The following is a 547,348-nucleotide window of genomic DNA, read 5'->3' on the forward strand; positions in this document are numbered from 1 at the left end:
TGGCCAGCGATAAAGTGGAACAGCGTAAGGCCTATCTGTGGCATTCAGCTCGGCTCCGCTACGGTTCACTCCGAGGCAACTTCCATCCGGCGACAAAGAAAAATACTTCCGGCGTTCAGCATTTTAACGCGCTGAGTCACGGCCGAAGTCTCTGCCCCGGAACGGAGGGGCCGGATAGGCAAAACATCACGTGATGGGGTAAGAAACCTGGAGCTTGTTTTTCACCGCTAGTTTCTCTGTTACCTCACCAGACGAAAATTCCCTCTGACCCGCGGAGCACTACTCAGTAGCGGCCTAAACTCTCCGCATACGTCATAAACACGGCGCCACTGACCAGGCGCCTTTCTCCCGTCGTCCTCCGCGCCACTCTCTCCGCCCCTTCTTCCTCGCCCCGCCCACCCGAGGTTTCGAAGAGCTATCTGGGTGTCAGAAAATCCGACCGGTCGCTTTGGTTCCTTTTATTCCCCGTTTCCATTGGTTGTTTACGTGCGCGTGACTGCTCTCTTGCCTCTTTATTGGGTAAAATCAGTAGCGTCATCGGCGACTGGAGGGCGGGGGGGGGCGGATGAGGAAAGTTGGCATTAGGGAGACCGGATTGGGGGAGGGGTGCAGGCCTGTCCTCCCCGGCGGCTGCGGCAGCACCAGCGCCGGCCGCCACCGCCTCTGGAACGCGGAGGAGGAGGAGCAGCTGGAGGAGTAGGAGGAGGAGGTGGGCCCTGGGGAGCGGGAATGCCCATCGCTCCGGCTTTGTGGTGAATGCTGAGGAGAGTCACGGTTACTGCAGTCGGGGCCACCGGGAGGAAGTTGTGGTGTGAGGCCGGGCGGGAGCTCGCGGCGCTGTGGAGAATCGAAGCGCGGAGTCGGTGCGAAGACTCGGCTGCTGTCAGATCCTTTCCTACTCCGACTATGCCTGGAAGGAACAAGGCGAAGGCTACCTGCAGCTGCCCTGACCTGCAGCCCAGTGGACAGGATATGGGCGAGAGCGCCCGGGTTGCCCGACTAGGAGTAGATGAATCTGAGGAGGAGGGACGAAGGGGGTCTATCAGTAATGCCGGAGACCCTGAGATCGTCAAGTCTCCTAGCGACCCCAAGCAATACCGGTGAGGGAGAAGGCTCGGAACGGGGAGGAGAGCCGGGTGCGGGCTTCTCTCTTGCTGCCGCGGTCACTTGTCTTTTATCTCCCGAAGGAACTGCAGGGGCACACTTCCCATCCCGAATGCTTCCTTGGGTAGAGGTGGTTAGGGCGATTAGGCGCTGCCATGTGATGTCAGCAAGACAAGTGGGAAATCTTGGGTTCCTCAAGAAATCAGGATGTCAGAATGGGAATGGTGGTTCGAGTAATTTTGACATTAAGGAAGGCTGGGTGGTGAAAAGAGTCTTGGTATTATGTTGTGAGGAAAGGTTGAAGAGTTGGGGGTTTTAATTTTGGAGAGGATATGTAAGGGGTATATAATCACTATCCACAAATATTTGAGGTGTCCTTAGTTGAAAAGGGGGTAAAACTAATAGGTGGAGGTCAGTAGAGGATTGTGTGGCTTGAGTAAAAGAACTTAAGTATCATAGTTGGCCTGCGATGAAATGGCTTGTCTCCATGGGTTTCTCATTACTGGAATGGTTGAGTGACCGCTTCCAAGACTATCAGTCTCAGTTGTAATAGACTTGTAAAATTTCTTCTAGCTATGAAATTCTGTACTTTTTGGTTGATGCTGGAATCTTCTAAACATCTCATTGATGGTAGCTCAATCCCCACCTGAATCCTTCCTTCAGAGTAGCTTACTTCATAGAATGTCATGACTACGATGTATTTTAAAGAGAGATCGTATTGTTCAACAAGTTCATTTTATAGGTGGAAGAAATTGAGATCCGGAGAGTTTGCTACTTGCTCAGAATTTACACAGCTGAGTTGGTATGAAAACCCTGTCACCAAATGCAGTGCACCATTTACTGATTTTTATAAAATTCTTACTCATTTTGAGTTGAAAGCTGAAGGATTTTTGGACCCAATTTGTATAAGCCCCTGTAACTGTTAGAGCAGGAAAGAACCTTAGAAATACTTTTTTTTTTTCACTGCCCACTACCCCAATTTGACAGGTGATGGAAACTGGGATCTCAAAAAAGTGATTTAACCTCAAGTTTAAGACTGGCCTCTTTTCTCTTTTCACTCCAAATCTAGTGATTAATAATACACAACTCTTTGAACTATTTTTTTTCCCCAGGCTGCAGGGTAACTCTTTATGTTAGGGCTAAATTTTCTCTTTTTCTCATCAAAGATGTGGTTGCATTAGTAATATGTAAATGAACAAGTTGAAACCTTGATTCAAAGTGCTTAGTTTTTGCCTTCCAAATTAAATGTTCAATAACAGTTTCAGTGTTTGTCTGACTGTATAAGGGTACATAGTAACAGATAATGTTTATAGTATACACAGTGTCAGTTCTAACTGCTTTAGATGTATTCTTTCATTTAATGACCTCATTTTCGGCAAATTCATTTGACAAATACTTATTGAGCCCTATTCTGTGACAGGTGCTGAGCTGTCATAAATCTTTTATGGAAATTGATCAAATATAACTTAATAAAATTTTCTGGATACTGGGTATATAAAGATGATTAAGACGGCCCCTGCCTTCAGGGAGCTTTTGATGTAGTAGCTGGACACAGACATATAAAAAGAAAAATTAGGCACTAAAGTTTATGGAAGCCATAATAGAAGTATATGCTAGGTGTTTTGGGGAATAAGGTAAAGAGTGGTAAACTCCACTTAGAGAGAAAGCTAGGAAAGGCTTCAAAGGGGAGATACTATTTAAGTATTATTTCAATACGTTGTTGCATTTCTATCTTTATGTGGTCTTTTGTCAAGTCAGTGTCCTTAGTGTCTCAGTTTTCTTATTTTAAAATGAAGGGGGTCGATTAGAATACCAAAGTTTTCCAATAACCTCTCCTTTTAAAAGAGTAGATCCACTTCTGTCTGTTTTATATATTGCAGTTTCAATTAGGCTTTTAAAGAAAATATTTTGTTGCTTTAAAATAAAGATGGAAAACTTTAATACTAGATGATTTTTGAAGACTTATCCAACCTAAAGTTAAATGCTGTGAATTTCTGTAACTGGAAACAGACGTGAAGCATCTGCAGCCTCAGGTAGCTGTGTTATCCTTCCAGGACCTGCTCAGATGTTATCTCTGTGAAACCTTTCCAGGCAGAACTAATCCCTCCTTTCACTGTATTTCAGTAGGACTTTGTACATGGTCTGTTTCAGTACATAACCATCATATAATCATATCTCTTGAACGTGTGAAGAAGCACCACAAACATATCTGATTAAAGGAATATTGTGGTGAAATAATGCCTTGAAAGAATTGTTTACCATTGTACGTGAAGTTTATTTTTATATGTGTAATGTGTATTCAACTTTTTAAAAGTGTTAAGCATACCTCCAGGACATCTGTTTTTGGGGAGCTCTATATAAATGTTTGGTAAGTGTTGATTTCCTTCTCTTCTGAAGGATTAAGGGACTCCAGTTTGGGGGACATTTTTCAAATTTTTATTGGTGTAAAGTGGAAATGCTAGATAACAGGTTTAGTGGTGCAGTCTAAATAGTAAATTATTTTCATAATGAAGAGCACTTATGAAGTTTGAATTAGCTTAAATAAATATAAAACACTTTCCATGTTAAGCTTGTTTTTAAAAGATCTGTATTTCTTTGGGAGGGGGGCAACATCTGAAAAGGTAAATAAGGTTCTGAAGGGCAAAACGTTTTTTTTTTAAAGATTTTTATTTACCTATTCTTAGAGAGAGGGAAAGGGAGGGAGAAAGAGGGAGTAGAAACATCGATGGGTGAGAGAAACATCCATCAGTTACCTCACCTCTGGTATGAGCCCAGAGCAGACAGAACCTGCAACCCAGGCAAGTGCCCTGACCAGAATCAAACCTAAATGGTGATCTTTTGGTTTGTGGGACAAGACCCAACCAACTGAGTCACACCAGTCAGGGCTAAAGGGCAAGTGTTTTTAATTTAAATTTTGGTCTGTCTGTTAGAACTGAGGAGATTGTTATGTTAACTTCTTAACATGTGGGCTGAATGAGGTACAGGTTATTTTGAACATTTATTTTTTTATATGCTGATAAACAGAAGGAGGATCACAATCTGAGTAAGCAGGACCAATGCAGAGTAGAAACTAGGAAAATCTAACATATCAGAGAACATATTCTTTTGTATTGGATGAGAACATGGATTTATTTGTGGATCTTTTCAATAAAACCTGTGAAATAGTAATGCTTTTTAAATATATGAGATAGTAATTGCATTTGTAATATGTATACACATTAGTGATAAGATCATAGACTCTTAGAGTTACAAAAGAAATCAAGTACATGTATATGTATTCTAGGAACTTGACATCTTCCAATCCCCTGGTGTGATACCTGAATCCAAAACTCGATTTCGATTGTACCCTCTTAGTCTTATAATGTAAAGTAGAAGCAAGCTAGGCCTTACCTTGTGAGGTTCAAGCTCATTTAACAAAGAGATCTTTTAAGGTTGAAATACATTGTCTTCTAAATACTAATATGACTTTAATTAGGTGTATTTTTGTTACCATTCCTTAGATTGATTTTTTTCATGGACTGATGGGCTGGTAAGAATAGGGAGAACATTCTTTTCTTTTTTTAAATTTTACTTTTAAAAATTTTGTTACTGAATTTTTTGGGGGTGTGGAAGAACATTCTTAACTAAAATGTTTCTTTTGGAAATAAGATTTAGCATTCAAAAGATCACTGTTTTTGAAGAACTGAACAATGGTAAGAACTCTTGCCTTCAAAGAATTCTAGTTGATCTAGATTCCTGGTGGAATCATGGAGCAGATACTGAAGCAGGAATATATTAAATGTGCTAGAATAGCACATTTAATAGAATAGAGATGCTAGAATAGAGGTGCTAGAATAGAGATGTGTGTAAAGTATGGGATTTTTAGTCATTTGTGTATCTAGTTTCCTATCTCTAGTTTTGTGACCTTGAGCACATTAACTAAAGTCTCTAAGGCTCAGGACCTTTGAGGACTCAGAAGAGGAGCAACCCCATAAACCTTTTAAATGTAAAAGGAAGTGTAAGGAATCAGGAGAAATACTAGATGCTAATGGTGTCTTTTTTTTTTACTATGTGAAAGACCAGTGGAGGAGAATACTTACCAAGGAGTGATCATGGCTAGGTTAGATCACCGTTAGATCACAGTACCAAAAACTGTGTGTTCCAGGTGAAAACCAAATACATTGTGCAATTCTCTTAAAAAAACACAAAAATAACACTTCCTGTTTTATTTTTACCTAAAATATAATTTTTATGTTTTGATATGTACATAAATGGTTAGAGATGATATTAAGCAAGCTTATTTCAATAGGGAAAGGTAGGAGGGATTTGAAATTTCCCATAATTATTCCATCCAGCATTAACAAGTGGTAACATATTTTTGTAGTCTTTATTTAAGTGCTTTTCAATATATTTTGTCTACCTAGAAGTCCATGGTATAGATATACCATAATTTCATCATTACTACTTTATAGGATATTTAGATGGCCAAATTTTCTTTATTTTAGAAGCCTTTTTATTCCCAACTGAATTCTTTGGATATGGACCCAATCATAATGAATTTGTTAGACATATAGGGTAACCACTGGTTATCACTCTGTTTCTAGGACATTCTGTATTAGGAGACTTGACAGATAAGAAGATGGTGTGTTCTGGGACTTCCATTCTGACATGGTCTCATATTCATACAGGTTCCTAGAATGAAGTTATTCATTAAGCCCATCCAACTCACAGGAAACTGAGTAGGTTTATAGTCCTTTTATACATACACACACACACAGACATATTATACATACCTATATATATTTGGTGGGGGGTCCTCAATTACCTGGTTGGACCAGAAGTAAACTTTCCAGAAGATTTGGAAGTAGATTGTAGTTTGGAAAGTTCTCTTGGTCCCCTGGAGAGGTGTTTAGAAGGATTTTATATTTTTTTATTAACACCACTAATGTTCTTTATTCTTGTTATAACTGGTATTTTGTTGAGGTGCTGTGTACTAACTGCTGTTTACATAGATTATCTCATTTAATCTCTACAGCAACCCTATTAGATAGTGCTCTTATTACATGATAGCCTAAATGCTATGTATGAAAATACATTATTGAGCAGGTACTGAGCACTAATTAGAGTGTAAATAGTTTGGTAATGCTTGCCTTGTGAATTCAAGCATTACCTCCTTTGTGAGTTGAAAGAGAGAGGGAGAAACATTGGTATGAGTGAGTGAAATATCAATCGGTTGCCTACCGTTTGCACCCCATCTGGGATTGAATTCACAGTCTACGTGTGTGGCCTGATCCAGGATTAAACCCACAACTTTTTGGTGTTTGGGACAATGTGCCAAGCAACTGAGGCATCTGGCCAGGGCTCTTCCTTTTTAAAATTGATTTGTGAGAATTCTTTATATATTAAACACTAATCCTTTGTTGGTAATACAAGTTGCATATATGTTCTCTAAGTCTGTATGGTTCATTTTTACCCTTTGTTTAGAAAGTCTTGAGATGTAGTCATATTTATTCATCTTTTTAATTATGGTTTGTGCTTTTTTCATATTTTTTTCTTGTAAAAGTTTTGCAGTTTTGCTTTTTGCATATGAGTAAGGATCTAATTTGATTACTGTTCTTTGAAAATATGGACAACCAGTTGTCCACATTTTGAAAGTTCTGTATCCTAGAGGTCACCAGATATTTTCTGTAAAGGGTAAGATAATAAGTATTTTAGGCTTGATCAGTGAAGAGGCAAAATTAAGGCTATTATATAGGTACTTAATAATAGCAAAGAAGGCAAATTTCTATAAATTTGTAATAATTTTTAATTAAGTTTCAACTATAACTATATACATACAGGTGTACTAGTGAGAAGAATGGAATTCTTTTTATTGACAATATATTTTGTTTTTTCGGGGGAGGTCAGAGTTAATGTTCCCTGCCATCAAAGATGATTGCAAATGTTTCTCTTAATAATGATTTGTAATGAAATTTTACATACTTCATCTTTGAAAATGTGTTTCCATACTGACAGGTACTGTCAAATACTGATATCCATGAGCATATGATTTTACTTGAGCATATTTATCAACTAAAAGGCATTTATAAGATTCTATTAGATTCTATTCTGATATTTTTGCCTTTTAGCACATCATTACATTGTAAATTAATCACTCCTTTTTTTAAATGTCTTTTTAAAAATTTTATTTACTGATTTTTAGAGAGAGTGAAAGTGTGTGTGGGGAGGGGAAAGACATCAATTTGTTGTTTCACTTATTTATGCATGCATTGGTTGCTTCTTGTATGTGCCCTGACTGGATATCGAACTTGAAACCTTGGTGTATCCGGATGATGCTCTAACCAACTAATCTGCCCGGCCAGGGCTGATTAATAACTTTTGATTGAAAATTAGGTGGAAGCTCCTCAGTGGCACAGTTGAAAGAGCTTTGAAATAAGGAAATTTCCTTTGTGTTTCCATCAAGGTCTGAAAAACACTACTGCAACTGTAGTTTGCTTTGAAAACATACCACTGCAAATTTGTGTGCAAATGGAAATATGGCTTATTGTTTTAATTTTTGACAGCACAGGAAATTATTTGCCATTATTTGTGATTTAGATAACATTAGTTGTTGAAATGAATTACAATAAGATAAGTTTGCATGTAAGTGCTGTTTTGTAATGTGGGGTTCATTAAGAAACATTATCAAATCTGCAGCAAAAACTAATTTCCAAAGCTATTTGGTGTTTGAATACTTGTTGAAGGCCATTCTTCACAAAAATTTCAATATTGGCTCAAAACATTGCAATTAAATGTTCCCATTGCTAAGCACCAAACTGCTCCACAGTAAGGGCAAATAAAGATATTCAGTTTGTATTTCTGACAAAATCTCACAGAACCGATGATTGTAAAGTCTGCAGGAGCAAATGACACTACTGATTTACTACAACATGATAGATTCATGTATTTTCTGCAAAGTACTCCTGATGAATAAGACATAAATAACAGGCTTTGAAATACCTCACAAAAGATAAATTTGTCTAACTAAAGCCTTTTTTCCCTGCTCCAGACATATTTTTACCAACATTAATGTGGCAACAAATTAGAGTCCACTTTAGACTGTACTGTATTCTTACTTCCTCAACGTCTTTGAAGTTGTTCTTTGTATTCCATGAAGAGTATTCATAGGCTAAGTTACTTCAAACTTGGTACTGACTCCTCAAATAAACAATCCAACAGTATTGGTAACATCAAGAGCCAAAATCTTGAAATGATTTTCTGTTTTTAATTGACTCAATATTGCTACTATGTCAACTCTTTTTTGCAGTAGTTCTCGCCCAAAGGCAGATAGTCTTAAGTTTATTTTCTCTGGATAGGTTTCTTCAGCTACTACAAAGAAACACAATGTAACTCACCTGTTGGTTAATAGCTTTTCTTGCTTGGCTATCAAATGAACCACTCAGAAACATCTTGGTTGCAGCGTCGTTTTCATTTTTAATTTTTGTGAAGAAATTATACTGTAATAAGATTTTATTTTAAATTTTCTAATTTTCCTGATTGTTTTGTTCCTGTGAGTTGAGAATATTGTGATGAATGCTGAGTCTTGTCGAGTGAATTAAAAAGAGCCAGGAGAGTTTGCTAGAAATAAGTGACAGATTTATTCAAGAACCTTGGGGTTTGCAAATGGGAGACACAACTAGACAAAAAACCCAGAAGTTTCCAAAGAAGAAAGAAAAGTGAAAAGTTCTTGTAGCAAAAAGTACATTCTTGAAAATTATCAGTTCCGCTAGGTTCTTAGCCCTGGGTTTGGTCCAGGATGGTTATCAGTCAGATGTCAGGCAGTCAGGATGATGGATGCTAAGTGGTCCAGAAGATGGGTGTCAGGAGGTTTGGTCATATCCCAGTGGTCTGGATAATGGATGTCAGGTGGATGTATACATGAGTCACTCAGGATAAATCAGGTGACAATTAGAGGGTCACCTGGAGGTCCAGGTATATATACAGGAATTGATGCAGTACTGGAAAGTTAAAGGAAAAAATAGTTCAAGTTTCCAGGCTAGTTAGAACAAAAATTGGAGTCTTTCATCATGCCACAACCTTCATAATGTTAAAATTTTTATTATTCTTTTTTATCCTCACCCAAGCATATTTTTTTCATTGCTTTTAGAGAGAGAGGAAGTAGGGTGGTGGGAAGAGACAGGCATCCATAGGTAGCCTTTTGTATGTGCCCAGACTGAGGATTGAACCTACAACGGCGTGTGCCCTGACTGGGAATCGAACGGGTTGACACTCGAACCAACTGAGCCACACTGGCCAGAGCCCTAATGTTAATAATTGTAGCAACTTGGTTAAAATGATCCTCCAGTGTGGTCGCAATACATGAACTTGGGTTTAAATACATGAACTCTTAACTGTGGTGTTTTTAGTGACTTGTAAGTGGATTCACAAAAGTTGTTTCCTTAAGGAACAAATAAAATGAGTAGGTGGCTACTTGAATAGAAAGGGAACAATACCATATATTTTATTTTTTGACATTGTTTGAAAAATACACTTCAGTCTTTATTTTTAGTATAGGAACAGTGGGATAATGAAACCAAATAAATGAACACTGGTTAAATATGCTAGAGGAAGAGAGGTTTTTTAGAGAAAGATTGTCATCTTAGAAGAGCCTCACCCTTCCAAAAATTATATATATATATACATATAAATATTTGAAACTACATGGTTTGGGGAGAGGTAATGACAAGTTACATAATTACAAAGTTAGCCCCCCACTCCCGCCCCCAGGTATGTTCTTTTGACCTAAAATGATTTAGCACTCTGTGTAGGCCAAGAAATAACAATTTAAGGCTAGAACCTGAGGTACTATTTTCTTTATTAATGACAATGAGAGCTCATATATTGACCTATCTGTGGATAACTGTGGACATTTGGGTGATTTCTACTATTTATTACAAACATTCTTTGTTAATCTTTTCTCTCAGTATGCAGTTTATTCTTTCGTTTTATTTATGATGTTTTGTTTCAGAAAAGTTTTAAATTAGAATATAGTGAAATCTTTCCATTTTTTCCTTTATAGTTCTGAATTTTGTCTTGTTTAGTCCAGATTTTCTTATCCTAGTATCATAATAATATTTTAAATACTTTCAGAACAGTTTTTCCTTTTAGCTCTAATCTTCCTGGAATTTATTTACATGCTGAGTATAAATTAGCGATAGATGGGCTAGTTTTTCTCCCAAAGTGAATTGCCTATTGTTTCAGCATCATTTATTGAATCATAATAAACATTGTTACAATAATATTATAACCTCTTTTCTGTTTCTAGAACCTGCTCTCTTTCATTGATCTGTAGGTTTTCCTGTACCAGTATATTGTTTTGATTTCAATTGCTTTAAAATACTTTTTATAATTGGTAAGGAAGTTCACCCTCATTGTTTTCCCTTTTCAAAATGTTTTTGGCATTTTTTTGTGTTTCTCATTCACATGAGAATCAGTATATCAAGTTCCACAAAATAATCTTTTGGGGATTTTAAAATTGTAATTGCCTTTAATTTATACATTAATTTGGGGGAAGAGTTTGTATCTCTGCGGTATTGGGTATTCCCACCCAACAGCATATGACTAGTCAGGTCTTTTATTTTCTCCTGTAAAGTTTTCTAGTCTTCCTCATGTTGCCTGTATTGAGCAGCAGTGAAAAGAACTGTCCCTAGTGCCATTCTGCTTGGGTTCAGTCCCTGTGAAGTTTTAGTTTCCTCATCCATAGTATGGGAATAATAGCTCACTAGAGTTATTGTGAAGATTAAGTGGGTTAAGGCATGTAAATTAATACATTTAAAATGTGAGCTATTATTAGGTTTATATTTAAATATTTTAAATGTATTAAAATGTGAGCTATTATTAGGTTTATATTTAAATATTTTTTAAAATTATTTGTTTGTTTATTTATTTTTTAGAAAGGGAAGGGAGAGAGATAGAGAGAGACAGAGAAACTTCAATGTGGGGTTGCTGGGGGTTATGGCCTGCAACCCAGGCATGTACCCTGGCTGGGAATCGAACCTGGGACACTTTGGTTCCCAGCCCGCACTCAATCCACTGAGCTATGCCAGCCAGGGCTTTATATTTAAATATTTTATAGTTTCTATTACTTTTGTGAATAGGTTCTTTTATTAAATCTTATTTTAATTGGTTACCTTTGCTACATAGAGAAGTTCATGATTTTTGTTCATGTTTCTTGATTTTGGATACTTTGCTGAACTCTTTATTACTCATAATTTTAAAAAATCCTCTTGCATTCTCTAGGTTATCATAAATTTGCAATTGTTTTAGCTTTCAATATCTTTACCTCATAATTTTTTCTACTTATGCATATTTTTAATTTTTTTATTGATTAGGACTTCTAATAAATACAGTGTTGAATAGAAATGATGATAAAGAGCATTTTGTCCTTGACTCTCTTAAATGGATTTGATGTTGACTTATGGAAGTTAATCCTCTATAAAGCGAAGGGCTTCTTTGTGTGTGTGTGTTCTTAATTTGTTAGGGAGTGGGTTTGGGGTTTTTACTAAATTATTGTTATTACACAGTGATTTAATATAATGGATGGTTTTTATTACAAAAGATAGAAAAAGTATAGAAATCATAGATTAAGGCATGAAAGTTCTTTGTATGCTGCTCTGTTTTTCTCTCCACATGCATATTTATGTATATATAGTAACAGGATATATACATTACTGTTACATTTGTTTTGTATACTTTTGTTTGCTATAACTTTATATACACTAACAAACATTTTTTGAAGATTTTACTTATGTTTTAGAGAGAGGGAAAGGGAAGGAGAAAGGGAGAGAAACACTAATCAGTTGCCTCTTGCATGGCAACTGGAGACCTGGCCCACAACCCAGGCATGTGCTCTGACTGGGAAATAAACTGGTGACCTTTTGGTTTACAGGCTGGCACTCAACCCACTGAGCCATAGCAGCCAGGGTATCTTTGTATACATTTAACATGTACATGTATACTCATAATATTTATATAAAACTAGGTGTTAAAATATACAGGGAGGTTAAGAATAGTTTTAATGGAGAAGCCAAAGAATTTATGTGTAAGACCCATGGACATGAACTAAGGCACGGTGAGCAGGGGGTGGGCAGGGAGAGGAATGATGGTGGGAGGGGCAGTACAAGGTGGAGGGGAATAAAGGAGAAAAGAAAAATGGGACAACTGTAATAGCATAATCAATAAAATATACCTAAAATATTTTTTTAAAAACGAGGTGTTAGATTGTTATCTGATATTTTGTTTCATGTAGTTGATTTTAGGTACTTATTATATCCTAGACCCTCTTTAGGAGCAACAGATGCTTTTTCTTTTAAAGATTTTATTTATTTTTAGATGGAGGGCAGGGGAGGGAAAAAGAGAGGGAGAGAAACATTGATCAGTTGCCTCTCACAGGTGCCCCTACCAGGGACTGAACCTGCAACCTAGGCATGTGCCCTGACCAGCATCAAAATGGTGACCTTTAGCTTTGCAGGAGGACACCCAACCAACACAGCCACACTGGTCAGGGCAACAAATATTCGTTAAATGTTTCCTAAGTGCTAAGCAATGTCTTAGGTGCTGCTGATCTAGCTGTGGAGAAAAAAAGAAAAGACCTGCCCTCCAGGCTAACAGTCTAATGGTACACACAGGTGAAAAAAAAGTCAGGTGATGATAAATGGTGCGGAAATGTTAAAGCAGGATGAGAGAGGGTAGACATTGACTGGGGTGCTATTTTAGATAGTATGGTTAAAAAAAAATTCTGAAAAGGCAGCATTTCAGGAAAGACGTGAAAGACATGGAGCAACCTTGCAAATACTCAATCTGGGGCAATAGCAAGCACAAAGGCCCTGGTGTAGGAGCCTGTTTTGAATGTTCAAGAAATAACAATAAAGTCATTTGGTCAGAACAAAGTGAAGGGGGAGTGATGGGAAGGGAGGTTGGACCAGATTATGTGAAGCCATCTAGGCCCTTGTAAGGATTTTGGATTTTGTTCCAAGCATGATAGGGAGCTATTGATGGTTTTTGAAAAGAGAAATGGTTTTGTGTTAGTTTGTTAGGGCTGCCATAACAAAATACCACAGACTGGGTGGCTTAACAGAAATTTATTTTCTTATAATTCTGGAGGCTAGAAGTCCAATACGGAGGTGTCAGGTTTGGTCTCTTCTAAGACCTCTCTCTTTGGCTTGCAGATGGCCACCTTCATGCTGTGTCCTCACGATGGCTTCTTATGTGTGTGCAGACACGTCCAATGTCTGTGTGTCCAAGTTTCTTCTTACAAAAACACCAGTCGGATTAGATTAGGGCCACTATAATTGTGTTATGGTAACTTAATCACTTCTTTACAGGCTCTGTTTCTACTGCAGTCACATTCTAAGGTACTAGGGGTTAGGACTTCAACATAAGACTTTTAGGGGAAGACAGTTGAGCCTATTTATATTTATAAATATAAATGCCTGATCTTCACGTTGCTGAGGGTAGACTTGAGGGGTGGGTGTGTGTGTGTGTGTGTGTGTGTGTGTGTGTGTGTGTGTGTAGCGGGGGTCCGAGGAGTAAGGTGGAGTATTGAGGTTATTTCAGTGTGATTTTTGATATGGAAAGGAGAAAAGGACACATACTCATTCTTCTGTCTTAATCCAGAGTCTCCTTTCTTGTCTTTTTTTGTACATTATTTTCCCAGTTTCTGCTAGATGAACTTTTTTTTCATCTTCAAGGCTCAAGTTAAGTGTTTATCTCTATCATTTTGTAATGTACTGACTTAATTGTATTATATTGTACTAGGCATTAATGCCTGATGAGGAAGAATGTGGCTTTATTCTTTAATATAGCATGGTATCTGATACATTAAATGCTAAGTAAATGCTTATAGAATAACACATGTAAGAATGGGTATATATAGGAGAAGTTTGTAGTACGAACCCAGTAATCAAATTGGCATGGCAGTCTTACAAATCACATAGATAATCATCTTCCTGCAGGGCTACCAGTCTGTGAGATTTTTTTAGTCAATAAAAGCAGCCTTTGTGACTGGTATAAAATATCAGATACATTGTACCAGAGGGAATCAACAGAATTTAAATATGTGAGATTTTGCTTTAATATTTAAGTTGGCATACCTGCACTATATATTGAAGGATATGTTTCTCTTAAGTTTTCTGGTATGGTTGAATGCTTGTTAAATACTTATAAACTAAGAAAATAGTAAGGTAGGCTTAATGGTGACTTTAACTTGTAAAATTTTTACTTCTAAGATTTGGTTTTTGAATAAGTAAATACATTTTCATAGTTCACAATTAAAAAATACAAACAGGTTACATAAAATATACTCTATACAGTGGTAGGCAAAAGGAGGTTTATAGTTGAGAGTATGCAAAATGGTTTATTCTTGTATTATTAATACATTATTTTTTATATAAATAACTGTAAATCTACTTTTGCCTTACCACTGTGTATAAAATACAGTGTAGTATCTCTCTCATCCTTTCTCTCCAGCTACTTAGAAACTGATAGCTGTTTTGAGATCCCCCTTCCAGAAGCAACCAATTGACTAGTTTAAAATATTGTTGGTTTTGCTGTGTGTACTTGAATTTTTTAAAAAAATTCTGCTAAGCTGATCACTTGTAATGGTGTAGTGTAATGAACTGCTGACTCAAATGTAATTTTTTAATTTCTTTTTTAGATACATCAAATTACGAAATGGTTTGCAGGCACTTTTGATTTCAGATCTAAGTAATACGGAAGGTAAAGCAGGAGATGCAACAGATGATGAAGAAGAGGAGGAAGAGGAAGAAGATGAGGACGATGATGAGGAGGAGGATGACGATGATGATGATGACGATGACGATGATGATGAAGATTCTGGAGCAGAAATAGAAGATGATGATGAAGAGGGTTTTGATGATGAAAATGAATTTGATGATGTTGATGAACATGATGATGATGCTCTTGATACTGAGGATAATGAATTGGAAGAATTAGAAGAGAGGGCAGAAGCCAGAAAGAAAACCACTGAAAAGCAGGTGTGGATCATGTCTGTTTTATCGTTTTCTAACTTAGTATTTCTTTGGAATAAGTTCTAAATTTGTGTTTCCCCCCTCCCTCCCTTCCTCCCTCACCAGAGGACATTCTCATCTCTTTTTGGAGAGAGGGGAAGGGAGGGAAAGAGAGAGGGAGAGAAGCCTTGATGTGAAAGAGAAATACCAATCAGCTGCCTCCTTCATGTGCCCTGACTGGAACCGAACCTGCAACCTAGGCATGTGCCCTGACCCAGAATCAAAACTACAACCCTTTGGTGTATGGGATGTCACTTCAACCAACCCAGCCACACCAGCCAGGGCTATTTTATTTCTTAATGACAAAAAATGAAGTCTATATCTTTTTTAAAAAGATTTTATTTATTTATTTTTAGAGAGAGGAAGGGAGGGAGAAAAAGAGGGAGAGAAACATCAGTGTGTGGTTTCCTCTTGTGTGCCCCTCACTGGGGACTTGGCTCACAGCCCAGGCATGTACCCTGATTGAGAATTGATTTGGTGACCCTTGGGTCCACAGGCCAGCACTCAATTCCCTGAGCTATACCAGCCAGGGCCGAAGTCTGTATCTTTTGATCTTCAGCAAAGGTCTCTTTCTTCTGCATAAAGATTACATTTATAAATATTTTGCTCTGATTATAATAGTGACAAATGTTTATTATAAAAACATGAAAAATAAAAACAAAATATAAAAATCACCCATACTCATAACTCTTAGAGATAATCACTGATAAAATTTGAATTTATGTGTACATGTCTTACAACTAATTCTAGGAGGTAAGGATCTGCATCCTTTTTGCCTGAGATAGAGGACTAAGAGAGTGTATTATCTCTGGAGAGACTGGAAAAAGAAAAAAAAAACAGGCTTAGTGTAGATTCCTGGGCCTATGTTCTGTGAGTCTTCATATGGGTAATTTCTATCTAGGTAATGGAATATGATTTATTTTCTTTGGTGGGAAAGCACCAAAAGTGTGGATAACTTAAGTAAATTGGAGGAATTGAAATAGAAATGGGGAGTTGAGCTTAGTTAGTGTGATATATAATAACAACCAATAGATAAAAAGAGAGTTATTAGGGAGAATTTCCTTCTCTTGATATCTTTTTTAAAAAATTACTTTATTGTTCAGTTATAGTTACCTGCATTTCTCTTGATATCTTTTTAAACTTTTTTTTAATTGATTTGAGAGAGAGAGGGAGAACAAACAAACATTGATTTGTTCCATTTATTTATGCACTGATTGATAGATTCTCATATGTGCCCTGACCAGAGGTTGGACCGCAACCTTGGTGTATCCAGATGCTCTAACCAACTGAATTACCTGCCAGGGCCTTCTCTGCATATATTTTGAAAAATGCCTTCATTTTGCAATAGGGAATACTTAAATTAGAGGATATAATATTTTATAGGCATCACAGTAGAATTAATTGATCAGCAAATGTTTGCTAAAGCTAGTTTTGTAACTGAAAACACAGGTTCAGCTGCCTGCCACAAGGAAAGCCAACCTCATGAGACAGGTGCTGGTTAAAAGGAAAGAGGTTCATTCAAACCTCTGTGTGACCTGGGAGAATGGTGGACTCCCATCTCCAAGACCAACCCCACTTCTCAAACCCCCAGTTCTTATAGGGCTAGGGAGGGAAGGGCTCTTTTTCTCTACACTTGTCCTGCTAGCTTTCATGTGCTCCGGTCCTGTCCATTCATCTTTCTAGCTTTTGATGCGCTCAGGCCCTATCCATTCATTCTTCTAGCTATTGGCATAGTCAGTGTAAGAACCTCCCCCTGCTGCCATCTTGGCCAATGGGGAAGACTCCCCAATGCGGCACTGTGACTGGACTGTGGAGGTAACAGTTTGTTGACTATTGATAATGCATTCACCATGGTATAGCCCACATTACAAATGAATAACATTTCAGATTACTAAACCAAAAATCTAGATGTCAGATGTATTAGACTATAAAGTAGTCAGTCCTCAAAGATATGAAGGTATGAGATACAAGTAGTAGATAGGTTTTAAATCATTTGACAGTCACTCTTCCTGGAAAATTTTTTTAAAAAGAAGATTATGCTAGTTCATTAAGTTGGTGGGGGGATTGAATCTTATTTGCCACTTGCTATTCAGATTATGAGTGATGGCTGTTTTGGGGTGACATGATAGGCCAAGTGGTTTTAGCTTGGAAAACCAAAATACTAAGGGGAAAATGCATAGAAATGTCACTTGATAGTTTATACTAAGGTCTTTATAAATAAATTGGGAATCAGTAAATTCACTTTAATTTAAAATAGATCTCATAATTCCATATAGATTATTAATAGTTATAATACTAATAATCAGGAAACTTGAGTTCTAATTCTGGCTTTGTCCTAATCTTTCTGGATGATCTTAGGCCTTTTCATTTTCTGATTTCTAAAACTGGATTAGATTATATAACTTTTGAGGTCCATTTTAGCACTAATGCTGATTGTGTTATAACTTCATAACTGAACATTCCCTATCTGTAAGTTTCTTCCTGTATCTGTTAGTGGCTTTTCTTCTTCTTTGGAGTTCTTCATATCTTCTGTCAATTAATAAGCAAAACTCAGGTTAAATTAAAAAAATTGTGTTGACAGCCAATTTTACCGTCAAGACAATAAAATATCTTAGGTTTATATAGCAATTGTGAACTCCTTTGACAAATGAGGATGTGCATCCAGTATTTTTGGTATTCCTTTTCATTTTGCTTCTGTGGATCAAACTCTAAATGTTTACCTCTTCTGGAAGCAACAAAGTCAGACTCAAATGATCATTTAAAAAGTGGCTTAGATACTGCCTTTCTTTTTTGAGTACTCAGTATGGTATATTCCTTCATAAAATATTGATAGCGAATTTTCTGGATTTTATTAGAAAGGAACCTAATGTACTTTAAAGAGACGATCATATTGTTTTGATTCAGATTCAGTGGGTAAAGTAGTGAAAGGAAAGAGCCCATGATTATAATAACAATGAAAAATAGTTTATAGTCATTGAATCAATGTCTGTAGAAGGGAAATAAAGTAGCCTAGATAAGAGGTGGCTTAAAAATTGGATAGGGTTTTGCAGTGGTTTTTACGATTTGATTTTTATTTAAAAAATGTGAACCTTGTTTAAGGTAAATGAGAAATATTAGAAGTGGGAAGAATAATATGTTGATGTGTTAGAGAACATTTATTTAATCAAAAAGTTAACTACTTTTCTGGGTCATTGTTTTTGTCCCCCTATAATTTTCTCCTCCCAAAAAGGAAGTTGTTCTTGATCTGAAGGGTTTGAGAAAGTAACAAGATTGAAACTTAAGCATGATAAATACTGAGCTATGATTTGTTCAGGGCTTTCTTAAGTGAATTCTCAAGTATGAATTTCTTGGGAAGTAATTCTCAAGTATGAATTTCTTTTCTAGCAATCGCAGAGCCTGTTTTTGCTGTGGTCAGAGCTGACTGATAGACTCTGGTCTAAGTCAACTTATAGGAAAATGTCTTCAACCCTGCTGGTCCAGACAAGAAATCTTTATGGGGTAGTTGGAGCTGAAAGCAGGTTAGGCATCTATTAAATATCACAGGACAGGTTTAGCCTATGGTTTGAAGAAGTGGCTATTTCCCACTGTTTTAACTACTAAGATTACGTGCCTAAGTCTTTAAAATATCAAACAGTATCAAGTGAGGCAGTTTGATACTTCTGCAAACATACTTTCATTTTCTCACACACAGTTACATTTTATATCATGTACATGCTATTTTTTAAAAACTCTCTTTCTAAGAAGATAACCATTTCCCCAAATAAGCTGTGTCACCAAATGTATTAACCCTTTAAAATTGACATTTGTAAAATTTGGGAAAGTTAATAATTCAACTTCCTATCTTCAGTGATTTAAATGGACAGTTTTCTCTCCTTTTTTGTGTCTTTTAACTTAAAATGACAAATGGTATGCCCTAGTCATTTTTTAAAAGTGAAGTTTGGTGTACCTCTTGACCATGTATTTTGGTAAAAACTCTGGTTTTCCCCAGGTATGGAAAATTACTATCAGTAGACATGTAATGTATCCTATATATCTTCAATAAGAAGTGAAGAACTAAAAAACCTCTTTAAAGTTCAGTTCTGTATTGCTTTAATTACTCACAATTTTCTTTTTTAATCATTTACTTATTCTCTTTGTTAGATATTTTCTTGACATGTTGTTTTATGCCTTGTTTTAATAAAAACAAAAATTTCTGAGTACCATTGAGAAATTTTACATGTAGTAACTGAGTTGCTGAACACAGAGCCCTTTAATTGCTTAGAGATTTTTAGAGATAATCTATAGATATGTTATGTTGCAGATTTCTGAAATCTAATAAATCAGGAAACAAACTTGGGTCAGAACTCTGAAATGCTGACACAAAATGCTATTTCAGTAGGCTGGCCAGTCCCTCTTCCCTTTTTTCTGTTTCTGCTTTTTCCCTTAGGTCTACACCTGTTCAGCATTTGGCAGGATGGCAAGAGGAGGAGCAGCAGGGTGAAACTGACACAGTTCTGGTGAGTTTCACTTTGCTGCTCCTCCTGATTATCAGGGAAAGAATTATGTTACTTTCAATTGGAAAACTTCGTTCTCTGAGTGAATCCTTCAGATGAGATCTTAGTATTATTCCTTTAGTATTGACTCACTGTTTGTATATGTTCTACTTACTCCAGTCTGCAGCTGCGCTTTGTGTTGGAGTTGGGAGTTTTGCTGATCCGGATGACCTGCCTGGGCTGGCACACTTTTTGGAGCACAGTAAGATCTTTGTAAAATATCATTCCTGGGTGTGTTCTTCCTCTAAATTTGTATGAGTTGATTTCAAAGATAACTAACTGGTCTATGTTTAATAAGAGAAAAGGCTAAGAAAAATATCTTTATGAATAATCACAGGTGAAGACTTAATTTTTATCTTCTTTAGTGTATTTGTTTTGAGGATTAGAATGAAACCACTCAGAAAACATTTTGAAAATGTAGGTTTTATTATTATTCAGGTATTATTCAGGAGACAATTGTCAGTCTCTAGGAATTTAGACTATAGCTTTGGAGAGGGGCAGTCTGTTCCATGGTTAGCCAGGCCCTAAGATGTCATAGCATCAGAAATACACAAAATAGAAAGAGAGGCATGATTAATAAAAAACAAAATAGACAATATTCAGTTTAATGTGTAACTGACTAAAACTTATGTAAATGCTATACAGTTATACTTGAATTTGTTTTTCTGAATTATTCTTTATATTCTAGTTTTCTAAGCTATTTTATGGTAAACTCACTTTAAGAGTTTTCATAGTAACATTTAATCTGCATATATGCTTATGTTTACATTTTAACCTTTTACAAATCATATGTATTTTTTCTTTAAAAATAAAATGTTTAGTTTTTGAGTTTAAAATATATAAGCATTAGAGAAAATTATAAGTAGTATAATAAAGAATTAGCCAGACATAAATATTGTTAATGTGTTGATATTACTTCTTCCAATTTTTTTACATATGAGAAATTTCCTCCTTGATAATGAAAACATTGTCTATGTTTTTATGTCCTGTGACTTTGTGTTCTTTCCACTTAAGTGGTATTCATGGGTAGTTTGAAGTATCCAGATGAAAATGGATTTGATGCCTTCCTGAAGAAACATGGGGGTAGTGACAATGCTTCAACCGATTGTGAACGTACAGTCTTTCAGTTTGATGTCCAGAGAAAATACTTCAAGGAAGCCCTGGATAGGTAACTAACTCAAAATGTATTTTTATTTTAATTATGCAATGGCACCATACAAATTGAAATATTGGACATTGTTCTATGGTATTTCTTTTTAAGCAGTACTCTAATTCTATAGAAGTATAAGAATACTTTATTTGGAGAAAAGAAGAAAGTATTAAATACACCTTAACCCTTATTCTATAAACTTAGTTTTGTATTAAAGATTGAACTGATTCCCCAAAACACATTTTGGGTTTTGTAAATAATGTATTCTGGAAGACAGAGAAGCACTAGAGATAAGATTGCCCCTGATTTTATAATCTAGAGATAACCATGGCTAATGTTTTGGTATATAAGCATCTATATTTTTACTGTATATTGGATCATATTGTTATATCTTTTTATGTTTTTAAACAAGGTGTATCATTTTTAAATCATTGTATAACTTATAAAACAGTTTTAAATGATTGTATATTATTTTCATTGTATAGATATATCAAATGTATTAAACCAATTACGTATTATTGGACAGTTGAGTTGTTTCCAGTTTTCTAGTATTGTAATTTATGATGAATATCCTATTCTTTGCCTACAATCTTTTTTTTTTAAGATTTTATTAATTTTTTTTAGAGAGAGGGGAAGGGGGGAGAAAGAGAGGGAGAGAAACATCAATGTGTGGTTGCTTCTCCAGCACCCCCTACTGGGGACCTGGCCCGCAACTCAGGCATGTACCCTGACTGGGATTCTAACCAGCAACCCTTTGGTTCCCAAGCTGGCACTCAGTCCACTGAGCCACACCAGCCAGGGCTCTTTGCCTACATTCTTAATTATTTCTTTTAATTAAGTTCTAAGAAATGAAATTGCTGAGTATATTTGTATGCATATTTTAAGGGTTTCTATTTTGGTAAAACTTTTGCTATTCACAACAAAAATGTTTTCAAGAAAGTTCATATCAGTACATTAGTAGAGGGTTTTGTTTTGTTTTTAACTCTTGCCTGAGGACATGCTTATTAATTTTATTTTATTTTACTTTTTTAAAGATTTTATTTATTTTATGTTTAGAGAGGGAGAGAAACATCAATGTATGGTTGCCTCTTATGTGCCCCCTACTGCGGACCTTGCCTGCAACCCAGGCATGTGCCCTGACTGGGAATCAAACTGGCCCCTTTGGTTCACAGGCCAGCACTCAATTCACTGAGCCACAACAGCCTGGACCATACCTGTGTTTTTACAATATGTTATAGCTAGTTTTTTATTATTATTATTTTTTTTTAAAGCTACACTTTTTTTTAAGGATTTTATTGATTTATTTATTTTTAGAGAGGGAAGGGAGGGAGAAAGAGAGAGAAACAGAGAAACATCAATGTGTGGTTGCTTTGCTAGGGGTCATGGCCTGCAACCCAGGCACGTGCCCTGGCTGGGAATCAAACCTGCGACACTTTGGTTTGCAGCCTGCGCTCAATCCACTGAGCTACGCCAGCCAGGGCTTGTTATAGCTGTTTTTAATTGTATACTTAAGGACATATGCACAGCACATACACTTGATACTCTGTTTATGTAATTAAACATTTAATTACAAAATAACAAACAAAAGAATAGAGACAAAAGAAATCAATGAAGGCAGTACAAATGATGCCCAAAATTAGTTTTTCTATAAATTTAGAAAATCAGGAATACTCTGAGAATGACTGCATGTTTGCTCAAAGTTCTCAGCTCTCAAGGTTCACAAAATCCAAACATGTCTTTATACATTTGAAGAAATCTTAAACGGTAGACAAGTTGAATTCTGACGTTGAAATCTTAAGCAACAGACCAAATATAAAGAAGGAAAAAACCTACTTCATTGGAAAAAAGAATAGGCAAAAGATATGTTGAATAAATTCTGACCACCTGAGAGATGATGAAACTTGGTATAGTTTAAATAACTTGTTTCATTTCTTCTTAAAAAGGTTGTTAGGTTGGAGTTGTTCAAGAAACCAGACAGACACAGAGAGCTAAGGAGCAGGATTTATTAGCGGGGAAAAAGAGGGTAAAGTGGAGCCAACCAAAGGAGGTTGGGACTTGTGGGGGGAAAGTAGAGAAAGTGGAGCCAACCCAGGGAGGTTGGGGAGCTAACCAAGGGAGGTTAAGTCTCACTCGGTTGTTGTTAGGGCAGGATTTTTAAGTGCAAAAACCTGTGGAGGGTAACTGGTTAGGGTGTCAGAGTCTGATTGACTAGAGCTGGTTGCTGGTTGCCATTTCTGCTGACCGTTGTTCTTGAAGCATCTTGTCAGCCTTAGGTTAAAGTTGCATCCTGTTATGCTGGATAGGCCAAACCCAGTCTTAGCCCAGCATCTGTTTGTCCTGGGTAGGGTCAGCAGGCAGTTTCCCAGGCAGGCATTTTCCCATGGTGCAGCTTCCCACCTGGTGATTTTTCATTCTTCCTAGGCCTGCCTAGGTCTGTTAGAAGTTGTATACATTTTTTAATTTAAGGACTACCTCAGGAAATCAGAAGATCTATACATATTTATTTCCACTTAAAAATAATAATAAAGAGCCCTGGCTGCGTAGCTTAATTGGTTAGAGTGTTATCCTGATATACTGAGGTTGTGGGTTTGATCCTTAGTCAGGACACATACAGGAATCAACCAGTTAGTGCATGAATGGGTGGAACAGCAGATCAGTGTTTCTCTTATCTCTCTTCTTTTCTTCATCTGTCTCTTAAAAAAAGAATCTAACAGATTTAAGAAGAATGCTACTGAATTAATAGGAGAAATTAAGAATATCAAATCATGACTTCATGCCTTAATTGGTAGTGACAGAGCAATAAGTATTGCAGGCACTATAATAAATATGATAATAGTATACTTCTACAGTTAGTGAGGAATAAAACGTCTTTGAATCATTTGCAACTTATATAGATTGTGTCATTATTTTTTAATAGGTCGATAAAATCCAATTCCCTCACACAGGTCACATTGTTTATCAGTGTATTGGACCATTTAAGTAAAAAGTTGAGGAAATGACTGAATTTTTACTCTAGTAAAGTAAATGAGAATGGAAGCTGCTCTTGCCCTGGTGACATTTTCTAATTTCAATAAATTTGAACTTTTTAAAATAAGTATTTCAGGGTGAGGGCCAGAAACATCAAAGTCCAGGACATCCACAAAGTGTGATATCTAACAGGAGATCCTCCTCATAATAAGCTGGGACTCCAATGGCTTCACCCTCAGGTTGAAGAAATGAATAAGCTGTCTTGAGGAATTACAACCTAGTTTCAAAATGCCTGAGTCTTCTAAAGAACCTCAAGTTTTGGTTGTTATTTAACATCGTCTAGAACTGTTATTGTTCTCTGATGTCTGAGGGAAGCAAACACAAATCCTCTCAAAAGGATTAATCCCATGCCTTACGTTATTCCTATAGTTTTTGAAGTAAAATGATCAGCATTCAGTCACACATAGCAGGCACACAAGAAAACAACAATTTAAATGAGAATAGATAACAAAAAAAGGTTTCTAATGCCTTAGAAATCTTAGATATTTTACCAATTAGACATAAATTATAAAAGTGATTATCTCTTATGTTTTTAAAGAAATAGATGAGTTTAAATACAATTTCAAGGAATAAAGAAACTGAGATTTGAAAAAGAAAAGTAATAACCTTTTTAATTAAATTGTTTTAAATTTATTGATTTTTAGAGAGAGAGGGAAAGAGAAAAGAAACCCACTGATTTGTTCCACTTATTTATGCATTCGTTGTTTGCTTTTTGTATGTGCCCTGACTGGGGATCAAATCCACAACTTTGACAAATTGGGTTGATGCTCTAACCAACTACCCTGTCAGGACAAAAAGAACATCTTGAACTGAGATGTGATCATTAAAATTGAAAACCTAATACATTTTGGGGAATCTTGAAGGCCATATACATGCATACGGTTGTGCCAGGTCCAGGGCAGTATGCATGCTCAGCAAAGATCTGAAAAGGCCTTAAGGCCTTACTTTGGCTGACCTTGAGTCTCTGTGAAAGCAGGAAGTGATGGCTACGGCAGTAAATGCTGAAGGTGTGCCCCAATATGCACACAGAGCCCCTTGCCAAGGCTAGGAGACTTACCAATTACAGGGATTTAAGATAATCTTTCTCTTAAGCTAAACTAAACCTGTCAAAGCTAACCAAACCTGTTGAAGAACACAGACTTTACAGAATTAGTTTAAGAAAGGCACTATATGTATAAACAGCCACAATTACATTCCACAATAACAACAAACCCTGAGGAGGGAGGAGAATCTTGATTTTCAGAGTTGCCACATTATATTACTTAAAATGTTGTTTTCAACAGAAAATGATGAGAGGTGCAAAGTATGGGCCATAAACAGCAGTCACTATAAGCTGTCCCTGAGAAAGCACAGATTCTGAATTTACTAGAGAAACAGTTTAAATTAGCTATTTTAAGTATGTTCAGAGAACTAAAGAAAAGTATCTAAGAACTAAAGGAAAGTATGAGAATGATGTCTCACTAAATAGAGAATATCAATAAAGAGGTACACATTAGTAAATAGAATCAAATAGAAATTCTGGAATTGAAAAGTATAACTCAAATGAAAATTCATAGAAGGGATCAACAGCAGATGTGAGTTATCAAAGGGAAAAAAAATGAACAAACTTGAAGATACATCAATTGAAATTACCTAGTCTGAGTAAGAAAATTTTAAAAAATAAAGAGCCTCAGAGAGTTGTGGGACACCATTAAACATAGTAATATATGCATCATGGGAGTTCCAAAAGGAAAATGAGAAAGGGCTATAGAAGAAAATTCTTGAAGATATAATAGCAAACTCTTCCCAAATTTGTTAAGAGACAAGAATCTGCATAGTCAAGAAGCTCAACAGAGTCTAAGAAGGATAAAAACAATAATATCCACAACAGGATACATTGTAATGAAACTATCAAAAACAAAATATAAAGAAAATCTTGAAAGTAGCAAGAGAGGAGTAGCTTGTCTCATACAAGGTAATCTCAATAAGGTAAACAGCTGATTTCCCAACAGAAGCCATGGAAGTAAGAGGGCAATAGTTGGGGTCAGGGGCAAAAATTAGAAAAATAAGAAGGCAATAGTATGATGTAAAATGCTGAAAGAAAAATGCTGTCAATCAAGAATTTTATATCCAGCAAAAATATTTTTCTAAATGGAGAAATTAAGACAGTAAATTAAAATTTGTCACTAGCAGATCTCTGTATGATATATTAAGTGGAGTCCTTCATAGTGAAATGAAAGGACACTTAAATCTACACGAAGAAATAAAGTGCACTGGTAGAGATAACTACATAGATAAATATTAAAGACAGTATATACTTTCTGTACATTTTTCTTCTATGTGATTTAAAAGACAACTGCCTGTACAATGTAAAAATTATAAATCTCTTTTGGTAGGTATGTACTATATAAAGACAATTTTTATGGCAGTAGCACAAAGGAGGGAAAACAAATAGAAGCAAAGTTTTTATATTAACTTGTAATGAATTATTACAAGTTATGATGTTAAAATAAAAATATAATAAAAGACAAGAGAATTAAAATGGTACCTTTGAAAATACCTATTTTCACAAAAAGAAGTTGGCAATGGAGGATTAGAAGGAGAAAAAGACAAAACTTATAGAAAACAAATAGCAAAGGCAAACATAAATTCTTCCTTATTAATAAATTAAACATGAATGGATTAAGCATTTTAAAAGGCAGATGTTAGTAGAATGGGTAGAGAAACTCAATTCAACTATACATGCTGTTTATAAGACCATTTTAGATTACAGTATCTGACCAGTAGATTGTGGGAAAAGATAGAATTACATCAATTTGTTAATATAATGTATTATATTAATGTTATGTTAAAATAAATTTAATAAAAGAATAATTAAAAGGGAACTGGAGTGGCTATACTAATATCAGATAAATAGACTTTAAAACCAAAATTGTTATTAGGGACAAAGGAATTTTATAATGATTGATTTATGAGGGTTAATTCAAGAAGATATAACAGTTATAAACACATTTATCTATGAAAAAAGCTCCAGATACATGAAGCAAAAGCTGACAGAATGAAGGGAGAAGTACACAATTCAGTAATAATAGTTGCAGATGTAACTATTGAACTCACTTCCAGTTAAGGATGGAACAACTGGTTAAATCAACAAGAAATAGAAGGCATGAACAACAGTATAAACCAGTAGACATCTATAGAACACTTCACTCCAAATCAGAAAAAACCTGTGTTCTTAAGTGCAGTATGAATCATTCTCCAGCATAGACATACAATAGATTGTCAAACAAGTCCCAATATTGAAAGGTTGAAATGATACAAAATATGTTTTCTAGCTATAATGGAATAAAATGAGAAGTCAATAATAGAAGGAAAGCTGGGAAATTCCACAAATCTGTAAAAAATAAACAACATACTCCTAAATAATCAGTGGGTCAAAGAAGAAACAACAAAGGAAATTTAAAAATACTTAAAGACTAATGAAAACAGCATACCAAAATTTATGGGATGCATCACAAACAGTGCTCAAAGGGAAATTTATAGCTGTAAACACCTCATTAAGAAAAAAGATCTCTACCCAGGTTCGATTCCCAGCCAGGGTACATTCCTGGGTTGCAGGCCATAACCCCCAGCAACCGCACATTGATGTTTCTCTCTCTCTCTCTCTCTCTCCCTCCCTCCCTTCCCTCTCTAAAAAATAAATAAATAAAATATTAAAAAAAAAATCAAATCCCTTTAAAAAAAAAAAAAAAGAAAAAAGATCTCTAGTCGATGACCTAAACTTTCACCTTAATTAACTAGAGAATAAAGAGCAATCTAAATCTAAGTAAGCAGAAGGAAGGATATTAAACTTTCAGTGGAAATAAATGAAATAGGGAATAGAAAAACAATAGGGAAAAAATTTTTTAAAGTTGGTTATTTGAGCAACATATGGACAAACCTTCAACTAGACTGACCAAGAAAAAAAGACTTAGGTTGTTAAAATCAGATATGAAAGAGTGAACATTGCTATGATCACTCTTAGCAATTACAAAACAGAAAGGAGTATAATGGAATACTGTAAGTAATTATATGCCAACAAACAGATAACCCAGGTTGAAATGTATAAATTTCTAGAAAGACACAAACTACTGAAACTGACTCAATACAACAAAATCTGAATAGCTATGTAATAAGAAATTGGATTAGTAATCCAGAACTTTCCAAGTGAAAAGTATAGACCTAGATGGTTTCACTGGTGAATTCTATCAGGCATTTAAAGAATAATTAACACTAATACCTCATAAATACTTTCAAAAAAATAGAAGAGGGACTTTCTAACTCAGTCTAAAAAGCCACTGTTGCTCTGATACCAAGTCTAGATAATGATTTCACAAGAAAACTACAGACCAGTATCCCTTATGAATAGAGAAGCAAAAATCCCCAACACAATACTGTGAAAGTGAATGCAGCAACATATAAAAATTATACACCATGTCCAGGTGGGATTTATTCCAAGAATGCAAGGTTGGTTCACCATATAAAAATCAAGGTAATATTGCCAAATTAATAGATGTACAAAAGTCACATTTCAAGATATAATCTCAATATAAACAGAAAAGACATTTGACAAAATCCATCACCCTTTCCCAATAACACACTTAAACTGAGAATAAAAGGAAATTTTCTCAACCCGATAAAGAGTATCTATGAATAACCCACAACTAATATCATACATAATGGTGATACATGGAAAGCCTTTTCCTGAAGATCAGGATCAAGATGTCAGCTATCACCATTCTGTTTAACATTGAAGTGGAGGTTTGAGCTAGGGCAGTTAGACCAGAAAATAAAATGAGAGGCATGCAGATTGGAAAAGAAGTAAAACTGTCTTTATTTTCATATGGTGTAATCTTGTACAAACAATTCTCATTATTTGTGGAGAATTCACATGCTCACTAAAATTTATTTGTAATTCCAAAATCAATATGATGCTTTTACAGTCATTCATGGACATGTGAACAGTTTTGTAAATTATTGTGAAAAAGTTGAGTTGCTGACACACACATTCCAAGCTGAGGTTGAACAAAGCAACACCTTGCTTTTTCGTTTCAGTGCTCATGTAGAGGTGCACAGCGTATGGAGACACTATGGGGGGACAGTGCACTAGAATGAAAGGAGCTCTGGCTCTGGAGCCACTTGGATGGAATTTGATGTCAGTTCTCCCCAGTTAATGTACAGTTTTAGTGATATCACAATCACAATCTCAGAAGACTTATTTAGTTTTAAATAAGAGAAATGCAGAGGGCTAAGTATAGCCAAGATACCTTTGAAGTAGAAAAATAACAAGGTAGCAGGAATTGACCTATGGGATATTAAGATCTATTTGGTAATTAGGACATTGTGATGTTAGCATGGGGCTAAGCAAAGAGATGATTAAATAGAATAGAGACCCTGGAAATAGACTAGCATTTATGTGGACACTTGATTTTTAATAGGGACAATATGGTACAGTGGTGAAAGAGCTTTTTAAAGAAATGATGTCAAAACAGTTGGGCTTCTATAATGGTAAAAACTAGATGGAATCCCTGCCTCACAATGGATTCTATTACAGGCCAAAAAGTGAAGAATACAACTAAAAGATTTAGAGATTTGTGACTTCAGGTAAGAATTATCAAATCAGATACAAAAAGCACAAAACAAAAAGGAAAAGTATATGTTATGTTTATTAAAAGGTACTATAGTGTGAAAAAAGCAACTAGAAAGTAGAAGGATATATTTGTAATACATTATATTTAGAATAACTATCATTGATTTTTAACTATTAGATTTTATATGTATAATTATATGTAACATAATTATATCATATATAAATGGATGACTATATATATTTCTAGAATCAATAAGAAAAAGTACCACCTAATAGAAAAAAAGCATGAAAAGAGGCATTTTACAGAAGAAATTCAAGCTATTAATAACCATATGAAATGGTGTTCACCCTCATTAGGAATCAGGAAAATATGAAGAAAACCATTAAGAGATTTAATTATCCTAAAAGTTGCAGAAAATTTTAAAGTCTGACAATACCAAGTAAGGGTTGAGGAGAAATGGAGGAATTGGAACTGTTGATTCAAGTATAAATTAGTACAATGACTTTGAAAAAGTTTGGTATTAGCTAATGGTATTGAACATATGCACATGTATACTATTACCTAGGAGTTCCTTTCATTCACATGTGGCCCAGTGCACAATTTTAAGGATGTTAATGTTTATGGCAGCATTGTTCATAGTAGCCCAAACATGAAATAAATCCAATTATCCATCAGCAGTAGAATGGATTAATAAATTCAGTGTCATACTCTACTGCAATGAAAAGAATCACAGCTGCATGTACTAGTGATGGATGAATATTAAAAATATAGTGCTTCCCTGGCCAACATGGCTCGGTTGGAGTGTTGTCCCATCCCTGAAGGACTGTGCATTCAATTCTCAATCAGGGCACATACCTAGGTTGTGGGTTTGATCCCTGGTCCAGATGCATACGGGAGGCAACTGTTTGAAGTTTCTCTGTCTCTCCCTTCCTCTTTCTCTAGGGGCAGTGAAAATGTCCTCAGATGAGGATTAAAAAATATTTGTAAAAACTTAGTATTGAGTTAAATAAATTAGACATAAAGAATACACAATTTATTTCTATCTATATGAAGTGGAAAAACAAAACTATATTGTCTACTACGTACATTCTCGTGGGGATGAAAGTGTTCTCTTTGCAGGGCGGCTAAGAAAATATTTGATATGATAATGGTTTATGGCCCTCCAAAGCTTAGTCTGACCTAGCAACATTTTTTGCTTGCTATTTAACTTCTTTTTGAGTTATTCTTGAGTTCACATAACCATTTATACTGACATTGAGTTTGTGGAAGATAGACAAAGTGTATGTGATGTCAGAGCTACAAAACTGGTGGATAGATGATTGGATGACTTGCAAATGATTGATCTTGAAGTCGTTGCTACAGATGGTTTACACTTGCCAGTTGGTTGCCATGGTGGATGTAAGTTTGATCCTTTGTTTTATTTGATTCTAAAACTTGGAGTGAGTTTTAGAATTAAATAAAAATATTGTTTTATTATTTAATTCATCAGAAGTTATTCAAGCTATTATACCATGTACTGAAAAGAAAAAATGTTGACAATATCTTAGTGAATATCTAGTAGCTAGTTGAAAGTTTCTTCTCTAAGTGAGCTTCAAAACCCACTTATGTACACAAATAATCATAACAGCATTATTTGTAACAGAAAAGTGCAAACAACTACCCGTCCCTCAACTGACGTATGGACAAACAGAAAGTGGTATATATCCATATAACGGAATACTATTTAGCCATGACATGAAGTACTGATACATACTACAACATGGATGAACCTTGAAAACATGTCAAATTTAAAAAGCTACTCACAAAAGACCACATCACATATTCTATGACTTCACATATGGAGCACAAGGGTACTGTAGAATTTGTTTGTGTGCCCCTCAGGGCTAAGCAAAGTGCCTTGGAGTCCCTCAAATAATTGACCAGGACATCTTGTACAAAAGCCATTCGTTTTGAGAAACAGTATAGTATAAATATTTCTGAATACAAATTATGGAGCCAGGTTGCCTTGGACTGTGTGCTGACCATTTGCTAGCTGAGGGTTCGTGGGAAACTAACTTCTCTGTGTCTCATTTCTTCGTTTGTAAAATGTAAGATTTGTGAAATGCCATGTAAGTGGCATCTTATAATATGTGATCTTTGTGTGAGTGACTTTTTAAATTTATCATAATATTTTCAAGGTTCATACATGTTGTAGCATGTATCAGTACTTCATCGCTAAATAGTATTTCATTGCATGGATATATACTACATTTCATTTGTTCATACATACAGGAAACAACCCATGAATGCATAAATCAGTAGAACAACAGATTGATGTTTCTCTCTCTCCCTTCCCCTCTAAAAATCAATTTGAAAAATTTAAAATTTTCTTTAATTTAAAAATGTCATTTTATTATTTGTAACCATGCATTGAATAAAGAGAATAGGCTTTATATACTTTTTCTATATAAAGCCACAGATACAGTGTATAAACAAACCATCTCTCTGTGGTATTAAAATTTAATAGAGTGATTAGGAAAAAATTTCTGCAAAGCCTTCCTGGGGTTGATAATAAAATAAGAAAGGTCAAGAAACACTGGTCTAGAAATATATCAATATATGTAGGTGGTAAAACTATAAGGAAAAGCAGAGAAGTGATTACAATAATGTTCAGGATATTAACTGTAAGGATAAAGGAGGTGCTGGGTGCTTCTGGAGTTCTGACAGTTGTCTATTTCTTGATCTAGTTTGTGGCCACAGAGGTGTTTTCCTTATAGTTATCCACTAGCCTGTATGTTTGTTTTATATGCTTTTTTGCATGGGTCTTTAATTTCATAATATAAAAAGTAGTTTGTAGGCTTTAAAATACAGAAATGCAGAATATTGTTTAGATTTTACATGCATGATTATGAAGTGCATTCAACTTAGTAAAACTTCTTGATTAAAAAGTAAGATATTGGCTGATGAAAGCTTTTACTGGACAATAATAGAAATGCCAGTTTATTTTTTTCAGATGGGCCCAGTTCTTCATCCATCCACTAATGATCAGAGATGCAATTGACCGTGAAGTTGAAGCTGTTGATAGTGGTAAGAGCAGTGCCTTATGTCTTACCACTTTTTTCTTCATTGCCAGTTATTTTTTAACACATTTATCATTCTTTATCACTTTAGGCCATTTTATCTCTATATGATAAGGACTAAATTGAGATAGATGTGTCATGTCTATTCCTGAAGCCATTAAATGTATAATCATATAGATTTGAAATAAAAAGGTGGTACATTTTTATTTTTTCAGCCTTTGTTTTCTGAGGGTTTACCATAGTGACTAATCTTTGGCAGGGCAGGAGCCTAGTTCTTCTTTTTTTTTTTAAATTAAAAAAATTTATTACTGATTTTGGAGAGAGAGAGAAATATCGATTTGTTTCATTTACTTAATGTATTCATTGGTTGCTTCTTGTATGTGCCCCGACCAGAGATTGAACCCACAACCTTGGTGTATTGGGATGATACTCTAACCAATGGAGCTACTCAGCCAGGGCAGGAGCCTAATTCTTAAAACTAATATAGAGTATTAAAACTTTAAAAGTTCACATATTCTTTGCCTGGAGAGAATTTCTCTGAGGCTTTATTTTGAATACCATCCTGATATTTAAATAGCTTATCTTTTGTTGCTGTGTGTGTAGGTACTTTGTAGCTTGAATTTTGGTAGTTCTAAAAATCATTGAGATACATTTATGGATGAAAAAAACTAAATCCCTGAGCAGGAAATGCACTTAATTTTATTTTTTATTTTTTTTAAACTTATGTTATTTTTTTAAAGATTTATCTATTTATTTTTAGAGAGAGAAGGGAGGGAGAAGGAGAGAGAGAAACATGAATGTGCAGTTGCTGGGGGCCATGGCCTACAACCCTGGGATGTGCCCTGACTGGGAATCAAACCTACGATGCTTTGATTCACAGCCCACGCTCAATCCACTGAGCTATGCCAGCCAGGGCTTAATTTTATTTTTTGACAGTTTTTCTTATCTTTGGCATTTAAAGAATGAAGACCATAAAGAAAACTGCTTATACAGGGTGAGGCTTTATTATAGAGCTGTGCTAAAAATATTAATTACAGAGTACTAATAAATAGCACTATTGTAGGTTAACCTGTCCTGCTTTATTTGAGCATTAGAAAAATGTAATACTACACTTGGGTGGACTTCCAGTTCATATAGGTTAGGCTTGGCTTGTGGCAACTGAAGAGGCAAGGTTTCTGTACTTGTTCCTCCTTTTGTATTATTTTCCTCCTTGGCTTGATTCAGTGTCTAATAATGTTAATATATTCACTATAGTTCACTATATATTCAATATAGTTCACTGTGTAAACTGCAGATGAATGTAAAGAGCCATCTATTTGGAACCCAGTCAACTTGTGTTTTACTTATTGAAATATCACTAACTGTGAATCTAAATTTATTTGTAACAAGAGAGTGGGATTCCTTCTAACTCTAGTAGCTCCTTATAATCAAAAATTTATTTTTTTCATTTTTGTTACTTTCCCACCACAGTGTCTGTTTTATCATAGGCTCAGACAAATATTTGAGAGAATTGAAAACCATAATAACCAAGGAAAAATTTCCTACTTTTGGGGGGCCTAGGAACTATATTCTATATTCTCTATCTCAGATGCTTTTAGTATGTTTTTCTTCATATAGTTTTGAGAATGGGTTGAAATCAGTGTGTGAAAATTATGGCCTGGCTGGTGTGGCTCAGTGAATTGAGTGCTGACCTGCTAACCAAAGGGTTGCCAGTTCGATTCCCAGTTGGGGCACATGCCTAGGTTGCTAGCCAGGTTGACAGCAGGGAATGCATGAGAGGCAACCACACATTGATGTTTCTCTCCCTCTCTTTCTCCCTTCCCCTTTCTCTAAAAATAAATAAATAAAATCTTTAAAAAAAACCATGATTCATAAAAATAATTTTATTATTTCCTTACTTTTAGTTCTTTAGGCTTGAGTTTCTATATAATAAAGCAGATAACTGAATTTCATGTAATTAAGTGTGTTTCTTTACAACTGACAGAATATCAGCTTGCAAGACCTTCTGATGCAAACAGAAAGGAAATGTTGTTTGGAAGCCTTGCTAGACCTGGACATCCTATGGGGAAATTTTTTTGGGGTAAGATACTAAATACTTCACCTTATTTCATATTTTCTAGTTAAGGAAGATTGAGATGATGAAAAATTGATAAAGAATGGAAAAGTATAAAAGTAGGGTAGCTAGGTACCTTTTATATATTCAAATACAAAGTAGTTAAGCATGCCTTTATATAGTTTACATATTTTTTCTATATAAAAAATAAAACCTAACATTTTGTGAATGCCTTTTGGGTTTTAGATACTCTGCCAACACTGCATGACTCATCTCATTTGATCATCATAACAGTGTGATGAGCTGGGTACCATTATCATCTCTATTTAAAGATAAAGAAACACACTAAGAGAAGTTATTTAATTTGCTTAAGTCACACAGTGGTGAATATGAGGTTTGAACCTCTGTTTATCTGATTGTAAAAGCTGTGCTGTACCTCAGCCTGACATTTCAATTTATCAACAGAGATTCATCAATGATTTCTCTAATATTTTTTGAGCTGTGACCTAATTTTGTTTAACTGATAAGCTGTTTAAATGGTATTTGTTTTTAACAATGCCTTTATCTTAGTATTAGAATCAGTTATAGCCTGATATTAATCCTCTTGGCTAAATCTGGGATGAGCAGATTGAAATGGTACTTCATTCAAAGGATGTTTTGCTTCCATGTATATTGTGTATAGTTGTAAACATTTTATATGGCATCTTTGCTTTATGTGATTTATTTTTAAGAATTTTGGAGAATATTATTAAAATAATTCAGAGATAAAACCTGAACTGAATAGTAGACTATTAAGAAAGAAAGCTTAAGGCAATTGCTGTTGACTAAGGTGTTGCCAACTAGATACTAATTTCTTATGTGTTAAATATACTTTGAAATTATTTCTTGGGAATTTTTGTCCTATAGTAATAATATTATTATATACTAATTCAATAATCCTGAGTCACTTGGGTTATTTCATTAATTATATATAGTAGCAGAACATGTCTTATTGGTATAGAGACTTTGAACAAAGCAAACTTTATTTCTATATTTTTCATCTTTTTATAGGAAATGCTGAGACTCTCAAACATGAGCCAAAAAAGAATAATATTGATACATATACTAGACTGAGAGAATTCTGGATGCGTTACTACTCTGCTCATTACATGACTTTAGTGGTTCAGTCCAAAGGTAATATTACCTACTATGGCCCTTAGAATTACTCTGAAGTAGTGTTTCCTTCAGATTTGTTTGCCTTGGTCAATGATGCAGTAAGTGCACTGTTAATTACTTTAGTGCTTGATCCTAATTATGAGCTAAAGGGGATGAGAATTTGTAGAGGTTACACAGCAAGTGGATAAGCTCAGGGAAGCACAAAATCATTTGATTATCAGCAAATGTTTTTTCTCATGTAGACATAGGTCTTATCTTTAAGCTAGTCTGTGAGTGTACTAATGTACTAATAGGTCATAAATTGTTTTTTTGAGCCACATTCAGCTACTGCCTCTGTTATTTCTCATTTTGAGTTTAATCCATCTTGATTATAAACTCTTACAGTACAGGGTGTCTCTCTTTTCATCCTTACGTAGGGTCCAGTAAAATGGTATGATGAATTGAATTCCATCATGGTGATATTGTAAAATATTGATCAGTACCTCTACTCTTTTCCTTCTTTTATCTTCAGGAACTTGTGTTAACTTTTTCTCATTAAAGAAATCATGGTAGTTTTCTTTACATTTCAATCAGCTTAGGCAATTTTTCAAAGTCAATCAGTTGCTAAACTATTCCTTTTGATATGCCTTATAAGTTTGCATATTATTTTTAAAAAAACAAATCTTCTCACCCTAATATTCTCATTTTTAAAAATTTTGTTCTTATCGAAATGAAGATGAGCGCTGACTTGGCACTTAAATATAAAAAAATCTTTTTTGCATTTATAATCAAAATTAGTCCACTTAAAGTTGACTTAAAGTTATGGATATGATATGGTAGATTCGTTTGTTCAAACTGCAGATGGGCATGTAGATTTCTTTTACATTTGTTAAAATAGTTTCATATTCAGTGTGCCATATTAATTTATACTTTTTAGTTAATGATTAATTCCAAATCTGTCATGAACATGCATTTTTCTTCAAGTAGGTATTGTTTCTTTTGCATTCTCTTTTTTTTGTGATGACAAATACAAAAGCATATTAATGATTGTTGCAAATTTCTAAAATAAGCTGCAGATATTTGATGAGAACCTTAAAGAGTATAGAATCAATTGATTTTGGAGCTTTAGCATTTATTATACTATTTAAGAGTTGAATATCTATAAATAGTATAGAACAAATTCAGAATTTTGTTAGTGTACTTTTCACCTTGTGTTTCATATCCTCAGGCATCTCTTTTGAGAATTAGTGAAATTTCATGTGTCTGGTGGAGCTAAAATGAGTCACTGGATAAAGCTAAAAGGTTTCCTTTTTCATTTTGATCTCCAGTTTTGTTCGAAATTTCAAATGAATTTCCTATGAGATAATAAGCAAAGAATTAGAAGACAGAAATTATGTATACAGGATTTGACCCTATATACCCAAATTAAAAAATCCCTTTGTTTTATAGCTAAAGATCTGTGAGAAATCTAATTGCGTTTTTTTGTCTCCTCCCCACCCTCCCTCCCAAGAAACACTGGATACTTTGGAAAAGTGGGTTACTGAAATCTTCTCTCAAATACCAAACAAGTAAGACATTTACATTCATAAATCATACACCTTTAGAATTAAATAAACTGTATCTTCTTGTATGAGCTCCAGAGGTTTTTTTTTCCTTTTGGTTTGTTTTTTAAACAGGCCATTAGGACCTAAAGTAGTTAGCAAGATTGCACAGCTTTTGAGTGGGAAAACTAAGATGAGAACCTGAGTTTCCATATTTTATGTAGTTCAAAATTTATAAGCTTGTAAATTTACAGTAAGCAGTAATTCTGAAGAATGTATGTCTTTTTACATGTACTCGAAGCTTTTCTGTTACTGTGGAAACTGTTTGAAATTGTGATATGAAAGCAAGTATTGTATTGGGAGGCAGAAGGGGTGTATATATATATATTTTTTTTTTTTTGTATCCCCTGCCTCAGAAAAGATTGTCTTCTGAAAGTTCGTTTAAGTCAGTTGTTTGAAACTAGAAATGCTTTTCCTCATAAAAGAAATAATCTTTTAGATGATGATTGACTTTCCATATTGTCTGAAAAGTCATATCCTTTTATCAGAAATTGTATAGGGTTTCAGTTCAGAAAGCTGTTTTTTGTGTACCTCAAATTCATCAAATAATACAAATATTTGACACTTTATTGTTACATTTTGTTACAAAGAATACAAAAACTTTAATTGTGATGCAATTAAGTCTTTCTTCCCACTCCTAGCAGTTAGCATTTTTTAAAAAGATTTTATTTATTTATTTATTTACTTACTTTTTAGAGAGGGAAGGGAGGGAGTAAGAGAAGGAGAGAAACATCAATGTGTGAGAAAAACATTGATCAGTTGCCTCTTACATGTCCCCAACTGGGGACTTAGCCTGTGCAACCCAGGCATGTGTCCTGACTGGGGATCGAACCTGCGACCTTTCAGTTCTCAGGCCAGTGCCCAATCCACTGAGCCACACCAGTCAGGTCAGCAGTTTGCAGTTTTGTAAAATAAATGGCATCAGATTCTTTTCTTACATCAGGTGAATAAGCTAGACTTTTTGTATTTCTTCATTTCAAGATATAATTTGTTATAGATTTATGAAAGAAAAATTAGCTTTAAAATGTTAGACTAACTTGTAATAAAAACTGATTATTATTGTTATTTTGGCTTTATGTTTGTTATTTTACATTGATAATTAGCAGTAGTTTTTGTATATAGAAAGATAATGAAAGCCATGCCAAAGTTGCAGGGTTTTATTTATTTTTGTTTGCTTTGATTAGAAAATTGATGAGCTATGGAAATGTCAATGGCAGATTGAAACATATTTTACTGTGGAACTTTATTGATAAAATCAGAGGTATAATTTAATAGAGGGATTCATTAGGTCCTATAAATTCCTGATAAGAATTTTAAATATTTTTCTTTAATATTACTCACTAACAACTTTTGTTCCTAATCAGAAAGATTAAAACTTCTTCTAGATATTTAATATTAATTCATATTGACCATGTTTTAGAAGAAATATTAGTTACAGTATCTTTAACAAGATCGGAAGCCTCTAGAAAAAGTCTTGTAAATACCAAGGTGCTTAATATAATGCTTTATACCTAATAATCCATATCTGTTTGTTGAATTTAAAAATTATCTCTAGTATAAATTTTCTTTCTCAAATGACTTTGTATAGGAGGAGAACTAAAAATGAATTTGCTGAGAGAGGCAGTAAATATTGGGAGGGGAAGTCCCTTTAATTTGTTTTATATCTCTTGTGAGTTTTTATGATATTTGAGTCATTGGGACTGAAGTTAAGAACAGGGTGTATAGTTCAGGATTTTGTGGCTTTATTGCCATCTATTCACTTATGTGTAGAATGCTTTTCAGCCAGGAGTATGTAGAATAAATTATACATACCTATCAGTTAGGCATCCCTAAAGATACTGCTTATAAAGGCTTTTGCCAATTAAATTTTAATGTATTTGTTTTATTTTCAGTGGGTTACCCAAACCAAACTTTGGCCATTTAACGGATCCATTTGACACACCAGCATTTAACAAACTTTATAGAGGTTCGTGAACCAAAGGTTTAAAACTGTTTGAAATAATTTTAGCACATTCTCTAAAACTTAATTGAGGCTGCCAATTTTCTTCAGAAATGAGAACACAACAGAGAGTACTGCTGGGTTGGAAAGGGAGTAGGTGGATGGTGGAGGTCCATTTAGCCACTGACTAGCAGCAGATTGATTGGCCTACTGCTACTTGAGTCTATTTCATGCTTTCTTCCTGTTTTCCCCTCGTTCCCTTTTGTTCTTTGTGTTTTTGTTTGTTTGTTTCTCTCCTATTTCATTTAATCTATATTCTGCTCTTTTTTTTTTCCCTTTAAAAAGAAAAAACAGGAGGGGAAAACATTAAACATAAAATATAGAAGAGGAGAAAACATTTTGGATATATTTTCTTGTATCTTTATTATAAAAACAATTTTTGTTAAGTGAAGAAAAATTCGTGAAGCAATAGGAGGTAAAAATCACCCCTAAATCTTACCATCCAGAGAAGTCGTTTGGCCAAATTTCCTTTTGAGTTTCTGTGGTTATATTTTCTTAATGCAGTTGAGATTGTAAAGTATATACCCTTCTCTCTCTTCCTTTTTTAATACATTTGTAATAACTGCCCAGTGAGCTATCACATAATTATACTATAATTTACTTAGGAATTTGCCCATAACAAATATTGTAGAAACATTTTAAATTCATCATTTCTCTTCCTTTGCTCCTTTTGTCATGGCAGGTTTTTTTTTTTTCTCTTTTCCTAGTTTCCTAAGTATTCCTTCCTCTTCCTCTTTTTTGCCCTATTGTCTGTCTCTTGCCTCTTTCCTCTTCCTTCCCTCTCATAAGTGACTGTTTTGTCACACCCTCTGCTGTTGGTTGGCTCCATAGCTAAGCTGGCTGACTTTTGGTTGTATTCTTTCTGGCTTTAGATTTTCTCTTCACAGAATCCTAGAATAATAGCACTGGGAACAATCTTAGAGCTACTTTAGCCTAATCTACTCACTTACCATCAGAAAACAGATCCAAAAGATTTAAATGCAAGTGATTTTTCTCAAGATTATATAAATATGTATAGCAAGAGAGAGGTAGGGCTGGATTTCAACCAGGGGGCTCCTGACTCCTAGTCCTGTATTCTTGCGAGAAGGGATCCATCCTTAGGAACATTTAATATTTTGATAGTTCTTTTATCCATGCTTTCTCTACATGTGAAACCAAATTGAAACAAGTCACAAAAATTACATTATTCAAATTGGAAAATTGGCAACTTGAAATAATAATTGCATTGTATTTAACCTTCCCCTGCTTAATGGAGGATGAAGTTTATTGAATTAAAAAAAATTCATGTAACATAGTAAAAGTTATGGTGAAACTCTCATATCTGTTCTTCTGAAAAATATTTTTTAGTTGTTCCAATTAGAAAAATTCATGCTCTGACCATCACATGGGCACTTCCCCCTCAACAACAACATTACAGGTAAGAGTTCAAGGGCAAATTTACTCCATTATTTGCTGAGCGACAGTTATATTTTTAAAGCATATTGAATGGTTTGAATTTGGGGTTCTGGATTTATTGTATAAACTCAGGTGATGTGGTAAACTGGGACCTCATTACAAAATTTTTCAAGCCTTGCTATATACTTTAATGTCTTCTTGGGTATAAAAGCTAGAGTTTTCTTATAACTGGTTTGCTTTTTTCTGAGTCTTTGAAATGAAGTATTTCTCTAAATTATTTGTTTGTTTATTTGCCAGTTGTGACATTTAGTTTGATCTTGTCAAAAGTAAATAAGTTTGAGCTTGGAATGTGACTACAGCGTAAGTCTCAAGGACTTCTAGGAATTGGTAATGAGTTAGGACAGATTTTACAAATTAGGAGAACATTTTAGCTTATTTATACAGTTATCTTATTTGAGCAATATAGCATGGATCCAGACATTCTTTGAAGGTAAGGATCAGCCAATGCCTACAAATGCTTTTCTAATTAAAAACAAATGCCAATAAACAGATAAACATTTAACCTATTTTAAAAAACTATTACCAACAAAATAAAACCATGATGATACACATACAAGCAGAAGGAAAGAAAGTAATGCATGTTGCCTAATCTCAGTTAAAAATTGCTTTTTAAAAGTGTATATATTAGAGTATTCAAACATTCAAGTCCCATAAAGTTAGCAAGAACAGGATACTTGCAGTAAGAAAGCAGAGAACATGTGTTGTCTACTGGCTTTTGGTGCAAGGATAATATGCATTGATTGTTATGTTAGAGTGTCCCTTAAAGTGTTAAAATTATCACATGCATATTTAAAAGTTTATTCATCTGTTTTGAATTTTTTAATTTTTTGAATTTTTACTGTAAAAATAATACATGCTTATAAAATATTAAAATAGGACAAAAGGGTATTAAGTAAAAAGTAAAGCTCTGCTTCTTTTCTTGGTCTCTGTCCTCAAAGATATGTCTAAAATCAATAATGTTATATAGTTCAGACATTAAAATAATGAATATAAAACACTTTATTTCCTATTTTTTGCATTTTCTATTTTCTTAATAACAAAACCTGTTTACCTTCTGACTGATTATCAAGGTAATTCATTGTAGAAATCTTGAAAACTACTGGAGTAGAAAAAGTCATTCATGATTCTGTTTTCCAAAGACCATTAACATTTCTGTATGTTTCCTTTCAGTTATTTGTGTGTGTGTGTGTACTGTTAATTTTTTTAAATGTGATGTTCATCATGAGTTTTTTGCATTCCCAAATATGTGAATTCCCAGTAAATTAGCTTTTTGTGGGAGCCCCTTTTCTACAAAGAAGCAACTGTTTTATCTCCCAGAGTTATCAAATACAGTGCAGTTAGCTTTGTTCAGATGCAAGTATCGTGTAATCACTGTGTTCATTCTTTAACTGATGGGCTCCCCTGCAGCAGTCTTACTGTAGATGTAATTCAGATTCAGACTTTAAACAATGTTGTGTGGGTTTTGGGGATTGCTTGATATAGTTGAAGTCATAATATTATATCTTGACTTCTAAAAGTTCACTGATAATAGTTCTGTGCAGTAATTTTAAAATTTAAGAATGTTTAGATTTCCTAACCCAATATATTTTTCTATATTTTGTTTTGGTAGGAATATATTTCTGAAATTATAGTAGAAGCCAGTGGGAAAAGACAATATGATAACATATATACAACTACTCAGACTATTAAAGTATATTTATTATATAATAAAGCATTTTTATACCTGTTACTGCATTTTCATGAAAGTCCCATGAGTAAGTAGTTAGGTAAGTGAAGAGGGAAAAAATATAGAGAGGCTAAGATTTTTGCTTAAGAGCATTTACTCAAAGGAAAAGCTAAAACTGTAACTTAGATTTTCTAACCCTTAGAGCAACACATTTCAGTTTACTGCAGTCTGATGGAATACCGAAAGCTTTTACAGATACAGAATGATTTATATTGCATTAGCTTCTAAAATTATAAAGAATCTGTATTATTTCCATTTTGGGTGAAACAAAAATGAGTGATTTTACCACAAAGAGAAGTTAAGTTTGGTGGCTGAGAGGAAAAGTAGAAGTCTTAAATTTTGGAGTGATTTTACTCATTCAGTGATTTCAGATGAAGTTAAATTTTACCATGTTTTCTGTCTTTATCTTCCTACTATCAAATTAATTATAATTTCATGGTTAGTGGAATTCGTGTGAGAATAAGTTTATAATCATATTCTCAAATATTGTAGTCACAGAAATATGGTTTTCTTGTGTTTTAATACCTTACTTTTTAAAATTTCTGACCTTAGTATTTTTTTAAAAGGGTGAAGCCACTTCATTATATCTCTTGGCTGGTTGGACATGAAGGCAAAGGCAGCATTCTTTCTTACCTTAGAAAAAAGCAAGTATTCAATTAATGAATTGTAGCAATCTCTGAAAAACAGTAGATAATAAGTGTTATGTAACCCATTCTTTTCTCTTTTTGCTTTATCTGCCAGGAGCTTAGAGTCAAATCTAATGCTTAATTACAGTTACTGTAATAATCTAGATTATTTTAATGGCTGTATTATATATGTGTATTTTCTCGGAAGCCCCCTTTTAGCCCATGTTGGAAGTACTTGTACGCAGAATTTAAAAAATCATAAGCTAATAGATTCCAGAGTTACATAAAAGGTTAGCTCTAACCAAGAATTTAGATTTGAATATTTGTTATTTAAACGCTGAGGATCTGCAAGCTTTCACAGTCCAAAAGGTAGACTAAAGAGAATTTCCTTGGGCATATAAATCATAATACCTAAGTATGTGGAACTGTGAACAGTATATGCAGCCATGTTAGCAGAATGATTCCTCGTGCATTTAGGCACTTGTTTAACTTGTCTAGCCAAGTGATAGAAATAGAGCGTTAGCATCAGGATCAATACATTAAAGTAATTCTTTGTTTGATTTTTTCTATACATTAATTCAAGAATGGAAAGGTAGATGAAAAATTAAAATAAGTACTTTAAAACATTAGTATGTACTAGAACATTCAAAGAAAGTTGAGAAGGCAAGGCTATTATAAAAGACTAATGTTGTTAGGTACTTACATGCCTTACACAGTAAATGTGAAATGCTTTGAGATGTGCGTAACCTTTCTACCTTGCTGAATTTTATTAAAATTTCCAACTCTATTCTGGCTTTCTCTCTCTTTATTTTAGGTTTTTAATATTTTGCTGTTCAATGAAATTACTATGGCTTCATAAAACTTAATATTTTACTATTTGTAATATATTAGTGTTTCTAGTAAACAAATAAATATGGCTATTTCTTCTGGTGATTCCTGAATGTACTGTAATTCCTTGGGATACCTTTGTGCTTTTAAAGTTTGTGCTCTTCAACTTACTATTGGAAAGCATGTTTGCATCAAAAGCTGAATTTCCCAAATTTTACATAGAAATCCTACTTTGATAAATCCTATTTTGAAATCCTACTTAGAAATCCTATTTTGTTAATTTGATGTATTTGTTGAGTATCGGTTCCATATATTGATTGGATAAATTTTTTTCTAATTGTAGATGCTGGGCTCTTGCATTATTTGGTGGAAATGGTGAGACAGGATTTGAGCAAAATTCTACTTACTCAGTATTCAGTATTTCTATTACATTGACTGATGAGGGTTATGAACATTTCTATGAGGTAAATAATTAAAATGGAGGATTTTTTAATATATAGGTATCACTTTATGCAAAAATATAACCAGATGTTTTGTCCTTAGGTGGCTCATACTGTTTTCCAGTATTTAAAAATGCTGCAGACACTAGGCCCAGACAAAAGGTAATGCATACTTACTAGAATTAGGCCAGAAGTCAGTCCTAGTATGTTCTCATGTTTAGGCTGCCAGTAAACAGTGTTCCAGTCCTGCTTTGATGATTTGTCAGGCATTTGCTGCTTATTTTCCTTTACTGGCTCCATATTCTTATTCTCTACATGTGAATGGACAGTCTGTTTATTTTTATGCTTCTCTTCTCTTGCTGATGATTTGAATGAGAAATTTAAATATGTCTTCTGATTATAATTTTCTTCTTTCACAGAATTTTTGAAGAGATTCAGAAAATTGAGGACAATGAGTTTCATTACCAAGAACAGGTACTGGAAGTCAAATTCTTTTTTAATGTTTTCTGAGACCAAAATGAAAACTGGTGTGGACATTGTTCCTCTTTTATTTAATTATTTATTTTTTTAGAGAGAGGGGAAGGGAGAGAGAAAGAGAGGCAGAGAAACATTGATGTGTGAGAGAGAAACACCAATAGGTTGCCTCGTGTACAACCCCAATCAGGGGTCTGGCCCAAAACCCAGGCAGGTGCCCTGACCGGGAATCAACCCGCGACCTTCGGGTTTGTAGGACGACATATAACCCACTGAGCCATACCAGTCAGTGCCATTGTTCCTCTTTCTGGAAATGTCAGTAGAGTTTTAATTGTGCCATTCTCTGTCATGTGAGTCTCAAGATGGCCTTGAGTCTATCTGAAAATTAGCTCTCTTGTTTTTGAGTATTTTTACTGAGCAGTGGTGAAGGACTAGGCAGATTGACACAGATCATATTTTAATCATACATATATATAGTCATCCATCGGTCTATCCCTTTGATAAACATTCATGGAGATCTTGCTATGGTACTTGATATTTGGAGGATTCCAATATTGTGAAGACATCCTACAAGATAATCAGTAGTAATAACCATACATAATGTTAGAAACAGTGCACTCTGGGATTTCAGAGCGAGGAGAACATTTGCCTTGATTGGAATATAACCAGGGAAGTTTTCGTGGATATGGAAAATTTGAATTGCATTTAAAAATGGATATGGTTTGGAGACATTCTAAGCAATGGGAAGCACATGAGGTACTCTGGAGTGCTGTGGAAAAGTTAGCGATCCTACCTGTCTGTTGGATAGGGTCCATGAACGGAAGGTGTTATATAAGGCTGAAAGGTCAGAATTTTAGAGCAGGGTGTTTTTTTTTTAAAACCTTTTGTGCTGGATCCCTTTGGAAATCTGTTAAACCTGTGCATTCCTCTTCAGAATAATATTTTATCCCTCCAAATTTTTAAACTCAAACAGCCATAGCAGTCCAGTGACCACTGGTATATCCCTCACCTGGATTCACTGATTGATGTTTTGCCATATTGTATTTTTTCTTTATCTTTTTATATATGTGTATGTGGGTGTATGTGTATTTTTTCCTCAAAACATTTGAGATTTAATCATAGATATTATTGTACTTTACCTGTACATTTTAAAGCATGTATCTGCTAAAAACAAATGTATTCTCTTGCATAATCTGACTAAAATTGTCAAACTCAGACAATTTAACATTGAAACAATACTGTTAATTATTGCATAGTTCGTAGAATAGTTTTCCTAAGTGCATAAAATAAAATACATTGTTTACAAAAGGTATTGAAATAAAGTACTCAAAATAGTAAATAAAATATAATCTTCATTAATATTAAGTTATAAGGTCTAGTGGTAGGTCTAATAATTATTATAATTTTTAGATAGCAATGAGTATGATATTTTAAGATATCTACAACTATATTGTGATTTCTTTTGGTTATAGCCATAGATGCTACTAATACTGTTGTGGTTTGTTGCCATATTCATAATTGAATAAAAATGAGAAATTAGAGATTAGTGAAATAAATATGTAATTTCTTCCCAATCACATTCTTACATGACCACCCCCTCCTGAATTTGTCCGCTGAATCTTACAGGAGGTGTCCATAGACCCTAGATTAAGAGCCTGTGATTTAGAACCAGTTTGTAGGGTATCTTGGAACCTGTCTTTTTGGATCATTACCAAAGATGATTCCCTGAATATCTACTATTAAGTAGAGAAAACTTAAGCACATGAGGACAAGATCACAAAAACTATAAGCTTTGAGCTGTTATTGATTCCTCTGTAATCTGCTCTGTATACTTGAAGTCACTTGAAATTGAAATGATCTTACTCTGTGAAAACAGAAAGGCTGCTATGACTCGTATTGGCCTTTAGAGGCTCCTGCACACAGTCCTCCCTATTCATTCATATGCATAGAACCGCGAGTCTTGTCATCTACCTTATCAGGAGTGATTTTGTTCTTTTCAGCTCTGGTGGCAACATGTGGGCCAGAACTGTGGCAGAGGAGTGGGAACAAGGATTGTGGAGTACAATCCTAAGTGATGCACAAATTCCTTTTTGGGGGACCTGCTTTTTAGCATTGGTTGAGTGACATTTTCTTTCTGTCCCTTTACTTCCTTCTTAGCAATGCATTTCAAGATTTTTGTTTACTGACATCTCTGCATTTTATAGCTTATTTCTTTTACTTCTAGCAATATTCATGAATACTTACTTTGATTCTAAAACATGAGCCCAAAACACCTTAAATAAAAACCTAATCATTGCAAAGTCAGAACAAATCAGTAAGGTCCGTCCATATCTATATGAACTGCTAAACTAACTCCAGTAGCTCAGTTTATTTTGGCATTTATGTATACTCTTTTTAAACAAAGTTGAAATGTCTCCTTTTCAGACTTTTTTTCTAGTCTTCATCAATAAATATGCCCCTTTCAAAGTAGTCTCTTTTTAAACTTAAAAAAATTTTTAATTTTACATAGGAACTTGGACTTAGTATGTCTTGTAATAGGTCAACTATTTGAACTAGATTGAAAAGCTGTTTAAGTGCTTTTTCTGTAGGCAGAAAAACAGGAACAATATAACAATAAAGGAAGACAGTAAAAGTTTGTAGTAAATGAAAAAATTAGAGGATAGACAATAACTTAGAACCTTTATACATTACTGGTGGGGGTGTAAAATGGTGCACTTCTTTGGAAAACAGTTTGATAGTTCCTTAAAAATTTGAATAGTCCTCACCAGTGTGGCTCAGTTGGTTGGGTGTTGTCCTGCAAATCAAAATATCAGCGGTTCAATTCCCAGTTAGTGTACATACCTGGGTTACAAGTTTGGTCCCAGTTGGGGCATGTTTGAGAAGCAACCAGTCATTTCTCTGTCATAACTCTGCCTGTTACTTTCTCACTCTGTGACCTTGGACAAATGACCTAGACAATCTGAGTATATGTCCTCATTACAAAATGTGGGAATGGAACCACTGGTTCCACTTGGTTGAAGATTCTGTGCATCTGGGTGCTCACATGCTTGAACTGATTGCTTTCCTCTGGAAGAGTATTTCCATTTCATAGATTAGAGAACTGTGGTTTAAATTGAAATAATATACTGATTAATATAACTTCTTGTATCAAGACTCTTATCTAATCGTACATTTTGATTTTTACATTAATTTGATTCATGGTTACAAATAGCTTTTAGGTAGCTTTTCGGTGATAGTGCTGCAGTGATAAAATAATGAAGTCCCTGTCTTTAGGGACCTCACAGCATTGTGGGGTACCTGGCATATAAACTAGCATTTACAGTTCAGTCTTATAATTGCTCTCATGAGGAGGCTGTGACATAATTGGAGCCTGGTGTGTTGTAGGGCTCAGGGTGGGGGATTAGAGGAGTGTTAGGTTAAAGCTCCTTAAGCTTGTAGCTCCGGTTAATTTATTTCTTGAAATTCTGACCATCAGTTTCTTTAACTGCAGTTAAGTTTGGTTTTATCTGTCAGAAGCTTTTGGTTCATTTTGTGTGTGTGTGTGTGTGTGTGTGTGTGTGTGTGTTTAAAAGAAAAGTATTTGTGGCAAATTAAGGATAATAATGGGGAGTTTCTAGTGCAAAATAATTTTCCCTCTTTACAGACAGACCCAGTTGAGTATGTGGAAAACATGTGTGAAAACATGCAGCTGTACCCACTGCAGGACTTCCTCACTGGAGATCAGCTTCTTTTTGAATACAAGCCAGAAGTAAGGGAGTTTCCATTTCTAATACTTACATTTGGAGAAAGAGGAGGGTGAGAAAGCAGAGAAAAGTACTTAAGAACTGTGGGAATGGAGAAGGCTTGATTGTGTCTAGTCATGTCTTGTTTGTTTAAATTGAAAAAATAGCAGTAGTTTTGTGGGTAATTTTTCATGTTTCTTGTGTAAGATTATGTTTTGATAGGAGAAAATCAAATCCTCTTCTTAGGTACTATTCTTACCATTTTTTAAAGTGTTGAAACATCTACTTAAATAGTTAAAGTGATTACCAAGAATTATGTGCACTGGTTGGTAAGCATATTTAGAGAGTTGTTTAGCTTACCTTTTAATTCAGTTGGAGATGCTGCACAATTAAATCTTAATCATTTTGAAAATATTTACAAGAAAAATATAAGATTCCCTGAATTCAAAACATATGATTTACAGATAATACTACATACAAAAAAAAAATGTTGGTCAGGGTTTTTCCTCCATTGTTCCTGGGCAATAAGTCATGTTTTTTCCCCGTAGGGTAGCAGTTCTCACCAAGGGGTGATTTTGCCCCCTAGGGGATATTTGTTCATGCAGAGACATTTCAGTTGTCAAAACTGGGGGTGCTCCTGGCATCTGGTGGATAGATGCCAGAGACACTGCTAAACATCCTCCAGTGCTGAAGACAGCACCCCACAACAAAGATTTATCTGGCCCGTGGTATTAATAGGGCTAAGGCTGAGAAACTTGGATAAAGGGTATTCTACTATTACGAATTTTAAAGAAGGTTGGGCAAGGTAAAGGAAAAAGCAGCAACCACATGTTCTTGTCATCTCCCTAGGATGGTTGTGCCCAAGGGTCCAAATGTTTTTTTCTGAACCATCATTTGTCATTTTTTCCTCAAAGAAATGGTGAAAAGAAATGGTGTTTAGATGGTAGTTAGCATTTTAAACCTAATCCATAAAATCTTGTTTTAGTCCTACCATAGTGAAGGATTATTGGAGTAGGGCCTGCGTGGGCTCGTTTTTGCTGCTTCTCAGGTGTGAGGCGGCAGTTAAGAGCACTGTAGTCTTTGGAATCACGTACAGACTTGGTTAGAACTTTGTTTTTGCCACTTCTAGCTGTGTTGTCCTGTACAGATTACATAATCTTTGACCTAAGCAAATTATCTTTAACCTCTGAAGCTGTTATTTTCTATAAAATTGGTATACCTTAGGGTTGTTTTTAGTATTAAATAAAATAACATGTTAAACACTATCTGACGCATAGTAAAAACTTAGCGATAGCTATTTTTACTGCTAGTACTATTACTATGTACAATTTGAGATGAGTACTGTTTACCTGAGGGTGGATCCGAAGAAACCCAGAATTTATTTATAAAAAAAAAATTGTGTATTTATTCTTACATGTTTAAACTTCAGTCGCCTTCCAGGTAGTCTTCATTTGATGCAGTACACCTATTGAGATGTTTTTTTCCAGTGCTCAAAAAAGTTTTTGAACTCATAAATTTTGATGTTTTTTAGTGCTTCTGCCATTTTTGTTTCACCTCTTCCACATCAGCAAAATATTTCCCTTTGAGTGCTTTTTTTCATCTGGGGAAACTAAAAAGTTGCTCGGGGTGAAATCAAGGGTGAGGCATGATGGGGGTAATGCCATTTCTGGTCAAAAACTGAATACTTAGCATGGTGTGGGCAGGTGCACTCATAAATCACCCATCATAAAATGGGCAAATGCATTGAAAGAGACTTTAAGAAAATTTCACTGAAGCTGAACACAGCCTCTCACAACAACGCCAGCTGGTGTGTGCACTGATACAGATGGGTTCCTGGATCACACACCTAGCAGGGGAAGCCTGTACTACAAGAAGATAATTATATTCCAGAAGATAATTCCATTTTTCTGGTGTCCCCCCTTATATAGCATTATCAAGAAACATTTTAAACAACTGATAGACTAATGAACTTATGTAAATTAGGGTGTTTATGGACTATAGACATTTTCATTCATGTCAAGATGCTAGGATCTTGGGGTGTCTAACATAACGTGGTTCTGTCTTTTTAACAGATGTTTAGGTTAAGGTTGTTATTGTTGTTCATGTGTCTCCTCCCCCACCCCACCCCCGTCCCTTATTAGGTCATTGCTGAAGCCCTTAATCAGCTAGTTCCTCAAAAAGCGAATCTCGTCCTACTGTCTGGTGCTAATGAGGGAAAATGTGACCTCAAAGAGAAATGGTTTGGGACTCAGTATAGCATGGAAGGTAAAGTGTTTTTAATAATTGTCCTACATTATTTAGGTATGTCTGGCTCACCTGGGAATTTTTATTCCTTAATAATGTGTCTGATGGTTCTTATAGGGGAAAAGTATATGTATTTTCACATTACCTTCAAATGAAAATTATTTATACTTCTTTGCTATCACTTTATATTTATTCGCTAGTGGAAAAATCCTGTTGTCTTGGTAGTTTGGGAGCAGTTTTGACTATGATTTAGAAAAGTACATCTCAAACTTCTTCAGTGTGCGTATGTTATACCTGGAGAGCTTATTAAAATACAGATTCCAATTCAGTAGCTCTTGGGTGGAGCCTGAGACTCTGCAATTCTACAACCTAAGCTCCCAGAGACCCCACTTTGAGTCTCAAGAGTCTAGAATGCCTGGATATATCACTCATAGGTTTCTGAAGAAAGGAGAATTGATTTGTGAAGGCTAGTTGTTGGCTGGTTTGTTATTGAGAGAATTCTGAACATCGCATTTTTGACTGGAACAGTTTGTTTTTCCACCTCTGCAGATGTTGAAAACTCTTGGGCTGAACTTTGGAAGAGTAATTTCGAATTAAATCCAGATCTTCATCTTCCAGCTGAAAACAAATACATAGGTCAGTGAAATAGCAATCATTGTAGATAATCCACCCATGTTCTAATAAAACAAATAGCACCTATATAGAACATTATGTTTTACAAAGAATGGTTTGCCCAGTAACACTCTGGGATGGGCATCACTGTTTTCTTACTTTTTCGAATGAGAAAACGGGCTCAAAAAAGTAAAGCAACTTGTCGAAGTTGGTGAATGGAGGAAACAGGACGCAAACATAGATCTTGGGGCTCTCTAAAACATTTTTTTTTGCTTGTATGCTAGCTGATCCTTTCAGTCTATGTTGGAATTGTCATTATCTTTTCTGGTTGTTTTAGTGTTTTTCAAACTATAGATTGCAACCCATTAGAGGATTGTGAAATCAGTGTAATGGGCTGTGATGTCAGTGTAATGAATTGTGAAAGCATTAAAAAATCAGTTAGAATGGAAAATAGCAAAATGTTTAATTGTGTGAAGAAAGGGTATTATTTCAAGAACTTTTGTTCCAGATTTCACAAAGTAGTTGTAGTTACTTAGATTTCTGAAGCCAAGAACAGATTGCTGGGAATCCTGATAACCTACTTGAATGAGTTGTTACTGTTTTCTTTTGTTAGCCACGGACTTCATGTTGAAGGCTTTTGATTGTCCGGAGACAGAATACCCTGTTAAAATTGTGAACACTCCACAAGGTTGCCTGTGGTATAAGAAAGACAACAAATTTAAAATCCCCAAAGGTAAAATGCTTCCTTCCCTAAAAGCAGTGAAATAAGTGTTATAAATCTTTCTTCACATTGTAGCAAAAACCTTTTTTTCCTTATGTCTGTCATCTGCCTCCCTCTCCCCTGACCCTTCCATTTGAAGACCTTTGCAGGCTTACCTCGCAGATCGGTGCTGCACTCTTGTGCCACCACAGAAACGCTTGGAATAGAAGCTAAGCCTAAAATGAAATTGTTTTCAGATGTTTTTCTTTCAGTTTAATGAAAGCAGAGCCAGGTATTTGGCCATCTTAGGGAATAGGTGGTACTTTTGAACATCATTTTTAAAAAAAGGTAGAGGCCCTGGCCATGTAGCTCAGTTGGTTAGAGCATTGTCCCAGTGCACCAAGGTTATAGGGTTTGATCCCTGGTCAGGGCACATATAAGAATCAACAATGAATGCATCAATAAGTGGAACAATAAATCAATGTTTCTCTCTCTAAAAAATCAATCAATAAAAAGTTTTTTAAAATGGAGATAGAATAAGAGTACACTAAAGGAAATTATTCTTCGACACCAGAGCCTCATCCAGCATTACAAATGTGAAACATTCTCCATATACCTCCCTCTACATTTTTTTTTTCAGTGTAGAAGCAGCATAGTATACAGTTAAACACTCTTAAATCCTTCAACTTAGTAGCCCAAACTATGTTGCTTTTTTCCCATTCCTGTGCCTTGTATAGGAACCTGCTGAAGCCACATGGAATCAGGGGCTGTGTGCTCTTGGTGGCCATTTAATCCATATCCTTAACCTCAACCAACTATACTGTAGCTCTGAGGAATTCTTGAGTTCATTGGGAAGATGTTGCCTCAGGTTTTTTGGAATAGGTTATAAGAGTTTTCTAAAAATGTTATTATCATTTAATCAGCTTCCTTGGAAAGGCTGTGCTATGACTTTTTGTGAGCACTGGGATTGCTATTGACATGCATACCTCTGTAAACATTTTCCCTGACTAAAGCTGTTGATACATAGGAGCATTTGTAGGCTCCTCTGTGTGTCTGTCTGTATCTCTGATCTTTCTATAGAGTAAAGTGTGCCTTCTGGTCATTATTTGGAATGGTAAATACTACTTTTAAAAGACCCTTAGGATAAAAATGTAATGAAGATTTAAGGATTAATAGCTTATTTCAGAATTTTAAACAAGCATGATATTGGGGAAAAATAGATGTATAGACTATTGAGGCCTCTGGCCTTTATTTTCTTATCTATGATCTTTTTTCTTTCAGCATATATACGTTTCCACCTGATCTCACCTTTGATACAGAAGTCTGCAGCCAAGTAAGCAATTGTCCTCTTTTCCAGAAAAAATTGTTATTATTGAAAACTTTTTTGTTTCATTCTGAATCATTGTATCATCTTCTTTATCAGTACTTGAGCTATGCTGCTGATTTGTGTATTTTTTCCATGCCCAAAACAAATTATTTGGATCAATATAAACATCAAGATGAAGTTGTGGCTGCTGCCTCTCCAGTACCATTTGTAACACAGGCTGATAGTGAAGGCTACTCATAGAATCACTGGTTGAGATAGTGCCTTAGAGACGAGTTTGGGTTAGCTTCCAGTCTGTGATGAGGATGAGTGGATCTGTTGATTCTGTATTTAGAGGCTGCCAAAGAGTCTGATTATGTATACTTTGTTCTTAGCAAATCACTTATATATTTACGTAGATAGCTGCATTGTGAGAGGTCAGAGAACCCAAAATATTTCTGAAACGTAGGAGGTACTCGGGAAATGATTGTGTATTTCTTTTTTCCTTTGCTACTTAACACATAAAATCCAACCTTAAGATGACAAGCAGCATTAACATTTATTAATATTCACTTTAAAAAATACATTACCCTCATCCCTTCCCTTGGAGTTTTAATTTGTCAGTCAGGGTAGGCCACAGTAATGGAGCTGTTAGGCCTGTTACCTTGATACTTTTGATACTTTGATACTTTTTACACCTACTGCACTGTGCAGCATGAATGTGGCGGTTTTCTCTGTGTGCATGAGATGAAAAAGATTGGGAAGCACAGCTGAAGGTAGGCGCTCTATAAAACCTCTGTGACGGTGAGTCCTGGAAGCAGTGTTACCTTGACTCAATGAGTATATAGCTTTACATTCAGGAGAAGTGAGTAAACATCTTTGTAATAGTGAAGTTTCTTACTCTAATTCAAAGCAAATCTTTTCACATCTATTTCTTGCCAATTAACGATGCTGTTTGCATTTTATATTCTCAGCGTGGTCCTCTTTGATATCTTTGTCAATATTCTCACCCATAACCTTGCGGAACCAGCTTATGAAGCAGATGTGGCACAGCTGGAGTATAAGCTGGTAGCTGGAGAACATGGTTTAATTATTCGAGTGAAAGGATTTAACCACAAACTACCTGTAAGTACAAGTGCTCTGTTTTCCCCATAGAGAGCTTTGAGGTTTCATATTTATGTTTGTGGCTCCCATAGCACCGAACATAGAGGCTTGTGCATGGAGTGCCGTCCATAGAAGGTGATCTTTATTCATGTGGGTTATCATGCTGTCTTGTCAGGCGTGTGTGTCCTTTCTTCTTCTTGTACTGTGTCCCATTGTTTGAAGTATGTGTGTCTTGTTTCTCAGTTCTAAGCTTGAGCCTTTTAGAAGCAGGGCATATATCTTGTCAGTAGTTTGTCTTTTGGTAAGGAATGTGTTCCAGTGCCACTTTGTCAAAAGCGTCATAAGCAGAGGAAGAAATGATACAGGGTGCTAGGTGAGAGGGTTGGATCATTGAACACCAGGTAAAGTAATATAATGTACCTGGTGGGTAGAACATATATTCAGCTTTCGGGAACTGGATTCATACAAGAAAAAATCTGGAGGAAAGGCCCTGGCAGAGGTTAGATCTGTGCTAAGAGGTGACAGCATCCATATCTTAGCAGAAACGCTGGTGAAGAATGTAGTTCTCTCCTTTATGCCCTTGTTCGTATCAGACTCCTCAGGGAACAGAGATTGGTCTTAGGACGACACACCATGGAATATTTTACTTTTATCAACCTTCAAAGGCTTACATATAATGTAGCATAAGGTCCCAATAGATTAAAGCCTAATATTGTAGTTGTCATTTGGGAGATATGTTTTGGAATTACCTGGAGAGCTTTTCAAAATATAATCCATAGAAAAGTATTTGAGGTTCTTCATTTTATGAAGCTTACTTAGCTTTAATGTTAAAACCTGAGATAGACGAGTTTTACCTGTAAAATGTAGATACGAATATTTAAAAATTTGAACATTACCTGGCTAGTGTAGCTCAGTGGATTGAGTGCGGGCCTGATTCCCAGAGGGTCACACCAAAGGGCCATGGTTTGATTCCCAGTCAGGGCACAAGTCTGGGTTGCAGGCGAGATCCCCAGTAGGAGGCGTGCTAGAGGCAACCACACATTGATGTTTCCCTTCCTCTCTTTCTCCTTCCCTTCTCCTCTCTCTAAGAATAAATAAATAAAATCTTTTTTAAAAATTGAACATTAAGTGCAACAATGTAATAAAAAGAATAATTCATTCTGATCATGTGCCAGGAATGCAGAGGGTTGGTGTTCAGTATTAGAAAGTTGATGAATAAACCATAACACAGGTCAAATGAGAAGCACAACAGGCATACCTCAGAGTTGTGTGGGTTCGGGTCTAGGCCTCCTCAGTTAAAGGGAGTGCTGCAGTGAAGGGAGTTGATCTTTGTGCAGGTTTCACGTTGTAAAAATGCAACATTGTGAAGTGCAGTAAAGCAAAGCACAACGAAACGGGGTATGCCCGAATTTGGATATAGTGATAAATGTCAAAGCGCTTGATAAATTTGAGTGGGCATTACTAATCAGTAGGAATGGGGGGAAAAATTACTTAATGACAATAAAAATTTTAATTTAAAAACAATAACAGCAAATGTTACACTAACTGATGAAATGCTGAACATTAAAAGCAGGAATAAGCCAAGGATATCCACAATTACCTCTGTTCTTCAGAATAATTTAGAGGTTGTGGATGCTACATTAAAATGAAGAAAATGAAATAAAAACAATTGAAAAGGTATTTTTATTTTTTAATTACATTGTATTGATTATGATACTATAGTTGTCCCAGTTTTTCCCCCTTCCCCCCCGCTTCCCCCCCCCCGCCCCACTTCCTCAGGCAATCCCCACACCATTGTTCACGTCCATGGGTCATGTGTACAAGTTCTCTGGCTACTCCATTTCCTGTACTGTACTTACATCCCCATGGCTGTTCTGTGACTACCTGTTTGTACTTCTTACTCCCCTCACCTCTTCACCATTTCCCCTACATCACCCTCCCATGTGGCAAGCATCAAAACGCTTGTTGTATCCATGATTCTGGCCCTGTACTTATTGTTTGCTTAGTTTGTTTTTTAGATTCAATTGTTGATAGGTATTTTATTGTCATTTTATTGTTTATAGTTTTGATTTTTTCTTTTTAAAAAATATATTTTATTGATTATGCTATTATAGTTGTTACATTTCCCCCTCTTTATTCCCCTCCACCCTGCACCCCCCTCCCACCCACATTCCTCCCCCTTTAGTTCATGTCCATGGGTCGTACATATAAGTTCTTTGCCTTCTTATGCTATTCTGTCCTATCCTATAGGAGGATATCCTGTCCTATAAACCTTCCTATCCTATATTTCCTATGCTATTCTTAACCTCTCCCTATTTTCTCCCTACCATCTATGCTACTTATTCCCTGTACCTTCCCCTTTCTCCCCAACCTCCTCCCCTGCTGATAACCCTGCATGTGATTTCCTTTTCTGTGATTCTGTTCCTGTTCTAGCTGTTTGCTTAGTTTGTTTTTGTTTTGTTTTGTTTTCAGGTTCAGTTGTAGACAGTTGTAAGTTTTTTGTCATTTTACTGTTCATATTTTCCATCTTCATTTCCTTAGATAAGTCCCTTTTACATTTCATAGTAAGGGCTTGGTGATGAACAACTTTAACTTGATCTTATCTGGGAAGCACTTTATCTGCCCTTCCATTCTAAATGATAGCTTTGCTGGATAAAGTAACCTTGGATGTAGGTCTTTGCCTTTCATAACTTTGAATACTTTTTTCTAGCCCCTTCTTGCCTGTAAGGTTTCTTTTAAGAAATTAGCTGCTAGTCTTACGGGAACTCTTTTGTAGGTAACTCTCCCCTTTTCTCTTGCTGCTTTTAAGATTCTCTCTTTATCTTTAATCTTGAATAATGTAATTATGATGTGCCTTAGTATGTGCTTCCTTGGGTCCAACTTCTTTGGGACTCTCTGAGCTTCCTGGACATTCTGGAAGTCTATTCCCTTTGCCAGATTGCGGAAGTTCTCCATTAGTTTTTCAAATAAGTTTTCAATTTCTTGCTCTTCCTTTTCTCCTGGTACCCCTATGATTCGGATGTTGGAACATTTAAAGTTGTCCTGGAGGTTCCTAAGCCTCTACTCATTTTTTTTTAATTCTTGCTCATTCTGTTCTGGTTGAATGTTTATTTCTTCCTTCTGGTCCAAACCATTGATTTGTGTCCCGGTTTCCTTTCCATCACTGTTGGTTTCCTGTATATTTTCCTTTATTTCACTTTTCATAGCCTTGACTTTTTCCTGTACTTTGCATACTCAACCAATTCTGTGAGCATCCTGTTTACCACTATTTTGAACTCTGCATCTGATAGGTTTGCTATCTCTTCATCGCCTAGTTGTGTTTTTTCTGGAGCTTTGATCTGTTCTTTTACTTGGGCAATGTCTGTTTGTCTCCTCATTTTGTCAGCTTCCCTGTGTTTATTTCTATGTATTACATAGAGCTGCTATGACTGCCTGTCTTGGTAGTGTGGCCTAATGTAGTAGGTGTCCTGTAGGTGTCCTGATAGTGGCACAGCCTCCCCTATCACCCAAGCAGGATACTAAAGTTATGCCCTTTGTGTGGGCTGAGTACACTCTCTTCTTGTAGACTTGGTTGATATTTGCAGGTTAATGGGAGGGATTTATCCCTGGCCAGTCAGCTGCAAGGATTGGCTGTGATCACTGACCACCATGTTCTCCCCTCCATGGAGAATCAGCTGTGCAGGGGCAGGGTGGTCTTGCTCAGATGTGGTCTGTAGCTGTCCACTGGGTGTGCTGGCCCTGGGGTTTCCCGGGTGGTGTAGGCCAAGGTCAGCTCCTTACCTGTGTTTTCCCCAGGGCCACCCTGCCTGAACTATGGAACAATCTGAGATGGCTGCTACTTGTGCTGGTCTTGGAGATTCCCAGGCAAAGCCAAACTGAATCTAGGCTGGCTGCTGCTAGTGCTGTGCCTGGGGCCACTTAGCAAAAAGTAGGGGGGCTGGGGGACTCACTGAGGCCAGCTGTTGCTTGTTTGAGAGGATTGAGGAAGTTGTGGAGCATGAGCTGAGACCAGCCATTCATATGGGAAAGCTACTGTTAACAGCTCTAATTTGGGTGGGATGGAGCCTCAGGGGCTTTCCAGGGCAGGGCAAGCAGTGTTGGCCAGGCTGATGGCGTCTCAGATATGGCGCCAGCATGTGGGCTCTGTGTCCCTGCCTGCCTTTCTGTCTGGGAGAAACCTGCCAGCTCACGCTTCGATGCCAGACAGTTTTCCTCCCTGTATGCCACTGGTGCCTTTCAAGCTGCTACCCCAGTGCTGGAGCTCAGAGGGAGTTTGTCTGAGTAAATTTGTGTGTGTTCTTTAATAGGAACTGCTTGGGACTCCAGACTTTCTCTCACTGACTCAATTCCTGCTGGTCTTAGCACCAGAAGTTATGGGGACTTATCTTCCAGACACTAGAACCCTTGGGTGGGGGTCCTGGTGTGTGAATGTGACTCCTTGCTCCCAAGATATCCCTCCCAAATTTCTGTCCACCACATGTGGACGTGTGGGACCAGCCCATTCCGCATCTCTGTCCACCCTCACGCCAGTTTGGATGGATGTGATTTCTTTAGTCCCATAGTTGTCAGACTTCCATTCAACTCAGTTTTGCCAGTTGAGTGATGTTTGTTCTATACTTTAGTTGTAATATTGGATGTAGTTGAGGAGAGCGACCCATATTTACCTGTGCCACCATCTTGACCAGAAGTCCAAATCTCCTTCAGAGAAAAGTATTTTTCTTTGGAGATGATATGGTTATATTCTTAGAAAACCTAAGATAGTAGTAAAATTGTAAAAATAACTTGTGATTGGTCACAAGGTCAGTGTATCAAAATTACTCTTTTTCCTGTGGTAGCAGTAACCACTTAGAAATGGATAGAAACAACATTCTTTTACAATACTGAGGTAAACAAAATACTTAGAATAAATAAGAAAAATGCAGAACCATCTAAAGAAAGCTATAAATCTTATTCAAACATATTAAAAAAGCCTTTAAAGGAGAGACTTACCATGTTTCTGAATAGGACAGCTTGATAGAAAATTATCATTACTTCAAAAATTAACATGTAAATGTAATGTCCTCCCATGTAAAGTTATATTTAGGGGCTGTGGGGATGCAGATGAAATTATTTTTATGTTCATTCTGAAGAAAGAAGTATTTAAGAATAGCTATGGAAATTGTAAAAATAAAAGAATCATTGCTCCAAATTTGACAGTGTTGAGGATTTTAGCCCCTGGAACTTCTCTGAGTCGTCAGTGCTTCTGGCCCCTGTAATGCCCGTTTCCATGCCGGGCCCCCGGTAAAAACCAATGGAAGACATTTCCCCACCCTTCCTCCCCAAAAACCTTAATTTTCATGCTTCTCCATTTAAAGTGTTTCTTTCTTTTCTTTGTAGCTACTGTTTCAGCTCATTATTGACTATCTGGCGGAGTTTAGTTCCACACCAGCTGTCTTCACAATGATAACTGAGCAGCTGAAGAAGACCTACTTTAACATCCTCATCAAGCCTGAGACTCTGGCCAAGTGGGTATACTTGGGATCAGCTTTTATTCCGAAGGCCGGAAAGTATCCGCCTTCCCTAGGGGTTATGTGTGGGGGCTGAGGCTATAGTTTCACTGCCAGTTTTCAGACTCATTAGAATTGTGCTGTCGTTTGTGAAACCAGTCCATAAAATGATCGGATTTCTAAACCCCTCTAACAGCTATCTGTGAGTAGGACTGAAAGTAACCTACTGTACTTAATTAGAGGCTGAAGGTAAAAAAAGAGTGTTTTTCCAAAGTCTGTAAATAAATAATAGTTGAAGTAGTGCTGGCTTTATGTGGTTCAGAATTGCTTGCTGGTGATACGTTACTGTTTTAGTGTGTTGAGTGCTGTGATAAGTGGCTGAGTTAAACTTCTTAAACTGTAACTATCCAGAATTCAGTCATGGTTCCAGAAGAGAGCAAAGAGGCTTCTGGACAGCATGTATACTAATGCTTAAACCCTCTGCTAATGGGCTGTCCCCTTGGGCCTTTCATTAGAGCTTATAAGCCTATAGGTTACTTTGTGTGAATCAGGGAAAAGTACTTCCTTGGAAGTGCCCTCGATCAGCAGGGAGGGGAACATCCCCTGAGCAGACATAGCCCTTTGTGCACATGGTTTGCAATCCCCTACTTGACCTCCTTGCTGAGCGTCTATAAATGGTAAACTGCACAACCTGATAGAGAGGCCTGCCCTTGACAGTTATAATGAGCCCATAAATAACCAAAATTTGAAAGCAGGGGAGGAAGTAGCTAAGAGACAGATGGGTGATAACTGAAAATCTGATCACAAAAAGCTACAAAAACTAATAACCAAATGTAAGTTGGAGAGTTGTCTGGAACTATTGATATGTTGAAAAACAGCTCTGTGTATGCAATTATCCCTGAATGCTAGTTTATTAAAATGTGGTAAAGTAATGATAATAACACCTTTTTATTGAAGATTTGTTATGTGCTAGACCTAGAACTTTATATGTATTTCTCACCAAAACCCCATTATTATTTCCCTTGTTTTATAAATGAAGAAATTGAGTCACATGTGTTAGGTGACTTCCCAAGTTTAAACAATTTAGTGTGGGGCCTTAGCTGGTGTGGCTCGGTGGATTGAGCATAGGCCTGTGAACCAAAGGATCGCTAGTTCAATTCCTAGTCAGGGCACATTCCTGGGTTGTGGGCCGGGTCCCCGACTCAGGGCATGCAAAAGGCAACCAGTCAATGTTTCCCTCTTTTTCCCTCCTTCCCCTCTCTCTAAAAATAATAAATAAAATCTTTATAAAAGATAAAATGAAGCATATCATTTGTAGAAATTTAACCAAATCCTTCTTTACCTTCAAGATTCATAACTTACGATACTTTGTTTTTTTTTCCTGCCCTTTTTGCAGAGATGTGCGGCTTTTAATTCTGGAATATGCCCGTTGGTCTATGATTGACAAGTACCGGGCTTTGATGGATGGCCTTTCCCTTGAATCTCTCCTGAGCTTCGTCAAAGATTTCAAATCCCAGCTCTTTGTTGAGGGCCTGGTACAAGGAAATGTCACAAGCACGGTGAGTGTGAGGTGTTCTGGCACTCTTGGCCAGGTCTGAATGCCACTGTGGGCTCTGGGACTGCATTAGTTCTTCCCTGAAGCTCTGTATCATGTGACGAGCCAGCATTGTCACAGTCTGTTTAGAAGGGAACATGGCTCCTCTGATGAGCAAGACTTTTTTATGATGGAGACTGGTGGTAGTGGACCAGGACTTTGAGTGAAATGGGCATTGGTTACATTTGTTGAAGATTCTGTATGGAAACTACAAACACTAGAAATTAAAATGGGACCTGGGGGATGGTGAGGGATGTGTATATATGTATATGCACATATACAGAACTTGTATGTCAACATTGTGTATGAAGCTAAGGAGCTTCGGCTTCACCCTGTGGTAAATAGAGAACCACTGAAGGATTTTAAAGAGGGTTTACCATTAAGATACAGACAGACTAATTAGGAGGTTGTTGTAAAAATTGATACAAAGTTTGATCTCACTTGTGTGAGGAATCTAGAGTAGTCAGAGCCACAGAAACAGACAGTAGAATGGTGGTTACCAAGGCTTTGGAGAAGTAAAAAAGGGGGGAATTGTTTGTGGGTACAGAGTTCAAGTATTGCGAGATGAAAAGTTCTGCAGTTCTGTTTCATGACACTGAATATACTTAACACGAGAATTGTACATTTAAAAATGGTTAAGATGTTAAACTTTATTTAATGTTTCTAGATACAAAGTTGAAGTGAAAAGTGATGAAGCCTGAGATTAGGGATAATGAATAAGAAATACTTAAGAAAGAATGAGGTAGAGGATGGCCTCAACTGAGTGACTGATTAGATGCGGGGATGAAGGGGAAGAGAAGGATCTAGGATGATGCCTAAATTTCTTGCTGAACCACTGGGTTGGTAGAGGAAGAGGAACCGTAGTTGGTTTGGGGGGCATATGAGGAGTTTGTTTTGATACGTATAGATGGAGTTGGGTTGTCTGTGGGACCTTGTAACTAACCGAGGCCTCTTCTGGCCAAGAGCGCTTGGCTGGGACGCTTCCTAAACTTTTCAACCATCTTCCATGGCCTCCTAGTTTTCCAGGACCAGCCTTTTAGTGGAATATATCAATGGCCACTCTTGAGATTGGCTGCTATCTTCCCCACTCCTCTGTGTCTTCATCCCACAACCCCAAACCAGCCTGTTTCTGTCTTGTCCACAGAAAGAAGTTTAAAAGCCTTAGCTCACAGAGGAGAGTAGGAATAGCTGCCTGCTTCTCTGAGCACAGTGGCAGGACTGGGCAGGGGCCTGTGGTCTGGCAGACTCAGTACCATGTTTTGCCCAGGTAGGAATCACTTTAGAGGTGAGGGGGAGGAGATGCACTCACTTAGTGTTACTGTTCCATTGTTCACTCTGTGCCAGGCTCCAAGTTTCTAAATCACAATCACAGTTGTCATAGAGGACACAGACTATTGGGGTAAACTGGACAGTTAAGTCTGACCCAGTGGGGAGGTGTCACAGTGTATGTATGCACAGGTAGGCAGAGTGCCAAGGGAGTCCGGAGAGGAGCTGTTCAATTGAGAGCCACTTAGTGTTCAATAAACATAATATTAAGTCAGTGAGTGATGAGCCCAATCAATGAATGACTTACCTAGCACTTTGGGTTACAGACTGTGTCTGCTTTCCTCATGTTATCCAGGGCTTCCCAAGCAATTAGAATATTGATATTAGTTGGTTCTGGGTGAAATTAATGTCAAAAGAGACTGATGTAGTTATTTCTTCTCTTTTGCCTCCTAGGAATCTATGGATTTCCTGAAATATGTTGTTGAGTGAGTATTGGTTTGAGTTTTCTCTTTGGGAGTTATGTGTTCTTACCAGCAGAAGGGCTTTGAGCCACAACTCACTTGTTAGTAAACCACAGTGGAGATGCTTCTTGTTGCAGGTTTTCTTGAAGCTAGTTATCTAAACACAGCAATGCAGAAGGGACTGTGGAAGGCCTGACCTCTTTTTCATGGTTTTCGGGTAGGGTAAGAGGAGAAAGGCACCGCCCAAGTGACCCACACTGATTCTTTTACAGCAAGCTGAACTTCACGTCTCTGGAGCAGGAGATGTCTGTGCAGTTCCAGGTGGTAGAACTGCCCGTCGGCCACCACCTGTGCAAAGTGCGAGCTCTGAACAAGGGTGATGCCAACTCTGAAGTCACTGTGTACTACCAGGTCAGTCGGCCCCTTCCCACACAGACAGCTGTTCTCATGGCCGAGTACAGAGAACACGGGGGAGTAGTGACCCTGTGACTCTCAGGGCCCTTCAAGTTACCTCTGTAGTTTTGTGCTTGGGGTCATTTGTCTTCTGGAAGCAACTACATTTAAAAAATTGCTCTTGTCAGTAAAATGAATCCTTTTAAATCACAGTGCTTCCTTGATCACCCAAGCACTAGTCCCGAGGGATGGACTAAAGTGTAGCTGGAAATTCCTAAACATTCCCAACAGAACCCCTGTTTGGACATTTGTTGAAAGGATAGTTTTGCAAATGAGGCAAAAGTAAACACAGCTATGCAAACCGTATACAGCAAACAATGACCACCAAAGCTGTAATCCTACCAGAGATGGGATTTATCATCTCTATTTTACGAGTGATGAATCTGAGGCCCAGAATCCCTTACTTCCCTGGTTATACCAGCTGGGGCTTGAATTTATTCCTTTTATCCTCAGATCCTGTGTTCTTTCCACACCATTCTGGAGAGGTGGAATGGGACTTAATTTTGCAACAATGTCAATTGGCCCATATTCTACTTTAGCCTGTGGTTGGTCCCACACCCTTCTCGGACTATGGGGGCCTGTGCCTGTTAGACTGGTCTCAGACTTCTCAAATGCTGGGGCTCCTATAGCTGCTACTATACCATGGTCTTGGGTTCCCTGCATGAAGAGGTCTCTTCTCTGCCAGGCCCCATGAAGACCCCTGTCTGGGCTTTGAGCATGGCTACGCGGCCTTACTCTAGCTTTGTCCTTTTGTTGTGTTTCGGTCATGAACCCGAGTCTTTCCTGAGAGGACCGGCTTGTTCACAGAGCCAGTCTACCTCTGGCTGAATGTAATTTCAACTCCTTAACAGTTAAGGAGTGGTCATGTTTATACACTCCTAAAATTATTACGGCCCTTTGAAGGCAACCATGAGGCCCTGTGCGTGGTTGCAGAAGCTCCTATTTAGATCCGCTCCATCTGAGGACTAGGTCCAGTTACGCTTCACTGACACCCAGAGGTTTCCTGCTCTCCTTACTCTAGTCCCTTGAACTGCAAGTACTGGATTTTAGTGTGTCCTCTACCTACATCCTTTGGGTAGGAACTGACTGACAGGTAGGGATTATTGAACTCTCTTCATGTCTGCAGTTCTGTGCTAGGAATACAAACGATCAAGCATGATTCCTGTTCTCACGTACCTTCCATCCAATGGGAAGGCACGTATAAACAAAATTGTTCTAAGTATGGCAGTAGGGCACGATCAGCTCCCTTTCAGGGGGTAACAGTGGGATGGACACCTGAACAAATGGTTGCCAAGAACAGCTGATTAAAAAGTCCTGTAAGCCATTGGATTTTCAGGTGGTCTGACCAACTTCTCCTTTCAGTCAGGTACCAGGAGTCTGAAAGAATACACTCTTATGGAGCTGCTTGTGGTGAGTTGTATAGAGGAGTTAAGGTGTTCAAGCCCCTGACCCACTAGGACTGGCCTTTCTGCCTGGGGAGAGGGACTTGGGAGTTGTCAGAAACCTGTGATTATAAAGCGAATGGTTAGTGTTCTCACCCACTATGAACGTGGACAGGGGCTTGTTCACGTTCATAGGCAATTTAGGAAGAAGAGAGACTGGAATTCAGGGGTATGGGGAACACTTTTAGGGGAAGAAGTGGAGGTTTCTGTGCTAGGAGGAGTTGGGCTGATGGGTAGTATGTTGAATTGCAGATGCACATGGAAGAGCCTTGTTTTGACTTTCTTCGAACCAAGCAGACACTTGGGTAAGTCTGCTGGCGCGAGCTCCGAGCTCAAATAAGGGCCTGGGGCTTCCTTTGCAGGCTGAGGTTTCAGATGCCCTGACTGAGCAGTCACTCAGAGTTCTTTGGTCCTTCCATGCCTTAGAGTCACACTTTCTGGCCAAAACTTGTGGAGTTTGCATCTTGGACTGAGTGGGCTTTTAGTTCAGCCTAGTTCAAGATCAGCAAGAGAAAAAGCTAGCCTGTGGTCCCCTGACATGAGAATGAAATAGATGCATACATATTTTTGTATCTGCAGGCCCAGTAAAGATACGCAGAAACTCCTCCCCCATCTCTAGGGCTTCTGAGGGCAGGACCCAGGTGACCACCGGGGCTCATAAAACTTTCTGATTTGGCTTTAGGTACCATGTCTACCCTACCTGTAGGAACACATCTGGGATTCTAGGATTCTCTGTCACCGTGGGGACTCAGGCAACCAAATACAAGTGAGTAAGCAAACTATTATTCTTGGCACAGAGAGCAGGGGCTACAGGTACTGACTTAAAACCTCAGACAACTCTACCGAATGGGTTTGCTTCATAAAGTCACAGCTGCGGGGGCTCAGGGCTGGTTGTTCACAGATGGCCTGGTCCAGGACAGTGGTTCCTATGGTCCTTTTAGGGTTTGACTCACGTCCTGTGGTCACTCTACAGGGCTTGCCAGTGTTCCACCTCTTCAGGCAGACCTGAGGACAGGAAAGGCAGAGGTGCCTGACCTGGCCTTCATGCTAGAACCAAGGCACAAGGCCTTGTTGGTTCTCAGCTTGGGAATGGTCAAGCATGGCTGTCACTGCTTCAGTGTGAGGATACCAGGAAAATGGGCTACAGGTACAGGCAGGATTCTTCCCATTCTTTTCTTTTCCCTCCTCCCGCAACTTAAGGGAGGCTACTGAGGACTGGGAAGAAAACACTTCAGCATCTTTCCTAGAAATACACCTTAGCCCTAACTCTCTCCTTTGCCTTCTACTTAACACCAGGTTTCTGATGACTTTTAATTGCTGTTTTGTTTCAGCTCTGAAGTTGTTGATAAAAAGATAGAAGAGTTTCTTTCTAGCTTTGAGGAAAAGATTGAAAACCTCACTGAGGATGCATTCAACACCCAGGTGACTGACCGAGCTGGCTTGGTCTGTTGTTCCTTGGCCCACACAAGCCCTCAGGACACTGGGGCACTGTGTGCTGGTTCCTGTCGGAACATTGTAGACCCACCTTACTTTGACCAAAATGTCTTCCTAGCTTCATCCCTTCTCCTCCTCCTCATGCTGGCAGGTCCCGAGTGAAGGGACCATAGCATGTCCGTCACAAATCAGACTGGACAGGGCCAAGTGTGTTCTGGAGGAGCTAGCGTGATGCCATGCCTGAAGGTCTCATTTTGGTGGTGACAGGTCACAGCCCTGATCAAGCTGAAGGAGTGCGAAGACACCCACCTCGGGGAGGAGGTGGACAGGAACTGGAATGAGGTGGTGACACAGCAGTACCTCTTCGACCGTCTCGCTCATGAGGTACAGCACGGTTTTCAGAGCAAGAGTCCTGTCAGGACTCCTGGCTTTGCAGGAGTCACAATCCCCAGCACATCGGTGTTGTGTGGAGAAACACCTGGGGCACTCATATCCAGGCTTGGTTATTTACGTGCTGCTTTCTTGATTGGTGTCCAGACTGGCCTCTAGCACTGCAGGTGGCTAAGTGAGCAGGATGCTAATCCTTACCACCTACCCCCAAACAATTTCACCTGGAGGAGATAAATTTTGCATTACATCTTGAGGTTCATTTTAAGATTTGTCAGGACAAAAAGGGTTCTGCTGTTTAAAGGAAATATAAAACCTCTGTTCTTTTTGATTATGGGGTTCTTCCTCCAGATTTAATGATTGCTGGTATAGTTCTTTTGACAAAGTAATAAACCCCACAAAAAGGAGCCGTGTCCTACAATCCAGTCTCTTGCTGATAATATCACCTATGCAGTGAATTACCAAAGGACATTGAAGCAGAAGGGTTTAACAAGAAGCTTTCAGCCCAGTTCTTAATGCACCCATTTTTCTATTCGAAGCAGGGCAGATAAAATTCTTTTTACCCATTTCAGTAGTCACTGCATTTTTCTTGAGCTAGAGCATAGTTACTATGTACCTTAGAGTTCTGACTTAGTGTATAGTACTCAGCTATAATTACAGTATCTGCTACCTTCTCTTGCTTATAGTCTAGGGTCACTCTTTGCTATAAAACCTGAAAATGTGTTACCAACACTCATTTTTATCCTTCTCTGGGAGGTTGGGGCAAGCTGAGAGTTGGGAGAATAAATTATGTTCAGATCAAGGAAGTCTACCTAGGATTTTAAGTTCAAGAACAATTTTTCCAGAAAATGTACTGCTAGTCTTTTATAGCTTGCTTTCTTTCTTTCCTGTAAGATTGAAGCACTGAAGTCATTCTCAAAATCAGACCTAGTCAACTGGTTCAAGGCTCACAGAGGACCAAGAAGTAGAATGCTCAGTGTCCATGTGAGTATGGCTGTCACTTAGCCGGCATCATTCTCTGAGTCTGGGCTGTATTAGAGATCCTGGCAGGTCTTTACGTAAACCTCGTCAGCGTGTTTCTCACCATGAGTCTTTGGCTTCTTTCAGGTTGTTGGATTTGGGAAGCATGAGCTGGAAGAGGATGGTGCCCCTTACGGTGAGGATTCTCACTCTTCCTGTGAAGGGATGCAGCTGACCTACCTGCCAACCTCTCCTCTGCTGACAGATTCCACCATCCCCATTACTGATATTAGGGCTTTTACATCAACACTTAACCTTCTCCCCTACCATAAAATAGTCAAATAAACTGCAGTCTCGTTGGCCTGAATGAAGCTTTGTGTATTTTAAAATGTTATTTTATGAAGTTACACTACTATGGACTTAGGGCTTCCAATGAATTTTTGCACTGCATCACAGAACTTGATTTACTGCCCCCCCCCCCCCCATTGTGACCGACCGAGGGTTGCAGTAGCAGCTGGCCGAGTGAAGCTGGCAGGGGGGCCGAAAAGCTTACAGGCGCAGTTTGAGAAGCCCTGGCACTGGGCCTCTCAGACTGAGAATCCAGTTCTGTATGACAGCCCTGTGTAACCAATGTCTTATTAGTACCTAAATGTCAGGTGCTAAGACTAATGCCTAAATGATGTTGTTTTTAATGTATTTTTCAATAAAGATAGCTCTGTATTGCCCTTCAGAATGAGTCATTTGCTGCTGTGGCATTCTTTTTATTATATTTTTGTTTTAGTGTAGGGTAGAGATCTAAAACACTTCCCAAAACCTCTAAGGCAATAAGGTATTTTTGGATAAGATGTCGGCGGCGCGATGTGTGCTCTGTGAGAGCTCAGTGAAGACCCCAGAGGACAGCACGGCGGGGGCTGACAGCACACACCGGGCGTGAAGGCAGGGCGAGGAAAAGCACAGACCCTTCATTATTTGAGGGTCCTAATGTAAAGCCAACTCCTGTATTGAAAATGGGCAAATAATTGGCTTCAAGTTTAACCATAAAGATAATAAATAAGAAACACATTTAAAAAAAGGTTGGAAAAATTACTTTATGAAGCCTTAAGAAGCACTGAGTATAATTAAACTATAATCCAGACTTAGATACAATTCCAAAATAAAAGTTACTGTAGGTGAGACCGTGAAATTTCCTAGTACTTGATTTTAATACATTGTGCTAATTTTCTAAAATAACTCAGAGGAACCAGTATTTACAGTAGAGGGGGTATTCATGAAAAACCTGGCTTCAGGTCTATCATGTGTATACGTGTATGTGTGTATATATCTCTCCCAAGAGTATATGAACTAAGAAATAGATGATATATATCTCAACAGCAGTGCTAGAGTGCAGCGTTTGAGACAGATTTATAAATGCTTTTCAAAGCGTGGGGTTTGGAAAAGGAGCAGATATGTTGTTTTCAAAACCTGAAGTTTTCTCAGGACTGAAGTCAAAATTGTAACTGCCACAAAAGAGGAAAACAGGGAAGCTTTTCTTGCTTTAATTGTTCATCTGCATCGGAAAGTCCAGTATCCCTGAGATAGGAACCACTGCGATAAGAAGGGAGTAAGGAGGTTCTCCCAAAGGAAGACTGTTGCTTAATTATGCCTACTGCCCTGGTTATCAGGTGTAAACTTTGCATTTCCCAACCTAATGCTTGGCAGCACCAAGACGTTTCAGTAATGGTTCATCGTAAACCCAACATTCTCCATCTTCGTGAAATAACTGTAAAAGAAAGGGGAAGATTTCAGTTACACAACTGCTATGTACTTCTATATCATCATACTTTTTATTATTTTACGTCTTCTCCCATTACACTGACAAGAGTTTCAAACAGGGACCTGGGCCCATCCTGTTCATCACCGTGCTGACTTAAAACGGTGTTTGGTACTTCAAACTGCACTGGAATGAATGAATGAGTTACAGCTCACATTACAAGAGCAGTAGCAGTTGGGAGGTGGGGGCAGGCTCCCCAAAGCAAGCTTACCCTTGTCTCCCATTGAATTTCCTTCTCCTTCCTTTCTCGGGCTTCTGCTCTTTGTCTTTCTTCAAGTCTATGCTTGGCTTCAGTTGCTGCATCAATATCTCTAATTTTTAAGTTGAAAGTGACATCCTTCCAAAGACTAAAGAAAAAAAAAAGTAAGGTGCTGAGAACTAAATAGACACAATTACTAGCCAGCTTGAGAATGAAACTCCAGCTCTACCCTTAAGTGCTATAGTTCACAGACTAAATCTCCTTAAGCTAGCTCCAGGGCACTGGAGTAAGAACAGAAAAAATAGACCCGGAAGATATATAAGGAAAAAAAGGGCGGGCTGAAAGCTGGGTATATGGTAAGGACAACAGAGGAGAAAGAACACTGAGAACTGAGACCTGGGATTCTTTTTCTGGCTCCACACCTAATTAGCACTGCAACTTTGGTGGGGTCAGTTCACCTCTGGGGCTTGAGTGTCCTTTACTATAAACTCAGATCAGAGTTGCTGAGAAGCTCCATTTCTCCAAGCTGAGGACTTGGAGAAACTCAATAGAGAGTTAAGAGTCAAGATGGGAGGGAATTGCAGAGGCCTAAGGGGGAAAGAGATCTGGCTTCCTCTCAAGGCCTGGAAGATGACGGCTGGACAGCTCTGGTCCAAACACGTCACTTTACAAGTGAAGACTCCCAGGGACTAGAAAAGTGTCCGCCTAAGGTCACTCTGTCGTGAGTATGAGCAGGCAGTCTAGTTGAGCAGAATGTTTACAAGTTAAGATCTTGACAACAAGAAGGATGATGATTTCTAACATTCCCTTCCTTCACTTATGAAACTCCTGGACAGGTTAAATGAAAAACTTTCAGTGTAAGATTCCTCACAGCACTAAAAGATCCTAATTTTATTGAGAAAGGAAAAAATTACGATGTTTGAGATTATTGGAAAATTGAATACCCACTAGGCATTTGATGATATTAAGTAATAACTGATCTTCTTGAAGCATATTATTTTGGTTTTTTTTTTTTAGGTTATTTTAGAAAGAGATGCTGAAATCCTCAGTAATGAAATAAAAAAAAATTTCTTGTAAACAAAAGAGCTGAAAGTGTTTAACAAGACAGACACCTCCTGGGTGGGACTTCATTGCCATGTCTGACAAACCACTTCGATGGTGATGAGCCAATATACTCTCGGTCCCGCTTACAGGCCAAGCATCACATATATATGCTACATGTCCACCTCATTTACTCCTCACAACACCCCTGAGGCAGTTCAGAGCTCAGGAAAAGGCAAGAGATGCGAATTTACAGTCTCAGTTACAAAACAGTAAAGTGGTGGAGCTCCACGTGAACTGAAGCACGCAAACTCAGTCTGTGCGCTGTCAGATCCTGCTCTGCGCCGCCGCCCGCCCGGCACCCACGCCCCGCCCACCGCAGCTCTAGGTATGTTGTCTCCTTACCAGCGGGATTCATACTCATTCTGATCTTCCAACTTTCTCACTTTCTTCTTGATTATAGGCAACTTCTTGGTATCTATAAAAACTGAATTTTCCTAGAAAACAGAAGTAGGCAGGTGTTTTATTCAAACTGTTCTGAGACAGTCAACTCTTCCTAGAAGACTTTAATTAACAGATGTAATAATCAAATCTCACATGTTAATGATATAATGAGTTTCATAAGCAATCTTCACCCTTAAAATATAGTTGTGTGTCTTTAATCTTGGTAGAGGTTCAATTCAATAGACATTTTCAACATGATTAGATGCTACATTCTCAGGATGTAATCTCTTGGAGAGCTACACTCATAAATAACTAATCCTAATGATAAGTATGCTGAAGTGCTTGCTACATTTCAAATTCTCCAAATCCAAATCTAGTTCACTGGCTCCTGTTAATCCCATACCACTTTCTGCCGACCTTAATTAGGAGCTGTTTGCAAGTTCCTTGAGGGCAAGGTCTATCTCACCGATTTCTGTGTCGCTGGTGCCAGGCAGTAAGTATATTTCTTATACAAAATCAGACTGTGCACATGGACACAGATTAATTTAGCACTTCATTTTACAAACATATCAGACACTCCAGTCACACAGCTAACATTTACTGGGTACTTACTATGTGCCAAGCATTTTTAAACATATTCCTTTTAAAAAATTTGTTATTTTTTAAATTAAAACAATTTTAATTATAGTTTACATTCAATATTGTTTCATATTAGTTGCTGTTATACAGCACAGATCACACATTATTCTTGAGTGTTTTGAAAGGAGGGAGGAAAGTAAACTCATTCTACTACCTTTACCGCTGGGGAAGAGGTGGGGAAAGGAAAAGGCCTGCCCTGCAGAGCAGGCATGAGAGCTGGCCTCGGGGGTTAAACTTCCAGATGAAGGAAGCCGGAGTCAAGGAGAGGATACGATTCAATGTAGTCTGAAATAAGTGGCAAAATCAGTTTCTTACCCCTGTTGCATATTTTGCATACATTATACCATTCCATTCCCCTTCAATTGAACAAAAGGACTTCTTGTCATTTGGAGAACTAAAAAGAAAAAGAAACGTTAGTCTCAAGTTGAAAATTACCAAAATACCTGGCCAATCTACACAGAGCAGAACACAGAAGAGCAACTGTGAGTTTTTAGGTGGAGGCAGCGTAATGCTGTAGAAGGAGGTTTCCCAGAGCCAACTGTAAGAGGGAGGGCCCTAAACAAGATGCTAATGAACTTGAGATCCCACGATCAGAGTATGAGATGAGCCCTGTGCTGGGGATGCAACAGCTAGGGACGGTCCGTCCTCAGACTGTTCACAGCCAAGTGGGGAGAGACGCCACAGATTCGGGATGATCAGTGCTGTGCTGAGTTTATGTGAGCACTGGAGTTCAAGGGCAAAGCTGCTGGCATGAGGGTTGGAAGGTTTGTTTAAGGGTATAATGCCAGAGACTAGGCTTCCAACCTTGGGCTGAAGGGAACTGAGTCTAATGGTTTGACCTCTTTTCCTGACAAGGATCCCTTCCACAGAAGCCCCAACTTAGATCTGTACTTGGACAAGAGAGTGATATGTATGGCAGGTACGAACTTGGGAAGATAAGCATCATGGCAAAGGACAGGTTAGGAGGGGTAAGGCAAGGGACAGGAGGAGGCTAAAAGGTCAGGAGGGAAAGTACACAGGGTGGAGAGAGGAAGCTACTATCGCTGGACTGAAATTTAAGTTTCCTTTATGACTTAGGGGCTTTGACGGAAGGAAGGCAAACAGAAAAATCGTACAATCCAGGTTTAGGTCACTGTGCAGTGGTTCTCAAAGTGCAGTCTGGGGACCCCTTGGGGTTCATAAGACCCTCTTACAGCAAAACTACTTCCATAACATTGAGACATTATTTGCCTTCCTTACACTAATTTTCCCGTTAGTGTGCAGTGTTTCCCGATGAAGTGTGTTCTGAGAAATCTGTCATCAGGCAACTTCGCCCTTATGGGAACACCGCAGGGGCACTGAAACAAAGCTGGACGGCGGAGCCTCCTGCATGGGACCACCCACTGCTCCCAGGCTAAAAAACCTGTACCGCACGCGACTGCCCAAAACAATGAGATGAAACCAAGCACAAGAGAAAATACTACAATCGAGAGACAAAGTAAACATGCGGTGTATGAGGCTGCTGCCGGTATGACAAGGCATATTGTTTTACAGCAAACTTTTTATAAGTAGAGAGAGTACACTCCAAAATCACAATATAAAGTATAGTAAACACATACACCAGTAACACGGTCTATTATCAAGCATTGTGTAATGTATGTAATTGTGCTGTACTTCCGCGTGGCTGCAACACAGGCCTGTCTGCACCCACACCACTGCAAACTCTGCACCCACACCACTGCAAACACAGGAGTAATGTGACGCCTTGTGCTATGACATCACAGCAGCCATGATGTCACTAGGACTTTTCATTTCCATTATAACCCTACAGGACCACCAGAGTGTACGTCTGCTGCTGTTGAGCAGAACATCATTATGCAGCCACAACTGTGTATCAGAGATTTAATTCAGAAAATGTACAATGCCACTCTTCTCACAAATTTCTTTTTAAAGAGTTTTCTCTTTTTCAGAAAATGCTATTATTGTCATCTGGAAATGCATTTATAAATATTTTAGAATTTGTTAACTTTTTAAAATGATTTTATTTATTTTTAGAGAGGGGAGGGAAACATTGATGTGTGGTTGCCTCTCACACACCCCCACTGGGGATCTGGCCCATAACCCAGGCATGTGCCCTGACTGGGGATCGAACTGATGACCCTTTTGGTTCACAGGCTGGCACTCAATCCACTGAGCCACACCAGCTAGTGCTAGAGTCTGTTAATTTTTAATAAGAGAAATATCTATGGGTATAATATAAACAAAAGCTCTTTGGAGTTCTTGATAATTTTGGAGTCCATAGACCAAAGAGTGTGAGAAGCACTCAGCTGGTGCTCAAATCCCTACTGTGAAGAGCCCACCAAACACTCTTTTAGCTGACAAGTTTGAGGGCAGTCTTCTACTGTGTGTGGCTGACTGGCGGGAAATCCTGCTGAGCTAGCAGTTCCTTTTTTTCTACTTTATTTTCATTATTTCCACTACTACAGATATTCCAATATCCCTCACCCCTTTGCTCACCCCTCACCCACCCTCACCACCCTCTTCCCTCCGGCCACCCACACTAGAGTCTGTGAGCTAGCAGCTCCTGACAGTGCCGCATGCCTAAGGAACTCTGAGGAGCAAGCACACTCGTATATTCGTTCTGGAAATTGTATTTCCACCAACTGCCGTTTCAGGGGCAACATTATTATAGTGGTGACTTGTGCTGCTCCCTAAACTCTGCCCACATTTTCTGACTGCAATAATTATTTTGGATTTTATACTGATCCTTAGTAAACTTCATCTCATGTTCATGGTCTCATCCTGCCCAAGACTCTGGGGTGCCATTCGGTCACTGGAATTAAACCGTCTCCCTGGAAACTGGTTAACCTGTTGTGTGTCCTACACTCGCAGGTTTTCCTCCTCCGAGCAGGCTCTGAGCGCAGCCCACTGACCAGCACTGGACAATACAGCGGTCTGCACCAGCCCCACAGCGTCAAACAAAACCAACCCAGGGCGTGATCGTTACTGTTTTCCCCAGAAAGGCACAGAAGAGAAAGACGAAGGACTTGGAGCCACGCAGGTGGGAGTCAGAGTCTAAGGCAAGGACTAGCTCTCGGCCCACCGGTGATGGGGAGTCAGGAACCCGTGGTCCGGGCGAGCTGACCGATGCCAGAGGGACCCCTCTCTGTTCCCCGTTTGCAAGTCAGGTTTCCCGGAAGCACGCCCCACAGTGACGCCTGGTTGTTCTGGCCCGTATTTCAGGGCTCCTTCTGAAAATGGGAGTTTATGGAGAGACATGACACACGGGATGTGATGTTGACAAAGACAGAATTAAAATGCTCAATTTCTAACAGAAATTATAATTCCAGACAAAAGGAAAGTGTTTCAGAGGAGAGCACTAAAGCAGAAAAACAGAATACCTACAAAATCTCAGCAGTAATTCTGTGCTTCTTGCCCCCATAGAAAGGTTTCGTGTGGAAGACGATATTTGCACTGTAGCCAGTTTTGGAACAATTAATACTGCATTCTCCACCTAGTTCCACCCAGGGCACTGTGAGGATAGACCTAAAAATCAAAAGTTTCCACATAAGGCTGACAGTCCAAAGGACAGAGAGGGGCGCAGCTTAATAAACAGCAGGGCTCGCTGCTCGCTGACTAGAAGAAACGGGCACAGTTCTACTTGCCTTCCGTAACCGTTGGGGAAAGTGAGGATGTAATGTTCGTCGTGGTCCAGACACGAGACACAGCCTGCGGAGAGGGGGAGGACTCTAATGAGGAGTGTCATCATCTGGCCACAGGTTTTCTTGTTTGATCGACGGATCCTCCAGGACACTCCATTCAGCTTTGGGAACGCCGACCTCGCACCCACCGTCGCGATCGCCCCCAATACACATGCTTTCATGCACACAATGACATCCGTTCTAGCTTCCAGGGGCCATGTCCTGTTCCTCAGACATCAGAGTAACATAAAACCCTGCTGCCAGCGCCAGGCTCCCCACCATGCCCAGAGACTTACCCTGCCCTATGTTGTGCACCCCGATGGACATTCCAAGGAATTTTGATTTGGTCCAGATATGAGCATTGAATTGTATCTTCTTGTTAAAACACTCAGCATAAAAGGCTGAAACTACAGAAATTGTTTTAAATTAGTGTCCTGTATAACTATACTCACTTCTCCAATTCCCTTACTTAACCTGGAGAAATAACTGACTCCTTTAGGGAAATCCTTTACCCCCCAAAGAACTGCCTCAAATGAGGCCAGGAGGTACCTAAATGCCTTTGCACTGTTTTCTGCAGCACAAACTGCCCTTTAGGGCCACATGGGCAGAAACTTCCCCGAACCACAAGGCGATGGCCAATCCTGGAGGCTTAAAATCAAGGGGCCTGTCTGTTCTTCTGGTCAGTACACTTGTTCCTGCCTCAGGCCCAGCCTGGGCCCTTCAGCATTACTACTGCACGGGGCACTGAGACACTGAGGATATGTACTCACTGCCCGGTGTCAGCAGTAAGTACACTGGGCAGAAACTATACTGCCACTTACACACATTGTCTCAAAGGTGCTGAGGTCTCTACAGCACAGCTCATTACGTGTGACTTTAGACATTAAAGGTTTATTTTCCTAATCCCTTCTCTTTATACATATTTAATCAGTGAAGCTAATAGTCTTTGGAACTTACTCAAGAAGAGATACGAGGCACCAAGCCTCTAGGACTGGGAAGATACAGGGAGCCAAACGGCTGACAGCAGTGACCTCACCTACAGGGGTTTTTAGACCCTCCTCGGACAGAGCAGTTTGAGAGTGGAGGCTGCAGAGGAGCTCTGGAACTTACTGGGCGGATGATGGGAGACCTGCTCGGCCACAAATGTTACACTGTTTTTGGAAACCCAGGGCACTGGTCCTTCTGAAACTAGCTCCTGCAAGCAAATACAACATCATTTTCTTGTGCTGTGGAAACATAAATGACACTGCAGAGAATCTAATATCTGGAGTCTCTCCCCACCAAGGTGGTTAACTGCTCCCCCTCCGTACACTCAAAGCACCTGACATGGACTTTCATTATGGTGCATAATTATACCATTGGAATTGTTGCTTTGTGCCAGTCTCCCTAAGACATTCCTTTTTTTTTTTTAATGTTTATTTAGGAGAGAGGAAGAGGGTGGGCAGGGGGGAAGAGAGAGAGAAACACTGATTGGCTGCCTCCCATATGTGCCCTGACTGGGATCGAATCCCCGACCTTTTGGTGTACAGGATGACACTCCAACCAACTGAGCAACTAGCCAGGGCTCCCTAAGACACTCTTGAAGGCAAGGATCACACACCTAAATTAGGGCCAGGCCTGACATAAGAGCGAGCACTTATTAACGCCTACCAAATAAATAAGAACACACATACTGCCTCTGTCTTCAGAAAGGACTACATGTAACTTGTTCCTTGGAAAGAGAAAGAATAACAGAGTTATGCCTACTGAGAGACTAGTATGCGCCAGGCACTGTGGGCCAGGGACTTCCCCTCATCCCTTGAGGCTTCTATATTCATATACTCATTTGGGTCTTTCTCTAACCAACTCCTAAATGCTGGGAGCCCAGGGGCTTGGGTCTGAGTCACCTGCTACTGTTCTCTGGCTATGCTGTCTTCCTAGATGATTTCATCTAATTCCAGGACGAAAATCCCTGAAAGCCCTCTCTCCATTCTAGAACTCTCCTTTGAACTCCAGACTCTTAAATTCCAACTCCCACCTTGAAAGCTCCACTTAGATGTCTAATAGATCGCTCACACTTTGTATTTCAGATTAGAGTTCTTGATCTTTCCCTCCCAAAATCCAACCTTGTCTTCTTTAGTAAATGGCACTAACCAAGTGCTGAAGCCCACATTCAAGGATTCATCTCTGTCCCCTTTCCCTTACCTCCCCAAATCCACTGATCACTTCTCCATCAGTTCTAAGTCCAAAACAGAGCTTGAATCAACCGTGTCTCTCCTGCAATAATGCCAAAGCCTCAATTGTCTTCTTGCTTGTTTTGTCCCTTTCTAATTTTTCATAAAATCAATAAATAATCTTCTCAAAACAGAAAATGAGATGCTGTTAAGCCATAAAGTTATCAGTACGGCCCACAAGGCCCTGCATGATCTGATTTCTAAATCTCTGTCCTCATCTCACTCCCTTGCTCACTATATTTGGAATATGCTAACCCAGCAACACTGTTTCTCTGAGTGGTGAGCATCTTCTGATCATTACCTTTATCACTGTTATCTGCCCTCAAATAAAATGAAATTTTGAATCAGTATACAACTTAAGATAATAAAAAAACACCAGTGCAACCCTGACTGGTTGACTCAGTTGGTCAGACATCATCATGCAAAGCAAAAGGTTACTGGTTTGATTCCTGGTCAGGGCACACACCTGGGTTGTGGGCCATGTCCCTGGTAGGGGTGCATGCAAAAGACAACCAATCGATGTTTCTCTCCCTCCCTTTCCCTCTTTCTAAAAATAAATACACAAAATCTTAAAGAACAAATAAAACACACCAGTGCAGAACTCACCGCGCTCTCTTCAGTATCATTGGGTAATGTCCAGTGACACTGAAAGATCTCGCCCAAAATGGGGTTGTATGGCTTTTTGGCGACCGATCCTCTCCTTCCTGCATGAAAGGCTGAGAGGTACCATTTCACAACCTGAACCATTCGGTCTCGGGCATCCTTCTGATCACTAATGCTGCAAGGGAGAAAGACAGAATGCAGCGTTCTGCTGTGCCTTCCGCATGCTCCACCCTGAGACAGGCTGAGAGGACCCGGGACCAGGAGTTACCTCAAAGCCTCTTTTTAAGACTGAGGTATAATATACATAAAAAAAAAACAAACCACCAGTCTTAAGTGTATGGTTTGGTGATTTTGAAAAATGTATATATCTATTAATCACCATCCAATCAACATATACAACATTTCCATTACCCCAAGTTTCCTAATTTCCCCTTTCTAAGCAATCCCCACCCCTCACCCTGTGGCAAACACTATTTCTGGTTTCTAGTACCATCGATTAGTTTTCCTCGTACTAGAACTCCATATAAGTGCACTGTTTAATTTCCAAATCGCTGGAGGTTTTCTAGATATATCTGTCTTATCAATTTCTAATTTAATCATGTTATGGCCAGAGAATACGCTTTGTATAGTTCCAGTGATTTCACATGTATTTTGTCTCCCAGCGTAACAGTCTATCCTGATGAACACTCCACGTGCACCTAGAATGACTGCGTGTCATACAGACTGGCAGTGTCTAGAAGGTCAGATGGGTCAAGCTGATTGATAATGTTGTCTGCATCTTCCACAGCCTCACTGATTTTCTGGAGGGCGGGGAAAGTGCATGCAGGGGGCTATTTGCTCAATCAATTCCTGAGGAATTCCCAAAGAGGACTGTGCACTTGTCTATTTCTCTTGTTTAGTCCATTTTTGCTGCATGTATTTTGAAGCTGTGTTATTAGGTACATATGCATTTAGGATTATTATTTATTTTTGAAAAATTGACTTTTTAAAATCATGAAATATCCCTGTTTGTCTCTGGTAGTATTTTGGTCTTAAAAAATGTCTCCTGTGTCTCATACTAACACGGTGACACCAGTGTTGTTATGCTTAGTGTTTTGCATATCTTTCCTCATCCTTGTACTTTTAACCAATCACGTCTTCCTATTTAAAATCTCTCACCTGCAAATAGCATACAGTTGGATCCAGATTTTTATCCTGTCTGAAACTCACTCTTACATGGAGTGTGTATGCTATTTATATTTAGTATCATTACTGATATAGTTGGGTTTAACTTCACCATCTAAGTATTTGTTTTATTTGTCCCCTTTGTTACTTTTTCCATTCTTTCTCTTTTCTTTACTTTTTAAATTCAGTATTTTTAGAATTCCATTTAATTTCATCTATTGGCTTTTTAGCTGTACTTTTTTGTATTTTTAAATGGTTCCTCTAAGGGACCTCAAAGTTTAAATTCTCATACATAAAAACTATCCTTAAACCTCAAATCTACATCCAATGGATAACTGGTACTGTGCATCTTTACTTACATCTTACCAATAAATGTTTACATTTTATTTATTCAACTGTGTATTAACCTAAACAGTGTCATATTAACTGAAATTCTTCCCTTTGGGAATTGGTTAAATGGTTCTCTTAAATCTTCCTCAAGAAGGAAACATGTATCGGTGTCAGCCAATGTGCCCACCCACTGCAAAGCCTCAGTGATTTCTCTCTGGCTTCAGTAAACCACAGCTCAAGCCCAAGAAATGCAATCACAGGAGACAGATTAGAACACCCCCTCACAAAGAAAATTGTCCTGCTACCACTGAAAGGCAATGTGAACTTAGCTCCTTGTAAATCAATCCCACCTTTAGATGACTTCTATCTTTTGTACATATATCTAGTACTGTAAGCTTTACATTTAAAGTTTATGATTTGGTCTGTAATCTGGAAACTAGATTATAAGATTCTCAGGGGCAGACACTGGCTCCCCACTGCTTCCCGCCACGCACCCCCAACCCCCAGCTCTTAGGATTGTCTGGGAAATAATGGGCACTTTAGAACGGTCACAGGAACTCAGTTAACTGAACTTCATCAGGATACAGAGTAAACAGTGTAACAGTGAATACCAATCCTTGGGCCAAATAAGCTTACAGACTTGGCTCTGTAAATACTGGCTACCTATTAACGGGCTCTCAAGGTTTTTTAAAGTGTTGGTTGACTAACAACATCACCACCATATAACCTAAGCAAACTAACAGGCATCTAATATAAACAAAATATTCAATGCCACTTTTCTCCAGAAGTGTTTAAAAGGTAAAAGGGAATCCATCTATGCTGCAAAGGCAGAAAACTATTGGGTAAAATCTTTAAAAATTAGAAACTACTATGTTCAGCCCAATACCTCACAAACAGGTCCGGATGTGCAAAGAAATCTGCATACATTTCTAACAGAGATCTTCTTTCGAGAATAAACGTTGGAAGAACTACCTGAAAAACATACACATTGGACCCTTGAGGGTCAAATTCTGCTACAGAGAAACAGATTGCTACTCGGCTGAAAAATACAAAACTCATTCTAATCATGTAACTCCCCCAAATTCTGCCCAGGCAAGCTGCTGATACCTATGCTCCAAACTGTTCTGATTCAGAAATCCCCATTATCCTGCCCAGCAGAAAAGAACAGAGAAGAGGCTTGAAATGTTCAAAGTCACTCCCCCTGCGCAGCCTGCCTTTAGCTGTCAGGATTGGTGCAACGACAACCGAGCTCCAGGTGCCCACTACCTGCTGAGGCATCGCACATTCACCAGCTTGCTGAACTGTACAACACTCCTGTTGTGAGATTACCATCACTATTTTACTCAAAGAGAGGGAGAAATTTTTTCACTGCGCTGTGGGTCTGTCTGACTTGGCGGGGGGCGTCTGTGCACTTTCCTCTCTGCTGATGCTTCTCTATCGTCATCGTCATCAGGTGCACTAGGAAATGTATCTATTTACAAATGTGTCCTCAAGTAACTGACATGCTCCAGCAACACAAGGACCACACTTGTATTCTCAGCTAGTACGATGCAGTAAGTTTTTATATGAACAACTGAAGGAATAAACAAAAAGAAGAGGAATAAGGATGGAAATCAATGAACTCTTTCTACCACGGGGCTGAGCCCGTGGATAAAAGGCTAGGACTGCAGTAGAGGAGAAAGTTAATGCGATTTAAAAATGAAATGTGGGAAGAGGAATGAAAAAGATGATGAATAACCAGTAAAAAAGGGAAGAATTTCATTAGGGAATGAAAGAAGAGTTTTTAAAATGTGTATCAGATTACAAATCAAGTATCAGAGAACCATATTAAGCAAACACTCCTTTAAATTTAGTAATTACTGAATATCTACCATATTCAGGATCCTGCGTTAAATGCTACGAAGGAGACCAAGGCAAGTCTGAGAGAATAACACCAGCATTAAGTTTTATACGGAATATGACAATACCACATACGAGATGCTCAGGAGTGGGAAGGATCATGTCCTGTTTGGGGGACCAGAATGAGGGCAGAGCTGGGGAGGTGGGACGAGACAAATAACTCAGAGAAGAGTAAGGCTGCAATAAGAGGAGGAGGAAACAGAAGAATAGCCACGAAGATGAGAGGGAAAAAGGACGTGGAGCCAGGAAGTGGGCATGACGGAAACTGACCAGTGGACTGGCGGGGCACAACTTAGAAGGCTGAGTTACAAAGGCTGTGCCACTGGTTGTAACATTCACAATGTGTTAACATCAGACTCCAGAGTGTACATTTTAAGTAAATACTTTCCTTCCACAGAACATGTATGTTCATAATCTAAATAAGGTTAGATTGGCAGATAAGCTTATGTGCTGACTTGGTGCAACTTCCTATGCCTCTTGGAGAATGCAGAAATTATAAATCAAGTAGGAATGCTGAAGAACAAAACAGGGGTAAATACCTTTAGTATATAAGCAGCTCTTAGAACTAAACAGGCAATTCAAAAAAGAAGAAATGGCCAAAAAACATAAAACCTGATTTGATGTATAATAAAGAAAACATTTTTTTCTCATTTAGAATTTTTATATTTTTAGCACTATGCTGATGCATGTCAAACTGCTGGATGAGCAATGAAAGCAAGCTGGGCTACGTCGTCTCCAACCAGGGTTCAAGTCCTCATTTCGTCACTTCATAGGTATGAGGAGGCCCTAGAAAATTAACTCAACTTCTCTTTAAGCTTCTGCACATGGAGGACAATTACACACCCTGCTCATATCACAGGCTGTTTTGAAGATCGAGTGAGGCAAATGGGATATGACTTTATAGTACGTCCACTGCAAAGTGTTTGGAAAATAACTGTTTTTAGAAAGTATCTGAACTGAGAAATTTATTTTATATGTAGGAGAATGAGATACCAATTGAAGGCATCATTGTAACTATGGAATGCATAAAAGGAATAAAAATCTCAGCATCTGTTGGCAATTAAAGCTATTTATTTGTGCCAACAAAGATTTCTAAAATAGCTATTTTTTAACATATTTGAAAAAAATTATAATATCATTCATAAAATAACAAGCTTTTAGCAGTGACAGAGCCAAACATGGACTACCTGGCAGAGGAAACCGTGGGAGGTGAAAATGACAACTGATGGTGGCAGACGCTTTGGCTGCCTCCACTCCTTGTAACAGACCCCGGATTCTGTTTAGGGTCCGGCCATCGGCTGCCGCGAGCATCACGGGGCCTCCCGATCTCAAGGGGTGAAGGTGGATTACTCTAAACTAATCATCTGCCCTCCCTTGACAGCTACTGGGTTAGGCATGGACAACACGCCTAGCTCTGGTCAATGACATTCAATGGAAGTCTGATGGGCCACCTCCGGAAAAGAATGTCCTTCCTAATAACAACAAAAAAAAACCCATGCACAGAAATTATTTTCTGCCCCTTGATACATCTGTGGAAGGATGCGATGACTGGAAGGAAGCGTGGCAGCATTCTGCAAGGAGGAGACAAGCCTGAGTGCGAAGTCCACAAGCGAAGGAGAGCAGAGCAAAGAGACTGAAGGAAAGTAGGTCCTTTCTCACATCGTGAAATTAGTCAGTCCTGGAACTTCTCTGCTTCTGGACTTCTTACTGTGTGAGTAATAAACCTAGTATCGTTCGAGTTACCTTTGGGTGGGTCTCCCATAACTGGAGCCCAATACCAACCAAGGCAGATGTCGAAAAGAAACATATTACAGATGTTCGACATCTAAAATGAAGCTATAACTTTCAAATTTGAAGTGACAATTCTACTCCAGAAATTCTGCAATCTAATGATCACTGAAACATTACTGTGGCAAACTCCTGCAAATATTTTCTTATATAGAACATTCCTAGCAAGTATGTGGGTTCCACAAGTTAATGTTCTCCTTGTGTTTGTGTTCTCATCTTTGTGTTTGGGGTAAAAGGTTTTATTACTGATACTTATTAGAAAGTACTAAGGATTAGTTTTTTTCTTAATTACCCTTGAAACCCAAAACCAAAATGAAACTCACCACCGACAAAAGCTATAGTTGGACTTGCTCATAACAAAAGAATATTAAATTTTACTCACTTTCTGAAGCTGGACAGAATAACTTAACCAACATGAAAGCTCTTGCAGCTCAAGTCTTTAAGACAAGGGGAAGCAGTGATAAAACTGTAGGTTTTGAAATCACAGACCAGATCAGAATCTTAGTTTGGCCACTTAGTAGGATTTGGCCAAGTTACTTAGCCTCCACGCTTTTTAGTTTCCTTGTCTATACAATGATTTAACAATAACACCTATTTCGTGGTGAGAATTAAGTGAAAGAAAGGATGAGGTTTCCAGCATAGTGGCAGAGATAGACAAAGGCACCCACAGCCCAGTTTCCTAAATCAATCGGGCACTTTCTTCAGAGCCCCAAGATTAAATTCAAATTCAAGTCCAGACCACAACACTTGGATGGCTGACTGTGTGTCATACAATTTCCCATTCATCACCTGTTCTAACTCTTACAACCCTGTGAGTCAGTCACTGTGTGTCCATTTTGCATATGAAAAACCTAAAGCTCACAGAAGGGACCTGTTCAAGGTCACCCGGTCTGGTAATAGCAGAGGCAGGATGCTGTAACATAGGCCCTGCAATCCCAAAGTCAGAACTCTGGTCATTGTGATTCTGTGCGTGCTACACTGCTGTAGTTTGTATGCAAACCTCTAACCAAACCCAATACTATTCCTGATCTTCCCCCAGCAAAATCCAAATCTTAAACCACCCATACTATCTATATGAAATTATTCTAGCTTTACTCATTTCATTCCCTTATAAAGATGTTCAGTTTACTCATCTACGTACATATTAAATCACAACAGAAGTATAAACAAAAGTTGTGTTATTGTACTATATTTGCAGGCACACTCGCCACACAGTCACCAATAAAGAATCCACATAGACACATTAAGACTCGGGCAAAGGCCAACTGTGGTTCTTACCTTAGTGAGATCCATCCCAAGCCTGACCTGTGACAAGAGGTGCATGATAACGCTCTTGTGCTCTTCCACCGACCCCGCCTCCCCTTCGTCATCTCTATCATCATAGGAATCGAAAAGGTCTGAAACAAAACAGATCCTCTTAGACTGGTGTTCAAATGTGCCAATCTGTGTTGCTACCAGTAATCCAAATTTTTTTTTAATTTACTGATTCAGAAAGAGAAGGAAAGAGAGATTGAGGGATCTGATGTGCGCATTCACTGGCTGCTTCCTGCATGTGTCTGACAAGAGATCAAACCTGCAACCGGGACGACGTTCTAACTGGGAACCCGGCCAGGGCACACTTTTATCCCCCGCCCAACAAATGTTTTAAGAAAAAAAGTTAAATTCTCAAAGGTCACTTACCAGCATCACTTGTTCCATTGGACATGGAAGAATTAAGTGATTCTGTGGTATCGGGACGCTTTAGACTATTTCCCGAGCTGCTGTGGGTCAAGACTGAGGCAGATCCAGAGGAACTAAAAAAATATTAATCACCTTCTTAAGTCTTTTAAGAAAGCAATTTAGAATCACAGTAAGATGTTAACCTACAAAGCTACTGGAAAACTAATACAATCAGCTGGCAAACTCGACTCTCAGAGTTGGCTGGCTGTACACACATACACGCTCTGCAACCCTCCTCCTGTCGCTGCAATTCTGAGACTGTGAAGTCTGATGACCAGGTCTCTTTACGCTTTTTGTGTAGTGTGCGTTCAACCAAGTCATGTTGAAGGTCATCAAAAATTAATTTTGCTTCTTCGTCTAAGTTTAAAACTAGAGTTATTTTCTGATTTTGTTACTACTATGTACAAATGTAGATATGTCATAATCCTTGGTAACAATTTCCAGAACCTCAAAAATGGCAAGTCTGTTACTTAAGTCTCAAAAAGATGTCTTGTCTATAATTCTGAGATCCTTTGATAAAAGTCCACATTGGTTTTAACACTCTTCCCAGTCATCAAAAGATGCATTTGAGATTACAAAATAAAACAGTGTATTATTTTTTACAAATAAATTTATAGTAACTGGTATCATGAATTGGTTAACAGGGTCTAAAAAAAGCTTCCTTTATTATACTATTGTACCTGTGAACATAACTTACCCAGGATTAGTACTTGTAAATTAATGAAAGAATAATCAAAGGCAGAATTTACTTAGTAAGTACAAAAACAGAAACCAAATTTCTCACACTGCAGATATAATAAAATGAAACACATAAAACCAGAATTTTATTACAAAATTATGGGTGTGAAACATATGTACTATAATTTAAACATAGTTTGCCCTGATTTCTTACCTTCTTTCTATTTTTTTATTTAATAAGAAGCTTCATTTTTTTAGAGTAGTTTTAGGTTCACAGCAAAACTGCATAGGAAGTACAGCGTTCCTATATGCTCTACCTCCCCCACTATCGACATCACACAGCGGAGTAACAGCGGATGAACCCAAACTGACAGGTCATTACCTCTCAAAGCCCATAGCTCACATCAGGGTTCACGCTAGGGGGTGTACATTCCACTGACTTGTACAATGTACAACGACAAATTTCCACCATTCTAGTATCGTAAATCTTTACCCTAAAAATCCTCTGTGCTTTGCCTATTATGAGAATATTCTAATATTAGAATATTAGAACATATATATTCTAATTTAAGTAGTCTGTGCCGGCTACCTACCTTCTTTTAACATATTTTTAAAAAATTCTTAGGTATTATTAGTATCATTCACCACAAGGTACTCTACCTAATGTCTACCTCACCAGTTTGGAGAGACAATGGAAAATATGAGTAAAGACACAGGTAAAAGAAATCAAATTATCATTAAGTAAAAGAGCTACATGAAAATTTTCAAGATGGTCTTTGTGGCCCTTTGATACATTATTAACATAGTCAATCTTTTAAATCAGCTCATCTAAAAACCCCAAATCCTTTAAAACAAAAATCTTGTTTTAGACGTATTTCCAAAGGTCAGGTCTATTTGTGCTGTGTTCTTCCTCCGCGCTCGGATTAGAAACATTGTCTGGGCCGAATGAAGGTCAAAATGGAAAAAGGAAAAAAATGGGATAAGCTCTCATTTACCCATTTCAGAAGTTATCTTGTTCAAGACAAAAAAAATTATTTTCAATGGGCTATCTTATATAGAATTAAATCATAAAATCATAAATAAACTAAACCAAAAATTTAAATCAACCAAAAAATTTAAAGCTCTGAACTTAATTAAAATTACAAGAGAATCCGTAACAACCCTGTAAGGTAGACATGATTCTTCTTTTCTAAAAAATCCTCACCCAAGGATACACTTATTGATTTTAGAGATAGGAAGGGGGGCCAGGTAGAAAGAGAGAAAGAGAGAGAGAGAGAGAGAGAGAGAGAGAGAAACATCAATGTGAGAGAGAAACATTGATTGGCTGCCTCCCTCCCACACACTGATGATCCAACCAACTGAGCCACCTGGTCAAGGCCAAGACACAATTATTCTCATCATATACAGATGACCAGAGGTTCGATGACCAGCCCGAGGTCACCCAGCTGATTAGTAGTAGAGCCATTTCAAATGCATGTCTGGCTTCAAAGCACAAGTTCTTTTCAACACACCGTCATCTAGTGTATAAAGGTATAAAGCCACATTGGTCAATAACATAGCTATCATCACTACAGGTCTTGAGAAACTGAGCAGTGAAAGGACTTCGGCTTTCAAGGAGAGAGATAGAGGGAAGGAGAGGGAACATACAGAGTAGACAGACACATGACCTGAGAGTTAGAAAATTAGTGGTAGCAACTGATGATCAGCAGGTTTCACAAGCTCAGGACAGGTAAAGAATGCAAATACAGTTGATCCTGAACAACATGGAGGTAGGGGGTGGGGAGGGTGTTAGGGGTGCCCACCATCTGTGCAGCTGAAAATCTGCATTAAGTCAGTCCTCTGCATATTGAAAATACTATAAATACTATGTGAACAGGTTCTGGTTAGAAGATAATAGAGACCTGGAGCCAGCACACCCCATTTGAGGGGCTATATAAATCCCCATTAAAAAACCCCAAACTCCTGACTGGTGTGGCTCGGTGGACTGAGCGCCAGTCTGTGAACCAAAGGGTCACTGGTTAGATTTCCAGTCAGAGCACATGTCTGGGTTGTGGGCCAGGTCCCCAGTGGGGGTACTCAAGAGGCAACCCCACATGGATGTCTCTCTCCCTCTCTTCCTCCCTTCCATCCCCTCTGTCTAAAAATAAATAAATGAAATCTTTAAAAAATATCCCAACCAAAACAGTCAATAAACACTGTGCTGGACATCTGTAGTCCCCATCAGTTTGGGAATCTGGAGAGGGCGTCTAAGGAGAGAAATTTCGGGAGATGAGAAACCCAGAGTAGGACAGTTAGGCAAGAACTTCACTCAGCGCATTCGTGAGGGTGTGTTTGTTCAGCAGCGGGCATGGGAAAACCCAGAGATGGGCGCTTGGAGGAAGGAGAAGGGAGCACAGCCTACGCGTCTGCAGGTGACCACTCTACTGACACACCTGTTACCGGTACCAGAGGTAAGCATTTTTAAAATTCTTATTTCATAAAAATTTCAGGGAAACTGAGACTGAGGCCAAAACTGGGGCCAAAGATTAGCTATCAGTGATGATTACAAGGGAGCTTTTACTAAATATAGTTACACAGATGCTTCTAGGAGTGATTTTCAGCCTTTTCCCTCTCATGGCACACATAAATTACTAAAATTCTGCGGCCCACCAAAAAATGTACTTTTTGCTCATCTGACAAAAAAAAAAAAGGTATAATTTTGATTCATTCACACCAGACAGCTATTGTTGTGTTGGCTGTTTGTCATTTTTTACAATCTAAGGGAAAAGAGTCAGTGCCCCTGACTAAATAGTCAGGTAGTGCATGTTTGAAAAATTCTTGTGGCACAGCGGTTGAAAATCGCTGTTCTAGAGAACAGAGGAGTCCATTTTGATATTTGATTATACACTGTTTAGAGTAACAGCTAATGTTCCGTATAACAAATTGCCCTTAATTCTGTGTAAATAAAACAATGAACACTTCAAAACAAAATCAATAAACCTTTACTTTTGAATTTTCATCCAAATCCTTATTTTCTTTTTCAACCCACTATCATAAAAAAAACATGTTTAAAAGTTAAAGTGAAACGTTTTCACTGGAAACTACTACTAATAATTTCTCCTTAGTTTATTTCCCACACACGTTAAGAAACCGACATGCTCCACACACAAACCCTTTCTGCTAAACTGGACGCCTTCAGTGCAGGTTCAAACTTATTTTCCTTAACTGAAGAGTCAAGTCTTAAAAGTACGTGTTCTCCTAGATCACGTATATTTCACTTTTTCCCACACTCAAAAAGTGAGTTTGATCCACTAAGAAAATTTCCTGAACCCAAACAGTCATTTTCTTTATAAATTTTGAGACTTTGAGCAATTATTATGAAATTATTATGTGAATATTGTATTTCTTAGTTCATGTACTAGAGTCTTACATAATATTTCTTTTTAAAAGGAACCAAAGTTCAAGTTCAAGGTTTAAGGACTGACTAAGCTTACAAATTCACATACAATCATTTCCAAATGTGTAACGTCTTACAAAGCAAAAGCAAAAGGTGTAACAATAGTACCGTTTCCTGAGAAAGCAGCAGAGTTAGAAAAAACGCCCAACCAAAACTGAGCCAACTGTGTCTATAGCAAACATAGTAACACTCTGTTACGCAGTGACAGACCTTTCTCTCATTTAAATGTTCACAATGACCCGTTGAAGTTGAAACTATGAAACTCAGGATTACATAGACTGAATGATTTGATCAAGATCATACACCTTTGAGGCAAAACAAATACAGAACCTATTCTTTCTGAGATTCCAGAATCCAAAGTCTTAACCACAGCAATCTATATATAACAGATGGGTTAAGAAGTATTCTGCTTATCGGAGTTCATGTAAATGATTCTACTTGTGAAAGCCTTTTTCTGTACAATAGTCCATATCTAGCTTTGACTCGATGGGATAAAACAGGTCAAATATTTTCTAATAATGGAAAACCTATCATCAGTACCTGCCAAAATCTTCCTGTTACTATCTCTGGAACCCACACACTCCCTCCCATTCCCAGGCTATTGCCTTGACTCAGGTTATCAACATTTCTCAGCTGACCACCCAGTCTTAGCTGGTTTCCCTAACTGTTATGGAGCCCCACTGCACTCAATTCTATACTATTTCAGCAAGTTTGGTTTGTTTGTTTGTTTTGTTTTGTTTTTTTCAGTGTAGACCTGACCAACAACTTCTATCACCAATAAAAGGCTAAAGGGCTCTTTCATGACCTGGCCCTCGTCAACCTCTTTTTTTTTTTTTTTAACTACTCATCATAACTTACACTATAGCCACAGCCAACCAAGCTCCCCCTGACTCCCAACCTTTATTTTTAAATAATTTTTTATTGCTTTATAGAGAAGGGAAGGGGGAGAGAGGGAGTGGAGGGAGATAGAGAGAAAGAGAGAGAGAGAAACACTGATTTCTTGTTTCACTCAGTTATGCATTCACTGGTTGATTCTTGTACGTGCCCTGACCAGGGATCAAACCAGCAACCTTAGCGTACCAGTACAATGCTCTAACCAACTGAGCTACCAGACCAGGGCACCCAGAGCTTTCTGAACAGGGTTCCATTTCCATGAGAACATTTCCATTCCCCCCTCCTCTAACCCCCATGTCCCTTCTCTCTACTCATACACATCGAACCTCAGGATCACATCCCTTCCCCTCCTCTGTGAATCTCTCCCTGACTCCTCAGGACTTAAGAGTGCTCCCGTAGCTTTCTGCGCTTATTCTTACCATAGCACATATACTGTTAGATTATAAATGCCTGCTTCTTCCCCCAAAAGACTGTAGAGTTCACTGAGGGCAGAGACTGGGTCTCTTTTCATCTCCGTATCATCCCTCCACCTACTATAGTTCTCCACACTAATACTAAAACAAGCAATGGTAACCTCATTTGTATAATACTCTCTAGCTTACTGACTCTCATTTGACCCTCTCCTACCACTGGTACTACAGAAATAATGCCCAGAGTTCCACAATACTGGCATATTACTATAGCAAGGCTCATTTATTCCATTTCAATTAAGTCAGGAGGAAAACCAACATTCTCCCAGAACTGACTTCACTCAATAAGTCAATTAAAAACAAACTGTCTTCTTAACGTAATAACTTACAAAGGAGTCTGTCACTAACATCAGTCTCAAAATGAAACTACATTCTTAAAAATCAGGAGAGTCATTTAGATACATACTTAGTTCATCTACTTACTCTATTAAGCGCTTTGGGGATGAGCCACTTTGATGAAATTCATCAGCATCATAGAATTCGTCTTCGCTGCTGGAATAGGAGAACTCCGGGACTGTGTTTGGAGACAGGTTGACATGGCTTGGAGAAGTTAGACTGCTACTAGGTGGTGAGTGCCCACTGCCTAGGAAGTTAAAAAGGTTTTAATTAGGGGACAGAGTTGTTAATAAAGGGGAAGCAATTAGAAAGACGGGGTCAAAGCAGACCTTTCTAAAATCAAGAAAGAGTTTAGCTAACTTGGTAGAAGTCCTTACACTATTTGTAAAGAAAATTAGCATTTAAACTAGATAAAAAGAAAAGCAAGTTACATTATAGAGTGGAACAGTCTTTTAAATAAATGAAAAAAAAAAATGCTGTTCCCATTCTCTGATTATCTGTAATATCAGGAAGGGAGCTCCTTTGATTATAGTTACAGCATGTGAGTTCTGGTGTTGCAAGTCCCACAGGAGACACCCAGCACCAGAGGGAAGCAAGCACCCTTATTTTAATACAGTAGACCCAGACACCTTGAATATGCAGCACTGAGCCAAAGGGAACACAAAATGGAAGAACATCAGAGAGCGCACAACCGTTAAAATAGCCGTCAGGACATCATTCTTTTTCATCAGTGTTCTAGAAGTCACACGGAGACACTAAAGCTCTGCACAAATCCCTGAGCCCTCACAACCCCAACTCCTCATCTCTTTTCCATCTACGTCTAACTCAGGTGCCTGGGCTCAGGGACAGAGGAAACTTGGGCTACTAAGAACATATTTCTATTTATTCCTCAACAGTCTAACTAAGGAAATGGCAATTAACAGAGATCCAAAGAAAGAAGACTACCATTTAATCTTTGTGAGGATCACCTGGTTCATTGCCTAGTAATAAAGTAATAACAATAAAAGCGCAATCAGAACAATGGAGTACTGAGATCAATTTAACAAATGCTTACTGAGCACCTAAAGGCTCTCAGGCAATTTATGCCAAACTGCTACAAACCTTGCTGGAGATTAAACTTAGGTCACAATGGCAATATAAAAGCCAAGACCACACTTCTAGAAAAAAACCGAGAACAGCAGCACTACACATTCATGAGCCCAGAGCCACACATGGATTTTCAGTCTGTTCCCGTGTCCATGGTTCAATGGTTAATGAGCACAGTCACCTGCCACTCAGTTGCCATGTTTATAAAGACATTTTAAGAACATAACAAAAAGTCTGCTGCGTAAAAAGATAGTAGTGCTTATCATGAACATTCCAAATATAGTTTGTCTTAAAAAATCTTTCAATTGTCTCCCCACCACCAGCAATAAAATGAGAAACTGTATCCTACTGAAATGGGGGAGAGGGAAGACCAGGAATTACAAAGGATTAAAATGAAAATACTCCAGGTGATCACACAACTGAAAATGTGTCCAAGAAAATGAGTTTGAGTGGGAACTATAAACAAAAGAACTGAGTTTTCCTTATGAAAGAAAAGGGAATTCTCTCATTTCTCAATTGTTCCATTATTTCTTTTGTATTAGTGAGAGAGGCAAAGGAAAGAAAGGTGGGAAAGAGGGAGAAATTAGGCTGAAAATCAAAAAGACATAATTAGGCACTGGGTTGGCCAAAAAGTTCATTTAGTTTTTTCTGTATGATGGCTCTAGTAGTGCTTAGATGTCTTTAACTTCATTCAAAAATAATTTTGCTAGATTGTATTGTGACAGGTGTGTGCATTTAAAAAATCAAAATTGGTGAATTTTTGTGCAGCCATCTTAATACTAAAGATGGAAGAAGATATGCAACATTTCCGGTGTATTATGTTTTGTTATTTTAAGAAAGATAAAATCACAACTGAAACGCAAAAAACAGATTTGTGCAGTGTATGGAGAAGGTGTTCTGACTAACTAAACGTGCCGAAGGTGGTTTCCGAAGTTTCTTGGTATTACTGACATTTTGAACAAATAATTCTTTGCTGTGGGGCTGTCCTATGAATTAGAAGATATTTAGCAGCACCTCTGGCCTCTAGCCACTAGAAGCCAATAGCAGGAGATAGGGGACATAATCAAAATATCCAAATCATTAGTTACTGAAAAATGTGTCTTTTACTTAATGGAAAAAACTAAATGGACTTTTTGGCCAACCCAATACTAATTTAATATTTAATATTTCTTTATATCCACCTACTCTGTTATATTTTTGAAATTCCTTCTGTAATAACTTATCTTAAATTATTATTTATAAGTAATTATCCTAAAGTAAATGTACATAAGGAAGAATGCTCTCTTTTTCAACAAATTTTGGCTCTGGTTTCAAAATTGACATAATCAACAAAATAAAACACAAGTTCTTGTTTTAATATGAACAAGAGGCTGACAAAGGTAATGAAATACAGAAAAAGTCAGGTAAAGCATTTCAATCTCATTATTCAAATTCCTTATCAGCATTTTCAAGAGTTTTAAATCAGAAATCTATTGTTGCTTTCTTTCTTTCAAAGTTCACATGACATCTGCTGTTAAATATTAAAGACCAAAGTAATGGCATCAGCATTTCACTAATTCAAATTTCAAAACAGGCTAAAATCACACGGTAATTTTTCATTATTCCACAGTGAAAGTTCTGCCCAGGAAAGAAAGCTGTGGAGCAACTGCAAGAGCTCATCCCTGACCTCCTTGGGAGCAGCTTCCGTTCTGGTCTCCAGGTGTAACAGGGACTAGAGAACTAAGTGCTTCCTTGAGTTCAGCTGACAGACAGGTAACTCAATGTATATCGATTTCATTTCATTTTTTAATAAAGATTTTATTTATTTATTTATTTGTTTTTTAGAGAGGGAAGGGGGGGAGAGAGAGAGAGAGAGAGAGAGAGAGAGAGAGAGAGAGAGAGAGAGAGAGAGAGAAACATCAATGTGCGGTTGCTGGGGGCTGTGGCCTGCAACCCAGGCATGTGCCCTGACTGGGAATCAAACCTGTGATGCTTTGGTTCGCAGCCTGCACTCAATCCACTGAGCTATGCCAGCCACGGTGATTTCATTTCATTTTTTAAAAACAGTTTATTTATTTATTTTTAGAGAGAGGGGAAGGGAGGGAGAAAGTGAGAGAGAGAAACATCAACTGGTTGCCTCCTGCCAGCGCCTGATCGGGCATGGAACTCTCAACCCAGGCATGTGCTTGACTAGGAATCGAACCCCTGACCTTTTGGTGTGCAGGACAATGCCCAGCCAACTCAGCCATACTGGTCAAGGACTGTATTTCATTTTAAAACAAGAAATCAATCTAATACCAACACTTGGAGCATCCCTATAAATTAGAGAAAAAAATAAAGACCGTAAGTTTAAATGAATTAAGAAATGCAAACTAAAATGAAATATACCTTTTTTGTTTATAAACTGGCAAAAATATGAAAGACTGATAAATCTACCCTTAAAAAAACACACACACACACAAACATATACGTGTAAATGTAAGAAAGGTCCAAACCTATAGATAATTTTTATGAGTGTGAGTCAAACTGACAACAACTGCCAGGAAGCAAAACCTCAACAGACTGAGAAAATGCTCTGGAGAATGGCAGTTTTGCAGCTTATTCTATTTCACACAACAGAATCAAAGGAGAAGACAAAGGAAGATTATATGAAATCTGCCAATATGAGTAATAGACTAAGGGAACGGGAGAAAGCAAAGTGGGGAAATCTCTGAGACTGGATGGAGTAAAACAGAGAAACACACTTCTTTTACACTGGTGGGCAGGAGGTAGTTAACAATCAACATCACAGTGCACAGAGATGGTGTTGGGGGCACAAGATAGCACTGAGGGGTTCTGCGGTCTCCGGGATGGGGATGCCCTGTGGAGTCTAGAAAAAGCAATTACTCTGACATTCCGAAGCTATGTTATCTTAGATGCTAAAAGACAATGACAGGCTTCCTTAAGGTAAAGACTGACCTTTGTTGAGGAAGCTATAGGACTAGGATGTGACTACCTGCCATGACTGGCTGTTAGTCAGGGATTTTTATGTTCAGACCATCCTATGACAGCACTCTTGGTCTCTGAGTACATACAGGGCCACCATGCAGGCCTCCCCTGAGCTTGTCAGGCTTAGTATGCAGTCCCCTTTTGTCCACTCATGCTAACATTTGCTGTATAAGGATATTTCACTTAAGTTTTGCTAATAACAGGAAAACTATTGGAAACAACCTAAATGTCCATCAGTGGAAAAACACGCAATACCTGCTCTGGCAGCTGTAAAAAAGAATGTTTTACACCTAACTGCATGAATACAGAAAGCTCTATAAATGTTCTCTGGTAAATGAAAAGAGAAAGTCAAGAAACACAAGATCTCTTTAGGTTAAAACAAAAATGACATAAAGATACACAACATAAATATACAATGTACACAATGTGTACACGCATGTACACACACAAAGAGGGAAGGGCAAAGAGGACTTTCAGCTTTCCTTCTCTCTACTTCCCTATTTTCTGATATACAAGTCTAACCTGAGTCAATCTTCAAAATAAACCATATGCTAAACAAGAGAATAACATCCTGCAATATTCTATTTAAATTATAATTACTACTAAGGCTTCTGGTTCAATCACAAAGTTAACCACTTCATATATGGAACTGTAATGATAAAACTATGCTACCTCCAACAGAAAGATACAACACATTTCTTCAACCTTTTCTCCACCAGCAGTCAAATACAAATCTTAAATGTAAATGGGGCGTCATGAGACACAGAGGATTTATACAAGTCTGTACCTGTACTATTTGGTGTTGGAGTCTGATGTCCCAAGGTAGCTAGTACAGGTCCAACGGGCAGGGAAGATGGGCGCTGCTCTGACTTACACAACTGAGCAGGTTCTAGGAGATTCGAACAGGTGAAATAAGTTAAGAGAAAGAACCCAAACATAACTCTGTTAATTGCATCTGTATGGAATTCAAAACCCTAAATTAAGTTCTATATATTTCATTAAGTCAATTCCATGCTACTCCTTTCTGACATCCTATTCTCCTTTAAACTCAAGATAGGCAGGATCTCATGGGACCAGCCACATTAGGCCAATTCCTCAGTACAACTGCTGTGTAAAACCACCTAACACTTCTGATGGTCAAGTGTTTCCCAGCATCGAACCACATAAAATCTGAAATGGGGCAGAGTATCTCCTCTTCCGTCCATGAGAGATGATGTTAGCTCATTCTCTTAAGGATATATTAAAATTCACAAAAGGCTTTCATACTCACAAATATTTTTTAAAAAGCCTTTTCTTTTTTCCAGCACAATTTCTGACTGAACTACATCATCACTGAGATCACAGATATGTGGGATGCCAACAAAAAGTAAAAGAAATCAGTGTGATTGGGTGTTGGCCTTAAGCCCTCTTCTGCCCATTTAAAAAATACTATTTATTACTCTATACTTAAAATACACAAGTCTATTTAATTGGTAGACATCACATGTTTCATTCTTCCCTTCCTTCCTACCTTCAAGTCCACCATGAAAAAACCATTTGTATTGTTCAGAGCTATAAAGAATATCCCAAAATAGAACATTTCTGGATTATCTAAACAGATCATGGTATACTGTTTTCCTTGGTAGCCAAAAATCCTGAGTCATAGGATTCTGTTCCACCTGCTAATCCAGGTCTTAGTAACTATGTTTGTCTTCCATCTCACTTGGAAAATCAAAAGCCCTTTCATTGTACTTAAAAAGCCCCAATATAAAAAATACTATCATCTTTTTCCAGTTCATTTTGAGCTGTATATTTTTAATTTTACTCATTAAAGAAAAAGGAAAAGTCTTCCAAGATTACTATGACAGTCATACAAATTATATTTTTTCTCAGCAATCAATCCGTGAAACATTTTCCCCAAATACCATACCTGGAGGTAAGACAGTCTGGGAAGGCATTGTGTTGATCACAGGTTCCAAGGGACTAGGTTGGTATATTGCATCTACAGGATTAATAGTGCTCTACGATAAAGAAACACATTAATTTTTAATAAAATGTCCTTCCAGTGCTGACCTTCCCAAATGTACAAAATTGCCCACATTTCTGACATCAAAGTCCTGAGGGTAGCTACACAGATATGTCGAGCAAAATACAAAGAGGAAATGAAACAGCTTGTCTATACAGAAGCCTAAAAGTTTCTAATTATTAAAAAAAAAAACCACACACAGTAAGGAGAGAAAATGAATGATTCTGTCATATAGGAAGGTAAAGCTAAATGGAAAAACTTGGAAAGAGCTGTAAAATGGTGTGGGAAGATTTCAGGAAGCCAAAACAATAATCTTTCAATTAAATTCAGTGCTTCTCAAATTTTAATTCACCTCAAATATTGTTTCTCTAACCAAGACAGAGAAATGCTCTCTTGCTTTGGTGTTACTAAACATGACACTGCGGACCAGCTAACGTACTTGCACCGGTAGGGTCTTATCTTTCCAGCCCACACTACGGGCACCTTCCATCACTGTCCACTGTACACACAACTAGCTTTACAATCACTGCAGGCAAAGAGACGTAGCTTCTATTTTAAGGGAGTGTGAAGAAAAGGCAAGAAATTATTCTGCCAGCATGAGGGTATTTTAAAAACAACATTCCATAGCTTACTAATGTATTTTTATATCAAGAAAGGGAGGGTTTTATTAAACAAGGCCTCTGCCAGGGTAAGGTTTAGATCTACAACTTCCAAAAGGCTATATACTAGACAAAACCCAAGAAATAAAAATTTCTTTAGCTTTTCTTGATTTGAGAAACTAAACTTCAAATATATTAGGTAAAGCTTATAACAGAAAATACTGAAATTAGAAGAGAAATGCTTTGCTGATGGATGAACCCAAAAGTATGCATAAGAATTGAAAAGCACCCAACAATGGAAACTGATAATAGCAAAGTTTCTGAAGCACTCTCATTTAAAATCTAAATTTACAAAAAAATTGTTTAACTTTTCTCTCTGTGTAAATATTTAAAAATCATTAAATCAGAGCTTTTAAATCAAGTGATTTGAATACAAGATTTCTGATTCCTGTCAATACAACAGTCTACCTGCCATGAACATTCTGACTAGAAAATAAATGGTTTTGAGAGAGGGAACCCTGAAAACATCAGCAATCAAAAACCTAGTCAAGTGAAGTGGGAGAAGTTTTAAAGGACTGGGAAAAGCACAGAAGCAGAGGCTTGAGGTTTTAATTCCTTAGAATCCTTGCTCTGCCAAGGACTTGGCAAGTCTCTCACCTGCTGTGGGCCCCCCTTGCCCAGTCTGTGCAAGGAAGACATGTCTGGAATACATGGTCTCTAAGGGCTTTCTCATTATTACCCATAGTAACTAACTAAGTACAGCAGCAAATCCTGGAGCTGTTCTTAAAATAAACTCCTTTTATTTACATAGTGGTTTTCTCCAAAGGACTCTCAAGTGCTTTACAAAGGCAAAATTCCAGCTCTAATACTTTGGTCCATAGGAACAAGAATATATCACCCCTTTATCCCCACCCATTATATAAGAAAAATTACTGAAGAAACTAAGAGATACAATGACTTTGGGAAAAGGGACCAGAATGCTGTCTTTTGAATGGAATCTTTTGTTTTCCAGGTGAAATGTTCTACCAACCAAAGAAAATACTTTAGAAAGGCTTGCCAACCAAAGAAAATACTTTGTTATACTTTTTTACATGTATATTAAAAGTACTCTATCTTCTGCTATTATTGTTAACAGAAAATATAACTACTCTACACTTATCTACAGTAATTGCTCAATCCACTTCAGGCTAAAATATGTCAAATTACATTCTACAACTTGCTTTGAAATGAATTAGCAGAGTGTGAAAGATGATAGATACTCAGTCCTAATTTACTGTGACAGTTACAAAACCCATGCAATACAATACATAATGAATTATATATATATATATATACATATATACACACACACACACACACACACACACATATGCACGCAGAGCTCACATTTATGGAGCACTATGTACCTTACAAAACCTTCATAGGTGGAACTAGTCACCTTCTTTATAGAGAAAACTAAGACCTGAAGGTTAAGTAACTTGCCTGAAGGTCACAGCTACTGAATGCAGGACTGGATCACAGCAGTCTGGCCCTAGACTGCTATGACTGCTATGGCCCTAGACTGCTAGTCCAAGGCCCTAAATCCTTTCTTATTTCAAAGTACAAACTCTTAAGGAAAAATGCTATCATCCTGGATCAAATGATTCAAATATGTTTGTTTTCCACAACTTTAGATTTTCTGAGTATATACTTTCTAGGTATTTTAATGGCAAATGATCAAACATTTTTGGTATGCTTTCTAAAATGCTATTTTTTAACATAATAAAAAGTCACTAATTTGGCTCGGGGAAAAAAGAGAGAAAAGTAATTCCCAACATGATTTTCCTTAGGGTCTTTGGGGACCATGAGATGCTAGATAACATATACAGTCTTTTTTCATGAGGCTTACAAACTTATCCAGTATCTCAGGAAGAGAGATTATATATTGCATTGTATTTATATCACATAACTGTATGACATCATCATGGCTCAAAATTTGAACTCACATTGTGAAACGAGAAATAAAAATTCGAATGTGTTTAACTCAAATTTTAAAAATGTTTCTCTCATCACTCTGAACATCATGGATTTTTTTTTTCATTTCAACCTAAATATAAAGATAACATGCTTATACTTCCATCAATTATTATCATGAGATGGTTTTAACAGATTTACAAAATGAGTTTCCAGATTTCAGACAAGCCGCCATTTGTAAAGTCTTAGGACAAAAATAAAACTGCTTTAGAAATACAGTCTGAACAGAACTGTAACCATAAGCTAGGGTAGCTCAAACTACAAACATTTAAAGTCTAACTTTTTAGTTCCAGCTGGGAACAGTAACATTTTCTTTTCTTTTTAGAGGGGAAGTTAAATAGAAGAGTAAAAGGCCAAGGAGGAGGAAAGAATAAGAAAATGTCTATAAATCAAAAAATCATGTTCCAACAAAAATGCAGTATATACCACAATAGCAACGCTAGTTAACACAATATGAAAAAATCTAAAAATAAAAGATGAGAAAATAGAAATTTATAAACATATTTAAATAGATTAAAATGTGCTTCAATGTGCCCCTCCCCTCTGCTTTCATCTGAGAAAAAAGAGGTTGACAAGAAATGTAGCATTGTGAGTTATGCCTTATTTAGTCATAAAAGCTGCGTACTCATACCATGATTAATCCTTCAAGTTAAACATGCAAAGTGATTCAGTTTGGACCAACGCTTAGAAAAATTTTAAGATCAACATTTTCCTCCAAATGATTGCTGAGAGATGACCAAATTTAGGAGCTCAAGGAAAATTGCAAGACTCAACAACAAAAAGCAGTGAGTAAGTGAAAAGAAGAATTTGTGTTGAAAAAGAAGTAGAAATTCAGGCTTCTCCTGACATGACTGGTTATAACGCTCTGCAGAAGTAAAGGGAAGCAAAAAGATTAGATTAAACTTACTATAATTCCATCTGCGTGCTTCTCCGCAATACACTGGTCCTTAAGGAGAAATGTTAAAAACATTAACTTCATTCTAAAATCAAGCAACTCCTTGTTGTACTTTCTTCCCTACCACAAAAGCTTATTTTACCAGGTAAGTAACAATGTTAGAAAAGTATTTCTCTGCTTCCATCAAGTCTTTGATTCCACTTGCACATTCCTAGACAAACAAAACTCTACTATTGAATACACAACAATCAACACCAACAGCAAGGCAATTATTCTACCATACAGACATTTAATTAAATTTGCCGTAGAAATATCCTATTAAACTACGTAGTCACATTGGTACCAACTAATATGCAGATATACTAATTTAAAATTAAAGACACTGAATATTTCTGGGTTTCAATTTCATACTAAATTGTCTAAGCTCTTACTGCATTTAAAAGTTATGACAATCGTATATCCTTCAATATTCAGGATAGACACCATTTCCCATAATTCAATTGCTGGCCCAAGAATTACACCAACATTTCTCTAAATAGATGGTCTGATTTTTACAAAGATTTTATTTATTTATTTATTTTTAGAGGGGGGGAGAGAAACATCAATGTATGGTTGCCTCTCAGGTATCCCTCACTAGGGACCTGGCCCACAACCCAGGAATGTGCCCTGACTGGGAATCGAACCAGGGACTCTTTGGATCACAGGACAGCACTCAATCCACTGAGCCACACCAGCCAGGGCAGATGGTCTGATTTTTGTTTCAACAAAAGTAAGTACTATATTCATGGCATGATGAAATAGGGTATAACAGTTGCTACCTGGCAGGCATTTTACTATATTAACTCATTTATTCCATCAGCAACTCTATGAAATAGGTACTATCTTATCCCCACTGGACAGATGAGAAAGCTAAGAGAGAACATGGGGAGCCAGAATTCTAATACAATTAAGTCCCAGAATTCACGCTCTTAACTAATATGCTAGTCTATCTTGACTGTCCAGGAATGTACTTGAGAAAGAAGATGGTGGAAAGTAACCAACACATTATTGTTCCTATAACTATCTAGTAGTCCTACTCAGACAACATATTTAACTTTAAACAAAACTAATGAAAGTTTTAACCCTACATTATCAGGAAGTTTTCCAGTTTTAACAGAAACCAGTATTTGGTCTTGGTTTTAAACATAATGGCCAAGTTTTATCTCATTTAATGATAACTTTTCTTTCTTTAACTACTGAGCTTATTCAAGGAAGAGCAATTTGAATATTTGGGGAAGTTTTCACATTAAATGCAGAAAAGAATTAACATGCCAGGCCTGAAACAGTATTCCTTAAGAAAAGCCTGCCTGTGCAGCTGGCCTTTGGCTGGTGTCTAGGACACTGGATTTCACGAGGGTTCCCACCACCCTAACTGGTAAGTGTGGCTCACTGTTGCCTGAACTGTTTAAGCAAACAATACGGTTTGCTCTCAACACCTGCTTTCCTTCTGGAAGTCTGGTATCTTGGTAAATGCTAAGTAGGGAGTGCTTACATGACAAGCGTCCAATAAAAACTGTGGTGCTGGAGAAAACAACAATAGTAACAAAAACCTTAGGTGTTGGGTCTTCAATGGGCTTCCCTGGAAAACACTGCATACATGCTGTCACAATTTTTTTGTTGCAGGAATTAAGCACATCCGTTATGACTCCAATGGAAGCAGACTCGTGGAAGCTGTGCCTGGTTTCCTCTGGATTTTGTCCATGTACCTTTTACCTTTGCTGATTTTCTATAATAAATCACAGCTATGGGTATGACTTCAAGCTGTTTCCTGTGAGTCCTCCAAGTGAATCACCAAACCAAGGGTGATCTTGGGAACCTCTGGCACAGTGTGTATCTTTTGTATATCTCTGAGAATTACTGCATCTTGATATCTACATAATTCAGGTTGGAATGTCCCCCTTTATTTGTACAACTGAATTATCCATCCATCCATCCATCCATCCATTCATCCATCCATTTACTTCCTCACCTGAGGAAACATTTTTCATTGCTTTTAGAGAGTAAGGAAGGGAGAAAGAGAAACATCAATATGAGAGAGAAGCACTGATTACCTACAGGGAACCTATCCACGTGGCATGACCAATGTAGCCCAGCACCTGACTTGGAAAACCTGTGGGGAGCAAGTTGGCACACAGGACCTGAGCCCACGGATTGGTTTTCCTGTGAGGAATCAGGCCTGCATTGTACCTAGGCTGCTTTGAGGCTTGCTTTTTGCTAAAACTCCCTCTCCCTGAATTGAGGCAGCAAATGTTTACTGCATATCTTTAAAGTAACTTCCTAAAATCTGTGCTAAACCTCCCAAGTATAGAGTGTAACCAGTTCAACCACTTTTCCCCTTGATCTGCAACATCCTTCTCTTTGAAGTAACTAGAAACATTCTTTCCTTTGTTATCTGTAAAAGGTAACCACCTAAAGAGAAATTGCCCATAGTAAATGAGGACCATCCTCAATGTAATGTACCCAGAAAAGCAATGAAAGCCTGTCCAGGTCGGGGTCGGGGCCCTCTCTCACTTAGAGAGTGGCCATGCTGTCCCTTTTTCTCCACAAGATTTCTGCAGTCCGTGTGAATTTGTTTGTTGCAGCCACAATACATGGACCCTGTGGGCCAAAGCCCGCATCAATTAGCTGCCTCCTATATGCACCTGGATTAAGGATCAAACCCGTAACCTAGGTAGGCATGTGCCCTGACCAGGAATCAAACTGCAACCTTTTGGTTATAGGATGATGCTCCAATCAACTGAGCCACACTGGCCAGGGCAAATTAACTACATATTTAGAACATCCAAAGTTTTAGAATTTCTTAACAGAATGAGTTGAAAATAAAATACTAAGAATTAAATAGAAAAAATTAAGTTGCTTGCTCAAATGATATTTTAATTTTACTTATTTCAATAGACCTTTCTATTCTAAACATTAAAAATTGATTTTTCCAAAGTAGTTTTTAGTAATATTATATACATGTGGTAAATTAAATTTTACAAAAATGACCCCAACATGAGATAAGAGTTCACGTTCCCTACCCTTGAGCCCAGGTGGGCCTTTGTAACAATTTCTACTAAAAAGTAGAAACATTAGGTCATGGAAATGCCACAACCTTCTGCCTGGTTTTCTTAGAATCCAGCCACCACACTGAGAATGCACAAGTGGCTGTGACGAGGACTATATGGAGAAGAGCCAGGCAGCTTCCTAGGTATGTGAGTCATCTTTAAAGTGGATCCTCTGCCTCACTCCCAGTCAAACCACCAGAGATACTGCATAAAGCAGGAACAAGTCATGAGGCCTACCCAAATGGCAGATTTTTGAGCAAAACAAATTACTGTTGCTATTTTAAGAAACTCAGTTTGGGGGTGGTTTCTTATTATGCAGCAATAGATCACACATATTATTACACTACATTACCTAAGAAAACCACCACTTCTAATTCTGATATGATTTAAAATAAACTCATATACCTGACCATTTCCCCCCAAAACTGTTTGTGATTAATAATGCACATTATTTATGGGGTATTTTAAATTGGGGTTTGTAATTTTTGTTACTATTGTGGTTTATCTTTTAAGGCTGAGCCAAATCTATATAAACCCACAAACTATTAAATGTGCCTTATTCCTTCCACCTTTCTGTTTTTGTTTTTGTTTTATAAGTAGATCACAAGTTACTTTTACGGGGTCAGTTAAAGCTAAATCACAAGTATTACTGAGCCAGAGATTCAACTGAATTCAGTATGAGTTATGTTAATGAAGCAAAGAAATGGCCTAATGCTACTCCCACTTAAATTATACCATATGTTTCTCTAGTTATAAGTGCCTCAATCCTTAACACAACATAATACAACAGCTACTCTCTTCCCTGAACAAACAGAATGACTGAGATCTGAAAGTCTGAGTGAACAAAAACATCAGTACCACGTAATCTGGGAAGACTAGATCAGAATTAGAGAGTCCAGTATTTTTAAAACTGTGCCTATAAAAAAATATATGAAATTTATCCCCATCTTTCTAATGAGGCAATGTAGTCTAGTAAAAACTCTCTTAATTATGCACCTATAAACTTACTATATGAAACAAAATATAGACATATTGAAAGAAATTTTCTAACTCAAGTTTGATGCGATGCAACAAATGAAGCTGGGCCAACTGAACATCCCAGGGACCCCCTTCCTCACACCACAGAGATAAACTCTAGGCAGATCACAGACCCAAATGTAAGAACTAAAATTAAAACACTCTTAGAAGAAAATACAAGAATAAATCCTAGTGATCTTGGATTAGGCAATGATTTCTAAGTAAGCCACCAAAGGCACAAGCAATAGAAGACTAAAAAGCTGGATTTTATCAAAATTTAAAAATTTATGCTTCTAAGGACAGTTTTACCAAGAAATGAAAGACAACTCAAAGACACAAAGAAAAATTTGTAAGTCATGTATCTGATAAAGATTTGTATCCGGAATATGTAAAATCATTTTTATAACTCAATAGTAAGATAAACAACTCAACTAAAAGTTGGGGAAAAAATTTGAATAGACATTTCTCCAAAGAAGTTGTATGAATGCTAATATGCACATGAGAAGATGCTAGACATTATTATTTCTTAGGGAAATGCAAATGAAACCACAATGAGATACCACCATGATGGCTATAATCAAAAAGACAATCAAATGTTGGTTTAATGTGGAGAAAATGGAACCCTTATACACTACGAGTGGCAAAGTAAAATGGTATGGCTGCTTTGGAAAACTGTTCAGCAGTTTCTTAAACAGTTATATATAGAGTTACCACATGACCCAGAAACATCACTTTTTAAAAATATTTACTTAGGAGAAATGAAAACATATGTCCACACAAAAACATTATAGACAAGCGTTCACAGCAGCAGTATTCTGAATGTCCCAAGAGTGAACACTACTCCAGTATTCATCAACTGATGGATGAGAAAAAGGAATTAAGTCCTGATATATGGATAACCCTCGAAAACGTTATGCTAAGTGAAAGAAGCCAGTCACAAAATACTATATACTTTATTATCCTAATTATGTGAAATACCCAGAATAGGCAAATCTACAAACAGAAAGTAGATCTGTGGTTGCCAAGGACCAGAGGAAGCAAAAGGGTAAGGGTCGTGAGAAGCATAGGGAATGACTGCTTAGAAGGTACGGGATTTCTTTGGGGGATGATAAAAATGTGCTAAAATTGTATTATGGTGATGGTTTTACAACTTTGTAAATACACTGAAAACCATTAAAGTGTACACTTTAAATTAGTGAATATTATGGTATTCACTAGTACCATATTAAGTTATGTATCAATAAACCTGTTTTTAAGAAGTCTGACAAGAAATTAATACATGCATGCGAACAAACAGTCTACACAGAAAAATGTTCTTGGGGGAGAACCTGGGATCCAAGGATAATTTAAATATACAATCTACTCTGAAAGTACCTATGGACAAGCAACTCCATTCCGAAAGAATAATCTAGGCCTGTGCTGTCCAGTTTAATAGCTACTAATCACATGTGGCTACTGACCACTAAAAGTATGGCTAGTTTGAAGTGTAAAATATACCCAGGATGTTAAAGACTTGGTGAAAAAAGGAAGGGAGCGGGGAAGGGAGGGAGAAGAGGGAAGAGAGTGTGACAAAGAAAAGAAAGAATATGAACTATCTCAATAAAATTTTATATTGATAACAGGTGAAAATGGCAATATTTTGGATATACTGAGTTAAATAAACTACATTAATAAAACTAATTTTACTTGCTTGTATGAGTTGTGTCATATGGTCATATCCCCTAATCTTGATGAAGACCTGGCCGAGCACCCAGCTGTAGGAGCCTCCCACATTATCTTGGCCCTGCACTCGCCCCCTGCCCCTCACTTCCTCTGCAGTTCTGTGAGTGGAACACTAGCTGTCTCTACGTACATGGTCTTCTCAGAACTAAGTCTTCTAAGCTACCACAGCCCACCTGAAAACCCCACCAAAAAGTGGCACCAGTCTTTGCCGCACAGTAGAACCATCCAGAAATTTAAAACTTCCAATGCCCAGGTGAGACCCCATATCAATTACAACATAATGCGTGAGAGTGAGAGCCAGGTATCAGAACTGATAAAGACGCCCAGGGTGATTCCAATGGGCAGCAAAAAGTTTGGGAACCAATGAACTAATTGTTTAGACAGGAGGCAGCTATTGAAAGAATCAAAACTGGTAGGAGCTTAAGCTTCTCAGTATGCTACCTGTAAGCAGCTTAAATTAAATTGATCCAAAATAATAAAAGTATCAAATTAGCTATCTTTTTATATCCCTTTGGGGTCCCAGATGACAATATTTCTCTCAAAGTAGCCAATTCCAATATTTTATCATCCTACTAGAAGAACAGTCCTCCAAGTGGCTATATCAATTTATATTCCACTCAGTATTAGATGGAAATTCTCTCATTTTTACCAACACGTAATATCATTTTAAATTTTATGACCTTCTAAAATACTTTTTTAATTTAATAAACATTTATTTAGGACTTGTTATATGGCTGGTATTAGAGGCATTACAAATACTAATTCATTTAAGTCTCACACCATCAGTAACAGTACAGGTATTATTATTATCCACATTTTATACAGGAAAAAAAAAACAAAACACAGAGAGGATGAATAAACTTGCTCAAATGGTGAAGCAAGGATTCAAACCAACACAGTCTGGCTCCAAGAGTCCATGCACTTAAAGATGATGTAAGGCTGCATCTCATCATTATTTTAAAACCCTGTATCTTAATCACAGATTAACCAATCAGATTTACTCAAAGACTAATTTATAAGGCAGATCATCACAGTACAACAGAGAGGTGGCTACACAAAAATCACACACATAGTGAAAATACTAAACCATGAAACCATTAAAAAATATGTATTAGAAAAATTCATTCAAAATTCACAATTATTTACCAGGCCCCACTATGTGACAGGCAACTGTTCTAGGCAATGAAGACCCAGTATTATGGAAAACACAGTGGTACCATGAACAATAATTCGAAGTGTATTTTATTTCATGAATACAGAACAGCAATTAAAGTGGTGGTTCATTAATGTAGTTTAGTACCAGAAACAACCTATAACACAATTTTTAAAAATATATTTCAATTATATTCTTCATCATAAATGAGAAAAAGAAGTCTACTGAAATGTAATTCCTTTCTTGCTAAGAAAAACATTTTTGTTAAAGACTTTGCAAAATATATCCCCATTCCAAGCAGGATAATGGATAAAATGGAAGGAAAGGGTGAGTCATTCAAATACCCTGTTCCTTCCTGGCCACCATCAGAAATTACCCTATCAAAAACAGGCACATACTGATAGGTTAACATCCAAACACAATAGTTGTTCAACAGTACCAGGAACCCCACAATACAATTTACTGCAGAAAGTCAGAACCAAGTTTTTTGACTATTAAAGAAAAATTCCACTATAATTTCTAAATGCCATTAATCAGAAGTACTGAAAGTAAAGTTTACTTACTTTAGCAATCTGCAGCAACACAATGCAGTGTTTAATTGATTCTACCATGCTCTATAAAAACAAAACACTAATTTTAGGTTCTTGCCCCAGGTAAAATAGTCATATGATCTTAAAGCTTAATATACAAAAATGAGTTCAAATACACAGGGGTTAGGTCTATTCTACACAAGCAACACCCTTTCTGGATATCCAGGGAGTTCTAATATGCTGATAATGTCAAATGAAGTTATTATTAGCAATAACTTCATTTATTGCTGATACCTACCATTACATCAAATGAAGTTATTCTATCGTTAAAGAATGCCAAAAATGTTAATTTATACTGAATACCACCTAAATAATTTTCAACATTTCAAACAGAATTAACTTCCAAATTATTAGATAGATCAACAACCAGGCCATCCCACTGTAAATTTCTAAAACTTCTATTCAAGACTTTTATGGAATTACAGAGAGTAAAGGATCCCATCAAAATATTGATGAACCTGGAATACTGTTTTGCCTGTTTTTACATGTCAGAAAGCCAGCACATCGGAAAACTCGAATCACAGCACGTTTTAGTTTTGAAAAAGAGGATGTGTGCTGTGCACAGATGATGACACCTTTTATCCAAGGATCTCAAACAGACAAGACCAGAAAAAGACACCACGACACACAATGGCTGGCTCAATTAGCAGGGTCGGTTTAGTCACTTAAACTGCTTTAGAAAATAATACAATTCTTCAAACAGCCTTGTAAAAATTCATGAAATTAAAAATCTAGATTGTTCTTATTGATAACAGGAGCAGCTTAAAGTAAAAATAACACTTTAAAGGACTTTCTAAAGCAAAGTCGGGGTTTATCAAACAATGCAACTTACATTTGTTGTCTCTTTGAGAGTTTCAATTTTCTGTGAAAAATAATAAGTTTAAACAGAAATAATCAGAAGCACAAAGAGGTATTGTTGTTTTTTACTGGTTTGTCATTTAAAGAATTTTACCAAAATATATTCATTACTCTCAATGCAGGAAGGTAGGGGAGTACTTTTGGTTATACCTTTTTAAAAAATTTAAACCAAATATTTAAATGAAAAAAATCAGACATTTTATGAATTATATCTTCAAATAAAGTTACTGTGATTCAACTAATGACTTGTAAGAATAATATAAAACATTCTTAATTCCTTACCTGAAATTAAGTTTTTTCTATAGATTCACTAAATACTTATTTTAGAATCACCTTAAACTTTGCTAAGTCGTTTAAAAATGACATGGGACTCAATTATAAAACAGAATGGAAGGTGAGCTAAACATGAGTTACCACTATAACCACATGTAAAAGAGCCAAATGCAAGACTGTATAGTCAACAGAGATGGAAAAAATAAAATAAAGCTGCATTAGGAAATTTAGTCAAGGAGAGGAAAAATGTAAATTAAAAAAAAAAAACAGGAGCAGGATCACAGAAATGGAGATCACATGGAAGGTTATTAGTGGGGAGGGGGAGAATGGGGGAAAGGTACAGAGAATAGGTAGCATAAATGGTAGGTACAAAATAGACAGGGGGAAGGTGAAGAAGAGTATAAGAAATGAAGAAGCCAAAGAACTTATATTTATGACCCATGGACATGAACTAAGGGCAGTGGGGAGATGCTGGAGAGAATGGCGGTACCAGGCGGAGGGGGATAAAGGGGAGACAAAATACTAGGACAACTATAATAGTATAATCAATAAAGCATACTTTAAAAGAAAAGAACACAATATTCAAACTACAAACTAGCTGTCAGAAATGCAAAAGGTGGAGGGCAGTAGCAGAACTAGAATTAAAGCAACCCTTGTTTTGTTTCTTCATGTGTGGCTTCTTGTTTATTATGAAAATTCTTACGGGCTCGTTTATCATTATTTGAGGTGATCATGTATAAATTGAGTAGCTTTCTACCTTCAACATATGACACCTGAAGAGGAAAGAACTAACTCCTACAAAAGTGGTACTTACAAAAAGGGTGTCATATTATAATTTTGTACATTGCTCTTTTGTTTAATTATCAAACCATGACAAAAATTCACCAGAAAAACTCCCCTTAAAGTCTATATGGCAATAATATCACATTAGGTCAATAGAGGCAAAAACACTGAGGTCCTTCTGTTATTTTTCCAAAAGGCTCTTGGATTTAAAAACTTTTAAGTCAAAATCATGATTATGAAAGTTACCTTTCTCTGTTCATCATCTTTGCAGTTTTGAAGTTTGTCATCAAAAAGCTACAGGATTAAAACAAATGATTATAGAATCAGGCCGCTTTCCTACATTGCCTATATTTACTAAACATAGAAAAGCAAAGTTTAGTTCTTATACACATTTCTTCCAATGATAATTTATATGTATTTTCAAGATAATTTTTCAAGGCATTATATAAAATTAAGTTCTACTCAATTACTGTAAATGGTCAGGATCAATTATACTGGTAGATTCACAAGCAAAACACATGACTTTTAAGAACTTAAAGTTCAACTCAAACCTAAGTTTTGCCCTGGCCAGGTGGCTCTGTTGGTTGGCACATCATCCTGTGCACCAAAATGTGGCTAGTTCAATTCCTGGTCAGGGCGTATGCCTAGGTTGTGAGTTTGATCCCTAGTCAAGGTGTATAGGGGAGGCAACCGTGTACAGGAGGCAAACGATCATCAATGTTTCTCTTTCACATTGATGTCTCTCTTCCTCTCTCCCCCCCCCCTCTCTTTCCCTCCCTCTCTCCTTCCCTTTTCTCTCTCCCTCTCCAAAAAATTCAATGAACATATCCTCATGAGAATTAAAAAAACGAGAAACAAACAAAAAAAAATCAACTAAGTTTTTCCTACTTTGTCATCCCAGTTTATCAACACTCCTTTTTCTTCCCAGGGCCTTTAGCTGTAATTAATTTAAAGTAGGAACTGAAGGAGACAATTTCAGTAATGATAAAGGAAGTAGGGGATCACCTCTCCCAATCCCTGAGTCCCCAGATGGAAAAAGCAAGGCCTCAAATATAGAGCCACTTAAAACTGACCAGTTCAATAGAATTTTTAAACAGAATGTGAACTCACTGTCTTATTTTCTTCTAATTATGTCTAGATATTTACCTTTGTAATGACCAAAAAAATGCATTATACACATACACTATTTACCAATATTATTAGATTAGAGATAAAGCTCTTTAAATTAAGTCACCCAGATCTTTCAACAAATCTCAGCTTTAAAAATTCCTGAGAAACCACATCAGGGTTATAAATTAATATCAAACAAATAGCTGTTTCTACTCAAAATCAAGCTCAGTAACATTTGCTACCTTATATCAATTCAATATATAAATACCATACCTTTAATTGTTCTATCAAGATTTGAAGGTAAGCATCAGCCTCTGTAAGCTTCTTGTCAAAGTCCTGAACACTAGGAACAAATCCTGAGTCCAAACCCTAGAGAAAAAGAAAATTGGCAATAAATCTAGCAGTACCAAAGCAGTGTTTAATAGCATAAAAGATACTTCATCATTCATACATGGCATTTCCATTTTTTAAATAAAAAAATAACACTTTTACATAAATAATAGGCCTGTTTAAATTATCTAAGTTCTCCAAGGAGAGTGGTACAGCCACCTCCCACAGGAACTTCAAGCACTGTTCCCTTGTCGCTCACGAACATGTGCTGGAGCTCAAATAGGATGCACCCTGCCCTTCACAATCACTTTCTTTTCACCCAAAAGCCCCATAATGGCTTCCAGTCACCTGCAGAGCAACAATAATTCAGAAAGAACATATACAAAAAAACTTAGACTACCTCCTATTTTCCCCTACTTTTTCTTCTGTCCATCTCTCCGGTCCTTTAACATTAACTTCATATTCTCACTATTTAGTTCTCTAGTTCCCTAATCCACCTCATTAGCTGATTTTTTTCTCCTCCTCCCTTGTTAAAAAAGAAAAAAAAATCATAACCTCAAAATTCTTACTTCTAAAGAAGAGGGCTCTAAGTGAAAGTGGCACTACTTCTGTCTTAATCAAGTTCCCTACTCACTTTCACCCTTGGCATAAACACTACACTCTGGACATGGTGTAAATGTTTATTTATTTAGAGGGCCCACTTATTTCTCAGTTTAACAGTGTGACATTTGTATGTCCTACTTTTTTGTACATGAAAAATTTGAAGTTCCAAGAGCATGGGATTCCTGTGTTTTAACACCACTCAAAGGAAACTTTTGAGTTCTTAATTGCCTCTGACTGAAAAACACATCAATCCTGGTATAAAAGACACAACACTTGGAGAATGAATAAGACCATCAGCTTGCCATGTATGCATGCCCAGATGTCACGCAGTTAAACTGGGAAATAAGGCTCGGGGGCCACTGGTGCCACAATCCAACCCAGCCATAGAACTCTGCACTAAATGGGGGAAACACAGTGGTTTAAAGCAGGACACTTGACTTTCACTTGTCACCTCTCCCTTGCCTGTGGCCAGTACTACTGCTGATCATTTTCACATTCCCCATTTTAGTAAACTGAGGTCAGAGTTCACTTTTTATTACACTAATTCCTCATCTTTGCTTAACACTTTACCTTTTACCATGACTAAAGAACTTTCACAGCCATTATCTCAAACACCAGATTGAACTGGTGTAGTATTATGGAAACAATGGGTGGCAAACCTGGTTTCTAATTGCAGCTCAGCCACTAATAAGATACTGTGTCTCTAAGCTGCTGTTTTCTTACCTGCCAAACACAGGTTCTCCTCCACCTAGTATCAACGGAGTGGCCAAAGCCTCTACTGAGGACCTACACAATAACCAACACTATCAATTACTGCTATTACTGTTGTTGCTCTTCCAAAACTAAAATTTAAATTCTGAATCAAATAATTAAAAACATAAGTTTTTAATCAACTTGTACTGCATTTTCTTTTTCAAATTCAAAGACAATAAAACTGCTTATATTTTTGACATACATGCCTACATTTTTTATACATGTAGAGAAACCACTTGAAATGAATATTAAAAAGCCTCTTCCTAATGAAAGACGTCATGTATAAAAGTAAAGTTTAAGGAAAAAAATAATAATGTATGTAAAATCCAGATATATCTATAAAATTGTGGTTAAATATCTTCATTGTAAAAGATAACTCAAACACTTCTTATTAGAAACATTTACAAAGTGTAGTATATAGTAACACATGTGGAAAGGAAGATAAATCCATCATATTTCAGAGATACTGCAGTACTGTTCTAAGAAAGGAGTAATTTATTTTCACATTACTGTACCCCCCCAAAAATAATTAGGGCTGCTTGGCTTATTGTTTTGTTTTGTTTTGTTTTGTTTCATAGAGCAATATAACATCATTATCAATAATTTAATCATAAAACCCAGTTAAAATCATCTACATACATTGTTCTTGCTAAACATTAAAAAGGTCTATGGCACATTCAAAATGAATAAATCATGAAGCATCTTAAAAAGAGAAAGAAGTGATGCCTAAGAATTTTTCCTCTTCTAAATCCACTTAGAACTATCACTGTAAAAATCTAATTAACGTACTCTTTTGAACAAATATCCACTAAAAAACTTATAGTCAATACACAGAAACAAATGAGATTTAAATTACTGAGGTCTGAAGCCCACCTGAAGTTAATTTTTCAAAAATAACCCTCTGAATCCTATGACCTCACCTTGGCTCTTCTCTCAGACCCACCTCTAGACTTTTCCATCACACTCCTGTGCCCACGGAATCAACTCCACATGGCACAACACCCAAGTCAAAGACCTCCTCAGCAAATGATCTTTCTTTAGATAATGTATAGTAGGAGGTTCATTTCAACATTAGCTTAAAATCCCAGAACTGGCCTAAACTCCCTTATACAGTAATTCATAAATCTTCAGTGTGCCTAAAATCTACATATATAGTTGCCCATCTGCAATCAATAAAATAACATGTACAAATTTATCAATAACATGGACAAGCAGTTGATAATAATTAGTTTTCTCATATCTAGAATAATGCAGTAGAAGAAACACAAGTTTTCAATATATATTGTAACTAACAGTACATGGAATTAAAGCTAATCCAACTCCCACTCATGGAAGTTACTTTTATATCTTTGAAAGTCATCTAATCTTTGTTTGAATACCTAAACAAGACAAGGAACTTATTACCTCCCACCAAACTTTTTCATAAAAATTCCCTAAAGTCACAACTTTTCCTCTTTCCATTCAACATATATAATACAAGGCACTACACTTATTCATATCTTTTTTAATGGAGTTTTGTTTTAAAGCAGATTATAAAGACAGAATGTAGTCCTTTCTGCTCTTTCTCCTTCCTCTTTTTCTGCTCCTTCGCGTACTTCTTCACATCTTCCAGTCCTTCTCTTTGGCGTCCTTCAGTAGTAACTGGTGTGGTTTTGTAGCATCTTGGGCACCCAGAACCCAAGAGGCTGCTGTTCCCCAATCTATCCTACTGATGAGCCATAGTTCTAACTTGATGATTTCTGTCTGAATTCATTTAAAGCTTAAATTAAATACAACTAGTATAGAGAAATGAAATGATGTAATCATTTGTAATGATTGTAATCATTTGAAATGATGTAATAATGAAATGATGCCTGTGATGTAAAAGAAGTTAAATGAGAACCACGAAGGAAATTAAACTTAAATCTAACCATACAATAAGAAATGTGTATTAAAAAATTTACTTATGTGACAAATATGCTAAACCAAAATAGTCTCTAGTTTTCAAGTGTTTTGCTAAAAAAAGAAATCTAAAATACATATAAAAAGTCAAGAAGAGTAACATGATTTTATATCAGGATCTATGTACTCAAGTTTTAAAATATATACAAAATAAAGTATGTTGAAAAAATAAAACTAAAAATATACACAGAGAGACACATCTGGCTCAATTTAAGGGGGACATCAAAAATAATATTCAGACTAGTAACTGCCTCAAAACTGTATATAAGTCCTCCCTCTCTTCCTAATACTTATGTTGAATAGCATCACTTTTCTAAGAAGACACTTCAAAGCTAATGATATAGGCAAAATTAAATGAATCCTATTAATGATTTGAGTTGGGACATTAAGCACTATTTATAGTTTACACATACACATCACTGAATATATCACCCCCATTAAAAAAGAGAGTATTACAAGGGATATCATTAAAACTGTCTGAAGTATCTATGAATTGTAGCTGCTTCTGAGAGACTTCGTAAAACTAAAACAGGACAGGAGGCAATTTCTGAGAGAGGGAGTAGGAACTTTTAAAGTGCTTCCTGCTGACAGGGGGAAGAGTAATGAAGAGTGGAGGTAAAGGTGAAAAAGGTGGTTTAAGGTCTTCTGAGATCGGAATCAGGAAATAAGAAACTTACAGGTCATTTAAGGAAGTGAGAATAGTACAACAGGAAGGGCTATGGCTCAATAACAACACTGTAAAAAGAAACTCACAAGTGAGTAATTATTTTCATTCCAAATCTTATTCCACGGCAAAAACTAAGGGCTAAGTACACTATTTATATTCAGTGCCTTCTCTTATACAAGACAAAACTGTTATTCAATAAAAATATGTTACAAAAAAAAGAAAAGGAAAACACATTAGAAATAGAGACCCTATTCCATGTAAGTTTCACAGAAAAATTCAGAAAAACAATAAATTATCAGTAGTAGAACTGTAAAAGAGAACAGCTTAAAACTTGAACGATGGAAAAACACCAAAAAAAAAAGTCTCCTATGAAAATCAAATGGCATGAATCCAGACAAAATTAGATGATTGCTAAAAATTAGCAAAGCATACACCTTCCAATTAAAATAATGAAGACTTTGCAGAAATGTCATTTTGATTAAAATATGAAAGTATTTGGAAAGCTTATATTCACAGTTAGCAATTTGAGATGACATGCACCACAGATACACTTTCATCCAATGAAAGAAGTATAGGGCATACTTACAATTGAATCACTTACAATTATTTTTGAAAATTCAAGAACTGGAGAGATACCAGAAGACTGGAAAAAAGCAAGTGTGGTACTGATCTTCCATAAAGTAAGGAAAAAAGAGAATAGAAAGTTACCATGCTGTGAATCTGCTGTGAGTCTGACATCAATAATTAAGTAAAGGAATAATAAGAGGAAAATCTGTAACTATACGAGAAAAAGTAGGTACATGAACAGCAAATGGCAAGCTAAAAAATAAAAAAGAATGCCAAACATAATAATGGCTTTTCTGTTCCTTAAAATTTGCTAGCAAATTAAGTTTTTTGAGAAAAGACACCACTTTGTCTCCTTACCAAATGATTTAAAAGTTGGCTTAATGATGAAAAAAGGTACATTAGGAAACCAGAATTAGTAATGAGACCATGATTTCATGTGGGGTATACTAATCTGTAATTTTCTTGGATTACTGAAAATTTGGAGCATTCATATAATCCCCGTTGTCTCTGTGGTTTAGCCACTTCAGCTAAGGAGAGAACAGGTGTCAGAGGTATAGAGCAGTTCTAAGAGTGAGGATTTCTCCCCATTTTTAATCCTAAATAATATCCAACTACTGATTCATTTGGAGTTAAGATGATCAACTCAAAACTGTCCATAGAATTGAGCCTATTATCAAAACTCCTACACTGAAACTTTGGGAAGATATTTTCCATTTAAATCCATTTCCTGATAATCTAAAGCTCCAAATTAATAGATTATTTTTTATGTACATGGTGGCTATAGCTTTTTTACCAACAACTGCAAGGTACCCCAAGAATGCCCTAAAAATTAAGATTTTTTTCCATAGTCCTGGATTTACTATGGATGCATAATATGTAATTTTCCTAGGTATTAGGTTCTCTGCTATATGCTTTACAAGTTTTCTCATTTCATTACCACAACACAGCAAGGAAGATAGTCAAGTAGATAGGTAGTAACTCTATTTTATAAGTGATTACCTAAATCGACTAGCTAGGATTTTTTTTTAATTGGGATTTCAACCAAGTACTTGGATTTTGAGTCCATTCACTTTTCTATTAAACTACAACGATATTTGGAAAGAATTCATAGCATAAGAACACTAAAATACATGTAATCTAAAAACTGCCCCAAAGAGCTTGGTATCATGAAAATAAGCATAAACTTTAAAGTCAAACCCATCTAGTTTTAAATCCTGAATCTGCAGCTTCCTAATCCATTATCTGTATAGTTTAGTCTGACCAAGTTACTTTCTCCACCTCCATTCCTGACCAGCGATGAGTATAATAACCACTGAAGGTTGTTGGAAAGATGAAATAAAAGAATATGTGTAAAGTAACACAATAGTAGGTGTTCTGCTTCCTCTTCATAATTTGGAATTGGAAATAACCAAGATTCACCACTGCATCCCGGGCCTTAAAGCAGTGCCTGACATATAGAAGGAACTCAATGAAGATTTAATGGACAAAAATACAATGAACTAATAGCTAAATAATACCATAAAACACATGCGGTTTTAATAGAGATCTATAATCAAGAAAAGAATAAAGTATAAATTGTATTTATTTAACATTCATTCAAAAAAAAAAAAAAAAAACCCAGACAGTTAAGTTGAACTCTGAAGAAGGTTATAGTAATCAAAAAGGTACAAGCAACAGACAAAACAAGTGATAGAATAAAGTTCTGGACAACAAATCAAAAAAATAATTCCATATAAGATATTTGGAAAAGTGTTGAATACTATGCCTGAATCACAAAAGGTAAATTGCACTGAATTACTACCTTGTGACAAAGAATCAAACAATATTAAGAAACACTTTTTTCAATAAAATAATCTGATTATTGAACATACATTAGTTCTATGAAAAGTAGAATCACTTTTATCTTTAAATTTACAAAGAAAATAGTTTATGCATTATATATAATCATTAACATGCATAACATTAAGTTTCTGTTTAAAAAATAATACAAAACAAATCAGAATTGCTCATATAGTTGGGACAAAAAGAACTGCTTTGTCAAACAGGAATCAGTTACTGACACCAGTGCTGAAATTCACGAACATCAATCAAAACTTTCAGCACAACAGCTATTCTTTATGATCTCTTCACCTAAGACCAACACTGTTCAGTAACCCTTTGACTTACAGAATAAAACACTAATATTGATGTCATAAAATGATTTGGTTACTCAAACAACTGCACAAAGAAAGTATGGAATTAATACCATTTTCCTCTATTTAAATCATTGATAGCTTGTCCTTCCAAAAAGCCTATCCCAATTTATTTAATAAAGGCATATAAAAAGTTATTGTTGCCCTGGCTAGTGTGGCTCAGTGGATTGAGCACCAGCCTGTGAACAGGGGTCGCCAATTCTATTCCCAGTGGGTGCACACACCTGGGTTGCGGCCGGGCCCTCGGTGGGGGGCACATGAGAGGCAACCACACATGGGCATTTCTCTCCCTCTCTCCCTCCCTTCCCCTCTCTCTAGTAATAAGTAAATAAAATCTTTTTAAAAAGTTAGTCAAAACTACATAAAACAAAAACTTGAAATTTATAAATAGATCCTAGTTTGTTTAAAATAGTCCCTGTTTATGCCTATTGTCTTAGCAAAATTATTAGCAACCTTCGTATTTTCAAAAGTGTCCCCTTTTGACCAAGTTATTATATGATAACCCTCTCTATAAAGGATGTAACTAGCATTTTAGAGAGATAAATGTCTGGAAAGCAAATAAGTCGTTTAAGAGGTTTCAGAATGCAGCAAATTATTTAAAATTAAACATGAGTTTCCAGGCTCTGAAAGCAGAAAGCAAACTATGGAAATAAAACAGACACCAGAATTCAAGTCAGTATTAACTGATTGCTTACCTTATGCTAAATAAGTGGAGACAGGAGTAATACAAAAGTCACATTTTTTAAAACTATTTTATACACACACACACAGCCTGAAATAAAACACATGAAATGTATGTATCATCCCTGGGAAGTGGGGGTGGAGGGAAAGGGGGCATTTGAGACAGGGGCCTTTTTAGTTTTTTTACTTTATACTTCCATGTTGTCGGAGTTCTTACAAGTATGCATTTATTTAGTTTAAATTCACAAGTTTTATGTGAAAAATGGAACTGTAAAGATAAATGTTTTTCAAAAAAATTATAACTTTTAGCTTGCAAAGTCATTGGCATTACTTTTAACATTATCTGCAAAATGCTAAAATATCTTAAGACAGTCAATTCAGCCATGCTGATGCTGCTCAGAGTCACCTTTCCAAGCAAAGTAAAATGTAGCATAACAAATTTATAACATCCTTCACAGATAAAGTACAAACTAGCAAAAATGCACTTAGAACTGGCAGTCACTACAATACTAGAATAAATGCTGAGAAGAAAAATAGCCAGTACAACAGAGCAGAATACCTTAATATTTTCCCCATGTCCTCACTAATAACAAGATCGCGACATTTAAGAAAGCAAATCCATAGAAAACAAAAATACCTACACTACATCATTCCCAACAAAGCACTGTCGACCACATGATATTGGCACCCAAAGCTTTTCTTATCACACTTTAGTTGATTAGGCTACCAGCAATAACTTTCTTAAAAGTCACAGATTAAATCATTCCAGGATTTACAAGTTCTGAGAGGCTTACCAGTATGAGATGGAAAAAAATACACTCTTCCCCTCTTCAACCTCAGATCACTGCCTATCATTCAGTCTAACTGTATTTTGAAGAGCAAAACGTCTCAATATTTTCTAGAGATCTACCATCAACAAAAGTTTTAAGTAAGTTTCCTTAAAAGCTGCTCTATGAATAACTAGAAGAAATTTACATTAAAAACACAAATCCTTAAACTGAGTGATTTTAGTAGTTACAATTGGAAATAACTGCAGAATTCTCACAGCATAATCGTTGCTGAAAAATTTGATTGTAGTATGTTTTCAAAAATAAAACCTGACATATTCCTCTAACAAAACTGGAACTCTCTGTATAAAAAACATCTCATAGAAAATTAACACCCAAGGAAGCTAAATGGTAAACTAGTCAGACCGATAGACACTTAAGGTTCTAAAAGGCTTTTATCCCACACAAACCAACCAAATAAAGCAAAAACAATAATCATGAAATAAAAAGAATAAATTCTACAATTGGTTTGGCATTTATTGGTTAAAAAGTATATATGTCAAAACAGTTTTTATATATCTGAGTTTAGCTGCCAGTAAATATCAAACAGAAGGAAGCAGGTTCGGTTCTTGCTAAAGCTGTTTCAAATGTAACCCAACATTACCCCTGATTTTCTTTAACTGTCAGAAATCTACCAAGGTGGTCAGAAATACAGCTAGAACACAGGCCCATGCGGACAGGACTGTGTTTGGTTCTCTACTGTATCTCCCTGCCTAGTGCTGGGCTTGTAGTAAGTACTCAGTAAAAATTTTTATAAATGAGTGAAATAAGAAATTTGGAAATGTGAGTATTTGTTGGCATTTAAACATAAAAAGTAATCAAAGTCAAGAAGTCCTTACAGATCAAAAATCAGAGTATTCATGAACAAACTGCAAATAACTCAGTTATTATAAAGAATTTATTTTGTAACTATGGATGCTGCATTTTTTAAGGCTAATTAAAAGTTTTTACAAAAACAAATGAGAAACTGAATAGGAGGAAAGACACAGTTCTATGCAGACCGTACAAGAAGCAAGACCCAGCAATGGCAACTAGCATCACCCTTCGACGACTCACTGTCTCCTGCGAAGTCGTCTCCTCAGCACCGTCTTACACGTGTTACTCTGGGCTTAGAGGTCAGCGTTACAGTAACGACTTACTCCTTGAGACTCTCTTATGACTGTGGCACCTTCTGGATGACTTGGGGGTGCCAAGGTGAAATAGATATAGACCCTCCCCTGGGAAGTTTCAAATCTATTAGAGGAGATAAACATCTGTCTACAAATAACTGAATCAAGCATGGTGAAATAAGTGTTATGAGAAAGGTACTAAGAGATACCAAGGAGAAAGTTAAGGAGGGTGAGTAAGGTCTCACAGAGGCAATGTTTGATCAGAGTGCAGGATTGGACAGAGGTGCAATGGGGAAGTGCGGTATTACAGCGGTGGGCCCTGCTGGGACGGCATGATCAGATGGGATGTCTGAACACCTCTTCACTGACTCCAGGGCAGGGATAAGGACACTAACCAGGGATGCTGAAGTACCCTGGAATTAGAAAAGGCAGGGAAGCCTTCACCACCTCAAGCTGAAGAAACAAGGAAGGAGACGTTACCAGGATGAATCACAGGAGTAGCTACTCAAAGGACACTCTAGTTGTAGGAAATAGTGGCTACTGAGAGGAAAGCACCAAATCAGAGAAGGAGCAAGATAAAATACCCTCCAACTTCTTCTCTTTTCTTCCTTCCATCCTCTGTTGCTGCCTCCCATCAGCTCACCCTAGCCAGAAGCCAGAGAACTAAGGATGGCAGGCAACACCTGCTGCAAAGTCAGCCTGATGAAGCTGAGAGCCAAGAAAGGCAGAGAATGAATCTTCAAGAAAATGGAGAATAACTGAAAAGGCAAACTCCCAGACTCAGGGCCAGAACAAGAACAAAGAGAGGCTGGAAAGTGGGATGCCAAAGGAGGAACAATATTCTCTGAGAGAACTATAAAATATTTTTAGAGCTAGATGCTGAATCTAAAAGGAAACCAAAATTAGTGGCTAACCTGGAAAAATTGCTGGGGTTTGGGGAGTAAGGTAAGCCATGGATGGATAGAAGCACCAGAGCAGTACCTTGGTTCCCTCGAGAAATAATAAAAGCAAGAACCATAGGGCTCTAGTTCTAGTTGTTCTATTCTCTAACTGTGTAACCTTGAGCAAGTCACTTGGATTCTCTGAGACTGTTTCTTCCACTACAAAAATAGGCAGAGGTTGAACTAAAACTCCAAGATCCCTTCCAGTTTTAGAATTCTCTGAAGCCAGTATCTCCATGTTCACCAGGTGCGGAAATACCTCACCATACTGGAAAAACTTGGGGTCCTTACTTTTTAAAAAAGTTAATTTCATTTAAATAAAGATAATAAGAATTTACAGGTTCCAAGTCCTCCCTGGTATGGCAGAGAATGTTAAAACACAAGCAGCCCTGGCTGAGTGGGTCAGGTGGTTGGTGCACTGTCCTGTACACTAAAAGGTTGTGCTGGCTCGATTCCTGGTCAGGGCACATACCTAGATTGGGTGTTCCGTCCTGGGCCACGGTGCTTGTAGGAGGGAAGGCAACCATTCAATACTTCTCCCTCACATCCATGTTTGTTTCTCTCTCTTTCTCTCCCCCGTCCCCCTTCTCTAAAAGGAATAAACATACCCTCGGGCAAGGATTAAACACACACACACATAAACTCTTATCATTTAGTGTAACCTTGAAACTGAGTGAGATGTAATGAAACCAGATTTTAAAACACACTCGAATTCAGAGAATGCAAAGAAACAACTGAGTAAGCAGAGTAACTTGTTTCAAGTGGCACATTTAGGAAAAAACAAAATAAGCTGTTCAGTCAATGGAGCAAAGAAGCAAAGTTCTTAATCATGTCTCCAGAAATAAATGAGCTCCAATGTGGAAAGGCAGGTCTGGGTCTCCATCTCTCCCTCCCTCTGTCCCCTTCCTTCACACAGACAATAGACACAGAGCAACCACTAGTATTCCTTCATTATACAAACATTCACTGAATAGCTCTTGTGTGCCAGGTACTATCACCACCTTCAAAGGGCATCTTTAAGGACAATACAGATAATAGCTAATATAATTAATCATTACCTAATCTTCTGGAGTGAGCTCAGATTGCACCACTTCCAAGCAGTCTCCCAGACTTCTCTAGCCAGCAACAAGCTCTTTCACCTACGATACTACCATGGAACCCATTTGTGCTGGCACTGCTGTTAGCACTCTTTCAGCTGCATTGGAGGTCAATACAAACGGGGAGGGGAAGGTATGGGGGAGGGGTGAGCTGCTTGTCTTTGAATCAACTCACCATTTACAACCTAGTTTCTGACATTTTCTCCAATCCTGTCTTTCAAGTGTGGCAGCAATCAGGGAGCCTGGTGACTTAGAAAACATTTCTCACTCACTGGAATAAACTTAATTATAATACAACTGAATCAAAGGTTTGCACACTTAGGAAATAGTTAAATTACATATTTTGATCATTTAAAAAGCATTTGTTTGAGCACCTACTATGTGCTGAGCACTGGACTAAGGACAAAGGCTGTGGGGACACAAAGAGGAGTAAGGACCTCTGACCTCTAGGAGACTGGGGTCTAAGACAAGACTCAGGTAAGTGAACAGAAAATGTGCAGTAAAACCTAGTGAAGGCTGTAATACAGATATGAACAAGTGTCACTGTACACACAAAGGTCCAATTCTAACTCACTTTGCCTGAAGAAAAACAGAGAAAAAGTAATGTACACGCTGTGTGTTAAAGGAAGAACTGGAGATTTATCACTTGACAGATTCCTGAGCAATTATAATTGTAAGCAGGAGGGAAAGGCTGTGAAAGGACAAAGAGCTGTGAAAAGCTATGACATGCTCTAAATGATGAACAGTTCACAGTGCTAGAGTAGACACACTGGGTGGAGCACTTGCAGCTAAGCCTAGACTCGAGCGAGAAAAATTAGGAGCAGGTTGTTAAGAGCCTTAAAGGACATGCCACAGAGCTGGACTTTGGCAAGGGGAACCCCAAACAGATTGTTAAGCACAAGAGTGATCCAGCAGGATCTGATTTTTGGATAGAGTGTGGCGAGTCTAGTGACTGAGAGACTAGTTAGAAGGCTTGGCAAAAGTTTAAGGAAATGTTTTGCCAAGTCTGGGTAAGGGATGATGAGGGCCTGAAATAAAGCATTATCATGTGGGAAAAGGAGACCAAATCCAAGAGCTATTATATTACTAAGGCAAATTTAATAGAACCTGGTGATGGACATGAAAAACCAGAGACGGAAAACAGCTATAAATGGCCTGCATGTGGTAGAACTTTTAGGGAGAGATGCTTGGCTTAGTTATATTTCACTTAAAACTAGTTCTTCAAAAGTAATCTTTGTTTAAACCTCTCCTGAAAAATCTTCCTGAGTGTAATTTCAAGCTAAGTATATTACAGTAATCATAAAAATTGTCATCTTCTACAGAATCCCCATAAACATCAGTTATCACTCTACACTATAAAGTTTAGATATTGATAGAACTTGACATCCCCCTGGGGAAATTCTAGAATTTCCTTTTTGGAATAAAGCCTGATATCCTCTTTCTCAAGCAATAAACTGCAAACCAGGAAACTGCCTAAATTTTCCAATCAGCAGAATATATTCATATTACAAAATGCTTTTTCGGTTCAATGAAATTTACACTGAACTAAATTCTCTGCTCATCTTCTTATCAATTGTGGATGGTTAAGCAGTTAGATTACTACCACACACAATGTTTTCACATGTAAAAGAAAAATACCATCTAGGACTTCAGAAATATCAAAATGAATGTGACCACAGCCTCTGCTATGTTATCTCAATGAAAGCCAAACTCAGTTCAGTCTGGAAACAGATCCCGCCTTCTCTGTTATCTCTTATTTCCCATTTAAGCCCTCAGACCAAAACTCTGATGTTTTAGTGGTTTATATCTTCCTTGTGCTAGGAAAGGTAATATGGTGATTTCATCCAGTTGTCTATTGCTTGGCTGCTCAAAAAGTAAAAGTTTTAAAAAATTTAAGTGCAGGTAAATGAGAGATGTTAACACTATTCATTAAAGGGCTTTATCACCTACTCAGTTCAATACAGGCAATGTACTGAGAGATGATTCACAGGTAATGGATGAGAATTTCCAATTTAAAGTTTACTACAGAAACTCTTAAAACTGCAACTACTATTATAAGATCCCTCCCAGCTTCTCCACTGAAATAGGAGAAATAATGACTTGATTTGTTTTTAATTTCCTACAGAGCTGAAAGTAAACAGTTTAATCAACAAAACCAAATGTTACTTCAAATTAGCAAAAAGTTCAATAAATCTTACTCTTCCATAAAAAAAATTTCAATTTGCTGCAAAAAATGTATGATTCAAATGTGCTTCCTAGTCTATTCATTACTCAACTTTCTATAACTGAGCTGTGCTGAAAAGCTGAATCTTTCCTTTCAGTTTTCATGAGCCCCATAAAACTACTCCAAAGTTTTAGATATTTTTGCACAAGATACCCAAAAAGCCTAAAACCACCTCCCTCCCCATACACATACTCACAAATAACAACACCCATAATGACTACACACACACAAAACGGAGCCAGGCAAGAACACAATGCCAAAAATAAAACAACAGAAAATGTTTGGCCTGAAACTGAAGACTCTCTCAATGGGCAACTGGGCAATATTAAGCTTTCACATTAAGAGAAAGCTTAACTTTGTGTTTAAAATAAATAATATCTTGCAACAGCTTTCGAAAGGAAAACAGAGCTACACAAAAATGAACCGAAAAAGAGGAAGAGATTGTCTCCAATCTGGTTTGGTGGCTAATGACCTCTGGGTGGAACAGGAGGGCCCTAGCCTCAGCCTCCAACTCATCCTCGCAGGGGAAGTGAGCAGAGCTCCCGGGGATGAGAGGGCCTGGACGGCCACGTCGTGTACTCACCCCAGAGGGAGCCGGAAAGGAGGTGGGGAGAAAAAATTCGCGCCCACGGCCCCAGGTACTCAGGGTGGGGGCCGGCCCCTCTCCCAGACCCGTGGGGTCTACTCACTCCGAAACTGGCCGGCAAGAAAGCCATTCGCCAAGGCCCCCGCCCTCTGTGCCTCCAGGGGAGGGAGCCGGGGGCCGCTTCCGAGCACCCCTTTTCCTCCCCCCACGCAGACCTCCAGGCAGCAGCGCGGACAGTCCTGCCAGGTTCAGCTGGTCCCCGGGACACCCCTTTACCCTTACCCCTGTTCGGCCGGCCCCTCCCCAGCCTAGGGGCCGCACCGATTGGCTGGGCCTGTAGGCTCCTGGCAAAGAGACCCCTGGCGATTGGCCACGGGTCACCTGCTGTAGGAGGTGAGAGGCTGACGATTGATTTTGGGGAGGAGAGGCGGGAGAGAGCAGGCCACCAGGGGACGAGCAGTCTGCAGCTTGTGGGTGCCCAGCGGGCTTTCTAGTTCTCCGGTCCCACCCAGACCCCACCGGGCAGGGGTTCGGCCTCACCCGCCGCGGACCAGCAGCTGCTGCCCCCAGGAAAGTGGGATCAGCGCCCGAGAGAACTCAGCCAGGCTTTCTGGCCTTCTGTCCTGCGATTCCTACAGAGTGGGGAGTAAGGAAGGGCCTCGTCACGGACTTAAATGCGCTTTACACCCATCGGCTTCTAGGTTAACATCGCCAAATATTTTGTCAGCTGTAGAGCCAAGTTTCATGTTGATAAACTGTTTTGCTTACTTCCGGAAAGCTGTTTGTTTCGAGTGCCGGGGAAGTGCTGAAGAGGAGGAGGCAGTGAGAGGAGGTGGAGACACTATGTCAATAAACAAAAGCATGGTGCCCGTTTTATTTAAAAATCCAGGGAAACAACGTGGGCCTGATGTTATGCCACAGCTCCATAAGGAATGTAGGTGGCTTGTGAACATGCTTCAGGAATCCAAAAGTCATAGTCTCGAATTAGATAAAAAATCCAGACTTAGAAGACCTTGACAGAATCATTCCTCCAAAATACAGGAAATCACAGGCATAAATGAGTAACTTACTGATCTGAGGACAATCTTTTACTGTTCTTACTATTTTTCCTCACAGCTGTTGATATATATATATGTAACTCCTAAGTGTCTAATAAACTTTTGTGCTCTACTGCTACCCTCTACAACAACTAGCATAGTGTAAATTGCACACAAAAGGCTCAATAAATGCTTGCTGCACTGTTAAAGATCTCTTCAGTTTGTTTTTTGTAATTTTTTTCAGAATGTCTAATACCAGCCTTGGCCAGTCTGGCTCAGTTGGTTGTAGCATCATCCCACAGACGGAAAAGTCAAGGTTTAATCCCTGCTCAGGCCACATGCCCAGGTTGCTGTTAGATCCTGGTCAGGGTGCAAACAAGAAGGCGACCACTTGATGTCCCAGCCCCGCCCCTTCCCTCCATCCCTCCCTGCTTCCTCCTGTCTCTATCACTCTCTCCCTTCCTGCCTCTCAAAAGCAATGAAAAAATGTCCTCAGGTGAGGATAAAAAAAAAATGTCCAAAACCAAAGGCAATTCCTTCATCTCAGATTCACTCCTCAAAAGTCTGGTCCTCTTCCAGAGACCCCTATATCAGATGAAAACCACTACTATACACTCTATTATGCAGACCATAAACCTAGCAGTCCCTAACACCTTCCTCATTTCACAATCCATCACCAAGTTGTCATTTTTACCTCCTAAATACATTCTCAATTCTGTCCACATGTCTCCATCACCACCGCAATAATCTTAGTAAAGTCTTCCTGAATCTACCCTAACTCCTCCGATTCATTCTCAACATTATAGTCACAGTAACTGGTTTCTAAAACCAATTTCATTATACCCTCATCACCACCACCCCCAATTAAAGAACTTCAACTGCTTTTCATTGGGCTTAGGATACAGCTCAGTCTATAATGGCCTGCAAGGTTTAGCCCTACCTACCCACTAGCTCGATCTTGTACCTTCCACTCCCTGGTTTCTGCACTCCACACAATGACCTTTTTCAAGCTTCCTCAATTTGCCATGCACCTTCCACCTCAAGGCCTAGGCCATGCTTTTATTCCTGTCTTTTACACTATCCCCTTGACACCAATCCCCAACCTTCACTCATTTTATTTCTACTTATCAACATCTCCCTGCCTATATGAATTCTTCCTTTTATGTTCTCACAGTCCATGCAACTCTCTTATATGAAACTCATCACAGCTAGTTTGCATATGATGAGTTATTCTTTTTAATGAACTTCATTGAATTTGACCTTGCATAAAAAGAATGCATCCATTTTAGATGTACAGTTCAATATATTTTGATAAATGTATGCATACATGTAACCATCCAGTAAGACGCAGAACATTCCCAGCACCACAAAACTTCCCTGTGCCCTTCAGCAGTCAGTTCCTCCCACCACTGCTCTGCTTTCTATTTGCATTATTCTTTAAAAGTTTTTGTTCAATTTATTTAAAATTAAAAAAAAAACAGTTCACATATTTCTCCTATACCCCCCACTCCCTACTTCTTGCAACCACCAGTTTTCTGTATTTATGAGCTTGTTTTATTTTTAATTTAGATTCCACATAGAGATCACATGGTCTTTGTCTTTGTCTGACTTGTTTCACTTAGCATGATGCCCTCCAGGTCCATCCATGTTGTCTCAGATGACAAGATTTCATCCTTTTTATGGCTGAATAACATTCTACTGTGTGTGTGTGAGCGCACACATGCACTACAATTTCTTTACCCATTCATCCATCAAGAGACACTTAGATTGCTTCTATATCTTGGCTATTGTAAATAGTGCTGCAATGAGGGGCACTCATTGCTGCAATGAGGGGCACTCATTGCTGCAATGAGGGGCACTCATTGCTGCAATGAGGGGCACTCATTGCTGCAATGAGGGGCACTCATTGCTGCAATGAGGGGCACTCATTGCTGCAATGAGGGGAACATGGGGGTACATGAATCTTTTTGAATGGGAGTTTTCATGTTCTTCAGATAAATACCCAGAAGTGGAATTACTGGATCACATGATAGTTCTCTATTTAATTTTTTTAGGAACTGCCATACTGTTTTCCATAATGGTTGCACAGCAGTACACAAGGTTTCCCTTTTCGCTACATCCTCACCAACTCTTGTTATTTCTTACCTTTTTCATAATTTCAACCATGCTAACAGGTATGAAGTAATAATTCACTGTGGTTTTGATTTGCATTTCCCAGGTCATTAATGATGTTGAGCATCTTTTCCTGTACCTGTTGGCTATCTATATGCCTTCTTTGGAAAAATGTCTATTCGGATCTAATGCCCACTTTTAAATCAGATTATTTGCATTATTCTTTGATGTTTATGTTCACCACTAGACTGTCAGCTTAATGAGGCAAGGATCTACATATCTGATTTTGTTAAATATCATATCCTGAGTCTTTAGCCAAATGCCTGGCATATATTAGGTGTTCAATAATGGATTTCATATGGGAATAGATTCTGAAAAATAAACAATTCTGTGATAAATATCAAATTATAAACAGTGATGTAGAAAAAATATATTAATTTTGCCAGATGGTCAAGGTCAATGTCTAACAACTTCCAATGATACCCTTTTAAATTTCCTTTACTATCTGCTTTTCTAGCAGTTAATTTTGTGCCTGAGCAGGCCAAAGGACTTAATTCAGTGTTAGCTGACTAAACAGTTCTCCAGGCCCAGGGGAAAAGCCTATATCTCTAATTCTGTCTATGTGCTATACTGTTTGACCCTTACATAAGAGACATAATACTTATTTATATATAATTCTTGCTTACCAGTTCTTTTTTTGTGCTTATGTCTTATCTCCCTAACTAGACAGAAACACCTATGGGGTCATCAAGGACTTTGTATTTAACAATGTATTCACAAGTGTTGTTTTGTTAAAGTGTCCTCCAAATCTCCCATCATCATGGGTCGGTAGATGTTTCAAAATCTAATGCACTACCATTTTTGACAGTTTAACGTGAATAGTTAAGTTGTAGTAAAAATTTAGTGGGCCCAATTGTCAATAGTTTTTATTGACAGGCTTAAGTGTTAAGATTGGGGTAATAGCAATTAAGAATAAGATTTATGACAGTCACTTAATAATGATACTGAGTTTTCATCAATTGCATATATATTTAAAGAGGTCATAGCTACAGTCCACGGTTTCATACTAGAGAAAAGTATTTGTTATAGATATATAGTTCTCACTTTCCTAATCCTACTATAAAGTTAGTGTGCATAAAAGATGTAGAATGAAGAGTAATTATACAACACAAGGCAACATGACCCATTTTATCCCCCCAAACTGTAGTACTTCTAAGCAAATTTGGCAACTCAACTCTTTTTAAAAACATCTATAAGTTGCTACAGAAGAAGGTTAAGTTATCAATGCCTTAAACCCATATATGACAACTGATTACGTACCCATGTATCAAAAGGACCTTCAATACTTGTTTCTGAACTACTTAACTAAGTGATTAAATTAAATTGGTACCTTTTTCCCCAAGATAAAGAACAGACTCTAGTGATTAACAAGTAAAAAAAAATCATTCTGTACACCCACCTTAAACTTATACAGTGATGTATGTCAATTATTTCTCAATAAAACTAGAAAATATTAAAAACAAATACAAGAAAAACAAAACCCTCTAAATTTCCCTCTGATTGCATTGTACCAGGTGCAGATTGTTTTATATCAAACAATTAAAAATAAAAACACTAAGGTTCAGAGTGAGGGGATTTTTAAAAGGGCAAGAAGTCTACTGAGTGAAAAATAGGCTTTAAAGATGAAAAGAATGCTTTATACAGAATTCATGTACTACTTTAAAGAATATTATTTCTGCTAGAGTCCACTAATGTTTACCTAAAATCACATTCACTCTGATATCATCTCAGACATAGATCACATATACTTTTGACACAAATAGAAGGAAAAAAGAAGAAAAAAATTGATTTAAAAAAATCAGTTTCCCTAGTAATTTGCATAGCAATTCAGGCCAAATGACTGAAGCAGGTAACCTTAAAAGAAAACTCTTGGAAGCAGGAGATGTAGCTCCACCATTTTGTCTGACCAGCAACCAGAAGTCTCAAAACTGAAGTCAGCCAAGAAGTTTTCAGGTAGAAACTTTGGCCAGATGGAATAAATACACCACTTGGCATATGGTAGAAGCAGTCTATCTTATGATCATGTTCCAAAAGTTTGTAAATTATGTGTAATTCTCAACACTTTATCAAACATAAAGAAATATTTGTTTCGGGTGAGGAATGAACGCCCCACAATGGCTATGGCAGTACATAATACTACCTCGTTTACCACTGTGTCCTTAGCAAAGGTGTCTGGTGAATGAATGAAACACCAGGCACTATGCTATAAAAACAGCAGCATAAACAGCTAAAAGGGATGAAAATGGCTAGTCTAGCAAGCAGGACAAAGAAAGTGGATGGGCAGAAGGCTGATGTTTTTCTTTATGAACTTTTCATTACCACTCAATTTTAAAAATCACATTAGATAGTTTCTGTTGCCCCAATTTTTGCAGGTAAAAATCTCCATTAGTCACTTAACTTTCTTCTGAAACAACTTATAGATTTCATTAATAACACGAGTTGACAAATTTGGTTGGAAGTACACAGCTCCTTGCCATAATATGGGTGAACTTGCTTTGTATTAAGTAATTACTCTTCATTTTAAATGCTCTGGCTTTTATGCCCTCTAACATCACATTAGTGAAAGGGTGTGGGAAAAGGTGTTGCTTTTATTTTACATACTTCCTCATAGTTCAACAATTTTTAGAATTTTTAGTTTAACATGTCATTAGCAGTCTTTAAAAAATTCAGTCTTCATTATGATCTTTATTCTTTGTACTAGACCAAGCTCTGTAAAGGCAAGGATAATATGCCATTTATTCACAATTATATCCTTTACAACTATTATAGTGCATGGAACACATGAAGTGCTGGACATTTACCAAATCAATAACTTTTCTGAAACATATTCTCTATATGTTCTGATTTGAGCATGCACTATTTAAAATTTTTAACTATTTTTATAAAGAGAAGGCAGGAAAATATGTAAGTTCTTAAAAGATTTCCATAAAAACACAGTTAAATTTCTGACAGTTAAAAGAATGATAGCCTTTAGCTTCTATAAAACTGTATCACCTATTTAGTTGTTTCCCAAGAGTTTAAGATAGATGGTCCACTACTAATAAAATAGAATTAATTTAAAAAACGAAGCCTAGGCTTCTAAGTCCCAGTGTAGGAGCCAGAAATTCAACTCCCCTCAGTAATAACAACAGTGTCAGCAACAGCCCTTAGTAGAATTGTCTTTTGTTACAGGAAACCCAAGTAACTGGCTACTTCTCCAAACCCTTTACCTGTGGGAGAGGTGACACAGCTATATTGCAGTCATTTCCTTTGGGACACAAAGAGCCTCAAGGGAGAAAAACAAAACACATCTATTTTTCTACCTGACACAAAAATAAAATCTAGCCCTGGCTGGTGTGGCTCAGTGGATTGAGCACCAGCCTGCAAATAGTTAGATCCCCAGTCAGGGCACATGCCTGGGTTGCGGGCCAGGTCTCCAGTTGGGGACATGCGAGAGGCAACCAAATCGATGTTTCTCTCCTTCTCTTTCTCCCTCCCTTCCTCTCTCTAAAAAATAAATAAAATCTTTTAAAAAAATCTAATTGAGGCTAGAGGAAACATTACAATGATAGTAAACAGAGCTTTATATATTGAAAAATTGAATTACATATTCAAAAAGCTAACCTTCAGTAAAGTAGCTTAACATTCAAGAAAAATATTAAAAAATTCTGCTATCTTAGTTACCCAATTACACATATAGCCATTATAGAAAAGAGGGTAGAATCAAGGTCCTAATTAAAGACTAATTTCTCAGCTAGTCTCCTAAATTGCACAGTAAATACTAATCTGTGATAGTCTATAACAAAAGTTTGAGAATTCTGTAATTATCATAACAAAGTATCTAATTTTGAAGAGAGATTTCAAAACAGCTCCATTGTTTTTTCAGCCTCGATAATGATTTAAAGTCTGCATTCCACCACATCTCCTTCATGGGTAATGATGTTTTATCCACAGATTCAATGGCATTTCTGGTAAGGTTTCTACCAGCTGCCCCACTCCCTCAGCCATATTCTTATACAAGGTATCATGGCCTTGCTCTCTAGGGGCTTGAGATAAAAAGCTAATAGATAGTGAGGAAGCATTAAAGTGCAAAAATATCAAATTACAAGACAGTAGCAATGAAATTCCAATTTGATAACCAAGCTCAATTTCTTAGCTCAAAGAATAATCACAGAAGCCATTTAGTATAAATTTTTTTTAAGTATCTACTCACAGCATAAAAGTAAAAAACTTAATGGTCTTATACTATTCAATTAGACATTTACGCGAGTGTTTTCAAACTGAGATCTAAAACGTCTCTACCACAATCTTCTGTGTTTTCATTTCTGATAACCTATAAAAATTGTAAGATGCTCAACTTATGGTAAACCTATCATAAGTTGAAACTATCATTAAGTTGAAAATGCATTCAATATGCCTATTTACCAAACATGTAACTTAGCCCAGCCGACTTTAAACGTGCTGAGAACACTTACATTAGCCTTCAGTTGGGCAAATCACCTAACACGACAATGAGTGCACTGCAGCAGGGGCGTCCAACCTAAAATGCAGCCCGACACAAAATCATAAATTTACTTAAAACATGATGAGATTTTTTTGTGATTACATGTCACAATGTATTTAATGTGTGGCCCAAGACAACTCTTCTTCTTCCAGTGTGGCCCAGAGACGCCAAAAGTTTGGACACCCGTGCTAGAGTATTGATCGTTGACCCTCGTAAGAGCATGGCTGGGGGCTGCGGCTCACTGCCACCACCCAGCACCACACACTGCTAGCAAGAGAAAAGATCAAAATTCAAAGCAAAGTTTCTACTGAATGTGTATCACTTTTGCACCATTGTAAAAAAACATAAATTGAACCACCCTAAATCAGGGCCCATCTGTATAAGCACACACTGAATCAGCTCAGTAACAACCTTAAATCCAAGTGCTACCAAGTTATTTCACTGCCCATGTTTTTGTTTATAATCAAGTTGGCACCGAGCACTTACTACTACTTGTCACAGAAGAGCCTGGATCATATAAATTACATGTGTGTGAAGTGAGATCCAACTGACCTCATGTCGTGTGCTGTACAAATGAAGGCTTCCCAGCAGTCAGAACAGAACAAAGTGCTGAGGTGGCAGGAGCAGCACATTCCGCAGTGGGGTGTGCATGCCAAACGTTAACAGAATCTGTACCCTGTCAGGACCATTTTCACACCGTAAGTAGTAATCTGTATGATATCTAGACCAACTGCTCTAATTCATTATATCTTGCACAATATAGAATACTGCAAACCCTACAGAATGTAAAATCCTAAATCTTTTTCCAATGATCAATCCCTGCCTGTATGGGAATATCACAGCAGGCAGTTGGTAGTACAGTTTACTAGTTAAAGAATCTGAAAGGTTTCCCTCCATTAATCCGTATCATCAAACATCCACTGAGTGCCTCTTACAGGCTAACAAGCGGAGTTTAAGAAGCTAAGCAGCCCCTCTGGCCTCTTTTCCAGGACTATCCTAATTTAGTTGAATGTAATCACATGAAAACATATCACAAGCTAACATACAAGTTTAGAATGAGTATGGGAAACTCAACTTCCATAGGAGTTGAAAGGAGAAAGAAGGTTTTAGTTGTCTTCTCTCATCCTCAGACTATCCAAATTGCAATTTGCAGATACCCACAGAGGAACAGAAAGAACAAGAAAAGGAAAGGAACAGAGGGAAGATGGAAAGAAGAGGAAAAGGTAGAAGATTTGCTCCAGATGAAGTCAGCCAATTAGAATGGAAAGAAGAATGGAATTAATATGTACAGAGTACCTTCTATGCATAAGGCATAATGTGTTAGGAATATTATATCTTACCACAACTACTTTACTGAAGTTTTATACCTATGTTTAAAGATCAGATAACTAAAGGTTAAGTATTTGCCCCAAATTACACAGCAAGTAAGGACAGAGCCAGAACCATGGCTCTAAATATACTAACTCCTAAGCCATATTTTGATACTTAGACAGTGTTTGTTGGGTTTTGCACAGGTATTATGGGGAATATACTATCCATAAGAAAGTTTTCTACCAAGCCTAATAAAACTTAAAATCTCAAGTTGGAGATGAGTTATATAATATTATATTAATAAAAGACATAATGCATGTAAAGCCCACACAACTGGTATTTAAGAAGTGCTCACGTATTAATTGCTGCTATTATTATTAAGAGCGGAATGTTACATGGGCTGCACAGAAGTGAAAATTACAGCAGAGGTTGAGGAGGTAAGAGATTTTTTTTTATTACAGTGATAAGAAAAAGGTGGCATGAAGAGGTAACATGTGTACTGGGTCTTGAATAATTGGAAAGGATCTTGTAGAGGCAAGTTTGAGGACTGGGGGTCGGGAGGATGTAGAGCAGCACAAGCAGAAGCTTGGAAGCAGGAAAGATCTCCGTGTGGAGCATCAGGTACATGCAGGGACAGGGGATGGAAAGGTAGCTTGGGGTCAAATCAAAGAGAGACTGAAATCCCCTTATAAGTTTAACTCCATCCTATAGGCAAATGTAATCCATTGAAGGTTTTTCACAGTTAATTATAGTTGCTCATTTATAGGATGAGGAAGAGAATCCAGGAATATTAGGAGTGCACCAGACATAGAGCTGGCAAGATGTAACGAAAACAATAGTTAAGTTAATGTGAGGGGAGGGGTGTAAGTGATTCTATTTAAAAAAGAAAAAAAAAAGAGTCCTCAGGTTTGATAGGTTAGAAATTACTCCTAAAAGGATTCTCAAATTTCAAACCTCCCTGGCTTAAAGAATAACGCTGTCATTAACAGAAAGAAAAATTGGATAAAGAGACAGGTTTGGGGAAGAAAGGGGTGATAGGCTCACTTTTAGCCATGTTGAGGTTGAGTTCCAGGGAAACTGCGAACTGGCAAAATCCAAAAGAAAAGCATGTAAGATGTAAAAATGGGGGGAGGAAATTTTAGCTGAACCCATGAAAATGGTGGGGCCTAATGAAGGGTAAAAGATTAAGGTCTTTGTCTCAAATGAAACATCGTGCAGTCAAGAGTACAGGTAAAGTGTTAACTTTGGGAAAGAGTAAGAATATTTTTCCTTCGAAATATGCAAAGCAGAGGAAGAAAGTGTAAGTGAAGTCAGTAAGAACTACTGAAGAAAAGGAAAGATCATTTTCTATAAGAAGAAAAGAGGCTCTAATTAGATTCTGAACACTAATGAAAAGATTCCACCGTAAGGATTTAACTGGAAATCAACAAGAAGTCAGTAAGAGGATTGTTAAATAGTTACAGATATCCAATAAAAGTTAGAAAAAATGTAAATTGTGGTATATATATACATATATAATATGCGGGCGGGGGGGGCGGCCGTGGTAAGCAGAATGCACACATGGCACAAAACATCCAGTGACAAGAAATTCTAAGGGTGACAGCAAAATCAACACTGAAGAAGATGACCACAAGCTCTACACTGAGGGGTGAGATAAATAAAACTGAAAGGTACTAAATGGCCAAGGAAAAATGGAGAACTAGAGCTCAGACCAAACGAGAGAAGAAAAGTTCGGAAGAAGTGGTAGAAGAGGATGAAGGTAAGAAAACTGTGACTAAAGAGAAAATACTTTTAAATTCAATATTATGGAGACATTGCAACAAGGCCAAAGCGGTATGTTCAATGGTTAACATCGAGATGAAACTCAATGAAAAGGAAGAAATGTAAATACCCTCTCCCACACCCACTGACAAGAGAGTTCCACGAGGGCCCATTCCACAGTGCCTGGGTATGTTACACATCTCAAAGTACTCAACAAACAACTATACATCATCTGTTTGTTCTTAAATTCCTTCATTATTTCTTCATTTAACTACCCATTATTGAGCCCTCTTAGAACGCCAAGTTCTGGGATGGGGAATGGTTGAGAGTTGTTGTATTAATAATGTCAACTAATATTTATTGATTTCTTATGACAGCTAGGCATTATTTCAACAAATTTTTATTTGACTCCTTTAATGGTCAAAACAACCTATGAAGTAGGTCCTTTCATTCTCCTCGTTTTATAGATGAGGACACTGGAACTCAGAGTAAATTCAATGTCGAGAGCTGGCGCCAAAGCCAGGTTCTTTCTCACCACACTTCACTAACTACAGGAAGAAGATCTTTACCTTTTTGTCAAATTAACATTTAATTACATATTTCTAAGTGTCCTATCCTCTGCATTAACTTTAGAAAAAATATATAAAGTACTTTTATGTACTGCATGTATTTTAAAATATCAAAACTATCATAGAGTCTAAGACTTCTCAACGTTATCTTTTTCTTCCTGTTATTGGCAAAGACACATAAGCTATCTTCTTAGTAAAAGCTCATAAATTCCAAAATTGGACCAAATTAGGTACCTGACCTTCAGGATTCTGCATTCTAACTGGGGAGGTAAGAGTTATATTATTGTATGTTACAAGATAAAGAGGAGGAAGACTTAGTGATGTGTGTGATGAGTATGGCATATTGTTTTGAATTTGGGGAATGGGTCAGTCAGCGGCAGGGCTCCACAAAAGAGGTCAGCCCTGAACTGGGCTTTGAAGAAAAGGAGCAGTATGCCTAAGCAGAACAGAGGCAGATGGCATTTCAGGTAGACAGAGCATCACATGCAAGAATGTGGAGACCAGAAATGAAGAGAAGTGTTCAGAGGAAAACGAGTAAGTGGCAGCACTCTAGCAGGTTTATGTAGGGGTACAGTGACATAAATATCAAGAAGAGTAAGCTGAGCCCTGACCAGTGTGGCTCGGTTAGGCATCATCCCACAAAGAGAAAGGTCTCAGGTTCAATTTCTGGTCAGGGCACACGCCTGGGTTGTGGGTTTGGTCCCCAGTTGGGGGATATGAGAAGTAATCAATCCATGTTTCTCTCTCACATCAATATTCCTCTCCCTCTCTTTTCCCCGCCTTCCCCTCTCTGTAAGAGTAAATAAATAAAATCTGGGAAAAAAAAAAAAAAAAAAGAAGAGCAGGCTGAGATTAGACCATGAATGTCAGTCTAGCCAACTGTGGAGGGAATTTCATCTGCCACATTTTGTCTAACAGGATTCTTAAATTACTTATCTTCATATAATACTGAATGTCAACAGTAACTGAAATTCTTTTTAAATTTTAAAAAACCACTTATCTTCTTACTAAATTGCAAATATGCTGAAATGATGCTACATTCATTTATTCAACTAATTACAAAAAACCCCTAAAGAAATTGGTTTTTAAAACCAACAATGAAGTTGCTTTTAAAAAGCACTGCACACCCTTGATCCTACCCTCTGTGGCTTTGTCCACGTGTCCTTTACACGTTCCTTGACAATCCTTCTCCTATTTTCCCCTATTATCTCTCTCCCCACTCCCCTCTGGCTACACTGTTAGTTTGCTATTTATTTCAATGCCCCTGGTTATATTTTGCTTGCTTGCTTGTTTTGTTGATTAGATCTCACTTACAGATGAGATCATATGGTATGTCTTTCACCATCTGGCTCATTTCACTTAGTATAACGCTCTCCAGATCCATCCATGCTGTTGCAAAGGGTAGAAGCTCCTTTCTTTCTTTCTGCCGAGTAGTAGTCCATCATGTAAATGTACCGCAGTTTTTTGAATCATTAATTTACTGGTGGGCACTTAGGTTGCCCCCAGCAGTTGGCTATTGTAAATCGTGCTGCTATGAACATTGGGGTACCTAGGTTCTTTTGAATTGGTGTTTCAGTGTACTTAGGGTATAATCCCAGCAGTGAAATTATTTAAGTCATTTCCACAATTATCTGAATCAAATCTGTACAGTAAGTTTCTTATTGTGTAAAGCTTCTCATGCTTCTACTCATATTTTGCTGTATAATTAATTCTTTTCGCCCAAATTTTTGAGGAAAAATAAGGTGCACATTATATATGGGTAGTACCTAAAATACTTTAAATTTGTTCTTGTGTTTTATAATTATTTGTTACGTAAAATGTTTTGTACCATATGTTCAGAAATAAATGCTAAAATTCCTTTATAATACAAAAACTAAGTATCGAAATATAAATAAAAAATTGAATTAAAAAGTTTTACAAAAGCATAGCTCATACAGTAATTTACAGATCTCCTAGTTCAGCTCATATTCACTTCTAAGTCTCTCTTTTTTATTTAAATTATATTATTGTTGTTCAATTACAGTTGTCTGCATTTTACCCCCACCACTTCCCCCCCAACCCAGTCAAACCCACCTCCCTCCCTTGCTTCCACCCTCCCCCTTGGTTTTGTCCGTGTGTCCTTTATAGTAGTTCCTGAAAACTCTTCTCCCCACTGTCCCCTCCCTGCTCCCCTCTGGCTATTGTTAGATTGTTCTTAATTTCAACTTCTAAGTCTCTTAATAACCACATCCTCAAATTATATTTTTAATGCTTCTACTTGAATATATTCAAGTGATGGGGAACTCACCATGTTATAGGATGCCTTATACCAGTGGTCCCCAAGCTTTCTGGCACCAGGGACAGGTTTCGTGGAAGACAATTCTTCCTCAGACCAGGGCAGGGTTGGGGGTGGGAGACAGGAGTTGGAGTTCAGGAGGTAATTCGAGCTGCCTCAACAGACAGGGAGTGGGGAGGTTATAGACTCTTGCCCTATACTACCTTGTCTATTCACACCAATTCCTCGTATAGGACACAGATATGTAGAAAAAAGGGGTGATAAAACATCAGTCTTGTATAATTCAATCTTGTAAATCAAAAGAAAATCCTCAGCCCTGGCTGGCATAGCTCAGTGGATTGAGCGCGGGCTGCGAACCAAAGTGTTGCAGGTTCAATTCCCAGTCAGGGTACATGCCTGGGTTGCAGGCCATGACCCCCAGCAACTGCACATTGATGTTTCTCTCTCTCTCTCTCTTTCTCCCTCCCGTCTCTCTCTCAAAATAAATAAATAAAATCTTTAAAAAAAAAAAGAAAATCCTCTATATGCCACAATGTATGCTCTTTCATTGGAGAATAAACATAAAAAATTATCTTCAGTATGGCAGAGTAGACACTTGGTGTTTTTGTCACTCAGCATCTTATGTTCATTATTCTAACTTTACTTGGGTTGGGGAGGGTGGGGATGGACCATCTTCAACACTATCAGCACTGTGTTTCCGGTGAAGCAGATAACATCTCAGCTCCAGGGGTGGAGCATATGACTCTGAAATTGTGATTGGTCAGGGTTGGGAAAATAACTGAAGCGAAGGTGATCAGCACTAATCCTATTAGTCCTATCACATCCGGAAACAACAATAATGGACTTGGATGGAGTCCCAACAAGGGTTGGCTGAAATTGCTGCAACCATCTTACCACTGAAAAGAGAGAACCTAAACAAAAATGAAGCCAACCCAGAAGAACTGGAATCGAGAAATGGAGACCGGGGGTCTGGGTCCTCATGACCTTGTTTAAGTGCCTACTTCAAACTACACCTAAGCCAGGTTTGCTTTTTTCTTAACCAGTTTGGGTTTTTTCTTTCACTTCCTTTTCAGGGGACCACCCAACACATGCGGTAATTGGCAAATCCTTTAACCAAAAAGTAGGTCAACTTCTCAGCAACAGATTAATGCATTGTACATAATTTAACAGATTAATGCGTTGTATATTAACAACAGATTAATGCATTGTATAATGATTGGTTATATTAATAACCAACTATAGAAACTAAATTTAAAAAAGGAATCTGGCATATTTTAACATAGCATTTCACTTTCAACATTGCCTTGTACTGTCTCGTTTCTAGATAAAAATCAGTATTTTACTATAATTTTACTATACATTATATATAACACTGTAAAGGTAAGAATAAGCAACTCAGAAATTCAAATTTGTCATTACATTATTATCACAGTTATTTAAGAAAACAGAAAACAAGACCAAAAAACCCCCCAAACTAATAAACTATCCAGAAGCCATGTAAAGGCTCTTACTTGAAGCTGAAGAGTATGTCGAAGAATTGTTTCTTCTAAGGCATGGATCCACTTCTCTCGCTCATCAGCATCACGTGCTGGAATAAAAGATTATAAAAATTAAAACCTTAATTTCTACAATATAGCTCTATTGAAAGTAAAAATTTTTAACCATTATGTTAATAGAGAATGTTTTTGTTGTGCCATTTTCCTAATAGGTTCACCCTTCTAACCTCCAAAATGCTGTCTACTTACAGAAATTTATAAAAAGAGGAATAAAATTGTTTTTCAATAGTAGACAAGTTCCCTTCCCACTGAGAACAACTAGAAAAGCTAGAATTATTTAAAAACAACTGGTTGAAGCCCTGGCTGGTGTAGCTCAGTGGATTGAGCGCGGGCTGTGAACCCAAGTGTCGCAGGTTCGATTCCCAGTCAGGGTACATGCCTGGGTTGCAGGCCATGACTCCCAGCAACCGCACATTGATGTTTCCCTCTCTCTCTCTCTCTCCCCCCCCACCCCCGCTTCCCTCTCTGAAAATAAATAAAAATTTAAAAACAGCTGGTTGAAGCTATCAGAAAATAACAAGGTACTAAACAATGAACAGGGCCAGATCTAGGAGAGGTCAAATATCTAGAAGATAAGCCTGGTATTTCAGGTCACTATAGGTATTGTAAATTCCAGGTGAGGAATTATAGACTGAGCAATAGCTTAAAAGCCTTGTCAACATGGGTGGGTAGAGGGTATATGAAAACACCATGTACTTTCTAACTCAATTTTTCTGTGAACCTAAAACTGCTCTAACATTGAAGTCTACTTAAAAGTAAAAATAAAATGCTTTGTAAGGCCAAAAGTTAGAAACTATAGCCCACCAACTGTGGGGCCTTTGGTAAACAGGTCATGTTTTGATTAGGCTCTCAAAGGACTGTACCTTGGGATTAAGAATAAAAGAATTAAAACAACTGCTCAGCCATCTGGGTGGCCCAGAAAAGTCATGATGCCTGAAATGGATTAAAACAACCCCAGGGAGTTAGTGACTCTAAGGCACCTGGCTAGCAAAAGCACATGAAAATCTTCTCTGCAAAAGAAAGCATCTTAGCCGCTAAATTATTTCTAAAAACAGTTTTCAGATACATAAGCAAAGGTAACCAAGGACACAATGAGACAAAACTACACATAAATGAAAACCAAGACAAGAGAAACAGGTTAAGGAGCTCCAGATGTTTGAACAAACAATCCCATGCTTTGGAAGTTACTATGCTTACTACATTCAACAAAAACTAGAAACTCTGACAGAGACTTAAAAACCATTCTATAAATGATACAGATTTTTACTTAAAATTTTTTCAATTATAAATAATATAGATTTTTAAAATAACATAAATCCTAAAGATAGTAATAAGCAAAATTAAGAACTCAATGATGAGTTTAACTGAAGATCAGATCAAATAAAGAGCAGAAGAAACTCATCAGAACAAAAAAGAATGAGTCAAAAGGATACAGAATGTAGAAGAAAGGGTAAGCAACATAGAGAGTGAGAGGATGTAACATCAATGTAATTGGAACACCAGACAAAGACAAAAGAAAAAATGGAAAAGCAGCACTTTTTGGCTGAGAATTTTTCAAAACAAATTAAAGACACTAAGCCACAGATTTCAGAAACCCTAAGAATTCCAAGAAGGATATTTGGTTTACAGCAAAAATTACTGTAAACCAAATATACAGAAAAAATCTTAAAAACAGCCAGGAAAGGGGTGGGGGTGGGGGCAGTGGGGTATAGGGGGCAGACATATTACTATATTACTTTCAAAGAAGCATCAATTAAATAGAGCTAAAGTCTCAAAAGAAACAATGGCAACAAGAAGACAATAGAGTAATACATTCAATGGTTGAAGGATATAACTTCCAATCTAGAATTCAGTGGAAAAAAAAAACTTTCAAGAATTAAAATAAAGTCACTTTCAGGCCAACACAAACAGGAAATTTGTCACCAGCAGACACTCAATGAAAATTTTAAAAGGCATCCTTCATGCATGAGGAATAATAATGGTGAGGGAAGGTGGTAGAAGTAGGAATGAATACAGAACAAAAAAAATCATGTTACATGGTAAAACTAAATAGTTACAAATATGGTAAGAGAGAACCAAAATGATTTCTGGGTGTTACCAATTAGATGGGAGATTATCACTATGAATTCATGGTTTTAAGTATATGTGTAAATAAATACATACACAAACATGGACATGGATATATGTGTATACACACATGTGCACATATACACAAACGTGCGTACATAACATTCATATATTCTGTAGCTCTGAGAGGTCCTGGACGCCATGATTCCCAACAGGAATAAGTACACCTGGCACCAGGTGTTGATTTCTAAATACCATTCCCTATTGAAAGGAACAGGGTTCCTTGGGAAAATTGTTGATTCCATAACTAAGACAGGGAAGGCATAAAATAAGCCTGAAACATCTTTTTTGTGTGTGGGCCAGAAAATAAGAAAGGAAATACTAAAAATATCATAGGGACATGTCAAAAGAAGACAAGTCAGTTTAAAGGGAATTCTACTGGCCAAAGCAAGGATAATTTGAGCATCAAAATAAATAATGATAGTAACGAATTTTAATCTGTTGAGTAAAACAGGAAAACCATGAGTTACTACTGATATACACATTGAAGGTTTGATGAGGAGTGGGATCTTAGCATAGCTTCAAAATACACCCCTACAAAATACTAATTAAGTAAGGAAAAAGGTAGTATTTAACAACAAAAGTCTGGCAGATACTGCCTTAGGTGATCAAAGTAGTTGTCATCAGTAATAGGACAAATTGAAATCATTTCAGTGATCTTTGGGCTAAAGATAATGTAATCTGAACCAAATCATAAAGAAACATCAGAAGAAAACAACCTGAAGGACATTCTACAAAATAATTATTCCATAAGCTTTAGAAGTGTCAAGGTCATAAAAGTCAAGGAAAGACTAAGAAACTGTTCCAGATTAAGAGAGACTGGAGAAAGAACTAAATGCAGGATGTGATTCTGAATCATATCCTCTCGCTATAACCGACATTTCTGGGACAACTGGCAAAATTCGAATAGAGTAAGGATTGATTGGTATTAATGGATCTGATTTTAATGGTTGTATAGAGTGTATACAGGAAAATTTCCTTGTTTGCAGGAAATATACAGTAAAGCATTCGGGGGTTATGGGACAGACATGTAGCAATTTACTGAAAAACAAAATGGTTCTATGGGGAGTTGTTCTTTGTACTATACTTATCATAACTTTTCTGTAAGATTCTTTCAATTTTTAAAAAATTATACCTAGCCCTGGCTGGCATGGTTCAGTGGATTGAGTGCCGGCCTGTGAACCAAGGGGTCACTGGTTCAATTCCCAGTCAGGGCACATGCCTGGGTTGTGGGCCAGGTCCCCACTAGCAGGCACTCAAGAGGCAACCACACATTGATGTCTCTCTCCCTCTCCTTCCTCTCTTCCCCTCTCTAAAATAAATAAATAAACCTTTAAAAATTATACTTAAAACATTATGATAAATCAAGGAAGACATAAATAAATGAAAGTATCATTTTATGGATTTAAAGATTCAATATTATAACAATTTTCAAATTGATCTATAGATTAAATGCAAAGTAAGTTAAAATTCCAAAAGGCATTTTTGGAATTTGTCAAGTTGATTACAAATACAAATGTACAAAAGGTTAAGAATAGTAAAGGCTTTCTTGAAAACAGAGAAGTATTCTTAGAGGGTTTACTCAATTAAATATGAAGTCTTAATTATAAATCTACACTAATTAAGAAAATGTAATATTGGAGCAAAGACAGATAAATAAACCAATAAATAGAGCCCAGAAACAGGCCCACTCATACATATAGACACCTGCTTTGTGACAAATGTGGCACCAAGAAGAATAAAGTAAAAAAATAATCTTTCAATAAATGGTGCTAAGACAAAACTTTTAAGAAATGAAGCCTGACCTTACCTTGTACTATATACAAAAATCAATTTTAGGTGATTCCTTAATTCTCAAGTGTGAAAGAAAACCAATAGTTTCCAGAATGCAAAACAGGAGAATATCATCATAACCTTGGGATAGAAAAGAAGCTTCTTTAAAAAAAAAAGGGGGGGGGGGACTTATTTATTTATTTTAAGAGAGAAGAGGAAAAAGGAAGGAGAGAAGAGAGGGAGAGAAACATTGACTGGTTATCTCTAGTACATGCCCCCACCAGGGACCGAACCTGCAACTCAGGTATGTGCCCTGACCGGGAATCAAACCAGTGACCTTTTGCTTTGTAGGCTGATACCCAACAAACTGAGCCACAATCATCAGAGGGAAAAAAAAGCTTCTTTTTAATTTTATTTTATTTTAATCATTGTTCAATTACAGTTTTCTCCTTTTTACTCCCAATCCAGCCCCCCCCACCCCTCCCCACTTCCCTCCCATTACCACCCTCCCCTTAGTTTATGACCATGTGTCCTTTAAGTTTGTTCCCGTGAACCCTTCCCACTATCCCCTGAAATTCCCTCTACTCTCTTCTGTGGGCACTGTCAGCCTGACCTCTATTTCAGTGTCTTTGGTTATATTTTGCTTGTTTCTTTGTTTTGTTGTTTATGATCCTGTTAAAGGTGAGATCATATGGTATTTGTCTTTCACTGCCTGGCTTGTTTCGCTTAGCATAATGTGGGAAAAAAAGCTTCTTAAACAGGATATGAAACTCCTAATTATAAAGAAAATAACTGATAAATTTAACTATCAATACATCAAAGTTAAGATTTTTGGTTCATCAAAAGACACCATTTAGAGAATGTCATACTAAGTCACTGTGATACACAGAGTTAAAAAATATGAACTTTACATCCCTGTCCGGGTAGCTCAGTTGTTGAGAGTGGTGCCCCAACACACCAAGGTTTCGAATTTAATACCCAGTCAGGGCACATACAAGAATTAGCCAATCACCTGGCTGGCGTAGCTCAGTGGATTGAGCGTGGGCTGCAAACCAAAGCATCACAGGTTCGATTCCCAGTCAGGACACATGCCTGGGTTGCAGGTGCACGGCCCCCAGCAACCGCACATCGATGTTTCTCGCTCTCTCTTTCTCCCTCCCTTTCCTCTCTAAAAATAAATAAATTAATTTTTTTAAAAAATTAACCAATCAATGCATAAATAAGTGGAACACCAAATCAATTAAGTCACTGTCTGTCTGTCTGTCTGTCTCTCCCTCCTTCCCCACCCCTTCCCTTTTCCCTGTCTCTAAAATCAATTATTTTAAAAAATTTGACTCTACAGACAAAGGAAAACAAATACCATACGGTTTCACATATATGTGGGATCTAGAGAATGAAATAAATGAACAAACAAAAACAGACTCATGGCCACACAGCACAAACTGATAGTTGCCAGAGAGGAGGAGGACTGGGGGTTGGGGGGGCAGGTAGGCAACGAAGGGACAGGGATTGAGAAGCACAAATTGGTAGTTATAAAATAGTCATGGGGGAGTAAAGTTCTGCATAGAGAATACAGTCAGTAATATTGTAATAACTATGTACGGTGCCAGGTGGATACTTACTTGGCACCTGGTGGGTACTTTGTAAATATGTAACTGTCTAATCACTATACTATGCACCTGAAATTAATATACAGTAATATTGAATGCCAACTATAATTAAAAATAAAATTAAAAGAAAAAGAACATGGACTCTAGAGCCTGAATTCCTAGGTTCAACTGTGAGCTTAGCTATTTATTAACCATATGTCTTTCAACAAGTTGCTTAACCTTTCTAAAGCCTCAGTGTCCTCATTTCTAAAATGAGGATAGTAATAGTATCTATCTCATAAGATGACTGTAGATTTTAAATAAGTTAATACTAATCTAACACATAGAAAGGTACCAAGTTCACCAGATTCTTCCTTGATAGAGTTAGTCCCACTCTCTATCCTTTCTTTCAATTCCTACTGACAACATGCTGGTTCATGCACTCCTACAGTCTCTTGCCTATAAACAAAATACCACCACAAATGTAGTACATGCACTAGCTCCTGCTGTCTCCAACACAGCCTGCATACCTCACTCGGAATGCTGTTTCCATCAAAACCCTCAGCATTCTCCCATGTCCCGTAGAATTCACCTAACTCCCGAACAGTAAAAACCCTCCACATCTTCTATTTCATGCCTCTTTTACAGGAACCAAACCATCTTTACATTTACCTATTAACATTCTTAACTGAGTGATCTTCCCTCTCATGGCATACTTCCCCCTCTCAAACTGTAGCACGGACTCTACCCTCCTTCCCATCTATCTAAACCCCACATCCCTCAGAACAAGGGATCTTGGTTCTCCTCAAGGAAGCCTTACCTAACTAGTACAAAAGTAGTGATCTGTAGGGAATGACTTCCCATGGCGTGGAAATGTAGCTCAGCCTCCATGTGGAAAACCAGTGGGGAGCGAGTGGCACATAGGACCACGCCTACAGAGAGGTTTTCCCGTGGGGAATCAGGCCTGCATTGTACCCAGACTGCTATGAGGCTTGCTTTTGCTAAAACTCCCTCACCCTAAATTGAGGCAGCAAGGGCTCACTGCACCTTCCTAAAATCTGAGCTAAACCTCCCAAGTATGGAGTGTGACCAGTTCAACCACTTTTCCCCTTGGTCTGCAACATCCTTCTCTTTGAAGTAATTAGCAACATTCTTTCCTCTGTTGTCTGTAAAAGGTAATCACCTGCAGCAAACCCGTGCATAATAAATGAGGACTACCCTCCATGTAATATACCCAGAGAAGCAATAAAAGCCTGTCGAGGTGGGGTTTGGGGCTCTCTCACTTAGAGTGCAGCCACGCCGTCCCTTTTTCTCCAGAGGACTTCTGCTGTCCGTGTGTATTTGTTCACTAGCAGCCACAACATACATGGATCCTGCAGGCCAGGATCCGCGTCAGTGATCTCTCTCTCCTTTGAACTCCTACAGGACTTTTAAATGCCAATTATTCTTTGATCAAGTATTTACTTACTACCTATAAAGTTGAAATTTTATACTGCCCCCACACTGTTATTTACACTTTTCACATGTTTATGTTTTATATCTATGGTTAAAATTTCAGTTATCTGATAACAACCATACTGTTTAACATAGTACTAGATATATCCACCCATCCCTTCCATGTTACCGTCTGTCCATCCATCCATCTATCCATCCACCCACCCATTTATTGCATAATTACTGTATACCAAGTACTGTGTAGAAACTAGGGATATAAGTTCAAATAAGAGCCAGGCCCTGCCTTTAAGACAGGCATCAAGTGACAGAGAGATACATTTGTAAACTGACAGCTGCTACTATACAGAATGACTGATATGACCAGAGAGGAAATCAGTGTAAGCATAGAGTTCAAAACCTATCACAAGGAAGTGTGTGTTTGTGGAGATGAATTTGGGGAAGGCTTATGGAGCAAGGAGATCGGAGTTGAGCTTTAAAAAATGAGTAGAAATTAGAGTCAAAGGTTCAAGTGTGGGTGTGGATGTGGGAGGGATGGAGGGAGGGAAAAGGAAGGGGGCGAAGAGAGGTGTGGGAGGGGGTCACTGATAGGGAGCCATTCAAGGTAAAGAGGACAGAATAGAATAAGCAAAGGCAAATGTGTGACAAATTACTATATGAAGATATAGGACTAAACAGAAAATACAGCCCATGCTTTGCTATTTTTTCTAGTGCTGATCTTATGAAGTCATCAATACCATCTGAATATTCATTTTAACACCTTCAAATTGGAGGCTTGCTGCACAAAGATGATATATAGACCAATGGAACAAAAGAAGAGAGCCCAGAAATAAACCCTTATATGTAAGGCCAAATAATAAACAGAAAAACAAGGGTGCCAGGACCACACAATGGGGAAAAGACAGTCTCGTCAACAAATGTTACTGGGAAAACTAGACATCCACACATTCCAAAGAATGAAGATGGACCCTTACTTTATACCAGGTATAAAAATTCATCAAAATGGATGAAACACCTAAACGTCAAACCTAAAACAATGAAATTCCTAGAAGAAAACATAGGGGGTATCTTCAGAACATTGGATGTGGCAAATATTCCTTAGATATGACACCAAAAGCAGAGGCAACAGAATTTTAAAAAATAGACAAATGGAACCACAATGAACTTAAACAGTTCCGGGTATCAATCCTCTGTTGATCCTCTGTTGATTGTATCAAGGAAACAATCAACAGAGAAAAAAGGCAACCTATGGGAATGGTAGAAAATTCTGCAAGTCATATACCTGATAAGAGGTTAACATCTAGAGAATATACTGTATAAGGAACTTCTCACACACAATAACAACAACAACAAACTTGATTTTAAAAAAAAAGCAAAAGAGTTAACAGATATTTGCCAAAGAAGACATATAAGCAGTCAGTGAGCACATGAAAAGATGCTCAACATCACTAATCATTACGGAAATGCAAACCAAAACACAATGAGATATCACCTTTCACCCATGAAGATGGCCACTCAAAATGGCCATCCATTGATGTTCTTTAAAAGAACAGAAGTAGTAACTGTTAGGAAGGATACAGAGAAGTTGGAATCCTTGTGCCCTGTTGATGGGAATGTGAAACGGTACAACCATTATGGAAAACAGTATAGAGGTTCCTCAGAAAATTAAAAACAGGAATACCATACAATCCAGCAATCTCACTTCTGGTTACACAGTGAATCCAAAGAAATTCAAAGCAGAATCCCAAAGACACAGTTGCACATCCGTGTTCACTGCAGCATTATTCACAATAATCAAAGGTGGATGAACTCAAATGTTTATTGACAGATGAATGGATAAAGAAAATGTGGCATATATATACAATGGAATATGGTGCAGCATTAAAAAATAAGGAAATTCTAGCCCTGGCTGGCGTAGCTCAGTGGATTGAGCGTGGGCTGTGAACCAAAGTGTCGCAGGTTCGATTCCCAGTCAGGGCACATGCGTGGGTTGCAGGCCATGACCCCCAGCAACCGCACATTGATGTTTCTCTCTCTCTCTCTATCTCCTTCCCTTCCCTCTCTAAAAATAAATAAATAAAATCTTAAAAAAAAAAATAAGGAAATTCTGACATATGCTACAACATGGACATATCTTGAGAACATTATATGAGGTGAAAGAAGCCAGTCACAAAATGACAAACATTGTATCAGTCTACTCACATGAGGTCCCTAAAGCAGTCAAAACTATAGAAACGGGAAGGGGAAATGTGATCACGAAGGGCTGGGGAGAAAGGGTAAGAGGAATCGGTGTTTAACTGATACAGATTTCAGTGTTACAGGATTAAAAGTTCTAGAGACTGTTGCACAACAATGTGAATATACTTAATGTTACTCAAAAATGGTTGAGTTGGTAAATGTAATGTCTTGTGTTTATAATTAAAAAATAAATTGGGGGCTTGGGCTAAATTGCCCTTCCCAGCTGAAAATTCAATATTCTATTATCCTGACTAACCTAGTCCCACCTTCTCCCATTCTCCCATGAGCCAGTAAACAAACCTGTGTTCTGCTGGATCTACCAGGGAAGTACATTTGTCCATATGAAGTACCAATGAAGTGCATGGTTATTTACTCAATCATAATAAATTATTTGTTCACATGAGAAGTAAGAACACAGTAATGATATACAATTCACAAACCACATGCTGAGGATGCTCTCTAGAAGTAAAATTAAACTTTTGAACAAATCCCTAGTAATGGTCCAATTTAATTAGTGAAAACAACTTTTAAATAGTACATATGTTCCTTATACACATAAAGAAAGGTTAACTCTTCCTGCCTCTTTTTATAAAGTTTATATACCGTACTTTGCTGTGTATAATGCGCTCCTGTGTATAATGCATGCCCACATTTTTGTGAGCATTATACATGGGATTATTACACCCATGGAATGTACTCATTACACCCATGCATAATGCACATCCTTATTTTTCCCTTAAAAATTTGGGCAAAAAAGGGCACATTATACATGGCAAAATACGGTATTCAACTTATCTCTAGAATTCTTATCTCTAGCTCCTACCTCATTACATTTTCAAGCTCTCTTTCCATTCTCTGAGCCAGCAAGCTCTAAATTTTGTTTGGCTCTGACCCACAATAAATGCAATTTGTAAAATGACACAGTTCACAAATACATATACACGTATATGTGTACACAGACATATACATATAAAACTGGAACATTAGTTTCACAAAACAATGTTTGCTTTTACTACATGCCATACACATTGATATTTCCCCTCTGCTGTATTTCACCTTTTTAAAAATGCTGATCTTGGTCCACCAAATAGGATTCACAAACCATGGTGAATTGCCATCTACAGTGTGGAAAACACTTCTCTATGCCACTCCAATGCCCCACAAAGCTACTGCTTTTCAGTATCTGTTAAGCAGCATAGGATAAAGACTTAAGAAGGCTGGCTCTGATGCATCGTAGCTTTGTCCTTATTCACCCAGACCTTGAGCATGTTACTTAAACTCTCTGAGCTTTATTTTCTCATCTATAATGAGGATGATACTACTACCTATGGGGATGATAACAGTACCTAGATCTTACAAGGTTGTTGTAGGATTTAAATGAAATCATTAATCTCTACAATACCACAGTGCCTGACATATACTAAAATATCCCCATATTATTATCCCACAGAGCCTTAAGAGAAAACAAGTTCTACTAATAATCTAATAAATGATTAGACAGAAAAAATGAGTAGGGAAGGGATTACTGATAAATTCTTATTTCTAATAATGACTGGTTTACATAGAAACAACATAAAGTGCACAGAAGGAAAAACAATATCCATCCAGGAAATAAAATACTGACATTTTCAGGATTTTATTCACATTCCATAGTCTTTCACATAATTGAAGTAGGTTTTAAGACAAGTTTCTAAAACTCCTATACCTTGCTGTTCCTGATCCACACTTAAGAATCTGTTCTCTTAGTCACATTTTCTTCTCCAAGACATACAGCAACTATGAATAAATTACTGCTTGTTCATGAAAGGAAGTGGTTATTTACCTGTTCTGTAATTGAAGTAAAAAAAAAAATAGCCTCTATAATCAGGAAAGCTTCCTTTTCTCTGGAAGTTATTGTGAAATGAAAACATTATGCAAAAACAATATTTACAAGATTAAGTGCTGAGTAACTGCTCAAAATCTATGGAGCCTCAATTCACATCTGGTATTGTGTTGGAGATATAAGCAAGGATAAGGCAGACCATAATCTCAAGTAATTTGGTCCCCTGAAAAGTACAATCACTTGGTTTGGTAGTACACTGTTCGGTGGGGGGTTATCTTCGCACATTCTAATGGCCTCTAGTATTTGCTTATTAGAAGCCTATGCATTCTTCTAGGCTATGCTAAAATGTCATCTTACCCACACATGTTGCTCATGATAAGAGGATCTGCTCTGTCTTTCCTTAAATTTATTCAAGTGTTTCAATACTCAGGTAGCATATAAATATGTGTCATATACTAGTCATTGTCTTAGGCATTAGGAGCACAACTTTGAGCAACAGTTTATAACTCCAGTCCAGCCAATAATCAGAGTCCAAATCTACCTTTCCTATCTTAATTCCCAATGTACTCCTCTATGAACCACTCAATTTCAGTTACACTATACTTAATGCTCACATGACTCAAGTTCCCAGCTTTTGCTCAAGGTGTTCCCTCAGCTGAAATGCCTGAGTCTTGTCTCTGTGTAAATAATAAAAGCTAACTCTATTAAGCATTTAATTTGTGTCAGCATGGTCTGATACATATGTCTAAACATTTAACCTGTATTAACTAATTAAATCCTCACAAACAATACTGATGATTGGTATTATTATTATCTTCATTTTCCAGACTATAGACAGAGAAATTTAGCATTTTTCAATAATGACCGAAAACTTCCCTAGTCTCGTGAAGGAAAATGCCACACAGGTCCAGGAAGCTCAGGGAGTCCTGAACAAGATGGCCCCAAAGAGGCCCACACAGAGACACATCGTAATTACAATGACAAAGCTTAAAGACAAGGAGAGAATTCTAAAGGCTGCAAGAGAAAAGCAGGTAGTTACCTACACGGGAGCTCCAACTAGATTGTCATCATTCTCAACAAAAACATTTCAAGCCAAAAGGGAGTGGCAGGAAATATTCAAGGTGATGAGAAGCAGGGACCTACAACCAAGGCTGCTTTACCCAGCAAGGCTATCACTTAAAACTGAAGGAGAAACAGCTTCCCAGATAAGAAAAAGCTAAAGGAGTTTGTTAACACCAAACCAGTACTGCAACAAATGTTAAAGAGCTTACTTTAAGAAGAAAAAGAGATCGACTTCCGGCAAGATGGAGGAATAGGTGGACGCACCGTACCTCCTCGCACAACCAATATTAGAAAAACAATAATTTACAGACAGAATATCACTCAGGACTGACAGGATTTATCTGAATGGAAGTCGGACAGCCAAGAAGTTGAAGTAGACCCGTACATCCAGACTGGTAGGAGACGACGAGCCCGGCGGGCGCGGGGCTGGCGCAGGTCGGCGGCACGCGGAGGTCGGGGAAAATTTGGCACGAAATCGGCGCGACAGCCATCCGGGGCGCAAGAACGCAGCGGTGGACCCTGAGTACGCAAGCTGCAGCTGCCGGACCCAGTGGGGCAGCGATAGTGGACCAGGGCAGAGCTCGCAGCCCAGGATCCCAGAGAAGGGTCTGAGCCCAGGAGAACAGAACTACCATTGTTCCCTCCCGCCCCTGCCCCCACCCCCACATATAACGTCACAATCTAGCGACTGGGGTGCCCAGCCCGGGTGAACACCTAAGGCTCCGCCCCCCACCATAACAAGAGCGACCAGACCGAGAAAAAAAAAAAAAAAGGAGAGACAGGGAAAGACATGTTACCAACAGACAGATCAGTCCCCCAGGACTCATCCTTTTGAGCGATCAAGAAATAGCCAATCTATCAGATGCACAGTTCAAAACACTGGTGATCAGAAAGCTCACGGAATTGGTTGATTTGGGGCACAATTTAGATGAAAGGATGCAGGTTACCATAAAAGAGATGCAGGAAGATACGCAGAGGAAGCCAATAGTGAAAGGAAGGAATCTGAGTCTCAAAACAATAAAGTGGACCAGAAGAAAGATAGAATCAACCAAGCAGGAAAGCATGACGAAATAAAAATTCAAAAAAATTGAGGAAAAGCTTAAGAGCATCCAGGATACCTTTAAACATTCCAACATCCAAATTATAGGGGTACCAGAATGGGAAGGGGGAAAGCAACAGATTGAGCACGTATTTGAACAAATAATAAAGGAGAACTTCCCCATTCTCGCAAAGGGAACAGTCTTCCAAGAAATCCAAGAAGCTCAGAGAGCCCCAAAGAAGTTGGACCCAAGAAGAAACACACCAAGGCACATCATAATAATTACATTAGCCAAGGTAAAAACGAAGGAGAGAATCCTAGAAGCAGCAAGAGATAAGGGGACAGTAACCTACAAAGGAGTACCCATCAGACTGTCAGCTGATTTCTCAAAAGAGGCCTTACAGGCAAGAAGGGGCTGGAAAGAAATATTCCAAGTCATGAAAGACAAGGACCTACATCCCAGATTGCTCTATCCAGCAAAGTTCTCATTTAGAATGGAAGGGAAGATAAAGTGCTTTTCAGATAAGGTCAAGTTAAAGGAGTTCATCATCACCAAGCCCTTATTTTATGAAATGCTAAAGGGACTTATCTAAGAAAAGAAGATAAGGAAAAAGACATGTATAGTAAAAGGACAGCAAACTCACAATTATTAACAACCACACCTAAAGCAAAACCAAAAGAAACTAAGTAAACAACTAGAACAGGAACAGAACCACAGAAATGGAGGGCACATGGAGGGCTAGCAGCAGGGGGTGGGAGGAGGAGAGAGGGGGAAAAGGTGTAGAGAATAAGTAGCATAGATGGTAGGTAGAAAATAGACAGGGGGAGGGCAAGAATAGTATGGGAAATGTAGAAGCTAAAGAACTCATAAGTATGACACACGGACATGAACTAAAGGGGGGGAAGGTGGGTGGGAGAGGGGGTACAGGGTGGAGGGGAGAGAAGGGGGGAAATGGGACAACTGTAATAGCATAATCAATAAAATATATTTAAAAAAAAGAAGAAAAAGAAAAAAAAAGAGGAAAATACTTAAAGAATAAAATGGCACTAAATATGTATCTATCAACAATCATCTTAAATGTAAATGGCTTAAATGCTCCAACCAAAAGACAAAGGGTAGCTGAATGGATAAGAAAACAAGACCCATATGTATGCTCTCTAAGAGGCACACCTCAGATAGAAAGATACACACAGACTAAAAGTAAAGGATGGAAAAAGATATTTCATGCAAATAGGAAAAAAAAATGCTGGGTACTGCTGCAAGTACTGCAGCAAGTAAATGCTGCAGTACTTATATCCAACAAAATAGACTTTAAAACAAAGGCTACAGTAAGAGACAGAATAGGACAGTACTTAATGATAAAGGAACAATCCAACAAGAGGATATAACTCTTGTAAACATTTATACACCCAACATAGGAGCACTTAAATATGTAAAGAAAATCTTGATGGACATAAAGGGAGAAATTGACAGAAATATGGTTTTAACACCCCACGGACTTCAGTGGATAGATCTTACAGTCAGAAAATCAGCAAGGAGACAGTGGCTTTAAACAACACACTATACCAAGTGGATTTCATTTCACTCCCCCAAAAGCAGAATATATATACTTTTCAAGAGCAAATGGAACGTTTTCTAGGATACACTACATATTAGTACACAAAAGTTTCAATAAATTTAAGAAGCTTGGAATCATATCAAGCATCTTCTCTGACCACACTGCTATGAAACTAGAAATCAATCGCAAGAAGAACACTGAAAAACATACAAAAGGATGGAAGCTAAATAACATGTTAGTATATTGTGATGACATTGTACCTAGAAGGCAATAAAAATAAACAGTGTCGAGGCTTCAAGCAACCCTGGACCTGTTAATAAGCCTCATCCCATGCCCTTCTTCCTAGACATAAAGTCCTTCTTGTAAGATAACAATAATAAACCTTTCCACACTTTGGAGACAGTATGAAATAGAAAGAAGTAGACTCAAAAACTCTAGTCAGAAAACCTGAGTTCAAGTCTCATTGCACTATTTTTGTGTGACCTAAGAAGGGCAGTACTTAACACCTCTGAGTTGTATCCACAAATTTCAAAAGAGGTTAACTATCACCAACTACTCAGAGGTCTCCTGTGAAAATCAAGTGAAATGAGATATGCAACACTGGGGAGCCAGTGAGGTAGGTCAAGGGCAAAATTCCTTTATGATAATACTAGGATACCTCTGTGCGTTTTCACTGTGTTGACATCTGCACTGATGGTACAAGAGCAATGGTGGCAAAACTGCTGGCATCTTAGCAAAACTAGAGGCAATAGCATGAAAGATTCATTCAAAGTACCAGATAGACCATGGAATTTAATGTAATAGAGTATTTTCATATATAAATCTCACTACTTTTGTTTCAGATTCCACATTGCAACTAACCTATAAGAAACTATCACTTGCAGAGTTCTGGCAAACTATCACAGAATAAAATTCACAATTATCTGAAAAGGCTATTAAAATACTCCTCCTTTTTATAACCATATGTCTGCATGAAACCATATTTTCTTCATATACTTCAACCAAAACCACATATCACAAAAGACTGAATGCAGAAACAGATACGAAAATCCAACTATCTTCCATTAAACAAGACATTAAAAAGATTTGTAAAAATGTAGGAGGCCACTCTTCTATTTCTTTTTTATTTGGGAAAATGATTATTTTCTCATAAGCTGTTATTAGTATAAAGGGTTTGTTATTGATATTTTAAGCAAATAAATAATTTTTAAATCCCTTAGTTTGAATTTCTAACCTGCAAATATCAGTAGTTGTAACCCATGTAAAAAAAGCTCTTTGGAGTCCTCAATAAGTTTGTGAAGGGATCCTGACACTAAAAAATTTCAGAGTCAGCTCTGGCTGGTATGGCTCAGTGGATTGATTGCCAGCCTGCAAACCAAGGGGCTGATTGTTTGATTCCCAGTCAGGGCACACACCTGGGTTGTGGGCCAGGTCCCCAGTTGGGCAACCACACATTGATGTTTCTCTCCCTTTCTTTCTCTCTCCCTTCCTCTCTCTCTAAAGGTAAATAAATATATTTTTTAAAAATGTTTCAGAATCACTGGTATATATTGTATGTGACATATTATTTGAGTACATACTGATTGCCTTCTCTACTAGAATGGCAGCTCCTAGAAATCAGAAGCTTCTTGGCCTTATTTGTTGTTGTATATCTAGCACTTAGCAAAGCACCTTGCATGCTTTGTAGGTACTCATTATATATTTGTGAGTGGGTACATGAAAGATACTGAGTAAAAACATTCCATTTAGATAATTAAGTGGTTCCAAGTGCTGCAGACTATAATTTGTAACCAGTTGGGACAGGCTGATCAGTGCTCAGAGGGTGGTTTTTAAAGAAGGTAATAAAGAGGTGTGGAGAGAGAAAAACCAATTCACATGACTCTAAATCTAAAGTAATCTAAACCATGTTTTGATATTCAGAAGGTCTAAGTACCATAGTTTAAATAAACTGCTTATCATAATTAGGACAGTGGCGAGATCAGATTAGAGAAGAATGATCTCTGTGCTTTATTACATTTTGTACAAGCTTCTGTCAATGCACCTATAACACAATAATGCTCATTTGTTAACATTTTTTCCTTCCATTGCTCACCAGTGTATTCCCTGAGTACTGGGATAGAATCTGATGCAATAGCTTCTTAACATCTCAAAGCTTGACATGTTCTTAGAAAATAACTGAAGCTCGTGATTACCAGAAAAATGATAATTTGTCATCTTTTTAAATGATACCTTCTTAGAGCTCCTGCCCAGCATATACTAAATCCTGGGCCCTCCACCAAGCATTGTCAATTCCCCAAATCCCGCTCTACTTTTTCACTTCTCCATTGTACTCACCCATCACGCACATACATGCATGCAACACATTTTTAGGTTTATAGCCTGCCTCCTGCCACTAGAATGTAAGCTCTACCAAGGTAGGGATCTTTATCTGTTTTATTTATTGATGTATCCCAAACCCTAGAATCATTCCAGGCAAACAAGTGCTAAGAATTTGTTGAATCACAAATAATGATCCACTGATTTCATTATTCAGTGTATGGTTCCATTTTTTATATTTGGAATCTAAAAATAGAATTTCCAAAGAAATCTTAAAATTTCTTAAGAAATCATTATTTTTGCTTAGTATCCCTTAAAGCTGCCATAATTGACTCCCTCAATTCTTATGAATAGCTTTAGCTAAAGTCTCCAAACTGTCGAATAAAACACAAGCAAATATTGACAAAAGTTTCTCCCTCATAATCTCTGCTTTCACTATCTAAAGCAACACTGTGCTTCCCCTGGACAGAGTCAGCATTGCATTGGGCAACTGGTATCTTTGATTGAGGCAAAACAGACAAGAAAATTGGATGTAGATTGATGGGTTCTTTTCAATTAATTCTACAATCACATGCTTGTAAATCAATGTATCTCAACCAATCAAAAATCCTCACCAAATTTATATGTAAATAAACACTAATAATTTTAGTTTCTGCAGAAGATGTTTCCTAACTACTTTAACTCCAGGTTTTAGTAAAGAGGCCACTATTCCTTAAACTTGAATTTAAGAGAAATTAACATTTAAGTTTTTAATCTTTAAGACTTACAATACTGACAGGGGGTAGAAATTAGGAATAGGATGGTTTTAGAGAACTCACCCAGACATCAATACAAAGGGTGATTTGGCAGAACAGGGACAAGAAAAGGGAGAGAAGGGAGTTAAAAAGTGATTTAGGGGGATAAAGAAAAGGTAGACTCTAATGGAGATTGTGAATCATTTGATGTTGATACAGTGTAAGGGATGCAGATGTAAGGAAAGGAAAGGCTTCAAATTGGATAAATTGGGTAAGGAGAAGTGCTACTCCATACCACGAGAACACAGGAGGAAAAACTGGCTGAAATTGGTGAGCTGAAAATTTTTATTTTGGGTTTGAAGAGACTCAGATTCAACTCTGAAATTTGGCAAACCTGATCTGAAGAATCTTATCAAAAGTTTTACTGACTTTAGCCCTGGCTGGCATAGCTCAGTGGCTTGAGCGCGGGCTGTGAACCAAAGTGTCGCAGGTTCGATTCCCAGTCAGGGTACATGCCTGGGTTGCAGGCCATGACCCCCAGCAACCGCACATTGATGTTACTCTCTCTCTCTCTAAAAATAAATAAATAAAATCTTAAAAAGTTTTACTGACTTTATTAATTATAGTACTCAAATAAATGTTGCTAGAAAATATTCCCTTTTCCAGCAGAAGCCAAGAAGTAAAACACGTCTTTTATTTTTGCTTAATTTATTTTTGCTTAATTTATTTTTTATTGTTCAATTATAGTTGTCCCACCTTACCCATGTATTCTAGGGAAGGGAAGGGAGAGAGAGTTAGAAGAAGGTAATTTTGAGGAGCCGAAGCCACATCTCAGTTCATAAGGAAAAAACAGAGAACTTGAAAAACACTTTCACTGATTACCAAAGTTAAGGGTTATTCAGAAAAGAAGAACGATGTTACAGAATCACTCAACTTTTAAATTAGGCATGAATTAGGAAACAGACTAAAATTAAAACATGTTAGAAAATTCAGGAATAAAATTAAAGCAAAGCAACTAAAATAATACCTGTAAGAAAAGAGAAGCTGGTACTTAATTCTCTTGCCTACCTCCAAGGCAAACAAGGTCAAAATAGATGTGGCCTAACATGACAGAATCATATTAACAAGAAACTATAATGATCTATTTGTTACTTTAAATAAAATGCTTACAGAGTTTCTGAAAATAGATTTTCTTCCTTACATACTAAGAGTACCAAAGCCCTTTAGACTTAAAGTACGCAAATATATCTTCAGGGTGTAAAGTACGTAAAGGTACTTCTGCATTATACTCTTACAATATTCCTAGTGAACAACGTTTCTGAAGGTCTCACTCTTTGCCTTTAGTAGCTCTCCAAGGATTTCTGCTCAGAGCAGAGAGACAGCAATATGCTACTTCCTTCCTTCTCTATATTTAGCTGTAAGCTCTTAATATAATATATTCATCTTTTTTTTAGGAAAGCATATATTTCCAGACAAAATATGCAATATAAACCCAGACATAACCCCAGTACATTCCACAAGCTTTAACTTTATCTTGTAAAACACAATCTAGATGAAGTGAAATGTCTTTGATTCAGCCCTCCCTAAATTCAGGGCTCAAATCCTATTCATAATAATTTATACCACTATGCACTATGCTTAAACCAACTCACCAAGTACAAAGTGTAAAAAACATTAAAAATTTTCATAATGATAAATCACACTAAAAAAATATTAGAGCAATGTTAGCTTGGTTCTAATGTCTATAATACAGCTAGAAAATGAAATATCTTTCCAGATAACATATCACTCAGATTTGTTTCCCTCTGTCCACCATGAACCAACCTGTCCACATTACTAACACTCAACTATACAGTACACTTATGGCACGGCCTTGATTTATCTCATTAACCTAAAAGTGCAGATTGCTAAAAGGAAAGGACTTACTTTGGCTCACATTCCAAAGTTCTGCAAGATGGCTCAAAAGTTCCACACAGAGAAAATGGTCAAGCGTGTGTGTGTGTGTGTGTGTGTGTGTGTGTGTGTGTGTGTATTTCAAATATTATTTTCTACACTTTTTCTACATTCATAGTCTTTCCTTTAAAAAAATCAAAGCATACCTCGTGCAAGTAAAAGCTGGTTACTATTTTTTGAGCCCTGCTATCTGCCAGGCATCATGTTGAGTATTTATATGCATTTTCTCTAATCTTACAATAATACTAGAGGTCAGTATTGCCAACCTCATCTTACTGGTGACCCTGCTCCACATCTAGGCTTCTTAGGTAGACAGGACTTCCTCTGCAGAGGAGGAATAAAACTGAGAAGATATGTTGGCTTGTTTTCCTCAACAACTTAGGTGTGCTCCTTCACTGATATATTAAAAAAAACTCTGCAGTCAGAACAGGAATAAAATTAAATAGGGTACAGGTCAACACCATTTGACTCCCTGTCCTTTAAGTCCATTCAGGGAACATTGCTGGGCCAGTCTTCCAAGCCTCCCTCACACTTGGTGACAGACTGCTCACCTCATGCTGCATGCTATGGCTCACACCAGTCTCTTCTGAGCTATGTCTCAGCTCCCTTGCCTCAGCTTGGCCCCTGCCAAGTGACTACTAACAACTTGGACACACTGAGCACAGGGGAAACTTTGACAACCAAACCACATGACAGCACGAAAACATTCACTATTCTCAGAATAGGAAGCATGCTGTACTATTTAGAAGAGAAAACAGTAGTGAAGCTAGAACTGAAAAGAGGCTAAGACACAGTGAAGAAAGAAGACAGTGTGAGCAAGGGCAACAAGGGACAAAAGGCGTGAATAAGCAGCATCATACAATGAAAATAGCATGGGTTTGAATCCAGGCTTGGCCACTTCTTGTGCATGTTACCTTGAATTAAAAATTCCTCCAAGCCTTAGTTTCCTTATCTATAAAGTGGAAATAAAAATACCTGTCTCATAAGATGTGCGGGGTACATATGAGGACTACAGTGCCTAACACAACACTAACTGCACCCTGAATAACAGTTTGCTCCCTCTCCTCTACCCTACTCCCTTCTTTTATTCATCAGACACTCACTTCTAGAATACAATCACCTTTCCCAGGAAGATACCCAATCAACCTCTCCAAGATTAAAAAAAATCCCATCGACACCTATCCCCACTTGCCTTAAATCATCCATAAGCAAGGGTTAGCTCAATTCCCTTTTATATGATCCCCTGATTCCTCCCACTAGGCAGTCACCCAAAGTATATATCCTCATTAAAGCTAGCAACGCAGCAAAGATGCAGCTGCCTTATAGTTTATCTGAATCATAATTCTTTTTTCCAGGGGATTAGTTAAAATATCTTAGGGGACTCCAAATTTAATATTAAGAAAATGCAATGATGAAACAACTCAGACTTATGTGCTGGACCAAGGGTGCACACACATGGGTGCACTGCAAAGCATCGTGATCATGAGAATAGATGTTCATAGACTGCATGTAGAGTTAGTGGCGGAGGCTGAAAAGACAAAGATGACCGTGGCAGAAGTAAGCATTTTCTTAGAGAATTCACCAGCTGGTTAGGCGTCTAAAGTAAAAGTAAGAGGGGGTGCAACCTAGGCATTACTAGAAGACACAGTTTAGCTCAAGTATATTTAATCTGGAGTCCAAGAACTACCTGGAACTGAGCAACCAGGAAGCCTCCTCTAGAATAATGATTTTCAAAATGTGAGATCCTTGAGGACAGACACTTTGCTCTGCTCACTACTTTATAAACTCAGAAACTAGCCTAATGCCTGGTAAACAGTAAGCAGTGAAATATTTATTGGCAATAAGAATAGATGAAAGAAAGAAGCGGGGGAGCAGCACCCTTGGTCCAGCACATAAGTCGGAGGGGAGGGGAGGGGAGGGGAGGGCAGGGAAAAGAAAATGGATGAAATAAATCAAATGCTGGTATACTCTCCAAGTGCCTTCTGATTTCAACCAGAGCAACTGTATTTTTTTTGTCTCAGCTTTGGCTTATAAATAAGATTGTATATGTAAAATGCTGTTATTAAAAGTTTGATAACCATGGAAAATCTATTGTTATTATTCCCTTCCCTGAACTCCTATTATAGTTACAAGGGCATGCAATTTAATGCTTAATTGTCCTTCAAGTTAGTTTTGAGTCCCCAAAGCTTCTTGAGATATAAGATTATATTTTACATAAGCAGTACCTGCCCTTTCAACTTTCATATAATCTCTACTTTCTTGTACAATGACTCCTCAGACTTGTACAATGACTTGAAATTCTTTAAATCAGACAGCCAACAGACATTTTGCACCATCACATGCATGGCATAAATCATGCCAGACCAACAATTTAGTTTTTGTAGCATCACCATCTCCACTTGAAAAGCAGTGATCCTGAATATATTTTAATATACTTTGCATTCTGTTATACCATTCTTTTGATTAGTAGAAAAATTAGGAAAATTAAAGAGTCAACAGGAGCAACAATAAACATAAATCTTATAAACATAACTGAAAAATCATTAGGCATGATAAAACTGTACACCTTTATCATCAATGGGACATTCAGACTTTGGTCCATTGTTTATATATTCATTTTTGAAGGAAAATAATAAAATGTATGAATATATCTTATGGACAAATATTATGTCTAAAAGGCACAGTCTACTTCATGCATATTTTCAGGTATACATTATATACTAAATTAAAGAAACACTTTTCTTTATATATCTTAATTTACTCTTCACACTAACACCTACTAAGCCATGTGTTTCCAAATTGGGTAAAAAGATTACTTAACAATATATACTACCAATTTCTCAGATGATAGGTAAATGAGTGAGTCTAAAACTATTCCCTACTCTTTTTCAAAAAGGACATATTTTTAAAGACAGGAGCACACCAACAATAACAAAAATAGACAAAGAAATGAACATGCCATCAAACAAGAAATAAGCACATTAAATACATTTTGCGGGGGGCATTGGGTGGGCAATTCTTTTAAAATTATAATACTAAGTACCTAGGAGGAACGTGAAGCAGAGGGGAGGATAAATCGATAATCTCTCTTGAAAGCAAGAGAGGGATTGGGGAGGATTGTTTCAGGAATATTAAAAATAGGTCTTTTGTTCTGACAAATTTTTTTATGAATCTATCTATCCTAAGGTAAACAGAGATTTGGTTAATGATTTATATACAGGGATTTCAGCATGGTATTACTTAAAATAGGGGAAAAAAAAACCTTTGTAACGCAGATGAACGGTTAAATATAATTATTCATCAAATGGAATGTTATGTATTTATTCAAAATCTTAGAACAGTTAGTGTTATGAGGAAATATTCATGACAATTTTGGAAGTTTAAAATATGGAAACTTTATTTACACAAAATGACTCAATTTTTAAAAATACACACACTCATCTAAAGCATCAGAAAAAAATCCAAAGCATGTTACTAATAATTATCTTCAGGTTGCAGGGTTATGGGTGATTATTAGTATTATCTTCATACTACTCTATATTTTCCCAAATTTCTACAGTGAGCAAGCACTAATTTTACTACTTAAAAATTATGGAGAAGGGAATGGTAAGATAAAAACATAAATGATTAAAAACATAAAACTAAATATCCACTCTAATCCTACCTATGCACAGTCCACACTTGGTTAAACTTGGGAAAACTATAATTTTAAATATTCAGGAATGATCTTGAACAGAATGCAAATTAGGAAGAAGAAAGGTAAAGCAGTGAGGTCCAACCTTCCTACAGCAAACCCCCAATGTACGAATTCAGAAGCATTTCCGCATTTAACACCTACTGAAATAACATCTATTTAGAGAATTAGTTATAGCTCCTTATACTCCCCTTACATGAAGTCTTAATGGTTACTCATTCTGTTTCTATTTAAAAAGAAGTTATCATATAAAAATAAAAAACACAAAACTGCAGAGGGAAATTCTTTAAGTCAATAATCAACCGAAGATAAAGGAATCTTTTTACTCATAATAGTGCTGAAATGGTTGTGTTGTTTTTCTAACTCCTCGCCAAAGGATGTGTTTATTGATTTAGAGAGAGGAGAGAAAGAGACATCAATGTGAGAGAGAAACATGGATCAGTTTCCTCCTGCACACACCTTGACTGGGGATCAAACCTGTAATATCTAGGTATGAGCCCTGTCAGGAAATTGGACCCACAACCTTTTGGTGTATGGGACAACATTCCAACCAGCCAGGACCGAAATGGTGGTTTTTAAAGCAGAAAACAGGCCAGCAACCACAGGTTAGTCTAATGATGAGCTGTCTATTCTGCTAAGTGATTAACAATACAGATGTGCCATGCTGAGTAGATTGATGTTAATGCAGTAGGGGCAAAGCTGCCCTAAGATACTTGATCAATGTAACTTTTCTGAATTAAACACTTTCCTTCACCACTAGGCTGATTTGTAGTAATTCTACATTTTAATAAATGAGGGAGCTCTAATGGACTGAATTGAAAAGGTCAGCTATCAGATAAATGAGAAATGACTTCTACTAAGACATGGTTCCAAAAGATTCTTTTAATTTAAACATCTTTAATGTTTAAAAATGTTGTATTTTGTCAACTTGCATTGCTTCAAAAGTACATCCAAATAAATCGGCAAATTTCATACTGTAAATCATTTTGGAGAACATACTGCTTAAACAGTGTGTTCAGTAAAATCCTTTGAAAGTGAAGGATTATTTTATGAAGAATTGATCATATATATATCCTTAATTTTCATCTTTAAAAAATTTAGATTTTCACACAACAGGTTTGTTGAAGGCAAGACACCCCTTCTATGTAGGTTAGGACACAGTAAGAGACAATCTTAGATCAAGGCAGGGTCTCTTGACTCTGTGTCTCATTCTCATGTAAATTGGGAGTAATTCCGTCTAATCTATAAGGTTGTTATGAGAGTGAACTACAGTAACATGTGTTGAGACCACTGGATGCAAACCAATGGTTCTCAAGCATCAGAGTGCATCAGAAACACTAAAGAGGGCCCGATTCCTGGAGTTTCTGAATCATCAAGCCTGAGGCCAGGCTGGGGATGCTGTTCCCAACAAGCTCCCAGGTGATGCTGATCCTGCTGGGCCAGGACCACACTTCAAGGACTACTGATCTAGACCGACCTGGGCAATAACCCACTAATCCTGGGTACTTAGCTTCTCTGAAACTCAGTTTCTCTAACTCTAAAACTAGAAATAAAACCACCTCATTGTTGTGGAGTTTAGGAATTATGAAACTAATGTAAAGTGTCTGTTGAATACAAGGCCTGGTTCATAACAAATACTTAGTAGTAGTAACAGTAGTTGTTGTTACCACCACCAGTACTGCTACTGTTTCTAGCAAGTAATAAAGCATGCACAACATTAACATGGCAAACATTTTTAATTGCATTAAACTGCATTGTAATTGAGTGTTCCTTATATTTTACATTAATTCATTTTCTGATAAAATTATAAAAGTTAATTATAAACTAGTTGACAAATCTCTACAATAACTTTTTGAGGCAGCTAAGAAAATTGATCCAGAGCACAACTGTTGTTCATAGTCCATGTGACCTATGTGACCGCACCCCACAGTTTCCTTAATATAACATAAAACAATCAGAGTGTGAGGATTGAATGAGTTAGCAACTTAAATAAAACTCTAAATAGAGCCTAGCATAAAATAAACATTTGATAAATATAGCTATCAATATTATTATGCCAATATGCTATCAGTAACATTATAAATCATGATATATAGTAAATAATTAAACGGATTATTTCATTTGAAGATAAAATTCAAATAACTGGATATTTTCTAATTAGTGTGAACTACAGACTAGTCTTCTATTAGGTTGAGCCATATGAACTGCTGATATGAAACTGCTTTTGACCTATAAAAACAGTACTTGTATCTTTCAAGTGCTTTCATTCCATCCTTTCCGATCATTCCTTTCATCCTGTTGATGGTTTCACCCTAGTGTGCCCTGAGGTTTGGTCCTCCCCTCTCTTCTCACTGGAATCTCCTAGAAGGTTGGTACCTGCTACTACCATGGTTTTAACCAGCCACTGAAGATTCAGAGGGTTTATCTATCCCATAGATGCATTTTGTTGGCCTACATATATCCATGTTTTTTAATCTGGAGGTTTAACACACGCATACTCAAATTCCCCCCCCACACACACACAAAAATATGGATTTTTGGCTTCATTGGAAAAACCTGACGATCTAGCAACTTTGGACAAGCATTACTCAAAGCCTGAACTGTATGGAACTAAGTAACAGCTGCCTCTTCAAACAGGGCATTAGCTCTCCAAATTGCTGGAGTTTTCATTCACCTTTGATCTTCACTCGTTTGCTCCACCTACCAGCACTACCCTAATAACCACAAATGTCCATCTCCAGCCCAGTCTCAGACCCCATCGCCATCTACACCTGTGTGTCCCACAGACAGCACAAACATAAGAGGTTCCTCACCACTTCTGTTCTCCTGGGCTTTCTATTTCAGATGCAACAACATCCAAACGGTGCGCCAAAAGAAAAATGTCACCTTTACTACTCTCATTTTCTCACCTCCGATTTCCAAGCAATCACCAGTTCCCATAGATTTACCTCCTAGAAATCTCAAGCCTGTGTCCTCTTCTGCCCCATTACTACTGCGTTCATCCATTCAGGGCCTTATTAACAATCACAGCTATTTATCTAAAACCCATGTCTTACTCTGTCTCTTCTCTGCTTAAAGTCCTGCTTCTTTGGCTTCTCACTGACCTCAAGATAAAAATATAGGCTTTTTATATTAGATACATCTGCCACTGTGTATGTCTACAACCTCATTTCCTCTTCACAGCGCTAACAGCACCAAACATCCGTAGTTAGTGAACACACTGGCAGTGCCGTATTCCCGTCCGTTTGCTACGACGGCCCTCCACCTGACCAACTTCTGTTCAACCTTCAGAGCTGCATCAGATAGAAGAGGTAATGAGGGAGAGAAGGGAGGCAGTGCCTAGGGACAGGGCACTTTTAATTTTTACGTTATATACTTTAGAACAACTTGAAATTTTAAGAGCTAGCATGATTTTTAATTGTATTATAAGAAGAATTACTTGGAAACATGAAAAGGTCTTTCTTTTGTGAAGCGCTGACTGCCTCTCCATTGTGTTTCAGTACCCTACGTGTAACTACTACAGCGTATCTCACATTTCATTACAATTACTTCCTCACATGGTCCTTGGCATCCTGGCTCATGTCTTACACCTGTACACCCTCAGTTCTGAGCACAAGGAGTCACACATACTACACACACAATGAAGGTTTGAATTCGACAGCCAGTATAACACCAAAGCTTTCCACCCAATGTCTAGTCCAGAATCCTATACATGCAAAAAACTTTGGCTGCTGATAGAAAAAGGATCTTTTCTGCCTTTGCTTAAAAAATAATAATAATAATAATTTTAAAAAAACACCAGTTCATTAAGATACACTGACAAGTATTTCCTCTTTAATATTTCTAAAAAGGGATATAACAAAATTGTAGTTTTCAAATCCTTTTAAACCTGTAACATACTAGAATTGTAAGTTCAACTATTGCCTTTTTAAAACTAAAGTTAATTTAAATTAACATTGTTTTGAGAATTTCATGGCATCTCTTTAAAATCATAGATATTCTGAAACATCAAGTTACCAGAAAACTGGGGATCACTGTAATGACAAATTATCCATTGTTTCAGGGAAATCTGTTCTCTTCCTGGCATCAATCCTCTTTATTACAAACAAATGATGTTTCAGGATACAGCTAGAGATTTAAACCATAATGGAAATGAAATGGATGGGTAACAACCGACCTACATATACTTCCACACACTTGACCGTCTTTCTCCTACTGTGGATGCACTGTCCCTGCTCCTAGTCAAAGGCAATGTCCACCCATGTATTACGTCCCATCCTCTCTTGCCTTCTCAAGGACACTGATCCAACAATGCTCCCCTCTCTTGCATCAATTTTCTCTCTTTATTGAATCGCTGTGAGTAGCATAAAAACATGCTATTATTTCTCTCACCTTAAAAAAATACAAACCCTCATTCTCATGCCTCCTCCAGTTTACTACTACTGTATGTCCCACTGTGCCTTTACAGCAGAACCTGAAAGCACTGTCTACAGGGTCCGGCAGGAGTAAGGTCCACCTCAGTGTGGTTGGTAGGGTAATAACAAGGGTGTAATAATTTATAGTTTTAATGTGAACATTTCACCTAAATGTCGTATGGTATGCTTGAGTGTGATATTGTTATACCACAGAATTACATGCTTATGATCTTGTAAGAAAACATTTTGTAATAAAAACGGGGCATTATTTGTGCTGGAGCCACCTTCAAACTGCTCTTCTCAATGTTGCCAGTGGACTCTAAATTGTTAAATCCTGTAATTATTTTTCAGCCCTCAAGTTACTTGATCTATCAGGAGCATTTGGCATGGTTGCTGATGCTTCTTTCCTCTTAGAAACACTTTCTCACTTAGCTTCTAGGGTACCACATTCACCTGGTTTTCCTCCTCCATTTGGTTGCTTCTTTTCAATCTCTTTTGCTAGCTCTGCCTCATCTCTGTGCCCTCTAAACAAATGTTGGAGTGCTCCAGTGCTCTTACTTGGAACTATTTTCTCTCTGTCCTTACCCTCAAATTCTCATGACTTTAAATACCATCTATATGCCAAAAGACTTCCAAATTTATTTCTCCAGCATGAACTTCTCTCTTGAACCCTGCACTTCAAATGCCTACTTGACATCCCCACTTGGAAGTTTGATAGGCATCTAAATTTCTTTATAAGCGTGTCCAAGGATAAGATCTTGGTCCCCACATCCCTCATCAACATCTATCCCCCAACAAACTAGTTCCTCTTGCAATCTTTCCCACCTCAGTCAATGACAACTCCCTTCTTGTTGCTCTAGTAAAAATTTTGGTGTCAACCCACACTCTTGTCTTCCTCTCACATGCTACAGTTCAACCTTCAAATTAAACATAACATGCAACAAACTATCACTTCGCAATATAAAAGGAACAAACTACCAATACACACAACATGGATGAACCTTAAAAGTATTATGCTGGGCTAAAATACAGCCAGACAAGAGAGTACATACTATGCGATTCTATAAATGTGAAACTCCCCAAAAGAAAAATCTAATCTCCAGTTAAAGTAGATCAGTGTTTGCCTGGGGCCTGGGGCTGGGAACAGGGACTGACTGGAAGAAGGATAAAGGAATCTTGTGGGTGATAAAAATGTTCTGTATCTTGATTGTGCTGGCAGTTATATGAGTGTATAAATTTGTCAATACTCATTGAACTTTATAATGTGTACATTGTATTGTATGTTAATACCTCGGTAAAGTTGATTAAACACACATATACAATTTGACCTTTTCTCACTATTTCCTTTCCCACAGCTACCATGGAGCCACCTCATCTCTCTGGATTACAACAGCCTTCTAATTAGTTTCTCTGCGTCTGTCCGTGCCTCCTGCATTTTATTATCAACACAGTGGCCAAGAGCAATGCTGTTGTAAAAAATCACAACCCGTCACTCCGCTGCTCGAAACCCTCAAATGTGTCTTATCGAAACAAAATTCAACGTCCTTACTGTGGCCCGTAAGGCCTCTCATGACCAGGCTCCCTGTTGCCTCTCAGGCCTCATCTCCCACAACCCTCCCCCACAGTTACTCACACTTCAGCCAGAGTGGGCCCCCTTGCTGTTCTTCAATTATGGCCAGCACAACCTCTGGCCCTTACTATTCCCTCTGCCTGGAATGATGAATTCCCCACCACCATCCCCCACAAAGCCATCCAGTTCACCCCTCACTCCCTTCAGATCCTTTACTGAGAGGCACGACCCCAGTGAGTCACTTCCTGGCCACTCTAAAATTCCAACACTCCCCCCACAATGCACACACATACACAACCTCACTGCTATTTTGTTTCCTCCCTTTCTGCTTTAGTTTTCTCTCCCCAGGGCTCAGCACTCTGTTATTTACTTGTACTTTACTAATCTATCTTGTTTACTGGCTTTCTCCTCTACCAAAATGATGACCCAAGAGGGCATCTGTTTTGTTCATTACTGTATCCTCAGAACTTAGAATAATATCTAAAATAGATGTTGAATAAATGAATGAATCTGAATCCTAGTTTTCCCTTTAATAGTTGACAGTAAGTAGAATTTGTTTTATAGATGTATCAAGTGATACTTCATTTGCTTTAAAAAATTCTGGCATTAAATAAAAACTTCAACACATTTAAACATGCTAATGCACATCTGGTAAACTTGCTTTCAATTCTAATCAAGAATATAAATGCATTAGACAATAAAAACTTTTTTCAAATTTTTGAATAACTTCTTATGAGCAAGGACTTACGAATGTGAAATAACTCATTATTGCCAAGAATATATACAAAGAGTCTTATCAAGTTCTTTAAAAAGCTAGAGTCTCATGTTGCCTGAGATTCCCATAACTATTACATTAGAAAATAGACAGTCTCAGAACTAAGAATCCATTTAAAAAATACATATAACTCTTACTTATCCTTGTCATTTAAATCATTCATTGAAGGAATTATCTTACAAGAAAGCCACATAAATCTGGGAGTGTTAAAGGGAAGATTGGCTTAACATAAATAATTTAGAAGTAAATCAGAAGATAGAGGTGACTTTGCTGTTAGAGGTCTGAGTCTCCTCTCCTTTAAACAGGCAAACAATACAGCTTCTGGATGTCCAAAGAAGGCGTCTCCTTAGCAACTGCAGAGGAGAGAACTCCATACTGCAGCCTTCACCTGCATCTAGCAGCTATTACTGGAAATGAATTAAAGTATTCAACTTCATTCAAGAAAAGAGTTCCAATGTGTGGGCATTATGTGCTTTAGTTTATAAGCAGCATTCTATATTTAACCTAAAGATAAAGGCCTTGGCCTTTTATAGTAAGATTTTAAATGTGTTATAAATTTTATAAAAATTTCAGGAAAGCATCATTAATTAAGCAGCTCTGAATAAAGAATTTACCAAACACAGTCAATATTTTTAAGGATGCTTTTCCTAAATGCGTTAGAGATATCACTTTTGAGTACAGTGGTTTGTCTTTATTGTGTATAAGCTGCATCTTTCATTTCATATCAGTTTCTTAAACAAGACAATGAAGAAAAACAATCATAATTACTACCCTAACACGGAAAGACAACAGCTGTCTGAACATCTTGTACAACATACCTGGTCACTGTGAAACTTCACAACCAAAATATTTTTAAGCTATAAATTTATTTAATATTTATCTATCTTGGTATACCCAGCATCTATTGCAGTGCATAGCCACTTGCAGTTCAGAGAAAGTGCTAAATCTTCTCATTGCTCAAGTTTCTCAGACTGCTTTAAACATAAAATAGAGAGATTACTCTGGATAGGCAAAATAACAAAAACACTAGTAACAAAGCCAACAGACACTCCTATCATATGAGAGATACATTAGGATGGGATCATTAAAATTGACTTTTATTTTGCTGGTTTAGAGCTTTCAATGCAAGATGAAATAAGAATGATCATACAGTACCTTACCCTTTCTACCGGTGAACCATAGCATGCAATGCCGAAACATAGCAGTAGCAGATGGCATTGGTGTTATTAACTATAAAAAGGATAATAGCAGGGAAATGACGGCTGGCAGACAAGACACAGAAATGCAGATGAAATGAATGCAAGCTTGCAGTTCTTGAAGCAAAGCAAAACCTTTAAACCAAAGGTTGCCACTAGCTTCAATTTAATTTACATTTTGAGTTGTACACGAACGAACACTGCAACCTTCACAGTCAGTCTTTAGACTCTTCATGCAGAAGCAGACCATACTCCTCGATAAAGAATGTCAGCAACCTTCTGTAAACACAAGCCAGCAGCAGCAGCAGCAGCCCATTCCTCTCTCCCTTCACTGATTTTTATCCTTTAAAATCTTAATCTCCAATTGCAGCCAGATCCAGTCGTTTCAAACAGATCTGTATCCACTGCAGATACAAATCCCTCCCTAACCTGCAGCACCACTTCATCCAGAACGTTCCTGTGCGCTCGTTCATGCAGGATCAGTTGCAAAACCTCATTCAACAAACAACCCAAAAGAAAATGAAAGAAGCAGTTGGGACTAGGAAGAGAAAGAATCTCTTCTTTCAGCTCACCCTGGAAATGGAAGGTTTTCTGATCAACTGTTATTGTGAAGGTGCTGTCGTCCTCATCGTCTATACCAATCACAGCTCCCTGTGAAACAAAGAGCAAAATCCCAATAAGGCAAACAATGACATCAGCAATATTCACCACTGCTACAGCCTTGGAATGCTCAATGCACCACCGACGACACTGGAAGCAAACTAGACACAGAAGAGGGGAATCTGAGGCCCTGGTTTTACTTAGGGAGGAAGAACTAAGGGAGAGGGGTAGCAGGGCACTGTAGTAGTACTCTGCATGCATACTCCGCTATCCTTGTTAAAAGGGCATGGGTGTGGTGGGAGCGAGAGGGGACAACCATGGAATCTGAGTCATGATTTGTGTTTAAGAACCACTCCCTGAGCCTTTCTGAGCCTTAAATCACTCTCTAAAATGGGATTCAAAACCTCCTCCTCGCCAGGCTGCTGTGAGGCTCCCAGAGCGCAGATGGCTCTTCATCAGGCTACTTCTGTGTCATACTTGTTAGTGCAGAAACGCCAGGTGACACTTGCTTCAAAACACTGTCCCAATCGCTTCTTCCAGATGTGTTCCCATAACCAATCATGCATGGCCCTGCTGCTCCACATTTCACGTAAAACAATGTGGTTATCCGTTTGTCAGGCTTCTGCCTCCTTCCACCGAACTGCTGTGAGATCTTGGAAGTCAAAAACTACTTTATTTATTTTGATGCATAATACTCTAATACACATTCGGCATATGTCTTCTAAATAAAAGCATGAATAACTCTCCAAAAGATAGAGGAGAAGGGCACTGAATTTATAAATTGTTTCAGGAAGGGTAGGTTTTACACTTTAATTTTTTTTTATTCAACCATATGCATCCTATTAAGAAAACAGAAATTAAAGGAAGTGACAGGAAGCTATGCAAAATAAAGAGTCTATTGGTTGGTGTCATAAAGAAATACATGTCTTAAGTATCCCAGAGAAAAAAGCTAGAGAACATGGAATATGTAAAATGCTCCCCCAAGTTGGTAACCAAAGAAGCGATGTACCACAGATGAAACCAGTATCTGAAAATAGGGACTGAAAAGACTCAAGGGGCCTAAATAACCTAATCCCTTGGATAAAGGCTGTTCTTCTCCCAGGAGGATTAGGTAACAGAGATAAACACTCACCTTCTCAGAGGCTGTCTAGATGAACTCCAACTCTATCCCAATCCCATCAACTTGAATTATCTTAGTTATTCCTCAGTTTCAGATTGAGTAGGGATTTTCACCCACATTGTCAGACAAGGAAAGTGTCTCCAGTGAGTTAGTGACTAAATGAAGGCCATACAAAGTTAATAGCACCCATTGGCATGGTCCCTATTCACTTACTCCAGGACAGAAAATACAGACACACTTCAGTGGGGAAGCATGTGTGGGAGCAGCTCATTCTGGTTAACTTAATTTCATAGTCAACTGAGTTAACCTTTGAATTTATGATGTATCAAATATTTCCTGAGTCATAACAAAACATGAAAATATGTGCTAGATACAGCTCTTGAATATTTAACAACACTCCCTGCCCCTCAAGATGCACTTATATGCCAGTGGAGGAGGTAAAACCTGCAAAGAGGTGACTATATTACATGGCAAAAAGGTATCTCTACATGGATGACCTTTGAAAACAGGCTAAGTGAAAGAAGCTAGTCACAAGGCAGAGCGCGTATGATTCTGTTTACATGAAATGTCCAGAACAGGCAAATTCATAGCAACCAAGAGTAGATCAGTGGTTGCCCAGTGCTGGGGGGATGGGAGAAGTGACAGTAAAATAGGAAGTGACAACTCTAATGGGTATGGGCTTCTTTCCAGGGTGATGGAAACATTCTAATATTTATTGTGGTGATGGTTACATAACTCTGTGACTATACTAAACACACTGATTGTATACTTTAAATGGGTCAGTTGTATGGTATATGAATTATATTTGAACAAAGCTGTTATAACTCACCCCAATCTAGGTCCCTTAACATAAGCTCACCAGCTACCTAATCAACCCGAACAGAAACCTGTAGGTTCTATGCTTGTTCTCCCTCATTCCGGTATCACAAATGGTGCTCACCCCACCTCTGGGCTACAATCTCAGATTCACCAACTCTTCTGTAGCCTATGAACTGTCATTCCCCTAATTCAGGCTCTCATTACTTCGTGCTTGATAAGGCAATGTCTGCCTTCAGTCTGGCCACATTGTAGCCCACAGTCTTTGCTATATTGCCAGAGTAATATTCCTACAGCACAGACTGTTATAGGAGATCCAGGTGTTTAAAACCTTCCTTGACTCTCCATGATCTATTAAATAAAGTCAACATTTCTTCATAATGCCACTTAGACTGTTCAAGGTTGGCCCAACTAAACTTGCTGCTGTTTTACCGAGCCCGAAGCTTCCCTCTCCAGAGCAGCAACCCTCTAAATACTCAGCCTCAATGTTTCCTCCACACACTAAAAAAATAAACGAACAAAACAACCCACCAAGCAATTTCACTTTTTATGTCTTTCCTTAGCTCAATTCCCCACCATTTACTAAACAAAAGCACAGCCCTGAGCTACCACTTAATTTCTCATTGTTTTTACAGAGGAGGTTTTAGAAAAGTGACCACGCCTTAACCTTTCATCCACTATTGCAATTTATTTCCTTCCCACTAGTGAACAAGCTGTGTCCTCACGGGTCTCCAGTGACCACTTTACTGCTCTAGCTTTGTCACACAGCATCGCTCCTAAGCATGATTGCTGCTGCTGAACACTGCTTTCTTAAAACTCTTCTTCCCTGGCTCTTAATTACCTAAGCTGTGCTTCAGAAACATGTCTACTTAATTAAGTACCTTCAACAGCCTATTTGGGAAAAAGCATCTTTTCTGGTCCATTATGCCTTTCCTATGCCTCCAAATGCTTCTTTGAAGACATTGGAACTGAGCTAACAATCCCCCACTCCAATCAGGTCTTGCCATCACCCCAAGCTGTCTTCATGTACAGATGCACAATTCATCCTACATTCTGGCCTCTCCACTTCTTGATCTGTTCAACTCAAATAAATTTCACTGTCTTTCTCCTTCAGTCACTCATCCCTCACATCAATATCCTAGACCTGCACTATCCACTATAACAGCCACCAGTCACATGTGGATATTTAAATTTTCATTATAATTCATTAAAATTAAGTAAAATTTTTGTAAGTTTCTCAGTCCTACTAGTCATACTCCAAATACTCAATAGCCAGTGGCTATAGAGCCAGACAGAGCAGATACAGAACACTTTGATAACTGCAGAAAGTTGTACTGAACGGCATTGCCCTAGACCTTGTCACCAGAGAGAACTCAATTCCAGCGAAGAGTTACCGTATTTTTACCAATTTGGGAGGGAAGAGGGTGCGTCTTATAGTCCGAATGTAGTTTGCCTGGCTAATGGCGGGGGGGGGGGGGGGCTACATTATTTATGTTATTAAATATTTTACATTTTTTGCTTCAAAAATTTTTCCCCTATTTTCCTCCTCTAAAACCTAGGTGTGTCTTACAGTCTGAAAAATTCAGTAATACTGCCAGTTACCAAACATTTTCAATGAGCAGGCACTATGATAAACATTTTATACACTATATCATTAGAAAACAACTTCATATTGAAAGGTATCATATACAAAAATCATAACTGCACAAGCTCAATGAAGAGAAGTTACCCTAGTAACCTTTCCTAGTCATTAGGCCTGCCCTCCATCCCAAAGATAAATACTATCCTTACTTCAAACATTATAAATCAGTTTTATCTGCCTTTGAACTTTATACAAATGTACTCATACTATGTATTTTCTTTTGTGCCTGGCTTCTTTCATTCAATAAGATGTTTGTAAAATTCACTGAGGTGTTGCACATAGCAGTAGTTTGTTCACTTTGTTGCTATAAATAGTATTGCTTTGTATGGACAGCCACAATTTATCATCTCCATTGTAGATGGACATGTATGTTGTCTCCAGTTTTAGGTTATCAGAATCATGCCACTATGACATTCTCCTCATGTATTTTGTTATACATATGCTTATATTTCTATATATAAATCTAGAAGTGAATTTGGAAGGCCATAGGGTATTCACATGACAATTTTATTAGATACAAACAGTTCTCGAAAGTAGTTGTGCCAATTACATTCCAACCAGTGGTGAATAAAAGCTTCAACTGCTCCACATCTTCACTAACACTTATTTTTTTAAAAGATTTTATTGATTTATTTTTAGAGAGAGGGGAAGGGAAGGAGAAAGAGAGGGAGAGAAACATCGATGTGTGGCTGCCTTTTGCACACCCCCTACTGGGGACCTGACCTGGCCCACTACCCAGACATGTGCCCTGACTGGGAATCGAACTGGTGACCCTTTGGTTCACAGGTCAGCGCTCAATCCACTGATCACACGAGCCAGGGCTTCACTAACACTTTTTTACTTTAGTCATTCTGGCAACTGAGTAGTGGTATCAAAATGGTTTTAATTTACATTTCCCTGATAACTAATGAGCTTAAGTATCTTTCATGTTTTTGGCCATCTGAATAGACTCTTGTGAAATAAAGTTTCTTTTCTAGTGATAAGACTGCACTATCATTTTCTAATTATTGCAGTAGCTTTTGCTATATCCTGAACATGAGCCCTTCATTGGTTATATTGGACAACTACCCTCTCCCACCCTGTTGCCAGCCTTTGTACTTTCACAGTGGTGTCTTTTCAGGGAGAGTTCTTAACTTTAACGTAGTACAATATATTGATTTTTGTACTTTATGGTTGTGTTTTCTGTGTCTTCTTTAAGAAGTCTTCCCAATTTCAAGACTATAAAAATATTTCTCCATGTTATCTTTTGGAAGCCTTTACATTTGGATATCAGGTACAGCAAGTCCTCCAACTCTTTCCTCTTGGCCTTGATAAATTACACATCAATATCACCAGCACAGTCATCACCAGTTCTCCCTAGGACAGCAGGTAAAACTACATCACCATTTCCACTGGGGTCAGTTGACTGAGAATGTGGAAATCAGAAGTGCATATTCATGGCTCTTTATAAATGTTAGTCAGCTGAACAAGTTATACTCACACACACACATTCTCTCTCTCTCTCTCTCTCTCTCTCTCTCTCACACACACACACACACACACACACACACACACACACACACAATACTAACTGGGAACAAACTGGGATTACCACTTACTTAGGTCATTTTTCATTTTAGTAATGTTTAGTTTTCTGAGTAGAGGTCTTGCCCACCTTTTGTTAATACTTATTCTTAAGTAATTAATGTTTTGGGTGATATGGTAAATGTACTCTATTTTTAAAAATTCATTTTCTATTGCCAGTTGCTGGTATAGAGAAGTACAATTTAGTTTTGTACACTGACCTTGTTTGTATTCAATAATCATGCTAAATTCACATCAATTCTAATAGTATATCTGTAGATTCTTTTAGATTTTCTATATGCTCAATTACATTGCCATAAATAATAATAGTTTTATTTCTTCTACTCCAATCCTTATAGCTTATATTTACTTTTCTTGCTTTATTCATTGGCTAGGACTGCCTGGTTTAAGACTGCCACCAGAGTGGCAAACAACATTGAATGTAAGTGGTGATGGGGGCGTCACTGCCTTGTTATTGGTCCTCTCCCCTTGTCCATTGTAGCTATTTAAAAGCTTCTTTATTTTCCTTGGACCCCCAAGAGCAACACAGGCAGTCACCTCTGGTAAGAATCTAAACCTACCATACACCCCCACCTAAAGACTACCTGGATCTAGACCCATTCTTGCTTCCTTTCCGCCTGTCATAATGGAAGAAGGCTCCACCCCCATCACCTTTCCACAGGTCTCTTACTTTAGCAATTTTCAACCTTCCTCTTTCTCCGCTGCATTTACAGTCTCAAGTTTCCATCCTCTTTCCAAAGATAACCACCGTCGTCACCACCACCACCACCACCACCACCACCACCACCACCACCACCACCACCACCATGATGATCCTTTTCAGTTACATATCTTCACCCAGCAACTGCCCCACCTCTCATTCCTTTCCAGTCAAGAATATTCAGTCTTGCCCAAGCCTCCTACCTAAAATTTATTTTTAGTTCCCATTCCTCACAGGGTGTCTAACCTTTTGGCATCTTTGTGCCACACTGGAAGAACAGTTGTCTTGGGCCACACATTAAATACATTGTGACACATAAACACAAAAAAAAAGTCTCATAAAGTTTTAAGTAAATTTATGATTTTGTGTTAGCCTGTATTCATAGTCATCCTGGGCTGCATGTGGCCTATAGGCCACAGGTTGGACATGCCTGAATATGTAACCAAATTAATGGCTTTTGTTCACCTTCAAATAAGGTGATCATATAACCTGGTTTGCCTGGGACCGTGCCAGACTACGCCTATTGTCCTGCCATAATGAACAGAACCCCATTCTTGTCTAAAGAATGTCCTGGTTTAGGGGACATGGTCATTCCATTGCCTAACTTACAAAAGGCCCTCAGGATTTGCTCCATTCCTGCGAGAGGTAGGGATGGAGCCCCAAGCCATCTTCCAAGCTCTCTTCCACCAAATGGCCTTCCTCTCCTTCTGTGAGTTTATACTACTTATTTTGTACATCTGGAAAGCAAAACTCCCTTTGCTATATATGGAATAGTATTCAATTGTTAAACAAAGTTGTTTGTACGTTAACCCATCAAAATACCAAAGTTTTTATCTCAGCCCTGCTTTTATAATCCATTGTGCCAACAGAGTAACACTATCTGGGTCCCAGACAGAAACTAAGGCGCAGCAGTCTTGTGCAACCAGATAAATGTCCTCACTTTCCCTCTTCTCCTCTCTAGTGTACACGCACACATACTACAGACCTGAGTCATAGTTCTGGTTACAAAGTCAGAAAAACTTTTGCTCTCATGAGTTGGGTAGGGGGGTGGGGAACACAGAAGTCTGTCTTTTTTCTTCTTACAGGGCCCATCTCTCTCTGCAAGAAGAGAAAAGGGGGCTGCTAAACCAGCTCCACAGATGATTTAAAAGGAATGATGATTCCTCTAGGGCACAGACTGCTGACACAGCTCCTAACAGGATCAGCCAGAGGATAAGAGGAGGAAGACACAACTCTGTTCTGGAAAAACACATAGTGTAGAGAGAAGGGACAGGAGTCCACAATACAGAAGCAAGCAGGAGAGCTCAGGGTCCAGCCTGCCTCACCAAGATGCGGCTGTGTGGAAGGCCTGCTTCAGCGTCATTCATTGATTCAGCAAGTGTTCATTGAATTGTCTAGGCCAGCAATTTTCAACCTTTTTCGTCTCATGGCACACATAAACTAATTACTAAAATTCTGTGGCACACCAAAATATATGTATTGTTTTTTGCCAATCTGACCAAAAAATAGGTATATTTTTGATTCGTTCACACTGCGGCATACCAGTTGACAAGTGCTGGTCTAGGCATCGTTTTAGGTGATAGTAAGAGGGTAGCGAACAATCTGCTTTGCTTTTTTACTGATTTGTATGCAGTCACTTAGGTTTTCTTTTTGTTTTTCAATTCATTTGCAGTTTTCATATATTCTACTTTGTCAGTTGTACTCACTGTAAATATTTTCTCTCCTGGCCAAGGGTTGTCTTTCTCTTTGATTGTGGTATTTTTTTGTTGTTCAAAGGATTTAAAATTTGAGTGTTGTCTAACATATGAATATTTTCTTTTTTTAAAGATTTTATTTATTTTTAGAGAGAGGAAAAGGGAAGGAGAGAAACATCAATGTGTGGTTGCCCCTCACTCACCTCGCACTGGGGGTCCAGCCTGCAACCCAGGCATGTGCCCTGACTGGGAATGCCAGCAGGCCGGCACTCAATCCACTGAGTCACACGAGCTGGGGCCAATCTTTTCTATCATGGTTTGTTCTTTAAGATATCCTTCTCTGTCCTGATATTATAAAGACATTCTTCTACACGTTCTTATAAGTGTAAGTTTTCATTTTATACCTTTAATACCTCTGGAATTTTTTTTTGTAGCTCATTGAAGCAGTTGTTTTAAGAAGCATTTTATTTATTTACTTTTTTACAGAGAGGAAGGGAGGGAGAAAAAGAGGGAGAGAAACATCGATCAGTTGCCTCTCACACACACCCGCAACTGGGGACCTGGCCCACAATGCAGGCATGTGTCCTGACTGGGAATCGAATCTACAACCTCGCAGTTTGCAGGCAGGTGCTCAATTCACTGAGCCACACCAGCCAGAGCTGGAATTTATTTTTGTATACCCCATGAGATAGGGGATAACTTCATTTTTGCCATATGGGCAGCCAATTGATTCAAGCTTCATTTACTGAGTGATACCCTCTTCCCTCTCTCTATCTTCCTTTCCCTTCCTTCTTTTCTTTGTCCTTTCCTTTCCTCTGTCCCTCCCTCCCTTCCATCCCATCTTTAAATGATGTTTTACAGTTTTCTCCACTAAAGGAATATATTTCTCTTATAAAATATATTCCTAGGTAATTAGAGTTCCTGTCACTATTATAAATAGAATTCCTTTTTTAAATAATTGTTTGTGGGTCATATAGAGGAACACATATTGAGTTCATATCCAAAAACCTTTTTCTGTAGACTCTTGTGGACTGTGGGTTGTTTTATGTAGACAATCATATCTGCAAATATCAACAATGTTTCTTCTTTCCTTCCAATCCTTTCTATTTGAATTCTTTAATTTCTAATTGTGTCACATGCCTACCAGGACTTCTAGCAGTTACAGAAACATCATCTACAAATACTGATTTTGTTCTTCTTTCCAAGCCTTATATATTTTGTATCTTTTCTTACCTTAATAGCATTTACTAGTACCTCTATGAGCACAATATTTAAAGAAGCAGCAAAAGCAGGCACCCCTGTCTTGCTGCTGATTTTAAAGAGAATACTTCTATGATTTCACTGTTAAGCACACTGTAGCATTTTAGTAGTATATCTCTTATCGGGTTAAGAATATTCTCTTCTATTCCTAGTTTGCTTAATCTTTAATGAGTGTTTCATTGTATTCACTGCTTCTTATGTATTTATTTAGATGATCACGTAGTTTTCCTCTCTTAATGTTAATATAGTAAATAAGTTAATTTAAAAGTTAGTATTCTAGTATTCACAAAATAAATTCTATTTGGTCCTAGTACTATTTATTTATACAGTACGGAGTATGGCTCACTGTATTTTGTTCAGGGTTTTGATATATTAATGAGTAACCCTGTCCTAAAAATTTACTTTGTTATTTTCTTCTTTGTACTTCATAAATTCTTCTTTTTCTAATTTTTTGAATTAATTTTCATCTATATTTTATAATACATTCACTTAAGATTATAAATTATAGACTGCTTTAGATGCAGTTTTAACATGTTGTCCCTTCACTATCATTCAAGTTAGAATATTTCATAATTTCCATGATTTCTACTTTCACCTATGAATTATTTAGAAGTATTCACGTGAAGCAGTGAGTGGCTAGTGTTTTGTAAAGGGATTTCTAAGTTATTCCACTGTTGTTGAAGAATGTTATCTATGCAATAGTACAGTTTTGGTATTCTCTTTTTCTGTAACAATTTTAATTTTTTTCCTTAAAGTCTATTGTGTCTGATAATAATACTGTTTCCAACTATCGTTTAGTTAACATTTTCCTGAAATCTTTTATTTAATCTTTAATTTGTAATTATGAAATATTGTAAATATTCATAAAATGTAACCCTAATGACATCTATGTGCCAATTACAGGGACTGAATAAATGACTACATCTTGCCCGAGAGAAGACACTTTTAGTGTCAAATTCATACAGAAGAAATGATACTCGAAAAAAGCTACTGAATTAACAAAAAGGGCAGAAATCAATAGAGTAATTTTTCTTAATGAAATGAGAAGAAAATTGGCAAAAGCAAAATCTAAGGGGATGAAGAGGAAGGACAGTCTTAAGGGGTTTACATTAACCTAAAATAATGCCTTGTTGCATCCATTCTAAGAAATCAATGATTATAAGAAACGTCCCAAAGCCAGAGATGTTATCATATGAAAACATAGTGTAGAATCAATGAAATAACGGACCAGCATAAGAAGTCAGTGCTAAAACAATTAATAACCCATCATGGCACACTAAACCTCTCTCACGTCACAAATTAAATGAAAAGAGAACAGATGAGACATCCCTCATGCAATCGGTCAATTCAGTGTCACAGGACCCAGTCAAAAAGTATTACTTTAGATCACGTATGGGTTAATAGTTTTTGAAAACTCACAATACACTTAGCATTAAAACTATGTTGAGTATAATTTACCTTGTTTGGGTGATTCCTAAGGCCCTGTAAAATTCTTCAGAATCTGAGATTCATCTTATCAACAGTAATTATTAATTATAACAGTAACTCCCATAAATTAAGAACCAAGTCCCAGACATTGTATTTGGATACTTTTTAATATATCAATTACTTTGCTATTCATAATTCCATGAGTGAATGACATGCTGCCTGCTCCAGAGAGAAGAAAGCACAGAGCTGAACAGGTGAGTTGCCTGAAGTCACGAAGCTAATAAAGTGGCAAAATCCAGACTGGAATTCCATCTCATGTACGGCCCGTTCTCACCTCTACCCCACACTGACTCTTCAATGGCACTACATCTCATTTCTCAAGTTGTATCAGGAATGTGAATATTTTGCTTTTAGCTAGTATGTTGGGGAGGAGGAAAAATCAGACAGCAGAACTTAACCAACATTTTACTCTTCCATCAAAGGCAAGGACACCATCTAGTGGCACACACTTTGCCACCAGCACAGTCAAAGAAAGTAGGTGGGAAGGAAATGGTTTTTCACTCTTCTGCTTTCCCCCACTGGTTTTACACTGCCCTGCAACAAGCTGCGTGTCTCTACATTAACTCTTCTAGTCAAGTGGTAATGTTAAGAACTGAACAGGGTTTTGAATGAAACAGATCCAAGTTCAAGCCCAGATTCACCACTTACTAACTGTGCAATTTTGAAAAGTTACTAAAAGTAGCTTCAGTCTCAGCCTCCTCACATGTAAAATAAAGTAACACCATTTATGTGACAGGATTATTATGGGAATACACGTGAAAATCATCCAGCACGATGCCTAATTATAAGACCTTCGTCAATAACTATTGGTTCCTTTCTCTGTTATCTTTTTATGTAGCCTAAAACCACACAGGTGTTTGGTTTTTTTTTTTAGAAAACATATCATTCAACTAGCTCATGTTGTGTTTAAGATAACTTCATAGTTCCTTTGTATATAAACTATAGTAAAGGCCAATTCTCCAACATTTATTCATTCTTTTATAAATGCATAAAATCAACAATAAGCATTTTTTTAACTACTTACTATGTACCAGGCACTGTCGACAGAGGATGGGAACTCACTAACAAGTAGGGAAATTAGACAAGTTCAAATGTAATAAGTACTTTCATGGCTATAAGTGCCAAAGGTTGTGATAAGGCAGAGGCAGGGGATGTAGATCAGGAATGCTCCACAGAAACGAACTTTGAAAAGTCCCTTAGAAGATGAGCTCACCAGATGGGGGCACAAAAAATTCCTGACAGAGAAAAAAATGTCAACTAGAAATATTGAGTGGAACACTATATAAAATATTTGATTGTCTAACATTATTCTGTATACCTGAAACTAATACAAATAATATTAAATGTAAACTGTAATTTAAAAACAAAAATATCCCAAGAGCAATGAGGAATGATGAAACACAATAAGGGAACATGAAAGAGTTGGAAGATGGGATGGATGGAGAAGCAGGAAGAGATCTATGCTGGGGGGTCAATGACAGCTCATTAAGCTCTTTGGACTCTAGATGACAGATGCTTACCAATCACCATCATTGTGATCATCATCATCCACAGCAGTTCTATATTAGCTGTGTACTATGCACCAACCCTATGCATACATAACTGCTAAGCCTTACAACAACCCTGGGTGGAGGACAGACTATTCCATGATGTGGACTCTGGAGTTAGATCCAGCTAGATCCCGGCCAGGACACACTGCTTCCCATAAATCCCCTTGGAGACTGTCTGAGCAGCTCCTCCCCTACACTGCATAGTGTGCTAGCTCATGCTGGGTCCTGGAACAGGCCACTGCATCTAGGCATGTCTGCCTTATCTGGGTGGATCATACCCCAGCACCTCTATCCGTTTGTCCTGTTCTATATAATTCTTTAGCACCTGCCATGCAGAACAGAGGGTATCCATGCTGTCTTGCAGGGGCTCAAGACATGCCTCCTATCTAAGTTCCTTTAATAAACTCTTGATGTAATGCTGGAATTGTCAGCCTCTTTCTTTGGTCTCTCCGGAAGTTTTCCCAACACACTGTAAGTTTATAATGTTACCTTCATAAGGGTAAGGAAATTTGCCCACAGGCACGGAGTCAGTAATGGGGAGAGCTGAACGAGATGGAGCCCCAGGTCTTTCCTATTCTGTCGTGTTAGCCAAAACATTTCTTTAGTTTATTCCCTACAATGGCTCTAGTAGTGATTAGTTGTCTTTAACGTCATTCAAAACAATTTTGTTAGATTTTATGGTGACAGCTGTCATACCAGTGTGCATTTAAAAAAAAAGAACATCAAAATTGGTGAATTTTTTTGCAGCCATCTGAATACTGAAGATGGGAGAAAATAACATTTTTGGCATATTATGCTTTATCATTTTAAGAAAGGTAAAAATGCAACTGAAAGGTAAAAATTTGTGCAGTATATAGAGAAAGTGTTGTGACTGACCGAATGTGTCAAAAGTGGTTTGCAAAGTTCTTGGTACTACTTACATTTTGACCAAACAATTCTTTGCTGTGGGGCTGTGTTATGCCTTGGAAAATGTTTAGCGGCACCCCTGGTCTCTACCCATTAGAAGCCAAGAGCAGGAGATAGCTAACATACTCAATATACAAATGGATAAAGTTATTGGTGAAAATAAAAAATGTGTCTTTTATTTTATGGAAAAAACTAAACGGACTTTTTGGCCAACCCAATACTATGCCAGTGGTCCCAAACTTGGCTACAATGTGATCTGGAGAATCTGTTTAAAAATAAAAGTTCCAGACCCTGTTCTAAAACAGTATGTCTAGGAGATGGTGCTTGGAAACCTATATTATAAACAAATTCTCCAGATGTTTCTTAAGTAGAAAGCCAAATGGCAGTCCAGCTTTTTTTAAAATACAGATGAGCCTTGAACAACAAGGGTTTGAACTGCACAGGATCACTTACACACAAACTTTTTTCAATAAATACTACAAATGTATATTTTCTCTTCCTTATGATTTTCTTAATAATATTTTCTTTTCTCTGGCTTTCTTAAGATCAAAGTATATAAATACATATCATATATAAAGTATGTGTTAATGGACTGTTTATGTTATGGGTAAGGCTTCTGGTCAACAGTAGTTAAGTTTGGGGGAAGTTGGAAGTAATATGCAGATTTTCAACTGCACAGAATGCGGGACCAGTACCCCTAATTCCTGCATTGTTCAAAGGCCAACTGTACCTCAGAACCTCTTAACACACACACAGATTACTAATTAACAGCTTCCATCTATGTACCAGGTGTCCAATCCTTTAAAAAAATTCTACAAGGGTATTATTATACTACTTGCTTTAAAGAAAACTCAAGCTCAGGAAGCTTACCCATAACTTCCCTCTTCCAGTCAACAAAGCAAAAACCAAAACTAAGATTCAAACACAAGTACACCTGGTTCTTCTCTGACGTGCTGTGTGGCAGGGAGAACCCTACCCCTTCTCCCATGACCCTTGCCCTGTGTAATCTCCTCCCCTCTGCATTCGGGTGGATACTGTGAATGATAAGATCTCACTGAAGTGATTATGTTACAGGATGAGTAATCAATGGATTGATTACATGGCAAAAGGGGGATTGCCTGGTGGGTAAAACCTAATCTAATCACATGAGGCCTTTTATTTATTTCTTATGTTTTATCAGGAATTTAAATTTTATTTTAAATTACAGTTTACACTCAATATTATTTACGTTAGTTTCAGGTGCACAGCATAGTAGTCAGACAATCATACACTTTACAAAGCGTTCCTTCCCCTGATATTTCCAGTCCCAATTGGCACCATTCATAATTACTACAATATTACTAACTATACTCCCTATACTGTATTTTACATCCCTCTATTTTGTAGCTACCAATTTGTACTTCTTAATCCTTTCACCTTTTTCACCCAGTCCCCCAAATCCCCTCCCCTCTGGCAACCACCAGTCTGCTCTGTGTCTATGAGTCTGTTTCAAGTTAGTTTGTTCATTTATTTTGTTCTTTATATTCCACATATTAGGGAAATTGTATGATATTTGTAGTTTTCTGACTGTTCATCCATACCATCACAAATGGCTGAGTAACATTCCACTGTATATGTACCACAGCTTTTTTTATCCACTCGTCTATTAACAGGCACTTGAGTTGCTTCTGTATCTTGGCTATTATACATAATGCTGCAATGCACATAGGGGTGCATATATTCTTTAAAATTAATGTTTTAGGTTTCTTCAATATATATCCAGAAGTAGAGTTGCTGGGTCATAAGGTAGTTCCATTATTAATTTTCTGAGGAACCTCCATACTGTTTTCCATAGTAGCTATGCCAATCTGCATTTCCACCAACAGTGCGCACGGATTCCCTTTTCTCCACATCACATGAGGCCCTTTAAATAAAAGATGTTTTCTGCAGCTGGTAGAAGAATGGTAAGTCAGAGAGATTCAAACACCAGAAGGATTCAATGTGGTGTGCTGACTTGAAGATAGTGGGGCTGCATGACAAGGAGTATGCGCAGCCTCTAGAAGTTGAGAGCGGATCTCAGCTAACAGCCAGCAAGAAAATAAGGACCTCAGTCCTCAACCAGAAACTGAACTCTGCCAACAACCTGAATGACCTTGGAAGTGGATTCTGCCATGGATTCTTCTCCAGAGCCTCTGGATGAGAGCCCAGGCTGGTTGATACTTTGATTTCAGCTTTGTGAGACCTTAAGTAGAAAACCCTTCATAGGTGGCTGGTGTATAGAACTGGAAGATAATAAATGAGTGTGGGTTTTTAAACTGTGGTAAAATACGCAACATACAATTTACTATTTAAATATGTTTAAGTGTTCAGTTTAGTAGTGTTATGTACGTTCACATTGTGTATGACCATCCATCTCCAGAATTTTTTAATCTTCTCAAACTGAACCTCTGTAACCATTACACAAGAACTCCCAAGTCCCCTGCCCTCAGCCACTAGAAACCACCATTACACTTTCTGTCTCCATGAATTTGACAACTCTAGGCAGGTTACGTAAGTAGAATCATACAGTATTTGTCTTCTAGTGATGGGCCTATTTTACTCATATGTCAGAATTTTCCTCCTTTTTAAGAGTAAATAATAGTCCATTATCTGTATTATATATACTACATTTTGTTTATTCATCCACCAAATGGACACTAAGGACTTCCACCTCTAGGCTATTGTGAGGAATGCTTCTATGAACATGGATGTACAAATACCTGTTTGAGTCTCTACTTTCAATTCTTTTGGATATATACAGAATAGGGCAAAGTAGTTTACAGTTGTTTGTATGGAAAATAATACAATAATTAATAAACAATAACCGCCATGGATGGTGTGGCTCAGTGGATTAAGTGCTGGCCTGAGAATCAAAGGATCGCCAGTACGATTCCCAGTCAAGGCACACGCCTGGGTTGCAGGTCAGGTTTCTGGTGGCAGGCTTGCAACAGGCAACTCATCGATATTTCTCTTGCACATTGATGTTGCTCTCTCTCTCGCCCTCCCTTCCCCTCTGCCTAAAAATAAATAAAATCTTAAAAATAAATAAAAAATAAATAAGAATAAATTCTGTGTTGTGTGTACTCACAACTGTAAACCTATTTTTGCCCCATTCTGTATATAAAAATGAGTGTTAAGTCAATTCATTATCTTGAAAATTGAGTAAGCAAAAAGAAATAACCAAGCTTGCATCCTATCTGTCTGAACTATACCACCGGACAACCAAATAATAGATGAAGTGATTCCTTATATATTGTCTCTGATATAAAATATCATAATTTTGCAACCTTCAAATAAGTAATTAATCTAGTTGCTAAGCACCAATAGCTGCTAATATCAATAAAGAGTGAAAACCATACACTATGTGCCTCCTGATAAAAGAACACACTGCCACCTATAGAGCCTTGCCAAAAGGATTGAATCTGAGTCCAATCCAGTATCTGGATCCTGCTGCCAATTTGCAGAAAAAGCAGAGACAGAGAAATATGATAAATTATAATCAGTAAAATCTAAACTACGAAAACTTCTACAGATCAATGGGTCTAGATTCTTTCATAGATAAATTACAAACAAAAGATATGAAGTTCTTTTTTTAATGGGCAAGATAAAAACACAGAATTTAGGAATTCAAATCCAAGACATGATTACTAGAATAGAAGAGTGGCAACTTTAGGGAGGGTACTGTAATTAGAACAGGGCTCATACAGAGGCTTCCAGGGTAGGTGGCAAAATTGTAGCTCTTAACTTGGGTGGTGGTCACAGAGGCTAATAATTAACTAAGCTATATTTAAAAGAAAATAATATTGCATTAAATGTAGCAATGAAATAGTGGCCCAAATCTAGGTTTAAGTCAACTGAAGAGCTGTCTCAATACCGTTTTGCCAAAATCTCACTATTGAGCTTACCTCAAGCCAAGAAAGCAGTTAATACCAGACTGAGGGGTAACTGAGGTCAATAGCAAGTGCTCAGAAAAGTAATTAAGAAGACAAAAGGAACGAAAAAAAAAGTAAACATTTTAAAAAAACCTTTACGGTATCATATATACACCACCATCTCCTCAAAACAAGCCTGTCTCATTCCCATCCTGCAACCCCCCCACACATACTTCTATATCTCAGTGCCAAAATTTGTCTGTTAGAATTTGGTCTTTTTCAGAGTTATTAAGTACTGCTAATAAAGGCAGTTATAGTCACATCTTCAAAATGGTGCAGAGAAAAGATGGCAGAAAGAAAGCAACAGGAGCCTAAAGAAGAAGAGGCTATGAGAAGCTGATTTACCTAGTTATGACAGAGCTGGCCCTTCTTTAGATACAGTGGAGTACTAGAAACCGTGTCCCCAACCCTGCATTCTTTCTTGCCTTTAGCTATTTGGACAATGATGGAAACTGGACAAAAATCAAAAGCAGGACTGTCCAATAAGGTAGCCACTAGCCACTAGGTAAAGTGTAGCTAGTCTGAACTAAGATGTGCCATAAGTGTAAAGATGCACTGGATTTGGAAGACTTAGTATTTAAAAAAGAATGTAAATAGCTCATTAATCATTTTTTTACTGATTACATATTGAAATAATAGTCTGGATATATTGGCTTAAACAAAATATATTATTAAAATTAATTTCACCTATTTCTACTTTTTAAATGTGGCGACTATAAAAGTTTTTAAGTATTATATGTGGCTCACATTGTATTTCTACTGGACATCACAGCTATATCAACTGAAAAAAAGCTAAAAGTGGGGATTCTTCAGACCTTTTTTCCTACTGTTTGCTCTACTACCAACACTTCAACTCATTTTCCAGCCCTTATCTCTGATTATAAAACAGAGGTCATAGAAAAAGATCAGTAGCTACATTAAGTCATGGTACAACATTAAATCATGGGCCAAACCAACTGAGTTCTAGCCCTGATTCTAGCACTGACTAGTAGCTACCCTGAAAAAGTAATTTTTTTCTCTCTGAACCTAGTTGTCTGCCTAACAAAAGTTTAACTAAATGTAGACTTCCATGATTCTGTCAAAACATTTTATTCTATCAAAATTGGTTTTCATAAAAATGAGTAAATACTCACTCTGAGTCTAACACATCCTCGACGAGAGCCTCTCATCATTTTGTCCTTGGACTAAAAGAAAAACAAAAACATTCGATAAATAAAAGAGTAACTGTTTTTAGAATCACCTGGGAATTAAGACAAAATTTACACATACAGTAATATCCCTTATTTGTCCCCACCCCCTTTTCCCCTAAATCACTTACAGATAGGAATTAGCAGGATTAAAACGAAAATGTTTTACAGTCCATACAAATAAACCTAATAATATATTTTTATGTATACCTTTAATGTAGCATATATTACACTATAATTTTCATTCCTCCATCATGTCCCTTAACTCTAGACCAGTGTTTCTCATATTTTAGTACATCTGAGAGTCACCTGCAAGGCTAAGAATCACCTGGGGGTTTAAGAATCACTCCCAGGTGATTCGGACCCAGGCAGAGAGAGGACCACATTTTGAGCTTTAGCTTTATCTATTTGCAATTCCCCAAATGGGTTACCTTTTTTGCTGCTGAAATTTCTCACCCAATATTCCTCAGCTTGGAATAACTTTGGCTCCGATTGTCTGCCTTGCTGTCACTGATCGTATATGTACCTCACCTCTGTCTAGTTTGGATTCTCACCCCTGGGCCCCCAGAGTCTTCCACAGGTCCCCCTGCTGTGGCCTGCACCCTGCTGCGCTGTAAGGGCTAGTTAACTTGTCTGTCTCACCCATTAAGACTGCACGTTCCTTAGGGGATAGGAATTGTATCTGACTTACACTTCAGAACAGTGTCTGCAACACATTAGGGGCTCAAAAAACATTTATTGATGAAATGTTGCTTACTCTTTATGTCTCTGCTACTAGACAGAGCCAAGCGAAGGCTGTGTTCTGCACAATAAGCCCTATGTTAATATTCAGTAAATATTCCTAAAAATAAATTAATTGTGTGCAATAAAATCAAATGAAACCTTAAATAACCAAAGATTTCAAAATACTTAATACCTGAACAACTGGTATTTTTCTGTACTCCCCTATGTAAGAAAGAAGTAAAAGAAGTCAATATCACGGAGTTATATTTTTAAAAAATTGCCCCACTTTAAACCACAGATGTCCTAAGTGCAAAGTACTGAGCCACAGGCACACTTCCAGCTGCAAGATAACTAAGTTCTAGGGATTTAATGCACCGTGGTGACTATAGTTAACGACACTGTATTGTATACTTGGAAAGCTGCTAAAAGAGTAGATCTTAAAAGTTCTTACCACACAGAAAAAGATAACCATGTGAGCTGATGGATGTGTTAGCTAATCTTACTGTGGTAATCATTTCACAATATATGTACTGTATTTTGCTGCGTATATTACACACTTTTTTGCCCAAATTTTTGAGGGAAAAATAAGGACGTGCGTTACACATGGGTATATTGATTACATACCATGTGTACAATAATCCTATGTGCAATGAGTACAAAAACGTGGGTACACATTACACACAGGAGTGCATTATACACAGCAAAACACAGTATATCAAATCAGTGTGTTGTATACCTTAAACTTATACAATCTTACATGTCAGTTATATCTCAATAAATCTGGAAAAAAATAAAACAGTATTTCTTGGGGATATTTGCAGATCTGTACATAAACTGTACATGAAGACCTGTCTTATCCTTCTCATTGACTGCAGTACATTCTGCGAACATAGACCAGCAGTTTTCATCCACTGTACCACAAGGATTTTTAAAACATGCCATACCTGACTATTTCATCAGGGGCACTGACCTCTTTTCCCTTAAGAATGTCAAATAAAAAAATGACAACATCCAACACAACAATTGCCATCTAGTGTGCTAGAATCACTGAATATCCACGTGCAAAAGAGTAAAAATAATAAATATAAAATATAAAAAGATAAATATGACCCTTACCTCAAACCATATATCAAAATTAACTTAAAATGGATCAAAGATCTAAATGTAAGAGCTAAAACTATAAAACCCTTACAAGAAAACGCAGGTATAAAACTTTAGGACCATAGATTAAGCAATGGTTTACCAGGTATGTCACCAATAGCAGAAGCAATAAAGGAAAAAGGTAAATTAGACATAATCTGATTTGAAATTTTTGTGTTTCACAGGACACCATAAGAAAACGACAACCCACAAAAAGAGATCAAATATTTGCAAGTCATGTATCTAATAAAGGACTTGTGTCTAGAATATATTACAAAATTCTTCCAACTCAACAATAAAAAAACCCCACGATTTTAAAATGTGCAAAGGGTCGGAATAGATATTTCTCCAAAGAAGATATGAAAACGGCCAATAAGCACATGAAAATGTGCTTAACATCAACAGCCATGAAGGAAACACAAATCAAAATCAAGTTTTACTATTTCACACCTACGATGACTATAATCAAAAGGACAGACCATAGCAAATACTGGCAAGCAGATAGAGAAACTGGAATCATACCTCTAGCAGGCAAGTAAAACAGTGCAGCTGCTTTGGAAAACAGTCTGGCAATTTCTGAAAAGGTTAACGAGTTACCACATGACTCAGCAATTCTACTCCTAGACATACATCCAAGAGTAATGAAAACATATGTCCACACCAAAACTTAGGTACACACATGTTCACAGGAGCATCAGTCATAAAAGCCAAAAAGTGGAAACAACTCAAATGTCTAAGGATTAAACGCTTTTTACTACTGCTTAACTTAAATCACTTGTGCATGTCTAGTTTTGACTGGGATTATGTAATGATTTGAAAATCTAGCCCTGGCTGGGTATCTCATTTGGTTAGAGCATACCTCAACGATGCAGATTCAACCCCCAGTCAGGGCACAGATAAGAAACAACAAAGAACGTATAAATACAGTGGAACAACAAATCAGTATTTCTCTCTCCCTTCCTTTCTCTCTCTTTCTAACAAAAAAAGAAAATATAATCCTATGACAACTGTCATTTATAGTAGTGGCATATTTAAGAACTCTAGCCCTAGCTGGTGTAGCTCAATGGACTGGGTACCAGCCTGTGAACCAAAAGATTGCCAGTTCAATCCCCAGTCAGGGCACATGCCTGAGTTGCAGGCCAGGTCCCCACTAGGGAGCACGCAAAAGACAACCGCACATTAATGTTTCATTCCCTTTCTCCCTCCCTTTTCCTTTGTCTAAAAATAAATAAATAAAATCTTTAAAAAAACTCTTCTACTTTCTGTCCTTTCACAAATTATTACCATCAACAAAACTGCTAGCAAGAGAAATAAGAACTGACTGCTTAACTGATTAACACACTAAGCAAAAGATCGCACACAAGGGATGTGTTCGACAGGCTCTGGATGATTAAACAAAAGCCATTGTTGCTAATATAAGCTCCAACAAGTTTTACATAAATCATGGAAATGTACATACTTGCTATTAATTTATTCTGCAAAACTTACAAAGCTGTGTGAGCAACAATTCCAAAACAGCCTTCTACATCTCATCCCTAAGCCTTGTTTGAAGGACCTTGGACATTCTTCCATTCACTATGAGAACAATGTGCCACATTGTAGGGCTTGAGGATTTTAATGCTCAGTACTGCCATCAAAGAGTTCACAAGCTTGCTGTACAGATGAAGGAATGTACTAGAGATACAGCTAGTTAATCATAACAGATGTAAAATGATGAAATGCCCAAAAAATTTACATTAGCAAAGCTCAAAAGCATTAGAACAGGGAAAAATCAAGTCTGAATAGAATATTCAAGGAATACAAAAGATATAACATGCCCACATACTTGTTTTTCAGGGCATTTACATTAGTAATAAAGTAGCTCTTCTAAATGTAATAGAGTAGCTTTGGAAGAGCTACTCTATTACATTTCGACTATTAATATGTAGTATGTCAACTTAATAAGAATCACATTTGAAGTATTCATGAACAACTATTTAGAAAAGTATAAATTTGCTTGTTTTATGGGAGCAGTGCTGTTATCTCTCTGACTACCTCTTTTATATCTTTGCAAGAGAAATACATATACTTAGGCTCTTCAAAAACCTAAAATGCAAAAATTAGATGGCAGATTTTTGGTCATCTTGTAGACATTGCTAAGGACTGCCACTTAATACTTAATAACACTTAAATGTGTTTTGACTATTAGTGGTTTTAAAGTGCAAAGTCATTATAAGCCTTCCAGTCAGTATGTAATTGCACAAAACACATGATTTCTCTACTGATTCTTTTTAGGAAGAGTACCTTGAGTAGTCCTGGTAACTTACTAATTCACTGTTTCTAACATTCTCTTTAAAATGTTACAAAAACAAGACAAATCAAGAAAGGAAGTTAAACATTTATGGGTAATGACTAAACAAACCATATTTTGTAAATTCAACTAGTTGTTCACACAATGTGATTAACCTTTAAAACTTTCCTAGTTATATCTTTTCCCATTCCCACAGCACTGATGTAACTCTTTCCTGCATTCCTTAAATCCTGACTCTACCTTTATTTTTAACTCAGACCTTACTTCCCATCCCTACATTTAACCATACTCCTATTTTAGAAGCCCTTTCTCTCAATTCCATATCCCGTTTGAATCATCTACAAATGCTCTGAATTTCTCAATTTCTTACTTCCTATTTACTCTTCAAACTACTCCAACCTGCCTTCCACACCCACTGCTCCACAGAAACTGCTCTCACTAAGGGCACCGATGGTGTGCAAACTGACCAATCCAATGGATATTTTTAAGACTTTATCTAGTCAATCCTCTCAACAGTATTCAAGCCAACTCATTATTTCCACTTGATTGCCACATTCTTCTGTTTTCAAAAAAATTTTTTTCTTATATCTCTGGCTGTCCCCTTTCACTCTTCTGATCAGGCATTTTTCTCTGGCAATCCCTGTCTGTAGTGATGTAGTGTTTGTAGTGATCTAAAATCTGTCCATGAAGTCTTTAACATTCCTTTCAAAAAGCAGAGTCTAATTCCCCTCCCCAGGAGCCTGAGCTGAACTTAATAATGCATTTATAATGAACAGAATAAGGCAGAAGTGATGTTCTCAGACAAGGTCTTAAAAGGCACCGTGGCTTCCTCCTTGCTCTGGCTTGGGCTGCTCCACTCCCTCCAGGTGAAGCCTACGCCCTGTCACGATGACACTCAAGTAGCCCAAAGCAGCAGCTAGCAGGTGACTTGGTAAAGGAACTAGGCCACCTTCCAGCAATGACCTGAGGTTTTCCGCCAGCAGCTGTGAGACTGAGTCATCTTGAAAGCAGAACCTCCAGTCCCAGTCAAGCCTTTCAGATGACTCCAACACTAGCCAATATCTTCTAACTGCAACTTCCGAGAGACCCTGAGGCAGAGCCACTTAAGTCACTTCCAAGTTCTAAGCCACTGAACCTAAGAGACAGGAAATGTTTGCTGTTTTAAGTTGCTAGGTTTTCGGGTAGTAATTTTTTACAATGCAACAAATAACTAATTCAAAGATGTTTCTTAGCATCCTATCCAAAGGTCTCTATTATCCTCATGCTCAACTCTCTGTGTATATAAAGCTAGTATTATCTGTAACCCAGATATCTTCATAAATTCCAAACAATTGACATCTTTACATCAATTCCAACACGACCCAAAGCAACCAACCACCTTTCTCCCCCAGCCTGTTCTTCCTATCTTTCCTATCAGCATTCATCCAGGTAAAACCCAAAACCCGGATTTCATCAGACTCTTCCTCCCCTTTCCTTCACATCCAATCACTAAATCCTATAAAAATGATCTTCTGATTATGTCTCTTTAACAACAGCACTTAAAGAATATTTTATCCAGCCCTGGCTGGCGTAGCTCAGTGGATTGTGCGCGGGCTGCGAACCAAAGTGTTGAGGGTTCGATTCCCAGCCAGGGTACATGCCTGGGTTGAAGGCCATGACCCCCAGCAACTGCACATTGATGTTTCTCTCTCTCTCTCTATCTCCCTCCTTTCCCTCTCTAAAAATAAATAAATAAAATCTTTAAAAAAAAAAGAATATTTTATCCTAACCTAGTAATCAATTTTAAAATCAGAGAAACATCAATCATACATAATATGCCACTTGATGTGTTACAATGTATCCCACCTATGAAGTATTCTTTCCCAAAAGAACAATTTTACACATACCATAAAGATATTACCAGCAAAATTCAAAACATATGATCTGGTTTTTTCAACAAATAAATGGCCAAGAAAAAAGATGGAAGGAACATACACATTAAAAGAGACCAAATTTACGTGTGGCTCTTGTTTGGAAACCTGACTCAAATAAACCAACTGATGAGGGAGAGATGTTTGAAACGATCAATGAAATGGAACACTGACTGGATATTTGTCAATATTAATTATTAGTACTAGTATTTAGTTGTTAATAGTGGTATCGTAATAACATTTTTAAGAGAGATCTTCACTTTTAGTAATATATACTGAAATATTCATAAATGAAATGATATGTGCTTTAAAATAACCCACTAGGGAATGAAGGAATTGACAGGAGTATTAATAAAACAAAGATTAGCCATATGTTGAAAATTATATAAGCTAGATAACAGGAATTCATTTTAATATCCTCTTTTATGTATGTTTGAGATTTTCTATAATAAAAGTTTTTTCCTATCAAAAAGTATTTACACTTATATTTTTATGCTGAAGGTAAAGTCCAAATTACTTAGCATGGTTTACCCAGAAAGCCTTTCATTATATGGCCCCTGTTTACCCCTCCAGCTCATTCCACAACTGCCTACACAGTCCAAGCTCCAGGATGGACAAGTCCTGACTCTTGTCTCTTCCAAAAACATTGCTTCTACCCCAAGCAGTTTAAACTTCTCTCTCTGCTCATATGGCTAACCCCTACTCATCATTAAGGCCACAGAAAACCTTCTTTTAGAAAACCTTTCCTGATTCTTCAAGGCTGAGTCAAGTAACCCATCTATATATTCCCCCAAACATACTGTGCTTCTATCACAGCTCTTACTTACTGCATCCACTCGTACAATCTATGTATCATGAGGGCATGACAACTGTAATCCCTATTCCTAGCACAGACCCTGACGCACAGTAGGTACTTAATAAACATTTGATAAATTTACAAAAGGCATGCCCCCTCTACTTTCCAATTCCTCCATACCTAGACCTCCCTCAATTTTTCTTCTTGTCCCATCTTCCTTCGTGATTGTGACTCACATAAATGGTGGGCTGTTCACATAGCATTCCCAAATTCATATCCGAAGCCCTCTTTGGGCATCTCATCTAATAAAAATTTAACTAACAAATTCTGCGGTATAATCTAACAGACCTTTATCTCCAGGCCTGACAGCTCCAAATATCTTCTGGACTCAATCTCCTATTATCTCCCAAATGCACCTTTACACTAGAGCTGCTCAGAAATTCTCAATATTCTCTTAATAACCCTTATGTTTTCAAGCTTCCCGATTTGTGCACACTTCCCCTTGCCTGCAATGCCCTTCTCTTCTACCTCTATCCATTAAGTCTAGGCTCAAATGTCTCTCTGGCCTGTTCCAGGCAATTTTCCTACAGCAGTTTAGTCTTATTTCTATTATTGAATTTATCATATGATTTTGAAATTATGGCTAGGTGTCTGCTCTGCTGAATTGAGTTCCTAGACAGAAGGGACTCTCCTTCATGCTTGCACCTCCAGCATGTAAAGTACAATGCCTATTACAAAGTTGCCCCAAATAAATATTTGCTGAATGAATTAAGTCATATTGTTTTCAATAATTAAGAGGCTGAGCTAGAGCTCAAAAGATGGCCTAAATCTACTTCCCTAAAGGAGGTAATGAGTTCTCTGTTCCTCTATTGGGCAGAGTAATAGTGTATTAAACTCTTTTTCAAAAACTGAAAATGCACATATTAAGAAAACAAAAGAAATATAAAGTAGAAAGGTCATCCGTTCCCAGAGGAGAGGTTTGGGTTTGGATCTAGGCCCAGGTGCAGAGAATAAGATCCAAACTGAACTAAACTTTAGGTGAATCTATTCAGTTCATAGCAATTTCACTGATCCTAAGCCAACCCTGAGATTATCCCAGTATCAATTTTCAGTACAGGCCAACTCTAAAGCAAGACCAATCCAGTTTAGTTGAAGGTTTTCAAGGCCACCCTAGAACACACCTGCAACCACAGAGCAGGACCAGAGCCCAAGTGATTTTTGAAACTAGAATGACTTGCTATTTACTGCTCTGCTAAAAGGTTGTGCAACAAATTCTGATACTCTCCCTGGAAGATGTAGTTCCAAGTTGTCAGCCACAGGCAAATCATTAAGATGTACCTTCAAATCTTTCAGAATCCTAATGCACTGAAACAATGCCCAAATGTACAGAACTCACTGCCAACATTAAATGTGTCTCCTACTTTCTTATTTTTAAAGATTTTATTTATTTATTTTTAGACAGAGGGGAAGAAGGGAACAGAGGGAAACATCAATGTGTGATTGCCTCTTGCGCACCCCCTACTGGGGACCTGGCCCACAACCCAGACATGTGCCCTGACCAGGAATCAAACTGGTGACCCTTAGGTTTGTAGGCTAGCACTCAATCCACTGAGCCACACCAGCCAGGACTCCTACTTTCTTTTTAAGTGAATACTTATCTTTATACTTGACCTCCTCTAATCAGAGATTGGGTATTATTTTATTTTTACAAGAATATTTTTATTTTATAATATTTCTCTGCTGTTTCTCTGCAAGCAAATACTTTAACATCAAAGAACTAGAAAAGGAAAAAGAACTTCTAAATAGCCATTAGTGAGAAATATGATACCTCCTTCCTCTGGCAAGGATGATGTTTTATAGAATCTAAACTCAGAATGAAAACTAAATATTTGGGGCAGAACAGGGGGAGAGATCTATAAAAAAACCTGTACTTAGCCAATAAAACAAGAAGAAATTTGTCAAGGTATTCAGAAACTAAGGCAAGGAAGTAGAAAAGCACTGCACTAACAGAAGAAAAAAAAACAGAAAAAAAGAATATTCTGTTGGGGCTAGGAGCTCCCAAGAACCTCACTTTGAGGCCTCTATAGCATGGCCTTATAAGCAGACCCACACAAATTTAGGATTTGTAGAGTAACTTAATTCCATAGTGCCAGTCATGGAAATTACTCTACCCTGAATATGCTATAAAGATTCCATAGGATTTTCTGAGTATCATATCTACTAAAACTCTTCATTTATCTGAGCCATGGGATTTTATAACCCCAGAGTTTTCAGAGTATGATGTTCAGTTGCCTCCCTTTCATGGCTACCTAAAGACAATCTTGAACAATATGCTTAAATCTTATTCAGGTTTGGTCTTTTTTCCCCTTTAAAAATTATGGAGAAAAGCAGTTGATAGCTGGAAGGATGTTTAAAGTTAAACTTTCTATTCCTGCAGGCTTGCCTTTTATAACTCACAGCTTGCACTTTTCTCCTTCCTTAAGTGAAAGTGGAGGTTACTGGAAAAAGTCAGAAAGCTAGGAATGTAGAATCCCAGTTACACTACTTATTGTTAGCGCTTGGATCATGAGCAAATTACTTAAAAGCCTGGAGGCTCAGATTCCAAAACTGTAAAATGAGGAAATAAACTGTGAATAAATACCTACTTTGCAGATTTATTGTTAGTAAAATGAAGGGAACCACTAGACCAGAATATAAACTTCAGAGAAGAGGAATGGAGGAATAGTGAATATCTTGAACTCTGCTGATTCTTGCTCACATGCACAAGAGCGTGCACACTCAACTCACACACACTTATTCTAAAGCAATAACAGGTAGTGAGAGCAAACTCAACACATATTTTTTAAATGAACAAATAAATACAGTGTCCCTATTTATCTCATCAACATTTACCATTCTTCCACAATCACATTTTTTTTTTTTTGGTCCCTTGTTTTCCATTATTTTCTAAAGCCTTCAGGGCATTCTTTTGTCCTAAGTGGCTTCCTCCCTATCATTAGCTATTGTTAACTACATACCATTCAAAAAATACCTTTGGAATTTCTCTTATAACCACCCACCTTCCACTTCTACTGCGATGGGGGTGGAGGGGATAGTCATGACTCTACCATGACTCCACTGTAAGAGTCACAGTAATGGACTTGCACAAGGCCAGAGATTCGTATTTAAGGACAGTCAAGTCTGAACTCAGCCCTCCCCAGAACATAACTTTCAGAAGACACCACACCATCCATTCTCTCTTCACTAATAAGAGACTGCTGTGTAAGGACACCCTCGGCTCTCAAAAGTTAAGGCGTCGGTTACGCTCGCCTCCCGCTGAATAGGAGTGCGCCCGGTGAACGAAACACCCAACTTGGGCAGACACGAGGGATTTTAGACCCCTTCGTGCTGCTTGAGGGCCGGTCACCTAAGCACCTGGCCAAGCAACACTCTTCAATCCCTGGAGGGAAGTTGAAGGGGTGCGGCCGTCTACAGGGCCTGGGGGCGGGGGGGCGACACGGCGTCAAGTTCATGACTCCGTGGGGTAGCGGTACGCACCGCGCCACCACGACTACAACCCAACCGAAACCCCGCGGGACCCGACCACCACTACACAACCCACTAAAACCGAACGCGGCTCGCCCCCGACCCGTAAATCAGACAGCCACTGCTTGTTTATTGGCTGCACCAGCACCTCCTTCACCCTCATTGGCTATCCCGGACGTAAAACCCTCCTCTCCGAGGGAACCCTCTTCTACCGCGGCACCCCCAGCCTAGCAACCTCAACCCCCCTACAAAAAAGCCCGGTCCCCCTCCACCCAGGAACAGTGACCCACGAGGAGCGAGGAGCTTCGAGCCCAAAGGACTCACCGTGTAGTAGGAGAGCAGCCCTGCATTGTAGTCCAGCACGAACCAGCGGTACTGCCAGCCCTTCATCACGTTAGTCCATTTGCTTAGCGGCCCCTCCATGATAGACGCCATCTTGGGAGCCGCCAATGACAACAAACGGCCTGACGTCACTCGCCTATAAGGCTTTCGGCTTGCGGGGGGCGTGGCCGCGGAGGGGAGGGGCGGGCCCGGCAGGGGCGCGGCCAGCAGCTGCTTCTTCGAGTGGATCGCCAGCTCACGCCCCTCGAACATGCCTGCTGTGGGCGCCCATTGTGTGTAGAACTCCGTGCCTTGGTTTGGCAAATACAAGCACGAGTACTGTTATTAAGATTATTTATTACAAAAATTAATTTTACTAGCTATGATGATAACTTATACTTCTGTTAGGGAGCCGAGATGGCTAAGAAAGGACCAGGAGCCAAAAAGGTCCAATTAAGGGCTTCCATTCAAGGCAGGACACTGTGATCCTGCGGGCTGAGTATGAGCAGGCTACAGCAGTAAGGGAAAGAGTAGAAGTGTTTTTAAGGTTGTGTAGCAGACCCCCGGGGAGGGTGGGTCACCCTGCTAATCTACCCCAGGTGTCCTGGGTATGGGTGTTTGCAAGACAGTGTCCTCTGACCAGGGATGGCTGATTCAGCCAAGGAAAGTCCTCGAGATTTATGGCCCTTCTTTCTGGGGAAAGCTCAAGGAGAGAGGGGAGAAGCAATGAGAAGGATTCAACCAGCTTCCAGCAGGATACCGGCCAATTTTTAATTCCCAAATAGGAAGGCCCTAACGAGAAGGTAACTTTTGAGCAAAGACCTGAAGAAGGTGAAGAAGGCAGCCTGGAGGAAGAGCTTCCAAAAGGAAGGAAGAGCAAGTGCAAAGACTGTGAGCCTAGCATTTTAAAGGAACAACAAGAAATTCAGTGTCTAGAGTGGCAGGGAGAAAGTAGTAGGAGGTAAGGTCAGAGAAATAAGGGCTTCATTCACTTAGAACACAGGTGGCAAATACAAGGCCCGAGGGCCCACCTTATTTTATCCATCCTGGCACCATGTTTCTAGCCGGCAGCAGCCGAGCTCTCGCTTAACTGTTAAGGAGTAGTTATGTACATTTATACAATCGTAAAATTACATTTGGCCCTTTGAAGTAATCTCAAAGCTGATGTGACCCCTGGTAAAAATGAGTTTGACACCCCTGACTCAGAGCCTCTGAGTAGTATGGAAGTATTGTCCTATTCCAACCAGGTACTGTTAGACATTCTGAGAATGAAGCAGTGAAGGAGTCAGGTTCCTTGTTTTTTAAGATATTAAATTCTGTGATGGAAACACTAAACAAATAAAACAAGAAAAAATATTCTGATAAAGGCCTTGCAGAGAACTTAACTTGATGTAATAGGAAACCAATGGGGGGCTATTTTATATTGGGTGGTCAGGGCAGGGCCCCTCAGGAAATGGCATTTAAATTGAGATGTTAAAGATAAGAAAGAGCCCATCATGCAAATATCAAGGGAAAGAGATAAAAAGGAAACTGAGAAGTGGGGCATTAGCTGTAAGTGTCAGTGAGATCAAGGGAGCGGATTTCTTCGCATTTTACTTTTTTATTCTATTTTATTTTGGACTTAAAAAGTATTTTGTTTATTTAGGTTCTGTGTTGTGAATCCCTTGTCTTAGCTGATAAGAGAAATGCTAGGGAAATATCACTGAGGGAGCTAAACAGAGAATGGGAGCTAACCCATTAGGTAAAGGTCTACAGTAAATTAAAATTTCTCCTGCTTCATCTGTCAGATATGTTTTCCCCCAGGTATTGAGTATAATTCCCATATAGCATTACATTATGTAAGTTTTAGGTGTACAACATAATGATTTTTATATGCATATATTGCAAAATGATTAACATGTTAAGTTTAGTTAACATCCATCACCTCACCTCACAGCGTCTTTTCTTGTAATGAGAACTTTTAAGGTCTACTCTCTTATCAACTTTCAAATACACTCAACAGTATTGTTAACTATAATCATACTTTATATTATATCCTCAAAACTATTTTTTATCCTCACCTGAAGACATGTTTAGGGTTAGAAAGAGGGGAAGTCGGGGTGGGGGAGGGGAGAGAGAGAAAAGAAAAACATCCATCGGTTGCCCCTCCCATGTGCCCAGACCAGGAACTGAACCCACAACCTAGGCACGTGCCCCAACTTCAAATCAAACCCACAACCCTTCCGTTTATAGGCTGACACTCCAACCAACTGAACCACACCAACTAGGGCTCCCCAAAATTTTTTTATCTTATAACTGGAAGTTTTTACTTTCTGACCACCTTTAACTTTGATGTAGTCACACATTTTTACTTTTGCTTTTATTGTTGCTAAGACCAATATGAAGAAGGTTTTTCTTTATGTTTTCATCTAGAAGTTTTATGGCTTCAAGTCTTACATTTGTCTTTAATCTAATCCATTTTTTAGTTACTTTTTTGTGAGTAGGATAAAATAGAGGTGTAGTTTCATTCTTTTGCATGTGAAGATCCAATTTTCCCAGTACCATTTATTGAAGAGACTGTCTTTTCTCCAGTGAGTATTTTTTACTCCTTTGTAAAATATTAGTTGATTTTTTATGTATGGGTTTTTTCCCCCTAGGCCCTCAATTCTATTCTGTTGGTCTATGTGTCTGTTTTTATGCCAATACCATACTGTTTTAATTACTATAGCTTTGTAATTTAGCTTTGGAATTAGGATGTGTGATGCCTCCACATTTATTCTTCTCAGGATTGCTTTGGATAGCCACATTTTTTGTGGTTCCAGACAAATTTAAGGATTGTTTCTTAATTTTGTTAAAAAAAAAAAAGCCCTTGGCTGGTGTAGCTCATTGGATTGAGTGCAGGCTGCAAACCAAAGCATCACCAGTTCAATTCCCAGTCAGGGCACATGCCTGGGTTGTCCAACTCCCCACTGGGTGACCATGTCAGAGACAACCATACACTGATGTTTCTCTCCCTCTCTTTCTCCCTTCCTTCCCCTCTCTCTGAAAATAAATAAATAAAACCTTTAAATAAAAAGGTTGCTTACTTTAAAAAAAATTCATTTAACTTTTAAAAAAAGCCATTGGAATCTTGATAGGGATTGCATTGAAATTATAGATGGCTTTGGGTAGTATGGACATTTTAACAATATTAATTATTCCAAACCATTAGCACAGAATATCTTTCTATTTATTTGCTCAGGTATCTAATAGCATTAATTGGTGAGTATATGAGTCCATATAAACACATCTGTGTTTTCATTATGCTACATTAGCTTCTTAAGAGCTGAAACCAAGTCTTGCTCCTCTTTGTAGCCCTAGAAATTATCCCAGGGCCTGGTATACAAAAGATGATCTGACTTATGTGTTCACTTGAAACTGACCTACCAAGTTCCAAGGACTGTGCTAAGCACCATCACCTACATTTTCTCCTTTAATCCCCACAACAGTCCTTCAAGATTTATGTTACACCCATTTTACAGATGAGGACAGTAGGACACAGAATTATTGAGTGGCTTGCCCAAGGTTGCACAACTGGTAAACAGCAGAACAAGAATTAGAAGCTAGGTTTTTTCTCCCCAGATCCATTGCACCCCTGCTGCAAGCTATATTTACATAGTCTGTGTGTAAATAAATGTCTTGGATGTGACATAGGCAGTGTCATCAATTTCTAAATCAGTTTGAACTTATATCAGGGTCACAGGCATCAGCGGGCTCTACTTAGCTTCAAATGTCATAACACAGGTCATCAGGAAGAGCTGGGAGCAAAGGCAGTTCTTGACTCCTAAGGCCACGTCCAGTGCACAGTACTGTGTCACCATTCTACACTAAATGTCAAACTACATGCTGTAGATCATCAGCTAAAATTAAACATGGAAAAGACATATCAGCTCTCATTCCCACATTCCTTAGTGACTGGCCTTTCGTGGAATGAGGTAGCAGCTGAAACAGAGCAGAAAATAAGGATTAGGATTCAGAATCAGAAAGAAGAGATGAAGTTAATCATTAAATAGTGTAAGTTCATCAAGGATGGGAACTGGACTAATTCATCCTGCCACTTAGAATATCAATAAATGTTACACAGGTATGATTCTTAAAAGATCATTCTGGCAGCAAAAATGAGAACAAATCAAACAGGGATAAGACTAGAAAAAAGAAGACAAACTAAGAGACTTTTTTAAAGCCAAGCAAGCAGTAAGAAGAGTATAAATTTAGACAATGATAGCAGGGATGGAGAGTGGGAAAGATACCGTACTATATATTTATTAAGTAACATTTTAGAGTTAAGATTTTAAAACTCACTAAACAATGGAATTAAATAAGGAGGGAGTAAGTGGAGGCAGAGACAATACCAATAACTTATGTAACCGAATGATTATTTCAGTAATCGAGTTTTTTTCCTTTTTTTAAAAAAGGGAGAACAAAACCAGCTTGTGTTTCTCACTATTAAGTTTCCTTCCTTTACACAGCTGTTGGGAAATGTGTTTTTGTTTTTTAGTTTTGAGCAAAAATTATTTCCAATTTTTTCACAGCTGAGATTGTAGGTGTAAATTGCTTCAAAATGCGTTCTGTTGTCCCTGGTGTCCTGTTTCTTTTAGTTATTGCTGTCACTGTGGTTGTGTTTCTTAATTGGCAGTTGTCGGGCATCAAATAAAACATTTACACAGTACTGCCTTCTTAAGGGAAAACACAGACACATACAAAACACTTGACTATCCTTCACTGGCTGTAGAGAGAACAGAAGGTCAAGCTTCAATACGGGAAAAGTAAAATAAGACATAGCCTATTTTGTCCACAAACCCTTTCCTCTGTCTAGACAGCAAGAAAGTGAAATGTCAACTTTAGGAAAATTTGGCTAGGATTTTGAGGCAGAAAGGAGCTGGGGAAGGAAGAGAAAATATTTCAGGAGATGTAGACTCAGTCGGTAATTGTTCTAAGGAGGGAAAGGAGGAATACACTGGTCTTATGCTGCTTCTTTTGGCCCCTTGGAGACCCACTTCCCAGCTTCCCTGGGCTTTATACATTCCGTAAACATACTCCCTCCCTCTGCTGGGATGGACCTGTCATTCCCTTGTGCCCCACCTGTACTCTGAACAACTAACAGAATCTGGGACGCCTATTGCATTTACTAGTTCAGAGAGTCAGAGTGCCCCCGTGACAGTGGGTTCTTTGAGGACTTGATCACATGTGCATCCTTCAAACTTAGCACAATGCCTGATATGGACAGTATGAAACAGTGAGACAATGTGAAACAGTGGGAACCGCATAGGCAATCTGGATAAAAGGGTGAGGGGAAGCTGCTTTGCTGGAATTACAGTTTTTACATGTATTGTGTATTTATTTGAGTTGGCTTTGAGGAGTGAACAGAGACTATTATCAGACTGAAGAAAGTTTTTGGTTGCAGATATACAACAGTTCAGGTGATGGAAAGTTGAGGGTATAGGCATGGGAGAGGAGAGCTGAAGTGTGTGGGGAGGTATGGATTACAGGAGGCCTGGAAGTCGAGAGAGATTGTGAGGCCACCACACTAGATACTCATTTACGTGCAAGTTGAAAAATTGTTTGAATACATGAAAAAATTATGATGTAAAATCATTATAATAGCTATAAAATGGTTTTAAATTATGTATGGTATGATTTTGATTTTATAAAATATGTACATCTCTTTCCAGAAGACTATAAAGATATACAGAAAAATACTTGTAGTAAGTTTGTGATGTTGTGGTTAATTTTAATTTTTTCTTTATGCTTACTTTGTATTACCCAAACTTTTAATAAGTCACAGACATTGTATTTATAATTGGGGAAAAGACCATTTTGTGAAGGAATAAAAAAGAATGTAATAAAAAGTACCACTAGATAATTATATCAGCTCTGAATTTGATAGGCATGTGTCATTTATGTAACCATAATGCGCTGGCCTTCTTCCGGAGCTGGAATAAACAAGCATCACAGTTCAAACAGTGATACACTGTCAGACCCTCCTGTCCCAATCAGAAGCTCTGCTAGATGCCTACGCCCTCTTCCTCATTCTGGATCGAAGTCTCCACGTGAGCTGACACTGCAAACTTAGAGACCAGCCACCCTTGCCATGAATTTACAGTGAATTTATTCACTTCTTTTTTCAGGGAAGTCGCCTTCTCTGAGCCACAGTTGTGGGTCTAGCTCTAGATCAGATGCTAAGGATAGAGATCAGTCTCGCGTGGTTCTCATTTGCAAGCCGCTTAGACTCTGTCAGGAAACAGGACGTGTTGCTACACAGAGTGATCCATGCTAAACCAGAGGTAGGAAAGGTCCTGTGGGAGCACAGAGGAAGTACCTAAGCCAGCCTAGTGCCTGGGTAGAGCACGTTTCAGTCTGCACAGAAAACAGTCGCCCCTTGCTACGTCCACGGTTACCAGCTTGGCTCAAGCTTGCTCCGTTTCATGCTTGGATTACTACAGTAGCTTGGAGTTACCGACTCCAATAATTCCCCTCCCGCCCTGCCCCACCCCCGCTTCAACCTGGCCTTCATACCACAGTGAGAGCCTTCATATTTCTAAAGAAAAGATAAAATGTAACTCCTTACTTTTTGTGGCTCTCCTCTCCCTACCTCCAAATATGACACTGGTTTACTAAATTCATCTTATTGTTGATCCGTGTTACACCTTTGCTATTTTTTGCCCCCTCTATGTTGAATGTCTTGCCTCCTCTGTGTTCATCTAAAAAATACCTACTCATCTTTCCAGGTTCCCCTGAAGCATCTGTTATGTCTTCTATGAAAATTTTCTTGTTTTCTCTCCCAACGAGTTAGAATTACCATTCTCTCATTTAGATGGCTACTTGTAACATTTTCTTGCATTTACTGGATTCCATGTCTGTCTTTTTCATTAGATTATAAACTCTTTAAGGACAAGAGAACAATTTCATTCTTCTCAGTATCCCAAGTATTGATACCTAGCATAGGAGTTGGCATTTTCTGTAAAGTGTAAATGTTTTAGGCTTTGCAGGCCAGACATTCTCTATCACAACTATTTAACTCTGCCATTGTAGAGTGAAAGTATAAACGAATAGACATGACTGTGTTCCAGTAAAACTTCATTTACAGAACACGCAGCAGGCCAGATTTGCCTTCAAACTGTAGTTTACCGTACCTGACCTGGCGTATAATGCACAATAAATACCTAATGAGTTTCTTTTGAATGTAGAATGAAGTGGTAGATGCAGGATTTGTATCCTATTACATTCTGGAGCAGATGCTAATGGTTTCTTGTCCATATTTTCTTGGCATTCACAGCTACACACAAAAGGCCACTTACAGGGAGTAGCTACAGTTCTTTTCCTGAAGAGTTTTTTTTTCTCTCTCTCTCTTTCTGGCCAGAGAACACACTTGGCCTATGTGCAGGGCAAGGTGGGAGTTTCAGAGATTTAATGCCACCAGAAGTAGCTCGGAACTCAATGATGGGTGGTAAAGTGGTGAACAGTGCCCCAGTTCCTCACCCTCTCATTGGGATATCCTGAATGCGTCCTATACTATCTCCCAGAGTTCCCCAGCATAAATGAGTTCCAGTTGGCTATCCTGATGGTGCATACATTTTTGGCTTTCTTTACTCCCCTGTGTCACTACTGTACTCCCACCCAGGTTTCCTGATACCACATCCTAAATAAGTTACATTCCAACTCAAACCAAGATACATACTCATTCTACCACACCACAATGTTCAACCAGAAGACCCCCTGCTAAAATGTTTTTATTGCTTGTAAAAAACAACATTTAAATTATTAGTACCCCTAAAATATTGGCACAGAATAATCCAGCTATCATTTTAAAAAGAAGAGTGCTCTGAGAAACTGGAACATAGAATTGGCTCTGCTATAAACCAGCTGTGTGACCTTGGGCAAAACACTTAACCTCTCAAACAAAGAGACTTTGTTCATTTTCTGAAAAATAGAGGCAATGTCACTCATTGGCTTTTTATGAAGGTGAAATAAGGTGTTAAGAAATGTCTTACCAAGTCCTCTAAATGGAGCTCTAAGATGATTTTCTTTCCAAGTCTAAAAATCTTTTTCTCAGTCCTCATTCTCCTTGGCCTCTGATAATTTATTTCATTGTATCTGTACATAATGTTGTTATTCCTCATACTATTTTGTTCACTGTGTTTGTCACTGTACATAGCTCATTTTTTCATCTGTACTGCTAGCTTCCAAGGGTATGGACTTTGTCTTATACTTACTTATAATTAAGTGAAAATCATATATTTGAAAATGTCTTGAAGACTGCCAAGTGCTTTGTTGTCATTCATCTCATTCCCTCAACGTGTTCTGAGCACCCAGTGCAAACAGTCGCTGTGCCAGGCATCAGAGACACACTGAGAAATAAGATTTGGCCTCTGATTTAAGAGTTTAGTGAAGAAGACAGATTATGATGGTATGTAAATAAATTACCATTCAGGGAGACATGAGTTAGGGTAAGAGTATGGTGGAAAGACTTTGAGGGCCCCAATAACAGAGCCAATTTGCCTGAGAAAGACATTGAGGCAAAACTGGATCCCAGTTCCACCCTTTACTAGCAGGGAACCCTGGCCAAGATAAATACTTATTAACATTATAGACCTCATGTCCTTAACCTGGGCACTGAGAATACGAATATTTTCCACACAAAATCGCCCTGAGTGTTAAATAAGATAATAAATACGTGGTTCTTCTACATAACTGTTGCCCAACACAAGTACATTCCTTTTCTTCTTCCTAAGGAAGATAGGAAAGCCTTCCAAAGGGAAGGGCATTTGAGCTGAAACGTGACGCCTTTGCTTTCTTCCTCAGGGAAGAGAAACTAACACTTGTAAAGTGGCTACTAGGAATAGGTGCTTTTTCTGGGGTTTCCAGAATGAAGAAGGGCAGAATGTTCAAAGAGAACAGTATAGTAAAAACACAGCGGCTTGAGGCTATGTGTCGTGCAATTGGGAAATGGCATGTCCTTCCAGATGCAGTGGGCAGAGAGGAACCAGAGAACCCATGGTGGGAAGTGAGGCTAGAGAAGGCTGGATTAAATAGCTGTTTGCAAAATCCTCCTCCTCCTGATATCTACTCTTTGGATTTTAAATGTCCAACTAGCCCACAGAACTGCAGATACACTGTCTTTAGGCAGAAAGAAATTCTCACAGATCCACAGGGTTTTAATCCTTAAATGGGAGCATATCAGTTACAAAGATCTAACCGCCTATCTAATTCCCAAGACTACACAGTGATTTCCAAAACATGGCCTGTTGCATAATTTATGCACTCACTTTGTAGCTTTGTAATTAAATCTGCAGAGGATTTGGAAACACATGGCAATGCTGGTACAACTCCTTGCGTATGTATCTATACAAATACACCATGCAGGAATATAAAATTGATGGTTTTCAATCCTCCCTTCTCCTGTCTATATAGCTAATGATAGATTGTGTTACGATGCAATTAAGTGGACCCAAGGGGTGGGTGCAATGACAGGTAAAAAATTAAGAAGCATATGACCTTATTGACCCATATAGCACTTCCTGACCCGAATGCCTGTTGCAGTCAGGATCTGTACTGTACACTTCAGCTTTCTGCTCTGTAGTGTCCTCAACTGCTCCCTAGATCTGGGGAAAGAAGTGTAATAGTTACCAGAAGTGCAATAGTTAACTGTGTTCTAGCACTGTGTGGATAATTTCACATTCATCTTCCTGAGTGCTTATTTACTATATGCGAAGGGCTGTAAGCACACAGTAGATAACAAATCAGACTTGATTTACCCTCATGTAGCTTCTAAGCATTTCAAATAATCCTTTTAACAACCCTTCAAGACTGAAATTTTAAAGGGAAGCAAATGGGAAGTAGGTGAGGTCAGTAACTGGCCCAAGAGCCAACTTATCCATTAGGCACAGTCGGCACAGTGCTTAGGGCCCCGGAAAATGTTGCACATATAATAATGAACTCAGCTGTGTTATATTTGCCAATGTAGTCATAAATATACCTTTAAATACTGTCTTATGGAGGGAGGGGCCTATAAAAGTCATAATACGACCCTGTTTGACCAAAGATTACACTGCTGGTAAGAGACAGAACAAACAAGGTCAGGCAGGCCTTGGTAAGCCTGACATCCCTTTTGATCAGATGCGTCTAGAGGATGGAAACTCTGCCTTTTCCTCTCCTGCTGCCTCGTTCATAGGGGTAGCTCAGTAAAGACCACATTAACGGGCACTGACTACATACAGATAACAATTACTGATACAGATAACTGACTAAATACAGAGAACAATTGACAGTACGTTGTTACAGATTGAAGAAGCCCCTGCAGATGCTGCAAAAATCATGTGGGCCTTTCCCACCTGGGAAATAAGCCTGTAAATGAAGTCTATGCATTTTATCAATTCATAGAATTTTTGGATCAAAAAATTAAAAGAGACATCTTTCTTTGCTTACAAAGATACGTGTCTTATACTATAAATCAGACTTCTGACAAATTTCCGATATGAGAAATAAGAACAAAAAATATGTAATTATGTTTAAAAGAAAATTTAAAAATGCATACATTTATTTACCTTTGACTCTGCTAGGAGACGAGAATATAAAAACAAAGAAGCTACAGTGGTCACTGCCCTTGAGGGACACAGGACCAATTTAATCTACTTGATTCACAGAAAATGAACAGACTGCAGGAATATTACCCAGGTGGTACAGGTGATTCCAGCTTATCAGAATGGAACAATAGAATTTCTCACACTATGAGCATAACAATGGTAGAGGTTATTGGTGCTAAGAGAGCACTCCTAGTGCTGACATGTCACACTCCTTTCAAAACCCTAAACCCCACCAGTTCCTGGAGCAGGGTTCTCAACTGGGGAACAAATTTGAGTCACCCCATAGGTGGGGGAGGTATTTGGCAATGTCTGGAGACTTTTTTACTTGTCACAACTGGGGAGGGGAAGTGCTATTGGCATCTAATGAGTAAAAGCCAGGGATGCTGCTGAACATCCTGCAATGCAGAGGACGGCCCCCCACCCCCAGCAACAAAGCATTATCTGGCCCAAAATGTCAATAGTGCCGAAGTTGAAAAACACTGGCTGGAAGAACGAAATCCAAATTCCCTCTGCTGGTAGGATATTTGCCAGCCCTATTCCCCGCTGTATCTTCAGCACCTAGCCCAGTGCCCGGCACAGAGTCGGAACTCAATAACTAGATATTGAATAGATGAATAGTGGGATGAAGGTGTTGTGAAGGCACTGGAATGAGAAAGCCCAAGTTCTAGTCCCTATTCCATCTCTGTGTGACCTTCCAAGTCACGTTTTCTCTCAGAACCTTAGTTTGTTCATCTGTAACGTGAGCATAATAGGACTGAACTCGCAAGACTGTTGTGAGGATTAAGTGATACAAGTCCTGTTAAGTGCCTGGGGCAGTGCTTAGCACACAGTATAATAGTGAACACGAATGAATAGTTGGCGCCTTCCTTTTTCCCTCTTACAGCCTGTTTCCTCACAATAGGAGAAATAATGCTGGTTACATAGTTTTGGGTTGTTGTAGAACTGATAGTCTTTTTCTCAACTCTGGGCTTTTGTCCATAGTATTTCTTTTGCTCCTCTCCCCTCTTGCCCATTTCTTCTCTGCTTGGCTAATCTCAGTGTCACTCCCTCCAGGAAGCCTTTCCTGAGGTCCCATTCTGGAACAGTGCTTCTTCTGAGCCCCCTCAGGCCTTAGGTGTTTCTGTTAAAATAAACAGACATTACACTGCTATTGTTCTGCATAGGCCCAGTGGATGGAAAGAAGGAAGAAAGGATAGAGGGATAGAGGGAAGACAGTGATGAAGGGCCAGAAAGGTGGTGGAAGGAAGCATGCGAGAGTACTTTGAAACTGGCTACACCAACACTGAGCCGGCTTACAGTGACCCCAGGGGCCAGCCTCAGCTGGCCTGCCACTCCCCTACTCCCTGGGGACCCTACCCTACATCTCCCTCAACCCTTAGTGTGGCCCTCCCACCTCCATCCTACAGCACTCTTAGCACCTGGTTGCCAGCCATTGGCTGGGTCCTTGTTAGGCCCAAGGCCTCAGATGAGAGGCAGTCAGGTACAGGATACAGATGATCTCAGCCCCTACCCTAGGGTCCAGGCAGAGGTGTTTGCAGTAAGACGAAACACCTGGCCAGGCTTGTGGCTCTCTGAGGCTGTGCTTAGGGACACTGGGCTCCTCCACAGGATGAAAGGGCTGCTGCTGCTGGCCACCTGCACCCTGGGCATGCAGGTGCAGTGCCAGGTCTATCTGCACGAGGAGTTTGAAGATAGGGGTAAGAGGCCTGGCTGGGGGCAGGGAGTCCCTGGGTCTCCAACCAGTTGTGGAGGGTGGAGAGGGTGGGTGAGGAAAGACCAGGTCTTACCTGCTCCTTGTCAACCACCTGCCTCAGTGGTTTGTAGTTCAAATTTCTGCCCCTTCCTAGCTGCTACCCTGTCTGCATTTCACTTCCCTTCTCTATAAAACCAGGACAACAACATGGACCTTGCAAACCTCTTCTGAGAATTAAATGAGATAAGGTATGGAAAGCATTGTCTCTACACTATAGTAGATGTGCAATAAGTGTTTGTTCCTTGCATTCTAAAACACAAGTGAACTATAGAGGGAAAATGTGAGCACTAATTGTGATTGTGAAATTTTTAGTGTTTCATAAAATAAAGCTCAGAGGATTTTGGAGGTCACCTTGACCAGCCCCTTCCCTGGAATGCCACAGGAAACATTAGAGAATTGTATCCTTACTTACCTAAAGACAGATGTTCAATGGTGCTGTTTCAGACTGCCAAATACTGCGTGTGTGTATGTGTGTGTGTGCAAAATTTGATATTTTGGAAGTGTGGTGGATAAGGCACTTGCCTAGGAATCAGGATTTTTAAAATCTGGGTCTGCATTCTACCTTCGAAGCTTGGATAAGCACTTTCCCCTTTCTGGGACTCCATTTCCCATTCTGTGATACATGTAGTGTGGTACTGAGAACAAGGTGCAAAGGTGGTACAGAGGAAGGGGGTAATAAGCCCAGGAAGGTTTCAGGAAGAAGGTGAAACCCAAGCAGCATTTTGAAGGAAAGATAAGAATTTATCAGATGGGCAGGGATGGAGACAAGGGTGTTCCAGTCGAAAAGAACAGCAAGTACAAGGGTTCCAGGTATGACACCGCCAGCAGTGGCATCTTCTGGGGACTGAAAAGTGTGGAGGGGAGGGCAGTTAAGATGAGGCTGGGGAGCAGGCTAGGGCTGGATCAAGGGGGCTAAGGAGCTTTGCCTTGTGCTGAGCAGTGGAGAGCTAGCGAAGCTGGTAACCAGTGGAGAAACAAGATCCTGCCTGCGTGTTAGCAAGAGCACTCCGGCAACAATGCGGAGGATGTCCCATGAAGCTAACCAAACTTGAGATTGGAGACAGGCATCTGGGAGGCTATGGTAATTTTCTTGGTAAAAAGCAGAGAAGCCTGGATGAGGTGGGTGGGGTGGGGGTTGGAAGGGTCTCTGTATGTTGGGGGTTGACATAGAAGAGGGGAAGACAGGAGAGATGTTTAGGAGCTGGCTGAAGAGTGGGATGCATGAAGCAGCTTCACTGACTGGCTGCAGAGGAATCTTTTGACAAGACACAAGCCCCTTGGAAGAGCAGGTTGGTGGTCCCCATTTCCTGATTGATCTCAGCCATCCTTTGCAGTGAACCCTGTGAGGCTAAGCTTAACTGCTAGCTCTTGCACCCACCTGCTTGCCTGGGGTGGCTGTACTTACACCTCAGTTCCTCCTCTGAGAAGGCAGAGAACATGCACAGACCAGCAGTCCCTTCCCGCAGGACCGAACTCCTTTTGCCCAGTGTGGCAGGAGCGAAATGCCTAAGGTTGTTGTCGACAACATTTCTGAAATACTCCTTGTAACCAAAGAAGAAGGGGTTTCAGCCCCAAGCCCAAGACAGTTGATGAGGCCCAAATCGTGAACAACCTCTGTGACCTACAAGAACCCTGCCTACCTCTCCGATCTTACCTCTTTCTCTTCAGGAGGTTTACTCCTCCTCATCATTCAGTTTCTGCTGAAATGTCTCCTTCTTGGATGGGCTTTTTTTATTTGCCCTATCAAAAAATTTCTCCCCATATACAGTTATACTCTATCCCTTTATATGAATTAATTTTTTAAAAAATTGACCTTTTGCAATATTGTCTATATGTAGTAAGATGTACCCATTTAAAATGTATCAACCATTCATTGAATGTTGAAAAATGTATTCACCTGTTCACCACCACCACCACCACAATTAATATATAGAACATACAAGACATGACCCCTAAAAGTTCCCTTGTGAACCTTTGCATGCTTAATTTTTTAGAATACTTTTCATTACATGATACATTTTTTGTTAGTATGTTTATTCATTGTCTATCTCCTTACTCTTAGATTAGCTTTCTGAGAAACACAGTGCTTCTCTGTTGTGTTCATTGCTGTATCTGCAACTCTTATAGCAGTGCATAGAACAGGCACACAGTAGGTGTTCAAAAAATTTTTTTTGATTAAATGAATGGATGAATTTTTCCCGGAAATGACCTTTCCAGAGATCAGAATGCTCATAATAGCCAAGACAAACACTTCCTAGTAGTCAGAGACCCAGAAAACCAAACACAACAAGTCACAGTTTAATCTTTGTTGAATGCCTATTGTGTGCAAGTGGATTTTTCTTTATCTGTCAACAATTCTATCAGGAAGATGCTATTTTCTTTCACTGGTGAGGAAACTGATCAGAGAGGTTGAGTGACTTTCCCAAGGTTACACAGCTTGTGTCAAAAGTGGTTTGGAGGCCAAGTAAAGCAAAGTCTAGAAAAGCATTCATTGCATTTTATAGTTAGGAGACCATTTGGTGACTCAGTGGAGGGGTGGGGGTAGGAGGCTGACTACAGTAGGTTGGAGGGTGGAGGAGGAGCTAGGAAATGAATAGACTGTGTTTGGGCTACATTTTGGAGCATTCTGGTTGAGAGAGGAAATACAGTAGGTAATTTGGGGTACAAAGGTGAAAGTTTGGATGACACAGGTGGGAATTTTGCAGAAAGGCAAAAGGGTGAGAGATTTGAGAGGAGTGAGGAAGGTGAGGGATCCACATCTCTTTCAACTTTACTACCTTGCTCTTGGTACAGTAGCTGACACATAGAATATGTTCAATGAAAATTTGTGGAAAGAAGGAAGGAGGGTGGGATGAAGGAAAGACTGTGAGAGTTAGACAGGAAGGAGCTAACTGACTGGAAAGAAATGAAGGGGATAAGAGGTGCACTCGCAATGAGCTTGCGAGTATGAGAACTGGAAGATAGGAGAACACAATCATGGGGAGGGGAGTTTAAATGTGAGATTTCAGAGGTGGAGTAGTCTCCGGTGATGATAAAAGGTATCAAATTGACATTAAAGATTTCAAGTTATATATAAGGTATATATTGTCACTATGTAAAATATATTTGTGCATAGAAAAAAATAGGAAAATACAAGGTCTGTCTGGCAAAAGCCCTGTCATTGTTATTATAACAAGAATGGTTTTTGTGACATCAGTGTAACCTGGCAGCCAAGGAGAGTGGACTGGAATGTGCATGCATGAACAATGACGACTTCTGGATATCTTCTGGAAAGACTTCTTATACCAAAATGAAAATGGTAAATAATGGAACTTCAGATAACTTTAATTTTTTCTTTATTTTTTACTTCATTTGCTATAATGAGCTTCTGTTATTCTTAATTTTTTAAAAAATGTTAATAATTAAGAAAACCATTCTGTCTTTTCATGGAACTGAATTTTCTCCTGTTGAACTCTAGTTTCTACACCTAAGCTGTATCTGATGCCTTAAGTAACCTTTTCAAAGCACGGTATTGCTCACTATGCAATGATGCTTTACTCACTTTAATCTTCACCTCAGCTCTTCAAAGCAGTTACTGTTTTCCCAGTCTACAGACATAACTGAGCTCAGAGAAGTTGAAAAATTTGTCTGAGATCACAGAGCTATTAAATGGCAAAGCTAGGGCCTGAATTGGTATGGATCCATGGGTTAGGGGTTGTCCTGCAGACTGAAGGGTCACTGGTTCAATTCCTGGTCAGGGCACATGCCTGGGTTGTGTGCCAGATCCCTATTTGGGGGCGTGTGGGAGGCAGCCGATTGACATTTTTCTTGCACATTGATGTTTCTCTCCCTCTCTTTCTCTCTTCCTCCCTCTCTAAAAACAAATAAGTATCTTTAAATTTAAAAAAAATGGCAAAGCTAGGATTTGAACCCAGGATTGCATGAAATTAAACTGATTTTTCTTGCATTATTCCTGCTGCCCACCCCACTACCTCCCATGAGTCCCTTAAATTGAAGGCCTCCTGGCTCACATTTCAAGTACTTAGCAACCTCCAGGAAGGTAAATCTTAAGATTCTCTGAATGTCAGAACTGAAAAGGCAATGAGAGCTTAACTAGCCCTAAAGGGCCTTCTTCTCCCTGTTCACAGGTGAGAAAACTGAGGTCCAGAGGGAGGATATAATATAACAGAGTCATTAAATGGGTTCGTGGCAGAGTATGATTCAGGCTCCTTTCTTTCTGCTGTTTTCCCAGACTTTCTAGGCCACAGGGAAGCTCAGCAACCAGAGGGTGTGCCAGGGCTTTAAAATTCAACCTTCTCATTGTACAGATGGGAAAACAGACCTAGAGAGGAAAGGTGGTTTCCCAAAGTCACACAGTGACTCAGTGGCAGAGAGGTTTGTTGAATCCAGGTCTCTAATCTCCGTAAAGAATACACTGACCACTACTGCTAGCTGCCAAGTGTCACATGGCCAGTAGGTAACACTACCAGTAGCCTCAGGGACAACATGAGCTTTTGGATTCCCAGGCCTTACATAGGTTACTAATTTTCATTGAAAACGGTAGACAAAATGTTGGCACCCGAAAAGATAAGCTTTAGTTTATCTTCAACCTACATTAAACTAAGCAGGAATGTTGGTTGATTGGAGAAACGTTGAATTAGTGACTTTAATTCAATAGGGGAGGGCTAAGGGTGATGGCCGTGGCCATGGTAAACACACAAAATCAGGCAGAAAGAAACTGGAATTCAGACAAGGGGCTGAATGATACAGAAGCCACAAGGTATGTGTGTGAATTTTAATTCTGTCAGCTCTCAGACTTGACCATGAAAACTTGGCCACAGAGACCTTCTGAGACAAAGGGCCTCTGTGCACAGTTGGCTCAGACTGACGGAGGACAGCCCAGCAGGGCTGAAGAAACAGCCTGCTGCTCAGGCCTCAGACTGATAGCAGTTGGGACCATCTGTGGGTCGTGGATACTTGGACATGCTGGCCCTGGAGAAGAATCACCCTGGACAGGCGCCCAAACCAGAGAGGTCTGATCCAGCTGGCCTTTCCACGTCTCAAGTACAAACTGATGGCAAGGAACTCTCCAGAGGCTGCAGGGATGTGGAGGCAAGAGGGGCCATCATACAGGAAAAAAATTAAGGCTGGAGGGAAATATATCAACCTGTTGACAATGGTCATCTCTGGGAAGTAGATTATGGGTGTTTTTATTGTTTATTTGCTTCCTTTGGGTTTTCTATGTTTTCTATAATACATTATTTTACTTTGAAAAATTAAGAAATGTAAAGAAATGTAAGAAATATAAAATAAGAAAAGCAGACACTTCATTCACCTGTCTCGCTCAGACTTGAATTCCTTGAGGGCTTGAGGGCTCAAGGATTTATGCCTTGTTAGTACCCCGGCGTGTAGCACTCACACTAGCACAGTATAGCTGCTCTGTAAATATTTAAGTAGATGGCTTGTATTCTCTTCCACTTCTCACATAAAGGCTCTTATTAATGCCCACTTTGTAAACAAACTTGGCTGTCTGCCTCCTAGTGTGCAGTTGATTAGACGTGACAACCTACCAAATGAATGGATCATCCCCCACCCACTAGAGGCACCCATTCAGTGGCAGCAAAAATAATTTTTATGATCTTAATTAATTTGGTTCTCATGCCAATCTATCGTTCAACAAACATTTATTGAGCACCTGTTATGTACACAATGTTTATTTCTTTAAAGAGTGTAAAAGTAATTCTTATTCACAGATTCAGAAAAGTGACCGGCTCAAGTCCCTTGCAGAAATAGGTAGGAAGCCTCAGAGTCTTATCCAGGGCTGTGCACCACCTCATAATGCTTTTTACCAGTTAATAAATATTTGAGTGACTGTGTTCTATGTGACAGACATCAAATAGACTGACAAACAGAAAGAAAAACAGTAAGTGGTCAGGTAAGCTGGTGGGCAGATAAGGAAGTAGGGCCCACTGGTCTCAAGAGAGGTGGCTGGATTGCTAGAGCAAACACGCTGACCTTAAGGAAAAGTGAGCGCTCACGGCAGATCAGGGACAATGGAGACAGAAAAATTTCAAAGCAAACCCACACTCTGCTGTATATTATAGGCTAATACAGAGCTGGAGTCTTCAAGAAATTTAATTTTTGTTTAGGATTCTCTACATAAGAGGTCAAGTACTTTCATAATATCTACAAAAATTTTTCATTGACTGGGTGTAAATGGTGAAAGGATTAAGCAAAAAAAAAAAGTTTTTTCCATTGGAGATGGTAGAGAAAATATTGGCACCAGAAGAGAGAAGCTTTAGTTTATCTAGCAAGTTCTTGTTTGTGGTAAACAATCTGATGATGTCAAATAAATGCAACAAGTGTGTTTTCATCTACACATGCAAGCATTTTCTGAAGGACCTATCTATCCTGTTCCAGACTCAGGACTAGGTGGGGCGGGGGGAGAAGGCATGGCTTTTACCTTCAATGCTAAAAATATTTCTCTCTCTTTACCTTTGACATTATATATCTTTGTATACATATCTACAGATTCAGCTTCAGGCTGTCTTGAGAACTTATAATGTGCCTGACACTGTGTTGCATGCGACTTCATTTAATTCTCCCAGAAACTCTATGAGTTAGGACACCCCTTTCTGTAGATGAAGAAACTGAGTCTCGGAGAGGTATTTAAAGATACTGCTAAAGCTGGTAGCAGAGGGCTGTCCCTAGCCCAGTCTTTTGATCTGAGCTATATCACAAGCCAGACGCGCTGGGAGGTGCAATGTAGAGATAAGTTCATTTGACAGAGGAATCATGGTTTGTGGGCTCCGTGGTTCTACAGGGTGGGGCAAAGATTTACAGCTGTTCTAATGGCAAATAATACATTAGTTAATAAATAACAATACAAGAATAAACTCTGTTTCACATACTTGCAAATGTAAACCTACTATATCTTTACAGACTCGGGTGTGATTATGTACATTTATGAGCTAAATATGGCAGCTCTCAAATATCAGTTACTTTTTGGTGGGTGGGTATATGATTTCAGGGGACATACAGTATTTGACCGATTTGAGGGAAAAATTTAGCAGAGGAAAACAGTAACATCCAACTGTGGTTGGCATACTGCTCGCCTGCTCTCAGTTACGTAATAAGAGCTCTCCCTGAGCTGGCCCCTGTCTACTGTACTCTCCCCTCCCCTGTAAAACCATATAGGACTGCTTACCTTTCCCTTGAAACACCAGGTGGTTTCATGCCTCTGGGCCTTTGCACATTCCAGTCTTTCTGTTTGAAACACCCACTCCTCACCTTTTCTGCCTTTTTAATTCTCACTTCTTCAGGCATGCCCTCTCCGAACTCTACCCTAACTGGGGCAGGGCAGGGGGCAGTCAGTGCATTTCTGAATTTCACTGACCTGTGCTCCCTCCTACAACTGCCCTTGCCTGTATTGTAATTGTTTACCTGTGTGAGTTTTCCACCAGACTCTGGCTTCCTGAAGTTTGTGAGCCCCTGAAGGAACTTTGGTAGATTCTTGTTTCTGTGCCTGGTGCCTGCCTAGCACACAGTGAATGATCAAGAAATGAAGGAATAATGAACCCAGAGCCAGGGTGCAGATGTTGTGATGTTAAGAGAAGTATGAAACATTAAAGTGGGACTTTATTGACCACGTGACATTATCCTACCAAGAAAAACTCCTTATTTTGAGACATCTTAAATTGTGTCAGGTTTGATTTGTGTCAATACTGTTCACCCAGAAAAATAATTAGCTATAAGAAGTTCTAAGTTCTGTTCTAATCTCTCCTGTAAAGTTAATGGTCAAAGTTGTGCTACCTTTTCTGCATGCTTGTTAAGCTCAATTAACTTTCATTAAATGGATTAATAAATGAATCCATCCCTCTGTAAGCCTGGGAATCTTGTAGTATAGGCAAAAGGCAAGATCATGCAACCATTCAGTCATTTGACAGGTATTTTGGTGATTTACTCTGTGCTAGATACCAGAACACAGTGGAAGGATGAAGAAGACAGACATCACTCAAATTACACACCATTAACTTTATCAATTACAAACTGTAAAGCACCATAACTTACATTTGTTGGACACTCTTTAGGTTATAAAGGGCTTTTCTACACACATGACCTTATGAGAAGCCACGTATTGATAGTATAGGAATTAAAAGTACAGATTTTGATGTTTCCTAGGCCTGGGCCTGAACCTGGCTTACCCACTTAGATACAAACTGGGCTCTGGGACAAGTTTCTGAGCTTCACTTCCTCATCTTTGAATGGAGAAAAAAAATGAGACATTCATCACAGAGTTGTTATGAGAATGCTGCGAGATAACACATGCCAAGCACTCAAAGCCTGACCTATGGTTGCTAAGCAGTAGCTATTTTGTGACTATACAACTTTTTGTTCTTCATAGCACTTTTTCCCGTGTCTTCCTCTTCTCCAGAGGAAAGACAGTGTTTGAAATCAGACAGAGTTAGGTTCACATCTTAGGCCCACCACTTCCTAGATGCAAAATGGAACTAATAACACCTATCATAGCACTGTCCTTGGGAGTGAATGAGGTGACATTTTCAGGGAGCCACGCAAAAGTCTAACACAGATTAACAACTCTTTTGACTTTGGCATCAATCCTTATCCTTCATTGGGTCAACTATGGTCAGGGAAGCGGTATCCCCTTCATGCGAACCATAGCAACTCCAGGTAGAAAGAACCTCCTGGAGCCCTGCCCAGGAGTGGTAGGTGAAGTGGTCACTGAGACTTCCCGAGCTGTCCAGTGCAGATCTTGGGAGAGACGGGGGAGGATCAGAGAAAGCAAGCCCACCCCCTGAGCCTCATGAGGGAAGGTAGTTGAGTCATCAGATTTGAGTAGGAGGAAATGACAGAGCCAGCTCAGGGTAGTTTAATTAAATGTGCATTGATGTGGGGTTTCCATAGGTATAGTTAAGGTAATAGCCTTTGATATTGGGTAGTGGGATTTGAGAAATAGCCATTCAGCTGCAGGGAGGAGATGAAGTAAGGGCTACCCCAAGGCCTCTTGCATCTCAAGCTGCCAAATTGCCCTGTAACTCTGGGACCATGGTGGGCCCAAGAAGCTGGAGTCAGCAACTCTGAAGCATAAAATCAGAAAGGCACTGAATGTTTGGATGGAGTGCCAGGTCCCAAAAAGAATGCCTCTTTGTCTACATGCCATCTTTGCCAAAGCAAAACAAGTTTATCAGCATCTCCTTGAAACTGCAAGGGAGAGTCTAAAAAGTTTAAGCAAAATCAAGGATAAATGGATCTTGATTGCTCAATATTTTCATTACTAATTCAAGAAGTGTAAAATGGTGTTGCTAATCTCTTAGTGAGCTGATTTCATTATTTTTATTTTACTAAACATAAGTATGTAAAAGAGCTTATAGTCCTCCTAACCATATTTTTCCATCTACTTTTGATGAGAATGCCCTATGACTTTCAACTATACACACCTCTGGTTGTTTTCAGGACTTAACTCTCATAGAGGAGGGTAGAGTGCAGCATTAATGTATTAGTGGCTCAGCTACCAAATAGTTGAGCCACACCCCTGGCAGTACACAAATGGTAGGAATTAGGCATCAGATGGAGGGGGTGTTTCAGGAATATTGAAGTTATCCCTTGATATCCCTTTACTGTTCCCATAAGTCTTGCTCAGCCTTAGCTGCATCTTGTTGTTTTTAAACACACACACACCACACACACAATTTTTATATGTTGTGTTTTTTCTTCTTAACGCCATATATGGATGGAAGAAACAATGGGTGGAATCTTAACATAGGCCAGATTATGGCAAATTTCAGCTCACCACAGAAAAATTTTATGGAGGCAAAGAAAAGGATAAAAGTAAATACTGGAATTCAGGAATGTACTAACTGACTGGGAAAAGTCTGACTTCTTTCTATACAATTGTTTTAATCTATGATTACCAAGTCATCTGTCTTTCTTCAATTAAAAAAGAAGTTGGTAATGAGAATGAACTCCACAAAAATAATAATGTTCACTTATTGATATAGGTATTTAAAATTGAGCCCTAAGTGCATTATCCCCATGAATCTTCTTAACAACTGCATGAGATGGTTACTATTATGTTCGCAGTTTTGCAGCAAGGTCTTAGAGAAGTGGGGTAATTTGCCTGAGGATATATGCACAACTAGCACAAATCAGAGCTGAGATCTGATTCCAGGTCTAACTCCAGGACTATGTTCACTACTGCTGGACAATATTGCTTTCCTCAATCCTAGATTTTATATATATATATAAAACATGTATGTATGTGTGTGTGTGTGTGTGTGTGTGTGTGTGTGTGTATATATATATATATATACACACATATAACACTGCACTTGAAACAAGAAAAAACCACTATTAACCTCCAAATGTTGCCCTCCCCTAGGGCAGCTTGGTACAACAGAGAGTGGAGCAGACTCCCATGACTTGGTAGCTGCGTCATTCCGGCAAGTCTTTTCACTTCTCTGAGCCTTAATGGAGAAAATAATTATCACCTGCCATGCTCATTGGACCAGGCTGCTGTAAGAGCCAAAAGATATTAAGGGGTGAGGAGGAGCCCTGGGGCAAGGTCTGCAGGCAAGAATTTTTTGTCTGAGAAAGCTTTTGTTCTATGAATAGAATTCATTGATTGTCCTCTGGAGTGATTTCCCATCTTCTCTCTCCTGGTTACTGTTATGAATCTCAATTTCATGTTTATTAAAGGGGATAATTATGAACTAGCTTGAGCATTTCAAATCTCATTTAAATCCACTCTGCAAAATTGCTTCCAGAGGAGAGAGAATTGGAGACTGAGTAACCCATGGCATGCCTGCTTCTTAAGTGATTCTGAAGGCAGTCTGCACAGCCACCCATCCCCTCTCAGTTTGATTTCTTGGTTGTTGCTTCTCACATCTCATCATGTTCAGGTTCATTAGGTTCCCCCTGGTTTTCTAGAAGGACTATGGGAACAAATGAGGCTCAGAGAGAGAGGGGGTTACATTGGACTACATGGCAAGGTTTGATAGAGCGGAGACTCATTGCTTGGTCTTCTGACTACAGGTTCAGCTCTCTCTCCCTTGTGCCCACTCCCTCCTCCAGAGAAGTCTTCTGGCTACTTCAGCCTCATCAGAGGTCTTTGGAGGAAGTAAACGTTCTCTTTAAAACACAGACAGCTCCTAACACAATATTAGACCTGAAAGTGCTTAGCCAGGGTCTGGTGTGCAATAAATGCTCAAGAGACATCTGAGTCAGGACTTGTGGTCCTTTTGTGCAATTCAACACATTATTTATTGAGTATTTCTTTTATGGCAGGCCTTGTCTTAGATATTAGGAATGTAAAAATGCCCCTGCTCTTCAGGAACTTAAAACTTATTCAAAGAGTCTGAAATAAACCTACTTGCAGCCTAGTGTGATTCAGGGAATTACAGAGAGTGTCATGAAGGAAGGACCCTCACCAAGCATGAATAATGATAGCCCCTTGCATTTTATGTTGACAGTTTGCAAAGTACTTCTCACATATCTTACCCATTTACTTTCATGGGAAACCTGTGAGGTAGGAATAATTATCTACATTTTGCTGACGGGGAAACTGAGGCTCAGAGAGTTACAGTCACAGAGTCATAACCAGTTAGATGAACAGCAGCAGAGAATAATGGAGAGACCATTGGCCTGGAAATCAGGAGACTTGGCTTATATGTCCATCATTTGTGATTGTATGACCTTGGCTAAGTAACTTCCCTTCTCTGGGCTTGGTTTCCTCATCTTTGAAGTAATGTAGTTAGTCTAGAAAGGCCCCGAGATCCCTTACAGCTCTGATGTTCTCTGGAGGAAGAGGTAAAGTCTTAGTGTGGGGGCTCTGGGACTGGATTGACGGGTCGTGCGATCCCGGGCAAGAGAAATAGCTTCAATGGCTTCATGATTAAGTGCAGATATTAGTAGAGCCCACCTCATGGGGTTATCATGAGGATTAAGAACAATAGTACATATGAATGAAGAGAGAAAGTGAGAAAAAGAGAAAGAGAGAAAATAAATGTGAACAATCGTTATTACTTGTCCTGAGTGAGAAGCAGTGCTGGGCCTCTTTCTACTGCAGCAGCTGCACACGGCAGAGCCTGATTCTGGCCACCCAGGAGGCCTCAGAAGAAACAGGGCCTTGTTTTGTGAAGCTGCAAAACCATACTCAACTATCTCTTGAAGATCAGAGGCCGTGTGGTATAGGAGAAAGAAAGAATCAGACAAATACGGCTGAAAATCCCACTTTAGTTCCTTTTCAGCCTTGTGGCCCCAGGCATGTCACTTCATCTCCTCATGACTCAGACTCTTGGTTTGTAAAGTGGAGATAATACCCAGTTCATAGGGTTGCTCTGAGGCTTCAAAAAGATAATGTGTATAAACTACCCAGCACAGTACCTGGCACACAGTAGGTGTATAGAAATCTCCACAGTAGGTGGAGATTGGTGAGGCCAAGTGCTAGGTCTCTCTGGCTGCTCTTTGTGTATGTGAGCCTCACAATTCTGTGCTCTCTGCTACCAGGTCTCCAGACCAGTGAAGATGCCAAGTTTTACACCCTCTCAACCAGGTTGAAGCCGTTCAACAATGAGAACGAGACCTTGTTGGTTTAGTTTTTGGTAAAACATGAGCAAGGCATCAACTATGGTGGCGGGTATGTGAAACTCTTTCCCGACGCCCTGAACCAGGAGGACATGTGTTCAGAATCTGAGTATTACATCATGTTTGGTAAGCCCTCTGCTAGCAGTCCCTGGCAGCCGGGGAGGCTTAAAGAGAGCAGCTGCAGATGTCAAAAAGGCTCAAGACGACCTGAAACAGGAAATTTCTAATGTGGTAGCTCCACCCCTCTATGTTGGAGGACTCTTCAAAGACCGGGGGAAAAAAGCAACTCTAAATTTAAATGTTAATATAAATAGACCAAAGAGGTGGAGAGGCACAGGATATTAAGAAGGTTCCAGTTTTCAGAAAAGGAGAAAGGGGTCATAAAGTATAGACATTTTCCAATGTAACCATTACAATGAGCCTTCGTGCTCTGAAGAAGGTTCCAGCCCTCAGAGAGAGAAATGCACAGGTCAGAGATCACCTTTATCAAGCATCTGGAACATATCCAGAGTGTTGCATCTGTAACTTCGATGTGTCACTAGACTTCCTTGAGGCAATCCAGCTCTGACTGAGTTCCAAACTCAATCCAGTTTTAATGTGTTTGCTATTAAATACCATCAAGGAACAACTAATCCAACTCCCAAAGCACAGATGAAGAATGTTGATTTTACTGAATATTTTTGAACAAGGTCAGAGGGAAGGGTTACACTACATGTCATACAGCAACATTTTCTTAAAATTCTCTCTAAACATTTCTTTCTTTTCTCATGGAGCTTCAGATCTCTCTCTTCAAGGCCTTGCCAAATCCTTCTCTTCAGCCTCTTTGCTCTTTTTCTGCCTGCATCTCCTTTCCCCTCAACTCCTTCCTTCCTTCCTTCCTTCCTTCCTTCCTTCCTTCCTTCCTTCCTTCCTTCCTTCCTTCCTTCCTTCCTTTCTTCCTTCCCTTTGATATACAGAGCAATATAGCACGTTGGTGTCTAAAATGTGTGCCTTTGCTCATCTCTCTTTTCTTCTGAATCCACCGGTCTCACAAGGCGTTTGTTTATATGTATGTACATGGTAGTTGTAGTAGGGAAATTAGAAATAATTTTTTAAATGTGATTTTTTTTCTTTTCATGTGAATGTTATTTACTCAATGCTCAAACAAATCAACAAGTTCGGGCCGTTATCATTTCCATTTTACAGACGAGGAAACGAAGGCAGGAGACTTGCCCAAGGTGAGTCAGTGGGGAGCCAGGATTTGAACGCAGTCTGTCGGGCTTTACAGCCTGTGGTTTTTCTGTTCCACCCTTTCACCTTCTGTTTAGTGGGGATACACGCATGTGAATCATTTTTCAGAAGAGAAAAGGAAAGACACACTTTGAAAAAGGTGTTGGTGAGTTGCTATGAGATCAAAAGAGATGGCATGACTCAGTTCATCTGGGGCTTCTGGGAGGAGGAATTAACTGTTCTTTGAAGAATGAGTTACATTTTAATAAGAAGGAGATGGAGGAAATGTAATGAGGGCAAAGGAAACAATGTGTAAAAAGTCTCAGAAGCATGAAATTCAAAGGCAAGCAGAAGAACAGTAAGACCAGTGTGACTAGAGAACACATCTGTGTGTGAGTCTTTAAGACAGAGAGAGAATAACATCAGAGGCGGGGTTGAAAAACTAGGTTAAAACCTATTCTTGGACCTTTGTCAAGTGGAGCTCTGTAGGCTGAGAGCCACTGATCAACAGCTCTCTCTAAAGTTTTCACAAAGCAGAAAGAATCTCAGGCTGTTCCTAAGTAAGTTTGAGTTTTAATCTCAGCAATGATTCTTATTAGTTGTTTGAATTTGGGCAAGGTGTTTAACTTTTCTGAGCCACAATTTTCCCAGCTAAACGTGGAGATAATTCTCATAAGTAATGCCTACTTATGAAAATTAAAACAAAGTATCTGCCCCAGGAGGGGCTTCCAGTTGGGTGTGGTCCATGGGAACCCTGGCAGATCAGAGGGAGGGAAGAGAGATGTGTCCCTCAACTGAAAGTCAGTTTCTCTTCTGCTGCCCTCTCCATAGGGCTCTTGTTCTTCTGGGCTCTGGTAACCACTCCTCCTTGTCCGCTCAGGCTTCGGGGAAGGAATAACCCTACTGTTGCTAGCCCAGAGCATAGTGCCATTCCTTAAGTTTTCTCATGCCTTGCCCCGACCTTTGTAAATAGATCTTCGCTTAAATTCTCCTCAAATAATCCTAAAGTTGAGCATGCTATTTCCTACTGGAACCCTGATTAACACACAGGCTGTCTGTTTTGGCCTCAGACCAGGCAAACTGCCTAAAAGTGATGTAAAATCATGCATTGGGATTTAATTTCCAGGCCCTGACATCTGTGGCTTTGGCAACAACAGAGTACAGGTCATCCTTCATTACCAAGGGAAATACCATGAGGACAACAAGACCATCAAGTGCAGGGTGAGTATGTGGCCTGCTTCTCAGCTTGAGGGAAGAAGAAGCATTTTAATATATATTATTTAAACCTTACAAAACCCTTGTAAATTAAATACTATTGTCTCCATTTTACAGATTAGAAAATAGTCCTAGAAAAATGTTGTTAATTATAGGAGTTCACATAGGTGCACTTGATCCAAAAGTCTAGGAAGACGTATAAGGTTGTTTCTTGTAACAATATTTGGCATGGCCTAGGTCCTACTGCTGGATTTTGGAAAGGAAGAGGCAAGTGAGAAATGCTAGGCTTAAAAATGGGGGTGAGAAATAATGAAGTCTTATGATTGGAGACAGTATGGATAGACCTAGAAAGTATTATGCTAGGTAAAATAAATCAGTCAGAGAAAGACAAATGCCAGATGATTTCACTTATATGTAGAATTTAAAGAGCAACATAAACAAACAAACAGAATAGAAACAGACTTATAGACACAGAAAACAGACTCATGGTTGCCAGAGGTGACTGTGTGAAAAAGGTCAAGGGATTGAGAAGTACACATTTATAGTTACAAAATAGCCATGGGAATGTACAGTACAGACAGCATATGGAATATAGCCAGTAATATTGTAATAACTATGTATGGTACCAGATGGGTGCTGGAAACATCAGGGGGAACACTTTGTAAAGTATATGATTGTCTAACCACTATACTGCACACCTGAAACTAATACAAAATAATATTGAATGCCAACTGTAATGGAAAAACATTTAAAAAAAATTCTTAGGGGTGGGTTTATCCTAGTAACGTCAGGATAGAAAGACCTAGACAGGCTGGAGGATAGTAGCTGGATTTCATCAACAACTCAATAAGCACTCACCAAATGCCAACTCTTTGCTGGGCCTTGGGCTGAGAATGCAGTGAGCAAGGCATGGCCCTAACTTCACAGAACTCACAGTCCAGTGAAATGAAGAGTCAAGCAAAGGAGAGTGACCACCCAGTATGATCAGGGTCTGTGGAAACACACAGGATGCCAACCTGGAGAGTTAGGAAATACTTCCTAGAGGATATTTTCCCTGTGCTGAAGTTTTAAAAAAGAACGTGAGCTGATCTTGTAAAGGAGTATGATGATTTTAGAGAGGCTTGATTTTCTGGGAGAGGTAATCGCATGAGGAAAATCAAAAAGGCTTAAGAAAGAGTGGCACTGCAAAAAGTCTGGTGCAGGCAGAGTGCAGGGGAGTGGTGGGAACTAAGTCTAGAGAAGCCCACAGGGCCTGGGTTGTTGGAGGTCTTGTGCACTGGCTCGAGACCTTCCCCAACAAGACCGTATGGGGATTGGACATTCTTCCCCTTCGCTATTCTTTCCACAGAGGCTCCCCGAGGTCCTCCTCTAGGGCAGGCCTTGTCCTAGAAGCAGCAGGCATGACAGATACATCAGACATGGGCCCTGCCATTGAGAAGCTCACAGTCTAGTGAGACAAAAAGAAAAACAGACAAGATCAGAGAATGACCAGAGCTGTGATGTAGAGAAGGATGGGAGCTGGGGGAAACCAGAGGCATATGTATTTAGGAGAATGAGACTCAGTCTCTATTGTATTAACCAGAGAAATGGGATAAGGGATGTGGTAAAGTGTGTTTGTGTTTGTGAATGTGTGGGGAGTGGCATTCAGAAATTGAGGGTCTATTTTAGGTGGTGCATTTAATGTTTGAGATCTAGAGATGTCCAACATGGAACTAAAATATTCCCTATTCCCTTTCCAGATCAATAAAGACACTCATACACTCTGATCATTCGTCCCAATGTGGCTTATGAGGTCAAAATTGACAACAAACAAGTAGCAGCTGGGGATCTGGAGGAAGACTGGAACTTCCTGCCTTCAAGGAAGGTAAAAGACCTCTATGCCCAGAAACCAAGGAAATGGGATGAATGTCTGCAAATAGAGGATCCTGCAGATAAGAAACCTGAGGTCAGAGGGTGTCTGGCTGGGAAGGAGGTAGGGATTCAGGTGTGGAGATGGGAGAAGGAGGCTGGGAACAATAGAGTGGAGACCGGGGGCATCATTCTCTCAAGGAATTATCCAGGTAAATATTGTTACCCAACAAGGCATGGAGAGAAGAGGGAAGCAACTCACTTTTGTTAAAGATCTGTTGAAACTTCTGGTATCCTCTGCCAACAGGATGCCATGATCCCTATTTTATGGGTAAGGAAACGGACACTTAGAAAATGAGTGACTTGCCCAAGCACACATACATCAGAACCAAGATTTCAACCTGGATCTCTTTTTGACTCCAAAAGTATTGATAGGCTGTGTGTGTGTGGAGCATATTCACTGATTCATTATCCTTCATTAGAAAGCTGTACTGGATATAGATATGAATAGGACAATCCAATGATTGAGAACCTTCCTGGGATTAAGAATCTAGTAGGGAATGCAGGTAAGTACACAGAAGTTCACAGTGTATAATTAGTGCTGAGAGTCAGGGAAGCCATATCCTGTGGGAGCCCCTAAAAAGGCTCCTAACCGAGCCTGAGTTGGGGTGTAGGTGATGGTCTGGGAAGGAGGAAGCAATGCCTGAGATTTGGGTTAAGCTTGGGTTTGAAAACATAGACTCTGGAGTCAAATAGATATGGGTTTGAATCTGAGCTGCACTATTTACTAATTGTGAGTCTGCAACTTAATAGTTAGACCTTGGGCAAGAAACATAACTGCTGTGAAAGCCAATTTCACGAATGGATTATTATAACACCTGTGTGCAAAGGGTTCTATGAAGATTAAATGAGCTATTTATATACATAATATAGTGCCTGATATGTAGTAAGTCCTTAATATACAGCCTTTAAATGTTAATTTACTGAATTTCAAACTGTGAATTCATGAGAGGGAAGTGGGAAATTGGATTAGAGGGAAGATATTCCATACCTGGGAATAGCAAGAGCAAAGGCTCAGCAGTTAGTGGAAAGTAACAGGACTGTGTGAAAAACTGAAACCAGCAGTTTAGTATTTTGTGAACACAAAGGTCAAAGTGGGGAGGTTATAATGGTCTGTTGGAGCCAGGTCATGAAGGGCCTTGCCTACAATGTTGCTACTTCATAATGGGTCAGAGCAGATGTAGTCTCATGCAGAGGAGATGCTCAGGGTTCAGCAAAGGGCAGCATGTCCTATTATACTTGAAGCTGGAATATGGTTCATAAGGAGAGACTTGAAGACGGGTGGGCAGTGGACCAAGCACATATAGGGGATTCAGCAAAGGGCTCCAATTCCAGGGAGAGGGAAGTGTGAATCAAGGCAGATAACCAAGTGAAGTGACTGAGGGTTTAGCACCATGGGGAAATTAAGGGCTAGGTTTCTTCCAGGCCCAGAAAGCAGGCTCAGGGCATCAAGACTAACCTACTGCCCTGGCTGGTGTGGCTCAGTGGATTGAGTGTCGGCTGACAAACCAAAAGGTCACTTGTTTGATTCCTGGTCAGGGCACATGCCTGGGCTGTGGGCTAGGTCCCCAGTTGGGAGCGTGCAAGAAGCAACCAGTTGATGACACATCAATGTTTCTTTCTCTCTCTTTGTCCCCCCTCCCCTCTCTATAAACAAACAAACAAACAAATAAACAAAATCTTGAAAAAAAAGACTAACGTCCTGGTGAGGACCATGGAACACTGACAAGTGTTGGTGGAAGGCCTGGGGGAGAGGGGAGAGGTTGCAGGTCTCTGTGCTCCCTGCTGAGTGAACCTGGAGAAGATGGAAAATGTTCAATAGTTAGATAGGCAGGGCTCTGTCAAGATAATAGCCTCTTGGATAGGTGCTGACTGTTATGTCTCAAGAATCACCAACGGGTTGAGAGAGCCCAGCAACCAGTGAACTTTCCAAGTTTTAATGCTACTGAATTACTGTGAATCTATTGGACTGGGCATTGAAGCCTTCAGTCAGTCTGGGCAAATGGTCAGCACCAAGGTGAACTGCCAGATAGAACAAAACTTTGGAGGCTTCACAGTAGAAGAAATACGGAAGTTGGGGTAGGCTCTGTGTGACTGTCTTGGGAAATAGAAGGGAACTGGAGTACAAGGCAGGACTGATACAAGTCTGGGAGCAGGCTGCAGTACGAGACAGATCACCAAATGAGGCTTTCAGGAAGAGGGACCCAGGCTAGAAGACCTGTTCAGACAATAGGGCACATGATTGGGGGACAGGGAGGGTCAGAAACAAGGGAAATTCCCATCTTATCTGAGCTTAAAGCACTCAAGGTCAGTGTGATAGTGAACTTGAGGAAGGGCTGGAGTTGCTTAAAGGCTTTTCTCTCCTGTATTGGGTTTGTTTGCAGAGTTCTGAACTGGGATTTCATAGGGGTGAGGACAGGAGGGTGGCAGGGGTAGGGGACAGGTCCAGGCTAACTATTTTCTGAATCCCAGTTTCATCCCAGCTTACCCATCTGTCCTCATGGAGAAACACTTCATTTTAGGACTGTGAGGACTTTGAGTACATTCCAGACCCAGACACCGAGAAGCCAGATGACTGGAATGGGGTGATGGATGGAGAGGGGGAAGGACCTTGATACCAAACCTGAAGTGTAAGGTGAGAGGGGTCTCTCTATCCAATAAGTGTGAGAAATAAAACAGAAGAGATGAAAATTTTGACTTATAAAACGGAAACTCTGAGATCCTGTGGTCATGCCCTGCCACCGCCCCCGCTCAAGGCTGTGCCTGCTTGGGAGAGGGTTGGCTGGTAAAGGTCAGCGCTGGGAGGCAGAGATACAGACAGCCCTAGGCTGTTATCCAGGGTGGCAGAAAGCTGCCAAAGGAACATGGTCAAAAAAGGAAATGGCCTGGGGTCAGAAATCAAAAGTCTCAGAAATGGCCCAGAAAGGAAAACATAGCACATGCATGAGCCTAAGGTGTTGGGGTATAAGGGTGCTTATTTTTAAGGTCTAACTCCTGAACTCATGGCAAAAGTGAGAAGGAACTAAAGGAATCACCCATCAAATGGTCCAGAGATAAAACTGACTGAAGCGAGCATGATTTGGTTTGGCCACAGTTCCCTGTGCTACACACCGGGAAGAGAGTGGCCCTAAGTGCCAGTGTCCTTCGATGATATTCCCTGTGAAGCTACATTTTCTTAACTTCATGGACAAACTTACACAGAGAAGTGGGCCTGGGCTCAGAATGGGCCTCTGCCACCTTGTTGGTTCTCTCTGGATAGACAGGGGAACTTGGAAAAGTCTTTTGCATTAGTTCAAAGAAAGGGAAAGAAGTTCCAGGAATCCTGCTCTGAATCCTTGTTTCTAATACACAATCATCTTTATAAAATAACTGGTCTTTTTGATTGCATGAGAAGGGCAAAAAAAAAAACAAAAAACAAACCAAAAAACAAACCCAAAACCCCAAATAAACCCCAATGCCATGTTCACTCTTGTTTCTTTCTTTAGGGACAATGGAAACCTCGAATCATGGACAATCCCAATTACCAGGGGGAGTGGATTTATCCAAAAATGGACAACCCTGAATATAAGCCTGACCCTACCATTTGTTGCTATTATAACATTAGAGTTCTCAGCCTGGACCTTTGGCAGGTAAAGCTCTCAGGGCACAAAGTCACCGATCAACAGTCCTTCTAAAGATTCCACAAGGTGGAAAGAGCTCCAGGCTGGAAATCATAAGCCTTGAATGAGTTCTTGATTTTTCTAACCCTCAAACCACTCATCTTTAAGATGGGGTTAATTATATTCATCCCAATAATTATAATAGCTAAAGTATATTGAATCCCTATCATGTACAAAGTATTATATTAGAGAATTTAGAAATGTCATTTAATTCTCACTATGAAATCTCCTATTTTCTAAGCTTGAAAACGGAATTTCAGAAAAGTCACTTGCCTGAAGACATATTTGGTGAGCAGAAAAGCTGGGATCTGAATGCAGGCCTTTCTGAGGCCAGTTTCAGGGTTCCAATACTTTATACTGCTCTGCTGATCCTATATGATTCTTGGGGGTGTTTCTGGAGATAGAAGGGAGTCCGAGATGTCATAAAACTTTGAAATATTAAAAATCCACAGACGGATATTGGGGGAGATTGTCCCAGCCATGATGGCAAATCCCGACCTAGCCTCCTTCTCTTTGCCATTCCTCTTTCCTAGCTCTGATTGGGAGGGAAAGGGGAAGGTTCTTACACTCAGGATTTCTAGAGTTGTTCTCTTGACCTTCTCTTCCTTGAGACCTGTTATTCAAGATGGCGGCGGGGGGCGGGGCTCTCCCCTAACCCAGGAGAAAAGAGAGCGCCTGAAACACAGGCCCCAGCATGAAGGCCTTAGCCCAGGAGGCCTCTTAGAAACCGCAGTCTACCTAGTCTTAGAATTTCCTTGGAGAAGCAGGGAACTCACTTTTGTTAAATACTGACCTGGGATCAGTGCTTGACCTCTGTCAGATCCTTTAATTCTCACAGTTCTGTAAAGTAAGCACTGTTATTCCTTATTCTTATTCCATTTCACATTTGAGAGAATCGAGACTCAGGAATGCCAAGTGACGCTCCCAAGAGCACGTTCTCTAGAAGCTGCAGCCACTTGGCCTTAGGTGTCTCCTAGAAGGTCCTGTGGCCAGGGAGGTTTCTGTCCCTGGCCAGTGCTTTCTACAGTTCAGGGTCATGAAGGGTATCTTGGACAGACACCTCCTATTTGAAGCTTTCTTGGTTGGTTAACTTTCTACTTTATTTATTTCCACTTTCTTAGTTTCCTGGCTCAGTGAGACCAGCATGTGAGTGCAAGGAGATGGTGTAAATTACCACATGCACAGTAAGGTTCACAAGAGAAGGAAGGAAAGGGAGAAAGGAAGGAAGGAAAGAAGGAAGGAAAGAATACACTGTACTTTACATATATTATTTCTAACTTACATGACAGTACTGCTACAGGGTGATTATTTCCAATACTTTTCTTATGACAAAATAGGCTCAGAGGAGTTAAGTAACTTGCCTAAAGTCACACAGCTAGTATGCGGTTGAGCTGGTCTATATGACTCCATGACTTGTGTTCTTTCTATTCTCTTCTTTTATCATTAAATCACCTCTTTTGTTATCTGAAGAATGTGGATACAGTTTGCACAAGTTTCCATTGTTATCTCTGTTCAGTTATTCCTTCTTAATAAATAATAGGGACTTTCTACATCTTGTAAAAATATGTGGTTATGTTAATATGCCTAATCTGATTGTTTAAGATGCCCTGGGGTTTTCTTTTTCACTGAAATCATCAAGGTACACATTTTAAGTGTTTCTTTATTTATCTACTAAAGTTTAAAATCATTTGGCACTAATTGCTCTGAGTTCTATCAATCTCTCCAAGCAGGCATACCTTCCTATTTGAGAATTTACATCCTGCAGAAGGAATGTTTCTCAAAGTGCATAGCAATCACTCAGAGATTTTATTGAAATGTAAATTCTGACCCAGCAGGTCTGGGATGAAGCCTGAGAGACTACATTTCTGAAACTCCAGCATTATCTCTTCACCATTTTTTTCTCTGATGACATAGTTCTGCACAATGGGGACATCACCCTTGCATGCATCCTTTTTGTCTAAGTTCTAATTGGGTCTGGCACTCACAGGTCCTACCCAACCCTACACACTCAGCCAACCAGGCACATCCAGTTTACCACCGGGTCCCAATGCCTTGTTGGAAAAGCCTAGCGACTCTCAGTATGGAAATGGGCAAAAATTTCCTTAGGCACCCTGTCCCAACCCAGTTTTCCAGCCTTCAGATGCTCTGTAAGCACAGTTGTCCACATGGTCTATCCTAGCCTATTAATCTGGTTAACTTTCTGGCCTAGTCTCTGATCCTTCCTGCTCTGTTTTTACATTTTTCCTCCCTCCCTCCCTCCCTCCCTCCCTTCCTTCCCTCCTCCCTTTCTTTCTTTTGCTTGGAAGTGACTGCATTCTTTCATTAGGACAGAGACTGGGAGGAGATGGCAACAAAGAAAATTATTTCTCTTACCTTTGGGGCTTCTTATGGTTTTTGAAGGAATAGTGACACAAAATGCAATGAGTATAGCCTAGCCATAGTGCAAAGCATGTTGACATCCCTTAAGTCATGTGGTCTGTGTCAAGCCCTGTGAGGCTGGGAGAGTTCAAAAAGGGGACTTGATTTATCAAGATTCCATAGGTGATAAGTGCCCAAACCTAGATACTCTTTCCATCTTATGATCCTAGTGGGGTAGCACAGGATACCAGATGACTTCTAGTGAATGAACATTTTAGGTTTTACAGTCTAACAGAGCTCTTTCCCACATGTTCTTTTCTTCTGAGAACTGTATAAGAAAGTAGGGAAGCTATATTTTCTTCCATTTTCTGGATGAAAACATGGAGGCACAGAGAGGATGTGAGTACACCAAGGTCATTCCTCTGTAAGTTTTAGGAAGAACGCTGGACTCTCAGGTCCTGATTCTTAGTTGGAGGCAGAGCCAGGAGTTTCATGTAAGGGAGACGGAGGTAAGGGGGCACTGAAGAGAGCAGGGAAAAGTGGTCAGAAGTTTGAGGAGCACAGAATGTGAAGAAACAGAAAATTAACTTCCTTCTAGAGTGGATCAGCCAAGGTGGTACAGCATCCTGAACCCTGTATCATTAATCACTGTTGGATTTCCTCATCCACCTTAATTATTGAGTAAAAGCTCCTGTGGCCTGGGAATCTACATTTAGCAAGGCCCCAGGTGATTTTTTAAACCCTTTGACCTAGTTCTAATAATCCCATTGTTTTCATTTCAACAGATGAAGTCAGGCAGCATCTTCGAAAATTTCCTTCTTAGGCTCCTACCCTTTGCAACAGCATGGATGGAGCTGGAAAGCATTATGCTAAGCGAAACAAGCCAGGCAGTGAAAGACAAATACCATATGATCTCACCTTTAACAGGAACCTAAACAACAAAACAAAGAAACAAGCAAAATATAACCAAAGTCACTGAAATAGGGGACAGACTGACAGTGACCAGAGGGGAGAGAAGAGGGAATTTCAGGGGAGAATGGGAAGGGTTTACAGGACAAATTTAAAGGTAGGGGGAGGGTGGTAATGGGAGGGAAGTGGGGAGGGTTGGGTGGGTGGGCTGGAATGGGAGTAAAAGTGAGAAAACTGTACTTGAACAATGATTAAAATAAAACTTAAAAAAAAAGAAAATTTCCTTCTTACAAATGATGAAGAGTTTGCTGAAGAGGTTGGAAATAAGACCTGGGGAATAAAAAGAAGTAAGATATCTCCCCACCCTGAATTCCAGGTGTCTGACTCCTCATTTGTACAATGTTTTCATTTGAAAAATCAGTCTCACAGTCATTGTCTTATTTGCTGACCACATGGCCCTGTGAGGTGGGGAAAGGGACTCACATTCATTGGACAGCAACAGCTTTGTACTTAACTCTATGAGCACTTTCCAAAAGTTATCCCACTTAGCCTTTAAAACAACCCAGCAAGACAGATATTATTCCCATTTTTCACATGTAGGAACAGAGATTCAGAGAGTATATACAAACTGCCTGAGGTCACACATAGCTTTTAACTTGTTGCTTTCGAACTCACTCTCCTGTGTCCCTCTCCCTGCTCACGGTGTGGTGAGTTAGAAGGGAACCACTGAACCCATGTCTGATGGATGACTTGGAGAAAGAAGGGAGTTGTTCGTGGTGTCTACCAGCTTCCTGCCCTCCTAGAACTATTTTATGGGTGGAGTGATATTTGGGACAATGACTCCATGATGGTGACACCCTCCATCCTGACTTCCTGGTTCTGCAGGAAGGTCCATTCAAACAGGTTTTGACCAGCACTGGATTACCCAATGGGCAGACTAAGCTCATGCTTAGAGTGCCAGGAAAGCACAGGCACACACACACACACACAAAACTTTTGAGAGAACTTTGATACTTAATACTTTGAAAGAAGCATTGAAGACTCACCATGGGGAAAAATTATTAGACTTTTGTATACTTTTTAGTCTGGTTTTGTTTTGCTTTTACTTTGGGTTATCATTTGATATTGTTTTACTGAGGCAATATTACATATTGGTTAAGAGAATGAATTTTGGAGCTAGATTGCTTAGGTTCAAATCCAGGCTTTACCACTTACTAGCTGTATGATATTGGAAAAGTTATTTAATCTCTCTGGTCTTTGATTTCCTCATCTTTAAATTGGGAATGATGATAACAACTATCTTATAAGTTCCTTTCATATAGTAAGTGCTCAACATGTGGTACGTATTATTATTAAACCATATATTCACTTGACAAATATTTGTTGAGTGCCTGTTCACAGCACTGTTACAGTTGCTGGGGATATATCAGTGAAATAAAACAGAAGTTTCTGCCTTCAGGGGGCTTACCTTCAGTTAAGGGAGAATAACAAGAAACATACGAAGAAGTAAATATATATTAATGAGATGGTGAGGTAAATGATGGAGAACAATAAAGCAATAATAGAGTGGACTGTGATAATGATGACATCGCTCTTTTATATAGAGGTGGTTAAATCTCACTGAGTGAGATCAGATCAGAGTCATCAGATCTGATTAGAGAAATCTCCCTGAGTGAGATTTAAGAGACTTGGAAGAAGTAAGAAGCACGCCATGCAGATATCTGGAGAAGAAAAGCCTTCTAGGTAGTGAGAACAGCAAATGCAAAGTCCCTGAAGTAGGAGCATAACTCGCTTATTCAAGAAAGAGTAAGGTCGGTGTGACTAGAACTGAGTGAGAGAGAACAAGAATGGTTAGGACCATATGCCTGAGTAAAATGCCATTGGAGCCATGTTTAGTAAAGGGGTGATATGCTCACAGTTTAAGATATTACACTGGCTACTGTGTTGCAAAAGACTATAGGAGTAAAAAAAGACCATAGTGGAACAAGGCGGAAGCAGGTGGTAGTGGTGGAGGTAGAGAGAAATGCTCAAGTTCTAGATTCACTGTGAAGGCAAAACTGACAGGAATGACTAGATAAGAAATATAGAATTTAGGATTAGATGTGGAATATGAGTGAGAGTAGACAAGAATGGCTCCAAGGTTTTTTACCTAAGTAACTGGAGGGATGGTGTTACTGAGATAAGGAAGAAGAAAGGAAAAGTATATTTGAGAGTGGGGTGGGGACAAAAATAAATAACATAATTGTTAAATGTTTGGTCAGATCTGATTAGAGAAATCCAAATGTCAAGGAGGCAATTGTATATGGGTCTCGAACAGAGACATAAATCTGGGAGTCATCAGCCTACAGGTAGTACTTAAAATCCCATAAGGCTCGATAAAATCTCCTAATGAGTGAGTATATACATGACAGAGATTAAAGGGTGAGCTTTGGGGCACCCCGATATTTATAGATCTGAAGATAATGTGGAGCCAGCAGAGAGAGAGAGAGAGAGGGAGAGAGAGAGAGAGAGGAAGTGGATAGCAAGAGAAGAAGAAACCCAAGAGTAATATCCTTTAGGTCAAGTGAAGGAAGTATTTTTGAGGGGAAAAGGAGTGATCAGTGGTGTCAAGGGGTCAAGAAAGATAGGGACTGAGAATGAACCACTGAATTTAGTAACATGGAGTTTACTGGTGACTCTGATAAGAGCAGTTTCAATGGAGAGATATAGGCAAAAATGTGTTCAAGGAAGAACAGAAGAACAACAAAAGACAGGAAGTATAGACCAGGCATTTGAGAAGGTTAGGTGTAAAAAAGGTAGAGAGGAGGGGGTGGTATATAAAGGGAAATGTTGGTCAAATTTTTTTATGTATAGATCTTCCTGCCTACTTTTATGCTAATGGGAATGCTCCAATAAAGAGTGAAATAATATAGGAAAGAAAGAGAAGAATTTCTGGAGCAATGTTCTTGAGAATATGAGAGTAGTTGAGATTTATTGCCCAAGAAGATAGTTTAGCTCTCTATAGGAGTGCAGACATTTCATTTGTGATCACAGGAGTAAAGAATGACTATATGAGAATAGATACAAGCAGGTGGTAGATGCAGTGGCAGGAGTATGCGTCCATTGGAGTCTCTGGGAAGCAGACATCAAGATGGAGTTAGAAATGTAGATTTATTGGGGATAATGCCTGGGCAAGAAGAAGGGTAGAGAGTACAGGAATCGGCAGAAAAATCTAACATCTGCGAAAGATGGAGGATTGTATAGGAATTGCTGCCAAGTGCAGTGCAGCTCTGAGAAAATCTCGCCTGCTCAGCAGGGCTCCAGCGGGAAGACTGAATGTAGAGGAGTTCCATTTTGGAAACGGCCAGACCGCAGTACTCAGCCACTGGCAGGGGGCTGCTTTGGAACAGCACGTCCTGGGTTCAGTCGTTTCAATGGATCCCCAGGTGCTGCAGCTGCAGGCCATCCACTCACCGCATTCCTCACAACTGACTGACAAGTTCTTCTTCAAGAACAACCCAAGTGGCATATCTCCGTGGCTGCCACAGAGTAAGTGGAAAATTTCTAATGATTGTGAAGTAGGAAGTAAGGCCAACAACTTAGCATGAGATTGGGAAAGATGTGTTGAAACTTTGAGGAGAAGAAGCAGGTGAGAAATAGTTACTTAAGGAGGAGAGTGAATCAACCACAGAGAAATAGTAGGCTCACTGACTAGGACCTAAGGGCTCACTTCAGTTTAGTCATAATGAGTTTAAAATGAGAACAATCATCTTGGTTTTATTGTTTTTTCCAGCTATTTTCTCCGCTTAGGTGCAGGGATGGAGAGTTGGCTTTAACCAGAGTTGAGGGTTTGCCCAGTCAAGGGAGGGAAGGGCAAGGAATTAAGGATGTTTGCAAGAGATTGATCACACAAAAACAAAGAAAGGAGAAAAGTGAGGACTTGAGTTGGCTGAGATCTAATGAAGAGGAGATAGGTTCGGTGGACAGTTGTAGGTCCAGGTGGAGTTGAGGAATTGGTGGAGTTGGTTAGAGCAGTTTTGGCAAAGACTGGAGGGTGGAAACAGATATGTGAAGAGAGCAGTGAGAGGGAAGTACAGAAATAGAGACATTAATGGTGATGAGTGCTTTCCAGGCAGAAGAAAATGAAAGAGATTTTGTTCCCTAATAATGCGGGGAACACACCAAGATATCAAGCATTTGCTGCCAGCAGGGTTGCAACTGGCCTCAGCCTTCATGGTTCTCAGTCTAGGGTTGTCCCCCAAGACTGGGTAAAAGACCTCTTGCCCCAGATGCTGTAGGTAAGGATTAAAGCCCTAAAGGAGTTTCTACTGTGTGTCCTTTCTTTAAGGCCCCTCTGAATAGGAAAGTCTCTGAAGATGGTTCTAGGGATCAAATTCTTGGGCCTGGATGAATACATCAAAGAACTCAGAAGGAGTCCCATTTCTGACTTAATGCAATGTTTTACTGGTCACAGTTGAAAGGCAAATTCAAAGAGTTTCTTCAAGATTGTGTTACTGTGATATAGCAGAAAGAGGGCCAGACTCAGAGCCAGAAAAGCTGGTTTCTAATTCTAGTTCTGCCACTCACTAGCTATATAGCTTGGGCAAATTATTTAATCAGTCTGGACCTCAGATTCCTTCTAGAAGGTGAGACTAGTAACACCTCACACATTGCTGTGAGGAACAGAAATGTATGTAACTTGTCTTGTATCAAGTTTAGCAAAGCAGTAGGCACTCAGTAAATGTCTGTTGAATGTGAACCAATTCTATTTATGAACAAATGATACACACACACTTCACTCACACATACTGAAAATTTGTATGTAAATAAACATCATCCCAGAAATCTTCAAGAGTGTGGGAAGATGCCAGACATTTCTAAAGTGGATCAACTTTGTTTATAGCATCTGTAAACTACTTTGAAATTGCACATTCTAAACAGGATGTAGAGAAGCAACGGAGAGAACCGTTTGAAGAAAGGGTAAAAAGAAAACAGGAAGAAGAAGCCAAGAAGAAAAGGGAAAAGGAGGAGAAAAGGGAAGTTGACATCTGGGGAATTGAAGAAGAGGGAAATGAAGAGGTTTTTTCTGAGGAACCAGGAAATGACAGGCAGATGAAGGAAGCTGATGCTGAAAGAGCATTTCTGAGTAAAAAGAAAGAAGTTCATGCTGACTGGAAGAATGAACCATAACTGGGTCGAACACTGACACTAAGAGGCACATGTGGCTCTTCTAAGCTTAGAAGAAGAAATGTTCATGAGCAAATGGTTGGCAGAATCTGGGGAGCAAAATTACTTGCCCTTTTTGAGTAAACTTTGGATTTGTACTTCACCTTCTTTGCTATGTATGCCCTTGGGAAGGCCCCGCCACCTCTTGCTGCTTTGATTTCTTCGTCGATGGAAAAGGTGTGATGTTTCCTATTTCATGAGGCTGTTGTAGGGATTACATGAGATATGTGTGTAAGGTGTTTGATATAAATGTACAGTCAACAAATAGTAGCTATTACTATTGTCGTTTTCATGGTGTTTATGAGATTAATTGTTGGTAAATAAGCTTCTGTATAAAACTGATCCCCACTTTCGATTTATCTGGTACATCCGTGAATTTTATTTTGTTTACATATCTATATTTCTTAGAATTTACTATGCAGTTCTGATCATTGTACTTGTGGTTTATGATGTTTTCTTTTTGCAGATGTATCAAGCACTTAAAAACAAAATCAGATTTCTCAACATAAAGATACTTTATGAAAGTTCTTTTGCTTCTTTGTTGTCGTGTGTCCTAATTTTTAATTATTAGTTGTTTGTAATTTTGCTGGTTTTACTTTTATCTTTTCTGTACCACCTGCTCACAACATCATTATCATATGCATTCATGTAGCTCTTTACAGATTGCAAAGCAACCTAAATTTGAGGAGCTTCTGCAATGTGCTCATTTAGCCCTCATAGCTGCCATTGTACAGGACACCATTATTATCTTCCTCTTACAGATGCAGAAACTGCTCAGAGTAAGCAAGTCACTTGCTCAGAGTCAAACAGCTGGTTAGGGGCAGGGCCAGTGTCTGAACTCGAGTTTGTCTGGTTCCAAAGCTTATCCTTTCCTTGCATTAATCTGTTGAATGAGTGAATGTGTGTCTACTATTGGATACAGATAGATAGCAGACAATGTTCCACGTGGAAGAACTACCCTTTACAGGAAAATAAGCACAAAGAGATTTCCCTCTTGTAAATATTTCTTCAAAACAAAACAAAACACCCCAAAACTACAAACAAACAATTAAGTGTGGCACCCTTTACATTCGAAGAAGTGATACAGCGAGTGTGGTGGTGAGCTGTTCAAGGCCACCCTGGCTGGTTCCTGGCTCTATCTTGTCACCAGCTCTATTGTCTTGGGCAAATAACCTAACTTTCCTGTGCCTCATTTTTCACGTTTGTGAAACTGGGTTAATACAGGGATCTACTGCGAACTCAGCTGTAAGGAAATGCTGACTCCTTCCTGCCTTTATTTTACCAGAAGTACACGAAAGACTAGTCCAAGTCTAGCTGGTGAGTCAGGTTGAGACACAGCTGTCATTTGATAGCACAGGGCTAAAAATATGGGTCTGGAACTTAAAAGGTGCTCGACAACTATTAGTTGAAAGAATGAACAAAACTCTGGCTAACGGCTTCAGGGAAGGCTTTATGAAGGAAGTGATTTTTGAGTCAGATCTTGTAGAATGTGTAAGAACCTGTCTGATGGAGAAGAGGATGTGTGGACTGAATTTCAGAGTCAAAAGTGGGGCACAGGTTGACAGCAGGTGGGTGGTGAGGTCTGAGAAGAGCAGTGAGAACTCTTTCTTCCTTCTTTCTAGTAGGTTGATGCCTGGCTTAGTTTCCGGGCCTTACAATCTTTAGAGTATTCTGGTTTGGGAAGTTTGCCTTTGTAGGAGAGGCAAGATTTTACCCTCTTAGTGTCTTTGGCTGGGCCTGAGAATTTAATTGACTTAAGACAGATTAACAGGATAAAAGCATACAAATTTATTTAATAGAAGTTTTATGTGATACAGGAACCCTCGTAAGGAAATAAAGCCCCAAAGAAATGTCAAAACCTAAATGCCTTAATACGAGGTTGAACAAGGAGAAGCATTTGTGGAAAATAACTAAAATATACAGGGAGGCTAAAGGAAGATAAGAGTTATATTAAGAAGGTCTGTTTGTTGAGAATTCTGTCTCAGCTTTCCGTCCTTGGCGATAAGCATGTTTCTTTCCTGATATGTGGAGGGCAGCTCTCATGTGGGAGTTTTCTGTTTTCAGCAAAAAAGGGGAGATCAGAGTGGCCCTTTTGTATCCACTGTTCTTCAAGTTAGCTGAAAATAATCCTTATGCCAAAGTGGCATTTTGGGGGGGTGGCATATTTTGGCACCCTTCAGCTTTATGCTTGTTTCTATAACATGAGTCCTCCATTGTGAAAATGAGCAAGGCTTCAGGTGCTGAGTTCAAACATTGTAATGCAGCTGGAGGGCTGGTGTGGGGGTGATCTGCACTTTAGGGGTGCCAGTCTGTGAGGAGCAGTGTTTACTACCAATGTCTGTTCTGTTCGGTCAGGCATATATGCTAATTGTTACATATTTCAAATATTACCAGATAAAATATTAATTTCCATGCAGAATAAGGATACATTTTAATTTTTTAAAACTGCTGCTTTTGCCTTGGTTAAATTGATAGTACACACTTTATTTAGAAATTAAGGTAGTTTAACAAGAAAAGAAACTCATGCCTGGCTCCGCCCATTCTGCACTTGGAAATTTTTTGTATTTCTTTCCAGAACTTGTCGTTAGAACACCGCCATCCTTTCACTGAAACATACTCCTTCAAATGAGTTGCTTTTTTTACAAAAATTCTAATTATATGTTTAACTTTCAAAAGTAACAGGTGTTCTATGTAAAAAATTTAGAGTCTGCTAACAGATTAAGAAGAATTTAAACATTTCTCATCATCTCCAAATCCAGAGATAACTGCAATATTTTTGTTGTCTTTCCTTCCAGTTTTGTGTTCATTCTTTCATTGGTTGGTTTGACTTTGAGTTAAGAGGGTTTAGTTAATAATACTCCATAGTACCTGGCACTTTACTATCTTTGATGGGTGATTATCACTTTAAAATGTTGTTGTTTTCCCTTTTATTTTTTTTCCTTCCTTACACAGGCAACTAAGTTCTATTTGATATATATCTCTTTGTTTGTATATGTTCTTACAAAATGTGAATTTTTGTTCATTGACTTTTTTAGAGAGAAAGGAAGGGAGAGGGAGAAAAAGATAGTGATATGAGAGAGAATCATCTATTGGTTGCCTCCCACATGAACCTCAACCAGGGATTGAACCTGCAACCTTGGTATGTGCCCTAACCAGGAATCGAACCTCCAACCTTTCAGTGTATAGGATGATGCTCCAACCAACTGAGATGACCAGGGCTGCATGGATGTATTTTTAAAAAATATTTTATTTATTTTTAGAGAGAGGGGAAGGAATAGAGAAAGAGAGGAAGAGAAACATCAGTGTGTGGTTGCCTTTCACATACCCCCTACTGGGGACCTGGCCTGCAATTCAGGCATGTGCCCTGACTGGGAACCGAACCAGCAACCCTTTAGTTTGCAGGCCAGCACTCAATCCACTGAGTCACACCAGCCAGGGCAGATGTATTTTTAATTTATGTAAATGGTATAGTGTTTAAATCTCATTTCGTTTCTTCATATTTTTCACTGAGTACTATTTTTAAAATGAACTCATTTTGCCGTGTTTATATATAATCTATTGCTTCTGTATAATATTTCATGATATAACATTTATAATATTTTAGCTATCAGCTCTTTCAGTGATAGACAGACAGGTTGTCTTCAAGTTCCCACCATCATAAATAATACAGCAATGGATATTTTAATGCGTAACCATTTATGTGCCTGCATAAGACTTTGTGATGTACTCCAGGAGTAGAATTGCGGGCTCATAGAATATGAGTTCTTAACTTGCACAGCTTATGTCAGATTGCTTTCCACAATGGTTCTTCCAGTCCATACGCCCATTGTCATGCATATGCATTCCAGCCTCCCCACAACCTCACCACGTTGTGCATTATCAATTTTTTATAGTTTAATAGATATATGAGGATAGAATGTTGCTAATATTTTTGAACATCTCTTCTTGAACGCCTTTTAAATTTTGAATTTCCTCTTTCATATTTTTTGCTTATTTTTTTCCTAGGGGTTGCTGCCTTGTTTATTTGCAAGAGTTTTGTGTATTAAGTATTTAAAATATTCTCTCTCATCTACTTACTTTGTCCACATTGTCTTTTGTTGAATAGAAGCCCTTAACATTCATCAATACTATTGTCTTATAGTTTGTGTGTTTTAAGTTTTGCCTCTCCTTTTCCTCAGTCATAAACTATAATAGTCTCCTATATATTTTTCTTTTGTAATTTTATTTTTCACATTTATTATGTCTTTACTTCTCCTAGAATTCAACCTTGTTTAAGGTGTGGAATTGTTAGAATATGGTAAAATTAGACTTCAAACCTTGATATACAAGTTTCCAAAAGAGAGATACTAAAAGCTCCAGCTATAACTACGCATCTGTCTATTTCTCCCTATAGTTCTGTATGTGTTAATACTGTATAATTGGGTGCATCTATGTGTTTTTGCTGTTGCATTTATGTGCTGGCCTATTGTTTCTTTTATGAATATATACTGCCTTTTTATCACAGGGTTGCTGGAGGTACAAATGCAGATGACTGCAAACACGCTTTACAGTTTTAGAAATGCTGTGTAAATCTGAGGCTTTTCAATTTATGTTTACTATTCTCCTCACAAGGAAAGTAAACAGGACCCAAGATAACTTGAGACTTGCCTCCCAGACAGCAACTGCTGGGGAAACCCATCCTTATTGAGGCCTGGTTGACTATTTGCTGCTGCTACTGCAGGCGCAGCTTGTACTCAAATATCAATTATGGTGCCTGCTGAATCCTGTGGGAAGGCAGCACTGTGCAAACAGACAATCCCTACCCGCACTCTGCCCCCACAGCTGTTTGGATCAGGAATGAGAATCTGACCCAAGGCAAGAAACCCATAAGCTTGCAAACATGGTGTGACTCCTAAAAAATGAGTTGGACAAATTGATACTTCTCTCAGGAATTCCAGTTAGGAAACATGAATGAGGTAGTTGAGGCAATTAGTAGCAATAAAAACTATGACAGAAATGATATAAAGAAAAAGGCCATGAGATTGCATAGGGGTATTTGTGGAAGGAAATGCAGTGATGAGGAAGCAGAAGTTATGAGTAAACAGCAGCTATGAAGTAGGAAAAGATAATATACACTTATTCAACAAATATCTCTAGAGTTCTTTCTATGTACTAGGCTCATGTTAGGCTCTGAATATGCAAAAGTGACTAAGAGACAGCCTCTGCCTTCACAGTACTTAATCTAAACAAATAAATAATTATAAATTGTTTTAAGGGCTAAAAAGGAAATAAATATGGGGCTGAGACTGTACATACCAGTAAGGGAGCTACTTAACAAATAGCAAGATGAGGGCATTTCTCTCAAAACACATAATTAAGTGAGACCCAAAGAATGAGAAGGAGCCAGTAAGAAGTGTAATTAGAGAAAGGATGTGTAATGCCTGATGACAGGAAAGGAAGTTGGAAAATAAGAACAAAACAAACCAGGTGGCTAGGAAAGGGAAGCAGCATGAAATGAGAAAGGATGGTAAGCAGGAGGCAGTTACAGGTCCCAGCAGGCTTTGGTATGGAGTTGGGAATTTATTCCCAGTAGAGTGAGAAGCCATGAAGGTATTTGAAACTGGGTAGTAACATGATCCAGTGTCATGTGGTAGGTAAACTTGAAGGTAGAGTCAGTCTGGGTCCAAACCTAAGTGCTACCGTTTGCCAGCTGTGTGACCTAGGGCGAATTACTTAATCTCTCTGTGCCATAGTTTTCTTTTCTCTAAAATTGAGGTGAAATTGGGTTTCACCTCATGGAGTTATTGTGATGGTTAAATATGTATAAAGTGCTTATAGCAGTTCCCAACATATAAAAAACATTCAGTATAAGTAAGTTTGCATTCTTCCTTAGTTTTTTAAAAAGGTTGTTATAGCTACTGCATGGAGAATGAATGTGTGTGGGATAAAAGGGGGTCCAGCTATGAGGCTGATGAATAGTCTGGGTGAGAGATGATGAATGACGTGGTAGTAGTGGAAACAGAGAGAAGTGGACTAATTGGACCTATTTTTGGAGGTAAAATTTTCATATTTTCCAGATGGATTGAACATTGTGGTGGAGGAAAATAGAGGAATCTAGAATGATCCCTAGGCTTCTGGCTAGAGCTCCTAGGTGGATAGAGGTGACGTTTCCTGAGAGGCAGGAGCCTGGAGAAAGCAGATTTGACAGACATGCTAAACATAAGATGTCAGTGAGATAGCCAAGCAGATGTCAATCAGGCAAATGGTTATACGTTTAGAGACCAGATGAGAGGTCTGGGATGAACACAGCATTTGGAGACACAGAAATAGTTAAGATCATGTAGGAAGAGAGTATAAAGAGAGAAGCAAAAGGAGCCAAGAAGAGTCTTGAGGAGCAACATGTTTTATGACAGTTGAATAGACAAGGAGAATGTGGGGGGAGGCCTGTGAAGAGAGAGTAAAACCAAAAAAAGAGAGTGTTTCAAGAAAATTGGAGAGGTCAGCTGAGTGTAGAAGGGTTAAATACGATATAAGGATATAAAAATATTGGGCCACTGATGATATGACAAGAGCAGACTGAGTGAAATAGGGGGACTAAATAAGCATCAAATAGGTTGAAGAATGAGTTGGGGGTGTACTTGCTTTGATAGCACATATAATACTGAGAAATTTGGCATGACTCCTACATATAAATGACACTCAGATCTGAAGTTCTGGAGGAACATTTCAATGACTGGGGTGTTCCCCCTGAGAAATGTGGGGTCTAAACCCCAAGCTGGGCTCCCTAGCTTACAGCGCCAGAGCTGGAAAGGTCCAGCTGTGAAAAGCAACAGGACTTCTCTCTCTCTCTTTTTTTTGGACTTTATTTATTTATTTTTAGGGAGAGGGGAAGAGAGGGAGGAAGTGAGGGAGGAAAAGATCAGTGTGTGGTTGCCTCTCATGTACCCCTCCACTAAGGACCCGGCCTGCAACCCAGGCATATGCCCTGACTGGGAATAGAACTGTGACCCTTTGGTTTGCAGGCTGGCAACCAATCCGCTGAGCCACACCAACCAGGGCAGCAGCAGGATTTCTACCTGACTGGCAGAGATGGCCAGAGACTCAGAGAGCCTCTTAAAGGGCCAATGCACAAATTTAGTTTGTAGCTACTTACCCTGAGCTCTGGCAGAGGGAGGATAGAATGGACTAGAGACACTTGAGGAGAGTCTGGGGTTGTTGGCTCTAGGGAGAGAACTGAAGGAACAATCACCAGGATCCCTGTGCTGAGTCATTCCCCATACTGCAGAAGCCATCTCTCTCAGGCAGAGCTCTCCTCTCCAAGTGGCATTAGCTTTAGGGGAAGTAATATCCTGCCTGCAGGAATTACTCTGCCCCATTTTGTGACACTTAAGCCAAGCTGCTGATTATAGCCTGAATAGTTTAACAGCTGATCAGTTTAATAATTGATTAGTTTAGCTACTAGGGCGGAAAATACAAAGAAGCAGCCAAAATGGGAAAACAAAGAAACAGACATCAAATGAAAGAACATGAGAATTCTCCAGAAGAAGAATTTGATGAAATAGAGGCAAGCAATTTATCAGATAGAGAGTTTAGAGTAATGATTATGAGGATACTCAAAAACATGAAAAAAGACATAGAAACCATAAAAAAAAGATCACTAAGAAATAAAGAACTCAATATCTGAAATAAATAATACACTAGAAGGAATAAACAGTAGGTTAGATAAAGCAGAGGATCACATCAGTGATTTGGAAGACAAGGCAGAAAAAAACAATGAAGCAGAGCAGATTAAAGAAAAAAGAATTTAAAAAAATGAGGAGAGCTTAAGAAACATTTTGGACAACATGAGGCAGAACAACATCTACATCATGGGAATACCAGGAGTAGAAGAGAGAGAGAGCAAGTGATTGAGAATAATTTAAAGAAATAATGACTGAAAACTTCCTTAATTTGGTGAAGGAAAAAGACACACATGTTCAGGAAGCTCAGAGAGTGCCAAACAAGTTGGATTCAAAGACACCTACACTGAGACATGTCATAATTAAAATGACAAGGCTTAAAGACAAGGAGAGAATCCTAAAAGCCGCAAGAGAAAAGCATGTATTTACCTGCACGGGAGTACCAATGAGACTGGCATCTGATTACTCAAACAATTCGGACCAGAAAGGAATGGCAGGAAATATTCAAGGTGGTGAAAAACAGGGACCTACGACCAAGGCTACTTTACCCAGCAAGGCTATCATTTAAAGTTGAAGGAGAAATAAGGAGCTTCCCAGACAAGAAAAAGCTCAAGGAGTTTATTAACACAAACCAGTACTGCAACAAAAGTTAAAGAGTTTGCTTTAAGAAGAAGAGGAACAAGAGAAAGGAAAAACAACAGAGGAAAACAGTCTAACAATAGAATGGCACTACTACATATCCATCAATAATCACCTTATATGTAAATGACTTAAATGCTCCAACCAAAAGACACAAGGTAGCTGAATGGATAAGAAAACATGACCCATATGTATGCTGCTTCCTAGAGACCCATCTCAGATTGAAAGATACACACAGTCTAAAAGTAAAAAGATGGAAAAAGATATTTCATGCAAATAGAAAGGGAAAAATAGCTGGGGTGGCAGTACTTATATCCAACAAGATAGACTTTAAAACCAAGGCTATATAGTAAGAGACAAAGGAGGATACTACATAGTGATAAAGGGAAGAATCCAACACGAGGATATAATCCTGATAACATTTACACACCCACATCAGAGAACCTAAATATGTGAAGCAAATCTTGATGGACATAAAGGAAGAAATGGACAGAAATACAGTCATACATAGTAGGGATTTTAACACACCATTGACTTCAGTGGATAGATCTTCCAGACAGAAAATTAGCAAGGAGGCAGTGGCCTTAAATGACACACTAGTCAAATGGATTTAATTGTTATCTTCAGAACATTTCACACCCCCAAAAGCAGAATATACATGCTTTTCAAGTGTACATGGGACATTTTCTAGGATAGACCACATGTTTGGACACAAAACAATTCTCAATACATTTAAGGAGACTGAAATCATATCAAGCATCTTCTCTGATCACAATGCTATGAAACTAGAAATCAACCACAAGAAGAGCACTGAAAAACATGCAAAGACATGGAAGCTAAATAACGTTATTAAACAATGAATGGGTCAAAAATGAGATCAAGGAAAAACTCAAAATATACCTTGAGACAAAGGAAAATGAGGACACAAGAATCCAAAATCTGTGAGACACTGGGAAAACAATCCTGAGAGGGAAATTTATAACATCACAGGCCTATCTCAAGAAAACAAGAGAAAGCTCAAATAAACACTCTGACTTCACACTTAAAGGAACTTGAAAAAGAAAAGCAAACAAAGCCCAAAGTAGAAGGAAGGAAATATTAAAGATCAGAGCAGAAATATATGAAATAGAGTCTTAAAAAAACAATACAAAAGATCAATGAATCCAAGAGCTGGTTCTTTGAAAAGATAAACAAAATTGAGAAACCTTTAACGAGACTTACCAAGAAAAAAAAAAAGAAAGGACCCAAATAAATAAAACCAGAAATGAAAGAGGAGAAATAACAACTGATATAATTAACAACTATAATAACAGCCATTCATAGCCATCCTAAGCCTCATGCAGCCTGTGGGTTGCATATTGGACACCACTGAATTAGAGGAATCAGTCATGAATTTGTGACTGAGAATAGTTGAATTAGATAAAGTTGTCATTTTCCCCCAGGCTCTGTCTATTTAGAGGGTATACAAGCAATTATACTCCAGTAGCAATGAGCAATCTGGTGCCTAAATCTTGGTTTCCCTTTCAAAGGGGAGTTCTCTGGAAAAATGCATGATTTCCAAGGGAGGCAGGGAAAGTATCGTAATGAACCTGGAACATCATATTATAGCACAAAGCAAGAAAGTGCTCAAAATAAATATGTGTTTTAAAAAAGTGCTAAAAAAATAAATAATGGACGTGTTCTAATGGATACCAGTTCAGCTTGACAGGACTCTCATGGGCCAAATCTGGGACAAACTGAACATTAAAATGAATAGTGATAGTGATGGATTATAAACTATTAAGTAAAATAAGAATCCATGAGTCTATACTGATGATGATAAATATATAAATAAGAAAGAAGGAAAAGTCTTGCTTACAGTAGAATGCCAACTAAAAAATGTAGACAAAGTAACAGAGTTATAAAATCACCATTTGCAACCATCATAGTAATTGATTCAGGCAAGAATTAATTATCAGTAAATATCGAAAGCTTTGGGCAAAAGTTTTAAAGAGGACAAGGGCATTTACATAGTTTCAAAGTAGCTCTCCACAGATTACTCATTATTTACAGAGGAAAAAAATGCTAACTTTACAGTGAAGAAACCTGGCAGATGCCACCTTAACCAAGCGATCATAGTGAACACCATCAATAATGGGATCAAGTGACACCATGTTTCTCCTCATCTGATGTATCCTGAAGTATTCCTTCCCCCTACCGCCAGAATCTAATTATAAGGAAACATGAGACAAAATCAAATAGAAGGAAACTTTGCAAAACGTGGGCCTGTACTTTTCAAAACTGTCAATATCACAATAACAATAAAAGACTAGGCAACTGTTCTAGACCGAAGGAGGCTAAAGAGTTATGACGGCTAGATGCAGAGCGTGATTGGGGATCAGGCACTGAATCAGACACTGCACTGGGGGGAACTGCTATACAGGACATTACCAGGCCAGTCAATGAACTTTGAATATGAACTATGTATAAATATTACATCAATGTTAAATATCCTGAATTTGATCATCATACTGGGCCAGGGGTGTGCATATAGTTATATAAAAGAATATCCTTGTTCTTTAATACACACTGAAGTATTTCAAATATTAGGGGTAAATACTACAATTCAAATGGTTCAGGAAATCTCCATATGTGTATATAACATACCACACACAGAAATAAAGAGATTGGAACAAAATGTTAACTTCTGGTACATCTGGGTGAAGAGTATATGGAAATTCTTTGTAATATTCTTGCAAATCTTCTGGAATTTTGAAGTAACTTCAAAGTAAAACATTTAAAAAATAAGTTGGAGCCCTGGCTGGTGTTATTCAGTGGACTGAGCACCAGCCCGTGAATCGAAAGGTCTCCAGTTTGATTCCCAATCAGGGTGCATGCCTGGGTTTCGGGCCAGGTCCCCAGTTGAGAGCATGCAAGAGGCAACTGATCAATGTATCTCTTGTACATCAGTGTTTCTCTCCCTCTTTTTCTCCCTTCCTTCCCCTGTCTCTAAAAATAAATAAAGAACATCTTTTAAAAATTTTTTTAATGAAAAATAAATTGGAGATGAAGAAGTAAAAACAGTATGTAGATGACTTTACAGCAAATTGACCGTGAATAAGAAGAGCAGAGAAATAGGACTGGAGAGAGTCATGGTTATAAAATAGTAGCTCTTTAAGGAGAAACAAGAGGAAGTGTGTACCCTATAGATTCAAACAATGATGGGCTTCAGCCCTTCCTTTTTAGGAAGAGAGATTCTATCAGATGCCCTTTCCTCAAGCCCTCTAAGACCCTCCTACTTTTAGACACCATGAACTGTTCTGAAAACACATTTTATTTCCTAAACTGCAGCAAGGAAAAGACACGTGGGCCACCACTTGAGGGCAGTACAAAATGCTGCGTGTCATTCTGGTGGTTTTACTGTTTCAGCTGCTGGATCAAAACAAAGCCCTTTCAATGATTATCTTTCAAATGAATTCTGTGAGATCAACCTTCTAACACTTTTTTCAAATGTTTAAACAAGAAAAGCCTGACATAATTCATAACAGGAGTTTGGGGACCCCTCTTTCTCCTTCCAGAGAGGGTCTTCTGCTTGGAAAAATGCCTGGCACATGCTATGAGCTTAATAATGAATAAATGATAACAGAAAAAGTAGAGCATAAATCCTAAAGAAGGGTGAATCCAGCCCTCTCGTTTTATAGGCAAGACCTTGGGGCTAGAGGAGGAAAGGGGCTGGGCCAAAGCTACAGACTTGGTAGAGAAGGTAATGGTTTTAGCACTCCTCTGGTTAGTCGTGAAGACAGAGGTTATGATATTTTCAAATGACGTCATAAATACAGCTTGCAAAGAGATTGACCCCATCATTGGTATTAATACTGAGTTCTTAGAAAAACTGTGACACCTTGGTTGTGAGACTGTGCCCCTTGCGTCTGCCTCTACCCTGGGAGGATGTGACTCTTCACCTTCAACTCTTGTCCATTTCAATTGGTCCTAATGCTCTGGACAGCATGGTTATGATCACAGTCAACCTATTTCCCACCCCCTTCTGGCAGGACCCTAAGGGGTCGCATATTTGACTTTCCTACCAACACTGGGGAGTGGATTTGAAGGCCACTTGAAGGAAAGTGAATGGGTATGTTTAAGTACATTGTTTGGAGAAGGTTAACAATGCCAGTACAATAGAGTGGTGATGATTTTAAAAGGACAAACAGAAAATCCTAGTGAAATGTAAAAACTCTAAATATGACCTAAGTGCATAATAAAGAAGGAAGTAACTTTAGACTGGTCAGGATACAGAAACCAGTATGACTTCACATTGTGCTAACAAATGGGCTCAATTCCGTAGAAGGGCCCCGACCTCATTGTTACCCACAGAAAAGTGCTCAGGCGTTAGCTTGGTATCTCAAAGATCTCCTAACGGGGCCCCAGCCCACTCTCTAGTTTCAGGTCCTGCTGTAGCTCCCATTTCATGCTCCAGCCACTGCTTTCTGAACACTGGCTGCAGTGGTTTCACTGCTGTGTTGGGCCATGCTCTGCACTTGTTCCATTTTGAGGTTCATCTAAAATGCCATGTTCTTTGGATGCTTCCCTTGACCTGAGCCTCATGTTCACTTGAGGGTTCCTTTTGGCTTCCCCAAGCATTGTCTGCACTAATCTTTTACATCCATTTCTTCCTTGTCTTCCCCACTGCGTAGTGGGCACTTCGAGGGCATGAACAAGTCTTAATGCTACTATTATTATTATTTTTAATTTATTGATGAGAGGGAAAGGAAGACAATTTGTTGATTTGTTGTTCCACTTATTTGTGTATTTATTGGTTCCTTCTTGTATGTGCACTGACCAGAGATCAAACCTGTAACCTTGGTGTATGAGGATGATGCTGTAACCAACTGAGCTACCTGGCCAGGGTCTGCTACTATTATTTTAGGAATTGTTTTTATTTATTATGAATCTACCAATAATCTGTCTTATCTTCCCACCTCTCCTTTCTTTCCATCTCACTCCTTCCAACACCTCAGCTCCAACAATTCTCTGATACCCCCCTGGGTCCTACAAGCCAGCGATCCCAGCACCTCCTCACCATCCCCCATCTGTCTCATGTCCTTCGCATCTCTCCTTAACCCACTTAAATTCCAAGGGTCAGTTTTTTTAATCATTCCCTTAGCATGTTCTCTTCTTTCTTCCCTGCTCTTGTTTTGTTATTTTGTCTCACAAAACCCTTACCTTGGACAATCTAACTCTCCTTCTTTGGAAAAGTGGATGAAGAAAAACCCACAGCAGTGTCAGCTGGACTCTTCAAATCCATCACCACTAACCTCAAGTGGGCCTTTAGTGCTATCTACCGACCATTTTATTTTAAAAGTCCATAAACTTTCTGTAAATGATTATTTCATACCTTTGCTTCTCTTAAGCTTCTAGTGCCTTCTCTTTCTTTTCCCTGTCAGTGGATAACCCACCCACCAGCATGCATGCCTGCATACTCAACCCTCTCTTTGGTACTCTAAATGCCAGTCCTTTCCCCTGTGCTCCAACAAGTCTCTCTTTTGCCTACATTATCAATATTTTTCTTTCTGAATGATCATGATATTAACTTTAAAAAATGCTATGGTATCTTTCATCTTAAAAAAAGAGAAACCTTTCGAATCCATATTCCTTTCTACCTACCACACTGGTTCTCTGCTTTTCATTTCAGTTAAACAAGTTTAAAGAACTATCTATGTTTCTTGACTTCAAATCCTTTCTTTTAAATTTCTCTTGAGCCCACTTTAATCAGGTTTTACCCCCTTCCTTAACTGAAACTATCCTTACCAAAGTCACCAATGACCTCCATATTGATAAAGCTGTCGGTCAACTCTTGGTCCTCATCTAACTAGCCCTATGATCGTATTTGACATAGTTGCTCACACCTTCCTGAAAAAGTTTCATTCATTTGGTTTCAGGAGAGACACCATACTCTCCTGATTTTACTCTAAACTCACTGTTGCTCCTTCTCAGTCTCCTTTTCTCATTCTTCATTTCCCACGTCTCTCATATTGGAGTGGCCCAGAGCTCAAGGGGTTCAACTTCTTGGACCTTTTGACATTCACTGTACAGATGCTCTCACCCAGTCATCAGTAACCGACATTTGGGTTTTTGTCGTTGGTTATTATGAATAATGCTGCTATGAATTTTATATATAAAATTATATGTGGACATATGTTTTCAATTCTTTTGGCCATATACGTAGGAATACAATTGTTGGAGCATATGGTAACTTTCTGTTTTACTCTGAGGAACTGCCAAATTGTTTCCTAAGTAGCTGTTCCATTTTACATTTTCATCAGCAATGTGTGAGGGGTCCAGTTTCTCCACATCCTTGCTAACACTGGATATTGCAACAATTCCAACAATTTCATGATTTAACATGCGGATATGCAGTTGCTATTGTCCCTTTAAAAAAAATCACATCCATTTTAGTGGCTGTGGTAAGTGTTTTATTGTGATTTTGATGTGCATTTCTCTAATGATTAATGATGTTGGGCATCTTGTGAATTTTTTGGCCATTTGTATATATTCTTTGGAGAAGTACTAAATCAAATCATTTATTCATTTTTAATTGGGTTTAGTTGCCTTTTATTGTTGAGTTGTAAAATTTCTTTATACGCTCTGGAAAATTTGCTCTTCAGCTTTGTGATTTGCAAATATTTTTCTCCCATTTCTTGGATTGTCTTCATGGTCTTGATAGTGTCCTTTGAAGCCCAACCATTTTTAATTTTGACAAAGTTCAATTTACCTATTTTTCCTTTTGTTGCTCATGCTTTGGGTGTTATGTCTAAGAAATCATTGCCTAATCCAAAGTCATGAAAATTTATATCTTAGAGTTTTATAGTTTCATGATTAAGAAACTTGTTTTTTCTAAGAGTTTTATTTTTTTAAGATTTTATTTATTTATTTTTAGAGAGAGGGGAAGGGAGGGAGAGAGGGAGAGAAACATCAATGTGTGGTTGCCTCTAGTGCACCCCGTACTAGGGACATGGCCTGTAATCCAGGCCTGTGCCCTGACTGGGAATTGAGCCAGTGACACTTTGGTTCACAGGCCCATGCTCAATCCGCTGAGCTACACCAGCCAGGGTCTTAAGAGTTTTATATCAATGATCTATTCTGAGTTGTTTTTTGTATATGGAATGAGGTGGGAGCTCAACTTCATTCTTTAGCATGTGGAAATCCACTTGTCCCAGAGCCATTTGTTGAAAAGACTATTCTTTCCCCCATTGAACTGTCTTGGTACTTCTGTTGAAAATCAATTGACCGTAAATATATGGGCTTATTTCTGAAGTCTCAGTTCTAATCCATTGATTTATATGTCTCTCCTTATGCCAGCACCATGCTGCCTTGATTACTGTGTCTTGGTGATGAGTCTGAAGTTAGGAAGTGCGAGTTTTTCCATTTTGCTCTTCATTTTTAAGATTGACTATTCTGAGCCTCTTGTAATTCCATAAGAATTGTAGAATCAGTTTGTGAATTTCTGCAGAGGAGTTAGCTGGGCTTCTGATAGGGATTGAGCTGAGTCTGTACATCAAAATGGGGCGTGTAGGCATCTTAACAACCGTAAGTCTTCTAATCCATGAACATGAGAAATCTTTCCATTTATTTACGCATTCTCTAATTTCTTTCAGTGATGTCTTGGGGTTTTTAGTTACAAGATATATTTTTCTGTTAAATTTATTCTTAATATTTTTTCTTTTTTATGTGGTTGTAAATAAAATTATTTTCCTAATTTCATTTTCATATTATTCATTGCTAGTATGTAGAAATACAACTGATCATATCAGATCTTACATCTTGCTAAACTTTTTAATTTAATAGGTTTTTTTGTTGTTGTTTCTTTAGGATTTTCTATACAATCTCTCATCTCATTTGTGGATAAAGATAGTTTTACATCTTCCTTTCCTACTTTGATGCCTTTTATTTCTTTTATTTGCTTGCCTATTTGGCCTGGCTAGAACTCTCAGTACAATGTTGAAGACAGTAACCTTTCTAAAACACACTGGATTTTTATTTTCCACCTTTGGAACACTTCAATGACTCAATATTGCCCTTAGAATAAAGATTTCGTTTCTTTTTTGCTCACAAGGCATCTCACCTTAACCTTGCACCCTAACAAAATCCAGCCCAGCTGATTACAATACTTTTCCCAGTTCCTTGTTCTTGTTAGCTTCTGAGCCTTTGGGCACGCTATTCCCTCTGCCTGTTAGACTTCCTTTTTCATCTTTACCTTGCTCTACCAAGGTAATACTTGCTCTTTTGTGCTTTGCCAGGATATGCTTCACATGGAAAGATCTGGCCCCATTGTGGGCAGTTGTCAGGAGTTGATGAGAAAGCCCAGAGGGTTTTAAGCAGGGAAATGACAAGATCTGACATGTTTTAACACAATCACTCTGTGATAAAGAGAACTGACTGTTGTGCAAGCACAGAATTGGGGAGAGTAGTTCAAAAGCTTTAGCCATAGTCTGGGAGAGAGGCAATGGTGGCAGTGAAGATAATGAGAAATGGTCAGGTGTGGAATATATTTTGAAAATAGAATTGGAATTTCAGACGTATATAGGAGGTTGAGCCGACAAACTTGCTAATATGTTGGATTTGGACTATGAAAGAAAGCACAGCACTGACCAGTGTGGCTCAGTTGGTTGGGCAGCGTCCCACAAAGTGAAAGTTCTCCTGTTCAGTTCCTGGTGAGGGCACATGCTAGGTCATGGGTTCAGCCCTTGGTTGGAGTTCACTTGAGAGGCAACCAATACATGTTTCTCTCCCTCCGTTTCTCCCTCCTTTCCCCTCTCTCTGAAAATAAATAAATAAAATCTTTTTTTTTTTTAAGCATAGTATCAAGGAAGAAAACCACCAAAGGCCAGAACAAGGCATCCTCTATTTGTGTTATGAGACATTCAAGACAAGTCATCGTTTTAAACTGAGACACAACTGTGATTATGGCTTCGAAAATATTTGACTGAAAGAGTTGTTTGTCTTTATATCTATATGTGGATTGCCTTAGTTTTCTCCAACTATGTGAACCTGCTAAGTGCAGGACATTGTGCTAGGCTCTCTCACAAAAGTTGCATCATTTAACTTTCCCCAAACTTGGAGAAGTAAGAATTTCCGCATTTTACAGAACAGGAAACTAAGCTGTAATCTGTAATTTGACTGAGGCTGTGCAACCAGAAGGGCCTGAGCTGAGATTTGAAGTCAAACTGGACTCCAAAGCCCATGCTCCTGTCATACAGTGATTCAAAGGTTTGGAATCAGAATTCCCCAAACTTTTCTCCTCATTATTTGAAGACTGTTGACTCTCATGTGTCCTACTTTAGAGCCCAAGGCTGGCAAACAGGACAGCTTTGTTCTGTCTGTAGCCCATCCGCTGATTTGCCTTGTGATTTAGGGCAAGCTTCTTAATTTGATGGTGCCTTAGCACTCCCACATGTTAAGCAGGGCTAGTAATTAGTGATGGAGACAATGCTTTGAAATCTGCAGATGAAAGGACCTGCAGTCTTGAGTGCAAATATTTTTTCTCATGGTCTTTCTTTCTTTCTTTCTTTCTTTCTTTCTTTTTCTTTCTTTCTTTCTTTTTTCTTTCTTTCTTTTTTTTTTAATTTGGCTTCTTAGAGATTCCAGGGCCCTTCATGAGAAAAACAAAAGAAAAGAGAAAGGAAGGAAATAGGGCAAGTGTAAATCTGCTTTGCTTGTTCACAGAAACCAGCGGAATTTCTGGGACATAAATATAATAATCTCCCTCACTGTATAGTACTTAAAAATTTTTACTGATGGATGAATACATTTTATTTAAAAACTCATTGAGGTAGGCTTTGCAAAACCACTGAAGCTCTTTAAAAAGAATTTCTATTTTGTTTCTGGCTTCTTAAACCCTAATTATTCTCCAGGAGGAAGAAAAGGAGCTAACAGTTATCTAGTGTCTGCTGTATGCCAGGTATCTAGCTAACTGCTTTCACATGAAACCTCATTTAATCATCATAATAGCACTATCAGGCAGGTGCTATTATTACCTTCAGCTTAGAGGAGGAAAATATGGCTTGGTATCATTCATTGACTTGTCCAAAGTTACAAAACTAGAAAGTTGCAGAGTAGACACTAGATCAAGTTGATCCTTCCCAGCCCTAAATTTAGGCTTTTCCCAGGACACCTGATGCCCTGAAAAATGAGCAATGATGACAGTTTTGAACTGTCCTATCACCACTGAGTGTGTGTGGCATTTAAAAATCTCTTATTGCTTGTTCTTCTCAGTCCTTGGCACGGGTACAGTTATTTGTGTAGCACAATCGTTATTATTGTGCAGCCTCACATATTCTCTCTGCCCTGGGCAAGCATGAACAATAACGGGCTATATTTATGAAACCAGCAGCTTGGAAGCGTGAGCTCCAGATTACCATTACAATTGTAGTATAATTTTTTTTGTAACTTAGCACCATTTATATGGAAGTCCTTTTTCAGCCTCATGCAAATAAATTGGTTCTTTGTATATTCAGAGAGCTCCTCATAGTTGTTTTTTTTCACAGTGTCAATCAATCATTCTGCATTTCTAAATGGTGACATCACAGATGTGCTGTGTTTATGAAGAGCTGATATCATGGTCACCTCCAAAAGCTGGACAATAAAGAAATAAAAAAAGTAGCTGTGGTTTCCTTTAACGGTAAGTTGGGGAGGGGGAGTGGGAGTATACAGTAGGATGGAAAGATGGAATGACAGGCTAATGAAAAAACTGTTCATTATCTAAGTCTTCTCTTTAGATCATCTTGGATTTAGGGTTATTATAAATCCAGAGTCTCAACTCCAGCTTCTAATGGTCAGAAGCATTGTTTTATTCATTCTTCTTGGGGGTGGTCAATGTCTGCAGGACACCAGCAATATGCCCTAGTAAAAAGCACATTTAAGTCAGAAGACCTGTATATAATTTCTAGTCTTGTCACCATGAATTTGGACAAATACCCCTCCTATAAAATAAAATTAATTAATAGTCCCTATAGTGTTATTGTGAGGATTAAATAAAATAATGCATATAAAAGCAGCAATTGTTGGTTATCAGTATCCAGATTTGAGTCATCAGACACAACTTTGTTTACCTAGAGAACATCTTTCCTGATGAGAGAGATAAGTATGTCAGCTGTTCAAGGCACTCTTTTTTTATGGCCAAGACACCTGCAAAACTGACTTAGCAATTGGAGGGTTGTCTGAGGGATAGAGAGTTTAAATGATGAAGTGATATTGGAGAATGGTATCCTTACAGCTACCACTTACTGAATATCTATTCCAGGTCAGTCTCTTTGATAGGACATTTTGCGTGATTTGTAACCCTTATACCATCCCTACAAGGTAGATATTATTACCTCCCATGTACACATGAGAAATTTAAGGTATAGAGACCCAGAGACATTTAAGTCCTTTTTGTCTGCTCCAAAAAGCTCTTTCTTGTTACAATGAATTAAATAATAACATATCTTCCATCATCTGCATTTTACTCTCCTAAAATAGATTTGGGATATGACCCAGTGATTTGATGAGATCTGGGACACACATTGGCAAACTGTCATTGGTGTGTCATTTACAAAAATCCAGTCCCAGAAATTCTAGGCATTTTGGGGAGTCTGGATGATCATTCCCATCCTCCACTATGTGTCAAGTTTTTAAACCAGAACCAGTGAGCGGAGGAGGAAGCTAGTGAAAATTACTGGTAGTCTGAAAGGGGGCTTAGGGCAATTCCCACTTAGTGATTTTTACCTATAGTCTTCCCTGGCTGAGGAGTCTAATTATCATTTTTATTATTTTAACCAAGGCCCAAACATGCTCTAAGTGACACTTACTGAAACAAATCATTTATAAAATATTTGTTCCTTGATTTTCTTAACTTTGAAATGGGGATAAAATAAGCATCCAAATAATAACTACACATGAGATTATGCATTCAGTTCAACAAACTTTTGTCATGTGTCCATTCGACTCAAGGAGTTGTGCTAGATGCTGCATGTAAAAACATTTATAAACTATGAAAAGCAATGCTGGATAAATATGTGTTGTTTTTGACTTAACATCAGTCACAAAATAAGTATAGCAATAATTCCTTGTATTTCCTCAACATTTTTCACATTGATTTACTTATTTTTATACGTGAGAAACTGAGGCTCAACAGGTTAGATGGTTTGCCTGGAGTCACATAGTAAGTGACCCCAATATTCTCCTTACTGCCCCACATTGCTTTTCTAGGAAACTCTATACACCTGGAACTCCAATCTATTCACTCAAGAGTAATACCTTGTATTTCATTTGATTTGGAGGAGTTGTCTTGACTAGCAAGTGAATTTGTATTCCTGATAGCAATTTATTCCATCACTTTCAGATTTCTTAACTAAATTTATATATTTACATCTTTAGGTATTTTTATATATGTTATTTTATTCATCTTGACAACCACCCTAAGACTGTACAGCTAGAAAATGGTAGAGCTAGCACTGGAACCTGGATGTTTCTGATGTCCCAGCCCTGTTTATTCCGCTATGCTCCACTGCTTTGGTTATGAGCTGTATAACCTTGGGCAAATCACTTAACCTCTAGGACAGGGGTGTCCAACTTATTTTCACTGGCGGGCCACATCAGCCTCACAGTTGCCTTCAAAGGGCCGAAATAATTTTAGGACTGTATAAATGTAACTACTCCTTAACTGTTAAGGAGTTGAAATTACATTCAGCCCTTTGAAGGCAACCGCGAGGCTGATGTGGCTCCCGGTGAAAATGAGTTAGACAGCCCTGCTCTAGGACCTTCAGTTACCTCATATATAAAGTATATCTTGCAGTCTGTTGCAAAGCTCAGATGTGATAATGGAAAATAGAAAATTCAAGCAGAAACATCAGATGTGCTTATAGCTGATAGAGGTATGAGGGTGGAGTAATTTAAAACAATATCTCCCCTTCTCTCTTGAGTTAAAAAGAATAACATCAAAAAGAGGTTAAGGGAGACTTTTCAGTAAGTGGTTGCTCAACAGACCTGCAGACTCACTCTTCATGGCTGGACCTTGTGAAAAGAAGTCTGAATGAAGTCAGGAGTCTCTGAGGGCATATCTGGGTGGTTTGTCTGTGGTGGAAAATATCTAAAAATTTCAGTGGGGCTAAGTCAGTCCTGGGTCTTCTCATTCAGCTGGCCTTCCTGGTGAGCCAGAAGAAACTGCTGTGATAATGGTAACAGGGGTGTGGGCCTGACAGAGTTGTGGTTTATTGTTGTGGGAAGCTGCCATGACTGAGAAAGGATGACCAATTCTGGGTAAAAACATTTATTGAGGGTTACTCTATGCTAGACTAAACTATGAGGGGGATGTACTCATGAATTAGCACACTGTCCTCAAGGATTTTAAGGTCTAGTGGGGGTGCAAAAAAGCACTCAACTAACTAAAAGGACAAGGCAGAGTATAACATGGAATATACAAGAGCAACTAAGAAGTAGGGTAGGAGTTCCTAAAAGGCTCCTTCAAATAAGTAGCATATAAGCCAAGTCTTTAAATATGAGGGCTTCAAGTAACTGGTTGGCTATTCTAATTGAAGATGGCATCATGAGAAAGTGTTAGTTGTGTTATATTTAATACAATAGGAACAAAGATCTTTATTGAGTATGTACTAAGTGCTAGGGTCTGAGGGTATAGAAGTATATCTGAAACAGTCCTTGTCATTGAGGAGCTCTGGTCTAGAGGGGTAGACAGATGTAAACAGTAACTAGGGTGATGACGACTTCATAAGGTAAAGGAAAAAAATGTCGAAAAGGAGAGTGTGTAATTCTGACTTGGCGAAGGCAGCTTTGCGAAGGTGATACTGGTGTCTTGAGAAAGTAGGAGGAGTTTGCCAGGTGGACAATGGGATGAGTTAGGAGGCAACTAAAGTGGTCTCAGGGCTCTTTTAAAATATTTATTTATATTTATTTTTAATTTTTTTAAATTGATGAGAGAGAGAGAGAAAGAAAGTAAGAGAGAGTGATGAGAAACATGGAGTTGTTGTTCCATTTATTTATGCATTCATTGGTGGGATGGAATCCACAACCTTGGTGTATCCAGGTGAAGCTCTGACCAACTGAGCTATGTGGTCAGGGCCCAGTGCTCTTTTATTGAAGAGTCTACAGAGGCAGGCAGCAAGCAGGCAAGGAAAGTATTCCATCCTCCTCCTTCCTAGATGTTGGCTCCTAGAGGGTCTGACTTAAGTCTTCTTTTCAACATCACACCCTAAAGGAGATGGTTAGATGAAAGGTTTTGTAGTCAGATCTGAATCCTATTTAAGCTATTTAATTAGCTGTATGTATGACCTTAGCTATGGCACTTTTTAAAAATGTTTTGGTTTCCTCATTTGTACAGCTTATGTCTCAGTTCTTTCTTTTATACAATTAAAAAGTAAAGCATCTAGCACAGATTTTGATGTGTATATAAAGTACTGTTATTATTTTATATCATTATATGAGTATCATTTAGTCCTCACAAGAAACCTGGATTTGGGGTATAATTTCCCCAATTAAAATTTAAAAAATATATTTACTTTATTTTATAGAAGCAGATCTGCCTAAAGTTCACAGGACAATCCGGAGTTGTCAGTGCCTTCAAAACCCATTATCCTTAATTTCATGTGTGCTCTGGGTTTTCCCAAGCGGCTCCGCCCTCGGTGTCAGGCTCCAGTCCCGCGGCTCAAACTCCGGCGCCAGGATTTGGGTGCCGCCCCGGCCTGCTCGGGGCGGGCGGGGCCAGGCGGGGCGGGGCGGGTGAGAGGAGGGAAGTTGTCGAAGTTAGGGGAGACGCCCGCTTGCCCGCCCCGGCCTTGCCTCTGGCCGCTCCCTCCGCCTTCTCCCCGCCCTAGCCCCCGTCCGCCAGTCCTTCCTTCCCCTCCCGTGCATGATGGAAACACCATGGCTGCGGCGGCCCAGCTCTCCCTGACACAGGTAACGCCGCCAGCCCATCCGCTGGGCTCGGTCGGCCGGTATTCCCGACCAGCCCCCTCCCCCCCCACCCTCTCTGGTTCACCGACTCGTGCCGTTTCTCCCGGCCCCGGGCGGGGCGGCGGAGAGCAGGAGCGTGCGCGCGTGTGCCGGAGGGAGGGCGCCATCCCGAACTGGCAGCTCTGCTGAGAATGCCCGTACCCCACCTGGGGTCGGTGGGCGCCCTCGGCCCCGCCCCACCCGGCGCCCCTGCCTTTCTACTCCTCCCCACCCAAACTGAGTTGACCTTGCCCCCAGCCCCGCTCAGCTAGTGCCCGGCCCCTCTCCCTCCACTCAGCTTTCACTCTCGCAAGAAGTTTCCTCCTTCCTAGCCAGTCTGTCCCAGGTGAGCGCCTGTTGAGCTACTGCTGATCAGCTTCAACCCCGGGTCAGCCCTCCGCCGGGCAAACGCTTACCCCAGTTCTAGTCACCTTCCCGAGCCTGACTTTCACGGCATCTTTTCTCCTTAAACCGGCCTGTTTCCACTGGAGTCCAAGGAAAGGCAACCCTTCGCCAACAGTTTCCTCCAGGGTTCTCTATTCCAAATAAGTCTCATCCTACCCAAGTACTTATCTAGCTAGCCCTCCCTGAATTCAGCCTCTTCCCCTCCTGATCAGGTTTCCTTCCAGGGCAGACTCTCGATTAGTCTTTTCCTGCTCACCTCTGCTTCCATTCCTACCCGGTGGGATTTCATTTGATCGCTCTCCAAGCGGATAACAGGAAAACATCCTTCAACAGATGTGGTGGTTCCATCAATCTTGGGCTGGGAACGGACCCTAGAGATTACTCATTCTGGGGGAATCTTCATCAAAAGCGGTTCTCGGGTCTTTTCCGTTTCTCTTTCTTTCAGAACCCTGTCCTTGTGCTTCCCAGACAACCTCTCAGCATCACTCACTCTAGGATCCTTGTTTCTCCCTCTTTGTAAAAGGAAAGCCAATTATAATCTTCCTGTGGTGTCCAGGATGATGAGGTGATATGCACCTGTCAATTCCTTCCCACTACTTTGACCAAAACTTACCCAGTTTCAACTTCTCATCCTGTTCTCTCCACAGCTGGTGGCCAGGTACTTTCCCCTCGGGGCCCACCCCAGCCTTCCTGTTTGCCTTGTAGTATCTTCCGGCCACCTTGTAGTCTCCTTGACCTGAATTTGTCAGTGCTGGTAAGATTTTAACACTGAGATAGGGTATACATTTTGGGCCCAGAGAGTTTTGGGGTGTTCCACTTAGCCCTACGATAGACTGAGTGAAAAATATTCTCCCCAGAAACCAGGAACCACATACGAACATGTGTTTTAGGTAAAACAGCTTCAGCTTGCAAAAATTACCAGTCTTGTAAGAAGTCTGTTTATTTCCCAATTTGGTTGGTGTTGCTTATCCTATTTTAACAAGCAGGTAATGGGGAAGAATCTTTGGACTGTGGTGATTTAGTTTTGGTGGCGAATCACTTTGGAAGGGTCTTCCTGAAACTCAAATTTGAGGAATGGCAACATTGACTTTCGGCTGTTCACTTTTTATGAGTCTAGTTAGTGAGTTGCATTAATAAACAAGGTCCTGTTGGCAGGCTGTTGCTCTCTGGTTCTTTTGACCAATTCTGAGGAGGAGTTTTTCCCCTCTTGAAGATTCTGGTCTCTTGAAGACTTCTATAGATTTACTACTTAGCTGTGTGCCTACTTTATTCTCTTCCTGGATAATGTTTTTAGTTTCTCTTTACTGTCATTTCTGGAGGTTTTCTTCAGGCTCTGTCAGTTTTATAGGCAGTTAAATAATGAATTGTTCTTGTGTTTTTTTTTAAATATGTTTAAGTGTTAACATACACAGAATAAATACTGAATTGGGAGTATTATCCTTCAGAGTCTCATATATGAGGACATAGATGGTTCATTTGTATTGACAAGTCTAGTAAGTCAATTTGGAGTGTTTTGATTTTAAGACATTAAGATATTTTGTAAAGGCACACACAGAAAATAATCTTCTCAAGTGTTAATATACCCTAATGTACCTCCTTGTTAATCTAAAACTTTGCTAATTTGTGTTTTTTTTAATTTAATTTAACCGCTTGAGGCAATAAACTGAGATAACAGTGCAACCTGGTTTCACATTCATTATTGATGTGTTTATGTCAACCCCTTCCCCCAACACACATACACACACACAGGCAGAGACAGAAACAGATGCAGACAGACTTAAGTAAACTCAAAAGAGAGAGAGAGATCCTCGAGGGCAGGGATGTCTTTTAATTCATCTCTTTTCCCTCAGTGCCCATCTGGATGAAGGTGATTAATAACTTCGTCTTCTGTTTGGCTGAAAATTCTAAAGGGCTCTATGACTGTTACAAAGATTAAACAGATGCTAGAGTTAGTTTCCACCTCTAGTCATGAGAAAATAATGGTTTTGGAGTAGGCTCATTTATTCGACAAATATTTGCTAACTGCCTATCATGTGGTAGGCACTGTGTTAGGATTGTGTTGTTTATAAAAATTTTTTTAAAAGATTTTATTTATTTATCTTTTAGAGAGGGAAGGGAGGGAGAAAGAGAGAGAGAGAGAGAGAGAGAGAGAGAGAGAGAGAGAGAAAAACATTAATGTGCGGTTGCTGGGGGTCATGGCTTGCAACCCAGGCATGTACCCTGACTGGGAATCGAACCTGCGACACTTTGGTTCGCAGCCCGAGCTCAATCCACTGAGCTACGCCAGCCAGGTTTATAATTTTTTTTTTTTGCCTTTATCAATTAAGCTAAACTGACAGAGGAGAATGTGAAAAAATGTTTTAATTTACTCCTTCCTTCCTCTTCCTCTGCCTGCCAACCAACCTTCAACTCCCCAACCACCAAAATAAATTATCTAAATTATCATTCTCCAGCTACCAGAGAAGAGAGACTATTAGAATAATGAAAGGTTAGCTCCAGTCCCAGCTCTGCCAAGCTTAGTTCAATGTGTGGCATTGAGTTAAGTCTCCAGGCCTTAGTTTTCTTAACTTTAATATTTATTCAATGAATATTTGTTGAGCATTCACTGTGCTAGTAATTATTCAGGGTACTGAGGATATACTAATAACAAAATAGATAACAATCTTGGAGCTTGGAGACAAAACTCGGAGCTTACATTCTAGTAGGAGAGTTTGAATTAGCTGATCTAAGGACCTTTCCAACTAACGTTCTTTTTTATAGGTCATATTCTACGATGTGCAGGTTTAGTGGTGACTTCCCCAGGGTACTTAGTGCTGTGTACATTAGTGTTTTCTAATTTTAGTAGTTTTCACTGGATGTTTAGTTTTTTTCTTGTCAATGTGAAGTAAAACTTAAGAAAGATCTTGTGATTTTTTTCTTATGGTGATAGATTACAAAAAAGATAATAATACTTCTCTTCAAAAAATTTTCCAGTTGCCCATTTCTTCCTCAAGACTGTATCCCTAATAATAACAGTAATACTATTAGCTTCCCTTTGGGCATTACTATATGACAGAAATTTAATGTCACTTAATTTAACATTTTACAAATGAGGGAAGTAATTTATGTAAATAGTAAATGGAAGGGCTAAGATTTGAACCAAGGTCTGTAGGACTCCAACAAAAGCTGTTTATTTCACTATACCTCTCTGTGCACTAGATGCTTGGCATGCCCCCATGTATTTTTGATTCTCTTTTCCAGTATATGCCCTGTTGTCCTAATTAGGTAGTGAACTTGAGAATGGAAGACAGGTCTTGTGCTTCTGACTCTTCATTGTCTTTCATGCTATCTTGACAATACAATTATGGATGTGTAGTAGTGATCTTGATGATGATAAAGGTTTTATTTTATTGAAATAGGCATGATATGAGTCTTTTAAGTAGTCTTCCAGTAGTTGTTTTATACTTAAGTTTTCTTGTTTTAATTTAGTAAGGATTTTTTTAAAGAGTTGATCCTGAATCCGTCTTTTTAAACAAATATTTATATATTTATTTATTTTAGAGAAAGGGGAAGGGAGGGAGAAAGAGTGGGAGAGAAATATTAATCGGTTTCCTCCCACACTCACCCTGACCTGGGACCTGGCCTCAACCCAGGCAAGTGCTCTGACCAGGAGTCAAACCTGTGAGCCTTCACTTTGCAGGCTGATGCCCAACCTACTGAGCCATGCTGGCCAGGTCAAGGATTTTTCTTTTTTAATAATAAAAAGGTCCTTAGAATGAGACTTAAAATAATTTTAGTGTATGGTTTAAAACAATAAATTCTATAAGAATAATTATCCTTTTAATGCTTTTTTAAATTGTAAGAGTGATATAACTGCATTATAGAAAATTTAAAAATTGGAGGGAAAAACCTCCCATAATTTCAGTTTCTGGTATTTATTTTCAATTTTAAAAAATTATGCAGTTGTGTTAATAAATGTATCACCTTAATGGGCTGGTTTAACAATTATGACAATAAATACAGAGCAGAATATGTAAGTGACAATCCAGTATTCTCAGGAAGTCCTTTCTTTTTTGAATGATACTAACTATTCTCAAAAATGGCTTGGAATGTTCAGCATTTGGGAGGAGTTGTCATAGTTAAAATTAATTAGGAACATTTGGGTTTGTCCAATAGGAGTTTTCCCTGAATAACCTCAGAGTATATTTCTTTGTTTTCACTCTCTTTGCAGACAGGATGATACCAGACTAACACATAGTAGAAAAAGATTGAGCATTTTTATTTAGCAACAAATCATAGTTGTAATTTCCTCTCTCACTAATAGTCTGATTTAGAGCTCAATATAAGGTGTTGTACTTGCTTTTCAAGGAATTATAAATGCACTTTATATGTGAGTTTTGGACTTCGTAAAATTGGAACTCTGTTAGGGGGTTGGACAGAAAGAGAAAGATACATAACCTGGTTACTTGCAGAAATAAATTAAAAGTTAATCCAGGCAGAGTTCACATCCTGGAATTTCATTTTAAAGTGGTTGAACTCTGATCAAGAAGATAAAATATTGTGCCTTCATTAAAAATTATCTTTATTAGAAGCTTCTAGTAATCTGAGAATGTAATTCCAATGTTGTATTACAGTAAAGTGGAAACATTTAAAAATATTTAAACGATTAATCTAGTTAAACATGCAAAGAAAAAAAGACTAGAAGGAAAAACCCCAAGATTTTTTAATAGTGTGGGTATAGTCTTTATTTACCTTCTTTTCAGTGGTGAGCATGTATTCCTTCTGTAGTCAGCTGACGTAGTATTTCTGTGATAACTTTTTGAAAATCTACTTTTTAAAATTGAAGCCAGTAACTACAGATAAAGTAAAAAAGTCTGTGTTGTAATATTGCATCTGCACTCACATTTCATCCCAAACATCTTCGGGTTTAGAGAAATTGGTCAGAAGAATGATAAAAATAATTATAATTGGTTTGGAGAATTCATTCAGAGGACTAATTTACAATTTTGTGTTCTGCTTTATAATTTATAAAGCATTTTATGCTCTTTCATTTGATCTTATAATAACCAATGAGCTAGGCTATTATTATCATCATTTCAAATTGGAGAATACTAAGGCTCAGAATTTGAGTTATTTAAATTTTACAGTCAGTAAATAAAAGAGCTGGTATAAACCCATGTTAAAAAAAATTCAAACCATGCCAGTGAAAGTCTTCTTCCTGTTCTGGGCCCTCAGTCTCCTTAGAGGCAATTGTTTTTGCCCGTTTCTTGTGTGTGTATTTCCAGTGACAGTCTGATCTATATGCAAATGGTATATATATTTTTTATGTTTCCTTTGAATAAGCTGCATATCATTTTGTGGCTCATTATTGTTATTAGTGATTCTTTCTTAAGCTTACTTGGTCTAGATTGTTCTATACCAACACATACAGCTCTCCCTTATTATTTTCAGAACTTCAGCACTTTCCCTTATCTGAATATACTATAATGTATTTAACTACCCATCTAATGGTAGACATTTATGTTGTCTCCATTCTTCTGTTACTGCCAACAATGAACGTTCCTTTTCATATCTGTGCACATATGTGAGTATGTATATTAGTTAAGTGGGTATAATTTGGGGCCAAAACATATTTTTAATTCGAATAGGTATTGGTAATTTACCTTCAACAACAGTGTTTGTGTTTTTTTCTCCAGTTTCATCAACATAGTATATTATCAAGCTTATCAAACTTATCAACCTGATATATAAAAGTGACATTGGTTAAAAGTTGATCTCATGTTGTTTTTCTGTCACATAAATGTGAATGTTTTAATATTTTGTATAAAAGTAAGATAGAAGTAAAGTATATGAAACTTACCTTGGTGACATAAATAATGTTTTCATGAATTGGAGGTGCAATTAAAAAATAAGGGTTGGAGTTCTTTTAAAAACTTGTTTTTAGCCCTGGCTGGTGTGTGACTCAGTGGATTGAGCACCGGCCTGTGAACCAAAGGGTTGCCAGTTTGATTCCCAGTCAGGGCACATGCCTGGGTTTCAGGCCTGGTAGCCAGGAGGGAGCATATAAGGGACAACCACACATCAGTGTTTCTCTTTGACTCTCCTTCTCTAACAATAAATAAATAACATTTTTTAAAAATCTTGTTTTTATGTAGTGCAGATATACAGAGAAAAATCAGCCTCACTTCCTCCCCATTTAGATTGGGGATTTTGAAGTGGGAATTTAATGGTACCAGGAGTTTCCCATCTGAAATAATCAAGCTGCTTATTTCTTGTTATGTTTTCAATAAAAATAAGAATTTGGCTAAAAACACTGGGACAAGAACATATTTTTTGGGAAAACTTCTATATAGTAATAGGATATTTTTAGATCATGGTTTCTCAACCTTGGCACCATTGACATTTTGGGCTAGATAATTATTTGGTGTGGTGGTCTGTCTTGTGCATTGTGGGATGTATTGCACCATCCTTATCCACGAGATGCTAGTAGCACTGTCCCCAGTTGGGACAATCAGAAATATCTCCATATACTGCCAGATGTTTCCTGAGAGACAAAATTGCCCCTGGTTAAGAATCACTGATTTAAACTTAGGGATCCATTAAGGCTAATATGAGATACAGGGGTATATGCTTTCTTGGGATAGGAATGGGGGAATAGTTTGTTTTCATATTTTTACTCCTAAACCTGCCATGAGCCATGAATGATTGTGTATAGATATTGATGTTAAGACACTTAAATGGCGAGACAACTGGAAATTGTGAACTTAATTTTCTGTGTAATTTATCTGCCTTTCTTAGTGGTCTCATTTTAGTTGTGGAACAATTCTATCTAGTGGGCTAAATACTTATTTTTATTTTTTATTATATTGTTTATGCTATTACAATTGTTCTGATTTTTCCCCCTTCACTCCTCTCCAGCCAGCGCCCCCAACTCTCTCAGGCAGTCCTGCTACCATTGTTCATGTCTGTGAGTCATGCATATAAGTTCTTTAGCTACTCCATTTCCTATACTGTACTTTACATCCCTATGACTATTCTGTTATTACCTATTTGTACTTCATAACCCCACCATCATCTTTACCCATTCTCTCCCTCTCCCCTCCCATCTGGCAGCATTCCAGTAACTTCTTTTCTCTTGCTTTTAAGAGGCTCTCTTTACCTTTAACCTTTGACCTTTTAATAAGGATGCATCTTGGAGTGGGCCTCTTTGCTTGCATCATAGTTGGGACTTTCTGTTCTTCCTGGACTTGTATATCTATCTCCTTCACCAAATTAGGGAAGTTTTCTTTCACTATTCTTTCAGATAGATTTCCAATTTCTTGCTCTTTCCCTTCTTCTGGCACCCTTATGATGTGAATATTGGATCTCTTGAGGTTGTCCCAGAGGCTGCTTATACTGTCTTCATTTATTTTATTTTATTTTTTAAAAATATATTTTACTGATTATGCTGTTACCATTGTCCAATTTTTTTCTCCCCTTTATTCCCATGCACCCTGCACCCTCCCTCCCACCAGTATTCCCCCACTTTAGTTCATGCCATGGATCATACATATAAGTTCTTTGGCTTCTGCATTTCCCATACTATTCTTAACCTCCCCTTGTCTGGTTTGTACCTATCATTTTTGCTTCTTATTCCCTGTACCTTGTCCCCCATTCTCCCGCTCTACCTCCCTGCTGATAACCTTCCATGTGATCTCCTTTTCTGTGATTTTGTTCCTGTTCTAATTATTTGCTTAGTTTTTTTTTTTTTAGGTTCAGTTGATAGTTGTGAGTTTGATGTCATTTTACTGTTCATAGTTTTGATCTTCTTTTTCTTAGATAAGTCCCTTTAACAATTCATTAATAAGGGCTTGGTGATGATGAACTTCTTCAACTATACCTTATCTGGGAAGTACTTTATCTGCCCTCCCATTCTAAATGATAGCTCTGCTGGGTAGAGTAATCTTGGATGTAGGTCCTTGCCTTTCATGACTTCAAATACTTCTTTCCAGCCCCTTCTTGCCTGCAAGGTTTCTTTTCAGAAATCAGCTGATAGTCTTATGGGAACACCTTTGTAGGTAACTGTCTCCTTTTCTCTTGATGCTTTTAAGATTCTCTCCTTATCTTTCATCTTGGGTAATGTAATTATGATATGCCTTGGTGTGTGCTTCCTTGGGTCCAACTTCGTTAGGACTCTCTGAGCTTCCTGGACTTTTTGAAAGTCTGTTTCCTTTGCCATATTGGGGAAGTTCTCCTTCATTATATTTTCAAATAACTTTTCCACTCATTGCTCTTTCCCTTCTCCTTCTGGTACCCCTATGATTCAGATATTGAAACATTTAAAGTCCTGGAGGTTCCTAAGCCTCTGTCTCTCTCTCTTTTTTTTTTTTTTTGCGATCATACTCAACTATTTCTTTTTTTTAAAAAATTTTTTTAAAGATTTTATTTATTTTTTAGAGAGGGAAGGGAGGGAGAAAGAGAGAGAGAGACACAGCAATGTGCCGTTGCTGGGGACCTGGCCTGCAACCCAGGCATGTGCCCTGACTGGGAATCGAACCTGCGACACTTTGGTTCACAGCCGGCGCTCAATCCACTGAGCTACCGCCAGCCAGGGCTTCATACTCAACTATTTCTATGAGCATCCTGATTACCAGTGTTCTGAACTCTGCATCTGATAAGTTGGCTCTCTTCATCGCTTAGTGCTGATTCTTCTGGTGCTGATTCCCATCAGGTGGGTGGTTTGTATACCTTCTAGGACCCTGTGTGTCTCTCTAACTAATTCTCCTGTGAGGCTGGGAGTTACTTCTACTGCTGCCACAATCCCCACAGGTTTCACAGTTAGAGGTTTTGAGGCTTTATTTCCCTGCCCTGGAACCCTGGGTAGCATGGTCTTTCTTGCTCTTGAGTTGTTCCTCCCAGTTTATCCACACATAAATGTGGGACCCCAGGTCCTCTAGCTGTTATCTGGTCCTCCTGCCACTGCCTTACCTTGAGCCCTGTCTACCTTAGCTGTCTGTCTCTGTCCCTCCTACCAGTCTGGGTGAATGTTTCTTTAACTCCTTGGTTGTCAGACTTCCATACAGTTTGATTTTCTTGCAGTTCTGGTTATTTTTTGTTTTAAAATCTCTTGTCCTTTTTTTGGTTGTGTAAGAAGGCAAAGTGTATCTACCTATGCCTCCATTTTGGCCGGAAGGCTGTCTTCCCTTTTTTGGATTTTTTTTCTTCTTGTTGTTCTAATTGGTCGTTCTTTGCTTTTTATGTTCCAAATTAAATGGATTGGATTTGGATTAAATAAATTCATTTGGATTAAACGAATTGGAATCAAATCAAATTGATTTGACTTTCGGCTTCATCCACTCTACTGTTGTTTCCCTGTAAATTGTTCTTTATTTCAATTAGTGAATCCTTTGTTTCTGACTGGATATATATTTTTTAAGATTTTATTTATTTATTTTTAGAGAGGGAAGGGAGGGAGAAAGAGAGAAACATCAATGTGCGGTTGCTGGGGGCTGTGACTGGGAATCGAACCTGCAACACTTCGGTTTGCAGCCCGTGCTCAATCCACTGAGCTACGCCAGCCAGGGCTGACTGGATATTTTTTATGCTGCTGAGGTCTTCACTGAGCTCCCTGAGCATCCTTATAAACAGTGCTTTGAACTCTGTTGTTTAGCTCTTTTCCTGGAGTTTTGATCTGTTCTTTCATTTGGGCCATGTTTCTTTGTCTCCTTGTTTTGGCAGCCTCCGTGTGTGTGTGTGTGTGTGTGTGTGTGTGTGTTTAAAAATATTTATTAGGTAGAGCTGCTTTGACTCCCTGTCTTGTTAGCATGGCCTGTTGTAGTAGGTGTCCTGTAGGGTCCAGTGATACAGTCTCCCCTATCACCTAAGCTGGATATTCAAGGTGTGCCCTTAATGTAGACTGAGTACACCCTCCTATTGTAGCTGAGCCTTGGTTGCTGTTGGCAGGTCAATGGGAGGGATTTGCCCAGGCCAGTCAGCTGCAAGGACTGGCTGTGACTACTTACCACCAATCTCCACCCTCCATGGAGGATCAGCTGTGCAGGGGCAGGGTGGTAGTGCTCTGATGTGGTCTGTAGCTGTCCCCTGGGTGCACAGACCCTGGGGTTTCCTGGGTGGTACAGGCCAAGGTCAGCCCCCACCTGTGGTTGGCCTGGGCACTCTTCCTGAGCTATAAAGCAATCTGAGAAGGCTGCTACTAATGCTGGACTTGGAGATTCCCGGGTAAAGACAAGCTGTGACTCTAATCTGGCTGCTACTATGACTCACTTAAGCCAGCCATTGTTTGTTTGATGGGATTTAGGAGCCTAGAAGAGCCATTCTTACTGGAAAAGCAGCTCGGGTGGTCCAGTAAGTTGGGTGGGGTAGAGCCTCTGTGGATCTCCAAGTTGGGTCACACAGTGTTAGCCAGGTTGTTAGAGTCTCAGATATAGCACCAGCCTCTGCTCGCCCTGAGACCTGACACTTAAGTCTCTCCCTGTGTACCACTGGTGCCCTTCAAGCTGCCACCCCAGTGCTGGAGCTTGGAGGCAGCGATTCTGAGTAGGTGAGTCCATGTGTGGGTTCCGCAAGAGGAACTGCTTAGAGCTTCAGCAGCCTCTTCCACCCACTCAATCCCCACTGGTTTTTGCACCTGGAAGTTGTGGGGACTTATCTTCCTGGCACTGGAATCTTGGGCTAGGGGGTCTGGTGTGGGTCTGGGACTGCTCACTCTTGAGATGTCCCTTCTGAATTTTTATCCATGTGGGTGTGGGGCCAACCTGTTCCTCATCTGTGCCCCTCGTACCATTCTGGATGGATGTGGTTTCCTCAATTCTGTAGTTGTCAGACTTTCTGTAGTTGTCATACATTCAACTCAATTTCTGACATTCTTGAGTGTTTTGTTCTATATTTTAGTTGTAATTTTGATGTGGTTGTGCAGAGAGGCGACCATGTCTGCCTACATCACCGTTGTGAAGTGGGCTAAATATTAATGCAAAGATCCTGGAAGGATAATATTCTTATGCCACTGTTGAGAAGGAAAAAGACTGATATTAAATTCCTGATAAACAGTAGGTACCTTTAGATGATTTACATATATTATTTTACTTAATCTTCACAATATTAACTCCTACAAGTAGGAGTTAATCTTCTGTATAGTAATACAGAGGTTGTTTTAAGTGGTAGATTTGAGATTTGGACCCATTTACATCCATTCTCAAGCTCATTTACGTATGCTGCTTCCTATAAACATTCATTGAAGATATTTCAGACAATATAGGGATGAAAATGAACATCACATATTACACTCTATTGTTATGCAGAAGTAACAGATTATTCAGAGTGGGGTTTGTGTGTGTGTGTGTATATACATGTGTGAGTGCCTGTGTGAGTGTGTGAAAGGAGGAGAGACAGAAAAGTGGTCAGTATTGGGATAATAATAACAATAATTATTAATATTCATTGAGCATTTATGATGATCAGGCACCGCTTTCAATAATGCTTACAACCTGATGAACTTTTCAGTAATCCTTGCAGCTTGATAACTGGATCATCCTTATTCTTGTTTTACCAAAAGAGAAAACTTAAGCACAGAGGTGAAGTAATTTGTTCAAGGTCAAGCTGCTGCTAAGTAGTAGAGCCAGGATTATAACCCAGGTAATATAAGTGACTTATGAGTTGAATGTCTCTATTGAAGGGCAAAGTAGTTCTGATAGAACCAATTATGGTGCCATCCTTGGTTATAACTGAACATATGTGCTAGGCTGTAACTTACTATTATGCGAAAATCAACTTATTGCATAGACCACATCCCTAGTGATTGTTGTAGCAAATTATAGTGGAGGGTTTTTGTAAACATGATAGGAAGGTAGACTTTTGTAAAGATGGTAGATTTACATTTTGCAATCTCTAGGAATTTCTAACTCATGAAAACCTAAGCCCGTCTGAGTTAGTGCCCATCATGCCAGTATTTACTTTCAAACTGATACCCTCTTGGGTGTGGTGACTTGGGCTTGGAGTTCCTTCAGTATTCTGTTACTAAAGATGATACCATGTATCAGAAAAATTCCCTAAGGAACAAAAATTCTTTATTTTGTTAAATAAAACCTGGAACCACTAGGTCTGAGGATTTCTGATGCTCTGGATATGAACATTGTTGAGAGGATGAAACGATGGGAAATCTTGGGCTTTGCAGTCAGAATCTTAGGTATAATTCCTTTATTTACTGTAATATAACAAATTTCTTAACCTCTTTTTTTAGCCTGTAAAATGGGGAATAAACCCATATTTGTGGTGAAGATTATATGCAATAATGATTATTAGGGCTATTTTTTTTTGATATGTTGCACTTTTTTCATAGATCGCTGAAACTAAGGATTATTGGCAACCTCATTCAATCTTTTCTTGTATAGGTACAACACAAGTATACCATTATTCATATACTTAAAAATATGAAACATATATATTCATGGTGCTTCCATTGTTGCTTGTTGATCCTCTTTTATTTCAGAAAATATTTACAGAATGCCTCCTGTGTGTTACCAGTGTGTTAGGCCTTGGACATACAGAGAGAATAAGACCTAAACTCATGTGCTGAGGTGCCTTTTAGTTTTTTAGGGAGATAAACACTGACTCTAGAGGGATAAGTGCTGTGACAGAGGATGATAGAAGTCAGGCACTGGAGTGCTATGGAATATGCTGTGATTATGTTGGAACTTTGTAATAAAGCAAGAATTTTAACCTAGAGCATAGGACATTAGGAAGGAGTTTCAAGAATAGACTTTAAAGGAACTGTGACTTTAAAATAGTATGTAAAATATTCATAGTATCAAGATTTCTATCCCAGGGACACTGAGAGAAGTTTTACTTAGTGGGGAGAGCACTAGGCTTAGTACAAAACAAAGCTAGATTTGAATTTTCTCTGGGCCACTTGTACTCTTTCTGGTTGACTATGGCAAGTTACTTAAACTCTTAGCTTCCTTTTCCTAATATATGATGTATGTACGGTGGTGCAATATAGGAGACATTCAGTAAATACAAGTGCTGTTATCATTGATACTTACATGCAGAACTCATAAGTATTTAAAAAATTTTTTCATTTAGAAAATTCTTCACTCATTAAAAGAAAACTTGATGTGCAGTAAAACAGCAAGAAAAAGCATGGATCATCATTCAACCCATTTTTTAAATTTTTTACTTTTAAAAAATGTTATTTATTTTTTAAAATTTGACTTATTGATTGATTTTAGAGAGAGAGACAGATGGGGAGAGAGAGAAACTGATTTGTTGTTCCACTTATTCATGCATTCATTGGTTGACTCTTACATGTGCTTTTCCCTGAGCTCAAACCCGCACCTTGGCATATCAGGAGGGGGCTCTAACCAACTGAGCTATCTGGTCAGGGTGTTGCTTTTATTATTTTTTAATATGGTTGTAACCCCTCTCTTTCTCCTCCTCTCTCTTTCTCTCTACCTCTATTTCTCTTTCTTTCCCCCCTTCCTCTCACACACGTATAAATTTGTATTGTTTTCTTTAACTTAATAGTATAGGTATTTTCCAGTGTGGTCTTAATGGCATTTTTAAGTGTCTTTAGGATATATTCATTGAATAGGTACCTTATAGTTTACTTAAGTCCTTATGTATACAGGTAATTTGTATATCAATTAATGCTGTTGTAAACAACCTTTGACATACTGTTCACTGAATTTCTTTTTGTAGAGTTATATGTGGTAGTACATGACTGAGTTGCCTTTTTATGTCTTTGAGTTTTGAAATTAAACTTGAACGATTTTTGTATGGTTTATAAGATTTTGAATGGCAAAGCAGACAGCAGTAATTTTCTCAGGAGCAATAATGTCTAAAACACATGAAGGAACTAAGTTGAGCATATATAATTTGACTTATAAAGGCCATTTGTAATTTGTAAAGTTTACTTAATATATTAAATTGGCATTAAAAGTTGTAAGTTTAGAGAAGATTGGATAATTTCAGGTTGCCTACAGTTTTCATCCTTTGGCTGCAGTGCTTTCATTCTTAGTCTGTTCTTACATTCTGTTCTGTGTATTTTTTTTCTGGCAGTGTTTTATGCAGGGCTTTGTAAGATGTGGGGGGTGGATTCTGCACCATCTGGCTCTTTAGAACAGTTCAAAAACTTAACTCTACTGACTGTACTTTGAGCCAGACTTGCTTGAAATTGATTTGTCTCTGTGCTTGGCAGACTTTTTTCTTTTATACCTCACAGTTCTTTACTACTAATTTCTTCCTTATTTTAGTACTGAAGTATTTACCAGTATCAGTGTTCTTAGATTAAGGTGGGCAAGACTTAAACTTTTTCCTATAACCTCACCAGAAAAACCCTTATAACTAAAACTTCATAAAGGATTTTATTTTTAAAAATAGTATATAAGTGACACAACTTATATACTTTTACATGTTTAATAAATATTTAAAATATTTAACAATTGAGTATTTTAGGTACTAATTATAATTTTCATCTTGAGCCTAGGAAAAGAAAAGCATATTCTGCAAATTGTAAATTTAATGGATTAATTTCTAGTACTAGTTTAAAAATACTCCATGTGTCAAGATTAGTGATAATTTTTGAACTATGTCTACATTTAGAAATATGAGCCATCAAATAATTTTAAGAAGTACTAGAGGTACTGAATTCATAAAATGTTTAAAAAATGTTTTGATGTTGAGAGACTTACTTTGAACTTCCTGCCCCGTTGTTCCTCTAGAACACTTAAAAAATAATTTAAAAAATTTTTGAGAGTATTTTTATTAAAACTGGGGACAGTGAAACAAGGAGGCCTTAGGATAGGAGAAGCAGTAGGAGAGAGCCTAGGCAGGGTTGCTTTGGCTCTTTAGAAACATTACGGGAAAGAAATAAGCCTTGGCGGGGTTACTTTAACTCACTAGGAAGTCAGAGAAAAGGGGGCCTTGGAGACAGGGTTGGGGGCTAGCCCGGGAGGAGCTGCTGCTGCCCAGTGCCCCCTGGTTGCAAGCCTCCTGGGGTCCCTTAGGGTTTAGGAGATCCACACGTTGTGGGGAAGAAGGGGGTGAAAGGAAAGTCCCTCGAGGGAGAGCACACACAATTAAACTTTTAAAACAGCCTTATTGACATATAATCCATATATAATACAATTTATCCATTTAAAATTTGCAGTTCAGTGATCTCTTTATAGATGTGTGCAATCATCAGCATGTTCAATTTTGGAGCATTTGTCACCTCAAAAAGGAAACTTCCCCCCGTTTATTTATATATATATAGATATAGATATAGATATAGCTAGATAGATGTATATATATAAATAAATATATAAATAAATAATTTTGTTCAACAGTGTCTTGTAATGTATAGAGTGTATGTTTTATACTTTTGTTAAATTTATTCTTAAGGTTTTAAAAATTGACTCAAGCTTTTTGAATGGAATTTAGTTTCATTTTCATATTCATTGCAAGTATATAACAATACAATTAATTTTTGTATATTACCTTGTATCCTGCAACTTTGCTGAACTCATTTATTCTAATAGTTTTTTTTTTTCTAGTGGATTTCTGGAACTTTCTGTGTATGAGACTGTGTCATCTGAGATAGTTTTACATCCTCCTTTCCCATCTGGATGACTTTTGTTTCCTGTTCTTATTTAATTTCCTTGGCTAGAACCTCTGGTACAACGTGGAATAACTGTTCAGAGTGGACACTTGTTCCTAATCTTTGGCGGAAACATGCATATGTAGTTTCAGTACTCAGAAGGTATCTAGTTCAGCCATCGATGTTTGGGAAACCTAGTATTATTTGAAAGAGGTTTAATTCACATTTTGGTTATGTAGCTCAAGGATTCTGGAGCATGGTTTTATACCATCAGTGTCACCTGACAACTTTTTAGAAATGTAAATTCTTTTTTTTAAAGATTTTATTTATTTTTTAGAGAGGAGAAGGGAGGGAGGAAGAGAGGGAGAGGAACATCAAATGTTTGGTTGCTTCTCATGGGCCCTCTATGGGGACCTGGCCCACAGCCCAGGAGTGTGCCCTAGATTAGGAATTGAACTGACGACCCTTTGGTTTGCAGGCTGGCTCTCAGTCCATTGAGCCACACCAGCCAGGGCTAGAAATGTAAATTCTTAGGGTTTACTGCAGTCCTACTCTAAATTGTAATTGGAAAGTTGGGGGTGGGGGATTTACTTAGTCATTTGCTTGGTAAATGTGGTTCATGTTTTTAAGAAACTAATGCTACTAATGAGTAACACATATAGGGTTTTAAGTATATGAGGAACGTAATATTCACAAAGACTGGTTATAGTGGGTATTTCCTTCCTTCCAACATATGTTGAAACAACTCAGAGAGGTTGTTAATTTTCAGTGCTTTTGGGTACTGGTTAAAAGAATGAGCCCTGGCATTTTGCTGTACGGCTTGGAATCTAGTTCTACAACTTATTTACTAGCTGTGTGAATTTGGGCATTTATTTAATAGGTGTTTCAGATTCTTCATATGTAAAATGTGAGTAAGAGTATCTACTTTATAGAGTTGTGACATTTAGATGACATAATATAAGTGCTGAGAATAGTGCCTGTCCCATAAGTATGTCCTTTAGTAAATATAAATATTTGCTATTATAGTTATTGACCAAGAACACTCAGCATGGCTTATTTCTCAAATCTTTTTTTGAATGTGTTTCTTGCTTTGCCTGAATTTCTCTTCCTCTCCTTTGATTCATTCATTTGACAAATACTAAGTACCTACTATCTGCAAAACATTGGTGTCCGTACTGTTAATACATAGTGAGCAAGACAAAGTCACTGGCCTGCTGGGTTAATATTGTGAGTGAGGGAGACCAACAGAAACCAAGAGAACAAATAGGTATAAATGTCAGTGATAAAAGCTGGGAAGAACCATAAAGTAGGATAAGGGAAGAGAATGCCATAATTCAGACGCGGCTTTTCTTCTTTTGTCTCCCTTAGGGTATCTCTGATACCATAGCAACTGTGTTTGCTCCCTCTTGTTGCACTTACCACAGTGGTTTGTCATTGTCTGTTTTTCCCTCTATCCTCAGTTCTCAATGTCAGAGACTAGTTTCTTACTTTAGTATGCTCAGTATCTCAGCATACAGATGTGGAGCACTAGTCCCCTTCATCCACAGGGGATACGTTCCAGTACACCCAGTGGACACCTGAAGTCATGGATTGTACTGAGCTTACATAGAGCAATTATAACATTATAATATAATAAGAGTTACGTGAATGTGGTCTCTCTCCCTAAATATTTTATTGCACGTACAATGAGGATATGTTGGACTAAGGGATGATTCACGTTCTGGTTAGGCTGGAGCAGGATGGCGTGAGAGAATTCATTACTTTTCTTGGAATGGCACACAATTTAAACTTAAATTTTTTTTTATTTCTGGAATTTTCTATTTAATATTTTTGAATGGTGTTTGACTTTTGGTAACTAAAACTGGAAGATTAAATCATGGAAAATGGGGGACTACTGTACAATAAATGTCTGAATGAACAAATGAACAAGCAGATTTTTTTGAATATTTAAGAAATGTTTATTTTCATATCTTCATTTCCCATTGTAATATGTTTGAATTGCCATTCAGCATTTGAAAAGCAAGTTTTTCAACTTTATATTTCCTCAGTGTAATGCTCTCTGTACTTTGTTTCTCCCTGGTGATAATGATAATAAGTACAATTTATTTGAATACTTTCTTATTTGTCTGTCAATCAGCTTTGTGCAGCAAGTACATTTTTATATTTAGCTGTTGTGTGTAATTTTTTTTCTTTCTTTTTTCTTCGTTAACACTAAGTTCCAGGAGGGCAAAGAAGTTATCCTATTTGTTTATGTCTGTTTGAGGAGTGCCTAGCACAGTAATACATAGTGGATCAGCAATTGTTTGAATAAATGAGTAATATATTTGCATGTTAATATATTGAGTCCTCTATGGAATCACATAGACTATAATATATAATGTATATTTGCATTAATATTCCAATAGACCCTGAACTAGGAGCATTAAGCAAAATAGGTTATTTTAAGTATTCTCAGCCCTACTAGCTGTTTTCTCTCATCAACAAACACATCAAGTTTAATGTACATGTAAGTACTCCAGCCAGAGTTGTATTTTCTAAACTATGAATTAGTCCAATAATTATATAGGATACTGCAATTCAGACTGGTTGAGTCTTATCTTTGTACCCATGCACCAAAATTATATTCTTTTCCAATTTCATAGTAGAAATTCTTGTTTCTAGTACCTTCTAGGTAGATGTTAAGCAATTACAATTTCTGGTCTAAGTAATTACCTGCAGGGTCTGCATGAGTAATCAGTGGACAATCCCCAGAGCAACTTTTGCATCTTCAAAAAAGAGTAAGCCAAAATGACAAATTGGTGGAGTGTGTATGGCTAAAAGTAACGCACTATTAGCATTTTACTAAACTGAGGATTAAAGCAACAGATCTTTTCACTTTAAAGTATAGATAAACTGACAGTATTTTTCCAGTCATAGTTTCTGTCATTTGGCTGAAAAAGGATACTTTTTGTTTCCTGGCTTTCGGATTATTTCCAGGAAAAGACACACTTGAAAGAACGGTTCTTAGGAAAATCAGTCAATTTAATACACTAATAGGATGAAGGGGAAAGCCACATGATCATCTCAATTGATGCAGAAAAAGCATTTGACAAAATTCAGCATCCTTTTATGATGAAAATACTCTAGCGAGAAAGGGAACTCCCTCAACTCGATAAAGGCCATATATGAAAAACCTATACCTAGCATCATACTCAATGATGAAAGACTAGAAACTTTACCCTATGTTTAGGAGCAAGACAAGGATGCCCACTTTCATCACTTCTATTTGACATAGTACTGGAAGTTCTAGCATGAGCATTTAGGCAAGGAAAAGAAATAAAAGGTATCCAAATTGGAAAGGAAGAAGTAAAATTGTTTGTAGGTATATTTTTAAAAATTTATTGTGGTAAAAACCACATAACATGAGATCAGTTCCCTTAACAAATTTGTAAGTGTATAGTACAGATTTGTTAACTATAAGCACACTATTATACAACAGATTTCTGGAACTTTTTCATCTTGTATTACTGAAATTGTATATCCAGTGAGCAGCAACTCTGCATTTCCTCCCTCCCTAGTCCCTGACAACACCATTCTTCTTTTTGCTTCTGTGAGTTTGACAACTTTAGAAATCTCATGTAAGTGGAATCATGGAATATTTGTCCTGTGACTGGCTTATTTCACTTAGGATAATGTCTTCAAGATTCATTCATGTTGCAGCATACAACAGGGTTTCCTTTTTTATAACTAAACAATATTCCCTTGATGTATGTACTACACTTTTTTTCCCATTTATCGTTGATAGACAATTAGATTATCTCTGCTTCTTGACCATTGTGGAGAATGCTTCAGCGAACACGGGAGTACAAATATCTCTCTTGAGAACCAGATTGCAGTTCTTTTGTGTAAGCACAGAAGTGGAATTGATGGCTCATATAGTAGTTCTATTTTTAACTTTTGGAGCCACCATGCTTTATGACATGTTTTTTTATATGTAGAAAACCCTAAAGATTCCACAAGAACACTGATAGAGCTAATAAACAAGTTTAGCCAAGGTGCAAAATACAAAATCACACAAAAATCAGTTGCATTTTTATACTCTAGCAATGAACAATTCACAGAAGAATTTTCCATTTATAGTAGTGTCAGAAAGAATGAAATTAGGAGTAAATTTACCCAAGGAAGGCAAAAGACAATGAACACTGCAAAAGCAGTGAACATTGCTTTTACTTAATGTTTGATTGTGAAACTAGAAAACAAAAGGTGGATTAGTGTATACAATTGTGGGTTAATAATAATAATGTTACTTAAAATTCTCTTTATTTTGGCCCTGGTTGGTGTGGCTCAGTGGTTGAGTACTGGCCTGTGAAGCAGAAGGTTGCTGGTTTGATTCCCAGTCAGGGCACAAGCCTGGGTTGTGGGACAGGTCCCCAGTAGGTGGTGTGCGAGAGGCAACCACACACTGATATTTCTCTCCCTCTCTTTCTCCCTCCCTTCCCCTCTCTAAAAATAAATAAATGAAATCTTTAAAAAAAAATTCTCTTTATTTTGATACTGTGTTAAATAGAAGCACAACTAAAGTGTCTTAGAATTGGAAAATACCTCTCTGTTAATAAAAGTTCAAACGATGCAGTATATATGAAAGTAGTAAGATAATGGTGATGATAATAACATTGATGATAGGGAATAACAAACCTAATGATTAAGAGTGAAAGTCTTGCAATCAGACTTCAACAATTTGAATACTGGTACTGACACTTAAATAGGTATGTGATTTTGAGTCAGCTACTCAGTTTATTAATGCCTCCTTTTCCTCATCTGTAAAATGGTTATAAATGTACCATATCAGATTAAATGGGCTTAATGCAGGGGTGTCAAACTCCTTTTCACTCAGGGCCACATCAGCCTTGTGTTGCCTTCAAAGGGCCGAATGTAATTTCAACTCCTAAACAGTTAAGGAGTAGTTAAATTTATACAGTCCTAAAATTATTTTGGCACTTTGAAGGTAACCATGAGGCTGATGTGGCCCCTGGTGAAAATGAGTTTGACATTCCAGCTTTAATGTGTAAAGTGCCGAGGACTAGTACTTGGAGGATAGGAAATGTTTGATAATGACTCAATATGTTGCTTGTTATGAAGCTGTAAAACATTATGTATATATATGATTTTAAAATGTAGTGTATTTAAGTTTATACTTTATAATTTAACTTGTCTTTATTTTTTCTTTCTAATTTTTTATTTTAAAAATATATTTTATTGATTATACTATTAACAGTTGTCCCAGTTTTTTTGCTTCCCTTTATCCCCCTTCTCCCTGCACCACCCACCCTCACCCTCCAGTGTTGCCCCCTCTGCTCCAGCTGTTCATGTCCATGGGTTGTACATAGGTTCTTTGGCCTCTCCATTTCCTGTACTATTCTTAACGTCCCCCTGTCTATTTTGTGCCCGTTTATTCTGCTTCTTGTTCCCTGTAACTTTTCCCCCCATTCTCCCCCTCCCTCCCAACTGATAACATTCCATGTGATCTCCATTTCTGTGGTTCTGTTCCTGTTCTAGTTGTTGGCTTAGTTTTTGTTTGTTTTTTAGGTTCAGTTGTTGATAGTTGTGAGTTTGTTGTCATTTTACTGTTCAAAGAATTTGATCTTCTATTTTTTAGAAAATTCCTTTTAACATTTCATATAATAAGGGCTTGGCGATGATGAACTCCTTTAACTTAACCTTATCTGGGAAGCACTTTATCTGCCCATCAATTCTAAATGAAAGCTTTGTTGGACAGAGTCATCTTGGATGTAGGTTCTTGCCTTTCATGACCTCTGAACACTTCTTTCCAGCCCCTTCTTGCCTGTAAGGTTTCTTTTGAGAAATCAGCTGACAGCTTTATGGGAACTCCTTTGTAGATAACTCTCTCCTTTCCTCTTGATGCTTTTAAAATTCTCTCCTTTAATCTTGTGTAACTAACTTAATTATGATGTGCCTTGGTGTGCTCCTCCTTGGTTCCATTTTCTTTGGGACTCTCTGGAAGTTTATTTCCTTTGTAAGATTGGGGACATTTTCCTTTATTATTTGTCAAATAAGTTTTCAATATCTTGCTGTTGTTGTTCTTCTTATGGTACCCCTATAATTCAGATGTTGGAACGTTTAAAGTTGTCCCAGAGGCTCCTAAGCATCTCCTCATTTTTTTTCCATTCTTGTTTCTTCATTCTTTTCCAGTTGGATGCTTATTTTTTCCAAATCATTGATTTGCGTCCTGATTTCCTTCCCTTCACTGTTGACTCCCTATATATTTTCCTTTATTTCACTTTGAGTAGCCTTCATTTCTTCCTCCATTTCACGACCGAGCTCAATCAATTCTGTGATCATCCTGATTACTAGTGTTTTGAACTCTGCATCAGATAGGTTGTCTATCTCCTCGTCACTTATTTCTTTTTCTGGAGTTTTGATCTGTTCTTTCATTTGGTCCATATTTCTTTGACTTGGTGCACCAGTCTGGTTGAATGTTTCTTCAACTCCTTGGTTGTTGGACTTCTATGCAAATGATTTTTTGGCAGTTCTGGTTGTTCTTTGGTGTAAATTGGTTGTTATTCTTCTTTTGGTTGTGCAAGGAAATGAAGCGTTTCTGCCTGCGCCTCCATCTTGGTCCAACAAGTCTGTCTTTTTATTTTATTTTATTTTATTTTATTTTATTTATTTTTTATTTTTTATTTTATTTTAACCATTGTTCAAGTACAGTTTTCTCCCTTTTGCTCCCAGTCCAGCCCACCCTCCCAACCCTCCCCACTTCCCTTCCATCTTCCTGTCTTTTTATTTTTTAATGTTTTTTTTTTTAATTGGAAAAGGGCATAAGGGGTATAAATGGTAATTAACTTGCCTTTTTAAAAAGCAGCATTTCATTGCTGATCTTTGGGGTCTCTTGCTACCTCATTACCTGTGAAAATTTTTTTGTCTCATTTGTGCAAACCTTATATTTTATCTCCTGAATGAGCTACTCTTTATTTGTCTGTACTAAATTTCAGCATCTTTATTTACCCTCAATGAACACAGGTCAACTTCTAATCAATTCTATTAGTTTTAGGCTATTAATCATCCCACACAATTGGGTGTCAGTGGTAAACTCAAGGATTTGCCCTTGCTCCCACCTTTTAAGTTATTACATTGATGAACATTCTTTTTTTTAAAGTCTATTTTATTGATTATGCTGTTATAGTTCCAATTTTTTCCCCTTTGTCCCCCGCCTTTCGGTACCCCTTTCCATCCAACAATCTACTCCCTCCCTTAGTTCATGTCCCTGGGTCGTGCATATAAGTTCTTTGGCTTCTCCTTTTCCTATTCCATTCTTAACACTCCCCTGTTAATTTTGTTCCTCTCAGTTATGCTTCTTGATCCCTACACCATTTCTCTGTTTCTCCTCTTTCTCCCTCCCAGCTGATAACCGTCCAGGTCTACCTATGATTCTGTTCCTGTTCTGGTTATTTGCTTAGTTTGATTTTGTTTTCATTTTTTAGATTCAGTTCTTGATAGTTTTGAGTTTGTTGTTATTTTAATGTTCATACTTTTGATATTCTTTTTCTTAAATAAGTCATTTTAACATTTTATGTAATAATAGTTTGGTGATGATGAATTCCTTTAGCTTTCCTTTGTCTGGAAAGCACTTTATCTGCCCTTCCATTCTAAATGATAGCTTTCCTGGGTAGGGTAATCTTGGTTATAGGCCCTTGGTTTTCATCACTTTGTATACTCACCAGTCCCTTGTAGCCTGCCAAGTTTCTTTTGAGAAATCACCTAATAGTCCTGTGGGCACTCCTTTGTAGGTAACTCTCTGCTTTTCTCTTGCTGTTTTTAAGATTCTCTCTTTATCTTTTACCTTTGGCATTTTAATTATGATGTGTCTTGGTGAGGTTCTCTTTGGATCCAACTTCTTTGGGACTCTCTGCGCTTCCTGGACTTGCATGTCTATTTCCTTCATCAAGCTAGGGAAATTATTTTTCTTTTTTTTTTTCAAATAGATTTCCAATTTCTTGCTCTTTCTCTTCTTCTGGCACTCCTATAATATGAACGTTGGACCTTTTGAGGTTGTCTGAGAGGCTGATTTTACTTTCAATTTTTGGGTTTCTTTTGTTTTCTTTTTGTTCTAATTGGTTGTTCTTTGTTTCCTTATGTTCCAAATTACTGGTTTTGTTCTTGGCTTCATCCATTCTACTGTTGTTTCCCTGTAAATTGTTCTTTATTTCAATTAGTGAATCCTTTGTTTCTGACGGGATCTTTTTTATGCTGCTGAGGTCCTCACAGAGTTCCTTGAGCATCCTTATAAACAGTGCTTTGAACTCTGTTGTTTAGCTCTTTTCCTGGAGTTTTGATCTGTTCTTTCATTTGGGCCATGTTTCTTTGTCTCCTTGTTTTGGCAGCCTCCGTGTGTGTGTGTGTGTGTGTGTTTAAAAATATTTATTAGGTAGAGCTGCTTTGACTCCCTGTCTTGTTAGCATGGCCTGTTGTAGTAGGTGTCCTGTAGGGTCCAGTGATACAGTCTCCCCTATCACCTAAGCTGGATATTCAAGGTGTGCCCTTACTGTAGACTGAGTACACCCTCCTATTGTAGCTGAGCCTTGGTTGCTGTTGGCAGGTCAATGGGAGGGATTTGCCCAGGCCAGTCAGCTGCAAGGACTGGCTGTGACTACTTACCACCAATCTCCACCCTCCATGGAGGATCAGCTGTGCAGGGGCAGGGTGGTAGTGCTCTGATGTGGTCTGTAGCTGTCCCCTGGGTGCACTGGCTCTGGAGTTTCCTGGGTGGTACAGGCCAAGGTCAGCCCCAACCTATGTTTTTTGGGGCCACCCTTCCTGAGCTATAAAGCAATCTGAGAAGGCTGCTACTTATGCTGGATTTGGAGATTCTCAGGCAAAGCCACACTGTGAAGCTAATCTGGCTGTTTCTAGTACCTGCCCTGAAGCTTACCATAGCCAGCTGTTGCTTGTTTAATATGATTTAGAAAGTTGTGAAGCTTGGGCCAAGACCAGCCATGCATGTGGAAAAGCAGCTTGGGTGGTCCCATATGTTGGGAGGGGCTGAGTTGTGGAGATCTCCAAGGCGAGTCAAACAGTGTTAGCCAGGTTGATGGAGTCTCAGATATAGTATCAGCCATATATGGGAGGGTTTATTTTAGAAAAGGGACAATGGCCACTAATCACCTTTATGTAAAACACTTCAGTTTCTCCCTGTATACTACTGGTGTCTTTCAAGCTGCTACCCCAGTGCTGGAGCTCAGAGGGAGTTAGTCTGCAGAGGTGAGTCTATGTGTGGGTTCTTTAAGGGTAACAGCTTGGAGCTCTAGCAGTTTCTTCCACCAATTCAATCTTTGCTAGTTTTTGCAGCCAGAAATTGTGGGGACTTGTGTTCCTGGCACTAGAACCCTGGACTGGGGGGCCTGGTGTGGGGCTGGGACTCCTTGCTCCTGAGGTATCCCCTCCTGAATATTTATCCACCACAGGCAGGTGAGGGACCAGCCTGTTCTGCATCTGTGCCCCTTCTAACAGTCTGGATGGATGTGGTATCTTTAATTCCATAGTTGTCAGATTTCCATTCAACTCGATTTCTGATGGTTGTGAGTGATGGCTGTTCTGTATTTTAGTTGTGAGTTTGATGTGGTTGTGCAGAGAGGTGAGTCATATCTGTCTATGCTGCGATCTTAGTGAGAAGCTCCAATGAACATTCTTTTTGACCATGTTCTTTGCTGTTTTGAAAATGAGAAATAGAAAATTAGTAAATGTGCAGATATGTATGCTTTCTCAGTTCTCTTTAAGGGCTTAATTTATTCTGGAAATAGTGTTTATTTCAAATTATACTTGAGATAAAAAGTAAGCCTATGTAGATATATTTTTTTTAAATATGAGGTCTATAGTGAGAAAAGAATGGAAATAACGAAGATTTCTGTTGTTTTAAATTATTTATTTAGGTCTTTATAGTTTTGAATACCAGTCAAGGGTATTGAAGTCCTAACCTCCAGTACCTCAGAATGTGTCTTTACTTGGAAATAGAACCATTACAAATGCAGCTAGTTGACATGAGGGCCTTCTTTCTGATGATCCAGATAAATCTGTGGTTGGGTAATATTTAAGCTGAGTCCTAAAGAAAATGACACCAACTACGCTTTTCAGGAAGAGAATGCCACGTGCAAAGGCTGTGATTTGGGACAGAGTTTGCTATTTTAGTTGCCCTAGGTGATGCTAGAAAGGCGAGCAGGGACTCGGAGCCATGGCAAGGAGTTTGGATTTGATTTTTTGTCAGATTAGAAGCCATTGAGGGGTTAAACGGAATGTTATGTCCTGATACATGTGTTTAAATGACTACTATGCAGTCTGTGTGGAGAGAAAAATAGGCAAGAATAAAAGCAGAGGGGATGCATAGAAGTTTGTTTTAATAGTCAAGACAACACATGGACGAAGCTAGGGAGAGAGGATGAGTTCAACGGTTTTAGAATTAGAATTGATAGGACTCACTGATGGATTAAAAGTTGAAAGTCAGGGGACAAACTGGCTTAGGTATTTGCCTTCTGCACCTAAGTGGTTAGTAGTAGGAGAAGAATAGGTTTTTGGAGGAAAAAAAATACAAGTTCCTTAATATGTTTGGGAGATATCCAAGGGGAGATATAAAGTAGATGGTCAGTATATAATTTTGGAGTTCAGAGAAGAGGTCTGAACCAAAGATACCAATTTGTTATTCACCAGCATTAAGTGTGGTATTAAAACCATGGGAATTAATGTGAACATCTGGATTAATGGAGAAAAGGACATAAGAGATGAACTTGTGAATATTTTTTGTAAAAGTTAAGTACTGTACAGATAAATTCACATGTTAGTTATTTATGCTTAAAGATAATGCTTCTAGTGAGTTCTGTTTATTTTGGACTGGCTAGAATGGCATATGTAAGACTCGCTGCCTTCTGATGAGAGACCAAAGCTACTCTTTGAATTCATTCTTTGTTACTCTGCCACTTAGATTTTTGATCAGGCTGAACTGGGTTTTACAAAAGCCAGTCCATTATTAGTTTGAGTTATTGGTATAGTCTGTTTACACTGAGTTTATCAGTAGTTTATAACTATACTGTACTTTGAAATTCTTTTGCCTACTTCAGTCCCTTTAATCTTTCATTTCTGATAATCTCCAAAGCAGATGTATTCTTAGATCCAGATTTTGAAAGTTTTCCATAAAACTGTACTTGGAGTATTCCTAGATCTTTGCCTGCTAACTATGCTATCAATTCATAATGGTTTGTTGTGGAACAAATAGATGTTAGCATGTTTGCAGAATGAAGCATTGAAACTTCTACTAAAATATATTTTATACAGAGTAGAAGCCCTGTATGATTTTTTCAACCCACAGACACCTAAACCTTTTGTTATGTTCCTAGAAGGCATTTAGTACAGGTTTATTAAATTATTAAATGAGTTGCAAATAACAGAGTTGAGGGTTAATACTATGCATTCTCTGAGGGAACTGTTCTGATGGATGCCTGTGTTTTCTTAGGTTCTCCTCCCCACAAGCTCTAAAGGTGAGGGCTGCTCAGATGACTTGCTTTTCATCCACCCTCTCTATCCACCTTCAGAATTGTTTTCCTTTCTAAAGTTTCTTTATTACTGACTTTCTCTTGACTCTCAGCTTCTGTTTGCTCTTTTCTTTGTCAGTTTGGATTGCCATTTGTTACTTATTGCTCCTTTTTTTTCATTCTGTTTTCTTCTGTTTACTATTTTTCACCCTGTTTTCCTTTGTATGGTGAAATACTCAAGTCTTTTCTAGACATCTCAAGCCTACCAGAGGTTTTAGTCTCCTACTGTGCAAACCATTCACATTGTGTAAACATATGTGTATAAAAGCATAGGCTCTTCTGGTTGTATTCATTTGGTACTTTAGCCTTAGGAATTGCTGTTCCGCCACCAAAGGGGTGGTGGTGGTGGTTGTAATGGAAGAATTCAAAGGATGTAGGGGCTAATTTCCCTAGTGGTTCCTCGGCTCTCTTGAAAATGGAGTATTAGAAGGTTGAATTCTAAGTAGCTGACTTTTTGTGTGTTAATAAGTGCTAGTCTGTACTAAAAATATTTGTAAGGCAAATTACCCAGAAAATTATGTGCATTATCACACTGATTTTTTTATGTTCACTAGTACTGAATTGTTACCCATTTTCATATATTTTTAGAGAGAGCGAAACTTAAAAAGACTTTGAGTGGTTTATTTGAAAGAATTAAATCTATTCATCCCATTGTTTCCTTTTCACTACCTAGCTGTCTATGTTTGCTTGCTTTTATACAGTGCTCTTTTTGTTTGGATTGCCACCTTCTGTCTACATCACAGTGGTTTTGAACCTGACCTTTTCATGGGATGTTGCAAAAAGTTGTTCAGAAAAGTCCCATATACCCTTCACCCAAATGTACTTAATTGTAACATCTCCTGTAACTATAGTACAATAGCAGAACTAGGAAATGGACATTGGCACAATTCACAGACCTTATTCAAATACTTATTTATGTTTCTATGCCTATGTAATTTTATCATGTGTGGATTCATGTAATTATAACCACAATTAAGATAAACTTTTATCATGAAGATCCCCCATACTACTCCTTTATATTTATATCCATTCCCCTTGTCATTTTACTAATTTATTCACTGGTTATTCTTTAAATCATATGATTTTTTAGTTAATGGAAAAAAACTGACATTATTTAGAAAATGTCTTTGTATTTTTACCTTTTTCCACTTTGTACTATAACCATTTACAATAAGCCTAATACTAAAGTTTTAGTTTGTCTTGTGCACTATAGAATCATAGGCTCTTGAAGTCATATAATCCAGCATCTCCCCCTCCAAAAAACTCCCAAAAATGACATAAAAGATTTTATATGAAGCAACTCAACATTCATTTATTAATGTATGAATTTCAAATAACCAGGACCTCTTTTTTTATTTTTATGCTACCTGGTACACTTCGGTGTTAAATTACCTATGTGTTAACTTTTGCTAGATTGTACTGCACTAAGAAACAACCCCAAATATTAGTGCTTACAATAACAAAGGTCTATTTATTGCTCACATTATAGGTTCTGTGGTAATCTATATAAATCTATATGGTTCTACTCCACAATTCTTTTTCCTTTCAGTATCTAGGATGAAGGAACACACCCTGTTTATTCTTGGCAGAGAATACTGTTTCCTTGGCAGAGAGGAAAGAGCACAAGCTGGTTGAAACACACCATAGTTCTTAAAGCTTCTACTTGGAACTGGAGCTTGCTTATATTTCGTTGGCCAAATTAAGGCTTATGGCCAATCCAGCAATAGGGTGCCCACAGAGAGGCACTAACTGCTAAGTCACCCTGCAACAGGCAGGGATGTTAATGCTTTTATAAAAGGAGAATAAATGATTTAGAATTATAATACAACCTACCAGACCATAGGATAATATATACTGAACTATACTTTTGTAATAACTTATTTCTTAGTAAAGTTTATTGTACCTTACATGATTTTTTTCTTAATAAAATTAGCAGCCCCACTTTTACTTTGTGGTAACTGATAAGAATTTATGATATAGCTAATGAATAAATAATTACTTTAAAATTATAAAAGGTCACATTTTGATTTTGACAACTTTAGTTTTGAAGTGTTCCTTTAGAAATTTATTAGTAAAAAAATTCATATGTAATTTTGCATAATAATTTCAAATTTTGGGGGTTCTGTATTTTTCCCCAAATTGAAAATAGCTTTGTTGTTTAATTTTACTTATATAAAAACATAGGGCATGCTTATTATAAAAAAGTTTTAGAGAATACAGAGTAGTTCAAGGAGTATAAAAATCATTTTAATCCCATTATCCAAACATTATCCAAACATAAGTACTCTTACCATTTTAGCTATATACCATTCAAAATTTTTTTCTATGCATCATTATATGTGTTGTGTATGTGTGATTTTTTAAAACTCTAAAATTGTTATATTTCAGCAAAAAAAAAAGCACCAGTTTTACTGAGATACACCAAAAACACTCTTTGGTCATCTTGCTAGATGAGTGAATTGGCAATTCGAATGGCTTTTTCCACTCTCACTTAGCTGTATCATTTAAGTATAGTAGGCAACACAAGGTGTACTTTAGAGCACTCAAGCAAGCTCATGCCTTCTCAAATGTGTTTATGTGGTAACCTGATGAGTTTGTGATGTGATGGTTAATAAGGTGCAGTTTGGAGCTCAGGGTTCCTTGCCATGTGTGAGGGTTTTGTGTGTTTTTTTCTAGGCACTAAAAATTCAATGAACTGTCTTTAAAAATTAACTTTTCATTATTGAGGAAGCATATTTCATTTACTTTCTCTAGCAAAGTATTTACACTCCAGTGTAAGCAGGGTGAATATATAATTTTCATTCAAGCTGGATCATTTTTGAGAATGAAAGGGACACATTATATTTTCAATCTATATGTTTTTAAAAATACTTATTTTTTGGCCATCAGAATGGTTCTATACATTGATAGATCAGTAAAACAGTTCTATTCAAAGTCTGTTTTCAAAAATAAAAATTTCTAAAACATTTGTTCTATATTACAATAAAATAAAGTCTTTGCATTGATTATTGGAATATTAAAACACATAAATAGAATAGTTATTCTTGGTAATAATCATATTTGATTTTTAAATCAGTTTCTTAGCCGTAGCTGTCTTTAATACCTTTTGAACAAAGTATTTATTTTCCAATATAGTTTAACTAGTTTTAATTTTTCATAAAACTGCCTGCAGTATTTTTCAGAGTTACATAATATGTTTTGTGGTTATTAGCTCTTACAGTTCACCCTTCTCTGTAACCAGTAATATTTTTAATTGCTAATATACTTTCCATGTAGATAGTGATATACCTGGTTAGTAAAATTTTTGCTAAGTGGAGAATATTCTTAATTCCTTTTCTTATTGAAAACTATAAATTTATCAGCCACCATATTTTCAAAGGTGGTGTGTTTTTGCCTCAATGAAAGGTACTTTCTTAGACACATGTTTTTATAAGACAAATCTTGTCATATAAATTGTCTCTATGATTATGTTACCTGTTCCATTAAATTTAGATGCTACAAAATTGCAGGCTTTCTGTAATTCCATTTAATTCCAGCACAGAGTATAATTTTTTTTCAGTTAAAAATAGGAATAATACTCTTTTGGTGGAACTCCTACAATTCATTGCAAAGTATAATTATAGAATTTCAAATTTAAATCTTGTATACTATTTGAGCTCTCATCAGTCCTTCCCTTGCTTTTGAGGGATGTATTTCAGTGTCTTGGCAAATGCTGTCTATAAGAATTGTATTTGGCCCTGGCTGGCGTAGCTCAGTGGATTGAGCTCGGGCTGCGAACCAAAGTGTTGCAGGTTTGATTCCCAGTCAGGGTACATGCCTGGGTTGCAGGCCAGGTCCCCAGCAACCGCACATTGATGTTTCTCTCTCCCTCCCTCCCTTCCCTCTCTAAAAAATAAATAAATAAAAATCTTAAAAAAAAGAATAAAAACTACATAAAAAAAGAATTGTATTTGTTAAAAGCTTTTTTTGAAGCTTTAATCAGTGAACTTTAATCTTTGATTAAAGATTTCCAACTAATTTTGAACAAAATGCTACTTGTTCTCAAGAAGATTCAATATGGAGACACTTAGGTTGAATTCATAAAGTCAGTTTTCAAAGATTCCATCCAGTGTTTAAAATCTGGTGATAGATTGCAAGTAGAGCACATACATTGCCATGTTGCAGTTCTTGTTTTTTTTTTTTTTAATTGAATAGAATTTTTCTCCTTAAAATTTTAACTGTGGATATATGAAAACATTTATAAATTTTGACAGTTGCAACTAACTCATAATAATTATGTCACTGGAGCTCCATTTTAAATAGAAATAGCCTCAAAAGTTTTATGCAAATTGTCTGTTTATTAATTTTCTGCAGAAATGGAAATTCATTTAACTTTGTATTAAATATACAGTTTCTTCATTTTAGTTCCTTGCTACTGAAAGGGCTTATTGGATAATAAAAATGATTGACAAACAACAAAATAATGAACAGTTGCAAATTTATAGTTTGCAGTAAATGACAAAACCGCCTTGTAAGTTACCAGACTTGACTCCTCCCACCTAACCTAGAATTCCCCACTGACTTAGCCAGCTGGTTGCCTGGTGCATCTTGCAGGTCACTGTACATGTCACTGTACTGACCAGCACACCAAATAGCCAGCAGGAGCACCAGTGTCAAATACTTTCTCCATGTCTCGAAAGGCTATGAGGAGTTAGCTGTGTCCATGGTTGCTTGTCCCTGAGGATACTTCTCACTGAGTCTTCAGCATGCTGTTAAGTAACACCTAAAAGAAAGTGTTAGTTATGTTGTATCTGTAAAGAATCAGGAAAAGAAAGATGAAATTATTACTAGTTCTCATTCAGATTTCATGACTTGTTCAAGTGATACAGGCATTTACACAGTATTAGCTGATACCTTGGCCAGAAGCTAGATGTGTACAGTTAGAGGTATATTGAATCCATCTTGGTTGATTTTAATGTAGTAATTAATAATAATAGTTCATTTAAGAAATTGAGGAGTCTGAGGCAAATGGTAACCTGGATGGAATGCTGGGACAGCAGGCTATAAATCAGGACTGTCCTGAGCAAACCAGGGCATACGGGAAGTGGCATGGTGTGAAAGAGCATGGAACTGGGAGTGGGACTACATTTTGGACCAGTTTCGCCATTTAAAAGCTTGGGCAAGTAACCTCTCTGAGACTAGATATAGTATGGTTCTCCAGAGAAACAGAACCAACAGGGGGCACACCCATGTGCACACGCACACTGATTAATTTTAAGGAATTGGCTCATGTGTGAGGCTGGCAAGTCCTAAATCTGAAGGGCAGGCTAGCAAGCTGGGGATCCAGGGAAGAGTTGATGTTGCAGCTAGGTCTAAAGGCACTCTGGAGACACATTTCTTCCTTCCTCAAGAGGTCTTATTCTTCCTCTTAAGGCCTTCAACTGATTGGTTGGTGCCCACCCACACTATGGAGAGTAATTTGTTTTACTCAGAGTCTTCTAATTTAAATATTAATCACATCTAAAAACAAAAAACCTTTACAGTAACATCTACACTGGTGTTTGACCAAACAACTGGGTACCATAGCCTAGCCAAATTGACACATGTAATTGAACTTCACACTAGTTTTCCTTATTTGCAGAGTGGGATGATAGATAATATGTGGCTCGCAAAAATAGAGTACGGAAGTATTTATAAAGCACTGAACATAATGTGTTCTCCCGGTAGGCACTCAGTGAACGTTAGTTTCTTAATCCAGTCTTGTACCCATTGAGACTATAGGCCCTACCTTGTCTCTTGAGTTTTTTCCCATTTTATCTTTGTATTTCTAACTGAACTTCTCCTGCCCCCTCATCTATTTAATAAGCCCTGTCAAATCTGTCTTACAAACTTTTCTTCAAAGCATGTTTTTCTTTTCTGCTATTGCCAGTGTTCAGGTTCTTTACTGGGCCATTAAATTTATTTCCTAAGTAGCACTCTACATTCCATTCTACTTTTCTTCTTCACATATAAATCACCTAGAACTAAGACTGAGTTAATAGCTCTTGAATTTGTCTTCTTTTTTTCATCCTCATATTCTTTACTTTTACCACATAGATGAAGACCTTCATAAGTTGTCTCATATAAAACTTCACTATCTTATCTTCATGTTGTATCACCATTCAGGACTCCTGGATTCTTTTCAACGTAATTGAGCTTTCAGTTGTATGCTCGCCTTTGTGCATGCAGTGACCTGGGTATAGAATCACCCTCTCCCCTTATTCATACTTCTGATTCCTGCACTGGTATCTCCCGTATGAAGCCTTCCTAAACTCCCTTCCTGGTTCCAGAACACTCTTAGGCTTTCATGTACAGGTGAACCTAAGCCTTCAAACATTGATGCTCCTAAACTGCCTTTCAGATGGGATGATCAGTCTGTTCATCAGCTGACCAAATCTCATTTGCCCTTTGAACTGAGGTGTAAATTGAATGGCACTCTCTGCCTACAAGCATTTCAGATCTGATGATAGTATCATTTTTTTGTACATCTTCTGGTGTATTCATTTTATTGACATGGTTTTTCCATAAAATAATATGTTGTATTCATAGGTACTTTGGGCACTTGGGTAGAGGTTGACTGCTTAAGGCTTTCAGTCTTTCAGCGGTCTTTTAACCAGTATTTCACCCCTAATTTGTTATATGTTGGGTTTTGAGTAAAATTTGCATGAAGAAGAGAATTCTGATGTCAAGAGTAATTTTAAAATTCTTATTTTATTTCTTATACCTGATTCTTAGTAATCTATGGGGCTACCTTTATTCCCTCCCAAAAGAAACGAAACCAGGTTTTTTGAAATCAAGGATATTTTATTCTTATTTGTCTTTATTTTTCAAATCGCTATTGAATGAATGCAAATATATTAATAGAAGTTATTGAATAGAATTTAATTTCTATTTGTTTATTTTAGTTATCAAGTGGGAATCCTGTATATGAAAAATACTATAGACAGGTAAGATTCTTGTTTGTCTTCCTAGATTGAACATAAATATATTTTCAACCTTTGATTGTGTATATACATATTACCAGTCAGCTGGATAAATTTGATATTTCTTGTTTTCAATTTTCTTGTGCTTTGAGTACAAAATACTTTTGGCAAGCTCTCAGGAAATGAAGGAAAGATAATTAAGCCTAAATACTTAATTGCCTCAAATATTTATGTATCTTAAAAATCCATATAACATTAGATGTATTCATCCAGAAATAAATGTCCAAATTAATTTCTAAGCCAAATGGAAATGACTTATAGTTGTATTTAAGACTTATTAAATTTTGATATTTATAAAGTTAAAACTATGACTCTCATGCACATGTAAAATGAACATGTGTCAAGGATTTTATTAAACTCATTAATTACTGAGAGAACCAGTAAGATGTAAAAATGAGAATATGAGTTATAGAGATTTATATTCTACAGACACAATTCTCATTTCATGGGTATGAATTTAACTACTGTCTCTACAGAATGTAAAATAGTCTAGTTGATCGGAAATCAATCAAGAGTGCACACCATAGAGCAGATAAATCTCCTGAGGGTATAGACAATCTCATGTGCCCATTTCCAAATATTGGGTAGTTTTTTCTAATAGTCTTCTCACCTTGTGATCCTGATCACAGAAAAGGCTGGTCTCATGACATTTGACCTGGCTGTCTATGTAGTGTGACTTACAGATCTAGAGCCATATGTTCTCATTTAACAAATTCTATGGCCAGAGAATGAACTTCTGCCTAAAATGTTTAAAGCATCTCCAACTGAACTTTATTTGTTTTTGTATTTTGAGGCTAGGATCTAAACCTTAGAAATTCTCCCTGCATATTTCACCCGCAACACATACACGTTTGAGAGAATAGATCTCAATTTGAGGTTTCCCAGATCTGCTAAGATTCCTAGTCTGCTGATCTTGCTTTTACTGTCTGAGAGACTGGGACCCTATAAACCAGGCTGCAGGACAGTTTTCTCCGGTGGGCTAGTTCTTGTTCCTTCATAGTGACTTGTTCTATCTGAATAAAAGAGAATAATTCTCAAGTATTACTTTGTTCTGCACAACTGATTTTCCCAATTATATCCTGATACAAAAGGAGACCAAATTTTTATTTAATCGATGTAATGATTACTACATTGTCATAAAAAGTTAAGGACATTCAGTTAAAGGATGTGATTTTGAATTCTGACGAGTCAGGGAGAATCAGATACCATTGAAAACTATTTTGTTCACTGTACAAACACAGAGCCTACTAAATTGAGGGTTAGAGATAGTATAAGAAAAACAAAGGGCTTTTTTCACATATCCATTAAAAGTAGAATATTAAAAATAATATCAACAATATTTCAAGTAAATAATTATAATTACATTTTCCCCAATACTTAATCAGTCCTGTCTAATTCTTGTTTTGCGTCTTGGGTCAGGAGTCTGCTTTCATAAAATTTGGGGTATGTCCAGAAGGCATCCAACCAGGTGATATGAAGAAGATACGAGATACAGGAAACATTGTACATGGGACAATTATGCCTCAGTCTTCTTCAAACTAGGCCCTTTGGGACCTCACACAGTTCTCTCAATTGCCATCAGCTGCCCCATTGTATTTTCCTGAATCTCATCAAGGATCTGAAATCCCTTTCAAAGGTGATTTTAGTTTCAGGAAAAGCCAGAATTCGCAGGGCACCAAGTCTGGGCTGTAGGGGGTCTGAGACACCTGGGTGATTTGTTGTTTCACCAAAAACCTCTGCACAGTGTGTGATGTATGAACGATTGTGTGGTGATGATACTGCCAGTCACCAGTTGCCTATAGCTGTGGCCTTCTGAATCTTCCGAGTAGTTTCCATGGAGGAATATTCAAGGTTAACACAAACTTTGATGCAGATTCGTTGCTCTACTCACTTAGTCATTTTGACTACCACGGCCACACAGTACACATGTTCACTCACTGGCTCTACTGCCCCCACTAACTAATAAAGTAGTTTTTTAGGCATGAGTATTCCATTCCATTGTCTTTGGCTGCCAGGTTACATTGATGTTGCACAGACATTCTTGTTATATTAACAATGGCTGTACTTTTTCTGGATAGACTTTTGGACTGCTCAGAGTCCTGGAAATTCTTATAGTTCACCCTAGAATCTGAAAATTGTTTAAGTGATGTCAGCTCAAAAGTCTTAACCAAAAGTTTTTATTTTGAAGTGTTAACAATTCAGAGTACAGGGTATAGTTATTTAGATGCGGCTCTGAGACTTTGTTGAAGACATAATTGTAGTTGGTAGCTTATAGCAGAGACTTTAGACAAGCATCAGAGTACCACAGAAACTGACTATGGATGACAATAACTAAATGGCTGTGTTTAATTTATTTTAGTAACCAAAAGAATGGAAGATAGTAAAATTCTCTATTGGAATACAGTACATAAATATTTAATAAGAGTTTGATTAATGTTTCCCCTGAGTGTTGCCTCTATATTTAGACTATGCTGGGGTAGGTATTCTTTTTTAACCCCATCCTGGTCAGGAAGTGGGGAAAGAAAAGGAGTTCTGGAAAATTCTAGAGGCAGGTTTCCCAACCCTTTTTGTACTTCCCTGTTACCCCAAACTTGGATTGGGCAATTCTTCCATTTTTGCTGAGTGCCAGATTTATCCTATGTTCTAGCATTTAAAAGAAAGGTTTTCTCTTTTGCTTCTTGGATGGGATTGGCCTGTCTGGAATGTTTTGTATGTGTTTACAACAAACTTTCCCAGTTTAGTCTTTTAACTAAACTGGAAAAATAGCTAGCTCACAAATATCCTAGTATCATGTTATCTTTCTCATAACTTGAAAAAATTTTCATTTTTACAAATAGAACTTTAGGAAATCTTTACAGAAGTGTCACTTTTTTTTTTCTTTTGAATGGCTTTTCTGTTTTTGGTGACCTCATTCTGTCCTAAAGGGAAGTCCCTCTCAGTTAAAATGATGTGTTACCTTTGATATGCTTTAGGAACTTAACAGTTTTTAAAATGTTTAAGTTTATTATGGACAGTTTTTAAAATCTTTAAGTTTATTTTGGAATCACTGCTGGTTTTAGAGCTGCTCTGATTTTTTTTAAGTAAAGGGTTGCAGTTTCTAACAGTAACTATAAAAGCAGAAGTTAATGATTTAAAGGTGTTGAAAAAAGAGATAACATGCAGCTATTCCCATTTGTCCAGGAAATGCTGCCCTTTTTTTTCCCATTGCCATTAAGTTCATTGGAATTGAACTATAGAAGACTTGGAGTCAGGAGATAATGTGTTAATGTATGACTCCACTAATTTCCTCTACTTCCTGTGAAATTCAGTTCTTTCATTTGTATATTGGACACAATAAAAAACACTTTGTAAATTGCCAGTGCTGTCTAGATGGTACTCTACTTATATGGCTATCCATATATTGGCTTAGTTTAGGCCTTGGTTTAGTTAAAGGATTCCCATTCCCTTTTTGAAAAAGTAACTTCCCAAATCACAGCAAGGAAGGCAAATAATTTTGTGTTTGTTGTCAGCTTACCATTTGTATTTTTTCAGGTTGATACTGGCAATACTGGAAGGGTATTGGCTTCTGATGCTGCTGTTTTCCTGAAAAAATCAGGGCTTCCAGACTTGATACTTGGAAAGGTAGTATTTGTTTATTATAAGTAGATTATAATGAATATTTAGTAGTATAGATAAATTAGATGCAAATTCAGAAAGATACCATCAAGAAACACAGAAGTTAGAACTGAGTTATAGAGGCAGTTACAGTAATGTGATGGAGAGAATTTGAAAAATGAGGTGTTTTTTGCATGTTTAGAAAACATTACATTTTAGTAGGATGAAATGAGGAAGTAATAGTACATCTGGGTGTTGTGGGGAGAAACAGTGCAGACTGGGAACCTTGCCACCCACTCAGAGTTGGCTCTGTCTTTACTTCCTCTATTTTAACTGTCTCTGTGTTTTGTATGTGGTGAATAGAGTGGGGATGAGAGGCTTAATAAAAAGCACAAAAAAGTAGAAAGCCTCTCTGCTGGCTTGATCTCCTGGTGAGTCCTTATACATGATAAGTATTCAAAAGCCTTAAAAATTTTCATTAATAATTTAGTTATCCACAAGTAAACATTAACTATTTTGACTTGCCCATAAGAAAGAATATCATCTTAGTAAAAGTCTAAAATCAAGGTAGTATGTTTTAGTAAAAAGAGCATTAAACTGGAGTTAGAACCTGGGTTAAAGAATAGCACATTGGATTGAAAGTTAGGACCTGGGTACCAGTTCTTTCTCTGATGCCCTGAATGTTCTTAAGTCACTTAACTTTACCAGGCTTTAGTGGCCTTAGTACCTTTGTGTAGTGTTGCATTAAATGATCCTTAAGGTTTCTTTTCACTTTTAATTCTATGATTATTTTTTTTAAATAATATTTTTTTTTGCCTTAAAATTTTTTTTCATTGCTTTTAGAGAGAGAGCAAGGGAGGGAGGGAAGGAGGGACGAAGGGAGTAAGGGAGACGGGGAGAGAGAGACAGACAGAGAGGAACATTGATTGGTTTGCCTTCCGTTTGTGCCCCAACTGGGGATTGAACCTGCAACCTAGGTACATGCTCTGACTGAGAATCAAACCCAAGACCTCTGGGTGTATGGGATGGCACTCCAACCTTCGTAGCCATACTAACCAGGGATTAATTCAATGATTCTTAAATCTGATACCAAAGATCATGAAGTTATAAATTTCAGGGATTTAATTTGTCTTTAAGAAGATTATTGTTTAAAATATAAGTTGATACTTCTTTTTTTTCCCCCCAGATTTGGGATTTAGCTGACACAGATGGCAAAGGTATTCTAAACAAACAGGTAAGATTTAGAGATTCCTATGAAAAATTTTTTGAATGATTCAGAATTTTAAAAAGCCAGCAGTTTTTTGTATTTATTTTTTAATACTTACCCAAGGACATTTTTTCATTGCTTAGAGAGAGAGGGGGACATCAATATAACAGAGAAGCATAATTAGTTGTCTGCCTGGCACCCTGACCAGGGATTGAACCCACAACCTAGGCATGTGTCCTGACTAGGAATCAACTGGGAACTTGACTGAACCACACCCGCCAGTGCTTTGTACTTTTAAACTAAGAATTGCTTTTTACCAACATTAGAGTTTTGCAAGGGCAAATGCCAGAACAATGAAAATATTTCTAATCAGTAGGCATTAAAGTAACTTAATTCCCACTGGTTAGTGTTAATTTGGTGACATTGTTCTACTGGAGGGTCTTAGTCTGTTTGGACTGCTATAACAAAATACCATGCACTGTGTGGCTTATAAACAGAAATTTGTTGCTCATAGATTTAAAGGCTGGAATGCTGAGATTAGGGTACCAACATGGTCAGGACAGGTCAGGTCTCTGTCTGATTGTAGACTTCTTGTTGTGTCTGCACATGCCAGAAGGTGCTAGGGATCTCTGGATCCTCTTGTATAAGCACTAATCCCATTAATGAGAGCTCCCCTGATTATTTAAGTACTTCCTCAAAGCCCTACCTCCTAATACCATTATCTTTGGGGGTTAGGATTTGAACATAAGGATTTGGGGGACACATCAAATAATAGCATGGGTTTTTTTTCAGTCATTCAGAGAGATTTTGCTCTTTGTAGCTTACTAATTAAAATTCTTACCTGATACAGGGTTTATAAATGAACATGGATTTTATTAACTGTTAAGTTAGTAAACTTATTGCCTCATACATTTGAAAGGAAATTCTTGGCTAATCGAACCTGAGTATTCTTGTTCAGGTCTTACCTCTGATACATAAACCAAAAGAAAAAAAGGGTTTATAAGCTAGATGTAAATTAAACCCTAGACCAGAAATACGTGGGTGTGTTGGACACTATCAGTGTTCTTTGAAGTTCTGCTTATTGGGGATGGATTTCAGAGTTCTATAGGATTGGATTCAAAGCTTGCTACATGTGATACATTGGCTAAGTACTGCTATTCAAGGCAGATTTTCCCTAACATGGGGACTGCTGAAGTAGTATGAAACTCAGAAAGGGGATGGGAAAATTTTGATGAGGTTAGAATACCCAGTCTCTTAAGATTCTAGGACTAGATTGTAGTCCCCATTGGAGCTAGCTCCTAGACAGAAGGGCCACTTTGGTACGTTGGAGGCATAGGAACACCACATTCATATGAGCACACAGAGTCTGCAAATATTTGTTGAGTACCTGTTTTGAGCCAAGCTTTGAAAATACACAGGTGAATGTGACAGATGTGGTTCCTTTATTCATGAGTAGACCACTTAAATTCTTCACTGATATTTCTGGACTTTGGACGTTGAGTTTAAGTTGTCTTTGTTACATCTAGGTGGCTGGATTTATGAGACTGCAGTTAAACTTTGGTGTTTGCATTGGGGGAATAGATTTTTGAATTAACATATGAAAGAAAGAAAAGAAACCTATACTTACTGAGTTTCTATGTGCCAAAAATGACAGTAGATGCTTTCTTCCTATAGTATGGTTTTTATTTTGTTTTTATAATATATTGTGAGGTAGCTATTAGTCTCCCTCCCTTTTTATGGAAGAATTTTATTTAACTTGCCTATGGCCTCACAGCTTTGAGTAGCAGAATTAAAATTTTTTGCAGGATTATTTTACTTTAGAACCTACCTTTGCTTTGGGGGTATACCAGATTACCTGAGTAATTGAATCTCATACAGAATGAGAAGAGAAAGAAGGTTAATATTGGAATACTTAGAGTACGAGCATTTACAGGTTAGAGGATTTAAAGGTTAGCTTCCACCAAAGAGACCTGCAAGGTCAGAGGAACACAGCTTTATGAAGCTATGTTGGTGAGGGGAGGAAAACGTCAGAGTAGATTGTGCTTTCCAGGCTGCCAGAAAGAACACGTAGGAGGAGTGGTGGTGTTGTTTTTTTAAAGATTTTATTTATTTATTTATTTTTAGAGATAGGAGAAGGGAGGAAGAGAGGGAGAAAAACATCAATTGCCTCTCACACACCCCCTACTGGGGACCTGGCCCTCAACCCAGGCATGTGCCCTGACTGGGAATCGAACCAGCAACCCTTAGGTTTGCAGGCCAGTACTCAATTCACTGAGCCACACCAGCCAGGGCTTTTTTTTTTTTTTTTTTTAAAGAACATTTGGTGGTTAGGATGTTATTTGTGACATAGTAGTTTCTCTAGCTAATGTGGGAGTTGGAGTCAGATGGCATAGAGGCTTGTGAAATGAATACAAAGAAAAGGGGAGATCTTGAAATAGCATTTTTTCAAGAAATTTATGAGTTGAGGCAAAGTATTGTACACAGCAGGCAACCTGCAAGTTTCTAAGAATCGGTTAGGAATTGGGTGAGAAGGGTGTTGGTGAGAATAGGAGGCTTGAGAAAAGTATGAAGGATTGATTGTATCAATAAGTGCTAGAGAGAGTATTGACAAGTTGTAAGTTATACAACTGGAGTGAGTTTTTTTTTTGTCTATTCCCAGACCTGACTTTAATTGAAAACTATTTGCTTCAGCATTTGCATTTATTTATTACATTCTGGACTGAGATTTCAAATGACCAAAATCCAAGGAACTTAGGGAGAGATTTACAAGTGTTTTGAAGTTAAGCAGTTATATAATTGTTTTTAGATGCTGCACAGTTATTTTCTATAGCTTCTCTGGAATAGCAGTGATTGAGTCACTTGAATGACTGATCCACTTTCGAAATTTATAATCTTAAATCCAGAGATGACTTTTGATAACACTTGTATATTATTTTCTTCTGGGCTTTTTTTCATGTTATTTTTCCTCACTTAAATGATAAAAAGCATTTCTTAACACCATTAAATATAATTTGAAGCATGATCATTAATTTTGTTTAATTTCCACTATGTGTATCACTATTTAAATATTTTCCCATTTATATTAACACATTTTTTTTTTTGCTGTTTATAATGTTGGGACCATCTTTATACACAGATCTTTTCTAAATTTTAAAAGCAAGTGTTATTCAGGTAAGTGTGCTGCATATATCTGTTGCTGCATAAAGACTTTGGAGTAATTGTGAATTGTTGTATTTTCAGATTTTAAGTATGCCTGTAGATGGATGGATGGGTGGATGGATAGGTAGATAATGCTCTTACAGTCATACTTTTCTTCCTCAGGAATTCTTTGTTGCCTTGCGTCTTGTGGCATGTGCCCAGAATGGATTGGAGGTTTCACTGAGTAGCTTGAACTTGGCTGTTCCTCCTCCAAGATTTGTAAGAAGTGCTTTTAAATTTAAATTGTATTTTTAAGATTGTTGTATTAAAAAATTTCCCCCAACTTCTATTACCCAGCTCATTTTCTTTTGTAATGGCTACTTCTGTTACTAGTTTCTTATATGTCCTCCCAGAGTTGTTATATGTGTATATTAAGAAATAGTAATACCTACGTCCTTATTTTATATTAATTGTAGCATACTGTATATACAATTATAGACCTTATTTTAATAACAATATATTTTGGAGATCTTTCTGTATCATTACATAAAAGCTTCTTCATTCATTTTTATGGCTACATTCTATTAATATTTCCTTGCTTCTATTGACCATAATTTATTTAACTTCCTATTGATAAGGATTTAGGTTGTTTCTAATCTTAAAAAAATTTTTTTTAAATTCTCATCCGAGGATATAGACATTGATTCCAGAGAGAGAGGAAGGGGGCAGGGAGAGAGAAAAAGGGAAAGAGAAAGAAAACAACATTGATGTGAGAGAAACATTGATCAATTGATCAGTTGCTTTCTGAACATGCCCTGACAAGGGACTGAACCCACATCCTAGGTATATGCCCTGACTGGAAATCAAACTCGCGACCTTTCAGTTTACGGGATCACACTCCATCCAACTGAGACACACCAGCCATGGCGCTTGTTTCTAATCTTCTATTTTAAAAAATGATGTAGAGCATAATAAACCTGAATATATGGTGGAACCTTGGTTCTCGAACTTAATTCGTTCCAGAAAACTTCAAGAAGCAATTTGTTTGAAAACCAAATCTTAGTCATCTGAGAGATGTGTGACTGAGCATGTAGGTATCAATCAGCATGAAAGGGTTATTGGATAGAGAATCAAGACTTGAAGTTTTGTTAGACAGCCAGGACATTTTTTCTGTGAACAGCCTGGTTGAGAACCAAATTGTTCAAGAACTAAGACATTTGGGAACCAAGGTTTGACTGTACATCATTTTGAATATGCAGAAATGTATTTATATGGGTAAGTTCTCAGAAATGGAAATTCTGTTCAAAAGTTTGTGCATTTGTAATTTTCACATATAATATCAATGTGTCTTCATAGTGGTTGCAGTAGTTCACACTCCCATCAGCAGTTGGTTGAGTATATTTTTGCTAACATACTGTTGTCAAACTTTTGGATCCTTGTCACTTTGATAAGTGACAAATGGAGTGTGAGTGTAGTTTTAATTTGTCCATTTGGTTTTATAGGATGAAGTCAAATAGTTTTTTCATGCTTATCATCATCCATTTATATTACCTTTATGTGAAATGTCTGTTTCATAGCCTTTGCTTATCTTTCATGGGTTTTGGTCATTATCTTACTGAATCCTAAAAGCTCTTTATATATTAGGAAAACAGCTCTTTGTCTGTATGAGTTGCAAATATTTTTTCCAAGTTTGTCATTTGTGTATGTTTATGGTGTTTTTTTTTTAATAGGGAGGTCATTGTTTTTTATATATATGAATTATTAGGGTTTCAATTTTTTAATTTTTTTTTTTACATTTATGTTAGTCCTGATGTAAGGTATGAGTACGGATTCAAATTTATGTTTTTTTAAAGATGACTGTTGTACAGATCTATTGCAGTTTATTGGTTATCATCTTTTCCTTATTTGAAATGCTATTTCAGTCATGTGCTAAATTCTCGTATGTGCTTTGTTTTTCTTTCTGGACTTTTCTGTACACTGATTTATCTGTTTATTCACATGCTCATCTCACATTGTTTTAATGATCATATTTGGTAATTTGTTTTTATATCTGATAGGGCTAGGCCTCTCTACCCCTACTCCCTTTTTTCAGAAGTTTTATGGCTCTTCTTGGCTTGTTTTTAAATTCAGTATTTTAAAAGGATGTGGTTTGAATATTATAAATTTAACTTCAGTTTTGAGAATTTCTGTACTTCTTAGGCTTACAGTCATGGAGTCAGAGGGATAATTTAGGGATTTGTTGCCTAACTATATTATAAAATTTGTTTAAATATATTCATGTCTCTACAAGTAGATAAGCATAATTACTTGGACATCCTCTTGATAGGTTCATGCACTTGTAACTTATAAATCTTAAGTTCTTGTCTCAGTCAGTTTTCCTTAAAGAGTGTTGGGAAGAAGTCATCAGTTAACAGGGTAATAAATATTTTCGTTACATTCAGATATCTTTATCTTGATCTCAGTTGTAATAGGTTTCTTCTGTAACACTGAAGTTTTGTTTAGTGCTCCACTGTTGTTTATGCAGCTAACTCAGTTTTTGTTTCATTTGTACTTAGATGATTTAATAGAATTAGTATAAAATTGTTCATGTAAAATAGAGTGTTCATTGAGATCCAGCATTTCACATGAATGTGTTTAAATCCAAAGACCTCTTTTTCCTCACTGTTTACTAATACGAGGATTTCAGCCCTTCATGTGCTCTGTGTTCCTTTTTAGCATGATACCGGTAGTCCCTTGCTAATCAGTGGAACCTCTGCAACTGAGCTCCCATGGGCTGTAAAAGTAAGTAAACTTGGTGACTATCCTTTCGTTACCCCTGCTTTTCTTCCACGTAATCCTCTCTCACTACTTCCAAAATATACTGAAATCTGCATTAGACTTTCAATTTTTTACTTTTCTGGGCAATATTGGTACTAGAAATTTTTGGAGGGATATTATAGCACTGTCAAATCATTTTGTGACAATTAATGTTGGCTTAATCTCATTTGTGTTACAGCGTAAACTAAAAATCATGTCATAATCCTGTATTTACTAAAATATTGATGAATATTTTACCCCACTTTTATTATGTTTTGCTTAAAAATTCTGGTTAAATAGGTATTCTTTTTAGAGATACAAGACAAATAATTCTTCATGAAATCTTTTTCTGAAACGGGTCTTTTGCTTTATAGATATTTGGAGACATTACACTGGTTATAGCTAGCTTCAGATTTTTAAAAGTGTAGTTTAAAAATACTTTTAGAATAGAGCAGATCAAATGACCTTCAGTAAATGTGTACAGTTTTGTCAGAAAGCTGTTTTGGTTTGTATGTCTGTGAATGCTTGTGTGCTCTTAACTAATTTTAAAAAGTGTAGGGATTTGGACTTAACTGGACAAATCATGAACAGTAGTTTTTTATGTTATACAAGTAACTTTCCAGGATTTTAGAAATTCTTGTTACTGATAAGAAATCTTGCTTTGGGAAAAATGGGGGAAACTTGATGTTTATTCCTATGGTAGTGATATTCTTTTTCAGAGTTGTTTGAGTTTGAAATGTTAATCTTACCATGTTTAGAAAGTCATGGAATGTCACCAACTAGCTGTATGTTTTATAAAAGTTACTTCCTTGCTGCGGATCTATTTCAGTGAGAGGGTTGGACGCTCTCTCTTTGGAAGGGCTCTTCTCAAAGCCCTTCTACCTTTGGATTCTTTTGATTCTAAACTAAGAGAAGAAAAGCAAAGATAGTGTTCCAGCTATAAAATGAATGGAGGGGATACTGAATTCTTGGGTGGAGGAACTTAAATTATCATTTACTATAATATATTTTGATAAAAGGGAAGATGTTTTTTAAGTGGTAAGTTAAAAATAAGTTACCTATTCTTTGAAGGCTTGATTTTTATAATTATAGTTGAATCCTTTTAAATATTTTAATTTGCAATCTTTTTTTTACATTATAGTCTGAAGATAAGGCCAAATATGATGCAATTTTTGATAGTTTAAGCCCAGTAAATGGATTTCTGTCTGGTGATAAAGTGAAACCAGTGTTGCTCAACTCTAAGTTACCTGTGGATATCCTCGGAAGAGTAAGATATTACTAAATTCTAAATGTAATTTTTATGTGTTTTAATTCTGTATCAACCTGGAGAACTTATAGCTCATTGTTAAAAAAAATGGACAGACCTTATTTTGAAGTTGTTACAGAGTTTTTTGTGTTCTGACGTAATACATAAAATCATTGCCAATTTATTTCTTTGTTTGATTATTCTCTCTAAAATATGAGTGTTTGAAATTATCTATGTCTGTAAGCCCCTTAAGTAGGTCCTTTCTTCTTTGTGTTGTACACTCTGACCTCTCAAATCCAATTCCTTGACTTAATTTCCAGAGACCATCAGGAATTTACATCTTCCACCACCTATCCCATGGTTGTATCATGGAGCCTTGTCATAAGGAACAGTTTCATCCCTGAAATCATAAATTCTACTCTCTGAATAGAACTTCCGTCTTTCTAGGTCTCCTTCTGAGGTCCTTGGAAGACTGCCTCTTTGACTTCACCAAGATCTTTAAACCTCAGACTCCTTATTTTACCCATCTTTTGAATTTACTTTTTCCTTCACCAAGATCTTTAAATCTCAGACTCCTTACTTTCCCCATCTTTTGAATTTACTTTTTCCTTCACCAAGATCTTTAAATCTCAGACTCCTTACTTTCCCCATCTTTTGAATTTACTTTTTCCTCATCCAACTTTGATTTTTATGGTCCACAGTTTCATATCAGCATCTTTAGCTCCCTTTTTCATGTTTTCTAACTTCTTGCTTGCTCAGTGAAAACCAAGCTTTGCAAGAAGCTAATTATTTACCTTCTCTGTGGTTGCACATGGAGTACTGAGAAAGTCTAATAGAGATTGGTATCATCATAATTTCATGATCAACATCTTCAGCTGAGCTTTCCTTACTGCCACCTACTCTTGCACTGTTTCCATAGTGATTTTTCTTTACCACCTTTCATGTTCAAACCTTATCTACTCTCATTAAACCTTCAGTCCTTTCTTTAATCACTTGCTTAATCAGACTCTGTAGGGCCAAATCCTGGCTGCACCACTTCTCAGCTCTTTGACCTTGGATGACAAATCATTGGAAAAGCATGTCTCAGTTTTTAAATTTTTAAATGAGTATAATTCCCAGTTTACAGGGTTGTAAGGATTAGATGTGATAACGTTTGTTAAATAGCACAGTGCTTGGTACATACTGTTTGAACAATAACTGTTGTGCTGCTGCTGCTGATGGTAACAACTACCACCTCACCACCTGCAGCATTACTGCTGGATCAGTGGGTGTCGTATAGGTTAGCTGCTCAATAAATATTAATTTAAAAGCCATTTTCTAGTATTGTTTCTTACTAATAATCATTTTTCCCTTGTGTAATCCAGTGTGAGATTTCTAAACTGTAAATATAATCCTGTTACCTTTTTTTTTTTTAATGTAAAACTAACCCTCTTAGTAGCTTCCCATTGTATTTAGGAGAAACTCCTTGCAAGGCATTTTATGGCCAAGCACTTGTTTATCCCCTCTGCTGTTGCGCGTGGGTCACCGGCTAGCAGTGACCACGGCACACTGTGGATGGCTCGACAATACGCGAGAAAAAAACACACATGCACAGAGACAAACCAGTTTCTGTGGGGAAGTAGGGACAGAATGGCCACCCCCCCTAGTGGGGAGCGCGCTGATTTACCGTCCATACCTGCTTTTATTAGGCTCATTTTGCATAATAACTCAGGTAACGTACAATACTCATTAGGGGAAGTAAGGAATATATAAAACAAAGAACTCTGCCGGTCTATTGAGTTGGGGGGTCAAAGAGCTGTAAGGCTGAGGAACAAACTAGCTTCCTCCTAAGACCCTCCTCATTCAACTAAGAGCATTCTTGGACAAAGAAGGTTTCACAGTAATTTACATGTTCTTTCTTAGGCCTGATCACCCCGGGAAATCCGCACTTCCCAGTACCGAGCTGTACTTCCCCGTCATTGTTTCAGGCTTAGGTGGAGCGCGGGAACTAAGGCCACCAAGAGATAAGGAGATTTTCTTCCGGACGCTGAGAACTCAGACTTTGTCAAAGCCGAGGAGTGAGGGTCCATCACCCCCCTTTTGCTGCAGCCCCCCCCCCAAGTCCTTCTTTTGGGGGGCCTCCCAAAAGTGATCGTGCCTGGCTTGGGTTGTTCCCCCGTGGGGAATCTTACCCGTCTTTGGCTAACCGACCAAGCTTTTTGGGGGGTTCAGTTATGAACAAAGCAGCAGAAACAGCATTCCTGCCAGGAAGATAAGCTTTTGTCTCCTTGCCGGCTCACGGTTCCAAGGGCGTTCCCTTAGCCTAGCTAGGCGGGGGTTTCAGTTTCTGATACCAGTCAGGGCGGTTCCCAACATATCCCCCTTTTTTAGTTTTTTTAAAATCAATTGTGGTCGTTAAGCCTGTGAAACCTACTTTTGCTGTTTTCGAATGCAAATCAGAAGAAAAGCAACATCTACATACATCATAAGGCAATAATAGAAATATAAAGCAGAAACTAAATTCTATGGGTGGTGAATACCTAAATTTCTAAATTCAGTGCAAGAAAACATATTAAGGGAAAAACAAAAGTAATAGGTCTGATTACATTTCAATCTTTGAGAGAAATTACATAGATATCAGGAAAGGCAAATTACAAGGCAGTTTGAGCATAATGCAAGCCTGACTTCTTACGAGAGGATTTCTTAACAGGTGCAGTTCTGCGCACCGACTCATCACCTACTTTCTTACGTGGGTGTTGAGTTTTAATTTTACGCCTGCCAGAGTGGTTTCTCATACCTTCTCCCTTGTTTTCAGTTAGGACTGCTAAGGGTTCCATAAAGGTGGCTACTTGCTGGTCTCTGATACGACCCTGGGAAAACAATTTGCAAATACACCGAAGTACACAAATCAATATCACAATCAGTAAACAACCAGCAGCTCCAAAAACCCAAATTCTCAAATTAATTCCATCAAACCATGTTTTAGGATTCAGCCAATTAATATTTTCATTAAGGGCTCAAAAAATGTCCTGTTTGGTTAAACGTTGAATGTCCTGCAGCTGATGATGTAACTCCAACTGCAATTTATCAATTTGTCCTTTTAAGTTAGTGGAGAAAGCTCCCCTCAAGCGATGTTGTATATCAGTCCAAGTATGTTGGCTGGAATTCCATTGTAGCGGTGTGACGCACAGTCTGGAGAAACTAGGGTCACAGGTTAGGTATTGACGAGTCACGAGAGCGTCCTGGCGTTCGCCAATCCAGTCCAGTGCTGATTCAACTGCAGAAAGGCGGATCAGGATCTCCTGATCTATTTGAGCCTGTTGGACTAATTCTAAAGTAGCATTGATTAAACCATAAGTGCAACCAGGTGTTAACAAACTGTCGGACTCATAAGGAGAGCAGTGCATTGTTAAATGCTATAATGCCATTTGGATTCATTCATTTTTTGGTCATATTCTGGAGATAACAGATTTGGAAAGAGTCGGAAGACACAATTAAATCATAACCACTATTAATGACTGATCTTGTTAGATTTATGCAAAGAAACCTTATGTCATTACTTACTCCTTTAGAATGCCAAATTCTGGAGGGATCAGGTAGGGAGAAAAATATAAAGTGTGAAGGAAAATCCTTTTCCTTCTGCTATCTACCAGGCTTCTGAAAACTTTCACTTTCACAGACCTTCTGCAATCATTCACAAACTCTCTATTCTTTTTCATACACTTTCTGATATCCACCAAGATTGCATCTTCATGCCTTATACCTTCCATTACTAACACACACCACATAATTCTTTCTTAAAACGTTTACTTCCACAGATTTTCTGCAACATTCACAAACCTTCTATTCTTTCTTTCATACTCCTTCTGATATTCACCAAGATTGCATTTCCATGCCTTATACCTTCAATTATTAACTAACATCACATAACTTCTTTCCTAAAACTTTTACTTTTCCATTTATCTTTACAGTTTCCCATTTACATTCCTACAGTGTGAAGTTTCAACCTTCCCTGGAATCCTCAATTTCCTTTTCAGAGCAGATACAGAGCAAAATCCATCCTTCTCTGTGGGGGGTGAAGGTGGGGGCCTCCGTGATCTGCTCACTCAATTTGCACATCGTTTCACTGTCAGAATCAGATTCCTCATCATCTAGCTCTGTTTTCTTTGTCCAAATGAACTCAAGAGAGTCCCTGACAAGCCTCCAGGTTACAAAGGTGTGCACACCAATAGATATACCACTGTTTTGCAAAGATTTCAACCTTTCACCCACTTTTTCCCAAACATCAATGTCTAACGTCCCTCTATCAGGAAATGAAGGACAATATTTTCTTATAGATTGCAAAAGCTGAACCAGATGTTTTTCCTTCACCTTATACTTTGCTTCTTTAAGAACTTGTTGTAATATACGCAGAAAAGATTTCTGCCCTTTAGTTAAGTTACAACCCATGTTTACCTTCCTTCTTTTTTTTTAAAGAAAAAGCTTACTTTTATTTACTTTTAATTGGCCAAAATAAATCACCTGATTACTTTTTTCAAGGCAAATCGTTTGTTTTTTCAAACTTGAGAATTAGATTACTATTTACCCAATTATAGGCAGTCGCGAAGAGAGAAACGACCTAGAAAAGAAAGACGTACTTCCCTGAAAATTCAACGCATCCCACAACTTGCCCGAGAAAAAGTTCGGGGTCGTGGGCACTTACCTGGGCTGTTAGCGCGCAAATCCACCCGAAGTTGATGCGTTGTCCACAGCGACGGCTCGTAGCCGCTGGTTCCAAGTGGTCTCGAACGGGGTCCCACCTCTGTGGTCCCGAATCGCTGCCCCACGTTGGGCGCCAGCTGTTGCGCGTGGGTCACCGGCTAGCAGTGACCACGGCACACTGTGGATGGCTCGACAATACGCGAGAAAAAACACACATGCACAGAGACAAACCAGTTTCTGTGGGGAAGTAGGGACAGAATGGCCACCCCCCCTAGTGGGGAGCGCGCTGATTTACCGTCCATACCTGCTTTTATTAGGCTCATTTTGCATAATAACTCAGGTAACGTACAATACTCATTAGGGGAAGTAAGGAATATATAAAACAAAGAACTCTGCCGGTCTATTGAGTTGGGGGGTCAAAGAGCTGTAAGGCTGAGGAACAAACTAGCTTCCTCCTAAGACCCTCCTCATTCAACTAAGAGCATTCTTGGACAAAGAAGGTTTCACAGTAATTTACATGTTCTTTCTTAGGCCTGATCACCCCGGGAAATCCGCACTTCCCAGTACCGAGCTGTACTTCCCCGTCATTGTTTCAGGCTTAGGTGGAGCGCGGGAACTAAGGCCACCAAGAGATAAGGAGATTTTCTTCCGGACGCTGAGAACTCAGACTTTGTCAAAGCCGAGGAGTGAGGGTCCATCACCCCCTTTTGCTGCAGCCCCCCAAGTCCTTCTTTTGGGGGGGGCCTCCCAAAGTGATCGTGCCTGGCTTGGGTTGTTCCCCCGTGGGGAATCTTACCCGTCTTTGGCTAACCGACCAAGCTTTTTGGGGGGTTCAGTTATGAACAAAGCAGCAGAAACAGCATTCCTGCCAGGAAGATAAGCTTTTGTCTCCTTGCCGGCTCACGGTTCCAAGGGCATTCCCTTAGCCTAGCTAGGCGGGGGTTTCAGTTTCTGATACCAGTCAGGGCGGTTCCCAACACTCTCCTGTCTCTCATTAGCTCACCTTTTCTTCCTGCCCCAAGTGAGATTTTGTTGAATGTTTAAATATCTTCTTCCCAAGGATTTAATGTGGTTTTATGGCTGGTCTAAAGCTATGGAATTTATTCATGTTTTAGATCAAATCTACCAGTGCCTTTTAGATTTTATTTTTTCTTGGTAAGCCCTGGCTTGGACCTTATTAGCTAGTTAATGACCCATAACACGGTATTTGTTGCATATTTCTTTTAGTGGATTAGAGGTTTTGTAGCGCAGGGAAAACAGGGTTGTTAGCACCACATGGAGCTGCTGCATGAATTAATTTAGATGATGTTTGTGACAAAGCATTGTACAATAGTTGTCTGAAGTACTGTATACATAATTGTTTTATGACTTGAGAGTAAGAAAATAGTTTTAAAAATTTGTAAAGGAATTTCTATTTAAAATATATGTGAGTTATTTCTTTTTATAGTAATGTTAATATAGCATTTACTGTAATAGCAATATAATAATAATCAGCATAATTGAAATTTCTCAGAAAAAATACACGCTTAGGTGAAACTTTTACCCCAATTTTTATATTAGTGTTTACATGTAACACATGAAATGAAAGAACATTATTTTTCTCATTGATGATGATTATTATTTTTTAAGGTGTGGGAGTTGAGTGACATTGACCATGATGGAATGCTTGACAGAGATGAATTTGCAGTGGTAAGTGACCTAATGCTCTTACAATCTTAAACACCTTAACGGTTTTCTCAAGTGAAAATTTCCCCTTTCAGTTCATCCTTATAGGAAAACTTATTTCCTTAAGATTGCTGGTATGATTATTTTTACCTAGAATTTATAGGTCATCAATAAATATTTTTAAACAAATGGATAATAGAAAATGTGTTTGCTCTCTTCATTTTATTTAACTTTAAGATACATGCAAATACATACTTTGGATAATGCACTGGGAAGATGCTGAAGAGTGTTGTCATTTGTATCTCAACTTGACCAAGCATCTCTGTATCTACTTCTGCTATAGGATAATTTAACTTCGCATATACGCCTAAATTTTCAGTTTGTTTTTCTTTAAAAGAAAACATGAATAACATTTTAGTTTCATTTCATTTATGTATTCTGAGAAAGTTCTGACATCTTATCTGAAGACATGTTGTCCTTAGTAATTGGAGAGTTAATTTCAAAATAGAGTTGTATTTATTTTTCCCACAAGGTTAGATAAAATTCTGCTGTAAACTCATGAATGGTAAATTTCTAACACCCGTTCTAATCTCTTATTTTCAAATTAGTCTGTTCAAATTTTCTTCCTTTATTTTGCTAAGGAATTATCCATTTCTTTGACTTTCAAACTTGTTGCCACAGATTTATTTGCATTATTCTTTTAATCTCTTCTGGGTTTGTGATCATAGTCCTTTTTCATTCCAAATCTTACTTGTTTTTTTTTCTCCTCATTTTTTCTTTAATTGGAGTTTATCTACTTTATTGATCTTTTAATAAAGATATCTTTTGGATTTATTTATTCTTTCTCTTATGTCTTGACTTTTATTCTTTCCAACTTTTATCTTAATTGCACCTTCCTAGTTTCTTTTGGTTTACTTTTTAAAAAATAATTCTGAAAATGAGTACTAAGTCCTTTTGTTTTTTATCTTTAATATTCAAAGCATTTAAAAGACATTTTTTTTCCCCTGAATACAGGTTTAGTTGGATTCACAGATATTGGTGCAAAGTACTCTTATTTTCACTACTTTTTAGATAATTTTTAGGGTTTTTTGCTCATCTATTTAGGAGTGTTTCCTACTTTTAAAGTATTTAAATATGTTTGTTTGGTTTTGTTCCCTTTGATATATTTTAGCTGATTAGATTATGACTTGAGAATGTGGTCGTTACAACCTTTAGGTAGCCCTGGCCAGGTGACTTGGTTGGAGCATTGTCCTGTAAACCAAAAGGTTGTGGTTCTATTGCCAATAAGGGCACATAACTAGGCTGCACATCCAGTCCCTGGTCAGGGTGTGTATGGGAGGTAGCCAGTCGATGTTTCTTTCTATTTGATGTGTGTGTCTCTCTCTCAAATCAGTGAACGTATCCTCAGGTGAGGATTAAAAAAAATCTCTCCTTAAAAAAAAATTGTTAAGATTTTCTTTTGTACTTTATTTTTTTAATTGCATTTTTTTCCTATTGCCATTTAGTTTTCTTATACCCCCTCCCCCCAGCAATCACCATACTGTTGTCTATGTCCATGAGTCTTTTTTCCTTTTTGCTTAGTCCCTCCACCTCTAACCTCCCCTTCCTTCCTTAGCTGTCATCTTGCTGTCCACAAGTCTGTCTTGTTTTCCTTTTTAGTTCAGTTTGTTCACTAGATTCCACATATGAGTGAAATCATTGGTATTTGTCTTTCTCTGACTGGCTTATTTCATTTTGTATAATGTTCTCCAGGTCCTTCCATACTGTCATAAAGGATAAAATTTTCCTTTTTTTTTTTTTTACAGCCGAGTAAATGTCCTATAGTTGTTTTATCCACTCATCTACTGGTGGACATTTGGGCTGGAGCTATCAGTGGCTCACAGCTTGTGGCTTCCTCTGCTGGGCCTGGGTGTGTGCAGAAAGAACAAGGCTGCACACCAAGGCGGGACCCTGCCCAGGGAAAGGTCAGCTGAGGCCTTAGAGCTCCCTGAGATCTGCCTTAGTTGTTAAGTAATCAGTAATATAGCTTCAAGCTATACTTAACAGCCTGACTTAAGCTCCACAGGATAGGGCTATTGCTTTCCCTCATTCTGGTGCCACTTGGAGGGGAGAGCTCTGCCTGAGAAAGATGGCTTCTGCTGTATGGGGGATGACGTAGCACAGGGATCCTGGCGATTGTTCCTCCAGTTCTCCCCCCAGAGCCACCAACCCTAGACTTTCCTCAAGCATCTCTAGTCCACTCTACCCTCCCTCTTTTGGGACCCCGGGTAAGTGGCTGCAAATGAAATATTGTGCATTGGCCCTTTAAGAGGCTCTGCATCTCAAGCTGTCTCTTCTGGCAGACAGAAACCCTGTTGCTTTTCATAGCCATGTGTTACTTGGATTCCTTCCTGGCTCTGGCGCTGTAGGCTGGAGAGTCCAGCTTTGGTTTTAGACCCCACACTCCTCAGGGGAAATGCCATCCCCCCGTCCCAGCCACTACAATATCCCTCTGAAACTTTAGCTGCTTCCTGGGAGAGCCCAGCCAGCCCTCTCTCATCTCCATACTCCCTACCAGTCACGTTGTGGTGATGTGGCTTCTTCTGTCTGTCTGTGGTTGTAAGACTTCTCTCCAGCTAGCATTCATTTGGTTATTTAGGATGATTTCTCTACATTGTAGTTGTAATTCCAGATTGGTCCTGGGAGAAGGGAGAAGGTTAGTATAGCTTCTACTTACTCCTCTGCCATCTTGGGTCTCAAGATTTTCTTTGTTGCCAAGTTCATGATCTGTTTCTACATATGCTCTCTGAATATGCTCATGTTTCTGTACAGGATATTTTGGACTTCTATATATCCACAATACCTATTTTATTATGTTTAAGTTTCTCTTTGTCCTTATCTCTGATATCCTAGACTAAGCTTAGGTTTATTTTTGGTCTTTTTACATTGAAATCTTCAGAAAGATACTCTAAATGCTTCTTGGTTAAGTGTCTACCTCAGGCTGTGTAAATGCATTTGCTAATACATTCCGGTTTAGAAACTAGTTGCCAACCAGACCTTTTGTGTGTGTGTTGAGTATGGTCATCATTTGATTGAGTTGCTACATTTGTTTTGATGACAGACTTTGGTTGGGATAAAGCACAGTATTGTAAGAAAACAAACAAAGTCACTTTCCTGTTTTGTTTTGTTTTTTTGTAGAAAAATTGACTACACTTTTGTCAAGATAGCTATTTTCAAGGCAACATGAAATTAATAATATAGTATATTTTTAACTTTCAAAAAATGTGTTGTCTATTGGCAGCTGATGGCTGACATAGCTTTTTTGCTTCTAGTGTCCACTTTTCCAGGAAATGAGTCCCATCTGCAGTGAGAGGAATGCTGACCTTCAGTGTTCACATTAATCACTTCTTTTAGCTCAGTGTCAATCTGATAATATTAGGGATATTGCTTATTTGGTTGAACGTGTGTGCTAGCCAGTTTTTTTTTTTTTTTTTTTTTTCTGGAGGCTTAAGCTTTTGGAGATAGAAAATTTGTGTTTCTAAAACTGAAATTGGAAAAAGCAAGAAAACTGAAATTGAATGCTCAAGTTGACTAGTGAGTGAAGAAAGGAGAATTGTTGATTTGGATCAAATGGTTAAATGTGGTCCCAGAATAAACAGCATCAACATCACCTGGGAACTTCCTAGAAATTCTTTACCCAACTACAGCCTTACTGGTTCTAGAATCCTGGGAGGAGGTCCCAGAAATCTGTGCTTTATCAGGCTACTCAGGTAGTTCTGATGCCTCCTACAATTTGGATACCAATGGGTTAAAGGTTAGTTGTTTTTAAAAAAAAAAAATCCTGTATGTTTGTTGAGGAAGGAAGGAGGGAGGGAAGGAGAGAGAGAGAGATTGAGAGACAGAGAAAGAAAAAACATCAATGTGAGAGCAAATCATCAATCAGTTGACTCCTATATGCACCCTGACCAGGAATTGAACCTGCAAACTAGGTATGTGCCCTGATGTGGAATTGAACCTGCAACCTTTTGGTGTAGGGGTTGACATTCCAACCAACTGACCCACCCAGCCAGGACAAAGGTTTGGTTTTATTTCTTGTAGAAGAGAGCATGGTATTGTAAAATTACATGTGCTCCTAATACAGATGATCAAACCTGGAAAAAAGAGCTTTGTAGCCAGAAGATCTTGGTTTAAACTTTACTCTATCACCTCTTAAGAATATATTGGACAAGTTACTTAACATAACTTAGCCTCAGTTTCTTCATTTGTAAAATGATACTAGTAATCACAGAAATCATGGATTGTGTTAGGTGTTCAATAAGTGTTTGAAAGTCCCACAAAACTTAGAATTAGAAGCAAACTTATTTTGGGGAACAATTGTCATTTTTAATGGAAGAAAAAATTAAGAAGTATTAAATCTTTCTTCCTGTTGTTATTGTAACCTTTCTGGGGTTCCAAGTTGAGTAATTTCATATGCTTGAAGATAGTTGTGGGAAATTTTCATCTTCTGAAAGTGTGGAAGGTGCCTTGAATTCAAAGTGAAAGCAATATCGTGATACTGTCTATACGTAGGTTGTCTTGTTTGTGCAAGTGCTTTATGTATTTAATAATAAAAAACAAGTTTAATAGGTAATACATTCTCATGGTTCAGAAATCAGTACACTATAAGAGAATATTCAGTGGGACAATCCCAGTCCTGTCATTGCCCTCAGCTGGCCCATTTATACTACTCCATAATGAACCACTTTTCTTGGTTTCTTATTTGTCCTTGCAGAATTTCTTAATGCAAAATAAACAAATCTGAGTAATTATGACCCCCTTACCATAGAAGATAACACAGTATGCACAGTTATATATACTGTCCAACACTGTGCTTCTCTTATGTTTAACAGTGTATCTTGAATGTCTTTCATATAGAGAGCTCCATGATTTTTTTTTCTGGTCACTTTTATTAAAGACTACCTAATATACAATGAACTGCACTTAGTTTAAATGTATAATGTGATGAGTTTTGATAATTGTATATACATGTGAAGATTCCACCACAGCCAAGATATAGAATGTTCCCCTGCATTTTTTTTGTTTTATAGTATTTCATTGTATGGATATATACCATAATTTTTTAAACCAGTTTTCAATTGATGAGCACTTGGGTGCTGATACAGGAAATTCTGTAATTAATCTTTTTCATACAGAGTTTCTTATGTAATCAGGTAAGTCAGGATAGATTTCCAAATGTGATTGCTCAGCCAAAGGGGAAATAAGTTTGGAAAATGTTGCCAATTTGTCCTTCATAGACTTTGTACCAGTTTGAGTTCCCACTAGCAGTGTATTTGTTTGCCTCATCAAGCTAACGAAGTGTTATGAAACTCTGGATTTTTGCCAATTAAATGGAAAATTGTATTTTAATATAATTTTAACTTGTATTTTTTATGTGAGTGAGAGTGAGCATGTTTTTGTGTAGTAAAGGATAAGGCCATTTGTAGTTTTCCTGTAAAATATCTGTTCATACTCTGCCTATTTTCCTATTGAATTTTTTTTTCTTGTTAATTCCTAGGAATTCTTTATACTTTAGGGAGATTAGCTTTTTCTTTGCAAATATTTTTCCCCAGGTCATTTGCCTTTGGCATTGCAAGAATTTTTTGCTGAAGGGTGTTTCTCTAAGATTTTGCTACTCAGGATATCTTCCTGAAAGTTGCTTAGGAACTTACTTTATTTTAATTTATTTTTCTTTCTCCCTCCTTTCTTTCATATCTCCCTCTTTTCCACTTTCTTTCCTTCCCAGCTCAATTTCTTAAAAAAGGGATTTGAGACATATTAAAGATACTTTGGTATTGAACAATATTTAATTCAATGGGTAGGTGTTATTAATGATTTTAATATATATGACCCTGGTTCATCTATTTTGAAGGCCATGTTTTTGGTATACTGTGCACTGGAGAAAGAACCCGTGCCAATGTCCTTGCCTCCAGCCTTGGTGCCACCTTCTAAGAGGAAAACGGTCAGTATATCAGGCCCTATGCAGTTGATCCCCAGGGCTTCAGCATCAGCCAAGGAATCTTACCACTCCTTACCACGTGTAGGCATTTTACCTACCAAAGCACCATTAAGACAGGTATAGATTTATCAGTGTTAACTTTAAAAAAAAATGCATGGCATTTAACAGTTGAATGCTTGATGAAGATAGAAGGAGCAATGAAAGGGATCAAGATTTAGAGCTCCCTCTGGTTGAATCTGCATAATGTGATGTCCCAGAGAAAAGAGATAATCCTTCTCCTGCATTTGGCCTTACTTAGGTCATATGGATGGTTCGTTGGCTTTGCCTTGATCTACCTGGTATTAAAGTTGGAGGTAGCAGATGCTCCATGCTAATCTGGCATGCTTGCCCTAACTAGTTAACAGTGTTTTGTTTGTTTAATTTCCAGTTAACTCTTGATTCTTTGGGTTCAGATGATCCAATTTCGGGCTATCCAAGGCCTTTTTTCCCTCCAACTTGCTTTTTGTTAGGTTGAAAAAAGGAAAATAATGGCAGGCTATGCAAATCAGCCAATTTGGCCATAGTTAACAATTCTGAATGAAACTATAAAAATTGGAGATTGAGAATTATCTGAATATTTTGTTTAAACAGACTCTCCCAACCCATATTCATGTGGTCATTCATAAGTCAAGAGTTAACTGTGTTCAAATTTACTCATTACTTAAAAAGGAAAAAAGTAAAATGGACATCTTTATAGTCCCACTGACCTATATTTTTCTTCTGTAATTTTCTCTTTACTACAGTGTTTTGGTTGGGGGTGTGATGAAGATGATGCACTGTCGCTGTAGATAGTAGTCAGTGTGGGGTAGAATTGCTCAGAATTTGTGACGGATACTGTCATGTGTTGAAAGATATCACTTCAATGTTTGTTTCACTTTGGCAGAAATAATATATATAATGTACATTTTCCTCTGCAGTGGGTTGTGTCGCCTGCAGAAAAAGCTAAATATGATGACATCTTTCTGAAAACTGATAAAGATAATGATGGATTTGTATCTGGATTGGAAGTTCGTGAAATCTTTCTGAAGACAGGTTTACCTTCTACTTTACTAGCCCATATTTGGTAAGACTTCATTTAAATTGATTTAAAAAACAAATTCTGTTTTGAATCAAATCTGGTTTTGTGCATTAGTTTTAGGCATTTGTAAATATGAAACTTTTTGTTTCAGCATTCTTTATTGAAAAATTTAAAACTGAAGATTTCTTCTGGATAATGGACAGAAGCTTGGGAATAGGCTACCTAAAGTTTTATAAGATTGACAGTGTCAGTTAATTGTTATTAGCATGTTAAAATACAGCATCTATTTATATCAATTCATCAAACTTAAATTTTTAAGGGAGAATCCAAAATCTGAAATTTGAACTGTCTTCAAGCATATTTGTATAATTCTGTAGGGTATATATATACTTTTATACCTTCATATATGAATTACATTCTTGGTCCTTAAAAAAGACAAGCCTTAATGTGTCTCATGCCTTTCACATTCAGTGAGATAATGTACATGAACACGCTTCAGAGTGTGCCAGCTGCCAACCCATATGACTGGCAGAGGTTAACTTGAGGTTTTCAAGGAGAAGCAACCATTAGAAGTGGAACCACATAGTTGCAAAGAGAAACTTAGAAAAGAACAAAGGGACAAGGACCCAAGACTGGGAAGATTATATGCATAACTAATAATAGCTGCCACTTTTGAGTGCCTGGGTTCGACACAATGCTCAGTAAAATGGCAGCTGTTAGGGGTGTGGCATTATGCCCACACTTTTTACGTACTTTGTCTTTAATCCTCACAGTAATCTTGCAAGGTGGATGTTATTTCTATAGATGAAGAAACTAAGGCTTGGAGAGGTTAGAAAATTTGGCTAAGATCACAAGAATTAAGTAGAAAAGCTAGAATTCAAGGTTTCTTTGACACTGTAACCTATAGTCTGTCTGTTGGGCCATACTGGTTTTCAGTGAATCAGACAGATCAGGACTTCAGAAAGCTAACCTTAAAAAAAGAAGAAGAAAATAGAATAAAACATGTGCTGTTTTTCTTCAAGTGACTTTGTAAAGCTTTCCAGATTGTTGCTCTTTCTTTGCACGTGATCTCCATTTGCAGCTGTTGTTCCTGCTCTGACTTGTTGATCCTCATCCCCTCCCACTCCAAGAGCTGTGGAAGCAAGCTGACGTGGAAAGTTTTGCTTGTTTCAGAATTTTGCTAATGCCACTAATGAACCAAATTTGTTGAAACTTAGGTTTCATTTTTTTACATCTTTTAATGTTGAAATTTTGGGAGTAGACATTGTTGGGATTCTTTGGTCCACTGTAACTGTTACTCAGTAGTGGCTGTGAAAATTGGTAAGAAAAAGTACAAAACAAACCATGATTAGAGACCCCTGCTCAGCACTAGGATGAACATTCTGTCAGTCTTTATCTTTTTTTGATCTCTTCTAACACTGGATTGAGTTTTGGGCAAGCTACAAATTAGTATGACTTTCTTTTTTAATTCAAGTGATCATTTTTAAAAAGCTATATAGTCTTACTAGGTTTTTAGAGTGGTGGTTGTGGCATTTATATACTCTGTTTATTTGTACAGGGCATTGTGTGACACAAAGGACTGTGGGAAGCTTTCAAAGGATCAGTTTGCCTTAGCTTTTCATCTAATCAATCAGAAGTTAATAAAGGGTATTGATCCTCCTCACACTCTTACTCCTGAGATGATTCCACCATCAGACAGGGCCAGTTTACAAAAGGTAAGACGACTTAAAAGAAAACCTGAATGCACTAACAGAAAGGAACAAGTGCTATGTCAGATGACAGACTGGGTTTGGACGGAACAGTGGAACAGTGTATCTGGCTGGGAGCAGAGCAGTGTGCTGTTTGTGGTTTGGTTTGTGACTGTAAATATGCTGAATGCATGTACGACATCTTTGAGCTATCCCTCGTTGACCCCGTCATTCATTACACATGGCAGCCACATTTCCAGTCTCCAAATTGGGGAAATGTGGTCTTCCCCCCCGCCCCCCTTTGTGGATTTTTCCTGGATTCGCGGATTAATTTTTATGAATAGGGTATAAAATTTGAATGAAATTCATAAGAATTAATTATTATGTTTCATTTGATGATTCACTCTTAACAAAAAAGAATACAAATTTGAAAACAAAATCAAGGAGATTATAATTGCTTGGTATCAGTTTTAAATTAAAAAAAAATACAAGAAAAACTTTATGTTGAAACTGTGTGGTTTTCACCATGTTGATGACCCTCTGTTCCTGAGCACACAACTGAATTTCATACCTGCACAGCTAGAAAGAAGCTCTGCTGCTTTTGGTTTTGGGCCATCAGTATAAATTTTCAAAACTCCATTGGTTAGCCATGTGGTGCCTGGATTTTTCTCTCCTCCTCTAGAAACCCTTCCAAGTGTAGTGCATTGGATTTGCATACTCTAATGGCTATTTGCTGTTAAAAATACATACTCTGAATCTTTAAATTTCTTGTGACCTATAAAGTAATCATTGCTGTAGTGAGTCTTCATTGTTATAGGAGTTGTCAAATGTGTGATTCCAGAAAAGCACTCTTTAAAATGTCAATAGAATATTTTGCATTAATTTTGTCACATAGGTTTAAAAAATCCCATTTAAACAAACCTAATAAAAGTCAAAATTTGATTTGTTTCCAAGTTGTCTAAATGGAAATTTACGGCCACCAGGTATAGAAGTTGCTTATTTTTAAATAAAATAAGTATTTGATTATTGGCTTTGCGAGTTTTGGGGGCGGAACATTTTATGAGTTTTTTGAGATTTCTTGTGATGTGGGATGTGGGTTCCCTAAATTGTGGAGAAGGCTAAAAATGATGCCACCAGAAAGGTAAAGGTTGCAAATCTGTTCACGTCCTCTGCTGTGACTCGCTTGCAGTTACAGAGTGCTGTGTTGTATTCCCCTTTCTTTTACTTATGTGACTGGTTTTTCCCCCTCTTGCTGCCTTCATTTTATACCCACTTAGTGTCCCACAAACACAAATTACAGATATGACAACTTGCTGAAGCAAATTATGTTTGTTCATTGACGTCTCTGACACTAGTAGACACTTCAAGTTGTGTCTGCTCTACAGTTTTTAATGTAATAGATTCGTTTAAAGTTTATTCACTAGAGAGAGCATAGACATATCTGTTTATGGCAGATATCAGTGCTATTCATGAAAATGGGATTTTTAAAATTAACATTTATTTTGTCTGTACAATAATCTCTTTTTATAAGCTGATTTTTTTTAGAACTGCATTTTTTTGTAGCTTTGACTAATCTTTTTTTGAATGTTGCTTTCCTTTCTGTGTTTTTTCTAGTTTGGACTATTTTTTCCCTTCTGCAGCACTCTGCTTTTCGCCTTTCTTGTACTCTCAGTTTCTTTACTCTTTCAAGGTTAGAGCTTTACTTTATGCCTTTTTAGTATTACAGTTTTGGGTTTACAAGATACATTTTCAAGTTAGGTTTTTTATGCAGCAAAGTTGATGCAGAGAAAATAACCTAAACGGCATGCCTCTGTCGCATGCCTGTTATTTGGTCCTTGTGTGTGTTCTAACTTGCCTTCCCGAGGCTCTCTGATCCACTTAAAATCACCAAAGTGGAACTTTGGGGTAATGTACACAACAGGGTGAGAACATATTTTGAAAGAAGGGAACATAGTACATTTTTCTGTATATGCCCTTTTTATACTGGATGTACTGTTTGTTTCCTGGCTGCATGTCGTTTTATTGCTTCAGTACGGGAGTCTGCTTTTGTGTCAGCAGCTGAGTGACACAAGCTGTGCCCTGACTACAGTATACTCATCATCCTTCAGAGTCGTCTGTGGTGTCACCTTATTACTTGTTTGAGGTTAAACTTGTTTGTTTCACTCTCCTTATAAATGATATTTTTTAATAGTGAATGACAGTCGAATGTGAGTCACTCTTTTTGAGTTAGAGTGATAAGAGAGCTGTGGAAGTCATTTCACAAAGGAGATTGAGCTGAGGTAGAAGCAGCTCATTGAGAGGCCATCCATCTTTTTAAATTTTTAAAAAATTTATTTATTTTTAGACAGAGCGGGAGGGAAGGAGGACGAGAAGGAGAGAAACATCAATGTGTGGTCGCCTCTTGCATACCCCGACTGGGGACCTGGCTCACAACTCAGGCATGTGCCCTGACTAGGACTCAAACCAGTGACCCTTTGGTTCACAGGCCGGCACTCAGTCCCCTGAGCCACACCAGCCAGGGCCAGGGCCAGGGCCATCCATCTTTTAACAGCATCTTCTGTTGAAGAAGTTAATTACAAGAATAACTTAAATGTATAAAATATGAAATTTGTAGAATGACTCCACATGTATTATTTATTTCATTTAATTTTTAAAGTGTTCAGGGAAGAAATTACTTCTCTGTTTTACAGTGAAGATTATGCAGCTAGTAAAATAGTAGAGCCCAAAATAAATCCAGCAAGATTTTCTAACTGCAAGTAAAATTCAGAGACCAATTTTGACATCTTCATTATTGAAGGAGAAACATATGTAAAGAATGTGATATATGAAGATAGTTTCATATATGGTGATAATAATATTTACTATGGAACATGCGTGAGCAGTTGATTTTACTTTAAATAGACATGAAAAGTATTTAACAAAAGTAAACATTTGTTGAATAAAATCAACCACCATTTAATTCTAAGACTCAACAAATATTTGTATACTTTGTGGCACATGGTACAAATACAAATAAATCACCATTGATCTCCACAAGAAATATACACTTCAGTGGGGGAATTACTTTATAAATCGGATACTGCTGTGCTACAAGTTCTGAACAGGCTAGAATCAAGTGACAGACATTGGGATCTGAAGTGATGGTACATAATCTAGAACGATAGCTTTTAGAGAATTTAAGGGAAAATATCTTAGTACATAAGAGTGTGTGTGTTTAAAATTGTACTAGATAGGGTGTTCTTAAATAAATTAAAATTGTTGGTAATACCATAAAAAATGTAATACCCTATATCCATGTAGTACTTTTAAACATTTTAAATGCTTTGGCATATATAATTTTAGAGTAATAATGTATAATTGTGAACTTTTTGTTTTTAGAACATCATAGGATCAAGTCCTGTTGCAGATTTCTCTGCCATTAAGGAGCTAGATACCCTTAACAATGAGCTAGTTGACCTGCAGAGGTATGTAAATAAAATTATTACAGCTGACTGTATAAATATCTCTCTCTTTCTCAGTAAATACTACTTTACTTGGTTAAGTACCATGGTTCTTCAACTGGGAGTTGATATACCTTATTTCATCAATTCTCAGGCAACCTTTAATTGCAGGAGGCACTGTTTTCCTCTGTACCACTAAAAAAAAGAAAATTCACTTAAAAAAGCCAAATAAACAATGGCTTGTCATCAACTGTTAGATACTCTTTGATTTCAGACAGTGAAAACTTTGTATGTTAGAATGAATGAAATACAGTGTTCCTCTAACTTTAGATATTTGAATAACACACTAGAAAAACGTTGCTTAAGAGCACAATCTATTAAGGAAGTGAATTATAAGACTAGCTTGCGTTCCACTTTGTGGAAGGAATATTAAATGCAGAGACCATGCTGATTTGAGATAGATATTTATTGCTTCTGTTTCATAGTTAGGAGTTTAGATGCTTAGAGAGGTTATTTTGGTGAAAGTCATACAAATCTGTCAACTGTAGAACCAATACCTAATCTCAGGACTACTTGATTTAGAGTAAAATCTCGTTTCTTTGCATAGGTACCGTGTAGAACAGACTTGAATACAATCAGATTTGATTCTAATAACAGCAGGCACTATTGATATTTCCTTAATTTCCCTTTTCCTTGGAAACTTTATGGTCATACTCATTGTAAAAATAACCTCCTAAAATTACTTTTGTTTAAATCCTCACCCGAGGACATGCTTATTAATTTTTTGGAGAGAGAGGAAGGGAATTGGGGAGAGAAAGAGAGAAACATTCATGTAAGAGAGAAACGTCAATTGGTTGCTTCCCGTACACACCCCAGCCCAGGAACAAACCTGCAACTTAGGCTGTGCCCTGACTGGGAACCCAATATACGACCTTTTGATTTACAGGACATTGCTCCAACCTGTGGATCCACGCTGGCCAAGGCTAAAATTACTTTTTTTTTTTTTAAAGATTTTATTTATTTATTTTTAGAGAGGGAAGTGAGGGAGAAAGAGATAGAGAGAGAAACATCAATATGCGGTTGCTGGGGGTCATGGCCTGCAACTCAGGCATGTACTCTGACTGGGAATCGAACTGCGATACTTTGGTTTGCAGCCTGAGCTCAATCCACTGAGCTATGCCAGCCAGGGTTAAAATTACTTTTTTAAAAGTGAGACTTTTTCCATCTATAAGGCATTGTATTTAAATATCACTGCATTTACACAAACCCCTTTCTTTACCTTGACAACACTTTGATGCGGGCATTGACTGATACTTTATTTTATTGGTGGTATTTAGACATAAGGGAATTAAATAATTTATCTGGACTGCTTGCAAGAACTTGGTAATGATCTTTCCTCATCCATGAGACTATATTGAGATTGCTGCAGAGAAACTTGTTTGTGATTTTTTTTTTCCCATTGCAAGAGGGAACTCAACCCAGGCATACTTAAGTGGGAGTGAATTTGTCGACTTATGAAACTAAGACCTCTTAGAGGTAGTGGTGACTTACAACATAGCTTTATACTGGGGCTCAAACCATATAATCAGTTCTCTTGCTCTCTCCATTTCTGGTTTCCACTTCTGCTGGGTTGATCCATTTTCAGATGGATTTTCTGATTATGTTGTCAAGGTGGCTATAGCACTCTAGCCTCACGTACTTACAATTTCCAGTCTAGTGGAGTGCCTCTCTTTTGGCAGTTCCTGCACAACTCCTAAGATTCAACCTGATTGGGCTGGCTTAGTGTCCTGCCTACCCTGAAACAATCAGGGGCCAGGGATGTATGTAGTTTGATTTTTCACAAACTGTCCTGAGAGTGGTGGGTGGTAGTTTGCCACCGACATCACATGAGTCGGAGAGGGAATTCCCATGTGAAAAGTTTGCAAGAGAGAGAAATGAATTCTGGAGAGGTAAATGTCTGCTGAAGACAGTATGGCTTTAAGTCACCAGTCATTTCAGTGATCAGCATCTCTGAATAATATGACTTGATATTCTGTAAACTTACGCTGGGTACCTTTCTAAATGTCATTGCTTAGTTTTGAGCATACCTACCAAATTCTTATTTTCTGTTCAAAAATTGGCCTTTGCCTATTATATAAAGCCTCTAATGTTGGAATCCTAGAGAGTAAAAACAAAACAAAACCCCTTGAATATCATATAGTCCCACTTTCTTAATCATGGGGGGGAAAAATCAAACCCAAAGTCACACATCAAGTCAGCAACTGTGCTGGCTGGCACCCAAACCAGGTTGTGTAAGTTTTACATCTGTTTTCTTTCTAAGTGTGACTCTAATTAAGATTTAAAAACATTTACTTTGGTTTAGAATAGGAGAAGTAAACATTTGATTACTGAGTCTGTAATGGTGTGTAGACTTTTCATTTTCATACGGTCCATAAATGGTCTATTGACATTTTTTGCCTTTTATGTAATGTACACTAAATAGTTGTTAGATTTGAAAATACTTGTCTTCTATGCCTGTCAGGCCTATGAAAATGGACACATAGCCCAATGTTCTAGGACGTGCTTGAGTTCATCAGTTGTTATTTAACATGTGAAATGTTCTGTTGTGAGTTTTAATGGGAAGCAGAGCATCATACATAAAATGTTCTTGCCAGTGCAAACATTTGCAATTCTTAGTTATTTTGATCAATTGATGTTTCATTAACTTCTAGAAACCCTAATGTTAAATTGTTCTAGAGGCCGTCTTGTTTAGTGAATCCCAGCTAACATAAAAAGAACATGTCTAACATTTTGTGACTGTTTTAGTTAAGAAAATGACATGCCTCCAAGGCCTTGTTAGGTTTTTGGTTGTAGTCATATTTTACAAATGTGCAATACATTTATATGTGATTTGACAATTGTAAAAATACTTTCCCTCGGCTTTTATTTACTTGAGATCTACAATGTAGGCAAACTTCCATCATCTGTCAACTCCATTAACATCATGATGAGACTCATGTACCCATGCTAAAATTGATTGTTAAAATTCAATTTTATAAATGTTTATATTAGGTCACTAATTCCTTTAACTTTTGCTACATAGGGATTTAAATACGTCAGTCAGACTAAATTAGTATGATATTTTTAACGTAAAGAAAAGCAATGATTGTTTTATGTTAATCTTAGCAAATACCTGGATCTCTCACCTTAGCTGTATTTTTCATTGCCCAGCAGTGCTTTCATCTGAATCTCCAGTAGGACAGGCTTTCTAGTCTTTCCCTGCCCGCTGTCTGTCTCTTTCATTCCCCTTTCTCAGTGATGTTCATCTAATCGCTTGGGCTGCAAACCTGAGATTGTTTCTTCCTTCATCATTATGCTCCTGTCTTTGAAATGTTTCTTGAAATCATTCCTACCGTCTCATCTTCTCTGCCTAATTAACTCCTCATCCTTCAGATTTCACCTTGGACACCATTTCCTCCAGAAGGGGAGGCCTTCTCTGACTATTGCATGTCACAACCCTGTCCCTGTCAAGTCTTATGTAATAGCCTGTTGTACATTGTTTTTATATTTACACTTGCCATAACATTTACTGTACTTTATTCTAATTGTCTATTTTATTTGGCACAATAAAACTAGACTATGTACTTTTTTAAGCATAGGAACTATTCGCTTGTTCACTATTGTAACCCTAATGCTTAGCTATGTAATAGATGAGAAAATAATTCGCTCATTGTTGAAATCTGTCCCTTTTTTCTTGTGTTTCCATCTTCGTTTTAGCATTTATCTCTTATCTGCATCACTGTTATAACCTAATTAACTCTCTGCTTTGAGCTTTTTGACCATCCTACCTCCACTTGATGTATGAAGAACAACTCAGATCCCTTAGTGATTCCCCATTCCCAACTAGATCTAGTTCACTTTTCTGAGTATGACACAAAGGCTCTTCCCTTGTGGTGTTCTCTTGGCATCCTGATCTTCTGTCTTAGCCACCTCCCACAATAAAGTAGACTCATCTGCTGATAGCACTGTAAACTTTCTTGAAAGTAAACACAGTATGTTTGCCCTCGTACTCTCGGGGTTCAGGAAATGCTCTAATCTATTTCAGTTTTATCCCTTTTCTCCAGCCACCTGGTGGGTAGGCTTATTACCTCTCACCTCAATATTCCACTGCTTTTTAATTCTTCTTTGCCTCTGATCCCACTGTTCCCCTTTGCCTGAGGCTCCTTTTGCCTTACAAACTTTCACTCATGCTTCAAGGTTCAGCTTAAATACCATCTCCTTAGTCAAACCTCTGAAAGGTTGATTGCTCGTTACTCTTTCCTTTCTACTTCTAGAAACTTTAGTGTTTTATAATACTACTCACCACGTTTTATTGTGGTCCTTTTAAAAATATGCATTAAAAAAATCTGAACTCCTTCAGGTCAAGAGCTGTGTCGTATTCATTTGGATAGGTTAACAAACCGACACACATTGCCTGAAACCATAGAATCTCAGTATAGGTTGGTTAGTTGGTTGAATGAAGAAGTCAGAGTATGTTATAAATATTAGAATATTTCCCATATTTAATTCCTACACTTTATGGCATTCCAAAAGGCCATATGTTAAATGATGAAATAAAGCAAAACAACTCAATAATAACTTATTTTTGAAGATATAGTAGAGGATTTTGTTGACAAAAGGATTTTTAATCTTCACAGAGAATGAGGTTTAGTGGGTTGATTTTTCATATTTTGACTAACTGTTTTTGTATCAAGGAGCTCCTTTGAAAATCTGATGAAGACAGTTAGACTTCGCCCAGGAAAAAAATGTGTATCTATGTACACCATTTTGCATTTTTTTTCAGGAGTTCTCAGGTCCTTAAAAACTATCCATGAAACCAGTTTCAAGAACCCTTGCTCTGAAAGTTAAGTGGCTCACTTGGCAGTGATAAGGCGAGATGTACTGAGAAATTGCTTCACTCACTCAGTGTGGTGGTGGCAGCGAATTATGCTGAGCAGCAGTTAACATTTGTTTGTCTCCCACCAGCTTCTTCTTCCTTCCTGTCTCTGTCCTTTTAGCAAGAATATCAGGAAGTAAAAGCTATATCCTGTCAGGCCAGTTGTTATCCTGGTCTGGGGCCAGTAAATGGGGTAGATAATTGCAATAATGATTGTTAGGCATTGTGCTCTGCCTGCTTTATATAAATTCTTTTACTCAGTTCTTGCAGTGTTGCTAAAGGGTAAGTAGTTTTATCTCAGTTTTTCAGATGAGGAATGGACAAGTCTTTTCTAAGAAGCCTTCCCTGATATCTATCTCAGCTCAGAGAGCACTCAATTTCCTTCTGTCAGAACACTTAACAATACTGGGTTATATTTCTTTCCACAATAGACTCTGAGCTCTGTGTGATAACACAGAATGTCTCTAATTTGTAATAAAGCAAATATAGTGTAATATTTCAGAGCCTGGGCTTTCTAACCTGATTGCCCAGTTTGACCCCTGACGTGACTTAGACAAGTGACTTAGTTAATTATTTGCACTCAAATTTCTTCATTGTAAAGTGCAAATATGAATAATACCATATAAAATACCGGGTCAGTTATTGGAACATGGTACATTCTCAATACATGTTAGTAATCATCATCACCTTCATCGTTATCATCCCTAATACCAGCTGAGCACTTTGAGCACAGCACTGACTGAGTAGGTGCTCAGCAAACATTGGCTGGAGTAGCTGAATGAGCACTCTTTCCCTAGTTGAAGAGAAACAGGAACTATGTACCCAGGGTCTATATTCCTAAATATATAGATCTCTACCTCAATTATATTTGAGAGCTGATTTAAAAATATAAATATACACATACATATATACATACATATATATGTATATATATTTAAGGCAGTGTTAGCATGTGGTTTAAATTTGTTTTAATTATGTTTTTGGTTTAGTTTATTTCAGATACCTTTAGAAGGTATTAGCTCTGGGGAAAGCATTGCTTATATTGTTGAATCTGGAGCCCTTTTGTTTATATAATCCAACCTAATCAGTTTCTGGCCCTGTAGAGATCTGTGGTACTGATACAGAAGGTCTCGATTATGACTGCCTCAAGAATGGTGTTACTGATTGAGTTATGGAAACATAAGGTTGTAGTGTGCATTTGGTAATAAGGAAGCAATTTAATTCAGTTTCATGTAAAGTGGTGCAACATTTAAAACCTCTGAGATCTTGATATCTTCATGTGGCTTTGAGTTACTGTCTAGTAGCATCCTTTTATTTCAACCTGAAAGACTTCCTTTAGCATTTGTGGTAGCACAGGTTTAATGATAATGAAGTCACTCACTTTTATCTGGGAATATCTTAATTTCATTTAAATTTTTTAAATTTTTCAATTATAGTTTACATTCACTATTATTTTGTGTTAGTTTCAGGTATACAGCATAGTGGTTAGATAATCATATGCTTTACAAAGTGGTCCCCCCAATATTTCTAGGACCCACCTGGGACCATACATAGTTATTACAGTACTATTGACTACATTCCCTATGCTGTACTTTACATCCCCATGGCTATTTTGTAACTACCAATTTGTACTTTTTAATCTAACCTTCAACTTTTTCATTCAGTCTCCTCTGGGAACCATCAGTCTGTTCTGTGTCTCTGAGTCTATTTCAATTTTGTTTGTTTAATCTCTTCTTTAGATTCCTAGTATAAGTGAAATCATATGGTATTTGTCTTTGACTTATTTCACTTTGCATAATATCCTCTAGGTCTATCCATGCTGTCACAAATGGTAAGATTTCATTCTTTTTTATGGCTGTCATGTGTGCGTATGTATGTACAACAATTCTTTTATCCACCTGATGGGTACTTGGATCAATTCCATATCTTGGCTATTATAAATAATGCTGCAGTGAACATAGGGGTACACATATTCTTTCAAATTACTGTTTTGAGTTTATTTGGATATATACCCAGAAATGGAATTGCTGGATCATAAGACAGTTCCACTTTTAATTTTTTGAGGACCATTCATACTGTTTTTCATAGTGGCATACTGTTTTTCATAGTGGCTGCACCAGTCTGCATTCTCACCAGTTCTGCATTCAGGTTCTCTTTTCTTCATATCCTCACCATCACGTGTTTGTAGATTTATTGATGATAGCTATTCTGACAGGTGTGATATGATAATCTTTTTGTGGTTTTAATTTGCATTTCTCTGATGAGAGTGATTTTGAGCATCCTTCAGATGTCTATTGGTTTCTGTATGTTCTCTTTGGAGAATAGTCTGTTTAGGTCCTCTGTCTACTTTTTAATTGGATTGTTTGTTTGTTTGTTTTTTTGGTGACTCCTCCCAAAGGCATGAGCTAGACAGGGAGTTGGGAGGGTAGGGCTGTCGTACTTCTCCAGGCTGATGCAGTTTGGAGGGGAGTGCTTGATCCAGGGAAGATGGCATCTGTTGGCGGAGTTGGAGAGGGACTCAGCAGAGGGACCCTGGTAGCAGTCTCTTCAGCTCTCTACCTGGAGGTGTGCAACCCAGTCTGTCTTTAGTTGGTTGCGATCTGCCCTCCCTGCACCAGAGTCCAGGGTGTGCTGGCCATTTAAGAGGACACCTGGGTGTTTAGTGGACTCCCATCTCTCCCTGTGGACAGAATCCCTGATGGTTTTTACAGCTAGATATTACGTCCTGTGATGGAGCCAGCATTTGAATTCCGAACTATTTTACTCCAAGTCTTATGCTTTGAAAACCATGTAATAAAAAAATTATTTAAAAAAGGACAAGAAAACCATGTAATGAATTTCTAATAGTAGAGAGCTGGATTATTGTTAATATGTAGACAAGATTTTGGGGGTAGGGATTTCAGTGATTACATAGCCCCTGTGTATTAGATCATTTTTGAAACTTTTTTTGTAACTCATAATTCCTTTGAACAAGTTTAAAAATTATTCCACCAATATTATTTAAAATGATAAGTAATGTTAGTATTAAATTAAAAACAACCAAAGCATGGGCTGGAGGACTACCTTTTTCCCTAATTACATGCCATCTTGTACATTTTGCCTTGCATATCTTAGGATGGTAGAGATATTAGCATCTGTATAATGAAAAGTAGGAAAATGAAAGTTTATGTGACCTGATTTGAGTCAACAGAACTATTTCACGGCAGAGCCAGATTAAGTTTCCAGTTCTCCAGTTTTAGTCCCATTTTTCTTACTTTACGTAAAACCCACATGCCTTACTGAAGACAACATAATGAGAATAGCGTGCTTTTTTGTGTGTTTGCTTGTTAGATTCATTGACACTTAAGCTACTTAATAATAAGAGCATCTTTAGTGTTACATAATAAGTCTTAGGATGGAAAAATATAACTTCATGTTTTTCACAGCTTTCTAGTTTTCAGTTGGTTTCTAGTTTTTATTGTTTTCCATTTGGAAAATAATAGATGCTTCTGTTTAGGAAAAAAAGACATAAAACTGTATCTGAAAGGACTTTAAAGATGATTTAATCCTGTTTTTCTGAAAAGATTGGTACTATGTAAAAATTAAGGCAGATGGCTCATTCCCTCCTCCCCATAAACAGAGCCTGGGTAAATGGAAGTGAATTGCAAGAACTCGAGGTCCTCAGGCTGACTGTCCTTGTGAATAGTTTTTAACCGCTTGATAGTAGGTTTATATAGGGATCAACTTCAGACTTCGAAAGCCTAGCTTGGGCTTTACTTTCCTTGCTGGTTCAGACACTAGTTTCCACAGAATCAGAACAGTCAGCCTTTGGAACACCAGGGAGCTGTATCCCTGGCCTTCCTGTGTGGCTTTGGTATTCTTGGATCCCTTAGGTTGTACCAGCATCTTGGAGTGCATAGTCTAAGATAGAGGGTGTGTAGGATCATTTCATTTCTCTTTTCTGGGATTTACTAAGGTGAAGGCAATAGCTTTTCCTGTCATGACATCCAAGATGAGTACTACTACTCTGGGAAAAATGCTCATACACCTATATTTGAAATATATCTTATGTCTGTCTTATCCACGTATATCAATAGACTTCTTAAGAAACTGCATGTAAATATTTTTTTATTGTGCTGCAGAATCTTGAAAATAATTAAAATTTTAAACCACTAATATTCAACAGAATGCTTTGCATTAGCTATGCATCCATCACCTTTAGAAAAATATGTGTTAATTTGAACCCTGATGGGTGTGGCTCAGTGGATTGAGCACCAGCGTGTGAACCGAAATGTCACTGGTTTGATTTCCAGTCAGGGCACATGCGTGGGTTGTGGGCCAGGTCCCCAGTTGGGGGCATGCAAGAGGCAACCAGTCCATGTATCTCTCACACATTGATGTTTCTCTCCCTCCCTTCCTCTCTCTCTAAAAATAAATAAATAAAGTCTCTTTTAAAAGAAAAGAAAAATATGTGTTAATTTGAAAAAGAGGAAAGTGTAAGAAATATGGCCAAGCATCTTTAGTACACCTAAATGTGTTTAGATATTTTTACTTGTCAAGAATGAGAAGGATAGCTAGCAGGGGTATCCAGCCTGTGGCCAGTGGGCCGCATGCAGCACAGGATGGCTGTGAATGCAGCCCAACACAAATTCGTAAATTTACTTAAAACGTTATGAGATTGTTTTGTGAGTATGTGTGGTAATGCATTTAATGTGTGGCCCAAGACAACTCTTTTTCTTCTGCTGTGGCGCAGAGACACCAAAAGGTTGGACACCCCTGCTAGATGTTGAGTCTATGGAATACTACAAAATAACAATTTGGCATCTCTATAATTATAATATAAGCCAATGAGGAAATTATGTGATTATCATGCCGATTTTCAGGACAGAATTTCCATTATATTTTTTATAGAAAGCAATATAACTGGCAATTTTTTTTTAAGTTTTCTGTTTAGGAATATATATTATACTACTTGGCTTAAATAATAAAAGGAATTGTGAAACCAGAATTTTACTAGATAAAAGTAGATCAAAAGTTAAATTTGATTTCAGTACTAAGAGAAATTAATGCCTCAAGATTCCTGTATTTTATTTAGTTGTGAGTTGTTTTCAAGATATGTTTGTAGACATTACCACTGTTCCCCACTCTTCCCACACCCAAAATTTGTAAAGAGAAATTTGTACTTTCTTAAGCATCCTTCATTTTACCCAAACATAGACTGTGTTTGCTTGTTAGAGCTGAAAGTCCTTTGTAATGTTTTCCTTTTTCACCAAGTGAGCTTCTTTCTTTTGCTCTCCCATTGGTGTGTCAGCTTACTGCCTTCCTGCAGCCCTGTTTTTATGCACGTACACTTGATCTTCTCAGCAGACACAGCCAGTAAAGCAGTTAACAGCGGAGCAGAAGGGGTTGAGTACAAACACACATTAGTGTTTGTAATGCTGATCTATGATACCATGTAATGTTTTCTGTTGTTGTTATGTACTATCAGAAACCAGGAGCTGAATTGATACTGACCTTGTGTGGATTGCCTCTGAGGATCTGGGGTGGGGGGAGGGGCTAGTTTCTCATGTGACTTATCTCTGACATGCTGCAGCCAGACTGAGAACACTCTTCTGCTCGTATATGGGGGAAAGACAAAATTTCTAAGATTGAGCTAGCAGAATTTCTAGGGCATATTTAGATTTTTCTTCCTGTATTTTTCTATTTTTCAACTTTACATAATTTTATAAGGATTGGTTATGAGGTTGACCTTTGCATAATAAGTAGATTGAGGTATAGGAGGAACAGGCTGCCACAGTGATTCATATAGTAAGAGACTGTTGAAAATCTCAGCAACATCATGACCCACATTGTGACCCATCTGAGAAACAGTTAGTGAGCTCCTTGGCCGTCTCCAGTGTTTAAAAGTAACAGTGCACACATAGCTTTATTCTTGTGCTTTTTTCCTCCCATGCAGATCTTAAAAACATTGTACCTACATATCCAAAACAGTTGAGTTTTATCTACATTTAAAATTTCACATAAAAAAGGTGAGAAATATAAATGTAGTTGCCCCTTAAGCCTCTCCTTTTCTCACTTTCCTGTGTGCTCCAGTTTAGTGGAGCCCGACCTCATGTGGGAGATGAAACTGAAACACGGTCATGAAGCTCCATGGGCAGCTCTGCAGTTCTAGTCTGGAGGACTTCTTGAATGCCTTCCTCTCTTCTTCATGTTGTCTTTTTTAACCTTTCTCCCCACCCCAAAAATGTAGTACTGCAGAATTCTACAGCTTTTTCTCTTGTTTTGTAGAAAAGAAAGTGAAGGGAGCAGTGTGTATGTGATTTAAGTACAAATAGCAGTTAAATTTATTGTATCAAAAGAAATAGCTTCATTTTGTAATTCTGAATCTAAGATTACTTAGGATTCATGTATTAGGAATCCCACTCTTATGGATAATGTATGAATTTAAATAATGATGTTTCAAGGTAAAAGGGGATCCTAGCATGTTTCATCTGAAGAGTAGAAAGATAAATGCTAATGCTATGTTGTTTTTTATATTTGATCAGTTTGGATCGATCAGTGATCTAAAATAGCTTTTTTTAGCAGATATACTTGCTAGAGCAAATGGCCTGTGTATTGGCAGTCCTTTCCATTTTCTTTATATTTCATTCTCAAATTGGTACACACCAGTGATTTAAGGGGACATTACCACTTCAGTAAATGTTAATATTTGACTGTTTCTATTAGCATTTTCATTTAATTTAATAGTGGTACTTAAGGGTTAAGCTTACAGAGCTGATGCAACCCCTCCTTTTTTTCACCAGCAATTTTCATTGGACAGCATTTCCATAGCAACAGTGAGATCAGTGAAACCTTGATGTTTCATTGATTATTTTTCTCTTTTTCCTTTTTTAATCTATTCTCTTTTCACCACATTTTAGTGAGAAGGAGATTTGATATTTTTTTAACAGCCAGAGCTTTATATTGATTTCTGTTCTATAAATAATTAAAAGAGGGTAGAAAAATCTGCCCTTCATTTAAAAATTGAATGTTTCACTATGTATTTAAAAAGCGATTCAGGATTAGGAGGATGGATAACCATACCGGCTGTAGCTGATGTTCTCAAATATTCTTGCATTGTTTGCTGGTCTTCTAGGGAAAAGAATAATGTGGAGCAGGACCTTAAGGAGAAAGAAGATATTCTTAAACAGAGAACAAGCGAGGTTCAGGTACGTGAGCTATGAAATTCAGTATTCCATTTCTGACGTAGGAGAATTTATTTTAAAGGTATAGGGTCATTTACTATATAATGATTGTGGTGTTGGTGAATAGATCAAGGAATACCTATTACACATGTGATATAAATAGTTGTCCTTTGTAAAATGACTGTTTTTCTCTGAATTTTGGCCTGCAGAGATCACACTGCAATGAGAAAGCAGTATTTTTCATCATAAATTTCTAGTTTTGAAAGTATTCTAAAGATAATATTTACCTACATATTATATCATTAAAAGTAAGTTTGAATGACTTGTGATATAAATAGTATTACACAAGTAAAATTAAATGAGTGAACTTGTCATCATCATCATCAACATCATGAAAATGCAAATTGCTTTTTCATAGGCATGAGATTTTTGTTAGCTAGGAAACCTAGTATTTTAAAGGACTATTTCATATGATACTGGTAGGAGGATATGATATGGAATAATTTAAAATAGTATTTTATAAGTTGCTTAGTAGCCAGGATATCTTAAACTTTGGTGTAAAGAGATTTGATTCATTTTCACTAGGTGCTGTGTTAAGTAGCTTCATTTTACAAGCAAAATAGAAAAGACAATAAAACCTCAGTTTCTGACTGGGAAATGACACAAAAAGGGTTATTTCAAACATTAAAAATACAGAAGGTTGGGCAGTGTTGCAGTTAGAACTGTAAGTATTGCATGTGACTGTTCCTGGGGCGTGTTTCCTGAATGCTGCACCAGTGCCTACAGGAGGCTGGGTGTGAAAGCTCTGGGAGCCGCTGCCAGCAAGAGCTCATGGATGGGCATTTCTTAACATGTTACTTGTATGTTTGACTTCCCTGCTTTTCACAGTTGTAAATGGGTGAAAGCTCTGAATTGTTAGATGCACTGTTTTGTTTTGATGTGGGATATTCACCAGATTGTCTACCAGGTGGACTGTGCCAGTGTGGGGAGAATGATTTACTGAGGGATTGAGGAAGAAGGCAGAGAGACTTCTTGTTGGAAGTTGGTGCTCAGATTGGAAGACTGCATTTATTACATGCACTGCAATTTTCTAAAGGTAGTGCAGAAGTCAAGAGTTCATCACTAATGTTTTTCTTTTTGTGGTAGTGAGATGGGGGGGTTACTTCAGTTACATTATTGTTGTGCAATTTTTGAGGTTCTTAAATGCTGAAAATGGTTTAAGAATGGAAGATAAAATAATCTATAAAGTTTTATAAATCTGAAGAAATAGATATAGTTACTGATATAATCTTGGACAGCTTCTAAATTTAACCAGATAATGTTTCAAAGTACGAAATTTTTTTACGATGGACAATGTTTTATTTGTATACATCTGTCTATTGGTTTTCCCTACTGCAGTCTTTTGAGGATGTGAATTTAAATAGCCTCAAATAATAAAATTCAATTTTATTGAATTTTAGCCTATAGGAACTTTGTTTCTTTTAGGCTAAATGGGCTATCCTTGAATATTTGATTTTTTTAAATTATAGTATTTTTGTCAGTCAAAATTGCTTCTCGATTTGCTTATCTTTCTTTTTATTTTTTAAAGATTTTATTTACTTATTTTAGAGAGAGGAGAAAGGAGGGAGAAAGAGAGGGAGAGAAACATGATGTGCAAGAGAAACAGCTATCAGTTGCCCCTCTCATGCCCCCCAGCTGGGGACTTTGCCCACAGCCCAGGCATGTGCCCTGACCAGGAATCGAATTGGCAACCTTTTGGTCCACAGGCCGGTGCTCAATCCACTGAGCCACACCGGCCAAAGCTATCTTTCTTTACTTAGTGGTGACAGTGAGGTATATGTTAAACCTAAGCTTTGCTAAGTCCAAATGTGTTATTGGCATAGGAAGTCTAAATTGTTGCATTTTTGCATTGGGTGCTGTAAATAAAGGCATCTTGGAGCATGGTTAGCACAAATCAAGTTGTAGTGGTCAAACAAAAGTTCATTAAAAAGAATATTGGATTAAAACTTTGTGTTAGTGCATTCATTACTCATTCATTCCATTCCAATACAGGTGTCTCTGTATTATCCATGGTAATGAGACACTAGACCATGATGATATGGATGATTGACATTTACAAATAATTAAAACTTTTCATTTTAGTGATCATTTTCAATTTTCTGAAGCACAGGACAACTTATCAGAAGTGGTAATATGTAGACTTCATTACCTATTTAATTAACTCTGATTTACCCATTGGTAATGAAGCACAGACTAGTAATAACACAGATAATTAAAATCTGTTAAGTAATTGCAACTCCTAGTACTTATTTTCCAGTTTCTCTGTCAAAAGGCAGTTTACTGGAGCTGTTAATAAATAGCAGAACGGAAGAATGTGTACTTCACTGCTTCTTTCTGACTCCACTTTCCTAATGTAGATGCTAATGAGAGATGCCAACGTGAAGGCATCAGGTGTGAAGGGAGTTTTAACCCAACAGTGAGTGTCTGCCTAATCCAAAGTTGGCTTTTCTGAGTGCTCTTGCTTTTCTCTATATTTATAAAGTCACAGAAAGTTATTGTATGAGCTTGTACCTCAAGCCAGTTACCAAACTTTCAAAGCCTCTTTATGTGTGAATCAAAGTGCCAAAAGACTAGTTATTTTTTGTTTGTTTTTGCATTTATATAGTCTTCCTAATTCAGGAAATTAGAAAATGTGCTACATAATTAAATTCTAAATGTTTGTTTCCTATCTGTAGTCCCATGAACTACATATTGAAAATTTTCAATATTTTTCAAGATTTTTTTCTTGAAAGCCAAACCAGTGATTAAGTTCATATTTAATTTTATGAGATGACCACTCTTAGCTCCCATGTGGCACACTAACAGTGTGGAGGAATTAGGCCCGAAGTGACCCGAGGGTAACAGGCTCTCCAGCATTGTTCTGTTACAGATGTTTATGATTTGGGCTTTGCTGTCCTTGTTAAAAGAAGAGGGACCTACATTTTTTCCTACCTTAAACTGCCTATGTACAATTGCCTATGTACAATTTCATTAAAATTTTTCTTCTGAGTAGTTAACAAATATTTAGAAATTCACCTTCATTGTATGTTTTCTTCAGTTTTACCTAGAAGTTTATAGGAACAACTTGGTATCAGACAAACTTGAATTTAATTCCTGGTTCTGGCTCTTCTAGGTTTTTGGTCCTAAGTAAGTACCTTAACAACTCTACACATTAGTTTTATCTTCTGTAACATGGGATGATAAAACTCCCTAGTGAGGTGGACGGGTTCGAGGCGTTATGGATGAGACACGAGACAAATTCACACGGACTATCAAGTCCTGTGTAGGAAAAGGGACAGCACAGCCACTCTCTCAAGGGGAGAGCACCTCAGCCCCCGCCTTGACAAGCTTTTATTGCTTTTCTGGGCACATTACATGATGGTCCTCATTTATTGTGCACAGGTTCGCTTTAGGTGGTTACCTTTAACAGAAAACAAAGGAGAGGATGTGGCTAATCACATCACAGAAGAAGGATATTTGCAAATGCAAAGGGAAAAGTGGTTGAACTGGTTACACTTGTCCTTGGAAGGTTTAGCATGGATTTTAGGAAGTTACTTTAAAGATATGCAGTAAATGTTTGCTGCCTCAATTCAGGGTGAGGGAATTTTAGCAAAAAGCAAGTCTCAAAGCGGCCTAGGTACAATGCAGGTCTGATTCCCCACAGGAGAACCCATCCGTGGACGTGGGTCCTGTGCATCGGACCTTGCTTTCCACTGGTCTTTCCAAGTGTGAGCTGGGCCCATGCCATGCAGAATGGTCTCCTATACCTAGCACTTAAGAGTTGCTGTAAGACTAAGATGAGATAATGCAGGTAAAGTGGCTCACAGAGTGACCAGCATCGAGTCAAAGTTCAGTAGATGCACTGATTAGTAGTGGGATTCTGTGCCCTGCTCTCATCTCCTTCTTACCTCACTTCATTTTTGAGCTCCACGTTGAGCTGTCTGTATATAGATAGGACTGACCAATTGGAAAACACATTTATTTATTTATTTGTTTTTTGTTTATTTATTTTCACTATTGCTGTCACTTTAGCTACCAGCCTGTTTTTCTCTATTTTTGTTGCTTTGTATGGCCATGTTTTCCCTTCCTGTCCTTTCATTAACTTTATTTAGTCTATTGTACTTTAATAACCACTATGCTTTAATTTTTCTCCTTAGGACCAGCAGTAAACTTAAGGCTAGATCCACTGGTTACTGCTTTCTGGAATTGCACTCTCCTTGATGTTCTTCTGCCTCTCTGACCCTTTGCTTCTGTTTCCTTTGCCAGGGGCTGACTGACACACTCTTTCCTCCCCTACTTCCTCCTTTTACATACCCCTGTCATCCAGATGCCGATGACTCCCAAGTATTTATCCAGCCCTCTCTTCTCCTGAATACCAGTCTCATCTCTCCACTTGGGCATTTTGGTGTTTATCATTTCAAAGTTGATATGTCTAAAATGAGTCTCATTGTATTGGGAGAAAAAAGGCTTCAATTTTGGACTTCCCTATTTTTACCAGTGTTTTTCTTTCTCACTGGTTGCCACCCTTATCACCTAACATCTAAAAATGTAAAGGCAGAGCATAAGTGTTCACCCCATTCTCTTCTTGCCTTTCTTCCTAAACTAATTTCAGTATCATGACTGTCATAGGTGAAAATGCTTCCTGCTGCCCACCGCCACTGTTAATGATACGGGGTGTCGTAACTCATGGTTATGTTGGGGGTGGAAAAAAATGAGATACATTCCCTTTTCTGTTACTACTTAATATTTTATTTTCTGCCTCTGAACTGTGTGCCAGACATTCTCTTCCTTATTCCCCACTCTTACACCTTTTGTTGTTGAAATCTAAAATTCCCTACTTCCCTGCTTATGTGAATTCCATTCATGCCTGAAAGCACAATTCAAATCCCACCACTTCTGTTAAACTTTTCCTGTTGCCTCAGTCTACACCGTTTTTTTTCGGTGTTGGAAATTCCACTGGAGTGTGTATCCACTTATATGGCATGTCCAGTATGTTACCATATTGTGTTAGTTAAGTGCATATGTATATATGTATGTACATTTCAATATCTTTCAGCCTGTATTATGAACTCTTTAAGCATAGAATTTGTACCTTGGATCATATCTTTTACTATATTAGATTAAGATATTGTTAAATGGAGGTAAATTTAAGGAAGCAGTTGACAATAAAAATGAATAAACTTCATTTTTGTGCATGAAATTAAAAATAGGTCTAGACACATCCAGAAACCACAGACAGAAAGGATTGGGAGCACAGTGAAGGGTCAGACTTGTTCGTATTGTTTGTACTATCCTCATGCAAAAGCAGCTCCAAATTGTTTATACTTTATCAGTAAAGGTTTAGTCATTCATAGTAATTGTTCATGTGTTTTTTAAATTTTAATTCAATTAGGTTTTTTTTCCTTTAGATGAAGAAGGATGGCTTATTTTGGGTGGAAATAAAATTAGCTACATGAGCTCAGCATTCTTTTCCTGGTGATAATGCTCTTAGAACATATGCTGGGAAACATGTGATTGGGAAATAAAGGCAGGCTGTTCGTGAGGTTCTCTGACGCCCGCCCTACTTTAGTAAATTCCGTTTGTTCCTTGACTTAAACATCTTGCTGTACAATTTGTACTTTTTTAATATTAAGAATACTTCTGTATCTTCTGTTTTGAGAATTAGGCCAACATAATGGATGTATCTAATTATTTCTAGTTTGGGTTTATTATAAAGAGTTTTTGTAAATTAATTAAATGTAAGTAAGTGTTTTATTCATAAATTAGTATATTTTATATTTAGTTTTTACTCTATATGAAACAAATATAAACATTTGTGTTTCTAATATTTCATAGGTTTAGTATTTAAGTTACTTTTTCAGTTACAAAACTAACTTGGGTTGCTAAAATGAATTATTTTACTCTTTAATAGGTAAGAGTTTTTATGTACTTAAGTTTTATTTTCACTATCCCTGTAGTACTTCATGGAGTGTGGAGGGTTGGGAATGAGTTTATCATTTTCAGTACTTGTGTGATTTCTAGAAAATAGGACATTTTCCTTGAAATTTCTTTTTCTTTTCTTTTTATAATTGTATTTTTTCCATTACCATTAAGCCCCCTTATACTTCTCTCCCCCCTGTAATCACCACTCTGTTGTCCATGAGCCCTTTTACCTTTTTGCTCAATCCCTCAACCCCCTCCCCTCCCTGCCCCTCCCCACACTAGCTGTCATCTGTTCTCCATCTATGAGTATGTCTCTGTTTTCCTTGTTAGTTCAGTCTGTTCATTAGATTCCATTTATGAGTGAAATCATATGGTATTTGTCTTTCTCTGACTGACTAATTTCACTTGGTAGCATAATGTTCTTCAAGTCTATCCATACTGTTGCAAAGGGTAAATTTTCTTTTTTCTTTTTTCTGGCCAAGTAGTATTCCACTGTGTAAATGTTCCGTAGTTGTTTTATCCACTCATCTACTGATGGACACTGGAGCTGCCTCCACATCTTGGCGATTGTAAATAATGCTGCAGAGAACACAAGGGTGCTTATGTTCTTTTGAATTAGTGTTTTGAGTTTCTTTAGATATATTCCCTGAAGTGGGATTGCTGGGTAAAAGGCAGATCCATTTTAAATTTTTTGCGTTATCTCCGCACTGGTTTCACCAGTCTGCATTCCCACCAACAGTGCAAAAATGTTCCCCTTTCTCCACATCCTAGCCAGCACTTGTTTGTTGATTTATTGATGATGGCCATTCTGACTGGTGTGAGGTGATATCTCATTGTGGTTTTAATTTGCATTTCTCTGATGATTAGTGTCTGAGCATCTTTTTATGTTTATTTGGCCATCTGTATGTCCTCTTTGGAGAACTGTCTATTCAGGTTCTTTGTCGATTTTTTAATTGGATTTTTTGGGGGTGAGTTTTATAAGTTCTTTATAAATTTTGAATAATAATACCATGTCAGATATATCATTGGTGAATATGTTCTCCCATTCAGTGGGTTGTCTTTTTACTTTGTTGGTGATTTCCTTTGGTGTGCAAAAACTTTTTAGTTTGATGTATCCTATTTATTTATTTATTTATTTATTTATTTATTTATTTTTGTTTCCCTTGCCTGGGGAGATATATCAGATAAAAAAAATTGCTATGAGCAATGTCCATGATTTTACTGCCTGTGTTTTCTTCTATGATATTTATGGTTTGGGGTCTAACATTCAAGTCTTATAATTCATTTTGAATTTATCTTGTGTGTAGTGTAAGAAGGGTGGTCTAGTTTCATTTTTGTGCACATACCTGTCCAATTTTTCCCATACCATTTATTGAATAAACTATCTTTGGCCCATTTTATGTGCTTGCTTCCTCTGGCAAATATTAATTGACTATAAAAGTGCAAGGAAATTTCTTTTAAAATAAAGCCAACATCCCTCTCAAGCATCCCTTCATTCCTGGATGAGGAACCTTGGATATGCCCAGCTTTGGTATTTTTCTAAAACAAACCTGGCACTGCATTTCAGCAGTCTTGTTCACTTCATCCTTGCCACTCTCTGATCTCTGTGTCCTCCTTTCCTTTGCTGGTGCTGGCACAGGTAGGCAAGTAGAGCATGATCATGGAAAATAGAGCATGACTGCCGGCCAGTGTGTTGCTTTAGGAAAGGGAGTAGGATAGGAGGAATGATCAAGGTAACATTCAATGACCTATACTGTTAAATTCTTTTGTACAGCAAGAGAGTATTTACATAAAATCTGTGTAATAGAAAAAAGAAAAGTTATCTATGTGAATGATTATTTTAGATTATATAGAATTCTTCTCTTATAGGCAAAATTTGCAGGAACTGTTAATTTAACTTGTAAAATAATTTTTGCTGAGGCAAGTTTTTATTGATGAAGCTAACTTCTTTTCATTTATAACCTGGGAGTGGGAGTGGGGAGTAAGGCATTAGATGAATTTCATTAATGTCTTTAGTTACATTATTTCACTTTTCAAAAATTATCAGAATAGCAAAACAGCTAAAATAGAAAGGGCAGGAAACTTAAATGAAGCCTATTTTTATAAAACCTATTTAATGTAGCCCTGGCTGGCGTAGCTCAGTGGATTGAACATGGGCTGCAAACCAGTGTCGCAGGTTCGATTCCCAGCCAGGGTACATGCCTGGGCTGCAGGCCATAACCCCCAGCAACTGTACATTGATGTCTCTCTCTCTATCTCCCTCCCTTCCCTCTCTAAAAATAAATAAATAAAATCTTTTAAAATTTTTTAAAAAAACCTATTTAATGTGTAAGAATTGCAATATTATTGTCTGAAAAATAAATCTTCAAAGCTCTTAGATTTATCAGTGTCAGCATATTCTAGACCTCTGTGTCTTGGATTCATCTTAAACATACAGGTCTTTTTTGTTTTTAATCCTCACCTGAGGACTTGCTTACTGATTTTGGAGAGAGGGGGAGGGAGGGAGAAAGAGAGAAAGAGAAACATTGCTGTGAAAGAGAAACATAGACATATCGGAGACTGTGTCTGCAACCCAGGTATGTGCCTTTTGGTTTACTGGACATCATTCCAGCTGACAGAGTCACGTCAGGGCAACACGAAGGTCTTTTTTAAGAGAAAAATTCATCGATTTCATTAATGGTGCAAGACAGGAACCAAAATATAAACTACAAAAGAATGAAATAAATGTTACATGAAGAAAGTACAAAGTAAAAAATGTGTAGCTTCTATTTCTCAGATACACTGTTAATAAAGAAATGTTTTTGGGAAAAAAGAAGGAATAAAATAGAGCAGAGCCTGACTACAAAGGCATCTGCAAATGTCTTCAGTCCCCCACTTGATGGGGTGACATTTGGTAGTGCTGAGATCGTGAGCTGATTCAGAGGATTTTACCAAAAGGCTATCAAAATGTAAAGAGAAAACTGTCCTAGGTTAGTCCAAGATACTATTCACTAGGAATACCTGCACTGCCCTCGTTAAGGGGAGAGGGGGACACGGGAAGGGGATAGGTGTTGTTGCCTTCACTTAGTCTCAGGATAGGTAAATCTGTACCACAATAACATAGCCAAGTGTATCTGGATACTGATGCTGGCGTGGAAATTGTCATTTTTTTACATTTCCTGGTAATAAAAGTAATATGGGTCCATAGTAATCTTGTAAAATGTAGAAAGATATAAGAAAGAAAAAACTCTACAATCTCACATTCTAGAGAGAACAGTTTAACATTTTTGCTGTATTTCCTATGAATATACACAGATGGCTTTATATTTGTGATTCAGTCTTTGTAGTCATCTTTTAAATTTAGCATTATGTCCCAGACACTTTTGATATTATGTGACCTTTTTTTTGTTTTTTAAGATTTTATTTATTTTTATAGAGACGGAAAGGGAGGAAAAAAGAAAGAAACATCAATGTGTGGTTGCTTCTCATGCGTCCCCCACTGGGGACCTGGCCCACAACCCAGGCATGTGCCCTGACTGAGAATTGAACCGGCGACCCTTTAGTTCACAGGCCGGCACTCAATCCACTGAGCCACACCAGTCAGGGTTATATGACCCTTTTAAGATAAATTTTTTTCTTCATTAGATTTATAATAAAAATAGAAACATCAAATTACATCTAATTATAAACACTACATAATATTAGACGTGTAAAGTCCAATGTTTTTCTTTGGGGTTTGGGAGAGGATGGGAAATTAGAATATTTGAGGATGCAGATAGGTAACATATTCTTCCTATTCCCACCTCTGAACATTTTTAATTAAAGAAAAGGAAAAAAAATTCCCCCCCAATATTCTTAAAAACTGCATTTTGGGTCAGCTTACATATAAACTATATAATAATTTTATATACATTACTGTATATCTATAATATATATATATAATACAATAAGGTATTCACAGTGAATTATATTCCCAAAATAATAAAATTATTTTAGATCTGCAGGTGCATTTACAAAATGTTTTATAAGAATTTTTCAAACCACTGTATTTACTCAAGCCACTGTGTTAAAGTGAAGCAGTTATTCTGCCTTCCTGAAGAATAAGAATAGCTCATAATATAATGTATAGAACAACAAAATAAGCTTAAAAACACACAAAAAGTATGTGCCATAGTGACATGCTAAAGCAGTAAAGATTATTTTCATAAAATGGAAATTTTAAATGTCAGGTCAGCCTTGGTCTATACACTACAAAAATCATGAATAGAAATTTAGGTACTTTAATTTAACAAATGGCATTTTATCATAGATGAGTTTGGGGCTAGTATTAATATTTAGCTGTAATTGGAACAGAGTGAAACTCTTCACACTATGTTAAAAGAACATTGAGTCTTTTCTTTCTGTCAACCCTAGGCACGTTTGCTGATAGTTTCTCCCAGATACTAGAATCCTTGTGATAGTATTAGTCATTGCTTAATTATTGTTTGGAGTGTGTTAAGCTTTGTACCAGGTTGTGGAACCTGTAGGAAAGATGGGAGATTAGCTCTGTCCTTCAGCATTTTATCATACAGTGTACTAATTGTGATAATAGAAGTTAGTATACATTGCTATAAGAGCACAGGTAAAAGAAACTCAAGGTGTATGACCCATGGACATGTACTAAAGGGGGGGAATGTGGGTGGGAGGGGGTGTACAGGGCGGAGGGGAATAAAGGGGGGGAAATGGGACAACTGTAATAGTATAATCAATAAAATGTATTTTTAAAAAAGAAAAGAAAATTTAAAAAATTAAAAACCAAAGGCAAAAACCCCCAAAGAAACTTGAGATGAGTCAGAAGAGATTAAATTTGGCTGGGTCTTTAAGAATGATAGCATTTCCAGATAGCAGTGGTGGGGAAAGGCCTTTAAGGCAGAGGAAATGGCTTAGAAAAGGAAGAGAGTCTTTTGAGGTTGGGGCACAGGTGAATGTGAGGAAATGAAGGTAGTAGAAGGGTAACTTGGAGCCCAGGTTTGGAGGTTCTGATATGTCTTGTAGCCAGTTTTACTTTATTCTGCAGATGAGAAGGAGCCATCATATATTTTTGAAATAGCGGAGTGATTGAAAAACGCTCCTATCTGATGAGTTATTTTAGAAGAGAGTTAGGCCCTGACTGGTGTGGCTCAGTGGATTGAGCACCAGCCTCAGAACCAAAGGGTCATCTGTTCGATTCCCAGTCAGGGCACATGCCTGGGTTGTGGGCCAGGTCCCCAGTAGGGGGAGCTCAAGAGGCAACTGCATATTATGTATCTTTCCCTTTCTTTCTCCCTCCCTTCCCCACTCTCTAAAAATAATTAAATAAAATCTCTTTTTTTTAAAAAAAGGAAGTTAGGCATGTGGAATAGGAAGAAACAAAGGCAGAATTATGAATCAAGGGAGGGACAGTGAAAGCTGCCATGTATTTATTGAGAGCCAACGCCAGATGCCTTTCTAAAGCAGTATCTCTGTATTTGATGATGGATCGGTTAACAGTGTAGGTAGGTTAAAATATTTAGGCATGAGAAAACATTTAGGTGATGCTGGCAAATTAATGACAAAACACAAGTGGAGCTCACCATTATGAATCTGTAATCACGTAACCTCGTGAAAGGTTAGCACTAGACAAGTCTTTCATGATGATCATCTATTGTGCTGGCCCTTTTAAAGACAATTTTTAAAGCAACATGTAGTTTTATTTTTAGATTTAATTAGTTAATTGAGAAAATATAAGATGAAAAGCAATTATAAAAAGCATTGTTCAATGTTTTAATCACAGAAGCATCTATATATACAAGCATACCTCCTTTTATTGTGTTTCACAGGTAATGCATTTTTTTTTTTTTTTTTTTCACAATTTGAAGGTTTGTAGCAACACTGCATTGAGCAAGTCTGTTGGCACCATTTTTCCAACAGGCTTACATGATGGTTAGCATTTTTTAGAAAAAAGTATTTTTTTTAATCTCACCTGAGGATATTTTTATTGATTTGTTTTTTTATTGTTGAGACTACTACAGATGTCCCCCATTTTCCCTCCTTTGCCACCTCCACTCAGCCCCTGCCCCTTCCCCCTAGCCTTCACCACATCATTGTGTCCTTCGGCTATGCATATATGCACATATGTTCTTCGGCTAATGTCTTTCAGTCCCACTACCCCCTCCCATCTGGGATCTGTCAGTGTGTTCCATGAATTCACGCCCCTGGTCCTGTTTTGTTCCTCAGTTTTTATTGTTTACTAGATTTCACATATAAGTAAGATCATATGGTATTTGTCTTTTTCTGACTGGCTTATTTTACTTAGGATATTATTCTCCAGGTCAGTCCATCATGTCACAAAGAGTAATAGTTCCTTTTTCATAGCTGCGTAGTATTCCATTGTGTAAATGTACCACAACCTTTTTTTTATTTCTCACCCAAGGACAAGTGTATTGATTTTAGAGATAGCAGAAGAGATGGGAGGGGGGCGGCACAGACATGGATGAAAGAGAAAAACATCTATTGGTTGCTTCTTATACTCTCCCTGACAGGGGATTAAACACCCAACCTAGGTATGTGCCTTGACCAGGAATTGAACTCGCAGTCTTTCGGTATATGGGGGGATGCTCCAACCAAGTGAGCTACCTAGACAGGGCACAAATAATTTTTTAGTATAAGTCCCATGCAAGAGGCATCTGTATTTTGTTTGTTTGTTTGTTATTATTGTTCTATTACAGTTGTCCCAGTTTTTCTCCCTTTGCCCCCCTCCACCCAGCACCACCTATTCCCTCAGGCAATTCCCACATCATTGTACATGCCCGTGGGTCATGCCTATAAATTCTTTGGCTACTCCATTTGCTATACTGTACTTTATATCCCCATGGCTATTCTGTAACTACCTATTTGTACTTTTCAATCACCTCACCTCTTCATCCACTCTCCCCCACACAGCCCTCCCATCTGGCAACCATCAAAACACTCTGTATCCATGATTTTGTCTCTGTTCTTCCTGTTTGCTTAGTTTGTTTTTTAGATTCACTTGTTGATAGATATGTATTTATTGCCATTTTTATTGTTTAGTTTTAGTTCTTTTTCTTAAATAAGTCCCTTTAACATTTCATACAATGGTTTGGTGATGATAAACTCCTGTAATCTTTTTCTTGTCAGGGAATCTCTTTATCTACCCTTTAATTCTAAATGATAGCTTTCTGGGTAGAGCAATATTAGCTGTGGGTTCCTGCTTTTCATGGCTTTGAATATTTCTTGCCAATCCTTTGTAGCCTGCACAGTTTCTTTTGAGAAATCAGCTGATTATCTTATGGAAACTCCCCCGTAGGTAACTAACTGCTTCTCTCTTGCTGCTTTTAAGATTCTCTCTTTATCTTTAACCTTTGGCATTTTAAGTATGATGTATTTTGGAGTAGGCATCTTGTTTGAGACACTCTGTGCTTCCTGGACTTGGCCTGTCTATTTCCTTCACCAAATTAGGGAAGTTTTCTTTCATTATTTTTTCAAATAGATTTCCAATTTTGTGCTCTTTTTTTACTCCTTCCAGCACCCCTGTGATGTGAATATTGGAATGCTTGAAGGTGTCCTAGAGGCTGCTTAAACTATACTCAGTTTTTTGGATTCTTTTTTCTTCTTGTTATTCAGTTGGTTGTTTTTTGCTTCCTTATGTTCCAAATTACTGGTTTTGTTCACGGCTTTATCCACCATACTATTGTTTCCCTGTAAATTGTTCTTTATTTCAATTAGTGTATCCTTAGTTTCTGACTGGATCTTTTTTATGCTGTTGATGTCCTCACTAAGTTCCTTGAGTATCCTTATAACCAGTATTTTGAACTCTGCATATGATACATTGCTTATCTCCATTTCATTTAGTTCTTTTTCTGGAATTTTTGTCTGTTCTTGCATTTGGGCCATGTTTCTTTGTCTCCTTGTTTTGGCAGCCTCCCTGTGTTTGTTTCTGTGTGTTGGATCTGCTTTAACTCCATGTCTTGGTAGCATGGCCTACTGTAGTAGGTGTCCTGTTGGGTCCAGTAGTGCGGCCTACCCTATTGCCCAAGATGGGTACTCAAGGTGCGCCCTTCAAGTGGGCTGAGTACACCCTCCACTTGTAGTTGAGCCTTGGTTGCTGTTGGCAGATCAATGGGAGGGATTTACCCAGGCCAGTCAGCTGTAAGGACTGGCTGTGACCACTGACCACCAACCTCCACTGTCCGTGGAGAATCAGCTGTGCAGAGGCAGGGTAGTGGTGCTTCAGTGTGGTCTGTAGCTGTTCAACTATTCCAGAGGCCCTGTGGTTTTCAGGTGGTACAAGCCAAGGACAGCCCCTATCTGTGTTTTGCCCTGGGGTCACCCTGCCTGAGCAATAAAGCAATCTGAGAGGGCTACTATTTGTGCTGGGCTTGGAGATTCCCAAGCGAAGCCAAGCTTTAAATCTAGACTGGCTGCTGCTAGTGCCAGGCATAGGGCCACTTAGCGAGTGGTAGGGGGGTCGGGGGGTCGGAGGGTCAGGGGGCGGGGTTCACTGAGGCCAGCTGTTGCTTGTTTTATAGGATTTAGGAAGTTGTGAAGCATGAACCAAGACCAGCCATTCATATGGCAAAGCTACTGTTAACAGCTTGGGTGGGTCCTTAAGTTGGGTGGGACAGAGCCTCAAGGGTTCTCCAGGGCAGGGCAAGCAGTGTTAGCCAGATTGATGAAGTCTCAGATACGGCACCAGCCTGCTGGCTCTGTGTTGGGAGGGTTCAGAAAAGGGACAATGACCGCTTCTCACCTTTGTGTCTGGGAGAAAGCTGTCCCCAGCTCTTGCCTTGATGCCAGACACTTCAGTTCCTCCCTGTATGGCACTGGTGCCTTTCAGCCTGCTACCCTGGTGCTGGAGTTCATAGGGAGTGAGTTTGAGTAAGTTCATGTGTGGATTCTTTAATAGGAACTGCTTGGGACTCCAGTAGTTTCTTTCACTGACTCAATACCGGCTGGTTTTTGCAGCCAGAAGTTATGGGGACTTAACCTTCCTGACACTGGAACCCTGGGCTGGGGGGGCCTGGTATGGGGCTGAGACTCCTGCTCCCCAGGTATTTCTCCTGAATATTTATCCACCACATGTGAATGTGGGACCAGCCTGTTCTACATCTCTGTCCCTCCTACCAGTCTGGATGGATGTGGTTTCTTTAAGTTCGTAGTTATCAAACTTCCACTCAACTCAATTTCTGACAGTTCTTAGTGATGGTTGTCCTATATCATAGTTGTACTTTTGATGTGGTTGTGCAAGAAGATGAGCTGTGTTTATCTATGCCACCATCTTGACCAGAAGTCCTCTTGTATTTTTAATAGACTTTATTTTTATAAAAATTTTAGGCATACAGCAAATGAAGTAGCAGGTACATAGATAAAGTTTGTCTTTTATGTTTCAGTGTGTAATATACTTGGAATTTATTTTCTGATTGGTATGATTTAGAGACTTAGTGGTTTTTTTTGTTTTTTGGGTTTTTTTTTTTTTTGCTAAATGGGTGTGCCATATAACAAAAAAAAAATTACTGAGTAGTTCTCTTCCAATCAGTTTTAATACATGTCTTCTCATCATTTTTTTCTGTGTATGTCTGTATTCACATCTAAACTCTCTGTTTTGTTCCTTTAGTCTATTTGACTGTCCCTGAATCAAAACCAAACTGTCTTTATCCTTTTAGCTTCCCAATAATTCATAATATCTGGTAGGGTAAACCCTTTTACATTTTATAATTTTTTTTCATTGTTCTTCCACATATGTTTTATTTTTATGTTTTTTAAAGATTTTATTTATTTACTTTTAGAGAGAGAGGAAGGGAGGGAGAAATAGAAGGAGAGAAACATCAATGTGTGGTTGACTCTCCCACACCCCCAACTGAGGACCTGGTCTGCAACCCTGGTATATGCCCTGACTGGAAATCAAATCAGTGACCCTTTGGTTCTCAGACCAGCACTCCATCCACTGAACCACACCAGCTAGGGCTCTTCCACATATGTTTTAGAGTCACCTTGTCAAGTTCCTTGAAAAACCTTGTTAGAATTTTCATGGGATGTATAGATGAATTAGGAGATAATTGACATCTTTGTGATGTCATTCATTATTCACTAAATAGTCATGGAGTACCTCTTGCATACTGGAAACTGGGAATATTGCAGTGAACAAAACGTAAAAATATCCCTGGACCCATGGAGCTTACATTCTAATAGGAGGACTAAAACCATAAATAAGATCAATTATATGCTCAATTATTCATAAGAGCCAAAAACTGGAACAGTCTAAATGTCCATCAAATGTATATTCATACAGTGGAGTATTACTCATCCATAAAAAGGACAAGCTACTTCTACAAGCAACAATACAGATGAATCTCAAAAACATACTAGGTGTAAGAAGCCAGATATAGTGGAGTACATATATATAATCCCATTTAGGCGAAGTTTCTTCAGAAGCCAAAACTTTAGTGATAGAAAGCAGGTCCTTAGTTGCCTAGGTCTAGACATAGGAATAAGGAGTGACTGAAAAAGTATGAAGGAAGGTTTTAGGTGTTGCAAACGTTCTAAAATTGGATTATGGTGATTCTTGCACAACTGTATAGATTTACTAACACAAATTGTATACTTAAAGTAGGCAAATTTTATGGTATATAAATTATACTTTAACAAAGTTTGTAAAAATAGTTATTTTTTGCCCACAAAGATGACCCTTTAAAACATGAGAAACAATGAAAAAAGCCAGTCCCCCAAATCCGTGTGTTGTATGGTTCCATTTGGAGTGATCTGGAGGGAAGTAGGGAGTGGCTTGCTAATGTGTGGGGTTTCTTTTGGGGGTGATGAAATGTTCTAAAATTGTTGTGATGGTGATGGTTGCACAACTCTGTAAATATACTGAAAGGTATTGAATTGTATACTTTGAATGGGTGAATTGTGTGACATCTGATTATTTCAATAAAGCTGTTGCAGAAAGTAACTAAACCCATATGGTATAGCCCTGGCTGGTGTGGCTCAGCTGGTTGGATATTGTTCTGTAGCCCAAAAGTTGTGGGCTTGATTCCAGGGCACCTACCTCGGTTGTGGGTTTGATCTCTGGTCCTGGTGTGTATGAGAGGCAACCAATCGATGTTTCTCTTTCACACTGATGTTTTTCTCTCCCTGCCTCTCTAAAAAACAGTGGAAAAAATCATATGCTTTATATGAGGGAGAATTGGGGAGGGCTGAGGTAGTGGTGGTGCTGAGGAAGGTCTCACCGAGAAAGTAACAGTTGAGCAAAAACTTGAAAGGGATGTGAGACTGAGCCATGTGGATGATACCTGGGGGAAGAACTTTCTAGGAAGAGGGGATAATCAGTGGAAGATCCTGAAAAGAGCATACCTGACATGTTTGAGGAGCAGCGGTGAGGCCTGTATGACTGAAATCAAACAAGCAAGGAGGAGAACAGAAGGAAAGGAAGTTGGGAGATGGGATCGGGATCGTGTAAGGCTCTTGTAAGGACTTCCACCTTACAGTGAGGGAGATGGGGAGTCAGTGCACAGTTTTGAGTTAGAGGAGTGACATCATCTGACGTAGGTTTTTTACAGTGGCTGCTATACTGAATATAAACTGACAAACTGAAGCTGAGATGTTAGAGAAAGAGTAGAGTCAGAAATGATGATTTTGGGGGAGTTTTTTGTTGTTTTGTTTTGCCAGAGGAACTGAAAGTGGGAGGGTAGGTTGAGGTTAAGGCAGATTTGGGGCTGGGGAACGCCAGGAGTTCTGTTATTGACTTGTTAGTGGAATCTATCAGACATCTGAGGACAGATTTAAGCAAATTGAATATCTAAATCTGGAGTCTAGGGAAGAGGTCCTGAGTAAACGTTGTATTTAAAGTTATGAGTCCTTTAACCCACCAACACAATATACTTAATAAGGTAAGACTTGATTTTCCCTCAAGATAGGCTCTTAAAAATTGTTGACTTAACCTTCCCCTGCCTCCAAAGAGTATATGTTCATTTTCTTGTATTTCAGGATCTTCAAGATGAAGTTCAAAGGGAGAATACTAATTTGCAGAAACTACAGGCCCAGAAACAGCAAGTCCAGGAGCTCCTTGATGGCCTGGATGAGCAGAAAGCCCAGCTGGAGGAGCAGCTCAAGGAAGTCAGAAAGAAATGCGCTGAGGAGGCCCAGCTGGTAAAGACTGGCTGGTTACTGCTGCGAATCTATGCCTTAGCTGCTTTTCCTGGCTTGAAAGGCCCTTCTCTGTTTCTTGTTGTTAGGTGGCAATCTAATCAACACTCTGGGCATGTGAAGGAAATGAAACATGGTTCATCCAGAAATTACAGGCCCTCTTTAGGGAAAATAGGGTACTTAATGAGCTGTTTTCTGAATTTTATTTGGAAGTATGATGCCTGTGCTCTTAGCGCTCCTCTATTTGTTCTCTGATTGTTCTTTTCTATAAAAAATTTACATAAAAAATACCAAAATAGCAAACTAAACAAGTAAACATACTACCTTGTGGAACATTTTAATGACATCTTTTTATATCCCCCTTTCTTCTCATTCACCTCCATGTTATAGATCTCATCCCTCAAAGCTGAATTAACTAGTCAGGAATCTCAGATCTCCACTTACGAAGAAGAGCTGGCCAAAGCCAGAGAAGAGCTCAGTCGCCTACAGCAAGAAACAGCAGAGCTAGAGGAGAGTGTGGAGTCAGGGAAGGCCCAGCTGGGACCTCTTCAGCAGCACCTGCAAGATTCACAGCAGGAAGTCAGTTCAGTAAGTCTTGTAGCAGCAAGAAGTATGCTCAACTGGACCCCCACATATTCTTTCACTAAATAATAACTTCTCAACTTCTCTCTCTGCCTAGTGTATTATCAATTTTTCAGCCATCTCATGCAAACAGGCTTCTCGTCACCAGTCATAAATTACACTGTTGTTCATTTTGTGCGTGTGGTAATAATCATTGGAATCATGGTGAAGATGATTCAGGTTAAGTGCTGGCTCTGCCACTTATTGCCTGAATCACTTTAGCATCAGATTCTTGTCTTTAAAATTGGAGAATTAATAATACCCCATCCTCCTAGTGCTACTGTGAGGATTAAATAAAGCAAAACTTGTGGGACACTTTAGCATAGTGTTTGATCGATAAATGCTAAGTGTTACTTATTTTTATAAATAATAACCCAGTGTCTTCTTTTTTGTGAATCTAATTTTGACATCAGTTTTGCTTATTGACAACCTTTAATTTTTTAATTAGAAAATTGTTTTCATATAGATAAGTGTGTAGTGTTGCGGTGTGTCCATTCAGGGATGTCCAACCTTTTGGTGTCCCTGTGCCACACTGGAAAAAGAAGAATCGTGTTGGGCCACACATTACATACGTTGCGACACATAGTCACAAAATTATCTCAGTGTTTTAAGTAAAGGTATGATTTTGTGTTGGGCCACACTCACAGCCATCCTGGGCTGCATGTGACCCATGGGCCGCAGGTTGGATACTCCTGATAGACCCTTTGCTTTGTTATTTCTGGGCCTTCCTAAATGGAGAATATTTTATAGAATGGTAGAAAGCAAGAGGGTTAGATAGGAGCATAGAGATCATATAGCTGTTAACTTAAAAATAAAAGGGCCTTTCAAAGTGAGAGGCAAAAAAAGTATTTACCTGAGATCAGTAGAATAGCTGTTTGGGACACACCGATTTAGGCAGAAGCCCATAGAGTGTTCTTGGTAGGAAACAAATGGGTACTTCTGAGCAGGGAAAGAAGAGCAGTTACATCAACAGAAGGAAGGCATTTCTGTTGGTACAGATAACAGCACCTTGATGTTAATTCTAAACATTGTTTTAAATTTCCAGCCCAGAAGTCATAGTATCTGCTTTCTTGTTATCTTTGCAAACAGTTCTTTGGGACACAGTGTTGTCTTAGGCCCAGTCCAAAGGTTATTTTGCCCAGAGGTTTGAGGCACAAGATGTGCAAAGCAGTACCTCTGGTATGGCAGCTCCAGTTCCATTTAAAGTAGCTCCATTTGTGTTTTCTTTGGACATAGTCCATTCCTTTTGTTTTGAATTTGAACAAACTGAAGCTATAACCTTTTTGAGATTCATCCATGTTGTAGCGTGTATCAACATTCTATTCCATTGAAAGTATATAGGTAGTATGTAGGTATTTTGTTTATACATTCCCAGTTAATGGACATTTGGAGTCTTTCTATTTTGGGGCCATTATTAATAATGCTATGAACATTTGCATATAATTCTTTGTGTAGACATATGTCTTCATTTCTCTTGGGTGTGGAATAATTATATTGTAAAGTTATGCTCACCCCTTTTTTCAACCTTAAGTGGCTAAACTGGTTTCCACAGTGGCTGTATCATTTTACATTCCCACAGTATCTGAGGGTTCCAGTTTCTCCATAGTCTTACCAACACTTTTATTATCTGATTTTTAATGATAATTTTTCTAGTAGGTGTAATGTGTTATCTCATGGTGTTTTCTTAATTTGAATTTATTAATGACTAGCGATGTTGAGTATCTTTTCATGTGCTTATTATCCAGCCATTCATACATCTCCTTGAATGAATAAAAATAGTCTTTCACCTACTTTTAAAATTGAATTTTATTCTTATTAAATACATGTTTTTAAATTTTATTTTTATTATTTTTTAAGATTTTATTTATTTTTAGACAGAGGGGGAGGGAGGGAGAAAGAGAGGGAGAGAAACATCAATGTGTGGTTGCGTCTCATGTGCCCCACACTGGGGACCTGGCCAGCAACCCAGGCACGTGCCCTGACTGGGAATTGAACCAGTCGGTGATCCTTTAGTTCACAGTCTGGCGCTCAGTCCACTGAGATGCACCAGCTAGGGCCAAATTACATGTTTTTTAAACATATATTCTAGATATAAGTTGTTTTTTTTTTTTCAGATACTTGGTTTGCAATTAATTTCTCTCAATCTCTGACTTGTCTTTTTGTTTTCTCTGACTTTTTGAAAGGGGACTTCTTTCAAAGGAAGGAGCATAAATAAGAAAAGTAGAAAGGACTCAATATTATGAATTATCATTCAGAAAATAAAGCAGTGTTTGTGAGCAAGGAAAATAGCCTCAGTAAAGTGTACTTCCAAGTGTGCCAGAATATGTTTGGTATCTGTGGAAGAAATTATATCGTTGTATCTGATCTCCAAATCTTGAGAATAAACATGCCTATTTCTTACATTTTATTCAGTGGCTTCTGTGCCTTTCCCAAAGAGGGCAGTATATTCCCATGGGTCTGTAAAAATAAAGATATGGTTGTAAACTAGCCTGAGACGTTCCCTGCTCTTTAAAGCTTAAATTATAACTTTCCTGGAAAAAAGGAATAACTGAAGAAAATTTTTCTGACTTGCTGCGTTTTCATCTTTACTTCTTACCTAGTATTTGCAGCAAGAAAAAAACAAAGAACCTCTGACCTTAAATCTATGTATTATACTTATATGATATATATTATTTTTATACAGGTATTTTGAAGGTGTTGTAATAGTTAATTGTGCTTTTCTTATACAATTTATAAAGAGTTTGTTGCGTGACTTACTTTTTTATACCAATTAGGTTTATTTAGAGACTCAAGAAGAACATAGGCTGAGAGAGCCAGGCACAAGAGTGCCTGATTCTGTTCAAGGTTCTACTGATTGTCTCAGAAATAATCATGAGAAGCAAACTATCCTTTTTTAAAACTTTTCTTTTTTAAATTTCTAGAGAGAGGTGAAGGGAGGGAGAGAAGGAGAGAAACATCAGTATGTGGTTGCCTCTCACACGCACCCCCAACTGGGGACCTGGCCTGCAACCCAGGCATGTGCCCTGACTGGGAATCGAACCTGCAACCCTTTGGTTCACAGGCTTACCCTCAATCCACAGAGCCACACTAGCAAGGAAGGAATAAACTGTTATAAATAGAATTATTTAATAAACTAGTGTATCCACTTACTATATCTATATGATAGGTATTATTTTAGTGTTAATGTTATACATTTTTAATGGCAAGGTTGTAATGGATATTAAAATTTTTATCAATAGTCATGATAAAAAAAGTTTTAATGAAATAGAGAATAGAAAACTTCAGACTATATTACATGTAGTAAGGATAAATATTTGTGAAACTTGTTTCACCACTGCATGTACAATATACATGTATGCATAAAATAATATATAAACTATATATAATTACATATCTATATTATATACATGTTTATATTTATGTATACATATACACACAGAGACATCCAAATATATGCATATATATTTACTGAGTTAGGATGTAAAATCTATTTCTTTTTATGGAGTAAAGTAAAAAACAACAGTTTATAAGCCACTGCTCTATAGCACTAGGACTGTACAAGGAACATGTATGCTGTGTGTTACAAATGTGTAGTATCCAGTTTGATGGATATGTTTCCTGATGCCCACCGTTTAAATTTATCAGTACAGTACTTGTGTTCATTAAGTGAACAGACATTTACAGTATGCATCATTGTGCTAGATGTTGGAGATGCAAAGTTGATACCAAAAGGTGTGATCTCTACCCTCAAAGAGCTCAAAGTCTTTTAACTTTTTAAGAGTGTGTGATTAGTAGAAAGTGAATGAAGGGAAAAAAGTTGCTAGAGGAGCGGGAAGTGTGGTGTGCTATCCTGTCCATCATTCACATAGTCCTTTACATTTTACAGAGTTCTAACATACATTTTTGCTTCATATAATAGATGGTTATTACTCCGTCTATTTTGGGTTAAAAAATAGTCCTGGAGAGGTTACTGTAAGATCATCTAACTCGGAGGTGACAGAGCTGGATTTACATTTGTCTTCCAATCCAAAATGGTGTTCTTTCCCCAGGTTAGGACTCTGAATGATCTGTGATAAATGACAGATTTTAAATTGAGCAACTTAAAAACCTTATGGGAGAAAATAAGGCTAAGTAAACAGAGCCTTGATTTATGAAATATCAATTGTTCATTTTTATGTTTGCTAGAAACAAGCATAGCATGGTAATAAATAAAGGGAATTTCAATGTCATTTAAAATATATATATTTTATGAAAAATTAGATTATTTCTTTCTACTAAGAAATATTTTTTGATTCTACCTTCTCAGTTTTTTAAAGATATTTGTAAATTTATTTTTCTTTTTAGATGTTAGTATAAATAAGGATTTTTTTCTTGCCACTGGACCCCAACATGTGTGTATGTGTTAAAATTTATTGACTTCTACCCTCTATCCCAGGAGTATAAAGTCACTTGGATACTGGGATCAAGAAAACTTTTGAGTGCCTTTTATTCAGCACTCAATGGCTTAGATATAGAGACTACTTCCTAGAACTCTAGCCCATTAATAAGAACTCCCAGAGCTCATTTGATTTGTTTTCAATACTGTCTTTCACGGTGGGAGTGTGGATGGCTCCAAAGCCCTCTGCACTCTCCCTCACTTTGTCTCTTCACCACAAAATGTTTCTTGCTCAGCACTTTGCTCTCTGTTTCCCAATACATTGGTCCATCTTTTTTAAATTATACCCTATGAAGGACTGCTAATATGTAGATATTTGAATAAAAAATCTTAGAGCTTTCAAAAGGTATACAAAAGCAAATCCACATGTACTGGAATTTCAAGAGGAGAACTTACTGGGATGAATTAGTGAAATCTCTGAGTCACGCTTCATTCCTAGTGCATTCTCCTTGTGGAAGCAAATTTATCCTTGACCAAGTCTAGGGGTATAGCCAATTTTCTATTGCATGTCTTTTGGTAATAAGTTCTGTTTTGTACTTCTACTTTGTATTGACAGATGCAAATGAAACTGATGGAAATGAAAGAGCTAGAAAACCATAATAATCAACTAAACTGGTGCAGTAGCCCACACAGCATTCTTGTAAATGGCGCTACAGATTATTGCAGCCTCAGCACCAGCAGCAGTGAAACAGCCAACCTGAATGAGCATGCGGACGGCCAGAGCACCCTGGAGTCTGAGCCTATACACCAGGAGTCTCCAGTGAGTGTAATACTTCCATAACCTTCATAGTCAACTTCAGGAAAAAAAATCAGTGTGGATCAAAGTTTTGTTGACATCATGCCTGATATAAATATGTGACCTTGCCTTATCTGAGGAAAAATGAGATTTTATTTTGAGAGTGGGTACTGATCTAACAGTTCTAAGAGTTTTAACAATTTAAAAATATTATTTTAACTGGTCTATTTGTTATCTATCATGTTTTCAAAAACCATAGTTCTATAGATAATAACATTTTTAAAGTTTTTCAATACTCTCACCCAAAGCTGAAAGTAATTCTTTATTTGCTATTGTTGAGGACACTTATTTACCAGTTATTTAGAGAGCACTAATTACGTGCAAGAGTGCCGCTGTGTTCTGTGTGAGAGCTACAGAGACAAAGGACAAGTGAACTCTGCCTTCAGCAGCACACAGTTGGGCAGTGTGACACTGTACGAAAGGGCTTCGACAAAGGAAACATGGGATCTTCAGCTTGGAGGGGTTCAAAGAAGATGTTGTAGGGAAAACTGTACAAGTGACCTTCAAAGTGAGAAGGGGGTTATTAAACAAAGTAGAAGGTGGTACCTTCCTGGAAGAGAAAACAGCATTAGCATCTGTATGAGACAGGAGAAAACAGGCTGCACAGGGTCATGTGGTTTTTGGAGGTTATCTTGTGATGGTGGGGACAGTGTTAGCAGGAGACGCGGCTCTTTCCTGTGGCGCCTGCATTACCTCTGGTACTTGATCAAAATGTAGATGATTGAGCCCCATTCCAAACTTGTTGAGGTAGAGTTTCTATGATGGAACAAGGTACAGTATTTTAAAACAAATGCCCTGGGTGATTGTGTACCTTTATTAAAATGACCACTTTTAGATCAAAAAGGGCCAGAGAGTAAGAAATTTGGATTTATATGGAAGCATTGGGGAATTTATCAAACTACAGTGAGGAGCCATTTAAGAATTTAAGCAAGAAGGGACAGGATTAAATTTACCTTTGAGAAAGTGTGGGAAGTGGATTGGAGAGTGGGACTGGCCATATTAGGAAGACTGTTGGAATGGTCTTTGTGAGGGTTGTTTTAGCCTAAACTTAAGCAGTAACAGGTGGGATGATGAGAATACAAATTTGAGAGGACAGACTTGATGTTATTTAGATGGCACAGTGTTGGACACATTATAGAATATTCTTTTAAGAGTAAAAGGTGAAAATTACTAGGTTATTCTTCAAAGACAAAGGGTGGTATTAAATGGAGATTGCCCATGCCACTTTTTTAAAAATTTATTGATTAGAGAGAGAGAGAGAGAAAGAGAAACATTGATCTGTTGTTCCACTTATTTATGCATTCACTGGTTGCTTCTTGTATGTGCCCTGATCAGGAATTGAACCTGCAATCTTGGCATATCGGGATGATGCTCTAACCAACTGAGCTACCTGGTCAGGATGCCCCTGCCACTTCTTAAGCCTTATTATACACTGGTATAAATCCAGAAAGCAATGGAAAGCCATTGAAGGACTTTTGACCAGAAGGGTTTAAGATTAGATTCACATTTTTGATCTATTACTTTGACTGTTATGAGGAGGATAGAATGAAAGGGCACAAAAGCAGTACTGTAATTTGGACTAGAAATGATATAAATGGATAATAGTGAAAGTGAGTGTAGAAAAGAAGGGAAGAATTGGAGCAAGAGGCAGGAGGTAGATTCAGTAAAACAGGGAGTGTAGCTGAGGAATGACTACAGGGAAGTGGTGAAGACCTGAGTGACTTTGATGATCGGTGATACCATTTTCCAAAGAAATATTATAGAAGAAGTCCTTCAGCATGTATGTTCTGCTTGTCTTTTCTAGTAATTTGTGGTTAATCTTTGTCAGTTTCCTCTGCCAAGTAGACAATACATTGTCAGTCCATGTGGCATTAATATTTTGTAGACAAGAAGTAGTCCTGAAACACTGCCTTCCGGTGTGACTGATGAAGTGGTGACTGCAGCCGTTAATGAAAAAGCCTGTCCTGAATTCAACAGAGACAGTCATTCAAAGGAGGTAAAAATGATTTTACCTATAAATGTTCTTATTGCTGGTTTCCCAAGAAGGGTTATACACTATTTTAGACTAAGGGAAAAGAAAAATGTGTTAAATGAACTTTATGCCACAGAAATATTTGTTGTATTACCATCAGTTGATTTTTCAAAGCATGTTATTTTATTTTAAAATGTTACCTTTTAAAATTTTGGTTCCTAAAACATTTTTTTCTTATTGAAAATTATTTTCAGGAAGATCCATTTACTATAGAATCAAGTTCACTGACAGATCCAGTTGCAGAGACAAACTTGGATTTTTTCCAGTCTGATCCTTTTGTTGGCAGTAAGTATTCTTATTTTCATAATACAGATTTACCAAAAAAAAGCTTTTAAGTATATAAACTGTATAAGAATTAAAGCTTCAATTTTCAGAGCCTACTTGATGTAACAAAAGTAGAGTGGAGAGGAAGGTTTTATATGCTCAGATTTTGGTATTTGTCCTCTTTAGGCAGCTAAATCCGAGGACTAAGCCTTTGATTATGTCTTAGGAACCCATGAATAAGAGTATGTTTCTTCTTCAGAACAGGGATCAAAAGGAGAGGAGATTGAGCACTTTTAAGGCAGCAGCCATTATTTACTGGAAGTGCCCACACCACGCTTTACAACAATGGAAGCTGTAGTGGATAGTAGCCTGACCCCTGCCCTTAAGGTGCCTGCAGTCTTAGTGAAGAAACATAAGTTTAATAAATTAAAATACCTGATTGCTAGGGGGAGGGGGGTGTAAGGAGGTCAAAGTAATATAAAAAAATACAATAAAATACAACCAGAGACACTGAAATAAAGAACAAAGTGATAGTAACCAGAGGGGAGAGGGGAGAGGGATAATGGGGGATAATGGGGGAAGGGCCATCAAGGAACATGTATAAAGGACACATGGACAAAGCCAAAGGGGCAGGTTCGAGGATGGGAGGCAGGGATGGGTGGGGTAGGGGAGTGTGGTACGATGAAAATGGAGACAACTGTACTTGAACAACAATAAAAAATACCAACTTAAAAAAAATAAAAAAATTAACAAAAAATAAAATATCTGATGTCACTGTAAATTATGTTAAATATTACTTGTGCTAAAGCTCTTTTTGCATTTTATTTATTTCTAAATCACCTTGATAGGTCAGTTTATATCAATTTTGAAGATGGGAAACTGAGTCACATATAATAACTTGCTTAGAGTCATGGCATTAATGAGTCTGGATATTAGAACACTTTTTAAAAAAAATCTTATTGAGATATGTAAAAGTGTTAAAAGATATATAAGTTGAACCTTTAAAATATACAATTAAATACTAAAATGGTTTTAGTATATTCACAGAGTTGGATGATCATCACCAAAATCTAATTTTGGAACATTTTTTTTATCACCCCATAAAGCAGTTCTATACCATTAGATAGATAGTCACTTTCTATCCCCCTAAACCCCAGCTCTAGGTGACAACTAATCTACTTTCTGTCTCTGTAGAATTGCATACTTATGTAATTATATTCATAATGTGTGTTCCGTGTCTGGCTTCTTTCACTTAGCACATTTTTAAGGTTTGCTCATCTTGTGTTTTGCAGTATCTCATTGTAGTTTTGATTTGTAGTTTCGTAACAACTAGTGTTTTTGAGCATCTTTCTGTGAGCTTACTGGCTATTTGCATATCTTGTTACTGTTGACTTGTAAGAGTTCTTTACAGTTCTTTACTTGTTCTGAATACAAGTGCTGAATCATAGATTGTATATGATTTGCAAATATTTTCTTGTATTCTTTGTTGTCTTAATTTTGATGAAATCTAATTTATTCATTTTTTGTCACCTATGCTTTTGATGTCATATCTAAGATCCAAAGTCTTAAAGATTGCTCTTATGTTTTCTTGTAAGAATTTTCTAGTTTTAGTTGTTACATTTACGTCTTTGATCAATTTTCAATTAATTTTAGCATATAGTGTGTGATAGGGGTCCAACCTCATTCTTTTGCATGTGGATGTCCAGTTGTCCCAGCATCGTTTGTTGAAAAGACTGTCCTTTCCCCGTTTAATGTCTTGGTGCTCTTGTCAAGAATCAAATGATCATAAATGTAAGGGTTTATTTCTGGGCCTAATTCTAGATGAAATTTGTTTTTTGCCTCAGTGAAGCTCAGTGTCTATTTTTGAAGGTAATACCCCTTCCATATGTTGTGAAGGGTAGAGATTTTGTTAGTAAAATTCTTGCTCTTGTGCCGGTCTTATGAAGTAAGTATAGCTGGCTGTAACTCAGATTTGCCTTTTTGATGAGGTGTGTTGCTGCTCTGCCTTTACTCTTTATTATTTTAAAATTTCCTAAAGGTGGATGACATTTATTGTTAGCTACTTTGAGGCAGAGTTAATGAAACAAGTTTTGCTTTAAGAACCTTTGCTTTTGTTTTAAAGTTACCTTTAAGTAATGGTGCCACAATAGTAAATATTATTATTTTGATTTCTGCTTATTTATTTTATCACAGGTGATCCTTTCAAGGATGATCCTTTTGGGAAAATTGGTCAGTATATTATTGAGGTCCATCTTAGCTTTAATTTAATTGTAAGTTTATGTTGTATTTAGGAATGAGAGGTCACAGTTGGGTAGTTATAGTAAATGGACTTGTTATAGGAAATAGACTTCTTTTTTATTTAGTTTGAAACAGATCTGAGGTCCCTCTAAGATGTTGTATGTGCCCAGCATTCTCAGAGAGAAAAGTGGTAGATTCTTGTGAATTTACTTAACTGTTAGCTTTACTTTTTAAAAAATGACATTAGTGTTTATACTTAGATGCTTTTAGTAATATTTACACTGATTTCTCCTTACTAGTCAAGGATTAGGTGAGTATAAGAAGTTATACTACTACAGGGTTTAGAACTTTTGTTTTTCTAAGATTGCAGTCTATTCCAATGAATGGAGGAAAAGGAAACATTTAAAGAATTACTTAAAGTTAGGCTTTCTAAGATTTTTGCATTGGAATAAAGCAAATCTTTTGTTCCATTTAGCTATGCTTTACAAAGCTGTTCCGAACTATTGGCTGTTACCTTTGAGCTCAGAGGAAGAAATACATTTAAAAGTTTTTGTTGTTGTTATCTTTAGTTAACAATAGCATAGAATAAGGGTCTTAAAATGAGATCCTTTGAAATTATATGCTAATTTAAAAAAATAAGTGTTTTAGATGAAAGCCTGTTTGATTAAAATCATAACAAAATTTGTGGTACTGCCTCCCCAGTTAAAACCTGCTTAGAGGTATTATGAAACCTAGCATGCAGGGAACATTTGTGTAGTTAAGTGTTGGGAATCGGTGTCCTTTGGGCGAATGGTGAACTAGTAGGAAAGAATGTTAATTAAAGCTGTTTAACTAGACGGAACTGTTTACACTTTTTTAAAGATCAGGAGAAATAATAGAAAGTATCTAACTTAGATTCTTCAGGAACTCAGAATGTCTTTTTATCACTGCAGTTGTCATGCCTTCAGGTGACAGGAACTCCAGTGTATTAGATTTTAATCTCTCATGTTTGTGCTGTATTTTCTTAGATCCATTTGGAGGTGATCCTTTCAAAGGCTCAGATCCATTTGCATCTGACTGTTTCTTCAAGCAGCCTTCTGCTGATCCTTTTGCCACCTGCAGCACCGACCCTTTCAGTGCAGCCAGCAATAGCAGTAACACATCGGTAAGTGAGGGGGTAAAACTGTTAAATGGGTAACAAGTGTTCTAAGTGAGTTTCTGGAAATAAATGGTGACAAAAGAACCCTATTTTAGGTTACTTCTGATGGGCCATATAAAATTTTTAGTCTCTCTTAACCCAATTAGGTTTTGGTTCAGAGCAGTATTTCACAGCTTGATCACCTATGGGCATTAACTAGAATAACTTTATGCCATCCAAAACTCAAGTCTACTTTTCAAAGGACCAAATATTGTCCCATTGGAGATATTAAAATAAATTATTAGAAATACATATACCAATTTTAAGTAAAGGATTTCAGAAATGTTAGATATGCATTATTGAAATAATGAAAACCAATTTAAAGGGAAAAACATTGATGTTTTAGAAAAATAAAATCATTTATGTTATTGTATAGACACATCTAGAATGTTAATCTTGTACAGAAGTTCAAATTCCCACTAAATGTCAGGCTCTTGAGAACATGTATAGTACAACAATCACCATTTAATAACCACACACTATGTGATCAGCTACTTCTCATGTGCTTTACATTCATTGTTCCTAATCTTCACATCAACCTTGCAAAGCAGGCATTGGTGTTTCTATTTTAACAGTGGGAACACTGGAACCCAGAAAATGAACATAACCAAGTTCACCAGCCAAGTGCTTTATCGTCTGGAGGCTTTAAAAACAAAATCTTTATATCATGGGTATTTAAACATATTCAAAAGAGTAATACAATAAAATATTCTAACATACTTTCATGTGTCTGTCATCCAGTTTTAATAATTATGAATAATTTTAGATTCTTTTAAAATTTTTGTTTGGAGGCTTATTTTTTGAGGCAGAATTGTCATGTTTATAAGTAAACCAGACACAGAAAGGATCAGTTGAATGACAGGCATTTGAAACAAAAATTTTGTCTTTAATACTCTTAGATTAAGAATACTTCCTTTGCCCTGGCTGGTGTGGCTCAGTGGACTGAGTGCTGGCCTGTGAACCAAAAGATTGCTGGTTCGATTCCTGGTCAGGGCACAGGCCTGTGTTGCAGGCCTGGTCCCCAGTTGGAGGCATGCGAAAAACAACCACTTGATGTTTCTCTCCCTGTCTTTCTTCCTACCTCACCCTCTCTCTAAAAATAAATAAATTAAGTTTTAAGAAAAGAATACTTCCTTGGGGGGAAAAATGTCAACCTTATAGATACAGACTGTAGTATGGTGATAACTAAAGGGAAGGTAGGGGAAGCAGGGGTAAAGGGGAGACTTTACTTTGGGTGGTGAACACATAATACAGTATTCAGGTGGTGTATTATAGAATTGTACACTTGAAAGCTTTATTAATTTTATTAACCAATGTCTCCCCAATAAATTCAGTTAAAAAACTTTTTTAAAGAATATTTTTTTAAAAAGGTAATAGATTTTGGTATTCTTGAATATCTTCCTTACTGTCTTTGGTAAGGAGCTACTTGGCCAGGAACTGGTATTTTCCATTGATGTAAAACTGAGCAAATGCTTCCGTAACTGAATATTTGTGGTTTCCACAGGCCACTGGATACTGTGTTTTCCTACAGTGCATAGTTTGCAGTGTAGACCCATTTGCCAAATTCTTCGTAAATTGGCTGCAACCTGAATTCTTTTCGCTCACCTTATTCTACCCTCTCATTCTTCACTTGTATCATTCAAAGAGCAAGAAAACCAAATCAGCTCTTTCTAATTTAAAAATAAAAAAGTCTCCTGTTCCTCTACACTAGTGAAATTTTTCTGCCATTTGTTCTAGTTACTTTTTCTTTTTTCTCCCCGGTTTTCGAAAGCAACTTGCCCTTGCTGACAACTCTTAATTTCTCCATTAAAAGCAAAACAAAACAACCAATTGGCAATATAAGAGTAGCTGTTTATCTAATCTTTTGTATGTGCCAGGCATGGTGCTGAGTAAGCTCTTTTCATGTTACTTCATTTAATCTTCACAATAATCCTAAGAACTTCATGTTATTATCTTCATGTTTAAGATAAAGTAAATGAGCCCTAGCTGGTCTGGCTCAGTGGATTGAGTGCCGGCCTACAGACAGAAGCTGGTTCAGTTCCCAGTCAGGGCACATGCCTGGGTTGTGGGCCAGGTCCCCAGTAGGGGGCACATGAGAGGCAAACACACATTGATGTTTCTCCCCTCTCTTTCTCCCTCCCTTCTCCTCTCTCTAAAAATAAATAAATAAAATCTTTAAAAATAAAAAAGATAAAGTAAATGAGGCTTAGGTTAAGTAGTAATAGCTTAGTAAATGATGGAACTGAATTCAAACCTTGATCAAAAATCTTTAAGGTCTTTTCCACTATAGCCTAAAATTGAACTTCATTTCTTTGTAGTTTCAAAACTCTTGATTTTGTAATCTTACTTAAAAAACAAACAAACAAACAAACAAACAAACAAAAAACCCAGGCCTCTGATTATGCCTCCAGTCCTGAGTCTCTCCCCAAAAGTCTTTCCTATTCCCTCAAGGATGGTCTCTATTTTCAAAGGGACATAATTTTAAAACCAAACCAGAATAAACAAACAACTGCCACTTCCTACTGCCCTAGCCTGGTGTGTGGTAGCATTGTGTAGGTGCTGAGTCCTGCTGCCAAAGTGGGGAGTGGACGGCTGATACAGGAGAGAGAATTTCAGTAAGTTAGGTGACCTTTTTTGAGGATTTGGGAACATGAATTTTAGTTATGAAAATTTTTTGTACGAAATTGCCTAATTATCAAACTGAGCATAACATAAAGAGTTTTGTGACCACTTATTCCTGGGCTACACATCCATTTTCTTCCCTTGTTCTCCCAGTGGCATTTTCAAGTGGTCGCACAGTGTGTTTGATGAAGGACTAGAACTTCAAACTGACGTGCATGCAGGCATGTTTTTTCTATTTCTCTCTGTAATTGTACACAAAACTTGTAAGCTGTTGTTAAAAACCTGACCTGCTTGTTTTTCCTTCCCTCAAAGTCAAGATAAGAAGCAATTAATAGTTGGTGACTTAAGTTATCGTGTGAGTAACTGTCTCTCACACCAATATTAGGAACCTTGGAAAGTCATTTACTATACAGGTCAGCTTTTTTTCTTCGATTGCTGTTTATTTATTCAGCAGATGTAATCAGAGTATAAGCTAGTGTGCTAGTTTCTATATAATATCATTGGCATCAGTTAAAATAAGAACTATCATTTTCAGTTCCAAAACTTCATTAGTATGAATTCTTTCTGCCCAGAGTTTTAATGGATCCTCTTTTTAAAAGAGAGAATATAATTCTCAGGATTGCTTTTCCCTTTTCAAATACATTTGTTTTACTTGGGAATTTATAAATTGAGCTCTGCATTGTTCTTTGGCATTCAATTATAATATCCAATTTCCTTTTTTTAAAAGAGATTTTATTTATTTATTTTAGACAGAGGGGAAGGGAGGGAGAGGAAGAGAAGCATCAATGTTTGGTTGCCTTTGGAGCACCCCCTACTGGGGACCTGGACTGCAACCCAGGCATGTGCCCTGACTGGGATTTGAACAGGAGGCCATTTGGTTTGCAGGCTGGTGCTCAATTCACTGGGCCACACTAGCAAGGTCTCCAATTTCTTGATGATTGGAAATAGATGAGTAGGAGATAAGTATTGCAAAACTCTTTCCATGCCCCTCTCACTTGTCTGCCAAGGCTTTTGGATGGCCTCTTACAAATATGCCAGAAAGAAAAAGTTCAGTTGTCTCCCTAAAGAGACAATCTGTTTGACTGTGATTGAAAACTATAGGAGACAACTGGCTTCTCACTCTTTGCAGCTACTCACTCTTAAAACACAATCCAGAGTTTTAAATACATGGCTTATTTGAAAGTGGCAGGATCTTTTTAGCAGGAATCTCCCTCTCTCTCTCTCTCTCTCTGCCCTCTGCTCCCCTCCCTCCTTTCCTCCACCCCGTGCACAAGTACATGTTTTCTTTAAGGAGAATGCTAAATTGTTTTTAGATAACAAATAGAAAATGGAAATGTAGCATTTTCTGATGTTAAGTACTACAATATGTAAGAGTTAAAGTAGTATGTATCCTAAATGCAACATGTCATCCTGGAATAGGAAAAGCACATTAATGGAAAAACTGGTTGAAGTCCAAATTAAGTCTATAGCTTTGTACTAGTATTAATTCTGCAGTTTAATAGCTGTGCCATGATTATATAAGATACTAATGTTAGAGAAAGCTGAGTGGAGGATGTATGGGAAATCTCTGTATTATCTTTACAGCTGTTCTAGAAATCTAAAATTAGTTTCAAAATAAAAAAGTTAAAATAGTGTGCATCTATACCAGTAGCAAAATTATGAAGAAAAAAGAAATAAATACTACAAAAGTCAAGATGATAATTACCTCTGCATAGGAGGGATGGGGTGGGGATCGGAGAGAAGCACGTGAGGACTTTCTGCGGTGTTGGCAATTTTGTGGGAGGTGATTATGTATGTGTTCACTTGATACTTATTTGTTAAACTGCACATAATCTTTCATGCAGTTTTGTGTATGATTTTGATTTAATAAGATTGCAAATTAGTAGGGGGAAACATTGTTCCTAATGACTTATATTCCTTAATGAATCAGAGTCTGTAAAGAATATTTTCTTTGTTATGGCAATGAGGTTTCAGCTATGAAATGTTGCCTCACTCAGTCATGGTTTTGTGTAATTTGTTTAGGTAGAAACACTGAAATACAATGATCCTTTTGCTCCTGGTGGCACAGTTGTTGTTGCAGCTAGTGACTCAGGTAAACCAATTTCTTTGAACAGTAAACATTACCCTTTTCTTTTAAGTTTCTTTTCTTCGGCCTCCAAATGTATTTGTCCTATTTACATATGCTTGGCTTTAAAATTATTGCCTAGTTACATCCAGTTGTAAACTACAACTACTAATAACAATGATGACAAGTGACAAGTATCACTTTCTACTTTTCTTATTTATTATTTCATTTATTGTTCATGTTGAAGATCTTCCTAGAATATGTACTGTAGCCAGTATCAATATAAACCAGTAATTTTTTTTCATATAAAACCAGTGTAGCTTTGCACTTTCAAAGTCAGCATTGACTCTTACAGATCTTGTCCTAAATTTAAAAATTAGTGGTTTCCAGTAAGTTACGGTAATAGCTTTCGAAATAGTGGATGGGTCCTGTAATAATATAGAGAAAAGCTAAATGTTATTATAGCATCCAGTTCTCATGCTTTTTTATCGTATCTAATTTTCCATTTATCCTTTTAATAACCTTTAAGTAATATTCCTATTTAAAGATCAGGAAACTGAGGACCAGAATATCAAGTAACTTAATCAAGGTTCTACAGCTTACTGGAGTTGAGCCAAGTGAAGCCTAGATTTAAATCTAGGTCTGACAGAATCTAAAAGCTTTCTTAACTAACTCTGCTTCTTTCTCACTATTCATTTAAAAATAAAACAGACCAGCTATTATGTAGGAGAGCTGGGAATTAGAGGGAAGTAAACTGAAACAAGTAAATATTTCAATATCATGCTGAAAGTAGAATGCCTTATTTTTCAGATGGAAATAGAGTAAGTTATTCAGTACACAAATTTCTTGATTGTGACAAATTGAGTATTGTGAGCATAGAGAAAGAAAGTAGAATTGCCTTCACAATTTGGATTTCTTGTACTTTACAAATTGTAACAAGATGGGATTTATTAACACTGTGCTGTTTATTTATAGGTTGAAATTTGACTTACAGCCTGAGTAGCAAGAAGAGGAATGTAAAAAGCAGATGTGTAGAAAACAAGATTTAATGTAGTACAGAATATTGATTTAATCCAAAATTTAGAATGACAGCAAATATGATTTCTAAAAGGCTTATTGTAGTAACAGTGGTTAAATTATGTATTTGTGTAAATACGTGTACTCTTTTAGGCTCTCCTTGTTGAACTGGTGAATTAATATAGTGCTAGGGATATAATATAATTAGAAAGGATAACATAAGAAAATAAAATGAAAGCTCTCAGTTGCCTACATTAAGGAATGGGAAGTGCCATGAGAGTTCATTAAAACTGCAAAAATTTAGAGGAAAGAGCTTACCTCCACTTAGTCTAAATCATGAATGATTTTTAAAGCAGAAGGTGGCTTTTATGGTATGCCTTGAAAGAATGGGCTAGGATTTTGAATAAGTAGTTATGGAAAGAGACTGTGTAAAGCAGAGAGAGTAACCTGAGCAAGGAATGGAGGCAGGACACACAGGGCACGTTCAAGGAGAAAACGGACATTTTGATAAAGCTTATGTTGCGGAGAGGAATGAACAGTCAGGCTCAGTCTGTAGGTGGTAGACTGCAGTCTTACTGTAGAAGGTTTCTGTTGCCTTTGTTCATCTTCTTCAGTTCCAGTTTCTGGCTTATTTCCGGTAAAGTGGTAGAATAAATATCACTGGGAGGGAGCTAAGATTTATTCTCGTTAATCATAACGACACCATTTATTGAGCACTTGCATAAGTCTAGCACTCCATTGCTGCTTTTCCATACGTGGTCTCATTCAATTTTCATACATGGAGCTGTTTCGCAGGGTTAAAGAAGGAGTAATAGATGGACCCAGTGGGTCCATCTGAGGTCTCTGGTTTTCCACTGACCTCTTTGGTCATTCCTTGTGTCTCCTTTGCTGATTCTCTCTATCAGTACGCTGGTTTATAGCTCTAGCCACATCTTTTTTCCTGAACTCTGGACTCATATACCCACCTATCTGTTCACATCTCCACTTAAATGATCTGCTAGATATATCTAACACAACATGTCTAATAACACTGAACTCCTCATCTTCCTTCTCCGACCTGCTTCTCTTAAAGCTTTCTCCATCTTAATTCATGGTTATTTCATCTTTAATATTGCTAAGACCTGAAATATCAAAGTCACCTGTGGTTCTTCTTTTTCTATCATTCTATCCCTAGCTGTAAGGAAATCTGTCTCTGTCTTCAAGTTATATCCAGTAAAAGCCTTACAGTGGCCTGTAACTTTCTAATAATTTCTTTAATGAGCACGCTCTTGACTTACTCTGCTCCAGCCACAGTGTCCTCTGTGCTGTTGCTCAAACAACGGGCTGGTGTTCCTTAGGCTCTTTGCTCTTACCTTATCCCTATTCCTGGGCTGATCTTTCTTCATCTCTCCACACGATGTGCTCCATTCCCTCTAACAAATCTTCACCAAACTGTCACTCCAGTGAGGCTTATTCACCCTATTTAACATTTACAGCTACCACCACCCATCCCAGCAATCCTGCCTTACAATTACTCTACTCTTTCTTCGTTCATTACAGCTAATTACTTTACAGCATACAGTACAAATTACTTTGTTTTTCTTTCATCTATCTTCTTCTTCCACTAATTTTTAAGTTCCTTAGGAACCTGGATCTTTGTATTCACTGATGTAATCCAAGAACATTAAACCATGCCTGGGCACATAATATTACTTAATGAATGGATGAATAAATTTCTCTCCTCACAGAGCATATGACAGTAGCCCAGTGAGTGAAAATCTTGAGGATGGGGTATATTGTTTATGTTGTTCTGATAAGTGGGTTGTTAAAAATAATGTGGTAAAATATATATAACATAGCATTTACCACTTTAAACATTTTTAAGTGTAAGATTCAGTGGTATTACATACATTCACATTGTTGTGCAACCATCACACCCACCCATCTCAAGAACTTGTTTTATCTTCATAACCTGAAACTCTACACTCGTCAAAGAAAAGTTCCCCATTATTCCTTCTGCTAGGCTCTGGCAACTACCATTTATTTACTTTCTGTATTTACTTACTTCACATTTATTTATGAATCTGACTACTGTAGGTACCTCATATAAGTGGAATCATACAGTATTCATCTTTTTTTAATTTTACTAACCGTGATGTCTTAAAAGTTCATCTGTGTTGTAGCACGTGTCAGAATTTCCTTTCTTTTTAAGACCAAATAATATTTTATTGTATGTCCATACCACATTTTGTTTATCCATTTATACTTCCATAGACACTTGGGTTGCTTCCACATTTTGGCTATTAGGAATAATGCTGCCCTTCATATTAGTATACAAGTATCTATTTAAGTCTCTGGTTTCAATTCTTTCGGGTATATATCCAAAAGTGAAATTGCTGGATCATATGGTAATTCTATTTTTTTTTTTTCATTTTTCCAGAGACTATCATAATGTTGTTCATAGTAGCTATACCATTTTAATTAAAAAATAATAATTCTAGAGAAGGGAAGGGAGGGAGAAAGAGAGGAAGACAAACATCGATGTGAGAGAGAAACATCAATCAGCTGCCTCTCATAAGCACCCTGACTGGGAATGAACCCGCAACCTTTTGCTTTGAGGGAGGATGCCCATCCATCTGAAGCCGCACCAGTCAGGGCAGCAGCTGTACCATTTTACATTCCAAGGGTTCCAATTTTTCTACATCCTCACCAATACTTATCACTTTCTGGTTTTTTGGTAATAGCCATCCTGAAGGGTATCAAGTATCATCTCACTGATTTGATTTACATTTCCCTAATGATTAGTGATGTCGAGAGCATCTTTTCATGTGCTTGCTTATTGGCCATTTAGATACCTTCTTTGAAGAAATGTCTATTCAAGTACTTTGTCCATTTTTCATATTGGTTGTTTATTGTTACTGAGTTGTAGGAATTCTTTATATATTCTGGATTTAACTCCTTATGAAACATATGATTTGCAGATATTTTCTCCATTCCATTGGTTGCCTTTTCATTGTGTTGATACTGTCCATTGGTGCACAAAACTTTTACATTTTGATGTAGTTCACTGTATCTACTCTGTTACCTGTGTCACATGCAAGAAAGTATAGCTGTATATATCATGTAGCTTTCCCCTATGTGTTCTTCCAAGAGTTTTATAGTTTTAAATCTTACATTCAAGTCCTTGATCCGTTTTTTAATAGTTTGTTTTTTATCATACTTTTTTATTACTTTTTATTCCCCTTATATTCTCTCTCACTTCTACCCCCCATGATCCGTTTTGAGTTAAATTTTGTATATGTTTTAAGGTAAGATTCCAACTTCATTCCTTTTTCATGTGACCATCTAGTTTTCCCAACACCATCTATTGAAAGGACTTGCTCTTTCTGCACTGAGTGGTTTGGCATCCTTGCAGAACATAATTTGACTATATATGCAAGGGTTTGTTTCTGGGCTTTCTAGCCTGTGTTGGTGGTCTAAATGTCTGATGCCAGTACCACACTGTTTGATCACTGTAACTTTGTAATATGTTTTGAAAAAAGGAAGTTTGAGGCCTATATTATTTTTCAAAATTGTTTTGGTTATTCAGGGTTCCTAGAGATTCCATATGAATTTTAGAATGAGTTTTCTATTTCTGCAAGAAATGTCATTGGGATTTTCATAGAGAATGCATTCAGTCTGTAGATTGCTTTGGATAGTATTAAAAATCTTATCAATATTAAGTCTTCTAATCCATGAACGTGGGCTGTCTTTCCATTTACTTGTTCTTTACTTACAGAATGTTTTATAATTGTCAATGCTTGAGTCTGCCTTGGTTAAGTTAATTCCTAAGTATTTTATTCTTTTTGATGCTATTTCAAATGAAATTATTTTCTTTCTTTTTTCTTTTTAATTCTCACCCAAGGATATGCTTCTTGATTTTAGAGCTGGGAGAGAGAGAGAGAAACATTGATGTGTGAGAGAAACATCAAATCAGTTGCCTTCCCATGGGAATCGAACCCACAACCTTATGGCATATCGTTCAGTGCTCCAGTGAACTGAGCCACCTGGCCAGGGCCGAAATTATTTTCTTAATTTCCTTTTCAGATTGTTTATCATTAGTATATAGAAATCTTACTGGTTTTTGTGTATTGATTTTTATGTCTTACTACTTGCTGAATTCATTTGTTCTAAATAGGTTTTTTTGTGGAATCCTTAGTTTTCTACATCTAAGATCATGTCTTCTGCAAACACAGATAATTTTACTTGTTCTGTTACAATTGGGTGCTCTTTTTGAACTTGCCTAATTACTCTAGTTAGGACTTCTATATTGACATACAAGTCACAGTATGCTAGGAAGCACAGAGTCACAAACAAGATCAACTCAAACAGACCCACACCAAAATACATAGTTAAAATACAGAACATTAAGGACAAAGATGAATCTTAAAAGCAGCAGGAGAAAAACAGTTAATTACCTACAAGGGAGCTGCCATAAGACTATGAGCTGATTTCTCAAAAGAAACTTTGCAGGCCAGAAAGGATTGGCAAGAAATATTCAAAGTGATGAAAAGCAAGGACCTACAACTAAGATTACTTTATCCAGCAACGCTTCATTTAGAATCGAAGGACAGATAGAGAGCTTCCCAGAAAAGAAAAAGTTAAAGTTCATCACTACCAAACAGTATTACTTGAATTATGAAAAGGTCTTCTTTAAGAAGAAGGAAAAAAGATAGAAAATATGAACAAGAAAATGGCAATAAATACATATCTTTCAACAATTGAATCTAAAAAAACAAAATAAAGAAGCAGAACAGAAACACTCACAGACACAGAGAATATTTTGAGGGTTGCTAGATGGGAGACAGGTTGGGGGAATGGGTGAAAAAGGTGAAAAGATTAAGAAGTACAGATTGGTTGTTACAGAATAGCCATGGGGATGTGAAGTACATCATAGGAAATATGTAGTCAGTAATATTCTGATAACTGTGTATGGTGTCAGATAGATGTGAGATTTATTGGGATGTTCACTTAGTAAGTTATACAACATCTAACCACTGGGGTGTACATCTGAAATTAATATAATATTATATGTCAGCTGTTATTGAAAAATAAAAAATGATTTAAATAAATTTAAAAAAAGAACTATAAGCTTTAAAAATAAAAACATAAGTGTAAATTTTTGTTCTTAAAAATTAAATGCTAGCCCTGGCTAGTGTGGCTCAGTGGATTGAACACCAGCATGCAAACCAAAGGGTGGCTAGTTCGATTCCCAGTCAGGACACATGCCTGGGTTGTGGGCCAGGTCCCCAGTGAGGGACACATGAAAGGCAACCACACATTGATGTTTCTCTCCCTCTCTTTCTCCTTCTCTTCCACTCTTTCTAAAAATAAAAAAAAATTAAATGATAAATTACTGCACTCTACCTCTATAGTAGGCATGACATATAGGAGGACATTAAAAATTTTTAATATTTTGCTTCACATTAGAGTCTTTTTAGCATTTCCTACTGATGGGTAGACACATTACAGACCTAAGAAAAAACAGAAGCAAGAAAATTCAGGTTACTTAGTTTCTACATATACTTTATTTCAACTTGTAAAAGTTCTTTTGCCACTTCATTATAAATGAGATTAGTTTTGTCAGAAAATTTTTTGCATAGGATATTTTACTAACTCCTGACTGAGAAAATGCAGTCTTTCCAACTCTTTTTTTTTTTTTTTTAAGATTTTATTTATTTTAGATAGAGGGGAAGGGAGGGAGAAAGAGAGGGAGAGAAACATCAGTGTGTGGTTGCCTCTCGAGTGCCCCTTACTGGGGACCTGACCTGGCGTGCCACCCAGACATATGTCCTGACTGGGAATTGAACTGGTGACCCTTTGGTTTGCAGGCCGGTGCTCAATCCACTGAGCCACACCAGCCAGGGCCCAACTCTTAATTAAAGTTTTACAACATCCTAAAAAAAAAAAGCTTTACAATATCCTGAATAGTGAACAGTGAGTAGAAGGGAACTTGTGGCATCCCCAGAACGTCTTTGGCTCCAGCAGTAATAAAATTCAGAGTAGGTAGGTCTTTGTTTTTACAGGCAATGACTCAGGCTGAAAACACAGATGTTCATATATTTTATGATTTTTAGCTTCTGCTTTCTTTCATGTTCTTTAGTTTTTTTTTTTTTCATTTCCGCAAGCCACAGTCCATGACTTTCTCCTCCAAGGCCACTTAATTTTTGAATGGAAAAATGTGTATGCATGCCCTGACTGATGTGTCTCGGTTGGACATTGTCCCACAAAGTGAAAAGTTGCTTGTTTGATTCCTGGTCAGGGCACATGCCTGAGTTGCAGGGTTGGTCCCATTTTGCGGTCTGTGTGGGAGCTAACCGGTCAGTGTTTCTCTCTCACATTGGATATTCATTTTCCTCTCTAAAAGTAAATAAATAAATAAATTTTAAAAAAAGGAAAGAAAAAAAGAAAAGCTCTGACTGATGTGGCTCAGTGGGTTGGATATTGCCCTGCAGACTGAGTGGTCACAGGTTTGATTCCCACTCAGGGCACATAGCTGGGTTGTGAGCTGGGTCTCTGGCCTGGTCGGGGGCATGCACAGGCAACCAAGAGATGTTTCTCTGTCTGTCTCCCTACCTTCCCTTCTCTCTAAAAATAAATAAATCTATAAAGAGTTGTTTTAAAAAGTCAAAAGAAATGTGTGCACATGAGCAGGTGTGTGTGGTGTGTGTATCTCTCTTCCCCTACCTCCTTTCTGTCCACCAGTAAAAGAAAGTAAAATCTTTCTCTTGAAGTCTTCTTTGCCTCTTTCTCATAAACGTAGATGTTGCCTCTCCTTTGCTGTCTCTGAATTTTAACACTTACTGTGTAGCAGTGGTGCGTGTGTGTATCACTTAGTTAAAGTTCCTTGAAGGCAGGTGTCATGCCTTATTCCCCTCTGAATCCTTAGTACCAAGCCTTGAACATAATAGATGCTTAGTAAATGTGAGTCAAGGAATGTGTGAATGAATTGGGGACCAGCTTGAGAAAGTGGATCCCTTATTAATGACAAGTGTCTACACCTCAGGTTATTCATGAGGATCTGTTGAAGTTTTTCAGTGAGCTTGAGCTTGATTATCTTGTGGGCCATAAACGGGTCGTGGAGAGAGGGGAAGATTTCTTGCTCCTCCCAGGATTCTCTGGTAGACAGCTGTTCTATGGGATTTATTTGTGAGCCTTAAAACGAGTTTCCCTTTTTCCTTGTTGGTAATCTGGTTAAATAGGTGGTTTATATCCTCCTTTTAAAAATTTTTAAAGTATTTTCAACAATATGAGTTCCGTCTTATTTGCCAGACCTTGTTCTCGGCCTTGAAGATCCAGAGGTCAACAAAACAAGAGTTCCTCTCTTTAATAGAACTTATATGTGATAAGTTAGGTACTGGTGAATGCTATAAATCAAATCAGGGTAACAGGATAAAATGTGGTATGCCTAAAGTGTAGCTTTATCCATCATACATTACAAAAAAGCATGTCAGCATAGTATGATCTCAAATATGTAATGAAAAAATACGAGGATAAAAAGCTGTTACAGAAGTATGCTAAAATACTGGTACAGGTTATTTCTGGAAATGACATTATAGATGACATTTTTTATTATGCTTTTATGTATTTTTCCAGAGTGTTCATTACCTCTACTCTTACAGAGAAGAGGGGGTTAGTGAGGCCACATTTGCATTTTAAGACTGATTCTGCGGGCCCACAGACCCTGGGTGCATCAGTAGGTAGTAAGCCACCTGCTGAGTTCCTTACTGTGTTATTTTTGGGACTCCTCAGCAGGTGTCTCACACATACTCTAAATGAGTTCACACTCAGTGACTCCTTCCAATGTCTGAGCAGGCCTCTGCTTCCTATCAGTCATGATCAATATCAGAGAAGGTGGTAGCCAAAGTCTTACTAATTCCCCAATTTGGGGAAAAAAAATGTATTCTTTCAGGATACATTTCTCTGTGTTTTTGGCCAATGCTGAATGTTTAATTTACTTCAATGAAGAAATTGTAGAAAAACTCTTGTTCGCTACAGCAGCATATGGTTCATACATAAATGTCATGTTTTTTATTCATTTATTTCACAGTGTACACTTTTTGTCAAAATTTCAGTCAGACCTGACCTAACTCAGCACTGTTGCCACACATGCACTAGGACTTCCTGTGAAAGCTCTGGGACGGTGGCAGAGGAAAAGCAGGAAGCAGGTTCCTCAGTCCCTCCAGCGAAGTGAGCCCAACTCCTTTGCCCTCGCCACCTGTCCGCCAGTCAGCAGTGCATCTGCACCCTGATGGTGCCGCAGCTGCAATGGTGTCAGGAAAAACAGGAAGAGGAGGAGAAAGCAGGGAAGGCCTGAAACAGCACCCATGACTAGGCTGGGCCTCAGGCTCTCGGGCTCAGCAGATATGTAACAATAGTAAAGCATCTTTCATAGCCGAAACTGTAGGATTTCCTGTAACTCTAGACTTCCCACATCCTCTTCAGGCTCTGAGTCGTTGTGTACCCCTGGAGGACTAACTCTGTGCTTCTACGCACCTCTCTGTACTTCCTCCACCCCATGACTGTCTGTGACAGAGCAAACAAAAAATAATACACAGGGTGGGCAAAATGAGGTTTACAGTTGTAATACAAATAAGTAATATAATAGTACACGAATAAACTCTGTTTTATGTACTCCCCACTGTAAACCCACTTTTGCCTACCCCTGTATACCTCCCTTGCCTCTCTCCTGTTTATGTCCATGGTATACTCATTTTTAGGGTAAGGGCACACTTTACACATTTAAATGGTCGGTGGGCACTGTCATTCTAAAACTGATTTGATGTAGACATGAAGAGTTGAGGAAGGACAAGGAGACTTTTTCTGCACTTCTTAGCTTGCTGTGTCTTACCCTCTCTTTCGCAGGTCTCTTCCCCCCGCAACTACCTTTCTTTCTTTGTACTTGCCTGTATCAAGCAGCAATTCCTATAAACATTCTTTGACTTTATTGGTAGAACTTACGCCTGAACAGGTGAAACCTATGTCAAAGCAGATCAGTTCATTCCTACCAGAAATGTTAGTCCATGTGATAGGTGCACTGGGATGGAACAGGTAATTTCTCATGCATGTGGAGCACGGGTTAAACCATTGCTTTTGCAATTATTGCGCTTTCTGCCTGAAATAGCTTTCTCCCACCTTCATCGATCTGGCAGATCCCATCCCTTATTTAAAAGGCCTAGCTCAGATGTAGTGTCTTCTTTGATACTTTTCCTAATTCTCCCAGACAGGTAGTGACTCCAACAATAGGTTTTTCATAACCCCAAATAGCTCATTTAAGATTGTTTTATTATGGTTTGCTTACATGTTTCTCACTGGACAGTGAGTTCTAGTGAAGTTCTCTGGCTTCCCCATTTCCTATACTATTCTTAACCTCCCCCTGTCTATTTTGTACCTACCATTTATGTTTCTTATTCCCTGTACCTTTTCCCCCATTCTCCCCTCTCTCCCTCCCCACTGATAACCCTCCATGTGATCTCCATTTCTGTGATTCTATTCCTATTCTAGTTGTTTGCTTAGTTTGTTTTTGCTTTATGTTCAGTTGTTGATAGTTGTGAGTGTGTTGTCATTTTACTGTTCATAGTTTTTATTTTCTTTTTCTTAGTTAAGTCTGTTTAACATTTCATGTAATAAGGGCTTGGTGATGATGAACTCCTTTAACTTTACCTTATCTGGGAAGCATTTTATCTGCTTTCCATTCTAAATGATAGCTTTGCTGGATAGAGCAATCTTGGATGTAGGTCCTTGTCTTTCATGATGACTTCAAATACTTCTTTCCATTCCCTTCTTGCCTGTAAGGTTTCTTTCAAGAAATTAGCTGCTAGTCTTATGAGAACTCTTTTGTAGGTAACTCTCTCCTTTTCTCTTGCTGCTTTTAAAATTCTCTGCTTTAATATTGGGTAATATAATTATGATGTGCCTTGGTGTGTGCTTCCTTGGGTCCAACCTCTTTGGGACTCTGAGTTTCCCCAACTTCCTAGAAGTCTGTTTCCTTTGCCAGATTGGGGATGCTCTCCTTCATTATTTTTCAAATAAGTTTTCAACTTCTTGCTCTTCCTCTTCTCCTTGTACATTCCTATGATTTGGATGTTGGAATGTTTAAAGTTGTCCTGGGGGTTCCTAAGCCTCTCCTTGTTTTTTTTTAAATTCTCGTTTCTTCATTCTGTTCTGCTTGAATATTAATTTCTTCCTTCTAGTCCAAATCATTGATTTGAGTCCCAGTTTCCTTCCCTTCACTGTTGGTTCCCTGTATACTTTTCTTTATTTCACTTTTCATAGCCTTCACTTTTTCCTCTATTTTGTGACCATGCTCAACCATTTCTGTGAGCATCCTGATTACCAATATTTTGAACTCTGCATCTAATAGGTTGGTTATCTCTTTGTTGCTTTGTTGTTTTTCTGGAGTTTTGATCTGTTCTTTCATTTGGGCCATATTTCTTTGTCTCTGTGCACCTGTTATGTTATAAGGGGTGGAGCCATAGGTATTTACCAGGGCAGGGTAACCCATGTCGCTAGGTTGTGGTGCTGTATGTAGGGGAGGGGTCTGAGTGGGAACAATAGCGCTTGCTCTGCTTTTGGCTGGCTTTCAGCCACTTCCCTCACTACCCACAAGCAGATTGGGCCCTTGTAGGTTGGTACCCAGGTAGGTGGACTTATGTATGTTCTAGGACCCTGTGGGTCTTGCCAGTAAATTCCTGTGAGGCTGGGAGTTTCTCCTGCCAAAACAACCCCCACAGATTTTTACAACCAGAGGTTGTCTTTTCCCGTACTTGAACCCTGGATTGGGCAGTCTGTCTTGCTCCCCAGTTGTTCCAAAGTGTTAAATGCTTTCCCTAGAGTTAGTTTACCTGTTTTTATTTTATACTACATCATTTATCAGTTGATTTATACAGAGGAATATATTTATCTCATAGGGATATCAGTGTGTTCACTGTCTTTGTGGACTTAAGTCAGAAATTCAGAACTATTATTTGGAATTAGATATTTTTCATCTGTCTTAATGTTACCAAACAAAAGAGGACATGAAATTTGATGTCTTTCTGTCCTGGTGTATTGATTTTCTTTATTCATTTTAGCCACAGACCCCTTTGCTTCTGTTTTTGGAAATGAATCATTTGAAGATGGATTTGCTGACTTCAGCACATTGTCAAAGGTAATCCAAATTGACTGGTGGGAAAGGGAAATACACTGTGTCTCCACCAAAAGAGCAGCCCTTCCTTTGTATTATCTAAGCCTCTCACAGGCATTGTGACTTCATTTCAATACATCGCAGCAAATGTTGATTTCAGATAGGAATGAAAAGTAAGATATAATTAAAGTAGATGTATTTCTATTAATAAAGACAGTGTTGAGTGTACAGGTAATTATAGTGTTCTACTGACAAGTTTGCTCAACAACTTCATTTTTAAGACTCTTCTGTCTTTTTAAACACGTTTCTTCCAGTTGAACTACATTTTTCTCCTCTCAATTGTCTGGGTCAATAGTTGTGTAATCTGGGCATTCCATTCCATCCTCTCTGCATTGGTTAATCGAATTTTTGTTGTTGTTCTAAGGCTGTTAGGTTTATATTAAGACAATTAATCCACGTAGTCCAGCACTTAAATATCTGCTACCTACTTTCCAGGATAGCTCTAGGACTGGTTGAAGCCAAAACAGTAAAATTAGAGTCAAATTGTCTATGCCACTGTTTCTCAGCTGGGTGTTACTTTCCCCCCTCTCCCTACCCCCAGGAAACATTTGGCAATGTCTAAAGATATTTTTGGTTGTCACAGCTGGAGAGGGGGACTACTCATATATCGCAGATAGAGAGCAGGGATGCTGTTGAACACCCTGCAAACACCCTGTCCAGCCCCCACAACCCCCAACATGGAATTATGGCCAGCCCAAAATATCAGTAGTGCTCCTGTAGAGAAATACTGGCCTAAGAAGATCTAAAATGGTAACACCTGATTCATTTTAGAAAAGTCAGTTTTTCATTACTCCACGTATTAGAAAGACAGGGTCTTCAGACTCACATAAAGACTCAAGTTATGGTTCCATGGCTCACTTCACTTTAAAACACTGATTTCAAGCTGTCTTTAATGTTTTCAAAATGCCATTTTTTTGGCTCTTGCTGATCTTGCCTATATTTAAGTATACATTGGGAAGTATGAAATCTTTTTTTAATCATTCAGATCAGATATTCATTTGAGGGAAGATATGTAGTCCCTTTAAAATGGCCTCAGGTGGTTTTGTATTGTATTGCCTGAAGCTTGACAGACTGTTGATCTAGAGTTGGCTTGTTCTGGTATGGCCTGTTGCTCTTAATAAACAGTGATGTTGCCTGGCTGGTGCAGCTCAGGGGACTGAGTGCTGCCTGCAAACCAAAGGGTCACTGATTTGATTCCCAGTCAGGGCACATGCCTGGGTTGCTGGCCAGGTCCCCAGTGAGGGGTGTGTAAGAGGCAGCCACACACTAATGTTTTATTCCCTCTGTTTCTCCTTCCCTTCCCCTCTCTAAAAATAAATAAATAAAATCTTGGAAGGGAGGGAGGGAGGGAGGAAGGAAGGAAGGAAGGAAGGAAGGAAGGAAGGAAGGAAAGAAAAAGATATTATACTTACTACTCATATAGAACAATTTAATAAAATTCTTCCTTTGGCCCTGAATACAAAAGTTAAAATGTCTTTGCGTCAGAATTGAAATAAATGAAGCTGCATAATACTGAAGACCGTTTTTCAAATGCTACATGATATATATAGTTTGGTTGGTATAATATATATAACCATGTATAAACATTTCTTTTCAAACAAAGGTCAACAATGAAGATCCTTTTAGTTCAGCCACATTGAGCTCTGCCAGCAATGTGGTTGCTACAAAAAATACGCTGGAGGAAGCACCAGTCAGAAGTGAAGATGTACCCCCTGCACTGCCCCCGAAGATCGGAACTCCAACAAGACCCTGCCCACCGCCGCCTGGTATGAGAGTTAGTACCTTTCCTAGATCAACAAGATCTTTTCCTTTTCTGAAAGTATTGTGTAGGTTTTATTTATAGATATATCTAAAGGGCCTTAGAACAAGTCAAAAAACATGGCAGGAGCCTGCTGCTGTTCTTTCTTCTGACCCTAACACTGAATGACAGACATTACCCCAGGGGCCAGCCAGTGTAACTGTCAGGAACTGCTTTTCTGGCATAAGCGAATTTCTTTTTAAATCATTTTAGAGAGGCAGTAAATGGAAAAAAGAAAGTACTAATGAAGTCTCTCACTTTTTTGGAAGCTCATGGATTACCGTTTGAATGATAGTTTCCTACATTTGAGTGTTTTAATTAATTGCTATAAGAGAAGATTAGCTGGAGTCTTTTCTTGACAAATGTGAAGTCTTAAATTTTTTAATGTGAGAATATATGGCTTTTTGCCATCCAGAATTTAGCAATATAGTGATTTGAAAAGGAAGTTTTTTTTTAACAAGTATTTTACCTCATATAATAAGACTCCTTTATCTTATAAAATGATTTTTGAGGGTCCAGGAACAAATTCTTAAAGTTGTTTTTTCTTTTTAATTTGTAGTACTATGCAAAGAAAAGGGGTTTGGGGGGTTGTTGTTTTTCTCTGACACATGGTAAGGGGTGTTTTTTAATGAAGATAATAAAGTTCATGAGAAGTGGCAGAAAAGGCCAGCCCCTGAGTCATTGTGGCGCTACTGGGCCATCACAGGAGAAGACACATCTGGACAGTGTTCTTCCCATTACACATCATTCCTCGGGAGGTTTTTGACCACAGCAGCTGAAGATTACTGTTCTTTTCTTTTCATAATAACCTCCCTATGGTATTTCTTGGGAAGATTAATTTTTCTCCCTTGGTTTAAAGGAATTGTATACATAATTGTTAATACTCAATTATCTGTTGAAAAAGCAGGTAAACAAGTTAAGTGATTTCCATTTTTTAAGGAAAGTAGCCTGTATCATATATCGCTAGAGGGTAAGGTTGTCAGACTATATTAAACAAATGAGAGTCAATTTGCTCATTTAAGTTTTTGGCCTTGTATGACACCAAAAGTGAAGGTATTTTTTAAATCCTAAGTAAAATAATATATCAGTGCTTTAAGTAAATCTGCAGCATAGTGAGTGTCTGTCACTGTAGAAAGATCAAAGAAAGGAGGGCTTGCTGGAGAGAGCGTACTGGGCCGGAAGCTTAGAGGTTTGGGCTCTAACTCTGGGTGTGCTCCCACTGGCTCTGTGATCTCGAGAGTGCGGTTTCAGGGCCTCCCTGTCTGAGATGTTAGGCAGTGGCAGTACCTCCAGTTCTGCCCTCCTGTGAGTGCTGTCGGGAGGGTCCACTGAGATGTGAAACTGGGACATCTGTGAGCTGTCTCAGGGATGGAAAGAATCTGTTGACATGATTGCTATCACCAGTTCAACACCTTTTAGGAAAATATGTATTTTTGGAGATATTTTAACACCTATTCTCATTTTTCTTCAAGAAGTACTAAGTTTAAGACTTTAAAATTTGAGGACTTGTTTGAAAGTGATGATGAATTAATGAGCAACAACATGCTGCTGTTTGGTCAGATCACCAGCAAACACAAAGATGTAGGCCCTGTGCATCATGACACTCTCTGTTCTCCAGCGATACATGGTAGATGGCAAGAAGTAGGTGGGGTTTGCCAACGTAAATTTTAATTTCACGTTCCCAGGTGTTGTATGTAGATCTAGAGAAAAAATCAGAAGAATATTAGCACTTTTCAAAGGTCATTTGCCCTTACTGCCACCAGTGGAGAACGGTATTAGGCTGAGGTTTTAATAGCAGAAGCATTGCTGTCTTTATTCTTTGTCATTCTCCGATTACGTGCTTGTTTTTTCTTTTCATGGAGACATGCTATTTTGGGGAAGAAGATGTTTCTTCTCTTGGCAAAAGTGGGGTTTCTGGCCACCCCTTTTTTCCCCTTCACTATTTTTTAATTTGCCTACGTGGAGCTGGACTGTAGTTGAGAGGGTGCGTGTGGAAGTTGAGGTCAGACTGCTGGTGTGGCCGTGCGAGACCACATTGGGGGTGTGTTGAAGCACTCACCCCTTTCCCCCACCCCCAGTTCTTTAATGCTCCCTGCGTTCATGTTCTTGTGTGTTTGTGTTTGCCATATTTGCTGGTTGAGTTAATTGTAATGATTTTGATCCAGGAAAAAGACCCATCAACAAATTGGATTCTTCCGATCCCTTTAAACTGAATGATCCATTTCAGCCTTTCCCAGTCAATGATAGCCCCAAAGAAAAAGATCCTGATATGTTTTGCGACCCATTTACTTCTACTACTACTACCACTACCAATAAAGAGGCTGACCCAAGCAATTTTGCTAACTTCAGTGCTGTAAGTACTGTGAATGGGCTGTTTGGGGGAGAATCTTTCCATTTGCAGTTTGAAGGGTTTTCAAAGATTACTTTGGAGTCTGCCAAATACACATCATTCCAACTAAGTTTACCAACATACTAAGAAAAAAATCTTTATTTATTCTTCCCCAACCAAAACCTCTGTTTGCTTGTTTTGATGGTTCTGAAATTATTCCGTGCACAAATGATTTTAGTAGTCTTATTTCTTGTGATATATACCAGTTGTTTTGTAAACCTTTCTCTTCATCTTGGTAAACAACTTAAGTAAAATCCTTATGGTTACTGTTTTGCAAATTGTTGTGGATGATGGACCATTAGACAGTCATTTGCTGTCTGCCCACTGAATGAATAATGCCAATAATGATGTTGTGTATTTGTTACTGTGTATGTGTGTTGTGTATAAAGCTTTGTAGATTTCTGGAGACTAGTCAACAACTATTGCATGACAGGATGGGGCCAGGAATTCTGAATAGCAAGTAAAACTCTGGTTGTACATAGTAGTGTTTGTTAATGTAAATGTCAGTTTTATGAAATACAATCGTTAGGAGTTAAACAAATCTTTAATTATTTGGAGGGCTCTACTTCACTAGCCTTGGGTATGTACTTTGACCTCTCCCAGAGCTGACTGAACCAGGTAGGCCAGTAAAAACACGTGGAGGGTGCTGTGATAATGACAGAGGTGGGGCCTGTGACACCACACAGATGAGAAAACCAGCCATGGAGGTGTCACTGTGGAGGGACATAAAGCAAATGACAGTGATAATGATTCTCATTATCACTGAAAAAAACAATTCCTTTGTTATAGAATAAGCAGTGATAATGATTCTATAACAAAGGAATTTTCCTTTACTTATCACTTAAAGCCCTTGACTATTTGGGAAATAGGAGATCTAGTGGCCAGGCAACCCCGGCCACACTCCGCTTCGTGCCTCCGTGCCTCCGTGCCTCCATCAGTGTAGCCTTGTGTCGCCCAGCCAGGCACTTCATCCCAGCAGCCATTTCTAGTTAGAAGGAACTGGGCAGGAATCAGCATACACCAGGTCAGATGGATTAAACTGAGCTACCCAGATTTGGTCAGATCACCAAATCTGAACTCTAAGCACCAGTGGCTTCTTCTGAAAGTGAAGAAGCAGAATAGGAATCAGAATCTTGATTATTGGAAAATGGAATGTCAGAATTACACTCTTTACTTTTGTTACATGGAATTTGAGTTGCTGCAAGCATAGAATCCAGCATTGCTCTTTAAGAGGTTTTAATCCTCTTAATATAAAGTTACCTTCTGGCAGTTCATGGCATTTAATACATTAAATATTATTTCAGCAAGTTGAAACCTGTTTGGAATGAGTCTTAAACAATAGCTGAGACATTTTGCCTATTTTATACTCCAAAATCTCAGTATAGTGTAATACAAAGCAGCTCGTAATAAAAAAGTCTTCCACCTTGGCTGGTGTGGTTGAGTGATTTGGTGCCGGCCTGTGAACCAACGTGTTGCCAGTTCGATCCCAGTCAGGGCACATGCCTGGGTTGAGGGCCAGGCCTCCAGTAGGGGCCACACAAGAGGGAACCACACATTGATGCTTCTCTCCCTCCCTTCCCCTCTCTAAAAATAAATAAATAAAATCTTAAAAATGTCTTTTCTTTTTATTAAAGATTTTTTAAGCATTAAAAATTTAAAAGTCCCTCTAATTCCTTAGGGAAAAGCTATCATTTTTTAAAAATCTGACAATTTCTTTCATTTCATCCTATTAGGATATTCATCTTATTATGGCATTCCTGAATATAACAGGACTTGAAAGCAAGTAGAATTTTTTTAATTTAGCATTTGCCAAGATTGCTGTTTTGGGATAAAAATACATCCCTGACCTAATTACCAGTGTTAAGGTCTTATATCTAGACTGAGTCAAAAGTTCTCAGTGTCTGTCAAAATCTTTATAATGCGCTAAAAAAAATTTCATCCATACCTAGTTTACTGTGCCTAGTACTCATCGTATGTACAGCAAAATCATCATACTCTTTGCTTTGTAGCTTCTCTGTGCAGGAAGGTTAGGGTGCGGTAGGGAGTTACCGGTGGGGTTAAGCTGAACACGGTTTGTCCTGTGAGGGTGCTCACTGAAGTGGGAGTGGTCGATGTTTTGTATTAGATAAAAAGACTGGCCCCCTCCTGTTTTTAAATCTGCTGACTCACCTTAAGCGTATACTTTTTTAAATGATGTTTTAATGTTTAGTTTTATAAACTGGCTGTGAACTGCATTAATTTTTAAAATAAAACCATATTTAGTAACTGGTTAAACTAAAGGTGTTTTCAGAAAAAAAATTTAACATGTAAGAAGACTATTTCCAGCGTCCTTCAGGTGAAACAAGTAGTTAATGCCCTTTGTAAAAACTATTTTTTCTTCTTTTTATTTGTTTTGCTCATTAATCTGTTCATGTGTCTATTCATTTGCCTTTTACATGGCAGTATCCCTCTGAAGAAGATATGATCGAATGGGCCAAGAGGGAGAGTGAGAGAGAGGAAGAGCAGAGGCTTGCCCGCCTGACCCAGCAAGAGCAGGAAGACTTAGAACTGGCCATTGCACTCAGCAAGTCTGAGATTTCAGAAGCATGAAGAACTCTCCTCTGTCAACCATATAACACTCTTCTTCCTGAATGCTGAAGCTATTTACAGTGTATATCAAAACTACCATAAGCATGGGGATATAAAAGGTTTGAGATTCCTGTAAATGTGACAAAAGTTTTGTTTTTTTTTTTAATTCATTTCAGATTTGTTTCCCCTCTCTCCCCGTAAAAGCAGTAACCGAGTTAGACAACTTCACCTGGGTCCCCGTTCTGGTGTGCGTTTACTGTGAGCTTTTGCCTGCCTCTGCTACTTCTATGTGTTAAACTAGAGCACCCAAGCTTCTGCCTTCTGGAATATAGTGAAATAACTTTTCACCCCTGTGCTACCCTTGTTCTGTAGTTACTCTGATGATAGCCAGTGGGATTCTTTCTTAAAACTTGCAGTATTTTCCCCTGATTTAAGTGGATGAGGGAGGAGAAGGGATAGGACATCCTATTTCTTTTACAATAGTACAGATTGACTAATTTAAAGTGCATGTTTGTATTTCCATAGAATCAAAAAACTTTTTTTATAGACAAGGAAAAATATTTTACATAAATTGACTCCATTACTGAAAAAGGGATGCTTTAGATTGAACCATTACAGCTTCAGACTGAATTTAAAGAATTTTAGATAAACAGATACCTCTCCATAATTTGAAGTGCTAGACAATGGAGGAAATCTGTCACCTAAAATACACCCATCCGTATGAGGTGAGCAAGCATCAGGGCGTGGCGGCTGTTCTGCCATTGCTGCGGCACTGTCCTTGTTAGTTCACAGTAGGTTTATTTTTGTATTTTTGCAGAAGAAACTTTAGCAAGCTAGAACTGGAAGGTACTTTAATTTTTGTATATATTTTTTGTTTTCTTTAATGAAGGCTCAGTACTTGAAATGTAAAAACTTTCACTGAATGCAAATGAAAAAGTAACATGTATTAAATCACATTGCTTTTTGTCCATTTTTGTGGTTTAAAATGTTTATTCATGTTTTTTGCCTATGAAATTGGCAGGCTGGCAAAAAAATCTTTTTTTTTTTAATTGGGAGAGAAGAGACCTGCCAAATTATTAGAACTCTCCATGTGTTAAAAGCCTATCTTCTGTAAAACTGACCTAGCAGACAAGCTTAATTTGAATAGGCTGTAAGTTATAATCTTATTTTTTTTTTAACATCGGTTACTGACTTAGGTAATGTATTGAATACCTATTTACCAAGATAAAGAAAAATGCACTTAAAACTAATTAAAAGTCTCTCTGGTCATCAAGTCAAAGTGGTATTGATCTGTGTTTATCAGTAACTTACTGCATAGCCTATGAATAATTCCAAAACATCCATTCATTTCATCTTGAAATGGTGCTTTGTTTTTCTCCACAAACAATTGGATTGCTATAGCTTAAAACAAACTTAAACCACTTTCTTACACTGCTTTTTTCTACTTTTGTAAGTTGAAATAGTTCAGCATAAAAGTCATACATACGAAGCAAGGGCTGAATCGTAATCACAAGGCTTAAATTTTGATAAACTAACCAGTGACTGAGGATATATGCAAAGGTGACTGAGAAGGTAGTGCTGGGAGTTGTGGTAGGTTGTGGTTTTGGGTTTCTTCTTTCCCTTACACTTCAGGAAAAAGGTAAGTTGACTTGAACAACCTTCTTTTGCACTGGGAAAATGAACAGATGTTTGAAATGCTTTTAAAATATTTTTTTTAATTAAAAACTCTGGAAAAGATGAAATATCTGTAACTTATAAACACCAACTTTCGATGTAATGTGTACCCTGATCTTATGTATGTTTAACTGGATTACATAGATTCTTATCTTTTGTTAAAATATGTATACTCAGTGGACCAATATAATATTAAAGTATGTATATATTATATAAATATAAGTATGTATATCTCTATCTTTATGCTCACTTGTGTAGGATGAATGTCTTAGAGTTGTTTGTGATGACATTTCACATTGTTGACTCTGGCTCCAGAGCCTGTGCTTGAAAAGGACAGATAAGTATTCCTGAGAGCTAAGTGGCAATATTCACAAAGTGTTAACCATCTTCTACATCTTTAGTCAGGTTTCTCTCTTTATAGAAAATTCTATATGTTTCAAACTACTAAATTGTAGCCTGTAACTATGAGAACAATAAAGGTAAAGTAACAATAAAACACACTATCCATACATCCATTTGAAATGGAGTGTTGCATGGTTCTCTGTTGCGTCCATGCTGTGACCAAGGTAGGTATACAGTCAGGTGTAAGTGTAAAGTGCTTGTGACACTAACTGGTGTAGAATATATAATAAATGTTAGCTATTATTTTTAGTTACCAAGTTCTGGGTTTTTTTTTCCCCATCCTCACCTGAGGACATTTTCTTTTCATTCCTTTCAGAGAGAGAGGAAGGGAGAGAGAAGCATCCATTGGTTGCCTCTCGTATACACCCGGACCGGGGATTATATGGTCCCGGACCAGGGATCAAGGATGGAGGATTGAACTCACGACCTAGGTGTGTGCCCTGATCAGGAATCAAACCTGTAACCTTTTGGTCGTGGGATGGTGCTCCAGCCAGCTGAACCACACCGGCCAGGGCAAATTCTATCTTTTGAAGGATAGGAAATGTGTATGCACAGGGACAGTGCCTCAAATGTGTGTGCATAGGTGGCTTTGCATATATTTATTGAATGAGGATTTATGACATGGATTCTAGAAGGGCAGCATGGTGTAAAAAGTTCATATAATCAATCCTGGGGTTGAATCTTTGGTCTCTCATTTTTGAGAAAGATAACAAAGTTGTTTAGCCTCCTTGAGCATTATTTTCCTCATCTGATGAACAACATAATATCTCACTCACAGAATTGTTTCGAAGGATTTGATTTTGATGGCTTTTTAATAATACGAGTGGACACGTGCAGTTTGAGTCTTTGTGTTCAAGGGTTGACTGTATTTTTGATGTGCAGTGAGGAATCGCACATGAGGATAGCTGATCTAAGTTGTACATAGATTTTTGACTGTGTGTGGTGAGGGGGTTGGTGGCTCTGACCACCCGCATGTTGTTCAGGGATCCTCTGTATTTTTATTTTAAAAATTAAGCTATGTTTTTATTGAAAATAATGAAAATAGCTATTGGTTATTGAATGCACATTATGTACTAAGCACTTTATCTGTGTTTTTGTTGTTGTTGTTGTTGTTTAATCTTTACAAGAGCCCTAAACAGTACTATTATTATTCTGTATTTTAGAAATAGGGAAACAAGCTCTAAAAAAGTTAAAATAATGTGATTTACATTATACAGCTACTAAGTTGATGAGCCAGGAATTGAACTCTGGTCTCTCTGATTCTAAAACATGATACTTTTTCCACTTTACCATGCTTTGTCTCATTTTGTGTGAAAAAAATTTGCTTATAGAAAATTCTAGGAACAGAATATGATAAATAATAACACGTGACAGGTATTAAGTTCCAGACAGGGTCCTTAATGCTTTGCATATATTAGTTCCTTTAACCCTCACAGCGACCCTGACCGTGTCCTGTGTAGATACTGTTATCATCCCCACTGTGCAGAAGAGGTGCCCTGACGAGGCCAGTCGTTCAGCTGGTGAGTGGCAGAGCTGGATTTGAACCCAGGATACTGGCTCCAGAATTTTAATCACTACTTGTGCTCCACCACAGCCAAAGGAGAAGTATAAATAGAATAGTCCATGTAATCCCTGTTCTTGGGGATTAATGAAATAGACCTATTACCCATAGCACACTGGCATCTTATAAAACATTTTCCTGTTTATTCTTCTATTCAGTCCTTTACCAGGATTTGGAATAGTCTCTGACACATGAAAGCACTCAACCATTGTTAGTTATTACTATTACCATAAATGATGAATAAGTATATAGGGGAGATAGCCAACCTTGCTTCTATTAAAGAAATAAATATTTTAAAATCCTGAGGCTAGCAAAAATGAAAATAATTTTTCAGTGCTGGTAAAGCTCCGGACAGAATACATAAACAGGTAGGGGGAAGGCTTTTGTTCTGCATTCGAGTGGTTTGCCTTCAGTCGAGACTCCAAATAACTTGGTTTGAGGAGAGAAGAGGAGCCTCACCTGACATTTTGGCCGTTGACAATGCTTTTGGGCCCTTTCCCTGACAGAGAGAGTTGGTAAAGTGATGATACTATTTCTCGGAAGGCAGTAACTGCCCTTTAGAGTAAAAAAGGGAACAGGAGGACAGAAATGCAAATTCTCAGGCATAGCCCCAAATCTGTATTAAGAACTGGTAGGGTACTAGAATGTTCCATTGGCCAGGTGGCCCAGTAAAATCTATGAGGAATTACAGAAGGCACTGAATATGGGCAGGTCTATTAAGACAGTATGGTTCTAAGCCCTGGCTGGTGTGGCTCAGTGGATTGAGTGCGGACCTGCAAACCTAAGGGTCGCCAGTTTGATTCCCAGTCAGGACACATTCCTGGATTATGGGCCAGGTCCCCTGTAGGGGGTGTGTGAGAGGCAACCACACATCGATGTTTTTCTCCCTCCCTTCTCCTCTCTCTAAAAATAAGTAAAACCCTAGGAAGGAAGGGAGGGAGGGAGGGAGGGAGGAAAGGAGGGAGGGAGGGAGGGAGGAAAAGAGGGAGGGAGGGAGGGAGGAAAGGAGGGAGCGAGGGAGGAAAGGAGGGAGCGAGGGAGGAAAGGAGGAAAGGGAAGGAAGGACGCAAGCAAGCAAGCAAGCAGAGAGAGGGAGAGAGGTTCTTGGACCTGGGAGGCCCAGGGACCCTTTTAGAATACCCAAGGTGAAAAATTGGAATTAAGGTATTATTGGCCTTTTTCATCCTCAAAGTTGGTTTTCAAACTATATAGCTAAATGAACAGAAGCAGAAGCCCATGAGAAGCTAGATGCCTTTTATTAAAGTTTCATTTCTAATGTATTCATGAATTACAATAAAGATGATTCTATACAAAAAAATACACAAGAAGGTAGGCACAAAGTAGATTTTGAAGAGTTTACCTCACGGGTGAAGGGACAGGACATTCTAGGCAGAGGGCGTGGGTGGGTATCAAGACAAGTGGGTAGGACAGGGATTGTGTGCGAGCAAGCAGCAAGAATTTAAGTAGTGTGTGGGCAAAAGAGTAGTTTTTGTGTTTGTGTGTAAGAGAGATCTCATTGGAAGAGATCTGGAGGATTGCTCTGGGAGGAAACCGGGTAAGGCAGGGAGAGCAGACGAAGGCTGTTGCATTCATTCAGGTGAGATAGTGAGGACCTAAGTGCGGCTGTGGCTGTGGCCTGGGAGAGTGGGGCGGAGTTAAGAGAATTACCAGCCCTTAGAGTCTGATTAGACGTAATGCGTTGTAGGTGGTGAGGAGAAAGAAGTGGTTTGCAAAGGTTAGCGAACATCAGGATCACCTGGAGAGCTTGTTAAACTACAGATCGTGAGTCCCAACCCCCGAGTTTCTGATTTCAGTAGGTATAGAGTGGGACAGAAAAATACGAATTTCTAACCAGTTCTCAGGTGATGCTACAGTTGCTAGCTCAGGGATCTCACTTTGAGAACCACTTTGTTCTCCTGTGAGTTTTATTGAATCTACTCCTTTAGTTTGCGGTGCTGTTGAACCTGGTCGTTCTGTACTTGACCTGTGGGTTCTGACTCATAGTGTAAAGAACCTCTAGTCTTTTTTGTGAAGAGTTTAAAAAAATAATAGCTGCAAGCTAAAAGCCAGCACTTACTATGTGCCCCTACTATTTGAAATACTTATATACTGATTCATTTTAATCTGCATAACAATGCTTTAAGTTAGGTATTGTTATTTTCAGTTTACAAATGAGAAAGCTGAGGTACAAAAAGGTTAAATAATTTCCCCAAGATCATAGAGCTAAAAAGTGCCAGAAGTAGGATTCAAACCCAGGCAGCTGGCTCCAGGGCCTATGCTCAGTCACTCTGCTTGGCTGGAAAAAAAACAAAAACAAAATGTGCATTAAAATACTCCTGATGCATGGGCCTACAGTGCACCTGTTACCCTCAGACAGCTGTATACTGTGAGCACAGTGAGTAAGAAAATTGTTATTCCCTTTCACCTTTGCTAAGGGTCCTGTGTTCTGGGTACTGCACTGGGCCAGGCACAGGAGAAGACTGATTGAATGGCCCTGCCAACAATGATGTGGTAGGGGAGCTAGACATCTGCTTACAGCTAATTGCACGACATTGCTTACTGAGGATTATGATGGGGATGCTGGGACACTCAGAGGAAGGAGAGAATAGTTCCTGCCTAGAGGATTGGGGAAGGCTTCCCAGAGGTGTGTTTCCAGGACACATTATTCTGCCCCAGGCGTTAGGAAAGGCACAGATCGTGGCTGCTGAAAGAAAAAAAAAAAAAAGCACAGCTCTCACGGGCCACCCCTGGATGTCAGGGCTCTGTTACTGCAAAAGGCAGGCGGGCTCCCAGGAGGCCTCATTTAGGTGTTCAGTCCTTCGGTGAATCCAGCTGGGTCCAAGGCCTGACCCTCAAGTTTTGAAACCTGATTTTCATCAGTAAAGAAGAGGTCCCGTGAAGCGAGTTCACAGGAACTGGCATAGAGAACAGAAAGTCAGTTTCCAGTAAAAGTTGTTGCCACAGGGCTTGGAGCGCCCACAGTTGACTGGACGAGATGGACACCTTTTCCCTCGCCAGTGCCTGGGTGCCCCCTGCCTCTGAGGCTTCTCGCTCTGCGGCCAGCGCTGCTGCGTCCCTCTGGTGAACACAGTTTTTAGATTAATGTGTTTAATCAGGTTATAGTCTGATTTGGCTGGTTGGGTAGCTGTAATGTCTCCTTGGAGTGATTTGGCTTATCTTTGCCCGTGGACTCTGCAGTTTAACTCCTTCTAAGGCAGACTTTCCCCAGTTTCTGAGTTCTTGGTGAAGCATCTCACAAGCTGGGCTCTGATTCCACCCTTTGATTGATTGATTGTATCATTTACCGAGAGTGTATGTGCTAGGCCTCTTCCCTGAGCCACCCTCCCCAAACTCTCAGTGTCCTAGCAGTGTCCTGTGAGGGCACTGCCTTAAACCTCTCTCAGATCGACCTCTTCTCCAGTCAGCGCCACTGCCCCAGTTCAGGTCTTCGTCGTCTTTTTCTTTTCTTTAGGCTTTTGCCAAAGCTTTCTAATCTCCTCGCCATAATCTGTTTTTCTTTCTGTTTCCAAACTGAACCTCCGTGCTGCAGTCAGATTCTTCTAGAATCAGAATCTGCCCCTATCACTCCTACAACAGAAGATGCCCCTGATACTCACCACACTCAGGTTAAAACCCTAACCCCTTAGAAGGCTTTTCCTTCATAACCTTAATTTCTGATTGGTGTTTAATCAGTAATGGCTCGAGCATGCAAGTTGTTTTCTCCCCCCCCCCCCTTTAAACAAATCTTGAGAGTCCTGGCTGGTGTGGCTCAGTGGATTGAGCGCCAGCCTGAGAACCAAAAGGTCACCAGTTCGATTCCCAGTCAGGGCACATACCTGGGTTTCAGGCTAGGTCCCCAGTAGGGGGCATGTGAGAGCCAATTGATCGATGTTTCTCTTGCACATTGATGTTCTCTTCCTCCCTTCCCCTTTCTCTAAAAATAAATAAATAAAATCTTTAAAAAAAATCTTCAGAAAATGCTACTTGAAGGAAATAAAGGTAACCCTAATCTGATTGTAGAGTATGAAATCCTTCTAAAATATCCAAAACTTTATTCTCTAACTTGGTATTTTTCAAACTACAGGTTGTAACATATCAATTGGGCCATGAAATCAGTTTAGAGAGTCAAGCAGCATGAAAAAACTATAAACAGTGCAGTAGAATGAACTCATGTGTACCAATAATCATCTTCAGTAATTACCAACCTATATTCAATGTTATATAGTCTGAAGTCCTACTCACTTACTTTTTCAGTATTTTAATAAGTAGCTTCTTCAAAATCATGAAATAGAATTTGTTATTGAATATGTTTGGGAGTACAAGATAAAATGTTTGGAAGCCACTGATTTTTTAAACATCTCTCTTCAAGTAAGAAATGTAGGGCCTAATGTTATATGCCCATATTTTGCCTTGTATAATGTGCATCTTTATTTATTCCCTCAAAAAGTGAGGCAAAGAAGTGTGCATTATACACAGCAAAATACAGTATCCAGGTTAATATCATGAAAAATTATCTCATGGAGGGGAAGGTGTGTCTTTGCCAAAAGACACCACCCATATTTCTTTCTGACCTCAGTAAGTGTATGGAATGTGTTCAGCTGCCCAAGATTTCGGGGCTTGGTTCCAGCCTCTCCTTTCTGGTTTCTCTGGAGTCAGAACTTGGGGGTCTGTGTTACAGTCATATGTCACTTAACGATGGGGATACATTCTAAGAAATACATCATTGGGTGATTTTGTTATCACACAAACGTTGTAGAGTGAGCTTACCCAAACCTAGATGGGACAGCCTACTACTACACAGCGAGGCTCTATGGTATGGCTTACTGATCCTAAGCTACAAACCTGAACTGTACACTGTAGGCAATTGTACCAAAATGGCAAGTATTTAAGTGTGTTTAAACATAGAAAAGGTAGAGTAAAACTATGATATAAAAGATTAAAGATGGTGCACTGTGTAGAGTGCTTACCATGAATGGAGCTCAAAGGACCGGAAGTTGCTGTGGGCGAGTCAGTAAATGTTGCTTGAGTGTGCAGGCCTGGGGCGTCACTGTGCCCTGCTGTAGACTTTATGGGCACTGCCCCGCAGCCCTCCGCACTGGTCCTTTCCAACAGGCTCAGAAATAGAGCATCAAAGCTGTCAGTGCTGCTCCATGAGCAGGGACTCGGGCCGGACTGATTGGAAATAATGAGGAGAAACGGGCTGGGTGAGGCATAGATCCCCGTAGTAGTGACTGTCGGGAGGGAGTGAACGGAGGCCTGGGGCCAGTAGGAATAAGGAGTCAGGATGGAGAGATGAAGGATCACAGGGATTGTCATGCAATACGGTTTTAGCTAGTACATGTTGGAACACTCACGAGATTAAGAAAGTTTGTTGTATCCATAAAGAAAAGAGGGTGTTGAACATGAGGGTATGGAGCTGATGACTCAATATTTTGACATTGGAAATTTGTTTTTGGTTCCATTGACCCTGTCTAGCACAAAGGGCTTTCTCTGGCATTGAACCGATGGAAGAAATACAATTTATCTGTGCTTTACATCATTACAACCTGAAAATATTTCCAAAGTACAGAGACAGGCTGGGCCCACAGGACCACAGACAGCTTTAACCAAAGTGGCAGTGGCACCTACTACCTGTTACGGTAATTCCTGGGACCTGTGTCCTTGTACAGGGCCTTAGGTCCTCCACAAAGAATGTACAGCAATGTACTCAGAAGACCACCAAGCTAGATCTGCGAGGGCTGCCGCACCCTCTGCATATGTCGTGCTGGGGGACAGGCTCCTCTGTGCTGAAAGGTCAGTGGCTGACTGACTGGGGCATAATGTGTGCACCCCAGTAATCGAGGTGCCGTGAGTGAGAGGGAGTCTACTGCCCCGCCCCCCAGGTATTGCTCCCGTCAGAGAAAAAAATTCCTCCTGAACCACATATCCTTCCATTCTTACAGGAAATTCAGGTTCCTTATTATCTTATGGGACCATTGTCATCTATGCATCATTGACCAAAACATCATTGAGTAGTGCATGACTGTATTTTGTGGAAAGGAAGTGACAAGGAAAAGTAGCTGACACTGAGGAACTTCTCCGAGCCTGATGCCGAGGCTGCCAATATATCCCCCCATTTACTCCTCACACCACTTAAAACAGAAAACACTATGTATAAAGACATAGGAGGGACTTGGCCAAGACCTCCTAACCTGTTAGAGAGCAAGTCAGGTTCCAGCCCAGGTGCTTCAGCTCTGAGACCTGCTTGTCCCCCACACCAGGCTGCCTTTCACACACCTTAGGAGACCACATAGCGACAGAGATCTAACGCGGCAACCCTGGGCCCTAAGCAAGAACTGATGTTCTCAAAGAAATCCCTGATTCATCGCAGCTTCCTGAGAGGGCTTCCTGGCTTTGTAGGAAGAACCCAGACCTTGGACTCGGATTCACATGGGTCTACATTCTGGCCTTCCCATTTCCTAGCTATGTGATGGGTTAAATCTCTTAACCCCTCTGGTCCTCAGCGGGGATACCAGTTACTTCACATGGTTGTGAAGATGGAAGATGATGGATGTAAAGTCTTTGTTCCTGTTACATGGCAGACAAAGAGCTGTTATGTTCGTTTTTAAGAAGACAGGCTAATAATACATTCTAGGAAAATGCCTATGATTAAAGGGAGTAAACATTGATCATCTTGAAAGTTTATTGATCCAGAACATTCCCCTCTGATTATGAATAAAACTATCATGTAGTAGGAGGCACACATAACACACACTATGCGTCCAGCACTGTTCTGTATTGCTTGCATTAACCCGTTTAGTCCGCACAACCACCCTTTTGAGAGGTGTTGATATTATTCCCATTTTAAAGATGAGGAAGCAGAGGTTAACTTGCCTGAAGTCACATGCAGCTCTCAGTGGTGAGGTCAAGATTCCAACTCTGGCAGTCTGGCTCGAGAGCAAGGGCAAGAATAAAACCTTGGTGTTCTTACAAGAGTCAAAATAAGCGTTGGGAAAGTGGTTCATAAATGCTGTATGCGTTCTAAGAGCTTCTGTGGCAGACAGACTTGGGGCTGGGGTTAAGCTACAGACTCAAGCCTGGCTGCTTGGGTGGAGCCCTAGCTCTGCCACTTGCTTGGCCTCTGTAGTCGAGGAAATTACTTATTCCTCTGCCCTACTTTCTCAGCTATAGAAATCGGGATTGTAAAAGGAAACACCTGATAGAGTTTTGTGAATAAAACCCAGGTAAAGGATTCCCATAATGCCTAACATCTTTTTAAACAAATGATGGTGATAATGAAGATACTGATGAAGAAGATGAAAGAGGAAAAAAAGGCAGGAAAACGAACAGGAAACAAGCTTTGACGTTTGAGAAACCTGCGACCACATCCCAGCTCCTAATCTGATCTCAGGAACATTTCTAAACTTCTGACTCAAAGATTCTCAAAACAGTTGTCCAGATTAGAGGCAGTGTGTATAAAGGCCCTCGGCGCAGCGCCTGCCGCTGAGTAGAGACCATACATCTTAGTTCCCTCTTCGCTTACTCAACACCGAGCACCTGCCATCGGCAGCAGTGGTGCTAGGGTCCATGGAAGACACAGATGTGAGAGAAGTCTGAAGAGTGAGACCAATATGGTCATCAGTAACTAATACAAGGTAGTGATAAATGCCAGGAGAAAGATAAAAAGGTAACCTCCAAAGAGGAAGTGATTCCTCCATGGGGGAGATACAGGAGGCTTCCTGGAGGAAGTGGTGTTGGCTGTGGGCTCACAGGCTGGTGGGACTAGAATCCCACCTAGGGTAAGACTGGGCTCTGGGCCTTTGAGAGACCAGGCCTCGGAGGCCCTGTGGTATTCGTGCCTGTGATCTGGCTGCCCCCAGTGCCCAGTGCCGCCAAACTGGACAAGGCTCTGTGGACCGAGGGTTTGGGGCCCATGGGTGCACTGTAACTGGAATTTCCAGATCCGGAACTCGAGCTTTGTGGTCAGACAGGCGGCATTCTCGGGCCCTTGTTGATCCAAGACTGACGCAAGTGCTCAGAGAAAGGGGGAAAGGCCGCATTTTCTCTGCTGCCTCCCAGGGAGACAGTGGGCGATGCCGCCCAGATGAGCCTTGAGGCTTCCGCCCTCTGCCTTGCCCAGGCCTCCCACTCCGACGCTCAGCCCCCTGTGGGCCACGGGCAGGGTCTGGGGAAGAACCCAATGGCACAGACCAGCCTGGGTGTAAGACCTACAGAGCTCAGTCTTGGGGGAGTCAGTTGATCCCTCTGAACCTGTCTCATCAACTGTAAAAATGGGGGTGTTTCATAAGATGAAATGAAGTAAGAACTTAGGCAAAACACCTGGCTTTGAACTTGGCACAGAAAATGTCTCCATGTCAGAATCGGTCACCATTTATTAGACACGTGATTTGTATCTAGGATACAACCCCAAAAAGGAGACAGGAAGGGTCCCTTAGCCACCCTGCTGCTGCCTGGTGCTCAACCCCCATCTGTTCGCTCACTGAGGGAAGTCTCCAGGGGTCCCTCAATCGCCGTTTATGCGAGATCGAGACCGAGACCGGAGCGATCCTTCTCACATCCCTCCTCCGGGCGCTGTCCTGCCCCTCGTCCCTCACCGAGCCTCCCTCCCGCGGGGTCCTGCTGTGCTGGGCTGCGCTGCCAGGGGCTCGCCTCGCTCCAGAGCTGAGTCTGCTGCTTGTCAACACAACAGTTAAAACTTTTAAATGCGTATGCCCTAAGACAAAATAGGGGCTTTCAAAGAAAGTTGGTACTGGAGATGGCTTGCGGCTCATTCTCCTCTGACCACGGCCTCCCACGGGAGTCTGTGAACAGGGTCACGCCCCAGGGCCTGGGCAGCAGCCTCCACTCGGGGCCCAGCCGGCCCCTGCCGTCCGGCCCCGAGACCCTAACTCCACGCAGGGGCAGCCCCGGGGAGGCAGGCAGGCTCCGTCCTTAGGCAGAGGGGAAAGGCTTTGGTGGCAGCCGCGGTCATCTGCACGAGGGACGAGCTCTAGCCCGGGAGCGGAGAGGCCCCGGGTGGTCCTGGCGCTTCCGCCAGTGACCGTCTCTGTGACCTTGAGCAAATCCCTGGCTGTCCTGGACCTCAGTGTCTCCCGGGGACTAATGATGGGTCTCGATGGCGCTGGACGAAAGTGGTCTTGCCCTGGGACCCCAGGTCTGCTCGTGGGAGGCGGACACCGACTCCTCTGCCTTCGGGAAGGCGCTGTCCAGGCCGGGGCGGAGCCTCCGGTCCGACCCCGCCCGCGCCGTCCAGGTGCTGCGGCCCGCGCACCGCCAGCACCGCCGCCGCCGCGAGGGGCCGCCCGCGCCGCCCGCAGAGTCCAGCCTCCGTCCATGGCCTTTCTGACCACCTGGAAAGGAGCGGCCCCTGGGAAAAGCGACCGCAGGTACCAGGCGGGGCCGGGACTCGGCGGCAGTCGCGGAAGGGACCGAGGGGCGGCTGGGGAACAGCGGACGGGAGGGACAACTGAGGGGGCATAGCCGGATACAGGGGTGTGCGCCGCTCGGCTAACGGCCCCAGGGCCGCGGGCGGGGCAGTCTAGCCCCTCTCACACCTCCACGTGCCCCCTGCTTGCGTGTTACGGCCCCCATTCCGATCCCGCTCCAGCCCGGCTTCCCCTGCTGCAGCCTGCGGGCCACCTGCAAGGGCAACTCCAGTGAGCGGGACCTCGGTCCGGCTGGGGGTCAGGTTCGGCCCTGTGGCTCCGCTCAGGGGCGCCCCTCACTCACCTGGTCCTTCCCAGAGAAGCGTGAGTGGAGGGGTGACAGGTGAGAGCAGGAACACTACCCTCCTGCGGGGCTGTCCACAGCTCGGGCAGCAGTGTGGGGGGAAACCCCAGGTCCCAGGTCTGGTCTGGGGTGGAATTGCATGCACCACAGGTCCTCCCAGGTCAACCCATCAGAGACGTGTCAAGGCCTCCTGTGTGTCACCTCCACCTCCCAAGCTGTTCCCACCTCCTGGATGACTTGGTGTCTCTAGATTTGTTCCCATGAAAGAGAGAAGAGACAGCCCCAATCTCTCCTCTGCGCTGTCTGGACCCCCAATTCTTTTCCTATCTAAAGCCTGCTTGGAGAAGGACTATGCCTGCCCCCCACCAAGGCCTCCACCTGCCTATCCTATGAGTACCTCAGACTTGGCAAGCCCTGCATCAAACTTTGCATCTTCACCCCCAAACCTGTTCCTCCTCCTGTTTTTCCATCTCAGAAAATGGCACAGTCATCCACCCAGTTGCCCAAGCCCGGAGCCTGGGAGCTATCCCTCTCCTCCCTGGCTTCCACCCCAGTCTCCAGGTTCTGCTGGTTTTTCTCCTGGATGTCTCCCAGAGCTGCTCATTTCCTGTGGACTGTGCAACAGCCCCTAACTTTCCCAGTTCCCCAGACTCCTCCTTTCCATGCATCCCTCTAACTGGTCTCTTCTAAAACACACACCAGACCATGTCATTTTTCTGCTTTGAAACCCTTCCATGGCTCTCTGTCACCTGGAGGTTAAAGTTCAAGACTCTCAAGGTGGGAGGCTGAGGCTTGCCCAGGCCTGTTTTCCGTCGCTCCCTGACCCTCACGCTGTCCACCAACACCAGCTGGCCTTGTAGCGCTCTCACAGCGGGGCCAGGCTGCCGAGGCTGCCTCTGCCTGGAATGCCATCTTCCACTCCTGACCTTCACCCCACAAGACTCAACTTAGGTAATCTGCCGTAGAGGGGCTCTCGCTCGGCCCCTGAGTCAGGCTCAGTGGCTTTCAGGGCCCCAGCATCTTTGCTTCCCTCTCACGGCTCTCATTCAGTCTTTCAACAAACACTGTCGAGCACGTAGCATGTCCCAGGTGATTGTACTAGGTGCTGCAGATATGCTATCACTTCACACATACAGGTCCCTGCTCTCAGGAGACTATGTTCTAGTGGAAAAGACAGACTAAACTAGCAGGCAAATAAACAAGTAAACACCAGATGGATGATGTTTAAGGCTTAAAATGGGGTGATATGGTAAATGGCAAAATTGACCATGCCCAGAGCATTCCTGGCAGAGAGGACAGCTCTTGTCAAAGCCTGAGGTGCACCTGAGGAGCAGAAAAAGGGGGTGGGTTGTTGAGGATCAGTGCCAATGGGATCCTGGAGGCAGGATGCCCAGAACAGGGATTTCATAGTGTGTTGGGAACCACCAGAGGGCGCTAGGGAGGGGAATTCACATATTTAAGGATGACCCTGCTGCACCATGAAGGAAGGAATTTGTGCAACAACCATTTCGACACTAAGTCACAGTCACCCTTTTCTGTCTCTCCACATGTGGAGAGATGACAGTGTTCCTCTGCCCCCCGTGTCACAGGAGCCCAGCACAGAATGGGGCTGAGGGTGTGCTTCAGCTTTGTGAAGCACATGGGGGGATGATTTTTGAGGAGGGTGGGTTCCCCTGGCTAGGGTAGTGAGGAGCGGCTGTGTCCCCAGGGGTTTCTTGCCCGGGGTCTGTCCTGCCTGTAAGAATCCAGCTGTGCTGGGTCCTGTAGGCACCAGGGAGCCTGGTGGGTTTCCAATGTGTATGCACTGCTGACGTCACAGCGTGGCTGGAGGCGGGGAGCCCGGAGAGGAAGCTGGTGTGATGATCCAGGACAGATGCTGGGGTGTGGATTAGTAGGATAGAGGGGATCGGGGGAAGGAAACTAAGAAGGAAGAATTGAGAAGTGGCAAATGGACAAGCTGGGAGGCGAGATCCAGAATCACTAGTGACGGGAGGGAGGTGAGAAGGAGTGAGGAGGAGGGAGAGGGTGGACTCTGGCCAAGCAGAGTCCACAACAGCCCTCCAGGGGCCTGTGTAAGGGAGTAGGCACGAGGGCCTGAACACATGTGCCTTTATGCTTCACGGAACTTGCTGGAACTTGCTGGACTCAAATACTTAGGTAATTAATTGCTCCTAGTTGCCCCCTACCAGGACTTACATCTGAGGCAAAAACCCAAGTCTCCATCCTCCCAGCTTGGGACCTGGGACTCCTCCACCTCACTCCTCATCGACCATGCTCCCTGTTGCCCACAGCCTGGCCCAAGGGTGGAGAGCTTGGGAGAGCATTCAGACCCTGCTCTGCCACTTACTTATTGGCTCTCTGACCTTGATTCAGTTACTTGGCCTGTGAGAACTTAAGTTTACTCAGCTGAAAAATCATAGCTACTCACTGAGTAGTGGGGAGACCTGACGAAATCATGCTGGTAAAGGACCTGATAGTCCGCCCTGGGATGTAGTCAGTCAGTGCTCGGTAAGTGTGAGTTCACTTCTTTCTTGCACTGGTACGGTACAAGGTAACCTTCCTGCAGAGGTATTTGCATTGAGCAGGGGATTCTGAGAGGTTTGGGAGCCAACTGTGGGATTCCTGGCACCAGGATTAGGAAGTGTAAACTGAAGGTTGTTGGTGTCAATCTGACAGGAATCCCCGAATGGGGGTGCAGTGAAAAAGGAAACTTGATTCAGTGCAAACAGCTCAGTTGTGATACAGCGCCACCCTGAAAACAGCCTGACTCTTAGGCTAACCTTTGACTGGGCAGGTCTGGGGCCAGACCCTTCTCTGGCCAGACAGCTGTGCTCCGCTCCCACACTGGCCTGCTCTGTGCCAGACTGCTGCACCCTGCACCAGTCTGCCCCACTCTGCTCTGGTGAGACTCCAGCCAAGGGAAAGCAGTCTTCAACCTGTGGTGGAAAGGAAAAGTGTGCTCTCAGAGCCAGGGGTGAGCTGGCTTACGCAGACAGAAATCCCCGCTTCCTGGACCATGATTGGTTCCTCCTCATGCACCTGAGGGCTCCAAATTATTACATTTTGATTGGTCAAAAAGGCACAGTCCAGCTTGGTCAGAATGGAGCCACTCTGGTTGGTTGGTGAAGAAGCTGCTGGGGATAGAGCTGTGATAGCTGTGCAGCTCTGATTGGATGGGAAAAGCCTCAGTCCTGCTGGTCGACACGGGATTCCAGGAACCCCTCTGTAAGGGCTGGCTCAGCTGGTCGGACACAGTGCAGGCTGGCAGTGCAGTGCAGGCTTCTCCCTGCAGGGCAGTTTCTGTGAGAGTTCCCTGTGTAGAAATAGCTGCTAGGCTCTGTTTCTAAAATTTGAGCCCAGTTGGCCACAGGGAGCCATTCTAAGTAGGTATTTTCTTTCTCAGGCCCTCAGTAGCTGGGAAATGAGACAAGAAGGAAATGACAACCATGCATTGTACACAATGTGGACCACCACCTATGTGGCCTACAAATAGGGCCCCTTCTCAGACGTACCAGACCGGTGCCCCCCACTTATGGTTGCTTCTGTAGGAGTCAGCACCAGGAACAAAGGGGAAGTGTAGGCAGGCAGATTGCTTTAAGTGGCTGAGCTGCTCTGGGAGGGAGGGCCCTCTCCAAGAATGGCGGACTGCTGGGGCAGCTGTGGACAGAATTGCTGCCCTTGGTTTGAGCCTGAGCTCAAGGAGCTCTCTAATCCCTCCACGTAGGGAGTTTCTGTTGTAATTTGGTGACTGGAACCCTTGGGCAGCTTTGGTGTCTCTTCCTTGAGACTGGATCTGAGTCTCAGATCCAGAGTTGATTACCAGACTTACTGCTTTCATTCCAAGATTCTACAATGTTGAAGCTTCTGATCCCAAGATTCTAATAACCCCTGTTGCCTCTTAAGAGTACCCTAGGAAGCAGGGAAGAGTAATAGGAGATTTTTATGGTTCTGTGGCCCTTGTCCAAGACCCTCAGCCACCCTGGAAGGAGCATCCCTGAAGAACTTCCGCTTCTGGGAGGGCCGAATGTATGTCTTCCATCATCTTCCTTCCCAGAAGAGAGCAGAAAATTTCTCAGAACTCAAAAATCCTAAGCTTTGTTTTCCTTTTCTAAGACCAGCCCTTCTTGGGTGAACAGCAATGCAGAAATCTATTCCTTTTAGGTAAAATTATTCCTCCACCCTATAAATGGCTAGTTTTGCCCCATGTCCCTCAACAGGACAATTATATTAGAATTTAGGACACTGGGTGGGCCATCAGGTGCCCTGGCCAGGCAGACCTGTGCAGATACTTCACTCCTTTTGATTCCCATCTTTTCCCATGGGATAAAGTTTGTCCCTGCCTGCCCCTTCCACAGCCTCAGGCTTTCCTCTTACTCCCTGGAATGGTCGGCTCTGGCAAGCACCCACCCACTGTAAGAATTCATGAATACCCTCCCCCAGATAGAGCATCTAGGTCTCAGATTAAAGGTGACTCTGCTATCTTACCAAGAAAATGGTTGGGTGGGTACGTCCTTTACACCTAGCTGACTGAAGGGCACACCCAAGCACTGGCCCTGGGCACAGGCCAATCAAAGGGGGATGGATGCCCACGGTCTCAGTGCACAGCACTGCACTCACACTGTAACCCTTCTTCTTGCTTGCCACTCTCCCTCAGCCCCAGCTTCTTTCCCAGACACCCTCTGAACTAGGCCCCTGCCTCTAGAAGCCCCCATCCCCGGCCACCCCGCTGCCTCAGTGGTCTGTAATAGCACGGAGCTCTGCCCTTGATGGTGCCCTGACCTGACCTGCATCGGCCCCTTCAACCCACTACAGCTCGGCCTGCAGAGGTCCGGTTCCCACCATAAAGGATGAGGACATTGAGGCCTCCTCATGCTTTCTCAAATGCACAGACAATGAGGGTTTTTTGAGTATTAATTTTGAATTCTGCTTTTAAAAAGTATTTTCCCACCTTTTAGAAAACTCATTCATATAGCAAACACTTACTGAGCACCTCTGTGCCAGGCACTGTTCTGGGCACTGGAAACAGAGAAAAAAAAATCCCTGCCCACGTGGAGTGTAGAATTTAATGGGGAGAGACAGAGAATAAAAGAATCAGCAAAATGTGCAGGATGTCAGATATCAAGTGCTATGGAAAAACTAATGCAGGAATTTGAAGTAGGAGGCAGGAATTCCATTTCAAATAGAATGGTCAGGGAAGGCCTCACAGAGGAGGCAGAGTTTGAGCTGAGATCTGAAGGGGGTGAGGGGGTGCTCAGGTGAGTATTGGGGGGAGAACATTTCAGGGAGAGGGAACAGCACATGCAAAGGGCCCGAGGTGGGAGTGGGCTGGCTACTTAGAGAGAGGCAAGGAGGCCAGGCTTGCTGACTAAGAGAGAGAAAAGGGAGGTGGTATCAGAGAGAGCTACGGGGTGCGGGTCATGCAGGGCCTCATGGCCACGTGAGGACTTTAGTGTTTGTGCTAGGAAACACAGGGTGTGGTGTTTGGACCAGGAGAATGGCGTGATCCAATCAGATGGGTCTGGTCTGTGTGGAGAAAGGACAACAGGGGACAGAGGCAGGAGCAGAGAAACTAGTCAGGAGATGGTGCAGTCATCCCAGCACATAAATGATCTACAAGCACAGTTTAAGTATCTGCAAGTAGTTCACCCTACAAATTCATGATAATCCATTGAACTAATTCCTTATTGATGGGCATTTTGGTTATTTCCAACTGAGTCTTTATTACAGAAAACACTCTGAAGGACACCTTTGTGCCATAGATCTTCGTGTCAGACATGTTTGCTGTCTAGGTGTTACGGGGTCATCTTTCTAAGGCTTTCTGTCCATACTTTCAGTCGCCCTGAGAAAGAGGGTGCCCCTTCCTACGGCCACTGGCAGTGTTTGACCTACCACGCCTGCCCAGAATGTATATAATGTGTGTCCAAAGGGTGTGGTTCCATCCTTGTGGTCCTGGCCGGGCCTGGATGCACATCTTAGGGGGCACCCCTCTTGTTCAGACAGCCTTGCGTGGTCCCAAAGCTCTTTCGAGTCCATTTACTTATTTAAGACTCACGACAGTCCTGCAATCCCTGCTCTGCAGGTCAGGAAACTAAAGCTCAAAGAACAGCAGTAAAGGCCTTGTTCCAAGTGCTGTATGGATGTTACCTCATTTAATCCTTGCAACAACCCGGTGAGGTGGGTGCCATCAACATCCCCAGTTCAGAGATGAAGTCGCTGGTGCAGGGTGTCAGCAGGGGTGTAAGCCCTGGCTTGCCAACCTGCTCTGCAAGCCACTCCCAGCCCTGCCTCAAGCTAGTAGGGTGACTCGCTTGGGCTGCACAGGTGGACCTGGTGGGCTCAGAACCTCCTGGCTCTGGAGCCCACGTCCGAGCTCCTGACCAGGGGCTATTCAATGCCAGAAACCCCTCAGCAGAAAGCTGACTCTTTTTTCCCATTAAAACTGGTCTTGGTCCCTTGCGTCTGACTGGCGCTTCTTCCTTAAATCCACCCGCAGCAGCTCCTGGAGACCAGACTTTGGTAGGAGAGCTTAGATCCCATCATGGAAGACATCAGAGCTGAGAGGGCCCTTGAGCTTCTGGTCCAGTCGTCTTTTCTCTTGAAGTTGAACAGGAAGAAGGAAACTAAGGGCCACAGTGAGGCAGTCATGACTGCCCAAGGTCACACATCTAGTGGGGGTCAGAGCCTGGGGGTGGGAGGAGGCTGGCCCAAGGAGCAGGCCAGGTCCTCCCCAAGTGGCCCTCTCCAGGGAGTGTTGAAGAGCTGTGACTCACAGCCGTCTCCAAGAGCCCTTTGTTGAGGAGCCTGCTTACTTGTGAATTATTAATGAGACCAAACCTGTAACCTGCTGTGTGGCACTCACTTGAAGACAACCCTGTTTTACATTCACCAGCTCCCTGCAGTGGGCAGCCCTGGAGTCCAAGGGCTCTGGGGCTTCTGGGTGGGCACAGCCAGCGGGGGTGGGGCAGGGAGGGGGGATGAGGGCGCTTCATGCCAGGGAAAGCCCTGGGGGAAGGGACTGAGAGCAGGGAAGGGGATGAGTAGTCTCCCACATAATGCTCAGTAAGCCTCGCAGTATCCTGGAGTGGGTGAGACGTTTGTCCAGGTTTACAGATGGGATGCAGGGAGGGAGAGGCAGGGCTGACTTTACAGCTTAAGCTCTTTCTACAACAATGGCACCCTTTTCACATGTTCACACCCCCTTTTCTGGGAGCCCCATTTCCACACTTTCCCCACAGGAGAAATAGTCAAGTCCTGGGTTTATGCTAGGGCTAGGCCTGAGTCCAAGTCCCACTTGGTCCAAGCCTCCTATAGGATGGGAGACAAAGTTACTGCAGAGCTTTCTGGAGCCTTCTGAGGAGGTTTCACTAAGCAAACGTTTATTGCTGAGAGATGGTGCAGGTGAAAGCGGTCCATGTGAGGGCGTCAGGGCTATCGTAAAGTATGGCAAGCCCAGCGGTGTGTGCTTGCGGGCTGGGGGGGTGGGGGGGAATGAGGGAGGAAAGCAGGCCTCGTGGTATGTCCCAGGCACAGAGGACCAGGAAACAGGTCCCCTGGCAGGGGAGGAAGGACCTTAGGACACTCTCCTGTCCTCAGGGCTTGGCTGCCAGCCTGAGTTGGGGATGCTCAGGTGGCCTGAGCAGGGTCACCTGGGTTGGGAGGTGGAAATCATAGTGACTCACAGCCTCCTTCCTCAGGGCTGGGACTGGGCCAGAGTTCCCGGGGGCCAGGAACCACTGGGGCGGGGCCCTCCTGAGAGCTGGTGGGCCACTCTGACGCTCTGACTCACCGGTGAGCCGCTCTAGTATCACCGTCACTGTGGGGGCGTGGGGAGAGTCACAGCTCCAAGAGCTGCTCATTTGGCAGAGCCTCAGTTGTCATCTGTAAAAAGGGGGGAGCGAAAGCATCTATCGTTCCGCCACTGCCACCGTCATCAGGCCCTCCACAGCACCGTGCTGCAGGCCAGCCAGGGCTCCGCACATTTTACGTACTTGAGTCCTGACCCTCACCATGCCCCTTTGCTGTAAGCAGTGCTATTATTTCCATTTTACTGAGGAGGTTACTGAGGAGGTAACTGAGGCTCAGAGCGGTAGTTAGAGTGGGCATTCAATGAGATAATCTTTGTTATACACTTAACGCGTGTGACACATAGTAAGCCTTTGATGAATGTCACTCGTTACTGTGATCGTTACCTCAGGGGGAAACGCGCAAGTGCCGGGCCCAGTATCAGTGCTGAGGGAGTCGTCAGGCACTGACACGGGGGTGTCTCACCAGGCCCGAGTCGCCAGAAGCTCCCAGTCTGATGGCAGAGGCGGCCACAGACAAACCTCGCTCCACTACCACCACACACAGCGCAGGGTGAGTGGGGTAGGTCGGGGGGGATTAGGGCAGAATGTGCCCAGAGAGCCTCTGAGCCAGCCAGGGAGGGAGGGCCTCCTGCAAGAGGCGGCTTCTGAACTAAAAACTCCAGGGTGAGTAGGAGTTTTGGAACATGGCAGGTTCTTAATAAATGTTAACTGAATACAGTAGAGATTTACCTTGAAGTTGATATAGTCTAGAGGACCTCTCATTCACCTGGCCCCTCCCAAGGCTCTGGAGGAAACCGTTCCGTCATAAACTTCTGGACTGACCCATGGCTAAATGAATGAATAGTAAACGAAACAGGAGGAAGGTGTGTTCCAGGCAAAGGGAACAGCATGTGCAAATGCCTAACGATTTGAAAGTGCGTGGCAGGTGGCAGGGCCCCCGCCTGCCTCAGCCACATCACCCAGGCCCCTCTTTACATACTTGCTGCTCTCCTCACCAGCTTGGGAAACTCCAGCTGTCACCGGTGTGCCCTTGCCCACCACTGTGCTTTCATCCACGCCGTTCTCCCACCCGGTCCACCCTTCCCATGATGTCACTGTATATAAATAAACTTCAAGGGTCAACTCTGTGCCCACCTTCTCCAGGAAGCCACTCAGACCCCGCCAGCCTGTGTAGCAGTTTCCCTCATCTGTATTTCTATAGCCAATGGTGGCTGTCATCGCAGCCTGATCCTTGTAGTGACTTACCTTTTTGTGCCTATGTCTGAGAATCCCAGAGGGGCGTAGAGCCTTGCAAGTGAGCGTCTAGCTTCTGCTCACATCTGGGCAGGATAAGAACCCACTACCTTTACAAATAGCCTGTTGGGATTTAAACAGCACTCCCCTAAACCTGCCCCTTCTGCCACTGGGCCCTATCTGCCTGGCTCTCCCTGGACCTAGTCCAAGCCCTCCTCCCACCACAGCTGCTTCTGCAAGCTCCTCCCTTCCCTCTTCTGACATTCTAGAGCTCAGGGCTGATCCACCGGTGCTAGAGTCCCTCCTCCTTCTGTCCCCTGCCCAACAGACCGAAGGGACAGCTATAATGGCAGCCACGTGGTCTGATGAGTCATGGTTAAGAGCATCTGGGGCCTAGGGGTGATGGCTGGTTAACTCCTCATGGGCCAGCGGTTCTTTCTGCCCAGAGACCAGGTGGGCTTTAACCCTGGCCCTAGACATAAACCTCAGGACTGGGCAGTCAGTGGGCATCCGAGGAGTGTTACAGATGACCCCCACATAGGCACTGGGGATTCAGGGGACGAGGCAAGGGGGCAAGAGGCAAGAATGTGAACTTTGTAGTCAGGAGGGCTGGTTCCAATCACAACTTGCCCTCTATTAGGTGAGTGGTCTTGAGATAGTCGCAGCAACGCTGTGCCTCAGTTTCCCCATCTGTAAAATGGCAGTGATGGGGATTATTTGAGAAGGTGAGTGTGACCTGTTGGCTAGCAGAGAGTGCTAAAACGCATTATTTTCCACCTCCTTGTCTCCTCAAACACAGTCACCAGTGGGCTAGTGGATGGGATTAAAATCCAAGCCTGACTCCGGAGGCCTCCCACCAGTGAACGCAATAGGAAGGTGAAGGACTCAGGTCCAGGCGCGGGGAGGCCGGAGCTGTGAAGGAGGGGAGAGTGACAGGTCTAGAACTTTCTGGCCTCACATAGGCGCGGCTGTGCAAGGCAGGAGTGAACTCTTGGTCCCTGGGGGCTGCGCAGAGAGAGTACCCGGACATGGGCCATGTAGGCCGTGGGCACCCGGGGCTCTCACCTGCCCGAGCTGAAGGTGCGGTGGTGGGGTGGGGGCGTACTCAGCAGGCGGCCACGGCCGTGGTCCCACTGCGCGGGTGGGCAGCCCGAGGCCAGCCCGGCCCCGCCGCCTTCCCCGCCCCCGGCGCGCCCCTCCCCGGCCGCCGCGTCCCTGGCTCCGCGGCACAGCGCCCGGCTCGGGTTCCGGCGGCTGCACCTGGGCCACAGCTGGCGTCCGGCGGGGGCACGCTGCCCGCCCCCCTCCGCGATGACCACAGCCGGCGCCCCGGGCGCCCTGCCCGCTGGGTAAGTGCGCGGCGGGAACGGGAACGGCTTGGGGGGCGCGGGCTGGTCTGGGCCCACGGACTGGGGCCGGCACCCAGCTGGCCTCCCCTGCGCCACCTGCCCCACGGCCCGCACTGCGGCTTCCAGCCCCTGCCAGGCGGCACCGTACCCCCCACCCCGTCCGCCTCTGAGCCTCTGGGTGCTGCCGCTGCGGGGAGGAGGGGGAGAGGGCTGCGGAAACTCGTGCTAGGAGACTGGAGGCGCGGGGGATCCTGGGTCCTCACTCCCCACTGGGTCCCAACTTTCTCATCCGTAGTAACAGGCCTGTACTACAGCCAAAGCTGCCTTCCTCCCCTGTGGCGTTTACACCTGTGGGTGGTCTCATTATCACCTCCATTACAGAGGAGGGAACTTGTCTTAGGTCACCCAGGAGGTGAGAGGTGGGTCTGGGGTTTGAACCCAGTTCCATCTGATGTCAGAGTCCCCACTGGCAAGGCACACTACCTCATCTTCAGGGATATTTGGGGGAGTTAAAAGGCTAAGAAATGAACCAGTTGAGCCCATTGGGTGCAGCCTGAAACAGGACAAAAAAGGTGGGTGCTGTCACTTTCAGTGTGGCTCTCCTGCCCACCACCCTACTGAGAAATCCTGTAGGACCCCTACTCTGTCCCTGGAGCAGTGACAGCAATTAACTGCTGGGACATAAGGATCAATTCTGCATTTCCTAGGCCCTGGTGGTTAGGGGGCCGCTGCTGGGAGCCTGGACTGCTGGGAGGTTGCTGGGTGGAGATCCGGCCCAGGTGAGCTGGGAGGGGTGCCGCCCTACCTGGAGCCTCACCACCAGGGACAATATTTGCCAAGGACCTCAGGGCTAACACATGAACAGGGAGGTGACAAGGCCAGTGCCAGCTGGAGTGCTCCACCGGGCCTGTGTGAGGGTGTGCCTCATGGAGGGCTTGGGAGTTGGGTGGCTGGGGGACACTCGGGACTGTGGGAGGGTTGGCTGGGGAGTCTTGACCTTTTGTTGTATGACTTTGGCCAAGTCCTTTATCCTCCCTAGACTTATTTCTCGTTCTCTTTTTCCCTCCCTTCCTCCTTCCCTCCCTCCCTCCCCCTTTCTCTCTCTTTCTTTCTTTCTTTCTTTCTTTCTTTCTTTCTTTCTTTCTTTCTTTCTTTCTTTCTTTTCTTTCTTTCTCTCTCTCTCTCTCTCTTTCTTTCTTTCTTTCTTCTTTCTTGAAATTATTGGTGTGACATTGGTTTAATAAAACTATACAGGTTTCAGGTGTACAATTTTATAATACATCATCTGTATATTGTATTGTTAAGTCTCAAGTTCACCACCCCAAGTCAAGTGTCCTTCCATCACCATTTATTCCCCCTTTACCCTCTCCTATCTCCCCCCACCCCACTTTCCCTCTGGTAACCACCATACTGTTGTCTATGAGGTTTTTGTTTGTTTGTTTGTTTGTTTGTTTGTTTTGCTTAATCCCTTCACCTTTTTCACCCAGTCCCCCAAACCCTTCCCCTCTGACAGCTGTCAGTCTGTTCTCTGTATCTATAAGTCTGTTTCTATTTGGTTTGTTAGTTTATTTTGTTTATTACATTCCACATATAAGTGAAATCATATGGTTTCACTTATATGAGTGAAATCGTATTTATCGTTCCCCAACTAGCTTATTTCATTTAGCATAATACTCTCCAGGTCTATACTACCCAAAGCAATCTATAAATTAATGTAATTACAGTGTAATTCCTATCAAGATATCGATGGTGTATTCCACAGAACTAGAACTAATATACCAAAATTTACATGGAACCACCAAAGACCTCGAATAGCAACAGCAATCTTGGAGGAATCATGCTATCTGATACCAAACTATACTACAAGGCCATAGTAATCAAAGCAGCATGGTACTGGCATAAAAACAGACATATAGATCAATGGAACAGAATAGAGAGCCCCAAAATAAACCCATGCCTTCACGGTCAATTAATACTTGACGAAGGAGGCAAGAACACACAATGTGGTAAATATAGTCTATTCAATAGCTGGCGTTAGGAAAACTGGACAGGTATCTGCAAAGAAGAAGAAGAAGAAGAAGCAGCTAGATCATTTTCTTGCACCATACACAAGAATAAAATCAAAATGGATTAAAGACTTAAATGTTAGATTTGAAACCATAAAAATCCTAGAAAAAAACAGACAGTAAAATCTCAAACATTCTTTTGTAGAATATTTTGTAATATATCTCGTCCAGCAAGAGAAACAACAAAAAAATAAACAAATGGGACGACATCAAACTAAAAGGTTTTTGCACAGCAAAGAAAACCATCAACAAAATGAAAAGACAACCCATTGAATGAGAGAACACATTTGCTGATGATATATCTGATAAGAGGTTAGTATCCAAAATTTATAAAAACTCATACAATTCAACACCAAAAAGATAAATAATCCAATTGAAAAATGGGTAAAGAACATGAACAGACACTTCCCCAAAGAGGATATACAGATGGTCAATAGACATATCAAAAGATGTTCAACATCACTAATCATCAGAGAGATGCAAATTAAAACTACAATGAGATATCACCTCACGCCAGTCAGAATGGCCATCATCAATAAATCAAAAAACAACAAATGTTAGCAAGGATGTGGAGAAAAGGGAATTCTTTTTCATTGTTGGTGGGAATGCAGATTGGTGCAGCCACTATGGAAAGCAGTATGGAGATACCTCAGAAGGTTAAAAATGCAACTGTCTTATGACCCAGCTTCTGAAAATATATCTGAAGAAATCTGAAACACTAATTCAAAAGAATATATGCACCCTTCCTGCTCATTGCTTCCTGGACTTCTTGACCCTCCTTTGGAAAATACAGGGAGGCTGGGCTGGTGGCTCCTTTCTTGCTCTGGGCTGGTCTTTGTAAATCTGGAGCCTGCTTAGGTCTCTTCTGCCCAGCCTTGACTGAGTACAACCCCACTGAGTCCAGAAAAATGGTTTCCAGATCAGAAGGCAGGTAGAACAGGGCTCTTATCAAGGAATTCTCAACTCCCAGGATAGAAGCCACATTTATCCTTCTTCCTTGCACACTCAGATCCTAGCCAGTACCCTCTCTACAGCTCCAGGCTCCTCTGGCCCCTTGCAGGCTTCCAGGTCAGTGAGCTCACTCTTCTGTCACTGTTGGGTCTTCCTCCTACTGAACCATACCTGCCCGCCTGCATGCCCTCCAGGTCCCTGTTTTCTTTGAGGCCACATAGGTCCATTTGCCTCTGCCCCTTGCCCTGGTTAGTGCCATCCTGGTGGGGTCTGAGCAGAGCAGGGGCAAAGCAAGTGCCACTTTCACTATAGACACTCATTCAGTCACTCAACAAACACTTCTGAGGCCTTTCTGGGCCTGGGCCTGTGTGTGAGGATCAGTGGAGAATAAACCAAGTTTTCAATCTGTACCACTTTAAAAATCATGAAATAGGGGAGGGATGGGAAGGTGAGCTGGGATGGGAGTAAAGGACAGAAAACTGTACTTGAACAACAATTAAAATAATTTTTTTTAAAAAGAAAAGAAAAACACAAACAAAATCATGAAATAATAACTTCAGGCCAAGATGGAGGTATAGGTAGATATGCTTCACTTCCTCACACAACCAAAAGAAGGATAACAACCAATTTAAAGACAAAAAACAATCAGAACTGCCCAAACATCAAACTGTATGGAAGTCCAACAACAAGGAGTTAAAGAAGAAACATTCATCCAGACTGGTAGGAGGGGAACAGACTGGCAGCCGGGGCAGAGAGAATGTGCTGCAAGGTGGTGGCTGGCAGGCCAGGTGGTCCCACATTCACCTATGGATAAACCAGGATGAACAACTGGAGAGTGAGACAGACTGCACAATCCATGGTTCCAGCACCAGGAAAATAAAACCTCAAAACTTCTGGCTGTAAAAACCCACTGGGGTTGCAGCTGTGGGAGAAACTGCCAGTCTCACAGGAGAGTTTGACAGGCCCATGAGGTCCTAGAATGTACACAAAACCACCCACCCAGGAATCAGCACCAGGGCAGTACCTAGAAGGGTGCAATTTGGTTGTGGGAAGTGGGGGAAGTGACTGAAAGCAGGGTGAGAGCTGAGCAAGTGGCACTGTTCCCTCTCAGACCCCTCCCCCACACACTGCACCACAATGCAGTGAAGTGCGTCACCCCACCCTGGTGAATACCTAAGGCTCCACCCCTTACAATGCGGAAATATGGCCCAAGTGAAAGAACAGATAAAAACTCCAGAAAAAGAACTAAGTGACAAGGAGATAGTCAACCTATCAGATGCAGAGTCCAAAACACTGGTAATCAGGATGCTCACAGAAATGATTAAGTATGCTTGCAAAATAGAGGAATAAGTAAAGGCTATGCAAAGTGGAATAAAGAAAAATACACAGGGAACCAGTGAAGGGAACGAAACTGGGACTCAAATCAACAATTTGGAACAGAAGGAAAAAATAAACATTCAACCAGAACAGAATAAATAAATAAGAATTCAAAAAAATGAGGAGAGGCTTAGGAACCTCTGGGACAACTTTAAACGTTCCGACATCCAAATCATAGGGGTACCAGAAGGAGAAGAGGAAGAGCAAGAAATTGAAAACTTATTTGAAAAAGTAATGAAAGAAAACTTCCTCAATCTGGCAAAGGAAATAGACATACAAGTCCAAGAAGCTCAGAGAGTCCAAAGAGGAACACACCAAGACACGTGATAATTAAACTGCCAAATATTAAAGATAAGGAGAGAATCTTAAAAGCAGCAAGAGAAAAGTGTTACCTACAAAGGAGTTCCCATAAGAATTCCAGCTGATTCCTCAGAAGAAACCTTACAGGCAAAAAGGAATGGAAAGAAGTATTCCAAGTCATGAAAGGCAAGGACCTACATCCAAGATTACTCTATCTAGCAAAGCTATCTTTTAGAATGGAAGAGCAGATAAAGTGCTTCCCAGATAAGGTCAAGTTAAAGGAATTCATACTCACCAAGCCCTTATTACATGAAATGTTAAAGGGACTTATTTAAGAAAAAGAAGATCAAAACTGTGAACAGTAAAATGATAACAAACTCACAGCTATCAACAACTGAAACTAAAAAAAAAAAACACAAAAAAACAAGAAACAAAAAAAACCTAAGCAAAGAAATAGAATAGGAACAGAATCACAGAAATAGAGATCACATGGAGGGTATCAGCAGGAAGGGTGGAAGGGGACAATGGGGGAAAAGGTAGGAATAAGAAGCATAAATGGTAGGTACAAAATAGACAGGGAAAGGTCAAGAATAGTACAGGAAATGGAGAAGCCAAAGAACCTATATGTATGACCCATGGACATGAACTAAGGGTGAGGGAATGCTGGAGGAAATGGGGGTACTGGGCGGGGGGGGGGGGGTGGGATCAAGGAGAGGAAAAAATGGGGCAATTGTAATAGCATAATCAATAAAATGAACTTGAAAAATCATGAAATACATGCTTACCTGGCAGGGGAGACACCATGATCATGAATGTGGATTTCCCTGGGTGAGGCTTATCCAGTGCACTCTGGATATGCTGACCCCTGCGATTTCCCCAAATGTGGGCAACTCGACTGCATAATTTGTGTAGTAGGGGGACTGTATTCGCGCTCTCCCCTGGCCCCCCCCCCAAAAAAAACCATGAAATATTTTAAGCCTTCAGAAAAATATAGCAAAGAGTGAAGGGAACTCCAAGCCTTTGCTACCCAGCCATTGCAGAAAATGCCATCACGCCCCATTTGTTTCAGTCTTCTTTCTGAGAAAGAAGGCCTGGCGGAGAACCCCTTCCCCTCTTCCCTCTGCAGAAATGATCACCATTCTGAATTTCGGTTTTATCATTTTGTATTAATTTTTATTGTTTTTCCAAATGTGTAAGTCTAAAAAAATATTTAGTTTGTTCTTACTTTAAAATTTTTATACAAATGGAGTCACAGAGTATGAATCGTTCTGTGGCTTGCTTTTTCTCACTTACTTTCAGGTTTCTGAGGTTTAGCCTTCTAGATCCTTGTGGCTCTGGCTTCCATGTGCCCTGATGGTGATCCGCCACTCGATGTGACCCCCATTTGCTTGTTTATCCAGGCTCCTTGATAATTATCGAGGTGGTTCCCAGTGTCTTGCTATTCAAACAATGAATATTCTCATACAATTGCCCTTTGCATGTATGTGAGGGTCCTTCTAGGTTGCCCCATAGGAGTAGAATCACAGGGTCTTAAGATATGTACACTCCTTCTTTTAAAGTTATCTAGTCTCATAAAAGCAGAGCTGCTCAATAAGAGAAATGATGGAAATACGTAATCTTAGAAACAATAACAATCACTTACATTTCCTGAGTGCTTCTTGTGCTTTAACATTATCTCAGTTGTTCTTCACAGCAAATGGGAGGTTGTTCCCCATCTCCCATTTCATTGATGGGAAAACTGAGGCTCATAGAGGTTAAAGAATCTTGCCAAGTTTCTTCAGCAAGTACTTTGTGAGCTGTGGCTTGAGTCCAGGGTTGTCTGCTTTCAAAACTCTTGAAGGCCATGTTGCACTAGGCCATGCCACCTCACTCCCTGCCACATGATACTTTCTTTATGCAGAGCTAAAGGGGATTCTTTGGAAGTAGAGTCACAATCATATTTGCAATTTAGAAAGGTCACTTTGGAAGTGCCAGATCCCTGCAGACATAATGTCTTAACCCTCTGAGCCAAAGTGCCTCCGGAATGGTGAAGCAGGGAGTAGGAAGCCAGCTCAGACCCCCATCTGCTCCCTGAATAACATCCTTGCCGTTTCTCCACTGTCCCACAGCCACCTCACCCAGACTGGGTACAGGGAAGGGGAGTTTTCTGCCCCCTGTGGGGACTGAGGGTCTCCCCAGCTCTCCCCAGCCCTGCCCATCTTCAGTCATGAAAGTAGCAGCTTCCAGGAAGATTAAAGCAGGGAGGTGGGAGGGAAGGAGAGAGTGGGGTGGCTCCAGGCTGTCTGGTGCTCCCCCCTCAGCTTCCAGCCCCCTTCTCCCCTTGGCCTCAAGTGTCCCTCCCCCACTATGCCAAAGCTCCTGGCATTGGTCACCATCCAGCCTCATGCTCCAATGTGCTTAGTATCCCCCTCCAATCCTCTGCTTCCCCAAAGCCCAGGGGAGGTGCCACCATCACCACTTGGGAGCTCAAGAATTTAATGGCCTGGTGGTTTGGAGCAGAGAGACCTTGGGGAAAGCCTGTAGACAAGTGGGGACCTCAGTCAGCCGGGAGAGGAGAAAGGTTTGCCCAAGCTGCTTTTGCAGAAAGCATTTCTGTCTTCTTCCAGGCTCCTGGGAGGAGCAGACTGGGTTCCTGTCTTCACTTTCTTATCTTTCAAATGTAGATAAGAGCCTGCTTGCTTCTCCAGGCTGGTGGGAGGATTGAGAGAACTAATTAGTCATCAATTTAGATAACTTGAAGTGATAACTTCATGGTGGTGATGGAGGAGTTGTTAATGCTGATGTTAAGTCAGTGGGCCCCAAGTCCCTAGCCTTCCCAAGCTCCCCAGCCCCTCCCTCCCCCAGAAGGCCTTCCAGAGCCTCTGTCTCCCTGCCCTGCCCTGTGGCTTGGGCCTGCTCCTCACTGTGCTGTCATGCCTCCAGCCCTTTGCTCACACTCTTTTCCCTTCTTAGACTTCTTTTCTCCATCTGGTCCTCAATTCAGTGCCATCTTTTCCAGAAAGCTTCCCTGCATGCCCCATCCTCCCTTCCCGGGCTCCTCAGTCCCCAGTGTTCCCATGAGGGCTCTGGCTGTCACAGCCTCTGCCCGAATCTGTGGCATCTGTCGTTCCCATGAGCTCCGGAAAGGCAGGTCCGGGTCTGGGTCTGCTCTGTGTCCCCAGGCCTGGCCTGGAGCTGGAGATGAGGGGCATTTGTGGGCGGGGAGGAGGGAGAGGTCACCTCAGACCCACCTCACTGTAGTTAAGTAGAAGAGGTGCTGGGGCCGCCAGTGGAGGGAGTACCTGTCTGTGTTGTGTGTCCATCTGTCTGTCTGTCCTCCTCTCCAGGTTTTCCAAACAGGTAGAACCTCTTCCTTGGTAGGGGGTGGAGATGGTGGTGGTTGTGGGGCAGGGTGTTGCACAGACATGGGGGGCAGGCTCTTGGCTCTGGAGCTGTGTAGAGATGGATATAAGCCAGGACAATGGACTTTGACTCCTTGGGGCTGAGCTGGTGGGCACCGGCTCAGGCAGAAACTTGAGTTGGAACTCATGACTGGGCATGTGACCTTGGCCAAGTCACCTCTCCTCTATGCCTTAGTCTCCTCATCATCAGTGGGGGTAATAACCCACTTCATGGGGCTTAGTGAGGGCTCAAGGAGATAATGCCAGTTAAACACCTGGGGTCATAAGTGCCCACTGCCTCTTCATCCATTCATCCAACCGAGACGGGTGGATGGAACAGGCTCAGCCCTGGGCACGAAGGAAGACACTGTCCCTGTCTCATGAAGAGAGGGACAGGGCCACTTCCAGTGGGGCCTTTTTGGGCACAGAAAAGAACTTGGTCTTTATCCTAAGAGTACTGAGAAGGCAGTAAAGGAGTGCAAGTCCAAAAGTATGACATAGTTATATTTGGATTAAAAAAAACTTTTAAAAAACTATTATGAGAGGGATAGATTAAAGGGAATAACACTTCTAAACATTTTCCTTTTTTTACAGAAAGATTTTATTTATTTATTTTCTGAGAGAGGGGGAGGGAGAAAGAGAAGGAAAGAAGCATCATTGATGTGAGAGAAACATCAATGAGTTGTGTCTTGCACACCCCCAACTGGGGACCCGGTCCTCAACCCAGGCATGTGCCCTGACAGGGAATTGAACCAGCCACCTTTCAGTTTGCAGGCTGGTACTCAATCCAGTGAGCCACACCAGTCAGGGCTCTAAAATTCTCCTTAAAAATAAAACAAAACGAAAAAACCAGAACCAAAACAAACCAAAACAAAACAAAACCCTACCTAGAGGCTGGATGAATTAAAACAAGCATCCTTTGAAATACATTCCTGAGCTTCCACAGAAGTAACAGAAATCCTCTCAAACCAACAATAAAGAGAGAGCTGAGATTAGGCTGCTGAATGGGATGTAGCCACAGCAACCTGGGGGTGTTTATAAACCCAGAACCTTGAGTTTTAACAGCCACTCAGGGGGAGGGAAATAAGGTCCTGGGCCTGCAGCCACAGTGTGGAGGGGGCTGCACCCCCACCACATGAATCTGGGACCTTCAAAAGTCTTCAGCCAACAGGAACATTGACCAGAACAAAGCATCCAGCCACCTGCAATGGGAGACGACAGTTCTGGTGGGGACAGAAAGGTTCCATAGAAAATTATATTGCCCTCACACAAATTTTGGGGTTCAATACCACACTATCTTTGTCATCTTGAATGTACTAAACAGAAAAGTAACTGGCGTGGTCTCAGGGTGGCAGTGCCCCAGGGTACCTGGCGGAGCACATGACCATCCTCCCTGGAGGAACATGGCCTCATCCCAAGGCGACCGATCAAGTAGGAGATTGTGGTGAAAGTACAAGACACACAAGGACACGGGTTCCTGTGAGCGACAGGCACTGGGAGCAAGAAGTAGCAGGATTAGTTTCTCTGAGAGTCTAACATGCTAGACTTATGATATTATAGAATATAAATAATTGTGCTTTAAATGTATAAAAAATATAAAAGATGTACTTGAAACAATAAGCAGGGAAGAAAATACCACCCAAAATGGTCAAGCAGATTTGAAAAAGAACAAAGTGGAGTTTCTGGAGATGAAAAATACAACTATTGAATAGAAGAGAATTAGTGAAACGGAAGCTCTAAAGAAATCACTCAGACTCTAGCAGAGAGAGTCAAACAGGAAGCAAAGAAGAGAGTGAAGAGACAGGAAACACAGAACGCAATGGTCTAACAGAGAGAGACAGAAGGGGTGGGAGGGGCTGGGCGTGGAAGGGGGAGTCGTCCATCAGACCCGGCGCTGGGGCCACCGGCCACTGCAGGCGTCGGGCTGGGAGATGTTCAGGAGGGAGAACCGACAGGGCTTAGGGATGGATTCCACGACAGAGGCCCAGCAGAGGACTGTGTTCAGGATGACTATGAAATTTCGGGCTTGAGGAGCTGGGTAGGGGGGGTGTCACTTATCAAAGACTTGGGGAGGACAGGTTTGGGAGAACAAACAAGAGTTCATTTTTGAACGGGACAAGTTTCAGTTTGCCTGGGAAGCTCTGCTGATGTATCACAGAGGAGGACACTGGGCCCCAGAGTCGGGCCTTAAAGTGCGTGTAGGAGTTTACCTGGTGGAGAAGGGGCTTTGTCTTCATTGTGGGGGGAAAGGATCTCCTTCGGCAAGATCATGGAGACCCATTTTGGAAGCTTCTCTCCCTCTAAAGAGACCTCTTGAGAAGAGAGAGTCTCAAAATCATCAGAGAGGACTTAGTTTCATCTCTCATTTTCAAATGGGGAAGCTGAGGCCCAGAAAAGTCAGAGATTTGCTCTCTTAGCCTTAGACTCTCATTCATTCATTCATTCATTCATTCACTCAGCAGATATTTATCAGAAACTCATTTTATACCAGATACTAGATGCTGGGGATATGGCAGGAAACAAAACAAAGATTCTTGCCCTCAGGAAGCATATACTTCAGCAGAGAGAGAGAGACTATAAACAAAATAAAGACAAAAATAAGTAAAAACTATGTGTCAGAAGTGGTAAGAGCTGCAGAGAAGAGTAAGGCCTGGAAGATGTTGGAGGTGCTGCTGGGAAGGTGAGCCTTGAGCGCGGAAGGCCGGGCAGCCCTCACAGGCCGGTGCCCACCGCAGCCCATTGTGACAGAGCCTCCGGGGTTCTAGAGCACGGGCCTGAGGCAGGCCAGAGAAGGCCTAGGGGAGGAGCAAGAAAAGGCCTGAAGTGGAATTTAGTGGGTGGGCTGTGCCCCCCAGGGGGGCACAGAAAAGCCCAATGGGTCAGAAGGGCCACAAAGATTCCCTTTACACTTGTGAGGGGTAAGAGAAATCTCTGTCCTCCTTGCCCCGCTGTCCTTGGCCCCCTCAGCCCCCTCAGCCCCCTCCACCAGATCTCAGATGTCACTCCATTCTGCTCTCCTCCCGCCTTTAGGGACGTTCAGCAGTGGGTCCAAATTGTCCTTGTGTGCCAAAGGGCAGCCTGGAGGAGCTCGTGACAGGCATCCAAGGCCCACCGAGGAGGTCGGGTGGGCCCTGGAGAGGCTGTTCCAGCCAGGAGTGGGGTTGAAGTCGCCAGAATCACACCCATGTCTCTCTCCTCAGGACTGCTGTGAGCAGCCTACATGAGGCCCTGGACCAGTGCATGATCGCCCTGGACCTCTTTCTCACCAACCAATTCTCAGAAGCACTCAGCTACCTCAAGCCCAGGTGGGTCTCAAGCCCAGGTTGGGGGTAAGAGGTGTGCCTGTGTGTGCATTTCTGGGAGCCCACATGTGAGTGTAGGGATGGGGGGTTGTGGTGTCATGGAGAACCAGAGGTCTCTGTGAAAGGGCCCCTAGTAACTGAATGCCTTCAGCCTGCTGGGTCATAGTGACCCCTGGGAGTCCCAGAAACACAGCTCACCCTCCTCGTTCCACAACTGTGAGCAGCCAGGCCCTCCCCAAGGTCACTGTGACTTCCTTCCTCTTGGCTTCTTCAGGCCTCTTCTGCTTTGATTTCCTGTTCCCACCGAACCCACCAGGGGCTTCTGCCCCATCAGTTAACACAGCCCGCTTCCTTTGTTTTCTCCCAAAGTGCTAAAGACTAAGGCTGCCTTTTTGAGTGATAATCAGAGTCATTCAGCTAATTCTTCTAGGGTTTACTGCCTTACTTCTAAATGATATGTTTATACTGCTCTTTTTGCAGTTTTTCAGAAACTGAAATTGACATAAAACTCAGATACCATGAAATTCACTCTGTTGCTTTCTACTTTCAGACATCATCTATTGGCAAACAAGAAGTTAGCTTTCCCGGACCTCTGCCCCATCTCCCTTCTCTCACCTCCCTCTTATCATTATATCACAATATTCGGCTAAATCAACAATAAATGTTTACATTATTATAACTATGTAGTTAATGCTCACCACAGAGACAAGTTGTACATTGTAAGACTACATTTCCTTTCCAGAGTTAGTAATTGTCTCATTTTTTTTCACTTGCCTAATTTATTATACATTTTCCTTGAACTCTTTATAACCACTCCGTCAGACCCTACTATTGTGAGCGCTTCCCTAAATGCTCAGACGTGTCAGGTGGGCACTCAGTTCCTCCTTGGCCTGGAAACCTGTCCCCCGGAGGACAGACGTGTCTCCCAGAACTCCCCCCAGCTTTTTCTCTCTCCTGTATCCTCCCTCATTTTACCAGAGCATGTCCTCTAGAAATTGTTGCATCAATATAATTCTTTCTCATCAGAATTTTGAAGGTATTGCGCCTTGTTTTCTAGTCTCTACTATAGCCGTGAGACCCTAATTCTTCTCACTTTGCATGTGACCTTTATTCCTCCAGGAGAGCTTAAGCTCTTCTCTTTAATTTCTGCATGTCCTAAACTTCATCATAACATGCTGGAATGTAGTTTTTTGGTTTTGTTTTTTTTAAAACATTTTATTCATTTATTCTTAGAGAGAGGGGAAAGGAAAGAGAAAGAGAGAAACGTCAATGTGTGAGAGATACATTATCAGTTGCCTCTCGCATGCCCCCAGTTGGGGACCTGGCCCCAGGCATGTGCCTTGACTGGGAATTGAACCAGCAACTTTTTGGTTCACAGGCCAGCACTCAGTCCACTGAGCCACACCAGCCAGGGCTGTAGTCCTTTTTATTTGGTACATTTAATTTGAGACTGTTTCAGTTCTAGGAAATTCTCTTGTATCATCCCTCCATGTTTTGTTTCCCCTCCCTGAGCTTTTTTAAAGTCAGATGTTAGACTTCCTGGATCAGCCCTCTTCTAAGCCTCTTATCACCCACTGCTCCCAATTCAAAATTTTTTATCTTTTTCTTTTTTTTTTCTGATTTCCGGGAGATCTCCTTGATCTTATCATTAAATCCTTCTACTGACTTTTCTTTATTCTTGTAATTAGCACATATGATTAATTTCCTACTAATTGTTCTCTAAACATTCTCAGTTCTTTTTAAAAAATATTTTTTATTTTAATTGTTGTTGCAGTACAATTTTCTATCTTTTACTCCCATCCCAACCCACCCACCCAGCCCTTTCCTCCTCCCTCCCATTTCCACCTGCCCCTAGTTTTTATCCATGTGTCCTTTATACTTCTTCCTATAAACTCTTTTCCTTTTCCCCTGAAATTCCCCTGAAATTCCCTCTCCTCTCTCCTCTGAACACTGTCAGACTGTTCTCTATTTCAGTGTCCTTATTTATATTTTGCTTGTTTCTTTGTTTTGTTCTTTAGGTTCCTGTTAAAGGTGAGATCATATGGTATTTGTCTTTCACCACCTGGCTTGTTTTGCTTAGCATAATGCTTTCCAGTTGCATCCATGTTGTTGTGAAGGGTAGGAGCTTCTTCTTTCTTTCTGCTGCATAGAATTCCATTGTGTAAATGTACCATAGTTTTTTGATCCATTTACTGATGGGCACCTAGGTTACTTCCAACACTTGGCTATTGTAAATTGTGTTGCTATGAACATTAGGGTGCATAGGTTCTTTTGGATTGGTATTTCAGGGTTCTTAGGATATAATCCTAGCAGTGGAATTGCTGGGTCAAAAGGCAGATCCATTTTTAGTTTTTTGAGGAAATTCCATACTCTTTTCCATAGTGGTACCAGTCTGCAATCCCACCAACAGTACACTAGGGTCCCATTTTCTCCACAACCTCTCCAACACTTGTTGTTCGTTGCTTTGTTTATGATGGCCATTCTGACTGGTGTGAAGTGGTATCTCATTGTGGTTTTAATTTGCATCTCTCTGATGGCTAGTGATATTGAGCATCTTTTCATGTGTCTCTGGATCCTCTGTATGTCCTCCTTGGAGAAGTGTCTGTTCAAGTCCTTTGCCTATTTTTTAATTGGGTTGCTTGTCTTCTTAGCATGGAGTCATGTAAGTTCTTTATATATTTTGGAGATTAAATCCTTGCCTGAGGTATCATTGGCAAATATGTTTTCCCATACAGTTGGTTCTCTTTTTATTTTAATACTGTTTTCTTTAGCTGTGCAGAAGCTTTTTATTTTGATGAGATCCCATTTGTTTATTCTTTCCTTTATGTCCCTTGCTCTGGGGGCCATATCAGTAAAAATGTTGCTGCTTGAAATATCTGAGATTTTCCTGCCTATGTTCTCCTCTAGGACTTTAATGGTGACATGGCTTGTATTTAAGCCTTTTATCCACCTTGAATTTATTTTTGTGTATGATGTAAGTTGGTGCTCGAGTTTCATTTTTTTGCACGTAGCTAGCTTTCCAGTTCTCCCAACACCATTTGTTGAAGAGACTGTTTTTACTCTATTTTATGTTGCTGCTCCCTTTGTCAAATATTAATTGGCTATAGAGACTTGGGCTTATTTCTGGGCTCTCTGTTCTGTTCCATTGTCTAAATATTCTCAGTTCTTTATATTGTATTTGGAACGTGAGAGTCCTTAGCACAGGGTCTGGCACAGAGCAAGCACTTGAATAAGCATTTATTGTTATTATTACCACAGAGTATTGCCTCTTTTAAACACGTTTTATTCTTTTCCTGCATAATCTCAGCCATCCCCAGGTTCCCTATTCTGTTTAATGAGGGAACCCTCTACTCGTGGGGTCTTTCTGTAATGCCTGCTGTTGCCTGGCTGTTTGCATGGTCATATTTAGGAGCGGGTTTCTTAAAGGGCCAGCTGGAAAGTCCAAGCCAGGCAGCCTTGTAACTGGTGGCATCAACTTCAGAATGATCTGGCCTCAGATGTCAGCTTCTCCAGAGAAGAGTCCTCCATTCCTCAGGCTGGACAGGGAGCCACCCCCCTCCCTTGCACTCTGGGTTGGGGTGGGGGTGGTGGGGGCGGGGTCTAATCCTGTCTATGGTCTGCTTACCCTTAATCCACTCCCTTCAGCTCTAGGTTGTCCTCTGCCACACCTGGTTCCCCAAGCTCCCAGGAAAAGCAAAGAATGAGGGCAGGGGTCCTCCTCCCCCAAGTCCCCAAGCCTGATCTGTTCAATTTGTTTAGTCTTGACTGAACCATTCATTGTTCTGACAGGGTCAGTGGCTCAGCTCCTGGGGGGCAGGGGTCCCAAGGAATGACGGTCACCATGTGTCTTACAACAGGGCTCCAACCGCAGCCCCCACACCTCACCCCCACCCTCTGAGGGGACCTGGGCCTGAGGTGGGCAGAGCAGGGCAAGCAGAGGTCTACGGCCAGAGTGCGGCCATCATCTGAGGCAGGCCAAGCCTCTTCCTGCTCTGTCCCCGAACATCCAGTGTCCCCTTCCAGTGTTTTCGGAAGACTCCTGACTCCATTTCCATCCTGGTCATTACCTGTCCCTTACTCAGCCCTGACCCCCAGACTGTGGCTGCCTTCCCTCACTGGCCAGGATGCCCAGCGTACAGCTGCTCCGCCTGCCCTACCCACACGCCAAGCCCAGACACTGGCCTGTCTCCTTATCCCCTAAAGCCCAGCTAAGACTGGGCCATCCCTTGGTCTAACTCTAAACTGTCCTGCAGACATGGGGCTAACAGAAGGGAGGCAGGGCCCAGGCCCAGAGGAAACTGTTTAAACCAGATATCATGCTGCACCCAGTCCCTCAAGCTGTACCCACCACAGAATCCCTAAGTGACCCCCCTGCAGCCCCTCCTCAATGAGGGGCCACCTCACATCCCCTCTTCCTAAAGGTGGCACCACAGAGACAGTCTGCACATGAGGCCACCTTTTACCACACATGGAAGGTAGCGTAGCTTCTCTTTATCCTCATTCTAGAAAAGGACCTTTACTTTCTTTCTGAATTTAAGAGTTTCCCCCTAAACAGTAGATGTCAGTAGCACACTCCTCATGCCCCTTGTGACAAACAAAAAATGTTTCCAGATATTGCCAAATGTCTGGGGGCGGCAAAAATATCTCTCCACCTCAGGTGAGAACCACTGGTCTCCAGAAAACAATTCTGGCTCAAAACGGCCTCCCCTCCGCAGTCACAGCCTTTAAAGCTTGGAAAGATGTTGGTGTTCCGTTCCCTTCACTGTTCCTCATTGTGTACAAAGTGTCTCCTTTCATTGTCCTAACCCCAGGCAGTGGGGGATGTTACTGTTCTTTTGCCTTCAGAGAGCTCCTGCTTGCCCCCCTGCTTCAGTCTGTCACTTGTTGAGTAGTGTTGTCTTTGTTTCAAGTTCATTTTGATTGACGCTGTGTCTGTCCCTGAACACTGTCTCTGGAACATGGTAGCTACTCCATTCTGGTCTTCTTGATGAAAAAATAATCCCAGCTGACAAGTTGCACAGCCAGGATTCAAGTCCAGGCCCACCCAGCTCCACAGCCCACAGCCTCTGGGGCTGTCTCAGAGCTCGAGCAGGTGGAGGAGTTTACTTTGGGCGGGAGGACTCGCACCTGCCTCCTCCACCAGGAGGGAGGGAAGGAGGTTGATCAGGCCTGTGCAGGTGCAGGAAGTTCCGAGTGTTTTCATGCTATGCCCTGGGGTTCCCCTGAGGAGAGAGGCAAAGCCCCTTGCTGAGAGTGAGGGGGCAGGCTGGTGTTGGGGGTGAGGAGGAGAGGGGAAAAGTTTTAGTGTGACAGGCCTGGCTGGGGTTGGTGGCCTCTGCTCAGAGTGTGCCTCTGTAGCTGGTGGCTTCCTTCAGGGTTGGTTGGGACAAAGTGGGCAGTTGCGTGGCTGTGGTTCCTAAGTGGGTGCAGCAGGAGGTTGGAAGGCTCAGCAGTGAGTATTTCACAAGAGAGTGGCTGGTATGAAGAAGTAAGTTGAGACATCAGGAAGAGAAGACAGGCTGGAGGGGGGGGGCGGGGCAGGGGGCGTTCTGAGCCAAAGCAGGAAGGTAGGGAGGTGGCATCAGTTTGGGCTCCCGAGGCAGAGTCATTCTGTGGGATGATGATGAGGTGAAGGTGTGATCCATGGGAAGAGGTGATTTGGGCACCTGTTCCTGGTTCATTCAGCAAAACCTCATGAGTGTTCCCATGGGCCCAGCTGTGTGCTGGGTTCTAGGGCTGCGGTACCGAGCAAGGCTTGGGCTGTTCTCAGTGAAACAAGTAATGAGGGGTGTTGGGAGTTATACCTGGACCCCAAACTCACGGGGAGGGGCTGGCCAGGAGGGCTGTAGGACTGGCCACATAATTTCTGGGGTGCACTGAAAGATGAAAATATGGGGTCCTGTTCAAAAATTATTAAGGATTTCAAGGCAGCAATAGCAGAGAATCAAACCAAGCGAGCATTGGGCCTTTTTAGGCATGAGTCCCAGTGCCACTGCACAGATCCCACCATGAAGCCAGCCTGACGTCTTCCTGGAGGAAGTGACACTGAGGTTGAGATGGGCTGGATGAGGAGTCAGTCGGGTGGAGGGTATTTCTAGGCAGAGCAAACTCTGTGCAAGGGCCTTACAGTGATGGAGGGGGGTCTCGTGTATTCAAGGAGCAGAGACGCTGGCCTGGTTGGAGTGAGGAGAGCTGGAGCAGGTCCCGGAAGGGGAGGGCTGGGTGACGGAAGCGGGGCTGGGAGTACGAGTCCCCAGAAGGTGGTCGGGCTGGAGAAGAGGGCAGTGAGGTGGGGTCTGAGAGGACCCAGACGTGCGATGGAAGGGCTTTAACTATAGTGAAGTAAATAAAAAGGCTTGGGAGGCGGGTTGGGTGCTGTTTCTGCCTTTCAGTCTAGTGCAGCCTGCCCAGAGAGGCCCTCGGAAGTGGGACCTTAGGCTGGGACTGAGGGGGTGCCCCAGGAAGGATCATTGGGGGTTGGGTCAGAGCCAGGAGACCCAGATGATGGGGACAAGGATGGCAAACAAGTAGATGACAAGGGCCTGAGCCTTGGCTACTGGTGGAGGAGGGAAGGGCTGGGGGCCTCTGGACTTAGCTGACCTCCAGGTGGCCATGGAGTCCCTGGTTCCACACCAGCTCTTCTGAGGGCTCTTTCAGTGCCCTCCCCATCTTCATAGTCAGTCTGAGCCCAGAAGGTGAGACCCTAGTGGGCATCATGTCCCATAGCTGGTCTAGCTCAGAGGTGAGAGGGCTGTTGCTCCCAGGGGTCTGGACGCTGTGTGTGCAAACGAGAAGTCTGTGGAGTGCAAACAGCACTGGGAGTGTTTGAGGTCAGGGAGGTTGTGATGCCTCTGTATCCCGAATCCCAGTCCGTTCCATAGTTGGGGAGCTTCCAGGTGGTGGGCTGGGGAAGGGCCAGGAGCATGCTGTGGCCTTGGGCCTCAGACTGGAAATTCCACTTTGCCTGCCAGCTTCCCTGGGATGGGGGGAGGGTGTTGTTCCTCCTTGTGGGCCCAGCACCAGACTGGGCTCAGCACGTGGGTTGAGTGGGTGGAGCTGGTGTGCTGGGGTGGGGGTTAGGGGAGAGAGGAAGAGAAAGGCAGGGGCTTGAGAATTAGAGAGGCCTGGCGGGAGGGGGTTGTCAGGAGTGGGCATGGGTCTGTGTGCTGGGGGAGAGCCCCCTCCCCGTGGAGAAAGCTTTCACCGGGGTAATAACTCTTGACCCTGGCTGGACACGGAGGGACTCACATTTATTGATCATTGACCATGTGGCATCCTATTTAAGCCCCCAAGGTCTGGAAGAGAAGGATTATTGTATCCCTTTTACAGAGGAGAAACTTGAGGCTCAGAAAGGCTGCGAGACTCACCAGAACCACACAGCTGGTAACTAGCAAGGCCGAGATTCCAACCTGCGTCTGAGGGACTCTGCAGCCTGAGCTCTGCCCCCACCATGGGCTGTGGACTCCTTGCCACAGGCCGCTGCTCTCAGATCGAACGGTTCCAGCAGAGATCTGGGAGGTGTCCCAATGGGGCTGGTGAGGGGTGGACCAGCCATTTGTCTCTTTCCCAAACCTTTGACTTCCAAGGATGATGTCACCTGAGGGCCACTCAGAAGTAAAAAAAAATAAATAAATAAAAGCAACAATTTACAGAGGTGTTTTGTGAATGAGAAAAGCAGGAAAATGCATAAAGTCACATGATTATGATTGTACAATAGAACAGTCTATAAACCTTAGTCATCCTTTTGCTCTGAAATTCCCAATGTAAGCCTAGCACTTAGGAGTTTCTAACTAATTAATGAGGGGATGTGGGGAAGGGAGTGAAACCACTTGCAGCACCTGCTGTGTGCCAGGCAAGGGTACTCCCCAACCAGCGCCACAAGGAGCTGGGTAGGTCAGCATCATCACCCCCATTTTGCAGAAGCATAAATCAAGGCCCAGCCACACTCTGACTTCCCCGAGTACAAAGAGGGACTGGCTTTGTCCTCATCCCTCCCCCTCCCTGCAGCTCTCTCCATTTGTTAGAGTGACTGTCCCCACCCCCTACCCCAGCCCCAGCACACCCTTTTGTTGAGGGCTGGAGGGCAAGGCCGGCTGCCTGAGGTAGGCTCGTTGGTCCCGTACATGGTGCTGAGGACAGAGATGTGTCCCATACAAGCTCTGTCCTTGAGGTGCCCGAGGTCTGGGGAAAGAGCTGTGCTTCTGCTGATGTAGGTCCAGTGGGGGCCTTGCTGTGGTCAGAGACGCCTGCCTCCTGAGGGGTGAGCCCTGGGTTCCCAGGGGCCTGGGAGGCATTTAAAGGCCTTGACAGTCAGGGGACATGAGGGTAGGGGAAGGGTATCTCAAGCTGAGGGACCAGCATGCGTAAAGGCCTGGAAGGAGGGAGACCGTGGGATTTTCTTGAGGAGAGCATGTGTGGTTCAGCCTTGAATGTGACCAGATCACAGAGCGGAAGCGACAAGAGGGCTGGGCTGGGGAGGTGGGCAGGCCCTGCACTGCATGGAGCCTTGGACCCGAGCATTACCTCACGGGATGTGGGAGCTACAGAGGGTTTAACCAGGGAGAGACACGGTCATCTAGATGGTGGAATGGGAAGAGGCAGGAGGCGGGAAGCCAGTGAGGAGGCCCAGGAAACTTGCCCGGAGAGATCCCACCGACAGGACCTGGGCTCCGCCTGTGGGGGGCAGGGTAGAAGGCGAGGGGCCAGCCCTGGCTGAAGGAAGGGAAGTGTGGCCTCGGGCCAATTTTAATTGAACCTTCACAGCAGCCTTGTTGCTGCTCTCTGTACGGAACGGAAGAGAAACTGAGGCTCAGATTTGGCTTTAAGTCACTTAAAGCTCCTCAGCTGGGATCTGAGGTCTTTAGACCTTGGGCAAGCCTCTTCCTCTCCTTGGCCCCCATGCAGATGGGAGAGGGGGTGGTGGCTGGTTGGCACAGGGCTGGCTGTCTCTGGAGTCTTAGGAGTTGGAACTCTCATGTCCTCTCTCTCTGGCAGGACCAAGGAGAGCATGTACCACTCGCTGACGTATGCCACCATCCTGGAGATGCAGGCCATGATGACCTTTGACCCTCAGGACATCCTGCTTGCTGGCAACATGATGAAGGAGGCGCAGTTGCTATGTCAGAGGTCAGGCCACAGGGCAGGCAGGGCTGAGGGGTCGTGAGGCCCATCCTTCTGTCACGCTGGCCTATCCCAGCGCTGAAAGTGCTGTGATGAATGCTGCTCCTTTCGGCTAAAAGGATGTGTCCCCAAGTGCTAACACCTGTCCCTGTCAGCGCTGCCTCAGGACCCTTCTTGTCTGAGCCACTCACTGAGCAGCTCCCGGGGGCCAGGCATGTTTGGGAGGAGACCAAACCTGGCTGTCCCTTGATAACTCTTTGGCCTTGGGTGGGTCCCTCTGGGGACCTGGCTTTCCCTGTCTGTAAAATGGGTGTGATGATAGGGTTGCCCTGGGGCTGCAGGAAAGTGTCATGGCAGCCCCTGGCGTGTGACAGGTGTTCAGTATATGCTAACTGCTTAAATCAGTGAACCGACAGACCCTGCATGTGGCCATCATTCAGCAGGCACACACTCGTGCTTGCCCTAGGCTAGGCCCTGTGCTGGGTGCTGGCCACCTAGGGAATCGTCAGACCTGGGCTGCCTGACGCTCACGCTGCCTGGTGGGAAGACAGTCATAAACAGTGACATCCCAGCATGGTGCCCAAGGGGTTGTGGAGGAGCAGGAAAGGCTTTTTGGAGGAGGTGATGCCAGAGCTGGTTGAAGGATGACTAGGAGCAGTGCAGGGATGGGGGAGCTCCAAGCAGAGGGAAGAGCAGGGACACCAGTGTGAGAAAGCCATGGATTTGGGGGAGTTGCCAGGAGTTCAGTGTGGGACTGGGTGGGGGGCATCCTATGGGAGGGGCAGATGTGGTCAGAGCCCAGCTGGGACCCTCACTCACGTCCCTGAATGATCAGAGGCCCCCTTTCCCTCTCTAGGCACCGGAAGAAGTCCTCTGTAACAGACTCCTTCAGCAGCCTGGTGCACCGCCCCACTATGGATCAGTTCACCGAAGGTGTGGCCTCATCCAGATGTCTTCTCAATCCTGCCTGCCCCAGGCAGCCCAGTTCCAGGCCTGAGAGGGGCAGGAAGGGGCAGTTATCTTCCCAGTCCCACTGAGGGGGCAGGGCCCTGGCTGGGACACACGTGGGCCAAACCTGGGGCCTTTTGAGGAGTGGCTCTCAGGTGATGGGAGAGCAAACAAGACTCACTTCCTTGATAGCATCACCTGCTAAGCGCCTGGGAATCCAGGAAGGAAAATGCTGTCATAAGGCCTATGTACTTGGTTCCTCAGGCCAGGGGGGCTCAGCATTGCATGTGCAGTTAGGTTTACTGGCTTGACTGTAGTAGAGATGGACCCCTGTGCCCCAGAGGAATGTGGTCTAGAGGCTGACACATGGGGGGAGGGAACTGAAAGCAGTGGAGGAGACAGTCCGGGCTGCCAGCGCCTGAGCAGCCTCTTCAGTTCTGCAAGCAGCAGCAGCAGCCACCTGTGAGCTATTTGGGGCTCTTCAGTATAGGGGCAAATGTCCTTCCCCACCTGGAGAGCCCTAGAAGATTCCAGCAAGAAACAATGCATGTGATGGTGCTATTCTCTCCTTCATACCGTCTGTAGCTCCCTGTCGCCTGTAGGACCAAGTCTGTAGTCCTCCCCCCAACCCTGTCCCCCAGATTCAGGGTCCTCTGCACCTACCCCCTTTCTTTCCTCACCTCGCCCCATTTCAACCGTCTGTGCTTCAGCTGTCCCCCAACATCTCAGTTGTTTGGCTCTCCTGGGCTTCTTCCTAGAAAGCTATTGCTTCCTCATTTTTCATTCCTTTTTCAACTCAAATGCCCTTTCTTCTGGAAGTCTTCCCTGACTCCTGGGCTGTGTTAGGTCTCCTTCCTTTACTCTCACAGATTCTTTGTTCATCTGTGCAACCCAGTGCCTTCTCCTTGCCCGATCCAACACTGTCCGGGTCTTGGGGCCCGGATACAGTGATGCTTGGGGAGCAGAGAGCAGGCTGAGGGCCCTGTGCTGACACTCTGGGTGGTGGGATGGGGGGACTGGGGCAGACAAGGGGGCAGGAAATGTAAGCCAATTCAGAACAGCGGTGAGTGCTGCACAAGCTGACCTGGGAGATGGGGTGGAGGATGGGGAGGGTACTGACTCAGGCTCCCTTTGCTTTTTTGGGAAGTGGGGGTGGGGAGGATTTAGCCCAAGCCTCCTGCCAAGAGTCCCAGGAGGCCACAGGGCTTTGGTTTTCTCCCCACAGAGGAAATCCACGCTGAGGTCTGCTATGCAGAGTGCCTGCTTCAGAGAGCAGCCCTGACTTTCCTGCAGGTAGGAACCCTCTGCTTGTACAAGCAGCCTGGGGATTTCAGAAGATGGATCACCATGACAAAGACAGAAGGGCCTATAGCTGCCATGATCAGCCCTGTTGTGGTTGAAGCGACACTCCCAGCCCTGGCCAGGCTCAGTGGCAGAGGTCATGGGCTTTACCCGCTCCACACAGAGCACACGTGTCCCATCTGCTACCAGGATATGCTTCTAGCTCGTGACTGCCGCCTTCCTGGTAAGGATCACGTGGGACACAGGCATGGTCATAAAGCCTGCTTCATACTGATTTGTTCAACTGATAAGTTGACTTCTAGTGTCTACAACATACCAGGCTTTGTGCATACATTACAGGCATGTAGTTTTTACATACCTTACACATGCTGCATGTTTGTGTTTATGTACAACTACATATATTATTTAATCTTCATCTCACAGGCCTGCAAAAGGGAGGGTCTGAGGGGAGGAGCCATGTTCCCAAAGTCACGTGGTTAGCAAATGGCAGAGCTGGGATTTGACCCAGGTCTGGCCACGAGGAGCCCACACTCCTTACCACACAGTGGTAACCAGGAGAACCAGCACCTCAGGATTTTACCAGAAAGTTGGGTTAGAATGATCACATATAATCATCATGCAAATATGTACATTAGGGTGGAAAAACACATATAAAATTTATTGTTGGGTGCTGTTTATCTTTGTTTGCTATTTTTCTATCTTTTTGGTCCTCTGGTGATTAGAATTGGATTGATCCTAATCCTTCATTAGGATCACTATAATAATTGCATCATGAACGGCCTTTTATTTTCTTTGTTTATTCTAGTGTTACACACAGTAAATAAACACACATTCATGAACTGCACCCCCGCCCCCCGCCCTGAGATCAGAACATTGCTAGCAAGTCTCCTCGCCCTCTGGGCCCCTCTCCACCCTGTGCCCTGCCTCCCTCCCCAGAGGGAGACCCCTAGCTAGAGTTTATGTTTATCATCCCCCACCCTATTTTTTGGAAAATAGCTTTTTCATCTTCTGATTCGTGTCTGAACAGCATATTATGTTTTAGTTGGCTTCGATCTGTGTGGGACTTGCTTTCTTCACCCAGCCTATGTGGCTGTGTAGCGATCCTTCTCTGAATATACCGGCTTGTTCATCCATTCTCCTCCTGAAGGGTGTTTGGGTTGTTTCTGGGTCTTGGCGGCTGTGAACAGCGGTGCTGTAAACATTCTTGAAGGTGACTTCTGCAGCCTGTGTTCATCATTTTTCCTGGGTGTAAACTCAGGAGTGGAACTGCTGGGTGGGCTCTTGGTGCTAGTGCTTTAAATTACAAATGTGATACATAGCAGCTTGTGAAAAACACAAACAATCCAAAACCGGGCATCCCTCTTCCTTTCCCACACCCCGCCCTGCACCCACAGGAGGCACTGTGAACCTTGGGTGAATCACGAGGCCTTTCTCCAAGCGCGTAATACACATGCAAAGCTGGTGAGGGGGGTTGTAGTCAAATCGCTGGGCATTTTGGAGGTCTCGGTTAGTAAATAAGACCCTCATCTCAAGTCCCAAGGGTAAGGAGCCTGGTTTGGCTGACCTCTGACCCCATTCCCCCAGGGCCCCTCAAAGAGCTGGACCCAGGAAGGGGAAGGCAGAGCCCAGAGCCTTGTGTGATCTTTCTTAAGCTGCTGGCTACCCACCCAGGCCCAGCTCTTAGCATCTCTCCCTCCTGCAGGATGAGAACATGGTGAGCTTCATCAAGGGCGGCATCAAAGTTCGAAACAGCTATCAGACCTACAAGTGAGTGGGGCTGGCCTGGGGGTCCTGGGGCACAGCGTCTGCTGCCCTGTGCCTCGGGCTGCTTTGTGGGAGCTGGAGAACACCGGCCGGAGGCAGGAAGCCTAGAACGCTGGCTGACCTCAGGCAGCTTTCTGTACCCTCAGGACCTCAGTTTTCTGGAATGTTATTCCCCTCATTTTCCTGGGTGTGTCTCATGGTTCCCCTGAGTGCTTACTCTGTGCCTGACCTTGAACTCACAGAACATAAGACATAGATTCTGCACAAACAGCTTGGGCTGGTGGGGGCAGGGGGAAGGACACGGTAATTTTGAGAACAGCAGCAGAACTCCTACACACCCATTAAAGCCCAGTCCAAATGTCACTTTCCCCCTGAAGCCTTCCTTGACGTCTCCAGAACACAGGGGTGGTTACCACACACACCCCAAGTGCCCCCTAAGGTGGGAGCTACCTGAGGGCCAGATCATTTCTGTGCCATCCCAGCACTGGGCAAGGCATAGGCCAATTTTATGGATGAAAGAATGAAGACTCAACACAGAGCACTTTTACCTAACGTGGCACCACAAATGTCTGCCATTCCAAAGTGAAAACAGCTCTGAAAGCACATCTCCCCTCACCCCCACTGCCCATTTGGCATTAAAAAATCGTTTTCCATTAAAAGTCAACTTGAATCGACTTGAGGCTATTTATCATCTCTATTTCCCCCATTTAATGCGACCGTTTCCCTGCAGAGCTATTCTGAGTCTGACTGCAAGGTATCGCTGGTGTAACACCCATGCAGTATGTGGGCACCACACGCCCCGTGGGCCTGTGCCGGGAATGTGAGAGGGAAACCAGACAAGCGTTCTGCCTCCTCCGTCTCCCCACCGGCTGCCAGCGTGATGTTTGCAAAGCGCAAACCTTGTCAGGTCGCCCTCTGCCAAGTCCTGAGGCTCCTCTTGCCAAGTCACTCCCCAGAGCCCCCCGCTGCCCTCCTCACATCTCCCGCCGCACTGCGCCTCAGGTGTTCGGGCACTCCTTCAGCTCTTCAGACGTGCCAAGTTCATTCCTGCCTCACGGACTTTGGACACGTTGTCCTCCCTGCCAGGAACATTCTCTCTGTGCCAGGCTCATCCCTCCTCATCCCTCAGTTTTCAGCTCAAATGTCAGCTCCACTGGGAGCCTTCCCTGAACCCAGACTCGGTCAGGCCCCGGTGTCTTTCTTCAAGGCCTTTCTTACCTTCACAGTTGACTCCATAGGGGTCTGCCCTCTAGAAGGGAGACTCGTGAGGGCAGCCGCCTGGTGGCTTTGCTCCCTGCTGCCCTTCAGTGTCTGGCACAGAGAGACCACAGTCAATGTTTGCTGGTTAAAGGTCCTCCAGGTGCTCAAGGCTGGGGAAGATGACGGGCACATACTAGAGCCTCTGTCCTGCCCCAGGCAGGCTGGGACATGGGCTTGGTACAGTTGGTGGCCAGGGGAAAGAGGGCTGGATTCTAACGGAGAGACTCCAGGAGACTTCCTGAAAGAGGGGCTGCTGGAGCTAGCCCAGTGGTTCTCCACTGGGGGTGACTTTGCACCCCTCCCCATGAGACACTTTGGTTGTCACAGCCGGCGTCTAGTGGGTAGGGGGGTCAGGCATGCTGCCCAACATCTTGTGATGCACTATCCCCCCCAAAGGGTCATGCAGCCTAGGATGCCAGCAGTGCCCAGGCTGAGAAAGTGTTTTAGACAAAACGCAGAGCACAGGCAAGTGCCTGGGTGTTGGCCAAGGCAGGTGCACTATGGCTGACATAGCGGACACTGAGGACAAGGAGTGTGCTGTTATAGTGGGAGATGGGGCTGGAAACTCCTTGGATATCAGCCTTCTGGATTGCCGGGACTGGTGTAAACCTGCATAAGTCCTGAGATCGGCTGGCAATGGGGGCAACGTAGGCTGGGCTGGAACGAGCCGCAGCCCCCACTACGTGACTTTGCTTCCCTCTGCAGGGAGCTGGACAACCTCGTGCAGTCCTCACAATACTGCAAGGGAGAGAACCACAGGCACTTCGTAGGAGGTGTGAAGCTCGGCATGGGCGCCTTCAACCTGGTGAGTGGGAGTGCCCCTCCCCATGTCCAAGTGTCTGGGCTCAAACAGCCTCCCCTGCACGCCCCAGCCGCACACATGTGCTTTGCTGGGCTCCTGTGCTGGGCCCTGTGCCGACCCTGGGACCCCGCAGTAAGCAGATATGTTGCAGCCTCAGGGGCTCAGCTGGGGTGCGGGTGGGCGTGGGTGCTGGCACTGGCTCTGGAGTCCCTGCTGCGCATTCCTTCCCAGGCCAAGTTGAAAGTTTGAAATCTACCACAGTGGCAGTATTTAGAGCACCAAAAACTGAAAACAATAAATCAGCTCCCTGGGGACCTGGTGGCTGACTTTGCCTAGCGGGGGGAAGGAGAGAGGCCCGGAAACAGCTGGTGACCCATGGGGACTGGAGAGCCAAACTCCTTTTTGGGAGAGGTGGGGAAGCTTTCTTCCTGGAGGGAGTGGTATTTGAGCTGGATCTCGGATGACCCATAGGTGGGGGAAGTTTTCCAGGCAGGGAAGAGCACACTGGGCAGAAGGAACAGTGTGAGTAGAGCAGAGAGACTCAGAAGAACCGTATCTGCTCCTGGGAGGAGCTGCCCATGGAAAATTCAGCCTCCTGGCCTGGGGACTTTTCCAAAGTGTGTGTGTGTGTGTGTGTGTGTGTGTGTGTGTGTGTGTGTGTGTCTATATATGTAAGGGGGTAGGGAATACAGGGCAGGGCTGTTCTCTCCACTTCAGGCAAAGCCTGTTCCAAGAGCAGGCCTTGGGGCAGGGATCCCTGCCCGGGTCTGAGTTCGTTTCCTTATATGTAAAATGGGAGCAGTGAGTCCAGGCCGGGTGCTGAGGAATACAAACTGCAAAGTGTGTTGGATGCAGGTTATAGCCAAACTCTCCTTGAGTTCAAGGACTGGCTCCACCTCTGATGAGCTTTGGGGCCTTGGACATGTCCTGTCACTTACCTGGGCCTCTGTTTCCCCATCTGTCAAAAGGGGCAGTAGTCCCTTCCATGCAGGACTGTTCTAAGTATTGAATGCAATGACAGAGCCCCTGTGCCAAGTAGGGATCCAATGTAACAATTACAACAGCTGATTATTACATGCAGGCCCCCTGCTATGTGCTTTACACATATTAATTTGACCCATCTGCACAGTACCCTTATGAGGTAGGGGCTTTTATTATTCCCATTTTACAGATGAGGAAACTGAGGCATAGAGAGGATGTGTATTGCCCAAGGTGACCCAGCTGGGAGTGGTGAGACTAGGAATTGGATGCAGTCTGCTCCTGTCATGCTGTAACACTTCCCTATCTGGGGAAGCTGGCTTTCCTGGGAACCCGGGGGCATTGCAGACACAGGGCCTGCACCCCCAGGATTACAAACACAGGGCCTGCACCCCCAGGATTACAAACACAGGGCCTGCACTGCCAGGATTAGACACAGGCCTCCACCCCAAGGATTAGACCAGGGCCGAGCCTCCAGGACTAGACACAGGGCTGAGCCCCCAGGATTAGACCAGGGCCTGAGCCCCCAGGATTACAAACACAGGGCCTGCACCCCCAGGATTAGACCAGGGCTGAGCCCCCAGGATTAGACACAGGGCCTGCACCCCCAGGATTAGACCAGGGCCTGAGCCCCCAGGATTAGACACAGGGCCTGCACCCCCAGGATTAGACACAGGCCTGAGCCCCACTGGGCACACCTGGGCCCCTCCCTGTGCCCGCCTGCCTTTGTTCCTGCAGACGCTGTCCATGCTCCCTACTAGGATCCTACGGTTGCTGGAGTTTGTGGGATTTTCAGGAAACAAGGTAACTACCTGCTTTCTGGGACCCCCGACCCACTCGGCCCCAGGACTGGAGCTCAGCCAGACGAAGTGGGGCTGAGGGCCACCGGGCCCAGGTGCCAGTTCTGGCTCAGTCCCCCTCAGTGTGTGGCCCTGGACCTCTCTGGGCCTCAGTCTACCCTTCAGTCAAGTGGGGCCAGAGATCCCTGCCTGGTCCCTCGCAGGGTGGAGGCTCTGGGGCTGGGGTGGCTGTGGAGGGCAGCTCTGTGCAGGGGCCTGGGGGCATGCTCTCTGGGCCTCATGAGCATCAGGAACTTGGTTCTTCTCCCTTCAGAAGCCTGGAGCAAGTCCTTCCCCCTGGGACCATCTTCTGGTCTGGGACATGCTCAAGGGAAGCCCTACTATGCATCAGGCCTTGGGGGCAGAAACCATACTCACTATACTGAGGCTTTACTGAGGGCAGGAACCTGAGTACCAGGTAGCAGATCAAGGAGGGCTCCCTGGTGGAGGAAGCCTGAAGTGATGGAAGGAGCATTGGCCTAGAAGGCATCCCCTTCCCCCTGTGACTCTGAGCCTTTTTTCAGTAAAAAGGGGGCTTTTTTCCCCCCTTTTAAAAATCAGGTCAGTGTTTCTCAAACCTGAACTTTTTCTAGCCCTTGTTGATTTTTTTTAAAGAATTTATTTATTTATTTTTAGAGAGGGAAGGGAGGGAGAAAGAGAGAGAGAGAGAGACATCAATGTGCGGTTGCTGGGGACTGTGGCCTGCAACCCAGTTATGTGCCCTGACTGGGAATTGAACCTGCGATACTTTGGTTCGCAGCCTGTGCTCAATCCACTGAGCTACGCCAGCCAGGGCCCTTGTTGATTTTTGACATGACATATCAGTGGGCCTCTATATTGTTACTACTTATACATTATTGTTCTTAAAAGTGGCTAGAAATTTTTACTTAAATTTATTTAAACATGCTACACAGAACACCTATATTATTTGGTATGATACGAGCATAACCATAACAATAAATCCTATAAGGCTCAAACAGTCTTACGAAAGCCCAGCTGGGTTGTGTGGTCTGCGGAGGCTGGCTGAGAAAGGGAGTCCAGGGCGAGCGCGATGTGGAGCACACACCAGCGCAGGCCTGGGTTCCCCGGCCGCCATCAGACGGACAGACCGAGAACTGAGAAGGGAAGACCCTGGTATGGGACTCTCCGCTTCCTCACCTGCTGGAGCACCTCTGACACCTCGGTTGCCACCTGTGGTCCATGGCCCAGGTGGGGGAACACTCACTGGAGGCTCTGAGGGTCCCTTTCCATTTTGCTTTCTTAAGAAGGCCCTTGGGTCAGGAGTAGGCTTTCGGGATGATGATGGGAGGGAAGAGCACGAGAAAGGCCAAGAGGTGGGATGGTGTGGCTGCCTGGCCAGGAAGAGAGGATGACCAGGCCAGAATGGGGAGACCCCCAGCACAGCGCCAGCTCTGTCTTCCTCCTGAAAGCAAGGGGGTCCTGCAGGGTCTGAGGCAGGGGTGAGGCCCGTCAGGTTTGTGTGTCACAAAGAACAAGAGCACCCTGGAGGGCAGACTGAGAGGCAGAGGCTGCAGACAGGGATACAAGTGGGGTCTGGCCTCTTGCTCCTCCCCAGTCAGGCTCTAGAGCCTTCTCCTCCAGGAAGCCTTCCCAGACCACAGTCCTTGTGGTCCCGTCTGTGCCCTGGGTCTGTGGTTAAGATCATCTGCCTCCTTGTCATTCCTCTTGCCCTTATCAGACCTGGGGCTGCTCAGGGCCTCAGCACCCACCACAGGCCAAGTAGGCCAATGAAGGGAGGAATGGGTGAGGCACTGTCGAAGAGGTGGCCTTGGCAGTGGTGTACGCTGTCCCCAGGAGGGCTGCTAAGACTCAGAGAGGGGCAACAACTTGTCCAGGGTTGCACAGCCTGGGAGCAGCTGAGCCAGCCTCCTGGGTCTAGCGCTCTCCCACCCTCCCCCAGCTCCAGCAGCAGCCCTCACAGCTGTGCAGGAACCTCCAGGCCCCTGCTTCTCCTTGGGTCCCAGGCTGGACCCTGGGGAGCCTGGGCCTTGCTGGCCTCAGCCTGTCCCCTTGTCCCCCAGGACTATGGGCTGCTGCAGCTGAAGGAGGGTGCCTCAGGGCACAGCTTCCGGGCCGTGCTCTGCGTCATGCTGCTGCTGTGCTACCACACCTTCCTCACCTTTGTGCTCGGTAGGAGGGCCCTTGGGGCCCGTGTGGGGGGCCTCTGGGGAATGGTTGGCTCTAAGGGTAGGGGTCAGGAGGGTGAAGGGCTACACACCCTGAAGGGACCCCTGAGCCTGGGGATGGGGCCCTGAAACCACAAAGAACAGCCACATCAACTGGCCTGGCCCCTGACCACTCCCTTCCTCATAGTTTGACTGGGGTCTGGCCTCTGTGTTCTCATCTGTGAAATGGGGATGCTCACGCCCACCATGGAGAGGGCGTGAGGACACTGGAGGCAGCTCCTCGGGGTTCTGGACACAGCCCTTGGTGGGCACTGACTCTTGGCTATTGAGACCTGTGATGTGACTTCTGCACTGTCTCATTTAACCCTCACATCACTGTGGAGAGAGAATATATTATCACCATTTCCCAGAGGGGAAACCAGGTGCTGGGAGCAGCACCGGGGCCAGTGGTGGTGGTGACATGCGTTGTGCCCCCCCGCCCCTTCAGGCACTGGGAACGTCAACATCGAGGAGGCAGAGAGGCTCTTGAAGCCCTACCTGAAGCGATACCCTAAGGTGAGCTCTACCTCCTGACAGGTGCCCCAGCGCATGTGTGCCCCATGCCCCTCCCCCCCAGGCCCACATGTGTGTGTTTGCAGGGCGCCATCTTCCTGTTCTTCGCGGGAAGGATTGAAGCCATTAAAGGCAACGTTGACGCAGTGAGTAATGGGGTACAGACTGGTACCAAGGACCCCTGGGGGGCTTGCGGGCCAGCAGGAAGTCAGACACACAGAGATAATATATTCAGTGCCAGGGCCCACTGGGAAGAGGCCCCAAGGGAGAACGAACAGGCGAGCAGGAGTGGGAGAGGTACTTCCAAGGCAATCTGGGAAGCTGAGGGAAGTGGTGGCATTTGTGGGGTAGGATTTTGACAGGGAGATCAGGACCCGGGCATTCCTGGACAGGGAGGTGCTGGAGGAAGGCAGGGGCATGAGAAGACACACTTATTCAGGGTGTGGTGATAGGCTGGAAACTGGTGAGTGCAGGGCTCCACCGCGGGGAGGGAACCACTGAAGGGGCTACAGAGGGGAGATCGCAGTCCTGCTGGAGACCCCAGCACGAAGCCAAGGCCTGGACGGACTCTGCAGTGTCGGGTTCTGGGGTCTCCCGCTGGCTCTGGCTGTGATTCCTCAGACATCGGGACAGATGCCCCTGGTCCAGGTCACTTCACAGGAGCTATAGAAACCTTTGGAGTTTGCTGTGAGGCACAGGCATCGTTACATCACTTTCATTTGAACATCGTCCACTGCCTGTAATCCCTCCAATATAGCTCTGTCCTGTCCTTTCACTTTGTGACCTGAAGACTAGAGCCCCAGAAAGGGGCAGCAACTGGGTCTAAGGTCATGTGAGACTGAGGGGGGACGATCAGGACCAAAGCCAGTCTGCCGGCAGGGGGCCGGGCCACTGTTGCTGGAGGAGGCTGGGCCTGCAGTGGAGTCGGGTGGGTGCAGGGGGGGGTGCAGAGAGCGGAGTGGGCGAGGGCCGGAGTGCCCGCCATGACTGACCAGCAGGTGCCCACAGGCTATCCGGCGGTTTGAGGAGTGCTGCGAGGCCCAGCAGCACTGGAAGCAGTTCCACCACATGTGCTACTGGGAGCTGATGTGGTGCTTCACCTACAAGGGCCAGTGGAAGATGGCCTACTTCTATGCCGACCTGCTCAGCAAGGAGAACTCCTGGTCCAAGGTGGGCTCATACCCAGTGCTGGGGGACCCTGGGGGGCCAGGCCAACCCAGATTAGCCATGTGCCCCCAGACCAAGGACCAAGCCCCTGACAGGTGTCTCCACTGGAACTTAAACAGAACCATAACTTCTAATAGGATGCAGGGCTGGGAGGGACTAAAGACCACGAGGAACAGAGAAACTTCAGGCCTGTAATGTGTCAGTCAAAATTTTTAGTCACAAGGGACGGAAACGTGGCTCACACTGCAGGCGAGTGCTGGCCGGCGGCACATTCGGCTGTGGTGGAAATGTTCTATTCCTGCATCGCCCACGGTGGGAGCCGCCAGCCGCATGTACATACCGAGCACTCGAAATATTCCTAGGGAGACTGGATGTTTTTCATTTTATTTTTAAGTCATGTTTAAATTTAAAAGTCACATGGGCTAGTGGCCACTGTATTGGACTGTGTGGGTCTAAAACACACAAAGCTCATTAGTTCATACAGCAGAGAATTCTAGGCAAACTGACTTCAGGTAGGGTTGGATCCAGGAATTCCAATTATGTCATCTGGGCTTGGTTTTTCCATGTGTGGCTGTGCTCTGCTCTATGACATCTTGGTTGTGTAGGCCGGTCCTCTCCATGTGACAGGAAGGGTGGCCATGGCTTGCCTGCCCCAAACTCGCATCTTCCCTTTGGTTTCAGCTGCAGCCCCATGACTTGAGCCTTCTTGGTCTGGCAAAGACTGCATGTCAGTGCCTGCAAACAGAGGGGTGGGAGGACTGAGGGACAGGGAGTAGAAGAGGGGTGATTCCCTAGAAGAAAAATGAGGTGATATCCCCAAAAGAAGTAGCATGGGGAGGCATTAAAGAGATGCCATGTAGGCAAAACAAAGCAAAACAGGTGCCTACTATAGGAGAAAACTTACAGCATCAAGATAAGTAGTGAAATAAGTATTAGCCATTATTATCGTGGTAATGACAGCACAAAATTCTGAACAGAGTTTAAGAATCATTTAGGTCACCAGAGAGCATCCAGTCTGGCGCTGGCAAATACACAGCACTGTGTCTCAGTGAGTTTAAGTCCCCATTTCTCATCCTTCCCCACCTCTGTGTAGAAGTCCTTTTCCAGGACCCTGCCTGGGGACCAGGCTGAAAGGGATTTCTCCAGGTCTGGGCAGGTGGGGCTGGGGGAAGAGCAGGCTGTTACTGAGCTCTCGGCCCATGCCCAGCACTCACCATTTCCTCCACACTGCATCCAATGAGGTGGAGGTTATCTCCACTGGGCGCACCAGGGCCACTGAGGCTAAGAGAAGGTGTGTGACTTTCCTCGCCCACATTGCTGCTGGTGCCGACTCTGGATTTGCAGACAGCCCTGTGTGACTCACAAAGGCCTCTGCTTTTTCCAGCTTGCCCTGAGGCCACCCCGCTGTTAGAGGTGCTCCCTGTGGGCCTGGCATTCATTCTTCTTCACTTCCCACTCTCAGCAAGAGCACAGGCTTGGGGAACCTTTTTGAACCAGTGACCCAGAAGCCTTCCCATGGTGTAGGCCGGGCAGCTGGGTCCACCCACGTAGGGAAGAGGTGTGGGGGTGTGCACACAGCTGCTGTGCGCAGCAGAGGCAGGCAGTCTCCCCATGAGTCAGCTCAGTCTCCAGCTCTCCGTGTGACTTTGGGGTGGTCAGCGACCCTCTCTCTAGCCCCTTCTTCAGAAGGGTTTCCTGTGAAAGTGGGGGTTGTAGCGCCCTGAGTTCTGGGGCTTCATTTATTCCTAATGTCCAGTCCTTGGCCACTTCAGAGTCCACCAACTTTCAGCTCTAGGGACTTGGCCTGTGGCTATGGCATCTCCCTCTGCCTGGACCCCACACCCCTGCTGCACAGCTCCCTGTTTCCCTTGGTTTGAGATGGCTGGTATCTGGGTGGCGACACCTGTGTATTCAGCGCTGTAACAAGGGAAACAGAGCTCAGGCAGCACTGGGCAGCCCAGCCGAAAACACAAGAGAGGCTTCTGGAAGAGGAGACATCTGAGCTGAGTTATGGAGGAGGAGGAATTAGGGTGGAGAGTGGAGGAAGCGAAAGGACACCCCATGCCAAGAGAGCGGCAAGGACAAAGGCTTGAAAGCCCTGGTGCTGCTAAGAAGCTGTGTTGCCAGGTGAAGGGCTGTGGGTAGAAGTGCAAGGGGGACTACAGGGAAACCATCCCTGTTAGGCCACTCGCTGTAGATTCTTGAGGACAAGGGCGATCTAACTGCACAGACCCTGGCAGAGTAATCCAGAAAACTGTGGAATCAATGGGCAAACCGTAATAACTGGGGAGACAGGGCTCCCACAGAGGGGGAGGCTGCTGTTTTCCAGCAATGTGGCCCCAGATTATTCCTTGAAAACTGGATGTCCACAGGGGTCACAACTCCAGGTCACTGCATCCACCCTTCCTCCTGCTGACTCAAGGGAGTGAGCTGTCCAGTGGGGAGCAGGAGAAGGCTCTTAGAGGAAGCCACTGGTGAGCCTGGCAGAGAAGGAATGATGACCTCCTAGGCAGAGGACAGGCACAGGCAGAGGCCGGGGCTGAGTTTCAAGAGTGACGGGGAATAATTGGAAGAAGAGGAGCCAGAAAAGCAGGTCATGGAGCCCCGAGTGGCCGTTGGGGCTTTAGTCTGGCAGGGAATGAGCCCTTGATGCTTGTGGCTTAGATTTGGGCTTTAAGAAATCTCCCCTGCAGTTGCTGGGCTCCCCTGCCTGAGGCCGGGTGTCTCTGAGGTATTCTGGGCAGAGCCCAGAGGCCAGCGTGGTTAGAATGATGTGAGGGGGCGGAAACAGCGGAGATGAAATTGGAGAGGAAACCAGGGGAGACTGGATGGGGTCTGTGAGAGGGGTTTGGGTTTTGTCCTAAGTGTGGTGGGATATCACGAGAACATTTCAAGGACAAACTGATGTAATTTGACTTAAAAAGATCTATGGTGTGGGAAATGGCTTGCAGGAGACAGGAGTGGGAGCAGGAAGACCAGGTAGGAGGCTGTGTAGTCTAGGGCAGTAGGAAGACCCCTGGCGGCCTGGAGCAGGGGGCCGGTGTGTAGGCTGGTGCGATAAACGAGGTGAGCCACAGAGTTAATGGGACTCAAGAACTAGATGGGAGGTAAAGTCATGAGGATTTAGTGACTCAGTGCCAGGATGGGGAAGAGGGAGAAGGGATGGGTGACACCAGGAAGTTAAAGATGGGATGGGGAACAGGCTTTAGCAATGGGAAATATTTTTCCCACCACACCCGACAAAAACCAGCTTTTCCTCATTTTGTGAAGAGCAGACTGAGGTGCTGAGGGAAGAGAACTGGGAGTAGCCCTGAGCTTCAGCATGGGTGGGGCTGCCAGGCAGAGGCTGCTTTCCACCTTCTCCAGAGACTAGACTCCAGGATGTCCTGCTTCCTTTCCTCCTCCACCCACTACACTTCTTTCTGGGCTACTGGCAGGTAGGTAGCTCCTTGGCAGCAGCCCCAGGTGGCAGGAGTTGTGGTGCAAGGCTCGGCCACTGGAGGGCAGTACAGAGCCAGGCTCCTCTGGCACTGGAGTTTTAAGGGGAAGGGGCACAGCTTTCAGGATAGATCTTTGGAAGGAGGAAGGGCAGTCTGCACAGCTGCACCTTCCCTCCCTGTGGACAAGGCTCTTAAAGCCACACAAATATGGTGTCACTCCCAGCTCTGCCCCCAGCAGCGCTGAGGCCCTCTTAAGAAGCAGAAGGTGGGTACAGATTCCTTTCTGGCATTGTCTGTGGGGTCAAGTGAGGTGATGTATGTAAAGGCCTAGCACAGAGTAAGGCAGTTCCTCCGAGGGATCCTGAACTGAGCCATGACCCAGGGCCATGTTCACTCTTTGGGCCTCACCCTTCTTCTTTTATGCATCCCATACTTTATGCTACCTATTTGTATCTTTGCTATACACAGGCTCTGCTCAGGCTGTTCCCCTCGCCCCGAAGGTCCATTCTCAGGGTTTCTGTGAATCTCCCAGTTGGCCTTCAAGGGCCCAGTCTGAAGTAACTGCTTCCCAGAAGCCCTTGCTGCCTGCCCTGCCTTCGTGTCTCCGTCCTAGCCTCAGCACTGCCCGTGAATCCGCTGGTTGCTGGAGCTGTTCTCTCCGTTGCTTCACAGTGGGGAGGGTAGCAGCTGCTTTGACGTGGGCCCCGTCCTGGATTTAACTCCCAGCTCAAGTCCTCAAGTTGCTTCAGCTCCCTCAGTTTCTCCCCTGGGGCTTGGGGATAATGTTAGCTGCTAAATGAGGTATTTGCGCCAAATGAGTTCCCAGTGAGTTGCCACGGGAGCTGGGGCCTCCTCAGCTGTTTCCAAGGGCAGAGTAAAATGTGGCATGCAGTTGGGCCGGCCTCCACTGCTGGGCCTCACCTGCGCGGTCTTCAGTCGTGATCGGGTTCCTCACACCTGACTCTGCCTCTCACAGGCTACCTACATCTACATGAAAGCTGCCTACCTCAGCATGTTTGGGAAGGACGACTACAAGCCGTTTGGGGATGACGAAGTGGAGTTGTTTAGGTGAGCCCTACCACGGCACCCCCATTGCAGGCCTCAGCCAGGCTCTGTCCAGGGCACCGGGCACGAGGTGCTGGGGTGGTCATTGCCCCTGGCCCTCCCCGAGGATTGTGCCACAGCCCGCCATGCCCTTCCATCACCACATTCTCCTCCTGCTGCTTTTGGAACCCTTTGTATCTGTTCAGAGGCTTGCTTTCATCAAAGTGGTTTTGTCAATGCCCTTTCCGTTGAGCCTCTTTCATCGGGTCAGGAGGACAGATGTGGACACCGAGGTCTAGAGAGGTCTGTTCTGCTTGCTGGGTTAACCTGATACACTCAGAGAAACACAGTAGAGAGCCAGAGTCGGATCAAATAAATAGGATTAAATCCAGCCTCTGCCATTCCTTAGCTGTGTCACCTTGAACACTTTCAGCATCTATAAAATGGGAATAACCTCTGCCTGCAAGGCATTGTTTTGCAAATCAAATAGAGGATATATTTATAGAGCCCGGAGCCAGTAAAGGCTGTTTTTACTCTTATCTGTAAGGCCGGCCTGCCATGTTTGCCTTTGCTAAGGCTCTAGCGCAGGGCTCAGCCTTGGCAGGTTGAGCGTGGCGGACCTTCCTCCAGGTGTGGTGAGGGCTGGCCTTGAGGTGGGGGTAACCCGAGCTTCCCCCGGCGTCTACCAGCGTCTTAGTCATAGAGCGCTTATAATCTACTGAGTGCCTCTGTTTCTCCATCTCCCGCAACTCTCCCAGAAAGCCTCAAAGGGTGAGTATCTGTGGGGGAGGACAATAATTTTCCCTCTATTCTTCTACGTTTTAAGCTGAGTCCCCCTCCCTGTTATAAAAGACAGATTAACAGGACAAAAACAAAGAGAAGTTTAATAACATGTATGCCTCCTTTATACATGGGAGACTGAGACATGGGAGACTTTATACAGGAAAACTGAGTAATTCTCTGAAATGGCCCAAGCCATCACCTTAAATACCATCTCCAACTGAAGACAAAAGATGACTTGGCTGGGGAGCCAGTTATGGGAGGTTTTCAAAGCACAGTAGAGGGTTTGATTGTTGTGCCGATCAAGTCTCTACTTTCTCTATTGGTAAGTTTCTGGAGAGTCACCCTCCTATCCCTGTTACAGAGAGGGTGGTGATACACCTGTACAGATGGTATTTCCCTTATAAATGTAAACGTCTCTCACAAAAGGTAACTTCTAGGTTTTCAGGAGTTTCTCCTATGTCTGCTATTTCTTAAAAATAACCTGCCTAAAATAATCTTTATGCCAAGGGGTCATGTCGTGGGGTGACAAATTCTGCCCCCCTTCACGTCATTCTCTCCATTTTAGAAATGAGAAAACAGGCCCCGAGAAGTTCCACAGTGAACAGGCAGGGGAGGGGTCTGGTGGGGAGGACCTCACAACTAGGTCCAGCTGTTTCCTGGGCTTGGGCGGCTCAGGCTTGAGGGTCACAGCCACACCCTGTGAATGTGGGGGAAATCGGAGAGTGGGATGGAGCTGGGTGGGTGAGGCCCCAGTGGTGGAGGCTTGCCTAGCTGCATACCACATTTTATTCTGCTCCTGGAAACAGCTGAGGAGGCCCCAACTCCCACAGCAAGAGTTAATTAAAGGTTCAAGCTGTGAGGTCTTGGGCAGGCCCCTCCCTTTCTCTGGATGCTCATCTCCCCTGTGAAATGGGGTCAGACTTCCACTGGGCCCTCCAGAAGTGGGGCCTGAGAGTGGAGGGGATAGCTAGAAGGCAGGGCAGGCTGGGGCGTCACTTCTGCCAGCTGGTGAGGAGGAACCCCTTGCCTAGCCACAGGAAGTGGTCAGGTCTTGGGACAGGGCCTGTGAAATACGGCCATTATGAATCCAATACTATTTCGTCACACAGATGAGGAAACTGAAGCGCAGAGAGGTGCCAAGCGGACACTGGGCAGTTGGGGGACTCTCAGTTCTCTCCTGCTTTTTCTCACCCTGCCTGCCTTCCCCGCCCCTCCCCCCTCATCTCTTGCAGAGCTGTGCCAGGCCTGAAACTCAAGATTGCTGGGAAATCTCTACCCACGGAGAAGTTTGCCATCCGGAAGTCCAGGCGATACCTCTCCCCCAAACCTGTCTCTTTACCAATCCCTGCTCTGGTGGGTCAGAGGCTCGTGACTGGCTCTGCACTCCAGTTTGGAATTGTGGGGATCAGCTGAGACCCGGGGGTACAACCATGGACCCAGGGGAAGTGGATGAGGGAGAAAGACCTTTGTGCCTCCAGGGCCTGAAGAGGATTTCACAATTCACCTGGGACTGGGGGAAGGGCAGATGAGTCTGGCTGGCCCTTGCCTCTGAGAGAGTGCTGGCCTGCTGGGTGTGGGGCTGGGAGTAAGGAGACAAAAGAGCAGACTTCAGACACCTGATGGCAGAAAGAGCAGCCCCTCCTAGACTGCTCCATGTGCCTGTCCCCAGGCAGAGGCACCACTCAGCTGTTTGTGTTTCTACCCTGATTGTTTGTCTTGTCACATAATTGTAGTTGTTGTTTACACTGTTCCCTTCACTGGATCTCGCTTTGCTGAGGCCTGGGACGCTGTAATATTCCACTCTGAAACAATAGGAATAGCTGACATTGTTACTGGGCACCTGCCGTGTTCAAGGTTACTTATACCCATCGCCTATGGCCTCATTTGATCCTCGCAATAACCCTCTGAGTAGGTGCCAGTGGTAGCCCCATTTTACAGACAGGGATACAAAGCCCTACTAGGTTAAGTGATAGAAGTAGCAAGATAAAATAATTTTTCCAGGTTGCACAGCTAGTGAGTTAAGAGTCAGAATTTGAACTCAGATAGTCTGGTTCCAGAGACCATATTCTGAACCACTGTTATGATGCTCATTCCAGGCATGATTTTAGCAGGCATCAGAGAAGGTTCCAGTTTGTTAGGAGTCCTTGTTATTCAAATGGTAAGACAGCCAGAAAAGTAGAAAGGGTCTTCAGAGACCTTTCATTGGTTCTGGTTCTACCGTTCACTAATTGTGTGGCTTTAATGGAAAATGGGATAATATATAATTGCCCATTTCATAGTACAGTTATGAGAATCAGCTGTTAAAATGCGTTAAATAATTCATAAATGAAAAAGTTCGACATTTTAAAAAAAATTTATTTGAGATTGATTTGTTGTTCCACTTATTTATGCATTCATTGGTTCCTTCTTTTATGTGCCCTGACTGGGGATTGAACCTACAACCTTCATGCATTGGGATGAGCAACCTGGCCAAGGCCAAAACGTTCAATATGTATAGAATTTATTTAGAACTTGTATCCTGAATATCTCTAAACAACTTTTTAAAATATTTTATAAAATAAAGCTATTATAAAATTGGAGGTGGTGCTGTAAGGAAGGGCAGGGGAAGTACCTATACAAAAAATTTAGGGGAGAATTTCCTAACCTATAATCAAATGCCATTTATGCATAAAGTGATTTCTGTGATTAAATATATTGGATAACACTGTTCTAAACAAATTATTTCCCCCAAACTTAGGAGTTTAGAAGGGCTTTTCGTGATCCTCTGGTCTGAGATGCCCATTTTACAGCTAGGGAAACTGAGGTTCCGCTGAGGAAACCTGACTGACTTGCTCCCCTGCCCTCAGGAAATGATGTACATTTGGAATGGCTACGCTGTGATTGGGAAGCAGCCAGAACTCACAGACGGGATACTTGAGATTATCACCAAGGCTGAAGAGATGCTGGAAAAGGGGCCAGGTGACTACCCCAGGCCCTTGAACCTACCAGGCTGGGTCAGACCACAGGACTTTCAGTTGAAACTTCCTCTGCTTTCTTACTTCTCTACCCTGGCAACTGACCTTTGCCTTTCTAGAGTGAGCTTCAAGGACAGCTCCTCCAAGAAGCTATCCCCTGTCCCCCAGGTAGAGTCAAGGCCTCCCATGGGCTCTCACAGCCCCTGGGCTTCCTTCTCTCAGCCTTGATTTCACTCTTTTGTCGTCGTCTCAGTATGTCTTTCCTTCCCAGTGTGAGTTCCCTGAGGATAGGGGTAAATTACCTCATGTGTAAATTACCTCTGTGTTCCCAGGGCCCAGCAATGATCAAGCCTATTTTCTTCTCTCACTGCCCTGTTCTCAGAAAATGAGTACTCAGTGGATGATGAGTGTTTAGTGAAGTTGCTGAAAGGCCTGTGTCTGAAATACCTGGGCCGTGTCCAGGAGGCTGAGGAGAATTTTAGGAGCATCACTGCCAAGTAAGTGCCTCTGGCTGCTTCCGATCTGCATGACCTACTGCTGGGTGAGGTTCTCTTGGATAGAATTTTCACACGTTTTCCCCTCATGTGCACTCACTCCAGCACATGGCCCTACCTCTATGCACCGTGCATAGTGTCTACTCTGTGCCAGGACACGTGCTGGGCGCTGATCATTAAGACCTCATCCCCGAGGGCCACCAGATTGCTTAACTACAGGAGCCCATCCACACTAAGTTCCCTGTGAATGGTGCCCCCTGAAGTTTGTAATTCACCAACTCTGCCCTTGCCCTTGGGGATCACAAACGTTCCAGACAGATAGCTACAGGCAGCTCAATCTGGTAAGATCAGGGCTGTGCTAGAGAGAAGCACAGAAGATAGCAGGTGTCCTGAGGAGGACCCTAAACCCAACGCAGGATACCAGGAAAGGCTTTCCAAGTATGCCGTTTAAATTGCGAAGTTTATCAGGCAGAGAAAGCAATGGAGGAGTTTTAAGTGGAGTAGGTTACAGCATGTGCAAATGCTCGGGCACACAGACACCTGAGGCTGGAGGGACAGTGATTAGGCTCTCCCTGCCTGTGTGAAACTATAGAGGGAAAGAGCTGCAGACAAAAGGTGGGGGGAAGGGTTCCACTGCAAAGGGCCTGGCTGTCTTTCTAGAAGACTGAAATTCATCCTGCAGACAGAAAAGAGCCAGGAAAGATACCAGACAGGGCAGGTCTGGGTCCTGCCCTGCCCTGCCCTGCCCTGCCCAGTGAAAAGGGTGTTTCTGGGGCAGCATGGTGGGTAGGCTAAAGGGACCAAATTGGAGACAGGACACTTCCCAATATAATTAATCATTCAACTTGGGAAAAGCAGGTAGGGGACTCAGGTGGGAATAGGCTAAGGATATGACAAGAGCCATAGGTTGTTAGGAAGTTGGGTCCCAGGTGCAGAGGCCTGGAAGGCTCTGCTGTGGATCCTAAGCCTTTGTAGGGCTAGGCAGTGGGAACCCTCCTAAATTGTAACTCAGAGCTGGAAACGCCACTTGAGGGCATGGGTTGGATCCTTTCACTTGGAGAAGGCTCTGGAGGAGCCTGAAGGGCGTCTCAAGGGCAGGGCCTATAAACAATGTCCTCCTCTGTCTCACAGTGAGAAGAAGATCAAATATGACCACTACCTGATCCCAAATGCCCTGCTGGAGCTGGCCCTGCTGTTCATGGAGCAAGGCAGAAATGAAGAGGCTGTCAAACTCTTGGAAACTGCCAAGTAAGGCTAGATTAGCCCAGGCATCAGTGAGGGAGGTTGTGGGCTACGCAAGATGATAGTCTCGAGGGTGGACCTGTGTCCCTGGGAACCCAGTTCTCACCTAGCATGCAAAGACTTCCTCAATTTACCAGTGAGGAATTGGAGTCCCACAAGTAGGGAGTGAGTTACCCAATGTCACACACAAGTCAGCCACAAGGCTGTGTGAAGCTTCAGATCTCCTTCCTGCCTTCTAGCCCATAGAGCTACCTCTTGAAAACTTAAGCTTGGGGACCCGTCAGGACCAAGAGCAGCTCCTGAGGGCATGATATCTGGGTGAGGAGATACACAGCCTTGCTGCTAATCCCTACTGGGCAGGCCCAACACTCTTTTAGATGGATAGGGATTTAAACCTCTGCAGCTCTTCCTTGGCTAGTGGGCTCCCACAGCTCACACTGCAGCAGCCTCATGTGTCTGATTCTCGGGTGTCTTCCAGGCAAAACTACAAGAATTACTCCATGGAGTCAAGGACACATTTTCGAATCCAGGCAGCCACACTCCAAGCCAAGTCTTCTCTAGAGAATGGCAATAGAACCATGGTCTCCTCAGTGTCCTTGTAGTTTTGTGCAGCACTCCCAAGCTGGAAGACAGAGACAGCTGAACAGAGCTCCTGGAAACATTTCAAAACTGATCCCCTCGCCCTGCCCTGCCTTCGGGGTCCACCGGTGCTCCAGTGAGATGGCATGACCTGAGTATCCGTGAAGAAGCCAAGCTGGCATTTTCACCAGTGTGGCCAAGGTCCTTTGCCAAGGACAGAGCAGGTGGAGCCCTCTGCCTGCCCTATCACATATACGGGTACTTGTTTTTCACTGTGATGTTTAAGAGAATGTACGTGCAGTTTACATTTTCCTTAGAAATACAATGATGGGATCATAGTTGGCTTTTTTAAAAACCACCAACCAACCACCTGTATATCTTTGCTTTAATCCTTACTGATCTGGAGGTAAATCTGTATGATGCCAAAGGTGAAACTGCTTTTCAAACTTCAGCAAGGTCTCAGCTACCGGGGCTGGAAGGACCCCAGGAGGGTCTGCACCTCAGGCTTCAAAACTTCTGGGGGCTGCACAAAGACACCCCCTGTCTTACTCCTTACACTTCATTTTAACTCCCTTTGTATCTTCCCAATTTTAAAAAAATCAAACATATCTTTTTAGTGAGATAATTTTCATTTGGGTGGATCTGCAGGAAAAAATCAGTCTCCACCAGTCAGGAGCGGGGATGCTGGGACGGACAGGGAGCTGTGTGGCTCCTTCTGTGCCAAGAAGTTTGCAGGGAGGGGTGGTTCTCAAACTGAAACCACTGGGAGTAATCTGAAATCTTCTGTACTTCACTCTGAAGTACACTTACTTACTGACAGCATTTTTCTGGTTATTCTTGGCCTACTGTATATGTTTTAAACTTTTTAGTTAAGAGAAAATAGATATTTAAGTAATAAAACTTACATACTTAAAAGAGATCATGCAACATCGATTTCAGTAAAATATGTGTTGCCTGAATTCTTAGGGCAGAAAGTCTGGATCAGAAACCTGTTTTATTTAGATAATATGATACTCTAAAATTTTTAGAATAAGTCACCAACATTTAAAGATGGGGAGATTTCACAAATCTTGTTTCTAGCCTCTTATTAAAAAAAAAAAAAGATCCAGCAACCTTGTGCCTTATTACTATAAGCAACAAGGCAACAATCACTTGGAGCTGAGCACAGGTGTCTTCAAACACTTATATTATTACCCTTCTGGTCCCTAAAACCACCTGTACTGGCAACTTCTGGGACTGTTAGAATGAGAACTCAAGTTCAGTGACCAAGTTTTAGCATTCAGAATCTCATGACAGCATACTTCAATTTAACCATTTCCACAGAAAACTCATGTACACAGTAAAAATGTTCATCTGTGAACAGGTCACTAAAGAACATGAATGCAATTTCTGTAAGGGAAGGACCACAGACAACTTTCCAATCTTTCAGCACTGTTGTATTTAACAAACACTCCTGAGCAGCTTGCCAGTGGCTGGGTGGGTTAATCTACTAACATACAGTCAACCAGCTTCCTCTGACAGATAGTGGATGGGTTTTAGGTAAGGCATATTATCATTAGGGAAAGAAAGCAAACTGTCAGCAGAGATGCTGTGAAAAATTTTTTCTCATTCTGTTAGGACTAGACAAAAGACTAATCTCTATAGAGCAGTCCTCTGCAAGCTCTATCTCCTCCAAAGCCTGGATGCTGGGAGACCAGCCTGTTTCTAGGTTGTTGGGCAGGGCAGGGGTGAGAGGGTGACTACGGGCAGGCTGCTGAGAGGACAGCTTTCTGTAGCTCCCCCACAATAGGTAGGTTCTAACCCTACCTATTGCTGTATAAAAGCAGCACTAGACATAGGATACCAAACATAATTTGCAAAATAGTTTATTTAAAAAGCCCTTTTATTTCAACATTTATTTTAGGTGCTTTTGCTTGCATTTTAAAAATTTATGCCAGATGGTTTCCTTGTATTTGTTGCTTCTTTCTTGCTGGGCTTCATTAATTAGCCCAGATCACCTTTACCTCTGTCTGTTGCCCTGGCTGCAGTCTGGCTGATAAGAGAAATCAGTGGGCTTTGTCTCCTTTATCCCATCTGCAGCTTGAGATAGTCTATGAAAAACATGCATGTGAGGGAGGGTGGAGGGTGAACACGCAGGGTGTCTGACACCACTTATCCTTGTGCAGAGGCCTTTGAAGGTGAAAATTCTGTTACGAGCTTCTCACTGTCTGCTTCGAGCCATTTCTGGTTACTTCTCTTACAGATCTTTCCAGCACATCTGCCCTGGATAGGGAGCTGATCAGGTAGGGAGTTTTGGCCTAGAAATAAGGAGACTTCAATTCTCATCCCTGCTTTGCTCTTGATTTTGAGAGTAACCTTGGGAAAGTCATAGACCTCCTGAAAATTAACAGCTTGGGCCAGATTATATTCTTTCCTGCTGTGGACAGTCTGATTCTCACTCTGGTTAAGTCTGTTGGTGGGTTTTCATCTCCAAAATGCGGCAACAGATACACAACTCTACTTTTTGCCAAAGCCTTGTGTTACCAATCTACTCAACCAGAAATTACAGGCTTCCTCAAACCTGGGGCCTCGACAGGAGCCCAGGATACCCACAGAGCAAATAATCCTCATTTGGGGCAAGTCTATATACCCTGTGCCACACACAGGAACTCAGTTGTCAGGAAGTGGCAACTATGTAACATGACCTGAACAGGCCCTTGACAACGGAAAGTCTACTTCTGCCTCTCACTGGTCACAGGCCCTTGGGGCTTTCGGCAGTGTGCCGGTCCCTATCAGTTCTCCCACGTGTTGGCAGGATTCCCTATTCCTTATCTCTCAAGTCAGAACCGGAGTGCTTCCAAAACAGCTATGGTCATTCACAGCAAAAGCATGACCTGAGAGCAAAGCCAGGACCCTCAAAGGCCAACACCACCCCAAGACTTGGCTGAGGTCCCGGTGGGAGACTCCCAGCAACTGATCAATAGCACCAGGAGGTTTTTAGAAAGCCCTAGCCTGTAAGTACTAGAACTGTTCAACAAAGGAATAAAGTCTAAAGACACTTTTCTCGAGTTACTCCCAAATTTACTTCTAAAATGACCGAGAACAGACAACTTATCCTTGTTTGCCTCAAAATTAAAGCTTCACAGTGTGCTTTTTCAGTAACTGTTTCCTATGTCCTTGGCACCATCACACTAGTTCAGTAATAATGAGAGGTGCCTGGATTTCAAAAACCATGCAGCCAATGGGCACTTCTCACTCCCGTCCCCAGATGCAGTTTCCAATGTTGGAAAGTGTCATTATGCTCGGGTTAGCACAACTCCTGGGAAATCTGGTGCAAAGCTCATTACTGCCCAACAGGGTAAGTCCACAAACAAGGAGCTGCATTTGGGGGCTTGGAAAATTCATTCCTAATTTAGCAATCTATGAATTGCCTCCACTGTACAAAGCCAACTATCAAATGACAAAATGTAATAGAGCCCTTCCTTTGTGAAGACAATTATTGAAGGTCACAATGGACTTCTAAAAGTTGACATTCAAGTTTAATCAGACATGTCACAGCTAATACCTCACAAATGACAGGACTGGGTTTTCTTGTTTTTCTTCACATCATTAACAAACACTTCTGAACACCAGACACTATATATATGTTCTGGGTGGGAAAAAATAGCTAGTATCGAGTGCTCATTATTTACCAGTTGCTATTCTGAACACTTTACATATTTCTAATCCTCATAACCACATTAATATATAGGGACTATTACTGCCATTTTACAGACGAGAAAACTGAAACATCAAATAACTTGCTTAAGAACACAGTTACTATGAAGCATAAAGATCTGAAGCAAAGCAGTTGCCCATGCTCTGCTAAATTGCTGGGAGAGCTTAAAACGATCAGATTAAAGTTGAATCTGACTTATAGTGACTTGGGCCACTGTTAAGGTAGTAGCTAAAAACTCGACAACCAGAAATCCTTGGCTTGGAACACATAAGAGAACATATGTCTGTGTGGCAGCTTCCCTAGGGCACTTGGCTTCATGAGGTAGGGACGGGGTCTAAATCGGACAAACCCAAAAGAAATCAAAGGCAACTCTTAAGCAACAGTATTTGCTCACAAAATCATCACGGGATACTGGAGGAAAAGGCATGATCTAATCCCCAGATGGACAGGTGGAGTTCTGGTCAGCTACTCCACAGACAAGAAGTGAAGCCTGAACAGACACAGAGGCTCGGGCCAGGATTGAGGCTTGAGGGGTAGCAAGCCATGTGCTAGAAGAGGTTTGGTGAAGACAGTAAGAGGCAGGAACGTTTGACAACTGGGAAGCACATGCTACACGCATTAAATTTTAAGTTTGGCTGGCCAGCCAAACATATCTGTGGGTCAAAGTGGTCCACGGGCCAGAAATCTGTCACTCCTGGATTGTAGCCTTCAGATAACTATCTATGGAAAGAGACTGTGAGCAAATTTACAGTAAGAGAAAAGCCTGCTCTCCTAAAAATACCAACATTAAGTTCTATTAATTACATGGGGTAGTGGAAAAAAGAGCACAGACTGGATTCAAACTTAGCTGGAATTATTTCACTGCTTTGAGAATCAGTTTACACTTACATAAAATGAGGCTAATGCCCACTATTTCACAGGATTGCTGAGAATAAAAAGAAATAATGAAAACACCCTAGCATAGCCCCTAGTATATTAAGGGAGTATGTTTATTTGTCCTCATATACTGTGGGAAGGCAGTGGTGGAGTAGGCCTTGGAGATGACTGAATCAAGGGCTCTAGTGCTTCTCCATCTCTTGGCTCTGATCCTATGTTAGATGGGGTACTGGGCAGACAAAAACAAGAGGTAGCCATGCTATGTCTTTTTTTTTTTTAAGCTCATATGCAGGAACTATGGCTTGCTACATTCCAAGGTAAAGGGAAGGATGAGGACAGTGGGTTCAACCTGTGGCACTGGTTAATGACAAGAATTGCCAGAAAGTTGTTTTTGCCCTTCTTGCCATCTTCAAAAATCCTGTGTATAAGATGCCTATTTTCCAATGGGGACTTCCTTGATGGCTCCCTCTCCACCAGAAATGCTCGGATTCCTTAGGACCTGTCTTCTTCCCCACTCTCCTCCCCTTCACTTAATAACTATCAATGTCCAATTGTCCTGATCTCATGGAGCTTAGTCTGATGAGGAAGACATACAAGTAACCACAGAATTACAGCCATGGTGTAAGTAAACGGGGTGTGTTTCGTCCAGAGGATAAGCCAGCCATTGGAGCAAACTGAGGGAGTGAACTACAGGGCAGAAATTCTAATACCAAAAGATCTGAGATAGCAATGAGTTTGACAGTTTAGAAAGCACAAAAAGAAAGTACATGAGGCTAGAAGGTAGAGTACTATGAAAGAAGAAAGACAGAAAGCCAACTCTCTTCATTAAAAAGTTTGGATTTTACTCTCAGCACAGTGGGAAGCTATACAAATTCTAAGTGGAAGAATGACATCATCCAATTAAACTTATTTTAGCTGCAATGTGAAGAATGGATTATATAGGGTTAAACTTGGAATTTTGGAGGCTGGTGCCCATGCCAAATGCTTCCAGCAGCACTTACCCTCTGCTTTGTGTAAAACTGCTGGATAAAAATACATCTTCTCTTCACCAGCTACAAGACTTAGGGAAAAAAATACTTTCAATATGCTAAGTGAGAGGCTCTAAGAGTCAATATAAGTTGTCATTTCATATCCTTTGCTCGTCACAAAAATCAGAAACCCAGCTTACCAAACTTCAAGAATATCTTCAAAGCTATTAACTCAAAGTTTAAGAAATATAGTCCCGAGAATGGTACTTGCAATAACAAACCATCTCAAAATGCCCTAGTAGATACAACACCTGCTAACTACCACAAAGAATGTTTATAAATTATTCTTCCTCATGCCAAGATAACATTATATTGATTATTAGTGTAAGCAAGGCCATGAAGACAAATAGTTTGTAAAAAATAATTTTCCTTCCCCATATACTACACACCCTAAAACTACAGCTATTAATCTATATTCTGTCTGCTGAGTTCAGTGACCCTCATAGACAGGTCAGGATTCTACAGTGTCAAAGCTCAAGGACTGGCACTGATTCTGGAATTGGCAGAACGTAGCCTATTCTCCCAACTCTAGCATGGAGAGTGCTGGAAGTAATCTCAATGTCTTTCTGATAGCATAGTCCAGGCTTCTCATTTCATACAATGCTTTGGGATCCTGAATGACTAAATTAACTACTTCATGGTCCCCAGAGAAAAGCTGGGCTTACCATTTTTCAAAGCCAACCAAATCTGCTCTGATCCATGTGGCTCAGTTGGTTGGGCACTGTCCCGTAAAGTGAAAGGTTGCCAGTTCGTTTCCCAGTTGGGGTGTGTATAAGAAGCAACCAATTGATGTTTCTCACCCTCTCTCTTTCCCTCCCTTCCCTCTCTCTAAAAATAAATTTAAAAATCTAAAAAAAAAAAGAAAGAAAAGCCAACCAAATCTTCTTGCAAGTGTTGAGAGTTCACCACTATGACCACACTCTTGAGGCAAACCCTCAGTTACCTATTTCAACTTCTTTTTTTCAGTGCCAAGAAATCTGGAGCCTATAAGCACCGATGTTACAGAAGGGGTTCAAAGCAAACAGGTGCCGTTCCCCCTTTGAACACAATCAATCTTAGACACCTAAAGTGTGTACCTTATTCATAATGCTGCTTTGCTCTTCATTTGTATGCAAAGGAAAACAAACTTTCTGTGGAAAGCATCCAAAGATGACTACATCTTCCAGTGGACAGTAACTTTTCTCAAGAAACAAAAATGTAAAGGAAAGTTAGTATCTCTCTTAAAGTTTCCTAAAAAACTTTATGAAACGATTAAGTGGTTTTTGTCTGTCAGTCACAGCAATCAGATGGTTCCAGTTACTGTCCTGAGCTAATGACTATTACTCAGAGTGACAAAGCAAACAAGAGAACAATGTGGACAATTAAAGTGTGCAGACCCCCTTCTAGGTCTGACCCCCTTCTGTAAAACTTCACTGATGCCTCTAACAAAAACTTCATGAACCAGTTACTGGGTTATTTAGGGATTCATCGGGATTTTCTATTTTCATGCTAAAGAATAAGAAAGTAACTAAAGGACAAATGGAAAAGCAAAGTCTGAGCACTCTTACCTGAGCAGCCAAACTCTGAATAATCCACAAGCACCCAATACTGTTGTTATTTTTTAAATTACCCTGTGTGGTTTTAAAAAGGATTGGTTAGAATTAAGTAGGCTAATCAATTTTGGGGAGATGTCTTTAGACTCAGAGGCTCTCATAAAGGGAATTGCAAAGTATTTAAAAAATTAAATTTCCCAAATATACGTGCTTCATCCATTTACTAACTTCCATATGTTGTTTTAATATAAACCTCAATGTGTCGTAATATAACTCCTAGGAACTAAAAAAATAGATGGAGGTTATTTTTCTCTAGCTAAAAATACTGTAGGTGCAGAGCTACCAAACAGTCCAGCAAGTTTTCTCTAAATACATAAAATTAACTTACTGTATCTTTTAAACCACGTAGGAAAAGTACTATTCTAAGATGTTTATATAATGCAATTTAACCAAACATTCACAGTTACTTGATTAAACCCTTATGTTTCACTTAAATCACAACTAAAGCGTGTCTAAATCTCAAATGTGAACATTAAATCACTACCTGAGCATAGGCAAATACATATTTTGATGTATACAGAAGTGAGAAAAAAATTCTTTCAGAAACTATTTTTGATAACTCTTAGAAAAATCTCACTTAATAGTGGGTCAATCAGTAATTGTATTCAGTGCAATAATGAACACTTTGTAGTTGGACATTTTTACTCTATACTTTATTTAACAAGCATTTATTAAGCACTTGAGTTTTGAGTACCTTTTCCTAAGGAAAAAAATGTATATAAAGAGATAAATGGGTGGATCTAAACTTCTAATGGGCTCTCATGCTCATGCCTCCCATGATGGGGACATCCTGAACCAGGCTTGTGTCTCAGGGAAGTTCAGGTGAGCATACGACTAGAGCAGGGGAGCGACCCAGAGAGGGCACAGAAGGAAGCTAACAAACTATTTCCTCTGGCTTCCTTCTCACCCAGTGAAAGAGTAGATGATCTTTAAATTCAGATGAGTAAATTTAATATTACTTCAGGAGCTATGATGAAAAATCCAACTTTTCGCATGTCCACTAATTTCAAAATTAAAGGCTTAAAAGGTTAGTTGAGGTTATGATGTCAGCTATGATGCACTTACACGCAAGTGAATCAGCTGACTGGAAAACTGACTACTAGCCAGTGCCTTTGTAAGCAGAGGTAGACACCAAACTGTACACATTTCTAATTTATGCCAAAGAAACTTACCTTCAATTTTATTGTTATTCCTTTTTAAAAATGCATGTTTCCTTAATGAAGGAGCTTTGTATGTGGATAATCTGCTACTTCAATGTTCACTGTATTCTGTAAAATCACACTGTTTTAATATCACACGGTATACTGATATAAGGGGAGAGTCTTACAATACCTCTTGAAGAGGTTCTCCACAAGGAACACTCATTGAATTGAAAAGGTTTGTGTGAACCCAACTCTAAGTATCTGAAAGTATTTCAGTTTGTTGGATTTACATTTAAAAGAGTAAGATTCTTTTATTTTTTCCTTATTAGGCTTTTCAGACATTTAAAATCCTATAGCCAAACATGAACACATCTTGCTCAAATCTAAATATGATGAACCTGTCATCTGGCTTTAGAAAATCGAAGTTATCAAGCTTCTACACCTATCATTAGATGGTATTAAATGCCAAGCCATAAAAAATACTTTCCCAAAAGTATATATACCTAGAGATTTAAAAGTAATTAATTAAATCTATATGTACCTATTTTAAAGACAGGATTAGGTAACTTGGGGAATACTGTCATGTAATCAACTCTAACTTTAGCCCTTAACAATTGTATTATAACTTTATTTGACTTCGGAAAAGCCAAAATTGATGGTTTTTAACATGGTAACTGATGACTGAAATCAAAGAATACAAAGTACCCTAAAAAAAAAAAGTATTCAGCTCAATACTGGTTCCTTCAATATCACTGCCAAACGTCTGTGATGGAAGCCTTGCATAAAGAAGACTAACAATAAGACAGAAAATGATTTTTTTTAAAAAGTTCATTTACCAAATTTAACGATCTAGGAAAAAAAAGTCTGGCTGTAATACTTGATTACACAGACATCATATTTAAGCAGAAAATACAAGAATAAAAAAAGGTCACTAAAAATACTACACAATTTCAGGTTTCCTCCAAATTTGCTTTATGTAATTGGGTGGATATAAATTAATAAACAAAAACTTAAGCAAGATACATGTAACAATTTAACAGAACCTGACAATCTAATTTCTTTCATTTCCCCCCTCAAATTCATCTTGAAGTCTTTCCATCATGGGGCTCATGAGAAAACAAACCAACACATGGATAGTAGAGTCAAACATCAAATCTTTAAGAAGTACTTATGACATACTTAATTCCTCTATAATGCAGTTATGAAGAAACTTTAGGATACTTGTGTTTTGTATGTAGAAAAGTGTTAGAGTCAAATATTCAACTCAATATAAAATAATAAGAAACATTTCTGATTTGTTAAGTTGAAATTGCTTCTCCTTTTTCTAATTTTTTTTAGCTGTATATCACTGAGCTGAACAAATGAATCACCTTTGAGTACATAAGGGAAAATAAACACATGCTAAGTGGATAAAACATTACAACTACATCTTTACTAGACCATCTCTACCTCTAACACTTCAGAAGCTTAGAGATTCAGTGTTCTTACATTAACTGCAAGAAAAAGATAAAGGAGAAATTCCTTCTTTTTTCAGATCACAACTATGAAGTCATGTGATTATACAAATTCTGCATTTGTGTGCAAAACATGAAATACATTTATCTTAATTCTCCTTGCTTACCAGACCTGTCAGTCAGCTAGCAGGACTTCCCAAGAAAAATGAGACTGAGATGCATTTTGTGTAACTTCAATTAACCTCAGCACTACAATAATAAGAGATGCAGTATCCTTTTGTTATGGTTCAAGACAACAGGGAGGGAGGTCACAAGAAATAAATCAAAATTGTTAAACTGAGAAACTTTTCTCAGTTTCACCATGGTGCCACTTTCATTTTTACATAAGCCTCATGGCATAATTCTAGTTCAATAAATCAGAAATCTTATATTTAAAATTTACCTTCACTTTTATCACCATATTAACCAAAATAATTAGATAAAACACACAAGAAAGGGTAATATTAAACCCCATTTAATTAGAGTTGGTTTCTTGACACATTATCTCATTTTTTTTAATAGAAAAGGGATAGTGCATCTCAGTTTGCTTACAAGCTAGGAGATCACTTTGAATTCTGCATTTCCTAACTGCAAACAGATATAGCACATAACAGGTTATAAATAAACTGGTTTTCAAGCATAGAGCCAGCCCCAACGATAATAATACACTATTAAAAAAGACCTAAGGCAATGAATTCCATTTCCAATGGAAAAAAAGAACTGTGCAAACAAGCTTAAAACTACTTTTTTTTTGTGCCAGTGTTATAAAATGTAGCTTTTAATAAAACCTTGACCCAAATGCCAGCAACTTGAGAAAAGAATTTGGGGTTGGGGGGAGAAGAAAGTTATTTCATTTAGGAAAAACAATCACTATCTTTTTCCTAATCTTCAACACACACAATTGAAACATGTACAGCTGCTGTAACACTTTACACAATTCCTATGTACTGGAGCAATAACAAGATCTAAATACAATTATACTTTTTTTAAACACTGGGTCAAGGCTTTACATAAAAATACCATCCTACTTTTCCCCGTAAGTTTCTAAAATATGACATACTTTCCCCTAACATCTGCAGCCATTCAGAAATCTTTAGGAAACTTTGTGCATGATCTTAATTCCTAATCCCTGGCTCTTTGGGCTCAGTGACAAAAGATCAAAACCACCAAAAATGACGGTTCACTTGAAGTCAGATGAGAGATCCTGGCTCAATTTGTCTCATAGGATGAAAGCAGTGCTGCATCAACTGGCTCCATGCAGGAGGGGCACGTGAAGGATCTCATCAACCAGTCATCTATACAGTCCAGATGATAGATGTGCATGCACGGCAGAAATCGAATTGGGTCCCCATAAACAAAGTCCATCATACAGATCACACACCTGTTGGGAGTGAGGGAAAGAAATTAGAAAGCATTTTTAGAGAAGTGATCTCTTTAGAATACTCTTTAAAATCTCATTACGAAGACAGTGTTAATCTGAACAGATAAAAATGTCATCCTACCACCAAAGCAAATTGAAATTTTTTCCTGTAAGTGTTAAACCATCCACAATCTCCTATTTCAATTCCTGATTTGAGAGCAATCAACATAACACAGAGAAATGGACCACATGTGGATCAAGTCCGTTGCCAGAACTGTGCTTGTAAAACAGATACATGTAGAAGACAGCGAAAGGAGAATGTGATGCTTTAGGTAGGAAACTACCAGCTAAATAAACTTTGTTTCCTTGAACTGAGTTTTTAGTCTAAGTCCAGGAGTAAGACAGTTTGCATTTTAATAACTACATATAGAAACAGAATACTAATTTCAGCCTATTTATTGGTCTGCCATAGGCTGGAATTCTGTTCATTAACCCCAGTTTCAAGTTGACCACACTCTTCCTCACGTTCAAAAAGCAACCCAATTCTGCAGTGTTTCAAAAGTCAGTATTCTAGATAGGCTACGATCTTAACTGCCAGCACTAAATGGTGCTATGGCTCAAACAGTCAAACATCAACACAGTAAATTACATCAAGCTTGAATTGGCAAGACCACTCTCAACCTACAACGAGTATGTCTGCCTTCATTAGAAGCTCTCAGACAATAATTCTGAGGACAAAAACTCCCCAGAAGTAAAATTTTATATTCAACTCATCGGGCTTAATAAAATTATTCAAGAAACTGATACAAGATTTTCCTCATATCACTAAAAACCCTTAGTGAACAATTTATTTTTTTTAGTCTGATTTATTTATTTATTTGAATAAGCCAATTGATTATGGCTACATAACCAACCAAAGTATTCTTATATCACAATTGACTACTTAACTATACCTCTACTGTTGTTTTTCACTAAATAAAACTATGGTGAATATCTTTATGCATAAAGCTATAGGAACTGGAGTGAAGTACATATTTTGGGATAATCTCTAGAATTAACTGTCTCAGAGGGTACAGTAGACCTGAAGGTCCTTGACACATCGCCAAACTGCTTTCCCAGCTGAGGCAATATTGGTACTAGTTCATACAAAGATGGATCATTTTTAGCTGACATCAACTTTCATCCAAATGGACACAAGCAATATATAAAAGGGTTTATCATCATTTTTAGCTATTTTTATATAAAAGTTTTCTTAAATTGCTACATCTAAATATTCTCTTGCATTAACTGATTATAGTATCTGATTAATAAAATGCAGGGGAGTATTTTTCAAAAGAAAATCTCTGAAGGTAGACCTCTGAAACACGTATAAATTTATTAAAACTTACTCTCGGATCTTTTTTTCTGATCCATCTCTTCCAGGGTCATAAACTCCTTTCGGCAGATGCTGTATGAGGCCTATTCTTTGAGCTATCCTAATCTGCTCCTCTTCAGTCAGCTGAGTTGCTAGGCGAGTCTGGCTAGGTGTTGGATGATAGACTGGAACTGGAACTTGTTCCTAAATTTTAAGAAATGGAGAAAAGGATATTTTATTAAAAATCTGTTTTCTGGGTTTACATTTTTCCTTTGTTTCTTTTATTTTTCACTGGAGGGAGGACGGGAGTCTAGGGAGAGGTAGCCTGAGCTAGTGTACAGTGGTATGAGATTCTGTTTTATTCCAATTTAACTGTAGCATATCTGACCTACTTTGAAGGATATAAACACAAGCTTCCCTGAAAAACCAACATGAACTGTTATATGAAGTATTTCTCCATGAGGACCATAAAACCCAGATATATATTCATTCTTGATACATGAATAGATAAATCAATATAATTAATTCATCTAATAAATTGTATGCAATGTCCTGAAGGTCACAATGGAGTTTTGTGGCCTCAGTATACCATTACACCATTTACATTAGAATTGGCCAAAACTTCCAGTCAAGATGGAGGTGTAGGTAAACATGGCTCGCCTCCTTGCACAACTACATCAAAATTACAACTAAAATATAGAATAACCATCACTCAGAATGGTCAGAAATTGAGATGAACGGAAGTCTGACCACTACAAAATTAAAGAAACCACATCCATCTAGACTGGTAGATCCATCCAGAGTGATGGAGGGCTGGAGACACAGAATGGGCTGGTCTCGCACTGACGTGTGGTGGACAAAAATTCAGGAGGGATATCTCGGGAGCAAGGAGTTCTAGCCCAACATAACACCAGGTCCCAAAGCCCACGGTTCCAGTGCCAGGAAGATAGGTCCCAGTAACTTCTGGCTACAACAACCAGTGGGGATTGAGTGGGTACAAGAAACTTCTGGAGTCCCAAGCAGTTCCTCTTAAAGAACACACAAAAACTTACTTAGACTCATTCCTTCTGAGCTCTAGCATGAGGGTGGCAGCTTGAAAGGTACCAGTGACATACAGGGAGGAACTGAAGTGCCTGACATTAGATGAGAGCTAGGAACAGCTTTCTCGCAGTCAGAAAGGTGTGCAGAGGCCATTGTTCCTTTGCTGAACCTTCTGCCTACAAAGCCATGAAACCAGCAAGCAGGTGGCATATCTGAGACTCCATCAACCTGGCTAATACCGTTTGCCCTACTCTGGAGATCCCCTGAGGTTCTGTTCCACCCAAGTTGTTAACCATAGCTTTTCTATATAGGACTTGGTTCACACTTCACAACTTCCTAGATCTTTTCAAACAAGCAGCTGACTTCAGTTAGTCCTCAGGCCTCATAACTCTTGCTAAGTGACCCCAGGCCTGGCACCAGAAGCAGCCAACCTAGGATCACAGCTTGGCTTTGCCTGGGAATCTCCAAGCCCAGCAAAAGTTAGCAGCCATGTCAGATTGCTTTATAGTTCATGCAGGGTGGCCTGGGACAGAACACAGGTTGGGGCTGACCTTGCCTGCATCACCTGGGAAACCCCAGAGCCTATGCATCCAGTGGACAGCTACAACCACATCAGAGCACCACCACCCTGCCCCTGCACAGATGATCCTTCACAGAGGGCAGAAGTTGGTGGTCTGTGGTCACAGCCAGTCCCTGTAGCTGACTGACCTGGGTAAATCTCTCCCATTGACCTGCCAACAGCAATCAAAGCTCAACTATAAGAGGAGGGTGTACTCAGCCCACATGTAGGTCTCACCTTGAGTACTCAGCTTGGGTGATAGGGGAGGTTGTGCCACTGGACCCCACAAAACACCTACTGTATTAGGCCACACTACTAAGACAGGGAGTCATAGCAGGTCTACCTAATACATAGAAACAAACAGGGAAGCTGCCAAAATGAGAAGACAAAGAGACATGGCCCAAATGAAAGAACAGATCAAAACTCCAGAAAAAGAACTGAACCAAATGGAGATAAGCAATCTATCAGATGCACAGTTGAAAACAATGATTACAAGGATGCTCAAGGAACTTAGTGAGGACCTCAACAGCATAAAAAAGATTCCTTCATCAGAAACGAAGGATACACTAATTGAAATAAAAAACAATTTACAGGGAACCAGTAGAGCAGATGAAGCCGAGAATCAAATCAATTATTTGGAACATAAGGGAGCACAAAACAACCAATTAGAACAAGAAAAAGGAAAAAGAATTAAAAGAATGAGGACAGTGCAAATAGCTTCTGGGAGGACTTCAAATGTTTCATCGTTTGCATCACAGGCATGCCAGAAGGAGAAGAGAAAGAGCATGAAATTGGAAATCCATCTGAAAAAATAAGGAAAGAAAACTTCCCTAATTTGGTGAAGGAAACAGACAAGCAAGTCCAGGAAGTATAGAGAGTTCCAAACAAGATGGATGCAAAGAGGCCCACTCCGAGACACATCATAATTAAAATGGCAAAGGTTAACGATAAAGACAGAATTTTAAAAGAAGCAAGAAAAAGTTATTTACCTACAGGGGAATTCCCATAAGACTGTCAGCTGATTTCTCAAGTGTCATGAAAAACAGGGACCTACAGCCAAGATTGCTCTACCCAGCAAAGATATCATTTAGAATTGAAGATCAGATAAAGAGCTTCCCTGACAAGAAAAAACTAAAGAAGTTCATCATTACCAAACCATTACTATATGAAATGTTAAAGGGACTTATTTAAGAAAAAGGAGAATATCAGAACTATGAACAATAAAATGGCAATAAATACATATCTATTAACAATTGAATCTAAAAAACAAACCAAGCCAACAAGAAGAGAAGAGACAGAATCATGGATACAGAGAGCATTTTGATGGTTGCTAGATGGGAGGAGGGTGTGAGAGAATGGGTGAAGAGGTGAGGGGATTAAGAAGTACAAAGTAGTAGTTACAGAATAGCCATGTGGATGTGAAGTACAGTAAAGGAAATGGAGTAGCTGAAGAACTTATCCGCATGACCCATGGACATGAACAATGGTGTGGGGATTGCTGTGAGGGAGTCGGGGGGTGCTGGATGTAGGTGGACAAAAGGACAAAAATTGGGAAAAATGTAATAGTATAATCAATAACATAATGAAAAAAATAATAGACATGGAAAATGGAGGTGAAAAAAAAAAGCACTGGCTATTACAGGCTCTTATTAGCAATTTTATTTTTTCTTTCCATATAGACAGCAACCTTAAAATTAATTTACTCTTTACCTGAAAAGATTGAAGTTTGTTGCGATAAACTTTTATAAAATTCCTTTTAGGTTTTTGGATATGATAACTGAGTGAGCCAACATGAGACCACCTTTCCACCCAAATGCAATACACAGCTTTTAGGGATATAAATTAAATAGCCAAATACCTGCTTATCATATTATTACTATTTAAAATGTATTTAGACATATTGCCATATTGCTTTTCTACTCACATCTTTAAAACAATTTTATTCATACTCTTTATATATTCTTTCAACAAATATTCACTGAGTATCTGTTATGTGTCAGGTGATGGGGAATTGAGAATAAACAAAAATAAAGTTCCTAGAGTGACAGAAGTTGCTACTTTACATAAGATGCTCAGAGAAAACCTCTCTGATGAGACATTTGAGAAGACACCTCAATGAGGTATGAGTAAGATAGTGCATCTCTGATCTAATAATTTCATTGTGGCTAGAACTATATGAGCCACTTAATATGATGTTTTCCAAAGAACATCTGCACTGAGTAAACTGAGACATATCACTTTGCATCCATGTATGAAACTGTCACAGGGAATATAATGTCAAATCACAACTATTTACTCATATTACATTAGAAAATGCTATTTCCATTCATCCTGTAGGATCACTCATGATCTCTACAATTTAAGCACTTGTTTATAATATCAGCCAACATTTGCAACTATGAGATTTTGCCTCCAGGAGTAACTGCTAAATTTGTGTTAAGCTTTAAAAAGAAATTCTGTGAAATGACCTCCATAATCATCCAGAGCTAGCATCAATTGGGGCTGTTTTGAACTAAAGGCTTCTGTGGTTCAAAATAAAATAAATGAGAGAGCATCCACCCTGAGAATTTATAAAGGTGCAAATATAAACATATATATCCTTTCCAAAGAGAAATTTTAGGGAAAAGTCTCAGACAGATATAAGTTAGGGGAAAAAAACCTTACCACAACATCGCCTAAAGATACCATTATGTTCCTTTAAATTAGCCTTATCCTTATGAACCCCATTTCTCACAGAAGTTATTGAGTTTCTTGTCCAAGACAGTTCAATGTAAGACTTTAAATACTCTTTTTCTCTGAGATTCAGACCAAATAAATGTAAATCTGTTATCAAACAATTAAGAGTGTATTCTCTGGTACAAGTAAATTATCAGTAGTTCAATGTTTCATATTTTATAAATTTCCACACAAATTCATTAACACTTAAAGTACTTTCATACTTTTATCATTTAGGAAATAATAATCCAGCATGTGAATGCTTCTAGAAACTATTTCCTTCATCCAAATATTTATTTCATGTATATTACATGCAAAGAAGACCTCATATTACTAAGGATGGCCCTTGGATCCTGACAACCTTGGGCTTAAGCTACTTCTCTGCCACTTAACGAGAGTAACCATATTTAAGCTATTTAACCTATCTGGATTAGATCTTACCTTACTTATATAAGCAAGATTGTTACAAACCTTAAATGAGAAAGTTGGTGAACCTTGGAATTGGAGAAAGTCTACAAATGGTAGTTAATACAACCATTAATGTTGCATTCAAAGAGCTATATCTATTATTGTAGCCGAACTAGCTGTTTTCTGTAAGTTCCGTGCTTTTCCATCTTACCGTCTTTGCTCTTGTTATTTCCTCTACCGTTCCCTGCCGGTCTATTGATATAACTTCTCCCTGTCCAGTATGTTGTTGACATGAATGAACCCTTCCCCAATCCTCCTCCATGACACTCAATATTGACAGACTCTGCCTCTAGCCTCAGCTGAATTATACAGGTGTTGTCCACCTAGAAGAGATTTAGGAAGGTTAATACAGAATACAGGGAACTTCTGTTACATGTGCAATCATTATGTAAGGAAACTGTCAATTGTTCTAGCTTTCACAGAGGAAGGTAAGTACCAAAATGACTGTGTTTCTCTGGTAGAGCTTGAAAACTTTTTCTCAGCCCTGCATATATACACTATGACAACAGGCAATTTTTTGCTTTATAAACAGAATTTTTTTAAATGAGTATTTTCTTTCAAATGAGCTTTGTACATATACAAAATTTTTCAGTTTGTAGCTCAAATTCAGAGAACATTTTATATGCAACACATATATTAAAGCCCTATGTTATACACTAGAAAAATAACTGTTTACTAGGCTTCACAGTGTATATAAAAGTAACTTTAGTTGTTAATGACCGTAAATATAGCCATTGCATTTCTGGTTTAGCTAGTCACCCCCTTCAAGGTTTTATGGCTGATAGGCAAACTTTCAATGCAGAAAAGTTTCATGGTTCAAGGTCAAAAAGACTGATCTTGTTCTGTAACTTATTAGCTTTAAGATCTTGGCCAAGTTTAACCTCTATGAGCCTCAGTTTCTTTATGTGTAAAGTATGAAAACCACTGTAAGAATTAAAAGGGAATCCTAAGAGTCTCTGGTACCACATGAAACAAACATATAAAGGCTCTTTAAATTGTTAGCTATTATTATCACAGTTCTAATACTATATGACTGTAGAACAGTGCCCCAATATTTACTTTGAGAAATGAATTGGATTTACAATTGTTTTCTGTCAATCATACCTTAATGAAGCTGAAACTCAAATAAATAAAATTTAATTAAAAGAAAAAGAAATGAGCCCTGGCCAGGTACCTGAGTTGGTTAGAGTATCATTATCATTCAGATACTCCAAGGTTGTGGGTTCGATTCCTGGTCTGGCACATACAAGAATCAACCAAATGAATGCATAAATAAGTAAACAACAGAGCGATATTCATATTCATTCTCTCCCCCCCGCCCCCCGCAGCCTCCCTCAATAAATACATAAATAGGCAGAGGTAAGCACAATTTTTCAAAAAAGAATCTTAGAGTTCATCTAAGACCAACTCCCCCTTTTTATCGACTCAAGCTTGCCCACCTTGAGTCACATAATTACCAACAATGTTGAAATAAAAATTTTGGTCTCCCTTTAAGCCAGTAGTTTCTACTACACTGTTTGGTTGCTGGATAGCAAGAAGATTCATTAAGTTAAATGATTTGGATTTTATCCATTTACATCACTTTGAAGAACAGTACATTGAAATGACATTTCAAGGGAGCCATCAAAATAAAGCATTTCTAATAAATGGTTCTAGAAAGGTTTTTCACTTGCAATAAAGGTTTTATAATTTCAATAACATCTAGAATTTAAGAATTTCAAAGAACATCAAATCCATCTACAAACTGCCCCTGTAAAAACAGATTCTATTACTGGTAGAAAAATAAACTCTAAAGTGTAGCCATACCTTCTCTGTCTGTCTTTCGATTAGAACTCCTGTGGACTATTTCAGGCAGTTCTTACTGTAAGGTTGGGGGAAGGTCAAATTCTGCTCCTACCTAAGCAAGAACACTAGAGGACAGTGAACTCACTTTGGGAATTTCTATTCTCTAGTGTCACTTTCATAAACTAACTGGTATGAAGAGGTAACATAGTCTACTACTTCACTGGGTTTTTTAAACATCAAAACTATTTTGTTTAAAAGAACCTTAACTCTGGTAGAATGGGGCTGGGATGGAACGGTCGCCTAGAGGGGATGAGCATCCCCATCCCTTCCTCACCCCTTTCCTGGGGTACCTTGGCAGAATCCTAGAATCAAAGGAACACAATTTTATTTAATATAGGATTTTCACTCTGAAAAATTAAAAGAGTAGAGTCTCTGCTATTTACTGTGGTGACTTGAGACACATAGCTTCATATCTTTGAATACAGGAAATAATAGCAGCATTTTAGAGGGTGATGATACATTTGTATATAAGAACATCAATGAGCTTTGCAAATGTCAACATCTGTAACTTATTCTAACCCTTAGTTTTCTCCTCATCATCAAATCACTCTGGTTTGCAGGCTTTAAGCTAATTGCTCTAGTCCCTGAATACAAGAAAACATGTTGGCCTCTGTTATGACCCCTGCAAGCTGTGAGTTTTTTAACCCTTGGGTTACCATTTCCAGTCTAAACTACCTTCCTGACTCTCAGTCCCAGTCCAGCTGTCCAGTCTTGATGAGCTGCCATCCACACCAGGATATGACGCATGTGAAGTCACACTGGAACAACTAGTATAAATAAGACTATGGGTAATAAAGGAGTCCAAAATCCTTAAACTCATCTACTACAAACAAAAAGAACTAAATTCCTTACAAGTAGTATCTCTACGCATGTGCTTTTTAAGAGGCTAGATTTCTTTGGTCTTATGGTTTTTTGTGTAAAGAGAATGCAGAAAGCACAATAGAAAAGGAAAGCTCTAATTTATGAAGAAACTTACTAATAGATATTAAAATTAAAACCCTATCTTTTAATTATTCTCATTATGGATGCATTTTCTTATTTGGTATTTTTTGTTAAACCAAAGAAAGTCTCTCAGAGCCACCTAGATATTTTAAATGATTTAACATTCTAATTTCAGTTTACATGCAACTTTTCAGAAAGCCATAGGGGGAAGAAAATGACTTAGAACACCTGATATCTATATCTATATATATCTCTATATATCTATATCTGTATCTATATCTATCTCTATATATCTATATATATTAAAGGTTTTATTTATTTATTTTTAGAGAGAAGGGAAGGGAAAGAGAAAGAGAGGGAGAGAAATGCCAATGTGTGGTTGTTTCTCGCATGCCCCCCCATTGAGGACCTGGCTCGCAACCTACACATGTGCCCTGACTAGGAATCAAACCAGCGATGCTTTGGTTCACAGCCTGCACTCACTCCCCTGAGCTACACCAGCCAGGGTAGAACTCCTGATATTTTAAAGATGGACACTGCCTCACCCTTCTTACCGCTCACACCTCATTTTAATTGCCAGCAATATCTGTTAAAATTGGCCTGATATATGAGTTATTGTTTAGGAACTAGAGATCCAATGGCATTTTCTAGGTGGCAAAATGGAATCTTAGACAGGGATATAAAAACCACAATTTTTTAAGATTTAGATTCCAGGACAGTTCTCATGATTCCCTAACTGATGCTCACTGTGCTTAAACTCTTTGGGTAAATAATATGATTTATGCTGAATACCTGCTTTCCTTCTGGGAGTCTAGAATTTGGGTATGTGCTAGGCAGTTAGTGCCTAGTCAGGGCCTTGGGCTTCTCTGGTAGACACCAGTACGACAGGACTCTTAGAAGCTTGTGCCAGTTTGCTATGAACACATGCACCTTTTCCCTTTGCTGATTTTGATTTGTATTCTTTCCCATAATAAATCACATGATTTATTATGTGATTTACATAATTACAATTATAATTACAACTGATTACAATTGTATAGTCAACCTCAGTTCTTGAACATCTCCCATCTGGAACAGTTTTGTTCTTGAACAGCCTTCTGGAACAAATTAAAGAACCAAGGTTCACTGTATATGCTGAGTCCCACGAGTCATTCTATGGAACTGATGAACATTCTAGATAATGTTGGTAATGAAGAATACCCCCTGCACTGACTCCCTTTGTTTTCAAATACTTTATGTGGAGATGTTCATTAGAAATGCCCCTTGGAAAAAGGCTTATCGTGAGAACAGTAGTTACACAGTACTTGCGTTTTATTCCTTTTCTTGAAATAAATTTAAGAAGACCCTTGAAGAAACTAATACTCTGAACACTTTTTATATAGCATACACAAAAACGTCTTTGGATAGAGATGCTGTTATGGGCTAAATTGTCTCCCAAATTCCGTATGTTGAAGCCCTAATCCCAATACCTCAGCATGTGACTATTTGGAGTCACAAATGTGACTGGTTTTGTCTTGGCTTCTTCTGTCCAATTCTCTTCCCTTAATAACTATGTCCATGTTAATAGCTAAAATTACCAATTAGTTATAAATGATTCACAAATATGTATTCCAGTCTAAATCTCCCTTTTAAAACTCTAGGCTCTACTTGAGAGTTCCAATTCAGTGTTCCAAAAGTACTTCAAATAATCAACTTCCCTCCAAAATCTGGTCTTCTTTAAAGCTTTACTGTCTCAATGAATGACATTTTTTTTCTAGTCCTGTAATATAGAGACATCCATGGTACCACCATCTCCCTTACCCTACCATATTCAACACACCACCAAGTTCTAGTAAATGTATTTTCTATTGAAATACTGACAGAATCTGTTCTTTTCTTTCCATGTCTATTGCTAATACTCCAGTCTAAGCTCCCAATTCTTACCTAGTGTACAATATTAGCTACAAAATCGTAATTCATTATCTACCCAGAAGTTAGAGCAATCCTTTCAAAACAAATCCAACCCTATGCCTTTGTCACACACATCTTAAAACTCTTTCAGTTAGCTTCCTACTGCTGTTAGGATAAAGGCCAAAGTCCTTAACAAACTTCCATAGTCCGGCAACCTACCTATCTACTTCTCCTTCCTCATCTAACAATTCATTTGTTGCTATCTAGCCCTACTGGCCTTCTTTCAGATCCTCCTCCATCACCACTCTGCTTAAATATCTCTTTTTCTTTCTTCAGAGCTCAGCTGAGCTAGTTCTACTTTCTCGGAATCTTTCCTAACTAACCATTCTCCTCTGTTATAGGTTCTTATACACCAAGTTACCTTTCTTCAAAGCTTTTGTCATGGATGTAATTTTATGTTTACATAATTATAATCTGAATGTTAGTCTTCCCTAACAAACTGTTAGGATCCACGATAATTGTCTGTTTTTGCTCCTTACTGAATGGAGAGATGAATAAATCGTCTACTAAAAATATCACCTACAAATGCTAGTCACCCATTAACTTACTTTAGTGTCTGTTTTCATTTCAAGGTTTCTTTTTTTAAAAAAGTGATTGATTTTATAAAAGATTTTTATTTATTTATTTTTAGAGAGAGGGGAAGGGAGGGAGAAAGAGAGGGAAAGAAACATCAATATATGGTTGCCTCTTGCACACCCCCACAAGGGACCTGACCTGCAACCCAGGCATATGCACCCTGACTGGGAATCGAACCAGCGACCCTTTAGGTTCTCAGGCCTGTGCTCATTCCACTGAGCTACATCAGCCAGGACTCATTTCAGGGTTTCTTTACATTTCCTGGAACCCCCTGCTAATTGTTAAATACCTAATAAAGTTAGTAGTACATATGCTGTAACATTGGGGTTATAGAGTTGTTTTTGTTGTGCTATTTCTATGAGAATTACTGAAAATAATGATACCTACCTCCACCACTGCCGCAAATAAGAACCTAAATATGATTTTGAAGATCTGTGCAAAATAATGTTTTATTTTTTTAATCCCCACCTGAGGACATTTTTTCCCTTGCTTTTATAGAATGAAGGGATAGAGGAAGGGGGAGAGAAACATCAGTTGGTTGCCTCCTGTACACGCAGACTGGGGATCAGACACACAACCTAGATAAGTGCCCTGACTGGGAATCAAACCCATAACACTTTGGTTATGGGAAAACATTCCAACTGAGTCACATGGGCCAGGCCAAAATGATGTTTAAAAATTAATCACTTCCATAGTAAGGGCACTTAGTACTAAAATGAATACTATAAATCAGTTTATGAATGCTAGCACCTTCAAGGGTGGTTCAATTGGTCGCCCTCATCACTATGTCCATGAATATAATTCATGAGGTATTTTGTGTTTGGGTGAAAAAGGTATGTGATTATCTGTGCAATCATTTGATTAATGTATTTTCTTACCAATAAACTATAAGCTTGACAAAGGTAGGGACTGTGTCTGTCTGCTTACCAATGTATACTATATACTCAGCACAGTATCCAACACATAGTAGGGACTCAATAAACATTACTGGATAACTAAATGATTTGAACCAAAGCACTTATCATGTTCCTGTAATTCACATCATATAGTCATATCAGGATTTTGGAAACACACTATGGAAAAACTGCTAATGTTCTGGATTAAGCCACAATAAAACCAAGAAGGAAAATTTCATATAAATTATAATCAAGATCCTGCCTCTTCCAAATTTCTGCCTATCTATCCCACATGAACTTTAAGATGCCTAAAACCAAACTAATTACCTCTTTCTACTTCCACAATCCTTCTCAAACTCAGAAAATCTATGCCCACTATTTAGGTTAATGACAGAGAAATATAGTGGAAAGAGCAGAGACATTTCATGGAATTTCAGCTGTGGCATTTACCAGGTAGGTAACTATAATACCTCTAAGCATAAGGTTCCTCACCAGAAAAATGAACAGAATACCTATCTTCAAAGAGTGTTATAAGGAATAACTAAGGAAATGTAAGTAAAGTACCTATCAAGATAGGGGCTCAATACCTAGCCTTCCTTTCATGACATCACTAGTCCTCCAAGGTAGACATCTCATTCTTCTCATTCCTCTTTCTTCCCCTTTCCTTTATCAACTACTTAAATGTCTTATAATCTTATCTATCATTTCCTCAGTATTGATAGAAAACACACATGCACACATGCATTTCCTCTGTGAATTTAAATTTTGAGGAGAATTTATAATAAGAGAAGCTACAATGTTTTAAATAAAATTAAACACGTTTTTCTTCTTAATCCTTTCTTTAATTTGCCATGCGAACAAGAGAATCCATTTACCTTAAATAAAAATGTAAAATTATTATAAAATATGTGTTAGGAAAAGAAATGCAGCATCATGGAAGGGGGTGGAACAATAAAGGAACAAAGGATTACAAAATAGGCTGAGGCAGAGCAAAGGAAAAAGACAGGGTCAGTCATACAAAAAAGCAAGATGTGACCTTCTCATGAGAAAAATCTCTGAAGCATTCCAGTTGCTTGTTAACATATAACGAAGAACCTATAAAATGATGAATGTTGTGAAAAATATGAGACCCAATCTTACGGAGTTTACAAGCCAAGAAAGAAAGATCAAAGAGTAAATGTGTCTTATCTGAAAGGTACTGTATTAATAATAAAGTTGGACCAAATTTAGGGGATATGATTTCAGAAATTAAAACAATGAATGCAGTGGGGAAGTGCCTAAGTAATGTGCTGAGGCTGGAAATAGTACAAGTCTGGTTTGTGGTGAAGGAAAAATAAAGTCATTGCTAAAGAATGCAGCTTGTCACCAAAAGCTGTATCCTTTTCTCCAGTAGGAAATAAGAGTCAGCTCTTCTGATTTTCTCCTTACAGCCTCACAAGCTGCTGCTGGCACCACCCCCTCCCCAGCTGCAGTCTCCCACTGGGAATGTTTTCTCTGAATTTTGCCAAACTGAAACTCAAGGCCATAAAATGGAGGATTTGAAATAGATGGTCTCAGTGCACATTCTAACTGCTGTTCAATGATTCTTGACCAAAAAAACCCCAAGTCGACCAACCAAAACCCCCAAAGATTAGCATTAATGCACTTCCTGAATCATAAAGGATAATTTGTATATAAATTATACAATTATACATATTGAGGGGGAAAAAGCCAGCATTCCCATCTATGATACTGATAAATGAGGGCATGTTATATTTAATGAGAAAATATACAAACCAAAGTGATCTACATAGAAATAAACACTGCTTCCAGGGTGGTGTTTTGGCATTTGTTTGCTTGTTTCTTAAAGAAATAAAAAAGTTGGTTTCTTTCATTCATTGCATAAATATTCACTTACCATACAGGGTTATAAACAGTATCTTAATTGGAGGAGGGTTGGTAGGCATTATCAACACAGGCACTCAGCATTAAGCAAGTCATTAGATAAGCTTATTCATTTGTCTAAGTCTCAAGGCTACTAAAATCAAGGTCACATTTTGAGTCCAGGCACCTTAATCACATTTCAGATGCTGTTTCAGGCAAAAAAGATGTTGACCAAGACAGATATAAGATCTCAGTCTTTATGAAGCCTAAATTCCTCATAGTGAAGGGATACTAAGGGATAGCAAGTAACGAGAGGATAACTACCTCGCCCTTAGTTGCTACTATCCTAAATGGCCCACTGTCTAGCAACTTCTGGGACAGGCACACATTCTAGTTGACCCATAGGCCAGCCAACATTTGATGACTTGTACCTCCTGACTGGTGAAGAGAGGCTGAACTAATCAGATTTTCTTCTCTCAGAATTAGAATTGGGAAAATAATCAACTGACCCAAAAAGTCATCAGGCAGCAAATAAGAGGCATATGTAAACTGAGGTTATGAAGAAACTAAAAGTATTAAAAACATATTAGAAATGCTGAATGAAGCAGACATTAGGGGAGCCCACAAATGAAAAACCCTGAAGCCCCTAAGTAAGAGAGATGAGTATTGGTTCCTTGAAACCTTTCTGATTCTAATCCATGTGTACCATAAAATAAAGCACCTCAGAGTTAACTTTGTCTAAGACATGAGTCTCCTAAGTACCACTACCATTTTCTTTCTTAGGTTAGACTACTTTTTCCTGCTCACCCAGCAAACTGGTGTCCAGATGGGAAATAGCACCCACTTAATGAAGAATTGCTTACCAGTAGGGCAGATCTCCAGGGTAGTTGGAAACCAAGAGCTATTCCTCCAACTAAGTACATTAGTTATGGTTAGAACTACTTCTTTGCTACAGCCAATAAACACTGGAATTTTACTCATTTAAGCATCCTATCTTTGAATTTTACCAGCTAACATAAGAATATGGATTTCAAAATTTACCTTTCATCCTTAAATGCAAATGCAAATATAATATTCTTATTTGAAAGCCAGGAGTGATAAACCTAAGAATTCTTTGTGAAACCAACCAGAGTCAGAATACATGTAGCCTTTGAGGAGTTAAAAAAAAGATGCAAGCTTAAAAGGTGTATAAATTCCAAAAAGAATATGTCTGTAGCAGCCAAGGGTTGGCTTTGGACCTCAGGAAGTCTGTTATTACATTTATTGCACTAAGTTCTCTAACAGATACCCCCCCACCTTTAAGTTATTTTTTAAAGGGTGAGGACTAACATCACCAATAAAAATCAATTTCCTCCAAAGACTGTTGAACTTAGGTTGAAAGAATTTTGCAAAATAACAGTTTAGGAGGTATATTTCTTGGATTCTAACAGTTTTTGAGGCTAAATGGAAAACCATTTCAATCCATTAACTGTATATACCAATTAAAACATATGTTATTTCAAAAAGCATTGAAAAGTTTAAAAAAGTATATCTCAGCATTGAAGAAATATGATAAAAGGTAAATATAAGATAAAAGGCTACATTTAATATAATACCTTTATTGAGATACAATTCACACAATTAACACATTCAATGATGTGTAGTATGTTAAAAATTATGTAACTGGCTCTGGCTGGTATGGCTCAGTGAACTGAGAACCAGCCGCAAACCTAAAGGTCATCAGTTTGATTTCCTGTCAAGGCACACGCCTGGGTTGCAGGCCAGGTCTCCAGCTGGGGATGTGTGAGAGGCAACCAATCGATATTTCTCTCCCTCTCTTTCTCCCTCCCTTCCCCTCTTTCTAAAAAGAAATAAAAGTAAAATCTTTTTAAAAGATTATGTAACCATTATAACAATTTTAGAACATTTTCATCATCACCCAAAAGTAACCCCATATAACCACTAGCAGTCATTCCCCAAACCCCTCCTCCCCCAATTCCCCAGCCCTAGGCAACCATTAATTTGCTGTCTCTATAGATTTGTCTATTTTGGATATTTCATATAAATAGAATGTTTTCAAATTTCACCCATGTTGTAGCATGTATCAGAACTTCATTCCTTTTTATTGCTGAATAATATTGTGTTGTAAGTATATACCATACTTGGTATAGCCATTTGTCAGTTGATGGACAAGTGGATTGTTTCTACTTTATGGCTGTTATGAATATACTGCTATAAGCATTATTTCTGTGTACAAATTTCAACGTGGATATGTTTTCCTTTCTCATGGATATATAGCTTGCAGCAGAATTGCAGGGTCATATGGTAACTCTATATTCAATCTTTTGAGGAACTAACAAAACTTTTCCAAAGCACCTGTATCATTTTACATTCCTATGAGCAGTGAATTAGGGTTCCTTCCAATTTCTCCAAATCACTGCTAAACACCAATGGTTTTGATTTGCATTTCCTGTAAACAAATGACGTTAAGCATCTTTTCACATGCTGACTGGCCATTTATATCTTCTTTGCAGAAATGTCTATTCAGATCCTTTTACCCTTTTAAAAATTGGGTTTTGTCTTTGAGTTGTAAGAGTTACTTATAAATTCTAGACATCAGTTCCGCATCATATAAATGATTTATAATTATTTTCTTGCATCCTATGGACTTTTCACTCTCTTGATGAAGTAGTTTTCTACTGAAGCAGAAGTTTGTAATTCCGATGATGTCCACCCTTGATCACCCGTGCTTTTGGTATCATATCTAAGAAGGCTTTGCCTAATCCAAGGTCATGAAGACTCAATCCTGTATTTTCTAAGACTTTTAGCTCTTACATTTAGGGATATAAACCACTTGAGTTAATTTTTGTATATAGTGAGAAAGGGGTCTTTGTACTATGTGGATAGCAGGTGTTCCAGTACCATTTGTTGACATTTGTTTGGCAAACACCTACATTTTAACATGAAATTTTTCCTAGAAGCCTAGTGAAATATGTGTATTTTGGCTGGAAGTGAAAGGAGTAAGGATTTTGTAAAACTGCTTCTCTGAAACAACCAGGGTCTCTTGAGGAGGCCTAAAATTAGTATGGCCAAGTAGGTTTTCTACATCCTCTAGTTGGATCAGTTGTTGCAGCTCCTACACAGGTGCTTCCTTTTCTTTTTAAACACACTATTCACTCAATACCATATCCCTAATACCTTGCCTTCTAATTTTTCATGTTGTTTCATGTAACATATCCTAACATAGGAAAGAAGAAAACAGTTATTTTATGATGATGCTCTTTAAGACAGATACCAAGAATGCCCTGGATCTCAACATTAAGACTCTGCTAAATAGCCCTGGCTGGTGTGGTTCAGTGGATTGAGTGCCGGCCTGTGAATCAGAGGGTCACTGGTTCAATTCCCAGTCAGGCGCATGCCTTAGTTGTAGGCCAGGTTCCCAGTGGGATTGTGCAAGAGGCAACCACACATGTTTCTCTTTCTGCTTCCCTTCCCTTCTCTCTAAGATAAATAAATAAAATCTTTTTAAAAAATCAACAAAATGAAAAGATAACCTACCATATGGGGAAATATATTTACCAATGATACGTTGGACACTGATCACCAAAATATGTAAAGAATTCACAAGTCTCCACACCAGGAAGAAAAACAATCCAATTAAAAAATGGGCAAAGGACCTGAACAAACACTTCTCCAAGGAGGACCTACTGAGGGCCCAAAGACATATGAAAGAATGCTCAACATCATGAGCTATCAGAGAGATGCAAATTAAAATGACAATGAGATACCACTTCACACTGGTCAGAATGGCCATCATTAACAAATCAACAACACATGCTGGTGAGGCTGTGGAGAAAAGGTAACATTAGTGCACTGTTGGTAGGAATGCAGACTGGTGCAGCCGCTGTGGAAAACAGTATGGAATATCCTCAAAAAACTTAAAATGAAACTGCCTTTTGATCCAGTGATCCCACTGCTGGGATTATACCCTAACAATCCTGAAACACCAATTTAAAGATATCTATGCACCCCAATGTTCATAGAAGCACTATTTACGTTACTCAGTGCTGGAAACAACCCAAGTACCCATCAGTAAATGGATCAAAAAACTGTGGTACATTTACACAATGGAATACTATGCAGCAGAAAGACAGAAGGAGCTCCTACCCTTTCAACAGCATAAATGGAACTGGAGAACATTATGCTAAGTGAAATAAGCCAGGTGGTGAAAGACAAATGACATATGATCTCACCTGTAATTGGAACCTAATCAACAAACAAATAAATGAGCAAAACAGAACCAGACATGGAAATAAAGAACAAACTGACAATGATGAGGGGTCAGGGAGGTGTGGAAAATGGGGGAAAGAGTGGGAAGGGTCAAGTCAAGAAATAGTAAAAGAACACATGGGCATAGATAATGGGGTGGGGGGGATTCACTGTGGGAGCAGGGAGGAAGGCAGGGCAGGGGAGAGCTATGGGGGGGATTAGGACAACTGTAACTGAGTAACAATAAATTTTTTTTTAAATAAAAGCATTTCATTTGGAAAAAGAATAAAAAATATACGATGAAATGTTAACTGCAGTTACATCAGAGCATTGAGATGATGAGTTATAGTTATTTCTATGTAATTGTATTTAATTTGCACCCATAAAAAGGAAAGAAAACCTTGTAAATTGGTGTCACTAAATAAAATAAGTAAATAAATAAAGAAGGAAAATCCCATTTCTAAGTTGAACAGAAAATGAAAGCAATATAGAGGCAAGTCACAATGTATATGTAATTCTGCCAAGAACATGACTATTATCACGGATGCTAACTCCACTCTTTAAACTGAGGTGAAATTCACATAATAGAAAATTAATTTAAAAAAGAACAAAAAAAAAAGAAAAGAAAAAAGGAACTCAGTGCCCTTTAGTACATTCACAATGTTGTGCAACCACTATCTCTATATACTTCCACTTTCAACACTCCAAAATAAAATTCTGTACTCATTAGCTGAAACTAATATAATAATGTATGTCAACTGTAATTGAAAAATTTTTAAATGATTAAAAAAAGAAACATATGGAAAATGCTACCTCCCTGTCAGAATAAAACATCTTTTACAGGGTAAAAAAAAAAAATTCTGTACCCATTAGGTAGTTACCAACCATTTGCCTTTCCCCCAGCCACTGGCCACAAAGCTGTTCTTATTCTGGACATTTCACATAAATCCAATCATACAATGTGACCTTTTGTGTCTGGCTTCTTTCCCTTAGCCTAATGTATTCAAAGTTCATCCATGCTCTAGCATGTAGTTTTAAGATGTAGTAAATCAATCACACACATACAAGGGCAAAAGTAGGTTTAAAGTTATAATACAAATAAATACTATAATAAATAAATAATAATACAAGAATAAACAGTGCTTTGTGTACTCACAACTATACACCTATTTTGCTCACCCCTGTAAAATATATATGTATACTTTATTTATTTATTTTTAAAGAGGGGAAAGGAGGGAGAAAGAGAGGGAAACATTGATGTGAGAGAGAAACATTGATGGTTGTGCCCACACAGTACTGAACCCACAACCCAGGCACGTGCCATGACCAGGAATGGAACCAGCAACCTTTCACTTTGCGGTATGACACCCAACCAAGTGAATCACACCAGTCAGGCTGTCCAATATTCTTTTGAGAGTTCCTTGCATGTAGGGTGCTACATATTAGCTAAGCAATATATTTGGTTTCAACAATGTAATTTGGAGCACAAAGTTATACAAATTAGTGGGAATTAACTTTGCTTTTTTCTCTTAAAAGTGTATATAACTACAAAAGGAAAGAGACAGATTGTTAACAAATACCTTTTGTTGAACCAATTTTAGAGAAGAGAGGAAGGGAGAGAGAAAAATATCTATCTGTTGTTCCATTTATTTATGAATTCATTGGTTGATTCTTGTATGTGCCCTGACTGGGAATCAAACTGGCAACCTTGGCATTATTGGGATGATGCTCTAACCAACTGAGCTAGCTGGCTAGGGCCATCAAAATATCTTTTTAGAGACCACAAACTACTTTTGGTTTACAAATATGTAATGAAACCCAATGGTAGAACATGCTATGTACTGTAAGTCAGGAATATTTGGTTCAGTCTGGTGTTACAAAACAGCTGTGTGACCCTGTCACATCCATTCAATCAAATTTCCAAGAGTAGAGGACATCAAATGTTCTTAAATAATTGGCCTGTATATTAAGCAGCAAGTATTGAGGAATCATTGAAGTGCTGTAACATAAAGGCTATATTTTAATAGGCTACCTGGCTGTGGCAGACTAGATATATTGAAGAAGACAATGAAAGATGGTAGGAACAAAAGTTTGATATAATAAACCAGAGGTTTTTAATCTACGGCCCAGGGCTTAAGGGAGTACATGAATTCCTTAAAATTGCATGCAGAAGTCTGTACATCTTTCTAGGAAGAGAATTTATGGTTTTCAGCTTCTCAATAGTTATTAAACGAAAAAAAAAAAAAACAGGTTAAGAGACACTTATGTGAACTTAGATGGTTGTCAGAGAAACAGAAAAACCATCTGAAGGGATATATGCAAAAAATCCAAACAAGGGGACAAGGAAAGTCTTGATTTTTTGATGCTCAAGAAGCCCTCTCAAACAACTCTAACCAAAAGTTAGCTCTCCCACCTCAAGCTTTCTCTAGCACCTGTACAGTTTCATAATTTGTATCTTATACTTGGCTCACAGTAACCAACATTGTGAGTAACAGCACAGACACACTGAAGTTGCTGAAAAAAAACTATAGCTACTTGAAAGTGTCTTAAGTCACTCTGCAAACAACTTTATAACTTAACCAATTTTTCTATTTTAGATTAAAATGACAAGTTCTACTACTGAAAAAGATGGTAGAAAACAAACTGTTTGGAAATTAGCAGGAATATCTTCTTAAAGAGTTTCTGAACTCAAACCACCTTTTCCCTAAAGAGGGCTTCTTGCCCTCCAGATGGGCTATATCCATTTAAGCTTGAATGAAGGGTCCCAATTTGAGGCTACCAAAAATAGTCTTAATTCTTCTCTATTAAAGGGGTCTTCTGAAAGTGTCTTTCAAATGACAAAAACATGTAGTTTCAGGAATTTTCCTGGCTGTTGTCTCTGACTCTGGTCCAGTGACTCCTCTCCCCCATCTGGTTTACTGGCCTGGCCAGACTTCCTTAGGTGAGGTATAATTACTGCTCATTTTGATAGGGGAGCTCAAGAGTTAAAGATTTTAGCTTTAGTTGATAGGTAAAAGTGACTAATGCATGTGGATAGCTGTTATTCCAGGAACTGGAATACATGACCATGTGACTCCAGGAGCAATTCAATCCTTTGTTCCCCAGGGCGTCTGCACGCTGTGGAGAATATCTGAGCCACTGAGTTCCAGGCAGGGATCACTGGTGATGTGGATAAAGAACTGTTGATCAACAGATAAAGAAGAACTAGTAAAATCACTGCTGGACTGCTGCTCTTATCTAATTAACTTTTTTTCCAAACCTCTAACCTACCCTTCTATCCAATTAACTGTTTTTAATGAACCTGTCGCCCACTCTTTCTTCTCCTCGTAAAAAGGTCGAGTTGAAAAGGATATTGAGATGGTTTCGGAGGGTACGTAAGCAGCCATCATCATCTCAGATCACTGGCCATCTGAAGAAAGTGCCTATGAAGATTCAATCCTTGTCTCTACTTATTGGTCTGGTAGTGACAGGCAGCATGAATGCCAACTTTTGTGGTTTCAATTTGATCAACTAAGTTTCCTCATATCAGCTCTTTTAACCTAAATATTCAGGTTGATTGTTCTCTATTTTAGTTGTAATTCCAGTTTGGTCCTGGGAGGAAGTCTGACCTAAATATTCAATTTCCATTGGCTGGCCCCCTAGCTTTCTAAATCCAGAACATCTGGGTGCCTTAACTTCTCCTACTGTCTATACAGGCCTATCTACAGGTTTACATTTCTCTAGTTAGTTTTTTCATCTTAAGATGTAGGCACAATGGTAACAACCTGTGTCCATCAAATAGGGAACTAGCTAAATAAATAATGGTACATACAAGAAATACTATGTACAACCTTAGAGAAGAATTAAGCTTTTTTGTACTGATTGGGAAACAACTTCAAGATACAGTAAGTGGGAAAAAAAAGGTGCAGAATGTGGATATAATGGGCTATGTTTTGTGTCAAGGGGTATTCTATTTGCATGTATATAAAATCTCTTGGAAGATCCACAAATACATTAATATTAGTTATCCATAGGATGTGGAACTCAGTGGCTGGAGAACAGAAGATGCTTCATCTCTGTGCTCTTGTAGAATTTTACATGAATGTACTATTAATTAATAATTATTAAAAATAACTTTAAATATATTGTTTTCTTTTATGTAGGCCAATCTTACTAAGTCTGGATACCACTGGTTTCCACCTTCTCAGAAATCTTACACTATAGAGTTTGGCTGCTGGCCCATTCAACCTCCTCTTTTCACTGGATCCTGCCCATCACAAGTTTTTTTTCATTAAAACAAACTAATCCACTTTGAATTCCACATCCTATTATTACCCTTATTCCTATACCCCTTTGCAGCCAGCCAATCTTCTCCCTAATCTGTCCTTGAGGTTTCTATATCCTAATCTCCTGGACACATTCTTTCCATATAATCTATTACTAAATTCTGCTGTTTTTTTTTCTCTTAAGTATCAACAAAATTCATATAAAACCCAATCTCTATTGCCAACACACTAGCTAACATGTTATAGCTAGTGCAGTGCCTTTCTAACTAGTTATCCAGTACCCACTACCCTCTTCCAAACTGTTCTCAAAGATCTCTTTTTAAAATGCAAATGTAATTTACATAACTACTCCCCGCCCCAAATCCTTTAGTGGCTGCCCTTCCACTGCTCTAGGATAAAGTCCAAAATCCTTAATAAATAAAATGAAGAAATAAAGTATCTGGCACAAGGATCTTAATGACTATCCTGATGGTATAAGCATGTACCCACCTCTCTAAAAGGCTTTTACAGAGAGGCAAGTTTGGATTCCTAAAAGACCTTGTTTGAAGTACAGGACTTACAACTATTTTAAATATATTTCACAATCTTATCTTTTTTGGCTCTTTATCATGAAGTGTTTTCTAAGCTGCAACTCATAAACCTACTACTGTGGGTTGTGAAATCACTTAGAAGGTCACAGCTAGGAGGTTTTAAAAAACAGAATATAGAGATGTATGAAACTTGTTTCTACTTTTATAGACTGAAGAATGGTGTAAATGTATTTTTTATTTTGAGTTTTAAAAAATGAAAGTTAGCAATATTTTGAGATTGTGATACAAAATTTTTTCAACAATGACTAAGAAATTATACTTCAAGTTTATTTTCTCAATAGATTTCAGAATTTCAGCCACTTAAAAATGACCCCATTTTATGCTACCTAATCTTAAATGAGGTCTGACAATTTACCCAATAGTGTTGCAACAGCAAAAATTTAACTGAATTCCTGTACCACACGCCTTCATCAGAACTCTGTGGCTCAAACCCCAAAGGCTTTGTGGTTTCTGGCAGCAGTGATATTAGCTCATGGCCTGCAACTCAGAGACTACCTCTGAGGTATTCTTAACCTTCACTGTGGCACAGAACCCTTTGGTAATCTGATGAAAATTATGGACCCCTTCTAGGATATTGGTTTTGAATGAATACACAAGATTACCAAGGAAATCGGTTATAGTGAAATGAGGTTCTATCCCTGACCCTATAGAGATCTGTGGACCTAAAGGTTAAGTATTTATCAACCTAAAAATTACATTAAGTTTAAGAATTTAGATCTTATACGGAGTCCTAGCTAATAAAGTATGTTTTAAGGAATAAGTAAAAAGCATCTTGAGCCCTGACTTCCATGGCTCAGTGGGTTGGGTGTTGTCCTACAAACCTAAAAGTTGCTGGTTTGATCCAAGTCACGGTACATGCATGGGTTCGGGGCATTCAAGAGGCAACCAATCAGTATTTCTCTCACACATTGATGTTTTTCTCCCTTTCTTTCTTCCTCCCTTCACCTCTATATCAATCAATCAATCCAGATAAGAAAACAGTGTGTGTGTGTCGGCGGGGGGGGGGGGGGGGCGCGGCGGTGGTATGTGAAAAATTAAACACTGATAAGCTTACCTCAATATTAAAAAGGTTCCTTTCCTTTATCTTTTTCTACTCTCACATACATGTGGATTTCCTGCTAAGATTGACTTTATTTACTTAAGCAAATTTGTGCCAAGGAAACTTCCAAAATAATTTTGTTTAACTTAAAAAGAAAAACAAGATGCCTGTGTATGAAATCCCCAAATAGTTTATTCACAAATAAAACTATTTCTTTACTCATAGGTATTGCCTTTTGGATCTCTATTGGCAGCAGGTAGAGAATATTATGACAAGTTTGATTATCTGATTGTCCAATATGCAGAATTTTAGAAGAGGTACTGCAAGGGCAGACACATTAACAGCAGATGGAGAACCATCTGACAGTGAGAAAAGACAATGAGAAAGATTAAAACCAGGTATAAGAATTAAAAAAACAGACATCCCAATAACATAAATAGCCCTACATAATCCAAGACTCTATTACTTCCACAATGTAATAACTAATCTAATAATATTGAAACAATAAAATTGAGATTAAAAAATCTGCTCAGAAGTCAGTATTTCAGTAATTTACAGGAGAATTGAGAATGAAGGGTATTGTGAAGTTTGGAAAAGGGTCCAGTTAAGAATCAGTCTTAGTAAGCAAATGTTACCAAAGGTAGTATATTGGAACCAAAAATGTTGGCAAAGGGATTGTAAAAATTTAGATTTTAGACATTTTTTTAATCCAAAATAAATCCTGTTTAAACTTGGAAATTTTCACTTAAATTTAATTATAGTTGTACTTTGTATAATTAGATCCATTAGATTCTCTGATTTTAATACCCCTTCCTCCTTTTTTACTTTTATTTGAGAGTCCTGATTTTTTGGACATTGTTGCTCCTCCATCACCGAGTGGACTACTTATCAGTACCTATGACTTTAGGGCTCTCTTACCTCCAAATCTACTAATGTTACTTTCTACATTTTAAAAACTATCACAGTAAAAGGCAAGAAACTAGGATACAAATGACCAGTAGAGAAAATGCTAAATAAAATACATGCACTCCATGATGTTGCCAGTAGGTTCTGGGATGCTGCAACTTTAAATGAAATAATGTAGTATTAAAAAAAAATTTTTTATCGCCCTGGCTGGTGTAGCTCAGTGGATCGAGTGCAGGCTGCAAACCAAAGTGTCACAGGTTCAATTCCCAGTCAGGGTACATGCCTGGGTTGCAGGCTATGACCCCCAGCAACTGCACATTGATGTTTCTCTCTCTCTCTCTTTCTCCTTTCCTTCCCTCTCTAAAAATAAATAAATACAATCTTAAAAAAAAATTTTTAGCCCTGCCTGGTGTGGTTCAGTGAGTTGAGCACTGGCCTGGAAACCAAAGGGTCACTGGTTAGTTGGATTCACAGTCAGGGCACATACCTGGGTTGTGGCCCAGGTCCCCTACTGGGGACCTGCGAGAGACAACCATACATTGATATTTCTCTCCCTCCCTTTCTCACCCCTCCCCCTCTCTTTAAAAATAAATAAGTAAAATCTTAAAAAAAATATGTGTTTAAAAAACCCCCACAATTTTACCATAGGCAAATGGATATAAATAAGAATTAAGTTCCTATGGCATATTTTTGGTCACAAAAACATTTCCAAACTTCTAAATAAAGACCCAAAACACCTCTGATATTAAAAACTGAATAAATGTGAGCTATTCATACATTTAAAAAAGATTAATAAAAACAAATAAGATAATTCTTTTCCAATCCACTTATCTTGGTTTCAGGTTGAAGGTGGACAGAGTCCATCCCGGCCACTCAGGACATAAGGAGGGAACCCACCCTGGACAGGATGCCCTTCCATCACGGGGCACACTCACACTCACTCAGACGGGACGCCTGAGACACACCAATTCACCCCAAGTGCACATCTCTGGAATGTGGGAGGAAACTGGAGTACCTGGAGAAAACCATGCAGAAGTGAGAATATGCCAACTCTACAAAGACAGTAGCCCAAGCCAAGAATCCTCCCTGCCCTTCATTAATTATATAATGAAACCACACTGAAGGAAACAATGTTATTCGAGGACCTGCTGTACCACCATTAACCTTAATTAATAGACAGAAATTGGTGCCTTAAAGGCAATTAATGATAGATATACTGTATTTTATTTTGATTTGGGAGAGTAAGGTTAGACAGGGAGCCCTGCCTACAAAAGGAAGAAAAAAAAGGTAAAAGGGGAATGAGTCACCTACTGAGAATAGAAGAAAGGACATGGGAACACCAAAAACATACTTGGCTAACTTCAGCATTTTGCTGAGTAGCAGCTCTGTTTATCTTCAAATGAAAAAATAGATGTTATATACAGGGGCAGTTTTGTCAGTTTAGCAGAACACTGTTGTGCAATAAACCTATGATTATATGATGTATGAAATATTTTTAGACAACCCACTTCATTATAAAGGAAGTTAGCTCAATTACTCAATTATCTCATTGCCTCAGTTATCACTGTATAAACCACTTCATTCCAATACTCCATTTTCCTGACAGATTCACTCTACCAGAAATGGACTCCTAGGTTCCCACGACTGCCTTTGAGCCAAATCTAGTATATCATACCTACTTTTATTCTTCTACAACTCTTCTGCCACACTATACAATTACCTCTACTGTCTAAAACTCAATTCTCATAAGATGCACAATTCTACTGCAAATCCTCTTTCTTCATTTATTATATGGGAATAACAATAAATACTTTCACAGAATTATTATGAAAATCAAGAACTGGTTTCTGGTCTGGCCCATAAGGAATCTTTGAATTGCCATTCTGCCATAAAATTTTTTTAAAAGCTCAACACACTGAAAAATCAACAACTCTTCTTAGATCAGTCAGAGAAGTGAGGTCACAGTGCAGATTACTGATCCAAAAATTAAAGAGAAAGACAGTTGGATACAGAAAAATCACAACTTACCAGAGCAGAAACCATGAGCAGAATCCATGCTGGGGTAGGAAAACTTAAACAGTAATTAATGGACTGCTGGGGGCTCAGAGAGGACAAGTCTGAGTTAAAAACTCCAGAGGGACCTCACACTTTTGTAAATTTTATCTCCAAGAGCTCTACCAGGGTCTCACAGTAAACACCAAAGAAAAATGTGCTTCCAAAAGGGGGAGGAGAAAAGGAATCATTTTGATATACACCAAGAGCATTCTATTCTAATAAAGCCTGCCCTTAAGGGAAACTATCTTGCCAGAGCCAGCCATCTGTGATTTTATCAGACCCTAACCCAAGGAAAGGGTAACACTCAAATCCAGCTGGCTCTAGCCTTCCATTCTGGGGGAATGGAAATGTCCAACCCCATTAACCACTTGCCATCCTATCCCACCTAAAGTGTGGTGGGGGTGGGGGGGGGGGGACGACGTGTCACACTTAGAAACACTGGGAATTAAAAATTAAAACAAACAAAAAAATACCACTCTATATACCTATTAGAATAGTGAAAATCCAAAACACTGGCAACATCAAATGCTATTTAGGGTGTGGAACAACAGGAACTCACTCCCTGCCATTGGGAATGCAAAACAGCACAGCCACTGTGGAAGACAGTTTGGTGGTTTCTTACAAAGCTAAACATATTCTTGCGAAGTGTGGTCTAGCAATTGTGTTTTTTGCTATTTACCCAAAGTAGATAAAAACTTATGTCCACCCAAACCTGCACATCGATGTTTTTAGCAGCTTTATTTATAATTGCCAAAACCTAGAAGCAACCAACATGTTCTTTATTAGGTGAATAGATAAAATGTGATACATCCAGACAAAGAAATACCATCTGGTGCTAAAAAGAAATGAGCTATCAAGCCATGAAAAGAAATGGAGTAACCTCAACTGCATATTACTAAAGGAAACTTAAATGTGTATTATTGTACTAAGTGAAAGAAGGCAGATGAAAAGGCTACATACTGTATGACTCTATTATGTCATTCTAATAGAGGCAAAATTATGGAAATAGTAGAATATATGATGCTATTATGATGGAACCATGTCATTATACATTGTCCAAACTTATACAGTATATGCAATACCAAAGAGTAAAAGAATAAAACTGTAATGTAAACTTATCAAGTTTGGATGATAATGATGTTTCAATATGGGTTCATTAAAAAAATTCAAGCCCTAACTGGTATGGCTCAGTGGGCTGGGTGTCATCCTGCAAACTGAAAGGTCATCTGATCAATTCCCAGTCAAGGCACATGTCTGGCTTGAGGGCCAGGCCCACAGCTGGGGCGAACAAGAGGCAGCCAATCGATGTTTCTCTCACACATAGATGTTTCTCAACCTTTCTTTCTAACTCACTTCCCGTCACTCTAAAACCTTAAAAAAAAAATTACCGGTAGCCAGTGTGGCTCAGTGGATTGAGTGATGGCCTGCAATCCAAAAGGTCACCAGTTTGGGTACATGCCTGGGTTTGCAGGTCAGGTCTCCAAGTTGAGGGGGTGTGAGAGGCAACTGATCAATGTATCTCACATACATCAATGTTTCTCTCCCTATTCCACTCCCTTCCCCTCTCTCTCAAAAAATAAATAAATATTGTGACTCTATGCGACCCAAATGCAACCCTATGAAAATCCCAGCTGGCTTATTTGCATAAATTAACAGCTGATCCTAAAATTCATAAGGAATTACAAGAAACTAAGAGTAGTGAAAACAATGTTGAAAATAACAAAGTTGGCAATTCACATTTTCTGTACTTTAAACTTACCAGAAAGCTAGGGTAGTACTAGCATTAAGAATAAATATAAAGATCAATGGAACATAACTGAAGTGTCCAGAAATAAACCCTTACAGACAACTGATTTTGGGCATGAATGCCAAGACAATGGGGAAATAACACTTGTTTCAACAAATGGTGCTGTAGGGACTTCTACTCAAGATGGGAGAATAGGTAAACATGGCTTGACTCCTCGTACAACCACATCAAAATTACAACCAAACTACAGAACCATCACTCAGAACCGCCAGAAATCGAGTTGAATGGAAGTCCAACAACTACAGAGTTAAAGAATCTACATCCATCCAGACTGGCAGGAGGGGCAGAGATGGTCCCACATCCATGTGTGGTGGATAAAAATTCAGAAGGGATACCTCGGGAGTGAGGAGTCCTAGCCCAACACAGGGTCCCAAAGCTCATGGTTCCAGTGCCAGAAAGATAGGTCCTAGTAACTTCTGGCTGCAAAACCATCAGGGATTGAGTTGGTGGAAGAAAGTTCTGGAGTCCCAAGCAGTTCCTCTTAAAGAGCACACACAAAAACTTATTCAGACTCACTCCTTCTAAGCTCCAGCCCTGGGCTGGCGAATTGAAAGACATCAGAGGCATACAGGGAGGAAAAGAAGTATCTGGCATCCAGGTGAGAGTTGGGGAATAGCTTTCTCCCAGAGAGAAAGGCAGGCAGAGGCCTTTGTCCCTTTTCTGATCCCTCCACCATATAGAGCCCACACAGCCTGGAGGCAGATGCCATATCTGAGATTCCATCAACCTGGCTAATATTAATACTGTTTGCCCCACCCTGGAGATACCCTGAGACTCCATCCCACCCAACCTACAAGTCCAATCAAGCTGTTAACAGTGACTTTTCCATATGAATGGTTGGTATTGCCTCATGCTTCACAACTTCCTAAATCTTCTCCAACAAGCAACAGTAAGCCTCAGTGAACCCCCGGGGCCCTGTACCTCTAGCTAAATGGCCCCAGGCCCAGCACTAGCAGCAGCCAGCCTAGGATCACAGCTTGGCTTCTCCTGGGAATCTCCAAGTCCAGCACAGTGGCAGCCATGTCAGATTGCTTTATAGTTCATGCAGGGTGGCCTAGGACAGAACACAGGTTGGGGCTGACCTTGCCTGCATCACCTGGAAAACCCCAGAGCCTATGCATCCAGTGGACAGCTACAACCACATCAGAGCACCACCACCCTGCCCCTGCACAGATGATCCTCCACAGAGGGCAGAAGTTAGTGGTGTGTGGTCACAGCCAGTCCCTGTAGCTGACTGACCTGGGTAAATCTCTCCCATTGACCTGCCAACAGCAATCAAAGCTCAATTACAAGAGGAAGGTGTACTCAGCCCACACAAAGGTCTCACCTTGAGTACCCAGCTTGGGTGATAGGGGAGGTTGTACCACTGGACCCCACAAAACACCTACTGTATTAGGCCACACTACCAAGACAGGCAGTCATAGCAGCTCTACCTAATACATAGAAACAAACATAGGGAGGCTACCAAAATGAGAAGACCAAGAGACATGGCCCAAATAAAAGAACAGATCAAAACTCCAGAAAAAGAACTAAACAAAATGGAGATAAGCAATCTATCAGATGCACAGTTGGAAACAATGATTACAAGGACGCTCAAGGAACTTAATGAGGACCTCAACAGCACAAAAAAGATCCTGTCAGAAACAAAGGATACACTAATTGAAATAAAGAATAATTTGTAAGGAAATAGTAGATGAAGCCGAGAATCAAATCAATGACTTGGAACATAAGGAAACAAAAAACAACCCATCAGAACAAGAAGAAAAAAGAACAAGTCCCAAAATGACCAGAACCCAAAATGAGGGTAGTGTAAGCAGCATCTGGGACAACTTCAAGTGTTCCAACACTCACATTATAGGGGTACCAGATGTAGAAGAGCAATAAACTGGAAGTCTGTTTGAAAAATAATGAAAGAAAACTAGGAAATAGATACACAAGTTCAGGAAGCACAGAGAGTCCCAAACAAGATGGATGCAAAGAGGCCCACTCCAAGATACATCATAATTAAAAGACCAAGGGTTAAAGATAAAGAGAGAATCTTAAATGCAGCAAGAGAAAAGCAGTTAGTTACCTACAGGGGAGTTCAGATAAGACTGTCAGCTGATTTCTTAAAAGAAACTTTATAGGCTACAAGGGGTTGGCAAAAAATATTCCAAGGCATGAACAGAAGGGTCCTACAACCAAGATTGCTCTACCCAGCAAAGATATCATTTAGGATTGAAGGGCAGATAAAAATCTTCCCAGACAAGAAAAAAACTAAAGGAGTTTATTACCACCAAACCATTATTATAAGAAATGTTAAAAGAACTTATTTGAGAAAAAAGACCAAGACTATGAATAAAATAGAAAAAAATAGCACCAATCTATCAACAATTGAATCTAAAAAACAAATCAAGCTAACAAGAAGAGAGATGTCAGAATCATAGATATGGAGAGTGTTTTGCTGGTTTCTAGGTAGGAGTGGGGTATGGGGAATGGCTGAAGAGGGGAGGAGATTAAGAAGTACAAATTGGTAGTTAAAGAATAATCATGGGGAAGTCAAGAATAGTATAGGAAATGGAATAGCCAAAGAATTTATAGGTATGACCCATGGACATGAACAATGGTGTGGCGATTACCTGAGGGAATGTGTAATACTGGATAAAGGGGGCCAAAGAGGGAAAAACTGGGACAACTGAAATAGTCAGAAGACAATAAAATGATCAATAAAATATAATTAAAAATTTTTTTAACAAAGAAAAAAACAAATGGTGCTGTAACAACAGGATAGTCACACACAAAAGATTAAATTTGAGGCTTCCTATACTAGACACCAAAATTAACTCCAAATGGATCATATACCTAACTGTACAAGCTAAAAATAACTTAGAAGAAAACATAGGAGTAAATCTTTGTCATCTTAGGCAAAACTTAGACACTGTACCAAAAGCTAAAGCACAAAAGAGGATGTGAGGATGATCTGGCTGCAACATCTGTCACCCCATTGATCGCAGGGGTTGATTCAGCAGATATGGCTGGCTAGGCTGGCATCCCCTTCCTCTTTCATCAATCCATGTGCATCCCTCCCAAAGCTGCACACTTGGTCAAAGAAGACAACCTTCCCTACTAGAGGAGAGGACCAGTCTTCAGTGAAGGGTATAGGAGTAGTTGCATTCCCCTGCTAGAACCTCCAAACAAACTCTTAAGGTACATTGTAGGAGAATGTAGGGTAGTCAAACGTCCAAGACTCCAGACACATTTAGATGAGGTACTGTGCATGGCAGTATGCCTTTCTTTAAAATAAAAATAAAAAATAAAGTGACAAAAGAAAAAAATAAAATAAATTTCACTAGAACTAATAACTTTTGTGCTTCAAATAACACTATCAAGAAAGTGAAAAGATAACCCACAAAATGGTAGAAAACTTTTGCAAATCATGTATCTGACAAGGGACTAGAATATATAAAGAACCCTTACAGCTCAATAATGGACAACTCAATTAAAAATGGGCAAATGATCTGCATATACTTCTCCAAAGATGATATACGAATGGCCAATAAGAACATGAAAAGATGTTCAATGTTATTAGCCTTTAGTGAAATGCAGTCAAAATCACAATGAGATACTTTATAGTCACTAAGATAGTTATAAAATAATAATTAAAAAAAGATAGTAAATTTTGGCAGGAACATGCAGAAACTGAACCCTTGACCTCGGTTGGTGGGTATGTAAAGTGGTACAAGTGCTTTGGAAACCGTTTGACAGTTCCTCAGAAGGTTAAACATAGAATTATATGACACAGTAATTCCACTAGTAGGTATATAACCAAGAGAAATAAAAACACATCTGTATAAAAACTTGTATACAAATGTTCACAGCAGCATTCATAAAAGCCAAAAAGTGGAAACACAATGTTCACCAACTGATGAATGGCTAAACAAAATGAGGTAGATGCACCAAATGGAATATTTCACAACAAAAAGGAATGAAGTCCTGATACATGCTATAACAGACGAATCTTGAAAATGTTATGCTGAGGGAAAGAGGCCAGCCACAAAAAACACATATTAGTATGTGTACTGGGATGAATTTCTCATTGGGGAAGTGCAAATTAAAACCACAATAAAATACTTCTACACACTTATCAAAATGTCTAAAATAAGACCAACAGTATCAGGTACTGGTAAGGATGTAGTGCAAATAGAACTCTCACACATTGCTGATAGGCGTGTAACTTGGTGAAACCACTTTGGAAAACTATTTGGCAACTTATTTTGAAATGCATCAAAAAAGAGGATGGATTGATAGAGGGATGTCTATGTGTAAAAACAAATATGGCAAAAATGTTAACTGTAGAGTCTAAGTGGTAGGAATATAGGTACCCAAACAATTCTGTCAACTTCTCTGTATTTTGAAAATTACTGTAATAAAATGTTATAGGAAAAACTAAATATATACTTGCTATTGAATACTGTACAGCAATGAAAATGTACGAACTATCACATACATATAAGAACACAAATTAATTTCACAATGCTGAACAAATTATTCTATTTAACTTCAAAGCTAAGCAAAACAAAATAGTAACCACTATTTTGACCTCTTATAACAAAACCATGGTTATAAGAGGTCAAAATAGTGGTTACCTTTGGGGAAAAGGTACTGACTATTGGATGAAATATGAGGGAGTCTTTTGGGGGGTGGAAATAGGCTATGTCTTAATAGTGGTTCTACTATGTAAAAGTTCATTAGGCTATATAGTTAAGAAAGATACACTTAAAAATATACTGTTTATTATATACAAACAATAAAAAGTTTTACACAAACATATATGGGGTTGGCAAAAGAAGGTTTACAGTTGTGAGTACATAAAATAGTTTATTCTTGTATTGTTTATGAATTGTTGTAGTATTTATTTGTATTACAATGGTAAACCTGCTTTTGCCCACTCCTGTATATTATACTTTAACTGTCTGAGATTATATGACTCCCTTTAAATTCATGCTCACAACCTAGTCATTATTCTTTTGGCTTCAAGTTCTCCAACTCATAGTTTAATAAGGATAGCTCTTTTGCTTTTATTAATTTTTATCACACATAAACTTCATTTGAAGTCTTCAGAACTTAAAAAGTAAATTTGTGAGTCACTGCCTTATCATAACTCAATCCCCCAACTTCAAAGTCTACATCAAACAATGTAATACTTGATTATATACTATTTCATACTAAACTAAAAAATGCTTCATGTATATACATTAATCTTGTTCCCTTAACTAAAATGGCAGCTCCTCATGAGTAAAGGACTCATTTCTCCTTTCCTCTTGGTGCCTAACACATCCTGACGGACAGAAAACAGGTATCAAGGTCCTGTTTTTCATCCTTAAAGCCTTGCTACTCAGTTTATAGTAAACTGTTTCTCCCCCTGCCCCCAAATATAAGAATTAAAGGGTTATACAAAATTATGTGTAATTTTAACTAGTTGGGTCAGTTATAAAAGTCTCACTCTTCTTAAAGTCATTCTGCCTCTTAAGAAATTCAGAAAATTTAAAGAAACTTAGAAACAAATATATCTGGACAACTGCTTTCTTTTTCACACTTTTGGATCCCTTAGTTACTTTACTGTATGTTCTCTGGGTTAAGTAACAAGATAATTACTCAAATGGCCCCTGGGAGCACACTCCAGGTTGGCTATTTAATTAAAAGCTAGGTATATGACGAGGTCTGTCCAGAAGGTATCCAGCCATATAATATGAAAAATAGAGGCACTTATTGAAGAAGATACAAGAAACATTGTATATAGGACGATGACACCTCGATCTTCTTCAAGTAGGCTCCTTGGGACCTCACAGTTCTTCCAATCACTATCACCTACCCCGTCATGTTTTCCTGAATCTCATTGATGGTATGAAATCTCTTCCCTTTCAAAGGTGCTTTTAATTTTGGGAAACCAGAAGTCACATGGCGCCAAATGTGGGCTGTAGTGGGGCTGAGTAACCTGGGCGCTTTGATGTTTCGCACAATAACTCTGCATAAGATGTGAGGCATAAGCAGGAGTGTTGTTGTGATGAAGCTGCCAATCACCAGTTGCCCATAACTGTGACCTTCTGAATCATGTGAATAGTTTCCACAGAGGAATGTTCAAGCTTAATGCAAACTCTGATGCAGATTCATTGCTCTACTCACTCAGTCATTTTGAATGTGTCAGCCACACAGTACACATGCTCATTCAATGGCATCTACTGCCCTCAGAGACTAGTACAGTGAAGTCGTCATTGTTCATGCATGCGCATTCCAGTCCACTCTCTTTGGTTGCCAGGTTACACTGACATCATGCAAACCTTTCTCATTACATTAACAATGACTGGACTTTTTTCAGACAGACCTTGTATGTGCATTTACATTAAACTAAACTCCAAGTATTCTTTTTTTAATTGAATGATTATTTTTAGAGAGAGAGAGAGAGAAAAAGAGGGAGAGATAAACATCTATTTGTTTTCTACTTATTTATGAATTCATTGGTTGATTCTTGTATGTGCCTTGACCAGGGATCAAATATTTCATGTACTGGGATGGGGCTCTAACCAAAGAGCTACCGGGCCAGGGCAAAGTATTCTTAATTAGATAAAATAAAGGAACTCTTAAGACTTCAAAAGTAACATACCATAAAGCCAAACTGAATGTCAAAATGAAAAGGTCACGCAGCTTCTCCAAGAGCAGAAAATTAGTTCTGCTCTTATCACTTTACTTCCTGATTGCACATAGCAATCTCTTCTGCCATTAAAAACACACACTTTGGTTGTCTACAACCAGCTTTTCCTTACATTTTTCACTCATTTTCTACTTACTGTGATTCTTTAGTATCTTTACCATCTTACTCTTAATTTCATTTATATCACAATTGCAAAAATCCTGGATTCTGGGCATGTTAGCAATATTGTAAGTGTTTGTTAAATTCATTATTAGATTTCTGGCCAAGATGGAGGCATAGGTAGATACACTTCGCCTCCTCACACAACCAAAAGAAGGACAAGCACCAATTTAAAAACAAAAACTAGAACTCTCAGAAAATTGAACTGTATGAAAGTCAGACAACCAAGGTGTTAAAGAAGAAATATTCATCCAGAATTGTAGGAGGGGCAGAGACAGTTGGGGTAGAGAGGACACATGGTGAGGCAGTGGCTGGTAGACCAGGCAATACCACAATTGCATACAGATAATATAGATAAAAACTACGAGGATCAACTGGTGAGCAAGTAATCCCAGCCCAGGACAGAACATACAACCCAGGGTTCCAGTGCTCGGCAAATAAAGCCTGGTAACCTTAACTGCAAAAACAAGTGGGGGCTGCAGCAGGGGAAGAAACTGCCAGTCTCTCAGGAGAATCCATTTGAGGGACCCAGGGGTCCATAAAATGTACACAAACCTACCCACTCAGAAATCAGCACCAGGGCAGGACCTGGAAGGGCATCATTCTCTTGTGGGAACCGGAGGGAAGTGACTTAAAGCAGGGCAAAAGCTGAGCAAGCGGCACTGTTCCCTCTCTGACCCCCTCCCACATAGAGTGCTACAACTCCACGAAGCAGACTGCCCCACTCTGGTGAATACCTAAGGCTCCACTCCTTACAACTAACAGGGTGACAACAAATTGAGGAGACAAAGAAATATGGCCCAAATTAAAGAACAAATCAAATCTCCATAAAAAGAACTAAGTGACAAGGAGATTGCCAACCTATCAGGTACAGAGTTCAAAACACTGGTAATCAGGATGCTCACAGAAATGATTGAATATGGCTGAAAAATAAAGGAAGAAGAGAAGGTTATACAAAGTGAAATAAAGAAAAATATACCAGGAACCAACAGTGAAGGGAAGGAAACCTGGACTCAAATCCACGATTTGGAATTAAAAGAAGAAATAAGCATTCAACTGGAACAGAAAGAAGAAACAAAATTCAAAACAAAGAGGAAAGGCTTAGGAACCTCTGGGACAATTTTAAATGTACCAACATCTGAATCATAGGGGTGCCAGAAGGAGAACAGGAAGAGTAAAAAATTGAAAACTTATTTGAAAAAATAATGAAAGAAAACTTCCCCAATCTGGAGAAGAAAGAGACATACAAGTCCAGGAATCTCAGAGTCCCAAACAAGTTGGAACCAAAGAGGACCACACCAAGACACATCGTAATTAAACTGCCAAAGATTAAAGATAAGGGGAGAATCTTAAAAGCAGCAAGAGAAAAGAGTTAGCTACAAAGGAGTTCCTATAAGACTACAAGCTGATTTCTCAAAAGAAACTTTTCAGGCAAGAAGAAGCTGGCAAGAAGTATTCAAAGTCACTAAAAGCAAGGGCCTATATCCAAGATTACTCTATCCAGCAAAGCTATCATTTGGAATGGAAGGGCAGATAAAGTACTTCCTAGACAAGCTAAAGTTAGGAGTTCATCATCACCTTATTATATGACATGTTAAAGGGACTTATCTAAGAAAAAGAAGTTCAAAACTATGAACAGTAAAATGACAACGAACTCACAACTATAAACAACTGAACCTCAACAACAACAACAACAACAACAACAACACCTAAGCAAACAACTAGAACGGAAACAGAATCATAAAAATGGAAATCACATGGAGGGGGAAGACAGAGAATGGGAGAAAAGGTGCAAGGAATAAAAGTGTAAATGGTAGGCACAAAATAGACGGGGGAGGTTAAGAATAGTATAGGAAATGGAAAAGCCAAAGAACTTATATGTATGACCCATGGATATGAAACGGGGGGTGGGGGGGGATTGCTGGAGGGAACGGGGGTACTGGGAGGAGGGTGGCAAAGGGGAGATTAAAAAATGGGACAACTATAATAGTATAACTAGTAAAACATACTTAAAATTTATTATTAAAAATTACTGGTAAGGAATCAATTTCTGGACATTTGTTAAAGCCTATTTTTTAAATAACCTACTTGAGTAAATGACAGAAATAACTCTTTGTTTGAAGGAAGATAATACACAGAAGGTAATTATATTCAAAAAGGGCTTGAGACAAGATGACAAAGAAATATGACATTTAACTCCAACTGTATTTACAATTATCCTCTTTCCCCTCCTCATTTCCAGATTTTAACTTGGCTGAGACATAATAAAGACAGAAGGCAGGAAGAAAGGATGCAAGTTGAATTTTAAAAGAGTCATGGGGAACCTATAGCAGCCATTCTCTGACAATTTTTCTGTTTAAAGGAAACTAAGTAAAATTAAGACCTTTTAAAAAAGGATCCCATTCTAAAGTATTATGATTTTAAAAGATCTGGATTTTATAATAAAATATAAAGGTTTCTAGAAAGTATTAACTAAAAAAGATTTTAAGAAAGTCAAGTTTTTGGATCTTGTGTACCAAGTAACTTGTTACCCCATCTTCTCAAGTTACCCTATAATTAGCTACAGAATTAAAGTGACACAGACTGCCCTAGTCTTAAAGGTGCATACATTCTTAATGGCAAAGAATCAGCCTTAATTAAAGGACATCCAGAGTGGGAGATGGGGCGTAAACAAACAAAACCCCTGCAACAAAAATTATAAGTAAGTAAGCAAACAAATAATCTTTGCTTATTTATTAAAAAAAAATCAGGGCAAGCTGAGCTACATAGAAAACAAACCAAACTCAAATGAAAAAGATATGGAAAGATTAACTTTCTCAAACCTCATGCACTTGATAAATTAGAAGTGACAGGGCAAAACTGAATACAGTCAGATAAAAATAGTTAATGTGGGAGAGAAAAACTAGCAGAATGCTTTAAAGTACAAAGGCCAAACATTAAAGCACATGATTCTGGGAACAATTTATACAGAAGCAAACAAGCATAAAACTTCACACTCTTACAGAAAAACAGTAACTGAATTTCCCATTTACTCAAGTATTTGAGTGCCTATGTGAAAAGCATAGTTCTAGCAAGCAAAGATGAATCATCAGACTTGGGACTCTAGTAGAGGAGATGTAACGTTGTTATAATTAAACTCGAATAGGAAGCTTAAAGAAAGTGTCCTAAGAACAGTAAATGAAGTGTTCTGAGAATGGTAAATGAATTCCTCAAGGAGTTCAGATTAAGAAGTCATTCATATTGGGGGAGATCAGAAAAAGATTCATGGCATTTTAGCTGGACCTTGAAAGCTAGGATTTACATTGGAAATTAAGAGAAGAGCATTCCTGGCAATGGGAATGGAATGAGCAAAGGCAGAGGATGGAAAACAGAAGGCATATACAGATTACAGCAAACTGTTCAGTCTTACTAGAGTCAGACTCAAAAATCTGGAGAAGTATAAAAGGAGACAGATTATGACTTTGACAGAGATCTAAAACAGACATCTTCAATGATGAGTCATGAAGAATCATTATAGATTAAGAGGCAAGGGATCTGATCTGGATAGAATTTGTCTAGCAGCAAGGAATGAAATGAATGGGGAGGAGAGATGTCAACTAGGTTACTGTGGGAGGTAATGAAGACCTCAAATGTGATGGTAACAGTATAAGAGGGAGATGGCATAGTTCTACATTAATCACTGGGTGTCTCCAATGAGTGAGGTACCATTCCACTCCACCTAGTAAATTTAAAACCTTTCATCATTCTAATTTTTAAGGAATTTGTAATCTGAAAAAATAGTAATTGTTAAAGCACCAGATCTAATTTTTAAGGCAATATGTGATTTCCAGATAAATCATACAAACAAAATCAGGAGTCAGAGGGGAAAAAGTGGTCAGGGAAGGCTTTATTAAGGAGGTTGAAGTTATTCTGAACCTCAATGAAAAGGCAGGACTTCAAGAGGGGAAGGTTAAAATTTCATACATAGGGCATTTCTTTAATTATATAATTTGTTCATTAAGTCCAAGATATGTTAAATACATTTTGAGTGCTGGGCTACCATTTCCACCAAAACACTAAAACCTAGAAAAAAAAAACCCAAACACTTCAATTACTTGAATTCAACTTCATAAAGGTATCAGGAAAACAAGATACTAATATATTACAGCTCTGAATGCTTAAAAATAAGCATTTTATTATATTATAGTCTAGATTTTTAAAGTTGCAGTGTTGCTTTTAATGAGTTCTATAGGAGATGAAGCCTTTTTTAAAAAAAAGTATCTTGAAGAAAGCTTTACTCAGTCACAATTTGAAATATCCAAAATGCTATGATTTGTTTCTTGTAAAAGAAGCTCTTCAAAACACAACATAACCTAATAAACTCTTTTCATATTTTATGTGTAAGTGATAAACAGAATTTGAATTTGGATCCATCAGACTCTAAAACCAGAGCTACATTTGCACTCACTGCTGTATTCACGGTAATTGATTTTATTTGCTTTAAAAATATCAAGCATATTTAAAAAAATTTTTTTATCCTCATCCAAGGACATCTTTTTATTCATTGCTTTTAGAGACAGAATAAGGGAGAGAGATAAACATGGATGTGAGAGAGAAATGTAGATTGGTTGTCTCCCTTCCCTGCCCTGACTGGGGACTATTATTCAGTATCCTTTTGGTTTATGGGACAACGATGCTCAACCAACTGAGCCACCTGACCAAGGCAGTATTAAGCTCTTTTAACAGAATGCCACTCTTGAATTAGCATATGACAAAGAGGCTCTTAGAGTGACAGTGGTACCTCAACCAGTTCACATCTTTGGGCCCTGGGCTACCAACCAGGCCCTTTCTTCCTAAAGACCTTCATTCCCTACTCTTCCAATGACTTACCCAACCCCTCTGAGACTATCCTGGATGGGCCAACTTCCTTTATATTATTCCTAAACACTCAGGAAAGACAGAATAGAGGGCATGTCAAATTTCTTTATTTTTACCTTTAAATTCAAGAAAAGCTGTAACTTCTTCCCTGCAATTTTTAAGGACAAGGATTAAAGTACTTTCTCATAAAACAAATGTTTTGTTATAGAATATATACAGGGTGAAAAAAATCTACATTATAATTATTGTAAACTAATTCCTATATTCAGTATTATTGAGATTTGATTTTTAAAATTGATTCTTTAAAAATGATCCATAATAAAGGGGAAAAGGCACTATGAATACACATATTTCTTATAAGACATTCAAAATGCACTTGACTCAAAATAAACACATAAGTTCATTCAAAAGAAATACATTCATTCAACCAACAATTGAGTGCCTAATGTGTGCCAGGTCCTATTCTAGGTACTTGTAAAACAATTTTTAATAAAATCCCCTTTCCTTGGGGAGTTTACCACTTAGTGGGAGGAGACAGATAATAAACAAACGTAAGTAAGGATAGTATATCATAAAGTGATAAATGCCATGGGGACAAAACAGAATAGAGTAGGGAAGAATTCCAGGATGTTGTGGCAGGTTGCAATTTTAAATAGGGTGGTCAGAGAAGGTTTAAGGTGTCTTTTGAGTAAAGACTTGAAGACGGTGAGGGAGTCAGCCACCAGATACCTGGGGTAAGAGCACTCCAGGCACAGAAACCAGGGCAAAGGTCCTGGAATATCCTAGCAACTAGGAAACCAGAAAGGTTAAAGGGAAGCCAGCAGTGGGGAGGGCAGTGCAGGTGTCGAGAGACATGTGCGTGGGGCAGAGGGTAAAGATTATATAGGGTTTATGAGGCACTGTAAGGAATTTGGCTTTCATGTTGAATGAAATGGGGATCCATAGAAGGTTGAGCAGGGTGTCATGATGTTTTACAAGAATCACTCTGGCTGCTGAGTTTTAAGAACAGAAGAGACTGGTTAGGAGACTGCTAAAGAAACCCAGGAGAGAAATATGTACTTCCTATAAACTTTGACTGTAATGGTGCAGTGCTTACTTTTAACCAAAATAAAAGATCTGTCAGATCCTGCTAACAGGAAATAACTAGAATTTACAAACAAGTTCACAATATCGAGTTCTTGGCATATATTTACATTGTGCAACACAAACACAAAAATCTCTTAACTACTCACTACAGAAAAATACGTGTGTTCCCTTATAATAAGCTATTTCCTTCATAAAAAAATTTTTAAGCCTACTGCAGCTGAGACTATTTAAAGAAATTAGCCAAAATTTTGTAATTCTGTTAATTATGTACTATTTAATGAAAAAAATAAGTTACTTCTGTCCATTGAAAATATAAATAATTTATCTTGGATTGGTGTTTCTCAGGTCATCTAAATAAACCATTCCTAAAAATCTTATTTCCTTCAGGGCAATCAATTTTTTTTTCTAACAAAGTTTCTCTTTTTATGTTCCCATTTTTCAAAGAAATTATTTCCTTTCAATTGCCACCAAATTTGCATATCAGCATCTGGGCCATTCATTTCAAGAAGGTGAACCACAAAAAACTCCTACAGTCAAAAATAACATGTTTCAAAGAAATGTTCCTTCATGATGCAAAAATCCTCTCATTATCATCTAGTCTTCCTGGAAAAGGCAAATAAAACTCTCAACACTATGTTATCATAAAGGATAAGAGAAAAAGGGTAATAAGTCAAACTTAATTTGCCTGGAAAGGGACTGAGAACATGAAAGGAGATTTTGAAACAAAAATTCACACCCCTACAAAAAACTTGCTGATAAAACTGAAATAAGCAAATACATAGCCTTACAGTATCTTGAGGGAAACAGAAAGTAAAATATAAACAATTTACTTGCTTCAAAGATTGAGAAAGACATACAGATTTAGCTTGGATTTTTTTAAAGAGACTTCCCCTGTGACTTTGTTTGAAAGAAATGGATGTGTAAACTTACAAAACATATTACTGAATTCATATTTGTTAGTTCATTCAATTTTTAAGTGTTTTTTTTTGTGCCAGAAATTGCACAAAGCATTGGGGACATATATCATGTTCTCAGGGCTTATAGTCTTCATTTACCCCACAGTTACTGAGTATCTACTATGAGCCAGATGCTGGGGGATACAAGAACAAACTGGAGACAGACACAGGGTCCCTACTTGCATGCAGTTTACACTGTGGGAGGAGGGAAATGCCTCAAGCATGACACATACATCTAACTAAACAAGGATATTAACACTCGAGGTGTTCTCTGTGCTGTTTATGGAAATGGAGAGGGTACAGGGGGACACAAACAAGGGACTGATGGGTTCAGGATGGGAGGGAGGGGAATGAGGAGACAGCAGAGCTGAGTCCTCAAAGAGGATTATATGTTCACCTGGCCGACCTTGGGGGAAGGGCTCCAAGCAGAAGGAGCAACTGAAGCAAAGCCACAGAGGTATGAACAGGCTGGTAGTATATGTGGTAAACCTGGAATACAGAACTGAGATAAATCATGGAGGCTTCTGTATGCCACAATCAACATTAGACTTTACTGGTATTTAGGAAAAGCCACTGAAGGGTTTTATCCAGAAAACCAGCTTGTGTGATCAGGTTTTTCTGGTGTCATGAGACACTAGTTTACACAGGAATGAGAAAAGAATAACACTAGATAATGATGTCACCATGAAACAACAAAGGAGGCTGCCCAATTAGAAAACTGAACACCCTCAGGAAAAAAATGAAGCCACTTAACTATGCAAGCCCTTCTGGAAAAAAAGTTTTTAACTAACATCAGTCAAAACTGAAGAAGGAGAGGAAAGGTTTGTACATATTACAGATTATAACATCCATGTTTCTTAAGTTTTCTCAAGAGGGCTGATATCTCTGTATTAATTGTGTAGACACATCTGGGTATGCTGATTGCTGTACAAAAAGCAATGAAACTATTCAGGAGGAACTCTTTGATACAAAGTGAGAAACACGAGTAACAGAAGATATTTCTAAAGTCAGGTTTAAAGGTTTCCAAAGTTCAAGACAATCAAGTTTTATTAAGTCAGAGCGTTTAAAAGGTGTGTCATGGGGTGGAGTAAAGAAGGAGTTTAAAAATTAATATATAAATATATAAACAAGTAACACTCTCTTTTTTTAAACAACTAACTCTTGACATGATGGGACTAAAATCACCACTTGAAGATCTTCTTCCAAGTAGAAAAAATGAACACCAGGTCCAGTTAATACAAACAGGGAAGGGGGAGATGAGGGAGGGAAAAGAGTATGATCGAACATGAAAACATAAATGGGGCGGGGAGCAAACACCCATCCAGAAACCATAATCCAGTTAGCTGTGAGATAAGAAAATCATCTCCAAACCTCACAGCTCAGACCCCACGACTCAGACATAAAGGCAGGAAAATGTCACTCCCAACTCCACAAGCGAACCACCAGCCCCTAGCCATGAGGATATACACAATCACATACTCAGATCCAAGAATTCAAGGACGGAGTACCATCACCACACCGTGCTTAAGAGGTGAAGGATGCCCCCAATCCTGGGAGTGGAGAGCAATCTCCCTCAGATCTAGCCCTAAGGGGGTCAACGCGCCGCCCCCCGCCCCCGCAGGCCAGGCCTTGCAGAGGCCAGGGCTAGTGACAGCTTTGAGGCCCCCTCAATCTGGGCCGGAGGTGCCTCTAACTCGCACCCCGTCTTCTCCAACATACACCCTCCCCTACCTGATATGGCGGCGGAGGCTCCTGATCCGGCTCCGTCCCCTCGCCAAAACTAGCCCGGTCAGACTGAGACTCGTGAAGCAGGGAGATGTCATCCGAAGTGGGGGATTTGAGGCAGTTCCCCATCTTCCAGGGCTAGGGTTTGTGATCTGCGGGGTAGGGGGAGAAAGCAGTGGCGGGGTCTTTCTTGAGCTCCGCGGTCAGCCTCGGTCAGCGAGGTGGGGTCGGACGGCAGGCCCGGGCTCAGGCGGCAGCAGCTCCCCCGCCCCCGGGTGCCGCCAAAGGGCCGCTCATGCCAGCCCCCGGGGGTGGGGGCTCAAGGCTGGGCCGCGGGCTCCGCTGGGGTCGCGGCAGTAGCCTCCTGCGAGGCAGCGATGTGGTGGGGGGGGGGCGGGCGGGGAGACGAAACACTTCCCCACCCCGCCCCCCCGCGGGGCGGCGGCGGCCACGGAGCTGCTGGGTCTAATCCAGGTCAGGAGGGGGGGGCGCGGCCGTCGCCGCTGCCTCAGCTGCTGCCTCAGCTGCTGCTGCCCTTGCAGACGCCGGAGCCGCTGCCGCGGGCCTCATCCTACTCCGCCTCAAAGCGGCGGCAGCGGCCAAAACGAGGCCAGCTGCGGCCTCGCGTCACGCCGCCGTGCGTGCTCTGGTCCCGCCCCCGGCGCCAGGAGGCGTGAGCAGCTCCGGCTGCGACCCCCCTACGTACCCCCACCCCCCCACCACGCCTCAGTCAGCTGTTCTTGGAGCTGCGTCTGTGTCTGCGCAGCTTGTTGGTTCGGTACCTGACTCCGAAACCTCTCTAAAGTTTCCGGTGCTTCGCACGGCTACTTTTCCCTCCTCGCAGGTCTCAGCTCTTGGCGTGTGCACTGCTCTGACAGTCTTCTCACAACCTTTTGAGAAGAAATCTATTTATAAACCTACATCTGAATGTAGCACTCCCATGGTTAAAGTATTAAATGGCTTCCTCTTTATACCTTAAAGATAAAATCCAAGCTCACTAACGAACCTTCCCAGGCTATCCAGTCACTTCCTAATCCTACTACATCACAGCCAGAGAGATTCTTCCTCTAGTTGTATATCTCAGATTGTTCTCTTGCGTTCCCACCACCACAGTCCAAGCCACCACTCTTTCTTATCCACTATTGGGATACTCACAGCTGTGCTCTCTGCATTCAACCTGGCCGACTCGGATGGAGACTCGTGAACAATTGACTTATCTTCTTAAAATGTAAATCTGATCATAGTGTTCCGTTTAAAACCTTCAACATCTTCCCAATACTGCTATGACTAAGTATTAATTTTTAAGTGGTTTACAAATCTGCCTACCTCCCTAATCTCATTAGTAGCTTGTCTCCTCACATATTCTAAACTCTAGGTTGTCTAGAAAACTGTTGAGGCCTTTACCCGTATTGTTTCTTTCATAGGAATTCACTCTGGACCTTCTACCTCTCTCAAGCTAACCATTATCCCCACTCAGACTTCCTGGACTCAATTGATTCTCTTGGGAAACCTCTCTGACCTTCCAGTCTGGGTTAGTCACCTCCTCTGTGCTTTCAGTCCCTGGGCTTTTCTCTGTCACGGTCTGATCAGGCTGAATCATCTGTCTTCTGTGCAAGGTCTGGCCCATTGCCTGAGGTAGAATAGTCTCTCTTCTTGGAATGAACAACTCAAAAAGCAATGTATGCAAAGGAAAAACAAGTTACAAGAAAGATGAGAATGTTCCTGATATTCATTCAACAAGAAGACTAGAAGTGAGTCTTGATGCCTTTTCTTTTGTCCACCATTTACTGATTTTATTTATTTATTTTAAAATATTTATTTATTTATTTATTTATTTATTTAGGCTCCAGATCCTAAGCACTAGGAAAACTGATTTATCAGATCTGGCTTGTTCCTGATGGAGCCCAGATTCCAGCTGGGAATACAAACAGATGAATCCTCTGCTTCACCCACCAGAGATTTTTAGAAGACCCAGAAGAGAGTCATTAGACCATCTGGGTGAGGATCTGGAAGGATTCTTGGAGTCCTTATTCTACAAAATCACTATTTATTTAAGTGCACTCATATCCCATATTAAATATAACTTTTTCTTTGCTGTATGTTCTTCTCTAAGACTTGCCTTCTTCCCCATAATAAGCTCCCACCTAAATAAGTGTATAATTTATGCCATGTTTGTATCAAAATCTTTCACACACCCCACAAAGTGATTTTTTAATTCTCTCTAGCTTGGACAAGTGAAATTATTGGATCCTTTGGGGACAGAATTTCAAGCATATGCCTCTTTTACCCCCTTGCCATTTCCTTGTATTCTGTAATTGCAACAGCTTCTTAATGAAGCCCTTGCCTCTGAATCATCTGTCTATTCTCCACACTATTGCCATGAAAAAAAATGTGATCACAGAGTGTTCATAGACTTGTGGTTCAGAAATTTTGCATGGCATTAAGGCCTTGCACCATTTGGTCCCATCCTTATCTCCAGCTCCAACTAGGCATCCTTACACTCCAGTCACATCGCACTACTTGCCATGCCCTCAATTTCCCTATGCTTTTCCACTTCTGACTTTTTGGCAGACTATCTATCCCTTCTGTTGAAATTCAGCCATCTTTTTAAAAATTTTTATTTTAATCATTGTTCAAGTACAGTTTTCTGCCCTTTCTCCCATTCCAGCTCACCCACCCATCCCTCCCCACCTCCCTCCCATTTCCACCCCCACCCTAATTTTTGTCCATGTGTCCTTTATATTTGTTCCTGTAAACCCTTCCCATTCTCCCCTGAAATTCCCTCCCCTCTGAACACTGTCAGACTGTTCTCTATTTCAGTGTCTTTGACTATATTTTGCTTGTTTCTTTGTTTTGTTGTTTAGGTTCCTGTTAAAGGTGAGATCACATGGCATTTGTCTTTCACTGCCTGGCTTATTTCACTTAGCATAATGCTCTCCAGTTCCATCCATGCTGTCTCAAAGGGTAGGAGCTCCTTCTTTCTTTCTGCTGCATAGAATTCCACTGTGTAAATGTACCATCATTTTTTGATCCATTCATTTACTAGCAGGCACCTAGGTTGCTTCCAGCACTTAGCTATTGTAAATTGTGCTGCTATGAACATTGGGGTGCATAGGTTCTTTTGGATTGGTGTTTCAGGGTTCTAGACCCCTTTCTTTACATATAGCTGTCCTTGATTTCATTTAGTTGGAATATATGTAACAGTGTAAAATAAATGGGATCTATTATTGTACTATATTGTGTATATCTGTATATCATATATATTTTGTTGTAGTTTTTAACACATATAATCATAACTGCCATTTATTAGCCTGAGCCAGACACATAAGAGCCCTGAAAGGTATATATTGATATTGTTGTTTTGTAGGAACAGAAGCATGGCTTCATATTGAGACAGGCCAGAAAGCCAGGAAAAGTGGAATAGGAAAACTAAGACAGATAGTTAAACAACCAAGCAGTTTACAGTCATTTAGTAAATTGCAAAATCCTACCTTCCCTAACCAAAATCACTTAAGAGTAAATGGTTTACACATCTGCCCGGCCAGAGAGTAAAGAGCTTAAATCACCCTACTGAGGGAAATGTGTAGCAGAAATCCAATTATAGCCATACCTCTGTACTCCTCGGCTTCAGAACTTGTCAAACCCTGTACTCATTGCATTTTGATGAGAAAAAATGTTTCAGCAGTTGGTGCTAGCTGGGGACTCATTACACTTGCTAGAACTTGTATGAGGCATGCCACCACCCCGCAAGAGAAAATGCTTCATTGTTCCGATTTGTAGTTGTTGGTTTTGGAACTTGCTACGAGTTCTGGAGTGAATTAACGATGACTACCAAGGTGCCACTGTAGGGCCATTTGTGTCAACCGCACCCAAGACAAAATGAAGTCAAAGGAATAAATCTTATTTTGGTGTGGCAGCATAAAACTGATGAATATTCTATTGAGATCCTCCCCTAAGACCTCCTGTAACTCCTAGCCTTTAAATACCCTCAAAGCTGAAGGACTCAGTGCTTGCTTTCCCTATTGGGAACACACCCACACCGTTCTTCCCTCCCAGGTGTGCATCTTTACTTTTCTCTGCTAAAGTCTAAGGGCCCCCACGAGACTTGTAACCAAGGGAGCAATGAGCAGTGGCAGCTTGTCCCAGGCTAAGCCCCCTGAACCTGTCTCCAAGGTCCCCTTTTATCTGACTTTTCAGCAAGCCAAAAGTGGTCCCACCTTGGCTCACTTCGTTACTATGATGTCTCCAGAGAGCCAAAGCAGCCCTGCCTAGGCTCTGTCCTGTTGCTCCTTCTACCCAAAGCCCTTCCTTGTTTCACTGTCCCCAGTTTAGGTAAAGGTACTCTCAAAATTACCTAGACTTGTGAAATCTGTCCTTCATGAAGTCAAGAACCTACACACTGCAGTCGGGCTTGAGGCAGACAGACCCTCTCCAGGCCTGGCTCCTGTCCTGTAATTACACGGCTATTCAGAGATAAAGCCAGGATTTGAATCGTATACCAGCTGCCTTTGCCAGTTGCATAATAGCTGTGGGAAAGGACTGCATATTTTTTTCATTATGGTATTCCTCCTTCAGTGTGTAAAAACAAGGAGATGGCGGAAGACTTATTTGAATGCCTTTAGCATACACATGCACCTTCATAAGGAGGTAGCTATTCAGTGATCGCTCTTCCTAACCCTCTTTGTAAAGGAGCCCTTAGGAAGTGCCCTGTAGACCAGAGTGTGACCTAATCACAAAACCTAAAATTAGAAATAGTAACCAGGACTACTGCAGTGACAGACTTCCCTGACCTAACTCTGCCAGGCTCCTCTAACCCTTAAAAGCCCTAACCTTGGGTTCTGTGCTTAGCCCACTTTTTCCAGTTTTAGCAAGAATCTAGGTGAGTCAGATTAGCCAGAATCCCCCACCCTAGGTATCTGACCATGTTGACTTGCCTTGGGCAAAAATCCTATCCAGTGGGTTTAGCTAGAATTTCCCTTATCACCGATATTTCCTCTCAGTAATTTTGCATCCACTGACTCCCTATTTTGATCTTTGTCCACAAATCCCCATTTGTCCTTTTAGTATTCAGAATGGAGAGCAGCTCTACACTGAGGTTTCTCTTCCCCTGTTGTAACAGTTCTTGAGTAAAATTTACCTTCACCACTTTAACTTCTGTCTGGCTCTGGTTTCCTTTGACAGCAGAAGATCTAATGCAGAAGCAGATATGAGAGCCAGATTTTTTTATAATGTAGGCTTTATTTTTTTAGAGAAGTTTTAGCTTCACATCAATATTAAGCAGAAGGTACAGAGAGTTACCATATACAGCCTGTCCCCACATATGCATAGCTTCTCCATTATCAACATTCTGCACCAGAGTGGTGCATTTGTTACCATAGGAACGCATCACTACCACAAAATCTTTGCTTATGTTAGGGTCACTCTCGGTGTTATACGTTCTATAGGTTTGGACATATTTATAGTGACATGTATCAACCATCATACAGAATAGTTTTGCTGCCCTAAAAATCTTCCATGCTCTGCCTATTCATCCCTCTCTCACCCCTAACCCCTGGCAACCTCTGATTTCTTTATTGTCTCCACAATACTAACTTTTCCAGAATGTCATATAGTTGGAATCATGCAGCACATAGCCTTTTCAGATTGTCTTTTTAAACTTATTTATATGCAGTTAAGATTCCCCCATGGCACCCTGGCCAGTGCGGCACAGTTAGTTGGAATGTCTTTCCATAACTAAAAGGTTGCCGGTTTGATTCCTGGTCAGGGCACAAGCTTGGGTTGTGGGTTTGATCCCTGGTCGGGGTGCAACCGATTGATGTCTTTCACATCCATGTTTCTCTCTCCTTTCCACTTTCTCCAAAAGCAATAAAAAAAATGTTTTCAGGTAAGGATAAAAACTGCTATAAAATCAGAGTACAGTGTTTTTCCCCTCTTTTTTTTATTGTGATAAAATATACTAAACATAAAATTTACCACCCTAATCATTTAAAAACACTTAAAAAAATCCTCACAGAGGGTATATTTATTGATTTCAGTGTGTGTGTGTGGGGGGAGGGTGGTGGTGGAGAGAATCATTTATGTGAGAAACTGATTGGGTGCCTGCCATATGTGCCCCAAAAGGGGATCAAACCCAGAATCCATGTATGTGCCCTGGCCAGGAATTGAACCCACAATCTTTTGGTGTACAAGTTGACACTCCAACCAACTGAGCCATCTGGCCAGGGACACCTTAACCATTTTCAAGTGTAAATGCATTCACAATATGATTGAATGCATTCATATTGTCAATATGGTGCAACCATCATGACCATCCATCTCTAGAACTCTTTTCATCATGTAAAACCAACACTACTCATTATACAATAACTTCCTGTTCTCCACAGCCTTCCCATTTATACACTGTAACATTTATAGTTCTTTGCATTATTCCTACCTGTAAGACAGAACCCTAGCTGCATTTTAAGAACAAGCACATTTCTGATATTTTAAAATGTCCACCAAAGTACACAAAAGTTTACTCGGCCCAAATAAAACAGAATAAAGACTGAGGCAAATCCCACATCCTGCACATTCTGCCTTCCAGCCTTAACAAATGTGACAAAGGAAACTTGCTGACACTGCCAAAACTTTTCACATAAATCCCATTTGCCTGGGAAAGCTCTGCCTTCCATTATCTCCCTCTGTGCTGCAGCTCAGAGATCTACCTCTCAAGGCAAAGTCAGATATGCACTCCTTTCTGCTCCTGCAATGCCCTTCGTATTTCTCTATTTCAGCACTTGTCATGTTTAGTAACTACTTGATTACTTATCTTTCTTTCTCACCTGTACCGAGAGCTATTTACGATTAAAGATTTAATTCTGCTCATTTATTTATCTCCTTTGCCAGGCAAGACACCTAACACATACATAAATGTTTGTTAAAGTAACTTGCAGTCAGCATATAAACACGTGATAAAAACTCTTCAAGTAAGAAAATTCAAATCAAATGATTAGTTAAAAAATATAAAGTTAAAAAGTAATCAAAATAATATATTCACATTTTTAGAATTGATATTAGAGAGAGAGAAGAAGGGAGAGGGAGGGAGAGAGAGAAAAACAAGAGAAACACGGATTTGTTGTTTCACTTAGTATTTATACATTCATTGGTTGCTTTCTTTTTAAAATGTTTTTATTTTTTTAAAACTGCATAGGTTTTGAATTCATCTTTTAAAAATGTTTTTGCTTTGAGATAAGTGTTTTCTTTTTTAGAATTTTTAAAATTATTATTTTATTACAGTTGTCCCAATTTTTCTCCCTTTGCCCAACTCTGCCCACCTGCCACCTCCCTCCTCAGTTAATCTACCACACCGTTATGTGCCTTGACCAGGGATGGAACTTGCAACCTTAGTGTATCTGGATGAGGCTGTAACCAACTGAGCTATCCCTTCAGGGCCAATTCACTTTTTGTTTTAAGATTTTATTTTATTTTTAGAGAAAAGGGAAGGGAGGGAGAAAGAGGAGAGAAGAAGCATCAATGTGTGGCTGTCATGCGCCCCCTACTGGGGACCTGGCCAACAACCGGGGCATGTGCCCTGACTGGGAGTGGAGCCAGTGACCCTTTGGTTCACAGGCCAGCGCTCAATCCACTGAGCTACGCCAGCCAGGGCCAATTCACATTGTTTTTATAATATTAAATAATTCTATAAGGCTTGTAATGAAAAACTATAACCTCCAGCTTCACCCATTTTTAACATCTAACCCCTCCAAAAACTTGTGTTTGAAAGGAAAATGGAACTTTTTTATACATATATGTAGTAGACTTCTTGAGGCCTACCTCTGCCCCCACCACGGCAGAGCCAGCAGGCTGCTGGGGAGTGGGGAGGGACTCTCAAAACTTTTAAAGCAATTTTTTCTTACATTTATTTCATTTTAAAAATAATATGCTTAAAGTGGTTCTTTTTTATTTATCTATTTTAGACATTATTTTTAAATTCCTATTATGGAAGATGAAGATTCAGCCCTTTTCCATCACTCTAGGCCCCAATTTCCTCTCCCTAATGTAGTGAAAATATAATTTTTGACTAAATCAACACTAACTGTTTTAATTATTATAAGTATTGTTTACTGATAAGCTAAGCACTATGCTGTATTTATATTTCCTTTCTTGTCCTTGTACATACTTTTCTTACTGAAGATGTTAATTTATTCTTTCTTTGCTCAGTTCTCTATGTCACAATTTTCTACATTATCAAATATTTCAGATAATTTATCTGTTTCATTTATTTTCCTGAAGATGGAAGCCCTGGATCCCTGCACTCTCCTGTTCCAATCCTTACATGTGTTAAACAGTTGTCATCCTAGGCTTCTCCTTTAGAGTCATTGTGGGGATTCTCTTCACCTCTCTCCTGTGTTATCTCTCCTCTTCCACCCAACCCATGGCTGTCTTCCTCTCCCTTCCTTTTCTTCCTCTCTCTTTCTCACTTTTTTTTTTAACTCCCTCATTTTGGTAGCACATATCCTGTAGTAGCTCCCAGGAAAAGAGGTATGAGAAGTATTCTTTTTGGAGATTTTCCAAGTCTTATTATGTCTTAATTTTACCTTCACAGTTGATCGGTAGTTCCCTAGATACAGAATTCTAGGTTGAAAATAATTTTTACTCGGAACTTCTAAGGCATTGCTACTTTGTATTCTAGCATCTAGTGTTTGTTGTTGAGACATTGCATGTCATTTTAATTTCCTCTCTATCCCTTGTATGATACCATTATTTTCCCCTGGAAACTTGAGCATAGTACTTTTTTTATCTCCTAGTGTTCTGAAGTTTCCTAATGAATCATATTAACATAGTTTTTGTTTATTTGTTTGTTTGTTTTTATTTCACTGTGCTTATTCCATTGACAAGTCTTTACAAACCAAACATGTGAAGTCTGTCCAGAAAGTATCCAGCTAAAGAATGTGGAAAAGTAGAGACATTTACTGAAAAAATACGATATAAGAAACATTGCACATAGGAGAATGATGCCTCAGTCCCATTCAAAGTAGGCACCTTGGGACCTCACACAGTTCTCCCAATTGCCATCAGCTGCCCCATCGTATTTTCCTGAATCTCATCGACAGTCTGAAATCTCTTCCCTTTCAAAGGTGATTTTAGTTTTGGGAAAAGCCAGAAGTCTCAGGGTACCATATCTGGGCTGTAGCCGGGCTGAGTCACCTGGATGATTCGATGTTTCACCAAAAAACTCTGCCTGAGATGTGATGCATGAGTGGACATGTTGTCATGATGAAGCTGCCAATCACCAGTTGCCTATAGCTGTGGCCTTCTGAATCATCCAAACAGTTTTTGTGGAGGAATGCTCAAGCCTGGTACAAAATCTGATGCAGAATCATTGCTCTACTCGCTCAGTCATTTTGAATGCAAGGGCCACACAGTACACATGCTCACTCAATGGCATCTACCACCCCCACTGACTAGTACAGTGAAGTCATTATTGTTCACACATGGACATTCCAGTCCACTCTCCTTGGCTGCCAGGTTACATCAATACTGCAGAAACTGTTCTTGTTCCATAACAATGACTGGACTTTTTCCAGAAAGACCTCGTATATTCTTCAGTTTTAGAAACTTTTCTTGTATTCTTTCTATAATTTCTTTTGCTTTGTCTTTCTCCTTTCTATTTTGAAATTCATATTTTTGGATGTTGGATCTTCTGAACTGATCTTCCAGTTTCCTCTTTTATTGTCAAACTGTCTTCTTGTTCTGTGGGGAGAGGGGGATATTGATTCCATTTTAATTTCCAGCCCTTCTATTTATTTTTTAAGTTTCTGCTGTCATGTTTTTAATTATGAGTTCTCATTTTCTTCTCATTATTTTTTTAAAAAGAAAAGCATCCTAGTCTTGTTCCATGAATGTAATGTCTATTTTTTTTTTTTAAGATTTTATTTATTTACTTTTAGAGAGGGAAGGGAGGGAGAAAGAGAGAGAGAGGAACATCAATGTGCAGTTGCTGGGGGCTATGGCCTGTAACCCAGGCATGTGCCCTGACTGGGAATCGAACCTGCAATGCTTTGGCTCGCAGCCCGTGCTCAATCCACTGAGCTATGCCAGCCAGGGCTGTAATGTCTATTCTTATCTAAGTACGCTGATGATCATTGAATATTTTTCTTCTGTTCTTTAATTTGTCTCTTTCTTTTTTTGAGTTCCATTTTTCCATTTTTTTTTTCTCTTGGCTTTTGTCATTTTGGAGTCTTTTTTCAAATATTTGGTGCATTTTTTCAGTCCTTCATTTTAGGTAGTGAGGTACTAAAAAGTAAATTATAAACACTGTCCAAGGTCACTGGAGATTGTTTGAAAGTCTGTGGAGAGGGAATCTAGACCTGCTTGTTTGGTGGCTTCACGGTAAGGCAGTGATTTTCATCAGTGTGTCACAAGTATTTTTTAAAATACTTAAAAAAAAACTGATTTATTTGTAACACAGCCCAGTTCCCCTCACTTTAATACAGCATAGGAATAGAAAGAGTTACAGGACAAGCATCATGTAAATCTTTATGCCTACCAAGACAGCAAGCCCATCTCCCCCAGGGGCCCATGCCCAGTCTTTCACAATCAGACAAGCCCAGAATGAAGTCAGCCCTTGGCCTCAACACTATGTGTCCTTTCCCCACAGCAAGAATTTTAAAAACATGCAATACCTGGCTATTCAATCAGGGGCACTGGCCTCTTTTCCCTTAGATCATCAAATAAAAAAATGACAACAGTCAACACAACCATAGCTGTCCAGTGTGAATCAAAATTATACCTATTTTTTGTCAGATTGGCAAAAAAATTATATATTTTTTGGTGTGTTGTAGAATTTTAGTAATTAGTTCATGTGTGCCATGAGTTGAAGAAGGTTCAAAATTACTGCCATAGGGTGGTAAGGAGGTGACCTGACTATTTTGCAGGGGATCCCAATATATCTATTTGTAGTTTTTTTTATTCTGAAGCTGGTCAGTTTCTGCAGTTTTTTCTCTTGGATAGCTGAGACAGGTATGGCTGCCTTGTTTTGCAAGTACTCTAAGCTGAGTAGAATAAGGGAGCCAGAGGACTCACCATTTAGTAAGTAGAAATTCACTTATTTCCTCTGTTTTCAGTTGGCACTTCTCTTTCCCTATTATAGTGCTTAATTTCTCTGGGATTTAGCCTGTCAGGTGCAATTTTTCCATAGATCAAATCTCCTGCCAGAACCTGCAGGTCTAGATTCCCTCTCCACAGACTCTCAAACAATCTCCAGACCTCACCCTTGCCTTCTACAATGCTTTGTGCCTCAAATTACTGAGCCTTTCTCAAGAAGCAGTACAAGCCTAGGCTTGTAATTTGGCTATGTGACCTCGGACAAGTATTTGACCTCATGCTTCAGTTTCCTCACTTGTAAAATGGTGAAAAATAATAGTACTTACCTCAAAGGATGTGGTGAGGATAAATAAGTTTATAAACTGTATCAAAATACTTAGGACAATGCCTGACATCACAAAGATATAAAATAATATAATATTATTCATATTTTTATTAGTTTCTAGCATCTCACCGCATTCTCCTCTCAGCATACACTTCAGCTTTCTCAACTCTGCTAACTTTTCCTTCTTCTAAAACTACGTCCACTGATACTTTCTTACATTTTCTTTTGAGTGAGTTGACATCTTTAAAACAATCATTTTTACTCATTTTATTTATTTATTTTTGTTCTCATTTTATTGATGCTTTGGGATACAAGAAGAGATAAGCACATGTACACATGATAATATATTATATAAAACATATGTTACATATAATACATAATGCATATAATATATATTATAAAATATTACATGTGTGTTATTATGTTAAAACTGGTTCACCTGGCTGAAATGTAAAGCATTGAGATTATAACATCAATGTTGATAAAATTGTGGTGAAATAAGGAACTCATTCATTGTTGTCATCACTATAAATTAATATAATTACTTTGGGATATAGAAATCTATATTGAATCATAAAAATACTTTAACCTTTTACTGATTGTCCTATGAAATTACTTAGAGAAAAAGTCAATAAACAAAAATTTACTATTTTAATAAGAATTAGAGGCAACAAAGTTTCCAACAGTCTCAGGATGTTAAATTCAGTGGCAGACTTCTGGTTAAGATGGAGGCATAGGTATACACATTCACCTCCTCATACAACCACAGGAAGAATTACAACTAGACCTCAAAACAATTAACACTGAGAACTGTCAGAAAATCGAGCTGTATGGGAGTCCAACAACCAAGGATTTAAAGAAGCCACATTCATCCAGACAGGTAGGAGGGGTGGAGATGGGAGGACAAGTGCAGAGATACAGTGTGGTGCAGAAAGGCAGTGGTGGCAGAACAGGTGGTCCCACATTCACATGTGGTAGATAAATATTGGGACAGACATCTTGGGAGCAAGCGATCCCGGTCCCAGGCCAGATCACACAGCCTAGGGTTCTAACACCAGGAAGATAAACCCCAATAACTTCTGGCTATAAAAACCAATGGGAGTTGGGGCAGTGGAAGAAACTGCTGGATTTTCAGGAGACTCAGCTTAAAAGGCCTGCACAGACTTAAAAAGTACACAGACTTGCCCCCTCTGGGATTCAGCACCAGGGCAACATCTGGAAGGGCACCAGTCACACAGGGCAAGTGCTGGGCAAACACTCAGAAGCCAGGCAATGGCATTGCCCCCTCTCTGAACCCTCTCTCACACAGAAACACAAAGCAGTAAAGCAGGTTTCCCCAACCTGGTGACTTCCTAAGGCTCAGTCCCACACAATTTACAGGTACATTTCCTACAATAGGCCACATGACTAAGACAGGGAATCAAAGCAGCTCTACCTAATACATTGAAGCAAACACAGGGAGGCTGCCAAATTGAGGAGACAAAGAAATATGGCCCAAATGAAAGAACGGAACAAAACCCCTGAAAAAGAATGAGACTAAATGGAGATAACTAACTTATCAGATGCAGAGTTCAAAACACTGGTTATCAGGATGCTCAAAGCACTCACTAAGTACAGCAATGAAATAAAGAAGATCCAAGAAGAAATTAAGGTTCCACTAAATATAATAAAGAAAAATCTACTGGGGGTGTCCAACCTGTGGCCCGTGGGCCACATGTAGCTCAGGATGGCTGTAAATGTGACCCAACACAAAATTGTAAGTTTACTTATAACATTATGAGATTTTTTGTGATTGCATGTCACAACATATTTAATGTGTGGCTCAAGACAATTCCTCTTCTTCCAGTGTGTCCAAAAAATTGGACATCCCGATATAGGGAACCAACAGTGGAGAGGATGAAGCCAGGATTCAAATCAATGCTTTGGAACATAAGGAAGAAACAAGCATTCAACCAGAAGAGCAAGAAGAAAAAGGAATTAAAAAGATGAGGACAGTATAAAATGCCTCCTAGACATCTCTAAATGTACCAACATATGAATCATAGGGGTGCCAGAAGAAGAGGAAGAGCAAGAAATTGAAAACTTATTTGAAAAAATAATGAAAGAAAAACTTCCCTAATTTGATGAAGGAAATAGACATAAAAATCCAGGAAGCACAGAGAGTTCCAAACAAGCTGGTCCCCAAGAGGACCACACCAAGACACATCATAATTAAAATGCCAAAGGTTAAAGATAAAGAGAGAATCTTAAAAGCAGCAACAGAAAAGCAGAGACTTACTTACAAAGGAGTTCCCATAAGACTGTCAGCTGATTTCTCAAAAGAAACCTTGCAGGCAAGAAGGGACCAACAAGAAGTATTCAAAATGATGAAAAGCAAGGACCTACAACCTAGATTATTCTAGCCAGCAAAGCTATCATTTAGAATGGAAGGGAAGATAAAGTGCTTCCCAGACAAGGTAAAGCTAAGGGAGTTCATCATCACCAAGCTATTATTACATGGAATGTTAAAGGAATGCGTGAAAAGGAAGAAAATCAAAACCATGAACATTAAAATGGCAACAAATTCGCAATGATCAAAAACTGAATCTAAAAAAAAAACAAACTAAGCAAACAACCAGAACAGAAACAGAATTATAGATAGGGAGATCACTTGGAGGGTTATCAGCTAGGAAGGGGTTGGGAGAGAAAGGGGGAAGATGTTCAGGGATTAAGAAGCATAACTGACAAATATAACATAGACAGTGGGATGTTAAGAACAGCATAGGTATTGGAGAAGTTCACGGTCATGAACTAAGGGGGGGATTGCTGGAACAGTGGGGGTACTGGGTGGAGGAGGTCAAAGGGGGGAAAATTGGGACAACTCTAGTAGCATAATCAATCAAATCTATTTTTAAAAAATTCAGTAGCAGTCTAGTGCATACAGTTGAATATATTACGTAGTAACTATTTTCAAATATGAGTTATATTAAAATTTAAATATTACAATACAATACAAAGTACAAAGAAAAAGACAAAAACATATGTTCTCTGTGGATAAGCAATGTAAACTTTATATGCTATAAGGGAATATGCAAAAATAGAACTAGTTTTAAAGGAGTAGAATTAGGGAGGTTTTGCCTTTCTTTAAAAAATTCCTTTTATGTTGTCATAAAAATGTTTTTATAATTAAAAAGAGAAAACCCCAAGCCTAAAGCTGACAAAAATCATAGTGATTGTGTCTACCAGTCCCCTTAGATGAAGATGAAAACTGAACCTTTCAGCCAAACATCTGAAAGTTTCAGAATAGCCAGGTCTTTGATGTTGGGTAGACTAAACAACCAGATGTTTGACTAAAGTTTTCCGTTTTCATCTGAAAGGCTAACATCATGTAACTATAGCCTGAGTGCATTACTGATGTCAGTCACCATAAAGTTCAATGAGTTGTTAACATGGCCTCATGCAGCTCTCCTGGTTTTCCTCATTTGGTACTCACAAAATCATTTCTAGCTTGTTCTTTGCTTTAGGTGTTACATAACTCTTTGATTATTCTTTGTTATCTGAAGAATAAAGGCTAAACTCCTTAACCCTTTATAATGTGGCTCCAACTGGTATCAGAAGCCCCATCTCTCACCATTTCCCTCCCTGGCAAGATCTATACTCTCCAGATACTAGAAATACAGTTCCTGACCCTCAAGATACTCATAATTATATTATTATTGTTGTTGTTGGCTAGAGAATATTAGTGTTTTTATTCATTAAGCTAGTATGAGTTAGAGTATTAGGATTTAGCATACACTATTAAATTTAATCTTACCATATCTTTCTGTGACATTGCTATTTTCATTTTACTAATAGAGGAAAAGATGCTAGAGAGGTTAGGTATCTTGCCTAAAGTTACATAACCAGTAGGTTACAGAGCTGGAACTCAGTCTGTGTTCCAAAGCCTGTGTTATTAATCACAACATCATAGAAGCATATCTACTAATAAATGTACTAAGGTATTATGGTGGCTACGTGGAAGTATGGAAGACTATAAAATGATAGGAAATAAAGTGACAATGGCAAGTGTTTAGTCCAAGTACCATTTATAGAGTGCCTACTATGTTTTGGTACCTATCCCAAGTACTGGGGATACACAGAAATCAAATATCATTTTGCACTGAAGGAGAAATCAGTTCAATAAGTGTGTCAGGCACCGAAAGATAGGTGGAAGGCACAAGTGTTCCAGAAATGGATCCTATAGGAATAATGGTGTAATATATGCCCAGGGCGTGGCTGGGGTCTCGGGGTAAAAGTTCCAGGAACAAGGGAAAAGGGAATAGTGATACCCAGATTCCAAGTGACTTAGAAAGAGTGCCCAGGAAAATCAGTGTATCCCCACAGAGATATCTGAGAAATGGAAAAAGAGGAGAAACTGTTACCGACCAGAATCAAGAAAGCACTGAAACACATGCCAGGCACAGCTATTCAAAACAGTGAAGATCCGTTTTTTTACTAGTTCCTATTCTGTGCCGCTGTTGGGCACCAGGGATTCAGATAAAAGTCAGACAGAATTCCTCCCTGGAGTGGTCATTATGGTTGGCTCATACTTTCTACAATGAGAGTGGAGAACCTACTGTGTGTGAGGCATTGCTCTAAGTATTGAGGTTGCAAGAGTAAACCAAATAGACATGCTTTCATGGAGCTTACATTCTATTAGGGGCAGACAGACAAATAAATATGTAAAACATATAGAATTTAATTTAATTTAATTTAATTTTTTAATCTTAACCCAAGGACATGTTTCCATGGATTTTAGGGGGAGAGATGAAAGTGTGTGTGTGGGGGGTGGGGAGAGTGAGAGAGAGACATCAATGTGAGAGTAACATCAATTGTTTTCATGCCAACCCATCTCAGTACATGCCCCAACCTGGGACCAAACCCACAATGTAGGTATGTGCCCTGACAAGGAATCAAACTGGCAACCCTTCAGTGCACAGAACAATGCTCCAACCAACTGAGCCACATAGCCAGTGCAAACATATAGTATTTTAGATGGTACTAACAACCAGGTAGAATAAGGCAGGGAAGAGGGACAGGAAGTATCAGTAAGATAGATTAGGAAAGGCCCCCTAGGAAGGTGATATTTGGGCAAAGACCTGCATTTTCACAAAAATGAGAGCATTCCAGGTGGAGGGAAGAGCAAGTGCACAAGCCTTGAGATTGGAGTGTGTTTGGTGTGATCCAGGAAGAGCACAGAGGCCAGTGTAACCAGGGCAGAGCAGGCATTATAAGAATTTTTATTTTTATTTGGAGAAAGATGAATAACCAAGGAGTGAATGATTAACTTTCTTTTTTAAATATATTTTATTGATTATGTTATTACAGTTGTCCCATTCTTCACCTCCCCCCCCCACCTTATTCCCCTCTGCCCTACACATCCCTCCCACTCGCATTCCCCACTTTCAATTCATGTCCATGGGTCGTACATATAAGTTCTTTGGCTTCTACATTTCCTATACTATTCTTAACCTACCCCTGTCTATTTTCTACCTACTATTTATGCTACTTAATTCTCTGTACCTTTTCCCCCTTTCTCCCCCTCCCACTCCTCCGCTGATAACCCTCCATGTGATCTCCATTTCTGTGATTCTGTTCCTGTTCTGGTTGTTTGCTTAGTTTGTTTTTGTTTTGGGATTTTTTTTAGGTTTGGTTGTTAATAACTGTGACTTTGTTGTCATTTTACTGTTCATATTTTTTATCTTTTTCTTAGCTAAATTCCTCTAACATTTCATATAATAAGGGCTGGGTGATGATGAACTCCTTTAATTTGACCTTGTCTGGGAATCACTTTATCTGCCCTTCCATTCCAAATGAAAGCTTTGCTGGATAGAGTCATCTTGGATGTAGGCCCTTGCCTTTTGCGACTTCAAATAGTTCTTTTAATTCTCTTCTTGCCTGCAAGATTTCTTTTGAGAAATCAGCTGACAGTCTTATGGGCACCCCTTTGTAGGTAACTGTCTTCTTTTCTCTTGCCGCTTTTAAGAATCTCTACTTATCTTTAACCTTTGGCATTTTAATTATGATGTGTCTTGGTGTGGTCCTCTTGGGATCCAACTTCTTTGGGACTCTCTGGGCTTCCTGGACTTCCTGAAAGTCTGTTTCTTTTGCCAGATTGGGGATGTTCTCCATTATTTTTTCAAATAAGTTTTCAGTTTCTTGCTCTTCCTCTTCTTCTGGCACCCCTTTGATTCAGATGTTGGAATATTTAAAGATGTCCTGGAAGCTCCTAAGTCTCTACTCATTTCTTGAATTCTTGTTTCTTCATTCTGGCTGAATGTTTCTTTCTTCCTTCTGTTCCAAATTGTTGATTTAAGTCCCGGTTTCCTTCCCATCACTGTTGGTTCCCTGTATGTTTTGCTTTATTTCACTCTGGGTAATCTTCATGTGTTCCTTCATTCTGCAACTGAGCTCAATCAGTTCTGTGAGCATCCTGATTAGTGTTTCGAACTCTGTATCTGGTAGGTGGGCTATCTGTTCATCACTTAGTTGTATCTTTTCCAGAGCTTTGATCTGTTCTTTCATTTGGGCCATTTTTTGTTTTTGTTTTTTTTTGTTTTGTTTTGTCTTGATGTGTCTGTTACATAGTGAGGAGCAGAGCCTTAGGTGTTCACCAGGGTGGGGCAACCCATGTTGTTGTGTTGTGAAGCTGCATGTGGAGGAGGGTGTCCAGGAGGGAAGACTGCAACTTGCTCCACTCTCTGCCAGTTTTCAGTCACTTGCCCCACTACCCACAATCAAATTGGGCTCTTCTGGTGCTGATTCCTGGGTGGGTGGGCTTGTGTACATCTAGGACCCTGTGGGTCTCTCCAGTGAATTCTCCTGTGAGGCTGGGAGTTTCTCCCACTGCTGCCTGAACCCCCACAGGTGTTTTCAGTCAGAGGTTTTGAGGCTTTATTTCCCCATGCTGGAGTCCTGGGTTGTGCAGTCTATCTCGCTCCTCAGTTGTTCCTCCCAGTTTATCTGCTCGAAAATGTGGGACCACCCTGTCCTCCAGCTACCACCTCCCCATGAGTCCTCTCAGCCTGGCTGTCTGTCTCCTCCCCTCCTACTGGTCTGGGTGAGCATTTCTTCTTTAGCTCCTTGGTTGTCAGATTTCCATACAGTTCGATTTTCTGTCAGTTCTGTTTTTTTTTGTTTGTTTGTTTTGAAAGTTGTTGTCCTTCTTTTGGTTGTGCGAGGAGGCACAGTGTGTCTACTTACATCTCTATCTTGGCCAGAAGTCTGAATCTGAATGATTAACTTTCTGATGGCACATTTTCATTGTTGTTGCTTACTTGATAATGGATAAGGTTGCAAGTAGGGAGACCAGTTAAGAAGCTATTGCAATAATCCAGAGAAGTGCTGATGATGGGTAGGATCAGGATGTCAGCAGTAGAGGTAGTAAGTGATATGATTCTATATATAGTATTGGGTTGGCCAAAAAGTGTGTTGGTTTTTTTCTGTAAGATGGCTCTAGTAGTGCTTAGTGGTTTTTAGCTTCATTCTAGTAGTGCTCAGTGGTCTTTAGCTTTTGTTGGATTGTGTTGAGATAGCTGTCATACCAGCATGCATTTTTTAAAAAAATTAGCCATTTTAATATTGAATTTGGAAGAAAATATGCAGCATTTTTGTTATATTATGCTTTATTATCTTAAGAAAGGTAAAAATGAAACTGAAATGCAAAAAAGATTTTTGTGCAGTGTATGGACAAGGTGCTATGACTAATGGAACGTGCCAAAGTGGTTTGCAAAGTTTTGTGCTGGAGACTTCTCACTGGGTGATGCTGCATGTTGGGTAGACCAGTTGAAGTTGATAGCAATCAAATGGAGACATTAACTGAGAACAATCAACTTTATACCATGCAGGAGAGAACCAACACACTCAAAATATCCACATCAATATAATTATTGGTGAAAATGAAAAATGTGTCTTATTTTATGAAAAAAACTACACAGACTTATTGACCAATCCAATATTTATTTTATTTATTTTTTATTTAAATTATTTTACTGTTGTTCAGTTACAGCTGTCTGTATTTTCTCTCTGCCCCTCCCCACCACCCTCTCCAAACCCACCTCCCTTCCTTGCTTCCACCCTCCCCCTTGGTTTTGTGCATGTTTCCTTTATACTAGTTCCTGAAAACCCTTCTCCCCACTGTCCCCTCCCCCTTTCCCTCTGGCTATTGTTAAATCGTTCTTAATTTCAATGACTGTAGTTATATTTTGTTTGCTTTTTTCTTTTGTTGTGACCAATCCAATGTTTTAAAGGTAGGGCTTGTAAATTTGCTTACCAAGGTATGAAAGAGTGAAGTCAAGGGTGACACCAAGGTTTTACCTTAAGGAAATGGAAGAATGTAATTTACTTTGATGAATAAGACTGAGGAAAAAGCAAGTTTTAAGAGGAAGATCTGGAGTTCAGTTTGGAAATACCAAGCTTTATATTATGCATATTAAACATTCAGGTGGAGTTAATGAGTAAACAATTAGATATATGGGTCTGGAATTCAGGGTAAAGATAAAAATTTGGGATTCGTCAGCATGCAGATGACATTTGAAGCTGTATGAGGCCACCAAGGAAGTGAGTATACACAAGAAAAGTCCATGGACTGAGCTTCAGGCACCCCAACAGTTAGAGGTCAGGACATGGAAACCAGAAAAGGAGACTGAGGAGTACTTATAAAAAGAAAACCAGAAGAGGGTAGCTTCTAGAAATGAAATGAAGAAAATGTTTCTAGGAAAATGTAATGATCAACCCAATCGTGTGCTCCCGAAAAGTGACTGTCAGACTTAACCAATGGAGGTTATTGGTGACCTTGACAAGAGAAATTGCAATAGAATACTGGAGGCATAGCTAGATTGGAAAAGTGAGACTCAGAGGAAAGGAGTGGACACAGTGAGAGTAGGTAAGGTTTTTGGGGACTTTTATAGTAAAGAGGAGCAGGAAATAGGGTTGTCGTTGAAAGGGGTCATGGAGTCAGGGGAGGGTGGCTTTTAAGGTGGGAGAAATATCAGCATTTGTATGTGTGTGCTTATAGGAATGATCTAGTTTAGGGTTTCTCAACTTTGGCACTAGTAATATCTTGGGTAAAATAATGTTTTTGTTATGGAGGGCTGTCCTGCATAGTAAGTTTAAAAACATCCCTGGCATTCTACCCACTAGATGGCAGTAGAATTCTCCCACTTCTTCAGTCATGATAAGTATGGAGTTTCTAGACATTGGCAAATGTCCCTTGGGGGAGAGGGAGGAAGTAGGCAAAATCATCCCTGACTGAGAACCACTGATTTAAAAAATAAATATTGCAGGATAGCGAATGCAAGAATTGCTGGGCAATATCCTGGAGTCGGTGAAAAGGGATGCACACAGAGAGGGATGGGATGCTAGTTTTGCAGGCTATGAATCCACATTAACATTAACAGAGAAAGCGCAGAGTATGGGCACAGCTGCAGCTATGTGGCTAGATGTGGTGGGAACCTAAGGAAGTTCTCTTCTAGTTCCCTTTGTTTTCTCATTAAAATAAGTTGTGGAAAAAGCAGCTAAAAGCAAGCAGAAAAAGTAAGCGAAAAGAGGTGTTGGAGGTTTTAGGAGATTGAAAATCTGTCGGGAGGTCATCTACTATAATGAAAGACAAAATGGACTAGTGTGTTATGATTATTGAGAAGCTTTATTTTTCAGCAGCAAAGACCCATTACAAGTAGAGTCAGACTAATTAACGTTGTATATTTTTCTCCAGTCATCCTGAGGGGTCTTGGTGCACAGAATAAGCTGAGAGTTATATGAGCAGGGCTATAGTCTATTGAAAGAGAATCATGAAATGAATAGGTGCAAGGAAGTCAATAGTATATACAAGGCAGTGACTACAGTGATTGACTATGAAGTTTAAGCTAGGTAGGAAGGGAAGTGAGAACATGAAGGGGGTGATGGACAGTGAAAATATAGTAGAATCATCAGTGAAATATAAGTCCTTGCGGGATTGAAAGATCATTGGAGTTGGAGCAGTGAAAAAAGTGAGCTGGAAATATAGAAGGTCAGAGAGTGAAGTGCTTGAAGTTGAAATTATGGAGGGATGCATTTATTGGTAAAGATAGGGCCTAGGGTGTGATCATGGTAGTGGGTTTCAGGGTGGGGTGGGAAACGGAGCCACAAAGGCAGATGTATATCAGAGCGTCAGGGTATAAGGAGCGACAGCAAGACCTTGGTGCAGTAACTTACACAAATAGTTACCAATTTCCACCCTATTGTGGATAATTAGCCTAAACCCTTGGTGGAAATATTATTCCCCTTACAAGGGACTAATGTAGGGGTAGCCAAGAAGATGAGGGCAAGTCTGCTGGGGAGCTTCTGGGAAATGTTTCATTATTCCAAAGAAAGAGAAAGTTCCTCTTCTTCCTCTGGGTTATGTAATACCTGAAATTATTTAGCTATACTGTTGATAGCCTGAGGACAAACTATGAAGATGGCAGAGAGAGGAAGAAAACATGAGTTCTTGATGTCACCATTGAACCCTGGTCAGTACAGTCCTGGAGTCTGCACTATCCACTTTCTATTTTGAGAAATAATAAATTCTCATATTGTTTAAGTCAGTTTGCATTAGGTTTCTACTATTCACAGCCAAAAGCTAACAGTATCTTTGCAGAACTCCCTGCCCGTGGGAGAGCCAGACATGGAAACAGACAATCACGACTCAGCACGTTGATGCTACCCTGAAGGAGAACCAGAGGGCTGTGAGAGCCTGATGTAGATGCCTGACCAGACTGAAGGTCGGGGAAGCCATCCCTGGGAGGAGTAGTCCTGAAAGGTCAACAGGAGTCTGCTGGGCAAAAGGGGGTTCCTGGAGAGAGAGCTGAACATGTGATGAACAGTGGTGAAAGGAGGCTCAGAACTGCCAGTGGTTTCACAGCCAGTAGGAATTGTAGATGACCTCAACAAAAATAGTAGTAATAGTTGGTACCTATTTGCCAATCCAAAAACTTATGTATGTTAGATGTTCACTAGTTGCCTATCCAGCACTTACCTTTTGTTTCCCCCTTCTTATCCATGCTTATATTTTCCTTCGACAGCTATTCCTCTCTCCTTGTGCGACTGACGCCAACCCAGGTCTAGAGGTGGACTCTGACTGACAGAATCCAGGAAGAGCAATCTTATCCCCTTTGACATAATGATTCACTCTGGTAAATGAGGTATAAGTCAATCATATATGGCAGCCCGATGACTACAGAAAGCAGTTCAGAGATAGTTTAAGTCAAGTTTGGGACTTTCATTCACTGGTTTTGAGAAATAGTGCTCTCTCCTGCTGCCTGTAAATAAGAAAGCATATAACCTCCTTTCTGCTAGCTGCTAATTTGTATTCATGGGAAAAGTCAGTTCAAGGATTATGTTGTAGGAACTGCATACACTGATCAGAGATGAGACAACTGCAGAGCAATTGAGGAGAAGCCCTGATTGAACTGCCCTGAGGTCTGCCCTGTTGCTTGACTTTCAGCTACATTTGCCAATAAATCCTTTCCGTAGTTAACAAAATTTGAATTGAATTTTCTATCACTTGAAACTGAACGGATCCCAGCTCAAAACATATACACAGGATCAGTGTGTTTGTGAATAACCTATATTATATTTTATACTTCACATGGCACATGAACAATTCATGTAGAATATTCAGTTCTCCACCAGACATTTGTAAACCCTGATGGCTTGGGTTGGGATACATGGATCTGACTCTGGAGAAGTGGACAGGGGACAGTATTTTATCCTAAAAATAATTGAGAGCCAAGGGAAAGGTTTATGCAGGTTAACAAACAAAAGGTAATAATTTCCATGGTTTTGAGGCTAAACCTTTTCCACAGGGAACTTTTTTCTTTGCTGTTTTTCATCACTAAAATTCTTATTGACCTCAAAATCTACTCATTCATTCAATAGCTATTTAGTAGGCATTTACTATGTGCCAGTCACACTTGCATGAACTTAGGATAGAGCAGAGAACAAAACAGACAAAAATTCCTGCCACATGGAACTTATGTCTTATTCAGGCCAAATAGTATCCTCTTCAAGATGTCTGCCTGGATTCTCTCAATCATATTTAGTATTTCCTTCTGCTTTTATGGCTGGTATACCACTGTAATTATACCTATGGTCTACTTCAAATTAGAGGTATTGCTTCAGATGTCAAATATCTTCCTCACTAGACTAAAGGGTTCTGGGATTAGGGTCTCTGTTATTAATCTGTCTCTGGAGCACAGAGCTGGTTCAGAGGAAGTCCCACTGGGTATTTGTTGAATGAGTGAATGACTCTTTCTATAGTCTTTTTTTTAAGATTTTCTGTATTTATTTTTAGAGAGAGGGAAGGGGAGGTAGAAAGAGAGGGAGAGAAACATTGATGTGTGAGAGAAACATCCATTAGTTGCCTCTCAAGTGCCTCCAACCAAGGACCTGGCCTGCAACCCAGACATGTGCCCAAGCAGTAATCGAACTAGTGACCTTCTGGTTTGCAGGCCAGCTCTTAATCCACATAGCCACACCAGCCAGGGCTCTGTCTACAGTCTTAAAGGGCCAGTGCTGCATGGTAGAACTCTCACTGCAGCTTCTCTGCCAGGAATTCATTTGGAACAGTTGGGAACCGACTTGTCATGCCTGAACTTAGGCGATCTGGAAATTGTAAAGAAATGACATTTCTAACAAGCGATTATTACTGAAAATTGATAATAATAAAGTTCATTTGTATGACTCTAGGCATAATAGGAAATGAAAGTCTGGATAATACTATTATGAAATTCAAATAGCTGTTCAGTTTAATGAATGGAAATGGGTCTTTGATGAAGAAATGGAACAATGACAGTGAAACTGGTAAATACAAAGTATGAAAATATTTCTTTGGCTTTAAACTTAAACAACCCAATAACTGGGTCACATATGCATCTGAATATTTTATAAATTATTGTAATTTAGGGACAAAGACCTCTGATTTTCCTGGAAACAGAAAATAAAAAAAATATTACTGTAAACATCCAAAGCAATTGTTTCTGCCAGAGGTCAAATGGTTGCTGTTTTATTGCCACACAATCAACAGAGGGAGCTCCTGTTACAAAACCTAAAAACATGATTTCCCTACACAATTTTGTACTTTGGTAGAAAGCTAATAGAAGACATGGAAAGACATAGAAGGCACAGATAGAATAAAATAATTAATTTGATTTTAAACTGTATTGGGAATCTGGAATCCCTCTTATGAAATTGGCCTCGGGCGATTGATTATTAAGTTAAAAATATTTCAAAATAGCACATACGTAGTGGAGTTTTTACAAAGCACTTTATATATTGCCAGTGTAATCCTTTAAAGTACAGTGTAAATATTTAAAGTACACAATTATATTACTCTCCTGCCTAAAACCCTCCAATCGAGTTTTCATCACTTGTATGATAAATCTAAACTTATGCAGTCATGAAGATTAAAGAAGATAATAAATAACATAGTGCTTGGCACAGTAAATTCTTAGTATTATTTTTCATTACTGTGTCTTTGTTGTAGTTATCCTTCAGAATAGAATGCTTTCTAAGCTCCCTCATTTCTACTCTGGCTTTCATCTGGTTAACTTCCTTCTTTTCCTATAGCTTTCAGGATCCCAGAAGTCTTGCCTCATTCACAGACTGGGTGCTCTTTTGGCACTTAATCACACCATATTGTAATGACCTGTTCACAAAGCTGTCTCTTACACTTGAGAGTAGAGGCCAGACCTCAGAAATTGTTCTGTCTCTAATGCTAGCAACAGAGTGATCAACCATCCAGGTTTGCCTGGGATTGTTCCAGTTTTTGCAGTGCAAGTCCCACAGTTTCTGGGCAAGAACAATTGGTCACCCTGCCACAGGTCCTGACACATAATACTTCAACCAATACATTTGTTTACCTAAGCATGTTATCTTTGGTGAAACACTTTTGCTTCCTGTGGGTAAATTTCTCCAACTATAACTAAAAAGTTTAAATAAAATAATATTTAAGGCCCCTTTCAACACTGACACTTTAAAATTGGATGTCACATTTGTGGCCTGCCTACATTCATCATTTTACCTTATCCATACTAAGGAAATCCTAACTGGTATGGATAGGTACCAGTCTAAATTTTTTAAAAAGCACTCATGTTGAAAGTACTCATAATAAATTAAATGAAAAGAGAAAGATATAAATTTTGTATTATGGTATGATTCCAATATTGTAAAATATGTACATTTTTGTGTTTTACAGAAGAAAAGGGAGCTCTGAGGGTGGGGGGATTGGTGGGTGGCGGGATCAAGCAAAAAAAGAGAAAGAACTCATGGACATGGACAATAGTGTAGTGATTGTAGGGGGAGGGGAATGGGTGGAGGTGGAAGAGAGTTTAAGGAGGACAGAAGGTAATTGGAAAAAATACATTTAAAAAAAGAAGAAGAAAAGGGAATGGAATTATGAACACATTTTCTATTAAGGATAAATTTCCCCACTTTAAGAATTTTCAAAAATCTCTACAATGATTATATGATTTTATAGTCAACAATAATACCTATAAAACAGCAGAAGTTAGGTAACTGATTACATGTTTCCATTAGTACAGTGCTTCTCAAACATTACTGTAGGTCTGGGATGGGCCTGTGATTCTCATCTCTAACAATCGTCCCAATGATGCCAGTGTTTCTGGTCCAAGGGCCACATTTTGAGTAGCAGGTGTTAGTGTACATAAATTCCAATCTGCATTTGATTATTAATGACAATATTTGAACCATCCTGTGCCTTTGCTAGTGCTTCTAAAAATGACACACTTTTAGAAGTGACTCACAATTCAACTTTCTGAGAGCTGAGGAGGTCAATACCTTAGGAAGCTTGGTAAACTCTTTGAGGTATAGTGGCTGGGAATTCCTCCCATAGAGTTACTTGTTTTGTTTGTAAACAAAAAGTGAAATGCAACTAGACATAATCAAACCAACCAAAATTCAAGAACACTATAGATGCTACATTATTCAGAGTAATTGCCCCCTCCTCTTTGCTCCTCACAGAGGTCCTAGTAGAATTGTGTTCCATAAATAGTGTTTGAATGAAGAAATGAGTTTAATTATATAATAATAGCTAATGTTTGGATAACTTCTGTAGGCCTAAAGCACTAGTTCTCAGGTTTCAGAATGTGTGTGAGACTTATCTGGGGAAATAGCTGAAGTATAGATTCCTGGACTCTACCCCCAGAAATGCTGATTCTGACAAGTGGAGTTCAAAAATCTGTAATTTTAGCAGGTGTCCAGATGATTCTAATGTGAGTGTCTCTGGCCCATATGTTGAGGAACACTGATTTTAAACATAAAAAAGTAATACCACGGCCTATAGTAAGAAATATATTTTATAGTATGATACAGTTCACACACATCTATATACACATATACCTGAGACAAAACTTTCTCCAAACAATACTAACCCTTACTATGGGTCATATAGTCTGATATTTTCTGTTTATTCATTTTATTACAAAAACATTGCCCATGACTAACCACAGTGATTTCACATCTTTTATCTCATTCAATTCTCACATCAGTGCTGAAAGGTAAGCACTTTTTAACTACATCTTTCCTACCTGGAAACTTAAATTTAGGGAAGATAAATGTGCCCAATGTTTCACATTGCATTAATGGCAGAGATGGAGTTCAAATGTCCAAGGCCTGGCCTTAAACGGCCCTGACCTACCCTCACCCTGACACAGACATCCAGAAAAAACTCAGCAAATCTCCACTTCTGCAATACATTCAGACTAACTTTGGTTTCCCCAGTTGAATCCTATCATCTTTAAATACCAATTTGAAATTTCTAAGAGAAAAAGAATTACACTCAACTTGGACCAGGTGTGAACTCTGATCCATTCTGCTGTAGTCAAAAGGATGTTGGGGAGGAGGTCACCCAGTATAGTCATGGCCACCTAACCCCACAGCAAGGGCTGGACCTGGGGGTAATTTCAAAGAAGGGGCAAAGGGCTCTGCAGTCTCATAGAAACACATTTACTATACCTGCATTTCTCACCATTTGACAAGGAATTTTCTGTCTCCCTCTCCAGGTAAGTCTTCACTGCAGCATTTTACCAGGAACACTGGAACAGTGTAATCCAAGTGTCTTCTATCTCCCACCCACTGCCAAACCCCAGTCCTCATTTCCCCCAATACACAGCAGAGATAGTTCTGGAAGTTCTCAATGAAGACGAAGAAGAATGCCACAATGAAAAGGGCACCTCCTTCAGTCTTTGTGACTGGGGACAGCGATCAACTTTTTGGGTCAATAAGAATCTTAAGCCTTGGCTGGTGTGGTTCAGTGGATTGAGCACCAGAATGAGAAGCAAAGGGTCGTTGGTTCAATTCCCAGTCAGGGCACATGCCTGGGTTGCAGACCTGGTCCCCAGTAGGGGGTGCATGAGAGGCAACCACACATTGATGTTTCTCTCCCTCTCTTTCTTCCCCCTCCCCCCTCTCTAAAAAAAAATAAATATAATCTTAAAAAAAATCTTAGGAGATTTAACAGTAGCTGATTCATCTCTGTGTTTAAGGTTGTCACTGTTGTCCCCTTCTTCCCTGGGTGCCAACAGCAGTTTTTTTGTCTTAGGTTGTGCAAAATTTATTACATAATTCAAACTTTTCATTCAAGACACTATTTTTTAACCTTTTGAAAAATTGCAAAACTTCTTTCAAAAGTTGTTGAGTAAAAAAAATCATTATTAGCCTTTTTAAAAAGAATTCAAAATGGAAAATTATTGTAGCTGTTCTTATTCCTTTCTTAATGTAGACACACACCTCTCATGAAGTCCAGCTATGGAAGTTTCA

The 547,348-nt window shown here is 39.6% G+C and overlaps 5 protein-coding genes, 1 long non-coding RNA gene, 1 other non-coding gene and 1 pseudogene across 19 annotated transcripts; 5 read left to right on the plus strand and 3 right to left on the minus strand.

Annotated features, from left to right (window-relative positions):
• The first annotated feature begins 573 nt into the window (after window positions 1-573).
• Window positions 574-68,760, plus strand: NRDC (nardilysin convertase). 2 transcript variants are annotated; one of them, XM_045858212.1, is made up of 33 exons: window positions 574-1,100; window positions 14,777-15,116; window positions 18,534-18,667; window positions 19,576-19,645; window positions 19,802-19,883; window positions 20,696-20,849; window positions 32,460-32,533; window positions 34,511-34,606; window positions 35,630-35,752; window positions 37,224-37,281; window positions 39,207-39,280; window positions 40,661-40,730; window positions 43,061-43,138; window positions 44,292-44,412; window positions 44,492-44,550; window positions 44,808-44,862; window positions 48,506-48,610; window positions 50,726-50,849; window positions 51,378-51,464; window positions 52,054-52,173; window positions 53,422-53,473; window positions 54,418-54,568; window positions 59,924-60,051; window positions 61,430-61,592; window positions 63,347-63,378; window positions 63,627-63,765; window positions 65,170-65,217; window positions 65,502-65,554; window positions 65,932-66,015; window positions 66,581-66,671; window positions 66,951-67,067; window positions 67,965-68,054; window positions 68,178-68,760. In XM_045858212.1, the coding sequence occupies exons 1-33, from the start codon at window positions 757-759 to the stop codon at window positions 68,373-68,375; spliced, it is 3,714 nt and encodes a 1,237-aa protein (XP_045714168.1). In that variant the 5' UTR covers window positions 574-756; the 3' UTR covers window positions 68,376-68,760. The 2 variants fall into 2 exon arrangements, with proteins under 2 accessions (XP_045714168.1, XP_045714158.1); XM_045858202.1 differs by lacking the exons at window positions 18,534-18,667; window positions 19,576-19,645.
• Window positions 68,761-69,092: 332 nt separating this feature from the next.
• Window positions 69,093-201,858, minus strand: OSBPL9 (oxysterol binding protein like 9). Of its 9 annotated transcripts, XM_045858225.1 has the most exons (25): window positions 201,732-201,858; window positions 190,970-191,020; window positions 173,099-173,177; window positions 141,168-141,244; window positions 116,426-116,494; window positions 111,804-111,899; window positions 110,667-110,714; window positions 109,339-109,368; window positions 108,480-108,530; window positions 100,951-100,989; window positions 97,336-97,426; window positions 96,214-96,315; window positions 91,461-91,620; window positions 85,521-85,633; window positions 85,119-85,237; window positions 81,040-81,125; window positions 78,663-78,834; window positions 76,954-77,038; window positions 76,140-76,250; window positions 75,808-75,871; window positions 75,548-75,688; window positions 72,479-72,557; window positions 71,486-71,577; window positions 70,052-70,187; window positions 69,093-69,789 (listed from the first exon to the last, which is right to left on the minus strand). In XM_045858225.1, exons 1-25 carry the CDS (start codon window positions 201,840-201,842, stop codon window positions 69,715-69,717), a joined length of 2,277 nt encoding a protein of 758 aa, XP_045714181.1. In that variant the 5' UTR covers window positions 201,843-201,858; the 3' UTR covers window positions 69,093-69,714. The 9 variants fall into 9 exon arrangements, with proteins under 9 accessions (XP_045714181.1, XP_045714198.1, XP_045714188.1 ...); XM_045858242.1 differs by lacking the exon at window positions 116,426-116,494; XM_045858232.1 differs by lacking the exon at window positions 100,951-100,989.
• Window positions 201,859-213,938: 12,080 nt separating this feature from the next.
• LOC123830590 lies at window positions 213,939-243,091 on the plus strand (annotated as a pseudogene).
• A 22,297-nt stretch (window positions 243,092-265,388) lies between these two features.
• Window positions 265,389-267,385, minus strand: LOC123830498. The gene is made up of 3 exons (XR_006787780.1): window positions 267,047-267,385; window positions 265,953-266,135; window positions 265,389-265,645 (listed from the first exon to the last, which is right to left on the minus strand). It is a non-coding gene; the product is annotated as an uncharacterized LOC123830498 (long non-coding RNA).
• EPS15 (epidermal growth factor receptor pathway substrate 15) lies at window positions 266,203-398,993 on the plus strand. 3 transcript variants are annotated; one of them, XM_045856793.1, is made up of 25 exons: window positions 266,204-266,349; window positions 300,840-300,881; window positions 304,449-304,538; window positions 305,698-305,745; window positions 309,040-309,135; window positions 311,572-311,637; window positions 312,794-312,919; window positions 319,208-319,267; window positions 325,131-325,220; window positions 326,174-326,319; window positions 327,833-327,989; window positions 331,341-331,426; window positions 343,432-343,504; window positions 361,421-361,582; window positions 361,970-362,167; window positions 367,192-367,395; window positions 369,317-369,427; window positions 369,658-369,748; window positions 371,921-371,956; window positions 372,973-373,109; window positions 377,787-377,856; window positions 389,937-390,013; window positions 391,653-391,815; window positions 394,013-394,200; window positions 396,679-398,993. In XM_045856793.1, exons 1-25 carry the CDS (start codon window positions 266,317-266,319, stop codon window positions 396,823-396,825), a joined length of 2,697 nt encoding a protein of 898 aa, XP_045712749.1. In that variant the 5' UTR covers window positions 266,204-266,316; the 3' UTR covers window positions 396,826-398,993. The 3 variants fall into 3 exon arrangements, with proteins under 3 accessions (XP_045712757.1, XP_045712767.1, XP_045712749.1); XM_045856801.1 differs by lacking the exon at window positions 371,921-371,956 and having other exon boundaries at window positions 266,203-266,349; XM_045856811.1 differs by lacking the exon at window positions 394,013-394,200 and having other exon boundaries at window positions 266,203-266,349; window positions 396,679-396,821.
• Window positions 398,994-409,719: 10,726 nt separating this feature from the next.
• Window positions 409,720-463,706, plus strand: TTC39A (tetratricopeptide repeat domain 39A). Of its 2 annotated transcripts, none has more exons than XM_045858376.1 (18): window positions 409,720-409,827; window positions 431,832-431,936; window positions 440,928-441,059; window positions 441,910-441,986; window positions 443,227-443,294; window positions 445,006-445,070; window positions 447,033-447,132; window positions 448,846-448,911; window positions 450,989-451,097; window positions 451,581-451,648; window positions 451,732-451,791; window positions 452,654-452,815; window positions 457,229-457,320; window positions 459,312-459,432; window positions 460,926-461,037; window positions 461,416-461,530; window positions 462,659-462,775; window positions 463,248-463,706. In XM_045858376.1, the coding sequence occupies exons 1-18, from the start codon at window positions 409,775-409,777 to the stop codon at window positions 463,369-463,371; spliced, it is 1,746 nt and encodes a 581-aa protein (XP_045714332.1). In that variant the 5' UTR covers window positions 409,720-409,774; the 3' UTR covers window positions 463,372-463,706. The 2 variants fall into 2 exon arrangements, with proteins under 2 accessions (XP_045714332.1, XP_045714338.1); XM_045858382.1 differs by lacking the exon at window positions 409,720-409,827 and adding an exon at window positions 420,269-420,557.
• Window positions 426,029-426,192, plus strand: LOC123831739. Its single transcript, XR_006787950.1, has one exon. It is a non-coding gene; the product is annotated as a U1 spliceosomal RNA (small nuclear RNA).
• Window positions 463,707-472,631: 8,925 nt separating the features above from the next.
• Window positions 472,632-519,731, minus strand: RNF11 (ring finger protein 11). The gene is made up of 3 exons (XM_045858394.1): window positions 519,133-519,731; window positions 475,925-476,094; window positions 472,632-474,557 (listed from the first exon to the last, which is right to left on the minus strand). Exons 1-3 carry the CDS (start codon window positions 519,253-519,255, stop codon window positions 474,386-474,388), a joined length of 465 nt encoding a protein of 154 aa, XP_045714350.1. The 5' UTR covers window positions 519,256-519,731; the 3' UTR covers window positions 472,632-474,385.
• Between the last annotated feature and the right edge of the window lie 27,617 nt (window positions 519,732-547,348).

Source organism: Phyllostomus hastatus, unplaced genomic scaffold (assembly GCF_019186645.2).
Source record: "Phyllostomus hastatus isolate PE091 unplaced genomic scaffold, TTU_PhHast_1.1 phas_contig_147, whole genome shotgun sequence".
NCBI classification, from domain to species: Eukaryota; Metazoa; Chordata; class Mammalia; order Chiroptera; family Phyllostomidae; genus Phyllostomus; species Phyllostomus hastatus.

Bases quoted from the DNA above. Each gene is read 5' to 3' on its own strand.
- NRDC (XM_045858212.1), top strand. From the start codon at position 757: ATGCTGAGGAGAGTCACGGTTACTGCAGTCGGGGCCACCGGGAGGAAG. The intron at 20,850-32,459 runs GTAACTAACTCA...TATTTTTTTCAG, and splicing joins TTCAAGGAAGCCCTGGATAG to ATGGGCCCAGTTCTTCATCC. The intron at 34,607-35,629 runs GTAAGATACTAA...ATCTTTTTATAG, and splicing joins TATGGGGAAATTTTTTTGGG to GAAATGCTGAGACTCTCAAA.
- TTC39A (XM_045858376.1), top strand. From the start codon at position 409,775: ATGGCCTTTCTGACCACCTGGAAAGGAGCGGCCCCTGGGAAAAGCGAC. The intron at 448,912-450,988 runs GTAACTACCTGC...CTTGTCCCCCAG, and splicing joins TGGGATTTTCAGGAAACAAG to GACTATGGGCTGCTGCAGCT. The intron at 461,038-461,415 runs GTGACTACCCCA...CCCTGTTCTCAG, and splicing joins GATGCTGGAAAAGGGGCCAG to AAAATGAGTACTCAGTGGAT.
- RNF11 (XM_045858394.1), bottom strand. From the start codon at position 519,255: ATGGGGAACTGCCTCAAATCCCCCACTTCGGATGACATCTCCCTGCTT. The intron at 476,095-519,132 runs GTAGGGGAGGGT...CTTAAAATTTAG, and splicing joins AGCCTCCGCCGCCATATCAG to GAACAAGTTCCAGTTCCAGT. The intron at 474,558-475,924 runs GTAAGTTTTAAT...CACTCCCAACAG, and splicing joins TCAGAAAAAAAGATCCGAGA to GTGTGTGATCTGTATGATGG.
- OSBPL9 (XM_045858225.1), bottom strand. From the start codon at position 201,842: ATGGCGTCTATCATGGAGGGGCCGCTAAGCAAATGGACTAACGTGATG. The intron at 76,251-76,953 runs GTAAGTTCCAGA...CAATTTCTGTAG, and splicing joins GGTCTCCCATCATCCGCCCA to TTTCAGCCTTTTATGCTGAG. The intron at 70,188-71,485 runs GTAAGGAGACAA...TTTTTTCTTTAG, and splicing joins AATGAGTATGAATCCCGCTG to TCTTTGGAAGGATGTCACTT.
- EPS15 (XM_045856793.1), top strand. From the start codon at position 266,317: ATGGCTGCGGCGGCCCAGCTCTCCCTGACACAG. The intron at 361,583-361,969 runs GTAAAGACTGGC...TCCATGTTATAG, and splicing joins GCGCTGAGGAGGCCCAGCTG to ATCTCATCCCTCAAAGCTGA. The intron at 362,168-367,191 runs GTAAGTCTTGTA...TTGTATTGACAG, and splicing joins CACAGCAGGAAGTCAGTTCA to ATGCAAATGAAACTGATGGA.